At 53.9% G+C, this 551,405-nt stretch overlaps 40 protein-coding genes and 1 long non-coding RNA gene across 63 annotated transcripts; 24 read left to right on the top strand and 17 right to left on the bottom strand.

Annotated features, from left to right (window-relative positions):
- Positions 1-28,805: 28,805 nt before the first annotated feature.
- Positions 28,806-57,117, top strand: NOTCH4 (notch receptor 4; the record flags this gene model as incomplete). The annotated part of the gene is made up of 30 exons (XM_080710386.1): positions 28,806-28,887; positions 29,565-29,646; positions 29,818-30,113; positions 32,333-32,680; positions 32,778-32,900; positions 33,015-33,251; positions 33,375-33,530; positions 34,098-34,292; positions 34,442-34,555; positions 35,699-35,812; positions 35,889-36,011; positions 39,020-39,179; positions 40,379-40,524; positions 40,702-40,854; positions 41,951-42,068; positions 42,215-42,302; positions 43,026-43,179; positions 44,359-44,543; positions 45,750-46,002; positions 46,192-46,304; positions 47,570-48,093; positions 48,984-49,367; positions 49,856-50,034; positions 53,733-53,952; positions 54,375-54,447; positions 54,535-54,673; positions 55,041-55,336; positions 55,545-55,692; positions 56,115-56,212; positions 56,389-57,117. 30 exons carry the CDS (start codon positions 28,806-28,808, stop codon positions 57,115-57,117), a joined length of 6,030 nt encoding a protein of 2,009 aa, XP_080566512.1.
- Positions 57,118-59,349: 2,232 nt separating this feature from the next.
- Positions 59,350-60,268, top strand: GPSM3 (G protein signaling modulator 3; the record flags this gene model as incomplete). Its single annotated transcript, XM_080709796.1, has 4 exons — positions 59,350-59,388; positions 59,572-59,674; positions 59,822-60,021; positions 60,131-60,268. The coding sequence occupies 4 exons, from the start codon at positions 59,350-59,352 to the stop codon at positions 60,266-60,268; spliced, it is 480 nt and encodes a 159-aa protein (XP_080565922.1).
- Positions 60,269-61,616: 1,348 nt separating this feature from the next.
- Positions 61,617-65,157, top strand: PBX2 (PBX homeobox 2; the record flags this gene model as incomplete). Its single annotated transcript, XM_080709728.1, has 9 exons — positions 61,617-61,837; positions 62,652-62,725; positions 62,938-63,185; positions 63,271-63,461; positions 63,553-63,688; positions 63,786-63,939; positions 64,663-64,751; positions 64,863-64,949; positions 65,065-65,157. The coding sequence occupies 9 exons, from the start codon at positions 61,617-61,619 to the stop codon at positions 65,155-65,157; spliced, it is 1,293 nt and encodes a 430-aa protein (XP_080565854.1).
- A 1,936-nt stretch (positions 65,158-67,093) lies between these two features.
- AGER (advanced glycosylation end-product specific receptor) lies at positions 67,094-71,377 on the top strand (the record flags this gene model as incomplete). Of its 5 annotated transcripts, none has more annotated exons than XM_080710893.1 (11): positions 67,094-67,239; positions 67,432-67,538; positions 67,637-67,829; positions 67,981-68,045; positions 68,131-68,218; positions 68,302-68,484; positions 68,613-68,743; positions 70,469-70,610; positions 70,840-70,866; positions 70,948-71,074; positions 71,284-71,377. In XM_080710893.1, the coding sequence occupies 11 exons, from the start codon at positions 67,188-67,190 to the stop codon at positions 71,375-71,377; spliced, it is 1,209 nt and encodes a 402-aa protein (XP_080567019.1). The 5 variants fall into 5 exon arrangements, with proteins under 5 accessions (XP_080567019.1, XP_080567022.1, XP_080567020.1 ...); XM_080710896.1 differs by having other exon boundaries at positions 67,188-67,239; positions 67,679-67,829; XM_080710894.1 differs by having other exon boundaries at positions 67,188-67,239; positions 70,846-70,866.
- Positions 71,378-72,117: 740 nt separating this feature from the next.
- RNF5 (ring finger protein 5) lies at positions 72,118-73,874 on the bottom strand (the record flags this gene model as incomplete). Its single annotated transcript, XM_080710768.1, has 6 exons — positions 72,118-72,215; positions 72,289-72,406; positions 72,476-72,530; positions 72,638-72,750; positions 72,848-72,866; positions 73,735-73,874. 6 exons carry the CDS (start codon positions 73,872-73,874, stop codon positions 72,118-72,120), a joined length of 543 nt encoding a protein of 180 aa, XP_080566894.1.
- Positions 73,875-84,579: 10,705 nt separating this feature from the next.
- AGPAT1 (1-acylglycerol-3-phosphate O-acyltransferase 1) lies at positions 84,580-86,295 on the top strand (the record flags this gene model as incomplete). Of its 2 annotated transcripts, XM_080710596.1 has the most annotated exons (6): positions 84,580-84,776; positions 84,875-85,008; positions 85,196-85,371; positions 85,502-85,597; positions 85,685-85,757; positions 86,111-86,295. In XM_080710596.1, 6 exons carry the CDS (start codon positions 84,586-84,588, stop codon positions 86,293-86,295), a joined length of 855 nt encoding a protein of 284 aa, XP_080566722.1. The 2 variants fall into 2 exon arrangements, with proteins under 2 accessions (XP_080566722.1, XP_080566721.1); XM_080710595.1 differs by lacking the exon at positions 85,196-85,371 and having other exon boundaries at positions 84,586-84,776; positions 84,875-84,929.
- A 1,146-nt stretch (positions 86,296-87,441) lies between these two features.
- EGFL8 (EGF like domain multiple 8) lies at positions 87,442-89,755 on the bottom strand (the record flags this gene model as incomplete). The annotated part of the gene is made up of 8 exons (XM_080710473.1): positions 87,442-87,488; positions 88,320-88,473; positions 88,544-88,620; positions 88,701-88,871; positions 88,959-89,054; positions 89,154-89,263; positions 89,343-89,465; positions 89,655-89,755. 8 exons carry the CDS (start codon positions 89,753-89,755, stop codon positions 87,442-87,444), a joined length of 879 nt encoding a protein of 292 aa, XP_080566599.1.
- Positions 89,756-91,940: 2,185 nt separating this feature from the next.
- On the bottom strand, positions 91,941-106,379 carry PPT2 (palmitoyl-protein thioesterase 2; the record flags this gene model as incomplete). The annotated part of the gene is made up of 8 exons (XM_080710661.1): positions 91,941-92,084; positions 92,215-92,269; positions 101,441-101,525; positions 101,639-101,722; positions 103,531-103,638; positions 103,717-103,812; positions 105,867-106,020; positions 106,212-106,379. The coding sequence occupies 8 exons, from the start codon at positions 106,377-106,379 to the stop codon at positions 91,941-91,943; spliced, it is 894 nt and encodes a 297-aa protein (XP_080566787.1).
- Positions 106,380-123,566: 17,187 nt separating this feature from the next.
- Positions 123,567-125,701, top strand: FKBPL (FKBP prolyl isomerase like; the record flags this gene model as incomplete). The annotated part of the gene is made up of 3 exons (XM_080710385.1): positions 123,567-123,617; positions 123,976-124,097; positions 124,663-125,701. The coding sequence occupies 3 exons, from the start codon at positions 123,567-123,569 to the stop codon at positions 125,699-125,701; spliced, it is 1,212 nt and encodes a 403-aa protein (XP_080566511.1).
- A 503-nt stretch (positions 125,702-126,204) lies between these two features.
- ATF6B (activating transcription factor 6 beta) lies at positions 126,205-136,818 on the top strand (the record flags this gene model as incomplete). The annotated part of the gene is made up of 18 exons (XM_080710384.1): positions 126,205-126,301; positions 126,620-126,708; positions 126,835-126,913; positions 127,084-127,175; positions 128,138-128,273; positions 131,080-131,165; positions 131,269-131,404; positions 131,487-131,618; positions 131,718-131,851; positions 133,140-133,325; positions 133,395-133,486; positions 134,181-134,360; positions 134,504-134,611; positions 135,675-135,759; positions 135,903-135,973; positions 136,080-136,191; positions 136,288-136,372; positions 136,604-136,818. The coding sequence occupies exons 1-18, from the start codon at positions 126,220-126,222 to the stop codon at positions 136,816-136,818; spliced, it is 2,100 nt and encodes a 699-aa protein (XP_080566510.1). The 5' UTR covers positions 126,205-126,219.
- Positions 136,819-153,393: 16,575 nt separating this feature from the next.
- On the top strand, positions 153,394-205,100 carry TNXB (tenascin XB; the record flags this gene model as incomplete). Of its 3 annotated transcripts, XM_080709852.1 has the most annotated exons (43): positions 153,394-153,766; positions 154,478-156,316; positions 156,594-156,709; positions 163,191-163,347; positions 163,499-163,762; positions 164,435-165,139; positions 166,179-166,547; positions 167,640-167,933; positions 170,171-170,461; positions 170,781-171,086; positions 172,161-172,323; positions 172,947-173,113; positions 174,300-174,596; positions 176,509-176,817; positions 178,891-179,178; positions 179,340-179,648; positions 180,994-181,308; positions 181,427-181,754; positions 182,007-182,365; positions 184,368-184,664; positions 186,197-186,533; positions 186,799-187,157; positions 189,828-190,151; positions 192,424-192,748; positions 193,014-193,372; positions 195,613-195,933; positions 196,248-196,562; positions 197,135-197,422; positions 197,863-198,141; positions 199,324-199,602; positions 201,511-201,819; positions 202,062-202,397; positions 202,574-202,696; positions 202,812-202,955; positions 203,085-203,204; positions 203,288-203,431; positions 203,519-203,649; positions 203,740-203,872; positions 203,959-204,110; positions 204,190-204,286; positions 204,372-204,533; positions 204,616-204,779; positions 204,999-205,100. In XM_080709852.1, 43 exons carry the CDS (start codon positions 153,394-153,396, stop codon positions 205,098-205,100), a joined length of 12,849 nt encoding a protein of 4,282 aa, XP_080565978.1. The 3 variants fall into 3 exon arrangements, with proteins under 3 accessions (XP_080565978.1, XP_080565979.1, XP_080565980.1); XM_080709853.1 differs by lacking the exon at positions 172,161-172,323 and having other exon boundaries at positions 172,745-173,113; positions 178,915-179,178; positions 180,958-181,308; ... (2 more) ...; positions 192,424-192,744; positions 193,058-193,372; XM_080709854.1 differs by lacking the exons at positions 195,613-195,933; positions 196,248-196,562 and having other exon boundaries at positions 172,161-172,484; positions 172,805-173,113; positions 181,427-181,750; ... (3 more) ...; positions 192,424-192,744; positions 193,058-193,372.
- Positions 205,101-205,328: 228 nt separating this feature from the next.
- Positions 205,329-208,300, bottom strand: CYP21A2 (cytochrome P450 family 21 subfamily A member 2; the record flags this gene model as incomplete). Its single annotated transcript, XM_080710383.1, has 10 exons — positions 205,329-205,567; positions 205,662-205,765; positions 205,835-206,013; positions 206,106-206,303; positions 206,384-206,470; positions 206,562-206,663; positions 206,756-206,851; positions 206,982-207,136; positions 207,912-208,001; positions 208,096-208,300. The coding sequence occupies 10 exons, from the start codon at positions 208,298-208,300 to the stop codon at positions 205,329-205,331; spliced, it is 1,455 nt and encodes a 484-aa protein (XP_080566509.1).
- Positions 208,301-213,840: 5,540 nt separating this feature from the next.
- On the bottom strand, positions 213,841-231,024 carry C4B (complement C4B (Chido/Rodgers blood group); the record flags this gene model as incomplete). Of its 2 annotated transcripts, XM_080710728.1 has the most annotated exons (41): positions 213,841-213,982; positions 214,126-214,258; positions 214,499-214,582; positions 214,682-214,780; positions 214,868-214,957; positions 215,083-215,185; positions 217,056-217,130; positions 217,250-217,340; positions 217,427-217,613; positions 217,695-217,788; positions 218,919-218,978; positions 219,510-219,677; positions 219,748-219,980; positions 220,767-220,938; positions 221,045-221,161; positions 221,247-221,403; positions 221,529-221,604; positions 221,726-221,935; positions 222,031-222,120; positions 222,221-222,272; positions 223,272-223,481; positions 223,579-223,718; positions 223,900-223,970; positions 224,066-224,177; positions 224,262-224,459; positions 224,683-224,757; positions 224,895-225,021; positions 225,274-225,432; positions 225,585-225,770; positions 225,900-226,085; positions 226,199-226,375; positions 226,464-226,579; positions 227,548-227,680; positions 227,761-227,866; positions 228,663-228,759; positions 229,316-229,398; positions 229,586-229,674; positions 229,756-229,826; positions 230,246-230,447; positions 230,641-230,836; positions 230,957-231,024. In XM_080710728.1, 41 exons carry the CDS (start codon positions 231,022-231,024, stop codon positions 213,841-213,843), a joined length of 5,235 nt encoding a protein of 1,744 aa, XP_080566854.1. The 2 variants fall into 2 exon arrangements, with proteins under 2 accessions (XP_080566854.1, XP_080566855.1); XM_080710729.1 differs by lacking the exon at positions 217,250-217,340 and having other exon boundaries at positions 217,474-217,613.
- Positions 231,025-232,033: 1,009 nt separating this feature from the next.
- WHR1 (winged helix repair factor 1) lies at positions 232,034-239,435 on the bottom strand (the record flags this gene model as incomplete). The annotated part of the gene is made up of 7 exons (XM_080710594.1): positions 232,034-232,079; positions 232,253-232,400; positions 232,724-232,821; positions 233,134-233,273; positions 234,019-234,114; positions 239,104-239,240; positions 239,330-239,435. The coding sequence occupies 7 exons, from the start codon at positions 239,433-239,435 to the stop codon at positions 232,034-232,036; spliced, it is 771 nt and encodes a 256-aa protein (XP_080566720.1).
- A 554-nt stretch (positions 239,436-239,989) lies between these two features.
- Positions 239,990-241,731, top strand: DXO (decapping exoribonuclease; the record flags this gene model as incomplete). Its single annotated transcript, XM_080710559.1, has 6 exons — positions 239,990-240,345; positions 240,518-240,753; positions 240,843-241,062; positions 241,150-241,285; positions 241,404-241,498; positions 241,581-241,731. The coding sequence occupies 6 exons, from the start codon at positions 239,990-239,992 to the stop codon at positions 241,729-241,731; spliced, it is 1,194 nt and encodes a 397-aa protein (XP_080566685.1).
- A 159-nt stretch (positions 241,732-241,890) lies between these two features.
- SKIC2 (SKI2 subunit of superkiller complex) lies at positions 241,891-257,144 on the bottom strand (the record flags this gene model as incomplete). The annotated part of the gene is made up of 28 exons (XM_080710102.1): positions 241,891-242,091; positions 242,177-242,317; positions 242,471-242,689; positions 242,767-242,877; positions 242,985-243,195; positions 243,323-243,449; positions 243,540-243,687; positions 244,176-244,280; positions 244,384-244,521; positions 244,649-244,786; positions 245,071-245,301; positions 248,560-248,670; positions 248,739-248,951; positions 249,819-249,915; positions 249,987-250,133; positions 251,333-251,439; positions 251,570-251,654; positions 251,749-251,895; positions 253,086-253,231; positions 253,461-253,589; positions 253,748-253,938; positions 254,030-254,083; positions 254,652-254,726; positions 254,837-254,951; positions 255,041-255,158; positions 255,258-255,367; positions 256,938-257,041; positions 257,123-257,144. 28 exons carry the CDS (start codon positions 257,142-257,144, stop codon positions 241,891-241,893), a joined length of 3,741 nt encoding a protein of 1,246 aa, XP_080566228.1.
- A 695-nt stretch (positions 257,145-257,839) lies between these two features.
- Positions 257,840-263,125, top strand: NELFE (negative elongation factor complex member E; the record flags this gene model as incomplete). The annotated part of the gene is made up of 10 exons (XM_080710658.1): positions 257,840-257,914; positions 259,521-259,590; positions 259,665-259,810; positions 260,944-261,018; positions 261,138-261,175; positions 261,346-261,665; positions 261,768-261,912; positions 262,016-262,070; positions 262,307-262,409; positions 263,025-263,125. The coding sequence occupies 10 exons, from the start codon at positions 257,840-257,842 to the stop codon at positions 263,123-263,125; spliced, it is 1,128 nt and encodes a 375-aa protein (XP_080566784.1).
- A 256-nt stretch (positions 263,126-263,381) lies between these two features.
- Positions 263,382-271,632, bottom strand: CFB (complement factor B; the record flags this gene model as incomplete). The annotated part of the gene is made up of 18 exons (XM_080710158.1): positions 263,382-263,537; positions 263,737-263,786; positions 263,855-263,987; positions 264,073-264,173; positions 264,312-264,388; positions 264,468-264,621; positions 264,771-264,888; positions 264,971-265,068; positions 265,532-265,669; positions 265,741-265,842; positions 266,062-266,193; positions 266,467-266,605; positions 267,790-267,926; positions 268,009-268,110; positions 269,405-269,578; positions 269,675-269,860; positions 271,267-271,497; positions 271,569-271,632. 18 exons carry the CDS (start codon positions 271,630-271,632, stop codon positions 263,382-263,384), a joined length of 2,292 nt encoding a protein of 763 aa, XP_080566284.1.
- A 698-nt stretch (positions 271,633-272,330) lies between these two features.
- C2 (complement C2) lies at positions 272,331-282,409 on the bottom strand (the record flags this gene model as incomplete). Of its 2 annotated transcripts, XM_080710030.1 has the most annotated exons (18): positions 272,331-272,507; positions 272,613-272,662; positions 272,780-272,906; positions 273,012-273,103; positions 273,214-273,290; positions 273,389-273,554; positions 273,669-273,780; positions 273,882-273,976; positions 274,073-274,213; positions 275,897-275,986; positions 277,764-277,904; positions 278,528-278,666; positions 279,736-279,869; positions 280,000-280,098; positions 280,171-280,344; positions 280,956-281,141; positions 281,957-282,175; positions 282,319-282,409. In XM_080710030.1, the coding sequence occupies 18 exons, from the start codon at positions 282,407-282,409 to the stop codon at positions 272,331-272,333; spliced, it is 2,310 nt and encodes a 769-aa protein (XP_080566156.1). The 2 variants fall into 2 exon arrangements, with proteins under 2 accessions (XP_080566156.1, XP_080566157.1); XM_080710031.1 differs by lacking the exons at positions 280,956-281,141; positions 281,957-282,175 and having other exon boundaries at positions 282,319-282,364.
- A 10,372-nt stretch (positions 282,410-292,781) lies between these two features.
- ZBTB12 (zinc finger and BTB domain containing 12) lies at positions 292,782-294,161 on the top strand (the record flags this gene model as incomplete). The annotated part of the gene is made up of 1 exon (XM_080710032.1): positions 292,782-294,161. One exon carries the CDS (start codon positions 292,782-292,784, stop codon positions 294,159-294,161), a length of 1,380 nt encoding a protein of 459 aa, XP_080566158.1.
- A 1,874-nt stretch (positions 294,162-296,035) lies between these two features.
- Positions 296,036-316,635, top strand: EHMT2 (euchromatic histone lysine methyltransferase 2; the record flags this gene model as incomplete). Of its 8 annotated transcripts, XM_080709727.1 has the most annotated exons (27): positions 296,036-296,109; positions 296,756-296,822; positions 296,914-297,120; positions 297,214-297,467; positions 304,852-304,936; positions 305,027-305,067; positions 305,186-305,338; positions 307,606-307,740; positions 307,814-307,928; positions 308,024-308,125; positions 308,326-308,474; positions 308,545-308,688; positions 308,764-308,999; positions 309,077-309,259; positions 310,044-310,126; positions 310,321-310,427; positions 310,507-310,629; positions 310,704-310,805; positions 311,926-312,030; positions 312,132-312,286; positions 312,369-312,681; positions 313,144-313,221; positions 313,538-313,653; positions 313,731-313,817; positions 314,835-314,913; positions 315,844-316,019; positions 316,455-316,635. In XM_080709727.1, 27 exons carry the CDS (start codon positions 296,068-296,070, stop codon positions 316,633-316,635), a joined length of 3,618 nt encoding a protein of 1,205 aa, XP_080565853.1. The 8 variants fall into 8 exon arrangements, with proteins under 8 accessions (XP_080565853.1, XP_080565850.1, XP_080565848.1 ...); XM_080709724.1 differs by lacking the exon at positions 308,024-308,125 and having other exon boundaries at positions 296,068-296,109; XM_080709722.1 differs by lacking the exon at positions 308,024-308,125 and having other exon boundaries at positions 296,068-296,109; positions 310,704-310,825; positions 311,898-312,030.
- A 680-nt stretch (positions 316,636-317,315) lies between these two features.
- SLC44A4 (solute carrier family 44 member 4) lies at positions 317,316-337,818 on the top strand (the record flags this gene model as incomplete). The annotated part of the gene is made up of 21 exons (XM_080710593.1): positions 317,316-317,352; positions 319,278-319,326; positions 322,604-322,677; positions 322,801-322,879; positions 324,275-324,374; positions 324,455-324,580; positions 324,764-324,824; positions 326,815-326,905; positions 326,980-327,063; positions 328,146-328,381; positions 328,472-328,571; positions 330,589-330,681; positions 331,156-331,258; positions 333,177-333,427; positions 333,505-333,599; positions 333,679-333,782; positions 333,855-333,928; positions 335,155-335,225; positions 335,313-335,407; positions 335,489-335,573; positions 337,700-337,818. The coding sequence occupies 21 exons, from the start codon at positions 317,316-317,318 to the stop codon at positions 337,816-337,818; spliced, it is 2,127 nt and encodes a 708-aa protein (XP_080566719.1).
- Positions 337,819-338,359: 541 nt separating this feature from the next.
- Positions 338,360-342,152, top strand: NEU1 (neuraminidase 1; the record flags this gene model as incomplete). The annotated part of the gene is made up of 6 exons (XM_080710101.1): positions 338,360-338,524; positions 338,914-339,106; positions 340,220-340,482; positions 341,260-341,442; positions 341,609-341,831; positions 341,926-342,152. 6 exons carry the CDS (start codon positions 338,360-338,362, stop codon positions 342,150-342,152), a joined length of 1,254 nt encoding a protein of 417 aa, XP_080566227.1.
- An 8,559-nt stretch (positions 342,153-350,711) lies between these two features.
- LOC308272975 lies at positions 350,712-352,611 on the bottom strand. Its single transcript, XR_013961696.1, has 5 exons — positions 352,547-352,611; positions 352,325-352,363; positions 352,064-352,102; positions 351,114-351,270; positions 350,712-350,916 (listed from the first exon to the last, which is right to left on the bottom strand). It is a non-coding gene; the product is annotated as an uncharacterized lncRNA (long non-coding RNA).
- A 3,743-nt stretch (positions 352,612-356,354) lies between these two features.
- LOC308272833 (heat shock 70 kDa protein 1B) lies at positions 356,355-358,280 on the bottom strand (the record flags this gene model as incomplete). The annotated part of the gene is made up of 1 exon (XM_080709851.1): positions 356,355-358,280. One exon carries the CDS (start codon positions 358,278-358,280, stop codon positions 356,355-356,357), a length of 1,926 nt encoding a protein of 641 aa, XP_080565977.1.
- Positions 358,281-373,536: 15,256 nt separating this feature from the next.
- LOC308273376 (heat shock 70 kDa protein 1B) lies at positions 373,537-375,462 on the bottom strand (the record flags this gene model as incomplete). Its single annotated transcript, XM_080710472.1, has 1 exon — positions 373,537-375,462. One exon carries the CDS (start codon positions 375,460-375,462, stop codon positions 373,537-373,539), a length of 1,926 nt encoding a protein of 641 aa, XP_080566598.1.
- A 3,720-nt stretch (positions 375,463-379,182) lies between these two features.
- On the top strand, positions 379,183-381,111 carry HSPA1L (heat shock protein family A (Hsp70) member 1 like; the record flags this gene model as incomplete). The annotated part of the gene is made up of 1 exon (XM_080710155.1): positions 379,183-381,111. The coding sequence occupies one exon, from the start codon at positions 379,183-379,185 to the stop codon at positions 381,109-381,111; it is 1,929 nt and encodes a 642-aa protein (XP_080566281.1).
- Positions 381,112-385,027: 3,916 nt separating this feature from the next.
- On the top strand, positions 385,028-388,697 carry LSM2 (LSM2 homolog, U6 small nuclear RNA and mRNA degradation associated; the record flags this gene model as incomplete). The annotated part of the gene is made up of 6 exons (XM_080710382.1): positions 385,028-385,205; positions 385,360-385,379; positions 385,930-385,997; positions 388,014-388,044; positions 388,157-388,216; positions 388,313-388,697. 6 exons carry the CDS (start codon positions 385,028-385,030, stop codon positions 388,436-388,438), a joined length of 483 nt encoding a protein of 160 aa, XP_080566508.1. The 3' UTR covers positions 388,439-388,697.
- A 999-nt stretch (positions 388,698-389,696) lies between these two features.
- On the top strand, positions 389,697-405,040 carry VARS1 (valyl-tRNA synthetase 1; the record flags this gene model as incomplete). The annotated part of the gene is made up of 29 exons (XM_080709847.1): positions 389,697-390,068; positions 391,921-392,055; positions 392,133-392,271; positions 392,491-392,612; positions 392,685-392,769; positions 392,943-393,043; positions 393,133-393,260; positions 395,560-395,724; positions 395,901-395,982; positions 396,318-396,437; positions 396,512-396,620; positions 396,704-396,798; positions 397,027-397,117; positions 397,842-397,966; positions 398,046-398,149; positions 398,225-398,383; positions 398,466-398,556; positions 398,636-398,741; positions 398,816-398,886; positions 398,963-399,088; positions 399,647-399,751; positions 399,823-399,891; positions 399,972-400,050; positions 400,177-400,304; positions 400,614-400,769; positions 400,978-401,184; positions 401,255-401,366; positions 401,464-401,789; positions 404,972-405,040. The coding sequence occupies 29 exons, from the start codon at positions 389,697-389,699 to the stop codon at positions 405,038-405,040; spliced, it is 3,777 nt and encodes a 1,258-aa protein (XP_080565973.1).
- A 657-nt stretch (positions 405,041-405,697) lies between these two features.
- VWA7 (von Willebrand factor A domain containing 7) lies at positions 405,698-416,015 on the top strand (the record flags this gene model as incomplete). The annotated part of the gene is made up of 16 exons (XM_080710381.1): positions 405,698-405,931; positions 406,252-406,533; positions 407,584-407,680; positions 408,253-408,363; positions 409,417-409,612; positions 409,706-409,875; positions 412,729-412,841; positions 413,153-413,269; positions 413,514-413,699; positions 414,242-414,374; positions 414,459-414,611; positions 414,694-414,786; positions 415,003-415,301; positions 415,372-415,511; positions 415,592-415,766; positions 415,851-416,015. The coding sequence occupies 16 exons, from the start codon at positions 405,698-405,700 to the stop codon at positions 416,013-416,015; spliced, it is 2,664 nt and encodes an 887-aa protein (XP_080566507.1).
- Positions 416,016-417,821: 1,806 nt separating this feature from the next.
- Positions 417,822-419,331, bottom strand: SAPCD1 (suppressor APC domain containing 1; the record flags this gene model as incomplete). The annotated part of the gene is made up of 5 exons (XM_080710380.1): positions 417,822-417,914; positions 417,988-418,062; positions 418,171-418,266; positions 418,856-418,996; positions 419,218-419,331. 5 exons carry the CDS (start codon positions 419,329-419,331, stop codon positions 417,822-417,824), a joined length of 519 nt encoding a protein of 172 aa, XP_080566506.1.
- A 1,185-nt stretch (positions 419,332-420,516) lies between these two features.
- On the bottom strand, positions 420,517-444,731 carry MSH5 (mutS homolog 5; the record flags this gene model as incomplete). The annotated part of the gene is made up of 25 exons (XM_080710378.1): positions 420,517-420,628; positions 421,905-421,978; positions 422,116-422,253; positions 422,426-422,569; positions 422,665-422,742; positions 422,988-423,137; positions 423,400-423,526; positions 423,632-423,821; positions 424,011-424,098; positions 424,329-424,409; positions 424,859-424,968; positions 425,107-425,179; positions 425,926-426,054; positions 427,885-427,947; positions 428,054-428,192; positions 437,911-437,956; positions 438,536-438,618; positions 439,311-439,346; positions 439,577-439,686; positions 439,870-439,991; positions 440,757-440,819; positions 440,967-441,047; positions 442,978-443,101; positions 444,254-444,381; positions 444,626-444,731. 25 exons carry the CDS (start codon positions 444,729-444,731, stop codon positions 420,517-420,519), a joined length of 2,595 nt encoding a protein of 864 aa, XP_080566504.1.
- Positions 444,732-450,264: 5,533 nt separating this feature from the next.
- On the top strand, positions 450,265-460,111 carry CLIC1 (chloride intracellular channel 1). The gene is made up of 6 exons (XM_080710471.1): positions 450,265-450,455; positions 452,422-452,531; positions 452,714-452,839; positions 452,987-453,093; positions 455,403-455,584; positions 459,822-460,111. Exons 1-6 carry the CDS (start codon positions 450,417-450,419, stop codon positions 459,981-459,983), a joined length of 726 nt encoding a protein of 241 aa, XP_080566597.1. The 5' UTR covers positions 450,265-450,416; the 3' UTR covers positions 459,984-460,111.
- Positions 460,112-461,636: 1,525 nt separating this feature from the next.
- On the top strand, positions 461,637-463,489 carry DDAH2 (DDAH family member 2, ADMA-independent; the record flags this gene model as incomplete). The annotated part of the gene is made up of 6 exons (XM_080710100.1): positions 461,637-461,933; positions 462,054-462,153; positions 462,263-462,336; positions 462,466-462,585; positions 463,056-463,205; positions 463,373-463,489. 6 exons carry the CDS (start codon positions 461,637-461,639, stop codon positions 463,487-463,489), a joined length of 858 nt encoding a protein of 285 aa, XP_080566226.1.
- A 2,707-nt stretch (positions 463,490-466,196) lies between these two features.
- Positions 466,197-467,780, bottom strand: MPIG6B (megakaryocyte and platelet inhibitory receptor G6b; the record flags this gene model as incomplete). 3 transcript variants are annotated; one of them, XM_080710655.1, is made up of 6 exons in its annotated part: positions 466,197-466,301; positions 466,396-466,469; positions 466,606-466,646; positions 466,957-467,047; positions 467,177-467,524; positions 467,720-467,780. In XM_080710655.1, the coding sequence occupies 6 exons, from the start codon at positions 467,778-467,780 to the stop codon at positions 466,197-466,199; spliced, it is 720 nt and encodes a 239-aa protein (XP_080566781.1). The 3 variants fall into 3 exon arrangements, with proteins under 3 accessions (XP_080566781.1, XP_080566782.1, XP_080566783.1); XM_080710656.1 differs by lacking the exons at positions 466,606-466,646; positions 466,957-467,047 and having other exon boundaries at positions 466,396-466,521; positions 467,169-467,524; XM_080710657.1 differs by lacking the exons at positions 466,606-466,646; positions 466,957-467,047.
- A 1,088-nt stretch (positions 467,781-468,868) lies between these two features.
- On the top strand, positions 468,869-473,021 carry LY6G6C (lymphocyte antigen 6 family member G6C; the record flags this gene model as incomplete). The annotated part of the gene is made up of 3 exons (XM_080710154.1): positions 468,869-468,920; positions 470,633-470,743; positions 472,807-473,021. The coding sequence occupies 3 exons, from the start codon at positions 468,869-468,871 to the stop codon at positions 473,019-473,021; spliced, it is 378 nt and encodes a 125-aa protein (XP_080566280.1).
- A 2,062-nt stretch (positions 473,022-475,083) lies between these two features.
- LY6G6D (lymphocyte antigen 6 family member G6D) lies at positions 475,084-478,883 on the bottom strand (the record flags this gene model as incomplete). Its single annotated transcript, XM_080710377.1, has 3 exons — positions 475,084-475,307; positions 478,591-478,728; positions 478,826-478,883. The coding sequence occupies 3 exons, from the start codon at positions 478,881-478,883 to the stop codon at positions 475,084-475,086; spliced, it is 420 nt and encodes a 139-aa protein (XP_080566503.1).
- Positions 478,884-481,102: 2,219 nt separating this feature from the next.
- On the top strand, positions 481,103-483,315 carry LOC308273296 (lymphocyte antigen 6G6e-like; the record flags this gene model as incomplete). The annotated part of the gene is made up of 3 exons (XM_080710376.1): positions 481,103-481,154; positions 482,874-483,008; positions 483,092-483,315. 3 exons carry the CDS (start codon positions 481,103-481,105, stop codon positions 483,313-483,315), a joined length of 411 nt encoding a protein of 136 aa, XP_080566502.1.
- A 5,516-nt stretch (positions 483,316-488,831) lies between these two features.
- Positions 488,832-493,431, bottom strand: LOC308273295 (lymphocyte antigen 6 complex locus protein G6f-like; the record flags this gene model as incomplete). Its single annotated transcript, XM_080710375.1, has 6 exons — positions 488,832-488,856; positions 489,236-489,302; positions 489,787-489,948; positions 491,003-491,266; positions 491,343-491,672; positions 493,374-493,431. The coding sequence occupies 6 exons, from the start codon at positions 493,429-493,431 to the stop codon at positions 488,832-488,834; spliced, it is 906 nt and encodes a 301-aa protein (XP_080566501.1).
- A 2,284-nt stretch (positions 493,432-495,715) lies between these two features.
- On the top strand, positions 495,716-517,273 carry ABHD16A (abhydrolase domain containing 16A, phospholipase; the record flags this gene model as incomplete). Of its 5 annotated transcripts, none has more annotated exons than XM_080709793.1 (20): positions 495,716-495,847; positions 496,906-496,962; positions 497,647-497,713; positions 497,903-497,989; positions 502,515-502,600; positions 506,962-507,029; positions 507,216-507,338; positions 511,008-511,122; positions 511,200-511,301; positions 511,677-511,740; positions 512,055-512,104; positions 512,364-512,487; positions 514,136-514,240; positions 514,407-514,470; positions 516,368-516,424; positions 516,550-516,612; positions 516,706-516,782; positions 516,861-516,959; positions 517,048-517,094; positions 517,190-517,273. In XM_080709793.1, 20 exons carry the CDS (start codon positions 495,716-495,718, stop codon positions 517,271-517,273), a joined length of 1,671 nt encoding a protein of 556 aa, XP_080565919.1. The 5 variants fall into 5 exon arrangements, with proteins under 5 accessions (XP_080565919.1, XP_080565920.1, XP_080565918.1 ...); XM_080709794.1 differs by having other exon boundaries at positions 506,956-507,029; positions 512,382-512,487; XM_080709792.1 differs by having other exon boundaries at positions 506,956-507,029.
- A 6,439-nt stretch (positions 517,274-523,712) lies between these two features.
- LOC308273574 (serine/threonine-protein kinase 38-like) lies at positions 523,713-525,321 on the top strand (the record flags this gene model as incomplete). Its single annotated transcript, XM_080710767.1, is given in 4 exon segments — positions 523,713-524,328; positions 524,521-524,774; positions 524,778-524,893; positions 524,895-525,321. Coding segments are annotated over 4 exon segments (1,407 nt in total). The 5' UTR covers positions 523,713-523,718.
- Positions 525,322-551,405: the final 26,084 nt, after the last annotated feature.

The following is a 551,405-nucleotide window of genomic DNA, read 5'->3' as shown; positions in this document are numbered from 1 at the left end:
TTCTTTACTTTTCGGCTGGTTTCACGCGGAGACGTCTTAGCTTTGGTGGTTCTGTTTCTAACTGCCAAAAGAGGGAGACTTGGGCTTCCCACAGACATTTGCTTCCCCATTACAAAACAAAACAAAACAAAAAAACAGATCTCTAGATTGACTACAAGACAATGGTTTTGACTTACAGCTACAAGAGTTCCCATATGTCATTCCTAGCTCAGTTTCCCAGGTACCAGACCAGCAGTGACTCTGCTTGTCCCCACTGGCCCTGGGGATATTTGGTAAAGACCTCACAAGGCCCCTTCTGTGTTCTGCTAGCTAGGTTACCAATGATTTTTAAGCAATCCTAATTTTCCCTGGGGTGCCTCAGACTGAACTTAAATCACATTAATATTAAAACCCAGCCGGGTATGGTGGCACACCCCTGTAATCCCAGTACTTGGGAGGCTGAGACAGGAGGATCGCAGGTCCACTGCCAGTGAGGCCCAGCGCAACTAGTAAGACCTTGTTTCAAAATTAAAAAATTAAAAATAAGCCGGGCATGGTGGCGCACGCTTGTAATCCCCGCGCTTAGAAGGCAGAGACAGGAGGACCGTACAGGTTCGAAGCCAGCCTCGCTGGCTTAAGAAACCCTGTTTCCAAATAAAACATAAAATAGGTCTGGGAGTGTAGCCCGGAGGTCGAAGGGCTTCCAGGAACCCCAGTACCACCAAAATAAATAAATAAATAAATAAATAAGGCTGGGGGTGGAGCTTGAAGGTTGAATGCCCTTGGGTTCCATCTTCAGTACTGGGAAAAAAAGTCTGTTCTGCCCCCACCCACTTCTCGCGCAAGAGGCAGAGAGTTGTGAAGCACCTCAAGCCAGCTTGGGGTAGAATCTCCCAGTTTTTAAGCATGATAGATCATCTACATCGCCGACAGATGGCAAACATGCTTATATTACAACCCTCCCCGCGCCTCCAGCTAAGCGCACTCCAATTATAACTTTTACAATAACATTTAATAGTTTCGAGGCTGGAACCTGGTGTTTGAGGGAGAATCGGAGCCCTTAACACAGAGTGAACCGGTGTCCCCAGAAGCCCCCAGCCACATATCTTTACTGAGGGGGGCACAGAGGCTCATCGGGGAAGCATCTCCGTGCAGAGATGGAAACCGTTCAGACCCACAGATGAAACGGGAAGCCCTAGATGTACGAGCTGCCCTGGGCACACAAACAGACCCTGGGGTTGGCAGAAGAGGTCACGGGCCTTCCAGCTAGCAATAACACGCCTGAGTCCAAACTCAACAAATAGGATCCTTTTCATCAAAGAGATTGGACAGGAAAGAGATGTAAAAATCCATGAGTCAAAAGGTTGGAAAGAGGAGAAAAAGGTTCTGCCAAAGTAACTGGGAACTAGCCATGCCCTCTTTTGTGCTGGCTTAGTCTTGGCTGTTTGCGGGGAGGGATTTGTTTACTAAAAATACAGAGGAAATTTAGGTACAGTAGCACATACCTGTAATCCCTGTACTTGGGAGGCTACGACAGGAGGATCACAGCCAGCCTCAGAAACTTAGGGAGACCCTGTTTCAAAATTAAAAAAAAAAAATAGCTCAGAGGTAGCATGCCCCTGGGCTCAATCCCCAGTAACAAAACAACAACAACAACAATAATAATAACAACAGCAGTAACTAAAGCCGGGCGCAATGTCACATGCCTATAATCTCAGTAGTTGAGAGGCTGAGACAGGAGGGTCTCAGGTGCGAGGCAGCAACTTCGCCAAGACCCTGTTTCAAAAATTTTTTGTTTAAATTGTTAAATGCTTTGAAGTAGAATGTCCCTGGGTTCAATCCCCAGTATAGAAAGGAAGGAAAGGAGGGAAGAAAGGAAGGGAGGGAGGAAAATAAAGCAACATGAAAATAAGACACAGCTTTTCTCAAAATATATTGATGAAAGTTTTTTTTTCTTTGAGGTACTGGGGCTGGAACCCAGGGGCATTCGACCTCCGAGCTACACCCCTAGCCCTACTTTTTATTCTTTATTTGTGAAACCGGGTCTCACTGAGTTGCAAAGGGCCTCACTAAGCAGTAGCTGAGGCCGTCCTTGAACCGCGATCCTCCGGTCTCAGCCTCCCAAATGCGGGGATGACAAGCGTGCGCCACCACGCCCGGCTTGATGATAGTTTTAAGCCTGACAAGATCTAGTGTGTATTAGCAGTAAGAAGTGAAACGCTTTACCAGCAGTTTGTTAGGATTAAAGTAGATACGTGCACTCCCTTTGAATTCCACTTTGGGGTATAAACCCTAGAGAAAAGCCTTACATTTGTACACAAGAAGACATGTATAAGGATGTCATGACATCTTTTAAATAATAAAAATCCAAAATAACTAAAATCGGTGGGGACCTGACACCTTTTCCGATTTAACCAGTCAGAGACCTAGAGGGGTGGGAGGGAGAGCCCGAGTCCATCACTACCGTGGACCTTCCGTCCACCAGGCCGCGCAGAGCAGCCGCCTCCGCCCCTTCTCACTCCGGGTGGGACACTTATCCTGGAAATGGAATCAGCAAAAGTCTATTTCTCTTGCCTCTGACAACCTCACTAATTTGTTTGTCTTTTTTATTGAAGCAAGACCTGGGCTGCCAACAAGTAAGTCCCATGATTCTCTCTGTTTACCGTGATCGGTTGCTTATGGTATCTACAGGGTCCTTCGTGTACCCTGTTTTTAGTGTGACTGCACCGCGAGCTAAGATTCGTATCTCTGACTACGGTTTGCTACTTTTCCAGTATCTCCCACCTTCTAGCCTCCGCTTTCCCTGGTCCTCCATCCAGTGGCTGGCTTTCTTGCGATCAGTGACCATTTGGAAGCTAGAACTGAAATTGCTAGCTGGCCGTGGTGGTGCACGCTTCTAATCCCAGTACCTGGGAGGCCGAGACAGGAGGATCGCAAGTTCGCGGCCAGCCTCAGCTATTTTAGTGAAGCCCTCCGCGACTTAGTGAGACTTTACCTCAAAATGAAGAATAAAAGATAGGGCTGAGGTTTAGCTCAAAGGTAGAATGCCCCGGCAACACGCACAGGCGCATACACATATACACGCACACACACACACACACGCACACACACACACGCACGCACACACACACACACACGCACACACACACACGCACACACACACACACACGCACACACACACATACACACACACACACACACACACACAGGAGGAGGAGGAGGAGGTAATGAGATACTGCTTGCCTAATCTGAGAATTTACTTGGAATAAACTAATATCAGGTATTTTTATACTCCTAAAGAAATTTTATCAATGAATTTTTTAAATTTTGAGTCCTCAAGAGAAAAATCAAAAAGAGGAAATGTCCTCTCCCAATGATTATTCCACTCTTATATTTTCTTCCAAAAAGGCACTCAAGCGAAGAGAGATGTGAAAAGAATAATTTCAAGATTTTTCTATTCTTACTATATGTGATTGATTCTAAAAAAGTTTCTCTCAAAGTCCTATTTCTAAAACTTACAACAGAGGAGTTTGGGAAGTTCACTGTCCTTCATTCAGAACCGTCTCGTTCACTTATTTGTCGATTCCTTATTCACAGTAAAACAAGAGCCAAGTCCGTCCTCCGTCTGTGCTCGATGACGGGGTCGGCTCTTAGTGGGTCACATCCTTATCTGAGCACGTAAGGCCTCAACATTCCGATTTTTCAGCCTCTTTTTTCTTAATTTGAACAGTTTTCCCTAAAGTTATTGGCACGTATTTTAGAAAGTAAAAACCTACAGATGACACATCAAATAAGAAGCTAGCGCCAACTGATCTGAACTCAGAGATATCAACGTTGAGCATCTGTTAAAATTAGGTTATTTATTTTTATTGACACACATGCATATACATATTTATGGGTACAGTGTGTGATAATTTTATATATGTATACAATATGTAGTAATCAAATCAAGATAACTGCATCCCCATCTTTAAAAAAATTATCATTTCTTTATGTTTAGAGCATATGAGTTCCTCTTTTCTAGTTCTTTATAAAATAGCCAATGAGCTGTCAAATATAGTCAGCCTGCTCTGGTATAGAACACTAGAACTTATTCCTCCTATTTTAAACATTTTTCATAAATGTCACTTATGGAAAAACTGTTATCTGTTATTTTTATTACTAAGGTTTATAAATAATTTCAGTAGAAAAAGAAAAAAGTAGGAGATGGCAGAAATCAAATTGAACTGGCAAAGTTAATCTAATTGCTATGTTACCCAGAGCTTACATATGAAATTAAACACTTCTGACATGTTTCCCACCCAGAGAGGTTGAAAAAATAGGGAGAGAAAAGTAATTCATCCTCCTGCTTCTGGGAGTGGAACTCTTATAAGCTGAGAGATGTGTTTTAGAGGGACTTAAAATTGAGTGTCTGTCCTCATCCACTTAAGAGTGTCAGTGAGAACCAAGCTGTCTGTATCCACTTGAATGGCACCTGCAGTTGTACGCCATTCACTCCCTCGCTGTTTGATGAGTACATCGCATGCTTTCTGTGGACTTTCCCTACATGTGTGTCCATCTCAAGGACAGGTTGACATTTATATTTCTCAGACTCTCTCGCAATGACCAGAATCCTGTTGGAATATTTGCGATTTCATAGAAAGCATAGACCACAAAGATGAACAGAAAATAAATATGATAGTCCCCCCCCCCCAGTAAGTCAAAATGTCTGGCCACAAGCAAACAAGAGGCTGGGGGTGCAGCTCTGCGGTAGAGCTTGCCTGGAAGCAAATAAGACTTTACACAGCTAGAAAGATTCATGTCAGGACATAATAGAGATCACAGACTACTGCCTGAGGAGGATAAAAGGGAAAAAATCACCTCTTTTTTACTCTTTCAAAATGACTATATTCTGGGGGTTTTTTTATCTAAAATTTTACTATAAAGGGCTCGGAGCTTGCTCTTCCTTTTCCTATCAGAGATTCCTCTCTGGAAACAATACCTGTAAGAATTCTATGACCACTGTCAGTTCTGTTCATCAGTGTCAACCCGCACTAACACTCTGTGTTTGGATTTTAGGGCCAGCAGCGGTCCCGATCAGTAAGTTCCTTTTCTTTTCATAAAGTGAAAGCCACTGTACTAGAATTTCCAGTTTCTTTATCTGTACATAGAATTGACTAAGTTATTTCCCTACAGTTACTAAGTACCTGGAAAATGAAACATAAATAATTTAGGGTGATACAAAAAATCTTTTGAATTGTCTCCACTAACTTTCCCCAAAAAAGAATACACTTTCAGTTAAACACAATGACGGGAAGATGGGGAAACTCATGAAAGAGTCAACAGTGAGAAAAGGGGGACTGGAAGGAAAATGTCAGAGAAAAGCGGCTTCTCCAGCTCTGCGGCGTCTCACTCCCAGAGAAACTAGACGAGGAGGGGCGGCAACTCACCTCTTTTTCACCCTTTCAAAATGACTGTGTTACTGTAGAAAAGTAAAAAGCCTGAAGTCACTCCTTACAAGAGGCTTGGAATTTGCGCCTCCTTCTCATCTTAGAAATTCCCCTGTGAAAACAATACCTGTAAGATCTCTGTGATCAGCCGGGCGTGGTAGGCACGCTTGTCATCCCCGCGCTTGGGAGGCAGAGACAGGAGGATCGCGCAGGTTCGAAGCCAGCCCCGCGCGCTGGCTTAGGAGACCCTGTTTCCAAATAAAAATGTGAAAATAGGTCTGGGAGTGTAGCCCGGAGGTAGAAGGGCTTCCAGGAACCCCAGGACCACCAAAAAAAAAAAAAAAAAAAAAAGATCTCTGTGATCACTGTCGGCTCTGATAGCAGTGTCGACCCGCACTAACACTTTGTGTTTGGCTTTTAGCGCACGTAGCCGTTCCTGTAAGTAAGTTCCTTTTATTCTTTTTCATAAATCTGGTACAAATTGGATCTCAAAGTTAGAAAATGTTTCTTTTGACCTAAATTTTATTTAATGCTTCTATTTATAAATTTCCACCCTCCCTATTACTCAGCAATTGGCTGAGTTATTTTAATAAGAGACTGCGCAGAAAAGAAACATTTTGTTTTCTAAAGTTAAAAAAATGGAAGAGCAAAACTTTCTATACTGCAAAAAGGAAGATTTCTCTGCTAGCCCCTTGGAAAGAGCAAGGAAGGGAAACAGTCTCCTTCATCCCAAACTCTGCTAACACCTTTTTGTTTCACGTTGTTCTGCCAGTTACGCCCGTGCCTGTTGGTAAGTCATTATCCGTCCATTTCTTAATTCCAATATCCTTAAGCAAATGTCCCCTGAAGTAAAGGCTCTTGCGTGCCCGTTTCCCACCCCCTTACTCCCTGCTATGTAGAAATTCCGAGTACTGCCGAGTTTAGAAACAATATGCAAATGATTACCAAAAAATAAACGAATAGAATTAAGAATGAAGGATAGAAAATTAAGACCCTGAGCTAGTATGTTTCACATAATGGAGAAGAAAACTTATATGTAATTAATGCTGGTATTAATCATGTATTCATGTATTGCTGATCTCATTTAAATTAATATAATCCTCTTATTCTTTTATTAATTAATTAATTAATTAATGGTTCTGGATATTGAACTCAGGAGCCTTCTACTTCTGAGCTACACCCCCTATTTTATTTTTATTTTTGAAACAGGGTCTTGCTAGATTGATGAGAATCTCACTACTGTCTGAGGCTGTCCTCAAACCCGTAGTCCTCCTAACTCAGCCTCCCTACTACTAGGCTTACAGGTGTGAGCCACCACTCCAGGCTTCACAAGCCGGGCATAGTGGCGCACGCTTGTAACCCCAGCATTCGGGAGGCTGGGGTGTAGCTCAGTTATTGTGAGGTGATCATCTCCTAACTCTAACAGCAAGAGAGACTTACTCTTTCAAAGTAACACCCTGGAGAGGACCTATGTGTTTGTTTGTTTGTTTGTTTGTGTTTATTTGGTTGTTTTGCAGGTCTGGGGATGGAACCCAGGGGCATTTGATCTCCGAGCTACACCCCCTCCCTATTTTTTATTCTTTATTTTGAAACAGAGTCTCACTGAGTTGCAGAGGGCCTCACTAAGTAGCTGAGGCTGTCCGCGAACTGTGATCCTCCGGTCTCAGCCTCCCAAATGCTGGGATTACACGCGTGCGCCACCACGCCCGGCTATGTGTTTTGATTTTGCATTCTGAGATGCTTCTAATAATTTAGTTCTTTATCTGGCAATCATAAAAAGATTCTTCTAGTCAAGCTCAGTGGAATATGCCTCTAATCCCAGAACTTTGGGAGGCTGAGACAGGAGGATCGCAGGTCCAAGGGCAGCCTGAGCACTTTGGCAAGGACTCAGCAACTTAGGGAAACTCTGCTTCAGAATAAAAAATAAAAATGAAAAGGGATGAGGGATAAAAGTCAGAGATAAAATGTCCTTGAACTCAATCCCCCATACCAAAAATAAGTAAATAGATCTTTTTCTAAAATGGCATGAACTAGTCCCAGCACTTTATGTGTCGTCGAAGAGCTGAATATTTTTAGCAGATGATAAAATCTCTCTTTTGGTGTTCCAAGAAGATTTTTCAATAGAGACTTAGGACATAATTTTAAAAAACACTAATGTGTTTTATTTTCCCTTTTAGCAGTTGGTCCGATGGCAGCCAGTAAGTCCCCATTGTCTTAGTTTCCTCTGCTTTTCTGTAGCATCTGGGACCCTTCATCTGCCCTGACACTTTTGACACCTGGCCACTCTCAATCCTGAAGGCCAAACTATTTTCCTTCTCTTTTCCTCCAACTTTGCTAGAGTTCCCTGAAGTTACAAATAGGGATTTTATTTGTTTGTTATTGTTGGTAGAGTTAGTTGGTTTTGTTCTGCTTTTGTTTTTGTTTTGATAACTCAACGGCCACCAAAACAGGAAAACACATGGAAAAATCAAAGAGGAAAAAGTGTTCCTCTGGCTAAAGAAGTAAGTTACAAAATAAAAAAGTAAAAGCAAGGTTGGAAAATATGAGTCGGATCATGGGGAGACCGTAGAAAGAGTACACTGAAGGTTGTATATTTTCGTCGGAAGGTATATGTCACAAAATAAAATTCCAGCAGATAAAAGGCAGAATAATCAAATGAGAAGACATAGCAAGGGAGAGGCTGAGGAGGGAAAGATGGCGGAGGAAACAGAAAGCAAGGGAGAGGCTGAGGAGGGAAAGATGGCGGAGGAAACAGAAAGCGCCAAAGCAGAGTGCAAGATACAGGCGGAGGCTGCTCTTTGTCCTCTGCGTAAAGTTTATCTGAACTTGAACCAGTACTACTGTAGACAATAAATGTCTTCTCATTTCCCCTCCTTGAAATAATTAAATTGAATTGAAATTAATTAAATTTCATAATACTCAAGCAAACTGCACAAATTTATTTACACTTTCACTTGAGAAAAACTGTAACTCTAAATACACCAATTGAAAAGGAAAGATGAGCCGGGCGTGGTGGGCACGCTTGTGATCCCAGCATTTGGGAGGCTGAGACAGGAGAATCACAGTTCGAGGCCAGCCTCAGCTACTGAGCCCCTTTGCAACTCAGTGAGACCCGGTTTCAAAATAAAGAATAAAAATATAGGGCTGAGGGTGTAGTTCAGAGGTAGAATGCCCCTGGGTTCTATCCCCAGTACCACAAAAATAAAAAAGCAAAAATGTACATGATGTACATTCACAAACATATCCAAGTCAATCGCTCAGCCTGACATTAGAAGAAGAGGGTGGGAAGGAATGGGGTGGGATGGGGAAGGGCTAAATGAGTGATGTGTGCGTGTACGCCTCCACCATCTTGTGCTCCACTCTGATGCACGACTGCAGTGCACCAATACAAAATTAAATGAAAAATAAAATAAAAAGCAAAGATGAAGCTGGGATTTGTGGAGGATGAGACACGGTTTAACCTAGTGAGACTCTGTTTCCAAATAAGAAATATTACCAGGCTGGGGGTATCGTTTGGAGGTAGAATGTCTCTGGGTTCAATCCCTAGTACAAAAGGAAAAGAAAAGAAAAGAAGAGAAAAGAAAAGAAAAAAGAAAAGAAAAGAAAAGAAAAGAAAAGAAAAGAAAAGATGCTAAGTGTAGTGGTATTCAACTGTAGTTTTACTACTTAGGAGGACAAGACAAGAGGAGGATGGAAACTTTGAAGCCAGTTCGTGATAACTTAGGCCCTGTTTCAAAATAAAAAGTAAAACACAGACATAAAGAAGAATAAAATTAATCCTGGGCGTGGTGGTACACGCTTGTAATCCCAGTATTCGTGAGGCTGAGACTAGAGGATTGTCTTTCACAGACAGCCTCAGCTACTTAGTGAGGCCCTCCACAACTCAGTGAGACCCTGTTCAAAATAAAGAATAAAAAAAATAGGGCAGGGGTGTAGCTCAGAGGTAGAAAGCCCTTAGGTTGGATCCCCACCTGCAAAAAAAAAAAAAGTAAAGGGCTGGAAGTGTAGCTCAGAGGTAGAACATCCCTGTGTTCAATCCCCAGTACCACCACACCCACATACACACACACACAAATACATAAATAGATAAAAATAAAAAGCAAGGTTAACAAAATAGCCAGGCATGGTGGCACATGCCCGTAATCCCATTATTTGGAGGCTAAGACAGAAGGAGTTTCGGTTCGAGATAGCCTCAGCAGCATAGTGATACTCTCAGCAATCTATCAAGATCCTGTTTCAAAATAAAAATTAAAAAGGGCTAGAGATATATCTTAGAGGTAGAATGCCCCTCAATTCAACCCCCAGTACTACAAAAAGAAAAAAAAATTAACAAAGTACAGAAAAAATGACATAGCCATAATACTATCTACAAGAAACCTTCAAACTAACAATAAAGATGAAAGGAAGAATATATGCTCTGAAATTACTGCTGTTAAGCGGGAGTGACTATATTAATATAATAAGTAAACACTCGGGCAAGGAAAGGACCATGGACCATAGACAAAGAAGGACATCATGATAAAAGATACACATCAAGACGGTAAGGAGACTTAGAGATCCTACACGTATCTGCACCAAAAAAAAATAATGCTTCGAATACATGAGGAAAACCCTAAGAGACTGGAAAGGAGAGACAGAAAAGCCCGCAGTCACAGCTGGGAAATTCAACAGCCCGCCCTCAGAAGTTGGTAGAACTCTACTAGACGGGTCATGAAGGAGGTAAGAGAACTGGCCGGCGCGTCCCAAGTGGGGAGAACACGCCAGAGAACACAGCCCACCCGAAAGGGACCTTTGCAGGACACGTGAGGAAAAGCAAGACGCAGCTGTCTGGACCCTCACTGAGCTTCGATTCATGCTTTGTGATTAGGGCTGGTTTGTTTGTTTGTTTGTTTGTTTTGTTTTTTCAAATTGAAGGCCCATAGCCATCTTTCATGAAGATGAAGTGAGACCCTGTTCAAAATAAAGAATAAAAAAAATAGGGCAGGGGTGTAGCTCAGAGGTAGAAAGCCCTTAGGTTGGATCCCCACCTGCAAAAAAAAAAAAAAAGTAAAGGGCTGGAAGTGTAGTTCCTTGGCTTCCACTTTTTCATGTTTCAGGAGCATGTATCCTTGGTGTCTCTGTGCCACCTTTTGGTCCTCACGTTTCATCTTGTCCATTTTATCTCTGTCGTGGTGATCTGTGATCAGTCATCTTCGATGCTGTTCTTGTCATTGTTTGGGAACACCATGAACTCGCCCATAGAAGATGGCAACCCCTTCCCACCCAAAGCTTCCTCTCCTCAAGTCTTCCTGTTCCCCCCAAAACACAACAATAATAAACTAGGCCAAGAAATAACCTACAGCGGCCTCCAAGTATTCAAGTGAGATGGATCATGCATGTCTCACTTTAAACCCAAACTGAGGCCGGGCGTGGTGGCGCACGCTTGTCATCCCCACGCTTGGGAGGCTGAGACAGGAGGATCGCGCAGGTTCGAAGCCAGCCTCAGCTACTGAGTGAGGCTCTCGGCAACTTAGTGAGACCCTGTTTCCAAATAAAATATAAAAAAGGTCTGGGAGTATAGCCCGGAGGTAGAAAGCCTCTGGGTTCCATCCCCAGTACCACCAAATAAATAAATAAATCCAAACTGAGAAATGAGTTCCGTGAGGAAGGACACCAAAGCCAAGGTGTGCTGAGAGCTAAGCCTCTCGCCCAGGTAACAGCCACGCCGAGAACTCAGGGGAAACATTCTTGGAGGAAACTGAAGGTGCCGCTCCAGCGGGCACACGGGTGATCAGAAGCAAAGGACTCCGATCCTAGACAGGGACAGAGTCTTAGTGGGCTGAAGAGAGGATCCAACCAGCCACGACGTTCCCTGAAGCCAAAGCCTACACCAGACCAGGGCTCTGACTCTCTTCAGTTCTCGAGGGATGCACGGGATAAAGAAGCCGGAGAAGAAAAGCAGCGGTGCGTGGTGAGCTTCACAGCCAGGAGCCATCTCTGTAACAAGAGCGCAAGGTGAGGCTGGTGTCGTGCTGGTGTCGATGCGACGCCAAGGTGTCCGCAGAAGATCCGGCCAGCGCTCGAAGGAAGCGTCAAGGTGGCTAAAAGCTGCACGATTGGATGGGGACAAAACAGCATCGTATTGGAAGAAGACGCCATCGAGAAGCTTCACTGCCAGAGACGAGAAGTCAGCGCCCGTCACCGGGGACAAGCCGGCTGCCTTGGGGCCGACAGAGCTGGTGACTTCAAGCTGAAGCCAGGGCTCCTGTCCCATTCTGAAAGCCCGGGGGGCCACGGAGAAGTATAAGTCAATAGTGAAGAAGTATAATAAAATAATAAAATAGGGCAGGAGGTGTAGCTTGGAGGCAGAATGCCCCTGAGTTCAATTCTCAGCACCATAAAATAGATACATAGATAAAAACTGGTTATGAATTCCATTAGTTCTTTGCTGGGAGTTTAGAACTCTTTTGTACTTAACTGGAAGGCTCTCTGAATCATAGTGATGGGAGAACCAATTAAAAATAGAACCTCAGCAATTTTCTTTTTCTAAATAACTTTATTGGCCAGGCGTGGTGGCACAGGCTTGTAACCCCAGTGCTTGGGAGGCTGAGACAGGAAGATTATGTAGGATGGAAGTCAGTCTCAGCTATTTAGTGAGGCTCTCAGCAACTTAGTGAGACCTTGTTTCCAAATAAAATATAAAATAGGTCTGCGAGTGGAGCCCAGAGGTAGAAAGCCCCTGCCTTCCATCTACTTTTAGAGTGAAACATGAGTCTTTGGGGATTCACTGACTTGTCCAAATAAACCCCAGTAGTAGGGTTAGTTAACCCCGGTGTTTTGATTCATCTTTTAAATTCAGCACTCTTTCTACTACATTCAGTATTCGGTTTTCTCAAAATAAAGATGTTTCTGTCCCACAACATGAATCCATGCAATTCTCCTTGGTAACCTAGGTATTTACTTAAGTCAGGGAACCAAATTCCCAAAAGAGAAGAGACAAGCAAAGAAAACATACCTAGCAGAAGCTAGCAAATTTAAGATTTTTAGATCACACTGCAGTTAATTCATAGCAGAGCTGATCTACCTGCACATGATGAGAGGGACCTGAGACTGCAAAGTGAGCTAGCGGATATTGCAAGAAGCCGTCTAAGTGTAAAGCTGAACTCTGGAGTCTGACGACGTGAGTTCATTCTGCTCTGTCGCCTAATAATCGTATGACCCGTTCACACTCAGTTTGCTCTGCCTGGGTTTCTTTGTAAAATTGGAATCATAATGGTACCTGCCCTATATAGTTGTTGTGAATATTAAATTATCTAATATGTAAAATGCTCTGCAAAGTAAAAATATAGTAAGCATTTAGTTATCAGCTAGTACTATGATTTCTTTACATAATGAAATACGCTTTTATTCAATATGGAAAGATTTGAATTTTTTCTATTTCTTTTTTTAATTTTTTTATTGGTGCACTGTATTCATACATCATAATGGAATTAAAAACTTGTGTAGACATATATGCACACATTGCCCAGTCAGCCCCTACCCAATCCCCACCCCTATCCCTCCCCAGCCCTCCTTCCCATGCTTGGCTTAGTGGTTGACAGCTAATATTATAGCAATTTATCCAAAATTAACAATGATAATCTCACATAACAGATTCATTTTTCTGATATCAGGCTTTTGATGACTTAGAGATAACATTTCAATATTTCTTTTTACTTTCTTTCTTACCAAAAGGTATTTTTTCTTTTTTAACATGAAACTATCATACATTTATTTATTTATTTTTCAGAAAAAAATCTATCCTAACATGAAATATGAACTCTAAATACCCAAAACAATCTCAAAAAAGAACAAAGCTAGAATATGTATATTTTCTGATTTCAAACCTTATAAAGCTACAATATTTGAAACAGTGTAGTACTACTATAAAGGCAGATATATAAACCAGTGGAGTAAAATAAAAAGCCTAGGAATAAATTTTTTCATATATGGTCATTATTTTTGACAAGGTTTCCAAGAACATTTGGTGAAGGAAATAATAATCTTTTCACTAAATATTGTTGAAAAACAATAATTGCATGAAAAAGAATAAAATTGGACCCTTACCTAACACCATATACAAATATTAACTCAAAATAGATAAAACACCTAAATGTAAATCTTAAGACTATAAACTTTTAGAAGAAAACCTGAGTCATAAAACTTCACAACATTTAAATTGGCAGTGATTTCTTGGTTATGATTTCAAAAGCACAGGCAATAAAAGAATAAACAAACAAACTTCCTAAGAAATAAAAAAAATTGTACATCCAAAGACAATGTAAACAGAGTTAAAAGTTACTGATAGAATGGGATAAAATATTTCCAAATGCTACATCTAAAGGTATATTAATATTCCAAATAGAAATCCTAAAAATTATCAACAATAAAAGCAAACAATACAATTTAGAGATAGGTAAAAGACTAAAATAAATAATGAATCTCCAAAGATAACCAATCTTAGTTGTCTGCTGGATGGAAAATCTTGTTTCTCTGGTTCTGGTGTGTGTTACCTATTTCTTCTTTGTAGTTAATCTCTTTGAGTATTTTCTCTAGCGCTGGTTTTGAAGACATAAATTCCTTCAGTTTCTGTTTGTTGTGGAAGCTTCTTATTTCCCCATCTAATTTGATAGAAAGTTTTGCTGGGTAGGAAATTTTTGGCTGGAAGTTGTTTTCTTTCAGAGTTTGGAATATGTTACTCCAAGCCCTTCTGGCTCTCATGACTTGGTTTGGGAAGTCTGGAGTGATTCTAATTGGTTTGCCTCTGAATGTCACTTGGCCCTTTGTTTTTGTTGCCTTTAAGATTCTCTGCTTGGCTTCCACATTGGTCATTTTGACAATTATGTGGTGTAGGGATCCTCTTCTCTAATCCTCTCTAAAGGGAGTTCTATAAGTTTCCTGGACCTGTGTATCAACCTCTTGCTCTATGTTTGGAAAATTTTCTGCTATTATTTCTTTGAAGAGCTTATTGATCCCTTTGGTTTCACCTTCTTTTCCCTCCTCTATCCCAGTTTTTCTTAGGTTAGCTCTCTTAAAATGGGCCCATATTTCTTCAATGTCAGATTCCTGCTGTCTGATTTTTTTTCTAAGTTATAATTATGCGTTCGTTTTTGGAGTGATCATCTTCTAGGAGCGAGATTCTATTCTCCATGTGGTCTAATCATCTGTTTATACTTTGAATTGAGGCCTTTACCTCAATGATTCCTTCCTTTATTTCTTTTAGACTCCCTCTAAGTTCTTTTCAAAGGTCCTATATTAGTTCTACAGTTATATTCCTGATTTGATCTTCTGGAGATCTCTGAATTTCTGTGTTATCAGGTTCTGATGTTATGGGGTTGTGGGCATTCATTGCTCTATTGTTGTTCCTCTTTCCCATGATTTAAGAATTTTGTGCCTTCCCTGGGTCACTACAACTTCACTTAGGGTGCTCTGTATCTTGAGTCTGTGGTAATCTCAGCCGCCACTACTCCTTTACTGGGTTGTATCGCAAAGTCTCAGACCCAGGAAGTTCATCGAGGCTGCGCGAGACCGTGGGGGTGCCGGGCTGGGCGTTTTCCCACAGGGAGCTGCGACTAGGGTGTGGTATCTCTGCCACTGCTACTGCTTCACTTGGTTGGACTGCAAAATATCCGACCCAAGTAGATTATCAAAGCTAAGCAAGTCCCTGGGAGTGCAGTACAGAGATTTCTCCTTTAGGGGCCACAATTTCACTTACGGTTATTGTGCACGCTGATCAGAAGCTGTCGCAGGGCATGGTGAACTCACTGTAGCTGCTGGCAATATGGCCAATTTTTTTCTATTTCAACAAATAACTGTTGCTTCTCCCCACAATTTTTCCTTTAAATTCACTTTTTTGGGGGGAGGAAGATATATCCTCCATTAGCCCTTTAAGCATTAGTCATAATCTATTTTTAAAATGCCAGATTATTTATATTTTATCTTTTCTCTCATTAATCTTCCAATTTATTGAAGAGAGTTGAGTTTTATTAGTACTTCTATAATAGTAATTATACCATTTTATATTTTCAGGAAAATCTCAGGTTATCTCCAATTTGTCAGTTTAAAAAAAAAAAAAAAAAAGGAGCCAGGCATGGTGACTCACTCTTGTAATCCCAGCATTCAGGAGGCTGAAACAGGAGGATCTTAGTTCGTGGCCAGCCTCAGCTACTTAGTGAGGCCTTTTGCAACTCAGTGAGACCCTGTTTCAAAATAAAGAATAAAAAATAGGGCTGGGGGTGTAGCTTTGTAGGTGGAATGCCCCTGGGTTCCATCCCTAGTACCACAAAATTAAAATAAAACAAAAATGAACAAATATCAGGGGGAATGAGGGACAAAATAACAAATACTTGGTATCTGAATCATGCACTTTGTCCTGTGTTCAGTTATGTTTCCAGGTTACATGGATGAAAGACTTGAGAAAAAATCAGATTCCAAAGCCCAGATTCTAAAATATGGAGGAAGTAGTTCTCAGACTAGCCAAGGAAGAAGCATGGAGGAACTAAAGAAGGAAATAGTTACAAAGGCTGATGGATCCCTGATATCAAAATGCAAAATGGAGCCAAAAAGAAAAATGGAGAGAGACAGGCTAGGAACGGAGGCCAGCGTAGAGAGTGACACTGGAATACTAAGAGGACAGAAAGTCCAAGAGAAGAAGAGTGTTCTGAAAGCGCCAAAGCAAGAATCCCAAATAAGGAAGAGTGAGATGGGAGTTCCAAGAAGACAGGAATCCCACAGACCCTATGAGATGGGAATACCAAAAAGACATGAGTCCCATGTACCAAAAAGACAAGAATCCCAAGAACCGAGGGAGGTGGGAACACCACAAAAACAAAAATCCTCAGTACCAAGTGTGGTGGGCATGCCAAAAAGATTGGAATCCCAAGTACCGAGTGTGGCAGGAACACCAAAAAGATTGAAATCCTCAGTACCAAGTGCGGTGGGAATGCCAAAAAGATTGGAATCCCAAGTACCGAGTGTGGTGGGAGTCCCAGAAAGACAAGAATCCCGAGTACTGAGTGAGGTGGGAGTACCAAGGAGACAATCCTCCATGCCAAGTATGGTGGGAGTACCAAGGAGACTGGAATCCCAAGGACCGAGTGTGGTGGGAGTACCAAGGAGACTGGAATCCCGAGTACTGAGTGAGGTGGAAATACACAGACGAGAATCCTCAGTACCAAGTATGGTGGAAATACAAGACAGACAAGAATCCCAAGTGCTGAGTGAGGTAGGAGTACAAGGAGGACAAGAATATTCAGTCCCCAGTGTAGTGAGAGAACCAAGAAGATCGGAATCCCAAGTACCGAGTGTGGTGGGAGAACCAGAAGGACTGGGAGAATCCCAAGTACCGAGTGTGGTGGGAGAACCAGAAGGACTGGGAGAATCCCAAGTACCGAGTGTGGTGGGAATGCCAAAAAGATCGGAATCCTTCGTACCAAGTGTGGTGGGAGAACAAGAAAGCCAGAAATCCCAAGTACTGAGCGTAGTGGAACCAGAAGGCCAGAAATCCCAAGTATTGAATGTGGTGGGACCAGCAGGACAGAAATCTCAAATATTGATTGTGGTGGGAGAAGAAGAAGAAGGCAGGAAATCCCAAGTTCTGAATGTGGTGGGACCAGAAGGCCAGAAATCTCAAGTACCGAGTATGGTAGGACCAGCAGGACAGAAATCCCAAGTACGAAGTGTGGTGGGAGAACAAGAAAGCAAGAAATCCCAAGTTCTGAATGTGGTGGGACCAGAAGGCCAGAAATCTCAAGTACGAAGTGTGGTGGGAGAACAAGAAAGCAAGAAATCCCAAGTCCTGTATGGGGTGAGATCAGAAGGACAGCGATCTCAAGTACCGAGTGTGGTGGGACCAGAAGGACAGCAATCCCAAGTACCGAGTGTGGTGGGACCAGAAGGACAGAAATCCCAAGTACCGAGTGTGGTGGGACCAGAAGGACAGAAATCCCAAGTACCGAGTGTGGTGGGACCAGAAGGACAGCGATCCCTGGTAAATAGTGAGATAATAGCATTTAAATCTGAAGTTCAAGAAAATAGCAATGCAGTGAGACCACAGAGACCAAATGCAGCCCAAATCAAGAAGCCTGGGGCAGGAGTACCAAGAAAACAGGAACTTCAAGTAAAGAGTGAGGCGCGGGGGTCAAAGAGACGGGAATCCCAAGTGCAGAGGGCGATGAGAGTATTCCAAACATCTGAAAGTCAAGAAAACAGCAAGGCAATGGCACCAAAAAGACAGGGATCCCCAGAAAAGAAGAGCGAAGCAGGAACACCGGGGAGACAAGGCGCCCACGGGAAGAGTGAGGGAGCGTCGCCGACAAGACAGGACTCCCGGGGAAAGAGAAGGGGCGAGGACGCACAGGAGGCCCACGGAGGGGAGGTAAATCCTCCGATGTAAGAAAAGGAGCGAAGATGCAGAGACCATCCAGCTGATGACGGGAAAGACGCTAAAAACAAGAAGGGGCAGAGAAGACCAAGGCAAGTCAAGGAAGTGCAGCCACACGGAGGGAGGCCACGAGGCAGCTGCCGCCCGTCCTCACGCACGCCGCGTCCCCGCCGCGGCTGCAATGACAAAATCCAGGCTACCCGTGGACCAGCATCTTCTTCTCTTCAGAAATTCCACCCTTTTTAGACCTCTCAGCCTCAAACTTCAGCTTCCAAATATTTGTTTTGTAAGTCAATATATATAAAAGGAATGTATTAAAGCAATGCGTAATCATTTCTTTTGTTTGTTTGTTTTGTGTGTGTGGTGCTGGGGGTGGAACCCAGGGGCTTTTCTACCTCCCGGCTACACTCCCAGACCTATTTTATACTTTATTTGGAAACAGGGTCTCACTAAGTTGCTGAGAGCCTCACTCAGGAGCTGAGGCTGGCTCAGAACCTGCACGATCCCTGTCTTAGCCTCCCAAGTGCGGGGATTACAAGCGTGCGCCACCACACCGGGCCTTATTTTTTTTTTTTTTTTTTTTTTTTTTTTTTTTGCGGTACTGGGGATGGAACCCAGGGGCATTTGACTTCCGAGCAACACCTTCTGCCCTATTTTTTTTATTCTTTATTTTATTTATTTTTTGGTGTGTGGTACTGGGGGTGGAACCCAGAGGCTTTCTACCTCTGGGCTATACTCCCAGACCTATTTTATACTTTATTTGGAAACAGGGTCTCACTAAGTTGCTGAGAGCCTCACTCAGGAGCTGAGGCTGGCTTCGAGTATATGAGACAGTACACATATACTGTTGAACCCAAGTGTGGTGGCACAGGACTGCAGTCCCAGTGCTTGATGCCGAGACAGGAGGATTGCAGGTTTGAAGCCAGATTCAGCAATTAATGAAACACTCAACAACTTTGCTAGGGTTCGTTTCAAAATAATAAAAAAAAAAACAGGGGTTAGGGTGTAGCTCAGCAGTAGAATGTCTCTGGGTTCAATCCCCAGTACGATAAAAAAAGAAAAAGAAAGAAAGAAAGTATTGAAAACTGAATAAACGCTAGGTGTCATGACGCACTCTCAACAACGTAGCAAGACCCCATTTCCAAATAAATTTTAAAAATCGGAGTATAGATTGGAGGTCAAATGCCTCTGGGTTCAATTCCCAGTACAAAATAGAAAAACTGAACTCTGTAATTTACCAAATAATAGTGTGCCAAAGCCAATCCCTGGTTTTGAACTGGTATGATGACATAAATGATGTTATTGGGGGTTTTCAGTACTGATTTATCCCAGGGGCACTCCAACTGATCTACAACCCCAACCTAGTTTATTTTTGTTTGTTTTTGTTTTTGTTTTTACAGTACTGGGGATGGAACCCAGGGGCATACTACCTCCGAGCTACACTCCAGCCCTATTTTTTGTTCTTTATTTTGAAACAGGGTCTCACTGAGTTGCCAAGGGCCTCACTAAGTAGCTGAGGCTGTCCACGAACCGCGATCCTCCGGTCTCTGCCTCCCAAATGTTGGGATTACAAGCGTGCGCCACCACACCGGGCTAACCTTTGTTTATTTTATATTGAGACAGGGCCTCGCTAAATTGCCCAGGCTGGCATGCAACCTGCGCTCCTCCTGTCTTAGCCTCACAAGTACTGGGATTTCAGGCATGTGCCCCACACCCAGCTACACTTCATTTTTTTTTATACAGTATCTTTGCAATTTTTTGAAATTTCATTAATTCAAAAGGAATTGTTTCAGAGAAGGGAGGAAAGGATGACGGGAGGGAAGGACACAGGAAGAGACCCCAAAACAGGCCCTGTTCTGTTAGGCTTCAGCCAAGAAGCCACAGATACCACTTCACTCAAGAAGTGGGTCTGGAGGAGAGAGACCTACCACGCTGAAGGGGCGGGAGCTCCCAAGCTCACACCTCCCCGAATCCACGAGGGCGGCGCAGGTCCTTGGAGAGGCGCCTGGTCACCTCCAGGAGGAGACAAGGGCTCCACCGCTGGGACCGAGACCTGGTCATCCCCAGGGCCGCCAGAATCCTGTCCCCATGGCCCACAGCGTCTCTCCACTCAGCCTCTTTCTCATCCTGATTTTACCCTCACCATCTTCCCCTCTGGTCCCCTCACCACCTCATCCACTTGGTTCCCCTCACTGTCTGCCCCTATGATGCCCTCACCATCTCTCCTCCATCTCTCCACCTCCTCTCCCTTTGTTCCCCTCTCCTTCCCCCCATCCCCTCACCTCCTCGCCCCTTGGTTCCCATCAACTTCTTCTCCCCATCCCATCTTCTCTCCCCTTGGTTCCTCTCACAATCTTCCCCATCCCCTCACCTCCTCTCCCCTTATTCCCCTCACCTCCTCTCCCCTTGGTCCCCTCACCTCCTCTCCCCTTGTTCCCCTCACCTCCTCTCCCCTTTGTTCCCCTCACCTCCTCTCCCCTTGTTCCCCTCACCTCCTCTCCCCTTGTTCCCCTCACCTCCTCTCCCCTTGTTCCCCTCACCTCCTCTCCCCTTATTCCCCTCACCTCCTCTCCCCTTGGTCCCCTCACCTCCTCTCCCCTTGGTCCCCTCACCTCCTCTCCCCTTGGTCCCCTCACCTCCTCTCCCCTTGGTCCCCTCACCTCCTCTCCCCTTGGTCCCCTCACCTCCTCTCCCCTTGGTCCCCTCACCTCCTCTCCCCTTGGTCCCCTCACCTCCTCTCCCCTTGTTCCCCTCACCTCCTCTCCCCTTGGTCCCCTCACCTCCTCTCCCCTTGTTCCCCTCACCTCCTCTCCCCTTGGTCCCCTCACCTCCTCTCCCCCTTGTTCCCCTCACCTCCTCTCCCCTTGGTCCCCTCACCTCCTCTCCCCTTGGTCCCCTCACCTCCTCTCCCCTTGTTCCCCTCACCTCCTCTCCCCTTGGTCCCCTCACCTCCTCTCCCCTTGTCCCCTCACCTCCTCTCCCCCTTGTTCCCCTCACCTCCTCTCCCCTTGTTCCCCTCACCTCCTCTCCCCTTGGTCCCCTCACCTCCTCTCCCCTTGGTCCACCTCCTCTCCCCTTGGTCCCCTCACCTTCTTCCCCACTCCATTCCCCTCCTCTGCGTTTCCCCTCACCATTCTCTCCTTGTCCCTCTCATCTCCCACTCCCCTGGTTGCCCTTCCTCTCCTTCCCCTCACTTGGTCCCCTCACCATCTCCCCTCTCCCTTCTCCTCAGCTCGACCTCCCCTCCGTTCCCCCTCAGCACCTTTCCCCTCAGCTCCCTCTCACCTCCTGCTCCCCTTGGTTCCACCCCCATCATCTTCCCACTGGGTCCCCTCCCCTCCTCTCCCCTGGTTCCCCCTTATAACTACCCCTCTAGTAACCCCCTCCCTGGGGTTTTAAGCCCAGGGGCATTCTACCTCCATGCTACACCTGCCACCCTCCTTTCTTCTGAAACAGGGACTTTGGTAGGTTGCCGAAGCTGTCCTCAAACTTGCAATTCTCCTGTCTCAGCCTCCCAAGTAGGGAATCACAGGTGTGCAACACCACGCTCAGCTCTCAAGAACCTTAATTATTTTCCCTTTGGTCACAGTGGGAACTGAACCCAGAGACATTCTACCTCTAAGCTACATACCACAGCCCTACTTTATTTATTTATTTATTTATTTGTTTATTTATTTATTTATTTTTCAGTACCAGGGATTGAACTCAAGGACATTCTACCACTGAGATACACATCCAGCCCCATTTTTTATTCTTTATTTTGAAACAGGGTCTCACTAAGTTGTGGAGGCCTCACTAGTAGCTGAGGCAGTTCTCAAACCTGTGATCCTCCTATCTCAGCCTCCCAAGTAGAGATTACAAATGTGTGCCACCATGACTAGCTTATTTATTTATTTATTTATTTATTTATTTATTTATTTATTTATTTGTGGTACTGGGGTTCCTGGAAACCCTTCTACCCCCAGGCTACACTCCCAGACCTATTTTATACTTTTTATTTGGAAACAGGGTCTCCTAAGCCAGCGCTCGCGGCTGGCTTCGAACCTGTGCGATCCTCCTGTCTCTGCCTCCCAAGAGCGGGGATTACAAGTGTGCGCCACCACGCCCGGCTCTTTTATTTTTATTTTGAAATAAGGTCTCTCTAGGTTGATGAGAGTCTCACTACTTTGCCCAGGTTGTCCTCAAACCTGCACTCCTCCTATCTCAGTCTACCAAGTACAGGGATTACAGGCATGAGCCACCACCCTCAGCTTATTTTAACATTGAAATTGAGCTAGGGGGTCACGAAGAAGGCAAACACCAACCATATTATTTTTTTAAAAACTGCCGTTTTTCCGGGCATGGTGGCGCACGCTTGTAATCCCCACGCTTGGGAGGCTGAGACAGGAGGATCACACAGGTTCGAAGCCAGCGTCAGCTACTGAGTGAGGCTCTCAGCAACTTAGTGAGACCCTGTTTCCAAATAAAATATAAAATAGGTCTGGGAGTGTAGCCCGGAGGTAGAAAGCCCCTGGGTTCCCCCCCCAGTACCACCAAAACAAAAAAATAAACACAAAAATAAACTGCTGTTTTAATCAAACCCGGCACCTAGAGGGAGTCTGCCAGCCTTGGGGGAAGGGACCGACAAGCCACACAAGGTCCGGAGAGTGGCGCGTAGTCCCGGTCGGCTGACAGAGTCACATGGAGGAGAGGACGTCAGGGTATCATGTAGCTGGGTCTTGGGGTGGGCTAGAATGCTGGTCCTCTCCCGACCTCTGGAGTCTCACGACCTCTGGAGTCGGCCTCGTGATGCCTGGAGTCTCAGGGCACCTGGATTCTCACGATATCTCTGCTTCTGGCTTCCGGGGTTCTGCCTCCTGTCCCCCCTGTGGGGTCCTGTGAGGGGAGGGGGGACCCGACCTATCACTTATTTTTTGTTTTGAAATGGGGTCTTGCTAAGTTGCTGAGGCTGGCCTCAAATTTGCAACCCTCCTGTCTCTGCCTCCCAAGTAGTGGAATCACAGGCATGTTCTACCACACCCAGCATGAAGAACCTTAACCTTACTCACATTTGTAAAATCTTCTTGCCATGTATTTAACATATTCTCATTATCCTGGAGTTTAGGTATCTTTGGGGGCCTATCAGAGCAGGGATTCTCCCAGAAGCTTTCAATCTCTTCAAATATTCTTCATAGGAGGCCAATGACTGCACCCAATCCTGTTGGCTCCTCCCATTCTATACGGATGTTTTTGCTCCAACAGGATGGAACCTCAGGAACAAAATTTAAACAATTAAAGAACTAAACAGCATTTCTCCTGCCCCTTTGGGTTTAAGTATATGCCCACCACAGATGGGCATGGTTGTGCATACCTGTAATCCCAGTACTTGGGAGGCTGAGGCAGGGGGATCACAGGTTCAAAACCATCCTCAGCAATTTAGTAAAACCTTCAGCAACTTAGTGGGACCCTACTTCAAAAAAAAAAAATAGTACTGAGGATGTAGCTCAGAGGTAGAACACCCCTGGGTTCAATCTCCAAAACCCACCCCCAAAAAATTGTGCCCACCATTTCTAACCATGGGCCTTTCTATCTTTGTTGAGTTGCTTAGCAGGAACTAGACAACATAAAATGACCGGGCAGACCCAGATGACCCAATTCTAATTTTCTGTATATAATAACTGCTAGAGATTGCCAAACAAGAGGAGAAGGAAGCAGAAGAGAGAAAAGAGTTGAAGGAGGGTGGGGGAAAAACACGCACTGGCATGAAATTTGGAGACTTTCCTGTGTATTGAATGCTATGCCATGCACTTTAATGCCCTCTGCACAGAATCTGAACAGAAAAATCTCTAATTTGCAAATCAGTTACAATTTTATGAGTAAGATGAGACCAGACATGCGTCCACCTAACACCATGAACCTGCCACTACGCAAGCGTTGATTCTAGAATTGTATGATTTTATCCTTGCAAAATAAGAGTGTATAAGTTATATCTGAAAACACACAGACTTCAATTCAGCAGAGAAGGGGGAGATGGTAAAATAAGACCCTCTGATCCAGACATGCAAATTGTCAGAATAATCAGTAGGACTCTCACGGGTTCAAGGCCACCCTCAGCAATTTAGTGAGCCCCTGTTTCCAAATGAAAAGGAAAATAGGGCTGGGGTGCAACTCAGAGGTAGACTGCCCCTGGGTTCAACCTCCAAAACCACAAAAAGGGGAGCTAAGTCTAAGAGTTGGGAGATCCCCTCTGGGGTTGGGGAGGAGCAGCTGGTGGTGCCGCCCTCCTGAGAGGGTGCTGGTGAGCAGCCCTTAGACCAGGTGGTCTTGCTTGGTTTCCTTGGCCTCTGCTGCCCCCTTGTGGCCAGCGCATAGGCAGGCGAAAGGCTTGGAAGCCGGATGAGGGGTCTCTGGCAGGCTGAGGGGCAGTTAGTTAGGGCAGGGGGCAGGGCACGTCGGGCGGGGCGCAGGCTCCACACCTTGGTCTGGAGTGGTTACCCAGGTGCACGCACATGTAAACTCTGTTTAACTGGAAATCGCTGCATTCATCCTAAATGCAATACTTCAGCTCAAAAATAAAAAATGCTAGGTGTGGTGGTGCATGCCTATAATCCCAGCTACTCAGGAGGCTGAGGCAGGAGGATCCCAAGTTTGAGGTCAGCCTGGGCAACTTAGCAAGACCCTGTTTCCAAAAATTTGTAAAAAAAAAAAATCCAAAAAAAAAACCAAAAAAAAAAAAAAAAAACGGTTAGCTGGGTGCAATGGCACATGCCTGTAATCCTAGCACTTGGAAGGCTGAGACAGGAGGATCGCAGGTTCAAGGACAGCCTCAGCAGCTTACCAAGACCCTGTTTCCAAATAAAAATAAAATAGAGCTAGGGGTGTAGCTCAGATATAAAACAGCCTTGTGTCTAATTTCCAGGACCTCCTCCCTTCAAAAAAATAAAAGTTGTCAAGATCAAAGGGCTGATGAGCCTGGAGGCTGGAGGTCACTGTGATCGCAGCACAGACCCTGCATAGAGCGGCATGGGCACAATCCTGCCTCTCAGGAGTGCTGCACCCAGGCACATTCCAATCTGGTCTGGACTTCTGGTCCGCCTGGGATGGGAAATACAGGTAATATGCTATGTGCAGCGGTCCATGCCCGCAATCCCAGTACTTGGGAGGCTGAGACAGGATGATTGCAAAATCAAGGCCAGCCTCGGCAACTTAGCAGAGACCCTCAACAACTTAGCAAGACCTTGTTTCACAGTGAAAAGTAAAAACGACTACGGATGTGGAGCTTCAAGGTAGAACACCATGGGTTCAACTCCCAAAAAAGAGGAGGAGGAGGAAGAGGAAAAGGAGGAGAAAAAAAGAGAAATTTAATCCGAAAGCCTTGTGCTATCCTCAGACCTTTTTCTCCCAGGCCTGTTCCTCCCCAAGCCAGTCCTGCCTCCCAAGCCCACCACCCCCAGATGTCCAGGCAGTCTCTAACTCTTAGCTGCATAGTAACTGGACCCATTTAGGAAAATTACCTCACCCAGTGTTAATTAGCAAGTGTCAGCCCAAGGATGCAGAGCTCCCGAGAAGATCATCACGCGCCATCTCGAGGTCGCCAGACTGACGTCATCCCTGCACGCCACACCCAGACTGACGTCATCCCTGCACGTCACACACAAACTGACGTCATCCCCGCAAGCCACACCCACTCAGAGTTCCTTTTTTTTTCTGGTACTAGGGATCGAATGCAGGAGCATTCTACCTCTGGAGTACACCTCCAGAACTTTATTATTTTTTATTTTTAAAAACAGGGCCGCCGGGCGTGGTGGCACACGCTTGTAATCGCAGCATTTGGGAGGCTGAGACAGGAGGATTGCGGTTTATGGACAGCCTCAGCTACTACTTAGTGAGGCCCTTTGCAACTCAGTGAGACCCTTTTTCAAAATAAAGAACAAAAAATAGGGCTGGAGGTGTCACTCGGAGGTAGAATGCCCCTGGGTTCCATCCCCAGTATTGGAAAAAAATAAAATAAAAAGGGTCTCACTGAGTTGCAGAAGGTCTCACCAAGTTACAGAGGGTCTTACTAAGTTGCTGAGGCTGGCCTCGAACCTGCGAGCCATGAGTGGCACAGGGCAGGGGCTGAGGCTAAGGGCAGTGTCAGGAAAGTACCTGGTCCACTTCTTACTGTATCTTGCCTAAAGCAAGGCAGAATCAATATTTTCATGATCTGCAGCACGCCAGGGACACAGGCTTCTCTGGTGAAAGAACTTTTTTTTTGGTGGCACTGGGGTTCCTGGAAGCCCTTCTACCTCCGGGCTACACTCCCAGACCTATTTTATATTTTTATTTGGAAACAGGGTCTCCTAAACCAGCGCACGCGGCTGGCTTCGACCCTGCGTGATCCTCCTGTCTCCGCCTCCCAAGCACGGGGATTACAAGCGTGGGCCACCACGCCCGGCTCAGGCTCTTCTTTTAAAAGAAACATTTTAGCCAGGCATGGTGGCTCATACTTGTAATTCCAGTACTTGGGAGGTTGAGACAGGAGGATCACAGGTTTGAGGCTAGCTTCAGCAATTTATTGAGTCCCTCCACAATTTAGTGAGACCTTGTTCCAAAATAAAAAATAAAACAGGGCTGTGAGTGTATCTCAGAGGTAGAATGCCCCTAGGTTGAATCCTTAGTACCACACAAAGAGAGGAAATAAGTCAGGGTGGTGGCGGGGCCTCCTTGGCAGGGAGGTGTCAACACTGGCGTGCATAGCACCACACCTCCGCCGCCCGGGACCATCCATCCCCACGGTGCTAGAGGAACTTGGCATATGGCTAACGCTGAAGCTATTCTGGGTTGACTCAGGAAGGTAGAGTGTGCTTTTCAAGGCAGTGAATCTCCTTCTATGGTTTTATTTATCCCAACTTGATGTCCTGACTTGGGCTCCCTGCATCCCAGGGACCTCTGCAGTAGAACAGAGCAGAGATGGGTATAGGAAAAACTATCCGAATTCAGTGCTTGCCACAGATATTTCAGACTGTAAGTTTTAGAATTAGAATAGTCTTTTTTTTTTTTTTTTTTTGCAGTACTGAGGATTAAATCCAGGGACACTCTACCTCTGAGCTATATACCCCCTGCCCTATTTTTTTATTCTTTATTTTGAAACAGGGTTTCACTGAGTTGCAGAGGGCCTCACTAAGTAGCTGAGGCTGACTGCTAAACCTGCGATCCTCCGGTCTCAGCCTCCTGAATGCTGGGATTACAAGCGGGCGCCACCACGCCCAGCTTAGACTCGTCTTTAGAGTAGACATTAGGAAAGACTGGGTTCATTTAGTGTTACAGTTTGAATATAGACTTTCCCCTGGAAGAGCTCATGTATTAGTGATGTAGAAACGCTCAGAGGTGAAATAATTGAATCACAGGCCTCTAATCTCATCAGTGTAAACCCACTGGTGGACTGATAATCTGAGTAGATTTACTGGCTGGTGACCTAGGCAGGTAGGTGTGTGGCTGGAGCGGTCGCCGAGGCGTGGCCTTGGGGCCTGTTTGTGCCCTGACCCCTCTCTTCCCTCCTCCCTCTCTGAGTGCCGTCACCGTGCTCTGAGGCTTTCGTTTGGATGTAGAACGTGCCCTGAAATAGCTCGCGTATTGACAGTGCAAAGTGTTCAGAGGTGAAGTAATTGAATCACGAGGGTTCTAATCTCATCTAGATTCGTAGCTAAATCTGTTGATGGCTCAATAGATTTACTGAGTGGCGAGGTAGGCAGGTAGGGGAGGGGAGGGGAGGTAGATCACTGAGGGTGCGGCCTTGGGGCCCCATGTCCCTTGTCCTCTCTCTCTAGCCCAACACGGACTAAACCCCTGAAGTCTCCAGAACTGTGAGCCCCCAATAAACCTTTCTTCCTCTGTGTTGTGCTGTCACCGTGGTAAGAATGCTGACTGGAAACACCTGTCATTGTTGAGGACCATCTTATACAGTCCTCTCTAAAGAAAAGCTAAGATTTCTCCCAAAACCGGGGTAGGAGCTGGATGCGATGGCGCATGCCCATGGTTCCAGTATTTGAGAAGCTGAGAATAGAAGATCACAGGTTTGAGGCCAGCCTCAGAAATTTAGTGAGACCCTCAACAACTTAGTGAGACCCTGTTGCAAAATTTAAAAAAAAAAAAAAATTAAAAGAGCTAGGGATATAGCCCAGAAGTAGAATGTCCCTGGGTTTCAGTCCCCCAGTGCACACACACACACACACACACACACACACACACACACACACACTTAATAAAATAAGACTGGGGGTATAGCTCAGAGGTAGAATGCCTCTGGGTTTGATACACACACACCAAAAAAATGTTTTCAACTGTGGAATACAGAAGGGAATACACCAAGTGATGGGGGTATATGACTGCATCACTTTGAATCGCATTATGATGCATAATTACAAAGCATACAAGGCACAGTTAAAAGTATACAAATATAAAGTAACTCAACCCAGCATCTTGCCCATTCCCCAGAAGGAGAAAAGGAAGCCCCAGCAAGGGCGGAGGGGAGGGCGGGGAGCCCTGATGCGAAGCCATGATGAGGCGCAGCTCTGACCTGCGCGCTGAGCATCCTCTCCCGGTGAGGCGCCGGGTCCCTCGCCACCGCGCACCTCTGTGTCCAGCTCCTTCGGCTTCCGGAGCTCAGGGGCAACTTCCTTGCAACTCCCAGTCTCTAGAAAGGAGAAACCATATCCACAAAACACAGGACTGCCCCTGGGAGCCCCAGGAGCCGCACCGGTGCCCCCTCCTATCACCTGCCCTCCGTCCACCCGCCCCGCTTCCCCAGGGGATGTCAGGGACAGAGGCCCCTCCCTCATCCCCCTCAACGTCCCCCCCATCACTAGGGTGTCCAGGACATTGTGTGACTCAGGAAACAGCTCAGACGAGAGGCTTGCAGCAGGCCGAGAAGGGGCGAGAAGGGGCAGCTGGAGCCGAAGTGGAGGCCTTGCCTCAGGAGGGCTGAGGGTCCCCGCCCAAAGAGGGAGAGGGCTCGGGGCTCGGGGCGGGCCTCAGGAATGAAGCCCCCTTTGCTGCTAACACTGCTGCTGCTGCTGCTGCTGCTGTTTCCACCCTGTTCGCCAAGCGCCACGCACCGAGGTGAGGATTAGAGTGGCAAGATGGGGAATCGGCTCCCTTAGGAGACATCCAGTGGGGGGGGAGCAGGGCCGCGCCCCAGGCCTTGAGGGGACACGAGATGGAGGGTATGTGTCCCCAACGGGGAGAGCTGACTGCGGCAATGACGGCTGGGGTGGGCAGGAGGGTGCCCACCTCCCGGGGACATCCCCGTTGAGAGGCCCGGGGCGCTGCGGAGGAGAGCAGCTGGAAGGGGCCGGCCACCTGCTAGAGGAGATGAGAGGGGAGCGGGAGCTGGAGACATGGACGGCCAGGGGACCACCACGTCCCTTTCCCGTCCAGCTGTCCCCACCCCCCGGAAGCCTCACACTTGGGAGGCTTCCTGGAGGAAATCCCTTCCCCGTCTCAGCCATTCACCTCCTGGGCTCCCCCCCTGCTGGTCCCTGTTGTCCTGCTTCCAAGGGACGGAACCCGGCTGGGGCTGGACTTGGGAAGCCAGAGAATAAACAGGAAAAGGGGGAGGTGGGGGTGACTGGGAGGCCTGGCACCCCGCGGGGAGTGGGCCAGGGTGCCAGGGAGAGGGCGCTTGGGAGCACGTGGGGGGCTGCGGCTGGACTCTCAGGGCACCTGCAGGAGGAAAGATCAGGGGCGGGGGCGGCCCTGGGCATCTCCTCATCCTCCCTCCCCATCCCCATCCCCAGGACAGCCGTGTGGGAGTCTTCCAGAACCCTGTGCCAACGGAGGCACCTGCCTGCGCCCGGCTCGGGGGCCAGGGGCCTGCCAGTGAGTGTGCTCCGGGCCTGGGAGACTTCAAAAATGGGGAAGGAGAGAGATGAGGGAGTGGGGAGGAAAAGAGGGGGTGAAGAAGACAAGACAAACCAAGGAAGACAAGGGAGGGGAGGGGAGGGAAGGGAAGGGGGCCTGCGATGTCAGCTTTCCTCTCCCCCTGCCCAGGTGCGCCCCTGGCTTCCTGGGTGCTGCATGTGAGTTTCCTGACCCCTGCCATGATGCCCAGCTCTGCCAGAATGGGGGCAGCTGCCAAGCCCTGCTTCCCACACCCCCACGTTCCCCTGGCACCCCATCTCCGCTGGCGCCCAGCTTCTTCTGCACCTGTCCCGCTGGCTTCACCGGTGAGAGGTGTCAGGCCCGGCTCCAAGACCCCTGCCCTCCCAACTTCTGTTCCAAAAGGGGCCGCTGCCACATGCAGGCCTCGGGCGGTCCCCAGTGCTCCTGCGAGCCCGGGTGGACAGGTAAGGCTGCGGATGGCCAGGGGGAAGTGGTGCCTGGGACTGGGAGCCTTTTGGACACGGGGGCCATGGCACTCTGCAAGCCAGCTCTCATCTGACAGCCCGCTTACTCAAGACTGACACCACGTGTGACTGCTAAGCGTTGAAAGGCAGCCCAACTAGCTGAAATATGTCTAAATGAGGGTGTCATCAGCCTCCTCGGCACAGCAGCCCGGTGCCTCCCTGGCCTCTCCAGCCCTCCTCTAGCCAGAAGCTACGGGGTTATTGCTGTCTTACCAGGGGGCATCTGAATGGTCCATTCACAGTGGGCTGCGGAACAGCCCCTGGAAAGACTTGAGCGGTGGGCGGTACCGGGAGGCCGGAGGGACCCTGTCCAGAGACAGAAGTGGGGGCACATTTCTGGAAGAGGAGTCTAACCCTGGGGCCAGCTCACTGGCTCCAAACAAGGGCAAATAAATGGTGCAGGGCACAGTGGCACACACCTGGAATCCGAGCCCTGGGAGACTGAGATGCAGATCACTGGTTCAAGGCCAACCACAGCAACTTCTGGAGACTCAGCAGTTTAGCAAGACCCTGTTTCAAAATAAAAAATAAACTGGGTGTGATGGTGCTTGCCTGTAATCCCATTATGTAGGAGGCTGAGATAAGAGGATCACAAGTTCAAGGACAGCCTTAGCAAGTTAGTGAGACTCTCATCAACCTAGGGAGACCCTGTTTCAAAATAAAAATAAAGTAGGGCTGGAGTGTAGTTCAGAGGTAGAATGCCCCTGGGTTCAATCCCCAGCACCAAATATAAATAAATAAAAATGAAGAGCTGGGATGCAGCTTGGAGGTAGAAAGCCCCTGGGTGAAAGCCAGGTTCGGGTAGCACACGCCTGCAATCCCAGTACTTAAGAGGCTGAGACAGGAGGATCCCAGGTTTGTGGCCAGCCCCCGCTACTTAGCAAGGCCTTAGGCAACTTAGCGAGACCCTGTTTCAAAGCAAAAAATCAAAAAGGCTGGGGTGTCGCTTAAAGGTAGAATGTCTCTGCATTCAATCCCCAGTACAAAAGAGAGAGAGAGAGAGAGAGAGAGAGAGAGAGAGAGAGAGGAAGAAGAAGAAGGAGGAGGAGGAGGAGGAGGAGGAGGAGGAGGAAGAGGAGGAGGCGGCGGCGGCTAGGTCTAGGTGCCCCCTTCCCAAGGCAAAACTAAGACGGGGGTAATGAATAGGGCAGAAAGAGAATGGGGATAATAAAGGGCGGGAGATATGGCAGTGGGGGAGGGACCACTAGGGACTGAACCCAGAAGCAGCCTACCTCCGAACTACACCCCAGCTCAATTTTTTATTTTTATTTTTTGTAGCACTGGGGATTGAACCCAAAGGCACTGTATCTGAGCTACACTCCCAGCCTGATTTTTTTTCTTTTCCTTTTTTTTTTTTTTTTTTTTGTGGGTCTGAGGATGGAACTCAGAGGCATTCAACCTCCAAGCTACAAGCCCTGCCCTATTTTTTATTCTTTATTTTGATTGTGTGTGTGTGTGTGTGTGTGTGTGTGTGTGTGTGTGTGTGTGTGGTACTGGGGTTCCTGGGAGCCCTTCTACCTCTGGGTTACACTCCCAGACCTATTTTTTATATTTTTATTTGAAAACAGGGTCTCTTAAGCCAGCACGGCTGGCTTCGAACCTGCGCGATCCTCCTGTCTCCGCCTCCCAAGCGCGGGGATTACAAGCGTGCGCCACCATGACTGGCTTATTCTTTATTTTGAAATAGGGTCTCACTAAGTAGCTGAGGCTGTCTGCGAACCGTGATCCTCCAGTCTCAGCCTCCCGAATGCTGGAATTACAAGCGTGTGTGCCACCACGCCCGGCTCTGATTTTATTTATTTGTAAACAGGGTCTCACTAAGTTGTGGAAGGCCTTCTTAAATTGCCAAGGCAGGGTTCGACCCCGCGATCCTCCTGTCTCACCCTCGCAAGTACTGGGATTGCAAGCGTGAGCCACCACGCCGGTCTTATTTTTATTTTGAAACAGAGTCTCGTTAGGTTGATGAAAGAAGTCTCACTACTTGTTGAGGCTATCCTCGAACCTGCAGACCTCCTTTCTCAGCCTCCCAAGTACTGAGATTACAGGCATGTGCCACCATACCCTCCCTGAGATCTGATGATTTGACATAGTCCTCTGAGCCCTCTCAGATGGGCTGGAACCTGTGCAGGACTAGAAGCTCCCTCTGCCCTCCGTTGCAGGCGAGCATTGCCAGCTTCGAGACTTCTGCTGGGCCAAGCCCTGCATCAACGGAGGTGTGTGTGTGGCCACGTACCCCCAGATCCAGTGCCACTGCCCGCCTGGCTTCGAGGGTCATGCCTGCGAACACGATGTCAACGAGTGCTTCCTAGACCCGGGACCCTGCCCTGCAGGCACCTCCTGCCACAACACGCTGGGCTCCTTCCAGTGTCTCTGCCCCGTGGGCCAGGAGGGACCACACTGTGCTCTCCAGAAGGGACCCTGCTTCCCTGGGGACTGTTCAAATGGGGGCACCTGCCAGCTGGTGCCAAGTGGAGATGCCCCCTTTCACTTCTGCCTCTGCCCCCCAGGTAAGCCTCCACCCGGGCTTTCCTGCAGCTCCCTTTCTGGGAGAGGAGGGCTGTTCCTGTGGGTCCCCTCCCCTGGCTGATCCCCCGGCACCATCAGGTTTCACAGGCCTGGGCTGCAAGGTGAATATAGATGACTGTGTCGGGCACCAGTGTCAGAATGGGGGCACTTGCCAGGATGGGCTGAGCACGTACACCTGCCTCTGCCCAGAGACTTGGACAGGTGAGTTGTGTAGGCCAAGTTTATGGCACTACTGGCCCCAATAGTCAGCCCAACACCTCTGCTCCTCAGAGGGCTCCCAGCTCTGGCCCTCGTGCCCTCCCTACCCCTCTGCAGGCTGGGATTGCTCCAAAGACGTGGATGAGTGTGAGGCCCAGGGTCCCCCTCGATGCAGAAATGGGGGGACCTGCCAGAACCTAGCCGGAAGTTTTCACTGTGTGTGTGCGACCGGCTGGGGAGGCGCCGGCTGTGAAGAGAACTTGGATGACTGTCTCGCGGCCACCTGTGTCCCAGGATCCACCTGTATTGACCACGTGGGCTTCTTCTCCTGCCTCTGCCCACCTGGGCGCACAGGTGTGGGGGCAGAGGTTATCGGGAAGGTGGGGAGTAAAGGGGAGGCTGGGGGAGGCTGCCTCCCCGGAGGACAGTTGGGGCATCAAACAGCCCATAAAAGCCTTGCCCCCTCTGCCCCTCCAGGCCTCCTATGCCACCTGGAAGACAAGTGTCTGAGCCAGCCATGCCACGGGCAGGCACAGTGCAGCACCAGCCCCCTGACGGGCTCCACCTTCTGCTTGTGCCCGGCCGGCTACTCAGGGCTCACCTGCAACCAGGACCTGGATGAGTGTCAGATGGGTGAGCCCCCCCACCGCAGAGCCCCCCCCCCCCAAGCCCAGGTGGGACTCTGCACCGAGCAAAGAGAAGAGCAGCCTCAAAAAGCAAACATCAGCCAGGCACCGTGACGCACGCCTGTCACCCCAGTGCTTGGGAGGTTAAGACTGGAGGATGGCAGGTTCGAGGCCAGCCTCAGCAACTTAGTGAGACCCAGTTTGCAAATAAAATAAATAAGCCAGGTGTGGTGGCACACACTTGTAATCCCTATTCTTGGGAGGCTGAGACAGGAAGACCACAGGTTCATGGGCAGCCTCCGCAACTCAGTGAGACCCTATTTCCAAATAAAATAAAATAAGGCTGGAGATATAACTCAGAGGTAGAATGCCCCTGGGTTCAATGTCCAATACAATCAATCAATCAATCAATCAACCAATGACTAGGGGTGTATCTCAGAGGTAGAATGGCCCCCGGGTTCAGTCCCATACAAGTCTCTTCCTCAATTTGGTCTCATTTGACGTAGACAGGCAGCCGGCCTCCTTTCCCTTCCCGCTGCTGGCCCCTGTGGACCCCCTGTGCTCTCTTCCCCAGCCCAGAAAGGCCCCAGCCCCTGCGAGCACGGCGGCTCCTGCCTCAACACCCCCGGCTCCTTCCAGTGCCTCTGCGCCCCCGGCTACACCGGCTCCCGCTGTGAGGCCGACCACAACGAGTGCGCGTCGCAGCCCTGCCGCCCGGGGAGCACCTGCCTGGACCTGCTGGCCGCCTTCCTCTGCCTCTGCCCACCAGGTGCAGCTCAGTGGGGCCCCGGGATGGGAGGCACCCAGCAAGCCAGGGGGCGCTGGGCCGGGAAGCCAGGCCTCCCAGGCAGAAGGAGGCTCGGTCAGGGCAGGGCAGCAGCCGCGCCCCGCCGCTCAGCGCGCACCCCGTGTCCTCAGGCCTGGAAGGGCAGCTCTGCGAGGTGGAGACCGACGAGTGCGCCTCCTCTCCCTGCCTGAACCACGCGCGCTGCCACGACCTGCCCAGCGGCTTCCAGTGCGCCTGCCCACCAGGTGCGCGCAGAGCCCAGTCCAGCTGCCCTCGGCCCCCAGGGGCCGGAGCTTTTTCTCTCTAGCCTGGCCAGAGTCCCCCCTTTCTCCAGTTTCTCTGCTCCCCAAATTCTTACATCTGCAAAGCTTCCCTTATTTCCTTCCCCACCCACATCTCTGTCCTGCCAAATCAGCCAAACGTCTGCCGCCGTCCTGCAGTCTTCTGCGCACGCTCTGTCCCTGCGTGTCGGGGTCCCAGGCACCGTGGGCACAGAGAACACTGCCCCGGCTCTTCTTCTCCAGCTTCCTGGGACGTCCCCCGGCCCCTGCTATGAAAATAACTACATCCACTGAGTATTTACTCCAGGACAGGGACTTGGCTTTGTGCTTCAGTGCATTATGTCACGTAATCTTTTCAACCAGGCACAATGGCGCATGCCTGTAATTCCAGCACTTGGGAGGCTGAGTCAGGAGGATCGCAGGTTCGAGGACAGACTCAGCAAGTAGTAAGACTCTCATCAACCTAGCGAGACTATTTCAAAATAAAAATAGAAATAGGGGTGCGGGTGTAGCTCAGGGGTAGAACGCCCCTGAGTTCAGTCCCCAACACACACAAAGAAACACACACACGCACACACACACACACACACACACACACACACAACCACTGGGCATGGTGGTACACACTTGTGATCTCCTAATACCTAGAAGGCTGAGAGAAGAGATCACAGGTTTGAAGCCAGCCTCAGCTACTTAGTGAGGCCCTCCACAACTTTGTGAGAACTTGTTTCAAAATAAAGAATAAAAAATAGGCCTGGGTATATAGCTTAGAGGATAGCCCCTGGGTTCAATCCCCAGTGCCAGAAAAAGAAAAAAAACACACACGGTCTTGTTGAGTTGCTAAGAATCCCTCTAAATTGCTGAGGCTGGCCTCAAACCTGCAATCCTTCCGTCCCAGCCTCCCCAGTACTCACAAGCCTAGGAGGTCGGGTGGCTTACCCAGAGTCACGCTGGCAGGCGGCGGAGCTGCCCCTTTCTCTGCACCACCTTCTGCTTGCTCCACGCCCAGGACCCGGGCATCTTCTCTTTTCCTAGCAAGAAAAAGAGCAAAGCGGCATCCCCCTCCCTGAGCTCGGCCTTCTCTCCCTGCCCTGGCTTTCCCACCAGGCTTCAACGGCACCCGGTGCGAGGAGGACGTGGACGAGTGTAGGAGCTCTCCCTGCGCCCACGGCGGGCAGTGCCAGGACCAGCCCGGAGCCTTCCGTTGCCAGTGCCTCCCAGGTCCACGGGGCTCAGATGCTGGAGGGGGGCGGCGGGCGGAGGTCTGTGCGCCCGTGACCCTCCCTCTGCGCCCTAGGCTTTGAGGGGCCGCGGTGTGAGGCGGAGGTGGACGAGTGTCTGAGCGGCCCGTGCCCCTCCGGAGCCAGCTGCCTCGATCTCCCAGGAGCCTTCCTGTGCCTCTGTCCCTCCGGCTTCACAGGTCAGCGGGGGAGGGGGGAGGGAACTGGGGTGGGGGCCTGAGTCACTTGGGGTGGGGCAGAGTCATTGGTGGGTATTTGGTGGTCAGGATGTGTGATTTTGGGGGGTCAGCAGTACTGGGGATGGAACCCAGGGGCATTCTTCCTCCGAGCTATGCCCCAGCATATTTTTTATTCTTCATTTTGAAACAGGGTCTCACTGAGTTGCAAAGGGCCTCACTAAGTAGCTGAGGCTGGCCACCAACCCGGATGGATGTGTGATTTTAAAAAAATAAAAAAGAGCAGGCGTGGTGGCACGTGCTTGTAATCCCAGCACTGAGAGGCTGAGACGGGAGGATTGCAGGTTGCTGGCCAGTCTCAGCTACATAGTGAGGCCCTCCGCAACTTAGTGAGATCTTCTTTCAAAATAAAGAATACAAAATAGGGCTGGTGGTGTAGCTCAGAGGTAGAATGCCCCTGGGTTCAATCTCCAGTACCACAAAAAAAAATTAACAAAAAGAATTTTAAAAATGAGAATAGATCTGGGCGTGGTGGCGCACGCTTGTAATCCCCACGCTTGGGAGGCGGAGACAGGAGGATCATGCTGGTTCGAAGCCAACCTCACTGGCTTAAGAGACCCTGTTTCCAAATTTAATATATATATATATATATAGTCTGGGAGTGTATTCTGGAGGTAGAAGGGTTTCCAGGAACCCCAGTACCACCAAAATAAAGTATAAAAATAGGGCTGGAGGTGTAACTGGGAGATAGAATGCCCCTGGAATATATCCCTAGTACAGAAAAAGAAATGAGAACAGCATCTCTTAAAGTTATTCAGTGCAAAACCTGCACAACTGTGCCACCATGGATTCAAGGGTGAGCGCACCTAGGGCCCCACAGGAACGGGGGAGGCTGGGGCTCAGGAGAAGGGCTCAGAGGGAAGATATTCACCTGCCTCTTAGCAAGCACGTCTTACTGCTGGGGACAGGACTCCGTGGTGAGTGCTTGCCTAGCATGCACGAGACCCTGGCTTCAATCCCCAGCACCACACACACTATAAAAGCCATCGTGCCAGCCCCAGCTGCAGAGCTGAGTAGTAGGGTCGCTTCAGACGCAGAGACCAACCCGTCTCCCGTTGATGTGGCGCGGCGGCTGTGGGGAGGAATCCACAGGACCAGCGGACCCAGGCTAAAGCTCCGAGGCGATGGCCCGGCTGAATCTTGACAGATGGGCAGGAGTCTGTCAGGACAGAACGCTGGACGCTGGAGTCGGAGACCGCCGCGTATGCAAAAGCTCAGCACATTCCATCAGGGGAACTGGATGGGATCCAGAGCTCAGGGCGCACCCAGCAAGATGAGGCACTCAGCAGTTGTAGGAAGGTCCTGCCCTACGGAGCCCCTCCGACAGGAAGTCAGACTGTATCCTAAAGGCAAAGGAAGCCATTAAGGACAGGTTATAGCCAGGCGTGGTGGGCACGCTTGTAATCCCAGCACTCAGGAGGCTGAGACTGAGGATCGCGGTTCGCAGATAGCCGCAGCTAGTGAGACCCTCTTTCAAAATAAAGAATAAGGCCGGGCGTGGTGGCGCACGCTTGTAATCCCCGCGCTTGGGAGGCAGAGACAGGAGGATCGCGCAGGTTCGAAGCCAGCCGCGCGCGCTGGCTTAGGAGACCCTGTTTCCAAATAAAAATGTAAAAATAGGTCTGGGAGTGTAGCCCGGAGGTAGAAGGGCTTCCAGGAACCCCAGTACCACCAAAAAAAAAAAAAAAGAATAAAAGCCGGGCGTGGTGGCGCACGCTTGTAATCCCAGCATTTGGGAGGCTGAGACTAGAGGATCGTAGTTCGCAGACAGCCTCACTTACTTAGTAAGGCCTTCTGCAACTCAGTGAGACCCGTTTCAAAATAAAGAATAAAAAAAAAAAAATAGGGCAGGGGGGTGTAACTCGGAGGTCAAACACCTCTGGGTTCCATCCCCAGACCCACAAAAAAAATTTTTTTTAATAAATAAAGAATAAAAAACAGTGCAGGAGGTGTAGCTCGGAGGTCAAATGCCCCTGGGATCCATTCCCAGACCCACACACACAAAAAAAGGACAGGTTCAGGTTCAATGGGCCTGTAATCCTAGGACTTGGGAGGCTGAGACAGGAGGATTGCATGTTAAAAGCCTCAAAAACTCAGTGACACCCTTAACTTAACGAGACCCTGTTTCAAAAAAATAAATAAAAGCTGGGCATGCATGGTGGCACATACATGGTGTCCCAGTACTCAAGAGGCTGAGACAGGATGATTGAAGACAGCCTCAACAAATAGTAAGACTCTCATCAACCTAGAGAGACCCTATTTCCAAATAAAAAATAATAATAAAATAGGGCTAGGCCGGGCGTGGTGGCGCACGCTTGTAATCCCAGCATTCTGGAGGCAAAGACCAGAGGATCGCGGTTCACAGACAGCTTCAGCTACTTAGTGAGGCCCTTCGCAACTCAGTGAGACCCTGTTTCAGAAATAAAAAAAACTAAGCCAGGCATGGTAGCGGACGCTTGTAATCCCAGCTCTTGGGAGGCTGAGACAGGAGGATCAGCTACTTAGTGAGGCTCTCAGCAATTTAGCGAGACTCTGTTTCCAAATAAAGTATAAAATAGATCTGGGAGTACAGCCTGGAGGTAGAAAGCCCCTGGGTTCCACCCAGTACCACCAGTAAATAAATAAAATAAATAAAATAAACAAACAAACAAAACACACACACAAATACACATACACACACACCCTAGGGCTGGGAGTGTAGCTCAGAGGTAGAATACCCCTAGGTTCCATCCTAGTACTGCAAAAAATATACATATATAGGGCTGGGGGTGTAACTCAGAGGTAGGCTGCTGCTGGGTTCAATCCCTAGTACACACACACACACACACACACACACACACACACACACAAGACAGGTTCTTGGGGAGTGAGCAGCCATGCATAAAAAGTGGCCTTTGGCCCTCAAGGACTTAACAAGCTCTCTTTTTCATCTGACTCACCTCCCCACCCAGGCCAGCTCTGTGAGGTTCCCCTGTGCGCCCCAAACCTGTGCCAGCCGGAGCGGAAGTGCCAGGACCAGGAAGGCCAGGCGCACTGCGTGTGCCCCGAGGGGAGCCCTGGCTGCGCCCCCCCGCAGGACAACTGCACCTGCCAGCACGGGCAGTGCCAGAGGTAACACTCCCATCCCTCAGGCCTCCGGGGCGGGGCAGGAGAGGGCGCAACCGCACACCCGTGGATGGGGAAACTGGAATAAGGGTCAGAGCCGGGCGTGGTGGTACTCACCTCCGATCCTGATACTTGGGAGGCTGAGATAAGAGGATCACAGGTTCAGGGCCAGCCTCAGCAACTTAGTGAGACCCTGGGACTCAAAACGAAAAATAAAAAGGGCTGGGGTTGTAGCTCAGGGGAAGAACACACCTGGGTTCACCACAAAAGAAGAAAGAGGAGGAGGAAGAAGAAAAAGAGAAGGAAATATGGATAAAATGAGTGACGGTGGGGCGTCAGGAGGAGAAGGTGCTATGTTGAGAGGGTGGCCTGCAGAAAAGGCCGAGAATCAGCCGGGCGCGGTGGCGCACGCTTGTGATCCCAGCATTCGGGAGGCTGAGACAGGAGGATTGCAGTTCACAGCCTCAGCTACTTAGTGAGGCCCTCTGAAACTCAGTGAGACCCTGTTTCAAAATAAAGAATAAAAAATAGGGCAGGGGGTGTAGCCCAGAGGTCGAATGCCCCTGGATTCCATCCCCAGACCCGCAAAAAAAAAAAGAAAATATTATACTTAATTGTTTTATGAGGACAAAATATTCTTTGTATTTCTAATAAAATCTGTTACCTTATTTTTATCTCATATTTCTGATCTCCATATTGGGGATTGTACCCAGGGTCCTTTACCATTGAGTTACACTCCCAGACCCCTATATTTTTTATTTTGAAACAGTCTTACTAAGTTGCCCCAGCTGGTCTTAAACTCACAGTCCTCCTGCCTCAGTCTCTCTGAAAGGGTCAGGGGAGAGAAGAGAAACAGGCGGGGAAGAAACAGACATTACTGAGATTAAAAACCTATAGAAAGCTAGGTGTGGTGGCACACACTTATAATCCCAGGATTTGGGAGGATAGACAGGAGGATTGCAGTTCGGACAGCCTCAGCTACTTAATGATGCCCTTTACAACTCAGTGAGACCCTATTTAAAATTTAAAAAAATAGGACTGAAGGGTACAGCTCAGTGGTAGAATGTCCCTGGGTTCAATCCCCAGCACTTCAAAAAAAAAAAAAAAAAGGCCAAGAATCTCCAGGCCCAAAAGAGAGGAAGACACGGGGTTCTAGCCAACAGGGAGGGAAAGGAAAAACCTGGGCCCTTTCTCTTCACGACCAGATCCTCCTGTGTGTGCGATGTGGGCTGGACGGGGCCGGAGTGCGAGGCAGAGCTGGGGGGCTGCGTCTCCGTGCCCTGCGCCCATGGGGGGACCTGCCACCCCCAGCCCTCTGGCTACAACTGCACCTGCCCCGCGGGCTACACAGGTGAGGCCCCCAACCCAGGTGCACCCTGGGAGAGCCATCCCGGTCTCTGGCCATGGGCTGCGGGACGTGGCACGGGGAGAATATTAATGGAGTTAGGGATGAGAGAGGCGAGGGTAACGGAAGAGGAGGAGGGCAGAGGGAGGATTCCCTCTCTTAGAACCTGCCTATTTCCCTCAGGGCCCACCTGTGGCGAGGAGGTGACAACCTGCGACTCGGGGCCCTGTCTCAATGGTGGCTCCTGTAGCCCGGGCCCCGAGGGCTACTCCTGCAGCTGCCCTCCGAGTCACACCGGGCCCCGCTGCCAAGCCGTCGTGGACCACTGTGCGTCTGGTAAGTCCCACCTTGGCCTGGGACTGAGCCACTGGGGGCAGAGGAACCGGGCGGGCTGTTTCTGCCAGATGTTTTAAAAATTATACCTGTAATCCCAGTACTTGGGAGGTTGAGACAGGAGGATTGTAGGTGTGAGGCCAGTCTCAGCAACTTAGTGAGATCATGCTTCAAAATAAAAATAAAGCCGGGCGTGGTGGCGCACGCTTGTCATCCCAGCATTCGGGACGCTGAGACAGGAGGATCGCGGGTCGCAGACAGCCTCAGCTACTTAGCGAGGCCCTCCGCAACTTAGTGAGACCCTGTTTCAAAATTAAGAATAAAAAATAGGGCTGGGGGTGTAGCTTGGAGGTCGAATGCCCCTGGGTTCCATCCTTAGACCCACAAAAATAAAATAAAATAAAAATAAGTAAAAAGGTGTATAACTCGAAAGTAGAATGCCCCTGGGTTCATTCCCCAACAGCCCTACACACACACACACTTAACTGGATTGGAGCCAGGTGTAGTGGCACACGCTTTTCATCCCAGTACTTGGGAGGCTGAGACAGGAGGATCGCAGGTTCCTGGCCAGCCTCAGCTACTTAGTGAGGCCCTCTGCAATTTAGTGAGTTTGTTTTAAAAATGGGGCTGGAGGTGTAGCTCAAAGGTAAAATGCCTCTGGGTTCCATCCTCAGTACCAAGAAAAAAAAATTAACTGGATGCCAGTAAACTGTTGTTTGGGGGTTTTTTGTTGTTGTTGTTGTTGTTGTTGGTGGTGTGTGTGTGTGTGTGTGTGTGTGTGTGTGTGTGTGTGTGTGTGTGTGTTACTGGGGATTGAATCCGTGGCATTCTACCTCTTGGCTTCACCCCCAGCTCAATTTTTTAGTCTTTATTTTGAAACAGGGTCTCACTAAGTGTGCAGAGAGCCTCACTAAGTAGCTGAGGCTGCCCTGAACCTGAGCTCCTCCTACCTCAGCCTCCCAAGCACTGGGATGACAAGCGTGCGCCACCATGCCCGGAAGCTGTTGATCTAATGGGGAGGGGGTCCTGCGCCTGTGACCGAGGTCACAGGCCAGGTTACAGGCACGGAACCCCATCCCTCACAGCCCGCTCTCTCCAGCCCCCTGCCGCAGCGGGGGCACCTGTGTGAACAGGCCCGGCGCCTTCTCCTGCCTCTGCCCCTCGGGCTTCCAGGGCCCGCGCTGTGAGGGAAGGACCCGCCCCAGTTGCTCGGACAGGTGAGCCACCTCCCCCTCCACCCACCCTGGCCTCCTGGCCACCCAGTGACGAACCATCTTCCCAACGACCCCCTCTCGCCACGTCACACGCTCCCCCTTGCTCCCCAGACCTTCTCTCTACTGCGCCCTGTCTCTGTCTTGTCCAGCCCCTGTAGGAACAGGGCGACCTGCCAAGACGGCCCCCAGGGTCCCCTCTGCCTCTGTCCACCTGGCTACACAGGAGGGACCTGCCAGGTGAGGGCAAGGACCAGGGGCGCCACGGAGGGAGGGAGGGGCTGGAGACGCCCAGGGGTCCCAGGGGCTAGAAGGTGGGCAGCCCTGGGGGCGATGCCCACGCGAAGGCAGGGGCAGCAGTCTAGCACTTAGGGTCTCATTGGAGGCTTGTGCAGCGTGAAGAAGGCAGGAAGGCCAGGCTTGGCGGCACACATCTGGAATCCCAGTACTTGGGAAGCTGAGACAGGAGGATCACAGATTTGAAGTCAGCCTCAGCAACTTCCTGAGACTCTCGGCAACTTATGGGGACCCTGTTTCCAAACTTAAAAAAAATTTAAATAAGGTTGGGGTAGTATAGTCCGGAGGTAGAAGCCCCCTGGGTTTATCTTATAAAAATAAAAATCAAACAGGGCTGTGGGTGGGGGATAGGGTATAGAATGCCTCTGAGTTCAATTTCTAGTACAAAAGAAAGAAAGAAAGAAAGAAAGAAAGAAAGAAAGAAAGAAAGAAAGAAAGAAAGAAAGAAAGAAAGAAAGAGAGAGAAAGAGAGAGAGAGAAAGAAAGAAAGACAGGAAGGCCTGATGGGTTTCTGACCTTGGGGGCTGCTCCGGGATGTGGGTGTAGAAGGTGACCAGGGAGGGTCGCCTGGTCCAGCCAGTTCATGAGAGAGACTTAGAAGTGAGGGGTGCTGAGGAGCTGGGGTTGGCAGAGGAGCCTGAGACCCCGGCCCCTCTCAACCCTCAGACCCCGCTGGACTTGTGCGCCCAGGAGCCCTGTCTGCACAACTCGCGCTGCCTCCAGAGCGGGCTCTCCTTCCAGTGTCTGTGCCTCCCGGGATGGACCGGGCCTCTCTGCGGCCTTCCGCTGTCCTCCTGCCAGAAGGCTGCGCTGAGCCAAGGTAGCCGCCCGACACCAGCGGAGCAGCCGATGAAAAGCGCGGTCCTCCCGCGCCCGGCCCCAACGCCAGCCACGCAGCCTTCGGCTCAGACAACCCCGTGAGAGTCAAAACACCAAGGTTCATGCTTGTGATTCCAAACCTTGGGCTGCAGGTTGGAGGCCAGCCTCGGCAACTTAACAGATCCTCAGCCACTTAGTGAGAGCCGATTTCAGAATAAATAAAATAAAATAGGCCTGGGGTGGAGCTCAAAGGTAAAATGTTCCTGGGTTCTATCCCCACTACCACGAAAAGAGAGTATCAAAATGGGTAGCAAAGCCGGCCATGGCGGCGCACGCTTGTAATCCCAGCATTTGGGAGGCTGAGACAGGAGGATCACGTTTCGTGGACAGCCTCAGCTACTTAGTGAGGCCCTTTACAACTCAGTGAGACCTTGTTCCAAAATAAAGAATTAAAAAATAGGGCTGGGGTGTAGCTTGGAAGTAGAAAGCCCCTGGATTCCATCCTCAGTACCGCAAAACAACAACAACAACAAAATTGCAAGCTGGGCGTGGCGGCACTCGCTTGTCATCCCAGCGTCTGAGAAGCTGAGGCAGGGGGGTCGCAGTTCGTGGCCAGCCTCAGCCACTTAGTGAGGAACTCTTTAACTCAGTGAGACCCTGTTCCAAAATAAAGAATTAAAAAGTTGGGCTGGGGTGTAACTTGGAGTAAAATGCTCCTGGGCTCCATCCTCAGTACTTAAAAAATAATAGTAGTAGTAGTAGTAGTAGTAGTAATAATAATAATAATAATAATAATAATAATAATAATGGATTGCAAATGTGTGTAAAACGCACGAGGGCAGACTTAAGAAGCTATGGGTCCCCACCTGAAGGCTCCTGGAGTTCTTTTTCATTTGAGTGCTGGGGATGGAGGCCAGGGCCTTGGGTGTGCTGAGCGGGTGCTCCGCCGCTGAACCGCACCCCCACTTAGGACCTGAGATAACAGTCACCTTGTAACGCTCCGATAGGCTTGCGAAGCGCCCCCCACGCTCTGACGGGCAAGGTGGGAGGGGAACCTGGTGCTTTAGCCCTTCGATGTCGCCCCTCGGGCTCCCAGACGCCCCCGGCTCAGCGTCTGGGCCCCCAAACACCCCGCCGGCCCCACTTGGCTCCACCGCTCCCTGTCCGACTTTCTCTGCAGGAGTCGAGGTCTCTGCCCTGTGCCAGAACGGAGGCCTTTGCGTCGACAGAGGCCCTTCCTACTTCTGTAGCTGTCCCCCCGGATTCCAAGGCAGATCATGCCAGGATACGGTGGACCCCTGTGAATCCAGGCCTTGCCAGCACGGGGCCACCTGCGTGGCCCAACCCAGGGGCTATCTCTGCCAGGTAGGGGTCTGCAGGAGGGAGAAGGTGACGGGAATGGGAACCCGATACATCCGTCTGCAATCCTGGTATTCGGAAGGCTGAGATGGGAGGATCGCAGGCTCAGGGCCAGCCTCGGGAACTTGGGGAGACCCTGTTGGAAAATGAAAAAGAAGGTAGGCGTGGTGGCCCATGACTATAATCCCACCCAGGACTTGAGAGGCTGAGACGCGAGGATCACAGGTTAGTGGCCGGCCTCCTCAGCTGCTTAGTGAGGCCACGCTTCAAAGTGAAAAATTAAAAACAAGCTGAAGGTTCAGAGGTAGAGTGCCCTGGGTTCAAGACCCGGTACAAAGAAGAGGGAGGGAGGGAGGGAGAGAGAGAAAAAGACAGAGAAAGAGAGAGAAGAAAGAGAAAGAAAAACAGAGAAAGGAAAGAAAGAAAAGGAGGAAGGAAGGAAGGAAGGAAGGAAGGAAGGAAGGAAGGAAGGAAGGAAATGAATCAATTACTAAAGCCTGAGAAGGTTTGGAGGCCATGTTGGTGGGGAGAACAGTGTTTTGCTTTGCTGTGTTTTGTTTTGTTTTGGTTGGACCCAGGAGTATGCTACCCATGAGCTACACCCCCAGTGCTTTTACTTTATTTTCTTTTTGTGTGTGTGTGGTACTAAGGATTGAACCCAGGGGCATTCTACCTCTGAGCTACACCCCCAGCTCTATTTTATACTTTTTTTTTAAACAGGGTCTCACTAAGTCCAGCCTCAAACCTGCAATCCTCCCGTCTCAGCCTCCCATGTACTGGGATTACAAGGTCGTGCCAACACGCCCAGCTGGGAAAATGGTTTTATCAGAAAAGGGGCTTTGTTTATTGGCAAAGCATCACAGAGATTGTTTAGGCCTGGGAAGGGTTCTGTCTTCCATTATTGAATGGTAGCGTGTCCTGTGGTGTTGAGACAGAAGGGTTAAGCTGCCTATGGTCGTAATGGACAGTACCCAGGGGCCTTCTACCTCCAAGCTTCTTATTCTTCTTATTATTATTATTAATTATTATTTCTTATTTGGAAACAGGGTCTCACTAGGTTGATGAGGGCCTCACTACTTGCTGAGGCTGTCCTCAAACCTGCGATCCTCCTGTCTCGGCCTCCCAAGTCCTGGGATGACAGGCGTGCCCCTCCACACCCGGCTTGAGCAGTCTTGCGCTGGGCTCATACATACGCTGGCTCTGTCCCCGCAGTGCGCCCCAGGCTACAGCGGACCCAACTGCTCCGAGCAACTTGACGCCTGTCAGTCCCAGCCCTGTCACCACCACGGAACCTGCACCCCCAGGCCTGGAGGCTTCCACTGCACCTGCCCCCCAGGCTTCGTGGGGCTGCGCTGCGAGGGGGATGTGGATGAGTGCCTGGACCGGCCCTGCCACCCCGCGGGCACCGCTGCCTGCCACTCTCTAGCCAACGCCTTCTACTGCCAATGTCTGCCTGGACACACAGGTGGGGCCTGGGGGGGCGCTGACACCCCAGGGGCACACCTGCAGGCCAGGGAGACCCAGGCAGCCCTCACCCACGAGACAGCCCCACCCCACCCCGAGAAGCGCCCCAGGATCCCTTCGCGCGGGACTGACCCCCAGGAGCAGAGCCAGGAGAGAAGCGGTGTGTGACATCTGTTTCACCCCACCCCAGGTCAGTGGTGCGAGGTGGAGGTGGACCCCTGCCAGAGCCAGCCCTGCTCCCACGGAGGGTCCTGCCAGGCCACAGTGGGGCCGTCCCCCGGCTTCACCTGCCACTGCCCCCCAGTAAGTGGCCCCAGCGCTGCCTTCTCTCTTCCCTGCTGGAACCCAGAGAGGTGGACAGGGTGGGCAAGAGGGAGGCGAGCCAGCCCAAACCCAGGGCCTCGGGAGGCACCAAGGGAAAGGCCGGTAGCTGCACAGAGACAGTGCGTGTGGCCCAGAGGAAGATCAAACGCTCCCCAGGGCTGGGCGTGGTGGCACACGCCTGTCATCCCAGTAGCTGGGAGGCTGAGACAGGAGGATCTCGGGTTCGCAGCCGGCCTCAGCAACTTAGCAAGACCCTGTTCCCAAGTAAAAACTAAAAGAGGGCTGAGGGTGTAACTCAGAGGTAGAATGCCCCTGGATTCAATCCATAGTACTGCAAAAAAGAAAAGAAAAAGAATGCCCCCGAGCTCAGGCTGGGTGGCCTTGGGTAAGTTCTTTTAACTCCGTATGTGTATGTGGACCTCAGATGCACGGAGCTGGATTAATCGTAAGCCTTGGTTCTCGGTTCACACTTTGCCTGGCTGCCTTTTATTTTATTATTCTAACACTATACACCCAAAGCTGGTTGCAGTGATCTACACCTATCATCCCAGTACTCGGGAGGCTGAGACAGGAGGATGACAGGTTTGAGGCCAACCTCAGCAACTTAGGGAGACCTTGTTTCAAAATTTAAAAACAGGGGGGTTGGGGGCATAGCGCAGAGGCAGAATGTCCCTAGATTCAGTCTCCAGTGGGTGGGGAGGTTCGCTTTATATTGTGATTAACAATTAGAATATAATAACTTACATATACTCATGTCCTCTTCTTCTGGTTTCTTTTCCCTTGAGAGGAAGAGCAAGGCATATAATTATTTCTCCAAGGAACAAGATAACAATAGAATTCAACTCCTTTTTATTCGGCTTTCCCGTTGCTGGGACCAAAATCCCAGACAGGAGTGACTTAGAGGAGGGCAGTTTATGGGACTCAGTTTCAGAGGTTTCAGTCCGGGTTAGGCCAGGTCAGCAGAGAGAGAGAAAGGGGCCCTGGACAGAGATACAGTCCCCAAGAACAGGCCCCGGGAACTCACCTGCCCAGCTTACCACCCAGCGGGCCCGTTCATCCATCAATGGCTTTACCCACTGAGAGGAGCCCTGATGACTCGATTATATCATTTCTGAATATTCTGCATCATGACTGTGTGAGCTGGTCCAACTCCAGCAGCCCTTCTGAATCCTCTTCACCTGGACTTTGCTTGAGTGGAGGAATAGCGCGAGGCCCTTCCCCAGTCTCTCTCCTCCCTGCCGCAGGGTTTTGAAGGCGCCACCTGCAGCCACCGAGCTCCTCCCTGCGGCGCCCATCACTGCCACCACGGAGGCCTGTGTCTGCCGTCCCCCAGGCCGGGCCTCCCACCGCGCTGTACCTGCCTCAAGGGCTTCAGGGGCCCTGACTGCCTGACGCCGCCGGCTCCTCCAGGCTGCGGCCCCCCATCCCCCTGCCTTCACAACGGCAGCTGCTCGGAGACCCCCGGGTTGGGGGGCCCAGGCTTCCGGTGCTCCTGTCCTCCCGAATCTGCAGGGCCCCGGTGTCAGAGGCCCGGAGCAAAGGGCTGCGAGGCCAGAGGTGGAGATGGGGCCTGTGACGCTGGCTGCAGTGGCCCGGGAGGAGACTGGGACGGAGGGGACTGCTCCCTGGGCGTCCCGGACCCCTGGAAGGGCTGCCCGTCCCACTCCCGGTGTTGGCTTCTCTTCCGCGATGGGCAGTGCCACCCGCAGTGTGACTCCGAGGAATGTCTGTTCGATGGCTACGACTGTGAGGCCCCTCCAGCCTGCACGTGAGCCCACTGGGCAGGGGAGGGGGCCACCGATGGCCAAGTTACAGGGTGGGCACAGCCCAGGCTCAGGGAGAGTCCTCGCTAACGACCACCGCTGAGCAGGGGGAGGAAGCTCTGGACTCGCACGCTTGTAATCCCACAGTGCTTGGGAGGCTGAGAGGGGAGGGTCGCAGGTTCTCGGCCAGCCTCAGCTACTTAGTGAGACTTTGTTTCAAAATAAAGAATAAAATGGGGCTGGGGTATAACTTAAAGGTAGAATGCCCCTGGGTTCAATCTTCAATGCCCCAAAAAGGAAGGAAGGAAGGAAGGAGAAAAAAGGAAAGGAGGCTGGGCGTGGTGATGCGTGCTAGTAATCCTAGTACTTGGGAGACTGAGACAGGAGGATCGCAGGTCCAAGGCCAGCCTCAGCTGCTTATTGAGACCTTCCGCAACTTAGTGAGACCCTGTTTCCAAATAATGAATAAAAAATAGGGCTGGGGGTGTCGCTCGGAGGAGAATGCCCCTGGGTTTCATCCCTAGTACCACGGGGGGTGGGGGGTGGGGGCAGAAGAAAAGAAAGAAAACTAACTCTGGGCTCCAGTACAGAGTAATGAGGTGGCATCCATACCTTGTGTGGGGTGCAACCTCTTTCTGGGCCCCTCAAGCCTTCTGCCATGGAATAGCTCCCTGGTGACCAGTGTCCCTGGGGGAAAGGGCCTTCTCTTCAGGGAGAGGATGTTGCTTGGAGACAGGAGTCACTAGATCAGGGTACCAGGCTACCGCCCAGGGCCACACAGCTGCCCCAGTAAGCAGCCAGAGCCCTGGAGGCTGTAGGATGCCGGGAGTTTCCTCTGGGGTGAAGAGGGGAGTCAGGTCTGGGGGTCCTGAGTCCCCTTCTCCTCGCCCTACAGTCCAGCCTACAACCAGTACTGCCGCGACCACTTCCACAACGGGCACTGCGAGAAAGGCTGCGACACCCCAGAATGCGGCTGGGACGGGGGTGACTGCAGGCCGGAAGATGGGGGTTCGGAGTGGGGGCCCTCCCTGGCCCTGCTGGTGGTGCTCAGCCCCCCCACCCTGGACCAGCAGCTGCTCGCCCTGGCGCGGGCGCTGTCCCTGACGCTGAGGGTGGGGCTCTGGGTGAGGAAAGACAGCAACGGCAGAAACATGGTGTTCCCCTATCCCGGGGCCCGGGCCGCGGAGGAGCTGGGGAGAACTCAGGACCCCTCGCATCCGGAGGGAGCAGCCCCCCACACACAGCCCCTGGACACGGAGCCGGACGCCCTCAGTGCTGGGTAAGAACCAAGGCATGCCTGTCATCCCAGTACCTGGGAGGCTGAGATAGGAGGATGGCAGGTTCAAGGCCAGTCTCAGCAACTTAGGGAGACCCTGTTTCAAACTTTTAAAAATATATAGTGAGACAGGAGGATCACAGTTCGCTACTTAGTACCCTCGGCTACTTAGTGAGGTCCTTTGCAACTCAGTGAGACTCTGTTTCAAAATAAAGAATAAAAAATAAAAATAGGGCTGGGGTTGTAGCTGGGAAGTAGAATGCCCTGGGTTCCATCCCCAATACTGAAAAAAAAAAAAAATATGTATCTATATGGGGCTGAGCTCTATATATAGCTCAGTGGTAGTATGTCCCTGAGTTCAATCCCCAGTACCGCAAAAAACAACAACAACAAAAGAAAAACCTGGATGGAGATGGGGCAGACATTGGGTTTTTTAATGGGACAGTGGCAGGAGCCAGGGACATGGCAGTCCCTGAGGTGCCTCTCCACAGGTTCGTGGTGGTGATGGGGGTGGATCTGTCCCGCTGTGGCCGTGACCACCCGGCACCCCGCTGTCCCTGGGACTCGGGACTCCTGCTCCGCCTCCTTGCTGCGATGTCTGCAGTGGGCACCCTGGAGCCCCTGCTGCCTGGACCCCTGCTGGCCGCCCATCCCCATGCCGGCGGCACCGGTAGGTAACCCATCCAATTTCTCTGACCTCCGCTCGTAGTCCAGCGATGGGCATCAGAGGTGGGATGAACAAGGGCAACTGAAGCCGGGCGTGGTGGGGGCGCTGGTCATCCCAGCACTCGGGAGGCTGAGACCGGAGGAGCGCGGTTCGCAGCTAGCCTCAGCTACTTAGTGAGGCCCTCTGCAACTGAGTGAGACCCGGTTTCAAAACCAAAAATAAAAAATAGGGCTGGTGGTGTAGCTTGGAGGTAGAATACCCCTGGGTTCAATCCCCAGTGAAACAGGGGTTTCTTCTGAGCCCCCCAAGATGAGACGGGGGGTTTCCTGAGCAGAAACCTGGTGTTTCATCAAAGAAGAAATGGAGTTTCTTAAGAAACTCGGCATTTCCTTACAGGGTTCTTGTCTACGGTGAGCGAAGAATGACACCCACAGACTGCAGGAAGGGGAGTAAATGGTTTATTGGAAGCAGCAGGGAATGGGGAAAGGTGGCTGAACACCCCAAAGGGGCTGTCATAACTCTGGGGTCCAGCAGCTGCCTTCAGAACAATACTTGAGAGTAGCCCAAGCCGAATGCCTTCAGTCGCAGGCTGCTTTCTTCCAGAGTCCACGCGCTCTGCCAGTAGGGAATAGGGAAAAGTGGCCGAACACCCCAAAGGGGCTGTCGGGGCCCTGGTGTCCAGTAGCTGCCTTCAGGCCACTACCTGAGTGTCACCCGAGCCAAGTGCCGTCAGTTGCAAACTACTTTCTTCCAGGGTCCACGCAATCTGCCAGAATAGAGGTGCAGGTCCCCCTAGGGGTCCTGGTCAGCCTTGATGTCCAGCAGAGGCCTTCAGGTCACTACCCGAGAGCAGCCTGAGCCACGTGCCCTCAATTGCACTCTGTCTTCTCTCAGGGCTAACATGACCTGCGAGAGAGAGAAAAGCTCCCCAAAAGGGGAGGGGGCCCCTGAGAGGGAAAAACCCGATTTGGTGGCCGGCTAGGGACTTGCCTAGAGGTCTGCATGTCCTCTTTTGGTTAGGGTGAGTTTGGGATTCCGGGAATTCTGGGAAGCAGCTCTTCGAATTTGCATAGGGTATTTGCAAGTCCTTTGAAGAATCTCCTTTCAGTAAAGTGTCAGAATTGCTCAGTGATGGCTCCTGGGTTTGTTGATTAGTAAAGGGATGGCTGTGTGAAGCTTTGGTCCTTCTTATCTCTGAACCTTGGCCCCTCGCCCCTCAGGAAATTAAGTTTTTTCTCTACTGAGGCTTCTTCCCTATCTGCCTATTTCCTATCTCCTCACCAGTGCCACCAAAAAACCAAAAGGGAAACTGGTACCCACGGTGTTTTGTGAAGACTTACCCTCCCTAACCTAACCCTCTGACTGCGTCTCCCATGTTCTGTTTCTTCTGTCGTTCACTTCCTCAGTTTCCTACATGTTTTCCAACCTCTGACAAAGGTCCTCCAAGAACCCTAGCATCATGGTGTAAGTTTCATGGGTTGGAAAATAATTTCCAAGACAAAGAATAGAGCTACAGACAGATTTATTTAGAAAAGTAAGAATTACACATTCAAGAGAGAGAGAGCCAGGTGTAGTGGCGCACGCTTGCAATCCCAGTACTTGGGAGGCTGAGACAGGAGGATCACAGGTTCGTGGCCAGCCTCAGCTACTTAGTGAAGCACTCTGCAATTTAGTGACACACTGTTTCAAAATAAAGAATAAAAAATTGGGGAGCCAGGTGCAGTGAGCACGCTTGTAATCCCAGCATTTGGGGAGGCAGAGACAGACAGAAGGATAGAGGTTTGTGGACAGCCTCACCTACTTAATGAGGCCCTCTGCAACTCAGTGAGACTCTGTTTCAAAATAAAGACTAAAAAAAAGGGCTGGGGGTGTAGCTCGGAGGTAGAATGCCCCTGGGTTCCAGCCCCAGTACTGGAAAAAAAAAAATCTGACTGGGGGTGTAGCTCAGAGAGTGAATATCCCTGGGTTCAATCCCCAGCATCACAGAGAGAGAAGAAAAGAGAGAACAGAGACAGAGAGAGAATGAATTGTAGCCAGGTATGGTGGGGCATGCCTGTAATCTTAGTACTTGGGAGGCTGGACTAGGCAGGAGGATCACACGTTCGAGGCCAGCCTCAGCAATTTAGTGAGACCCTGTTTCAAAATAAGAAGGGATGAGCCAGGTGTGGTGGTGCACGCTTGTAATCCCAGTGCTTGGGAGGCTGAGGCAGGAGGATCGCACAGGTTCGAAGCCAGCCTCGGCTACTTAGTGAGGCTCTCAGCAACTTAGTGAGACCCTGTTTCCAAATAAAATATAAAATAGGTCTGGGTGTATAGCCTGGAGGTAGAAAAGCCTCCGGGTTCCACCCCCAGTACCACCAAATAAGAAAAATAAATAAAAAGGGATGAAGGTGTAGCTCAGAGGTAGATGCCCCTGGGTTCAACACCGAGGGAGAAGGGGGAGGGAACGAATACGCAGGCCATCTGCAGAGAGGAGCCATGGCAGGGACAGAGGCTGACTGAGCCCTCTGGGGAGTATGACTCTTCTTTTCTAGGAAGCCCTTCAAACCATGAGTAGATGGGGGAGCAAATGGGTGTCGGGCTTGCCCCTTTGATCCTGGAGCGCCCAGCAGGGATGGAGGTCTGGTTCCTTTCAGATTCTGGTTTATTCGGCGATCTGGAGGCTCATCTGGTCATCTAGTTGATGGATGGCACCCAGGCTGTACTCATTCTCTGGGCTTGGAACAAAGTCTCCCTTTAAACTTCTCTTATCAGTCTTAAAATCCATTCTGTAAACTAGTGACACACATATGCACCGATTAAGTGAATTTATAGTGCTCTAGTGTGCTGGGAAGCCGGGCATGGAGGCACACCCATGTGTCCTAGTACTTGGAAGGCTGGGAGAGGCGGACCAAGGGCTCACTGCCGGCCTCAGCATCTTAGTCATGATCCTCCCCAGCTGAGCGAGACCCTGTATCAAAATAAAAGAATAAGAGGGCTGGGGGTGTAGCTCGGAGGCAGATGCCCCTGTGGTTCCATCCCTAGTATCACAAGATGTGCTGGACCTTTTAAGAATTCAGGCTTGGAGGAAAACAGTGAAGGGGGGTGATCATGAAGGGTGTTTTTAGGTTTAAAGCTACATACAGTTCCCCTTCTCTTTCCTGCTTCCCCTTCTCAACCTTCCCCCCCACCGCCCACCCCCGTGTTGGGGATGGAGCCCAGGGGCATTCTACCTCTGAGCTACACCCCCAACCCTATTTTTGTTTTTTTGGGTTTTTTTTTAAACAGGATCTCACCGAGTTGCAGAGGGCCTCACTTAGTAGCCGAGGCTGTCTGTGAACCTCGATCCTCCCGTGTCAGCCTCCCGAATGCTGGGATCACGAGCGTGCGCCACCACGCCCAGCTTGACCTATTTCTTTTATTTCTGCTGTTCTGCCTCATTCCCCCTACTTCAGGACATGAGACACAGTCCTCCTTCTCCACGCCTAGGCGAGGCGCTGCACCTAAATTCTAGCATGTCTTCTGCACAAGACGTCTCTGTAAAGGTTCAGAGTAGACAGAACTGTTCTATCTTGCTTACTGCATGCCCTGCGCTGACATCTTGCCCTTGGCTCATTTGACCCTGTGAGACAGGCATTATCTCAACTTGATACGAGAAAACCTGCTCAAGGGCCCCCAGTGTCCAGTCTCACCGGGACCCACCTAGCATGTTTCTCCCTCAGCACCCCCCGCCGGCCAGCTCCCCTGGGCCGTGCTGTGCCTGCCCCTGGCTGGGGTGCTTCTCCTGGCCCTTGCGGTTCTCCTCGTCCTCCATCTCATCCGGCGTCGACGCAGAGAGCACGGGGCGCTCTGGCTGCCCCCAGGTTTCACACGCAGGCCTCGGAGTCAGCAAGCCCCCCGTCGCCGCCGGCCGCCCCTGGGCGAGGACAGCATCCGCCTCAAGTGAGACTGGGGAGGGACGGGCTGGGGAGGGGAGTCTTCCGTCCAGAGCTCTTTCTGATCAAAGTGTTAAAAAAATGCTATTGGGGTCAGGTGTGGTGGCACCCGCTTGTCATCTTGGGAGGCTGAGACAGGAGGATGCAGGTTCATGGCCAGCCTCAGCTACTTAGTAAGGTCCTCTGCAACTTAGTGAGACCTTGTTTCAAAATGAAAAAGAAAATAGCTCAGAGGTAGAAGGCCCCTGGGTTCAATCCCCAGTAACACACGCACACACACACACACACACACACACACACACACACACACACAACGAAAGAAATGTTATGGTAGATGTTGGGGACACAGGCAGGAGACAGAGGCTGCTGGGAACCTCGCAGACCCTGATGGGTCCTAACCCGAAACCCCTCCTCATCCACCCCTTGCAGGGCGCTGAAGCCAGAGGCGGAAGTTGAGGAGGATGGAGTGGTGATGTGCTCAGGCCCTGAGGAGGGAGAGGAGGTGGGCCAGCCGGAGGGTGGGGCTGGAATGGCAGGAGGGAAGGCAGAGCAGGGTGATGGCTTCGCTGACCCTTGCTCTTGCCCCAAGGCTGAAGAAACGGCCCTGCCCTCCAAGTGCCAGCTCTGGCCACTGAGCGGAGGCTGCGGGGAGCTCCCTCAGGTGGCCATGCTGACACCCCCCCAGGAGTCCGAGACCGAGGTCCCCGATGTGGACACCTGTGGACCAGGTACCTGGGCCCACCCAGACGGAGACAGAAGCACGGAGGCCTTTAGCATCGGAATCCGAGGGGCCGATGTTAGAGCGGGCGCCTCCGCTCTCAGAGTGCGGTCCTCGGACCACAGCATCAGCATGCCGGGCTCTGCTGACTCGGAGAGCTGAGCTGCTGAGCAATCTGTTTTAACAGGGCCCCTGGGGGGGGGGGGGGGTCTGGTCCAGTCTCCAGTTAGGAGAACTACCACCCTAGCATGTTCGGGAATCAAGGAAGGCCTTCCCATTCCTTGCAGGGGAAGCTCAGAGGAAAGTAGGGAAGTCACTTAGGACCCCCAGCCTCCGCGCCCCTCCCCGGTCCTTTCATCCCGCATCCTCACCCACAGATGGGGTGACACCCCTGATGTCAGCAGTCTGCTGCAGGGAAGTGGAGTCCAGGACCTTCCAGGGGGCATGGCTGGGAAGCCCTGAGCCCTGGCAACCTCTGCTGGACGGAGGGGCCTGTCCCCAGGCTCACACCGTGGGCACCGGGGAGAGCCCTCTGCACCTGGCTGCCCGATTCTCCCGGCCAACTGCTGCCCGCAGACTCCTGGAGGCTGGAGCCAACCCCAACCAGCCAGACCGGGCAGGGCGCACCCCACTCCACACGGCTGTAGCTGCTGATGCTCGCGAGGTCTGCCAGGTCGGCACGCACTGGGGTCCCTAAAGGGAACAGGGCGCGCTTATGAGTAAACGGGGCACATGCATCCCCCAGGGTTCATCAGAGAGGAAACCGATGCGAGATAAACAAAAAGATGGCTGACACGGACTGGGAAGCGGGGTGAGCTTGCGAGGGGCCTGAGCCGCAGTCCAGCATGCCCCAGGGCTCACAGGCCTTTCTGTCCGTCCAGCTCCTGCTCGGCAGCAGACAGACCGCGGTGGATGCGCGCACGGAGGACGGGACCACACCCTTGATGCTAGCCGCCAGGCTGGCCGTGGAAGACCTGGTTGAAGAACTGATAGCGGCCCGAGCAGACGTGGGGGCCAGAGATAAGTGGGGTACGGACGAGGTGGGGTGTACCCCATTCTCTGTAGAGAGAAGCTGAGCAGGGGTGTGAGAAGAGGAGCATCCGCCCCACATCCCGCGGCCAAGGTGCAGGAGGGCCGAGCGCCCGCCCCTCGTCCGCCGTTCTCAGCACACGCTGGACCCCAGCCCACAGGGAACTGGGATGGAGGAGGGTCTCCTGGGGGAGGAGAGCTCCCGGTCCCACCGACCCCAGAACAATACCCATTGTCCCTCTCGCGCGCCAGTGACGTCACCTGGGCAACGCTTCCTGCCGACCGGCGGTCACCGCGGCAACGCTTCCCGCCTTTGAGGGACCCGAGTAGCCCTTCCCCCCACGGCCAGAATGCGTGGGAAACCGGAACCCAGGCGTCTGGCCCCCAGCCGCAGGGTAACCACCTCCCACGTCGTCCCCTAGGAAAGACCGCGTTGCACTGGGCCGCTGCGGTAAACAACGCCCGGGCCGCCCGCTCCCTCCTCCAGGCTGGAGCCGACAAAGACGCCCAGGACGGCAGGGTTAGACGGGTAGCAGGGCCCCATTGAAAAGCCGGGCGCGGGATAGCTGGAAAGCGCGGGAACCCCGCGAAACCCAGAGGGGGAGGGGCCAGCCGCCGAGGGGTGTGGCCAAGGGGCGCGTTTCCGGTGTGGGCGTGGCCTATCGTGACCCCGCCCCGGCGTTTCCTCCCGCCCAGGAGCAGACGCCGCTGTTCCTGGCGGCCCGGGAAGGAGCCGTCGAGGTCGCCCAGCTGCTGCTGGGGCAGGGGGCCGCCCGAGGGCTGCGGGACCAGGCCGGACTAGCGCCCGGGGACATCGCCCGCCAGCGGAACCACTGGGACCTGCTGACGCTGCTGGAAGGGGCGGGGCCAAGGGAGGCGCGTCCCGAAGCCACGCCCAGCCGCGAGGCCGGGGCCTCCCCGCGCGCGCGTGCGCGGGCCGCGTCGGGGGGCGGGGCTGCGCGCGGGGGCGGGGCCGTGCCGCGCTGCCGGACGCTGTCGGCCGGAGCCGGAGGCGGGGCCGGCCCGCGCGGGGGCGGAGCTTGTCTGCGAGCTCGGACTTTGTCCGTAGACTTGGCCGCGCGCCGGGCCGGGGACTCTTCGCACTGCCGGAGCCCGTCGGGAGGCGGAGCAGGCGGAGGCCCGCCCTCCCGCGGCCGCAGGTTCTCTGCAGGCATGCGCGGAACTCGGCCCAACCCTGCAATAGAGCGGAGAAGATCAGGGGTCGCGGCCGGACGCGGGGGTAGGACCTTAGCGGGAGACTGGCCCTGTGACTGGGTAGCTCTGGGAGCCTGCTCCGCCCCCAACCCTCTCGTCCCGCCCCCCTGCCTTACCCCATCCCCGGAGCGGGGATCCCCTCTGGTGGTCTCGGGTCTCCCTGTACCCCAAGTAGTGCCCTTAAACCCGGGAGGAGAGAGTCAAAAATAGAAGGCTGAAGTCTACCACAAGGAGAGGAGTTCTGAAGGTGACTGTGTCGAAGGCCCTCCAGACTTTAAGCTCAAGGCCCAAGCTGGGCTTGGTGGCACACACCTGTAATACCAGTACTTGGGAGGCTGAAACGGGAGGATGGCAGCTTTGAAGCCAGCCTCAGCAGTTTAGCGAGGCTCTTAGCAACTTACTGAGATCTTGTTTCTAAATAAAAATAATAAAATAGGGCTGGGGATGCAGTCCCGAGGTAGAACGCCTCTCAGTTCAATCCCAGCAACTCATGCACACACCAAAAGTGAGGGGTGGTGAGTTCAATTTCCCTCCCGAAACGAGGGATGATTCCCCCCTCAACAGGCACCACCGTCTTCCACGTAGAGAAGCTGAAGCACTGGAAAGAGGGTTTATTTAGGAGGTTGGGGGAGGCGGGCCCAGTTCCTCTCCTGGAAAGTTAGGGTGAGAAGGGACAGAAGGACAGAGTGGAGTAAGAGAATACCCCAAAATTGGAACCAAAAACCGTGGGCAGGTGAGATGGAAGATGATCCTTCCCATATACAGTTCCCAAAGGAAGCCTCTCCATCGCGGACACAGGGCCCACAAGTGGCTGCCATATTTACAGAGTGCCCACCTGTCAGTGCTGAGGGGCGGCTGACGGCCATTCCATGATGACTTCTTGCTCCTCCCCACCCCAACCAAAGAGACTCTGTGTAGGCATGGAGGAGGGAGAATCTCTACTCTTTCAGCCAGCGCCATCTCTTATTTAAGACCCTCTAGTCTGTCACCAATAATAAAAACGATTTGAAGTGTTACTTTTGGGGGGAGGGTTTGGGAAATGGAATGGGAAAAATGAAGGCCTGCCTAGTGTTTTTGGAGTTCAGTAGCCTCGGCTCAGCATTGGGATGGAAGCTTTTAGTTTAAGACCAAGTATAAGTAGACTTGCGGGTCCCATGTTCATTTGGGGATCATCTAAGAGCAGAATCTAGGAGCCAGGGAGCCCCACAGCCCCAGCAGGCCGTGCAGGTGCTCACTCAAGGGCATCTAGTTATCGCCACTTGGGGATGCCCCAGGCGATTGGAAAGAGCATCTTAAAGAACCTGCCTGCGCTCAAGGACATGGCTGCACCTTGTGGACAGTGATGCGCTGAGTCGTGGAGCCCTGAAGTGTCCTGAGAAGCCGGCAGCTGCCATTTGTTGAACATTCACTAGGCGCCAACTGCTTCATTACAATTAATCCTCATCTCAGCCCTACGAGGTGGGTGCTATTGAGCCCCCATTGTCACACTTGCAAAAGCAGAAGTGCAAAGGTTTTGTTTGCCCGAGATTGCATTAAGTGGGAGGCCCAGAGATCCCTTCGCCACTTTTCATGCTCCAAGCGCCACTGTAAACCCTAACATGGCAGGGGCCATTTAAAGATCCCAAATGTCACGCTCGCTCCCTCCGGCCTGACTAGCGTCGATGAAAGGCCAAGCTAGGGACACGGGCCTCTCCCTTTTCCATTCCCGTGCCCCTCCTTCATGACCAAAGGAAAGCTGCCCCTACCCCCTCTGCACTAAGCTACGCGTTCCCAGAACCATCCCTGTCCCATTCTCTCCAATTTGGTGCACGTCTGATTCCTGAACACCCTCGACAGAGAGCGGGCATAATCATTCCCTTAGTTCTTGGGTACTCACTGCCCGTCGGACCCAGTGCTGGGGTATCTGAGTATTTTTGAGAGCACTGCATGCTGGGTCTGAGTCCTCTGCTCCCCTTCCAGTCCCGGTAAGTCTGAGGGAAACTGGGAAGGCCGCAGCCTAGGTTAGGGTCTGTCCTGGGGAGGGAAGGGACCTGGTTTGGGGGAGGAGGATCCTGAAGAGAGAAACCACTTCCTGTGGAGCTAGTTCCTGTGTTGACAGAACTGAAGGGAAGGTGGGGGTGAAGGGAGCTGGGGGGCTGCTGAGGCTCTAGGGATGCCCGGGCCCATCAGAGTCCCCTCCTCTCCTGCAACTGGGCCTTTTCCCAGTCTCTGTGCTCCCCTGGGGCAAGAAGAGAGGTCACAGAAGCTGCTTGGGTGGGAAAGAGAATGGAGGAAGTGGCCAGGGTGGGCGGGGCCGCTGGGGGGGCTGACCAGGAACCCGGCTTCCTGCTCAGGGCCCAGGCATCCAGCCCCCAGCGCTCCCCCACCCCTTCCAGCCCCCACGCCCCTAGGGCACCCAAATCCCACCTGCCCCTGCCCCCACCGGTTTCTCCCCACCAGGGGATGGAGGCCCAGAGAACCCAGGAGGAAGATGGTGAGCAGGTGAGCCGGGCGCCACCGGGTGGGATAGTGCCACCACGGGCAGGCAGAGAGCTGGCAACAGGGGCACACGGGGACTTGGGACCAGCGGCTTGGGCAGGAACAGAAACACGAGAGAGGAAATGCCTTCTCCCCGGCCCACCCCTCCCCACCCGGCCTGACTGGAATGGACTCTCTTGGCATCAGGGACCCCCTGAGGGTGAACAGGGCTGGCCCCCCGTGAGCGCCACCACTCGGCCTTGGCGATCTGCTCCTCCGTCCCCTCCTCCTCCGGGGACCCGCCACACAGGTACCCCACCACCCAGGGCCCCCCGCCCCGATGCCCGCCCAAACCCTGTCACCATCTCCAAGTCCCTACTCACCTCACCTATCCCCGCCCCTCCCCACGGGGTCTGCCAGCTCTGGGTCTCTGAGCCCTCACATCTCCTCTGCCCAGCCCTGGGGCCCCGCTCGGGCTCCCTGCTCTCCCTGCAGACTGAGCTCCTGCTGGATCTGGTGGCCGCGGCCCAGTCCCGCCGCCTGGAGGAGCAGAGGGCCAACTTCCAGACTCCCCAGAGCCCCACGAGCTGGACCCCGGCCACACTCCGGCCTCTGGAGGACAGAGAACAGCTCTACAGCACCATCCTCAGCCACCAGGTGAGATAACCCCCTGGGGGTGAGACCCACCCCTCTCCCTGGGCATCCCCATCTCGGGTGTCCTCACTGCCCCCCTTACCCACACTCTCCTCTCCCTCCACCCCTCCAGAGCCAGCGGATAGAAACCCAGCGGTCAGAGCCTCCTCTGCCCCCAGGGGGGCACGAGCTCCTGGAGTTGCTGCTGAGAGTTCAGGGCGGTGGCCGAATGGAGGAGCAACGATCCAGGCCCCCCACTCACACCTGCTGAGACCTAAGCCCCCAGCCAGCCCCTTCTTCCTGCGGCTCAAAACTGGGCAGCCACTGGCACGTCCTGACCTGCCAGGCAGGGGCCCCAGAGACTGAAGACCCCGCAGGAATGGCAGTGTCTGTCGGAATCTGTACTTTCCCCGGAAGCCAAGGGGTTGAAAGTCCCCAACCCTGGGAATGGGCCAGGTAGGCCGCCGCTGAACTCCCTTCTCAAGTACACAGGCGCTTGAGGCAGGAAAAGGGTCCAGGCCGCCAGGGAGTGGCTGTGCATACATCCTCAGTCTTGTCAAGAACCAGGCCATAGGAGGGCTCGGTCTGCCCCTCCCAAGAAAAGGCCCATCACCCAAGACTCTGGCCTGAGACCACCCTGCCCTCCTGCCCAGCAGGAAATGGAGGGTGGGCATCGCAGAGAGATTGATTGATTGATTGATTGATTAGGAGTATTCTCCTACCCCTGCCTGGGCCCCCCCAGCCACCCCAACACTGAGGGGCCCAGGGCTGTGACTGGACCTTCACCCCCCACCCTTCCTCCCCGCAGCTCAGATCCCTGTGATGTTTAGGTTTTATGAATAAATGTCATTCCCTCGGGACTTAAGACTGGTGTCTGGGGATGGGGGGCGCGGCGGGGGGCGGGAAGGTGAGGCCCAGGCCGCCTCTCCCCCCAGCCTGGCCAGAGGCCAGCTCCCCTCCCTGGCTGGTTAATTACTGGCTCATTAAGCAGCGGCTGGAGACCTCCCTAATTATCTCCCCCAGCCCCCCTCTCCTGGTTTTAATTAAGTAGAACGGGGAGGGGAGTCATTAGAACAAGAACTAGGTACTGGGCTGCGCGTGAACCCAGGCTTTCCAGCGGCCGGAGCCTTGTCGCCCAGACCCCCGGGTCGGGGTCCCGGAGGCGGCGCCCCGCCCTTCCCAGGCGCCCCGCGTCCCTCCCCCTCCTCCACCGCGCGCAGTTCCTGGGTTTCGGCGCGTCTCTCCGCCCCCAGCTCCTCCCCGCTCCTCCCCTCCTCTCCCCTCCCCTTCCTCCCGCTCCCCTCCCCCAGCCTCCCTCCCTCGCTCCCCCTCCTCCCTCCTCCCTCCTCCCTCTCGCTCTCACACACCCCCGCTTGGGCCTCCTCTCCCTCTCCGGCTCCATTTTCTCCGCCGCCGGGGGCCGGGGTCTCCTGTGGGGGGCCCAGCCGGTACCCCAGGTCTCCCTCCAGTGCCGGGGTGAACCCCCGGGGGAGCCGCGAGGGGGGAGACGGGCGGGGGTTGGGGCGGAGGGAGCAGCGGCCCCGGCGAGTTTTGGGGGGGAAGTAACCCGGAGGGGGGAGGGGCGGAGCAGGGAGGGGGCCTCTGGGCCCCCCCCAGCTATGGACGAGCGGCTGCTGGGGCCGCCCCCTCCAGGCGGGGGCCGGGGGAGCCTGGGTCTGGTGGGTGGGGAGCCTGGGGGCCCTGGCGAGCCTCCCGGTGGCGGAGACCCCGGTGGGGGTAGCGGGGGGGTCCCGGGAGGCCGAGGGAAACAAGACATCGGGGACATTCTGCAGCAGATAATGACCATCACCGACCAGAGCCTGGACGAGGCCCAGGCCAAGTGAGTGCCCCCACCCCGGGACCCCACACAGACCCACGAACCCGTTCACAAGCCGAGTCTTCTGGGAGACGCCCCCATCCCCAACTCCAGGCCCAGCTCAGGACCCCACAGCTCTCTTCTCTCCCTTAGCCCCGGAGCCCAGAGCCAAGTGACCCTCTGCGAACCTCCTTTCACCCCAGGCCCTAGAACCTCCATAGAGGGAACCCGGATGGCCTCACTCCCCCTCCTAACCTTTTGCTGACCCCCACACTCCCCGGAACAGCCTCATCTCCAGAGCCCCCTTCTGGCTCCCAGACTTAGAAACTGTTTCTGGGCTGTGCGGTCCTCCAACTCTCCACCCAGCCCACCCCATTCTCTCTAGATCTGGGACCTCCACACCCCTTAACACTCCTCCCCCTTCACAGACCCCTTGGAGGGGCCTCTCCCACCCTCCCCTGCTCAGCCCCAGGACCCCTTTTCACACCCTGTACCTCTGCCACCCCCAGCCCTCCCGCCACCCCAGGTTCCATCTCTGGTCTGAAATCTACCTAGTCACCCTCATTTCTCCAGGCACCCCCAAATCCCTTCACCCCTTGTCTAGATCCTCTCCCAGAGTCCCCAGCCCCCCCATGGTGCCTTTACCCTAATGTCTGTGGCTGCTAGCCAAGCAGCCCCCCCCCAGCCGGTCTGTTCCCAAGAACCCTCCCAGCTCCATTCCAACCCCAGCCCTGCTCTCTGGGAACACTTGCCCTCCTCCTCCCTGTTCTCTTGTGCCTCCTCGACCCCCTACCAGGTCCTCAACTTTTCTCCCCCCCCCACTCCATTCTCCCCCAAGGAAACACGCCCTAAACTGCCACCGAATGAAGCCTGCTCTCTTTAGTGTCCTGTGTGAAATCAAGGAGAAAACTGGTATGTGGCCCCTTCTCCACTCCTCGGGTCTGGGGACGGAGCCCTGTTCACTCCAGGGCTAAGAGCTTGACAACTTGGGGCCGTGGAGAAAGTGGGGACCCAGAGATTGGTTAAGGGGGACCGGGGAAGGCGCCAAAGCCTGGATACTGGGGGTTTTCAGGAGGACTGAGTGTGGGGTGAAGGGTCCCTAAGTCCGCTTGCCTGCATGCCAGGCCTCAGCATCCGAAGCTCCCAAGAGGAGGAGCCGGTGGACCCCCAGCTGATGCGCTTGGACAACATGCTGCTGGCCGAGGGTGTGGCTGGCCCTGAGAAAGGGGGGGGCTCTGCAGCCGCCGCCGCAGCCGCCGCGGCCTCGGGGGGCGGGGTGTCCCCCGACAACTCCATCGAACACTCGGACTATCGCAGCAAGCTCGCCCAGATCCGCCATATCTACCATTCGGAGCTGGAGAAGTACGAGCAGGTAAGAGGCCGGGGTGGGCGGAGGGGAGGCTCCCCGGAGGGAACCCTGAAGCCACAGGACCCCTTCCTCCTGCCCTGCCCGCCAGGCCTGCAACGAGTTCACCACGCACGTCATGAACCTGCTGCGGGAGCAGAGCCGCACGCGGCCGGTGGCGCCCAAGGAGATGGAGCGCATGGTCAGCATCATCCATCGCAAGTTCAGCGCCATCCAGATGCAGCTCAAGCAAAGCACCTGCGAGGCCGTCATGATCCTGCGCTCCCGCTTCCTGGATGCCAGGTGGGCCCCGGGCGCCTTTCCCATCCGTTCCTCTCCCGGCCCCTGCACCTCCGCGTGGCACCCCCGGCGTCACCGCTCTGCCCCTCTGCAGACGGAAACGCCGCAACTTCAGCAAGCAGGCCACCGAGGTCCTCAATGAGTACTTCTATTCCCACCTGAGCAACCCGTATCCTAGCGAGGAGGCGAAGGAGGAGCTCGCCAAGAAGTGCGGCATCACCGTCTCTCAGGTACCGGGGAGTCGTTTGGGGGCAGGAAGCCCTCGGATCTACTCAGCGAGGGGCTTCCGAGCTTTTCACCCGACCCCCTCCGCCCCACCGCCCGCAGGTCTCCAACTGGTTTGGCAACAAGCGGATTCGCTATAAGAAGAATATTGGGAAATTCCAGGAGGAGGCAAACATCTATGCCGTCAAGACCGCCGTGTCAGTCACCCAGGGGGGCCACAGCCGCACCAGCTCCCCGACGCCCCCTTCCTCTGCAGGTGGAGCCCACCGCCACCCCGGCCGGCCACCTTCCGCTGCCTTTCTCCCCACTCCCTGTGCAGGCACTGTCGTAGCCCAGAGAGGACTGTGGGTGAGAGGGACCGGGCTGAGATGGGTGCTCGCGTCCAGGGACAGAGGCCACTGCGGCGTGCTTCCCTCTGCCTCTCTCCCAGTGGGAGGCTCCGGAACAGCCTGTGCTCTCTGAGTGCTGGAATGTTGTTGTGTGGATACTTTGTGTGTGGCAGCGCCTACATTCCCACAGAGCTAGTTGAGAATGCCTTCTGGAACCTAAGAGTTGTGTTCCCCTCCTCTCTGCCATCACAGTCTCCGCTATGCTCTTCCCTAAGCCTGGCACGGTGGCGTACACTTGGGAGGCTGAGACAGGAGGGTCGCAGGTCCGGGGACAGCCTCAGCAAGCAGTGAGACTCTCTTCAGCCCAGCGAGACCCTTTTTTAAAATAAAAATAAGCCGGGTGTGGTGGCACACGCTTGTAATTCCAATACTTGGGAGGCTGAGACAGGAGGATGGCGGGTTGGAGGACAGTCTCGGGAACTAGTGAGACTGTTATCAGCCTAGTGAGGCCCCGTTTCAAAATAAAAATACAATAGGGCTGGAGGTGTAGCTAGAATGCCCTGTGGCTCGGTCCCCGGCATCTCCCCCTCCCCCTCCCCCTCTCTGTCACACACACACCTCTTCTCTAATTCCCTTTGTTTTCTCTCAAGGCTCCGGCGGCTCTTTCAACCTCTCAGGATCCGGAGACATGTTTCTGGGGATGCCCGGGCTCAACGGAGACTCCTACTCCGCTTCCCAGGTCAGACGCGCCGTCTCCTCCTGAGGGAGACTTTTCCAAATTCCACCCCCCCACCCCAGGATCCGGGATCGCGTCCTCTGAAGTGACACCTCCTTCTGCTGCTGCCCACAGGTGGAATCGCTGCGACACTCGATGGGGCCGGGGGGCTACGGGGACAACCTCGGGGGAGGCCAGATGTACAGCCCTCGGGAAATGAGGGTGAGTGTGTGTTTCTCCCACCCTGGCGCCCAGCAGGACGGGCGGGCCTTTTCCCTAGGGTGTCGTCCCCACAGTTTCCCAGTCCCCGGCTCCTACTGTTTCTTCCTTTTTCCAGGCAAATGGCGGCTGGCAGGAGGCTGTGACTCCATCCTCAGTGACATCCCCGACAGAAGGACCAGGGAGTGTGCACTCCGACACCTCCAACTGACCTCGCCCCTCGGGGTCTCGGGTGGGGGCTCACAAGGCGACGCTTGAAGAGGCCGCAGGCATCCAGAGGACAAACCCCCAACAGGAGAAGCACAAGACAGGGAGGGGCGAATGGGGTTATCCCCTCCCCAACCAGACTCTCAGTGCTGGGGTGCTGGCTACGTGGCAGGGAGAAGGGGCCCCCAAGGGGAGAGTGGGGTACGTCTCCCCCTTTTTTCTCTCTTCAGTCTTTTTTTCTCTTACATAGAAAAACACACAGATACCTTTTTCTCTCTCTCTTTCTCATACACACCCACATGCAACTATTCTATTTCTCTGTGTGTGTGCCCCCCGCTTTCCCTTCCCCACCCCACGAATATGCTCTGGAATCTGGAGACGGCAGCCCTGCCCAACCCAGAGATGCCAAAAATGGGGACTGGACTTCTGGACAGAGGACATGGGCCACGCCCCGCGCACCCCCACCCCGGCCCCCTCCAGACGGCTTTATTACCTCATACGCAGCTCATCTTAAACCAATAGAATCGCTCGGTGGACGAGAGTGTCTGACTCAGATATCTACCTCGGAGGGAGTTTCTGCTACTTTAGGGAATTGTTGACTAGGCTTTGGGGTTGAACTTTTTTTTTCCTTATTTTTAAAGAAGAAAAAACCCTGGGATTCATCTATATATATATATATATATTTTCTTTTTATTTTGGTGGTGGTGGTGGTGGTGGTTCTTAATTTTTAGTTTGGGGAAGTAGTTTTTGTTTTTTGTTTTTCTTTTAATATAACCATGCGGATTTTTTTTTTTCCCCTTGCTTTCCCGTATTAGAGGTGATAGCCAAAGGGGTCCTGGTAAGAGAAAGGGAATCAGAACTAGTGCAGAAGCCCACCTGGCTCCAGGCCTGCCCGTCGGGGTGGGAATTTTTGCATCCCTCAGTCACTTAGGTGTTCCTGCGGGCAAGTCTGTGCTACGTTTGGCTTGAAGGCAGCGAGGGGTTCGCCTCCCGCCCCCTTCCCACAGCCCTTGGGCAGGGCTAGACTCGGTCGTTTGGAAGAAATTGAAGATGCCTCTTTCCCGTGTGGCACATCTTTAAATCTTTTTTTTAACTACTATTTACAAATTGGAGGATCAAGAACGGGGAGGGGATTCTTGCCAAATATGTTAAATATGGGTTGGGTGCTTATATATTTATCTCCCTCAGTTTCCCCAGAAATGAGGTATCTTTTTTTCCTCACCAAATTCAAGGGGGTGGAGAGGAGGGAGGTTGCAGAGAGCCAGGTGTGAGGAAATCTAAACATTCTGTCCCATCCTCGGCCTGAACCCTACTGTCTGATCCCCTCAAACATCCTCAGGATTTCACAAGACTGTCAGCGTGGGGAGCCCCTCCCATCAAAGGTCGAGCAGGACGGGGACAGGTTGGGAATGCGATGGGTGAGGGCGGCGGGAGGCATGGGCCAGGGGCAGTTCTCTCTCCTCACTTGTAAACTTGTAGTTTCACAGAAAAAAAGAAAAGAAAAGAAAAACAATGCAGTTTTAAATAAAGAAATTTCTTTTTTCCCTGGGTTTAGTTGAGAATTTTTTTTTCCAAGGGAACAGGAGAAACCCCAGAAAAAACATTATTCTCTCACCAAACCCCAACAGGTTATTTCTGCCCCCCCCCCCCGCCTGGTCCTCACTGTGCAGGGGCCCCTGGTCTGACCCTGTTGCTTAGCAACCTCGTCTAGTCAAGATGGAGCTGTAGGCAGCCCTCAGGGTGGGACTGGTGGAGTGTGGTAGGGGGCCTCCAGAGAATGAGCCCCTAGAAGGTGTACCCCACCCCCAGGGAAGTGGCTATACCCAGAGGCTGGCAGTGCCCAGGGGTGGGGTGAGAATTGCTTCTCTGAGCACCTGAAGGACTCTTGTCCTAGAGGCCTGAATTCCTGGCATTCCCTGTGTGGGGGACAAGACTGGGGAATGGGGGCTGGGGAGAGGGTGCTAGCCCCACCTAGGGCAGTGGCCACAGGCGGGAAAGGAGCAGACAGAGCCAGGAGCCTGGCAAGGAAGCAGGATGGCAGCCGGGGCAGCGGCCGGAGCCTGGGTGCTGGTCCTTGGTCTGTGGGGTGAGCCACTCCTGCCCCTCATGATTTTCCCTGCAGAGCTTTCTGCCCGTCCTCCCATCTCTTCAGAACCCCCCTCTCCAATCATCCTAGCATTTTCCTAGAACCTGGGTACCGCTTCCCAGGCTCCGTGACCCACCTGACCTGTTAGCCCAAATCCCCTCCCGCGCCCTCTACCACCACGCTGTCTCCCAGGGGCCATGGCAGGCGGTCAAAATGTCACAGCCCGGATTGGGGAGCCACTGGTGCTGAACTGTAAGGGGGCCCCCAGGAAACCACCCCAGCAGCTAGAATGGAAACTGGTAAGTACGGCCCCTGTCCAAGTCTCCCCATTTCCAGGACAGGTTGATGGGTCCTTTGCCAGTGGACTTGGACAGCTTAGGCCCTTCTCTGATTCCAGAACACAGGCCGGACAGAAGCGTGGAAGGTCCTGTCTCCCCAGGGAGGCTCCTGGGACAGCGTGGCCCACGTCCTCCCCAATGGCTCCCTCTTCCTTCCGGCTGTCGGGATACAGGATGAGGGGACTTTCCGGTGCCGGGCAACCAACAGGCATGGGAAGGAGAGCAAGTCCAACTACCGGGTTCGAGTCTACCGTAAGGTTCCAGGCCATGGTCCCAGGCCCACTTGTCATTTAAGAAAAAGCCTTCACCCCCGCCCCTGACCCTTGTGCATCAATTCCACACCACGATCGATCATTAGACCCTCCAATGCTGTAGCCTCTGATCGGACTTTTTCCTCCTTCAGAGATTCCTGGGAAGCCAGAAATTATAGACCCTGCCTCTGAACTCATGGCTGGTGTGCCCAGTAAGGTAATGGAAGGACCCTGAGTGTGGCTGTGTGCCCCTATGGCGTCTGGTCTTCCCAAGGCCGATGAGCTCACGGCTCCTTCCCCAGGTGGGCACGTGTGTGTCTGAGGGAGGCTACCCTGCGGGGACACTGAGCTGGCACTTGGATGGGAAGCCCCTGATACCCGATGGGAAAGGTGAGAAGGGCCCCCTGGGCTGCCTCCGCCCTGGCCTCCCCACACCTGCCCGACATGGCTTGTCCTGTCCCCTCCCGCCATAGACGTGTCTGTGAAGGAGCACATCAGGAGACACCCCGAGACGGGGCTCTTCACGCTGCAGTCGGAGCTGACCGTGACAGCGCCCCAGGGAGGGGCTGCCCACCCCACCTTCCTCTGTAGCTTCAGTCCCGGCCTCCCGCGGCGCCGCGCCTTGAACACGGCCCCCATCCAGCCCAGGGTCTGGGGTGAGCAGGGAGCTGGGGAGGCCCACATTCTGGAAGTAAAGCCCCCGGGAGGGAGGGGTCCAGTCCACAGCCACTGGGACCACTCCGTGGCCTGGAGTAATACTCAGCCTCCTGGATTTCCACCCCAGAGCCTGTGCCTCCGGAGGAGGTCCGACTGCTGGTAGAGCCGGAAGGGGGAGCAGTAGCTCCCGGTGAGCCGGTGACGCTGACCTGTGAAGCCCCTGCCCAGCCCCCTCCTCAGATCCATTGGATAAAGGACGTGAGTGACTGGGAGGACTGGGAGGTAATGGGAACCAGCGCTGGCAACCGGGCATGGTGGCGCACACCTGTGATCCCAGTACTCAGGAGGCTGAGACAGGAGGCTCACAGGTTCGAGGACAGTGGCACAGTCCCTTAGTGAGACCTTGTTTCAAATTTTATAAATAAGCCGGGCATGGTGGCGCACACTTGTTTTGTTTTGTTTTTGTTTTTGTTTTTATTTTGGTGGTACTGGGGTTCCCGGAAGCCCTTCTACATCCGGGCTACACTCCCAGACGTATTTTATATTTTTATTTGGAAACAGGGTCTCTTAAGCCAGCGCGGCTGGCTTCGAACCTGCGTGATCCTCCTGTCTCCGCCTCCCAAGCGCAGGGATTACAAGCGTGCGCCGCCACGCCCAGCTGGCGCACTTGTAATCCCCGCGCTTGGGAGGCGGAGACAGGAGGATCGCACGGGTTCGAAGCCAGCCTCAGCTACTTAGTGAGGCTCTCAGCAACTTACTGAGACCCTGTTTCTAAATAAAGTAAAAAAAATAGGTCTGGGAGTGTAGCCTGAAGGTAGAAAGCCCCTGGGTTCCACCCCCAGCACCTCAAAAAAAAAAGTTGAAGATAGCATCAGCAAGTAGTGAGGCTCTCATCAACCTAGTGAGACTCTGTTTGAAAATAAATGTAAAATAAGCCGGGCGTGGTGGCGCACGCTTGTCATCCCCGCGCTTGGGAGGCAGAGACAGGAGGATCGCGCAGGTTCGAAGCCAGCCGCGCGCGCTGGCTTAGGAGACCCTGTTTCCAAATAAAAAAATGTAAAAATAGGTCTGGGAGTGTAGCCCGGAGGTAGAAGGGCTTCCGGGAACCCCAGTACCACCAAAAAAAAAAAAAAAAAAAAAAAAAAAGAAAATAAATGTAAAATAGAGCTGGGGGGGCATGGCTCAGAGGTAGAATACGCTTCTGGTTTTAATCCCTAGTACCATACACAAGAATAAATAAAAAATAAGCCAGGTGTGATGGCACATGCTTATAATCCCAGTACTTGGGAAGCTGAGACAAGAAGATTGCAGGTTCAAGGCCAGCCTCAACAACTTAGCGAGGCCCTCGGCAGCTTACTGTTTCAAAATTTAAAAGTTGGGCTGAGTGCGTTGCTCAGAGGTAGAACCCCTCCACCCCGGTTCAATCACCAATACCACCAAAAATAAATAAAATAAAAATAAATAAAGAGTGCTGGAAGTGTATGCAGCTCAGAGGTAGACTGCCCCAGGTTCTAAACCCAGTGGGGCTAATGGAGGGGAAGTCGGGCATGGAGCATAGAGAGCAGACAGGTGCCTGAGGCTATGGAGACAGGAGGTGGGATTCGTGGTTTTTTTTTTTTTTTTTTTTTTTTTTTTTTCTGCAGTACTGGGGATGAAACCCAGGGACATTCTACCTTCAAGTTATACCTCCAACCCTATTTTTTATTCTTTATTTTGATACAGGGTCTCACTGAGTTGCAGAGGGCCTCATAAGTAGTAGCTGAGGCTGGCCGTGAACCACGATCCTCCTACCTCAGCCTCCCAAGCGCTGGGATTACAAGTATGCGCCACCATACCCGCTTGTCCTGAACTTGTGATCCTCCAGTATCAGCCTCCCAAGAACTGGGATTACAGGCACAGGCCACTGCATCCAGCTTATTTTTATTTTATAAGACAGTCTGGCTGTGGCATCTTATAACAGCCTCTTTCCCCCTCCCCCATTAGGGCATGCCACTTCCCCTCCCCCCCAGTCCCGTGCTCCTCCTCCCTGAGGTAGGGCCACAGGACCAGGGGACCTACAGCTGCGTGGCCACACATCCCAGCCACGGACCCCAGGAAAGCCCTGCGGTCAGCATCAGTATCACAGGTGAGAGGTCTCCCCAAACCCCAGGGACCCTGGGGCTAGGATGGAGCAGGCTCCAGCTCACTACCTTACCTGGCACTTACCCCTAGAGCCCCCTACCCTCCCTGGTCCCTGCACCTCCCTGAGGTGCCCACACCCAGGCCTCCTCTGCCCCACCCAAACCCCTCTTCCCTCCTCGCTGGGGCTCCCACCCGACAGTGCTCCCCTGATGTGCTCCAACTTTGTCTTCCAGAAACAGGCGAGGAGGGCCCGACTGCAGGTGAGGGCCAGGTTAGAGGCAGAGGGGAGGAGGACTGGCGACTGGGGGGCTGTACCCTCAATCCTTGGCATCTCCCTGCAGGCTCTGTGGGAGGGTCAGGGCTGGGAACTCTAGCCCTGGCGCTGGGCATCCTGGGAGGCCTGGGGATAGCGGCCCTGCTCCTTGGGGCCATCGTGTGGCGAAGGCGGCGCCGCCAAGCAGAGGAGAGGTGAGTGGCGGAAGCTGGACATCTTAAGACTTGGGGCTCCAAAGCCTGTAATACAGGAGGTGGTGGCGGGTGGGGTGTGCTTCCGGGTCAGGACCCATGTTGGGCACTGGGGGGGGGGTGTTAAATCCCAGGGCCGAAGGGTCGGGGCGGAGTCATGATGGGTGCTAGGAACCACGTGTAGAACTCTCCCTAATCCTCCTCCTCCTCAGGAAGGCCCCTGAACACCAGGAAGAGGAGGAGGAGCGGGCAGAGCTGCATCAGTCAGAGCCAGAGGCAGCCGAGAGTGGTACAGGAGGGCCTTGAGGGCCCCACAGCCCCCTGGTCTTTGTCCCCACAACTGCGCTGGCCCCAGATCAGCCCACCCCTGTACAGCCTCCATCTCACCTCGCCACACTTCTCCCACAACCAGAGCCTTCTGGGAACCCTGCGGAGTAAACAGACACATCTCGCCCACATTGTGTGTGTGTCTGTGTGTGTGTGTGCATGAGACAACCTCGCCCCCTGACCAGAGAGCCCAGCAGGAGAGAGGCCACTGCCACACCCCACACCCTACCAGCAGCTACTCAAGTTGGGAGGCTCCGGTCCTGCAAGGAAGAACTTGGGAGGATTCCCATCCATACGTTTCACCATTTTTATTGAATTTGTAATAAAGGAGGTAGTGGGGGTGGGGCACACCTAGGGTCAGAACCCATGTTAGACACTGGGGAGGGGGAATTAAATTAAATCAACAAGACAGAGGGCGCCCTGCCCGCCTTTCAACATCAAACCAAGAGAGCTGGGGGAAAGCGAAGGATGAGGAGCGGGGAGGAAAGCCGCTGTCTTCAGGCGTCCTCCCCAGGCTGGGAGTCCCCCAGTCGCACAGAGGGGCTTCCACGACACCCCTCTGCGCCATGTCCTCCTGGAGAGCGGCCAGGGCTGGCCTTAGCCACAGGAATGGAGTGGAGGGGCGGGGAAGGCGGGTTCCAGAAGCAAGGACGGGTCAGTAGCGACCCCCAATACTGATTCTCCTCTGGCTGGAGGTGGGCGGGAAGGGGGGACATGGCTCAAATACTGAGCAGCCAGAAGAAGAAGAAGATGGCGAGGAACAAGAAGAGGGAGTCCTGCCAGCTGGAGGCCGGGTGAGCCCGTCCCACATCCACACCTGCGGGAGGAAGGAGGCTGCGGTAGGAGCGGCCGCACAGCTGGGCCCCGCGGGGCGGCGGGGAGGCTCTTACCTGCACCCCTGCGCAAAGGCTCATGGGTATTGAAGACGGTGGTAAAAAAGCCAAAGGGAAAAGCACCGACACCAAACGAGAAGTGGAAGCCCCCGGTGTCACCGAACGGCTGGAATCCCTGGGGTGGCAGAAATTAGTCAGGCACACCTTTGGCAAGGAAGGCACGAAATTGCACAAGCAGACTCACCCCTCTGCTCTCCGGAGCCGGTCGCTGGCCCTGGGGGCGGGGTGGCGTTTTCAATCTGAGGACCGGGAGAGAAACCATCACCAGGGAATCTTCACCTCTCTTCACCCTGCTCCCCGAGGGAGAAGCCTTGAACCTTCCCTCAGCACCACCTGGGCCTCTCACCGAGGGTCCTGGGGCTTCTGACTCCCTCGCCCATACAGCGGGACGACCTTTTCTCTGCTGATGCCCGCTTTACATACTGGGCATTCTTGCCGCTCTGGTCGCGTCTCCAGCCACTGGGGAAGGGGAGAAAATGCAGTGGTTTCAAGTACACAGAAGGGTTTTCCAGCTCCTCCAACCTCCGTTTCCCTCCTCACCTTCTGAAGTACGTACCTGATGAAGACAGGGCCAACTGGATGGGGGGAAAAGGAAAAAGTCAAACCAGCTACAGAAGAGAGACACCGAGACCCCAGACGTAGCAGAATCCCACCTCACCCATCTCTCCAACGATGGCCCACTATCTTCTCCTATTTCCTGCAATTTCTATCATGCTAGCCAACCTTGCCTTCCTGCTCCTCTGACCTAGCACCTACAGTTCCATCCAGCCTCCTCTCCCCAGACACACCCATATTCTTTCTCTCTCTCATCCTCTTCACCTCTCCTCTGCCTTTCAACTTAATTTCCAATCCTCTTCGATCCACCTTTCGGACCCAACCCCATTTTGCCCCCCTTCCTCCAGACCAAACCCCTTCACCAGCAAATTCCCCCATTGCTCCTTTTCTCTCCTCAGTCTTTGACTTGTTAAACTCCCGATTTCCAAGATCCTTTGGCCCCTCAATCCTGCCCCTCCACAATGCCCTTGCCCCCCGCTTTGTCAAAGTTACCCGCTTCCAGATCTCACCAAAATGGAACCCATATTCCCTGGATCCCCCTACTCAACAGGGATGCCTCTCCTAACCTTTGCGTCTCATCCGTGTCTACCTGTACGGCTAAGACACTCTTAACTTCCCTGGTAGGTAGGGTGGCTTGGGTCTCACCTGTACAGATGTTCAACGTCCGCCCCATTCCCCGTCCACCACACTCGCACCTGCGACTAGTCCCCAAGACTTTCCTTTTTCCAGATGTCGTCTGTGCCGACGTGATCTTCCTTCCCACATAATCCCCTCTCCAGGCCTCACCCGCGATGTGCTCTCCGATTATCGCTATGATCGTATGGTCCTCCCTCCCTCCCCAGCACAGAAGTGAGCCCCACCGTCTCTGCCCGGGTCCCAGGTCCTCACCAGTACAGGTGGCCACACACACTGACCACCGCTTCCCGAGCCGTCTCCAAACATATATTACATTCGAAGGTCGCGCCCGCCCCGCCCCGCTCGCGGCTTGGCCCTTCGGGGCCCCCATCCTCCTCCTCCGCTGCTGCCATGGCCGGGTTCTCTTTCGCCCCCGCGTACCCCTCAGTCCCCACAAAACACACACACGTCCACCACACAGACACACAGACACACGCCCCAACAGCCGAGAAACCGCCTCCTGCCCACAATCGTTGGGCGGGCGTCAAAGGTTTCTGGTCGCTATCGGCCTGCGAGCCTGTCAATCACGCCGGATTCAAAAGAAAGGATTGGCCCAAAGGGTGGGGCGGAAAAAGGCTGGAGCGGTCCTGCCCTTGCCCGAACACCGTTGGCGGATACAGGCACAGTCAGTATGCAACGCCCAGGGATTGGTAACAGCTCGTCATAATTGGTCCCGTGGCCTGGCTGAGGAGAGTCTTATTCGTCTGAATAGGTGTCAGTCATAACCAAAGGCCAGAAGCCATTGGCTCAGGACTACTAGCCTCACCCACTATAAAATACCTGTCTTTCCTTCACTTCCTTTTTTCAAGAATGTCCGGATTCCTATTGGACTTTGGAGCGTACCTCTCCAAAGCAAGTGATTGGCTGGACCTCCAAGGCAAAACACGCCTGCGCAGTAAACGGGGGCGGGGTGGGCCTCTCCGGGATGGTTGAGCCTTCTCTGGTCCCATCCCTCCGCCCCTAATCTTGTCGCCATGGTAACTGCTTGATGATTGGTGGGTCTTGCAGTTCAAAGGCCTTGGCTCGGGTTCATCCGGGTCCTTCGACTGTGGTCTCTCTCGTCTAATTGGGCCGTTTTCTTCGCCTCCGATTGGCCAAGACCGGGAAAGACGGCGCAGAGCTCGGAAAAGAGGGCAAAAACACTAGGGTCGCAGGGTTCAAAATGGCTCCGGCCTCTTTGGGTGACGTAGAGGGCAGAACTTGGGTCCGCCCCTCCCTCTTTGTGAAGAAGGGAACCGAACTGGGATTAGCACGACGTTTGGATGGTGCGAACCTCGACCTGCGGCGGCGGTGGTAACCTGACTCCCGCACAGCCGGAGGATTCGGCCCGCCCCTTTTTAGGTGACTTACAAGAGCAGACCTGAGTTAAACGCCCACCCTCTTTTTAATGTGACACAGAGCAGAACAGTCGACTTCAACTCCGTCTTAAACCCTATGAGCAGGGAAGGTCTGTTTCCACCCTTTTATGAATGGGTGCAGAAGGGGCCGTCCCATTGTAGATGACCCTCGGCAGAATGGGGTTAGACCCATCCCTTCCTTTTGAAATTTGCCCACCAGAACTAGGGCCTTTTCTAGGGCTGGACCCCTGGAAGCTTGGGCCCTTCCTCCAGTAACCCTCACTGTGGCCCCAAGGAGCAGAACTAGGTAACAGTCCTATCACTACCGGAGTGCCACATCCTCTTCTCCGGAGCATGTAAACTCATCAGGGCAAAAGGTGCTGATGGAGGCTGAGGGTGTTCAGCAACACCCTGGTAAAAAGTCCCGTGTCACTCAATAAAAAAAAGATGAGCAGTTGGGAGTTACAAGAGGAGGTCAGGAAAGGTGAAGATTTGGGAGACTTGAGGTTTAGGAAAGAAGATATTGAAAAGGAGAGATGGGAGAACCGGGCGTGGTAGAGCACGCTCCTAATGCCAGCATTTGGGAGACTGAGACTGGAGGATCACGGTTTGCAGACAGCCTCAGCTACTTAGTGAGGCCCTCCGTAACTTAGTGAGACCCTGTTTCAAAATAAAGAATAAAAAATAAGACAGGGAGTGTAGCTTGGAGGTGGAACACCCCTGGGTTCAATCCCAAGTACTGCAAAAAAAGAAAAAGAAAAAGCTGGGTGTGGTGGCACACTTGTAATCCCAGCATCTGGGAGGCTGAGACAGGAGAATCATTGTCCGCTGACAGCCTCAGCTACTTAGTGAGGCCCTCTGCAACTCAGTGAGACCCTGTTTCAAAATAAAGAATAAAAAATAGGGGTGGGGGTGTAGCTTGGAGGTGGAACACCCTGAGTTCCATCCCCAGTACTGAAAAAAAAAATCAAGAAAAGGAGAGATGGAGAGGGGGATGGTCCTGGGAAAGGGATAACTGGAGAAGGAGCATGGGGAAGAAGGGACCCAGGACGGGAGAGCCGGGTACATGGTCACAAAATTAAAGAGGTCTACTCATAGCAGAGTGTGCCTGGAATCCCAGTTCGTGGGAGGCTGAGGCACGAATATCTCAGGCTCCAGGCCAGCCTCAGGAACATAGCTAGACCCTATTTCAAAATAAGGGCTTAGGGTGTAGCTTATAGGTTAAAAAAAAAAAAATAGAGGCCTGCTCATCCCATATGACTCCCATTCTTCCTTACTTTTCTTCCCTAGGAAGCAATGGGAAAATGCCCAATTTCCATTGCAAGAAAAAAAAAAAAAATGCAGCCGGGCATGGTGGTGTAGGCCTGGCATCCCAGTAACTGGGAGGCTGAGACAGGAAGATCACAGTCTGGCAGCCAGCCTCAGCAACTTAGCGAGGTCCTCTGCAACTTACTGAGACCCCATTTGGGCCAGGAGTGGAGCTCAGAAGTAGAACAGCCCTAGGTTCAATCCCCAGTACCACAGGGGAAAAATGCACCCAGGTTCTATGTTGAGGGGAGAGGGAGAGGTGACCGCGGAGAAGGAAGTAGGGAGGAGGTAGCAAGGTCAGCAGGCCAGGACAGGACCAGGAGAGGGTGGGAGGAGGAAGGAGCGGGCCTGCTGGGAGACTGAGGTGGCGTGAGTGGGGACAAAGGGCAGAGAGACCAGACCAGAGGGCTGGAGGGTGACGTGCCTGGGAAGACAAGACAAGGAAAGGAAAAAGGTGAACTGAGTGCTTGGGACAGAGTAGGTGCTTGGTCAGTGTTCTGGAATGGAATGGGGCAAAGGAAAAGGGGTCTTAGAAGAACTGGAGTGGGGAGGAGTAAGCACATCTACTGGGGTTAAAGAGGAAGAAATCAGAAAGAGCAAGAAACTGAAAGGGGCAGAAAGGCGGGCACGTGGTACAACTCCACCAACTCGAGAGGCCAAGGCAGGAGGGTGGCAAGTCCATTCCAGGACTCACTGCCTGGGCAACTTAGCAAGATCCTGTCTCAAAAAAAAAAAAAAAAAATTGGAGATTGAACCAGGGGATTAATTTACCTCTGAGCCATGCCCCCATCCCCCCTTTTTTTCTTTTTCTTTTTTTTTCCCCCCAGTACTGGGGATTGAACCCAGAGGCAGTCTACCTCCGAGCTACACCCCCAGTTCAGTTTTTTATTCTTTATTTTGAAACAGGGTCTCACTAAGTTGCAGAGGGCCTAAGTAGCTGAGGCTGGCCGCGAACCTGCGATCCTCCTGTCTCAGCCTCCCAAGTACCGGGATTATAAGCGTGTGCCACCACGCCCGGCTTTTTTTTTTTCCCCCTTCCTTTTGAAACAGGGGTCTCGCTAAGTTGCTGAGGCTGACCTCGAACCTGCTACAATCCTGTAAAAAGCCTCCCAAATAACTGAGATTCTAGGCAATGTTTCACCGTAGCGGGCTTGGAAATAACATTTTAAAAGAAGGCTAAGGATGAAGCTCAGTGCTTGAATAGCATGTTGGCCGAGGCCCCAGGTTCGATCCCCAGTACCGCAAAAAAAAGAAAGTGGCAGTAAAAGGGGCGCTGAGGGGAAACGAGAGACAGGAGTGCGCCTGAGGAGGAACCCAGCGGCGAGGGCTGGGCCCAGCGTTCTGGAAGGGAGTTGGGGAAAGAGAAGCAGCTGGAGCCTGGCGGAGCCCGCCTGGGGCGGAGCCAGCAGGAGGGGACGCGATTGGCCAGGAGAGCCGCCCATCACCGCCCCCCACTTCCTGGCCAGCCCCGGAAGCCAGCGGGCGTTGGGGAGGGGTGGGGGAAATAGCGGCAGCAGCAGCCCCAGCCCTCAGAGAGACAGCAGGAAGGGAGGGAGGGAGGGAGGGTGCTGGGGGGAGAACCCCCCACCATTCCTGCCGCGATGGGCCCAGCCTCCCACTCCCACCTCCCCTCCATCGGCCGGGGCTAGGACACCCCCAAGTCCTGTCGCCCCCTTGGCACCGACACCCCGACAGAGGCAGAGACACAGCCAGCCGCCACCACCGCTGCCGCAGCCTGGCTGGGGAGGGGGCCAGCCCCCCAGGCCCCCCACCCCACTGAGGTGTGGGCGGGAAAGGGGTGGGAGGGGCGGGGGCGGGGGCTGAGAGGGACGTGGACGAGGGGATGGGAGAGATGGGCCGGGAGGGCGGACCGAGCGTTGCTGGGGAAAGGAGAGGGGGCCTGCGAGGAAGGAAGAATGGGAGAGGTGGGTGGGAGGAGAGATGGAAACTGTGAATTTGGAGCTGGGGGTGTGGACAGGGAATCTTGGGGAGGGAATTCCCTACACAGTTCTTTCCCGTTCCTTTCCTGCCCTTTGGCCCCACATGCCTCTTGGGGGTGCTGGGGAGGGAAGGCCAGCAGAATTGCTTCCTAGGAATGCCCTGGGCACCTCTCTTCCCCTCTAGGCACAGAGCCTCTTACCTCTCAGTGGCCCACCACACTCACCGCCACATACATGCCTGGGGTCTTGTTTCCATATTGACTGTGTGCTGAAAGGTGTGTGGCCCGGGTGCAGCGAGACTGCCCCTGTGCTGCCCACGGGCTCTGGGAAAATGACCTGCTCTCCAGCAGAGCCGCCCTTAGATCTTGCGCCCAGCCTCACACCCAGTTTGGCCATGATGGAGTACCGCACGTGTGTTCTTTATATTGCATCTGTGATGTGGTTTCATGGCACTTATGTTCTCTGGTTTTGCATGTTTACTTTGCACGGACAGGTTACACACCTGCATTGGCTGGGGTTCACGTGCTGTCCAGGGGGCCTGCCATATGCAGGCGCCTTCCTGTGTGGGACCGACGGCTTAGCGAAGGGCACACACACTTGTGTTGTGATAGGTTTGGGCCATTTTTCTGGGTAAGGCTCTCGCCACACGTGTGCGTCCCCCTTCGCGTGGTGCACTGATGTGACACGCCCATCGTGTGAGCTCTCTGGTACACTGACCGTTTATTTCAAAAATTGACCATCGGTATATTTTGTGAGCTACACATTCATTAATCCATTTGACATTCCGTTGTGTTTCGTATCCTCGGACATTTCTGTCCAACGAGGGTCCCCTAATAGCACATACTAGAGAAGCTAGCTTTGTCTCCACGGCCTGGAAGGACCATCCTTGTGTCCCTTACCTTGCCAGCCTCCCGGGCCTGTCTCTTCACACACATTCGCTCTCCATCAGCTAGGTACGGTTTGTGCCCCTGGGCTCAGTGTGGGCCAGCGCGTCAGTGGGTGAACCCCGTTGCCCGTGTTTGTTTGTGGACGTTGTCTGCGCCCCACTCTGCACTGTCGGCGCAGGCTCAGTGCGGCAGCATGTTCCCCTGGTGACAGAGTGGTCCCCGTCTTTATCTCTCCTGTGGGAGAAGACCTCTGTGCGGTTGTTGCTCTGCCTGTGCTCTGGCCCGGTAGCGAATGGATATATTCAGAATAAGTTTTACAAGGCTTGATGTGTTCCATGCTTTCCTGGTGACTTTTTGTAGTTAATGGACCTCTGGAGGGTGGCTTTCTGATCCAGAATCACAGCCACCGTCTCTAGACTGGCAGAGTGCTTGTCTGGTATACACAAAACCCTGGGTTCAATCCCTGGCACAGGAAAAAAACATCTCACAGTAATTGTGGGTGTGTATACAGCTTTGTAATTTGTTTGACAAATGTTTATTGAGCACCTAATCTGCCTCCTACTGACCTGGCATTGGGGATGGGACTGAAGCCCTGGCCTCAAGCTGTTTGCAGCCTGGGGGGGGGAGAAAAATGCCAGTGAGCGGCTCCACGTGATGCGGCGCCAGCGCCAGCAGGTCTCCTGACCCCATGCTTGTCAGACTCACCTGGAGGACCTGTTAGAATACGGATTGCTTGGCCTAATGCCCAGGACTTCTGATTCAGTCCATCCAGGGTGAGAACTTACATTCAGTCCTTCTGGAGGCCCAAGAACTTACAGTTCTACACTTTGAGAACCACTGATGAAGAGAAAGTGTAGAGCCGGGCATGGTGCTGCATAGACCTGTGATCCCAGTACTTGGGAGGCTGAGAGAGGAGGATTGCGGGTTCTAGGCCAGCCTCAGCAACTTAGCGAGGCTTGGTTTCAAAAACAAAACTAAACAAAAGGCCTGGGAGTGTAGCTTGGAGGTAGAATGCCTGTGGGTTTACTCTCCAGGACCAAGAGGAAAAAAGAATAATTATAATGAAGACACAGGCCTGGCAAGTTTCAGGAAGATGCCCAAAATATGGCCCTGAGCTGTGTGAAGCGGGAGAAGAGGCAGGGCAGGGCGTTCCAGCCCTGGGAAGGATCGTGGTGCCTCTAAGGAACCGAAGCAAATCAGCTTGGAGACAAGGAAAAAAAGAAGAGGGGCTTGTGTGGTGGCTGAAGCTGTCAGCAGAAGCCGGCTTGTCAAGAGGACCTTTAGGCCAGACGTGGGGTGCACACCTGTAATCCCAGCACTTGGGAGGCTGAGACAGGAGAATCGCGGTTCACGGCCAGCCTCAGCTGCTTAGTGAGACCCTCCACAACTTAGACCCTGTTTCAGAATAAAGAATAAAAAATAGAGCTGGGGATGTAGCTCGGGGGTAAAATGCCCCTGTGTTCCATCCTGAGACCCGGGGGCGGGGGACCTTTAGGCAAGACAGGAAATGCTCTGTGTTACTGAACATCTCTGGCTTGCTTAGGAGGATCATTGGACGAGGAGTTGGGAACCTACAGCCTATATAGCCCCAGGGAGGCGCCGCCAGGCTGATCTGAACTTGCAGGAGGCGTGGGGGCGTTGGCGAGGTCCCCTTCTCGACCTCTCACCTTGGAGCGCAGCGCTTCCTCTTCTGAAGGGGAGTGCCGTTGGCGGGGAGGGAGGGCCGCGGCAGGTATTGGCCTGAACACCTTCTTTGTCAGCTGTGAGCCTGCCTCTGGCAGTGTGGCCAAGTGGCGTGGTGTGAAGGAAGGAGGAAGAGCCAGCAAGCCTGCACCTCTCGCCCTGGCTCCCCTCTCCAGGACAGTGGCGCAATGCCCTGACTCTGCCTCCCTCTCCACTCGGCCTTATACCCTCTCTCCTGCCCACATCGCCTCCAGGTGGCTGGAAGGGAAGGAAGAGGGTGGTGGCGTTTGTTTGCCTTTGCCTGTCTGGAAGCAGCACTGGTATGTTGGAGTCCTCTGGGAATGGACGAGGCTGCCCCGGGGAAGAGGGCTTTTTCTAGGAATGCGTTCTGTTTGACTGTCCCTGTGTGTGATGGTAAACTTGTGTACGTGTGGGAATGTGTCAGTCTTTTTTTTTTTTTTGCCGTTGAATTTCCTAATTAGGGCATTATAATGGTATTTAATAGTGGGATTCGCGGTTATATGTTTGCACACACACACATAGTTTAGTCTGTTTCATGCGCCTGGTGCTTCCCTTTGTCCTCCCTCTCCACGGCCCCTTTCCTCTGCTGGTCTCCCTTCTGTTTTCATGAGACCCCCCCTTCTCTTTTTTCTTTTTTCTTTTCTAGTTTCCACATAGGAGAGAAAATATACGACCCTTGACTTTGTGAGTCCGGCTCTCTGGTTCCATCTGTTTTTCTGCAAATGACATAACTTATTTTTTTTATGGCTGAGTAAAACTCCACTTGTGTATATCACAGGTTCTTTTCCCATGTATCTGTTGATGGACACCTAGGCTGGTGCCGTGACCTGGCTTACGTGTGTGCTGGCTCCTCATTCTCTTGGGTAAAGACACAAGAGTGGTGGAGCTGGGTTCCATTCCTAGTCCGAGGAACTTCTGTACCGATTTCCATAATGGTTGTACTAATCTACAATTTGTGTGTGTGTGTGTGTGTGTGTGTGTGTAGTACTAGGGATGGAACCAGGGGCCTTCTACCTCCAAGCTACAACCCTGCCTGATTTTTTATTCTTTATTTTGAAACAGGGCCTCGCTAAGTAGCTGAGGCTGTCTGCGAACCGTGATCCTCCTGTCTCAGCCTCCCAAGTACTGGAATTACAGGCGTGCACCACCATGCCCAGTGACTAATTTACAATTCTACCAGCAGCATATAAGTGCCCCCCATCCTTACCAGCATTATTACTTAGTGTGTGTGTGTGTGTGTGTGTGTGTGTGTGTGTGTGTGTTTCTGGGAATTGAACCCAGGAGCATTCTACCTCCAAGCTACATCACCAGCCCTTTTTCTTTTATTTTTAATTTTTATTAATATTTTGTTTTGAAACAGGGTCTTGCTAGGTTGTGGAGACTTTCACATTGCTCTTGCTGTCCTCAGACCTGTGATCGTCTGTCTCAGCCTCCCAAGTACTAGAATTATAGGCGTGTACCACATTACTCTGTGTGTGTGTGTGTGTGTGTGTGTGTGTGTGTGTGTGTGTGTGTGTGTAGTACTGAGAACTGAACCCAGAGGCATTCTACCTCTTAACTATATACCCCAGCACTTTTTGGGGTTTTTTTGTTTTGTTTTGTTTTGTTTTTGGTGGTACTGGGGGTGGAACCCAGAGGCTTTCTACCTCCGGGCTATACTCTCAGACCTATTTTATACTTTATTTGGAGACAGGGTCTCACTAAGTTGCTGAGAGCCTCACTAAGTAGCTGAGGCTGGCTTCGAACCTGTGTGATCCTCCTGTCTCAACCTCCCAAGCACGGGGATTACAAGTGAGTGCCACCACACCCAGCCTCACTCTTTTGTTTTTGAATCAGGGTCTCCCTAGGTGGCTGAAGCTGTCCTTGAACCTGTGATCTTCCTGTCTTAGCCAAGTCCTGGGATTTCAAGTTTGAGCCCCCACTCTTGGCTCATCTATGTTCTTTTTTTTTTTTTTTTTTTTTGGTGGTGGTACTGGGGTTCCTGGAAGCCCTTCTACCTCCGGGCTACACTCCCAGACCTATTTTTTACATTTTCATTTTGGAAACAGGGTCTCCTAAGCCAGCGCGCGCGGCTGGCTTCGAACCTGCGCGATCCTCCTGTCTCCGCCTCCCAAGCGCGGGGATTACAAGCGTGCGCCACCACGCCCGGCTCATCTATGTTCTTGATGACTGCCGCTCTAACTGGACTAAGATGAGATCTCAGTCTGGTTTTGACTTGCATTTCCCCAATTGTTAAAGATGTTAATGTTTTTTTCATGTATTTCTTGACCATTTTGTTTTTCTTTATTTTTATTTTTTGGTACTGGGAATTGAACCCAGGGATCTTTTATCTCTGAGCCACATTCCCCAGTTCTATTTTATTTTTATTTTTTTATTTCGAAACAGGGTCTTGCTAAGTTGCCAAGGCTCTCCTGGAACCTGTGATCCTCCTGTCTCAGCCTCCCAAGGACTGGGATCATAGGTGTGTGCCTCCACACCCCGCTGTTTTTCTCCTTTCCAGAAGTGTCTTTCTCGTTCATTTGCCCATTTCCTGATTGGGTTAGTAGGGGTTTTTTGGTGGCAAGCTTTTGGGGTTCTTCATATAGTCTGGATGTCGCTCCCGTGTCAAAAGAGGAGCTGGCAGGCCTTTGCCCTGTCCTGTGGGCTCTCTCCACGCTCTGGATTGTTCCTTCCTGCGCAGAAGCTTTTCAACCTGATGCCATCTCGTTCGTTACTTCCGGGTGTTACTTCCTGAGCTTTAGGAGTCTTTGAGGAAGTGTGGCAGTCTGCGTGTGAGGTGGTGTGGCCCTTTGCATCAGTGACCAGTGACGGGAGCTTTTATTCTTGACCCTCGCTGCCCGGTGCGTGCGGTGTCTGTCGCCGTCACTTTCTCTTGTGCACGCTGTGTACACGTGTGACGTACAGGTGACAGCATGTCCAGGTGCTTAGGGTTAACCTAGAAACTGCTGCTTTGAAGCCTGTCTGACTGACGTCGGGTAAGTTCTTTATACTCTCTGGGCCTACTTCCTGTAAAGTAGAAGTGATCAGACTTTATAGATTATTGTGTAGATTACATGGAAGGGTTTAACACAGCGAATACACCAGCACTGTCCAACAAAAGTATAATATGAGCCACAAGTGTCACTTAAAAATTTCTGGTAGCCATCCGCAAAAAGGTAAAAAGAAACAATGAAATTATGTTTTTGGTATGTGTGATGATGGGGATTGAGCCCAGGGGCATTCGACCTCTGAACTACACCCCAGGCCTTTCTTATCTTTATTTTTAAACAAGGTCCTCAAAATTAAGTCGCCAAGGCTGGCCTTGGACCTGGGATCCTCCTACCTCGACCTCCCAAGTACTAGGATTAGAGGTGTGCATCACTGCACCTGGGTAAAACGAAATTAATCTCAGTGCTATACGTTCCTGGACTCATTATATCCGAAAGAAATTAGAAGATTATCCGTGGGCTATTTTACATCCTGTTTTTCATCCAGAGTCCTTAAGGTCTGGCGTGTACTCTGCATTTCCAGCTCACCTCAGTTTGGACTAGCCACTTCAGGAGCCGTGTCCACACGTGTGTGGCTGCCGTCTTGGGCAGTGCGGGTGTAGACTGGCGGTGCGGGTGTAGACTGCTAGAGGACCCTTTGCAAGGCTCCGTGCCTGCTGGCGTAGTTACTGTTGTTCTGCCATCACGGGCCCTGGCAGTGCGGCTGTCCGCGTCTCTAGTCTTTTCTCTGACTGTATCCAAAACCTTGGGGAGGCGGGGGGGGGGGGGGGGGGGCATCTGTCCAGAGCCCGCCCTAGGTTTGATGGGAGCCAGGCCCCACGTGTGTCCCGCCCTCCGTGCCCCGCCTCCTGCCCTTCAGCAGCCGGCCCACGTCCTTTGCCCTCTCCCGCAGGTGGCCAGAATGGAGCTGTGGCCCGGGGCGTGGACGCTGCTGCTGCTGCTGCTGCTCCTGCTGCTGCCCGTCCTGTGGCTCTGCAGCCCCAGTGCCAAGTACTTCTTCAAGATGGCCTTCTACAACGGCTGGATCCTCTTCCTGGCTGTGCTCGCCATCCCCGTGTGCGCCGTGCGAGGCCGCAACGTAGAGAACATGAAGTGAGGGCGGGCGGGCGGGCGGGTGGGCAGCGGGCGGGCGGGCGCAAGCGTCCCGGTGGCACGGTGAGTCCCACTGGGCCCTTGCCCTCCCCCCACAGGATCTTGCGTCTGATGCTGCTCCATATCAAATACCTGTACGGGATCCGAGTGGAGGTGCGAGGGGCCCACCACTTTCCTCCCTTGCAGCCCTACGTCGTGGTCTCCAACCACCAGAGCTCCCTCGACCTGCTGGGTGAGAAGCCACCCAGGGCTCCTGTCCCCCAAGCACGCCTTCCTCCTACCGTCCCTAGGCGAGCCGCCTTTCCCCAGGGTAGAGCCTGCAACCCCGTCCCCACCAGTGCAGATGACAGCTTGGGGGTGGGCTGCCCGCTGTGGCACCCTGCCTCTACCTAGGTCCTTACCCCGCTCGCCTGCCCCAGGGATGATGGAGGTACTGCCAGGCCGCTGTGTGCCCATTGCCAAGCGGGAGCTGCTGTGGGCTGGCTCTGCCGGGCTGGCCTGCTGGCTGGCGGGAGTCATCTTCATTGACCGGAAGCGCACGGGGGACGCCATCAGTGTCATGTCTGAAGTCGCACAGACCCTGCTCTCCCAGGACGTGAGTGGTCCCGCAGAGATGGGCTGGGGAGGCGAGGGAGTAGACCAGCGCTGAACGCCTCGTTCCAGCATCACACCCCCTCGGGCCCCTCCGTGTGGACATGTCTTCCTTGACCCTCTTTGTCCACCAGGTGAGAGTCTGGGTCTTTCCTGAGGGAACAAGAAACCACAATGGCTCCATGCTGCCCTTTAAACGTGGCGCCTTCCACCTTGCAGTACAGGCCCAGGTGACTGCGCCGCCCGGTCCCCGCCCCCACCTCCTCCTCCAGGTGGAGCCAGCCGGCCTGGAACTGATGTGCCTGCCCCTTCCCCAGGTTCCCATTGTCCCCATCGTCATGTCCTCCTATCAAGACTTCTACTGCAAGAAGGAGCGCCGCTTCACCTCGGGTGAGGGCTGGGGGTGTCTGCAGGAGGCAGGGGTCACTCGGTGTCAGGGCCATGAGATGTCCACACGACCGTCTAGTCTGGCCACCCATCAGGAAGTATTTACTGAGTGCCCGCCATACTCAGCCGGATGGGTGGTGCTTGGTCTCTCCGAGAGGGACCCCTGTGATGGAGCAGCCGGAGGTGCCCACGCAGACAGCGGGCGGGACGATGGGTGGGAGCGCTCCGGACCGAGGGTGGGAAGGCATCGGGACAGCGGTGCTGGCAAACAGAGGGCGCTGACCAGGGCGGGAGGGAGAGTCCGGAAGCTAGAGCAGGGGTCGGGGGCAGGCCTTGAGCTGCTCTTGTCCCACCAGGGCGATGTCAGGTGCGGGTGCTGCCCCCGGTGCCCACAGAGGGGCTGACACCGGATGATGTCCCGGCGCTGGCCGACAGAGTCCGACACTCCATGCTCACCGTCTTCCGAGAAATCTCCGCTGACGGCCGGGGCGGGGGTGACTGTCTGAAGAAGCCTGGGGGGGTGGGCGAGGCCCGGCTCTGACCTCCCTCCTGCCCATCTTCCTCCCACGCCTGCCTGCCTTCCGGCCGCCGGTGGTCCTGAAGCAGGACCAAGCCCTCTTCTTCATTTCTCCTCTCCCCGCTCATTCTCCCCTTCAGACTCTTCAAGTTCAGACGTGAATGTGCACTCAGCACCACCCCTGCCCCTTCCTGGCCCGCCCACGGCCTCCACTCCCGCCCCGCCGTCTTGTCTGTGGACAGTTGTCTCCCTTCATCTTGAGTGGCCCACCCTGCCTGAGGGTGGGAGACATTCCATCCCATCCCCTCCCGGGGACTCTCCCCCTTGCGTCTTCTCTCCTCCTCCACCCACATCAGCCATTGACCTCATCCAGTCTGGACAATCCATCCGCACCCGAGTCCCTGGCTGCAGTGGACTCTCCGTTTGTGAGGAGCACTCCTCGCCCCGTGGCGCAAGCCGGTACCTGGACACTCCTCCCAGGCTCGTCCTGGGTGTCCTCAGCACCTCCAACCTCCTGGCGGTGCCGGGACTCTTCTAACTCAGAGCAGCCACCCTCCCTCGCCAGACGCCCAGGGCGGAGCACGCTCCTCCGTGCCAGTTCGGTCTCCACATTTCTGCTTCCCCGTCTGTCCGTGTGGTCTGGTTCTTCACCACCCCACCCAGCTCCCTGTGGCCCCTGTACCATCCTCAGGGACAGGGGCGAGGCAGGCAGCAGGCGCTGCACGGCTGCTCGCTGGGGAAGCAACTGGACCCTGGCCGGCGGGGAGAGGAGGGCATTAATTTATTTCTTCCTTCTGAGCCCCCCTCTGAGCCAGTTTTCATTTCTTCTTCCCAGTGGCACCGGCCACTCCCTGCCTCCCACTCCAGACCTGTTCCCACCGCCCGGGAGGAGAGGGTGGGACCCAGTTTTTCCTGGTTGGTTTTTATTAATTATCTGGATGACAGCAAGCAACAGAGAATAAAGAGAGAGAGAGAGAGCCGGGTGCTTGCTTGCTGCGTTTGTTAAGGAGCTCAGGAAACAGTCTTCATCCAGGCGGCAGGCTCCCCCTCCTTCAGCCTCCAAGGTCTCTGTGGCTGGAGCCATGGCAGATAGCCTTATCTGCAGCTCCCAGAGGATTAGCGGGTCTAGTTTCTGTATAAATTAGGGGGCAGGGGCGCTGCCGGGGCTCTTTATCGACGATCGATGCCAGGGCTCAGGCTGTTGTCCTCACAGGAGCCTGGGTAACGACAGAGACAGGCACAGTGGGAGGGGTGCACTGCTCACCAGCGCTAAAAGGAACTGTGGGGCTAGGGACAGGGTCCCAGAGGAGGTCAGAGAAATGAAAATATTCTGGGAAGGTAGGAGGAGGTGAGCGAGGTTTTGGTGTGTGTTTGTGTTGCTGGGGATTGAACCCAGAAGCATTCTACCTCTGCGCTACACCCCTAGGCCAATGTGTGTGTGCGTGTGTGTGTGTGTGTGTGCGCGCGCACGTGCGTGCGTGTGTTACTAGGGATGGAACCCAGGGACATTCTATCTCCAAACTACACCCCAGCCCTATTTTTTATTCTTTATTTTGTTTTGGTTTTTGCAGCACTGGGGATGGAACCCAGGGCCATTCTATCTCCAAGCTTTTTTTTTTTTTTTCCCCTGGTGGTACTGGGGATGGAACCCAGAGGTTTTCTACTTCCGGGCTGGGCTATACTCCCAGACCTATTTTTTATATTTTATTTGGAGACAGGGTTTCACTACGTTGCTGAGAGCCTAAGTAGCTGAGGCTGGCTTCGAACCTGTGTGATCCTCCTGTCTCAGCCTCCCAAGCGCTGGGATTACTAGCCTGTGCCACCATGCCCGGCCTACTCGTTATTTTGAAACAGGATCTAAGTTGCAGAGGGCCTCACTCAGTAGCTGAGGCTGTCCGTGAACCCGCGATCCTCCTGTCCCAGCCTCCCAAGTACTGGGCTTGCAAGCCTGTGCCGTCACGCTGGGCTGTGGGGGGCTGTGAGGATGCCAAATGGGGAGCGAGGCCTCTGAAAGCGAAGGGGCTCGGGTGGGAGGCGCAGGCACTCACAGGCGCCCAGCTTCTCCTCCAGCAGCAGCACCTGGTCGCTGAGCGACTCGATCCTGTCGCCCCGGCCCCACAGCTCGGCCACCTGTTCGGGCTGCAGCTCCTCGGGCGGCACGGGCAGCACGGCGCGCACCCAGGCTCCAGCCCGAGCGGCCCACTGCAAAGGAAGAGGGCCCGCGTGTGGGCGACGGGCGGCCCCGCGGCTCGGCCCCCGGCCCCCGGCTCACCTGCTCCACCCGCTCCAGGCGCCCTCGCAGCTCGCGGAGCTCCCGCCGCAGGGCTCCGTCGCGGTCAGCTTCCCGAACTAGGGCAAAAGGCGCGCCCTTGACAGCGGCCCGGCTCGGCTCACGGCCCTCGCGCCCATGCTCGCCAGCCCACACTCACCCGCCACGCCGAGGACGGCGGCGCGGGCCGGCGGCGCGGGGGAGCCCTCTGCGCACGCGCGCCCGTCGGGCCCCAGCTCCAGGCCGCGCGGGCAGCCGCACGTGAAGCTGCCCGCCGTGTTGAGACAGTGGTGCGAGCAGAGGGCGGCGCCGGGCCTGCACTCGTCCACGTCTAGTTACCCCAAAGAGAAGGGTGCTGAGAAAGGGGGCGCGTGGGTGGAGAGGCCACGGGGCCCCCCGGGACCGGCGCGCCACTCACCCACGTGACAGCGCTTGCCCCCCCAGCCGGGGGCGCACTGGCACCGGTCCGGCCCCACGCAGACGCCTCCGTTCAGGCAAGGCTTGCTGCAGATGGCTGCGGGGCGGGCGAGGGAGAGGTTTCAGGCCCCACGCCGAGGTCCCGCTCCGCGGAACCCAGCACGCCCCCTGCAAGGCCCGGAGCACCCGGCCTCACCTTCGCAGCTGAGTGCCCCAGGGTGCGGCTTCTTCCAGCCCTGGCAGCACACGGCGTGCGCCTGCTGCACCTCCCGTCTCACCTCTCGCCACGCCACACGGTACGTGGTCCTGGAACACAGCGGGTCAGCACCCGGGATGCCGGGCCTGCTCAAGGGTCTTGGGCTGAGTCCCAGCTCCCATTCCTCACCTGTAGGTGCTGCAGATGCGCCTTCCAGGGCACAGGGTTAAGTAGGGCTGGTACACTGGTTGACTGTAGGACTCGTTGTAGCGCAGCGGGACCACCAGCATCTGCTTGGAGCAGACCCCCTGACTGCATTGGTGCCAGAGGAGGCGGGAGACACTGAGTGGGCCAGGCCCTAGGAGCCTGGAGCCCCACTTCCCTCCAGCAGCTCTTGGAGGTGATACCTTCTCTTTCCACCTTGTTTTGTCTCCTAGGAAGCCCCACCCCGGCAGCTTCCCCCTGCAGATCTCCCCCAGGCCCCGCCCCCTCTGCTGTCACCTCTCTTTGAGGGGTCCACCTTTGGCCCCCTCTCCTGACATCAGTAGTAGAAGGAGCATAAGTCCGCCTAGGAGAGCGTACAGCTCAGCCCTGGACCCCATGATTCTCTTTGACTCCAGACTCTGTGGGCTAAAGGCAAGAAGAGGTTAGTGGATGGCCTTCCTCTCTCCTGTTAACTTCTCCAGCCTTCCAAGAGCAATCAGCTGGTGTCTTCTAAGGAGACCAAGACACACACTTGTACACAGTAGCCACCGGGATCACCTGCACCCAAGTGTATGTAGAACTGACTCACCCTCTCTTTAGCACACCAAGGTGTGTTCAGCATCGTACACAGCCTGACACCCCAGCACACTCCCTCCACCACCCCTCTACTCTTTCCACCCCCAGTGCTCTGCTCAACCCGGAGGGACACATCCGTGGTTAGCAGTCCCCTGTGGCCCCTCTTATAACCTTCAAAACCCCAGACACATGTGCTCACACCTTCCGTACATACACTCCCCACATCTGGAATCCCCATACCTTAAACAAGGCTCTACTCTCCCCACACCATCACATACACCTCAGGTGCACACCCTTCACACAGACGATGCCCCCAACTCAAACCCACCCTGAGGCTGAGTTGACCCCCTTGACATTCTCTCCACACCTGCCTCCCCCCATCCCCACCTGGCTTGCCCTCTCTCCAGGGAGACTTCAGGCAGCCTGTCCTCTGCAGCAGCAGCTCAAACTGGCGGGTGGGCCCTCTGGGCCGAGAAGGAGGGGAGGGGCTGGCCCAGAGCCCTCCCCTTCCTACCCCCTCCCACAAACCTCCTCCTCAGCCCCGTGGGGTCAGGTCCCACCACCCCGACACCCACTCCAGCAAAGGACTCTGGAAGAATTTTCCCAACCCTCAGAGGCTCCCAGATTCTGGACTCCCAAATAAGCAGAGGCTCCTGCTCTCAAACCACCAACACCCCTAAGCCTCCTCTGGTCCCCCTTCAGCCCAACACAGACTACTGGAGAGTTAGGGGCAGGGAGAGAGGCCAGGCTGGTAAGGAACAAATCAGGTCAAGGGAGGAGAGGCAAGAAGTCCTCACAAAAGGGCAGCAGGCAGCCCAAGGCACCGAGGGGGAAAATGCCCCCCGTCTCCTGGTGACATTTGTTAGCGCTTGGGGGACACCAAGTTGAGTCAGCCACCGCCCCCCATGCCTGAGCAGACAGGGGCCAATTGTCTCAGGCCAAATTCCTTCCTTCAAGGAAAAGGAGGCTCATTGTATAGCCCCTCGCCCAGCTCTGGCCTACAGAGGTTGAAAAGGGGCCCAGCAGATGCCCACCCTGACCCTCAGCCCCCTCGTCTAGCCTGGGGGTGGCAGGCACATTCCACCCCTCTACTGGGGCCCAAAGCACTGGAGCCCCAGGCTTAGCCCCCTACTCCTACCCTGGGACAGGAAGAGAATTGTCCACAGCAGGAAAGAACCCGCGGAGAATCAGGAACCCACACAGAATGGGCATTGAGAGGGCGGAAACACCAAGGGATCCCCACCCCAGACCCGGCATCCGGGCACCCGGGCCCCAGCCTCTCCATCCCCACCCACGTGGGTAGCCAGGTCCCCTTCGCCTGGAGAAGAGCCAAACCACACTGAGGAAATGGAACTTTATTTCCATAAATATGGTAGAACACCCATTCGAGGGTAATTAAAAGAGGGGCTGGGGCCTTAAAGAAACTAGGCTCCCAGGGGGTACCCCAATACTGATCATAGGGACTGGGGGATCCCCAAACCTGAGATGGGCCTTACAGGCCACAGATATTCCCCAACACTGACACTTCAAGAAAGGAACTGTCCCCATAGGGGAGCCGCAGAACCCCACTCTCATGGGTGTCCCTCTTCAGGGTGAGGAGGGTCGACGACAGGGAAGTTCAGAGGCGACCGGAACAAGTGGAGAACAGAAGCTAAAAATGTCCTGAGTGCCCTGGAAGGAGAGCCCTGTGGGGGGCGGCGCCGGGCTCTCCGGTTCAGCCAGAGGCTGAGCAGCAGCCGCAGCTAAAACCTGGCTCTCCTTCCCCAGCCTCGGCCCTGGGAGCCAGGGAGAGCGTGGAGTCGCCCCCGATCTCGAGAACATGAGGTAGGGGCCCAGGACTTGTCATTCATGGAGGCGCGAGGGAGGGGCTCGGGAGCCCTGGCTGGTGGGGGCAGTGTGGGAGCGATGAGGCGGTCACAGGCGTGCTGAAGCCCAACATCTGCGTTCCAAGGCCACCGCTCGGTCTCTGGGCTGGGGGCGGCTCCTGGTGGCCCTCGGAGGGCGAGCTCAGGAGAGCCAAGGCTCCACACAAGTGTCATAGAGGGTGCGGTTGGAATGCCAGGCGGTGTGGGAGATGCCGGCCATGGGACACCTCACAATGGCTCCCCGGGCCAAGAGCGTCTTCAACCCAAAAGAGTCCCGCAGGTAAACCTTCCAGGTGTGTGAAGGGAGGAAGACAAGAGACAGAGTGAGTCACCGCTGGGTCCTGGGCCCCAGAGGGCCACCCCTCCAGCTCAGCGACCAGGGGAGGAAGGGAAGGGGAGGAACCCCAAGGGCTCACCAGCTGCTCCTCCATTCCCAGGACTGTCTCATTGGCATCATAGAAACCAAAGAAGCTACGGAAAAGATGAGAGGGGGTTATCAGGAGAGTTGGAAATGACCAAGGTAGGCCGGGGTGGTGGTGCTCGCTTGCCATCCCAGGACTTGGGAATGAGACAGGAGGATCCCAGGCTCCAGGACAGCCTCAGCAAGTAGTGAGGCTCTCATCTACCTAGTGAGGACCTGTTTCAAAATAGAAACAAAACAGGGCTGAGGGTGTAACTCAGAGATAGAATGCCAATAAATTCAATCTCCTGTACCAAATAAAAAGAAAAAAAATCAAGGTAGGCTAGGGTCCTTTGGGAACCTATAGCCTACTGGAGCAACAGGTAGGAAAGACCCACAATATTTATTTATTTATTTATTTATTTACTTATTGTGGTGCTGGGAATGAACCCAGGGGCATTCTACTTCTGAGCTACACCCCCAGCCCAAGTTTTGTTTGTGTGTGTGTGTGTGTGTGTGTGTGTGGTACTGGGGGTGGAACCCAGGGGCTTTCTACCTCCGGGCTATACTCCCAGACCTATTTTATATTTTATTTGGAAACAGGGTCTCACTGAGTTGCTGAGAGCCTCATTAAGTAGCTGAGGCTGGCTTCGAACCTGGTGATCCTCCTGTCTCAGCCTCCCAAGCGCGGGGATTACAAGTGTGTGCCACCACGCCCAGCATCCCAGCCCGATTTTTTATTCTTTATTTTGAAAAAGGTTCTCACTAAATTGTGGAAGGCCTCACTAAGTAGCTGACGCTGGCCATAAATCCAAATCTTCTTGTCTCAGCCTCGAAAGTAGTGGGATTACAGCCGGGCGTGGTGGCGCACACTTGTAATCCCCGCGCTCGGGAGGCAGAGACAGGATCGCGCAGGTTCGAAGCCAGCCTCGCTGGCTTAAGAGACCCTGTTTCCAAATAAAAATATAAAAATAGGTCTGGGAGTGTAGCCCAGAGAAGGGTTTCCAGGAACCCCAGTACCACCAAAAAAAAAAAAAAAAAAAAAAAGTAGTGTGATTACAAGCATGCATCACCACACTGAGCTAACCCAAAATATTTAATTGGATATCCTTTGTCTCTTGAGGTAATGCACTAAGGGTATGACTTTTTTTTTGTACTAAGGATTGAATTCAGGGGCATTCTGCCTCCAAGCTATACACCCAGCTCTATTTTTATTTTTATTTTTACTTTGAAGCAGGGTCCTAGGTTGAGAGGCATCTCACTACTTGCTGAGGCTGTCCTTGAACCTATGATTCTCTTCTCAGTCTCCCAACTACTGAAATGACAGCTGTGCACCTCCACTGGCTCAGAGTATGACATCTCTATAGAGTGCAAAACCTAGCCGGACATAGTGGCGCACGCTTGTAATCCCAGCATTTGGGAGACTAAGACAGGAGGATCGCGGTTCGCGGACAGCCTCAGCTACTTAGTGAGGCCCTCTGCAACTCAGTGAGACCCGGTTTCAAATAAAGAATTAATAAAAAAGAAAAGCATAACCTAGTTGGGCCTGGTGGCACACACTTATAATCCCAGTATTTGGGAGGCTGAGACAGTAAGGATCGCAGGTTTTCAGTCAGCCTCAGCTACTTATTAGACCTTGTTTGAAAAATAAAAAATAAAATAGGGCTGGGAGTGCAGCTCAGAGGTACAATGCTCCTAGGTTCAATCCTGGTACAAAAAAAGAAAAAAAAAGCATAACCTGATTCTAATCATGAGGAAATTAAAAAGAAAGAAAGAAAAAAGGCCCCAAACTGGGGGACAGTCTACAAAATAACTGGTACATATGTTTCCAAAATATCAACTGAGAAACAATTTCAGAAAAAAATGATTGAAGATTGAAGAGCTATAACAGCTAAATGAAGCATGTGAGGCCAGGCGTGGTGGGCACGCTTGTCATCCCCGCACTCGGGAGGCTGAGGCAGGAGGATCGCGCAGGTTCGAGGCCAGCCTCAGCTACTTAGTGAGGCTCTCAGCAACTTAGTGAGACCCTGCTTCCAAATAAAATATAAAATGGGTCTGGGAGTATAGCCCGGAGGTAGAAAGCCTCTGGGTTCCACCCCCAGTACCACAAAAAAATAATAATAATAATTAAGCTGGGCGTGGTGGCACATGCTTGTAATCCCTGCCCTTGGGAGGCTGAGACAGGAGGATTGCACAGGTTCGAAGCCAGCCTCAGTGAGGCTCTCAGCAACTTAGTGAGGCCCTGTTTCCAAATAAAATATAAACTAGGTCTGGGAGTATAGCCCGGAGGTAGAAAGCCTCTGGGTTCCACCCCCAGTACCACCAATAAATAAATAAATAAATAAAATAAATAAATAAAATAAATGTAGCCTGTGAGCCTGGGTTGCCTCTGGCACTGTATGTATTTGTTTCTCCTACGAGGGCAGTTAAGGGCCGGGTGAGCCGGTGCACAGCTAGAATCCCAGCTACTTGGGAGCTGAGGCAGGAAGGTCGCCAAGTTTCAGGCCAGCTTGGGCAGTCTAGCAAGGCCATGTCACAAAATAAAAATCTAAAAGGCTGCCAGGTGTAGAGGCACATGGCTGTAATCCCAGCGCTTCAGAGATAAAGCAGGATTGTAGGTTGGAGGCTCCGGTGTGGTAATTCGGCAAGATCCTGTTTCAAAATAAAATATAGGGCTGGGGGATATAGATCAGAGGTAAAACTCCCTCGGGTTCAATTCCCAGTGCCACAAAGCAAAAAAAAAAAAAAAAAAAAAAAAAAACTGTTAAAGGTTGAGGATGTTTCTTAGTGGGAGCACTTACCTAGCATGAGCGAGGCCCTGGGTTCAATCCCAGCACCACAAAGAAAATTAGAAAATTTTGAAAAAGGTACATATTTTTTAACTTTTTATGTTGAAATAGGGCTTCACTAAATTGCTGAGGCTGGTCCCCAACCTGTGATCTTCTTGTCTCAGCCTCCCAAGTACTGGGATTACAGGCATACACCACCAGGCCCAGCTTAGATTTTATTTCTTTTTTGGAACAGGGTCTCACTAGGTTGCTGAAAGCCTCGCTCAACTGCCAAGGCTGGCTTTGAACCTGTGATCCTCCTGTCTCCTCCTCCCAAGTACTGGGATCACAGGCTTGTGCCATCATACTTGGCTGGGGTAAGTCTTCAAATTTGATTACTGTCTGTTAATTTTCCACTTTTGAAAATTTTATGTGGCTACATAGAAGAACATATTACTTACAGGAAATACACCTTGACACAATGAGATATAATAACTGTAAGAGTTTATAAGAGGTAACAAAAACATCATAGTGCATGCTTGTAATCCCAGTATTTGGGAGGCTGAGACAGGAGAATCCGGGTTCGAGGCCAGCCTCAGCTACTGAGACCTCCACAACTTAATGAGACCTTGTTTCCAAATAAAGAATAAAAAATAGAGCTGGGGATATAGCTTAAAGGTAGAATGTCCCTGGGTTCCATCCCCAGTACCACAAACACACACACACACACACACACACACACACACACACACACACAAAGACATCATGTCTACATATTATCCTCAAAGGCTTCACAGTCAGGTGTGGCGGCACATGCTTATAATCCCAGTACTTGGGAGGCTGAGACAGGAGGATCGCAGGTTTAAGGACAGCCTCAGCAAGTAGCGAGACTCTCACCAACCTAGTGAGACCCTGTTTCAAAATAGATTGCCCCTGGGTTCAAACCCCAGTTCCAATAAACAAACAAACAAATAAATAGGGCTGGGAACTGGGCATGGTGGTACACACTTGTAATCCCAGCATTTGGGAGGCTGAGACAGGAGGATCGCGGTTCGAGGACATCCTCAGCTACTTAGTGAGGCCCTCTGCAACTCAGTGAGACCCTGTTTCAAAATGAAGAATAAAAAATAGGGCAGGGGGTGTAGCTCGGAGGTCAAATGCCCCTGAGTTCCATCTCCAGACCCACAAAAAAAAAAAAAAAGCTGGGCGTGGTGGGCACGCTTGTAATCTCCGCGCTTGGGCGGCGGAGACAGGAGGATCGCGCAGGTTCAAAGCCAGCCGCGCTGGCGTTAAGAGACCCTGTTTCAAAAATATAAAATAGGTCTGGGAGTGTAGCCCGGAGGTAGAAGGGCTTCCAGGAACCCCAGTACAACAACAACAACAACAAAAATCTCCAGTACTGCAAAAACAACGAAAAAAAAGGGTTCAAACAAAATATTAATATACATATGTAAACTTTTTTGGTGCTGGAGATTGAACCCCAGGGTATTCTACCTCAGAGCTACACACTCAGTCCTGTTTACTTGGTATTTTTTGAAACAGGGTCTCACTAACCTGCGGAGGGCCTCGCTAAATTACTGAGGCCGGCCACAAACCAACAATCCTTATGTAAGGACTGAGGTTACAAGTGTGCGCCACCATACCCGCTATTTAGATGCCTAACATATTTAAATATATAATTGATTTACACACACAAATATGTTTATCTAGAAAGATAAGAATAATGTTGGTATAAATATAGTAAAATGTTAGCCAAAGCAGGCGTGCAGGCCTATAATCCCAGTACCTGGGAGGCTGAGGCAGGAGGATCGCAGGTTCAAAGCCAGCCTCAGTGAGGATCTCAGCAACTTGGTGAGACCCTGTTTCCAAACAAAATATAAAATAGGTCTGGGAGTGTAGCCCAGAGGTAGAAGGCCCCTGTGTTCCGCCTCCAGTACCACAAAAATGAATGAATTATTTAAAATCAGGTTGGAAATGTAGTTCAAAGGTAAAATGCCCCTGAATTCACTCCCCGGTACCAAAAAAAAAAAAAAAAAAAAGTTAACATTTGTGAACATACAAGAATTCTTTACACTATTTTGGCCACTTTTTGTGTGTGTGCTAGTAAGGACTGAACCCAGGACATACTGGACAAGCACTCGACCTGAGTAACATCCCTAGCTCTTTATATTTTTTTTATTTTGAAATAGAGTCTTGCTAGGTTGCCCAGGCTGGCCTCGAACTTGTGATCCTCTTGACTCAGCCTCCCAAGTATCTGAGATTGCACGTGTGTGCCACCACACCTGGTTTAACTTCTCACGGGTACTAGGACATCATTTCAAAATAAGATGATTTTTTCTTTTTTTGGCACTACAGGTGGAATCCGGGGCATTCTACCTCTGAGCTACATCCTTGGCCCTTTTTATTTTGAAATAGGGGCTAAGTGCTGAGGGTTCTCACTAAATTGCTGAAGCTGGTCTCAAACCTGTGACCCTCCTTTCTCAGCCTCCCAGGTGCGGGGACTATGAGCAGGTAACACCTACCTTCTACCCTAGTTTTTTATTGTTCTTTTTCTGGTACTAGAAATCGAACCCAGAGGCATTCTACCTTTAGGCTATACTCCCAGCCCTTCTTATTTGGAAACAGGGTCTCCCTAGGTTGCGGAGGGCCTGGCTAAATTGCTGAGGCTGGCTTTGAACCTGCGATCTTCCTGTCTCAGCCTCCCAAATGCTAGGATGATAAGCGTGTACCACCACGGCTGGCCTACCCTAGTTTGTGTGTGTGTGTGTGTGTGTGTGTGTGTGTGTGTGTGTGTGTGTGTGGTACTAGGGGTGGAACCCAGGGGCTTTCTACCTCCGGGCTCTACTCCCAGACCTATTTTATACTTTATTTGGAAACAGGTTCGAAGCCAGCCTCAGCTACTGAGTGAGGCTCTCAGCAACTTAGTAAGACCCTGTTTCCAAAAAATCTTAAAATAGGTCTGGGAGGATAGCTGGGAGGTAGAAAAGCCCCTGGGTTCCACCCCCAGTAACACAAAAATAAATAAATAAATAAATAAATAAATAAATAAATAAACAAACAAACAAACAAACTGAAAAATAGGGCTGGGGGTGTAGCTCGAAGGTAGAATGCCCCTAGGTTCCATCCCCAATACCGGAAAAAAAAAAAAAAAAAAAAAGCCAGGTGTGACCGCTCATGCCTATAATCCCAATATTTGGCAGGCTGAGACAGGAGGAGAGCAGGTTCAAGGCCTGCCTCAGCAATTCAGTGAGGCCCTCAGCAACTTAGACAATTTCAAAATTAAGTATAAAATCAGGCTGGGGGTACAGCTCAGAGGTAGAATGCCCTGGGTTCCATCCAATACTATAAAAATAAATAATCAAGCCGGGCGTGGTGGCGCACGCCTGTAATCCCCGCGCTTGGGAGACTGAGACAGGAGGATCGCGCAGGTTCGAAGCCAGCCTCAGCTGGCTTAAGAGACGCTGTTTCCAAATAAAATATAAAATAGGTCTGGGAGCGTAGCCCGGGGGTAGAGGGCCCCTGGGTTCCATCCCCAGTACTGCCAAAATAAACAAATAAATAATCAATTAATCAATCAATCCAAGGCCTTACGTTGGCCACAAAGCACTCTTTGTAGCTATTCCTCTCCTCCCTCCCCGGCTTCCTGCGCTCTCCGCTCTCGTATCTCCTCGTCCTCACACTCAGGGCCTCTGCTCCTTGGGTCTGCTTTCCACACTGTTGCACACCCTCCACTTCCTTCAGTCTGGGCTCAAATGGCAGCTCTCCCAGACGTTCTCTGACCACTACCGTGTGTGTGTGCGTGTGCATGTGTGTGCACATTACTAGGGATGGAACCCAGGGCATTCTACTTCTGAGCCGTGCCGTCACATTCCCTCAGCCGTATTTGTCTGTTCTATGGACAGGTTTTCACTGTGTTGTTGAGTCTGGCCTTGAACCTTCAAATCCTCTTGTTTCAGCCTCCCAATACCAGGATTACAGGTGTGTCTCACAGGTGTGTCTCACCATGCCGGACTCTCTGAACACTGCATAAAACAGGCCCCAGTCTCCCCGGCCTTCACCACCCCGACATATATATATATTTAATTATCTTCTCAAATAGAATGTAAATGCCGGGCGTGGCGGCGCACGCTTGTAATCCCAGTACCTGGGAGGCTGAGCCCAGAGGATCGTGGTTCGCAGCCAGCCTCTGCAACTTAGTGACACCCTGTTTCAAACTAAAGAATAAAAAATAGGGCTGGAGATGTAGCTCAGAGATAAAATTTTTCTGGGTTCAGTCTTCGGCACCACAAATAAATAAAAGAAATGTAAGCTAGGTGACACCGGGGACTTCTCTTTCATCTATTGCTCTGACCGCGGAGCCAGAGCAGCACCTGGGCACACAGTGCTCAACAAATATTTGTTGAGAAAGGGAACTCGGTAACATTTCAGAGACCTCTCGATGACCTACAACAGAAGCTAACACAGGGCGCCACGGAGCCACAGTTTTCCCTGAGGTTTAAGATGAAGGGGCGGTGCACGCTTGTCATCCCTGCGCTTGGGAGGCTGAGACAGGAGGATCGCACAGGCTTGAAGCCAGCCTCAGCTACTGAGTGGGGCTCTCGGCAACTTAGTGAGACCCTGTTTCCAAATAAAATATAAATTTTATTTGGTAGAAAAGCCCCTGGGTTACACCCTGAGTAACACAAAAAATAAATAAATAAAATAAGATGAAGGGTACAAGCTGGGCATGGTGGTCCACACCTACTTGGGAGGCTGAGACAGGAGGATTGCAGGTTGGAGGACAGCCTAAGCAAGTAGTGAGGCTGTCATCAACCTGGTGAAACCCTGTTTAAAAATAATAATAAAACAGGGCTGGAGTATAGCTCAGAGGTAGACATAAATTGTAATCCCAGCATTTGGGAGACAGGAGGATCTCAGTTCATGGACAGCCTCAGCTACTCAATGAGGCCCTTTGCAACTCCGTGAGACCCTGTTTCAAAAGAAAGAATAAAAAAAGGCCTGAGAAATAGCTCGGACGTAGAATGCCCCTAGATTCCACTCGAAGTACTGCCAAAAAAAAAAAAAAAAAAGAAAAAAAGAAAAAGAAAAAAAGAAAAGAAAAGAAAAGAAAAAAGATACAGGGAAAGAGAGTGGAGGCTGTTCCAGTATCCTATTAAAATTAAGACAGGATAGGAAATGAGACCGAATGGCACTGGACCATACACCCTTGGCACCAATGTCTGTTTCCAGCTGGTCCAGGCTGGTCTTGAACTCCTGGCTCAAGAGAGCCTCCAGCCTCAGCCTCCTGAGCGCTGGGACCTCAGGCACACACCGCTGTGCCTCGCTTACTTTCTGGGTTTGCTAATGTCTCTAATGACCTGAGACACAACCGGTGGAGGAACCGGGCAAAGCTCACACAGGACCTTTCTATACAATCTTCTCAACTTCCCACGAGATCATAATTATTTCAAAATGAAAAGTTTCGAAGGCCAGGCATACTGTCACCCCTCAGGAAGATGGCCTGAGCAACTCAGTGAGACCCTGCTTCAAAATCAAAAATAACAGCCGGGCGTGGTGGCACGCGCTTGTGATCCCAGCATTCGGGAGGCTGAGACCGGAGGATCGCGGTTCGCGGACAGCCTCAGCTACTTAGTGAAGCCCTCTGCAACTCAGTGAGACCCTGGTTCAAAATAAAGAATAAAAACTATGGCTGGGAGTGTAGCTCAGAGGTAGAATGCCCCTGTGTTGGGGGTGTAGTTTGGAGGCAGAATGTCCCCGGGTTCAAACCCCAGTATTGCAAAAAAAAAAAAAAAAAATTAAGCTTTTACAAGGGCTCAGATAGAACATGAGAGCAAGGCCCTGATGATGTCAATGCCCAGCACTGCAATAAAAATAAAAATTCTACAAAGGAAGACCGATGGCAGAGATAAACTATCATCGACAGGACATAGTGACTGGCTAGAAGGTTTTTTTTTGTATGTGGTTTTGGGGGATGTTTCTGGCCCTGGAGAATGAGCTCGGGGCATTCTACCTCTGAGCTACCCCCATCCCTATTTTCTTTCCTTTCCTTATGTATTTATTTTTGCAATACTGGGGATGGAACCCAGGGGCATTCTACTACCTAGCTACACCCCTGCCCCAGTTTTTTATTCTTTATTTTGAAACAGGGTCTCACTAAGTTGCGGAGGGCCTAAGTAGCTGAGGCTGTCTGCAAACCACGATCCTCCTATCTCAGCCTCCCGAATGCTGGGATTACAAGCCTGCGGCACCACGCCCGGCTCTATTTTATATTTTGGGTTTGAAACAGGGTCTAAGTTGTAGAGCGCCTCATTAAGTTGCTGAGGCTGGCCGCTGACCTTGTCTCAGCCTCCCAAGTACTGGGATTATAGGCGTGTCTGGGCACCGCGCTGCAAGCCAACGTTAAGCAAGAGATAATGATTAGTGGGGGCTGGGGGTGTCTTTAGCCCATGTTCAGCCCACTCAATCCCTAATTACCTGGACTGCCAGGGAGTGATGACACCATCATCGGGACCCCCAATGAGCACCAGGCGGCCCACACGGAGAAAGTTCTTCCGCCACGCTGCAGGGCAGAAAGAAGAGAGACTGAGTCAGCCCCAGAGGTCAAGAGAGGAGCACGGGGGTGGGGGGGGTAGAGAAGCATAAAGGCAGTGCAGGCAGGAGCAGGGGTCTCACCAGTGGCATTGGGATGGTCTCTTTCCCCGTTGATCAGGGCCAGGAAGCTGCTGGCATTGAGGTACAAGTCATCATGGTGGGGGTCTGGGTCAAAAAGCCAGTTTGAAAGAGTCAGAGAAGCAGGGAGGGGAGGCAAAATTGGAGGCTGGAAGGCCAATCAGGAGGCCGTAGTCATATTCAAGGTGGAGGTAACGTAATAGTAGCAACAATAATACCTGTAAAACTGCCAGGCGTGGTGGCGCACGCCTGTAATCCCCGTGCTTAGGAGGCTGAGACAGGAGGATCGCATGGGTTCGGAGCCAGCCTCAGCTACTTAGTGAGGCTCTCAGCAACTTAGTGAGACCCTGTTTCCAAATAAAATATAAAATAGGGCTGGGAGTGTACCCAGAGGTAGAAAACCCCTGGGTTTCATCCCCTGTACTATTAAAAAAAAAAAAAAAACTTGTACAACATGGTAGAAAGCTCTTATCTAGCCCCTGCTCTGAACAAGGTACTGTTCAAAGCACATGACATTCATTCATTTATTTAATCCTCACAGCCGCCCTATGACCTATCTGCTACTTTATCATTTTACTGCTGAGGAAAACCAAAGTCACAGAAAGGTTAACTTGCCCAAAGTCACCCCGAAGGATCAGGTTTCAAACCAAGAGTCTAGTCCCAGCCTCCATGACCTTAAACAATACCCTAGTGGGGTGTGGTGATGCAAACCTACAATCCCAGTACTTGGGAGGCCGAGACAGGAGGATCACACAGTTCAGAGCAAGACCTCAGGAACCTAGGACTCTGTTTTCAAAAATAAAATAGGCTGGTAGTATCACTCAGAGGTAGAATGCTTTGACTTCAACCTCCCTGGCCAAAGAGGGAGGGGCTGGGCATGGTGACACACACTTGTAACCCCAGTACTCGGGAGGCTGACACAGAAGGATTGCAGGTTTGACGCCAGCCTCAGCAGCTTAGTGAGGCTGTCAGTAACTTAATGAATAATAAAATAAAAAGGGCTGGGAGTGTAGCTTGGAGGTAGAATGCCCCTCAATTCAATCCCTACTACAAAAGAAAGAAAGAAAGGAAGGAAGGAAGGAAAGAAGAAAAAAGACCTACCAGCTGGGCATAGTGGCACATACCTATTCTTCTCACCCTATTTTCAAAGTACTTGGGAGGCAAACTATGGCTCAATAATCAGCCAAATCCCACCTGCCACTTGCTCTTATAAATAAAGTTTTATTGAGCCAAGTGTGGTGGCGCACCCTTGTTATCCCAGCATTTAGGAGGCTGAGACAGGAGGATCGCGGTTCGAGGACAGCCTCAGCTACTTAGTGAGGCCCTCTGCAACTTAGTGAGACCCTGTTTCAAAGTAAAGAATAAAAAATAGGGCTGGGGTGTAGCTCAAAGGTAGAATGCCCCTGTATTCCATCCCCAGTACTACAAGAATAAATAAATAAATAAATAAATAAATATTTTTTGTGTGTGGGTCTGGGTATTGAACCCAAGGGCACTCTACCTCGGAACTACACCCCCCTGCCCTATTTTTTATTCTTTATTTGGAAACAGGGTCTCACTAAGTTGCGGAGGGCCTCACTAAGTAGCTGAGGCTGTCTGCCAACCGCGATCCTCCGGTGTCAGCCTCCAGAATGCTGGGATGACAAGCGTGGGCCATCACGCCCGGCTAATAAATAAAGTTTTATTGGGACACAGACACTCATTTACATAGGGCCTAGAGCAGCTTTTCACTCCAACAGCAGAACCGAGCGGTTGTAATAGAAGCTGAATGGCGTTCAGAGCTCCAGACCTCTACGGCCTGACACTTGACAGAAAGGTACGCGGCGCCTGCGCGGCCTGGCCCTCCACTCAGCACCACTCACCATCGGCCTGGCCCTCCACTCAGCACCACTCACCATGCCAGTAGTTGCAGATGGAGAACTCCTGGCCCCAAGGACTGTAGCAGATCCGGTAGAGGTTGGAGCGCATGGAGGTGGGGAAGAGCCACTTCAAGTAATCTGTGTCTGGGGAGAGAAGGGCAACATGGGTGGCCCCGAGCCTGTGCGCCGCCCATGCGCACGGCCTCCCGGGAGCCCACTCACCTCCGTACTGTCCCATCTGTGGAGAGGAGAGGGAGATGAACGTATCCACGTTGTGCTCGTCCATGACGGAGAGCAGCGCCCGGCACACGAGGCCACCTGTAGGCAGGACCCAAGGCTGGCAGAGAGCAAGGCCAGGCCTCTGCCGCCCCCCCCCCCCACCGCTACTCATCAGACGCTCAGACACGCAGGTCTGGGGCTAAAGACAGGAGGATCGCACTCGAGGACACGGTTCAAGTCACAGCTTGTTTCTAGGCCCTTTAGATTCTCACTCCGGAATACTTTTATTCTATTATCTTTTTGGAGCCGGGTGTGGTGGCACACGCTTGTAATCCTAGTACTTGGGAGGTTGAGACAGGACGACCACAAGTTTGAGGATAGCCTCAGCAACTTAGTGAGGCTCTCAGCAATCTAGTGAGACTCTGTTTCCAAACAAGAAATGAAATCGGTCTGAAGCCGGGCGTGGTGGCGCGCGCTTGTCATCCCCGCGCTCGGGAGGCGGAGACAGGAGGATCGCACGGGTTCGAAGCCAGCCTCAGCTACTTAGTGAGGCTCTCAGCAACTTAGTGAGACTCTGTTTCCAAATAAAATATAAAATAGGTCTGGGAGTATAGCCTGGAGGTAGAAAGCCTCTGGGTTCCACCCCCAGTACCACCAAAAAAAAAAAAAAAAAAGAAAAAAGAAAAGAAATCCGTCTGGAGGTATAACTCAGAGGTAGAATGACACAGACTCAATTTCCAGTACCACAAAAAAGAAGAAGGAGAAGGAGAAGGAGAAGGAGGAGAGGGAGGAGAAAAAGAAGCCAGGTGTGGTGGTACACACTTGTAATCCCAGCATTTGGGAGGCTGAGACAGGAGGATCGGGGTTCGTGGACAGCCTCAGCTACTTACAGAGGCCCTTCCACTGAGCTATACCACCAGCCCTATTTTATTATTTTATGCTTATTTTGTGCCAGTGGGGATGGAACCCGGAGGCATATTACCTCTGAGCTATATTGCCATCCCTATATTATCACTTTATTTTGTTACTGAAGATTGAACTCAGGGGCATTCTACTTCTGATATCCCCAGCCCTATTTTTTTATTCTTTATTTTGAAACAGGGTCTCACTAAGTTTTGGAGGACCTCACTAAGTAGCTGAGGCTAAACAGGGCCTCACTAAGTTGCTGACACTGGCCTTGAACCTGAAATCCTCCTGTCTCAGCCTCCCAAGTACGAAGATTACAGGCAAACACCACCACGCCCAGCTATCCAGAATACCTTTAAGTTCCCTATTAGTCCTGACTCCTAGAACCACAGGCAATGGGGAGGAGACAGGCAGAAGCAAGGGCGTTCCCTCCCCTTTCGAGACACAGAGAGGAGAGCCAAGAAGGGGGGCAGTTACCAGGGCTCTGGCTGGAGCAATTGATTCAGAAAAGAGGACACTAAAGGGCTGTGGTGGCGCACACCTGTAACCCCAGGACTTGGGAGGCTGAGACAGGAGGGTCATAGGTTCAAGCCCAGCCTCAGCAACCTAGCAAGACCTTGTTTCACACCACGCGTGGTGGCGCACACTTGTAAACCAGCATTCGGGAGGCTGAGACCGGAGGATCGCAGTTCACGGCCAGCCTCAGCTACTTAGTGAGGCCCTCTGCAACTCAGTGAGACCCTGTTTCCAAATAAAGAATAAAAAATGGGTTTGGGAGTGTAGCTCGGAGGTAGAATGCCCCTGGGTTCCATCCCCAGTACCGCAAAAAAAAAAAAAAAAAAAAGTAAAGACCTGTTTCAAAATAAATTAAAATAAAAAATTGGACTGGGGGTGTATCTGAGTTCAATCTCCAGTACCACCCCCCCACACACACACAAGGAAAGAAGCCGCCTGGCACACGCTTGTAATCCCAACATTGGGAGGCTGAGACAGGAGTATTTCGGTTGGAGAACAGCCTCAGCTACTACTTAGTGAGGCCCTTTGCAACTCAGTTAGACCCTGTTTCAAAATAAAGAATAAGAAATAGGGCTGGGGGTGTTGCTCAGAGATAGAATGCCCCTGGGTTCCATCCCCAGCACCGGGGGGGGGGGGGAGGAAAGAAGGAAGGAAAGGGGGCACTAGGAAACACCCCTCAGGAAGGGCTCATGTGAGAACGGGCTTAGGAGTCCAGGGGGAGGGTCGCCTACCCTGGGAGTAGCAGATGAGATGTACCCCTTGGGGGGCCTTTGCCATGATGGGGGCCACGGCCTCCCGGAACCCCTGCACCTGTTCCCACAGGGGCCGCAGGCTCTCTCTGCCATCGAAGAGGTCGAGCACGGTCACCACCGTGCCGGGGTGCGTCTGTGGGAAGGAGTCAAAGCAACCAGCCGGTTTGAACCCTCAAGCCTCCACCCCCAGATCCCGGCCAGCCGCCGCCGGCACGGACCCCGCCCCCACCTCTCCCACGCCAGCGCACCCCCCCACCCTGAAACTGGCGGGCCAGCGCGGCGGCTCAGTCCCCCCCCAGGCCCCCCGCCCTGTCCGCGACCGACCTGGTTGATGTATTCCAGCAGGTGGCGGAAGCTGTACGAGCTGTCAAACAGCCCGTGCACCACGATCACCGGCTTGTAGGGCGCGAGGGGGGGCGCGGGGGCCGCGGGCAGCAGCAGCGCCAGCAGGAGCCAGGCGGAGGGGCGCCCCGGCCCGCGGAGCCCCGGCATGCTCCGGCCTGGGGGGCGGGGGGGCGAGGGGCCCGGTGAGGGCGGAGACTCCAGCCCGCCGGGCTCCCTCCTCCCCGCCTACTTTTAACTCACTCCCGCCCCGGGGCCCCCGCGAGCAGGCCGGGGAGCGCCCCAGGCGGCCGCCCCCACTCCCAGCCGGGCCGGGGTCGTCCTCGGCAACACCCCCAGCCGCGGCGAGCCCCACCTGGCCTGGGGAGGCCTCGCTCCGCCGCTGTTTACGTCTCCCCCAGTGTGCGGGGGGGGGGGCGGCGCGCAGGGGATGACGGGGGAGGGCTGGGGGAGGGCTGGGGGAGGGCTGCCCGGGGTCGCGGAGCCGTCACGTCCGGGCTTTCCCTGGCAACCGCGCGGGCGTCCCCCGCAACGCCCCGGGACGTTCCACTGCCGGGAGCGGGGAGGACCCGCGGAGCGGCCCATCTCGGCCGGCGGGGGCGCTGCTCCGGGGGCCCGGGCCCGACCTCTTCCCACCCCCGCTCCGGCTCCGCCGCAGGCCGCGGGGGTCCCGGGCCGGGGGTGGGCGGCGGGGGGCCCTCCGCTCGGGGCCCGCAGCCCCTGGACGCCCGCCCGCCCGGCCCGCGCCTTACAACCCTCCATCCTCAAGTGCGTGTAGAGCTCCGCTCCAGAGGCGCGGAGAGCCCTCGAGGCCCTCGAGCCCGGGAGGCCGGCCGGCTCCTCCCGCCCCACCCCTGGGCGGAGGGCCCGGGGGCTGCGCGGACTCGGGCTCGGCGACCTCCCCGCGCCGCCGCCCCCACCCCACCCTCGAAACCCCGCGGGGCGCCCGCGCCACCAACCTTTCACCCCCCCGACGTCCAGGTCCTGCGCCCGCACCCTCCGCCGACGGGCGAGCCCCGCGCGGCGCGCCGGCCCCAGGACCTTGGTGTGTCCGGGCTTTGACTAGGCCGTGAGCGACGCCCCCCGGGAAGGGCCGCCGGCTCGTCTGGGCGCCGTCCTCGGCCACAGCGTCTTGGCTCCTCGAACCCGTCTCTCCAATAAAACCGATTCGCACTCAGAAGTGTGGCGTGAGGACGGTGTGGGAGTCAGGAGTCAGGAGCTCGCGAACGCCGGAAAAACCGGAACCACCGGTAGGCGCCGGGCTCGGGCCAGGCCAGGCCTCCGCCATCCCCGCCGGGCCGGGCCGGACCCGACCAGAAGGACCGCTGTCCCGGGGGCGCCGGGCTCGGCGAGGTCGGGGAGAGGGGAATAAGGCTTCTCCGGCGGCATCGCTGCCTAAAGCCCACCGGGTGCACGTCCCCGCCACCGCTCTCGGCGCCCCGTCCCCACCCACGCCAGGAGCAGAAGACCGCGCTGACCGCTGGACCCGGCGACCCGAGCTGCGGCCGCGTCTTGGGGGTGGGGGGTTAAGAAATGGATCTGGACGCTCACCTGCTTGCGGGTTCTAAGCCGACCTACAAAGGGCGCATTTCCTAAACCACTGCCAGAAAGGAGCAGTTAAGTCAGCCCTTTCTGCCTCCAAGACATTTCAGTTCCTTACCCCCTAAGCAACCCCTTCCCCCGCCCACCGGCTGCCCCCGTACTTTCCGGCCACCCGGTCCAGGCTGTGCACCCTGGGAGCTGTCCAGACCATCTCTGTTCTCAACTTTGCCCAATTCCCTCACACACTGTTCTGTCTCATAAGAGGAGAAAACTGGGGCCAAGGGCTGAGGAGAAGCTCCCGGGGCCTCGCAGGGAGCCGTGGGGCTGAGCAGGAGGGACCGAGGGACGAGGCGGGTCTGGAGGGAACTGGCTCATCAAACCCACCTGCACCTGCGGGATCCCTCCCACAGCGCGATCGCTAGCTACACAGCGAGTCTTGGAGGGGGAGACTCTAGAGAGTTCTTTCCCCCTCCTTCCTTCCCTTAGTCCCACCCTCCTGCCTGGTCTAGCCTCCCTGTTTCCATGACAACTCCAGGGGAGCCTAAACTGGGGGCTTGGATGCCAGGGTGAGCGGAGGAGAGAGGTGGTCCAGGAGCAGAGAGGGAGGGAGGGACCGAGCTGGGGACGCCTGGAGCTCCCCCTTCCCTCGGCTCGGTCCCTTTAAGTCCCCCCCTCCGGGCTCCGGCTCGGTCCCCCGCCCCCCGCTACTGTCTCCATCTCTGCGCGGCTGCTGGCTGCGCCATCCCAACCCAGACTCCGGAGCCAGTCAGGGGCCCCTGACTCCAGCTTCAGGGACCCTGTCCCAGCAAGACGGCAAGCATGTCATTGGAAAAGTCAGGTAAAGAGACGACAACAGCAAACCCTCCTCCGCCCCCTCCGGGTCTCCCGGACGCCCCCTCCCTCCCTAACCCCTTCCTGGCCTCCCCAGTGGAGGGTAGTCTCCTTTTCCTCCCCCCAACAGTGATCCCCTTCCCTATCTCCTACCCTCCCCTTCCTTATTCCACACTCAGCCGGGGCCCCTCCCCAGGACTTGGGCAGGGGGCAGGGGGAGGGGAGGGCGGGAGAGAGCAGGTCAGCACCAGCGAGGTACCACAGGGATGGCATCCCGGGAGTGACAGATGGACGGTCACCGCCTGCCCGCCTGGAGGCCTCCAGCAGGGAAATATGGAGACCTGATCAGATGGGGGGGGCTGTCAGGGGAGTAAATTCCAGAAAACTCTTCTCTATGGGCACTAGAAAAGGGGGGCTTGAGGTCCCCAGTGAGGCCAGGACTCTCCTTTCCCATGGAAGGAAAGGCGGAGGGGACCATGTCAACCCACATGTGTTTATACAACTGTTGGGTGAGCACACATGAACAGTCTTGCATGTTTACATGCATGCACACGGCTCAGGACCAGCTCAGAGAGGCTGGCCCGGAGACAGCTGTCTTTTAGGGACAGGAGACTGGGGCTGCGGTGACAGACAGCTGAGTCCCTGTTGGTGAAAAAGAAGGAAAAGAAGCTGACAAGATTTGTGACCTCAAAAGTAGATTGAAAAGAATGTGTGGGGGGTGCAGGTGGCCTAGATACAACCCCTCTCCTGCCCCAAAATGAGAGCTGGATGGCAGCCTGGCCTGTGCACACCTGTAATCTCAGCACTTGGGAGGCGGACACAGGAAGCTCACAGGTTCAAGGCCAGCCTCAGCCACTTACTGGGACTTGGAACAACAGAGGGACGGACACCCTGTTTCAAGACAAGAAATAAAGCCAGGCGTCATGGTGCACGCTTGTAATCCCAGCATTTGGGAGGGTGAGACTGGAGGATGGCAGGTTCACAGCCAGCCTCAGCTACTTAGTGAGGTCCTCTGAAATTTAGTGAGACCCTGCTTCAAAATAAAAGAAAAAAAAATGGGGCTGGAGGTGCAGCTAGAAGGTAGAGTGCCCCTGGGTCCCATCCCAGCACCACACACAAAAATAAATAAGGCGCTCCGGGAGAGGGCGGGTAGCTTGGAGGTAGAATGCCCCTAGGTTCAATCCTCTCCCCATAAAAAGAGAGAGATGGCTTCTCATCTGCCTCTCCCTGTCTCTGTCTGTCTGTCTGTCTGTCTGTCTGTCTGTCTGTCTGTCTGTCTGTGTCTCCCTGGACCCCTCTGGCCGGCTCCCGTTCTCTCTCCCCTGCCCCCTTCTCTGCTTACTGCCCCCAGGCCTCCCGGACACCGTCCCCCACACGTCTCCACCGCCCTACAATGCCCCCCAGCCCCCGGCCGAGCCCCCCGCCCCGCCCCCACAGGCAGCTGCCCCCTCGCACCACCACCACCACCACCACTACCACCAGTCGGGCACCGCCACCCTCCCGCGCCTAGGGGCCGGCGGCCTGGCCTCCTCGGCCGCGCAGCGCGGCGCCGCCGCCTCCGCCACGCTCCCGCGGCCCCCCCACCACGCCCCGCCCGGCCCGGCCGCCGGGGGCCCCCCGCCCGGCTGCGCCACCTTGCCCCGCATGCCCCCCGACCCTTACCTGCAGGAGACGCGCTTCGAGGGCCCCCTGCCCCCGCCGCCGCCCGCCGCCGCCCCGCCCCCGCCGGCGCCCGCGCCCGCCGCCCAGGCCCCCGGCTTCGTGGTGCCCACGCACGCGGGCACGGTGGGCACGCTGCCGCTGGGGGGCTACGTGGCGCCCGGCTACCCCCTGCAGCTGCAGCCCTGCACGGCTTACGTGCCGGTCTACCCGGTGGGCACGGTGAGTGACGCTGCCCGGCCTGGAGGAGGGGCGCCCGGAGCCCGAGCTGAAGCTGGGGGGCTCGGGCCGGGGAGGTGGAGAAACGGAGCCCGGGGCCCCTGCGTGTGGGGGTCAGCCCCGGGAGGGAGGGGCTCGCAACGCCCGGAGTGTGGGGTGGGAGACCTGGGGATCGCTTGGGGTCAGAGGTCAGGACCTGGGCGGGGACTTAGAGGTCAAGAGGGGGTCTGAAAGGAGGACTCCTGGAGGGAGAGGAAGAAATGGCGAACCCTGTAATCTCAGTACTTGGGAGGCTGAGATAGGAGGATCCAGGTTCAAGGCCAGCCTCAGCAATTTAATGCGATTTCAGCACCTAGTGAGTTCCTGTTCTTAGAAGGGGGAGGAAGCCAGGCGCGGTGGCACAAGCTAGTAATCCCAGTACTTGGGAGGCTGAGACAGGAGGATCGCACAGGTTCAAAGCCAGCCTCGGCTACTTAGTGAGACCCTGTTTTGAAATAAAATGTAAAATAGGTCTGGGAGTATAGCCCAAAGGAGTATAGCCTCTGGGTTCCACCCCCAGGACCACCAAAAAAAAAAAAAAAAAAAAACTAGTCTCCCCAATTTAGTGAGGCCTTCTACAACTTAGTAAGACCCTGTTTCCAAATAAGAATAAAATCGGGTTGGGGGTATAACTTGGAGGTAGTCCATCTCCAGTACAAAAAAGGGGGGGTGGTGGAAGTATAATGCCCTGGGCCCAATCCCCAAGAAAGGAAGGAAGGAAGGAAGGAAAGAAAGAAAGAAAGAAAGAAAGAAAGAAGCCGGGTGAGATGGCTAACGCTTGTAATCCCAGCATTCGGAAGGCTGAGACAGGAGGATCTCGGTTCCCGGCCCGTCTCAGCTACTTAGTGAGGCCCTTTGCAACTCAGTTTCAAAATAAAGAAAAAAATAGGGATGGGGATGTAGCTCGGAGGTCGAATGCCCCTGGGTTCCAGCCTCAGTACCTAACAAAACAAAACAAAAGATGGAAACCAAGGGACAGGAGGGAGCGGACGCCTGGGACTGACCAGGAGGGAGGCCGGCAGCGCCTGCAGGAGATGGAGGTCTGGACTAGGCCAGGGCCCACAGCTCAGCGAGTGCATGTGGGGGTTCATGGCCGCCCTGAAGGCAGGAGAGGGGTCCAGGCGCCATCTATGGGCGTCCTGGGACGGAGTCTTTGAGAATCAATGGGCGAGGGCCGTGCTTTGCAGACCCCCGCTAGCGCCTGGGCTGGGTGGGGGTGACCCCTCCCCACTGTCTTCCACAGCCGTACGCGGGCGGGACCCCCGGGGGCGCGGGCGTGGCCTCCACGCTCCCGCCGCCGCCCCAGGGCCCGGGGCTGGCGCTGCTGGAGCCGAGGCGCCCGCCGCACGACTACATGCCGATCGCCGTGCTGACCACCATCTGCTGCTTCTGGCCCACGGGCATCATCGCCATCTTCAAGGCGGTGCAGGTGCGGGCGGGGCGGCGGGGAGGGGCGGCGGGGAGGGGGCCGGGCGGGCCGAGCCTGACCCCGCCGCCCGCAGGTGCGCACGGCCTTGGCGCGCGGGGACATGGTGTCGGCCGAGATCGCCTCGCGCGAAGCCCGGAACTTCTCCTTCATCTCCCTGGCGGTGGGCATCGCAGCCATGGTGCTCTGCACCATCCTCACCGTGGTCATCATCATCGCCGCACAGCACCACGACAACTACTGGGACCCCTAGGGAAGCCCCCGGCCCGCGCCGCCCCGCGCCCCCAGCGCCGGCCCCCCGGGGCGCTCCGCACGCCCGCCTCGGGGGCCGCGGGGCTTCCGCGCACCCCACACTCCGTCGTCCTCAGGAACCCCTCCAGAGCCCACCCTAGGGCCGCCGCTGCCCGGGAAGCCCCTCACACGCCAGGCCCACAGTCGCCCCCACCCCCCGTCCGCTCACAGTGCAGCGCCCCCAGCCCAGCCCCCACCACCCGCGGCCTGGAGTCCCGTCCCCAAAGCCCCGCCCCCTCCGCAGGCTCCGCCCCCGCTCTGGCAAACCCCGCCTCCAGGTCGGCAGGCTCCGCCTTCTTTTCGTCTCGGCGGGGTGATTCGGTCCAGTCACGGTGGGTGGCCCCAGGCTTAGCCCACCGACCCACAGACTCTGTCCCTTCTTCCCGGCAAGAGGGCCGGGCCCCGGGATAGCCACGACCCCACGCTCACTCCCTTTATTTTTATTTTTTATTATTTTTTTATTTTTGCCAGTATGGTTTCATTCGCCTCCACCCGGACCCCTCTCTCTCCCTCCCTCTCTCCATCTCTCTCTCTCTCTCTCTCTCTCTCTCTCTCTCTCTCTCTCTCTCTCTCTTTTCTAGCCGTGGTTTTGGTATGAGATTGGGGAGGGGTCTGGTGTAGGACCCGTCACCCTGGATGAGCAGCATGTCGCAGCCTGTAAATACTCCCTTCCACCGCCCTCTCCTGCCAGCCAGGCAGAAGGGAACCCAGAGCCTCGGATCCCGGGCGCCGCCAGCCCCCTGCGCCCCCGGCGGCCTCCACGTTGTTCTGATCTGTGCGTGTGCGTGCGTGTGAACTTCTGAAAGACGCTATTAAAGAGACTTAGTGGATTTATCACCCACGATGCCAAAGACGGTGGCCCCGCGAAGACCCTGCCCCTCGGGTTCCCTAGTCACGCCTCCCCATCCCCGGCTCCAGACAAAGGAGGAAAGCAGAGGGGCAGATTCCCCCACCACAGCGAGACGCCAAGATGGGGGTCCCAGAGCGGGTCCCTGGGGATCCATCAGGGAAGACCTGCGGGGCTTCCCCAACTCCCCCTTTCCACTCCACACTAGGCTGGGTTTGCTACACACAGAGGGAGATTCACCCGGAGACCCAGAGCTCTATCCTCAGAATCCCAGGAAGGCGGCAGACCACTGAGGAGCTGGCCAAGGATAGGGGCAGGGGAGGGCGGGAAAAGCCAGGGCCCAAAGCTGTTCCCGGTGCTTGCTGCTGGGTGTCAGAACACTTGGATCAGAAGCCCTGCGTGGTGGCAAACGCTTGTAACCCCAGCATTAGGGAGGCTGAGACAGGAGGATTGGGGTTTAAGGACAGCCTCGGCTACTTAGTGAGGCCCTCTGCAACTCAGGGAGACCCTGTTTCAAAATAAAGAATAAAAAATTGGGCAGGGGGTGTAGCTTGGAGGTCAAATGCCTCTGGGTTCCATCCCCAGACCCACAAAAGATAAAAAATAGGGCTGGGGGTGTAGCTCAGAGGTAGAATGGCCCTGGGGTTCCATTCCCAGTATCGCAAGAAAAAAAAAATTGGATTAGAACCCCACCAGAGGGGCTGGGAAAGCTGACTGCAGAGAGCCCCACAGCTGAAGTCAAGAGCCCCTGGCGGTTCCTGGGGCTAGGTGCCCTCCCCCACCCCGAGCTTAACCAGCAGGTCTCCTCCTTGAGGTGGGCAGGGGTTATGGGCTCCAGCAATGGCCTTAGTATATTTCGTTGTACCACTGCGGGGCAGGGTCCTGTCCCGAATTTGTGCATTCATACAAGCAGGCGCCCTGCAGGAGGTTTGCAAGGCCCTGTCGGACAGCAAGTGGACCGCTGACCTCCTGAGCTTACAACCCAGAGGGGCAACTAGACCAAGGGAGGAGACAGGAAGGAGGAGGTGGGGGCCGTGGCAGTCGTGGGTTCTCCTTGGGACATGCCAGGTTTAACGGGCCTTCCTTATTGAACTTCTTTAAAAAGTGAATTCATATTTGCAACATCCCCTTCCTCATTCCTGAACCCCCCCCCCCAGTAGGAGAATACTGCTATCAGAGATGTGTCTCAGTCAATCTTTCTTTTATACCCACTATTTCTTGACTCTTTGAAATATGTTGCCAGGCCAAGTGGCAGACACCTGCATTCCCAGCAGTTGGGAGGCCAGGAGAGGAGGGTTGAAGGTTTGAGGCCAACCTCAGCAACTGAGCAGGATGCTATTTCAAAATAAAAAGGGCTTAGCCTGGTGTGGGGGTGCACGCTTATAATCCCCGCGCTTGGGAGGCGGAGACAGGAGGATGGCGCAGGTTCGAAGCCAGCTGCGCTGGCTTAGGAGACCCTGTTTCCAAATAAAAATATAAAAAATAGGTCTGGGAACGTAGCCTGGAGGTAGAAGGGCTTCCAGGAACCCCAGTACCAAAAAAATAAAAATAAATAAATGAAAAGGGCTGACGGCAATCCCTGTGTTCAGGAGGCTGAGACAGGAGGATCGTGATTTGCGGCCAGCCTCAGCTACCTAGTGAGGCCCTTTGCAACTCAGTGAGACCCTGTTTCAAAATAAAGAATAAAAAATAGGGGTGGGGGATGTAGCTCCGAGATAGAATGCCTCTGGGCTCCATCCCCGGTACCACCAAAAATAAATAAATAAATAAATAAATAAATAAATAAACAAATAAACTGGGATTTAACTTGATGTTAAAATACTCCTGGGTTCAATTATCGGTACTAAAAAAAAGGGGGGGAGGGGCTGGAGCTGGGGGTGTGTATGGCTTGGAGGTAAAATGCCCCTGAGTTTCATCCCCAGTAACAAAAAGAAAAGAAAGGAAGAAAGAAGGAAATAAAGAAAAAATAAAAGATGTTTCTACTCTCCACTCTACCAAAACTGTTCTCTCAGATGATACCCCAAAACCAGTGAGAACCAGTAGCCAAAACCAATGGCATTTCCCACGGTACTCTGCCTCTTTGAACTTTCTCTTGCTTGTCTGTCTCTCTTTTTTAACTTCTTATGCTGGAGACTGAGCCCAGCGCCGCATGCCCGCCAAGATGCTCTGTCCAACTGCGCTCACCCCAGTGCTGCCCATCATTCCAGCCAGCCTCCTCCAGCCCGTCCTCCACGTGGGGACGGTCCTCTAGTGCTTGCAGAACACAGCTGCGCGGACCATGCCAACCCCAGCCCAGGACAGCCGCCCAGCCCCTGCTTCCTGCTGCCTTTAATGGCATCGTTTCCCTGGTTACCCTCCTCATCTGCCTTCATCTTTTCCCTGTTTTGCCCTTGCTGTGCCGTCAAGCTGCATCAGTTCTATGGCTACAGTATCTTTTGTTTGTTTGTTTGTTTTGTTTTGTTTTTGCAGTACTGGGGGCATCCTATCTCCGAGCTATACCCTCATCCCTAATTTTTTATTCTTAATTTTGAAACAGGGTCTCACTGAGTTGCAAAGGGCCTCACTAAGTAACAGAGGCTGGCCACGAACGGTGATCCTCCTGTCTCCGCCTCCCACCACGCTGGGCTCCACAATATCTTTTGAACCTGTAACTTCCTCTAGCGCGTTCCAGAAACATTACCTCATCTAGGGTTATTACAACCGCTTCCCAACAGGTCTCCCGACCTCTGACCTCCCCTTACTCCACGTCGCCTCACCTCTGCTGACAGGTGTAATCGTTACTCAAAAGACCTTTAAGAAGCTGGATGGTGGTGCACATCTGTAATCTCAGTACTTGGGGGGCTGAGACAGGAGAATTCCAGATTTGAGGACAGCCTCAGCCAAGTAGTGAGCCTCTCAGCAACCTAGGGAGACCCTGTTTCAAAATAAAAGAAGAATGCCGGGCATGGTGGCGCACGCTTATAATCCCAGCATTTGGGAGGCTGAGACGGGAGGATCGTGGTTCGCGGACAGTCTCAGCTATTTAGTGAGGCCTTCGGCAACTTAGTGGGACCCTCTTTCAAAATAAAGAATACAAATAGGGCAGGGGGTGTGGCTTGGGGGTCAAATGCCCTGGGTTCCATCCCCAGACCTACAAAAATAAATAAATAAATAAATAAGCCAAGTGTGATGGCACACACTTATAATTCCAGTACTTGGGAGACTGAGACAGAAGGATCGCAAGTTTGCAGACAGTCTCAGCTACTTAGTGAGGCCTCCCCAATTTAGCAAGACCCTGTTTCAAAATAAAGGATAAAAAATGGGGCTGGGGGTGTAGCTCAGAGGTAGAATGCCCCTGGGTTCAATTCCCAGTACTGCGAAAGAAAGAAAGAAAGGAAGAAAGAAAGAAAGGAAGGAAGGAAGGAAGGAAGGAAGGAAGGAAGGAAGGAAGCTGGGCATGGTGGTGCATACTTGCAATCCCAGTACTTGTGAAGCTGAGGCAGGAGGATCGCAGATTCAAAGCCAGCCTCAGCAATGTAGCAAGGCTCTCAGAAACCTAGTGAGACCCTGTTTCCAAATAAAGCAATAACACTGGGCTGGGGGCATAACTTGGAAGTAGAATGCCTGTAGGTTCAGTCTCTGATAGGTTGGGTCTCTCCCTTCCCCCTCCAGTACTAAAAAAGAAAGAAAGAAAGAAAATAATAAAATAGGGCTGGGAGTGCAGCTAGAAGGTATTCAGAATGCCCATGTATCCCTGGGTTCTATCCCCAGCACACACACACACACACACAAAAGTCTAGTACAGTGGCACATGGCTGTAGCCCAGCTATTCCAGAGGCAGCGCAGACGGATGGCTGGAGCCCAGAAGATTAGGAGCAGCCCGGGCAACACAATAAGACCCCATCTCAGGGCTGAAAAAAGAGGAACCGGGGGTGTAGCTCACAAGAGGAACACTTGCCCATTCTGTGTGAGGCCCAGGGTTCCGCCCCAACAGCGCAAAATAAGCATCGGCACGGTACAACACGCCCTTTGAGATTGCCTGGTGTTTATTCAGTGATTTACAAAATTTCAATCTGGCCTCCAACTCTTTCCACAGCTGAAAATCAGCCAGCTTTCTGTTCAGCTTCACTTCCAACCAAACTGGATAACTCATGTCCACCTCCAGGTCCTTGCCCAGCTCTACCCAAAGCTTGGACCGCCTTCTCCAGTCTCTCTTATAAACCAAGTTGCAGCTTAGCCTGAGTTTTGACCCCTGCTGGCCTGTAGGCCACCCCTGAGCTCTGTTTCCCACGGTCCCTCCCCTTCACTCCAGTCAAAGGCCTCTCTCAGGACTGCAGCAGCGGGGTTCTAAAAAGAGCCCCCCTACACCCTCATGGGAGCAATGGTTCTTTTTTCTTTTTTTCCTTTTTCTTTTTTCTTCTTCCTTTTTTTTTTTTTTTTCTTTGCATGGTATTGGGGCTGGAACTCAGGGGCATTCTACCTCCGAGCTACACCCCCAGCCCTAGTTGCAAAGGGCCTCACTAAGTAGTTGAGGCTGTCCGCAAACCGCAATCCTCCTGTCTCAGCCTCCCAAATGCTGGGATTACAAGCGTGCGCCACCATGCCTTACTTTTTTAAAAAATTTTTTTAAACAGGGTCCCTCAGCTGGGTGTGGTGGCACACGCTTGCTGAGGCTGTCCTCAAACCTGAAGTCCTCCATTCTCAGCCTCCCAAGTATCTGGATTACGGCCTGCACCACCTGTAGGAGATAGGTTAAGTGCAGGATCTGAAACCCACCCGCCAGCATCTTTCTCCAGCTCTCTCATACCTGCGCCTTGATGTATGACAGACACCTCCCCTCCCCGTGTATGACAGACCCCTCCCCTCCCTCACCAGGAACCAAATCTCACTTATCTCTGGCTTTCAGATCCTCATCTGATAAAAACCTCTTCAACCAACCCTTCAACCCACTCAAGATGAAAGTAATTAGGAGAAATGAGTAAACAATTCTCCAGATCTCTTCCCCACCCAGACTCCTTCTCCCGCCAGACCTCAACTTCTCCACGAGCAGTGCCCTGAGCTCTTGCAACCCACTGGCAGACTCTGTCCTCAAGGGGAGGCTCTGGCCCCCTTTAATGTCCACTTGGCTGTGCGAATATGCCCAGAGTTGGATTCTGGCTCCTCACTCCCTCATCCACTGAAGATCTGGTACCTGGTTCACGGTCTGTCTACCTCCACCTCATTATCTACCTACCTACCTTCCCACCTACCTGCCTGCCTTCCATTTATTTATTAGTTTGTTTGTTTATTTATTTATTGCGGTACTGGGGATGGAACCCAGGGGCATTCTACCTTCGAGCTACACCCCCAGTCCTATTTTTTATTTTTTATTTTGAAACAGGGTCTCACTGAGTTGCAAGGGGCCTCACTAGTAGCTGAGGCTGTCCATGAACTGTGATCCTCCTGTCTCAGCCTCCCGAATGCTGGGATTACAAGCGTGCCCACCACTCCCGGCCAACCCCAGGCTTTTTTGTTGTTCCTGTTTGTTTATTTCTTGGTACCGGGGATTGAACCCAAGGGGACAGTCTATCTCCAAACTACAAGCTAGCCTATTTTTATTTTTGAAACATCTTGAAACATTTTATTTTGAAACATTTTATTTTTGAAACATTTTGAAACATTTGAAGCATTGAATTGCTGAGGGCCTAAGTTGCTTGAACCTGCATCCCCCTGTCTCAGCCTCCCATGTACTGGAATTACAGGCATGTGCCACCACGCCTGTTTTTGTTTTTGTGTTTTTTTAAACAAGGTCTCACTAAGTTGCAGAGGGCCTTGCTAAGTTTTTGAGGCTGGCTGTGAACCTTCGAGCCTCCTGCCTCAGCCTCCAAGTCCTGGGATTACAGATGTGCTCCACCACCACGCCCGACCACCCTGTATTCTTAAATTAAATTGCACTCTGCCTGCGGCACACAGCAACAGCTGAATATTTCTGGGGAAACCCACAGTCCTGTTGCCTGGCTGCTTCCCGCGGTCCCTCGGCACGGCCTGTTGGCCTGTATTTCCCCAATCACTTCACCTTTCTCCATCTGAGACCACGACTTCCAAGATGGGAGCCCTTCCCATTTCAGTGAGAGAACAGAAACTTTCAGGGGAGAACGTGTGTGTGTGTGTGTGTGTGTGTGTGTGTGTGTGTTGCTGGGGATGAAACCCAGGGGTATTTTACCTCCGAGCTACACCCCCAGCCTGATGCTAGGGGTACTTCCCCAGTTGAGATGACCAAAAATATCTCTACATATTGTGAAATGCTCTTGGGGGGAGGAATGATTGCTCTTAAACACCGCTGGTAAAGAAGTCATCCTGAGAAATATTTGGCAAGAGAATGCGCACGTTGGTTCTCTGCAATAAAGAATTATCTGAGCTGGGTGTGGTGGCATATATTCTACTCCCAGTACCACAAAAAAGAAAGAAAAAAGAAAAAAAAATAGGGCTGGGGTGTAGCTTGGAGGTGGAATGCCCCTGGGTTCCATCCCCAATACCGCCAAAAATAAAATAAAAATAATAAAGATTTCTTACATAGGGGTGGAGATGCAGCTCAGTGGCAGACTACTTGCCTGGCACGAGCAAGGCCCTGGATTTGATCCGCAGTTTCACTAAAGGGGGGATGTGTTGAATTAGGGACCCATAAGTAGCTCATAAAGCTGCAGAAGGAGAAAAGGAGGTTCTGTATATGAGACTCTAAGCCCAGAATTGCAGTCACAATGTGTGATCGGTGCTTGCCAGAGCCAAGTGCTTATTAAACACATCCTCGCAACCAACTGCCTGCCTTTCACTGCCTCCACGCCCTGAGAGCCTGCCTACAGGGAAGCAAAGCACATGTGTTGGGAGCAGAGAGGAGGGAAGGAGCAATTTTGACACATTGTAGCAGAACCCCAAACCACAGGAAGCACCGAAAGGAAACAGAAGGGGAAATTTATGTAACCTTTGGAAAGCTAGAATTTTTGTCTCTCCTGCTGTTGCTAAATAGCAGCCTCTGAATGCAGCGCAGGGCTCCCTCCAGGGGGGGGCGCTCGGAAGCACGGGTGTGGGGGGCCCACACCTGTCATCCCAACAGGCTTTGGGAGGCTGAGAGAGGAGGGTCACAGGTTCAGGGCCGGCCTCGGCAATTTTGTAACACCCTTAGCAAGTGGAGGAGACAATGTTTCAGAGTAAAACAAAAAGGGGTGGGGAGAGAATGCTCCTGGGTTTAATCCTCAACACCAATAAAAAAACATTAAAAGAAAAAAAACTCACAAAACTTCCAGCTGCCTTCCTGCCTGGACAGGGAGCACAGTTGGGTGTTGGAAAGCCGAGATTGCCAAGCAGCCATGAACGTCGCTGGGGGTGAAGAGGCTTTCTCTTTCTCTTCTCTCTCCTGCTCTGTGCTGCTTCTCCACCAACAATAAACCACAGCAGTGTCTACATGTTAAAAATTATGGCCATCTTTCGAGGCTTGGCTCTCTGAACTCCTCCGCAAAGCCTTTCAGATCACCCCTACTTGGAAACAACTTCCCCAGGCTTATCACTTTCCCCCTCGCATCCGGAGCGTTTACTAACAGCATTCTTCACTTTTACTAGGTGACTGCTGGGAACTCACTGCATCTGTCTCCATGGTTAATTGATGAATATCGAGTAATTGGAAAGCTGCGTGTGTGTGTGTGTGTGTGTGTGTGTGTGTGTGTGTGTGTGTGTACTGAGCTACACTCCCAGCCCTCATAAGGATTGTTAACTGAATAAAAATACTATTTCACCCATTTATTTAATTTGTGTATGTGTGTGGTGCTGGGGATTGAACCCAGGGGCATTTTACCTCTGAGATACACCCCCAGCCCTATTTTTAAAAATTTGAAACACGGTCTTGCTAAGTTGCAGAGGGCCTTACTAAGTAGCTGAGGCTGGCTGTGAACCTGCAATCCTCCTGCCTCAGCCTCCAAAGTACTGGGATTACAAGCGTGCGCCACCACACCTGGCTTTATGTTTTATTTTCATACAGGGCCTCACTAAGTTGCTGAGGCTGGTTGCAAACCTGCGACTCTCCTGTCTCAGCCTCCCAAGTACTGGGATTCCAGAGGTGCACCACCAGACCTGGCTCCATTTTGCCTGTTTAAAGGGTGGGTACATAAGCTGGGCAGCAGCACACATCTGGAATCCTAGTACCTGGGAGGCTGAGAAAGGAAGATCACAGGTTAGAGGCCACCTCAGTAATTTAGAGAGACCCTCAGAAACTTAGCAAGAGCCACTTTCAACATTTTTAAAACAAGAAGGGCTGGGGATGTAGCTTGGAGGTAGAATGCCCCGGGGTTCAATCCCCAGGAACAAGGGGGCGGGGGGAGTAGATTTGGCAATTGAAATTGTACTTGGACAAGCCAGAACAAACCCATCTCTGGGCCCTGCCTCTGGTTAGATCCTTAATAAAGAGAGAGAGAGAGAGAGAGAGAGAGAGAGAGAGAGAGAGAGTGTGTGTGTGTGTGTGTGTGTGTGTGTGTGTGTGTAGTTGAGGAGATTGAACCCAGGGACATTACACCACTGAATTATGCCCCCAATTCTCTTTTTTAAAAAATTGTATTTATTTTTTGTGATACTGGGAATTGAGCCCAGGGACATTCTACCTCTAAACTACACACTTCCTCCTGTTTTATGTTTTTATTTTAATTTAGTACTGGAGATTGAACCCGGGGCATCCTGCCTCTGAACTACATCCCCCACCCTATTTTTATTATTTATTTATTGTGGTCCTGGGGATGGAACCCAGGGGCATTCTAATTCCAAGCTACACCCGCAGCCCTATTTTTTATTCTTTATATTAAAACAGCATCTCATTAAGTTGCGGAGGTCCTCACTAAGTAGCCGAGGCTGTTCTCAAACCGCGATCCTCCAGTCTCAGCCTCCCGAATGCTGGGATCATAAGCGTGTGCCACCATGCCTGGCTTCTGTCTGTTCTTTTATGATTGGTCAGGGTCCTGGGGAACCAATGACTTGCACAATTCCAATCCTTACTTTGTGTGTGTGTGTGATACTGGGGATGGAACCCAGGGGCATTTTACCTCTGAGCTACACCCCCAGGCTTATTTTTTATTTTTATTTTTTTTTACGTTAAAACAAGGTCTCATTGAATTGCAAAGGGCCTCACTAAGTAGCTGAGGCTGGCTGCGAACCACGATTCTGTCTCAGCCTCCCAAATGCTGGGAGTACAGAACTTCCTTTGAATGATTTTCTGTGTGTTGGTGAGGGCCCCAATTCCCTAATTCAGTCTCTCACCACTCCCATCCTCACAGAAAGGGGATGCAGATGGCTACTTTAATTCCCCGTTCCCAGGGCCTCCACACTGCCTGTCAAATGAATAAAGGAGATCTTTCTCTCTCTCTCTCTCTCTCTCTCTCTCTCTCTCTCTCTCTCTCTCTTCTCTTACACACACACACACACACACACACACACACACACACACACACAAGCAACAAAACAGCGTAAAGCAGTGCATCTGTAGCAGGGTAGGGTTTCTTTCAGCTGAGAGAATGCCATCTTTGCAGTCAGTGGAAGCATCCTGTCAGTTAAGACATGCAATACACCATCATAATCTTTGCCCCGTGATCAGTCCGGGTATGACTGGACCTTGTGCTGCCCATTCTAGAGTGCCTATCTTTCTTTGAAATCCCTGAAATGGAAATAGAAGAGGGAGGGAGGGAGGGAGGAGAGATGGGTTAATTTTCAATAGGATCCTAGAAATTCCAAGAATCGGAGTAGCTGGTGTTTTTTTGGGGGAGGGGATGGACTAAGCTGACTCTTTCTGGCTCAGAATCCAGAAATAAAAACCGAGGGAACAGCCGGGCATGGCGGCACATGCCTGTAATCCCAGTACTTAGGAGGCTGAGACAAGAGGATCACAGGTTCCAGGACAGCCTCAGCAAATTAGTGAGGCTCTCAACAACTTAGCCAGAGCAAAACAGGACTGGGGTACAGCCCAGTGTAGAAGGCCCTTGGGTTCTGCCCCCAGTACCCCCCCCACACACACCCTGAGGAAATAAAGTCTAGGTCAGTGACCCAATTCTCAAGACAAAACAGAGAGAGGCCTGTTTGACCCAAGTCTGTGGCTAATGATCAAACTGCCTCCCCCTGGCATGGTCTTTGTAGTAAGATAATGGTGGGGTCTGAAGAGGCAGCCGAGGTGGGTTAATGAGAGGCCGGTTTTACTGGGAGGAGTGGAGGCAGGGCTGAGTCACGAGAGGCAGCTACGCTTTCTATCAGGACAAGGAGGACCAGTTTCCCACTGACACCTTCAGCAGAGCAAGCTCGACCAGTCATATATGTAAAATGCGTGACAGAGCCAGGGGTAAAGAGAATGGGTCGAGGTTATTCTGGAATCCTTCCCAGCGAGGTTCGTGAGACGGCAGAGGCATCACCTAGGAGCCCACAGAGATGAGGATGGATAGAAGAGGAAAGGTAAGGAGAAGCCTCGGGTGGAGGCCCGAGGGTTTAGTGCGAGCTGCGCGGAATGGATGGGCGAAGGAGCCGGCAGGCATTGACCTCCGCCGGGGCCGCCGAAGTTAGGAATAGCACGGAAGGTCCTGGGGTCGCCAGAGAGAAGGCCCGCTGCCGCCCTCATTCGCCCCCACCCCAGCCCCACCCGCCTTTCCCGCTCCTCCTTCGGGCTGTTTTCCCACTTGGCCCGCTGGACCACCTCCGGTTCGGTTCGATTCGGTCTAGTTCGGCTGCTTCGGCCTAGTCCGGTTGCTAAGGCCCGGAGCTTCGCGGTTGCGGAGGAAATGACGTCACGTCCACTAGGCGGGCCGAGCAGCCCCCGCCCTCCTCTTTATTGGCTGCCAGGAATTTGACTCCATCGGCTATCTCGCGGGCCCCGGGGTCGTTGTCAGCGCCTCTCCTCCGCTGCTCTCGTCTCCTAGGCAGTCCTTTTCGTCCAGCTCAAGATTCCGAGGACGATATTCAGTGGGCACTTAGCTGCGGAAGAGGCGATGATACGAAGAATCCGGCTCTTGCCACCCTGCTGGGCGCTTTCGTCGCTCAGGTACTTTTTGACCCGACCGGGTGACCGTAGTTCCGACAGCCACCTGAACCGTAGGGCATTGTGGAATTTATAGTTCTAAATTAGGTCTGGGTGGAACCGGGGCTCGAGGAAGGCAAAGATTTTTGGAGGGAGGAGGGGAAAAAAAAAAAAATATATATATATATATATATATATATATATATATATATATATATGTATATATATGGACTTTTGGGACTAAGGACCTGGGTCTCAGAAGGTTGGAAAAGGACAGGAAGGAGTCTAAATAAGAATACCGCAGTTAGCATTTGAGTGTGTGAGTGTGTGTGTGTTTTACTGGGGATTGAACCCAGGGGCATTCTGCCTCCGAGCTGCACCCCTAGTACCATTTTTTTTTTTTAAACAGGATCTCATCAGGTCGATGAGTCTCACTACTTGCTGAGACTGTCCTCGAATCTGCAATACTCCTGTCCCAGCCTCCCAAATACTGGGATTACAAGCATGGGCCGCCACACACCGGTTTAGGATTGTTTTGATTTTCTTTTCAGGTGCTGATCTGAACCTGATATGTCCCTTTCCAACCCAGACTTCGCCCACGGTGGAAGAGACTGGACAGCCAAATGGAGCTCCCACCAGGCAGCCCACCTGGAGAGAAGGCCGCCTCTCACCTGCAGCTGGAAAGGCAGCGGCCCCAAGACCCTCCTAATGAAACCCTTGAGCCAGGAGCGAGTCCAGAGCCAGTCGATCAGACTCTACAGAATCCTCAAGGGACTGAGAGACTGATCACTGGGCTTGAAGGGGACTCTAATAAGTCTCTAGAATCAAGCGATGAAATGCCAGAGTCCCTCCAAGATTCTGATCTCTGGTACTGTCCCGATGGAAGCTTTGTCAAGAAGATCATACTCCGTGGCCACGGCTTGGACAAACCCAAGCTAGGCAGCTGCTGCCGGGTACTGGCTCTCGGGTTCCCCTCTGGGTCAGGGTTGCCAGAGGGCTGGACAGAGTTAACTGTGGGTGTAGGGCGGTGGAGGGAGGAAACTTGGGGGGAACTCACAGAGAAATGCTTGGAGTCCATGTGTCAGGGTGAGGAGGTAGAACTTCAGCTCCCTGGGCACTCTGGACCTCCTGTCAGGCTTATCCTGGACTCCTTCACTGGGGGCCGGGACTCCTGGGAGATGGAGAGCAGTGAGAAGGAAGCCCTAGCCAGGGAAGAACGTGCCCGGGGCACAGAACTCTTTCGAGCTGGGAACCCTGCAGGGGCTGCCCGGTGCTATGGACGGGCTCTTCGGCTGCTGCTAACGCTACCCCCGCCTGGACCTCCAGAACGCACTGTTCTCCATGCCAACCTCGCTGCCTGTCAGTTGCTGCTAGGGCAGCCCCGGCTGGCAGCTCAAAGCTGCGACCGGGTGCTGGAGCGGGAGCCGGGCCATTTAAAGGCCTTATACCGAAGAGGGGTCGCTCATGCTGCCCTCGGGGACCTGGAACAGGCAGCTGCCGACTTTAAGAAGGTCCTGGCTGTCGACCCCCAAAACCGGGCAGCGCAGGAGGAGCTGGGGAAGGTGGTCATTCAGGGGAAGAAACAGGATGCAGGGCTGGCTCAGGGTCTGCGCAAGATGTTTGGCTGATTAAAAGTTAAACATTAAGAGACAGGAACCTGTGAATTGTGGTCTGTGCTCGGAGAATTTTTAGGGGTCCCGGGGGAAGGGTTTTAACCCATATCCTATTTCTAGCTTGTGCCCTCCTAGGGGAGGTAGCAGTGGTCGCATTGAGCCTGTCTTTAGGGAGCTCGTCTATCTCTGAAGATGTCAAGATGCTATCTAAAAGTTCTAAATTAAGGACTGGCTAGGGAGATGCCGGACCTTTAAATCCCCAGAACTACATCTCCCAGGATCCTTGTCGCCAAGGCCTGCTCCGCGCATGCGTCGCTGTTAACCCCCCCCCTCCCCGAGGTCCTGGAACGAGTTCCTCCGCGGCGCTCCTATTGGCCGGTTCTTCTCCCGGTCACGTGCTCAGCACCCAGGCCTCTTACTGGCCGGCAGAACTTTCGGGGCGCCCCCTGCTTTCAAAGAGTTCGCCGATTCGCTGGCGACGCGGAGAGGCGGGTCTTGGGAACCGTCTCAGGGTCGGGGGGTGGGGGGGTAAGATGGCGGAGCTGATGCTCCTCAGCGAGATCGCGGACCCGACGCGTTTCTTCACCGACAACTTGCTGAGTCCGGAGGACTGGGGTGCGTGGGGCGAGGTCGCGGGAGGGAGCGGGCGCGGCGAGCGCGTCCCCGAGGCGCGTGGGGGGAGGAAGGCGGCGAGGCGGGGTCCGCCAGCCGGGGAGCGGAGCCCGGGCCGGAGATGCGGGAGTGGGGGGCCTTCGCTCCCCGGCACCCCGGGTCGTTCCGGGGCCGCGGGGCAGGGGCTGCGGTTCTGCGGCCGTCTCGGTTTTCAAGTGGGCGGGCGGGGGGCCTGGTCGCGCCGAGCCAATGAGGGCTGGGGCGGGGGCTGGCGGGCCCCCGGCAGGCTGGGCAGCCCCTCGACCCCGCTCCGTCCCGCAGTCCTTGCCGACCGCACCCTGTACTCCGGCCTGGATGAAGTGGCCGACGAGCCGACGCAGCTCTTCCGTTGCACGGAGCACGATGTCCCGGTACTGCGCCCCAGCCTCCTCGGACCCCTGATGGGCGGGAACGGACCTGAATCTCCAGGCCGGAGCTCGTAAGGCGTGACCCCTACTTTCTCGTATCCCTTCTCTCTGAAATCCTCCCGTATTCAGTTTGACAGCAGCCCCCTGGATGTGGGGATGGACGCCAGCCCTCCTGAGCCCCCATGGGACCCTCTGCATATCTTCCCAGGTAGGATATCCTGTGTGATCCCTCCTCCGCCCACAAGCCCTCGGGGTTCCCAGAAACATTGCACCCTCTCCACACTAGTCCCTGTGCCCTCCTCTCCTGTTAGGCCCTTACGTGCGCTCCCGTCCCTCGGGCTCGGCTTTCTGCTTATATTCTGACCCCTGTCCCCTCAGATCTTCAGGTGAAGTCCGAGCCATCCTCCCCCTGCTCTTCCTCCTCCCTCAGCTCCGAGTCCTCGCAGCTCTCCACAGAGCCCCCCAGCCAGGTGAGAGCCGTGAGAACGGGTCCTCCTGCTGCCTGGGGAGGGGCTCCTCTCCATGCCTTTTGCCACAGATGCCCAGGGCAGCTTCTGAGCCAGGAGGTGAGGGGGGGGGGCTCCTGCTTTGCTGTTGACTTCAGAGCTTCCTTTTCCATACTTGACTCTGGTGGTCTAGAAGTGGATATGGCGTGGTGGCCACTCTGTAATCCCAGCATTTGGGAGGCTGTGACAGGAGGATGGGGTGCGTGGACAGCCTCAGCTACTTAGTGAGGCCCTTTGCAACTCAAAATAAAGAAAAAATAGGGCCGGGGGTGTAGCTCGGAGGTAGAATGCCCCTGGGCTCCATCCCCAGTACCGCAAAAAAAAAAAAAAAATTGGAGATGGCATCCTTAATATACTGAGATAGGTGGCAGCAGAGGTGGGCAAGGGAGGAAGAGGAAGAGAGTTGTTAACTCCTGAGAATTCTGGAATGGTTCTTTTTTTCTTTCTTTCTTTCTTATTTATTTATTTGAGGGTCTGGGGAGGGAACCCAGGAGCATTTGACCTCTGAGCTACACTCCCTGCCCTATTTTTTTATTCTTTATTTTGAAACAGGGTCTCACTAAGTTGCGGAGGGCCTCACTCAGTAGCTGAGGCTGGCCTAGAGCTTGTGATCCTCCAGTCTCAGCCTCCCAAGTACTGTGAGATTACAGGTGTGGGCCACCACGCCCAGCTCCCTAGACCATTCTTGTCCAAGTTGTCCACCGTAAGGCAGTATTTGAAATCCTGAAATTTCCTCAGCCTTCCCAGGAATGAAGTAGACAGAAAGAACAGAGGGCCAGAGGCAGCTTAGGGAAGGGCTCTGGACTATCAGCCCACAGCGTGAAGTAGCTGATGGTTTGTGAAGCTCTAAAGCTTTTGTTCTTGCTCCAGCACGTCTCATTTCCTTTCTTCTTCCGCCTCCCTCCTCCACCCCAACGCCCACGCAGTTCCCTGGAGTTGGGGAAGCCCTGCACGTGAAGACAGAGTCCTTAGCGCCCCCGCTCTGCCTCCTGGGCGATGATCCAGCGTCCCCGTTTGAAATCGTCCAGATCACCGTGGGCCCCACCTCTGATGATCTTTCAGGTAATACCAGCCTGCTGCCGTGGCTGTGTACACCTCGACGCCAGCTGCCTGGGGGCTGAGGCAAGAGGATCTCAAGTTCAAGGCTGGCCCGGGCAACTTAATGAGACTTTTCTAAAAACAGAATAAAGAAGAGCAGGGCGCAGTGATGCACACCTGTGATCCCATTACTTGAGAGAATGAGATCGGAGGATCATAGGTTCGAGGCTAGCATGCAGTAATTTAGCAAGACCTTGTTTCAAAATAAAAAAATAAAAAGGGGAGCCAGGCATGGTGGCGCACACTTGTAATCCCAGCATTTGGGAGGCTGAGACAGGAGGGTCATGGTTCACGGATAGCTTCAGCTACTTAGCTAGGCCCTTCGCAACTCAGACCCGGTTTCCAAAATAAAAGAGACTAAACAGTAGGGCTACAGGTGTAGCTCGGAGGTAGAATGCCCCTGAGTTCCATCCCCAGTACCGCAAAAAAAAAAAAAAAGAAAGCAAGAATAAAAGAATAAAAAAAGGGCTGGGGGGTATAGCTTAGAGGTAGAATGTCCCTGGTTCAATTCCTAATACCACACACACACAAAAATAATAAGGTTCAATTCCCAGTTCCACATAAAATAAGCACAACAACAATGGGTAAAAATAAGTACATAAAATAGTACATAAAATACATAAAGTACATAAAATAAGTAAAAAAAAATAAGTACAGTATAGCTCACAGTAGAGCACTCCCTGCATTCAATTTTTAGTACTATAAAAAGTAAATAGAACAGACAGCCTGCTACCGTCCCGGGCCTAACGAAGGTAGAGTGTACGTCTGTACACGTGTACGGATAGAGGACGAGGTGCAGGCTTCTCAATAGGGCGGACAAGGCTGGGAGGAGAAGTGACAGGGAACGAGGAGAGGCGCCAGGAAAGAGGGAGACTTGGAACTGAGGGAAGCGTAGCACTGATCACTGGCTAGAGATGACTCTTCTCTTTTTCTTGGTCTTAGTGTCCTGTGTGTCATTTAATTTACCACTGAAATTCAAGTATCTTTTAAAGACTTAGAGAGCCAGGCCCAGTGGTACAAGCTTGTAATTACAGTACTTGGGAGGTTGAGACAAGAACTTGTGAGCCCTCCACAACTTAATGAGACCCTGTTTCAAAATAAACAATGGTGACACATGTTTGTAATCCTAGTGCTTGGGAGACTGAGACAGGAAGGTGGCAGGTATACAGCCAGCCTCAGCTACTTAGTAAGGTACTGTGCAACATAGTAACTTAGCAAGACATTGTTAAAAAAAAAAAAAAAAAGCCAGACAGAGCACATCCCAGCATTCCTGAGGTGGCAGACAGCCTCAGCTACTTAGTAAGGTACTGTGCAACATAGTAACTTAGCAAGACATTTTTTCAAAATTTAAAAAAAAAGCCAGACAGAGCACATCCCAGCAGTCCTGCGGTGCCTTGACAGCCTCAGCTACTTAGTAAGGTCTTCTGTAACATAGTAACTTAGCGAGACATTGTTTCAAAATAAAGCAGAGTGTTGTTGTACTCTTGAAATAGAACTCCGCAGGCAGCTCCAGAGTCGGGGTCTGGCTCACTTCAGGTGAGATGTGGGCGCAGCAGGTGCCAGCCTGGAGGCTCAGGCCCAGCCTGGGGTCCCTGCTTGGGCCGCTCCCCTGTGAATAGGAAGGTCTTTGAGAAAAAGCCCAACAGCAGCAGGGCAGGGCAGCCTTGAGGACTGCTAGCAGTGGTCAGGAAAAGTCGGAGCGCCTCTGAAGGAAAAAGGAAAATGCTAGGGGAAGGAGGAAGGCCAGCAGCTGCTCCTTCCCGATGAGAACTGTGTGTGCGTGTGTGTGCATGTGTGCGCGCGCGTGTGTGCATAACTATTGAACCCAGGGGCTTCTGTCTCTCAGCTATGTGCATAGCCTTTTTATTTTTTATTTTATTATTTTATTATTTATTTATTTATTGGTGGTACTGGGGTTTCTGGAAACCCTTCTACCTCTGGGCTATACTCCCAGACCTAGTTTTTTACTTTTTTATTTGGAAACAGGGTCTCTTAAGCCAGTGTGGCTGGCTTCGAACCTGTGTGATCCTCCTGTCTCCACCTTCCAAGCGCAGGGATTACAAGCGTGTGCCACCACACCGGGATTATTTTTTATTTATATTTATTTATTTATTCATTCATTTTTGCGGGTTTGGGGATGGAACCCAGGGGCATTCGACCTCTGAGCTACACCCCCACCCTATTTTTTATTCTTTATTTTGAAACAGGGTCTCACTAAGTTGCGGAGGGCCTCACTAAGTAGCTGGGGCTGTCTGCGAACCACAATCCTTCAGTCTCAGCTTCCCGAATGCTGGGATTACAAGTGTGTGCCATCACGCTTAGCCAAGCTTTTTTATTTTTAATTTTTTAATTAACTTTTTAATTTTTTTTTTGGTGGTACTGGAGATTGAACCCAGGGTCAGTCTACCTTTGAGCTACACTCCCAGCCCGATTTTTAATTTTTATTTTGAGACAGGCTCTCACTAAGTTGCAGAGGGCCTCACTAAGTTGCTGAGGCTGGCCGCGAACCCAGATCCTTCTGTCTCAGCCTCCCAAATACTGGGATTACAAGCGTGCGCCACCACGGCCAGGCAGCCTTTTTTCTGTTTTATTTTGAAATGGGGCCTTGCTAAGTTGCAGAGGCTGGTCGCGAGCCTGTGATCCTCTTGTCTCAGCCTCCCACATACCAAATGATGGGTAGAAAGAGAAATGACCCATTTCCCCACCTGCATCGTCTTCCGCTTCTCAGAACTTACCTGAAGTCTGGCTTGTTTCTTCCTGCTACCCACAGATATCCAGACCAAGGTAGAACCTGCCTCTCCATCTCCCTCTGTCAACTCGGAGGCCTCCCTGCTCTCAGCAGACTCCCCCAGCCAGGTGAGCACAGCCTCCGTCCCTCGGGCAGCCCGAGCCCTCTCCCCCTTCTCGCCAGCACCCGCCACACCTCCTGACCGCCGTCTCCCTGGACTGTCCGGCGCAGGCTTTCGTGGGAGAGGAGGTGCTGGAAGTAAAGACAGAGTCCCCGTCCCCGCCAGGGTGCCTCCTGCGGGATGTCCCCACCCCGGCCCTCGGGGCCGTCCATATCAGCATGGCTCCATCCTCCGACAGCTCCTCAGGTAAGGGCTCCTGGCCCTGGGCTCACCGGTGAGAGGCCCACAGCCGGAGATGCCTGCCCGCCTTCCTCTCGCCTCCCTTCAGGCAAAGCCCCGGCCACCCGGAAGCCGCCCCTGCAGCCCAAACCTGTGGTGCTAACCAGCGTCCAGGTGCCGCCCCGAGCCGTGCCGCCCAGCACCGCCGTCCTCCTGCAGCCCCTCGTCCAGCCCCCCGCAGGTGTGAAGCGGGCGGGCGCGGGCTGGTGTCCTGCAGGGCCCGGAGCGCGGGCGCGAGGACCCCGATGCAGCTCTGACCGCCTTCTGCTTGTTTGCCCAGTGTCCCCAGTTGTCCTCATCCAAGGTGCTATTCGAGTCCAGCCAGAAGGGCCAGCGCCCGCCGCTCCGCGGCCGGAGAGGAAGAGCATCGTCCCGGCCCCCATGCCCGGGAACACCTGCCCGCCCCAAGTGGATGTGGGTCCTGGCGCAGGGCGGGGAGCGGGGTGAGGGAGGAGGGCGCTGAGGTCGGAGCGGAGCAGTGAGGCGCCGCGGGGCGTGGGGGCGCACGCCTGCCATCCCAGGACGTGGGCGGCTGAGACGGGGATGGAGGCCACCCCAGCAACCGGGGGACACCCTCAGCAGCTCACTGTTTCAAAGAAAACAGGTGTGGGTAGAGCTTGGAGGGGGAATGCCCCTGGGGTCGGAGTGCTCTGCTGTCTCCAGGCAGGGTCAGCCCGGGAGTTTCGGGGCGCTTAGGCTTGCTGTCACTGCAGGTGGAGGAATGTGGTCCCGGGGAGTCTCAGGCAGGGGTAGTGCACCACGCGGGGGTAGTGCTTAGAGGAGCCACTGCTTCCCAGGGAGGAACCAGGTGAACGGTCCCTCCTCATTTATTTATTGGATGGGACCCAGGAGCATTCTACCTCCAAGATAAAGCCCCAGCCCTTTTTAGGTTTGGTTGTAAAACAGAGTCTCACTATATTGCTTAGGCCGTCCTTGAACCTGCGATCTTCCTGTCTCAGTCTCGCAAGTACTGGGAGTCTGGGCATGTGTAATTACACCATGCCTGGCTAAAGTGTCGCTCATTTATTTAATTTTTATCTTATTTATTTATTTTTTGTGGCACTGGGAATTAAACTCAGGAACATTCTTCCTCTCAGCTATGCCCCCAGCCCCCCTTTCTTAAAACAAAGTCTCACAATGTTGATGAGAATCTTACTACTTGCCTAGGCTGTCCTTTGACCTATAATCCTCCTGTCTCAGCCTCCCAAATTCTGGGATTGCAGGCTTGTGCCACCAGGCCTGTCTTCCCTCATTTAGAAAAAGATTAAACTCTGGGCTCTTTGAAAAAGGGTTGGGCCACAGGGCGTGGTGGTGCACGCTTGTGACCCCAGCATTTGGGAGGCTGAGACTGGAGGGTCAGAGTTTGGGGACAGCCTCAGCTAATTATAGTGAGGCCCTGTGCAACTCAGTGAGACCCTGTTTCAAAATAAAGAATAAGAAATAGGCCTGGGGTGTAGCTCAGAGGTAGATGCCCCTGGGTTCCATCCCAATACTGTAAATAAGAAAGAGAGAGAGTTGGAAATGGAAGACTTCCCCAAGCAAAGAGGTCGCACCGGGATGGCGGAAGTTCCTCCTGCAGCCTGGCATCTCCTGCCCTGAGCGGGCCAGGGGATGGTTGAGGGAAGGGAGATTGGTGGTGGAGGCGGAGGTCGGGAAGGCAGGAGCGGCAGGCCAGCCTCCAGCCTCTCTGTCCTCCTCCCAGGCCAAGCTGCTGAAGCGGCAGCAGCGCATGATCAAGAACCGGGAGTCCGCCTGCCAGTCTCGGAGGAAGAAGAAGGAATACCTGCAGGGGCTGGAGGCGCGGCTGCAGGCCGTCCTGGCCGACAACCAGCAGCTGCGCCGGGAGAACGCCGCGCTCCGCCGGCGGCTGGAGGCGCTGCTGGCCGAGGTCCGCGGGCGCCGGGTGGCTGGGCGGCGGCCGCGGGCTCCTGCGCTGACCCCTCCTCTCTGCCCTCAGAACAGCGAGCTCAAGCTGGGGTCCGGGAACAGGAAGGTGGTCTGCATCATGGTCTTCCTCCTCTTCATCGCCTTCAACTTCGGGCCTGTCAGGTGAGCACTCCTCCCTCCCCACGACCCTCCGCCGGGCCCTGCCCGCGCAGCCCTGGCGCCCTTAGCTGCGGCCTCCGCGGTCCTGGCACGTGTGCATGCGTGCGTGCGTGCGTGTGGTACTAGGGCTTGAACCAGGGTCATTCCACCTCCAAGCTACAGCTCCCGTCCAGTGTTTGTGTGTATGTGTGTTGGGAGGGGTGCTGGGGATGGAACCCAGGGGCAGTCTACTTCTGAGCTCCACCCCCTGGCCTACTTTTTATTCTTTATTTTGAAACCGGGTCTCAGTTGCGGAGCGCCTCACTAAGTAGCTGAGGCTGTCCGTGAACTGAGATGCTTCTGTCTCAGCCTCCCGAATGCTGGGATCACAAGCGTGCGCCACCACGCCTGACATATAAAAATGACTACTGAGCCGGGGACTAGCTCAGTGGGTACTGTACCCACTGGGTTTGATCCCACCACAGAATTAAAAAAGAAAAAAGAAAGTGACTGCTCAGCTCCGAGTCCTAGGCTCTAGGTTAAGCCTCTCTCTCTGCTTCCTGGCCCTGTGCGCTGGGGACGCTCCTACCGCGTCGTTGGTGACTGGCGACCCGGGCTGGCTCGTGCTGCGGAGGAGCCCAGGCAGGGGGCCGGAGCCTTGCCCTCGCGTGCACGCTGACGAAGCCCATCTCTCAGGCACCCTGTCCTCTCTCCACAGCATCAGTGAGCCACCTCCGGCTCCCACCCGGACGGGCAGGGAGGAGCCTCGACCCCAGAGACACCTGTTGGAGTTCTCAGAGCAGGAGCCGGTCCTTGGAGCCGAGCCCCAAGCCCCGCAGCGCTCCTCCCAGGGCCCCGAGGAGCCGCAGCCCGGCCCCACCGGCCTGCCCAGCTTCAGGTGAGGGAGGGGGCGCTCCCGGGGCGGTCAGCAGGCCTCCCCGAGAGCCGGCCGCTCTCCTGCCACTGGTGCCTTCCTCTCGGCACCAGAGTGGGGGTCAGGGGACCGCTTCTGAAGGTCGCCTCCTCCCTGCCTCACTCCAGAAACCTGACGGACTTCCCCGGGGACACCAAGGAGCTGCTGCTCAGGGACCTGGACCAGCTCTTCCTTTCCTCTGACTGCCGCCATTTCAACCGAACTGAGTCCCTGAGGTGCGGTACAGGTGCATCCAGGCAGGGCACCTTCCCCTGGCCCTGTGTGTGCACACATACCTGCTGGGATTTTCAGCCCAGGAATTCTACCTCCCAGCCACACCCCCAGCCCTATTCTATATTTATTTATTTATTATTTATTATTTACTTATTTAGTGGTACTGAGGATGGAACCCAGGGTCATTTTACCTCAGAGCTACACCCCCAGCCCTATTTTTTATTTATTTTGAAACAGGGTCTCACAAAGTTGTGGAAGGCCTCACTAAGTAGCTTATGCTGGCTGCGAACCTGCAATCCTCGATCCTCCTGTCTCAGCGTCCCAAGTACTGGGATTAGAAGCATGGGTCACCACTCCTGGCTTTTATTTATTTATATTTTATTTTATTTTTGTGATACTGGCTGTAGAACCTAGAGGCTTTCTACCTCCGGGCTCTACTCCCAGACCTATTTTATACTTTATTTGGAAACAGGGTCTTACTAAGTTGCTGAGAGCCTCATTAAATAACTAAGGCTGGCTTCGAACCTGTGCAATCCTCCTGTCTCAGCCTCCCAGGCGCTGGGTTTACAAGTGTGAGCCACCACACATGACTTATTTTTGAATTTTTATTTATTTATATTTTTGTGGATCTGGGGATAAAATTCAGGAGCATTGGACCTCAAGCTACAGATTTTGTAGCCCTATTTTGTGTTCTTTATTTTGAAAGAGTGTCTCACTAAGGAGCTGAGGCTGTCCGTGAACCAAGATCCTCCGGTCTCAGCCTCCTGAATGCTGGGATTACACATGTGTGCCACCACACCTGGCTTTATTTTTGTTTTGAAACGTGGTCTCACTAGGTTGCTGAGTCTCACTAATTGCCATATGTCCTTGAATATGCAATCCTTCTGTCTCAGTCCCTCAAGTTTGAGAGTCCCTGCGTGCGCCACTGTGCCTGGCTTCCCTTGGCCTTCCGCGGCCTCCACACAGCCTGGCTGCCCGCCGGCTGCCCGCCTTCCATTCCCGTGCCCGCGTGGGCCAGGGGCGGCAGGCCTGGCCGCCCGTGTCAGCACCGCCCTGCTCCCTCAGGCTGGCCGACGAGCTGAGCGGCTGGGTCCAGCGCCACCAGCGCGGCCGGCGGAAGCTGCCTCCTCCGCGGGCCCAGGAGAGACAGGTAAGCCGGGGAGGGCAGCGCAGGCGCTAGGTGTGGGGCTCCAGGGCATCCTGCTGTGGAGCATCCCTCCAGGGAGCTGTGGGGGCCACAGCCAGGAGCCTCCTGTCTCCCCCCACCAAGCTCTTAGTTACTTCTCCTTTCAGAGGACTCAGCTGCGGAAGAAGTCGCCTCCAGTTAAGGCAGTCCCCACCCGACCCCCAGGCCCTCCCGAAAGGTGAGGATTGAGGGGTCGATGGCTCCAAGGCACCACCTGTGCTTGCCCCAGGTGTCCTTCTCCTTCCCTCTTCCCCCGTGCTCCCCCAAGCCCTGTCCCCGCCTAGGGATCCCGTGGGCCAGCTGCAGGTGTACCGCCGCCCCGACCGCTCGCAGCCCGAGTTCCTGGATGCCATCGACCGCCGGGAAGACACGTTTTACGTGGTTTCCTTCCGAAGGGTGAGTCTCCTGCTGGGCCGCTGCAGCCCGAGGGTGGAGCGGAGGGGCCTGGGCCTCCTGCCCTCTCCCGCCCGCCAGCCCGGCCCTCTGCTCCAGGACCACTTGCTGCTCCCAGCCATCAGCCACAACAAGACCTCCCGGCCCAAGATGTCCCTGGTGATGCCCGCCATGGCCCCCAATGGTAATCCTTCCCTGCGGTGTCCTGGGGGTCCTGACACTGAAGAAGGGGCGTTCCAGTGGGGAGCGGGAGGACGGGGCTCAGATGAGTGGAGGTACAGGAGGAAGGATCCCGGGAGGTGCTCAGGAAGGTGGCTGGGGAGCTGCGGTAGACTCCGCCTTGGCGTCCTGTCCCGTGACCACTCAGTCTTCTTCGCCCACCCCTTGCTTCCCGCCCCGGCTTCCCTTCCCGCAGAGACCCTGTCGGGCCGGGAGCCCCCCGGGGACTACGAGGAGATGATGCAGATCGAGTGCGAGGTCATGGACACGCGGGTGATTCACATCAAGACCTCCACGGTGCCCCCCTCGCTCCGCAAGCAGCCGGCCCCAGCCGCGGGCAACGCCACGGGCCCCCTGCCCGCCGCCACCGCCAGCCAGGCCCGCGGGCCCCTCTACCTCGACCTGCCCTGACTGCCGGCCCGCGGGCTTGCCCTTCAGGACATAGGGCTCCGCTCCTTCCCTGACCCCCGGTCCCTGCTATGTCTGAGGGTGTAGAGCGCAGTTCACTTCGGGGTGGGTGGGTGCTCTGTGGTTTCTCTCTTTTGGGGGTAGAGGTAGGAATTGAGTCCCCAGGTGGGACAAGGGAAGTTTTTACATTTTGGAACTAGTTACTGGGAGAAATGGAGGACGGTGGAGGGAGATGAAGTTTCCGTGTGCGTATCTTCTTTTTTATTATTATTAAATAAACAAGAGGGAGTTGAAGGAACACTGGCCGCCTGAGTTGTTGGTTTTGTTTTTTTTTTTTGGGGGGGGGGTCAGGTCTGGGGCTGGAACCCAGGGGCATTTGACCTATGAGCTATACCCCTTGCCCTATTTTTTTATTTTGTATTTTGAAACAGGGTCTCACTAATTTGCAGAGGGCCTCACTAAGTAGCTTAGGCTGGCCACGAACTGCAGTCCTCCGGTCTCAGCCTCCTGAATGCTGGGATTACAAGCGTGCGCCACCACGCCCACTGGCTGTCTGAGTCTTCATGGGGAACTTAGGGGAGACTGGCTCCTCCTGGCCAGCATCAAAGAACGGAGTTGAGGACACGTTGGGTGTGGGATCCCAGCCCTCGCTAGTGCCCTGCCGCACCCTGCACTCTGGGGCACATCTGTCTGTGTGTCTGTCAGCAGGGATGTCTGTGTCGTGACAGCCCAGAGGACCACATCCCTGGAATGTGTGAGTAAACAGGAAAGCCAGCCCCACGCCCCCCCAGGGGCCCAGCCTGGGGGCCGCTTTGCAGCAGGTTCCCTTTCTCCCGCCCTTGCTTTCCAGGATGAGCTGCTCTTACAAACAACAGGAGTCAGCGCCAGAGGGCGCTGGGCCCAGGGAGGAGGCCGCAGGAGGGGCGCTGGGGGAAGGGGCCCCGTTCCTGGTGTTCCTAGTCCTAAACCTGAGGAGGCCAGGTTCTGAGAATCCGTATGAGCAGAAAAGAGCGGTGAGGCAGACAAGGCTGTGCCTTGGGGGAGGATGGGGCACGGGCGCCACAGGCTGGCCTCGGCCTTTCCCAGGGGCTCCCCGCAGCTGCTGCTGTCCAGCAGCCTCGGCCTGACCCCACAGGAGTGTCCCGGGTCAGCTGGAGGGTGTGAGTTGGGCCTGGGCTTCGCGCCCAGATGACTGGACAGGGGCTGCCTGGGCCCTCAGCCCGGCCGAAGGAGGGAAGAGCCTCGTGCTCCAGCCAGGCTCCCCCCCTTCCCTCCCCCATGCTGTGTTTGGGGTGAAAACAGACCAGGTAACTATGGCAACCTGGAACTAGGGCTCCCAGGAACTCAGCTCCCTCCAGAGGGCGGCCCTGGTCCTCAGCCTGATCCTGTCCCAGGGCCCTGGAGCCTTCCAGCCCCCAGCAGCCAGTGCCTGAGAAGCAGCATTTGGGGGACAGTCGCCTGAGCCCCGATCTCGCTGACTCCCTGGGAGAGGCGCCGCCCCACCCGGGGTGGGAGGGAGGACTGGGCCATGTGGACACCTTTCCTGAGAACCTGGTCCTTTCTCCCCGGTGGGGCTGCATCACACTCCCCACTCCACAAAGCGGCAGCAGGTGGGGTGCGGCCCAGGCCTCACAGCCCTCCTGGCTGAGGGTGCCAGGGCAGTGAAGACAGACCCGGCCACACCACGTCCCAGGCCCCCGTGGCGTGCCGGCCACGCACCCCTGTCCTGGCCCTTCCTGCCCTCGGCTTGCCATCTGTTCTGACTCCCTTGGGTGGGCCACCGCCCAGCTTCCTCCAGCCCGACCCTGTCCATCACCCTGCCTCCTCCTGGTCTTCCCCTTCCTCTGTTCTCCAGACTTCTTTTTTTAGGTGGTACTTTCGTGTGTGTGTGTGGTACTGGGGAGAGAACCCAGGAGCAGTCTATCTGCGAAATACACCCCAGCCCTATTTATTATTCTTTCTTTCTTTCTTTCTTTCTTTCTTTCTTTCTTTCTTTCTTTCTTTCTTTCTTTCTTCCTTTTTTTGTGTGTATGGTACTGGGGAGAGAACCCAGGAGCAGTCTATCTGCGAGATACACCTCAGCCCTATTTATTATTCTTTCTTTCTTTCTTTCTTTCTTTCTTTCTTTCTTTCTTCCTTCCTTCCTTCCTTCCTTCCTTCCTTCCTTCCTTCCTTCCTTTTTTTGTGTGCATGGTACTGGGGAGAGAACCCAGGAGCAGTCTATCTGCAAGATACACCCCAGCCCTATTTATTATTCTTTTTTTTTTTTTTGTGTGTGTGTGTGTGTGTGTGGTACCAGGGATGGAACCCAGGGGCATTGTACCTCTGAGCTACACTCCCAGCCCTATTTTTTAGTCATTTTATTTTTTGAAACAGGGTCTCACTGAATTGCAAAAGGCCTCGCTAAGTAGCTGAAGCTGTCCGGGAACCGCGATCCTCCGGTCTCCGCTTCTCGAGTACAGGGATTACAAGCGTGCGCCACCACACCTGGCTTGGTGGTACTTTGTATTAAACATTCTACCTCCGAGCTACATCCTCACCCTTTTTATTTTTAATATTTATTTATTTATTTATTTATTTGTGATACTGGGGATGGAACCCACAGGCATTCTACCTCTGAGTTATACCCCCAGCCCTATTTTTTATTCTTTATTTTGAAACAGGGTCTCACTGAGTTGCAAAGGGCTTAAGTAGCTGAGACTGTCTGTTAACCGCGATCCTCCGGTCTCAGCCTCCTGAATGCTGAGATTACAAGCATGCACCACCATGCTTGGCTCCCCTTTTTATTTTTATGGTGAAACAAGGTCTTGCTAGGATACTAGGAGTCGTGCCAAGTAGCTGAGTCTGGTCTCGAACCGGCAATCCTCCTGTCTCAGCCTCCCAAGCCCTGTGATTACAGGTATGTGCCTGTAATCCTTCCCTCCTGTCCTCTTTCTTCCTGGCCTCCTTGCCTCCTGCAGCTGGCCCTGCCTGGGCCCCCTTGTCATGCCCCCACCCCGTTTCCCACATTCTTTCCCCCTATTATTTCCTCCTCTCCCTGCTCCAGCGCCTTCCTCCGCCTTCCCCTCACTTCCTCCCCAATCCTCTGTCCTCTTCCCAGCTGTGGGGGCCAGGACTGGGGAGCCTGATGTTTGCCTCATCGGTCTGCTATGACTTGTCGATACAGCACATCTGGATTCCGGGGCCCAGATGTGTGGTTGCCACAGCGACCTGAGTCCCTCTGGTAAATACAGGCGCCCACCCGGCCCAGAGCAGAGAACAAAACAATTGTGTGACTTTCTTTTGTCACGAGATAGAAATGTCCTCCCTCCTCCCTTCGCCCCACACCCATGTCTCCGGGCAAGGGAAGTTTTATAAGGGTTCAGATCCTTCTTTCTGTGGCTCTTGCCCCGCTCAGCCCTGTCCTCTCAGGCTCTATCTCCTGGGTACATGGCCCTTCTTCACCCACCACCCCGTCTCCCCAAGATGGACGTTGCCATCCCCCCTGCACCCCACTTGTCCAAGCAAGTTCTCCTCACTGAATGACCCCGTAACCAAATGCAGGAGGACGGCTCGGAAGGACCAGAGTCCCCACACCTCCCTCCAGGCTCCCAAGAAGCCACTTCCTGGCTTCTGCCTGCGGCCCTACACCCTTGCTTCCCAGGGCCCCGGGGAGGGAGGGAAGGCAGGCCCGGGCGTGAGAAGACTCTCAGAGCCACCTTCGCCAGAGTCCCTCGGACAGGCCACGGTGTCTCAGCCTCCCTGGCCTCGGCCACCAAGTGGGATTAATAAAATGCTTGCGCGGGTGGGAAAGGCTTCGCAAACGGAAGCCCAGGACACATGTTCCCTCTCCTGTGCTCGGGACAGCGGCCTTGGATCGCAGCCCCTTGGCCTCCCTGCCTGGCCTCCCTGCGGCCCTCAGGGCCCCTGACCTCAGTCGCCCTTCCCCTGGTCTCTCTATTCCCTTCCTTCCTTCTATACATTTGTCCCGTGACCTCCTCCTGAGGACCCCTTGAGGAGGGAGCTCAGCGCTGAACACCAGGACCGAGGAGGGAGCAGAGCCCCGGACACTCTGCCCCCCACCCCAGCTTGGACCCGGGGCTCTGGGGTGCCGCTCCCCGCTAGACACTGGCCCCGTCCTCCCCCCTGGTCCCTTCGCGCGTCAGTAGAGGAGCATTTATTGGCCGCCTGCAGTGTGCAAGGCTCGGTGCTTTTCTGCCAAGATGCGGACATGGAGGGTGTGAGAGCTGTGGGTGGGTCACGTTTTGAGAACTGTCTTCCAGGGCTTGGCGTCCTGTCGCGCTTTCCCGCTTGTCCTGTGAGCCCATCGACATCTGGAGCTCAGTTTTCCCGCCTGAGACCCCGGCGGCCGGCTTCTGGACGCCCGGCCTCCCATTCCTGGCTCTTCACTCCAGGCTCCGGGCCACCCCTGGCCACGTGTGCTTAGGGTAACCGGACTTCCTAGAGCCGGAACGCCAGGACAGGGCCTGGGGAAACGGGGAGGACCAGAGAAAACACCTGAAAGCCATGTCAGACAAGATCTATACCAGACGGTCTGCTCCGTGTCCTGCTGTTTCAAGGCCCTCAACCTCTCACCCGCTGCCCGCTGGGAGCCCTCAGGGAAGCTTCGGCCCACTGGGGGCCGGGGGCCCAGCCAGGGCAGAGGGGATGCTGAGCCCAGCTGAGCCCACTATGCTCCCTCACCCTCCCCATCACAGCCGGAAGCAACAAGCCAGCCCCAGGCCCCAGGCGCACTGTGCCCCAGGCCCGCTGTGCCCCTGATCTCAGCCACCTGGGGCCAACAGGGTGGTGACCACAGGACCCGGGAAACACCAGCAACCTGCACCGGAGCTCCAACCCGAGAGAGACGCACACACCCCACACCCGAGCCTCTCCTGGCACCCCCGCTGGGGGGTGTGCTCGGTGCTGGGCCTGGGGCAGGCGCTGCTCAGCCTCCGTGTCTCTGGTGCAAGGCCCTTGGGAAAATGAGGCCAAGGAAACACCCAGCAAACATGTAGGGTGTGTCTGGCTGGCCTCGGGCGGTCCGTCTGTCTGACTGTCTGTATTAATTTATTTGGTATTAGAGATTGACCCAGTACTTTTGAGCTATGCCACCAGCTCACTTTTTTTGTTTGTACTGGGGATGGAACCCAGGGGCAATACCTCCTCCAAGCTATACTCCCAGCCCTATTTTTTATCCTTTCTTTTCTTTCTTTCTTTCTTTCTTTCTTTCTTTCTTTCTTTCTTTCTTTCTTTCTTGGTGGCACTAGGGGTGGAACCCAGAGGATTTCTACCTCTGGGCTACACTTCCAGACCTATTTTATATTTTATTTGGAAACAGGGTCTCACTAAGTTGCTGAGAGCCTCACTAAGTAGCTGAGGCTGGCTTCGAACCTGCGCCATCCTCCTGTCTCAGCCTCCCGAGCGCTGAGACGCCACCACGCCCGGCTCAGCCAGCCTACTTTTGTTTCTTTGTTTTGTTTTGTTGTGTTTTTTTGCAGTAATGGGGGTTGAACCCATTCTACCTCCAAGCTCCACCCCCAGCCCTATTTTTTATTTATTTATTTATTTTTTTTTTGCAAGTCTAGGGATAGAACCCAGGGGCATTTGACCTCCAGGCTACACCCCTGCCCTATTTTTTATTCTTTATTTTGAAACCGGTCTCACTGAGTTGCAGAGGGCCTCACTAAGTAGCTGAGGCTGTCCGTGAACCATGATCCTCCGGTTTCAGCCTCCCAAATGCTGAGATTACAAGCGTGCGCCACCATGCCCGGCTTTTTTATTCTTTATTTTGAAACAGAGTCTCACTAAGTTGCAGAGGGCCTCATTAAGTAGCTGAGGCTGGCCTGTCTCAGCCTCCCAAGTGCTGAGATTACAAGCATGTGCCACCATACCCAGCACCATTTTGTTTTTTATTTTTAAGCCAGGTCGCACTAAATTGCTGAGGCTGTCCTCCAACCTGTGATCCTCCTGTCTCAGCCTCCCAGGTACTGGGATTCCAGGCGTGCTCCAGGCCCTGGCAGCTGTCAGTCTTTCTGTCTCTGCTTGAGACGAAAGCGCCCTTTACCCCAGCCCCTCACCCTCGGGGCCTCAGCCTCCTCCACTTTCCACATCCCCATCCGTGTGCCGACCCCACCCCACGTGTGCCTCCAGATTGTCCTCAACTCCCTCCCAAGGCCCGGATGTCCCGGCGTGGAGCCAAGCTCTCGCCCAGGCAGTGCCCAAGCTCACCCAGCATTCCTCCAGGAATGTGCTGAGGTGGGAAGATGGGAAGGAGGCTGGGCGCACCCTGGGAGCAGGGACGGAGAACCAGGAGGAGCAGGGCAGACAAGAGCCCAGGGGTCTACCTTGGAGGGCTTTGGGCTTGCCACCTGTCTCCTGCCCCTTGTAGCCTGGGGAAAATCCGTGTGTGTGTGTGTGTGTGTGTGTGTGTGTGTGTGTGTGTGTGTGTGTGTGTTGGGGAATGATGGACCCAGGAGCAAAAGATAGAGCAAGGCACAAGCAAGCTGGGGCACATCGGGACTTGGAAGGGGAGCTTGGGGAAGGGGGGGGGCGGCCATAAAGGAGGTGTATACATCCAGTACTTGGGACAAGAGGATTGCAGGTTCGAGGCCAGCCTCCACAACTTCCCAAGACCCTGTTTCAAAATAAAAAATAAGGCTGGGCGTGGTGGCGCACGCTTGTAATCCCAGCACTTGGGAGGCTGAGACAGGAGGGTCGCACAGGTTCGAAGCCAGCCTCAGCTACTTTAGTGAGGCTTTCAACAACAGTGAGACCCTGTTTCCAAATAAAATAGAAAATAGGTCTGAAGCCGGGCGTGGTGGCGCATGCTTGTAATCCCCACACTTGGGAGGCTGAGACAGGAGGATTGCATAGGTTCGAAGCCAGCCTCAGCTACTTAGTGAGGCTCTCAGCAACTTAGTGAGACCCTGTTTCCAAATAAAGTATAAAAATAGGTCTGGGAGTATAGCCCGGAGGTAGAAAAGCCTCTGGGTTCCATCCCTAGTACCACACACACACACACACACAAATAGGTCTGGGAGTATAGCCCAGAGGTAGAAAGCCTCTGGATTCCACCCCCAGCACCACAAAAATAAATAAATAATAAAGCTGAGCGTGGTGGCGATGCTTGTGAGTCCAGCACTCGGGAACTACACCCTCAGCCTGATTTTTTATTCTTTATTTTGAAAGAGGGTCTCACTGAGTTGCAGAGGGCCTCACTAAGTAGCTGAGGCTGTCCGCAAACCGCGATCCTCCTGTCTCAGCCTCCGAATGCTGGATTACAAGCGTGCGCCACTTGTCCCTGCCTAGGGAAGCCCACCATTTCCAGAGAGTTGGGGGAGGGTAGACAGGAGGATTGAGGTTCGAGGACAGTCTCAGCTACTTAGTGAGGCCCTTTGTAACTCAGTGAGGCCCTGTTTCAAACAAAAAGAAGAAAAATTAGGGCTAGGGGTAGCTTGGAGGTAGAATGCCCCAGGGTTCCATCCCCAGTATTGCAAAATAAATAAATAAATAAATAAATAAATAAATAGGGCTTGGACTGTAGTTTGGAGGTAGAATGACCCTGGGTTCAATCCCAGTTAAAAAAAAAAAAAAAAGAGAGCCGGGTGTGGTTCTGCGTGCTTATAATCCCAGCATTTGGGAGGCTGAGACGAGAGGATCGCCATTCATTGGGGTCTCACACAGCCTCAGCTATTTAATGAGGCCCTTTGCAACTCAGTAAGACCTTGTTTCAAAATAAAGAATAAAAAATAGGGCTGGGGGGTGTAGTTCGGAGGTAGAATGCCCCTGGGTTCCATCCCCAGTACTACAAAAAAAGAAAAAAATGAAAGAAAAGAAAAGAGAAACAAATCGGAATGGAGACTGTGGGGCTGGGCACGCGTGGGGTGAGGAGTTAACTTGGAAAGGATGCAGGAGGCCAGGGAGGGATGAGGGGTGAGGTGGGGCGAGGGGGCTCGCGGGCGCAGTCCTGGTGGGAGGGTCAGGAGGTGGGGGGGCACGGGGAGGGCGGGGGACCTGCCCCATCTCCACTCCCCACTGACCTCCTTGCTGGTCCTCCCCGTCTCCTCCCCCTGCTCGCCGCGGGCTCCCTCCTTCTCTCTGTCGCTGCCGATCACAGTCCGGTCGGTCGTGGTGGTGGCTCCCAGATCTTCTGCTGTAAGAGACAAGCAAGGGGCCTCCGGGGGGCCAGGGCTGCGGGGAGCCCATCCTGCCCTGACCGGGACACCTCTTTCCCGGTACTGGGGACAGAACAGGTGCAGCGCCACGGCGACAGCCCTGCTGCCCAGGTAAGGACAGGACTCAGAGGACACCAGACAGGGGAGTCCTGAGAAGCAGGGGTTTCTCTCTGGTCCGTGAAGCCCAGGCCAAGGTGCGGCCGCGCAGGAGCACCTCCCAAGGCAGGCACCTTCTTCTCCGGGAGGGAGCAGGCGCCGGCGCTGGCTCCCTGAGCTGGGACAGTGCAGTGTCCGGGTCGCCTGCTGGGGTTCGCACGGGATGCGGGCACCTGGGAGGGGCTGGGGGCCACCTGAGGGTCTTCAGGTGGCGGGCAAGGTCCTGGGGCTGCAGGGAAGACCCGGCTAGGCAGAACCAGCGGCCAGCTGAGCCTCGGCAGGAGCGTGTGCTGGGACCCCAAGTGCCGGAGGGGCTGGAGGGGGCTGCTTTGGGTACCAGGTGGGGAGTTCCCGGGTTCCTGCAGGAAGTTGCACGGAAGGCGAGGACCCAGGTTGCAAGCCTGTAGGAAATGCTGAACGGGGGCAGAGCTCAGATTGAGAGGTGCTCGGAGCCCGCAGAGACCATCGCAGAACTTGTTCTCGGCAGAGAGCACCCCTGACTCCGGGCTCAGCGGGCTGCGAGGGCCGAGGTGTCCCCGAGGGCACGGGGCTCGTCCTCACTCCGGCCCCTGCAGGCTCCCGCTCCTCTGAACCTTCCCACCCGCCCCCTACACGTGACACGCCCCGGGCGGGGCGGGCGGGCCTCTTATCTCGCCTGGAAAGAATTTAATGGCTTAGAAACAACTGGAAGTGGAACTGAGGGAAACTCCTGGGAAGCCTGGCGGAAACGCCGCAGCTGCCGCCGCCCGCCCGCCCGCTTCCCGGACGCCCCCCCAACGCTGGCGGCCCGGCCCCCGGGGACCCCCGACCTCAGGGCCTCACACGTCCTTTTGCTCAAGTCCTGGCCTCAGGGCGCAGGACCAGCCCCGACCTCCCGGCCTCGCCTCGCCGCCCTCCTGACCTTTCCCACTCGGGCTCCGGAAATCCTTTTCTCTGAATTTTCCATTCTCATGGCCCATTGGCTCCTCCCGAGAAAAGTGGACATCTGGATCCGGCTCCCCCCCCTGGCACCCTCTTCCCACGTGGTCTGAACTCACTATCTGGGACCCCCGGACCCCCAGGGGTGGCCAGCAGGGCAGAGGGAGCATCAGGGCAGGGCCGGAACATCCCCTGCGCGTCCCCTCCCGCCCCCAGGGACCTGCCTCCCCGATGAGCGAAGTGTCAAAGTTGGCCAAGACTCTGAATACCGGGGACGCTGAGTCACAGTTTGGGAAGGTGCCCCCCCGCCAGTCCTCCCGCCGTGGGCAGAATGCCGAGAGGGTGGGTGGGTGGCCCCCACACTAGAAAGAGGAACGCAGGGACACCCAGATTCTTTTGTGAGTGTGGTTCCGGGAATGGAACCCAGGGCATTCTACCTCTGAGCTGCACCCCCAGCCCTATTTTTTATTCTTTATTTGGAAACAGGGTCTCACTGAGTTGCAGAGGGCCTCACTAAGTAGCTGAGGCTGTCCGCGAACTGTGATCCTTCAGTCTCAGCCTCCCGAATGCTGGGATTATGAGCATGTGCCTCTGGCCCGTGTGAAGGCCACCATTGCCAGAGATTGGGAGAGGGTAGCTGCAGGGGGCGGAGGAGGCTCTTGGCAGGTCTGTGGGGCTGCACCTGTCTTCTAGAACAGCCCCACTGGCTTCTCCGTTCTCCTATCTAAGAGACACAGGGACAGAGGCTGGGTGCAGCAGGGTGGGGGGCTTGAGAGGGCGCAGAGGCGTCCTGGGGAGCTGTGGGGACCGTGTGCTTGAGCCCCCTGGGAAGGGCCTCCCATCTGTCCGGGCCCAGCTCACTCGGTGGCCCTGGGCGTCCCTCAGGCTCACGGCGGCCTAGGCGCGGAGGAGCAGGAGGTGAGCAGGGGTGCGGTGGTGAGAGTGCACAGGTGCCGTCTCATTTGGATGGATGAGGGCATTTGTGCGCAGGCTCGGCTTTGTATTTGTGTGTGAGCCATGAAGGTGTGTGAACACACCACACCCGTGGTGGCACTGGTGTGGTCCGCACAGCCTTAGTCAGCGCCCCCTTACCTGGGGCCACACCCGCCTGAGCAAAGGGCCGCTCTGCGCCCCAACCTGCCTGCCTGGACCTCTCCACGGTCCAGCTCCACTTCTGTCTGTCTGTCTATCCAGCTCCCCTTCTGTCTGTCTGTCTGTCCCCTTCCCCTCCCCACACAGAGGGTGCTGGAGATTAAACCCAGGGACCATCTACCTACACCACACGCCCATTTCTGTATTTCTGTATTTAGAAGCAAGGCCTCTCGAAGTTGTTGGCTCTGGCTTCGAGCCTACCATCCTCCCTAAGATGGCCCAGGCTGGCCCTGAACCTCCGATCCTCCTGTCTCAGCCTCCCACGTCCTGGGATTCCAGGAGTGCGCCACAGAGCCAGCTCCCTCCCGCCAACTGTAGCCCTGAAAACCACTTTTTTCCGCTGTCCCACGGGAAAGCAGGAAATGTGTGTGACGGGGTGGGGAGGTCACAGTCCCCTTCCTCCACCACTGTGACAGCTCCCCTCGCCCATCAGCACCTCCACTGCTGCCCGCCCCGCCACCCTGGTCAGGAAAGCCCTTACCTGCCTCCTACCCCTCCACACGCGCACACACCTTCCTCTGCAACCCTTGTCTTCCTTTCGGGCCAGTCTTGGTCTCACAGACGATGGTATGATCGTCACCCAGATCAGGAGTCGCTATATTGTTTGGGTTTGAAGCCAGGCATGGTGTACCTCTGTGACGCCTGGAATCCTAGTACCTGGGAGGCTGAGACAGGAGGATAGGAGGTTCAGGGCTAGCCCGAGCAATTTAGGGAGACTGTCTCAAAGTGAAAAATAAGGAGGGCTGGAGTTGGCGTGGCGGCGCACGCTTGTAATCCCCGTGCTTGGGAGGCTGAGACAGGAGGATCGCATAGGTTCAAAGTCAGCCTCAGCTACTTAGTGATGCTCTCAGCAATGTAGTGAGACTCTGTTTCCAAACAAAATATAAAATAGGTCTGGGAGTATAGCCCGGAGGTAGAAAGCCTCTGGGTTCCACCCCCAGTATCACAAAAAAAAAAAAAAAAAAAAAAAGGACTGGAGCCAGGTGTGGTGGTGGACGCTTGTAGTCCCAGCATTTGGGAGGCTGAGACAGGGGGATCGCAGTTTAAGGACAACCTCAGCTACTTAGTGAGGCCCTTTGCAACTCAGCAAGACTCTGTTTCAAAATAAAAAATCGGAGCCATGCGTTGTTGGCGCACGCTTGTAATCCCCGCGCTTGGGAGGCAGAGACGGGAGGATCATGCAGGTTCGAAGCCAGCCGCGCGCGCTGGCTTAGCAGACCCTGTTTCCAAATAAAAATGTAAAAATAGGTCTGGGAGTGTAGCCTGGAGGTAGAAGGGCTTCCAGGAACCCCAGTACCACAAAAAAATAAAAATAAAAATAAAAAAATAAAAAATCGGATGTAGAATGCCCAGGGTTCCATCCCCAGTACCGCAAAAAAAAAAAAAAAAAAAAAAAAAAAAGTTGGTGGTGTAGCTCAGAGGTAGAATGCCTTGGGTTCAAACCCCAGTAGCAATTAAATTAAATTAAATTAAATTAAAAATAGGGCTGGGGGTGTAGCTCAGAGGTAGAACATCCCTGGGTACAATCCCAATACCACAAAATACATACATACAGAGAGACAGACAGACATACAAAATATTCTTAGCACATCAGAACACTACAAATTATTGTCCTTTCTCCTCAAACTAACTTCCTTACTCCCTTCCCTCCCTCCCTAACTCCCTTCTTTCTCTCTCTTCTCTCTTTTCTCTCTCTCTCTCTCTCTCTCTCTCTCTCTCTTTCTTTCTTGTGATCATCCAGTTTCATCCTCCCAAGTACTGGGATTACAAGTGTGCACCACCACGCCTGGCCCTGTCGCTTTATTTTAGTCTCCAGTGTGGCCAGGCGTAGTGACACGCTTGTCATCCCAGCATTCGGGAGGCCGAGACCTGAGGATCGCGGTTCGCGGCCAGCCTCAGCTACTTAGTGAGGCCGCAACTCAGTGAGACCCGGCTTCAAAATAAAGGATAGTCTACAGTGTGAATACGCCACACTTTATTTAATCCTTTCTGTGGGTGTGACATGTCTGAGCAGCCCATGGTTGGGGCTCTCATGGGTAGTATTGCTGTGTCGGTTGCATTTCTAGGAGTGAAACTTCGGGGTCATGGGGTTTTGCATATGTCCAGCCTTACTAAATAGAGTAGGTTTATGCCGGGCGCGGTGGCGCACACTTGTCATCCCAGCATTCGGGAGGCTGAGACAGGAGGATCGCGGTTCGCGGACAGCCTCAGTTTAGTGAAGCCCTTTGCAACTCAGTGAGACTCTGTTTCCAAATAAAGACTAAAAAATAGGGCTGGGGGTGTTGCTCGGAGGTAGAATGCCCCTGGGTTCCATCCCCAGTACTGCCAAAAAAAAAAAAAAAAGGAGTAGATTCGGGGCTACACCCCCAGACCTATTTTGTACCTTATTTGGAAACAGGGTCTCACTAAGTTGCTGAGAGCCTAGCCAAGGCTGGCCTCGAACCTGCATGACCCACGCCTGGCTTCAGCGGGAGCTGTGGGCGATGGAGTGGGGAGGGCGGCAGGGGCCGGATGATGCGGGCTGCTCTCTGCGTTCTTCAGTCCCAGGTACCACAGCAAGCAAACAAAGCAAGGGCACAGATAGTACCTGGGTGGGCGTCTGCGGCAGAGGCTCTCAGCTCTGCGGAGCAGTACCACCATCCGGGGGATTTTTTTTTTTTTTTTTTTTTTTTTTTTTTGCGGGTCTGGGGATGGAACCCAGGGGCTTTCTACCTCTAAGCGACACCCCCAGCCCTATTTTTTTATTCTTTATTTTGAAACAGGGTCTCACTGAGTTGCAAGGGCCTCACTAAGTAGCTGAGGCTGGCCGCGAACCGCGATCCTCCTGTCTCAGCCTCCCAGATGCTGGGATGACAAGCGTGCGCCACCACGCCCGGCCAGCTTCAGCAGTTTAGCGAGACCCTGTTTCCAAGTAAAAAATAACCAAGTCTGGGGGTGTAGCCCAGAGGAAGAATGCCCCTGGGTTCAATCCCTAGTACCCATAAATAGAGAGATGGACAGATAGATAGATGGATGGATAGACGATAGGAAGGAAGGAAGATATGGCCAGCGGTGTCCAGTGACTCTGAGAGAGGTCGGATAAGGTGAAGATGAATGTCCTTTGGGTTTTGTGACACCAACGTCATGTGAAGCCCTCGAGGGAGAGTTTTTTGGTCGGGGGCGGGGGGTGGAGAAGGCCCACAGCAGTGGGTTGTGACATGCGTGGGAAACGGGGACGTGGAGACAGCAACGCAGATAAATCTCCTGACAGCTACGGCCAGAGATTAGAGGTGACAGGTCTGTGGTGGCTGGAGGGGGTGTGATATCAGGGAAGAGCTTTTATTTATTTATTTTTGCGGGACTGGGGACGGAACCCAGGGGCATTCAACCTCCAAACTATACCCCAGCCCTATTTTTTATTCTTTATTTTGAAACAGGGTCTCACTGAGTTGCAGAGGGCCTCACTAAGTAGCTGAGGCTGGCCTCGAACCGCGATCCTCCTGTCTCAGCCTCCAGAATGCTGGGATTACAGGCATGCGCCACCATGCCCGGCCCAGGGAAGGGCTCTTAAATGCTTATTTTGGGGTTTAGCTTTCAAACAGAAAATGCAGAAATGTTAAGTCTATAGCTCAATGTTTTGGGGGAGGGGGATAGTGGAAATTTAACCCAGGAACATTCTATCTCTGAGGTATACCCCCAGACTTTCTTTCTTTCTTTCTTTCTTTCTCTCTTTCTTTCTTTCTTCTTTCCTTCCTTCCTTCCTTCCTTTCTTCCTTTTTTCCTTCCTTCCTTCCTTCCTTCCTTTCTTTTTTTGACACTGGGTCTCACTAAGTTGCTGAGAGTCATGCTAAATTGCAGAGGCTGATGCGAACCCATGATCCTCCTGTCTCAGCCTCCCGAGCACTGGGATTACAGGCATGTACTACCATTCCTGGCTCAATGAATTAAAAAATGTGTGTGTGTGTGTGTGTGTGTGTGTGTGTGTGTGTGTGTGTGTACACTTATATACCATATGTGTGTTTAACTAACTACCACCCAGATAGAGACACAAGACATTCCCAGCCATCCCTGTGATAGCCCTTGGTCTCTACTACCCCTAAAAGCAAATCTATGCCATTTTCCAAAGCTCCGACTGTGTTTGAACCTCTTACAAGCGGCACCATGTAGAGCGAGGTCTTCTCGTGGCTAGTTCCTTTTGCTTGGCGTTATGCGTATGAGTTTGTCCTGTAGGTGCATGTAGTGATGGGTGTTTTGATTTTTGTACACTATTCCTTTGAATGACTCTGAAGCAATGCATTATCCAGTCTAGTATGGACTAAGGCTGGAGCCGTTTTCAGTTTGGACTCTACCTTTGTGCTCCACCCCTTCCCCGGGGAAGGATGTTTTGTATTTTGAAACAGTTTCACTAAATTGTCCAGGCTGGCCTCAAACTTGCAATCCTCCTGCCCCAGCCGCCATGCCTGGCTACACATTAAATCTTAATTATTCATTACACTAACCCCAAATTAGCATCCATATATGGATATAAAGTAGAGATTGAGCCGGGCGTGGTGGCGCACGCTTGTAATCCCAGCATTCGGGAGGCTGAGACCGGAGGATGGCGGTTCGTGGACAGTCTCAGCTACTAGTGAGGCCCTTTGCAACTCAGTGAGACCCGGTTTTAAAATAAAGAATAAATATAGGGCTGGGGGTGTCACTCAGAGGTAGAATGTCCTTGGGTTCCATCCCCAGTAATTAAAAAAAAAGAGAGATCGATTTTTTTTTTCCTATATGGATCTTCACTTGACCCAGCACTATTCTTTGAAAAGACCATCCTTAGCCAGGCGTGGTGGCGCACATCTGTAATCCCAGGACTTGGGAGGATGAGACAGGAGGATAGCAGGTTTGAGATCAGCCTCAAAATGTAGTGAGAATCTCAGCAACCTAGCAAGCCCCTGTTTCAAAATAAAAAATAAGCCGGGCATGGTGGTGCACACTCGTAATCCCAGCACCACCAACTAGTAGAAAATATGAGGAAAGCCGGGCGTGGTGGGCACGCTTGTAATCCCAGTACTTGGGAGGCTGAGGCAGGAGGATCACGGTTTAAGGCAGCCTCAGCTACTTAGTGAGGCCTCTGCAACTCAGTGAGACCCTGTTTACAAATAAAGAATAAAAAATAGGGCTGGGGGTGTAGCCCGGAGGTCGAATGCCCCTGGGTTCCATCCCCCGTACTGCAAAAAAATAAATGAAAAATTAAATCAGGCTGGGGGTATTGCTGAGATTCAGAATGCTCCTGGGCTCCATCCCCAATACTACAAAAAATGGGGGAACAGCCAGGCACGGTGGCACATGCCTATAATTTCAGTATTGGGGACGCTGAGACAGGAGGATCACAGGTTCAAGGACAATCTCAGCAAGTAGTGAGACTCTCATCAACCTAGTGAGACCCTGTTTAAAATAAGAATAATGGCTTAAGAGACCCTGTTTCAAAATAAAAATATAAATATAGGTCTGGGAGTGTAGCCTGGAGGTAGAAGGGTTTCATCCCCAGTACCACCAAAATAAATAAATAAATAAATAAATAAATAAATAAATAAGGCTGTGGGGCCCTGCGTGGTGGCACACCCTTATAATTCCAGTACTTGGGAGGGTGAGACAGAAGGATCACAGGTTCGTGGCCAACCTCAGCTACTTAGTGAGGCTCTCCATAACACTTAGTGAACCCCTGTTATAAAATAAAGAATAAAAAATAGCGTTGGGGTGGGGGTATAGCTCAAAGGTAAAGTGTTCCTGGGTTCAAAACCCAGTGCTGCCAACAAAAAAGGCTGGGAGTGTAGTTCAGAGGTGGAATGCCTCTGGGTTCAATCCTCAGAACCACAAAATAAGTGAATAAATTAAAAATTAATTAATAAATAATAAATAAATAAAAGCTGGGGGTACAGCTCAGAGGTAGATACCCCTGGGTTCCAACTCCAGTACTACTACTACTACTACTACTACTAATAATAATAATAATAATAATAATAGCAATAATAATGATCAAGGAGGTGCAAGGTAACCAAATGACATCAGGGAGAGCGGTGGAGGTCCCGTCTGCCCAGAGAGGGTTGGCTAAATGTGAATTTCTACCAACATGGAGGTTAGCCTGGACTACTGGGTGTATCGGGGGAGGGTACACTCTGTCTCAGTTCCCACGCTGTTCTCACACTGGTCCTCTCTCCCTGCAGATTCCTGAAGGATGCCGGCTCCATGCCCCCTAAGCTCCGGCCTGGCCCTCCTGCTCCTGTTGGGCACCGCCGGAGCCGGCCCTTTCTCTCCACGGCACAATGAGACACTCCCAGCCCCACGGCCCCCTCCCCGGCCGGGGGGCCCCTCTTCCCAGCTCTACGAGCACACGGTGGAAGGAGGGGAGAAGCAGGTGGTGTTCACCCACCGCATAAACCTGCCCTCCAACGCGGGCTGCGGCTGTCCCCCGGGCACCGAGCCCCCCGCCCCGGCATCGGAGGTGCAGGCCCTGAGGGTCCGCCTGGAGATCCTGGAGGAGCTGGTGAAGGGGCTCAAGGAGCAGTGTGCCGGGGGGTGCTGTCCTGCGGCTGCCCAGGCTGGCACGGGTGAGCAGGCGGCCACAGGAGGGGCACAGAAGAGGGAAGTGGGCCGGGCGTGGCGGCACACGCTTGTCATCCCAGCATTTGGGAGGCTGAGACAGGAGGATCCAGGTTCTTGGACAGCCTCAGCTACTTAGTGAGGCCCTCTGCAACTCAGTGTGACACTGTTTCAAAATAAGAAATAAAAAATAGGGCTGGAGTGTAGCTCAGAAGTAGAATGCCCCTGGGTTCCATCCCCAGTTTCACAAAAAGAGGAGAAAGAGGAGGAAGAGAAGGAGGAGGAGGAGGAGGAGGAGGAGGAGGAGGAGGAGGAGGAGGAGGAGGAGGGATGGCTACCCTAAAGGGTCTACCCTAAGGGTATGAATTAGACAAAGGCAACTCTTGCTGGCTAGTAGGGGTGGTGGGGACAGCCCGGGGCACAACTTGGGAGAAGAGCTGGACTAGATGTCCATCCAAGCATTTGCTAAGGTCACTTATGTTAAGCAACCGGGAACTAAACTGGCCTTATAAAATGAGCCTGGAAGCCGGGCGCGGTGGCGCACGCTTGCAATCCCAGTACTAGGGAGGTGAGGTTAGAGGACAGCCTCAATTGAGAGAGAGAGAGAGAGAGAGAGAGAGAGAGAGAGAGAGAGAGAGAGAGAGAGAGAGGCGGCAGGGTCTATGTATGGAATGTGGAGCTATGTATGGAGCGTGGGTTGAGTCTCTTCTCCTCTCTAGGCCAGACGGACGTGCGCAGCCTCTGCAGCCTCCACGGCGTGTTTGACCTGAGCCGTTGCGCCTGTTCCTGCGAGCCGGGCTGGGGCGGCCCCACCTGCTCGGACCCCACGGAGTCGGGGACGCCCCCTTCCGCCCCACCCTCGGCCTCGGCGTCCTGTCCGGAGGACTGCAACGATCAGGGCCGCTGCGTCCGAGGCCGCTGCGTGTGCTTCCCGGGCTACTCGGGCCCAAGCTGCGGCTGGCCCTCCTGCCCCGGGGATTGCCAGGGCCGCGGGCGCTGCGTGCAGGGCGTGTGCGTCTGCCGCGCCGGCTTCTCGGGCCCCGACTGCAGCCAGCGCTCCTGCCCTCGGGGCTGCAGCCAGCGGGGCCGCTGTGAGGACGGCCGCTGCGTGTGCAACCCGGGGTACACGGGCGAGGACTGCGGGATGAGGAGCTGCCCTCGGGGCTGCAGCCAGCGGGGCCGCTGTGAGGACGGCCGCTGCGTGTGCGACCCGGGGTACACGGGCGAGGACTGCGGGATGAGGAGCTGCCCTCGGGGCTGCAGCCAGAGGGGGCGCTGTGAGGACGGCCGCTGCGTGTGCGACCCGGGGTACACGGGCGAGGACTGCGGCGTGCGCAGCTGCCCTCAGGACTGCGGCGAGGGCGGGCGCTGCGTGGACGGCCGCTGCGTGTGCTGGCCCGGGTACGCGGGCGAGGACTGCGGCACGCGGACGTGCCCGCGCGACTGTCTGGGCCGCGGGCGCTGCGAGGACGGCGAGTGCATCTGCGACGCGGGCTACAGCGGGGACGACTGCGGCGTGCGCAGCTGCCCCGGGGACTGTCAGCAGAGGGGGCGCTGCGAGGACGGCCGCTGCGTGTGCTGGCCCGGGTACACGGGGCCCGACTGCGGCGCCCGCGCCTGCCCTCGCGACTGTCGGGGCCGCGGGCGCTGCGAGGACGGCGTGTGCGTGTGCCACGCGGGTTACAGCGGCGAGGACTGCGGCGTGCGCAGCTGCCCCGGGGACTGTCGTGGCCGGGGCCGCTGTGAGAGCGGCCGCTGCGTGTGCTGGCCCGGGTACACGGGCCGCGACTGCGGCGTGCGCGCCTGCCCCGGGGACTGCCGCGGGCGCGGGCGCTGCGTGGACGGCCGCTGCGTGTGCCACGCGGGCTTCGCGGGCGAGGACTGCGGGAGCCGTCGGTGCCCCGGGGACTGCCGCGGGCACGGCCGCTGCGACGACGGCGTGTGCACGTGCGACGCGGGCTACGAGGGCGAGGACTGCGGGGCGCGCAGCTGCCCCGGGGGCTGCCGAGGCCGCGGCCGGTGCCTGGACGGGCGCTGCGCGTGCGACGACGGCTACGCGGGCGAGGACTGCGGCGCCAGGCGGTGCCCGCGCGACTGCAGCCAGCAGGGCGTGTGCCAGGACGGCGTGTGCGCCTGCTGGGAGGGCTACGCGGGCGAGGACTGCGCCCTCCGCGCCTGCCCCTCCGGCTGCCACGGGCGCGGCCGCTGCGAGGCGGGGCGCTGCGTGTGCGACCCCGGCTACTCGGGCCCGGCCTGCGCCGCGCGCACCTGCCCCGCCGACTGCCGCGGCCGGGGGCGCTGCGTGCAGGGCGTGTGCGTGTGCTACGCGGGCTTCGGCGGCGAGGACTGCGGGCGGGAGGAGCCCCCGGCCAGCGCCTGCCCCGGGGGCTGCGGGCCGCGCCAGCTGTGCCGCGGGGGCCAGTGCGTGTGCGTCGAGGGCTTCGGGGGCCCCGACTGCGCCGTCCAGACCTGCCCGGGGGACTGCCGCGGCCGCGGAGAGTGTCGCCAGGGCAGCTGCGTCTGCCGGGAGGGCTTTGCCGGGGAGGACTGCGGGGAAGGTGAGCCCGCCGCCTCCGCCACGGGTTCGGGCAGGGACTGGGGCTTAATGGGAAACCCGCGCCTCCAGGGACCTGCAGGAAGGGGGCGCGGGGAAGGGTGGTCAGAGGGGCCCGGTCGGCAGGGGCCGGAGGGCGAGCCTGCAGCTCTCTGGGGAGCAGGTGGGGCCCCCGGAGATGGGAGGAAGGCGGGGAGTGTGTGTGTGTGTGTGGGGGGGGTACCCAGGTCCTGTTCTGCCTTGAGTTAACTAGCTTTTTCCTACTCTGTTCTCCCCGGCAGAGGTGCCGGCCATTGAGAACATGCGGATACGCCTCCTGGAGGAGACCACAGTTCGGACAGAGTGGACCCGGGCTCCTGGCCCCGTCGACGCCTATGAAATTCAGTTCATCCCCACGGTGAGAGGGATTGGGGCTGGGGGCCCACCTCATGCAGGGAGCCATGCAGTGGGCTCAGCCCGGGCGGCTGGGCTTCTGAAGCTGCTCTGAAGGCTTTCTTGGCCTGCCCTAATTCTTTCCAGGCGACGCCCTTGGTCTCTTCCACCCTGTCCCTGGATACTTTTTTCTCTGAATTCTTCACCTTCCAGTGCCTCCTGCTTTCTGTATGGGCCCCCAAAAATGGGCATCAGAGAAGGGTCCACTGGCTAACTCTGGAAGCGCTGGCCCTTTTGTCTGAGTTGGTATATATTAACTGTCCACAGTTTTATCTTCTGTGTGCATACGTGCGTGCGTGCCAGGGATTAAACCCAGGGACACTTTACCTCCAAGCTACCCCCCACCCAGCCCTTTTTTTTTTTTTTTATTTTGAAACAGATTTTTTTGAAAAAGATTCTAAGTTGCTGAGGGTTTCACTAAATTGCTGACACTAGCCTTGAACCTGTGGTCCTCCTGTCTCAGCCTCCCAAGTACTGGGATTACAGGTCTGTGTCACCACACCTGGCAATCCTGATCTCCTAAGTATCTTTTTATTATAAAGGTCATAGAGGCCAAGTGCAGAAAATTTAGAAAATATAGATAAATAAGGAAAAAGGAAGAAAGGGAGGGAGGAACATTCAACTTTATACACTGTTTAATCTAAATATAGGCCTTCGCCTTTGGCTCTGTTCAGTGTTATCCTTTTTAGTTTAGGCCAAACTGTCGAGGCTGTTACAATAAATTTGAGCCTGTGAGCATGTTTTCCCACCTCCGTGACGTCAGCACACTGGAAGCATTCTTTCTCTGCCTCCATCCGACTCGCCCTTAAAACATTTGGGGAGCCCGGCGCACGCTTATAATCCCAGGACTTGGGAGGCTGAGACAGGAGGACCGCAGGGTCAAGCACAGCCCCAGAAAGCAGTGAGACTCTCATCAACCTCATGAGATACTTTCAAAATAAAAATTAAAAAATAGAGCTGGGGGTGTAGCTCAGCGGCACAATGCCCCTGGGTTTAATTCATAGCACAAAAAAAAAAAAAAAAATGGGGGGAAGGCCGGTTTGTAATCCCAGCTTCTGGGAGCTGAGACGGAGGATCGCTGTTCGCAGACAGCCTCAGCTGCTTAGTGAGGCCCTTTGCAACTCAGTGAGACCCTGTTTCCATATAAAGAATAAAAACTAGAGCTGGGGTATTGCTCATAGGTAAAAAGACCCTGGGTTCCATCCCCAGTACCCCCCAAAAAATTGGGGGAGCAGAGTTAGGACAAAGCCTGTGGTTCCTCGTTAGGAGCCTTACTTCATGTAGCTTTTAGGGCACAGCTACTCCCCAACTTCAAATCAGCGGACATTTCTGCCATCCAGCTTGGGTTTTTCTGTATCCTTCTCCCCAACCAACACCACCTCATCTCTGTCAGCCGAGCCAGGACTCTGGGAAAATAAATAATTCCAGAAGCCTAAAGCCTGGGAAGGCCCTAGAACAGAAGGGAAAGCTCAAAGATATTAGCCATCACCCTTGCCCATCACCCTTGCCTTCTCTGCCTAGGCCACCCCCTCCCCCAGAAGCTCCTAATTTGCCCCAATCTCTGGCCAAACCAGAGGCAGAAATCCCTACTTTGTGGCACAGCCAAGATAGCTTTGGGTCTTTTTCTCCTTCCTCCTCCTCCTCCTCCCCTCCTCCTCTTCCTCCTCCTCCTCCTCCTCCTCCTCCTCCTCCTCCTCCTCCTCTTCTTCTTCTTCTTCTTCTTCTTCTTCTTCTTCTTCTTCTTCTTCTTCTTCTTCTTCTTCTTTAATAATTTTGTTAGTCGGGCGTAGTGTCCCACGCTTATAATTCCAGCATTTGGGAGGCTGAGACAGGAGGATCACGGTTCACAGACAGCCTTAGTGAGGCCCTTTGCAACTCAGTGATATCCTGTTTCAAAATAAAGAATAAAAAACAGGGGTGGGGTATAGCTCGGAGGTAGAATGCCCCTGGGTTCCATCCCCAGTACCGCAAAAAAAAAAAAAATTGTTATAAAAATAATTTAATCACGAGACAAGAACTTGGCAGCCAGAGAAAAGAAAAATAATTCTTGGCTCCATCACAGTGAAGCCGGAGCCACTAGCATTTGAAAGTGTTTCTCCCGATCCCTTCTTCTATGTGTATATTATTTACATAACTCTAATCCAGAGAGGGTGGGACTCTGACGAGGAATTTTCCTACGAAAATTCAGGGAAAGAAGAATTAAAATAAACACTTGAGATAAGAGGAGCTTTCAGGGCAGCTGCTGTCTCCTGCTCTGAATAAACACATCCACCCTGGGGTGTTGTCTAGGGCGCCGGGTGCCGCTCTCCAATAGAAACCCCAAGATGCACCCCTTACCTTGAGCCAGGGGGTCCCCGGCTGGCCCGTGCCAGTCTGCTCCTGCTCTCGGCTGATCCACTCTGCTCTGAGAGTGGGGCTCTGTCATGTTCTGCGTCCCCAGCGAGCCTGCGTGCGAAAGAAGTACCTGATAATTGGTCCCCAGACACCCCTCTTGGGCTCCACCGGCCTGTGCTCCGGTCCTCAGACCCTACTCTCCCTCTCTCTCTTGCTGGCCCTGGGCTTGAGCCTTCTGTGCTGGCCAGAGCTCTCTGCCTGTTTTTTCCCTTCCTTCCTTCCTTTTTTTTTTTTTTTTTTTTTTTTTTCAGTACTAGGGGCCTTCTACCCTTCTACCTCCGGGCTACCCTCCCAGACCTATTTTATACTTTATTTGGAAACAGGGTTTCACTAAGTTGCTGAGGCTGACAGTGAACCTGTGATCCTCCTGTCTCAACCTCCCAAGTACTGGGACTACAAGTATGTGCCGCCAATGCCCAGTTCATTTTTTTATTTTTTAAATCTGTGTGTGTGTGTATGGGTGTGTGTGTATGTGTATGTGTGTGTTACTAGGGATTGAACCCAGAGGCATTCTACCTCTGATCTACATTACCAGTCCTCCCCCTTCCCCCCCCCCCTCTTTCTCTCTCTCTCTCTGGTACTGGAGATTGAACCCAGGACCCAGGGGCATCCTACCTCTGAGCTACACTCCCAGCCCTATTTTATTTTTCATTTGGAAATGGTCTCACGTGGTTGATGAGTTTCACTGCTTGCTGACATTGTCCTTAAACCTGTGATCCTCTTGTCTCAGCCTCCCAAGTACTGGGATTACAAATGTGTACCACCACATCTGGTTTATTTTTCATTTTGAGACAGGGTCTTGCTAAATTGCTGGCTTCAAACTTGTCATCCTCCTGTGTCAGCCTCCCGACTACGGGGATTACTGGTGTGCACCACCGTGCCCAGCTCCTCTGCCCAGCTCTGTTGGCATGGATTATGTTCGGTAGCTTGCTGTCCTCTGATCTCTGCCATTTTCCTTGAAGCCCGTCTCTACCTCATCCCCTCCCTCTTCCTGGAAGCACTTCTCTCTCAAAGCCCAAACTCCGCCATTCCTAGCCAAGGGCCATGCTTGGTTATTGGAACTATTTTCAAGCGCAGAAGAGGAATGCGCCTCCTCTCTCTGCAGAGAGGGGCTGTTATTCTGACTCAGTGGGCCTCTAAGCATGTTCCTGTGCTCCCTGGACCTTAGCGTCCGCTTTGGCATCGCCTGGGAGCTTGTTAGAAACACCCCCAGACCTCCTGAACTGGGAGGCTTGCAGGTGGAGCCCAGGAACCTGCGCTCCTGAAGGTCCCAAGCCTGGAGACAGCCCCCTCAAGGAATGTTGCTATTTTTCAAACTGCTAGATTTTCCACAAATATGAGAGAAAGCGTGGGCACCTACAGAAGGTGAGACGGGAGGATCAGAGTGAGGGTCCCGTATTCCTTGGCTGGGTGGAAATGAGCCATGCCCAGTGTATGCTGAACCAAGCCACGGCACATGCTCAGTTACTGCTTAGGTCCCTGAAAAGAGAGACAAGGGTGGGGTGCGCCCTAGGAACCAGCCAAGGTGGAGTCCTCCAACTGGGCCATGAGTTTGATATTGCAAATAAAGGTAAAAACTTCCCAATAACAATTGATGAGAAAGCTGGGCATGGTGGCGCATGCCCAGAATCCTACTACTTGGGAGGCTGAGACAGGAGCATTGCAGGTTCAAGGCTAGCCTCAGCAATTTAGGGAACCCCTGTTTGGAAATCAAAATAAAAAAGAGTCCAGCATGGTGGTGCATGTCTGGAATCCCAGCACTTGAGAGGCTGAGACAGGAGGACTTCAAGTTCAAGGCCAGCCTCAGCAACTTAGTGAGACTCTGTTTCAAAATAAAAAACAAAATAGAATAGAGTTGCAGTCTAGCTTGGAAGTAGAATGCCTGGGTTTATTCCCCAGCTCTAAAAAAAAGGGGGGGGGGAGGTAGGGACTGGGAATATAACTCAGAGGTAGAAATCCTGGATTCAATCTCCAGTAAAACAAACAACAACAAAAAATGTGTTGAGGGAACCAAACTTTATCAAGGTGCCGAGCCAGCTGCCCACATCTGGCTAGAGAGCCTGCCTCCGACCACGAGATGGTGCTGGGGGTAAGGATGGGTTAGACTGACGGCGGGACTCCTTTCAGGGGACTAACTGCACCCAAATGGGTCTTGGGAGGAACCAACAGGTGTCTACAGGACACACACACACACACACACACACACACACACACACACACACACAGAGCTTTTAGAGCAGGGTGAGGAGCAGAGGGGTAGGTCCTGTGTCCAGGAAAACATTTCAACCCAGAAAACTCCGACAAAGCTTTATTTCGTCCTCACCCCGGCATCTCGACGTGGCCTTCCCATCTGGTTTTATACTTGGTATTTACTACGTTGATTTCTCCGCGGCTCTCCTGGTTTGGGAGGTACCTTCTGAAATTTCCAGTCCTCCTTGGCCAGATGGAGGCGTCCCCAGCACAGCCAGCATAGCTGAGCAGAACAGGGCGTCCTCGGCGGCTGTCCTCGCCGGGCAGCACAGGGAAACGCCGCTGTCAGAAGCCACGGGTGTCCAGCACCCCGCCCGCCTCCCGGCCGCTTGGCCCTAGCACGCCCCGCCCACAGCAGGTTTCTTGCAGGGCCAACACACAAAATCATGCTACCTGACATGTGTGTGTGTATGTGTGTGGGGGGTGCTCACAAGCGTTTACTGGGCACAGATTTCTGTAGGGTCCATATTTAGCTACTAGATTATGAACTGTGCAATGACATCTCATGAAGATACAGGGACTGTATCTACAGCCCTATTTTATTTTTTATTTGGAAATAAACCACACCCTCAGCCTTACTTTATTTTTTATTTGGAAACAGATTCTCACTAAGTTAGGGAATATATATAATTTTTTTTCAGTACTGGGGATGGAACCCAGGGACATTCTACCTCTGAGCAACACTCTCAGCCCTATTTTTATTCTTTATTTTGAAACAGGGTCTCACTGAGTTGCAGAGGGCCTCACTAAGTAGCTGAGGCTGGCTGTAAACTTCGATCCTCCTGTCTCAGCCTCCCGAATGCTGGGATTGCAAGTGTGCCCACCATGCCCAGCTTAGGGACTATAGCCCTTTTTTTTTTGTCTCCAGTGCCCAATATGATGCCAGGTACAAAACTAGCAACCAGGAGGCACACCTGTGGAACTGAGAGCAAGGAGGCCTTGCTTAGATGTGTACTGTCCCGGTCAGTATCCTCACAGCCAGAATATAAAGACCTGGCCACTTAGAGGAAAGAGGATCTACTTTTTCAGTTTCGGGCTCAGTCCCTGTGAGGCCGGGGACCACGGAGCTCAGGCATGGTGGCGGGAGGTGGAGAGAGGGAGGGCTGCGCACCTCACACCATGGAGGTAAGACAGAGAGATCAGGGGGAGGAGGTACTGTGTACAATTGCCAAGGCCGTACCCCCGGGAACCCACCTCCAGCACAGCCTGCTGGCCTGGGTCACCACCCAGATAAGCCCATTACAGTGGGTTTATCCAGCGCTGAGATTACAGCTCTCACAATCCAATTACATCAGTGCCAAACCTTAATAAGAATCTAATTATAAAGCCGGACGTGGTGGGCACGCTTGTAATCCCAGCTATTCGGGAGGCTGAGACAGGAGGATCGCGGTTCCCCGACAGCCTCAGCTACTTCGTGAGGCCCTCTGCAAAATAAAAAATATGACTGGGGGTGTAGCTCAGAGGCTGAAGGCCCCTGGGTTCCATCCCAGTACCTCAAAAAAGGGGGGCTGGGGTGTAGCTTGGAGATAGGATGTGCCTGGGTTCAATTCCCAGTACAAAAAAACCCCCAAAGAGCTCATCCTTCTGTGTGTGACCCCCACCTGTCAAATGGGACTAACAGAACCTGCCTCGTAGGATTGCCCAGAACCCGGGGGCCACGGGGTTCTGCGGGGTGCACAGGGCCAAGTTTCACACAGTTCTGTGCTGACACTGTTTCAAACTGGAAAGAGAAGAGGCACAGGGGACTGGAGAGCCAGGGCAGGAGCGCCAGCCCCTGACACGCCTGGTACTCCCTCTTGCAGACAGAAGGGGTGAGCCCCCCATTCACAGCGAGGGTGCCCAGCTCCGCCTCAGCCTATGACCAGAGAGGACTGGCCCCGGGCCAGGACTACCAGGTCACCGTCCGTGCCCTTCGAGGGACCAGCTGGGGTCCTCCAGCCTCTAAGACCATCACCACCAGTGAGAGGGGGCCTGTGGGGATGGGCCCTGGGTAGAGCTCAGGACTGGGGGGCAGCTGGGGTGCGCCCTCCTGGAGGTGGGGGATGGCTAGGCCAGTGCGGAGAGGACCAGACTCCACCTGAGCCCTCCTCTCCCCATCCCACCCGGCTAGTGATCGACGGTCCCCAGGACCTCCGTGTGGTGGCCGTGACGCCGACCACCCTGGATCTCAGCTGGCTGCGACCCCAGGCCGAAGTGGACCGATTCGTGGTGTCCTATGTCAGTGCCGGCAACCAGAGGGTGCGGCTGGAAGTTCCCCCCGAAGCAGACGGGATGGTGCTGACGGACCTGATGCCGGGCGTGGAGTATGTGGTGACTGTTACTGCCGAGCGGGGCCGGGCAGTGAGCTACCCGGCTTCCATCAGGGCCAACACAGGTACGGCCCTCCAGGGCTTAGGGAAGACTGCTGGGCTCCCCTGCATTTTCAGGTGTGTGTGTGTGTGTGTGTGTGTGTGTGTGTGTGTGTGCGCGCGCGCGCGTGTGTGTGTAAGCACCTTGCTCTGTTCTGGTGCCTGGGAGCCCTAGAGGAAGGCTGCAGGTTAGACTCCGGGGTGCGGGCTGGCCCACGGGAGACGGGTGGATGGAGATGCTGTCCGGCCCACCCAGGTAGGGTGGCTCTTCTCAGGCGCAGAGGCAGCAGCGCTGCTGGACCCCAGGCAGAGCCGCAGTCTGGCGGCCTCAGAGGCCGGCCTACCAGGAGATGGGGTTCAGGATGATGACTTCCCACTAACCCTCAAGATTTCTTAACAGATGCCCGGGGCCTTTTTCCTTTCCGACGACAGGGAGATGCCCACTTTGCTGTAGCCCCGCGCTGTCTCCCCTTCCCCTTTCTCTCCATCAGATCCAGGGCCGCCTGCTGGCTGCTTTCTTCTTTTTAGGGCCCCGCCGGTGGTGGGCTGGAGGCGAGGGAGGGGCTGGGGGCTCCCAGGACTGACTCATCTCGGGTTCTTTTCCAGGTGGGGCTCTGGAGGGGGGAGCCGCGGCGGAGGAGCGCCGGGTGGGGGCCGCCACTGACCTGCGCTCCCCTCCCCCTTTTTCGCCCCGGCAGCGCCAGGCCACTACAGTTACCCGGAGGCGCGGCCCCCCGCCCCGCCGCCCGCGCCCCGCCCCCGGCCGAGGCCCGCGCGGCCCCCGAGGCCGGCGGAGGGGGGCGAGCCGGAGCCGGGGCCGCGGCCCAGCCTGCCTCTGCCCCCGCCCCGGGCCTGGGGCAACCTGACCGCCAACCTGGGCCGCTTCCGCGGCACCGCGCAGGACCTGGAGCGCCACCTGCGGGCTCACGGCTACCCGCTGCGGGCCAACCAGACCTACACGTCGGTGGCGCGCTTCATCTACGAGTACCTGCAGCGGCAGCAGGCCCGCGCGCCCGCGCCCCCGGCCCGGCGCCCCCCGCCCGCGGCCAGCCCGGCCCCCGGCGCGCGGACGCAGAGCGCCAGCCCCGACGGCCTCGGCTTCCCGCCCGGAGGCGCCGAGCGCGGGGTGGGGCCGCGCCACCCCAAGCCCGAGGTGCTGGGCAGCTCCTCCGACGGCTCGCTGCTCGTGTCCCTCGACGGGCTCCGCGGCCAGTTCGAGCGCGTGGTGCTGCGCTGGCGGCCCCAGCCACCTGCCGAGGGCCCCGGCCAGGAGCTGACCGTGCCCGGCACCCAGCGCACCGTCAGCCTGCCCAACCTCAGGCCGGGCACCACCTACCACGTGGAGGTCCACGGGGTGCGGGCGGGGCAGACCTCCAAGTCCTACGCCTTCATCACCACCACAGGTAGTGTGGGCCGGGCACGGGACACCCCTGTCCTGCCTCACCTGCCGCTGGGGCCTGCAGCCCCAAGCCCCCCACTTGCAGCAGCGCTGAGACTGCCACCCCATACACCTCTCGGCTCTGGCCCCCCTGGGGCTCTGGCCCCCCTGGGTCCAGCAACTGCCTCCCCCACCAGCCGTGCCCCCCAGCAGCCCAGAAAGTCACCCCCAGCCCAGGGACTTGGCATTATCCTGTGAATACTCCCCAAACCAAAGAAACCTGGGTTCGGGGTTCCCTGGTTTTCTCCCGGGTTCCCGCCTGGGTTCCAGGGCACCTTGCCAGGACTGTGGTCCTAGGCGGTAGCAGGGACATTTCCCCTGCTGGTGGCCGCTGCCTGCAGAGACCCGCCCAGGCGGCCTGAGTGGGGTGGGTGGAAACCAAAGATTCCCATTCTGACTCACTGTGGTGAGGCTGGCTAAGGCTGTGGTCCGCAGTGGTTTCTTGGGATTTGGCCTTGACCTTGCAGGGCCCCTGGGGATGGAAGTGTGAGGCCTCAGCAGCTGGTCTCCTCCGCTTGACTCCTGGCTCACCACACCCTCTCTCCCGCAGGAACCAGTGTGGGCTTGGGAAGGGTGCTCTGTGGCTGGGGGGGGCACCTCTTCTTCCCCATAGGGCCCGGATGCCGCCTGACCTGGATCCCGCCCTGTGCCCTCTCTCTGCTGTCCGCTTGCTGCCCCGTCCCTAACGCCCCTCTTCCTCCTAGGCTCACACGGCAGCACTAGGGGACCGAGCACCGCCCGGTGGGGTGGGGGGGTCTCTGGGGGATGGAGGTCACTGGAGCTGGCAGGGGTTAATGGCAGGCTGTATCTTATCTTGTCTGGACTAAAGTCCAGCCTGGGATAGGGAGCTCGGTAGGGACCTCGAAGGATCCAAGGACTGGGCAGAAGGTCAGCAGAAGGTCGGGAGGACGCAGAGATGCGGAGACAGGGAGGCCAGGAGCTGGGGCTGGAGGTTACTGTCTGGCGCTTACACTCCTCTCTCCTGTCTCTCTCGCCCTCCCCAGGGTCCTCACCCTCCAGCCTCTTGGGGACCACTGATGAGCCTCCTCCTGCAGGCCCCTCGACGACCCAAGGGGCCGAGGCCCCTCTCCTGCAGCAGCGCCCCCAGGAGCTGGGAGAGTTGAGGGTGCTGGGCAGAGACGAGTCGGGGCGCCTCCGTGTGGCCTGGACTGCCCAGCCCGACACCTTTGCCCACTTCCAGCTGCGCCTGCAGGTGCCCGAGTGGCCGGGGGCACATGAGGAGCTGCTCCCAGGAGACGCCCGCCAGGCTCTGGTGCCCCCGCCCCCTCCTGGAGCCTTCTACAAGCTCTTGCTTCATGGAGTCCCCCCCGAGGGCGAGCCCTCCGTGCCCATCACCTACCAAGGCATTATGGGTACATCTCTGCTCAGACCAACGTCCTGAGATTGGGGGAGGAGCTGTGGCCTGCAGGACCTCAGGGCAGGATGGGGGTCAGTGAAGGGCAGACTTTGGGCCTGGATGATAAGGAGAGAAAAGCATCCGAGGGCTCAAGGGAAGGCAGAAGGGGGGTCTCAGAACAGTGATGAGGGGTGGGCGTGGCGAGCCACGTCTGTGATCCCAGTACTTGGGAGGCTGCGACGTGAGGATCACAGATTCAAGACCGGCCTCAGCAATTTAGCGAGACCCTCAGAAAACAAGACCTTGTTTCCACATAAAAAAATAAAATAAAAAGGGCTGGGGGTGGAGGTGAGAGGTAGAATGCCCCGGGGTTCAGTCCTCAGTACCGCACATGCGCACATGCACACACACACAGGGCAGAAGTGAGGCGAGCTGTCTAGGAGGAGGAATCCAGAGGGTGCGGTGGGCACTCAAGGGGGGTCGCAGGCCCCGGCCCACACCTACAGCCTCTTTGCTCTAGTGGGCCCTCTGCCTGACCCATCGGTCTCTTGGGGAGCGCTTGGGGGGCTCTGGCCCTGAGGAGGCCGACCCTCAGCCCCTGGGACCCGCTCCCTGGGGTCTGGCTTATAGAGAACCACACCTGGCAGTTTCTGCTGGGCACGGAGGTTCCTGGGGTGAGGGCTCCACAGCCATCAGAGATGGGGGCCAGCCACCAGGCGGGGGTGTCTGGCTTTCACATCCCCTCCAGCTGCTTCCCATGGGACCAGGGCAACTGACTCTCACTCCAATTCTAGGTCAAGCTGGTCACAGGGAAAGAGGGTGGTGGGGAGTTCTGCATGGGGAGGCTTGAAACTCTCAGTCAGAACCATGAGGAACTTGAAACTTCCCCCCAAATCCTGGTGCACGACGGAACAAAAACCTTATAAAGGGTGGGGGTGTTGTCACAAGGGAGGAGACAGAGACTGGGGGGATCCCTCCTTCCCAGGAGGGCTGGTCACAGAGGGCTCAGGGGAATGGAGACTCCAGGGGAGAGAGAAGGGGGGAAGGGACAGGGGACAGTTGGATTCACCATTCTTTCCTCTTGCCTCCCCCCAAAAAAAACACTCAGAAAGGGATGGGGCGAAGCCTGAGCAACTCCCAGCCCCAGCACGCCTGGGTGAGCTGACGGTGACCGACGTGACCCCTGACTCTGTCCTCCTGCGCTGGACGGTCCCCGAGGGGGAGTTCGACTCCTTCGTGATCCAGTACAAGGACAAGGAGGGGCCCCGGGTGACGCCCGTGGAGGGGCCCCAGCGCTCGGCGCCCGTCACGTCCCTGGAACCCGGCCGCAAGTACAAGTTTGTCCTGTACGGGCTCGTCGGCAGGAGGAGGCACGGCCCCGCCGTGGCCGAGGCCAAGACCCGTGAGTGGGCGCGACCACGTTCTGTCCCGCGGCCTGGGGTCCCGGAAGGCTCGCCCCCCGGGCAGCAGCTGAGTCCTGGGGGCAGAGTGGGAGGACGGCTGTGCTGAGCGACACCTGGGGAACCGCGTCACGGGGCGCGTGGGGAGCTGGAAGCCCCGTCTTCGGGGTCCACTGCTGCGCGGAGGGGCTTTAAGTGGGAGAGTGGCCGGCTGGGTTATCCACCACACCTCACACCAGGGCTCCTGCAGGAGCGGGTTGAGAGCTGGAGAGGCCACGGCAGCGTGGACAGTCCCTGAAGCTCCTGAGTCGGAGGAGTTCAACACGCTCTGAGCGACGGGTCACGCTCACTGCCTACAGCGGCCCTGTGAGGCTCGCCCACTCTGTGGGCGAGAATGGAATCGAGGTGCAGAGACTGAAGGGCCCCCCAAGCTGGAAGCGGCCGGGGCTCGGGGTCGCCGAGAGCAGAAGGGGGTGAGGGTGGCGTCAATGCCTTTGAGCCAGGTGGCTGCAGGTGAAGCCAGGCTCAGGGCAGGGGGCGAGGAGCCCACCGGGCAGCCTGGGGCCACTTCCAGGGAGCGGCAGAGTCCAGGAGGGAAGAGTGGACAGAGGCCAGGAAGGAGGGCGCGGTGGGTCGGGTCGGATTCCGAAAGAGTGATTCAGGGGCCTCAGAGTGTCCACGGGCCTTAGTAATGGCGAAGTCACCGCCGGCCCCAGCCCCGGGGACAGCTGCCTGGCAGAGGCGGGGAGCTGGGCGGGTGGCGGTGAGGACCCTGCAGGGCCCAGTGTAGACAGCGCTTTCTGGAATCTCGGCTGGAGAGAAAGCAAAGAGGGAAAACGGAGGCTGGGCACCAGATGGGGGCCAAGTCCAGGCTTAAATGAAATAGCCCAAGCCGGGCATGGTGGCGCACGCTTGTAATCTCAGCATTCGGGAGGCTGAGACAGAAGGATCGCGGTTCGCGGACAGCCTCAGCTACTTAGGCCCTCCGCAACTTAATGAGACCCTGTTTCAAAACAAAGTATAAAGAACAGGGCAGAGGTTGTAGTTCGGGGGTCGAATACCACTGGGTTCCATCCCCAGACCCGCTAAATAAATAAATAAATGCAGATAGCCCAGCTGATAGGGATTGAGGGTGGGCGCAGCGGAGGGTCAGAGCCCCCAGCACAGCACAGAAGGCTCACTGACATGCGCCAAGAACCTGCCTCGGGCTCCACCCCAGCCCTTTATATTTTTCACTTTATTTATTTTATTTAATTATTTATTGAGGTACTGAGGATTGAACCCAGTGGCATTCTACCTCTGACCTACACCCTCTGCCCTTTTGTGTGTGTGTGTGTGGTACTGGGGGTAAAACTCAAGGGGAGTCTACCTCCGAGCTACACCCCCAACCCTATTTGTTATTCTTTATTCTGAAACGGTCTCACTGAGTTGCAAAGGGCCTCATAAGTAGCTGAGGCTGTCTGCGAACCATGATCCTCCTGTCTCTGCCTCCCAAATTACAAGCGTGTGCTGCCACACCTGGCTTATTTTTCATTTAGATCCAGGGTCTCTCTAGGTTGCCAAGGGTCTCACGAAGTTGCTGAGGCTGACCTCAGACCTGCCAGCCTCCTGTCTCAGCCTCCCAAATATTGGGATTGCAGGCCTGCACTGCCACAGTCGGCTGCTCTCTTCTCCGGAAGGAGAACCCAGCTAGAAGTTAGACATGGCAGTAGTGTGGTTTTCAAGGGAAGACCTCCCTGCCGTGGAGCTGTGGAGAGGCCTGGCGGGGCTCCTGTTTCCATGCCCCATTCCCTTGGCTGTGGGGAGAACGGGCATCATACTCTGCAACGCTTCTGTGACATACATTTATTTATTTATTTATTTATTTATTTGACCTCAGGGGGGTCTCACCTTCGAGCTGCACCCCGGTCCTATTTCATTTGTATTTGGAAACAGGGTCTCCTTAGGTTGATGAACGTCTCACTCCTTGCTGAGGCTGCCCTCGAACCTGCGATCCTCCTATCTCAGCCTCCCAAAGACTGGGATTGCAGGCAGACGGGCGCCCCCACGTATTTAGATGAGAGCGCCCCTTCGCCCCTTCCCCTAGGCGGGCCAGGCTCCTCTGCGGGACTCGCCCCTGGGCAGGCACGCCCTGACGTCTGCCCCGGTTTCCCCGGCCCTGCGCCTCTGTGCAGCACCACAGCACCCCCTGGTGGGGATGGCCCCCTTCTCCTGTGACTTCCTTTCTATCTCTTTCTAGCGCCTCGGAGTGACCCTAGCCCGGCCACCCCACCGCGCCTGGGAAAGCTGTGGGTAACTGACCCCACCCCAGACTCCCTGCGCCTCTCCTGGACCGTCCCTGAAGGCCAGTTCGACTCCTTTGTGGTCCAGTACAAGGAGAGGGATGGGCGGCCGCAGGCAGTGCCTGTGGAAGGACCTGAGCGCGCCATTGTCATCTCCCCGCTGGACCCTGGCCACAAGTACAGATTCAGTCTCTTCGGGATTGCCAACAAGCAGCGGCAGGGCCCCCTTGTGGCCGAGGGCACCACGGGTGAGCGCAGGCTACCTAGGCCCCGCGTGACCCCTCTCCCACTCGGCTTCCCTCGGGCCCCCAGCTGGCTGGGGCCCCCCAGCAAGATGGCTGAGCCTGGCCCCGCTCCCGGGCTGGGGGGTAGCCAGCCTCCCCCGCGCTGCTGGGCCCCTTCCATCCCATTCAGTCCCTCCCCGAGGCCCAGAAGGTGTGTCATGCTCTGGCTGGGCCAGGCTTCCCAGAGTTTAGTGCCAGTACTAATGGAACAGCGACCGCATCCCAACCCCGAGTCCGACCCCAGGCTGCCAGCCCCCACCTCACCGCGTCCTCTTGCCCACAGCCCCAGAGAGCAGAGAGGAGCCCCCTCCCCCCGAGGCCCCTGAGCAGCCCCTCCTGGGGGAGCTGACGGTGACCGGCATGACCCCGGACTCCCTGCGCCTGTCCTGGACGGTAGCCCAGGGCCCCTTCGACTCCTTCGTGGTCCAGTACAAGGACGCGCATGGGCAGCCGCAGGCGGTGCCCGTCGGGGGAGATGAGAACGAGGTCACCGTCCCCGGCCTGGATTCCAACCGGAAGTATAAGATGAACCTGTACGGGCTTCGTGGCAGGCAGCGTGTGGGGCCCGTGTCCGTGGTGGCCAAGACGGGTGAGTCAGAGCCGCGGGCCTCCCTCCCTGCTCGCGCCCGGCCCCGCCTTCTCCCCAGCTCCTCTCTGCCAAGCCTCTGCCCTCCGCGTCCCAGGACTCCTCGCCCGGCCTCTGGCCCCTGATCTCTTTCCAGCCTCTGCTTCCCTATTTGGGGAGCACATCCCGCTTTCCCGTCCCAAGCGCTGGCCCCGAGCCTCCTCCCAGGCTGACCTCCGCAGAGGCCCTCGCCTCAGCCCCGAGGCTCCAGCCCCAAAGTTTATACAGGGCTCTTTCTGGGTTTGGGGGCATCTGTCCCCCGCGCCCTTACACTCGGCCCCTACCACTGGGTTCAGACGCTGGAGAGAAGAGCGTAGGGTTTCCTGGCCTCTCCCCCCAATGGAGAGGACGCACCCCAGCCCCCAGTTCTGCATCCCAGCCTGAGTCCCCGTGTCCCAGCTTCTCCCTGCAGAACTACCGGATGGCCGGGCCCTGCTCATCCATGAGTGACAGGATGGCAGATACAGGGGCGACTCAGCCCTAAGCACCTCGGCTCCGTAGCTCTGCCAGGCATGCCTTCCTGTCCCTACTTATGATACTACAAAGAGAGTCACTGTTTTTTTTAATTTTTGGTACTGAGGATTAAACCCAGAGGTGTGCTACTTGCAGGCTACACCCCCAGCCCTTTTTATTTTATTTTGAAACAGAGTCTAATGAAGTTGTTGAGGGTCTTGCTAAATTGCTGAACCTCCAACCTACAATCCTCCTGTCTAAGCCTTCCAGGTACTGGGATTACAGATGTGAGCCTCTGTGCCTGGCTTTAAAAAAAAGTAAGAGCCAGGCATGGTGATACACACTTGTAATCCCAGTACTTGGGAGGCTGAGACAGGAGGATCACAGGTTCAAAGCCAACCTTGGCAACTTAGTGAGGCTCTTAAAAACCTAATGAGATCTTGTTTCCTAATAAGAAATAAAATAGGGCTGGGGTGTAGCTCAGAAGTAGAATGCCCTAGGTTCAATCCCCTGTGCAGTAATTAATTAGTTAATTAAAATTGTAAAATCAAGTCACTCTTTGTACCCACCCATCTCTTCTCTCAGCCCCCCAGGAGGTTGTACCCAAGGCCCCCAGCCCCACAGAATCTAGCACAGAGGCCCTGGAGAAGCCGCGCCTGGGGGAGCTGGCCGTGACCCACGCCGCCCCAGACTCCCTCAGCCTGTCCTGGACGGTCCCCGAGGGGCAGTTTGACCACTTCCTGCTGCAGTACCGGAACGGGGACGGGCAGCCCAAGGTGGTGCGGGTGCCGGGCCACGAGGACCAGGCGACCATCTCGGGGCTGGAGCCGGACCACAAGTACAAGATGAACCTGTACGGCGTCCACAGCGGCCAGCGCGTGGGCCCCGTGTCGGCCGTCGGGGTGACGGGTGAGTGGGCCGCGGGGCCCAGGGCGGGCGGTGGGAGGTGAGCCTCTGGCCATCAGCTCTGACTGGCCATCAGCACAGGCCTGCGCCTCCCCTGGGCGGGCCTGGGTCTGCTCCTGGGTGGGGAGGCCGGCGGGGCCTGTGCTCCTGGGGGCTGCCCCGGGTGCCCGCAACTGCCCGGAGCCCGCGCCTGTGTGTCGCCCGTCAGCTGGGCAGGACCTCCCGCCCCGACGGTGGGCTTCTCTGCCCTGCCCGGCACCCAGTGGTGCCCAGGACATCTCCCAGGCCTGCCTCACCCTCGCGTGTCCCCTTCTCAGCCGCAGAGGAAGAGCCCCCCAGCCCCACAGAGCCCGGCACGGAGCCCCCCGAGGAGCCGCAGCTGGGGGAGGTGGCGGTGACGGGGTCGTCCCTGGACTCCCTGAGCGTGTCGTGGACCGTGGCCCAGGGCCGCTTCGACGCCTTCAGCATTCAGTACAAGGACGGGGACGGGCGTCCCCAGGTGGTGCGCGTCGGGGGAGAGGAGCGCGAGGCCACCGTGGGGGCCCTGGAGCCTGGGCGCAAGTACAAGCTGCACGTGTACGGGCTGCACGCGGGCGGCCGCGCGGGCCCCGTGTCCACCGTGGGCGTGACCGGTGAGTCCCGGTTCTTCGCTCTCAGGCCTTCACCCATTGGTCTCTCATTCCAAAGGTGCCAGGAGTCCTTACCTCTGGGGAAGACCTAGAAAGGCAGGTCCCTGGGACCCGGGCTACAAGCAGCTTTCATAACCCTGTCCCAAGTTTAAACTTTTTTTACTTTTTTTTTTGTACTTGTCTATAAAACAAGAATAGCCAAGTATAGTGGCATATGGCTGTAATCCCAGTACTTAGGAGGCAGAGACAGGATGATCTTAGGTTTGCGGCCAGCCTCAGCAACTTAGTGAGAGCTTTGGCAACTTAGAGAAACCCTGTTTTAAAATAAAGAAAAAGGCCAGTCGCGGCAAACGCTTGCAATCCCAGCATTTGGGAGGCTGAGACGGGAGGATCGCGGTTCGCGGACAGCCTCAGCTACTTAGTGAGGCCCTCTGCAACTCAGTGAGACCTGGTTTCAAAATAAAGAATAAAAAATAGGACAGGGGGTGTAGCTCGGAAGTTGAATGTCCCTGGGTTCCATCTCCAGACCCATATACACACACACACAAAAAGGCCAGTCGTGGCGGCACACACTTGTAATCCCAGCATTTGGGAGGCTGAGACCAGAGGATCGCAGCTCGTGGACAGCCTCAGCTACTTAGCGAGGCCCTTTGCAACTCAGTGAGACCCTGTTTAAAAAAAAAATTAAAAGACCAAAAAATACGACTGGGGGTGTAGCTCAGAGGTAGAATGCCCCTGGGTTCCAAACCCAGGACCATAAATAAATAATTGAATAAATAAATAAATACAAAAAGGGCTGGAGGTACAGCTCAGAGATAGAATGCCCCAGGACTCAATCCCCAGTACCAAAAAAAAAGGGCAGGGGGAGTGGGGGGGTGTGGAACGAGGATGACCCTGGAATCTGAATCTGAATCCGAGCGGGTGGAAGAGCCAGGTAGCTGTCCGGCCTGTGGGGAGGCTGGAGGGTGCCACAGGGGGAAGCTCTGAGGGGCCACTGACATTCACTCTCAGCCACTTTCCCAGTGTCGGAGACAGTGGGAGCCCCTGTGCCCAGGAGGCACAGTCCCAGCAGGAACCTGGCCGGGTACTGCTGATCAAAGCAGTTTCACCTCAGCAGCGGATATAGTTACCAGCAACGGCCCAGGGGTCTAATGTCACTTTCCGTCTTCTGTCCCTGCCCTGCAACCAGAAGAAGCAGCCCCTCCGGCCACCATGTCCCCCGTGGAGCCTCGCCTCGGGGGGCTGACGGTGACAGATGTGTCCCCGGACTCCGTGAGCCTGTCGTGGACCATCTCCGAGGGCCAGTTTGACTCCTTCGTGGTCCAGTATAAGGACAGGGATGGGCAGCCCCAGGGGGTGCCTGTGGCCGCAGACCAGCGGGAGGTCACCATCCCCAGCCTGGAGCCCGCGAGAAGATACGAGATGAGTCTGTACGGGCTACACGGTGGTCAGCACCTGGGCCCCCTCTCGGTGGTCGCGGTGACAGGTGAGCGAGGGGCGGGGGAGGTGAAGCAGTCCCTGTCAATGGATCACCCAGAGCCGCCCCAAGACCCTTCTCCCAGAGCCGGGCGTGGTGGCGCAGGCTTGTCATCCCAGCATTCAGGACGCTGAGACCGGAGGATCGCGGTTCATGGCCAGCCTCAGCTACTTAGTGAGGCCCTCTGCAACTCAGTGAGACCCTGTTTCTAAATAAAGAATAAAAATAGGGCAGGAGGTGTAGCTTGGAGGTTGAGTGCCCCTGGGTTCCATCCCCAGTGCCACACACACACACACACACACACACACTGAAAATAAGCACAAGGCATGGTGGCGCACGCTTGTAAACCCAGCATTCAGGAGGCTGAGACAGGAGGATCACGGTTTGCGGACAGCCTCAGCAACTTAGTAAGGCCCTCTGAAACTCAGTGAGACCCTATTTCAAAATAAAGACAAAAAAAATTGGAAGTAGAATGCCCCCTGGGTTCCATTCCCAGTACCAGAAAAAAAAAAAAAAAAAAAGAATGACCAAGAATGACCTTGGTTTATTTGGTGATACCTGGACTTTCTCATGAGCTTGGTAAAGGTATTTTATGTATGTATGTATGTATGCATGCATTTATGTGTGGTACTGGGGAATGAACCCAGGGGCATTGTATATCTAAGGTACACCCAGCCATTTTTATTTTATATTATGTGTGTGTGTGTGTGTGTGTGTGTGTGTGTGTGTGTGTGTGTTGCTGGGGGTGGACCCAGAGGCTTTCTACCTCCGGGCTATACTCCCAGACCAATTTTATACTTTATTTGGAAACAGGGTCTCACTAAGTTGCTGAGAGCCTCACTCAGGAGCTGAGGCTGGCTTCCAACCTACATGATCCTCCTGACTCAGCCTCCCAAGCTTGGGGTTTACAAGTGTGTGCCACCACGCCCGGCATTATAATTATTATTATTATTATTATTATTATTATTAATTATTCAGACCTGGGGATTGAATCCAGGGGCATTCTACCTCTAGCTATACCCCCAGCCCATTTTTACTATATATATATATATATATATATATATATATATATATATATATTTTTTTTTTTTTTTTTTTTTTTTTTTTTTCAGTATTGGGAATTTAACCCAGGGGCATTCTACCTCCAAGCTACATCCCCAGTCCTTTTTATTTTTATTTTAATTTTATAACTTTTTCTTGATTTGTGGTCCTAAGGATGGAACTCAGGGGTGTTCTACCTCCAAGCTATACTCCCAGCTCTATTTTTTATTCCTTATTTTGAAACAAGGTCTCACTAAATTGCAGAGGCCTCACTAAGTAGCTGAGACTGGCTCCGAACCTGTGAATCTCCTGTCTCAGCCTCCCAAGCACAGGGAATACAACGTGCTCCTCTGAGCTCGGCTTTTACTTTTTATTTTTTATTTTTTTGTGGGTCTGGGATGGAACCCAGGGGCATTCGACCCCCGAGCTCCACCCTCTGCCCTATTTTTTATTCTTTATTTTGAAACCGGGTATCACTGAGTTGCAGAGGGCCTCACTAAGTAGTTGAGGCTGTCCGTGAACCGCGATCCTCCGGTCTCAGCCTCCCAAATGCTGGGATTACAAGCGTGCGCCACCACGCCCAGCTTAACTTTTTATTTTGAAGCAAGGTCATGCTCGGTTACTGCGGCTGGCCTCAGATTCGGGATCCTCTTGTCTCAGCCTCCCAGTGCTGGGATCCGGGCGTGCGCCACCGCGCCTGGTCTCACGGTACCTTTAATACTACAGTGGTGGGCTTTCTATCTTGACCACTGAAGGAAGCGCTACTTTTCACCTAGAAGACAGGGAAAATGAAAATGAACGGTTCCCACTCAGTCCTGGGCCCCTCGCGTCTGGCAGAGCCCAGGAGAGCTCACCTGGGTGCTTTGTCTCTGGGTTCCAGATCCCCTCCCTCCAGCCCCAGCCACCCAGGCCTCCAGGACCCCCACGGAGCCACGCCTGGGGGAGCTGACTGTGACCGGCGTGAGCCCTGAGTCCGTGGGCCTGTCGTGGACCGTCCCCGAGGGCGAATTCGACTCCTTCGTGGTCCAGTACAAGGACAGGGCCGGGCAGCCCCAGCTGGTGCCGGTGGCCGCGGACCAGCGTGAGGTCACCGTCCCCAGCCTGGAGCCAAATCGGAAATACAAGTTCCTGCTCTTTGGCATCCAGGATGGGAAACGGCGCGGTCCAGTCTCTGTGGAGGCAAAAACAGGTGAGGGGGCTTCTCACAGCCCAGGGTCAAGGCCTGCCTCAGCCACTCAGCAAGACCCTCAAAGACTTAGCAAGACCCTGTTTCAAAATGAAAAAAATAATGTCGGGTGTGGTGGCACATGCCTGTAATCCCAGTCCTTGGGAGGCCGAGACAGGAGGATTGCAGGTTCAAGACCATCCTCAGCAACTTAGCAAGACCCCATTTCAAAATGAAAAATGAGCCAGGCACGGTGGCACACACTTGTCATCCCAGCATTTGGGAGGCTGAGACTGGAGGATCGCGGTTCGCAGACAGCCTCAGCTTTTTAGTGAGACCCTCTGCAACTCAGTGAGACCCTGTTTCAAAATAAAGAATAAATAATAGGGCTGGGGGTGTAGCTCAGAGGTAGAATACCCCTGGGTTCCATCCCAAGTACTGCAGAAAGAAAGAAAGAGAGAAAGAAGGAAAGAAGAAAGAAAGAAAGAAAGAAAGAAAGAAAGAAAGAGAAAGAAAGAAAGGAAAAAAAGAAAAAGAAAGAGAGAAAATAAAATTGGATGGGTGTAGCTTGAAAGTAGAATACTCCTGGGTTCAATCCCTGCGCCACAAAAATAAAGTAAAATAAAATAAAACTGGGCTGCGGGTTTGATCCCCAGTACAGGAAGAAAGGAAGTCCAGCCACCTTCCCCAGTCCAAAAAGACAAGGACCAGTTCTTGGGTCTGATCCCTCTGCTTGTCCTGTCTTCTCGTCTCCACCTCTGTTGGGTGGGGGACGATGGAAAGTGGTCTGGGGCTGCTGGGCGGGGATGGGGTGTCCAGGAGCCCTTCCCACCTCCCTGGGCCTCCGGGAGTCGCCCCATCTTGGGATGTCACCCTCTCTCCCCTCTGGCTTTCACCCAGTTTTCGCCCATCAGCCCTGCATCTAGAGACCGCCCCTAGAGACCGCCCCTAGAGACCGCCCCTAGAGACCGCCCTTCCTCCTCTGCCCTCCAGAAGCCGGAGCTGGAGGAGGCCAGCCCAGCTGTGCCCTTTCTGGGTCCGTCCAGGCCCTCCCCTGCCCCTGGGGGCTCCCTGCTGCCAGAAACCTCTCGCAATAACAATGCTGTCAGCGTCTTGGCCGTCCAGGAAGGCAGCGGGCCAGCTCCTTCCCAGGCCTCGGGACGGCTTCTTTGGCAGCCATCAGGGCTCCCCCAGTTTACCCTGCAATGCACCCCACCCTGCAGTGCACACAGGAGCAGACAGCCCCATCCCTCCTCCAGGCTCAGCGGGACTCACAGATCTCCCAGGTCCAGCTGCTGCAGAACGAGAAAGGGGGTGGGGGGTGGGGGGGCAGCGCGCCATCCGAGCATTCTGCTCCCCGCCTGCTGTCTGCCCATCAGGGAGCTGGGCCCACTCGGGTTTCCCCAAGAGCCAGTCAGGCTATGAAGTGTGGCTCCTGGGTAAAAGGAAAAAGAGACCAAGTCGCGATGAGCTGAGCGCTGCTGGGGGAGTAGTCTAAGAGATTGTCAGGCAGAGATGGTCAGGTGGGGAGCCCGGGCCAGCTGGGAATGGTGGCGTGAATGGTAGAGCAAGAGCCAGCCACGGCGGCAGGGGGTGTAGCTCGGAGGTCAAATGCCCCTGGGTTCCATCTCCAGACCTACCAAAACAAAACAAAACAAAACAAGGGGGCTGGGGGAGCCAGCGCAGGGGCGAATTGTTGTAATCCCAGTATTACTTGGGAGGTTGAGACTGAGGATCGCAGATTTGAGGCCAGCCTCGGTAGTGTAGCAAGACTTAGCAACTTAGTAAGACCCTATTTCAAAATAAAAATCAAAAAGGTCTGGGCGTGTAGCTTAGAGGCACAGCACCCCTGGGTTCAATCCCCAGTGAAAAAAGTAAAGAAAAGAAAAAGGGCGGGGTGGAACTCAGTGGTAGAACACCCCTGGGTTCAATTCCTAGCACCACAAAAAAATAAAAAAGAAAGAACGAAGACTATGAAATGTCTGGTGGGGAGAGGCACTGACCATCTGGACAGTTCTAGGTTTTTCTAAGCCTAGCCAGAGGCAAAGAATCTAGTTTTAGAAAAAAATAATCACACGAATATTTCCTCTGTGCCAGCTGCCAGAAGCGACGTCCGCCCAGAGGCCCCCCCTCGCCTCGGCGAGCTCTGGGTGACAGACCCCACCTCAGACTCGCTGCGCCTCTCCTGGACGGTCCCCGAGGGCCACTTCGACTCTTTTGTGGTCCAGTTTAAGAACAAGGACGGGCCCCAGATGGTGCCCGTGGCGGGCCACGAGCGCTCAGCCACCATCGCCCCTCTGGATGCCGGCCGCAAGTACCGGTTCCTCCTCTACGGTCTCCTGGGCAAGAAACGCCTCGGCCCCCTCACCGCGGACGGCAGCACAGGTGAGCGGCGCCCCGGCAGGGCACCAGGCGGTCACTCAGGCGGCCCGGCTCCCCCGTGCAGGCCTCGGCCCGTAGAGCCCTGCCTTCACACCTCCACGCCCTGCCCTCGACGTGGCCGCCTTCCAGAACCAGCACGGCCACTTCTCGTGTCTCCACCTCAGAGGGCCTGAGCCTTGTGGACCATGCTGGAACAAAGCAGCTTCCCAAACCCCAGCTGGGGCACGAGCTGCAGGTGACCGGCGTGACCTCGGACTCCGTGGGCCTCTCCTGGACGGTCGCCGAGGGCCAATTTGACTCCTTCGTGGTCCAGTACAAGGACAGCGACGGGCAGCCCCAGGCGGTGCCCGTGGACAGCAGCCTCAGGGCGGTCCGCATCTCGGGCCTGGACCCTGGCCGCAGGTACAAGCTGCTGCTCTACGGACTGCAGGGCGGCAGGCGTGTGGGCCCCCTCCCCGCCATCGCTGTGACTGGTAAGTGCGACAGTGGCCACAGCTCCCGAGCCCCCACCCGCCGCGCTCCCCTGGTCCCGGCCACCGGGTCTCTGAGCTTCCTGTGGGCCTCTTCTTGGGGGAAGGGACCGGCTCTCCGGAGTCACGTACAGTATGACGGCTCTGGGCAAATGTTTAGGCCTGAAACCATTCCACAAGGGAAATATAAAAACATTGCCACGGACCCTAAAGCTTTCCTGACCCCCTGTGAGGTCAGTCTCCCCCAGCTCAGCCCGGGCAGCAGAATTTTGCCTTTTTTGCATTTCATTCAACAGAATCATACAATGCATAGCAGCTTGGGCTTGGATTATTCTTCTTCTTTTTTTTAATTGTACTGGGGACTGGACCCAGGGGAGTTCTACCCCTGAGCTACACCTCCAGCCCTTTTTATATCTGATTTGGAGACGGACTCACTAAGTGGCTGAGGCTGGCCTTGAACCTGCGATCCTTCAGTCTCAGCCTCCCAAGTGTTGAGACTCCAGGTCTGTCTCTGACTTTTTTTTTTTTAATACTAGGGATTGAACCCAGAGACATTCTACCTTTCAGGTACAACCTCAGCCCTTTTGAAATATTTTTAATTTGAAACAGGACCTCACTAATTTGAAACAGGGTCTCTCATGGAGGGCCTCATGAGTTTTCTGAGGCTGGCTGTCAACCTGCAATCCTATCTCAGTCTTCCACGTGCTGGGATTAACACACACCACCTTGCCTGGCTCCCAGACATTTTTATTTTATTTATTTATTTATTTATTTATTTATTTATTTATTTATTTTGCAGGTCTGGGGCTGGAACCCGGGGCATTTGACCTCGGAGCTACACCCCCTGCCCTATTTTTTAATTCTTTATTTTGAAACAGGATCTCACTAAGTAGCCGAGGCTATCTGCGAACCGAGATTCTCCTTTCTCAGCCTCCCAAAGGCTGGGATTACACCCCCAGCAATTTTTATTTATTATGTTTATATTTTATTTAGAAACAGCCTCACTAGTTGCTGAGAGCCTCATTAAGTAGCTGAGGCTGGCTTCGAACCTGCACCACCACTCCCGGCTTATGTTGTATTTTAAGACAAGGTCTCACGAAGCTGCTAAGGGGCTCACTGAGTTGCCGAGACTGGCCTTGAACCTGCCATGCTCCTATGTACTGGAGTTACAGGCGCAAGCCCGGGTGGGTTTGGATTTTGGCACTTTGCGCAATGCCTTTAAAGTTGGCCCCTGGTGTCTAGAGTCGGCCATTTTATTGCTATCAGCAGCCCTCCCTTCCTCCCACTCTTGAGAATACGGGTTTGGTGACAGACCAGTCACCTGTCTCTCCCTGTCTCTCTGAACCAGCCCCCGGGGAAGAAGCCGAAGCTGAGACCCCGGCCCCCACCCCTGCGGCAGCCAAGCCCCGACTGGGCGGGCTGACCGTGGAGGAGGCCAGCCCGCACAGCCTCCGCCTCTCCTGGCTGGTGGAGGAGGGAGAGTTTGACTCCTTCGAGGTGCAGTATCTAGACGGAGATGGGCAGCTTCAAGTGGTGGACACAGGGGGCGACCAGAATGACATCGTCCTCACTGGCCTGGAGTCGGAGCACAGATACCTGGTGACCCTGTACGGCTTCCGGGACGGGCGGCCTGTGGATTCTGTGCACGTGGAGGCCCTGACAGGTGCGCGGGAGGGACTCTGCCACCCTGCTTCCTTCTACACAGCGGGGATGGTCAGGAGGAGAGAAGAGGCCCCCTGGACACGGCCCTCACTCCAGCCCTCCTCTCTGTCCGCATTCAGCGCCGCGAGAGGAGGAGGATGAGCCATCAGAGCCGCCCACCGCCACCCCCGAGCCGCCCGTCAAGCCGCGCCTCGGGGAGCTGGCCGTGACCCACGCCGCCCCAGACTCCCTCAGCCTGTCCTGGACGGTCCCCGAGGGGCAGTTTGACCACTTCCTGCTGCAGTACCGGAACGGGAACGGGCAGCCCAAGGTGGTGCGGGTGCCGGGCCATGAGGACCAGGCGACCATCTCGGGGCTGGAGCCGGACCACAAGTACAAGATGAACCTGTACGGCGTCCACAGCGGCCAGCGCGTGGGCCCCGTGTCGGCCGTCGGGGTGACGGGTGAGTGGGCCGCGGGGCCCAGGGCGGGCGGTGGGAGGTGAGCCTCTGGCCATCAGCTCCGACTGGCCATCAGCACAGGCCTGCGCCTCCCCTGGGCGGGCCTGGGTCTGCTCCTGGGCGGGGAGGCCGGCGGGGCCTGTGCTCCTGGGGGCTGCCCTACCCGGAGCCCGCGCCTGTGTGTCGCCCGTCAGCTGGACAGGACCTCCCACCCCGACGGTGGGCTTCTCTGCCCTGCCCGGCACCCAGTGGTGCCCAGGACATCTCCCAGGCCTGCCTCACCCTCGCGTGTCCCCTTCTCAGCCGCAGAGGAAGAGCCCCCCAGCCCCACAGAGCCCGGCACGGAGCCCCCCGAGGAGCCGCAGCTGGGGGAGGTGGCGGTGACGGGGTCGTCCCCGGACTCCCTGAGCGTGTCGTGGACCGTGGCCCAGGGCCGCTTCGACGCCTTCAGCATCCAGTACAAGGACGGGGACGGGCGTCCCCAGGTGGTGCGCGTCGGGGGAGAGGAGCGCGAGGCCACCGTGGGGGCCCTGGAGCCTGGGCGCAAGTACAAGCTGCACGTGTACGGGCTGCACGCGGGCGGCCGCGCGGGCCCCGTGTCCACCGTGGGCGTGACCGGTGAGTGGGGGCTCTTAGGTTGGGCTCAGGGAGCATTTCCTCCACTGGAGATTCTGGACCCCGGGTCCCTAAGCCTCTAACCCCCTCGTCCAGTGCCTACGGCAGCCGTGCTGGGCAGGGGGCGCGAGCCAGGCCAGCGGCAGGGCTATCTGGAGGAGGCCTCTGGTTGAGGCCCTATGGTGTAACCCACTGCCGGCTCGCGGGTCTCTGGGCTGACCTCTTTCTGTGGGGTTGGGACACATTTCATAGAATGCTTTCGTTTCTTTGAAGCTGATGTGGTGGAACATGCATGTTGTCCCAGCACGTGGGAGTCTGAGAGCACTGGGATGACAGGCATTCGCCACCACTGGTTTTATTTCTTATTTAGAAACAAGGTTTTACTTAGTTGATGAGGGTTTCACTAAGGCTAAGGCTGTTCTGGAGCCTGCTATCCTCCTGGCTCATCCTCCCGGGTACTGAGATTCCAGGTGTGCACCACCACACCCTGCTCTTTATTTATTCTGAACTGAGGATTGAATGCGGGGGCATTCTACCAGTCCTTTTGCATTTTTTTTTTTTTAAATTTGAAACAGGGTCTCACTAAATTGCTGAGGGCTTTGCTAAATTACTGAGGCTGACCTCAGACCTGCAGTCCTCTTGTCTCAGCCTCCCAAGTATTAGAATTACAGGCATGTCCCACTGCACCTGGCCAGTTACCATACTTTAAAAAATGAACACTTAGCTGGGAGTGGTGGCGCATGTTTGTAATCCCCGCGCTTGGGAGGCTGAGACAGGAGGATCGCACAGGTTCGAAGCCAGCCTCAGCTACTGAGTGAGGCTCTCAGCAACTTAGTGAGACCCTGTTTCCAAATAAAGTATAAAATAGGTCTGGGAGTGTAGCCCGGAGGTAGAAAAGCCTCTGGGTTCCACCCCCAGTACTATATAATAAAAAAATGAACACGTAGCTGGGCATGGTGGCACACATCCTAGTACTTGGGAGACTGAGAAAGGAGGATCACAGGTTTGGGGAAAGCCCCAGCAAGTAGTGAGACTCTCATCAGCCTATGTAGACCCTGTTTGAAAATTTAAAAAATAGGGCTAGAAGTGTGGCTTGGAGGGATGACGCCCCTGGGTTCCAAGCCCTCTCTCGCACACACAGAAAATAAACACTCATTTCTTAACTGTCATCCGGTGTCCTGATAGCTACTGGTGTATAGTAAAGCCTGTTCTTCCTCATATTACTGGTGAATTATGTCCATCCTATTACTGTATTATCATTATTCCATAAATGAAGGGAGTGGTTAAGTGAAGGGAAAGAAAGTATCCCCAGAACGCTTCAGTCTCCTTTCTCTATCTCATAATTGCTTTCCAGTTTGTTGTTGGAATCAGGTTCCAATAAGGAAGAACGCTGCCATGGAAAGAATTGGAATTTTAAGTAGGATAATCAGGGAAGGCCCCCGGAGGTGGTGACAGCTGAGCAAAGATTCAAAGGAAGGGTGGGCGCGATGGCTGCAGACATCTGGGCAGGAACGACCGGTGGCGTGCGGAGTCAGCGCCGCCGGCCTGCGGCAGGAGGCTGCCTGGCAGGCTTGGGGCCTGAGAGGAGCCCACAGAAGGTCTTTGGTGATCATAATTAGAAATGAATCGAGCCGGGCGTGGTGGCGCACGCTTGTAACCCCAGCACTGGGGAGGCTGAGACGGGAGGATCGCGGTTCTTGGCCAGCCTCAGCTACTTAGTGAGGCCCTCTGCAACTCAGTGAGACCCTGATTCAAAGTAAAGAATAAAAAATAGGGCTGGGAGTGTAGCTCGGAAGTAGAATGTCCCTGGGTACCATCCCCAGTACCACAAAAAAGAAAGAAAAGAAAAGAAAGAAAGAGGGAGGGGGAGGGAGGGAGGGGAAAGGAAAGAAAAGAATCCTGAGTGAGGCCCAGACGGCTTGCCTCTGACCTGGATCCCAGAAAGGGGGAGAGTTGAGCTAAAGGCTCTTTCCAGCAACCGCAAAGATGCTGTTTCTCTCAACAGCCCCTGAAGAGAAGCCTCCGGAAGCCCCTCTTCAGAAGCCGCGCCTGGGAGAGCTGACCGTGACCGACGCCACCTCTGAGTCCCTGGGCCTCTCCTGGACGGTCCCTGAGGGACAGTTTGACCACTTCCTGGTCCAGTACAAGGACAGGGACGGGCAGCCCAAGGTGGTGCGGGTCCCAGGACAGGAGGACGGAGTCACCATCTCGGGCCTCGAGCCAGCCCGCAAGTACAAGATGAACCTGTACGGCTTCCATAGCGGCCAGCGCGTGGGCCCCGCGTCGGTCGTCGGGGTGACGGGTGAGTGGGCGGGACGCTGAGCCCCGCCCCAAGCTGGACTCAGTTTCCCTTTTATTGTCGGTATCAGGTGTCTTTATTCTGCTGGTCCTGAGACTGAGCCTCCTGAGCTCCTAGGCACGGCTCCGCTTCACTCCAAGCCCTGGATGCCCCTTCGTCCCCTTACCCTTCCACGTGGGCCTTCGGGTCCCTTGAAGAGGCAGGGACCAGAGAACTCATGTCCCGCACACCTGGGCCTGACCTCAGCCTCAGCCCATGCGGCCTCTAAAGAGCCACTCGAAGCCGGGCATGGTCGCGCCTGCTTATAATCCCAGTATTTGGGAGGCTGAGACAGGAGGATCACAAGTTTGAGATCAGCCTCGGCAATTTAGTGAGACTCTGTTTCAAAATAAAGAACAAGCCGGGCGTGGTGGCGCACGCTTGTAATCCCCATGCTTGGGAGGCTGAGACAGGAGGATCATGCAGGTTCGAAGCCAGCCTCAGCTACTTAATGAGGCTCTCAGCAACTTAGTGAGACCCTGTTTCTAATAAAAGATAAATGGGTCTGGGAGTATGACCCGGAGGTAGAAAGCCCCTGGGTTCCACCCCCAGTACCACCAAAAAAAAAAAAAAAAAATGAATAGGTCTGGGAGTGTAGCTCAGAGGTACAACACCTGTGGGTTCGACTCCAAGTAAACACACACACACCACACACACACACACACACACACACACACACACACACACCAAACAGAACAGTCAAATGAACATGATAATGATTTATGTCATTCAATAATCAAGGCAGAATAAAAACCTATACAAAAAGAGTAGACTAATGAAACAAAGCACATGATTGCACAGAGCTGGCCCAAGAGGGACAGGATTTTGGCCCCAGCCAGCAGATCCACTGCCAGGTTTGGAAGCCACGCGGTTACACACATGACCTCAGGCCTCTTGCCTCTTTATCCCCAGAAGTGAAACCAAAATCGGTTTCTAAAATTGCTCAGGAAGCCAGGCATGGTGGCGCAGGCCTGTAAACCCAGTACTTAGGAGGCTGAGACAGGAGGACCGCAGGATCAAGGCCAATCTCAGCACCTTAGTGAGACCCTGTTTCAAATTCAAAAGAGCGGGGATATAGCTCAGAGGTAGAATGCCCCTGGGTCCAGTCTTCAAGATCCCCAAAAGATTAAATTTAAAAAATCAGTAACAATACTTAGGAAAGCATTCTCAACCAGAGTGAATACTAAAGGAAAACCCTTGTGAGGTGGGTTCCCCAATCCAAGCGGGTGCAGCTCCCAGTGTAAACCCGTTTTGTTTGCTGCTGTTACAAAGTGTCTTTTCTGTCACTACACAGAGGTGTTGAGGCTCCTGGGTTTGGGCTGGCGCTCAGCCTCACAGGCTTCCTCCTGCCATGGGCCTGCCCACAAGTGTGTTCACCCCCAACCCGTAACTAACCACCATGCCAGGCCTCACAAGAGCCCGACCTACAACGAGAGCCTCAGACTCCCTGCCAAGGACGCCCACCAGACACATCCCCCACTCTCCTCCTGATCCAGAGCCTGAGCGGGACGAGACTACAAGCCCGGTCCTAACAGAGCCGCCCACCGCCACCCCCGAGCCGCCCGTCAAGCCGCGCCTGGGGGAGCTGGCCGTGACCCACGCCGCCCCAGACTCCCTCAGCCTGTCCTGGATGGTCCCCGAGGGGCAGTTTGACCACTTCCTGCTGCAGTACCGGAACGGGGACGGGCAGCCCAAGGTGGTGCGGGTGCCGGGCCACGAGGACCAGGCGACCATCTCGGGGCTGGAGCCGGACCACAAGTACAAGATGAACCTGTACGGCGTCCACAGCGGCCAGCGCGTGGGCCCCGTGTCGGCCGTCGGGGTGACGGGTGAGTGGGCCGCGGGGCCCAGGGCGGGCGGTGGGAGGTGAGCCTCTGGCCATCAGCTCCGACTGGCCATCAGCACAGGCCTGCGCCTCCCCTGGGCGGGCCTGGGTCTGCTCCTGGGCGGGGAGGCCGGTGGGGTCTGTGCTCCTGGGGGCTGCCCTGGGTGCCCTCAACTGCCCGGAGCCCGCGCCTGTGTGTCGCCCGTCAGCTGGGCAGGACCTCCCGCCCCGACGGTGGGCTTCTCTGCCCTGCCGGCACCCAGTGGTGCCCAGGACATCTCCCAGGCCTGCCTCACCCTCGCGTGTCCCCTTCTCAGCCGCAGAGGAAGAGCCCCCCAGCCCCACAGAGCCCGGCACGGAGCCCCCCGAGGAGCCGCAGCTGGGGGAGGTGGCGGTGACGGGGTCGTCCCCGGACTCCCTGAGCGTGTCGTGGACCGTGGCCCAGGGCCACTTCGACGCCTTCAGCATTCAGTACAAGGACGGGGACGGGCGTCCCCAGGTGGTGCGCGTCGGGGGAGAGGAGCGCGAGGCCACTGTGGGGGCCCTGGAGCCTGGGCGCAAGTACAAGCTGCACGTGTACGGGCTGCATGCGGGCGGCCGCGCGGGCCCCGTGTCCACCGTGGGCGTGACTGGTGAGTCTTTCTTTCCCTGTGGTGCCAGGCTGGCTCCTCGGTCCCCTCACCAGCCTCTGTGGATCTGGGCCTTACTCCCCACCTTCCTCCCTCCTCCGCCCTGCTTAGGATTGTGTCCAGTGGTGTGACCTTCCATACCCACGTCCACTCCCTCATGGCCAACCACTGGCCACCTATGAGAAGGAACTATGTCAGGCCCAAGCCAAACTGGACTTATCAGCATTTTCTTTTCTTTCTGTCTTGGTTGCAGGCTCCTTTGTTATAACCACATATACATACTCATACCAAGGACACCACCCAATGTCACACCACCTTAGGATACTTGAAAAATTTAGACATCTTTGAAGAAAGATTTTTACTGTCATTAAAAATGCTTTAACAAGGCCGGGCGTGGTGGCGCACGCTTGTAATCCCAGCATTCGGGAGGCTGAGACAGGAGGATCGCGGTTTGCGGACAGCTTCAGCTACTTAGGCCCTCCACAACTCAATGAGACCCTGGTTTGAAATAAAAAATTGAAAAATAGGGCCGGGGGTATAGATCGAGGGTCGAATGCTCCTGGGTTCCATCCCCAAACCGGCAAAAAAAAAAAAAAAAAAAGCTTTAACAAGCCGGGTGTGGTGACGCATGCTTGTAATCCCAGTACGTGGGAGGCTGGGATTACATCACAGGAGAATCTGAGGTTCATGGCCAGCTTCAGTTACTTAGTGAGGCCCTCCACAACTTAGTGAGACCCTGTTTCAAAATAAAGAATAAAATATCCAGCTGGGGTATAGCTCAGAGGTTCAATCCTCAGCACCACAGAGAGAGAGGGAGGGAGGGAGGGAGAGAGGAAAATACTTTTACATAACACAACAGCTTTACAATTTTTTATTGAAAAAACAGAGTTCCAACTTTTTGTAAGGATTCGGATCACAACTATTTGAAAATAACAGGCAAGGTGTGAAGACTGGGGAAGAGACTCCCACCCCACGTCTGCCGCCCAGGTTCCTGGTTCGCTATATAGAATGATGTGTTCCTGCATGGGGTTTTAAATTTTGGTTTTGTTTCTGTTTTATTCTGTCTGCATTATCCATTGTTTTTTATTTTAGCACTGGAGGTTGAATCCAAGGGCATTCCACCTTTGATCTACAACCCAATCCTCTTTATATTTTTATTTTGAAAGACTTTCCGCCGGGCGTGGTGGCGCACGCTTGTAATCCCCGCGCTTGGGAGGCGGAGACAGGAGGATCGCGCAGGTTCGAAGCCAGCCACGCGCGCAGGATTAGGAGACCCTGTTTCCAAATAAAAAAATGTAAAAATAGGTCTGGGAGTGTAGCCCGGAGGTAGAAGGGCTTCCAGGAACCCCAGTACCACCAAAAAAAAAAAAAGAAAGAAAGAAAGACTTTTTCACTAACTTGCTGAGCCCAGACCCAACCTGTAGTCCTTTTTTCTCAGCCTCCCAAATACTGAGGTTATGGGTGTGCGCCACCACGCCAGCTTCCTGTTTTATTTTATTTTTTAAACCATCTAGCTAAGTTAGCATGCTGGCCTCGAACCTGTGATCCTCCCGTCTCAGCCTTCCAAGGACTGGGATAGGCGTGCACCACCACGCCCGGCTGACTTGTCTTTGTCTTGCCTTCTATCGAGGTGAATCTCAGCATCCACTAAATAGAGAGGGCAGAAAAGGGCTCACGTCCCCTCCCTGCTCCATCCCCATGGCTCTCCCCCCACGGAATAATTATGTTTATAGTTCAGAAGCTCTTTTTAAGCCCACGGTTGTTAGTGAAGAAAATATATAGCAACATTCTGGAAACTTAGAAAAGTAGAGGGGGGAAAAAAATCTCATAATCCTTCCTTTTCGCCAAATAAGCACCAGAAATGACAATGTGCCCGCCTGCCTGGCGGGCGCGAGGCCCAGGGTTCCATCCCCAGCAACGCGAACAAAAACGGTGTGCGGGACACAGGCCCTCGCTTACCGTGTGGCGGGCCCTGCATTCATCGGCATTTCAGTGGTTATTTGATGCCTTGTGGTGAAAGCTCTGAGACAAAGTTAATCAGCTTTTCCAGAACATTTGAGTTCCTGAACGTGTTTTCTGCCATGAATAATCCCATTATGACTTCTACTTCTTCCATGTTAAAACTTTTTCCTGCTTTTAATAATTTTCTTAGGCTAGATGCCCAGGAATAGGATTATTAGGTCAAAGGAAATGAGCACTGCCCTGGCTCCTGACACGTAGGTCCCAGTCGCCCTCAGAGGTCCGGGGCTGAGCCTTCAGCCAGCAGAGGACGGCTGTGGGAGCTGGCTCAGCCCTCCTCATCCTGAGCGCCAGGATGGCGACTGCCCAAGCCTGCGTCAACCTCTGAGCGGCTAATGAGACGTCCCCTGGATGTACTTTATTGCCCCCCTGCATGACGCCAGCAAAGCAAGTCGTTCTCCCCCCCCCCCCGGTACTGGGGACGGAACCCAAGGGCGTTCTACCTACAAGCTACACCCCTACCCCTATTTTTTATTCTTTATTTTGAAACAGGGTCTCACTGAGTTGCAATGGGCCTCGCTAAGTAGCTGAGGCTGACCTTGAACCGCGACCCTCCTGTCCCAGCCTCCTGAATGCTGGGATTACAAGCCTGTGCCACCACACCTGTCTAGTAAGTCACCTTTGAGACCTCTATGTCTTTTTCTCTTCTCTCAGCCTGGCAGGAGATTGAGGAGGAGGCCCCCAGCCCCACAGAGCCCGGCACGGAGCCCCCCGAGGAGCCGCAGCTGGGGGAGGTGGCGGTGACGGGGTCGTCCCCGGACTCCCTGAGCGTGTCGTGGACCGTGGCCCAGGGCCGCTTCGACGCCTTCAGCATTCAGTACAAGGACGGGGACGGGCGTCCCCAGGTGGTGCGCGTCGGGGGAGAGGAGCGCGAGGCCACCGTGGGGGCCCTGGAGCCTGGGCGCAAGTACAAGCTGCACGTGTACGGGCTGCACGCGGGCGGCCGCGCAGGCCCCGTGTCCACCGTGGGCGTGACCGGTGAGTGGCGTCAGGCGTGGCGGGCGGGGAGCAGCTTCACACACACATAACGCTCCCAGTAACGGTGCTCCCATGCGTCTGCGCCCATCCACGCGAATGCAGAGCCGGTTAAAAGGTGGTTTGTACTCAGCAGATTCAGGCTCCATCCTGACGTTTTGCATCCTTAGTAAGACCCCAGGCCCGCACCGTGTGTGGTACGTGCGTGTAATCCTGTACTTGGGAAGCTGAGACGGTAGGATTGCAGGTTCCAGGTCCACCTCCAAAACTTAGCAATACCCACAGCAATTTAGGGAGAACCTGCTTCTTTTTATTTTTTTAATTGGTGCACTGTAGTCATACATCTTAATGGAGTTCAAGATGGTAGAGGCATACATGCACACGTCACTCATGTAGCCCTTTCCCAGAGACCCTGTTTCAAAAGTAAATAAATAAATATAAAGGGCTGGGGGCGTGGCTTAGTGATAGAGCATCCCTGGGTTCAGTCTCCAATACCACAAAAGTAAATAAATAAATAAATAAATAAACAAACAAAACAAAACCCCTGAAAGCCGGGCGAGGTGGCGCACACTTGTAATCCCAGCATTTGAGAGGCGAGACAGGAGGATCATGGATTGTGGCCAGCCTCAGCTACTTAGTGTGGCCCTTTGCAACTCAGTGAGACCTTGTTTCAAAATAAAGAATAGGGGTAGGGTGTGCTAAAAAAACACCTGAGCTTTTGCTATTATAACAAATACTAGATAGTCAGCTTCATAGAGGAAAGCTAGCCTGGCATGGTGGTGCACGCTTGCAATCCCAGCATTTGGGAGGCTGAGACAGAGGACTGCAGGTCCGGAGCCAGCCCCAAGTACTTAGTGAGGCTATCTGCAAGCAACATGGTGAGAACCTGTCTCAAAATAAAGATTAAAATATAGGGCTAGAGGTATAGCTTGGAGGTAAAATACCCCACGGTTCAATCCTCAGTACTGCAAAAAATAAATATATAAACAAACAAAAAGAAATAAAAGCTTATTTGGGCTCACAGTTACAGATGTTCTGATCTATGATTAGTTATCCCTGTTTGGTTTTTCTGTTTTATTTAGTTATTTACTTGTACTGGAGTTTGAACCCAGGGACATTCTACACCTAGGTTACACTCATAGCCATATATATTTTCTTTCTTTCTTTCTTTCTTTCTTTCTTTCTTTCTTTCTTTCTTTCTTTCTTTCTTTCTTCCTTCCTTCCTTCCTTTCTTTCTTTCTTTCTTTCTTTCTTTTTTATATTTTTGAAACAAGGTCTCTTATGCCAGTGCGTCTGGCTTCGAACCTGCGTGATCCTCCTGTCTCTGCCTCCCAAGCGCGGGGATTACAAGTGTGTGCCACCACGCCTGGCTTTTTTTAAAATTTGTTTTGTTTTTGGTGGTACTGAGGTTCCTGGAAACCCTTCTACCTCCGGGCTACAATCCCAGGCCAATTTTATACTTTTTATTTGGAAACAGGGTCTCTTAAGCCAGCACTGCTGACTTCAAACCTACGGGATCCTCCTGTCTCCACCTCCCACCACACCTGGCTTTTTCTTTCTTCTTTTAAAAAAACAGGGTCTGCCAGATGTGACAGTGCATGCTTGTAATCCCAGTACTTGGGAAACTGAAACCGGATCACAGGTTCTAGGCCAGCCTAAGCTCCTTGGGGAGGTCCTCCACAACTTAGTGAGACCCTGTTTAAAAATAAAGAATACATAATAAAAATAAAAATAATAAATTAAAAAAAATAAAAATAAAGAATACAATATAGGGCTGGGGGTATAGCTCAGAGACAGAATGTCCCTGGGTTCAATCCCCAGTACCACACCAAAAACAAAAAACAAAAAACAGGGTCTCACTAAATTGCTGAGGTTGGCCTTGAACCTGCCACCTTCCTGTCTCAGCTTCCCAAGTACTAGATTACAGATGTGTGCCACCACACTCCCCAGGCCCATCTCTTAAGGGTTTTATCACCTCCCACTCTCACCACCCTGGGAGCTAATCCTGTAGCATCAAGGACTTGAGAGAACACAGAGGTCAGAGCCTGGCCTCCTCCTACGGGAAACTGCAGAGTGCGGCCGAGCCCAGGGCGCCAAACTCACGCAGCTCCTCTTGAACTTGTCACGGGGAAGTGAGGGCCATGGGGGAGCGGAGAGGGTGTGCCCGTGCCGCCGCGGTGGCCCCTCGCCCTCCAGTGCTCCATGTCCTGCAAAGGCACCTTTCTATGCCGAACTGAGTCCTAAAGGGACCTCACCTGTTCCCGTGTGTGTCCAGCCCCAGAGGAAGCCACGACCACCCAAGCGGCGCCCACCACCACCCCCGAGCCGCCCGTCAAGCCGCGCCTGGGGGAGCTGGCCGTGACCCACGCCGCCCCAGACTCCCTCAGCCTGTCCTGGACGGTCCCCGAGGGGCAGTTTGACCACTTCCTGCTGCAGTACCGGAACGGGGACGGGCAGCCCAAGGTGGTGCGGGTGCCGGGCCACGAGGACCAGGCGACCATCTCGGGGCTGGAGCCGGACCACAAGTACAAGATGAACCTGTACGGCGTCCACAGCGGCCAGCGCGTGGGCCCCGTGTCGGCCGTCGGGGTGACGGGTGAGTGGGCCGCGGGGCCCAGGGTGGGCAGTGGGAGGTGAGCCTCTGGCCATCAGCTCCGACTGGCCATCAGCACAGGCCTGCGCCTCCCCTGGGCGGGCCTGGGTCTGCTCCTGGGCGGGGAGGCCGGCGGGGTCTGTGCTCCTGGGGGCTGCCCCGGGTGCCCGCAACTGCCCGGAGCCCGCGCCTGTGTGTCGCCCGTCAGCTGGGCAGGACCTCCCGCCCCGACGGTGGGCTTCTCTGCCCTGCCGGCACCCAGTGGTGCCCAGGACATCTCCCAGGCCTGCCTCACCCTCGCGTGTCCCCTTCTCAGCCGCCGAGGAAGAGCCCCCCAGCCCCACAGAGCCCGGCACGGAGCCCCCCGAGGAGCCGCAGCTGGGGGAGGTGGCGGTGACGGGGTCGTCCCCGGACTCCCTGAGCGTGTCGTGGACCGTGGCCCAGGGCCGCTTCGACGCCTTCAGCATCCAGTACAAGGACGGGGACGGGCGTCCCCAGGTGGTGCGCGTCGGGGGAGAGGAGCGCGAGGCCACCGTGGGGGCCCTGGAGCCTGGGCGCAAGTACAAGCTGCACGTGTACGGGCTGCACGCGGGCGGCCGCGCGGGCCCCGTGTCCACTGTGGGCGTGACCGGTGAGTGGGCATCAGGCGTGGCGGGCGGGGAAGACGGGCCTGGAAGTCCAGCTTTTCCAGCAGCTCACACAGGCGTAGTGCTCCCATGCATCTGTGCCCTCCACGCACCTGCGGAGCTGGTTAAACGGAGTATTTCTGTGGCACATGCCTATAGTCCCAGTATTTCGGAGGCCCAGACAAAAGCATCTTAACAGAACCCTCAGCAACTTAGCAAGAACGTTTTCAGACTAAATCATTGAAAAGGCTGCGGTGTAGTTTGGAGATAGTATGCCCCGGGTTCAACCCCCAGTACTGAAAAGAACACAAAAAAAGCCACCTCATTCAGCCGAGTTGGGTGTGCATGTTTGGATTTTTTGTGGTTTGGCAAATTTTTGAGTTTGTCTATGTGGAGACTTGTTTTCAGGCTGGCTTTTGTTTTTTGTCTTGACCCGTGATAGTGACACACCGCCTTATCTGATGTGGATGAGCCTTGAAACTTGTTATGCTCACAGGGCCATAGAGGCTGAGCTGCCAGCTGGGGCGCAAGGCCGAGCCGAGAGAGCCTTGCAGCTCGTGGGTGGCCGGGCTGCCCCCTCACTGATGGAACTTCACAGGTGACACATCCGTGGTCACCTTTCCATGGAGCTCATATTCAGGGGGACAGGCAGAAAGCCAGCAAGTCCAGCCAAAGGGCAGTGAAGCCAGGCACTGTGGCACACACCTGGAATCCCAGTACTGGGGAGGCTGAGACAGGAGGATCACAAGTTCAAGTCCAGCCTGAGCGACTTCGTGAGTTCCTTCGCCACTAAGTGAGACCCTGTTTCCCAATAAAAATAAAATAGTGCTGAGGATGTAGCTGAGATGTAGAATGCCCCTGGCTTCAGTCCCCAGTACCTAAGTAAATAAATAAATGTATGTTAAAAAGGGATAGGGGTGGTGGCTCAAGATAGAACTTCCCTGAGTTCAATCCCCAGCATCAGAAAAAAGAAAAAAAAGAAAGAAAAGAAAAGAAAAGAAAAGAAAGAAACTCGTGACACAGTAGTCTAAGGGCCAGAAGGTCAGAGCCAGGCAGGCGATGTAAGCCAGTGTGCCCACTGGGACCCCAGGGCCAGCTGAGACCTGAGGTCTGGCAGATTTAGGAAGAGGAGTATGTTGAAGCCGAGTGTGGTAGTGCACACCTGTAATCCCAGTACTTGAGAGGCTGAGTCAGGAAGATTGCAGGTTCAAGGCTAGCCTCAGCAACTTAGCAAGGCCATTTCAAAATGAATATTTTAAAAAGGGCTGGGAGTCTAGCTCGGAGATCGACTGCCCCTGGGTTCAATCTCCAGTACCCAAGACCAAACCAAACGGTGGAGAGTGTCCAGCTGGTGCGCAGCCCGGGAGGCCAGAGAGAGCGCAGCAGGCGTGAGGATCAGGGAAGCCTCTGTGTGACGTTCTCTCGGGGGCAGGTGGACAGAGGGCAGCTCAGGAAGCCTGGATCCCTCCTGGGGACGAGGTGTGGCCCCCAAGTCTGTGCTGAATACTGGCACTGGAAGTGTATGTGCAGACTCCAGCTGCCTGTGTGGGGTGAGCCTGGAGGCAGGGAGGCTGTGAGGAGGCAGAAACCCAGGTGAGAAGAGACCGTGGCCCACGCGGGGTCCTGGGACAGGAGGCACCTAGGAGGAGCTAAGGAAAGAGGCTGGAGTGCTTCTTCTTATTACTGGGGATTAATCCCAGCCATGTTCTACCTCTGAACTACCCCGCCAGCCCTTTTATTATTCTATTTTTGAAACAGGGTCATGCTAATTGGCTGAGGGTCGTGCTAAGTTGCTGAGGCTGGTCTCCAACCTGTGACCCTCCTGTCTCTGCCTCCCAAGTGCTGAGACTGGGACACACGTAGGTCTGCTGGCCGCTGGGAGAGGGAGGGATCGTTTCTGGCCTGGGAGGGGTGTTTTGAGGTAGGTCAGGAGCCAAGGCCTGAGCCCGGTCATTGAGAAGCTGGCCAGGAGACCCCTGGGAGGGAGGCCCCAGCACAGCAGCCAGGTGGGCCTGCTCAGACCACTGCTGGGGGGCCGAGGGAGGAGTCATGGTGAGGATGGACGACAGGCCAAGGCACGGGGTCTGGGAAAGGCGGTAGGCCTGGCAACATTGAAGGGGCAGAGAGGGTGTGCCCGTGCCGCCGCGGTGGCCCCTCGCCCTCCAGTGCTCCATGTCCTGCAAAGGCACCTTTCTATGCCGAACTGAGTCCTGAAGGGACCTCACCTGTTCCCGTGTGTGTCCAGCCCCAGAGGAAGCCACGACCACCCAAGCGGTGCCCACCACCACCCCCGAGCCGCCCGTCAAGCCGCGCCTGGGGGAGCTGGCCGTGACCCACGCCGCCCCAGACTCCCTCAGCCTGTCCTGGACGGTCCCCGAGGGGCAGTTTGACCACTTCCTGCTGCAGTACCGGAACGGGGACGGGCAGCCCAAGGTGGTGCGGGTGCCGGGCCACGAGGACCAGGCGACCATCTCGGGGCTGGAGCCGGACCACAAGTACAAGATGAACCTGTACGGCGTCCACAGCGGCCAGCGCGTGGGCCCCGTGTCGGCCGTCGGGGTGACGGGTGAGTGGGCCGCGGGGCCCAGGGCGGGCGGTGGGAGGTGAGCCTCTGGCCATCAGCTCCGACTGGCCATCAGCACAGGCCTGCGCCTCCCCTGGGCGGGCCTGGGTCTGCTCCTGGGCGGGGAGGCTGGCGGGGTCTGTGCTCCTGGGGGCTGCCCCAGGTGCCCGCAACTGCCCGGAGCCCGCGCCTGTGTGTCGCCCGTCAGCTGGGCAGGACCTCCCGCCCCGACGGTGGGCTTCTCTGCCCTGCCCGGCACCCAGTGGTGCCCAGGACATCTCCCAGGCCTGCCTCACCCTCGCGTGTCCCCTTCTCAGCCGCAGAGGAAGAGCCCCCCAGCCCCACAGAGCCCAGCACGGAGCCCCCCGAGGAGCCGCAGCTGGGGGAGGTGGCGGTGACGGGGTCGTCCCCGGACTCCCTGAGCGTGTCGTGGACCGTGGCCCAGGGCCGCTTCGACGCCTTCAGCATTCAGTACAAGGACGGGGACGGGCGTCCCCAGGTGGTGCGCGTCGGGGGAGAGGAGCGCGAGGCCACCGTGGGGGCCCTGGAGCCTGGGCGCAAGTACAAGCTGCACGTGTACGGGCTGTACGCGGGCGGCCGCGCGGGCCCCGTGTCCACCGTGGGCGTGACCGGTGAGTGGGGCGTGTCCCTCTCTTTTTGGTCCCCTTTGGGTTCCGCCCATCTTATCCTTGTACCACTAAGGTTTCTTAAGGGTGTCTTAATTGTTCTTAATGGCCCTGCTGCTCCTTGAACTGAAGGAGGAATGTTAGAGCTCATTCACAGTCGGATGGGCCGGTAGTTTATGTCCTGGCCACATGACTTCTGTCATTCCAAGCTTCTCCAGGGCTCAACTCCTAGCTTGGTGTGCCCTCAGGCCTCCCTTGCTGGGTACCTCAGTGACTCAGAGCGTCCTCCAAATTTGGCCCTCCTAAACCTGAATCTGCCTCGGACTGTTGGAATTTGCAAGCATCTCTTAACCCCTGTGGCCCCAGAGCCTGCTCCGGGGCCTGATGGTGGCAGTAGCACCTGCTTAGCACGTGTGCAAGGCTTAGGTGTACTGGTGGGTGTGAGGCGCAGCAAAGCCTGGTGCACTGGAGACAGTTCAGGAGAGGTCCCAAAAGGTCCCTTGCCCAGCCTGGGAAAAGCACACCCTCCCTGGAGCAGGCCCGGCCTCCACCCTTCAGCCTCCTCTGCTCTGTTCCAGACTCCCTCCCCACACAGCCTCCGGTGGAGCCCCGCCTGGGGCAGCTGGCCGTGGCAGCGGTGACCTCGGACACCGCGCGCCTCTCCTGGACCGTGGACCAGGGCCCCTTTGAGTCTTTGCTGCTCCAGTACAAGGATGCTGAGGGGCAGCCCCAGGTGGTGCCCGTGAGTGCGGGCCTCCGCGAGGCCGTCGTCTCGGGTCTGCAGCCGGCCCGCAAGTACAGGTTCCTGCTCTTCGGACTCCGGGATGGGAAGCGCCACGGCCCCGTCTCTGTGGACGCGAAGACTCGTGAGTGACACTCGGGGCGCCCGGCTAGCCTCTGCCCCGAGTGGCGACTGTGGGGATACATGTTCCTGCATCCAACTCTCCAAACTACTGTCCTTCCCCTAGCCCTTCTGTATCTCAGGGGACACGTGTGTGTGTGTGTGTGTGTGTGTGTGTGTGTGTGTGTGTGTGTGTTACTAGGGACTGAACCCAAGGGTATCTCCCTAAGTTGCTGAGGCTGGCCTTGAACCTGCAGTCCTCCTATTTCAGCCTCCCAAGTGCTATGATTACAAGTGTGCATGTACCACCACATCCGGCCAGGGGACACTTTCTTTGCTGGCTCCTGTTTTATGGCCCCCTCTTGGCTCCCAGGACTCCAGAGCCTTGGCCCTCCCCAAAGCCATCTCTCCACTTCTATTACTGTTGGTAACACTCTCCAAGAAGCCCCTCTCTCTCTTTTCCAGTTTCCGAAAAGAAGCCCTCTCCCCGCCTGGGGGAGCTGACTGTGACCGGCGTGAGCCCTGAGTCCGTGGGCCTGTCGTGGACCGTCCCCGAGGGCGAATTCGACTCCTTCGTGGTCCAGTACAAGGACAGGGCCGGGCAGCCCCAGGTGGTCTCTGTGGCCGCGGACCAGCGTGAGGTCACCGTCCCCAGCCTGGAGCCAAATCGGAAATACAAGTTCTTGTTGTACGGCCTGTCGGGCAGGAAGCGGCTGGGCCCCATCTCCGCGGAGGGCGCCACGGGTAAGCCCCGGCCCTGCCTGCACCCTTCCCAGAGGTGCCGCTCCCCTGCCCCTGGGGCCGCAGCGTGGCCCTCCCGGGAAGTTCATTTTGTCTTCAGCCTGATTCTAAGGCCAAAAGCAAGTACCCCTTATGAGCCAGACGTCATCCAGAATGTTCTGTGTTCACCGTTTCCTTCATTCACCACTGAGGAAGGGAACAAGAGCCGGGCTCCCGGGCTCCTGGCTCTGCAGACTCCCACCACGCCACGCCACGCCACGCAACCCCCTGGTGGCACTCGGCCTGCTCATCCCAACCCTCGGGCCAGAGGTGGAAAGTAAGGGAGGGCTTGGCTGCAGAGACTATGGAAAAATCTGGTATCGGGTACCCATGACTCAGCACCCCCAAGGAAGGCGTGGAGCGGGTCACTGACCTCGACCCACTCCCAGGACCGTGAGTCACAGGTTGGCCGTGGAGCCTGGGGCCCCATACTTCCTCCTCATTTGGGGACCGTATACAGACTTTTCTGTTCCCCATCTGTCAACAGCCTCTGAGACGGGGCTGCTCTTCACCCACCAGCTGCCCCAACCCGGGAGCCTTAGTGTGGGGCTGGGGGCTCAGGTGGGGATGGCCCAGGCTGTGGCCATGGGAACCGGCTATGCTGGGCAGTGTTAGCTACAGGCTAGCCCTCCGTGTGGGCTGCTTGACAACGCAGATACCCCTGGGAGTCTCAGCTCTGGCCCGGCACCACTCAGGGTTGGAGATCAGAGGATGTTTGCCCCTTCTCTGCGCCCCACCACCCCACTGCCAGATGATTTTATTGTATGTTTCTAGCCCCCTGACCACAGGGGAGGTAGGTAGGAGCAGCTGTCTGTGGTCTGTATCCTCCTGAACACACACAGGGAAGCTTTTTTTTTTTTTTCCAGTACTGGACATAGAACCCAGGGGGGGTCTACCTCCAAGCTACATCCCCCAGCCCTATTTTTAACTCTTTATTTTGAAACAAGGTCTCACTGAGTTGCAAAGGGCCTCACTAAGTAGCTGAGGCTGTTGGCAAACCATGATCCTCCTGTCTCAGCCTCCCAAATGCTGGGATTACAAGCGTGTGCCCACCACGCCCGGCTCGCAGGGAACCTTTTGATACCCTCACCTCCCAGGGGGAGTCAGGGCTGCTGTTGACTGGTTCTCTCCGGGCCCTCTCCACAGCTCCCTTGCAAAAGATCCCGCCCCGTATGGGGGAACTGGCGGTGACAGAGGAGACCTCGGACTCCCTGCGCCTGGAGTGGACTGTGGCCCAGGGCCCCTTTGACTCCTTCCTGGTCCAGTACAAGGACAGTGACGGGCAGCCCCAGGCGGTGCCCGTTGCTGCTGACCAGCTCGGGGTCACCATAGAGGGCCTGAAGCCTGGCAGGAAATACAAGTTTCTGCTCTACGGGCTTGTTGAAGGAAAGCGCCTGGGCCCCATCTCTGCCCTGGGAATGACAGGTGAGTCCGTCCTGCGGGAACTAACTTCCTCACACCTTTGGGCCAAAGACAGAGGGACTTTCAGGATGGGGCAGGTGGGGGGGTGCCTTGGCCAAGGCCCAGGGGCAAAGAAGAGTTGGCTGCCAAGTCAGGCTGCCGCTGATCAAAAGCGGAGCCAGAATGGGACAGGCTGGAGAGAAAGGCCTTGGTGCTGGTCCCAGCTCCCGACCCTGGCCCAGTCTGCCCCTGCTGGACAGCGTTCCTTCCCAGCAGGGTGCGTGGCTTTGCCCAGATGGGGACAAACTTCCCTGCCCAGGATGGTGCAGGAGTATTTTCTCAAATAATTTTTTTTTTTTTTTTGGTGGTACTGGGGTTCCTGGAAGCCCTTCTACCTCCGGGCTACACTCCCAGACCTATTTTATATTTTTATTTGGTTTTGATTTACCATCTTTTTTTTTTCAAATAATTTTTAAAAAATAATCAAAACTGCACCACGCTAGCCAGGCGTGGTGGCGCACGCTTGTAATCCCAGCATTTGGGAGGCTGAGACAGGAGGATCGCGGTTTGCCGACAACCTCAGCTACTTAGTGAGGCCCTCTGCAACTCAGTGAGACCCTGTTTTCAAATAAAGAATTAAAAATAGGGCTGGGGGTGTCACTGAGAGGTAGAATGCCTCTGGGTTCCATCCCCACTACCACCAAAAAAAAAAAAAAAAACCAAAAATACAAAAAAAAAAAAAGAAAAAACGCATCAGGCAAGCAACACGAGAAGCCAGTGGTTGGGGGCCGGCTCCTCTTCCAGGGCGACTGACCCCCCCCCCAGATCTGCCAGGCCAGGGCCGCGTGGGCCCCACAGGCTGGCTGGCCTGTCACGTTGGCAGCCAGTTCTCAGAAGGAACGCCATGTGCCCGCTTCCAGCCAGGGCCAGGCCACCAGCCCAGGCGTCCCGGGCGGGGCGGTTACTGCCTGTGCTGATGGCCAGAGCTGGGTGGGGCACAACAGGGAAAACGAGGACCCAAAGCAGACAGCGCAGGCGTCCCCGAGGGAGTCACGGGGCCACAGCGGCTTCCCAAGCAGGGACAGGCCCCAGCGCCGGGGCTCAGACAGGGCCCGGGGTGGCAGAGTCAATACCAAAGCAAAGATATGGCAGAACCAAGAAATGGAAGGTTCTAGAAAAAAACCTCAGCCCCTCCCTCTTTTCTCTCCAACTGACAGCTGAGCCTGGATCTATAGAGTCCCCACGCTTACCCAGGCATGCTGGCCGGCACCTGTCCCAGTACATGGGAGGCTGAGACAGGAGAATTGCAGGATCCAGGCCAGCCTAAGCAACTCAGTGAGGCCTCGTTTCAAAATAAAAAATAGCCAGGCGTGGTGGCGCACGCTTGTAATCCCAGCATTTGGGAGGCTGAGACAGGAGGATCGCAGTTCGCAGACAGCCTCAGCTACTTAGTGAGGCCCTTTGCAACTCAGTGAGACCCTGTTTCAAAATAAAGAATAAAAAAATAGGGCTGGGGGTATAGCTCAGAGGTAGAATGTCCCATCCCCAGTACTTCAATAAATAAATAAATAAGGACACAGGCATGGTAGCGTACATTTGTAATCCCAGCACTTGGGAGGCTGAGACAGGAGGTTCGCGCAGGTTCGAAGCCAGCCTCAGCTACTTAGTGAGGCTCTCAGCAACTTAGTGAGACCCTATTTCCAAATAAAGTGTAAAATAGATCTGGGAGTATAGCCCAGAGGTTGAAAGCCCCTGGGTTCCATCCCCAGTCCCGCCCCCCCACACACACAAAGGCTGAGGTGTAGCTTGGGGGTGTAGCTTGGAGGTAGAATGCCTTTGGGCCAGCCCCAGGACTCACTCCGTGGGGGCCAAGATGAAAGGGCCGGCCCCATTGCACCCCCTCCCAGCCTCTTCTCTGGACTTCACACACAGCCCCAGAAGAGGACACACCAGCTCCAGAGTCCCCGGAGGCCCCCCAAGTTCCCCGGCTTGGGGTGTTTGCCGTGACAGAGGCAACCCCAGACTCCTTGGGCCTCTTGTGGAGTGTGGCCCAGGGCCCCTTTGACTCCTTCGTGGTGCAGTATCAGGACGCGGCTGGGCAGCCCCAGGCCTTGCTCGTCGATGGGGACCAGAACAAGGTCCTTGTCTCGGGCCTGGAGCCCAACACCGCCTACCAGTTCCTCCTCTACGGCCTCCATGAAGGGAAACGCTGGGGGCCCATCTTTGCCGAGGGCACCACAGGTAGGGGCAGGCCTAGACCGGGCGGCCCAGCAGTGGGGTCCACTTGAGGGCCCCAACGTGGCACCCAGGGGAGGAAGAAGCCAGAGACCCCGCACAGTGCCTGACCGCCTGTCGCCCTGGGGACCCCTCCTGGGATGGCAGTCTCCCATTGGCACCAGGGTGGGATGGCAGAGGGGGCCCGCCCTAGGCTGCGGAGCTGGGGTGCCTATCCTTCAGACCTTTCTCTCACCCATTCTCCACAGAGCCGGCGCCTGCTGGTCTCACCCCAGGGGCCCCAGGGCCCCGCCTGTCCCAGCTGTCAGTGACCGATGTGACCACCAGTTCACTGCGGCTCAACTGGGACGCCCCCATTGGGACTTTCGATTCTTTCCTGCTCCGCTTCGGGGTCCCGTCACCAAGCACCCTGGAGCTGCACCCGCGTCCTGTGCTGCAGCAGGAGCTGACGGTGCCCGGGGCGCAGCGCTCGGCCGTGCTCCGTGACCTGCGTCCCGGGACCCTGTACAGCTTGACCCTGTACGGCTTGCGCGGGCCTCACAAGGCGGACAGCATCCAGGGCACAGCCCGCACCCTCAGCCCAGGTAAGACCCCAGGCCGGGCGCTTGTTCTCCCCAGGGTGGCACCGGGCGCCTCAGCCAGAGGGGGCCTGGGGAGTTGGGGAGGATCTGGAGACTTCCATCTTGGGCGCAGAGGAAGGGCGTGGCCCGGCACCTCCCTGGCCCTGTGCTCAGCACAGGGCCTTGCTCCATCTCCCCAGTCCTGGAGAGCCCCCGCGACCTCCAGTTCAGCGAAATTGGAGAGACCTCGGCCAAGGTCAGCTGGACCCCACCACCGTCCAGGGTGGACAGCTTCAAAGTCTCCTACCAGCTGGCGGACGGAGGTACGGGGTTGGGGCGTCCTCTTGGGCTGTTTCTCCGTGCCTGTTCTCTGCTCTGCCCATCTCCAGCTGCCCTTGGGCTCACTGGGCAATCTCCCGGCCCCCCATCGTGTTTCAGGGGAGCCTCAGAGTGTGCAGGTGGATGGCCGGGCCCAGACCCACGGCCTCCAGGGGCTCATCCCAGGTGCCCGCTACGAGGTGACAGTGGTCTCTGTCCGCGGCTTCGAGGAGAGCGAGCCCCTCACAGGCTTCCTCATCACAGGTGAGAGGGTCTGGGCGGGGGAAGAGGTGGGGATGGCACAGGCACCTGGGGGCTGAGTGGGGATCCCAGGGGAGTAGAGGACATAGAGGGGAGTGGAAGAGACCCCTCTGACCCCTTGCCCTCTCCCAGTTCCCGACGGCCCTACCCAGCTGCGTGCACTGAACTTGACTGAGGGATCCACCCTGCTGCACTGGAAGGCCCCCCAGACTCCTGTGGATGAATACAAAGTCCGGGTCACAGCCCCTGGGGGTGAGTGGGGGGGGGGCTCTGCGTGGAGGAGGGGCAGGGGCGGGCCTGGAGGGGGCAGCAGCTGAGGCCGCCCCCACCCCCAGCCCCGCCTCTCCAGGGCTCAGCCCCGGGCAGCGCTGTGGACTATCCCCTGCGTGACCTCGTCCTCCACACCAACTACACGGCCACCGTGCGCGGCCTGCGGGGCCCCAACTTCACCTCCCCGGCCAGCATCACCTTCACCACAGGTGCGGCCCGGGGTGTGCGTGTGGGAGGAGTCGGGGAGGCGCAGAGGCCGGATGGGCCTCATCCTCCCGCCCTTCACCTTCTCTCAGGGTTGAAGGCTCCCCGAGACCTGGAGGCCAAGGAAGTGACTCCCCGGACTGCCGTGCTGTCCTGGACTGAGCCCCAGATCCCGCCCACAGGCTACCTGCTCAGCTTGGACACCCCCGGGGAGCAGACCCAGGTGCCCACACCGCCCCGGCCAGCTCCCCTCCCCGGGCGGGGCGTGCTGGACCCCGTGGCCTGCCCCTGACCTGCCCTGTGTGTCCCACAGGAGATCCTGATCCCGGGAGGGGTCACCTCGCACCAGCTTCGCGGCCTCTACCCCTCCACCCCCTACAGCGCCCGGCTCCAGGCCGTGTGGGGCGAGAGCCTCACGCCCCCCCTGACCACCTCCTTCACCACCGGTACCGGCCGAGCTGGGGCCTGGGCTGGGGCGGGTGGGAGGGCGGGTGGAAGGCCTGGAAACAGGACGCCTCCGCCCTCTCCCCAGGTGGGCTGCGGATCCCCTTCCCCCGGGACTGCGGGGAGGAGATGCTGAATGGGGCCGGCCGCTCCAGGGCCACCACCATCTTCCTCAACGGCAACCGTGAGCGACCCCTGAACGTGTTCTGTGACATGGAGACGGATGGAGGAGGCTGGCTGGTAGGTGGAAGCCGGGGAGCCTGGGGGCCCACCCGGGGCACCAGAGACTGATGCCACCAGCTCCCCACCCCCCTCCCAGGTGTTCCAGCGCCGCATGGACGGACAGACGGACTTCTGGAGGGACTGGGAGGATTACGCCCACGGCTTTGGGAACATCTCCAGGGAGTTCTGGCTGGGTCGGTGTCGCACAGGGATGGGGACCCAGGGAGGGCGTGGGGGGCCGTGGACACCACGCCCCTCACTAGCTGGCTGCTCCCCCAGGCAACGAGGCCCTGCACAGCCTCACGCAGGCCGGCGACTACTCCATGCGGGTGGACCTGCGGGCCGGCGATGAGGCCGTGTTCGCCCAGTACGACTACTTCCGGGTAGACTCGGCCGCCCAGAACTACCGCCTGCACCTGGAGGGCTACCACGGCACCGCAGGTAAGGGGGGTGGGTGGCCCGCCGGGGATGGGGCGCCCAGGGGGAACGAGAGGCGCCCACACGCCTGCCCACGCCTGCCCAGGGGACTCCATGAGCTACCACAGCGGCAGCGTCTTCTCGGCCCGCGACCGCGACCCCAACAACTTGCTCATCTCCTGCGCCGTCTCCTACCGCGGGGCCTGGTGGTACAGGAACTGCCACTACGCCAACCTCAACGGGCTCTACGGCAGCACGGTGGACCACCAGGTGAGGGGCTGGGGCGCAGGGTTCCCGGGGAGCCCTACCCTGGGAAGGGAGGGGTGAAGCCACTCAGGGACTGTGAGTGAGATGGAGGATAATGCCAACCGCGCTGCGCTCGATTGAGATTTATTAGGAAGAGAGGAGCCGCTCAGGGTTAAGCCTCAGCGAGGGCGGAGGACGGACTGCCGGCCCCCAGCTGTGACCCTTCCTGGCACTCTCTCCCAGGGCGTCAGCTGGTACCATTGGAAGGGCTTCGAATTCTCCGTGCCCTTCACGGAGATGAAGCTGAGGCCGAGAAGCTACCGGTCCCCTGCTGGGGGAGGCTGAGCGGCCGCCACCTCTCCCGCACCCCAGGAGGACTGCCGAGCACTGAAGGGTCACGCCCAGAGAAGAGCCAGGGCGCCTCCGCCACCCAGCCGCCTGAGGAGGCCTTCTCTGCCCGGGATCGCACACCACCATGTTTACAGGGGGGGGAGGGGTTTCTATGGGAGCAATAAAGGAGAAACTGAGGCACGCGATTCTGCCCCATCGCTGGCGGTGGCTCGGGGCTGGGGCCTACAGATCCCGGGGCTGCAGCTGCACCCGGAAAGGCTGCATCTGGAGGTTGACTCCGCAGAAGGGTAGGGGCTGCAGGGAGGGCAGCGCGCCCTCTGACGGCAGCAGCGTGAAGTTCCGGAGCAGTTGGGCCAACACCACGAAGAGCTCCAGGCGAGCCAGCGGCTCCCCCAGACACGCCCGCGCCCCGCGACCGAAGGCGAGCCCCCTGAGGTTCTTGCTGGGCTCCAGGAAGCGATCTGTGGGCAGGCGGGCAGACGGGGCAGGGAGGTTTGGGGACGGCCGCCTCCTTTACCTCTCCCACACACACCTGGCCGCTGGCTCCCCGCATACCAGGCCAGAACTCCTGCGGCCGCTCCCAGGCGACCTCGTCAAGGTTGGCACCTTGGAGGTTGAGGATGATAATGGTGTCCTTGGGGATGTCGTAGCCACAGATGCTGAGAGGAGCTGGAGTTAGCGGCTAGCCGGGGCCCCCCAGCCCCCCCCCAGGCCGGCCTCGGCCTCACCTGCTGTGCTGGGTGGTGCGATGGGGCAAGGCCAGTGGTACCACGGGCCGCAGCCGCAGCACCTCGGAGATGGTGGCGTTGAGCAAGGGCAGCCGTCTGCGCTCCTTGTACGGCACCCAGGAGCCTGCGCCACTCGGGCCCAGTTCCAGGTCTAGCTCCTCCTGCAGTCGCCGCTGAATCTGGAAGGCCAGGATGAGCCTGGAGTCCTGGGGCCAAGCTCTGCCCTGCGGCTCACAGCGAGCCGGCCGAGCCCAGCCGCCCCGGGGCACACCTCAGGGTGGTGAAGCAGGAAAGCCACAGCCCAGGAGAGGGTGCTCGCCGTGGTCTCAGTGCCACCGATGAAAAGGTCCACCACCGCCATGTGCACGTGCGCTTCCTGGAGGCCCTCGGCGCCCTTGTCCTGCTGCTGCCTGAGCCCCTGCAGCATGTGGTGGGTCATGTCCCTCCACTGGCCTGGGTCCACGCTCTCCTGCAGGACGGCAGCGGCTGAGTGCCGAGTGCCCAGGACAGCGTGCGGGCACGGCCCTGCCCCGGCCACGCCGCCCTCACCTTGTGCCGCCTCAGCTGCTGCTCTACGAGGCGGTCCCTGTGCTTTATGCTCCTCTTCAGCTTCCAGAGTGGAGGGTTGGGGAAGAACTGGGCAGGAGGCGGGAGTGAGCGGCAGGCTGGCCCCAGGAGGCTCCTGCCCCCTCCCCCCCCCCCGCCTCAGGGTGTCTGTCCTCCTCACCTTGAGTAAGGGAATTATGTCCAGAATTTGGATGGACCAGTGGTTCCAGGCATTGATCAAGTCCTGGACGCAGTTATAAATGGTGTGTACCAAGGCGTCATCCTGCCAGGAAGGGGGGACCTTTCAGATCAGGACCAGGAGAGGGCCGGGAAGGGGCCAAGGGGGCCGCGAGCCAGTGCTTCCCGGGCAACCACCTTGTCTCCGAAGGTCAGGCAGCAGATCACACCGCAGGTGAGGAGGGAGAATTCCTTCTGGATGGCCACGGGGGCACCGGCCTGGCCTCGCAGGCGCTGAGGAGGAGGAGCGGGGGCCTCACAGGCTGGGAGGGGGCCCAGGGGACGGAGGGCGAAGGGGCCCCGGGAGAGGGAGCCCTAAGCCAAGGGGAGAACCGGGCCGCGGGAGCGAGGGAGGGAGCGTCACCTCACAGAACTCCTGGGCCATCTGGCCTACAAGGGGCTCCATGGAGTCCTGGACCCCCAGCAGCAGGGCAGAGCGGGTGAGTTTCTTGTGGGCCTTCCAGAGCACGGTATAGTCACCCAGTGACAGGTCCAGGTACTGTTTAGAGACCAGCTCGTCTGTGGGTGGGATTGTGGAGCCAGAGGGTGAGACTGACCCGAGGGGCCTAAGCCCCTCTGCCTCCCCTGGTTCCTTGTGCCCTGAAGCAGTTCCCCCAGAGCATGGTGCGAGCTGGTAATCCCAGCCCTTGAGAGGCGGAGACAGGAGGATCGTGGGTTTGTGGCCAGCCTCAGCGACTTAGCGAAGCCCTTAGATGCGCTTAGTGAGACCCTGTTTCAAAATAAAAATAATAAAGTAGAGCTGGGGTTGTAGCTCAGAAGTAGAATGCCCCTGTGTTCAATCCTCAACACCACACACACACACACACACACACACACACACACACACACGCACACACACCACATACACACACAAAAGAAGTTCCCCCAGAGCCAGGCATGGTGTGGTACACCTGTAATCCCAGTATTTGGGAGGCTGAGACAGGAAGATTGTAGGTTCAAGGCCAACACTGGCAACTTAGCAAAACTCTCTTTCCAAATAAAATAGGGCTGAGGGTAGCCGGGCGTGGTGGCGCACGCTTGTCATCCCCGCGCTTGGGAGGCTGAGACAGGAGGATCGCGCAGGTTCGAAGCCAGCCTCAGCTACTCAGTGAGGCTCTCGGCAACTTAGTGAGACCCTGCTTCCAAATAAAATATTTTTTAAAAAAGGTCTGGGAGTATAGCCCGGAGGTAGAAAGCCTCTGGGTTCCACCCAGTACCACCAAAATAGGGCTGAGGGTATAACATGGAGGTAGAGTGCCCCGATACCCCTCAGTAAAGTCCCTCCAGTCCTTACAGGATGGTAACAGAGGTCTGCCGGCAAAGTCCGCCCACTTCCTGACCATGGCCTCCTCGATGGTCCTGTTGGAGTTCAGCACCACCACATCTGGGGGAGAGCCCAGGCAGGCATCAAGGACCCCAGCTGGAAGGACCCCAGCTGGCGTCTGTCCGTGGAGGGCCGGGGAGGGGCTGGCTCTCACCTTGCAGCCCTAGGCGGGCCCTGTAGATAGGCCCGTGTTTCTGAGCGAGGCCCAGCAGGTGGAAGGGGAGGTTGGGCTTCAGGAAAAGCAGGAAGCCTGGGACGCGAGGAGGCAGGTGGAAGCCCCTCCGCTTCCAGCGGCCCCAGAGCAGGCGGGTGCCCGCCAGCCCTAGTAGCAGCAGCAGCAGCAGCTCAAGGAACAGCATGGCTGGAGACCCTGACGAAGAAAGGCCCCGGGTCTTATAGCCCTCAGCCCAGTCGGCCGTCCATCTTGCTGGGGCTGTGTGGGGCCGCCCTGGTCCCCACCCTCCCATCCCTTGCCAGCGTCCCGCCCACGGAGTGGCATACTCTCCAGAGATGCCAGTGCCGCTGGCCTTGAGGAGCCCGTATCAGAGAACAAAGTACCCACCAAGAACAAAGGGGGCCCTGACCTTTTACCTGCTCCCAGCATTGCTTCCGGACTCCGTGAGTTCACTCCAAGCCCAAGGCCCCTCTGCGCCTGCAAAGGACCTTATCTCTTTAACAAAAGGGTGGCCCTACCTCTGAATCCTCTGGAGTTACCTGAAGAACACCAGAGAAGAGTGCTTTGAGCAGGGTTTTCCTTTATATTTATTTATTTATTTATTTGTTTGTTTGTTTGTTTGTTTTGCAGAACTGGGGATTGAACCTAGGGGCATTCTACCTTCGAGGTACACCCCCAGCCTTATTATTATTATTATTATTATTATTATTATTATTATTATTATTATTATTATTTGTACTGGAGATGAAACCCAAGGGCATTCTACCTCTGAGCTACACCCCCAGCTCTTTTTTTTTTTTTTTTTTTTTGTGGGTCTGGGGATGAAACCCAGGGGCATTTGACCTCCGTCCAGCTCTATTTTTTTTTTTATTGTTTGGTTTGAAACAGGGTCTCACTGAGTTGCATAGGGCTTCACTAAATAGCTGAGGCTGGCTGTGAAATCATGATTCTCCTGTCTCAGCCTCCCAAGGACTGGAATTACAAGCATATGCCACCGTGCACAGTTTGTTTTTACTTTTTAAATTTTTATTTATTTTTGCAGTATGGGGATGGGACCCAGGGACATTCTACCTCTAAGCTACACCCCAGCCCTATTTTTTTTATTCTTTATTCTGAAACAGGGTCTCACTGAGTTGCAAAGGGCCTAAGTAGCTGAGGCTGTCCTCGAACCGTGATCCTCCTGTCTCAGCCTTCCAAATGCTGGGATTACAAGCGTGCCCACCACGCCCGGCTTGTTGTTTTTACTTTTAGATAGAGTGACCATAAGGCCTGGTTTGCCTGGGGCGTCTCCGTATATCTGTAGTTCCTGTGCAATTGTTATTAGTGCCTGTTTGTAATCCCAGTACTCGGGAGGCTGAGACAGGAGGATCACAGGTTCAAAACCAGCCTCAGCAATTTAGTGAGTCTCTCAGCAACCTATTGAGACCCTGTTTCCAAATAAGAAATAAAATTGGTGTAGGGATATAGTTTAGAAGTAGAATGCCTCTGGGTTTAATTCCCAATAGCACACACATTTTTTTAAAAAGTGTCCAAGGCCGGGCGTGGTGGCGCACGCTTATAATCCCAGCATTCGGGAGGCTGAGACCAGAGGATCACAGTTTGCGGACAGCCTCAGCTACTTAGTGAGACTCTCTGCAACTTGATAAGACCCTGTTTCCAAATAAAGAATAAAAAATAGGGCAGGGGGTGTGACTCGGAGGTCAAATGCCTCTGGGTTCCATCTCTAGACCCGCAAAAAAAAAAGTGTCCATAACCCAGTTTGGTGGCACACACCTGTAATCCCAGTACTTGGAAGGCTGAGACAGGAGGATTGCAGGTTTGCAGCCAGCCTCAGCTACTTAGCAAGGCCCTCCCAACTTAGTGAGAGCCTGTTTCAAAATAAAGAATAAAAAATAGTGCTGGGGATGTAGCTCAGAGATAGAATCCCCTTGGGTTCCATCCCCAGTACCACAAAAGAAAAAAAAAACCAGTAAAACACACACACACACACACACACACACACACACACACACACACTGTTCAGAAGACAAAGAATTAGAGGGTCCACTATCTTGGAGCACCTAGGATATAGCACTATTCTGTAGAGTGTGTGTCCCCGGTACTAACTCAAACCCTGCTACAGTCCCACTTATAAAGATGAAGACCCAGAGATGACGGGCTGAGTGTCTGGTCCAAGAGCACAGCTAGAGAGCCCCAGAGCCGGGATCTGGGCTGGCAGGCAGGATGCGGAATCTATAGCTTAGCCACTAGTAGCATCCCTCTTTGGTGCCAAGGAAAAGCGATGATGTTGAGCTGGCTTGTGGTAACAGTAACAGCTATCAGCCAGGCTGGTGGCTCATGCCTGTAATCCCAGTACTTGGGAGGCTGAGACGGATGGATCACAGGTTTGAGGCCAGCCTCAGCATCTTAGCAAGAGCCTGTTTCAAAGTAAAAAATCAAATAAGGTTGGGGGTGTAGCTCAGAGATAGAATGCCTCTGGGTTCAGTAGGGCTTGATGGTGCACACTTGCAATCCCAGTATTTGGGAGACGCAGACAGAAAGATCACAGGTTCAAGGACCGCCTCAGTAAGTAGTGAGACTCTCATCAACCTAATGAGACTGTTTCAAAATGAAATAAGGCTGGGAGTGTAGCTTGGCAGTAGAATGCCCCAGGTTCAATCCCCAGTGCCACACACACACGTATGTGTACACACACACACACACACACACACACACACACACACACAGAATCACAGAATGCCCCTGGCTTCAATCTCCAGTATCAAGAAAAACAAAACAACCACCACCAAAAATCCAGAATTGCTATCCAAACACGAGGGAGTTTCATGGAAGCCAAGAACAGGAATGCTTGATCTTGGTGAACTGGCCTCAGTTGTCAAGAAAGTCACTGATAGGAGGCAGAAACGTCCAGGCAGCCGCTTCCTCCTCCGCCGCTCCTCCCCGCTCCCCTGCAGTCACTTTCCTGTGTTTCCAGGCGCAGACAAAACAGGGCCGCAGCCAGGGGCCACAGGTCAGAGGGCCAGTTCACGGAGCAGGTGGATTCCCGGCACCACTGCACAGGCCACTGAGAAGGAGCTGGGTGCCACGGCTGGCTCCGGGGTCCCGCCCCTCCTCTGGAGCCCTAACACTAGGGGGGGAATTCCCAGGGGACTCTCAGGGATCACACTTGTTGATGAGAAGGCAGTTGGGGACTGAGAAGAGGGGGCAGCGGAGAAGCCGTGCCCAAGCGTGGCAGGGAGCAGCAGGGCTGTCTGGCAGGTGCGGGGGCTTAGGCTGTCCCCCAAGTCCCCGCCCCTGAAGGACACCCCAGTGCCCAGGGAGGCCCTCCCCCCTTGGAGGTCTGCCCAGAACCCAGGGCAGCTGGCTGCTGGAGCTCCCAAGCTCTTGCCACCCACGAGCTTGACCCCCACAAACACTTGGGGTGCTAGTGGAAGAGGCTCTGGCTTGGCGTGGCTAGGCCCCACCCTGGGAGGGAGAACAGAGCCAGGGGCCCTCTGGAGCGGGGAGTGAAGCTGACATCCTCCTCAAGGCGGGCCTCCCGGACCCAGGCCCTGTCTCGCCACCCTGTGGCTCAGTCCCTAGCTCTGGCCAGTAGGTTTGTGATACCACCATGCTGCCCGGCTGCGGGGAGAGAGAGACCAAGCAGGGAACCGGAGGGCTAGGGAAGAAAGAGCCTCGGGAAGTTCTGAAGCCGTAAGAAGGGCTGGGACTGCTCAGGCGCGCTGAGGGAGAGGGGGCTCGGTTTGAAAGAATGACCGCAAAGCTGATGAACCTGGGACCGTCCCTTCAGAACTGGCCGGCGGACCTCGCCATCTCCACCTCTTCTATCCCACCTCCAAAGCCAAATTCCAAACGTGATGAATACAGGCATTGTCCCCCAACATGCTCCGCCCCGTCTGCCCCCAGCCTCTGAATATTATCCTCCTTAGATGCCCTCGTCCCCCTGCCTGACTCATCAACCCTCAGAACACAACTTAGATGTCACCTCCTCCAGGGAGCCTTCCCTGACCCCCTCCCATGTTCTCTTTTATTGCATTAGGTGCCCCAGAGGACCAACTTCACACTTGGCTCAGGAGATAGGGACTTCCTGGCTTTATTTCTGTCTCCTTCAACAATGAGTCTCTGCAGCAAGTAAGTAGCTACATCTCCGATCTCTGGCCAAGGCCACAGCACGGATCCAGAGTTCTGTGAACTTCTGCTCAATGTCTGCATGGCTGGCTCCTGAACTGTCTTGGTTTGCATCAAAATAGATTGGCAAATACTGAGACGGGAGAATCTGGGTTTGCGGACAGCCTCAGCTACTTAGTGAGGCCCTTTGCAACTCAGTGTGACCCTGCTTCCAAATAAAGAATAAAAAATAGGGCTGGGGGTATAGCATGGGGGTAGAATGGCCCTGGGTTCCATCCCCAGTACTGAAAAAAAAAAAAAAAAACAGATTGGTAAACCGGGTGTGGGTAACACACATTATACTACAGCACTTGGGAGGCTGAGGCAGGGAGATCACAGGTTTAAGACCAGCCTTAGCGAGTAGTGTCAGCCTAGTGAGACCCTGTTTCAAAATAAAAAAATAAAAGACAATAAAATAGGGCTGGGAGCATAACTCAGAGGTAGAACAGCCCTGAGTTCAATCCCCAGTACTACCAAAAAGAAAAAAGAAAAGAAAAGAAAACTAAAAAGAAAATAAATCCCACCAGTTCAGTAAATTTCATTGGCTGGATTTCTAGGTGATTTTTTTTTTTGGGGGGGGCTTGTTTAAATCTGTTTCTGGTTGGGCATGATAGCACAAGATTGTAATCCCCGCGCTCGGGAGGCTGAGACGGGAGGATCACACAGGTTCGAAGCCAGCCTCAGCTACTTAGTGAGGCTCTCAGCAACTCAGTGAGACCCTGTTTCCAAATAAAGTATAAGCCGGGCGTGGTGGCGCACACTTGTAATCCCCGCACTTGGGAGGTGGAGACAGGAGGATCACGCAGGTTTGAAGCCAGCCGCACTGGCTTAAAAGACCCTGTTTCTAACTAAAAAAGTATAAAAAAAAATAGGTCTGGGAGTGTAGCTGTAGGTAGAAGGGTTTCTAGGAACCCCAGTACCACCAAAAAATAAAATAAAGTATAAAATAGGTCTGGGAGTATAGCCCAGAGGTAGAAAGCCCCTGGGTTCCACCCCAGTACCACCAAAAAAAATAAGTAAATAAAAAATAAAAATATTCCTGGATAACAATGTCAAGGAGACCCGAGGACTGTGCGACGTCAAGGAAGGTACTGAGGCCACTGATGCCAGGATCCAGTGTCAAAGGACTGGACTCCAAACACAGAGCTTCCAGCTGCTCAAGGGCAGAGAACGAGCACAAACTCAGCCCAAGGCCGCAGTGCCCCAAGGACACACTGGAGGGAGGCCTGGGGAGGACGCTGGGCCTCGGGGTGCGGGCTATCGCGTCACAGTTCACGTGGGGTGGCCCCGTGATGCACGGTGCTAGTGAAGCAACTGGAGGTTCAGGAAGAGCCCGAGGCTCCCCGACTCTGAGAATCCAAGACCACGCAAGCCCGGCCTGGGCCCCCGAACCTGGACCGCGGGGCGGCGCTCAGTGCTACAGACACACTGATGAGTGGGCCAAGGCCTTTATTGAGCCCCTGACCTGGGGGTCTGTTCAGAGCCCGGGAGCAGCCGCACTGCCCTGTGTCACCTCTGCCCAGCTCAGGCTGGTCCTGGGAGGTGGGCCAACCGCCCTCACACCTGGCACCCCTGGGTGCCGTACTCCTGGAGGAAGTCGCTGAGCTGGGCGCAGGCTGCCCGCTGGCGGGTGGTCTGGCACAGGCGCTTGGAGGGCATCTCCTCGATCCAGCTGTTGGAGTCCAGCAGGTACTGGGGGCTGCAGGGCCAAGGCGCTGTCAGCTGGAGGGCGGGAGGGTGGGCACGAGGGTGCTGGGCCTCTGAGGGGCAGGGCTGGGTACCAGGGATCTGTGCCCTAAGGAAGGTCACAGGCGCAGGACAGGAAAGGACCCCAGGACTCACTCTCCCTTGAGGTCATAGGTCGCCCCGTCCAGACCCATGATCAGATATTCTTTCTCGGGCTCCAGGCGAAGGCGGCACGAGGCCCGAACCAGGAAGTTGCGAGTCTGCCCGGCAGCGGCCTTGGCATCCTTGGCTGGGGATGACGTGACCCTTCAGAGGGGAGGAGGCCAGGGCGGCACAGAGCGCCTGCACATCCGGCCATTTAACCCCGCCACTCCCACGGCCAGGGCTCCCCATCAGGGGCGGACCCAGGTTCCTAGGGCCCGAGGGGAAGTGTGCGCTGAGTTGTCAGGGCTCCAGATGGCCCGGCCTCCCTCCCGGGCCTCATCCTCCCTGCCTCCCCCGCAGCCTGCCTCCCCAGCTCCCTTCCTACTAAAGTGCAGGACTTGAGTAATCTTGGTCTCAAAGAGGCGGAAGGCAGCTCGGCTATCTTCTCGGAGAACCTGGACCTGGAAGCCTGAATGGGGGCGGGGGACGGCAAGGGAAGGGCTTGTCACCAGGGCCCCAAGCCAGCCAGGAGGGGCGCAGGCAGCTGGTCGCCAGGGGAAGGACTGACCGTACTCCACGCGGGGGTAGTAGCAGGCAAACTTCATCCGGTACCCGTCCTCATCCTGCAGCCCCCGCTCCAGGGCGCGGCGCTGTCGCGGGCACTTTCCTGAGGCCGAGGGCAGAGATGAGCCGGTGGCGCCTGGGCCCCACCAGCCCGTGCGCCCGCCCGCCGGGCCAGCCGGCCGTGTCTCACCCTCAGCACACTGGCACACGTCAGCGGAACACAGAGTGGACAGGAGTTTGCTCTTGCTGGGCGCCCCATAAAACACAGAGCACTTGTGATCTGCAGAAAAGCCAGGCGAGCGCTCAGGGGGGCGTGTTCGTCCTCTCTTCCCCTGTCCCACAGAGGCCGGACACCCCCCTCACTCCACCCTTCCTGACACCCCAAACCCCGTCCCGAGCGCTCACCGGGGCTGTAGTAGTCATAGAGGACAGCGCTGGCCGGCTGCACCAGCCCCACGGCCACCTCCTGCACGGCGCCAAAGCCCACGCACTCCCGGGAGGTGGGGACCTGGCGCGAAGTGGGGAGCGGGTGAGGAGACCGGGGATCTGGCCTGCAGGCCCCCGCTGCCTCTACGTAGCCTGTTTTCATTTTATTATATAAATATATATCTATATATATTATTTTTTGTTTGGAAACCAAACTTAGCCTCACTAAATTGCTGAGCCTGGCCTTGAACCTGCGGCCTTCCTGTCTCAGCCTCCCAAATGCTGGGGTGATCGGTATGCGCCAGGGAGCCTGGCTGGCTGCCACTGATCTCATCTCTGACGTCCTTCATGTTCTGTTACCATCCTGCTGCCAGAAGTCTAAAAACCCAAGGTCCTCGATAATTCCTCTGTCAAAAGGGCGACCTTGTTCTGTCCACTGCCCCAGCCTCCCCACCCCCCACCGTGTGTGTGTGTATGTGTGTGTGTGTGTGTGTGTGTGTGTGTTACTGGGGATTGAATCCAAAAACATTTTATCCTCTTATTTCATTTTTTACTTTGAAGCAAGGTCTCACCAAGTCACTGAAGGCCTTGCTAAGTTGCAGCGATCCTCCTGTGTCAGCCTCCCAAGTACTGGGCTGACGGGTGTGCGCTGATGATCCCCAGGTGAACTTGCAGCCCAACTCACCTCAGGATGGTGGCAGGACAGTAAGCCCCCCAGGGCACTCAGCCCACCCCAGCGCACCCCGCCTTTACCTAGTCCTCATCGTCCACACTGCTGGGGCCTGTTACCTGCTGCAACCTAAGGAGGTCTGCCCCGACTCTGCGGCGTTCTGTGTGTGTGTGTGTGTGTGTGTGTGTGTGTGTGTGTGTGTGTGTTACTGGGAGTGGAACCCAGAGGCTTTCTACCTCTGGGCTATACTACCAGACCTTTTTGTATATTTTATTTGGAAACAGGGTCTCACTAAGTTGCTGAAAGCCTCACTAAGTAGCTGAAGCTGGCTTTGAACCTGCGCGATCCTCCTGTCTCAGCCTCCCAAGCGCGGGGATTACAAGCGTGCGCCACTACGCCCAGCTTCACGTCCTCTCTCTCTCTCTCTCTCTCTCTCTCTCTCTCTCTCTCTCTCTCTCTCTCTCCCTCCCTCCCTCCCTCTCTCTCTCTCTCTCCCTTTCTTTCTTTTTTTCCTTTGGTACTGGGGATGGAATTTAGGGCCTCCAAGCTACACCCCCAGCCCTATTTTTTAGTCTTTTTATTTTTGAAACAGGGTCTCACTGAGTTGCAAAGGGCCTCGCTAAGAAGCTGAGGCTGTCTGTGATCCGTGATCTTCTGGTCTCAGCCTCCCAAATGCTGGGATGACAAGCGTGCGCCACAATGCCCAGACGATTTCTTTCTCCACTAGAGTCGAACCCAGGGGCATTCTACCTCCAAGCTACAACCCCATCCCATTTTAAGTGTTTTATGTTGAAAAAGGGACTTTCTAGCTGGGCGTGGTAGCACACGCTGGTAATCCCAGCGGCTTGGGAGGCTGAGACAGGAGGATTGCACAGGTTCAAAGCCAGCCTCAGAAGCCAGCCTACTTGGCGAGGCTCTCAGCAACTTAGCGAGACTCTGTTTCCAAATAAAATATAAAATAGATCTGGGAGTATAGCCCAGAGGTTAAAAAAAAAAAAAAAACGCCCCTGGGTTCCACACCCAGTACCGCAAAAGAAAGGAAGAAAGAAAGAAAGAAAGAAAGAAAGAAAGAAAGAAAGAAAGAAAGAGGGACTTGCTAAGTTCCTGAGGGTCTCGCTAGCCTCAAAGCTATAATCCTCCTGTATCGACCTCCCAATCACTGGGATTACAAACATGTGCCACCAATACCCAGCATGCAGCCGTCTTCTAAGAAATCGCCAAACACAGACTCAGTGATCCCACCGCCATCAACCCCTTTCCCGTGTCGCCTGTCCCCACTCACCGAGTCGAAGTACAGTAAGACGTGGGGTCCTTCGGTCTCAAAGTGGCTCACGTAACGGTCCGAGAGGGAGGTCAGCTGGGGGAGGGGACGTCATGGGTCAGTGCCCTTGGGCCTGGCTCAAGCCCCGCTCTGCAGCCCGGGAGCTGGCGATGGGCAGGCCCCCGAGGGCGGAGGGGTCGCTCCAGGGGCCGCACCTTCTCCAGGTCAGCACGCAGGGCGTGGAATCCGCTCAGCAGGGTGACGTCTGCGATGGCCATGCCCGACAGCCCCACCTTGCCGTTCCGCCTGCGGAGGGATGCGACCTGCCTTCCCGCTCCCCGTGCCCGTCCCGCCTCCCTCCGCTGCCCCGCGGCCCCTGCGCGTGTGCCCACCAGATGCACACGGTGTACTGCACGCGGGACTCCTGCTCCTCCGCCACCTTGGGTGCCTCCCGCCTGCGGCGGTTCCTCCGCCCCTCAAACAGCTGCAGGGGCGTCACGGGTGGCGCGGCGGTCTCGGGGTCATCCCTGGCTGGAAACTCCTCATACTCATAGTCCTGGTAGTCCTCGTTCGCTTCCCCTGCAAGACGCAGCGTGGTGAGGAGGGCCCGGGGCCACGGGTCGCCCCGAGGGGGCCAAGGCCTCCTGACCCGGCACTCACTCGTGTACTCCACGTGGCCGGTGACTGTCACCTCAATCTGAAGGTCTTGGCAGGTCGTGTTCTTCATCTCCAGGACATTGTAGGTGCGAAGGACCTGGCTCGGCAGGGGCGGCAGAGGACACAGGACGTGTGGGGTGTAGACCTAAGGATGCCTCCCGGGGCTCAGGGAGCCGGGGTCCCAGCCTCACTCACAGGGCAGCCACAGTGGGCGCCAGATGGGCCCCAGCACAGGCTAAGACAGGTGGCTCGGAGGCCAGGGTACAGGGCGCCCGAGGCCAGCACTCAGGCCACACAGGGGCGGGCACAGAAAGTGCGGGAAAGGATTCCAGGATTCCTGGCTGAGGCTGAGACAGGAATGAGCTTGTCCCAGGGGAGGTGTAGTTGTAGCCGGGTAGCCGGGAAGGACATGAGTGGTCTGGCCAGAGAGATGGCCAGAGCTCAACCACAGGAGCCATGGGATAGCAGGCAAGTCCACCTTTTTCTTTTGTGATGCTAAGGATTGAATCCAGGGGTGTTCTGCTGAGCTACTATACCCAAGTTCCCCCTGCCCACCCCGTACTGGGGATGGAACCCAGGGCAGTCTACAGTCTACCTCCGAGCTACACCCCAGCCCTGTTTTTCAGTCTTTTTTTTTTTTTCCTTGAAACAGGGTGTCACTGAGTTGCAAAGGGCCTTGCTAAGTAGCTGAGGCTGTCCTCGAACCACGATCCTCCAGTCTCTGCCTCCCGAATGCTGGGATTACAAGCGTGCCCACCACGCCTGGCTTCCTTTTCTTCTTTTTTAAATCACCAAGTTGCTGAGGGGCTCGCTAAATTGCTGAGGCTGGCCTTGAACCCGCCATCTTCTTATCTCAGCCTCCCAAATCCTGGGATTAACAGGTGTTAATCCCCTGTGCCCTCCCAGACCTGGCTGATGTTCTTCCAGGAGAATCTGACTGGGGTTTGAAAAGCTGATGGATCCGAATGGGGAGGGGAGACAGAGCCAAGGCTGCCTTGGCAAGGGGCTAGGAAGGGAGGGACAGGACCCTGCAGGGCGGGGCAGAGCAGGGGTCACTGGGAGAGGGGCCCCTCTGGAGCGAGGTCACTCAGCCACCTCTGGAGCGGTGGCTGGGCTCAGGGTTGAGGGGCACGGGGAGGGGAGGCGGAGGAGTGTGGGGCCCGTGGCTTGGGCTCCTGGACTGCTCCCTCCCCAGACACCAGCCCCCACCCCAGGCTGTGGCCTCACCTTCAAAGTGCCTTTGCTGTTCCCTCCAACCTTCACGCTAATCTTGCTGCCCAGGGAAAACTGTCAGGAAAGAGACGTCAGGAGGACCCCAGAACTCCGCTTGTTCTGATAACTCATCTCCCTCCCTAGCAGCCCACCTCCTGGGCGTATCCCATGCTTCTAACAGTGAGGCACCGTGGTGCCCAAGACCTTGCCCCAGCCCCAAAGCCCGTGGGTGGACTCTGCACGTGGATTTAGTAGTAGTAATAGTATTTTGGTACTAGGGGTTGAACCCAGAAACATTCTCCTCCAACATATACCACCAGCCCTTTTTTATTTTTTAGTTTTAAAACAGGCTCTTGCAAAGTTGCTGAGGCTGGTCTTGAACCTGCAATCCTCCTGTCTTAGCTTCCCAAGTACTGGGATAACAGGCGTGGCCCCCACGCTCAGCCACATGTATTATTTTATAGGCGAGAAAAGTGAAATCAAAGGCTTGGTGACACTGTCAGGAAGCCTCGCCAGGACCTTGGAAGAGGGCCTTGGGGGGCTCCTGGAGGGGGCGCTTCCGGCCTGGCCCCGGTGCATGGCTCTGGGGAAGAAGGAGTCCCTCACCTGCAGCTCCTCCTCCAGCCCCTTGACTTGGTGGTTGCTCAGCTGCAGCACATGGGTCTTGGGCCCACTTCGACCAGTGGAGCTGAGAGTCACATTGAGAGCCTTCTCCTCGGCGGTGTGGGAGGTGATCCAGTAGGTGGACAGGGCGTCCAGCGCGATCACTGTGTCCTGAGGAGGCGGGCCAGGGCTCAGGCATCTGGCCTCGGGGCACCCACTGCCCAGCCCGGGGCGGCCCTACCTGGGTGCTGCGGAACCCTCCTTGAAAGCTGCACTGGCGGGTGAGCCAGGTGGCAGCCTGGTCTGCCAGGTCGGCCTTGCCCTCCCGAAGCAGCAGGTGCAGCAGCCCGTAGGCCGTGGTTTCAATCCACAGGGCCGGGGCCTGGGGCACAGGGTCCGCTGGGCTGCGAGGGGCCATGGTGGGTGGCACGACATTGTTCTGAGAACCGACGACCGAGCCCCAGTACAGATTATCTGGGAGGCAGGCCCATGGGTGAGCGGGAGGCGGGTGGAGACAGAACCCTCGTCACGGGCCCACAGGCTCCCAGACCCCAAGCCCAAGCGCTCCTTGCCTTCTCTCTCCTCTATGTGCGTCTGTGCATCTATATTTATATTGTATATATGTGTATGTTTTTGCAATCCTGGGGAGCAAACCCAGGGGCTTTCTATCGCTGAGTTACACCCCAGCCCATTTTTTTTCTTTATTTTGAAACAGGGTCTCACTAAGTTGCAGAGGGCCTCACTAAGGAGCCGAGGCTGGTCTCGAACCTGTGATCCTCCTGTCGCAGCCTCCCAAGTACTAGGATTACAAGCATGTGCCCTACGCCCATCTATGTGTGTATTTATAGATATACTTTTTTTTTTGGTATAGAGATTGAACCCAGGGCATTGTACCTCTGAGCTCCACCCCAACCCTATCCTATTTTATTTTCACTTAGAAACAGGGTCTCACTAGGTTGATGAGAGTCTCACTACTTGCCGAGGCCATCCTGAAACTCGCAATCTTCCTCCCTCAGCCCCTCAAGTACTAGGATTACAAGCGTGCACCACCATGCCTGGCTTTTTAAAAAAATAATAATAATAAGTTGCTGAGGTTGGCCTCAAACCTGCAATCCCCTGCCTCAGCTTCCCAAATTCTGGGATTACAGGCACGGGCCACCATGTCCGGCTCCTGTTTGTGTTTTAATTCCTTCTCAAGGTCTCCATCCTCTCTCCTGAGCATGCCCAGGTCCCCAAGGTCCCTGGAGCCCCGTCCCTCACCACCGGTCTCCTCAGCCATGGCCATGAGGTTGTTGTGGGCCACATCCTGCAGGTCCTGGGCGGCCTTGGTCAGCGTCAGGGCGTAGGCTGTGATGGCCGCTGCGTGCGTCCCCAGAAGCCCAGCACTCGTTTTTTCCCCCAGGAATGAGTTTGCCTTCGAGATGGAGGTTTCCTAGAGGAGAATGGGGAAGAAGGTGCGGGGCCTGGGTGCTTGGCTTCCTAGGAGAGCAGGGTGGGCGCCCGGGCTCCGGTGAAGGGCGCACACGCCGGGTCCTTACCACCCTCTGTTTCAGCTCCCCCACATTCTGGTCCTGGAGGACAGCCAGCCCATGATGGAGGGCGATGACCACGAAGGCGGTGAGCGCCACGGTCTCGTCATTTCCCACCAAGCCCCCCTAGGCGGGGACAAAAGAAGCCGTCAGCCAGGAAGGGGAGGGACGGCAGGGCTGATCTTCCCACGTGCCTCCCGGCCCATGGCACCTGCATGTCCCTGTGGATGACGGGACAGAGGTCCTGGAATGAGCCGTCGGCCTGCTGCTGGGACAGCAGCCACCTGGCCGTGTCCCGCAGGTTTTCAGGTGAGCCACCCATCTGCTCCTGGGCCAAACTCAGAACCTTCAGCACAAAGGCCGTGAGCCTAGAGTGGAGGAGGCGAAGGCTGGCGAAGGCCTGGAACGGGCCTATCTCTGGGGACACGGCCCCGGTGGTCCTCCCGTTGCCCTGACCCCGCTCAGATGCCCACAGCTGCTCTCCCAATCTCACCAGGTGCTGCTATCCCGGTGTAACCAGGCGCCATAAGAGCCGTCTGTCTTCCGAAACTGCTGGATGCGCATGTAGCCTGGAAGAGCAGAAGAGGCTTGGAGGGAGGGCCTCCCTGGGTCCTGTTCTTCCTCTCCAGCCTCCACCTACGTGAGCAGCGTCCTCCCAGCCCCCATTGCGGCTGCCCTGCCGCCCAGCACCTTTCTGGATCAGATCCACGGCATGATCCTTGGTCTCTGGGGGCAGTTTGCTCCACTGTTCCGTCTGGTCCAGGTAGCGGGAAGCGGCCAGCGTTGGAGCCAGGTAGAACATGGTCTGTTCGGCGCAGCCCCGGGGAAGCCTCAGGAGGCCGGCCAGGCCTCCTGGGGACAGGGCCCCCTCGGAGCCTAGAGTCTCCAGTGGCTCTGAGCCTGCGAGGAGAGAGGGCTGGGGATGAGTGAAGGGTTGGAGACCCGGATCCAAGGCTCAAAACAGCGCCACCAAGAGGTGCTGAAGGGCATCGCACCTGTAACCCTAACAATGCTGCTGAAGTCACCATCAGGGATAATGTTGGGATCAGAGTTGCCAGGGATTTCCAAGCTCCGGCCTCGGTGGTCTGGAGAGATGGGAGAAGCTGGCAGTCTGTCCTGCCGTCCGCATCCCGGTGGCCCACAGCCCCATCTGGGACTGCTGGCCGGGGTTCGGAGGCCACTCACCTAGGGGGTTGAGTTCATACACCATCTCCTCCGTGTGGGTGGCCCCTTCCTTCTGTCTCGGGAAGGGCAGGGTGGCTGTGAGGGCTCAGACAGCCCTGCAGCCTGCCCCTTGCACATGCCCTGCCCCGGGACTGTGAGTTTAAACTTAGGGACACACTGGGCACACGCTTGTAATCCCCGCGCTTGGGAGGCTGAGACAGGAGGATCACACAGGTTCAAAGCCAGCCTCAGCTACTTAGTGAGGCTCCCAGCAACTTAGTGAGACCCTGTTTCCAAATAAAATACAAAATAGGTCTGGGAGTGTAGCCTAAATGTAGAAAGCCTCTGGGTCCTACGCCCAGTACCACAAAATAAATAAATAAATATAATAATAATAATAAATAAATAAACTCAAGGACACAAGCTGGGCATGGTGGCCCACGTCTGCAATCCCTGGCATCGCAGTACTTGGGAGATTGAGACAGGAAGATCGCAAGTTCGAGGACAGCCTCAGCAAGTAGTGAGACGCTCATCAACCTAACGAGATCCTGTTTCCAAATAAATAAAATTGGGCTGGGGGTGTGGCTTGGAGATAGAATTCCTCTGGGTTCAACTCCCAGCATAGATAGATGATAGATAGATAGATAGATAGATAGATAGAGAGAGAGAGCAGGGCGTGGTGGCACACACTTGTCATCCCAGCATTCGGGAGGCTGAGACCGGAGGATCACGGTTCGCGGACAGCCTCAGGTACTTAGTGAGGCCCTTTGCAACTCAGTGAGACCCTGTTTCAAAATAAAGAATAAAAAATAGGGCAGGGGGTGTAACTCGGAGGTCAAATGCCCCTGGGTTCCATCCCCAGACCCGCAAAAAAAGATGATAGATAGATAGATAGATAGATAGATAGACAGACAGACAGACAGACAGACAGACTTGAGGGACAGAGTTGAGTTGCAAGAGTAGAAGACGTAAGGGGGTCAAGGCATCACGCTTGGGTGCTGCCCCCCCCCAGTAAGGGCCAAGGATGGAGGGTGATCTGGGAGCCTCGTGCGTTCCGGGGTTCACCATTCACCTCAATATGCAGAACCTTTGAAACTGCATCCCCCACGGGGAAGGTGATGGGTCCTCGAGCCACCACCTTCAGGGACACAGCAGCGGCCGCCATGGGTACCACGGAGAAGGCAACTGGCCGGGCAGAGCCCGCAGGCACCAGAACCTGCTGAGCCAGCCCCTGGCCCCCAGCCAGGCACAGCCCCTCCACTGGGGACACGTGGACGCTCACCTGGGGCGAGAAAGTAGGGATGGCCATGGGCCAGGCCCAGTTAGGCTCCCAGCCCCCAACCCCGTGTGCCCAGGCCCCCCAGGATGGGGGGGCTCACATTCAGGCTCCTATCTAGGTAATTGTAGAGGACGGGCCGCAGCTCCAGATGCTCAAACCGGCGGACAGAGATGGGCAGGCGCAGGTGCAGGTGAAACTCGCGGAACACACGGAGACGGGCTGGCGTGGCCACGCACAAGCCTGGTGGACATGGACACGGGCAGGGCAGAGGTCAGAGCTGGGGCATCCAGGCTCAGGGTCACAGGCGGCTGCTGGCTCAGGTCCCTGGACCCCCTCCCTCTACTGAGAGCTAACGAAGCAGGGTGCCTGGGATGCACAGAGCAGAGGAGGGCCAGCCCGAGGCCCAGGCGGGCAGCCTCACCGGTGCTCTTGGACAGGCTCACACCATGGATCTCCCACGTGGTCATAGAGTCTGGGAGCCACAGGGACAGCCTGCCGTGGGAAAGGTGGAGGAGTCCTGTCCTGTCCCGGGCCGGCCCCACACCCAGAGCCAGCCCAGAGAGCCGCCAGCCCGGCCCGGGCCTCACGTCTGGGAACGGTCCACTGTCTCCACCTTCCACAGCCAGTTCTCGGGGAAGAAGCTGCGCACCATCACGTCATCCTCTTCCATCAGGTCCTCCTCCTGCAGGGTCTCCAGGGCTGGGCCCCCGGGAGGCAGCGGGAGGGTCATTCTGCCCTTTCAGGCACCGTGGCCGGCCCTCGCTCCCGCCGCCCAGCCCTCACCTCGGGCGAGGCCCGCCTGGCCCCGGACCCGGCTCTCCTTGCGCAGGTTCTCTGCAAACTGGCAGCAGGACAGGAAGGGCTCCCGGCAGGCCGGCTGCGGCACCCGGGCTGCACGCTGCTCGCAGGAGCGTCTCATGGGCAGCCGCGTCAGCCCGTCCTGGCAGCAGCGCTTGGCTTCTGGGGATGAATACTGGCCCACTGCAGGGCAAGGGTAAGAGGCTGCAGCACGCAGAGACACGCCTCCGCCGCACCCCGGCCCGAGACGCGTCCCAGCCCCGGAGCCCAGGCGCCTTCGGGAGGACACTAGAAAGCCCCTTCACCCGTCCACACCCCACCCCAGGACTGGCTCCCTGGCCCTGAATCCTGAGATGAGATAGCAGGGAGGCCGAGTCCCACCCTGACCCCCAACCCAGCAACTCACACTTCTCACTGACTGCCCTCTGGAAGTTCACGTTCCTCTTTCTGCGGGTTTTCTTCTCCTTGGGACAGCTCAGACCTAGTGGGAAACGTAGGGTGCGTGGCCTCCCCCACCCCTGGCCTCCCCCGCCCAGCCCTTCGCACCCCTCCCTCCTTGTCCACAGGCCCTTGTCCACACTTAACTCTCCCCTCGCCCCTCCACTGCCCCGTTCTCACCCTCTCGGACCGGGGTCAGTAGTTCTCCATCGGCGAAGGCCAGGCCAGCGGCCTGGAACACCTGCAGGACGCTGTCCCCGCCTCCGGGACCACAGCCAAGGTCATAGCTGTTCATGACTTCAAAGACCTGGATAAAAGTCGGCAGGGAGGCTGAGGGACCACAGTGGCTGAGCGGCAGGGTCAGCCAGGCAGCTGAGGGTGAGGGGGCAGGGCCTGGCCTTCCCAGAGACACAGGGATGGGGCCCAGAGAGGGGGAGGACGAGGTCCACAGCCTGTGGGGAGCCCGCTGAGATCCAGGGACCGGGCTCAGCGCTCAGGGCCAGAGAGGCCAGGGAAGAAGCCATGGTGGGCAAGAGCAGGGGGAGAGGACTGGACAAACCTTGGCCATGTTGAGGGGCTTGTGGGACCTGCTGCCCACCGCGTACAGAGCCGTGTCCACTGCTCCCAGGGCCACCAGGGCCAAAGAGTCGGTCTTCAGATGCAGCTTGACATTCTCCCCATTACGGTAGTCTCTGGTACCGTCCACACTCAGCTCCAGCTGGCAGAGGTGGCAGATGGCGGCAGTCGGAGTGAAGAGAGCTTCTTTCAGTCCTGGGTGTCTTGTAGGCAATCACCCTGTCCCCCAAATACACGCACACATGCATGCACACACATGCACACGCACACATGCACAACAACTCCTCCAGTCACCTCGCCCTCGCAGGTGTCAGCCTGGACATCCACTCTCAGGGAGTTGGCCACTGGGAGGCCTCGGTGATAGTAGAAGGCCACGACGTGGAAGGAAGGTGCCAGATGGTGGTCCACAAACACGGAGATCGAGGTCAGGGCCCTCCTGGGCTCTCTATTCATAGACACGATCTCACCCCGAGATACGATCTGAGCCAAGAGGAAGCGGCCAAGACAAGAGTCCCCTTCATCGTGCACGCCCAGCCCCGAAACTGCACCCAGCCTGCCCAGGGGCTCCTCCTTGCACCTCACCCTCCTCTACACCCCAGCGATGCGTACCATGTAGTAGTAATGAGAGAAAGTGGCCCCGCTGTCACCCAGGGCTTGCAGGTTCAGGGTGATAGTGTCCCCAATAGCTGGGGGTCGAGGGTACTGCTGCACAATAGACAGAAAGCCAGGGCCGCCTGGGGGTGGGGCTCTCACTGTGTGTCTGGCTGTGGCTGGGTAGGGGGAGCCTGCAGACACCTGGAGAGACAGACAGGGTCCGTGGCCAGGGTCCACATGCCCCACTTCTCCTCCCCGGCTGGGCCATGGGCCCTGGCCTCCCCCCACGGCCCGCCCAGTCAAAGGAGCCCTACTAGGAGCTGCAGCTCGGTGACAGTCTGCGGGATAATGACAGGAATGTTGACCCGGCCTTGCCCATCTGTGTTTTGCTGATAGTTCTTGACTTTTGAATCAGACCCAGACACCAACGTGGCAGAAACTTTGACAGGAACACCAGAGGCTGGGGACCCCGTCGTCTCACGGACCATGGCCTAGGCAGGCGGGACAGGGGCTGGTTAGAGAGAACGGCAACCAGAGCCTGGGCCCTCCTGACCGCCACTGCTCCCCTCCAGGAGAAACCTGCAGCAGGAAGGGGGCCCCGGGCACTAAATGTCGCTTGGTGTTGCTCAGATCCAAGGAGAAGGCCGATGACACAAAATGCCAGGACGTGAGCTCCGCCTCTTCCAGCTCCCCGCCTGCAAGACAAAGAGCAGAAGGACGTGGGAAGGGAGGGACGGGAGGCGAGGGGTGGCTTGAGCATGGCGCCCACAGACAGTGAGCTCTCCTGGGCACAGGCCAGCTTGTGATCATCTCTCTGCTTGCTGAGACCCAACGTGGGGCCTGCACAGAGGTGGGCCTGCCAGGTGTCTACTGGATGTGTCAGTGACGGAAGGCGTCAAAAAAGAAAAAGAAACTGAGATGAGACGGGGACGGAAGGCAGAATCGGGCCAAGACACAGTTGGAACAAGGCGAGGGACCCTGGGTCTTTCCTGGCATTGGGTCTGAGATGAGATGGCAGAAGCCAGGGCTAATGCTGGTGCTGGGGAGTAGGGTTGGTGCTGTGACTTGGATCGCAAGTGTCTCCCACAGGTGCATGTGTTAAAGGCTTGCCCTCCAGCTTAATGCCACTGGGAAGTGGTGGGACCTTTAAGAGGTGTGCCTAGCAGGTCACCAGATCATGCCCTTGAGGGAAGACCGGGATCCTGGTCCCTCTTCTCTTTTCTCTTTCTCTTTTGGTATGGGGGTTGAACACAGGGGCATTCTACCTCCAAGCTACACCCCCAGTCTTTTTTTTTTTTTGGTGGTGGTACTGGGGTTCCTGGAAGCCCTTCTACCTCCGGGCTACACTCCCAGACCTATTTTTTTATTTGGAAACAGGGTCCCTTAAGCCAACACGGCTGGCTTCGAACCTGTGCGATCCTCCTGTCTCCACCTCCCAAGCGCGCGGGGACGACAAGCGTGGCCACCGCGCCCGGCGACGTCTTTTTTTTTTTCAAACAGGGACTCACTAAGTTGCTGGGGGCCTTGCTTACTTGCCGAGGTTGGCCTCAAGCCTGCCGCTCCCTGGTCTCAGCCTCCCAAACTTCATTCAGGCCACTGTTATAGTGTCAGGAAGATGACTGACAGCCGGCTCAGAGGCTGGGGTCTGGGGAGAACCACCCACCTGGAGACTCAATGACGGCCGCTGCAGCATAGAGGCGCAGCCCCTGGAGGTCAGCCGTGCCGAGACTGAGCTTCTCCAGGGCGGCCTGGACCTCATCCTTGGAGAGGGAAATGTGGCTCTGGCCATCCACCAGCTAGGGCAGAGGGGAAACAGGATGTGGAGTAAGACTGGAGACCTCAGCCCTGCCGCACGCCTCCCGGACCCGCGCCGTACCTTGAGCTGCATCTCCAGCCCCCGGAGGAACTTCTTGTTACCATCGTCGTCCAGGAGTGCGAAGCGCATGTAGGCCACGCCCTGCACCGGTTTCCCATAGATGTACCTGTCCCCCAGGGGTGGAGGGAGGGGTGGGCTGAGGTCTGGGAGAAATAACTGCCCTTTTTTGATTTTTGGCACTTGGGATTGAATCCAGGGTATTCTACCTCTGAGCTACAGCCCCAACTCTTTTATTTGTTTGTTTGGGGGATTTTTTTTTGGTACTGAGGGTAGAACCCAGGGGCATTTTACCTCCGAGCTATACCCCCAGCCCTATTTTTTATTCTTTATTTTGAAACAGGGTCTCACTGAGTTGCAGAGGGCCTCACTTAGTAGCTGAGGCTGTCTGTGAACCGTGATCCTCCTCTCTCAGCCTCCCAAGTACTGAGATTAGAAGCGTGAGCCATCAGGCCCAGCTTTTTTATTTTTATTTTTATTTTTTGTAGTACTGGAGATGGAATCCAGGGGCTTTCCACCTGCGAGCTATACTCCCAGCCCTATTTTATATTTTATCTGGAAACAGGGTCTCACTAAGTTGCTGAGAGCCTCACTAAGTAGCTGAGGCTGGCTTTGAACCTGCGCAATCCTCCTGTCTCAGCCTCCCAAGTACTGGGATTACAAGTGTGTGCGTGCCGCCATGCTTGGCTTTTTTTTTTTTTTAATTATTGTATTTTGAAACCAGGTCTCACTAAGTTTTTAAAGCTCTCCCTAAGTTGCTGAGGCTGGCAGTGAACTTCAAGTGCTGGAATTACAGTTGGTGCTAGCATGACCCACTGGATATCATGATGCAGGAGGGGTCCACGGCGGAGCTCCACTGCAGGCGGAGGCCTGGGAGCCGGGACCAGGCAGGGTGTGGGTGTTACCTGGCCTGGACGTCTAACTGAATTTCATCAAGATGGTCGGGTGTCTTCAGAATGTAGGGCTTTCCAGGGATGATCTTCACCTCGAAGTTGGGAAGGACTGAGACAGGGAGGAGGGACAGGCGGGTCAGACCCCCAAGGACCCTCCAGATAACCCCAACCGAACTCCCTTGCCAGGCTACAGCACCTTCCTGGCCCTCCCTCCTCCCTGGCCCCCCCTCCTCCCTGGCCCTCCCTCCTCCCTGGCCCCCCCTCCTCCCTGGCCCTCCCTCCTTCCAGCGCCTCTCCCTCCTCCCTGGCCCTCCCTCCTTCCAGTGCCTCTCCCTCCTCCCTGGCCCTCCCTCCTCCCTGGCCCCCCCTCCTCCCTGGCCCTCCCTCCTCCCTGGCCCTCCCTCCTCCCTGGCCCCCCCTCCTCCCTGGCCCTCCCTCCTTCCAGCGCCTCTCCCTCCTCCCTGGCCCTCCCTCCTCCCTGGCCCCCCTCCTCCCTGGCCCTCCCTCCTCCCTGGCCCTCCCTCCTCCCTGGCCCCCCCTCCTCCCTGGCCCTCCCTCCTTCCAGCGCCTCTCCCTCCTCCCTGGCCCTCCCTCCTCCCTGGCCCTCCCTCCTCCCTGGCCCTCCCTCCCTTCGTTGCCTGTCTTGTACTGTCTCTAGCACTCACCGTATTTCTTCACCTCAAAATGTGTGCTGCTGTTGGAATCCCAGCTGTCAGAGAACTGGGCTGAGATCCTCCAGGTCCCTGGCCTGAGGTGGACAAGGAAGGGGCTCTCACCCATGCAGGACAGCGCAGAGCCCGAGGCCTGCTTCCCTGGGAAGTGGGCTCGGGGGCAAGCCAGAGGTGCTGAGGCCCGGGGTCAGAGACCCTGGGATGTGGCTGTGCGTGGTGGGAACGGGAGGGTAGACGGGCGGCCACCCTGGGATGGGCGCTCACTCTGAGATGTCCGGAATCACAAAGTCATCCTGGAAAATGGACGAGGAAATGCGCACCTCCTTCTTCCGTACCCGGAGGCCATGAGAGTTCTACAAGGGGAGCAGGTGGGGTGTCAAGCGGAGGTCACTTCAGTGGCCAGGGTTGGGGAGGCCAGAGGGCAGGGGACTAACCTCAACCATGACCGTGAGGGTGTCAGTGGACGGGCGCATCTTTTGATCCAGTGCAAAGACCCGATAGCGAACTGGGAGTGGAGAGCGAGCAGTGAGCGGAATTGCAGGTGCCAAGGGAGGGTGAGCGAGCCGGGACTAAGCGGTTGCTCAGGGGCCCTCTAGTGGCACTGTCCTTCCTCCCTCCCTTTTTTTTTTTGTGGTACTGGGGGGTTAAATCCAGGGGCATTCTACCTCCAATCTACACCCCAGCCCTGTTTAGTTTTAGTTGGAAACAGGATCTAACTAGGTTGATAAGAGTCTCATTACTTGTCGAGGTTGTCCTCGAACCTGTGATCCTCCTGTCTCAGCCGCCCAAGTACTGGGATTACAGGCATGAGCCACCACACCCAGCTGGTGTCCTGCTTTCTTTCTCACAGAAGGGGCACCAAACACATCCTGGGCGGGCTTGGAGGGAGTTGAGGGAGAGTGGCGGCCTGGGGCCAAGGCTCACCCTGCTGGCCAGGGTTATAAATGGGCTGGTCAGTCTGCAGGAAGAGGTGGCCCCGGCGAGTGGAGAAGAGCAGGTTGACACCCTGGATGTCTGTGTCTTTGGACAAAAAGCTCCTCAGCCATGACGACTGGGCCACCAGCTGGACCTGGGGTTTGTTGCGCAGTTCGAAGAGACCACAGCTGCTCGCATCCTTCGGGGGCGTCTGTCAAGAGAGGAAAAGGGAGCAGGTCCGAGAAAGCCGGAGGAGAGCGACAGAGCAAGACAGCGATGTGAATGGAGTCTCCAGGGCGGGGAGAGGGGAGGGAGGGAGGCCAGCAAGGGAGACAGCCGTGTGCACGGCAGAGGGGAGCAGGGGAGGCCCCAGAAGCAGCAGCAGAATTTGGGGGACCAGTTACCTGGAGGCTGAGGAGCGCGAAGTTCTTTTCTGAGCTGAGGGTGAAGTCCTCCCGTGGGGAGCAGGGCTTATTTTTGCTTGGATTTCTCAGGAACAATGATCCTTTTACTACCTGTCCCCGGGGGGCATCCTGGAGCTGCACCCCCACCGACAGGGGGACCCCGAGATTAACCACCGAAGGAGAAAACAGGATCAGCCTGGGGAGATTGGGGAGGGTCGGCAGGGAGCCTTGGCCCACGCCCCTCCACCCCAGTTCTCCCTGGCTCCCATTGCCAGCCCTGCTCCCAGCCCAGCACCCAGGGCGTCACCACCAGCACCTGGGCTTCTGCAGAGACACCACGACAAGGCAGCTGGAGAGGCAGACCAGGCCCCAGAGGAGCCTCATGGCTGCAGGGTCCAGGAGGGGTCAGCTCTGTCTGTCCGTCTGCTCCCTCTGGTCAACCTGGGGTTTGGGGTTGAGTTGACTCTCAACCTGGCTCCTCCCCTTGCCCAGCTAAACCGGGAAACCATGTGACAGGCAAGAAACGCAACTGGCCCTGGGCCCGGTGTTGGGGCGGGGGCAGCAGGAGCGCCAGGGTCTCTGAGGAAATCTTGGCCTGGATGGGTCTCGTCTTTCCGTTAACCCCCCTCATCCCGGAGCCCAGAAGCTCCTTCACACCGGTGTTCTTTGAACATGTGCACGTCTGACCTACAAGAGCCCAACGTGGCCTAGACGCACAGGTTCCCTTAAGGTTGTAACAGGGGTGGGGTTCAAGGGCCCCGGCTCTTCTTTTTACCCCAACACAGACTACACCTGGCCAGCTTCTTCACGTCCTGTGGGCACTAAGGGGAACCCAGGGTTGAAGGGAGCAGGTGAAGGGCCGCCCAGCTCCCTGCCCACCAGTTAACCCTTGCCCTCTCCGACCAGGGGGACGAAGCTCAACCCAAGCCTGGCATTCCCTCTCAACCCCAAGTGACTGCGCACACATCACACGAGACAGGCCATCCAGGCCACGTCACAGGCAAAGGTCTTTATTTGGCAATGCCAACCCCGGTGGGGTAGAGAACCCCGCCTCCTCTCCCAGCCTCCCCAGTCCCAGCTCCCCAGCCCACTCCGCAGCAGCTCCTCCTTCCCCAGCAGGCAGCGGCCCGGTGGCCTTGGTACGGTTTCTGGCTCCACGTCCATGGAAGGGCAGAGAAGTCCTGCCCAAAGTCCACTGCAAGCCAGAGCCCAGCAGTCGCATCTGGCCCTCTGCACCCATGAGCCCAGCACCCAGCCTGGCTCCCGGGCCTGCCCCAGGGGGCCCGGGCTCGGCCGCCATTGGGCAACATTCCCAGGACCCTCTCGCCCATGTCCAGGTAGTAAGCAGAGTAAGCAACGATGACGACGACCAGGATCTTCACGACCAGAATCCTCACGTCTCTGGCAGGCGGAGGAGGGTCCCGGAAGTAGTAGAGATGCTGGAAAGAGAAGAAAGATAAGACTTCGAGGCCCAGGGTGTGCGAGGAGCAGAGCCCGGAGAGGGGTGTCACTGGGTCCCAGGGAAGGGTACGAGGAACCGGGCTCCGTGGGCCAGGAGGAAACCCAACCCGGTAGCTCTCGGCCATCTATGGGAAGCCAGGGCAGGGCTCACCAGTCCACCAGCTGGGCTCCAATGAGGTCATGGACGTGGTAGGCGAGGCCGAGCCGCACTGCGGCGGGCGCCCGCCGACCCAGCAGCTCCGACAGGAGCAGCTCCCGGTACTTGGCCTTGCGGACCATGCCGAGCACAGCCTGGCGCCCTGGAGGAGAGGTGAAAGGGAACAGGGAAAGAGGAACGGCGAATAAGGCCTAGAGGCCTGCAGCCACCAGAGGGCGTCCTTCCTGTAGTACTGGGGATTGAACCCAGGGGCACTTTACCTCTGAGCTTACATCCCCAGGGCTATTTTATTTATTTAGAAACAGAGTCTCAGTTGCTGAGGGCCTCCTTAATTGTCAAGGCTGGCCTCAAACCCGGGATCCTCCTGTCTCAGCCTCCCAAACACTGGGATTACAAGTGTGAGCCACCATGCCCAGCTCAGAGGGTGCTCCTGAGGGACTAGGGGCTGGGGCACAGGCAGGGCACCTTTGATAAAATGCTTGATGAATTTCCCAGCTCCAGGCACAGCTAACCACCAGCTCCCAGCGTCTCGAACAGTGAGGACTCCGGCCTTCACCAGGTGCCTGGGCGAGGGAAGCCAGGCGCAATGAGGCCGGGCCGGAGCCGCCTCTCCTCCCCGCCGCTGCGTTGTCCTCGGTGTCGGCGTGTTAACAGCCGGCAGCCGTGGTCCTGCCAGCCCGAGGCGCCGGGCAACCCTCCCGGCACCCTGCTCTCTGGTCCAGAGTGAGCTAGGCCTCCTCTCTTAGGAGTACACTTAGACATCTTAGTAAACAGAAGGGTCGGCTTCGGGGGCAGGTTCACAGGAAGGGAAAGACGTGGGGGGGGGGGGGGCAGCCAGGCGCCAGGTGTCTGGCTCTGTGGCTCCACAATCTCACGTGATCTCCGGGTCCCTGAAGCCAAAGGTCTGTGTCATCTGCTCCTGCTGAAAACTCAGGTCCCCACACGCTGGAAGCACGGAGGCCAGGAACTTCTGCACTGCTGCAGCGTAAGGTCGGCCATCACAGGCCTTGAGGACCTGGGACAGAGACAAAGCACACGGCCCCACCCTCGGCTTCTGCCCCTTTACCACCAGGACAGTGGTTCTCTTCCTGGTTTACCCCCCACACTTTTTTTTTGGCAGTACCAGGGGCATTCTACCTCTATGCTACACCCCAGCCCTATTTTTTATTGTGTTGGGGTTTTTTTTGAGGGTCTGGGGATGGAACCCAGGGGCTTCTACCTCCGAGCTACACCCTCTGTCCTATATTTTATCTTTATTTTGAAAACAGGGTCTCACTGAGTTGCAAAGAGCCCAAGTAGCTGAGGCTGTCCACAAACCACAATCCTCCTGTCTCAGCCTCCCAAATGCTGGAATTACAAGCATGCGCCACCACGCCTGGCTTCCCTCTCTTTTTGCGTATACTGGGGATCAAACACAGGGGCATGCTAACTCCAAGCTACAACCAAGCCCCCCCTTTCTTAAAATTTTAAGCAAGGTCTTGCTAAGTTGCTAAGATGCTGAAGCTGGCCTTGAACCTGTGACTCTCCTGTCTCATCCTCCTAAATCTTGGGATTACAGGTGTGCACCAGTGCTCCCAGCTGATTTCCCTTAGTCCTTCTACCTCTCTTGCGCTTCCTCCCCTCCTCTCCCTCGCCCTCATTTTACTACCTACCAGAGCCCTGTGCCCTCTCCTTGGGCCATACGATAGGGAAATTGTTTTCGCTTTTATTTCCATTCCCATTTCCTTACCCTCCCCCGCCTGTGACGCAGTGACACGTACTCTGGTCCTGTAGTCCTCGGTGAAGATAATTCCATGGGCGTCCAAGTCAAAGCCCAACTGGACGACTCTGATCTCTCCTTGTTCTTGAAGCTCCTTCTGTCTCCACAGAGAACGGAGGGAGAAGCGTGTCAGGTGAGACAATCTGCTCTACTCTGGGCCCCGGGGCAGGGAGATTTTGTTATCCTGTCCTGGGCACTTTACTGTGTAGGGACCAGGAAGCCTTTTCCAACTAGTTACCTACCCTGCCTTTTCAGTTGTCTGATGTCAAACAATATATTTCCTAAGACCAGGTCTATGCCAGACACTAACATAAAATACTAAGACATGGGGAAGCCAGGCGTGGTGGTGTACGCTTGTCATCCCAGCATTCAGGAGGCTGAGACAGGAGGATTGCAGTTGGCAGACAGCCTCAGCTACTTAGTGAGGCCCTTTGCAACTCAGTGAGACCCTGTTTCCAAATAAAGAATAAAAAATAGGGCTGGGGTGTTCTCAGAGGTAGAATGCCCCTGAGTTCCATCCCCAGTACCACACACACACACACACACACACACACACACACACACAAAAAAAAAAAAAAAAAACAGGGCTGAAGGTGTAGTTCAGAGATAGAAAACCCCTGGGTTTTATTCCCAGTATCACACGCACATAAAGAAAGAAAGAAAGAAAGAAAGAAAGAAAGAAAGAAAGAAAGAAAGAAAGAAAATAAATAGGTCTGGGAATTCAGCCCAGAGGTGGAAAGCCCCTGGATTCCATCCCAGTGCCACCAAAAAAAAAAAAAAAAAAAAAAGGAAAGAAAGAAAAAAATTAATTCTAGAACTGAAAGGAAATGAAACCAAAACCTTAATGGAGCCAGGTGTAATCCCAATACTTGGAAGACTGAGACAGGAAGATCACAGGTTCAAGGACAGCTTCAGCAAGTTGTAAGGTAGTGAGACTCTCATTAACCTAGTGAGACCCTGTTTCAAAATAAAAATAAAAAGAGGGCTGGGGTGTAGCTAGACATAGAATGATCTGGGTTCAGTCTCCAATATCACAGAAATAAATACATAGATAAATTAGATGTGGGTAAGACTCGAATATATTTCATCCTGAAGATTACTCTCCAGGTGTACACCTATGAAATCAAGTATGTCCTGTGTTCCCCACACCCATATGTTGAGGGCTGGGGGTGTCCTCTGGTCGAGTGCTTGCCTGGTGCACTGCGGGCCCTGAGTGCAGCCCGACAGGAGTGGGGGGTCTGCAGGTGGAACTTTAACCCCGAGGCGATGGCATTAAGAGCTGGCAGCCCTAGGTGATCGGATCTGAGCTTCACTCTCGGGAATGGAACCAACGCCCTTATAAAAGAGGCTCGAGACCTAGCTGGTCCTTCCATCTTTTCTGCGATGTGAGAACACAATAACAAGCCACGGTCTTGGAGGCAGGAAGGCCCAGCGCTCACCAGACACTGTTCAAGATGGGTAAATTAAGCTGTTTATACACATAGGTGGAATTAAATTATACACATAGGTGGAAGCCGGGCATGGTGGCGCACGCTTGTAATCCCAGCTACAAGGGAAGCTGAGGCAGAAGTATCAAAAGTTTGAGGCCAGTCCAGGCAACTTAGTGAGAAACTGTCTGAAAGCAAAAATAAATTTTAAAGGGGATGGGGAAAGCCAGGCATGGTGGGATTTGTAATCCCAGTACTTGGGAGGCTGAGACAGGAGGATTGCAGGTTAGCAGCCAGCCTCAGAAATTTGGTGAGTCCTTTGCAACTTAGTGAGACCTTGTTTCAAAGTAAAATATGAAATAAGGCTGAGGGTGTAGCTGGGAGGTAGAATGCACCTGGGTTCCATCCCCATCCCCCATCCCATGTCTGTCTGGGAGGCTGAGAAGGGAGGATTGCAGGTTAGCAGCCAGCCTCAGAAATTCAGTGAGGCCCCTGGAAAAATAGTGAGACCTTGTTTCAAAGTAAAATATGAAATAGGGCTGAGGGTGTAGCTGGGAGGTAGACTGCACCTGGGTTCCATCCCCATCCCCAGTGTCTGTCTGCCTGTCTCTCCCTCTCCCTAAAAGGGGCCAGGGAGCTGGATACGGTGAAACATGCCTATAATCCCAGTACTTGGGAAGCTGAGACAGAAAGATCACAGATTGGAGACCAGCCTCAGCAATTTAGTGAGACGCGTTTCAATATAAAAGGTAGAAAGGGCTAGGGGTTTATCCCAGAGGTAGAATGCCCCATGGGTTCAATCCCCAGTACCAAAAAGAGGGGAGGACTGGGGTGTAGCTCAGTGGTAAAGCATCACTGAGTTCAATCCCCCGTACCACCAAATAGTGATCACCTCCCAAGGGCAAAATTTCAGAGGAAGATGTACGATGTTGGTCATAACTTACAGTTTGGCCTATATGGTGGTGAGGCGGGTATTTCTTTATAAATATTCTTTAAATTCTGTATTGTTTATATTTTCCATTGTACACTTTTTAAAGTTCTTTCAAAATATAAGCTAACACCAATACATTAAAAAAAAAATACACATATGTGTATGTTTTAGTGGGAATTGAACCCAGGGGCATTTTACCTCTATGCTATATCCCTCAGCCCTAATTTTTTTTTTTTTTTTTTTTTGAACAGGGTCTAAGTTACCATGTATTGGCCTTGAACCTGCAGCCCTCTGTCTCAGCCTCCCCAGTACTTAGATTACAAGTGCATGCCACAGCATTGGCAAAAAACTTTTTTTAACTCAGAGGTATTCTACCTCCAAGCTATAACCCCAGCCTTATTTTTATTTTGAAACAGGGTCTCACTAGGTTAGTGAGAGTCTTACTATCTTACAACTTGCTACAGCTGTCCTTGAACCCGCAATCCTCCTGTCTCGGCCTCCCAAGTACTGGATTACAGGCCTGCGCCACCATGCCCGGCCAACAAATGCCTTTTAAGAAGTGGTTCCATCTGACGTGCTTCCCGACACTGGCGCGAGTCTCCATTTCCTTCTTTTCTTTCTTCTTGTGAGGATCGCCATTCACCTTCTACTGGCTAAATCCAATGAGCGGGCTTCGGTTGTGATGTTACTTGACCTCTTCATGGCCCGGTGCCTCGAGCTGCAGGTTCTAACACTGCCAACTATTTCCCCGCGTTGCAAATCTCTCCTTCCACAACAGGCCCGGGACGGCGGCGATCCCTCCTCAGTCCTCTTCACATTCCTCCCTTTATTTCCCTTAGGTCAGTGGGTCTCACATTTTAAGGCGTGTTAAGAATCACGTGGGCAGTACTTAAAAATGTGGATTCCGACGTCCCATCGCAAGAGAATGTAACTCCTTAGCCACCAGTGAGTCCAGGAACCGTTATTTTCTGAAAAAGTAGCCCAGGTAATTCTGACACAGATGAAATTAAAACCATACACGGAGTAATACTGCCATAAACGGTGCCGTCTCCCAGCGTTGTGGCTGGGCAACCGGGCCCTGGTTACCTTTCACTCTAAACCTGGGATCCTTCTTTTCTTATTTTTTTTTGTGGGACCAGGGATGGAACCCAGGGGCACCCTACCTCGGAGCCACACCCCCCAGACTTATTTTTTATTCTTTATTTTGAAACAGGGTCTCAATGAGTTGCAAAGGGCCTTACTGAGGCTGGCCACAAACTGTGATCCTCCTGTGTCAGCCTCCCAAATGCTGGGATTACAAGCGTGCGCCACCACGCCCGGCTAAACCTGGGATCCTTAACCATGAATCTCAGAGGATCTGTGAAACTCCTCCACAAATAGTATATTTTGTACATATGTGACATGTATGCATTTTTCTAGAAATAAATAAACATCTTTTTTTTGAGGTGCTGGGGATTGAACCCAGGAGCATTTTACCTCCAAGTTACACCCCCAAGTCCTATTTATTTTATTCTTTATTTTTTAACAGGGTCTCACTAAGTTGCAGAGGGCCTAAGTAGCCGAGCCTGTCTGGGAACTTGCAAACCTCCTGTTTCAGCCTCCCAAATACTGGGATTACAAGCGTGCGCCACCACGCCCGGCAACCATCACTTTCTTCACCTAGACTTTGTAAAAACAAAACAAAAAAAGTAAGAAAACACTCTTCTGTGTGTGTGGTACTGGGGATTGAACCCAGAGGCATTCTACCTCCGAGCTACATCCCCAGCACTATTTTATGTATTTATTTATTTATTTAGTAGTACTTGGGGGTGGAACCCAGGGGCTTTTCTACCTCCAGACTATACTCCCAGACCTATTTTATATTTTATTTGGAAACAGGGTCTTAATAAGTTGCTGAGAGCCTCACTAAGTAGCTGATGCTGGCTTGAACCTGTGCGATCCTCCTGTCTCAGCCTCCCAAGCGTGGGGATTACAAGCGTGTGCAACCAGGGGCTCTATTTTACTAATTTTGAAACAAAGTCTCATTAAGTTGCTGAAAGACCTACTAACTTGCTGAGGCTGGCCTTGAACCTGTGATCCGCCAGTCTCAGCATCCCAAGTACTGGGATTACAGGCAGACACCAGCACACCTGGCTCATCCCTTACTTTTCTCACTGGGTCTCACCCACATCCCAGGACTGAGCTGCTATTCACACCTGCATGACTCTTAAGGACTTCTATCATTGGCCCTGAATTCTCTCCAACTATCATATCCAACTATCTACTGCATTTGTTCTTCACTGATCCCACAAGCACCTCCAACTCAACTCGTGCAAAAAGTCTGGGGGTTGTCCCGGCCCCCTCCCTCTTCCTCACCCTCCACCCGACTTCCCTCTTCCTCTCTCCATCCCTCCCACGCTCTCTATTTAGGCCTTTTCCGTTCTCAGCTGCAATATCCCTGAGCTGATCTCCCTCAGGGTCCTACCTCCGATACATCGTCCCCTCTCCTGCTTAACACACTCTGCCAGCTCACACCTCGCCCTAATCTTCAGTGCAGGACGGAAACGGCGCTGATGGATGCTAAGGCGGGTGGTGACCCGCGGCCGGCCTGCATCCCCCAAGCCTGCCTCCGCCTGGGCCTCGCTCTTCTCATCTCCCGGCCCTGGCCTGAAGTCGGCTGGACGGCTGGCCCCGAGCGTGGCCGCTGGCGGGGAGGGAAGGGCCCCGGAGTGGCTGCGACGCCGCTCACCAGCTGCAGGTCGGCCACCGTCCGGTCGGGCACCAGGCTGTACACCTGGCTCCGCAGCGCGATGGGCGGCAGCGCGTCCTCGAACAGGCCCCTCGGGAACAGCCGCACGAGCTCCGCGACCGCCGCGCGCGCCGACCCTGGGCGGACAGACCGGCGATGAGGCGGCGGGGACGGGGCCGCCGGGGCCGCCGCTCTCCCCGCGCCTGCCACCGGGGGCCGCGGCTACCTGCCTCGCCCCGCAGGGGATCCGCCGCCGCCGCCGCCGGGCCTCGCTCCCGCCGCCGCTTCAGCCCGAAGGTCTCCGGGACCAGACGGTGCCTCTTCCGGCTCATGGCCGGGACTCCGCTCCGCGGAAGGGGCGGAAAGTCGCGAACGCGGGGCCGGCGGCGCACAGCAGTGACGTGGCTCCTCGGAGGCCCGGGCCGGCGTCAGCACGCCGGAACCAAAGCGGCCCGCGTCTAGGGCCCCGGGGGGCGCGCGGGACGGACCAGCGCCACTTCCGGCCCGCTCCGGCCGCTGATTGGCTCCTGCCGAGGACACGCCCACCCGCGGAGGCGCAGGCGGCCAGGCCGGGCTCCAGTTCCTGACGTTAAATCTCAGCTCTTGGCCCTTTCGCGCCCTGTCGCTGGGCCATTGCGTCATCGCGAGCTGGAGCACCGCCTGGGCGTCCGTCTCCGGCTTCTCTCATGCCGGGCCTGACGTCATAGCCTCGCGGAGGTGGAAGTCAAGGTTTTAAGGTAACCAGATCCTTGGCCTGACCTCACAGCATTTGGAGGAGCTGGGGAGGGGGAAGCGCCTAGAAAGGGGCTGGGCTGGAGCCTGGCAGTCTGCAGGCTCGCTCGGTCCTGACCCGCGCTGGCGCAATCATGTTCCCTCCTAGGACCTCATGGAGCCCAGAGGGACCAAGAGAAGAAATGAGGAGCTGGAGGTAGCTGAACCTCGGAACAAACTCCCCCATTCGGCACCCTCACTGCCCACAGAGCCGGCCCTCTACTCTGGACCCTTTCCTTTCTACCGGCGCCCTTCGGAACTAGGCTGCTTCTCCCTGGATGCGCAACGCCAGTACCATGGGGATGCCCGAGCCCTTCGCTACTACAGCCCACCCCCCACTAACGGTCCGGCCCCCAACTTTGACCTCAGGGATGGATACCCTGATCGATACCAGCCCCGGGATGAGGAGGTCCGAGAGGGGCTGGACCACTTACTGCGCTGGCTTCTGGAACATCGAGGCCAGCTGGAGGGGTGAGCTGATTAAGCACACATCCGTAGTAGATGCGGAGACCCACACATACGCGCTCAGGAAGGCCGCAGCCGGAGCCAGAATCAGCCCTCAGAGGGCACTGACTGCTCTTTGGGGGAGCCAGCCGCCCTGATGCTTGTGTTCGACCTTTAGCCTCTAACTCTCCTCCCTCAGGGGTCCCGGCTGGCTGGCCGGGGCCACAGTGACCTGGCGGGGGCACCTGACAAAATTGCTGACGACACCGTATGAGCGGCAAGAGGGCTGGCAGCTGGCAGCCTCCAGGTTCCAGGGGACACTGTACCTGAGCGAGGTGGAGACGCCAGCCGCTCGCGCTAAGAGGCTGGCCCAGCCACCGCTCCTCCTGGAGCTGAAGTACATGGGCTACAAGTTTGAGCAGTACCTGTGCGCAGGTGAGAGTTGCCTCTGCTCGGTGGCCCCTCTCCTCTTCCCCAGAGACTGAGACCCCCCAACCCCTGCTGCTGCTTCTCTCCTTGTGTAGACAAACCCGGAGGCTCCCCAGACCCCTCGGGGGAGGTTAACACCAACGTGGCCTTCTGCTCTGTGCTACGCAGCCGCCTGGGAAACCACCCTCTGCTCTTCTCGGGGGAGGTAGACTGCACAGACCCTCGGGCCCCGTCCACACAGCCCCCCGCCTGCTACGTGGAGCTCAAGACCTCCAAGGAGATGCACAGCCCCGGACAGTGGAGGAACTTCTACAGGTCCAGCACGGGGGCGGGCAGGGCAAGGGCTGGGAGGGGCCGGGGAGGAGGGGCCTGAGAGTGAAGACCCCGTGCCTTTCCTGTCAGGCACAAGCTCCTGAAATGGTGGGCTCAGTCCTTCCTCCCAGGCGTCCCAAATGTCATCGCTGGCTTCCGGAACCCAGAGGGTTTCGTCTGCTCCCTCAAGACCTTTCCAACCATGGACATGTTTGAACTCGTCAGGGTAAGCCATGGTGCCACAGCTCCAGCCTGGCCTTTCCCCGCCCTCTGGCGTCCCGACCTGCAGATGCCAGCCCCTCCTCAGCCCCTCCTCAGCCCCGCCCTCCTCTTCCTCTCTCCAGAACGACCGTGATGGCTGGAACCCGTCCGTGTGCATGAACTTCTGTGCCGCCTTCCTTAGCTTTGCCCAGAGCACAGTTGTCCAGGATGACCCCAGGTGAGGCGCTCAACTCTGTACACCCCCTTTGGGTCCCAAGAGCTGGGCCTCTGGCCTTCCTCACACCTCCATCTGCCCCCAGGCTCGTCCACCTCTTCTCCTGGGAGCCCGGTGGCCCAGTCACAGTGTCTCTGCATCAAGATGCACCCTATGCCTTCCTGCCCTCGTGGTACGTGGAAGCCATGACCCAAGACCTCCCATCGCCACCCAAGACACCCTCCCCGAAAGACTGATGCTTCCGAGGGCCGACCCCGTCTGTGCGCCCAGATAATAAAGGTACATTTCTAAGCGGTCTCCCTGCTGTGTCTTCTGAGTTGGGTCTTCCCAGCCCAACACCCCACGCGTACTTGGTGGCCTGCTGTTTTTTTATTCCACTCTTAGCCACGGGTAGGTCACTGGGTGTAGAGGCTGGCTGCGAAGACGATGTCCCGCCGCAGCAGGGTGGCCGCCGTCTCCATCTTGGCACCCAGCACAGGCTCCCCTACCAGGCGGGCTGCACCTCGCAGCGAGCGGCACATCTCAGCCAGACGCTGGATGCAGCGGACCACCAGGCCTTCGGGGGTCCCCGAGAGCCCTGCCAACTCAGAGAAGGGCTGTGGGGAGAGCAGAGTGTGGGCTGAAGGGACTGGGCCTGGGCAGCCTGCCAGCAGCCTGCAAACCCCAAGCCCTGGTACTCACCATGCCCCGCGCCCACTCGTACACCACCTCAACCAGGCCGAAGTTCAGCTCCCCCACAAATTCCTCCACTGTCTGGTTCAGGCCACAGGCCACCTGCACCTCACCAATCCGCTTGGCCACAGCCTTGACGCGTTCCACACCCTGCAGAGGGAAGAGGTCAAGGCCGGCCTTCCTGCTCCAGGCCAGGAAGGCCATGGCCACCCTTAGAGGCGCTTGCAGGGATGCAGGGGGCCACTTGGGGAATCCTGGGGTGGGGTACCCCACGGCCCAGAAGAGAGGAGTGGAGTCGCCCACCTGCTTGAGGGTACTCGGGAGCTGGTCCCCAGCGTCCCCAGAGCTCTGGCAGACCAGGCCGGAGAGCAGGGCCGCGATCTCCTCGGGCCGCAGGGCGCTCAGCGCATTGTCAAACATGAGTTCGGTGAGGAGCAGCTCGTGGCTGCTCATGGCACAAGCCACCCTCCCTGCCAGCTTCACGGTGCCCGCCTGGTCCACGTAGCCCAGGGTGCGGAGCACCTACGAGGAAGAGGGTGTGTGTTGGGAGCCGCTGTGCTCTCCCACGCCAGCCCCTGCCCTGCCCTCTGCCCGCACACCTCGACGCGCTGGTGGTACTCAGGAAGCAGCAGTAGGGACTGATCGGACAGCAGGAAGCGCAGCCGCTCCATCTCCTTCTGAATCTGCATCCGCTCCCGCAGCTTCAGGTACTGTGGAGAACCAGCAGCAGGCGCCCGTCAGCTTCCCCTGAGGACCAGGGCTGGGGCGGCCATCTCCAAGGGGCCAGGGAGGAAAAGGCCCTCTGCCTGGGCGCTACCTGAGCGGAAAAACGAGGGCTGTGCACACACTGGGCCTCCCGGATCAGCTCCTCCAGCTTGCGGGCCCGGAGCCCACCCTCCACCACCGACACATCCTTGAGCTGCAGGTCGTTGACAGGGTCTAGGGTAGGGGGTCCTGTTGGGTAGGCTTGCGCCAGACGCAGCAATTCCTGGACAGCAGTGGTCACAGCTGCAAGGGGAGGGTCCTTCCTAGAAAGGGAGCTGGGCTTGAGATCTGGGGCAGCAGCCTTCTTGGCCAAGGCGCCCCTCAGGCCAGGGAGCCTCCCACACACGCCTTGGCTACTGCTGTGTTCCAAGGGCCCCCAGCACCTCTGACCTGAACTTCGGTTGCTGCCTCCTGCTGAAGTCCTCCAGGATCTTCTCCCCATTCACCCGGAGCATCTTGCTGGTGATGGCAGCCACGTCTCCCGGCTGGAGCTTGGCCACAGTGTGGTCACAGGGCCCTTTGCAAAAGAAAAAGCAGCTCGGACGTCACCACAGAGCCAGGCTTCTGTTCACGCCGCTGTCAGAAGCCATGTCCACCTTGCCCTCACCTTCAGGCAGAAACAGCTTGAATCCCACGAGGTCATCTGGGTAGGGCACATCTGGTGCAGCTGGTCTCCGGTCCTGTGGGTCCCCGGACGCGGGCTTATCACACAGGACCAAGGTTGTGAAGACTCTGCTGGTGGAGTTGGAGGACACCTGGGGACGGGAGAAAGGCCGGCACAGGGGATGTGAGGAATGGACATTGAAAGTAGAGACACGCCGGGCCAGGTGGCCACACCTGCAATCCCAGCGCTTGGGAGGCTGAGACAGGCGAATCGCAGGTTCGAGGCCGGCCTCAGCAACTTAGTGAGACCGTTTCCAAATAAAAAACACAATAGGGCTAGGAGTATAGCTCGGAGGTGGAATGCCACTGGACTCAATCCCCAGTACCATAGAAAAAAAGATGGCGCCCACCCCTGGGAAGGGGTCAGGAGCAACCACGCAGAGCCCACCAGTGTGTGGGGGGTAACCAAACGAGCACCCAGAAGGCCGGGGAAGGAGGTGGCCACAAGTGAACGAAGCAGAGGAGGGGACAAGGAGGGCATCCTGCTGGCTGCGGCCCCCCAGCCGGGCGGGGAGATGGGGGTGGGCCCTCCCTCCTTACCTGTCCCTTCCCCCTCGGGGCCAGACGCCATCAGCCTCACCTGCAGGATCACACCCAACGCGTTGTGATGCTCCTGATTCTTCACAACCACCACCCTTCCGGCCGAGAGGGATTTCAGCCCATTCACAGACTCTACTATGCGTTGCTGAAGCGCAGGGAGGGGCCGCGGGAGGAGGCGACACGGGGCTAAGTTCAGGAGCGCTAGGGTAACCCGTTCTCTTCCCGTCATTTCCCCAGCTCCCGCTCACCTGGATCATGCCGCGGGTCTCTGTCAGCTCCTCGCCCCAGCTGTAATACTCGGGCAGGTCGACCAGTTGGCCGGTCACGTCGGGCTCCTCCAGGGACCCCAGCCGCTTGGTCAGCTCAGCCAGAGCCTGCTCGTGGGCCTGGGCAGGGGCGGGGGCAGTGCCACTGGTCTCTCACGGCCCGTCCTGCCGTCCCCCACCTTCACCCCACTGGCCTCCAGACATCCACCTCTTCCCGGGGCCCGGGCCACCCCAACCTCCTTGCCACCTTGCTGTCCTTGCGGGATGGGAACTCAGAGAAGCTCCTCTTCATCATGTCCTCCACCCTGAGGGCGTCCACCCGGAGCAGGTTGAGGATCATGGTGTACGTGAGCCGGAACTGGGACTGCAGCTGGGACGGCTTCCCCTGGAGCCAGGCCGGAGGCGTCGGTGAGACCGGGCGGGAAGAGCGCTCCCGGCCAGTCCTCTGCGGCCTGGACCCCGCTCTCAAACCATGAGGTGTTGGACACACCAAACGCAAATACATAGATTCGTCTATAGCTCAGGAGCCACAGTGGGAATAAACCAGAGGAGAAGGGGTCCTGTCTCCCCAGATCTCCTCTTTCCGACTCTGGCTTCGCCCAGGCCAGGTGAGGAGAGGGACAGAGGGTGGGAGGAGAGCTGTGAGGGCTGGAGCGCTGGCTGTCTCACCATCATCATGCGGTGCAGATCCGCCATCTCAGGCACACGGCCCTTGCACAGCAGGATGACAGTGCCTGTGGGGTCCAGGCCCCTCCGGCCTGCCCGGCCAGCCATCTGCACGTACTCCCCGGGGAGCAGGTCCCGGAAGGTGGAGCCGTCATGTTTGCGCATGGAGTCAAACACCACGGTCCGCGCCGGCATGTTGACACCCATGGCAAAGGTCTCCGTGGCAAATAAGACCTGGAACAGAGGAAAAAAGCAGCGATCAGCCAAAGGGCTCCCCGCACGCCTCAGCCCGGGCCAAGCCCGCCCCACTGTAGCCAAGGCTTGGGCCCAGCACGTCCCGGGTCATGACGTGCAGGATCTCGCTGAACTCTCCGTGTGAGCTCAGCCACAGGGTGGATCATACCCCTCCCTTGTTTTGTTATACGGGCTCCTTTCCCACTGCCTCCATATCCCACTTCCATCCCCCCACTATGATGACTCATGTATTTATTTATTTGTTTATTTTGTGGTGCTGGGAATGGAACCCACAGGTTCCACCTCCAGGCTACACGCCCAGACCTATCTTATTTATTTATTTATTCCGGGTCTGGGGATGGAACCCAGGGACATTCGACCTCCGACCTACACCCCCTGCCCTATTTTTTATTCTTTATTTGTTAACAGGGTCTAAGTTGCAGAGGGCCTCACTAAGTAGCTGAGGTTGTCCACGAACCACGATCCTCTGGTCTCAGCTTCCCGAATGCTGGGATTATAAGCGTGCGCCACCACGCCCGGCTCTTACTGTTTTATTTAGAAACAGGGTCTTGATAAGTTGGTGAGGGCCTCACTAAGTTGCTGAGGCTGGGATTACAAGCCTGGGCCACCATGCCCAGCTATTCCAATGTATTTAACAAATATCTTTTTATGTGAATATGTTACTAGAGAATATGTTTTCCCTTATGTGTTTATAACTTTTTTGTATTATGAATTGAATCCATAATACAGGAGCATTCTACATACAAGCTACACGCCCAGCCTCCCCTTTAATTTTATTCTTTTTGTGGTACTGAAGATTAAACCCAGAGACCATCTTCCTTTGAGGTACACTTTCAACCCCTTTTTATTTTCTGTTTGGAAATAGGATCTTGCTGGGTTTCTAAGAGTCTCACTATGTTGCTGAGACTGTCCTCAAACCTGCGATACTCCTGTCTCAGCCTCCCAAGCACTGGGATTATAGGCATTCACCACCATACTCAGGTATCCCTTGCCTATTTATTTATTTATTTTATACAGTACTAGGGATTGAACCCAGGGACATTCTACCTCCTAGCTACATCGCGGGCCCTAATGTTTTGTTCATTTTTAAATAGGGTCTCACTAAGTTTCAAGGGTGAGGCTGGGCACGAACCCCAATCCTCCTCTCTCTGCTTCCCAAGTCCTGGGATTACAAGCGTGAGCCACCATGCCTGGCTTTTATTTTGAAACAGCTTCTTGCTAAGTTGCTGAGGCCGGCCTGGAAACCTGCGATCCTCCTGTCTGGCCTTCCCAAGCACTGGGATTACAGACCGGCACCACTATGGCAAACCTTGTGTCTACTTTCTTAAAATGTTTGTTATTTACTTACTTATTTGCAGTGCCAGGGCCTCATGCATGGTAGGCACTGGTTTGCTTAAAGAGTGCCAGGGTGGGGGGGAAATAGTGCCAGGGTGACACCAAACTGGCAGCACCTGTATGGAGAGTTCTAGAACCCCGGGGTCGCTTTAAGTCTCTGAGCACACGTGGCACTAGCCAGCTTCCTAAGTGTTACCAGAAGAATAGCTGTAAAGTCCTATTTCATAAGCATATATATATATTTTTTTTTTTTTTTTTTGGTGGTCCTGGGGGTGGAACCCAGAGGCTTTCTACCTCCGGGCTACACTCCCAGACCTATTTTGTATTTTATTTGGAAACAGGGTCTCACTGAGTTGCTGAGAGCCTCACTAAGTAGCTGAGGCTGGCTTCGAACCCGTGCGATCCTCCTGTCTCAGCCTCCCAAGCGCGGGGATGACAAGCGTGCGCCACCACACCCAGCTTTCATAAGCATTTGAATTTGTTTCTGTCTTAATGAATAACTTCTTCTCCTTTGCAGTGCTGGGGTAGAGCCTGCATGTATGATACACAAGCACCTACCCCGAGCTGCATCCCCAGTCCTGACTTCTCATATGCTCTGTGGCTTTTTGGGTTTCTCTCTGTTATGGTTTGGATTTAAAATGTCCCCCAAATCCAGGCACAGTGGTGCATGCTTGTAATTCCAGTACTTAAAATAATTTAGCAAGAAAGACCCTCGGCAACTTAACGAAACCCTATTTCTTTCATTTTAATTTTAATTTTTATTTTTTTGTGGTACTGGGGATGGACCCCAGGGGCATTCTAACTCCTAGCTACACCCCAAGGGGCATTGTAACTCTGAGCTACATCCCAGCCCCATTTTTTATTCTTTGTTTTTGAAATAGGGTCTTACTGAGTTGCAGAGGGCCTTGCTTAGTAACTAAGGCTGTCTGCGAACCACGATCCTCCTGTCTCAGCCTCCAAATGCTGGGATTATAAGCATGTGCCACCATGCCTGGCTAATGAGACCCTATTTAAAAAAAAAAAAAAAGTTACGAAGGCTGGGGGTGGTGTTTCAAAATAAATTTAAATTTATTTTAGTACTAGGGATTGAATCCAGGGGCATTCTACCTCAAAGCCCCCCCACCAGCCTTTTTTTTAACTTTGGATTTTGAATCCATTTACTTATTTATTTTGCGGTACTGGGGATGGAACCCAGGGGCATTCTACCTCTGAGCTACACTCCCAGCCCTATTTTTTTTTCTTTATTTTGAAACAGGGTCTCACTTAGTTGCAGAGGGCCTCAGTAAGTAGCTGAGGCTGGCTGCAAACCTGCACGATCCTGTCTCAACCTCCCAAGTACTGGGATGACAAGCGTGCCCACCACGCCCGGCTTCCTCTAAGTTTTGCACGTCAGGTGTTTGGGTCACAGCGGTGAGAATGGACTAAACTTGAGGCCTGCTTGTTCTGATCCTGTACATTCCCCTTTTTTGATAGAAAACCTAAAGTGGAGGTTAAGTGATTTATCCAAGGTCATACAGAGAGGATGTGGTGAAGCTGGGATTCAAACCCAAGCAGCTTGGATCCACAGCTTAGATTCCTAACCACTGGACTACCTTGCCTAAAAATCTGTCCCTCTGGGCCGGGTGTGGTGGTGCACGCTTATAATCCCAGTACTTGGAAGGATGAGACAGGAAGATGACAGGTTTGTGGCCAGCCCCAGCTATTTAGTGAGGCCCCTTACAACTCAGTGAACCCTGTTTCAAAATAAAGGATAAAAAATAGGGTTGGGGGGTGTAGCTCGGAAGAATGGCCCTGGGTTCCATCATCAGTACCGCAAAAAAAAAAAAATCTGTCCTTCTGCCCTCAGGACCACCCCACGAGGCTACCCAGCGCCCTGGAACTCCCTCTCCCCTGCAGGTGTACCTTGACCAGGCCCCGGCTGAACAGCATCTCCACGATCTCCTTGAGGATGGGCAGGATGCCACTGTGGTGCACGCCCAGGCCGCGGTGCAGGAGCTCAGACATGTGCAGGACCTGGGGGGGGGGCGTCAGGGCCGGTCCCAGAGCTCTCCCGACCCCCACCAGCCTCCACACCCACACACCTGTGGCAGCTGGCGGTCAGAGCCCCGGAGGCGGGCCAGGCAGCGCTGAAGGAAGAGATGGATCTCGCTCTTCTCTGAGCCCGTGGTGAGGTCCAGCGAGGTGAGGCCCGCGGCCTGCTCGTCACAGCGGCCCCGGGAGAAGGTGAACACCACCACGGGCAGCTGGGCCCGCGCGCGGAGCGAGGCCAGAAGGGACAAGTAGACCCCGCGGTCCTGGGGAGGGAGGAGAGGGATAGAGGCCGAGCCCCTGAACCAGCGGAGGAGGAGGAGGAATGTCCAGCCGGGCAGACGCAAAGCTCAAGTGCCAGCCCCTGGGTAACAGGGAAGGAAAGGCCAGCAGAGAAATGGGTGTTGGGAGCCGGACATGGTGGCGCACACTTGGAATCCCAATACTTGGGAGGCTGAGACAGGAGGATCACAGGTTCGCAGCCAGCCTCAGCTACTTAGTGAGGCCCTCTGCAACTGAGACCCTGTTTCAAAATAAAGTATATAAAATCAGGCTGGGGCCGGGCATGGTGGCGCACGCTTGTAATCCCAGCATTTGGGAGGCTGAGACAAGAGGATCTCAGTTCGTGGACAGCCTCAGCTACTTAGTGAGGGCCTTTGCAACTCAGTGAGACCCTGTTTCAAAATAAAGTATAAAAAATCAGGCTGGGGCCAGGCATGGTGGCGCACGCTTGTAATCCCAGCATTCGGGAGGCTGAGACAAAAGGATCGCAGTTCACAGACAGCCTCAGCTACTTAGTGAGGGCCTTTGCAACTTAGTGAGACCCTGTTTCAAAATAAAAAATAAAAAATCAGGGCTGGGTGTGTAGCTTGGAGGTAGAATGCCCCTGGGTCTGATCCCCAGTACCACATACACACAAATAAATAAATAAATAAATAAATAAATAAACAAACAAACAAACAAACATATATGTACACACACATATATATACTCTACACACACACACACACACACACACAGAGCTGGGGTTATAACTCAAAGGTAGAATGCCCCTGGGTTCAATCCCCAGTTCTGCAAAAAATATTTTTAAAAAGAGAAATGGCTGCTGGGGCACGCAAGCGGCCGCCTCTCACCTGAGCGGGGCCCCCCTGGTGTGTGGGCTGCTTGGCCCCAAAGGTCTGGGTGTGTTTGCTGGCTCTCTCCTTCTTGGCCTCCACGGCTGCGTAGTACCTGGGCACAGAGGAGGCGGCCATGAGGCCCAGCCCAGGGCCCAGCCCCGGCTCGCCCAGCCCCGCGCTTACCCCTTGGTGTGGAAGGCCCCGCGGGAGTCCAGCAGCAGGAAGAGCTCCCCCTGGGTCTTGGGGCTGTTCCCCGTGAAGAGGTAGTGCTCCAGGGGCACGGGGCGGGCGACGGTGCTGATCACGTAGATCTGGCGACGCTTGAGTCGCCTGGAGGGAGGAGAGGGCAGCAGGCTGGGAGGCCGGGTGCGGGCGGAAGCCCCATCGCTACTAACTTCCCCACCTCCTCACGGTTTGGTTGCTTTGGGTTTGTTCTGTATTACTAGGGATTGATCACAGCGGTGTCTACCTCTGAGCTACACCCCAGCCTTATTTTATTTCATTTTATTTAGTTGTTGTTTTGTTTCTTGTGGTGCTGGAAATTGAACTAGGCCTCCCATCCCGCCAACCATTTTATTTATTTATTTTATTCTCTGGTGCTAGTGATTCTACCTTCAGGGGCATTCTACCTCCAAGCTATACCTCCAGCCAAATTTTTTATTCTTTATTTTGAAACAGGGTCTCACTAAGTTGTGGTGAGCCTCACTAAGTAGCTGAGGCTGGCTGTGAACCTGAATCCTCCTCCTCTCCGCCTCCCAAGTACTGGATTAAAAGCACGCACCAAAGCCGGGCGTGGTGGCACAGGCTTGTAATCTCAGCATTTGGGAGGCTGAGACCGGAGGATCGCAGTTCGCGGACAGCCTCAGCTACTTAGTGAGGCCCTCTGCAACCCAGTGAGACCCTGTTTCAAACTAAGAATAAAAAATAGGGCAGGGGTGTAGCTCGGAGGTCAAATGCCTCTGGGTTCCATCGCCAGACCCGCAAAAAAAAAAAAAAAAAAAAAAAAAACATGCACCACCATGCCTGGCTCATTTCTTTAAAACTTGAAACAGGGTCTTACTAAATTACTGAGAACCTCACTAACTTGCTGAGGCTGTCCGCGAACCCATCCCAATTTCTCAAATACTGGTATTACAGACATGCTTCATCACATCTGGCTTCATTAGTTTTATTTTGAAACAAGGTCTCACTAAGTTACAGAGGGCCTAAGTTGCTGAGGCGGGCCTTGAACCTGTGATCCTCCTATCTCAGCCTTCCAAGTACTAGGATTACAGGTGTGCGCCACACTCGGCTCCTCTGATTTTACCCATTCTCTCTGAGATTCTGAATGGAAGACTTCCCCCCCACCTCTACATGCAAAGTGCTCTGGATCACAGTGGGGGGGTCCCATAGCTACCCAGGAGTGACACGTTCCCCAGCACCACCTCCAGGCCACTCCTGTCCTCACTGTGGTGGCCTTAGTGCTCCTGTCTCAACCATGGAATGCTAGAACCCCCTTCCCACAAAGTCCCCGGGGACCCGCATCTCACCCAATCCAGTCGGCAAACTCCAGGGCGTTGGGGACGGTGGCACTCAGCAGGATGATGGAGACGTGGTCAGGGAGCATGATGAGGACCTCCTCCCACACGACCCCACGCTGTGCAGCGGACGGGACAGACAGATCCGGGGAGCAGAGGGAGGCGTGGCGAGGGGTTCCACATGGAGGCAAGGAAGGCAAGGGGCCCCCGGGGTGTGCAGAACCAGGAGCTGCCCCTCCAGCCCCTTACCTCGGCATCGTTGATGTAGTGGACCTCATCAAAGATGACCCACTCCAGGTCCCGGATGACATCCGAGCCGCTGTACAGCATGGACCTGGAAGGAAAGCCCAGCTGACGCCCCGGGGCCCTCTTGGCACCCCCACGGGCGCTCCCCAGGGCCGCCTCATCGGCGCTGGTGGCTGGCTCACCGAAGGATCTCCGTGGTCATGATGAGGCAGGACGCCTCCGGGTGCAGCTGCACGTCCCCCGTGAGCAGCCCCACGTCCCCAAACGTGTTTCGGAAGTCCCGGAACTTCTGATTGCTCAGGGCCTTGATGGGTGAGGTGTAGATGGTGCTAGAGGGGGCGTGAAATTGGCCGGTGTCCCACAGACCCAGGTCAGCACCCCCTGCCCTGCTGAACCCCCAGAGCCCAGCCCAGAGGCTCTGGTGCGCCCCTCCTTCACCCAGGTGGCCCTCACAGTCTTCTGCAGATGATCCCAGAAAAATTCTGGCCCTGTCCACAGCACTTTTTTTTTTTTTTTTTTAAATTAGGGATTGAACATAAGGGCATTCTATCTCTGAGCTACACCCCTAGCTCTTTTTATTTTGAGACAGGGTCTCACTAAGTTGCTGAAGCTGGCCTTGAACCCGCAATCCTCACGTCTCGCCCTCTCTAGTACTGGGATTAAGGTGTGTACCACCACACCCAGCCCCCAACCCCTTCTTCATTTTTTGGTGGTACTGGGGACTGAACCCAGGGACATTCTACCCCCAAACTATACACCCCAGCCTTCTTCTTTTTTTTCTTTTTTCTTGCAGTACTGGGGATGGAACCCAGGGGCATTCTACTGCCAAGCTACAACTGCAGCCCTATTTTTTAGTCTTTATTTTGAAACATGGTCTCATTAAGTTGCAGAGGGCCTTGCTAAGTTGCTGAGGCTGGCTGCAAATCTGCCATCCTGTCTCCCAAGTACTGGGATTACAGGTATGTGCTATCATGCCTGACTTTATTTATTTATTTATTTATTTATTTATTTATTTATTTTTGGTGGTACTGAGGTTCCTGGAAGCCCTTCTACCTCCGGGCTACACTCCCAGACCTATTTTTACATTTTTATTTGGAAACAGGGTCTCCTAAGCCAGCGCACACGGCTGGCTTCGAACCTGCGCGATCCTCCTGTCTCCGCCTCCCAAGCGCGGGGATTACAAGCGTGTGCTACCACGCCCGGCTGACTTTATTTATTTAGAAACGAGGTCCCACTAGGTTGAGTCCCTCCAGGTTGCTGAGGCTGGCCTTGAACCTGGGATCCTCTTGTCTAAGCCAAGTACTGGGATCACCGGTGTGTCCCACTACGCCTGACCCACAGCCCCAGTCCTCTTGCCAACCTTCCTCCCTACCACGGCTTCTCATTTCCCTCTCAGCCCTATCTCAGTCTCTCCCCTGAGCCTCATATCTAAAGGATAAGGCAGTAAAGTGCAGAAAGAGACGAGGTCCAGAAGAGATGCAGGAGGAACCAGGGCTGGCTGGTGAAGGGGCATTTGTACCGTGTCATGTGTTTCTGGGCCAGGGCGATGGCGTATTCAGCCACAACTGTCTTCCCCGCAGACGTGTGAGCCGCGACAAAGACGGAGTCGTGCTGTTCCAAGTGCAGGATGGCCTGTTTCTGAAACACGTCTGGCTCAAATGCCCACTGCAGGGAAGAGAAATTGATGGGGGCTGAAGAAGGGGAGGAGCCTCCCTGCCTCTTGCCTGTGGGCATACAGGGCGGAGAAGGCCAGACTGGGGTGAGGCTAGGACCGGGGACCTGCACAGCCTGGAAGGTGCCTGGCCTCAGGGAGGGAAAGGAGACAAGCGGGCCAGGCTGGGGCCGGGGTCGGAGGCACCAAGTGGCAGAGGAGGTGTGAGGGCGGCCGCACTACCTGGAAGGCAGGCTGGGGAATGAGGCGGTAGAAGTCACCAACGGGGGAGGTGACGTCCACAGGAATGGCCCACTGCTCCTGAGGTGAAGGTCTGGGAGGCTCCAGCGGGGCTATGACTGCGGATGCTTTCTGAAAAAGCCGAGGGGAGGGGTGGCAAAGAAACAAGGCCAAGAGCTCAGTCAGCACTCCTCCCCAAAGATTCATTTGCTTACACCCAAATGAGCCACCCACCTCCCTGTGACAGGGCCTCTTCTTCCCTGCCCCAGCCGTCACCCAGAACCACCGACCTCCAGCACTAGGTCCTCTAGGCTGCTTGCTCGAGCCAGGGGAGTGCTGCAGGGAGAGGCTGAAGCAGTGTCCCCCCTGGGGCCTCCAGGCTGTCCCCCGGCCTCACTCTCGTCCTCATCACCCCCGCCCAAATCTAGCGGCTCCAGCAGACGGCTGAGGCTGAGCAGTCCAGGAGCAGGAGGTGGGTGATCTGAAAAGCAAGACAAGAGGGGCAACCTCGTCACATTCCTCCCTGCCTGCAGAAGGGCACCAGGCACCCCGCAAGACCTTACAGAACTCACCCTTGGGGGCAAAGTCCACGCCTTTCTTGAAGCCAGGTGGGACAGTGAGAAGATCTGGAATGAGAACCAGAATCAGGGCCACCATGTGCCACCATACAATTTTTTTTTTTTTTTTTTTTTTTTGGTGGTGCTGGGGTTCCTGGAAGCCCTTCTACCTCTGGGCTACACTCCCAGACCTTTTTTATATTTTTATTTGGAAACAGGGTCTCTTAAGCCAACAAGGCTGGCTTCGAACCCGCGCGATCCTCCTGTCTCCACCTCCCAAGCTCGGGGATTACAAGTGTGCGCCACCACGCCCGGCCCGCCATACAAATTATATGTAACAGTCACAGCATAGACAGTACCGATGGGTATAATAGACAGTACTGATGGGGATAATAGTACAGATGGGGATAATAGACAGTACAGATGGGTATAATAGAGGGTACAGATGTGTATGTCTCCTGTATCCATCTTCCAATATATAATACTTAAAGGTATTACAGAAAGGATGCTTTTCTTTTTTGTGGGGGAGGGAGGAATGGGGACACCTTTGTAAAAGCCTAACAGGGCTGCTAGCCTCCCAGTGAGAGGTAGGCCTGGGCCGCTCCTCCTCAGGACCCTATGCAGAGCCCCACCTCACCTTTCTCAAAGTCTACCTCTTCCTCGGCCTCATCCCGAGCTCCCAGATCTGTTAGAGTAGGCTCATCCATCCCACCTAGGGAGAGGGTAGACAGACAGGATTCATGGGATGAGAGCAATACAGGATGGGTGGGGCCTGAAGACGAAGGGCCCCCTTTCCTGCCACCCTAGCTCCAGAAAAGTCACCTGGCCAGAAAGGGTACTGTGTTGGGTTCCCCCACAGAGACTGGGAGGCTGGCCCTGGGGGCCGGCGAAGAGACAAGGAGGTTGTGGCCGACAGGTCTGTGTTCTCCAGCAGGACCTGAGGCAAGAGATGAGAGCCCCAGTGAGCCTGAGCTTGCCGCTAAACCCCTCTCCCAACTCTGTTTCTTGTGGCCCCCGACCACTTACCTCCTTGTAGCCCAGTATCTGGCCTGTGGTTGGGTGTCTTTGGGCCTGAAGGTCGGAAGGGACTGGCGCTCCCAGGGCAACCAGGAGAGACCAGGGATCTGTCTTCCTCTGCCATTTTCTGGAGAGAAGGAGAGTAATTTTCAAGTCTTTTTTTCTCCCAGTTCCAGTTTCCTTCAGTGGCTCACCTCCCCAGCCTGGGCCCCTCCAGACTCCTCACCGGGTGGAGTGTTCCACACCGTGCAGAGGCAGCCAGGCTGGGGAGGACAGAAACAGCTGCTCTGCCTCTTGTTGCAGGTCTGGGGCACAGGGTGGGAGGCCATGGGGAAGCTGGAACAAGGCAAGATGAGCGACATTAGGTTAGAAAACGGGATACGATGCAGATAAAAGGGACAATGGGATTTGTGTTTACGTCAGAAATGGTAGAGACGTCAAGCCAGGCATGGTGGCACACGCTTGTAACCCCAGTACTTGGGAGGCTGAGACAGGAGGATAGCAGCCAGCCTCGGCTACTTAGTAGAGCCCTCTGCAACTTAGTGAGACCCTGTCACAAAAGTAAAAAGTAAGCCGGGCGTGGTGGCGCACACTTGTAATCCTAGCATTTTGGAGGCTGAAACAAGAGGATCACAGTTCACAGACAACCTCAGCTACTTAGTGAGGCCCTTTGCAACTCAGTGAGACCCTATTTCAAAATAAAGAATAAAAAAAGAGGGCTGGGGGTGCAGCTTGGAAGTAGAATGCCTCTGGGTTCCACCCCCAGTACCTAAAAAAAAAAAAAAGTAAAAAATAGGGCTGGGGATGTAGCTTGGAGGTAGAATGATGCTGGGTTCAGTCCCCAGAACATACTTGTAATCCCAGTACTTGGGAGGCTGAGACAGTAGTATTACGGGTTTGAAGTCAGCCTCAGCAACTTTTTTTTATTTATTTTTTTTTTTTTTTGGTGGTACTGGGGTTCCTGGAAACCCTTCTACCTCTGGGCTACACTCCCAGACCTATTTTATACTTTTTTTATTTGGAAACAGGGTCTCTTACACCAGCGCGGCTGGAGATATAGCTCACTGGATTCAGCCTGCAATAGAAAGGAAGGAAGGATGGAAGGAAGGAAGGATGGAAAGAAGGAAGACAAGAACGACAGATGCCCCAGACAGAACAAGACAATGAGGCTGAAGTAATATTTTCCAAAGGTTGTCCAAAAAAAACTACCTGCTGCTAAATTACCTGGAGCATTACCTAATAATAATGCAGATTGGGAATTTCAGACTCACAGAAGTGAGATCTAGAAATATGCATTTTAAAGCTCCCTGATGACACATTTGAAGTTCAAAACAACTAGTTTTAATTCCGGCATGGTGGTGCACGCTTGTAATCCCAGTACTTGGGAGGCTGAGACAGGAGGGTCACAGGTTCAAGACCAGCCTGAGCAACCTAATGAGCCTCTCAGCAACTTAGGGAGACCCTGCTTCAAAACAAAAAATAAAAAGGACTGAGAGTGCAGTTCAGAGGTAGTATGCCTCTAAGTTTAATCCCCAGTACCACCAAAAAAAAGGGCGGGGGGTAAGGGATCCTGGACCTAAGGATGAAAAGACAGAAGCTCGGAGGCTAGCATCTCAGCCACCAAGTGCCCCCCTGTGCCTGGAGACAGAAGAGAGGAATCCAAGGAGAAAAAAACATTTTTAAAAGAGCAGCCCTCAGAACTCAGGTACCCCAGCAGTCCCAGCATCACCCTCAGATGGGCTGTGATCCACTAACAGGTCCACTGTGCTGGGATCTGTCCAGCAGTAGGGCCCAGGTGACAGCGTCCAGGCATAAGACAGCGAGTCCACGTCAGATCCTCTTTAAGGAGGGTGGAGAACATTTTAGGCTTGAGGTGGGTCAAAGGTTAGGGTCTAAAGTCACTCACGGTGCTCTCGGCAGTCCCAGGCACATTCAGCAGCTCCCAGCGCCCGGTGCATCCCACTTCCACAGCCCGAAGAGGCAAGTTGAGAGGGTCTGGGGAAGGCAGCACTACAGGACAAAGGTCAGAGGTCAGGAGTCAAGAGTCATTCCCGGTCTACGCCTCCGGTCCACCTCCCACCTCCTCCTCACCGAGTCGCTCGGTCTCCAGCATCCTGGGGTCCGGGCCGCCGTCCTGCAGCACGGAAATGCGGCGAGCCGCGGCAGCGCAAGCCCCGCCCCCAAGCGGGCGGAAGTGAAGGCGACTTCCGGGACGCACGCCCACAGCGCGGCGGCCGTGCAGCCGGGCGGAAGTGCTGCCCGCGCCGCCTAGGTTACCGCGTCCCCGCCCCGCGACGTCATCGCTCCGAGCCCGCTCTGAGCCGCCAGCGCGGACGCCGCCCGACGCCGTGGGACCCCGGGTGCCGCCCCCCAGGTAGGGGCTTCGCCTCCAGCCCCTTCCCCACTTGCTCCTAAGCCCTTTCTTTCTTCTTCAGCTTTTCTTGCTCTGAGAGCGCGGCGCGGACTCAGCCGCCTCCTCTGCGGTCCCGACTCCGCAGTTGGCCGGACTAACCCAAGTGGGGATGGGGGGGTCGGGTGCCACGGTCCGGGCGACGGAGCGGGTGTTTTCTCTCCTCCCCGGGCCACGTGGTACCCCGAGGCTCTGGTGTCCGTGATCCTCGGAGACAAGGGAATGCTGGTGGAGTTTGGAAAACAGCCTGGTTTAAACAAGGGGTAGAAAAAAGGCCAGAGGCCAAAGTAGGCAGGCCTGCCGGGGTGGGGTGGGGTACAGGGTGGACGGCGTGTGAACCCTGGGTGGTGACAGTGGAGAAAGATGTCTTGGGCCCTGCCCTTGAACCAGGAGCCACCATGTTGGTGATACCCCCCGGACTGAGCGAGGAGGAGGAGGCTCTGCAGAAGAAATTCAACAAACTCAAGAAAAAGGTGAGGGAGTGTGTGGGGCCGTGGGCCAACCTTTCAGATTCTGCACTCAGAACGCCTGGGGTGAGTGTGAGGGCGTGGGGGCATCTCCCAGCTCATACCTAGAGATATATCACCGCTCTGGAGTCTTGGTGTGGACCGTCTCGCTGTTCTGTGCAGTCCTCCATGGGATGGATTGTCGTCCTTTCCTGGGGCTTTTAGCACCACCACACTTGAGCCGTGATTTGACACTGGTGATCCCCAAGTTTGGGTTTCCCGGTTTTATCCAGTGCCTTATTAATAACCTTCAGCTACCCAAATCGAAGCCATCATCTTCCTCTCTAAACGACTCTTTTTGTTTGATCTTTCAGATGGAATTAACTTCACTCAGTTCTCCCATGTGTAGGGCCTCAGAAACTCTGGTCTCTGACTTGTGTACGATTTGCATAGTCAAGCATTGGTCAAGCCCTTTCCTCTTCTCTGCCTCTTTCTTTTTGAGCTGGGATCTCATTAAGTTGCTCAGGCTGGATTCAGACTCCTGAGTAACTGAGACCACGTGGACCCACTCCGGTGCACCAGACCTTCCTGATTCTTCTTTTGGAGTACTTTCTCCCGTTTATCCGTTTCAGGGCTTTGCTGAAACTCACCAAGGCTGTCGGAATGGTCTCTCGGGTTTCTCAGTCGCTTCTTGCACAGACTTCTTCACTCCTGTTAAAATGATCCACTGGAGATGTTCGACTCTGTTCCCTTTCTCAAGACTCCTAAGTGGTTTCACGTTGCAACGAGAACAGAGGCCAAAGCCTTAGCCTGACATCCCTAGCTAACCAAACAGAACTATTTACTGATCCCAAAATATGCATTGTGAAAACCTCTTCTCCACATCTTTGCCACCCTGTTTCCTTTGTTTCAAATTCTCTTCTCCTCTATGTTTGTTTTGGGCAGATCTTACCCAGTTTAATAGCAATGTAAGCCGGGCGTGGTGGGCACGCTTGTAATCCCCGTGCTTGGGAGGCAGAGACAGGAGGATCGCGCGGGTTCGAAGCCAGCCGCGCGCGCTGGCTTAGGAGACCCTGTTTCCAAATAAAAATGTAAAAATAGGTCTGGGAGTGTAGCCCAGAGGGAGAAGGGCTTCCAGGAACCCCAGTACCACCAAAAAAAAAAAAAAAATAGCAGTGTAAGCATCAGAAAACCTTTATTGTGTTCAGCCGTGAGTCGTCTGTACCTCAGTTATTCTTGGTAGGTCGGCTGTGTTTTCTGGATTGTAAGTTTCTGGAGGGTAGGAAGCGGGTATTTTACTTCTGTGTAGCCTTATTACAAAGTCATATGTGAGCCTCTTTAAATATGTAAGAGGTGGATGGATGAAGCCCCCAAGAAAGGCACGGAGCTGTGGACTTACTTGGAGCTTACATCCGGGTGCTCCAGAAACCCTAGGAAGCCTGTGGATACTGTGGTTTGATTAGGTTAAGTGTTGTTGGCCTTGTAGGGGTACCAGATGTGAGAAGGAGGCGGGGCTGCCTCAGAGCACCACTCCAGGGGCACCGTTTGCATCGTCCTCTTTGAGGGAGGTGTTCCTAGAGAGCACCGGAGCCTTGGGAGAAGACTGACCCTCTCTTCTCGTCCTCATTTCCAGAAAAAGGCACTGCTGGCTCTGAAGAAGCAAAGCAGCAGCAGCACAGCCAGCCAGGGTGGCGTCAAACGCTGTGAGTGAGGAGGAAGCGCGGGGCGGGGGGCGGGCGGGCACTGCACAGCCGGCTGAGCCTCTCTCTCCCCCCAGCACTGTCGGAGCAGCCTGTGGTGGACACCGCCACCGCGACAGAGCAGGCCAAGCAGCTGGTGAAGTCAGGAGCCATCAGTGCCATCAAAGCCGAGACCAAGAACTCGGGCTTCAAACGTTCTCGAACCCTAAAGGAGAAGTTGAAGGTGGGCACAGGCAGGATTGCTCCTGGCGCCCTGGAGTTCCCACGGCATCCCTCCAAGTGGGAAGGGAGCAGGGTTTAGGGAGAAATAATGCATATGCAGACACGGGCCTATTGCTGTACCCTTCTGAGCTCTAGACGTTTTCTCCCCCTGCCTTCTCTGTTTTGGAAAGGATCTTGCTATGTTGCCCAGGCTGGTCTCAAACTCCTGGACTCAAGGGCTCCTCTCACCACAGCCTCTCGAGTAGCTGGGACTACAAGCGTGGTCCAGCCACTGAACCCAAGGCTTTTTTTCTGGTGTGCGTGTGTGTTTTTACTGGGGATTGTACCCAGAGGCATTCTACCTTCTACCTACACCCCCAGCCTGATTTTATTTCTAATTTGGAAACAGGGTCTCACTAGGTTTCACTAGGTTGATAAGTTTCATTATAGCTGAGGCTATCCTCAAACCTGGGATCCTCCTGTCTCAAGCCTCCCAAGTACTGGGATTATAGGCATGCGCCACCAGACCTGGCTCCAGAGCTTTAGGGTTTCTTACCTGTAAAATGAAAAAACTAGATGATTCCTACATTCTTCAACAACCAGATGCGGTGGTACACTCTTATAATCCCAGTACTTGGGAGGCTGAGACGGGAGGATCACAGATTCAAAGTTAGCCTCAGCAATTTAGTGAGGCTTTTAGGAACTTAGCAAGACCCTGTTTCCAAGTAAAATAAAATAGAGCTGGGGGTGTAGCCCAGAGGTAGAAGGCCCCTGAGTTCTACAAAAATTAAAAAGCACAAAGTCAAATAAGTAAAAGATTAAGTTGGGCATGGGGATGCATGCTTGTAATCCCAGCATTTGGGAGGCTGAGACAGGAGGATCGCAGTTCACAGCCTCATCTACTTAGTGAGGCCCTCCGCAACTTAGTGAGACCCTGTTTCATAATAAAGTATAAAAAATAGGGCTGGGGTTGTAGCTCGGAGAGGTAGAATGCCCCTGGGTTCCATCCCCAGTACCACACACACACACAAAAAAAAGATTAAAAGAGAGAAAAATACATCGGAAGCCAAGAGAAGGTGAGGGAAGAGGAACCCCTCCACCTCACGGTTGGCAGTCTCCAGGTCTGACACTTACATAGGCTTCTACCCCCCTCAGGACCCTGAGAAGGGGCCAGTGCCCACTTTCCAGCCGTTCCAGAGGAGCGTATCTGCCGACGATGACCTGCAGGAGGTAACAGTCCCCAGCTTGCTGTCCCTGGTGGGCTGTTGAGGAAGACCAGAGACCCGTGGATGTTGGACCACACACTACCAACTGGGAATCATCTTAACTATTCTCAATTTCTTTTTCAGTCGTCCAGACGTCCCCAGAGGAAATCTCTGTATGAGAGGTTAGAGAGGTGACATGGTCCCACTTGGTGCGAGGGCCAATTGCCTATTCCTTGGGAGGTTTGGGGCTGGAATGGAAAGAGCTGGGCTGCTGAAGGAATGTTGAGTCTCTGTGGGATCCAGGAGGAGGAGGAAAGGCCCCCTCTGACCTGTACTGTCTGCTTCTCCCCAGCTTCGTGTCTTCTAGCGATCGGCTTCGGGAACTGGGGCCAGATGGAGAAGAGGCAGAAGGCCCGGGAGCTGCCGATGGCGCCCCTCGAAGCTTTGACTGGGGCTATGAAGAACGAGGTGGTTCCCGCTCTGAAGCCTCCCCACTCCGAAGCCGTAGCCGGGACCGCAGTCATGAGAGGAACCGGGACCGGGACAGAGACCGGGATCGAGATCGAGACCGGGACCGGGACCGGGACCGAGACAGAGATCGGGACCGGGACAGGGATCGGGACAGGGACAGGGATCGAGACCGAGACCGGGACCAAGAAGGCCCCTTCCGCAGTGAGTGGGCGCGGCTTGGGGAAGGGGCCTCAGCTGGCCTGCGCGGGTCCACTGCGGCGAGGGTGGAGGACCACCTTGGGACTGTGTCCCCTTGCTCCCTAGGATCAGACTCGTTCCCGGAACGCCGGGCCCCTCGGAAGGGGAACACGCTCTACGTGTATGGGGAAGACATGACGCCCACTCTCCTCCGTGGGGCCTTCTCTCCCTTTGGAAACATCATCGATCTCTCCATGGACCCTCCCAGAAAGTAAGGGTGACAGTGAGGCGCAGCAGCAAGTCCTGGGCGGACCTGGAAGCCCTGGCCGGGTTGGCCCGGCAGCGCCCCACTGACCCTGTTTTCTCTCGCCCAGCTGTGCCTTCGTCACCTATGAAAAGATGGAGTCGGCAGACCAGGCCGTCGCTGAGGTTGGGACTTCCAGGCTCCTCCTTCCCACCCCTCCCTCCTGTTTTCTCCTTTAAGTACTTGGGGAGGCCAGAGGAATTGGTTCCTCCTGGGAGAGAAAGTCTCTTCCTAGTCACACACAAAGTTACATCCTCAGGTCCCTTTTCCGTCTGCTCCTAGGACAGCAGCCCCAGAGCCGCCACTCTGGGTGGCCCCTAACCATCCCCCGCCCTGTGCCCCCTCCCCTCTTCTGCTGCAGCTCAACGGGACCCAAGTGGAGTCTGTACAGCTCAAAGTCAACATAGCCCGCAAGCAGCCCATGCTGGACGCCGCCACGGGCAAGTCTGTCTGGGGCTCTCTCGGTAAGAATGGGCTCTTGCCTCCTCGTCCTCCCTCTGCTCTCCTGGGCCTAGAGGTGGTGGTGGCCACACTGTGTAGGGAGGCTGTGGGGATGGAAAGGACACTTGCCGGGCCTTGCCTCTGTTAGGGGTAAAGGAGGGTGGCGGAGGGAAGGGGACAAAGGCAGAAAGGGGAAGAGGCCGGCCCGCGGGATCGTGGTGGGCGGTAGCGTGTCCCATGTGTGACACGCTTTACCTGGAGGTAGATTTTCTTGGGAAAGGAGTGAGCAGGAAGAAGGGTTCAGAGCAGACACAGGAAGGAGCCAAAACTGACCAGCATCTCAACAGAGGCCACGGAGATTTTCTCATTTTTAATTTTTGATGTATTGACCGAAAGTAGTGGGTTAACATTCACACATCTCAGCAGTGATAACATCTGGGGGTTTTCTAAGAGCAAAATATTCTCAACATACGCGAGTATCTCAGGACCGTCTTACATTGCGGTGGGTTGGCCGCCACTGGCCTCGGGGTGAGGAGGCAGCCATGCTGGCCACCAGAGGGCAGCGTGAGAGGGGCTGGCGGGCAGAGGGTGGTGGCAGGCGCCCCTCCAGCCCTGACCGCTGCTCTCCTCCTCCCTAGCTGTCCAGAACAGCCCTAAGGGTTGCCACCGGGACAAGAGGACCCAGATCGTCGTCTACAGCGATGATGTCTACAAGGAGAACCTTGTGGATGGCTTCTAGGGAGCGGAGCCGGATTCCTTGTGCCTCATGCCCCCAATGCTGGTGTAGTAAACACGGAGGTGGCGCTCACACCTTCCTCAGCCTCTGGTTTTTCAGCACTTGGGCTTGGGGTGAAGCCTTTAAAAACGGCTGTCAGATTTGATCTCAGTTGGAACAGCAGTGCACGTCCCCACGCCTCCCCCGCAAGGATCTGGAACACAGTTGTTAGCACAGCTGTTTTAATTGGATCCCGCGCCCCTTCCCAGCAGGAAACCCCTCATAGGAAACCCAGACCCTCATCTTTGAGCTTCTCCTTGAGCCAGGGCAGCACTTGGAAGAGGTTGACGTGGAAGTCCCGGGCATGAGCAGGAGCCTGCTGTTGCCGCCTCTGGTTTTTGCAAACGTCCACTACTCCCCAGCTGATGACGCCAACCTGCGGAGGTGAGGGGGTGCCGTGAACCATTTGTAGCGTCTTCCCAAGGCCGGGAAGCATGGCCGTTCCGATGGATCTGAGCTCACCCTGAGGCCAGAGGCTGGGCTGACCTAGCTGAACCCCGTCCTGCGGCACGCAGGCCTGACTCGCCCTCAGCCCCACTGGGCAGCTCCCCGCCCATAGGAAAGGGAGCGCTCACCTGAATGAAGCGACTCCTCTTGTGGATGATGAGAGGGCCGCCGGAGTCACCTGCAGGAGAGAGGAGCTGTAGGGAAGGACCGCTGGCCTCGGGGCCAGCACAGCCAGACTGCTCTCACCTTTGCAAGTGTTGGGGTCGTCATAGGGCTGCACCCCTCCGGTGCAGAGGAACCTGGGGGTGACCACCTCAGAGACGGCCTTGACTTTGTTGTAGCCTGGAGCGTACAGGGCGTCTCTCTCACAGCTGGCTTTCTGTAGGGGGACGTGAGGAAGGAGGGTTCTGATCACAGCTGGCGAGGGAGGCCAGGCCCAGAGGACTTTGGCGCCCCGCCCTCACCTTATCTCCATTCTTGATGTACACCTCCTTCCGAGTCAGCTTCTTCTCCTCCTCGGAGACAAACAGAGCTTTGACATCCTTGGCTGGGAGCAGCTCTTCCTCTGCACAAGTGGACAGCTGGGTCACTCGGCTGCCCCACCACCTCCCCCTCACCTGTCACCTAGCCGCTCCCATCACAGCTCTCTCCTGCCCCGCCGGTCCCCGAAGCCTCTTCCCTCTGCTACCAGGGCACGCCTTACTGTGTTGCTGGCACGTGGCTGTCGGAGGAAGCCGCAGCGCTCGAGTCGATCCCTCGGTGCAGGGCAGGCAGATGGGCCTGTGCCACAGGGGACAGTCAGGACTGCGCGGCCCGCCGCGCCCCCGCCCCAGCACCTCGGGGACCCAGGCGCACGCACCGGACAGTCTGGCCGTATGTCAGCTTTTTCTTGAGCTTGACCAGGGCGACGTCATAGTCGTAAAATTCAGGGATTCCTTCTGCCTTCTTGCCGTTGATGTTGTAGTCGGGGTGAAATAGGACTTCTTCTATCTCCAGGTCCTGCCTCTTCCCTCCTGAGGGGGGTGGGGGGAGTGGGTACCGCTTCTCTGTGGGCTGCCTCTGGCCCGGTGTCATCCCGACTTCTGGGCTCCCCCATCCCTGAGGGGCGGCCCCCAGGTCAGGTGGGGAGGAAGGGGAGCTCGGGTCTGTCTGGCATCCTTACCCACGTTGACCTTGATCGAGTGCTTCTGGTCTTCCACTGTGAAGCAGTGGGCTGCTGTCAGCACGAAGTACTCAGACACCACAGCCCCCATGCAGTTCTCGTGTCCCTTCAGGGGGCGCTGGGAGCAGAATGGGGGCTCAGCCTTTGTGAGCCATTGTCTAATGCGAGCACCTCACCCTTCCTGTCCCCCACCTGCTCACCGTAACGGAGATCTTGGCCTGCCACGGTTGCCTGTGGTGATCAGTGCCCTGCCTGTGCTCCCAAACCATGCCGCAGAGCCCCAGGGACTCGGATTCATCTGGCAGAAGGGAGAGAGTCAGCGCTGAAGGCCAGGGACACTTTGTCCCCAAGTGGCACTAGCCCTCTCTGGAGGAGGCCCTTCATGTCTAGGGAGGGCAGAGGCCACGAGGAAGAAAGGGGCCAGGCCCTCGCTTCCTTGCTATGAGGCAGAGAACTTGTCGTGCAGTGGGAAGGACTTGGGACCGAGCTCAGAGGCCTGGCTGCGTTCAGGCCAGCTCTGTGGCTGGCTCACTGTCCCTTGGCCTCAGTTTCCACATCTAGAAAGATCTGGATCTCTGAAGTTGCTCAGGGTTCTGTGCTAAGACCAGGAAGAAGACAACTCCAGGAAACTTGTCAGGGGCACTTGTCATGGAGCGGAGGAATGAAAGCCTGCCAGGTCGCTGGGCTTTGGGAGCAGAGGAGACAAGCAACTTCGGGTGGGAGGGTCCTGACAGCCCCGTGCCCATAGCTCTTGTACCCACCAATCATCTGGAAGAAGACATCCTCCAGGTGCTCCATGTCCTTGACCTTGAACACGTGCTGCTCGTTGTCCTTCTTGGAAGCCAAAGCATTGATGTTTACTTGGTCCACCATAGGCCCAACCCCGAACACATACACATCTGAGAAAAGAAAAACAGGATGAGGACCCTGGCCCTGAGAGCAGGCTGCCGGGCCCGGACAGGCCACTCACCCAGGTAGTCCTCCCTCGGGTTTTTGCGATCCCGGCCAATGTCCAACAAGTCCCGGATCTCATCTATGACAATGACTGGGTCCCCGCCCATGTTATACAGTCCTGCAGAGCAGAAGGAATGGGGTCAGAGAAGGTGCGCAGGCGCAGCAGATGCAGGAGGGCTCTGGGGTGGCGCTGACAGGCCACCGAGGGCCTTGGGGAGAAAGGCCCCTCCTGGTGAAGGGTCAGGAAGGCTCAGCAGCTCCCCGACTCGTTCCAGTGCCCACGGGAACCGGCCCCACACTGGTGCGGGAGGCAGGGGCTGGGCAGGAGGAGGCTGACCGTCGGTCATGAGGATGATGACGTGTCGTGTGCGGTTCCAGCCTTCCGGGGGCGCTTCCCCTGCCCAGCCCATCATGCTGTACACGGCCTGGAGGGCCCGCTTGGTGTTAGTCCCTGTCTTCAGCTTGTGGTCTGCAGGGGGGAGAGCAGTCACCACCTCATCTGGCCTTCGAGCCACCCTTGAGCCCCAGGGACCTGTCACTACCGAAGCCTCACATTCTTCAACTGTCATCCATTGACTTCCGGTGACCACACCTCCCAGGGCCCTGCTGCCTGGCGACCCTGCCATCCAGCCTGAGCTGTAGACAGGTGCCCCCCAAGCCCTCCACATGGTGGCTCTGCCCCCTCCCTGCAACACCCTGGGCCTCAGCTCGCTGGCCCAGAGGCCCCTGCCCAGCCTCTGACCTTCATAACTGACTTTATTGAGCTGCTCTGTGACCCAGTCTGCATCGCTGCTCCTCTCCTCTGACACTCTGACCACGATCTTGGGCTCCGTGGCGTATGTCACCAGACCGTACCGCGGCCTTACCCCATAGCTAGCAATCTGTGGGTGAGAGGAGCCAGGTCACGGCACCAGGAGTGGGGTCCTGTGCTTAGAGAACTTTACTGGAACAGGGAAGGCCATAGTCAGCTCAAGGGCTGCAGCTCACAGAGGAGGCTCTGAAACACCAAGATACCACTTCAAATAAGTAGGGAAGCCAGAGCCAAGTAGGGTGGTGGTTGCCTGTAAGACCAGTAGCTTGTGAGGCCGAGACAGGAGGATTGCAGGTTCAAGGCCAGCCTCCTCAATGGAGTGAGACTCAGCAACCCAGTGAGACCAGATCAAAATAAAAATAAGGAGCCGGGCGCGGTGGCGCACACTTGTAATCCCAGCATTCAGGAGGCTGAGAACGGAGGATCACGGTTCAAGGACAGCCTCAGCTACTTAGGCATTTTGCAGCTCAGTGAGACCCAGTTTCAAAATAAAGAATAAAAATAGGACAGGGGGCGTAGCTCAGAGGTCGAATGCCGCTGGGTTCCATCCCCAGACCTGCAAAACAATATTAACAGGGCTGGAGATGTAGCTTGAAGGTAGAATGCCCCTGAGTCCAATCTCCAGAACCACACACAAAAAAGAAGGGGGTTGGGGCACAGCTCAGAAGTAGAATGCCTCTGGGTTTGATCTCTAGTGCAAAAAGCAGAAAAGAAAGAAAGGACATTGCTGGGCATGGTGGCACACGCTTGTAATCCCAGTACTTGACCAGGTGTGGTGGCACACACTTGTAATTCCAGCATTTGGAAGGCTGAGACAGGAGGATTGTGGTTTGAGGACAGCCTCGGCTACTACTCAGTGAGGCCCTGTTTCAAAATAAAGAATAAATAGAACTAGGGGGTGTAGCTCGGAGGTAGAATACCCCTGGGTCCCATCCCCACTACAGAAAGAAAAGAAGGAAGGAAGGAAAATCCCAGTACTTGGGAGGCTAAGACAAGATCACAGATTCGAGGCCAGCCTCGGCAATTTCAGGAGACCGTCAGCACCTTAGCGAGACCTTGTTTCAGAATAAAAAGCCACTGGGCGTGTAGCTCGGAGATAGAATGCCCCTGGGTTCTGTCCCCAGTACCGAAAAGGGGGAGCACATAACAGGACCTGGAGGTTTTCTGGGACCTACAGTTCCAAGGGGCTGGGGGGCGCCAGGGGGTGGCGAGACGCAATCAGGATCCCCGCATGCAGGACAGCGGGCACGCTACCTTCTCGATTAAGGCGGTGAGACACCGCTTGGCCCCTGTGAAGTTGCTGGCCCCGATGCTGTCCGATCCATCCAGCACCAAGTAAATGTTCATGGAGCCGGCGGGGTCCAGGATGATCCTCCGCTTCTGTTGCTCCCCTAGGTGCCAGCAGAGAGGCTCAGCTCCAGGGCGCGGGGTTCTCCTCCCTCCCCCACCCTCCCCAAGTCCCGGCCCGCACACCTGGGCTGTGCCCGTCCTCGGCATCCACCCCTTCTATGGTCTCTGTCAGAGAAGACAGGAAGGCCTCGGCCACCTCTTGCGGGGTGTCATACATGAAGGAGTCTAGGAGGGGAGAAGGCCAGTCACATGTCTAGGGTCAAGGATGGATGGACTTCCAGGGCAGGAAGGGTGCAGAGAGAACGCTCAGCTGGTGTGGTGGCACACACCTGTAATCCAGTACCCGGGAGGCTGAGACGGGAGGGTTGCAGGCTTGAGGCTGAGACAGGATGGTAGGCTTGAGACCAGCCTCCCTCTGCAATTTAGGGAGGGCTACTGCAACTTAGCAAAACACTGTTTCCAAATAAAAAGTAAAACAAGCTGCCAGGTGTGGTGGTACGTGCCTATAATCCCAGTACTTGGGAGGCTGAGACAGGGAGACTGAAGGTTCGAGGACGGCCTCAGCAAGAAGTGAGACTCTCATCAACCTAGTGAGACCCTGTTTCAAAAGAAAAACAAAAAAGGCTGGGGGTGTAGCCTGGATGTAGAATGGACTCAACCCCAGCACCACAAAAAATAAATAAGGAAAAATAGGAGCAAGGTGTGGCGGCGCACACTTATAATCCCAGTCTACAAGGATCGCAGGTTTGAGGCCAGCTGAGACAGGAGGATTTCAGGTTTGTGGTCAGCCTCAGCAACTTAGGCCCTCTGCAACCTAGTGAGTCCCTCTTTCCAAATAAAAAAATAAAATAGGGCTGGGGGTGTAGCTTAGAGGTAGAATGCCCCTGGGTTCAATCTCTAGTAAGAGAGAGGAAGGCAGGGAGGGAGGATGGATGGATGGATGGATGGATGGATGGATGGATGGATGAGCAGCCAACTATGGTGACACATGCTCATAATCCTGTACTTGGGAGGCCGAGACAAGGGGATCACAGGTTTGAAGCCAGCCTCAGCAGCTTAGTGAGACCCTGTTTCCAGATAAGAAATAAAATAGGTCTTGGGGTGTGGCCCAGAGGTAGAAAGCCCCTGGTTTCCATTCCCAGTACCATTAAAAAGAAAAAGAAATAGAAGCCAGGCATGGTGGTGCACGCTTGTAATCCCAGCATTTGGGAAACTGAGGCAAGAAAATTTGGGTTTGAGGCCAGCCTTAGCTACTTAATGAGACCCTTTGCAACTCAGTGAGACGCTGTTTCAAAATAAAGAATAAAAAATAGGGCTGGGGCATAGCTCAGAAGTAGAATATCCCTGGCTTCCATCCCCAGTACCACCAAAAAAAAAAAAAAAAGGAAAGGGAAGAGTGGGCAGGGAAAAGTGTTTGGAAGACGTGCAGGAGCGGGGCTAACGTGAGGCGAAGACAGTGCCCGGCGCGGGCACGGCAGCACGGACAGCAGACCCCGAGTGGGTGCGGGTCAAGGCTCACCTTGGCAGGACGGCTCTGTCCCACTCCAAGAGCCGCCCTCCTGGCATCTCCGCTGCTGGGAGCCGCGCAGGGTAAGCCCCCGGCTGCAGTGGTAGGTGACGGTGTCCTCCAGGCGGTACTGGGTGCCCACCTTCCTCGTACCAATGGGGATGCCCGGGTTGGGGCAGTACCCCGCTGCAGAGGCACAAGATGCCGAGGTGAGCGACGGTCTGAGGCCCAGGGGACAGGGCCTTCGGGAGAGGGGAGGTCACGGGGCGGGCGTGGCCTCACCGCCATCGTCACAGACCGCCGTGTGCCCATCCCAGCGGCCGTTTGCTTGGCAGGTGCGATTGGCGGAGCCGCGGAGAACGTAGCCATGGTAGCACTGGAACGAGATCTCGTCGCTCACGTTGTAATGGGGAGAACTGGGCCAGTAGTGCCCGTTCTCAAAGTCCTGTGGTCTCGGGCAGCGAATTGCTTTGGGGAAAAGGACAAACAGAAGTCGTCAAGAGGGAAGGGATGCTTCCTGGTGTCAGAGGCCCTATCGCCACTCCCCGTGCGTGAGTGTGTGTGTGTGTGTGTGTGTGTGTGTGTGTGTGTGTGTGTTTGCTGGGATTAAAACCCAGGGACATTCTACCTCTCTGCTGCACCCCCAACCCTTGTTTATTCTGAAACAGGCTCTCTCTAGCAAAGTTGCCAAGGCTGGCCTCACGCCTGCAATCCTCCTGCCTCAGCCTCCCAAGTACTGGGATGACAGGCATTCACCACTGCACCCAGCACAACTCTCCCTCCTTCCCTCCCTCCCTTTCTTTCTTTCTTTCATTCTTTCTCCTTCTTCTTCTACCTCTGAGCTACACCCCCAGCCCTATTTTTTTTTTTTTTTTTTTTTTGGTGGTACTGAAACCCAGGGGCCTTCTACCTCCAGGCTACACTCCCAGACCTATTTTACATTTTATTTGGAAACTGGGTCTGTTAAGCCAGCCAAGGCTGGCTTCGAATCTGTGCGATCCCCCTGTCTCAGCCTTTGTGCACCACCACAGCGGGCCCCAGCCCTTTTTTTTTTTTTTTTTCTTTTTTAGCAGTACTGGGGACAGAACCCAGGGGCATTCCACCTCCAAGCTACACCCCCAGCCCTATGTTTTAGTCTTTTATTTTTTGAAACAGGGTCTCACTGAGTTGCAAAGGGCCTCTCTAAGTAGCTGAGGCTGTCCTCGAACCTGGATCCTTCTGTCTCAGCTTCCCAAATGTGGCGCCACCACGTCCAGCTTCGTTCTCTTTTCTCTTCTTTTCTTTTTTTTTTTTTCAGTACTGGGGATGGGACCCAGGGGCATTCTACCTCTAAGCAACACTCCCAGCCATATATTTTATTCTTTATTTTGAAACAGAGTCTCACTAAGTTGCAGAGGGCCTAAGTAGCTGAGGCTGCCGGCAAACCACGATCCTCCTGTCCCTGGCCCCAAGGTACTGGGATTATAAGCATATGCCACCATGACCGGCTTCCAATTTTATTTCTTATTCAGAAACAGGGTCTCACTAGGTTACTGAGAGCCTCACTAAGTTGCCAAGGCTGGCTTTGAACCTGCGATCCTCCAGTGTGTCTCTCAAGTAGTGGGATAAGAAGCGTGCGCCACCGTGCCCCACACAGATCCCATTTCTGAGTGTTCTCTTCACCACCAGAGCTGCCCAACATGGCAAAAGTTCAAAGGTGAGCTCTGCCGCCTCCCCGCTTCTCACCTGCACCCCTAGAGCTGTTCCGGCTCCTGGTCAACCCAACAGCCGGCCTCCTGGTCTCAACCCAGCTCTGAGCTCAGCCAAGGGCCTGGACTCGGCCCCCACCTGCCCCACCACACCCCCATCCATCACCCGCACGCGCTGCCTCGAACCTCTGCACTCTGCCTTCTTGACAATCTTTTGGTCTCGAGTCTGCAAGGCGCTCCAGGACCCCGTGGACTTGCAGGTTCGAGTCTGCACCGGGTACGGGTAGAAGCCAGAAGGACACAGGTATTCCAAGGTGCGGCCATCTTGGAGAAGTTGGAAGGAGCCGCCTTTGATCTCTATCCCCTCCAAAGAGCAGGAGCCTTTGGTCTGGGCCAGCAAGGGAGTTGTATTCACACCTATAGAGAGAAGCTGGTGAAACCTGGAGGGATGCCGGGGCGGCAGGCGGCGGGAGGGGAGCCTCGCTTACCTCCAGACAAGAGGCCCAGGACCAAGGGTACCAGGCAGAGTGGGGGGCTGAGATGGCGCCCCATGGCGATGGGAGGCAGGAGAGAAGCTGGACTGGGGTCCAGAGGGCTTCCTCAGGCTCCTTCGGTGTACTGCCCGGCTCAGTGTCCAGGCTGGAACTCCAGACCCGAGCCTAGCACTCCCCTCCCACTGGCCGAGAGCCTTTTATGCAATCCTCTCTGGCACCTGCGGCAGGTCCTGCCTGCCCTGCGCACCACTTTCCGGGAACACTCAATCAGGAGGGCCCCCCCACCGAGCTGCCTAGGAAAGAAACAGAAACTATACAAGCCCCACCCACCCGGGCTGCCCAAGGCCCAGGACACTCCCTCCGTGTTTCCCCTCCGCCCCCCACCCTCCCCAACAGCCCTGACCACCCCAGCGAGGCACCAGGGACAGGTCCCAGCCCGCTGCCCTGTTGATGGTTGGTCATGGGGCAGAGTCCAGCGCTGTTTGTCCAGCCGGGTCTCTGACCTTCCTGGAATCAACCCTCCAGGCAAAGAGACAGAAGGATGAGGAAATCAGGGATTTTTATTAATTTCATAACTTGGAAATTCCATGGGAAAGTGAGACCACGCCACGATTCAAGGGGGAGGGAGGGGCAGACACGCTGCAGGCGCGGCCCTGGGGACCTTCCTGCGGGCCACAGGGCCTGAGCGTGGACCAGGAGGGAGGCGACTGGAGTGAAGGCAGGTCCAGGTGACAGACCAAAGAGTCATGGCCAGGATTAGAGGGGCAGGAAGTGCAGGACCCCTTCTAGGTGCTGCCTCAGCCAGGGCTGCATCCGGAAGACATTGATGTGGAAGTCTCGGGGCGGCGGGACCCCCCGGGGAGCCTTTCTCCGGACATTTTTGTTGGCGGCACCAAAACAGGGGTCATAAAGGCCCCAGCTTATCAGGCCCACCTGGAAGAGAGGAGAGAAGAGAACGGGTGGTCCCCCAGAGGCCTCCCTCTCCTTGCAGCTGGGCTGAGACCCCGTAGCCCCGCCCCCGCATCCCCCCCTCTTCACCTGGAAAAACCTGAATCTGCGCTCCAGAAAAACCGCGCCCCCAGATTCTCCTGGGACAAGAGGGTCAAGAGTCAGTGTCATGGGGGCCACGCGCGGTGTTCTGGTATGCCGGCTGGCCGTGGGGATGGGGCGCTCCCTGGGGAAGCCCGGGCTTGGGGAGCAATCACCTTTACAGGGACTGTCATCGTCCTGGGTCCCACTGCACAGGAACTGATCGGTCGCCACCTCTCTGACGTCTGTCAACTTCGGGAACGTTTTCTTGTTTTGGGAGACAACCTCGATGCAGCTTGTCCTCTGTGGTGGGGGTGGAGCAAGAAGGATGGACGAGCTGCCGGGCTGGAGGTGGAAGAGCCACCTGCCAGGAGCTGCCCGGGGACCGCTGGGACCTCAGAACCTCACCTCCTTCCCGGTCTTGAGTTTCATGTTCAGCTTGCTCCCGTTCAAGGCCACAAAGTGAGCAGGAATGCTCTGCTGGTTCAGAAGCTCGGTCTCTGCCACGGAGGGGAAGGGGATGCTGGTGCGGCCCCTTGCCAGTCCCCGGTAACGCCACACCCCCAGGCGCTGGCCCCAGCTCTCCTGAACCCTCAGCCTCGGTGCTCACCGTGGTCCCGGCAGGTGCTGCCCGGGGGTCTCCGCAGAGCCACATTGGCCTCCTTGGTGCAGGGCAGGCAGATGGGCCTGGGGAGAAGGGGCGGCGTCACACAGACCCACCCTCCGCAGCCCCTGGGGAGCCTCCGGAGCCCTGCAGGGCGCCCTCCCGCCGCAGCCCCGGTCACCGGGCATGCGTGGACATTTTCACTTTCCGAGCCAGCTTCAGCAGGGCGATGTCATCGCCGTAGAACTCCAGGATGCCCTGGTCCTTCTTGGCATGGAGGTCAAACCCCAGGGAGATCACTGCCTTCTCCACATGAAACTCTTTGCCCCACTGGGAATCGGGATGCCCTGGGAACAATAAGGCGGGTGAGGCTGGACCAGGGCTCTAAAGCCGCCGGGGCTGGGGACGGGCCGTGGGAGCTCCGGCCTCAGGATCTGAGCCCGGCGAAGCGCCGGCCTTACCCACGTAGACCCTCCACAGCGAGTGGTTCTGAGAACTGTAGAAGCAGTGAGCCGCCGTGAGGACCCACTGGTCAGAGATGAGGGCCCCCCGACAGCTTTCCAGGACGTTGGGCTGCGGGGGACAAGGGCCATTCAGGGACGCCATGTCTCTGGCCTGTGGCTGCTCTTACTTCTGGTTCCAAGCCCCATCCTTCTTACCCCCCCCCCCCGTACCTTAATAGTGACATGCCAGGGGGTCCTCTCCTGGTTCGAGGCATTGGCGGACATGTTTCCCACCCCGCAGATGGTGTCTGTGAACTTGGAGACATCTGCGGGCCGAGATTGGGTGGGGAAGGAGGCCCACAGTGGACGCCTTGCCCGCCACCCCCCGCACCCCACCCACCCCACTCCCCCGAGCCGCTCACCCAGCATGTGTTCAAAGACCTGCTGCACCGCGGCCGCGTCCTGCAGGATGAAGGCGTGCCTCTCGCCGTCCTTCTTGGATGCCAGCTCGTTCAGCTCCTTCCAGTCCACCTCCAGCTCACCCACCCCGATGGCGTAGATGTCTGGCGGGGAGGAGGCCAATCACCAACCCTGTGGCGGAGGGCGCCCCAAGGGAGAGAGGCTGGAAGGGACCTCCCAGAGCTGCCCGCCCCTCACCTCCGCGGGTCCGACATCGTTTCTCATGCTGTGTTTCCTCCCACCCCCGGCTGCTTGCTCCCAGGACAGACGGAGCCCAGCCTCCTGTTCAGTCCTAGAGCACCTGCTTAGCATGCGTGAGCCCTGGGATCAGTTTCATCAATGCAAAAAATTATTTATTTATTTATTTTGCAGTACTGGGGATGGAACCCAGGGCCTTTCTATCTCCGAACTATACCCCCCAGCCCTATTTTTTATTCCTTATTTTGAAATAGGGTCTCACTGAGTTGCGAAGGGCCTCACTAAGTAGCTGAGGCTGTCCGCTAACCGCGATCCTCCTGTCTCAGCCTCCCAAATGCTGGGATTACGCGCATGTTTTCATGTTTTAATAAGGCTAGGCGTGGTGCTGCACGCTTGTAATCCCAGCATTCGGGAGGCTGAGACAGGAGGATCACAGTTAGTGGACAGCCTCAGCTACTTAGTGAGGCCCTTCGCAACTCAGTGAGACCTTGTTTCAAAATAAAGAATAAGCCGGGCGTGGTGGCGCACGCTTGTAATCCCAGCATTCGGGAGGCTGAGACCAGAGGATCGCGGTTCGCGGACAGCCTCAGCTACTTAGTGAGGCCCTCTGCAACTCAGTAAGACCTGGTTTCAAAATTAAGAATAAAAAGTAGGGCAGGGGGTGTAGCTCGGAGGTCGAATGCCCCTGAGTTCCATCCCTAGACCCGCAAAAAAAAAAAAAAAAAAAAGAATAAAAAATAGGGTTGGGGGTGTAGTTCAGAGGTAGAATGCCTCTGGGTTCCATCCCCAGTACCGCAGGGGGGGAAAAAACATCTTTCCTTTCCTTGTGAGTGTCTCTCGCCAAAATGCTTCTGAGGTAATAGGTCACTGCAATTGTGTATACCCTGAATCTGGGAGAGGGTTCCTTCGAAGGCTATTAAGTGTGGTAACTAAGTAACTTCTCCAGCTGCTAAAAGAGGAAGAACAGGGACTGTCCCTGCAAAGAACCCGGGCTCCTTCTTCCTGGAAAGTTTCCTGAAACCTGAGATTTGGTGAAGACCACAAAGATGATGATGGCGGTGCCCAACTTTTTTTTTTTTTTTTTTTTTTTTTTTTTTGCGGTACTGGGGATGGAACCCAGGGGCATTCTACCTCCGAGCTACATCTCCAGCCCTATTTTTTCTTCTTTATTTGGAAACAGGGTCACACCGAGTTGCAGAGGGCTTCACTAAGTAGCTGAGGCTGGCTGCGAACCGCGATCCTCCTGTCTCAGCCTCCCGAATGCTGGGATTACAAGCGCGCGCCACCACGCCCGGCTTTAATTAAAGTTCATTTTATGGCTAACATAAAATGCTACGTCCCGTCTGTCTGAGCACCTCCCCCTATTGCCTGAGAGGCAGGCCCTGGTACAAATGAAAATAAAATGTCATCTTTATGACGCCCAAGTGGAGACCCTGAGCTGCTTAACTCGGACCGTTCCCACGATACTCAGCCTCTCTCACATAAAACTGCAGAGTGAAGCCCTGGGCCAGAGCCAAGGCTCCCTGGAGCCCTGCAGGGGCCCTGTCCACCCCAGGATGGCACACCTGGGGCAGGCGGTGGACACCCACCCAGGTAGTCGTTTCTGTTCTGGTCAACGTTCACGATCTCCCTGATCTCGTTAATCGCTGGCATGGGAGAGCCGCCCATATTGGACTTTCCTAGAACAGAGAAAGAAAAGAATTACCCATTTTGGTGGGTTTCAGGATTCCCCGTAAACGTTCAGCCTGGGAACCTCAACAAAACCACTTCAAGCCGGGCGTGGTGGTGCACGCTTGTAACCCAGTATTTGGGAGGCTGAGACAGGAGGATTGCAGGTTAGAGGACAGCTTCAGCATGTGGTAAGACTCTCATCAACCAAGTGACACCCTTTTTTTGTTTTGTTTTGTTTTTGTCGAACTGGGGATCCAACTTAGGGGAACTCTACCTCCAAGCTACACCTCCAGGTCCATTTAATTTCTATTTTAAACCTGAGTTGTGGAAGGCCTCACTCATTTGCTGAGGCTGGCCTCGAACCTGCGATCCTCCTGTCTCAGCCTGCCAAATACTGAGATTACAAACTGTGCCACCACCTCTGACACCAATGGGCTTTAAACATATATAAAACCCTTTGCTCAGCAGAATACTGGCTCCCCCCTAAAGACCCCTGTCCTCTCTAGGCGCTTCTACTCTGCTTCTCTCTGGCGGATCAGATGGACTTTGGGGAAAGGGGGCGTGTGATGGCTGGTGCGTGGCGGGGCTACTCTCAGGCAGTACCCGAATGCCCCGCTGGACCCCCGAGTCTGCCCAGGCCGCTGGGGGTGAGCGCCTCTCCACCTGCTACTTTAGAATAAACTTTCTACTTCTACTTTCCCAGTATATGCACATTTCATTCTTGGATTCCAAAAGACAAGGACCCAGTAAGAAACTCAGTATCACCAGTACTTGGAGACTGAAACGGGAGGATCGCAGGTTCAAAGCCGGCTTCAGCAACTTAGTGAAAACCTTAGTAATGGAGTGAGACCTTGTTTCGAAACAAACAAACAAAATTTAAAAAGATCTTCAAAAAGGACCGGGGAAGCTGGGCATGGTGGCGCACATTGTAATCCCAGCTTTCAGTAGCCTGAGACAGGAGGCTCGCAGTTCAAGACTACTTAAGTGAGGGCCTCTGCAAGTCAGTGAGACCCTGTTTCCAAATAAAGAATTAAAAAATATGGCCGGAGGTGTAGCTTGGTGATAGAATACCCCTGGGCTCCATCCTTAGTACCACAAAAAGAGAGGAAAAAAAAAAAAAAAAAAAAGAACTGGAGAAGCCGGGCGTGGTGGCACACGCTTGTCATCCCAGTATTTGGGAGGCTGAGATGGGAGGATTGCAAGTTTTCGGCCAGCCTCAGCAATTTAGTGAGGACCTCCGCAACTTAGCGAGACCTTGTTTCAAACTAAAAAATAAAATAGGAGCAGGGCATAGTGGTGCATGCTTGTAATCCCAGCATTTGAGAGGCTGAGACAGGAGAATCATGGTTCACAGACAGCCTCAGCTGCTTAGTGAGGCCCTTTGCAACTCAGTGAGACCCTGTTTTTAAATAAAGAATAAAAAAAAAATAGGGCTAGGGGTGTAGCTCGGAGGTGGAATGCCCCTGGGTTCCATCTCCAGTATTCAAAAAAAAAAAAAAAATATATATATATATATATAGATAGATAGATAGATAGATAGATATAATAAAAGAGAGCTGGGGGTATAGCTCAGAGGTAGAATGCCCCTGGGCTCCAGTCCCAGCCAAAAAAAAAAAGAAAAAGAAAAAGGAAAGAGGAAGGAAGGAAGGAAGGAAGGAAGGAAGGAAAAAAGAAAGGAAGGAAGGGAAGGAAAGAGAGAAAAGGAACACTGAAGCTGGAAGCGGCCAGGGAGAAGGGCGCCGCTCCTCTGCAGGCCCGCGCTCCGCCCGCCATCCCAGGCCCCACCGTCCGTGAGGACGATGATGGCGTGGCGGATCTCCTGCCAGGCCGCGGTGTCCAGGCCCAGCCGGTGCATCTGGTTGTTCATCATGAAGTAGACACTGCGAAGCGCCTCGCAGGTGTTGGTCCCGGTTCCGTTTTCATGATCTGGATTGTACCAAAAGGAGAGACTGTGGGACACGTGCCACCCTCGCCTGGCACGGGAACACTCTTATTTCCTAACTGCTAGAAATGCAGGAGTTTGTGTTTTTGTGGCACTGGGGATGGAGCCTGGAGGCGCTCTACCCCGAGCTACGCTCTGGCCCTTTTTACTCGTTTGGTTTGGAAACACAGTCTCGGCTACACTGGTGAGGCCCGTCTCTAAGCGCCGTCCTGTCCCAGCCTCTCAGGCACTGGGATCACAGGCGGCGCCACCACACCGGGCTGGGCGACACTGCCGAGCCAGGAAGCCATCTGCGACTTGGCATCTGGAAGGAACAGGAGACCTGAGCCCTGCATTTGGACTTCAGCCACGAGTTGGGGGAAGCGGGGACTCCCCACCACGCCCCAGAGCTCCTGAGGCTCCGTGTGTGTGTGTGTGTGTGTGTGTGTGTGTGTGTGTGTGTGTGTGTGTCTGTCTGTCTGTCTGTCTCTTTTTCTCCTCCTGCTCCTCTTCCTCTTCCCCTTCCTCCCTCCTCCTCCTCCTCCTCTCTCTCTCTCCCTCTCTCTCTCCTGTCCGGCCCCTGCCCTCGGGCACCGAGTCCCCTCCTCGTGCCCGCGGTGGCGCACACCTTTATAGTTGGCGTTCTCCAGACTGTAGAGCACTTCGGTCACATCGCGGGATTTGTCACTCAGGATGGACATGAGGGTTTTGGGCTTTGAGGCAAAGGTGATGATGGCGACGCTGACATTGATCTCAAAGCTGAAGACCTGATGAGGAGGCCGGGGGGAGGTGGGTGAGGGCGAAGCCAAGGGGGCCGGACCGCAGCTCCGGGGGAGCAGGAGCCTGACATTTGCTGAGCGCCTGCCTGCGCCCCCCCCCCCCTCTCTCTCTCTCTCTCTCTCTCTCTCTCTCTCTCTCTCTCTCTCTCTCGGCATTGAACCCAGAAGCATTCTATTTCCGTGCGACCCCCCAGTCCTTCCTTCTTATTCTGAATCCTAGTCTCACTAAGCTGCTGGAAGGTCTTGCCAAATTGCTGGGGCTGAGGCTGAGGCCGGGCACAGTGGCACAAACTCGTCATCCTAGTACTTGGGAGGCTGAGACAGGAGGATCGCAAGTTCACAGCCAGCCTTAGCTACTTTATGAGGCCCTCTACTACTTAATGAGACCCTGTTCCAAAAGAGAGGATTAAAAAATAGGGCCAGAAACTGGGCGTGGTGGCGCACGCTTGTAATCCCAGCATTTGGGAGGCTGGGACCTGAAGATCACGGTTCGAGGACAGCCCAAGCTACTTAGTGAGGCCCTCCGCAACTCAGTGAGACCCTGTTTCAAAATGAAGAATAAAAAAATAAGGCAGGGGATGTAGCTTGGAGGTAGAATGCCCTTGGGTACCATCCCTAGTACTGCAAATATAAATAAATAAATAAATAAATAAATAAACAAATAAATAAATAAATTGCTGAGGCTGGCCTCGAACCTGCACTCCTCCTGTCTCAGCCTCTGGGGTACTGGGATTACAGGCACACGCCACCACACCTGCTGGCCTCGGACATCTTTGGCACTTAGCATGCAGCACAGAGCCTGGCACGCAGCAAGTGCCCAAAGGGGGTTGCGGGGTGACAAAGAGCATCGTCTAATTGGACCCCTGCTTCCTGCAGGGCGCTCCTACAATGTGGGAAGGCTTCTAAGAGGAGGTCTATCTGTCTTTTCTCTTTTTCTCCTCCTGCTCCTCTTCCCCCGTGAGCCCTGTGGGCTGTGAGCTGGACTCAGGGCAGGGGGGAAGCGAGCACCCGCGGGAGCCCGGGAGGCCTCATCCGCCGGCGGGTCCTAGTTCCTGACCCTGTCCACCATGAGGGAGGAGCTGTTCTTGAAGGTCTCAAAGTTCTCCTTCGAGACACTCTGAGAGGAATCCAGCAGCAGGTAGAGGTTCAGGTGACCCGAGCGCTGGATTTGGATTTTACGGGCCAGGTTTTCTGCAGAAAGGAGCAAGGGAGGAGGGCTCAGATGCCCACCCCCTTCCTGTGGCCTTGAGGATGGAGGCCAGCCTCCCTGCCTCCCATTGGAGGCTCCCTCCCTGCCCTGCTGCCCCCACCTCACACTCACCAGTCCTCTTCTGGGTGGGATTGGTGGCACCAAGCAGGTGAGCCAAGGAGGTGCCCAGGGCGGGGGCCACATCCTCGGGGAAGTCGTAGGAGTAGGGCTCTGTGGAAGGAAGCACAGGGGTCGGCCGGGGCCAGCGGGTGCGCGTCTGGGGAGGACCGTGCGGCTACTCACGGCGGCAGACGGGCTCCGTCCCGCTCCAGACCCCGGAGCTCTGGCACTCGCGCTGTGCGGACCCGGTCAGCACCAGCCTGGAGGAGCAGCGGTAGCTGACTTTGTCGCCAAGGCCAAAGCGGGAGCCTGTCCGCACCGCGCCCACCGAAGTGCCGGGGTTGGGGCAGTGTCCGGCTGCGAGAGAACAAAGGCCCAGTGCCGTGAGGCCTGGCCAAGTGCACAGGTAACCCCAGGCTTTGGGAGGCTGAGATGGGAGGACTGAGGGATTGAAGCAGCCTCAGCAACTTAGTGAAACTGTCTTTTTTTTTTTTTTTTTGAGGTACTGGGGATGAAACCCAGGGGCATTTTACCTTTGAACTACACCCCCAGCCCTCTTTTTTTATTCTTTATTTTGAAACAGGGTCTCACTGAGTTCACAAAGGGTCTCACTCAGTAGCTGAGGCTGGCTTCAAACCTGTGTGATCCTCCTGTCTCCGCCTCCCAAGTACTGGGATTACAAGCGTGTACCACCACCCCGGCTGAGAACCTATTTCAAAATAAGAAAATCGGGCTGGGGGTTCAATCCCCAGTATAAAAAATAAATAAATATGTTTAAAAGAAGAAGATCTGGACAGACTGGACGAGCCAGCCTCCCTGCAGGACCCGTAGATCCTCACTTAGCCAAATTCAGTAATATTATTGGGGCCCCCAAACACCAGTCCCCTGTCCCCATTGGTGCGCCTGGACACCTTAGACTAGGGTCTGCGAGGAGACCGGCCCACGCGGCTCCCGGGCGGAGCGCTCACCCCCGTTGTCACACACGGCCGTCTCCCCATCCCACATGGCGTTGGGGCGACAGTACCGCACCGGCGAGCCCCGCAGCGTGAAGCCGTCCTCACACTGGAAGGTCAGGTTGCTGCCCACCCGGTAGCAGCTCAGCCGTGGGGTGTACATGCCATTCTCAAAGGTGATGGGGACCGGACAGCAAACAGCTGGAGGGAGAGAGAGGGGGGAACCGAGATGGACCGCGAGCCCGGCGTGACGCGGACACCTGTCATCCCAGTACGTGGGAGGCTGAGACAGGAGAATTGCAGGTTTGCGGCCAGCCTCAGCAACCCAGCAAGGCCCTCCATCACTTAGTAAGACCCTGTTTCCAAAAAAACCCCAAACAAACAGGGATTTGTTCAACTCTCAGCACTGCAAAATTAAAAAGAGAGAGGGAGGGAGGGAGGGAGGGGGAGAGAGAGAGAGAGAGAGAGAGAGAGAGAGAGAGAGAGAGAGAGAGGAAGAAAAAATTAAGGAAAAATCTTGCTATATTAAGCAATTACTGCTCTTGATCCTGCAATCCTCTTGTCTCAGCCTCCCAAGCACTGGGATTACAAACTTGCACCACCACGCCCGGCTCTTTGTGGTTAGGGGGTTGAGCCCAGGGACATTCTATCTCTGACCTATAGCCCCAGCCCTATTTTTTAGTCCTTATTTTGAAACAGGGTCTCAGTAAATTAGGGAGGGCCTCCCAGGTACTGGGATTACAAGTGTGCCCCACTGCGCCCGCCTCTATTTTTCTGTTTCTGAAACAGAGTCTTGCTAGGTTGCTGAGGCTGTCCTCAAACCTGCGATCCTCTGGTCTCAGCCTCCCAAGTACTGAGGATGACAGGTGCCCGGGTCATTTCAAGTCTTTTCCAAAGCCCTCTGCAAGAGGCACTTGGCCCTCCCTCCCACGCCACCTAGTCAGGGTCAGCCCATCCCGAGAACATCCTAACAGAAGTCCTGCGCTGGCCCCTGCAGGTGTTCCTGGGAGCCTCACGTTTGCACTGGGCCTTAACGCGCCTGGTGAAGCTCTTGGAAATGGGCGTCTGCCACTGCCCGTTGCTCCTGCACAGCCGCGACGACACGGGGAACGGGTAGCTGCCCCGGGGGCAGGAGTAGGTGAGCAGGCTCCCGGGAGCCCAGCCATCGCTGAGGGTGAAGCTGCCGCCAGTGATGTCGACGTTCCGAGGACAGGAGATGGCCGTGGCTGCCAGGCCTGGGGCGCAGACACAGACGCAGCGCGGGGTGAAGGGGGAGAAGGAAGGCATGACTCAGAAAAAGGGCAGCAGAAGAGACCGTCCCTTGCCCGGGTGGGGGGAGGCCCCGGCCCCGGCCCCCACCGGCTCCCCTGCCTCCTACCTGGCCACAAGGGCAGCAGGCACAGTGCAACCATCAGTGGGTCCATGGTGTCCACCCAGGCAGGAGAGCCGGGCCGGAGGGAACTGGTCATCTGACTTCCCGAAAACAGCTGGCTTCAGTCGTTGCTAGAGATCGAAACCTAGGGAGAGGCAGCCGACAGTCCCTGGCAGCGCTCCCCCGCCACTCTTTCTGGCACTGGGGGCTGAACCCAGGGCCGTTCAATCTCTGAGCTATACCCCCAGCCTTTTAATTTTTTTTTACTTTGAAACCAGGGCTGTGCTAAGTTGCTGAGGTGGGCCTTGAACCTGCGATCCTCCCATCTCAGCCTCCCAAGTACTGGGATCACAGGTGTTTGCCACCATGCCCAGCAAGGGGGTGATCTCTTGTTAGAGAAAAAAAAAAAAAAAGCTGGGACGAGGGAGTGAGCGGAAGGGGCAAAATCTGTGCCTAATTCCGGTTTGACCTCCACCGCAGGCTCCGTGAACAGTCTCCAAGGGCCACCCGCTACCCACCTGCAAGCATGTGTGCTCACGCGTGCACACACGCACGCACACACACGCACGCACACTCCCGGGGGTACTCACATCCACACACGTGCGCCAGCATGAGGATTAGTCTAAAACCACACAAACTGTGCAAGGTGTTGCGAAATATGTAAGTAAAGTTTCAGTTTTCTTTTGCATTTTGCCAAGTGGGTTTAATTTCTTGGGAGCCTGGAAACGCTATGCCCTCAGCCCTTTTAATTTAATTTGATTTGTTTTTTGGTACTGGAAGTTGAACCCAGGGGTGCTCTATCTCTACACTACACCGTCAGCCTTATTTTATTTTTTATTTGGAAACAGGGTCTCCAAGTTGCTGAGGCTGGCCTGTGATCTTGTGTCTCAGCCTCCTAGGTACTGGGATCACGGTCATTCGCCCGCATGCCTGGCTTTATTTCTTTATTTTTAATTTTGAAACAGAGGCTCACTAATTTGCTGAGGCTCTCAGGTCGCCGAGGCTAGCTTCAGACTTGTGATCCTCCCAGCTCAGCCACCACCCAAGACTGGCATTAGAGGTCTGCGCCTCTCTGCCAAGTTCAGTGTCATCTTGAATATAAATTTCCCAAGGATTGCCGGGCGTGGTGGCGCACGCTTGTAATCCCAGCATTCGGGAGGCTGAGACCTGGAGGATCACGGTTCGCAGACAGCCTCAGCTACTTAGTGAGGCCCTCTGCAACTCAGTGAGACCCGGTTTCAAAATAAAGAATAAAAAATAGGGCAGGGGGTGTAGCTCGGAGGTCAAATGCCCCTGGGTTACATCCCCAGACCCGCAAAAAAAAAAAAAAAAAAAAAAAATTTCCCAAGGATCGAGGCTAATTTTCTTAGAACTTCTTGAAAAATAGGAAGATGTTCAGTCCCTTTTTCCCCCACAACACTTCCCCAGAGAGAATCTAGGGATAAAAATAAAATCGGCGCTTGCTTGTAAAGACAGAAAAAAAAAATGTTCAGAACACCATTTTACGGAAAGTCCAGAAGATATCCCATAAAATTCCCAACTTGCAAAATAACACAAATTTGGGGTTAGGTAATCAAAAGAATAAAATTATTTGGGCATTTGGGATGTGCCTTCAAATCAGAAACTGCACTTGTACAAAATGCAGATAATAGCTGGGTGAAGTCGCGTATTCCTGTAATCTCAAGCACTTGGGAGCCTGGGACAGGAAGGATCACAGGTTCAAGATCAGCTTCAGTAACTCAGTGCGACTCTAAGCAACCTAGTGAGACTCTGTTTCAAAACAAAAAATAAAGCTGGAGCCGGGCGTGGTGGCGCACGCTGGTAATCCCAGCGTTTGGGAGGCTGAGACAGGAGAATCGCAGTTCGCGGACAGCCTCAGCTACTTAGTGAGACCCTTTGCAACTCAGTGAGACCCTGTTTCAAAATAGAGAATAAATATTGGAAAGAGGGTGTAGCTCGGAGGTCAAATGCCTCTGGGTTTCCATTCCCATACCTGCAAAAAAAGTAAATAAATAAAATAAAATAAAGCTGGGCGTGGTGGCGCATGCCTGTAATCCCAGTACTTGAGAGCCTGAGATGAGAGGCTGGCCAATTTAAGGACAGCCTCAGCAACTCAGCCAGGCTCTCAGTGACTTAGTGAGACCTATGCTCAAAGGTCTCACTCATCCTCGGTACCATAAAATTAATTAATTGACTGTTTAGTTAATTAAGGGCTTCAAATGTAGCTCAGCAGTAGAGCACTTACCTAACATGGGCAAGGCCCTGTTCAATCCCCATTACTGCCAAAAAGAAAAACATTTTCTACAATTTTGAGCAAGGTGTGGTGGTGCGTGCTTGTAATCCCGATATTTGGGAGGCTGAGAAGGGAGGATCACAGGTTTGAAGCTAGCCTCAGCAACCTAGTGAGGCCTCGTTTTCAAATGAGAAATGAAATTAGGCTGGGGGTATAGCTCAGAGGTAGAACGCCCCTTGATTCATTCCCGGTACCAAAATGAAAAGAAAGAAAACCACGTACATAAAGTGGAATCACCCTGGACAGGCCAGAGGTGGCAGCCTGGTGCTAGTGTCCCAAAGCTGCTGAGGCGGAGGTAGCCAGTGCTCCCCCGCCCCCGATAAATGCTCTCCCTCTTTCTACAGTGACAAAGAGATTTGTTTTGTTTTTGTTTTGTGGTACTGGGGATGGAACCCAGGGGGCACTCTACCTCTGAGCTGCACCCACCCCAGCCCCATTTTTTATTCTTTATTTGGAAACAGGGTCTCACCGAGTTGCAAAGGGCCTCACTAAGTAGCTGAGGCTGGCCTTGAGCCACAGTCCTCCTGTCTCAGCCTCCCAAAAGCTGGGATTACAAGCATGTGCCACCATGCCCGGCTACAGTGAGAGGTTTTTTGTTCTGTTTTGTTTTTGTACTGATGATTGAGCCCAAAGGCATTCTACCTCCAAACTAAACCCCAGACCCTTTAAAAAAAAATTTTTTTTTTTGAACAGGGTCTCACTAGGTTGCAAAGGGCCTCACTAAGTAACTGAGGCTGCCTCGAACCTGCGATCTTCCTGTCTCAGCCTCCCAAGTACCGTAATTACAGATGAGTACAACTGTGCCTGGCTCCCAATGCCTTTCTTAATGCTTTTTCCATATCCTGGGGAGTCGGACAGGTGGTCCATCTCCTACCTATTCCAGGTAACAAGCAAAGGACCGCCCTGGAGCTCCTGCCCTGTCCAGGCGTGGTGCGGGGCAGCCTGGAGTCTCGGTGGGGCTTGGCAGAGCGGTCAGCTGCTTCGTAATCTCACTGGCCGTTTCCTCACCTGTCACTCTCCCGGTCAACAGCAAACTCCCTAAGGCTGCTCTAAGAATTAAGTTCGGTGATGCCCAAGTTTGGGGAGACTGTTTCCAGAGAACTAACACAGCTCCTGTGGCCTCTGGGTGCTGGGATACTCTGCGGCCTCTAAGAGCTTCAGGTTCACCCATATGTAAAGTGCAACATCTCCAGATACTATGTGAAATATAATGCAGACTTTGGTGTGTGTGTTGTACTAGGGATTGAATCCAAGGCCATTTTACCTCTGAGCTATAGCCACAGCCTGATTTTAGTTTTTATTTTGAAACAGGGTCTTACTAAATTGCAAAGTGCTTCACTAAATAGCTGAGTCTGTCTGTGAACTGTGACCCTCCAGTCTTAGCCTCCCGAATGCTGGGATTACAAATGTGTGCCACGCTGGGATTACCACACACAGCTTTTTTTTTTTTCTTTTGTTCTTTTTTTGTTTGTGTGTGTGGTACTGGGGGTAGAACCCAGGGGATTTCTATCTCCGGGCTACACTCCCAGACCTATTTTCTATTTTATTTGGAAACAGGGTCTAAGTTGCTGAGAGCCTCACTAAGTAGCTGAGGCTGGCTTAGAACCTGTGCGATCCTCCTGTCTCAGCCTCCCAAGCACGAGATTACAAGCGTGCGCCACCACACCTGGCTTTTATTTTTTATTTTGAAATAGGGTCTCACTAAGTTGCAGAGGACCCACTATAAGTAGTGAGGCTGGCCAGGAACCTGTGATCCTCCTGTCTCAACCTCCCAAGTACTGGGATCATGTGCCACCAGCCTGGCTAAGACTGTCAAAAATAAAGAATAAGCCGGGAATGGTGGCGCACACTTGTAATCCCAGCCCTTGGGAGGCTGAGACAGGAGGATCACGCAGGTTCGAAGCCAGCCTCAGCTGGTTTATGAGACCCTGTTTCCAAATAAAATATAAAAAATAGGTCTGGGTGTGTAGCCTGGAAGTAGAAAGCCCCTGGGTTCCATTCCCAGTACCACCAAAAAAAAAAAAAAAAAAAAAAAAAGAAAGAATAAATTGGGCTAGGGGTGTAGCTCAGAGGTAGAATGCCTCTGGATTCAATCCCCAGTCCTAAAAATTAAAAAAAAAAAGAAGCTTAATTGCAAGACAGCCTAGCACCCTCTTTTATTTTCATTGTAACCATGCTGGAGGACTGAACTCAGGCCTCATACCTCCTACACAAGCATTCTCCCACTGAGCTAGCTCCCAACCCTGGCATCTGTTTTTTTTTTTTTTAATGTGGGGAGGGGGCGGAAAGCAGTGGAGATTGAACCCAGGGCCATTCTACCGCTGAGCTATATTCTCAGCCCTATTTTATTCTTTTCTTTTGAAACAGGATCTCACTAAGTTGCTCAGGCTGGTCTTGAACCTGTGATCCTCCTGTCTCAGCCTCCCAAGTACTGGGATGACAGGCCTGTGCCACCACTCCCGGCTTCTCATTCTCCTTTACATCTAGCTCAGTGTTGGCACACAGTATGTATGTATGTATGTATGTATGTATGTATGTATGTACTTACTGTGGTACTCGGGATTGTACCCAGGGGTGTTTAACTCTAAGCTGCACCCCCAGTCCTATTTTTTACTTTTTTTTTTTTTTTTTTTTTGCAGTACTGGGGATGGAACCCAGGATCATTCTACCTTCGAGCTACACCCTCAGCCCTATTTTTTAATCGTTATTTTGAAACAGGGTCTCACTGAGTTGCAGAGGGCCTCACTACGTAGCTGAGGCTGTCCGCAAACCGCGATCCTCCAGTCTCAGCCTCCCAAATGCTGGGATTACAAGCGTGCGCCACCACGCCCGGCTTCAATTTTTTACTGTAGTTTTATTGCTGCACATAGTCAGTGTCACATCATAATTTTGACAGTTTTTTTTTTTTTAATTTTGGATCAGGGTCTTGCTAAGTTGCTGAGGCTGGCTGTGAATCTGCAGTCCTCCTGTCTCTGCCTCCCCAGTAGTGGGGTAACAGGTGTCCGGCAGAGCAGCTTCCTTTTCAGGGGACTTGGGCAAGGGGTGGGATGCGAAGATGACCTCGGTCCGGTGGTCACATGACTTAGAGAGCTCTGGTCCTCTTCCAGGTCCTGCCTTTCCCAGTCACATCGGCATGTTTTCCATTTTGTTTAAACTGCAGGAGGACAGTCAACAGTGCCCAGGAGATTACCCCTCAGTGTGACCTCTGTTGTCTGGTCAACGGATCCCCACAGAGGACAGTCAACTGGGCTGTGCGTAATGCGTAAAGACTGGGAAATTCCTCGGCAGCGCTTGAATCTAACAGGCCTTGCCACAGCTTCCACATTAACATTTTCCTGATTTTCCCTATTTCTTTTATTTCTTTTATCCTTCCTCAGTACTAGGAGTTAAAACCAGGGGTGCTCAGCTGGGTGTGGCAGCGCACGTCTATTTGGGAGGCTGGGGCAGGAGGGTCATGGGTTCAAGAACGGCCTCATTAAATAGTGAGACTCATAGACCTAGCAAGATTCTATTTCATAATAAAAACAAATCGAGTTGGGAATGTAGTCCCTGGGTTCAGTTCCTAGTAACACACATACAAAGATAAATAAATAAATAAATAAATAAAATTGAAAAACAAAAACAAAACCCAGGGGGTGCTCTCCCTTCAAGCTACACCCCTAGCCCTTTTTATATTTTACCTTGAAATGGGATCTCTAAATTGCTGAGCCTGTCCTGGAATCTGGGATCCTCCAATCTCAGCCTCCCAAATACTGATACAGGTGTGCACCACCACACTCAGCTGGAAAATGTACCTGTCTTTTGGTGTGTGGGTGGGTGGGGCAGTGGGGATCTAACTTTAAATTGAAAGCCCCTGGCTAAAGTTCACTCCCCAAGCCAAGCCAGGCACTTCTAAGTTTTGGGGAATTTACATATTTCTACTTAGTCACTTGTGATAAAGACTCTGAGAACTGGAAAGAGAGCTATTGCTTGACTGCGGGACCACACAAAGGATTTGGAAGATGACAGGAAATTCCACTTATGATAATTACCTTGAGCAATGATCATTTCCCACCTGCTTAAGCAGAAGAGATTGTTTAAGCAATTGTTTAAAAGTTTAAGCAAAAGACCACAATTAAGGCTCTGGAAGATGACCAGATAGCTGGGCTGATCTCTCCCCACATAACTTGCCCTGTGAGCCTCCAGCCGGGCCCAGGGCACACGCTTATAATCCTAGTACTTGGGAGGCTGAGACAAGAGGATCGCAGGCTGGAGGTCAGCCTCAGCAATTAGGAGGCCCTCAGGAACCTGTTGAGAACCTGTGTCCAAATACGAAATAAAATCGGTCTAGGGGTATAGCTCAGAAGTAGAAAGCCTCTAGGCTGCCGGGGGTGGCGGCGCACGCTTGTAATCCCTGTGCTTGGGAGGCTGAGACAGGAGGATCACGCAGGTGGCTTGAGAGAGAGACCCTGTTTCCAAATAAAATATAAAATAGGTCTAAGAGTGTAGCCTGGAGGTAGAAGGGCCCTGGGTTCCATCCCCAGCCAGTACAACAACAAAAAAAGAAAGCCTCTGGGTTCAATTCCTAGTACCACAATAAATAAATAAATAAATAAATAAATAAATAAATAAATAAATAAGAGCCACATGCCTTGCATGGGGGCACACACCTGAAATCCCAGGACTCGGGAGGCTGAGAAAGGAGGATCACATATGAGACTCTTGGCAACTTAGTGAGACCCTGTTTAAAAATAAAAATAAAATAGGACTGGGGGTGTACCTCAGAGGTAGAATGCCCCTGAGCTCACTGCCCAGTGCCAAAATAAACAAGCAAATATATAAGCAAATAGAAGCCAGGTGTGGTGATGCATGTTTGTAATCCCAGTACTTGGGAGGCTGAGACAGGAGGATCGGTCGAAGAAGACAGCCTCAGATACAACTTAGTGAAGCCCTTTGCAACTCAGTGAGACCCTGTTTCAAAAGAAAAGATAGAAAAATAGGCCCGGCATGGTGGGGCACGCTTGTAATCCCCGCGCTTGGGAGGCGGAGACAGGAGGATCGCACAGGTTCAAAGTCAGCCTCAGCTATTTAGTGAGACCCTGTTTCCAAATAAAGTATAAAATGGGGTTGGGAGTATAGCCCAGAGGTAGAATGCCCCTGGGTTCCAACCCCAGACCTGCAAAAAAGAAAAGAAAATAAAAGGCTGGGAGTGTAGACCAGAGGTAGAATACCACTGGATTCAATCCCCAATGCCAAAAATAAAGAAAGAAGAAAATGTCTGTTAGCAGACAAAGAGGGAAAGAGTTTTTCTGTTTTGCGTGTGTGCGGTACTGGGGATGGAACCCAGGAGCATTCTACCCCCAGCCCTATTGTTTATTTTTTATTTGGAAACAGGGTCTCACTAAGTTGCGGAGGGCCTCACTAAGTAGCTGAGGCTGGCTGTGAACCACAATCCTTCTGTCTCGGCCTCCCAAATGCTGGGATTACAAGCATGTGCCAGGGCTTATTTTTATTTTGAAATAACAGAGTCTCACTACGTTACTGAGGGCCTCACCAAATTGCTGAGGTTGACCCAGAACCTGTGATCCTCCTGTCACAGCCTCCCAGGTGTGGGGATTACAGGCATGTGCCGCCATACCCAGTTTATTTAATGACTTTTTTGTTTTTGTTTTTGTGGTACTGGGGGTGGAACCTGGAGGCTTTCTACCTCCAGGTTATACTCCCAGCCCTATTTCATACTTTATTTGGAAACAGGGTCTCACTAAGTTGCTGAGGCTGGCCTCGAACCTGCGCGATCCTCCTGTCTCAGCCTCCCAAGTGCGGGGATTACAAGCGTGCGCCACCATGCCCGACTAACTTTTATTTTCAAAACATAACTCACACCGTAATTCCTGTCATCAAGAAGTTTCCCATCTCTTAAACACATTCCATAAAGAGCATGAAGGTTGTGTAAACAAATGTTCATTATCCACAGCAGAGACCTCCCCACGGGGGTCAGCTGCGAGGAAAACCAGCAGGGGCATTACACAGGGGTGCTTGAGGACCCACATTCAGGGGCCTCAGAAAGTGCTAGCGGCGAAGCCGTGGAGACTGCAGCTTAGTTTGGGTGACAGACGGCCAAGTAGGGCTCGGTGGCACCGGCCTGCAATCCCAGGACTTGGGGAGCGAGCCAGGAGAATCACAAATTCAAAGAGTGTGGTAATTTAGCAAGACTCTGGCTCTAAATAAAAACCAAGCAGAGGGTGGTGGCAAAGGTCTCTCATCCCAGTATTTGGGAGGCTGAAACAGGAAGAGCTCAGGTTCAGGATCAGCCTCAGCTATTCAGCTAAAATGTGTTCCAAAATTAAAAAATAGAGGCTGGGCATGGTGGCACACGCTTGTAATTCCAGCTTTTAGGAGGCTGAGATAGGAGGATCCGGGTGTGCAGACAGCCTCAGCTACTAATTAGCGAGGCCTTTTGCAACTCAGTGAGACCCTGTTTCAAAATAAAGAATAAAAAATAGGGCTGGGGGGTGTAGCTCAGAGGTAGAATGCCCCTGGGTTCCATCCCTAGACCCGCAAAATGAATAAATTAATACAAAAAATAAAAAATAGGACTGGGGTGTAGCTCAGAGGTAGAATGCCCCTGGGTTCCATCCCCAGACCCGCAAAATGAATAAATTAATACAAAAAATAAAAAATAGGACTGGGGTGTAGCTCAGGTAGAATGTGACTGGTTCAATTCCTAGTATCTATCACAAAGTAAATAAGCAAATAAATAAATAGTAGAATCATGCTAACAGAAATAATTGTGCAATTAGAAAAACTAGAATCCTAGTGTTAATTATATGGTGGCGGTGAGCTGAGCAAGGTCACCGATAGGACTGAGGCATTTGCCTTGGCACGAAGTTGGAGTCAGCGGGCGTGGTGGCACACACCTATGAGCCAGTACTTGGGAGGCTAAGACAGGAGGATCGAGGTTCAAGACCAGCCTCAGCAACTCAGGAGCCTTAGAGTCTGTTTGCAAATAAAAATATAGAACAGAACGGGGGTGTGGGACGAGTGTGACTCGCGTGCCGGATCATCTGGCTTTGTGGGGCGGCCGGGAGATCCCTAGCTTCACGAGATTTGGGAAAGTCCGGGGAAAGTCCACCTCCCGAGCTGCCGGCGCACCAAGCGCACCCAGATCAAAGGCGCGAGGCGGCGCGGCGTCCGGCCCGGCTCTGCTGCGCGCCCAGGCCGCCGCCCGCCGAGCCCCAGCAGGAGCGCGCGCCCGCGGCGGGGTGGGCGGGGCGCGGGCGCGCGCGCGCGCGGGCCGCCGGGAGGGGGAGGGGCCGGGCGTGCGGGCCTCCGCGCGGCCCCTGGCGCGCACGCGCAGACGGGCCGCGGGCCCCAGAGGCCCCGAGGAGGGGGAGCGGGACGGAGGGGGTGTGGAACGTATTTCCGCTCTGGCGGACAAATAATCCTGGCCAAAGGGGAGGCACGGCCGTCCAGCCCTTTAACCGCGTGGGGGTGCCGGGGAAGAAAGGGGGGTCGGGGAGGGGGGTCGGCTCCTTTAATTCCCTCCCCTCCGCCTCCGGCCCGAGTCCGCCCGACGCCGCCGCGCGCGGGCCCGGAGCACTCGGCGCCGGCCCCCCCGCCCTCCCGACGCCCCGCGCGCCGGCCCGCGCGCCCGTGCTCCCCGCGCCTGCGCGCTGCCTGCCCCGCCGAGCGTGGGCGCCGCCGGCCGGGGGGGCCGAGGGGGCACGGCGCGCGGAACCCGGCCAGGTGAGGGGCGCGTGCGCCCGGGCCCGCGGGCTGGGGGCGTGCCACGGGCCCGCGGCGCGGGCGGGGGCGTGCGCGGTGCGGGCCGGCGGCGGGCCGCGGCCGCGGGGGTCGGAGGGAGAGGGCGCGGGGCGAGCGCGGCCGAGCGGCGCCGCGGCGGGGCCACCCGGAGTCCGGAGCCGCAGGTACCGCCGCGCCCCGGGGCCGCCGTCGCCGCGGGCCGGGGGGTGTGGACGCCGCCGCCCCGCCCCCGGGAACCACGCCTCCCTCCGCGCCGGGTAGCTCCTCCCGGGGTCGGGGAAACTGAGGAAGAGGCGTGAAGACCGGGCCGTCCGATGCCGGGGGGGCCGGGCCAGGAGGGGAGCGAGGGCCCCGGAGCCTCGGCCTCGAGGAGCCGGACACCTTTGTCTCTGACCGGTTTCCTTCCCAACCAGGGTGGCCCGCTCCCGCCACAATGGCCTCCGGGGTGGAAGTGCTGCGCTTCCAGCTGCCGGGCCACGAGGCCGCGACGCTGCGGAACATGAACCAGCTCCGCGCAGAGGAGCGGTTCTGCGACGTGACCATCGTGGCCGACAGCCTCAAGTTCCGCGGCCACAAGGTCATCCTGGCCGCCTGCTCGCCCTTCCTGCGGGACCAGTTCTTGCTGAACCCCAGCTCGGAGCTGCAGGTCTCGCTGATGCACAGCGCGCGCATCGTGGCCGACCTGCTGCTCTCCTGCTACACGGGCGCCCTGGAGTTCGCAGTCAGGGACATCGTCAACTACCTAACGGCGGCCTCCTACCTGCAAATGGAGCACGTGGTGGAGAAATGCCGGAACGCCCTCAGCCAGTTCATTGAGCCCAAAATAGGCCTCAAAGAGGACGGGGTGAGCGAGGCCAGCCTCGTGAGCAGCGCCAGTGCCGCCAAGTCCCTCCTCCCTCCCGCCAGGACCCCGAAGCCGGCCCCGAAGCCGCCGCCCCCGCCGCCTCTGCCCCCTCCACTCCTGCGGCCCGTGAAGCTGGAGTTCCCGCTGGATGAGGACCTGGAGCTGAAGGCCGAGGAGGAGGACGAGGACGAGGACGAGGACGTGTCTGACATCTGCATCGTCAAGGTGGAGTCTGCCCTCGAGGTGGCGCACCGGCTCAAGCCCCCTGGAGGCCTGGGAGCCGGCCTGGGCATCTCCGGCGCCGTGAGCGGCCACCTCGGGGAGCTGGCGCAGAGCAGCGTGGCCCCCAGCGCCGTGGCCCCACCGCAGGGCGTGGTGAAAGCCTGCTACAGTCTGTCGGAGGACGCGGAAGGGGAGGGCCTGCTGTTGATCCCCGGCGGCCGGGCCAGCGTGGGGGCCACCTCGGGGCTGGTGGAGGCGGCCGCGGTGGCCATGGCTGCCCGGGGGGCGGGGGGCAGCCTGGGGGCGGGGGGCAGCCGGGGACCCCTGCCCGGGGTCTTCTCGAGCGGAAACCCTTTAAAGAACATCAAGTGCACCAAGTGCCCGGAAGCGTTCCAGGGCGTGGAGAAGCTGGTCTTCCACATGCGCGCGCAGCACTTCATCTTCATGTGCCCGCGCTGCGGCAAGCAGTTCAACCACAGCAGCAACCTCAACCGCCACATGAACGTGCACCGCGGCGTCAAGTCGCACTCGTGCGGCATCTGCGGCAAGTGCTTCACGCAGAAGTCCACGCTGCACGACCACCTCAACCTGCACTCGGGAGCCCGGCCCTACCGCTGCTCCTACTGCGACGTGCGCTTCGCCCACAAGCCCGCCATCCGGCGGCACCTCAAGGAGCAGCACGGCAAGACGACGGCCGAGAACGTGCTGGAGGCCAGCGTGGCCGAGATCAACGTGCTCATCCGCTAGGGCCGGCCCGGCGGGGGCCCCGGGGCCGGGGGAAGAGGGCCCGGGGAGGGGGAGTTTGGAGCAGATACACACATCGGGATGGAGGGATGGAGGGAGGATCTTTGGAAAGAAGACCCGCCTCTCAGCAGAAGCCAAGGATGGAGCCAGGGACAGGGTTCTTTGGCATGGCCAGTCCCCAAGAAAGCTTTCTCTTTAGAGGTGCATGGAGACGTGAGGGAGGGAAAGGGGGCCTAGACAGTGAGGCGAAGCGAAGACTAGAAAGGTTCTGACATTTCCTGAAGCCGGGGTGGGTGGGTGGGGACTGGGAGGGGACGAGGCCGGAGCAGCTTGCTCGCTCCTGCGTAGACTAGCTCCTCGGGAGAGGGAGTGGTGGGCACGATTATTGAATCCCAGAAAAGGAAGGGGGAAACCGTTCTTGCATGCTGGGGAAATGGGTCTGTGGGTACGAGGCTCACCGAGATCACAGAAGAAAGTAAGGTGCTAGGCGCGACAGACAGCCCGCGGTGAGCGCCCTCGGGAAGTGCGGGCAAAGTAGCGAGGACCTTGAGTAGTGGAGGGTGGGGGGCAGGGCACTTAGGAAAAAGGACACCAGGAGGGGTGTTAGGTGGGAGGGAAAGGAGTAGAGACTTATACAGTATTTTTTAAGAAAACAAAACGTATTTTTTAGGATTTTTTCTGGAGTTTGAGGTTTTAGTTTTTCTTTGTTTTCCACAAAATAAAAAAAAAAGATTTCTTTTCTTTTATACTCTTGACAATTGTGTGTATATGACTGTCCCGTTGTAGATGGCCTCTCCCACTGATGCTCTGTGCTCAAAAACCTTAGACATCACAGTCCAAGAAGGGCCCGTGCCCGAAGGAGCCCAGCCCTAAAACGGGACAGAGGAGGTGACAAGTGAGGCCTTGGGCCAGGAACCCCCACCCCCGCAGTTCTGCAGCCACCGCACCTAGCCAGATAGTGTCACAGCATAAGTGACTGGCAGCCAGCGGAGGGATGCACATGGGCTTTGCTGGTCTAGCAAGGTGTAGGGTCAGTGCTCCAAGTGGCCACTGTGCGAACAGGCGTCTGTGTTCTGGCATTTTCATCTGGAGGGAAATGGTTCATGTCTTGGGGAAAGCTAAAAACCTCTAAACTTGAATTAGGTGTGGGGAAGACTACAATTCCCAGAAAGCTCCGAAAAGTTCTCTACCAAAGAGAACTACAGTTCCCAGAAGGCCTTGAACCGGCCCCAGGTAACGCACACCCTCCCCACCTGCCTTTGCCAGATACTACTGTGAAACCATTCGCAAGCTTCCAGGCTTTGATGGAGATGTAATGCCTGGGGTCGTGTATCTTGGTGTGCACCCTTCATCCTTAGCTGCCAGCGGGTCTAGGACCCTCCGCTGTGCTTGTGAAGTGTTTTGCAAAAACGATCACTATAGTGTCGCTCTCAGGCCGCTGGGCTGACCCGCGTCGCCTGCGCCTGTGATGGCTTGACACGCCGGCCTGAGCAGAAGCCATTAAGCCCCAAGTTTTGAGAAGGGGACGCTGCTCCCGGGGCCCTGAGCAGCAAGCCAGAGGCAGCCAGGAGTAAAATGTCCCCCGCGCGCCCCTATCGCCCCTTTCCAGCCCTCAGCGCAGAGGCCAAAGGCCGAACCTTCTGTCGGGCAGCTCAGAAACGAACCCGCCAGCAACGAGGCGGAGGCGGCGGCCGCGGGCTGCCCGGAGGCGCCCACCGCTCGCCGCCTGGAGCCGGGCGGGGCTGGAGCGCGGGGCTGGGGGGGGACCGCGCCCCGCGGCCACCTCCGGGCCGCTCTCGGGGGAGAATGGCCCGCGGGCGCCGGGCGGCTCCTTTAAGGCCCCTCCGCCCCCCCGCGCCCACGTGACCCGGGGCGGCCGCGCGCCGGCTGGGCCCCTGCGCGAGCGGCGATGGCGGCGGCGGCGGGAGCTGCAGCGGCGGCGGCCGCCGAGGTGCGGAAGGGGAGGGGGAGAGGCGGGTGCATGCCCGCGCGCGCGCCCGGGGGAAGCGCGCGCCCGTGCAATGCTCCGGGGGTGCAACGGGGCCGGGGGGCCCGGGCTGGACTTGCAGCCATCCAGGGGGCCCGCACCGGGGGCGGATGCGGGGGCCAGGGGGTGGGAGGTGGGGGGAGTGGGCGCGGAGGCGCGCGTGCCGCCGCCGGCTGCCCCCGAGTGGGCGGTGGGCGCCGCGGCCCCCGGAGCGCGCGCGCGGGGCACGAGGGGCCGTCCGCCGGGCTGGGGGGCAGCGGGCGCCGGAGGGGTTGGTGCCCGGGGTCCCCGCGGCCTGGGGGACAAAGGGGGAGCGGCGCGTGCAGCCGGGAGGAGGGGGCGGGGCCGGGGCGCGGAGGCCCCGCCCCCGCCCCCTCCTCCGCTCTCGGCCCCAGAGATGCGGGGTCTGCCGAGAGGGCGGGGGCTGATGCGGGCCCGGGGGAGGGGGCGTGCGGCCGCCCCGGGCAGCCGCGGCCGAGGCCGGGGGGGCCCCCACCGAGGGAGAGGTAGGCCCCGGAGCCTGCTCTCCCTTCCCCGGGCCCAGGCGTCCTGGGCCCCCCAACTCCCGGCCGGGCTGACCGGCCCCCCTGTCGCTTGTCTCCCCTCCCAGGGGGAGGCCCCCGCCGAGATGGGGGCGCTGCTGCTGGAGAAGGAGCCCAGAGGAGCCGCCGAGAGAGGTGAGCGCGGCCGGGAAGGCGCCGTTGGACCTCCGCCTCCCGGATGCAAGGTCCCCCCCGCCTCAGCCCGCAACTTTCCCTCCCCCCGCAGCTCACGGCTCTTTGGGGGACCCCGCTCGCAGCGAGGACGCGCTGCCCCAGGCCAGCCCCGACGCCCGGGAGCCTGCCGGCCCCTCGTCCCCGGCTTCTGTCACCGTCACCGTGGGCGACGAGGGGGCCGACACGCCCGTGGGGGCCACCCCGCTGCTTGGGGAGGAGCCCGAGTGTGTGGACGGCGATGGGGGCCGCATCCTGCTGGGTGAGAGGCGGCGCGCCCGGGGGTGGAGTGGGGCCGCTGACCCCGGCCCCCTCTAACGCTGCCTCCTGCCTGCCCACCTGCCCCTTTCTCCAGGGCATGCCACCAAGTCATTCCCCTCCTCGCCCAGCAAGGGGGGTGCCTGTCCCAGCCGGGCCAAAATGTCAATGACCGGGGCAGCGAAATCGCCCCCATCGGTCCAGAGCTTGGCCATGAGGCTGCTGAGTATGCCGGGGGCCCAGGGAACGGCGGCCGCGGGGCCCGAACCGCCCGCCGCCACCAGCAGCCCCGAGGGGCAGCCCAAGGTCCACCGCGCCAGGAAAACCATGTCCAAGCCAGGGAACGGACAGGTGAGGAGCGGGGCCGGCGGGAGGGGCCAGGTTTGGTATTCGTTTTGTTTTCATTTAAACACAGTTCGAGCTGTGTCCCAGGCCTGTAACCCCGCTACTTGGGAGACCAACACTGAAGGGTCTTCAAGGCAGGCTTTAACAATATAGCGAGACCCCAGCCCGGCGCGGTGGCCACGCTTGTCATCCCCGCGCCTGGGAGGCTGAGGCAGGAGGATCGCGCAGGTTCGAAGCCGGCCTCAGCTACTTAGTGAGACCCTGTTTCCAAGTAAAGTATAAAATAGGTCTGGGAGTGTAGCCCGGAGGTAGAAAGCCTCTGGGTTCCACCCCCAGTACCACCAAAAAAAAAAAAAAAAAAAAAAAAGTAGCAAGACCCTGATTTAAAATAAAAAATACAAAGAGCTGGGGGTATAATTCAGGCATCCTGCCTAGGTTCCAGCCCCAGTACTACACACATTAAAAAAAAAAATTACAGAAGAGAATGTTGAAGAGTTAAGAGTTAATTACATAGCTAACGTCTTAATTACTCTTATGGTAATGACCACGTAGAGGAGGGAAAGGCACTGCCAATCACTGTCCCTCTACCAGCAACAAATCCTAAAGGGCTTCTCTCTCTGGGGAGAGGGACACGTCCTTGATCCCAGTGCTTAGGCTTTAGGACTGCTAGTACTGCTAGTTCAAGGCCAGCCTCAGCAATTTAATAAAACAGGGCGCCGGGCGTGGTGGCGCACGCTTGTAATCCCCGCGCTTTGGGAGGCTGAGACAGGAGGATGGCACAGGTTCGAAGCCAGCCGCGCTGGCTTAAGAGACCCAGTTTCCAAATAAAAATAGGTCTGGGAGTGTAGCCCAGAGGTAGAAGGGTTTCCAGGAACCCCAGTACCACCAAAAATAATAATAATAATAATAATAATAATAATAATAATAATAATTTAAAAAAAACAGGGCAAGGGGTGTAGCTCAGAGGTAAAATGCTTCTGCGTTCAATCCCCAGTACCACAAAACAAAAAAATAGGGCTGGGGTATAGCTTAGAGGTAGAATGCCCTTGAGTTAAATCTAAAAAAGGGTGGGTCGCCGGGCGTGGTGGGGCAGGGCTCTATCCCCTGTGATCCCCGCACTTGGGAGGTGGGAGTGTAGCCTGGAGGTAGGAGGGTTTCCAGGAACCCCAGTACCACCCAAAAAAAAAAAAAGGTGGGTCTTGTTCATCCCTTGTCCACACACACACACTCACACACGCACACACACTCACACACACACACACACACACACACACACACACATTTGTAAAGCTTTCATTGGAAATCCTCCCAGGAAGGAGACAAGGGCCATTTCAGTAATAGAGGAGGAAAACGATTAGGGCCCCAGAATTCCAGAAGCTGTATGGCAGGCATTTTTTTTTTTTGGTATGTGTATGGTACTGGGGATTGAACCAGGGGCAATCTAATTCTGAGCTACACTCCCAGCCCTGTTTTGTTTTAATTTATTTTTATTTTTTTTCTTTACTTATTTTTTATATTTTGCGGTACTAGGGTTTTTTGTTTTTGTTTTGGTGGTACTGGGGATTGAACCAGGGGTATTATACCTCTGAGCTACACCCCCCAGCCCAATTTTTTTTTTTTTTTTTTTTTTTTTAGTCTTTTTATGTGTGTGTGTGTGTGTTGTACTGGAGGTGGAACCCAGGGGTTTTTCTACCTCTAGACTATACTCCCAGACCCATTTTATACTTTATTTGGAAACAGAGTCTCACTAAGTTGCTGACTCACTAAGTAGCTGAGGCTGGCTTCGAACCTGTGATCCTCCTGTCTCAGCCTCCCAAGCACTGGGATTACAAGTGTGTACCACCATGTCTGGCTTAAGTCTTTTTTATTTTTATTTTTTGAAACGGCCTCACTGAGTTGTGAAAGGCCTTGATAAGTAGTTGAGACTGTCCAGGAACCACGACCCTTCCGTCTCAACCTCCTGAATGCTGGAATTACAAGTTTGTGCCACCACACCCAGCCCGGAACTAGGGATTTAACCCAGGGACATTCTACCTTTCAGCTACATTCTCAGCCCTATTATTATTTATTTATTTATTTTGTAGACTGGGGATGAAACCCAGGGGCATTCTACTTCCGGCCTACACCTCCAGCCCTATTTTTACTTTTTATTCTTTATTTTTTACCATTTATTTTTGAAACAGGGCCTCACTAAGTAGCTAAGGCTGTCTGAACCGCGATCCTCTGGTCTCACTCAGCCACCGGAATGCTGGCGTTAACCACTACGCCCAGCTCCAGCCCTTCTTTTTTTTTTTTTTTTTTTTTTTTTTTTTAGGTCTGGGGATGGAACCCAGGGGCATTTGACCTCCATGCTACACCCTCTGCCTTATTTTTTTTTATTCTTTATTTTGAAACAGGGTCTCACTAAGTTGCGGAGGACCTAAGTAGCTGAGGCTGTCCGTGTACCGCGATTCTCCTGTCTCGGCCTCCCAAATGCTGGGATTATAAGCGTGCGCCACCACGCCTGGCTGCAGCCGTATTTTTATTCTTTATTTTGAAACAGGGCCTCACCAAAGTTGTGGAGAGCGTTGCTAAGTAGCTGAGACTGACCACAGACTTGAGATCCTCTTGTCTCAGCCTCCCAAATGCTGGGATTATAAGCGTGCGCCACCACGCCCAGGTGTTTGGTTTTTTTCTTTTGAAACTGGGCCTCACTAAGTGGCTCGGGTTGGCCTTGAATTTCTAGTCCTCCTGCCTCGTCTCCTGATTAGCTAAAGTTAAGAGTACACTGTTGCATGCCATTTACCTAATCCTTTTTTTCTTCTTGTGCTGGGACCAAACCTGGGCCTGTGTATGCTAGGCCAGCGCTCTATCATTGAACTTTATTTCCAGGCCTCATTTATTTTATTTGCTTATTTATTTATTTATCGTGATACTAGGAATTGAACTCGGGCATTCTACCGCTGAGCTATACCCCAATCCTATTTTTAAATATTTATTTTTTTGGTACTGGAAATTGAACCCAGAGGCATTTTTACCTCCAAGCTATACCCCCACCTCTATTTTATTCTTTATTTGGAAACAGGATCTCACTAGGTTGTGGAGGGCCTTACAAGTTGCCGAGGAGGCTGGCTGCGAACCTGTGATCAGCCTCCCGAGTACTGGGATTACCAGTGTGCACCACCGTGCCCAGCGTTAATTTTTTATTTTGAAACAGCATCTTGCTAGGTTGATGAGATCCTCATTACTTGCCGAGGCTGTCCTCTACCCTGCCATCCTCCTCTCTCAGCCTCTCAAGTATGAGGATTACACCCGGCTCGGCCACATTTAATCCTTTTTTTTTTTCCCTGGTGGTACTGGGAATGGAACCCTTCTACCTCTGGGCTACACTCTCAGACCTGCGTGATCCTCCTGTCTCCGCCTCCCAAGCGCAGGGATTACAACCGTGCGCCACCACGCCCGGCTAATCCATTTTTAAGTATGTGTATTAGTGATATTAAATATACTCAGCCGAGCATGATGGTGCACACTTGTAATCCCAGCATTTGGGAGGCTGAGACAGGACGATCGCAGGTCCATAGCCAGTCTCAGCAACTTAGCGAGGCCCTCTGCAACTTATGAGACCCTGTTTCAAAATGAAGAATAAAAGCCGGGCGTGGTGGCGCACGCTTGCCATCCCAGCATTCAGGAGGCTGAGACCGGAGGATCGCGGTTCGCGGACAGCCTCAGCTACTTAGTGAGGCTCTCTGCAACTCAGTGAGACCCGGTTTCAAAATAAAGAATAAAAATAGGGCTGGGGTATAGCTTGGAGGTCGAATGCCCCTGGGTTCCATCCCCAGACCCGCAACAACAACAACAAAAAAGAATAAAACAGGGCTGAAGGTGTAGCTGGGAAGTAGAACATCCCTGAGTTTAGTCCTCAGTACTGCAAAAAAAAATGTAAGAAATTGAAACACTGCTAAACAATAACTCCTCATCCCCCCCCCGCCCCCCGGCCCTTAGCAGTCACCGTTTCTTCTGTTTCTAGGCGTGTTTATCCTAACTACCTCATGTAGGGGTGTTTGTACAGTTTGTCTTTCTGTGGTGACTTCACTAGGCGTTACTTGTCCAGGTTCTCTGGTGTTGCCAGGCGGGTAGCGCGCCTGGAGTCTGAGCTCCGCGGAAGGCAGAGGCTGGAGGATCACAAGGTCAGGGATAGGCTGAGCAACTAAGACCCTGGCTCAAAACAAAAGGAGCTGAGTGCCTTGGCACATGCCTGTAATCCCAGTATTTTGAAGACAAAGACAGAAGGATCACATGTTCAAGTGCATTGTGTGATAACTTAGTGACACCCTGTATCAGAATTTAAAAAAAAATTGAAATAGAGAGCCAGGCGTGGTGGCACACACTTGTAATCCCAGCATTTGGGAGGTTGAGACAAGAGGAGATCCAGGTTTGCAGCCAGCCTTGGCAACTCAGTGAGGCCTTCTGCAACTTAGTGAGACCCTGTTTCTAAATAAAGAATAAAAATTGGGCTGGGGGTATAGCTCGAAAATAGAATGCCCCTGGGTTCCATCCCCAGTACCACACAAAAAAAAAAAGGAAATAGAGCTGGGGTGTAGCTTTGAGGTAGAATGCCTCTGACTCAATCCTCGGTACCACAAAAAAAAAATTTTTTTTTTTTTTGGTGGTACTGGGGGTGGAACCCAGAGGCTTTCTACCTCCAGGCTATACTCCCAGTCCTATTTTATATTTTATTTGGAAACAGGGTCACACTAAGTTGCTGAGAGCCTCACTAAGTAGCTGAGGCTGGCCTCGAACCTGTGCGATCCTCCTGTCTCAGCCTCCTAAGCACGGGGATTACAAGCCTGCGCCACCACGCCCAGCAAAAAATTTTTTTTTTATTTAAAAAATAGCCAGGGAAGCTGGGCATGATGGCCCACGCTTGTAATTCCAGCATTTGGGAGGCAGAGACGGGAGAATCGCGGTTCGCAGCCAGCCTCAGCTACTTAGTGAGGCCCTTTGCAACTCAGTGAGACCTTCTTTCAAAATAAAGAATAAAAATAGGGCTGATAGGGCTGGGGGTGTAGCTCGGAGATAGAATGCCTCTTGTACAGCCAGAAAAAAAATAGCCAGGGCAGGTGAGACACACCTGTAAACCCAGTATTTGAGAGGCAGAGAAAGGAGGATCATGGCTTTGATGCCAGCCTTAGCAACTTAACAGGGCCCTCAGAAACTTAGACCTTTTCAAAATTAAAAAGGCAGCTGGGCGTGGTGGCACAGTTTGTAATCCCTGCGCTTGGAAGACGGAGACAGGAGGATCAAACAAGTTTGAAGCCAGTCTCACTGGCTTAACAGACCCTGTTTCCAAAATAATAAAATAAATATTTTAAAAAATAGGTGTTTGGGAGTGTAGCCTGGAGGTAGAAGGGTTTCCAGGAACCCCAGTACCAAAAAAAAAAAAAAAAAAAAAAAAGGCTGGGAGTATAGCTAGAATAGAGACCCTGGGTTCAATCTCCAGTACTAAAAAAAAGAGGAGGGGGCTTGTGAGTATAGCTCAGAGCTAGAATACCCCTGGGTTTAATCCCCTGTAACAAAAGATAAATAAATAATAGGGCTGGGGGTGTAACTCGGAGATAGAGTGCCTCTAGGTTCATTCAAGCCCCTTTTTTTTAACCGATGCCTGTAATTCCATTACTTGGGAGGCCGAGGCAGGAAGGTCACAGATCTAGGAAGGTCACAGATCTGCAGCGGCAGACTCTCAGCAGTTTAGTCTTTGGAGGGGCTTGTTTTGTTTTTCATTTGATACTGGTAACTGAGCCCTAGGCATTCCACCTCTGAGTGGCACCCCCAGCCCTTTTGTCTTTTCTTTGAAAATAGTGTTTTCCTAGATCGGGTCTTGATAAATCCAGGGGTGGGGAAGCACCCCTAGTACTTGGGAGGCTGAGATGGGAAGATCACAGATTCAAGGACAGCCTCAGCTAGCAGCAGGACTAGCAAGCAACCTAACAAGACCCTGTTTTAAAAACAAAAATTTAGCCGGGCGTGGTGGCGCACGCTTGTCATCCCCGCGCTTGGGAGGCGGAGACAGGAGGATCGCGCAGGTTCGAAGCCAGCTGCGCGTGCTGGCTTAGGAGACCCTGTTTCCAAATAAAAATGTAAAAAAAAAAATAGGTCTGGGAGTGTAGCCCGGAGGTAGAAGGGCTTCCAGGAACCCCAGTACCACCAAAAATAAAAAATAAAAATAAAAAATAAAATAAAAACAAAAACTTGCTGGGCGCGGTGGCACATCCTTGTAATCCCAGCATTTGGGAAGCTGAGACCAGAGGATCATGGTTCGCGGACAGCCTCAGCTACTTGGTGAGGCCCTCTGTAACTCAGTGAGACCCTGTTTCAAGAATAAAAAAATAGGGCTGGGGTGTAGCTCGGTGGTCAAATGCCCCTGGGTCTATCCCCAGTACCGAAAATAAAATAAAGCCAAGTGTAGTGGCACACACTTGTAATCTCTATACTTGGGAGGCTGAGACAGGAGAATCACAGGTTCATGGCCAGCCTCGGCTACTTAGTAAGGCCTCCACAACTTAGACCCTCTTTCAAAATAAAGAATAAAAAATAGGGCTGGGGGTATAGCTCAGAGGTAGAATGCCTCTGGGTTAGATCTCCAGTACCGCCAAAAAAAAAAAAAAAATTAGGCTGGGCATAGTGGCGCACGCTTCTGATCCCAGCATTAGGGAGGCTGAGACAGGAGGATCCCCAGTACTCCAAAATAAAAAAAACAGGGTCTCACAAGCCAGCTGTGGTAGTACACACTTCTAATTCCAGTACTTGGGAGGCTGAGACAGGAGGATCACAGGTTTGAAGTCCAGCCTTGGCAATTTAATACGGCCATTTGCAACTTAGACCCTGTTTCCAAATAAATAAAATTGGTTTGGGGGTATAACTTGGCAATAGAATGCTTCTGGGTTTAATCCCTAGTACTAAAAAAAGAAAAAGAAACAGGGTCTCATAGGGCCTCACTGAGTAGCTGAGGCGGGGGTCAAACCTGTGATCCTCCTGTTTCGGCCTCCCAAGTATTGGGATTACAAGTGCCACCACGCCCGGCTCCCTTTTAATTTCCTGTGTTGAAGAAGGGCCTGATTAAGTAGTGAGGCTGGCCTCGAACTCTGCAGTCCTCCTGTGCGGCCTCTGGGATTTTAAGTGGGGGCCACCAGTGCGGCCTGCTTTTGCATTTTAGTTACGGCAGGTAGTGGGGTAGGCCCTTGGCCCTGCTGAGTGGGAGACATCACAGGTATGCGTGCCTGCCACCCTCACGGGGACAGGTGCCCTGGTTTCCAAAGCTTCACGCTGCGGTGTGGGCCTCACCTGGGCACCAGGCAGCCCAGGCCGAGCTGGGGGTGCTCTCTGACCCGAAGCCTGTTCCCTCTTGGCCCAGCCCCCCATCCCTGAGAAGCGGCCCCCCGAGGTGCAGCACTTCCGCATGAGCGAGGATGTCCATCCGCTGGGCAAGGTGACGGCAGGTCAGTGCCCCACCCTGCTGTCGAGCTAGACATGGCGGGTCCCGGGCGCCGCACACCCGAGCACGGCCTCACGCCTTTCTCCCCTTCCAGATGTGGCCAAGAGAAGGAAGCTGAACGCAGGAGGCGGCCTGGTGAGCGGAGGGGCCGGGGCCGCCGCCACTGGACCTGGGAGGTGTTCTGGGGAGCCGGGCTGCATTGCGGCCTCCGAGGTGGGGCGGCGGCTGCCTCATGTTTCTCATCTTTGTCTAGTCGGAGGAGTTGTCTGCCCGGGGTTCAGGAGAAGTGACCCTGGACAAGGGGAACCCCAGGTCCCTGGAGGAGTGGGAGACCGTGGTCGGCGATGACTTCAGCCTCTACTATGAGTCGTACTCCGTGGACGAGCGCGTGGACTCTGACAGCAAGGTGAGCTGCGCCTGCCCCGCCGGCTGCTCGTCGCCCATCCACCCTCCTTTGCTTTCTTTTTTGCCTTGTTTTTTGGTACTGGGTTCCATTGAACCCAGGGGCATTCTTCCTCCAAGCTAGCGACACTCCCAGCCCCGTATTCTATTCTTATTTTTTATTTCTATATGTATGTATTTTTTGTGCTACCGGGGCTTGAACCCAGAGGCATTCTACCTCCGCGCTACACCCTCAGCCTGATCTTATTTCTTATTGGAAACAGGGTCTTGCTAGGTTGATGAGTCTCACTACTTGCTGAGGCTGTCCTTGAACTTAGATCCTCTTGTCTCAGCCTCCCAAGTACTGGAATTACAGGCCCAGTTTGTTTTCATTTTATCTTCTTAACATTCACCCATTCACTGCTCGGTTCCCTATAAGCGTTTCTTGCTCCACCCCGTTCCAGCTCTGCGCCCTGTTTTATGTTCTCATATGTATGTTCACATATATGCAGTTATATATCCTCCTATGTATGTATATAAACTTATTTTGGTGGAGCTGGAAGTGGGAATTGAACCCAGACATTCTGTCTCCATGCTGTACCCCCAAACCTATTTTATTTTCTGTACTGGAAACAGTCTGGCAGTGTTGCCGAGGCTGGCCTTGAATCCTCCTGTCTCAGCCTCCCAAGTACCAGGATTCCAGGTGTGCGGCCAAGCCGGCTGTTCTGGGTCTCCTTGGTGACCCACGTTTACACACTGCTCTTTTCTCCCCATTTACTTGTCCTCTCTGCTCATGCTACTTGTAAACAGAGGAAACTGGCGGGTTGAGGAGTGTGATCCTTTTTTGGGGATGGTACTAGGAATTGAACCCAGAGGCATTCTACTGCCAAGCTATATCCTCAGAGCAATTTTATTTCTTATGTGGTACTGAGGGTGGAACTCAGGGGTTTTCTACCTCCGGGCTCTACTCCCAGACCTATTTTATACTTTATTTGGATACAGGGTCTCACTAGGTTGCTGAGAGCATCACTAAGTTGCCGAGGCTGGCTTTGAACCTGTGATCCTCCTGTGTTAGCCTTCCAAGTACTAGGATTACCAGTGTGGGCCACCAGCCCAGCTTATGCGCCTTTTCTGGTTTCTGCAGGAACTTTGACAGTGGGTGGGAGTGCTCCTGCTGGCTGCCCCACAGCCAGGGGCCGGCCCATTCCTCTCATTAGTGACAGTAATACTGATCAGCAGCTTCTGATGGTATCAGCCTGAGCCCTGAAGAGTTCCTTATTACATTTTCATCTAGTGTTTTGCTTTTTTTATGAACTTGATAAAAAAAATAGAGTCATAGCTGGGCGCAGTGATGCTGCACGCTTGTGATCCTAGTTTTTAGGAGGCTAAGACAGGATTGCAAGTTTGAGGACAGCCTTAGCAACTTAGGGAGACCCTGTTTCAATACAAAAAAAAATAAAATTGGAGCTAGGCGTGGTGGCGCACACTTGTAATCCCAGCATTTGGGAGGATGAGACAGGAGGATCGTGATTTGCGGCCAGCCTCAGCTATTTAGCGAGGCCCTCCACAACTTAGTGAGACCCTGTTTCAAAATAAAGAATAAAAGCCAGGCGTGGTGGTGCACGCTTATAATCCCAGCACTTGGGAGGCTGAGACAGAAGGATCGCACAGGTTCAAAGCCAGCCTCAGCTACTTAGTGAGGCTCTCAGCAATGTAGTGAACCTGTTTCCAAATAAAGTATAAAATAGGTCTGGGAGTATAGCCCAGAGGTAGAAAAGCTCCTGGATTCCACCCCCAGTACCACAAATAAATAAATAAATAAATAAATAAATAAATAAATAAATAAATAATTAGAACTGGGGTTGTAGCTTGGAGTTTAATCCCCAGTATGGCAAAAAATAAAAGTAAAATAAAACTAGATTGGGTTTAGTGCAGAGCTAGAATGTCCCTGAGTTCAGTCCCTAGTCCCCACCACACACAAAAAAGTCACAATCTGTTTGTCTTCTAGAATTTGCTTCTTTTACTTTCTATTATGTTGCCAAGATTGCCCCCCCACGTTGTATGTAACTGAAGTACTTTTCACTGCTGTATGGCATTCTACGGCCCTGCTTTTATGCGGCCCTTCCTCTCTGCTGCCCTCCTCCTCCAGGGAGCCATCCTGGGTCGTGGGTGGTGGCAGTTGTCTCCATCCTGGGGGCTGGATGCTCCCGTCCCACCTCTGCCTAGCTCTCCGCAGGAGAGAGCTGTGCCGGGGCTTGGCTGTTTCTCCAGCCTCGTTTTCCTCTCTCCCAGTCTGAAGTTGAAGCTCTGGCTGAACAACTGAGTGAAGAGGAGGAGGAGGAGGAAGAGGAAGAGGAGGAGGAGGAAGAAGAGGAGGAAGAGGAGGAGGAAGAGGAAGACGAGGAGTCGGGCAATCAGTCAGACCGGGTAGGAGCCGGCCCTGCTCTGGGATGAGACCCCGCCGGGCGGCGAGGCCGGCCTGACTCCCGCTCCTCTGCAGAGTGGCTCCAGCGGCCGGCGCAAGGCCAAGAAGAAATGGCGGAAGGACAGCCCCTGGGTGAAGCCGACGCGGAAACGGCGGAAGCGGGAGCCTCCGCGGGCCAAGGAGCCGCGAGGTGAGGAGTGGCCGCCGCCCTCGGGTCCCCTCCTCCAGCCCGCGGGTCCAGCCCGCACCAAGAGCCCCCGCTCTCACCCTCTCTGTCTCTGTCAGGCGTGAATGGTGTGGGCTCCTCAGCTCCCAGTGAGTACATGGAGGTCCCTCTGGGGTCCCTGGAGCTGCCCAGCGAGGGGACCCTCTCCCCCAACCATGCTGGTAAATGCCAACTGCCTGGGCAGGGAGCAGGAGGGGCGCCCACAGGGCCGGAGGGCGTGGGGCAGGGACCCCAGAGCCGGGTGGGGTCCGCGGGTGGGTGTCCGCGCAGGCTTTGGGGGGCTTTGGGGCTCAGTGGGGGCGCAGGCGGGAGACCCCTGCGGCCGAGCCGGCCCCTCAGCCTCCTTTCTTCCCCCCCCAAGGGGTCTCCAACGACACGTCCTCGCTGGAGACGGAGCGGGGCTTCGAGGAGCTGCCGCTGTGCAGCTGCCGCATGGAGGCGCCGAAGATCGACCGCATCAGCGAGAGGGCGGGCCACAAGTGCATGGCCACCGAGAGCGTGGACGGCGAGGTGGGCCGCGGGCCGGCGGGCGGCGGCGGGGCCGGCCGCCGCACACCCTCACCCGCCCGCTCTTCCCCAGCTGTCCGGCTGCAACGCTGCCATCCTCAAGCGGGAGACCATGAGGCCGTCCAGCCGCGTGGCGCTCATGGTGCTCTGCGAGACGCACCGCGCCCGCATGGTCAAGCACCACTGCTGCCCGGGCTGCGGCTACTTCTGCACGGCCGTGAGTGAGCGCGGGGGGCGGGGGGTGAGGCGGCCGCCGCGAGGGCGCCGGGCCTGACCCCGTCCTCCCGCCCAGGGCACCTTCCTGGAGTGCCACCCAGACTTCCGCGTGGCCCACCGCTTCCACAAGGCCTGCGTGTCCCAGCTCAACGGCATGGTCTTCTGTCCCCACTGTGGAGAGGACGCTTCGGAGGCGCAGGAGGTGACCATCCCTCGGGGCGATGGGGGGACTCCGCCGGCCGGCGCCGCAGCCCCTGCGCCCCCACCCCTGGCCCAGGACGCCCCAGGGAGAGCAGACACCTCCCAGCCCAGGTACTGGCCTCCCCCTCCTCCCGCCCCGTCCCTTCCCCGTCCTTCCTGCCCCCACACACCAGAACCTTCTCCCGCAGCGCCCGGATGCGAGGGCATGGGGAGCCCCGGCGCCCACCCTGTGACCCCCTGGCCGATACCATCGACAGCTCAGGGCCTTCCCTGACCCTGCCCAATGGGGGCTGCCTCTCAGCCGTGGGGCTGCCGCCAGGGCCAGGACGGGAAGCCCTGGAGAAGGCCCTGGTCATCCAGGAGTCAGAGAGGTGAGTGGACATGGGCCCTTGGACTGCGCCAGGGCCGTGCCCAGACATTCAGGTGCTGTGGCCCTGTCCATATCCGAGCAGCCAGCTGGGCACAGCGGAGCACGCCTGGCATCCTAGTACTTGGGAGGCTGAGCTAGGAGGATCACAAGTTTGAGGCCAGTCTCAGCAACTTAGCAAGACCCTGTCTCACATAAGTGGGGCCAGGTGTGGTGGTACACACCTATCATCCCTGTACTTGGGAGGCTGAGACTGGAGGAAGGCAGGTTCAAAGCCAGCCTCGGCAATTTAGCAAGGTCCTCAGCAGCTTAGCAAGACCCCATTTCAAAGAGACAAAATGAAGCCGGGCGTGGTGGGCACGCTTGTCATCCCAGCATTTGGGAGGCTGAGACCAGAGGATCGCAGTTCAAGGACGGCCTCAGCTACTTAGGCCCTCCGCAACTTAGTGAGACCCTGTTTCAAAATAAAGGATAAAAAATTGGGCAGGGGGTATAGCTTGGAGGTCGAATGCCCCTAGGTTCCGTCCCCAGACCCACACACACACACAAAAATAAAGAACCCACAACAAAAAAAATAAAGAACAAAAAATAAGTATGGGAGTGTAGGTCAAAGGTAGAATGCCCCTGGGTTCCACCCCCAGTACCGCAAAAATTCAACAAACAAGAAAAAAGTAAAAGGGCTAAGGGATGCAGCGTAGTGGTAGAGTGCCTCTGGGTCCAATCAACTCAGTCCCTAGTACCAGAAAATAAAAGTCTGAGGACTGCCTTCTCCGGGTTCTTCCCGGCAGGCGGAAGAAGCTCCGGTTCCACCCACGCCAGCTGTACCTGTCAGTGAAGCAGGGGGAGCTGCAGAAGGTGGTCCTGATGCTGCGTGAGTGCATCTCAGTGTCGTGGGGAAGGACGGAACCCAGGGTGGCGGCACTTAGTGGCCCGGGCGAGGGCAGAGGCCCATCCTGGGCTGCCCAGCGGGGGCCCCGGGGGCCTTCCTGGAGGAGGTGCCCGTCCCAGCCGGCTTACCCCTTACTTGTCCCTCCTCTGTGCCACATGTTGGGCGCTCCCCTGCAGTGGACAACCTGGACCCCAACTTCCAGAGCGACCAGCAGAGCAAGCGCACGCCCCTGCACGCGGCGGCGCAGAAGGGCTCCGTGGAACTCTGCCACGTGCTGCTGCAGGTCAGCCGCCCGCCCCGCCCCGCCCCGCCCCTGCCCGGTGCCCGCCCGCCCGGCACCAGCCCTGCTGCCCTCCCCACAGGCCGGCGCCAACATCAACGCGGTGGACAAGCAGCAGCGCACACCACTGATGGAGGCCGTGGTGAACGACCACCTGGAGGTGGCGCGCTACATGGTGCAGCGCGGCGGCTGCGTCTACAGCAAGGTGCGGCGGCTGAGGCCTGGGCAGGTGCGGGCGCGCCTGGCCCGGCAGAGCCCTCACTGCCCCTCTCCCCCCAGGAGGAGGACGGCTCCACCTGCCTGCACCACGCAGCCAAAATCGGGAACCTGGAGATGGTCAGCCTGCTGCTCAGCACGGGGCAGGTGGACGTCAACGCCCAGGTCAGCCCCGCCGGCTCCTGGTGCCGGGTCCGTCCCGGGCCACACTCCCGCCCCCGTCGCCCTCTGCTCCTTTTGCTCCTCCCTCTTTTTTCTTTATTTTGGTGCTGGGGACTGGACTCAGGTGCATTCTGCCACTGAGCTACACCTTTTTATTTTTTATTTGTGTGTGTGTGTGTGTGTGTGTGTGTGTGTGTGCTGGGGATTGAACACAGGGCATTCTACCACTGAACTACACTCCCAGTCCTTTTTTTTTTTTTCAGTACCAGGAATGGAACCCAGAGGCATTGTACCTCCAAGCTATACCCTCGGCCCTATTTTTTAGTCTTTTTTTTTGTTTGAAACAGGGTCTCACTGAGTTGGGAAGGGCCTCACTAAATAGCTGAGGCTGTCTGGGAACCGCGATCCTCTGGTCTCTACCTCCTGAATGCTGGGATTACAAGCATGTGTCACCACGCCCAGCCCTGTTTTATTTTTATTTTGAAAAGGTCTATGTTTACGGTAGTTTGGCTATTTGCAGAGGCTGTCCTCGAACCTATGATTCTCCTCTCTCAGCCTCCCCAGTACTGAGACTACGGGCCTGCGCCACCACTCCCAGCTTTGTTTAGTTTTGAAACAGAGTTTCACCGAGTGGCCAAGGCCGCCCTCCATCCTCCTGTCTTGGTTGGCCTACTCTTTACTGGGATTACAGGCCTGCGCAACTTTTTTTCTTTTTTGGTGCTAGAGATTGAGCCGGGGGCATTCTACTTCTGAGCCTCGCCACAGTGTGTTTCATTTTCAGTGTTGGGGATTGAAGTCAGGGCCCCTTATGTGCTGCCACACTCTGCCACTGAGAGCGCCCCAGCCCCCCATTGACTTGAATCCGGGTCGCACTTCTTGGCTAAGGGTCTCACACGTATGGCTCCCTGTCGCCTCAAGCTTGCAGTCCTCCTGTCTCAGGCCCCGGAGCACCGGGCTTCCAGGGGTGCTCACCACCAGCTTGTGAGCCTCATTTTATAGATGAGGAAACTGAGGCCAAGGGGTGCTGAGTGACTTGTGCAGGTTGGAGCCGGTCACACTCAGACTGGCCTGCGGCGTGCGCTCTTGCCCGGCCAGCGCCCCTAACCCCCTGGTCCCTCCACAGGACAGCGGGGGCTGGACACCCATCATCTGGGCCGCGGAGCACAAGCACATTGACGTGATCCGCATGCTGCTGACCCGGGGCGCCGACGTCACCCTCACCGACAACGTGAGCACGCGGCCGGGAGGCGGCAGGGACAGGCCCCGAGCGCGGCCGAGGCGGGGTGCGGGGTGCGCCACCTGCGCCCCATCCCTTCACCTTCCTCCCAGGAAGAGAACATCTGCCTGCACTGGGCCTCCTTCACCGGCAGCGCTGCCATCGCGGAGGTCCTCCTCAACGCCCGCTGTGACCTGCACGCGGTCAACTACCATGGGGACACGCCCCTGCACATCGCGGCCCGGGAGAGCTACCACGACTGCGTGCTGTGAGCGCCGCCCCCACCGCCCCGCTGCCGCCCAGCTCCCCAGCCCCAGACCCCACGCCGAGGCCTCCTGTCTCCTCTCCAGGTTGTTCCTGTCCCGCGGGGCCAACCCTGAGCTGCGGAACAAGGAGGGGGACACGGCGTGGGACCTGACCCCCGAGCGCTCCGACGTATGGTTTGCGCTGCAGCTCAACCGCAAGCTTCGGCTCGGGGTGGGAAACCGAGCCGTCCGCACCGAGAAGATCATCTGCAGGGACGTGGCCCGGGGCTACGAAAACGTGCCCATCCCCTGCGTCAACGGCGTGGACGGGGAGCCCTGCCCCGAGGACTACAAGTACATCTCGGAGAACTGTGAGACATCCACCATGAACATTGACCGCAACATCACACACCTGCAGGTGAGCGGGCCTGGGTCCCAGAGACGCCCAGGGCTTCTGGGTGCTGTTGGACGCATGGCAGGCCACCGCGGACAGTCCACGGGAGCGGGGACAGCAGGGGGCCTGGCGAGGGGACCAGGCAGAGGGTCCTGAATACTAGCCACGGTGGCCTTTGCCCCACCCCTCAGCAATGTCCTGATTTCCCTTCCCTGGGGCCATCACCAGCCACTGTCCCAGGTGCGGCGGCGCAGGCCTGTGATCCCAGAGCTTAGGAGGCTGGGATGGGAGGAGTGCGGGTCCGGGGCAGCCTCAGCAACATGGGCAGACCCCGTTTCCAAATGGAAAATAGAGCTGGGAGGTGGAATGGCCCTGGCTTCCATCTCGGTACTAAAGGAAAAGAAAGGACAGCGTGAGGTGGGGGAGCCTCGGCCGCGTGGTGGGGGAGCCTCGGTCGCGTGGGGCTGACCCCTCCGCCCGCCGCAGCACTGCACCTGTGTGGACGACTGCTCCAGCTCCAACTGCCTGTGCGGCCAGCTCAGCATCCGCTGCTGGTACGACAAGGTGCGTGCCTGCCGCCCCGCTGCCCTGGCAGCTGCCTCTGCGCCGGCCCCGGCACCTTGCTCCTCACCTACCCTCTGGGGGAAGTGGCAGGGCAGAGCAGGACTGGGAATTCTGGGCCTCTGCCAGGACAACCTTTTCCTGGTGTATGCAAATCAAGGGTGCAGGTGTGTGTTTCCTGGTCTCCGAGCTGCACCTCTGCTCAGACCGCCCCCTCCCCCGCCCCTCCCCTTCTCTGGGTCGAGGTCAGCAGGGAGGTTATTTTGGGGGGGCTGCAGCTGAGATGGCCCCACACCGAAACCTCTGTCCTTAACCCCAGGATGGGCGGCTGCTCCAGGAATTTAACAAGATCGAGCCGCCCCTGATCTTCGAGTGTAACCAGGCCTGCTCCTGCTGGAGGAACTGCAAGAACCGGGTGGTGCAGAGTGGCATCAAGTGAGCCCCCGACCCCCGCCGCCCTCCCCTGGGGATGTCCAGGACCCCAACCCAGGACCGCCCTGTCTCTCACCTAGGGTGCGATTGCAGCTCTACCGGACAGCCAAGATGGGCTGGGGGGTCCGAGCCCTGCAGACCATCCCGCAGGGGACCTTCATCTGCGAGTGAGTCAGCCAGGGGCCCTGCCATGGGCTCCTCCTCTCCCTCGGTTTCCCTCTGCCCCGCCCCACAGTCAACAACGGAGCCCACCGCGCTCAGCCTGGCACCCAGGCCTGTCCCCACTTGCCCTGCCCTTCCAGATTTAGAAACAAACCTGAACTCCAGCCCCGCTGCTCTATTGCTCTGTGGCCTTGGCCCGTATTTAACCTCTGGAGCCTTATCGAGCGGGGAGGTGATAACAGCCACCTTCCTGTCCACCTCCTTAGGGGTCTGTTCCTCTCCATCAGCTCCTCTTCCCCTGTCTCTTGGCCCTCAGACTTACCTAGGTTTCCTTTGGCCCTGTGCCCTTGTTTGCCTGTTACAGGGACGTAGGGTTTCTCTGCATCTTATCCTCTCCCCGCTCCGCAGACAAGCAGCCCTTCCTCCTGGGGCTCTGCCTCCACCTGCCCTCGCCCCAGCTCCTGCCCTCGTCCTGCTGCCGCTCACGGTCTCCCCACTCGCTGTGTCCCTGTCCTCGTTCCCTGGCACCTGCCCTTTGCTATTGGGCCACCTGGCTGCCATGATGCACCTCTGTCCATCCATCCTCGCTCTAAACCAGCTCTACTTCCTCTTGCTGCCCAAACGTGCGCGCCCTCGCCTCCGGCCACTCCCGGGTCCTCCCGCTCCCTCTGTCTCAGCTGAGCCAGCTGCTGGAGCAGAGCCTCCCTCTTCCCTTTCCCAGCTTTTCTCCAGCTCTCTCTGGGCCCACCGACCTCCAGGCTGTCCTCCCCACTGGCCGTCTCGTGTCTTGGGTTGTGCCTTTACATGCCTGTGCCCCCATTCCTCCTCAGGCCCCCCTCCGGAGGGGGACCACCCACTCCTGCCCCCCAGGGGCCGTGCCTCGGGGTGCCCACTGCAGCCCAGCACTGCCCACCCGAGGCTCACAGATGGCGCAGCTAAAGAGAATCCTGTGGGGCTGGGAGGAGAGGCGCCCGGAGCCGCCGCCCCACAGCCCTGCTCACCTCAGCACTCGTCTCCAACAGGTATGTCGGGGAGCTGATTTCTGATGCTGAGGCCGACGTGAGAGAGGACGATTCTTACCTCTTCGACTTGGACAACAAGGTGGGCAGGCAACCCCTCTGGCCCCAGACTCGCACTGGCTGGAATTCTGAGCCCCTGCGAGGTCGCGTGGAGCCTGGGGAGGAGACAAGGTGGCCATTGCCTGGGAGCTTGGGAAGAATGCCACGCCTGCTAGGTCTGGTGGCGCCCACCTGTAATCCCAGTACTTGGAAGGCTGAGACAGGATTACAAATTAGAGGCCAGCCTCAGTAACTTTTTTTGTGAGGCTCTTGAAAAAAAAAAAGCTGGGTGAAACTTTCCTGTAATCACAGTAACTGGGAGACTGAGACAGGTTCTGGGTTCTAGTCCAGCTTCAGTTTAGCCCAAGTGAAACCTTGTTTCAGAATTTAAAATAAGCTGGGCATGGTGGCACACACATATAAATCCGTTGGTGGGGGGGACGGACACCCAGGGGCTTTTCTACTCTGGGTTATACTCCCAGACCTATTTTTTTATACTTTATTTAGAAACAAGGTCTCATTAAGTGAGCCTCATTAAGTGAGTGAAGTAGCTGAGGCTAGCTTCGAACCTGTGTGATCCTCCTGTCTCAGCCTCCCAAGTGCGGGGATTACAAGCTTGCTCCACCACGCCCAGCTAATCCCAGCATTTGGGGAGCTGAGACAGGAGGATCGCTGGTTTGAGGCCAGCCTCAGATACTTAGTGAGGTCCTTTGCAACTCAGTGAGACCTTGTTTCAAAATAAAGAATAAAGCCGGACATGGTGGTGCACGCTTGTAATCCCAGCATTTGAAAGGCTGAGACAGGAGGATCCGGGTTCGCAGACAGCCTCAGCTACTTGTGAGGCCCTTTGCAACTCAGACCCTGTTTCAAAATAAAAAGAATAAAAAAGTAGGGCTAGGGATATAACTTAGAGGTAGAAGGCCTTGGATTCAATCCTCAGTACCAAAAATAAAAATGCCGTTCCTCCCTTTAGGATGGAGAGGTCTATTGCATTGATGCTCGTTACTATGGCAACATCAGCCGCTTCATCAACCACCTGTGTGACCCAAACATCATCCCCGTCCGAGTTTTCATGCTGCACCAAGACCTGCGATTTCCACGCATTGCCTTCTTCAGCTCCAGAGATATCCGGACTGGGGAGGAGCTGGGGTGAGGCACCTCAGGCCACGCCGGGCGTGTTGGGGTCTGTGGGCCTCGGGCCTAGAGATGCCTGGTTTCCAGGCAGGGCTTGGAGACACTCTCCGATGTCATAGTGCACACGTGTGTCTTGGAGGGCTTGTTGAAACAGTACAGAGATAGGCACCATGGTGCAGGCCTAGAATCCTGGCGATTTGGTGAGGCCTTCAACAATTTAGTGAGACTCTCGCTAAATTTTAAAAGTGGGTTCTGGGCGTGTAACTCAGTATCCCCAGTGGTCCAGGAGGCTGCATTTCCAGCGAGTTCATAGAACCTCCAAGGGCTTAGAGCACACCTAGAAAAATGGCCTGGGGCCCAGGTTCATCTGGGGAGCAACAGACAGAGTCTTTGGTGTGGGCTCCTGGTGGCCTGGTCCAGGTCCCACAAGCACCGGCGCTCCATTGACAGGTTCGACTATGGTGACCGCTTCTGGGATATCAAAAGCAAATATTTCACCTGCCAGTGTGGCTCTGAGAAGTGCAAGCACTCGGCGGAGGCCATCGCCCTGGAGCAGAGCCGCCTGGCCCGCCTGGACCCCCACCCCGAGCTGCTGCCCGAGCTGGGCTCCCTCCCCTCCGTCAACACCTAGCACGGACCACGCCCTCCCCTGCCCAGGACCACCAGCTCCGCAGCCACCTGCAGCCCTGCCCACACTCTGCCCTTCACACATTCCTGCCCGAGGCCCCAGACCCTGGAGGTCTGACCCCTCCCTGGGAGCGAGGCTGCTGGGCTGGCCGCCCCTGCGCCCGCCCTCAGCGGATCAATTCAATCCGGCCTCTTTGCCAACTGGGTTTTTTTGTGGTTACTGTTCTCAATAAATGTTGGGTTTGGTAATAAAGTGTCCGCATGATTGTCGTTGGAGGCGAGGCAGCCAGGGGGAGGCGGGTCCGAGGGGCAGAGGGCCCGGCAGGTGTGACAGCTGTGGCAGCCACCCAGCAGGGGGCAGCTGTGGCCGGACTGTTGGCAGGCCCGTGGGGAGCTTAAAAGCAACTACCTTAGTGTTCAGCAGGAGGGCGTGGGCCCAGTGGACCACAGTTAAAGAACTTTGCAAAATTGTGAAGTAATCAGGGTGCACCAGTTCCTGGAGCTCCCAGCTAGAGCCCGTGTCCCAGCCGGCTGGTCACGCTGGTTGTGGACTTGTGGAGTTGAGAAGGAGGAACTGGAGTGTGTCGGGACCACAGGGGGTGGGGCTGTGACGTGGGCGGTGAGGCGGGGCGGGCGGCAGGTGAGTCGCCAGGTCTCCCGGGCTCCAATCACTCCCGAGACGCCATGGGGGGGAAGCAGGGCGACCACAACGAGGCCTACGGTGAGGCTGGGGGCAGAGGCCGGAGGAGGGAGGCCGGGGGAGGCTGGGCACCGCAGGGCGTGGTGGCTGAGGCCGGCTCCAGGGAGAGGAACCAAGGAGCGTCTAGGTCCCTGAGGGGCAAGCCCTGGAAACGAGCCCATGAGAGCGGAATCAGGGCTCTGCCTACGGCCAGGGCTGGGGAGCCTTTGTTGGGTGTAGCTGGGGTCTGTCTGGCTGTGCGTGAGGAGGGGGCCTGGGAGGAGGTGGGGGTTCAGGTCTGCACCCTGGGTCCCCAAGGGCAGAGCCCTGGCAAACTAAGCTTGGATGGAAAGTGGCAGAGTTGGGGTTGTGGCAGGAGGATGGGGCTCGGGCTGGGGCGTAAGTGCAGGTCCTGCAGTGGATGCAGAGGAAGGAGTCCAGCCTGGGCTCTGGGCTTGAGGGGATAACGCCGGGACCAGGCAGTCCCTTCTATTGGGGGAGCAGGGCTGGGATGTTGGATGGGCTGGGGTCTGTGAGGAGTGGGTTCTTCTAGGATCTTGGTGGAGAGGGGCCTGGGGACACCCCTAGGGTAGAAGCCTGTCTGGGGTACCTTGAGGAGGAGGGGTAGGCCCTCTGGGATGCCTGAGGGGAGAAGGAGTGGAGAGCCTATATCCAGAATCTATGCGGAGAAAGGGCTGGGCTCTCTTCCAAGGGTCCTGAGCATTGGGGGCTGAGGGGCAGAGGAGAGGGCGCTGGGGCCTGGGCTGCCTGCAGAGGGCCTGGGGGCTGGAGGGGAGGCCACCCTGCAGGCAGGGCATCCTAGAGGTGGGGCTGGCGGCCTGAGGGCCGGGGAGGGCTGAGGGAGCTCCGCTCAAGACTTCCTGGAGCAGTTTCGGTCAATCATTCATCTCACGGCCAAGAGACACCGGAGGACAGAGTCCAGAGCACTGGGGGCCATGGCTCCCTCCCCTTCCCAGACTCCGGCTGGGCCCTCCGCCCTGCTTCCCGGTGTCCACACTGGGACCCCAGCTTCCTGGCCCCACCTCCTCCTGTGTGTACTCAGGAAGGACTGGGAACCGGACACAGCCACAATCTCAACAGCCAGCAGGCTCAGGTGTCACCGGACCAGCCACCCCGAGCTTGGCTGTGGTCTAAGGACTGAGGTTCCTTTGGAGAGGGGGGTCTCTAGGGGCCCCTCCTCCATCCCCAGACCCTGCTAGGGTTGACCCTGTTGGCCCAGTTTCTTTGCTCATGGCCTTGGGCCAGAGGGTGGAGACAGTGTCCAGAGTGACCTCCCTCAGGGACTGTGACCTCAGAGGGGTTCCTTCCAGATCTGGGCTGTCCCTGAGCAGAGTATAGAGAAGGAAGAGAGAGCCAGGCGGGAGGCTGAGACAGGAGGCTCGCAGGTTTGAGGGCAGCCTGTTTCAAAATAAAACTAAAAAATAGGGCTGGGGGACCAGGCGTGGTGGCGCACACTTGTAATCCCCGCGCTTGGGAGGCGGAGATAGGAGGATCGCTGGCTTAGAGACCCTGTTTCCAAATAAAAATATAAAATAGGTCTGGGAGTGTAGCCTAGAGGTAGAAGGGTTTCCAGGAACCCCAGTACCCCCCCACACACACACACAAAATAGAGAGAGAGAGAGAGAGAGAGAGAGAGAGAGAGAGAGAGAGAGAGAAGAAATAAATATGGGAGATAGAGTCCCACGTCTCACCTGGAGGGGCCTCAGGAGAACTAGGGGCAGGGTGGGGACAGGGGACCAAGGCCATCTCCCATGCACACAGCCTTGTTTCATCTCAACGAAACGCAGCCAGGGGCCAGTGCCCGGCTAGAGTTCAAGGTGAGGCGCTGAGCTGCAGACCAGGCCTGGATCCCACAGTTCCTGGGCCAGGGAAGGATGCAGGAGGGACAGGAAATGGGCAGCGACCCTCGGAGGCTCACTCTCCACACTCCTCTTCATGACCCTCAGGGAGAGCAGCCAAATACGACCCTTCCTTTCGAGGTCCCATCAAGAACAGGTGCGTCTGGGCACTGGGCTGGGAGCACGGGGGGGGGGGGGTCTCCTTTTTACTTTCACAAGTAAGAAACTTGTGAAGCTGGACGTGGAGGTGCACGCTTGTAATGTCAGTACTCGGGAGGCTGAGACGGGAAGATCACGGATTCAGAGCCAGCCTCTTGGCAAGCAATTTAGCCCGCCACGTAGCAAGGCTCTCATCCACCTGGTGAGACTGTCTCCAAAAAAGAAATAAAATCAGGCTGGGGCACAGCTTGGAGGAAGAGTATCTTTGGGTTCAATCCCTAGTACAAAAGAAAGGAAGGAAGGAAGGAAGGAAGGAAGGAAGGAAGGAAGGAAGGAAGGAAGGAAGGAAGGAGAGAAAGAAGGGAGGGAAAGAAAGAAGGGAGGAAGGGAGGGAGAGAGGGAGGGAGGGAGGAAGAAAGAAGAGGGAGGGAGGGAGGAAGAAAGAAGAAATTTGTGAGCCGGGGTGGTGGTACATGCTCGTAGTCCCAGTACCTGGGAAGCTGAAACAGGAGAAGCACAAATTTGTGGCCAGCCTCAGCTATTTTTCTCTTTTCTTTCTTTCTTTCCTTCTTTCTTTCTTTCTTTCTTTCTTCCTTCCTTTCTTTCTTTCTCTCCTTCCTTCCTTCCTTCCTTCCTTCCTTCCTTCCTTCCTTCCTTCCTTCTTGTGGTACTAGGAATGGAACCAGAAGCATTCTACCTCTGAGCTACATACATTTCCAGACCTATTTATATTCTTTTTTTTTTGGGGGGGGGGGTCTGGGGATGGAACCCAGGGGCATTCTACACCTGAGCTACACCCCCTGCTATTTTTTTTTTTTTTTGCGGGGTCTGGGGATGGAACCCAGGGGCATTTGACCTCCGAGCTATACCCCCTGCCCTATTTTTTATTCTTTATTTTGAAACCAGGTCTCACTGAGTTGCAGAGGGCCTCACTAAGTAGCTGAGGCTGTCCGCGAACCATGATCCTCCAGGTCTCAGCCTCCCGAATGCTGGGATTACAAGCGTGCGCCACCACGCCCGGCTACCCCCTGCTATTTTTTATTCTTTAATTTGAAACCGGGTCTCCCTGAATTGCAGAGGGCCTCACTAAGTAGCTGAGGCTGTCCACGAATCGCGATCCTCCAGTCTCAGCCTCCTGAATGCTGGGATTACAAGCGTGCGCCACCACACCCGGCCCTATATTTATTCTTTATTTTTAACCAGAGTCTCACGAACTTGCAGCAAGCCTCACTAAGTAGCTAAGGCTATCCTCAAGCCTGCAATCCTCCTGTCTCAGCCTCCCAAGTTCTGGGATTACCAGTTCGGCCAGCCTCAGCAATTTAAGTAAGGCTTTTAGCAACTTAGTGAGACCCTGTTTCCAAATAAAAAATAAAATAGGTCTGGGAGTGTAGCCTGGAGGTAGAAGGTTCCTGGGTTCAATCTCCAGTACCAAAAAAAAAAAAAAAAAAAAAGACACTTGTGAGAGGAAAAAAATATCCTGCCCCAGGAGAATGGCTCCCTGGGGCATTTGGCAAGCCTGGAGGAGGCATCCAGGGGCTTCCTGGTGCTGGGACATTCTGTTTCTATTCTGTTTCTTGATTGCAGTGCTGGTTACACAGGTGTGTGTGTGTTTGGAGAAAACTCATTCAACTGAGTATTTATGAGGGGTGTGTGTTTGTGTAGGGGTGTGTGTGTGCATGTGTAGGGGGGTGTGTGTGCATGCATAGGGGTGTGTGTGTGCATGTGTAGGGGGGTGTGTGTGCATGTGTAGGGGGTGTGTGTGCATGTGTAGGGGTGTGTGTGTGCACGCATAGGGGTGTGTGTGTGTGTGGTGCTGGGAAGAGTGCTCAGTACGTGTTCTACCATTTGAGCTACACTCTTAACCCTGAGTTGTGCCTTTCTTTCTTTTTCTTTCTTTCTTTCTTTCTTTCTTTCTTTCTTCTTTCTTTCTTTTTTTTTTTTTTTTTTGAGGTATTGGGGATGGAACCCAGGGGCATTCTACCTCTGAACTACACCCCCAGCCCTACTTTTTATTCTTTATTTTGAAACAGGCTCTCGCTGAGTTGCAAAGGGCCTCACTAAGCAGTAGCTGAGGCTGTCCAGGAACCTGTGATCCTCCTGGCTCAGCCTCCCGAAGGCTAGGATTACAAGGGTGTGCGCCTGGCTTGAGTTGTGCTTTTCTATGTTATACTTCAAAAGAAAGAGACCTACCCAGGAAAAAGTTTCCAAGAAAAAGGAAGAAAGAAAGAAAGAAAGAAAGAAAGAAAGAAAGAAAGAAAGAAAGAAAGAAAGAAAGAAAGAAGAGAGAGGGAGGGAGGGATTTGGTGGCACATGCCTTTACTCCCCAGGACTTGGGAGGCTAAGACAGGAAAATATGAGATTTGAGGACAAATTCAGCAAGTAGTGAGACTCTCATCAACCTAGTAAGACCCTGTCTCAAAATAAAAATAGCTGGGCGCAGTGGCGCACACTTGTAAACCCCGCGCTTGGGAGGCGGAGACAGGAGGATCGTGCAGGTTCGAAGCCAGCCGCGCTGGCTTACGAGACCCTGTTTCCAAATAAAAATATATAAAATAGGTGTCTGGAAGTGTAGCCTGGAGGTAGAAGGGTTTCTAGGAACACAAGTACCACCAAAAAAATAATAACAATAAATTTTAAAAATAAAATAAAAATAAAAGCCAAGTGTGTAATCCCCGCATTTGGAAGGTTGAGACAGGAAGATCACAGTTCGTGGACAGCCTCAGCTGCTACTTAGTGAGGCCCTTTGCAACTTAGTGAGATCCTGTTTCAAATAAAGAATAAGCCGGGCGGTGGCGCACGCTTGCAATCCCTGCGCTTGGGAGGCTGAGACAGGAGGATCGTGCAGGTTTGAAGTCAGCCTCAGCTACTTAGTGAGGCTCTCAGCAACTTAGTGAGACCCTGTTTCCAAATAAAATATTTTTTAAAAAATGGGTCTGGGACTATAGCCCGGAGATAGAAAGCCTCTTGGTTCCACCCCCAGTACCACCAAAAAAAATTTTTTTAAATAAAGAATTAAAAAAATAGGGCTGGGAGTGTAGCTCGGAGGTGGAATGCCCCTGGGTTCTATCCCTAATACCACAAAAAAATATAATAAAATAAACAGGGCTGGTGGTGCAGCTTGGAGATAGAATGCCCCCTGAGTTCAATCCCCAGTACCACACACACACACACACAAAATCTGCAGATACCCGCTTTCCAGCATTGCCCAACTCTCCCACCCACACCCCAGGCCCGTGCCCCCCATTCTTCCCCAAAGCACCCCGTTTCTCTCGCAGGAGCTGCACAGACATCATCTGCTGCATCCTCTTCCTGCTCTTCATAGTGGGCTACATTGTGGTGGGGTTCGTGGGTGAGTGTCCAGTGCCAGAGCCTCGGGCGGCGGGGTGACGGGCGGTCACCCAGGGAAAGGACCACCCCGCGGGGCTGCCTCAGCTCCCCCATGTCAGCCATTCATCTGTGTGTCTGCCTCCAGCCTGGCTGTATGGAGACCCCCGGCAAGTCCTGTACCCCCGGAACTCCACTGGGGCCTACTGCGGACTCGGGGAGAACAAGTAAGTAGAAACAGAGACGGGGGCCGAGGGAGGTGAGGTAGGGCAGGGGACCCCCAACGCCAGCGGCTGGGCCGGGCCAGCCCGCACCCACTTTCCCTGTTGTCTTGCCTCACTCACAGCCCCAGATCCGGCCCCTGCTCCAGGCCACCTTGACACCCGCCTGCTCCGGTCCCCCAGATAGGTTGGGAAGCAATGTAAAGTCATGGCCAGGTGCATGGGTTTAGAATGCAGAGGTCGCTCCTTAGGGTGGCTACAGTTTGGTTGTGAGCTGGGCATCGTGGTGCACGCCCGTCCTCCCAGGACCTGGGAGGCTGAGATAGAAGGATCACAGGTTTGAGGACAGCCTCAGCAAGTAGTGAGACCCTGCACAACTTAAGAGACTTTGTTTCACAATCAAAAAGAATTAACATCCAGGTGTGGTGGCGCACGCTTGTAATCCCCATGCTTGGGAGGCTGAGACCAGAGGATCACAGGTTCGCAGACAGCCTCAGCTACTTAGTGAGGCCCTTTGCAACTCAGTGAGACACTATTTCAAAATAAAGAATAAAAAATAGGGCTGGGGTGTAGCTTGAAAGTAGAATTGCCCCTGGGTTCAATCCCCTAATACCGAAAACACAAAAAAGAATAAAAATAGCTTGGGATAGCTTAGAGGGAGGTGCCTTTGAGTTCAGTCCCCAGCACCATACATGTATACACACACACACACACACACACACACACACACAACACTGGGTGTGTATCTCAGAGGTAGAATGCCCCTGAGTTCAATCCCCAGCACAACATAAGCACACATACACACACACACACACACACACACACACACACACACACACACGGCTAAGTATGTACCTCAGAGGTAGAACACCCCTGAGTTCAATCCTCATTACCAATTTTTTTTGTGTGTGTGGGTCTGGGAATGGAACCCAGAGGCATTTGACCTCCGAGCTACACCCCCTGCCCTATTTTTTATTCTTTATTTTGAAACAGGGTTTCACTAAGTAGCTGAGGCTGGCCTTGAACCTGCGATCCTCCTGTCTCAGCCTCCCAAGTACTGGGATTACAAGCCTGCGTCACCACGCCTAGCTAGCCACTGTCATTTTATACAAAGCAGGCACTGTCATTTTCTACCTAACTCATTTCTACATGAGACAGAGCGCAGTTAAATGACTTGCCCAAGGTCAAAACAGTGGTAGGAGGAAATTAGGCTCTGGAATGGAGGCTCTTAGCCACTCGGCTGTGAACCGTTCTGGGATCATTCAGGTGTCTCCTCTACCTCCCCAGCTGAGCAGGGCCAGGCTCCACGGGACTGCTCTGGGTCCCATGGGGTCCTCGGTATTCCCTCCCTTCTCCCAAGGCCAGACAGGCCCCCGTGATCACCTCCCTCTTCTCCTGCAGAGAAAGGCCCTACGTCCTGTACTTCAACATCTTCAGCTGCATTGTGGCCAGCGACGTCATCACGGTCGCCCAGAACGGCCTACAGTGTCCCACGCCCCAGGTGGGAGCCCGGGGCCTGCCTCTGCCCTCCCCATCCCCAGGGCCCCAGGCACCAGCCCTTAGCGCCTTCTCTGCCGCCAGGTGTGTGTGCCCTCCTGCCCCGACACCCCCTGGGCGGTGGAAAGCAGTCAGTTCTCAATGACGGTCGGGGAGGTCTTCTATAAAGAAAACAGGAACTTCTGCCTGCCCGGGGTGCCCTCGGATATGGTGAGCACCTCTCCGGCGTCACTGCTGTCCCTGGGAGGCCTGCAGTGGGCAGGCATGGGGGGGGGCGTGGTAGATGATCACGAACTGGCCAGGTTGAGCCCCATGGTGGTGGTGGTGACGCTGGGACCCTCTTCTCCATCCTGCTCCATGTCTGTGTGTCTGTCCTCCCCTTCCCACCGCCAGATAGTGCTCCAGAGCCTGCAACAGGAACTCTGCCCCAGTTTCCTCCTCCCCTCCACACCAGGTGAGAAGCATGAATTTCCTCCTCCGGCAACAGCCCTGTAGCTATGTTTATTCTCAAGTAAGGATACCAGGCACAGACAGTAAAACCACACAGCTTAGCCAGACAGGGCAGCTGCAATCAGTACTTGGGAGGCTGAGAAAGGAGGATCCCAGGTTCCAGGAAAAGTGAGACTGTTATCAAAATACAAATAAAAATAGGGCTCGGGTATAGCTTAGAGGTAGAATGGCCCCTGGGCTCAATCCCCAGTACCACAAAAATAAATAATTAAATAATAAATTAAAATGGCTGGGGGTGTAGCTCAGAGGTAGAATGCTTCTGGGTTTAATATCTGGTATCACAAAAATATAAATTATATATGCATACATATATGACTTTTTAGTCTGAGATAAGATGCCCAGGTTTTTTTTTTTTTTTCTTCTGTACTAGGGATGGAACCCAGGGGCATTCTACCTCCTAGATAAACCCCCTGCCCTATTTTTTTTTTCTTTATTTTGAAACACAGTCTCATTGAGTTGCAAAGGGCCTCACTAAGTAGCGGAGGCTGTCCGCAAACCACGATCCTCCCGTCTCAGCCTCCCAATTGCTGGGATGACAAGTGTGCGCCACCACGCCTGGCTAAAAGATGCCCAGTTTCGAGTGTTCGTACAGTAGGAGGTGTGTCGAATGAAAGAAAGCTCCGAGGCCAGATGGATCCAGCTGTGAATTGTGGCAGTTTCCAGCTGAGTGGTCTTGGGCCCATTGCTCAACCGCTTTGTACCTTGTAACCTCATCTTTGCAAGATAAATGACTAAAAAGCCTGCCTGAGCAGGCACAGTGGCGCAAGCTTATAATTCCAGTCCTTGGGAGGCTGAGACAGGAGGATCACAGGTTCCAGGCCAGCCTCAGCAACTTAGAAAGACCCTCGGCAATTTAGTGAGACCCTGTTTCAAATAAAAAGGGCTAGAGGCATAGCTCGGAGGTAGAATGCTCCAGGGTTCAATTGCCGGTACTGATGATGATGATGATAGTAATGGTGATGTTGATGGTGATGACGGTGACGGTGATGATGATGATGATGATGGTGGTGGTGGTGATGGTGATGATGGTGGTGGTGATGGTGGTGATGATGGTGATGGTGGTAGTGATGGTGATGATGATGATTGTAATGGTGATGTTGGTGATGGTGGTGATGATGGTGGTGCTGGCAATGATAGTGATGGTGGTGATGGTGATGATGGTGATTGTAATGGTGATGGTGATGATGGTGGTGATGGTGGTAGTGATGGTGATGATGGTGGTGATGGTGATGATGGTGATGATGGTGATTGTCATGGTCATGTTGGTGATGGTGGTGATGGTGATGATGGTGGTGATGGTGATGATGGTGATTGTCATGGTAATGTTGGTGATGGTGGTGATGGTGGTGATGATGATGGTGATGGTGGTGATGGATGGTGATGGTGATGGTGGTAGTGATGGTGATGGTGATGGTGGTGGTGATGGTGATGATGGTGATTGTCATGGTAATGTTGGTGATGGTGGTGATGGTGGTGATGATGATGGTGATGGTGGTGATGGATGGTGATGGTGATGGTGGTAGTGATGGTGATGGTGGTGATGATGGTGATGATGGTGATTGTCATGGTAATGTTGGTGATGGTGGTGATGGTGGTGATGATGATGATGGTGATTGTAATGGTGATGGTGATGATGGTGATTGTCATGGTAATGTTGGTGATGGTGGTGATGATGGTGATGATGTTGGTGATGGTGGTGATGATGGTGATGATGGTGGTGATGATGGTGATGATGACGGTGATGGTGGTGATGGATGGTGGGCTGTGGCATGGGAGGGTAAGGAGCAACCTGGGCTCCACAGAGCAGGGCAGGGCTGGAGCTCCCGCTTCCCTGTGGAATTCAGAGCAGTGCCGCCTCCTTAAGCCTCCCCAGCCCCAGGGACTTTGCAGGCAAAGCCCCACCCCTACCCAGTGGCCCCTGTCCCCTCCTCCAGCCCTGGGCCGTTGCTTCCCGTCAGTCAACATTAACTTCACACTGCCTGAATTCCCCTGGATCAACAACAGCACCGTCGCTCAGGGGGTCAGGTAGGCATCACTCCCCAGCAGCTGCCCTGCGCCCTGCCAGCCCGCAGCCCCACCTGACTTGTTCCCCCCGACAGTGGTCTTCTTGACACCATCAATGCCCGAGACATCACCGTGAGGATCTTTGAAGATTTTGCCCAGTCCTGGTACTGGATTCTTGTGTGAGTCACCAGATCCCCACTCCACCTCCTGCTCTCTGGCTCTGCTTTTTCATTCCTAACTTTCCTTCAGCTCCACATCTGAAACAGAGGCTGTTTACAGAGCGGGAGGAGCCGGAGTTCAGAGCAGATCACGGCCCTATCAGGATTCATAAGGAAAGCTAGGTGTCATGGCGCATGCTTGCAATCCCAGTACTTGAGAGGCTGAGACGGGAGGATGGCAGGTTCGCAGCCAGCCTCAGCTGCCTAGTGAAGCCTTTAGGTACAATTCTGAATACCAGAAAATAATAAATAAATAAATAAATGGTCTGGTTTTAGCTCAGAGGTAAAATGTCCTTGGGTTTCATCCCCATTACCTCAAAGAAAGAAAGAAAGAAAGAAAGAAAGAAAGAAAGAGAGAGAGAGAGAGAGAGAGAGAAAGAAAGAAAGAAAGAAAGAAAGAAAGAAAGAAAGAAAGAAAGAAAGAAAGGAAGAAAGAAAAGAGCTGGGCAAGATGATGTCACACGTTTGTAATTCCAGCTTTTGGGAAACAGAGACAGGAAGATCAAGGTTCACAGACAGCCTCGGCTACTTAGTGAAGCCCTTTGCAACTCAGTGAGACCCTGTTTCAAACAAAGAATACAGCTGGGCATGGTGGCGCATGCTTGTAATCCCAGCACTTAGGAGGCTGAGACAGGAGGATTGTGCAGGTTCGAAGCCAGCCTCAGCTACTTAGTGATACCGTTTCCAATAAAATATTAAAATAGGTCTGGGGATATGGCCCAGAGGTAGAAAACCCCTGGGTTCCATCCCCAGTACCACAAATAAATAAATAAATAAATAAATAAATAAATAAATAAATAAAATAAAGAATAGGGCTGGGGATGTAGCTCAGAGGTAGAATGCCCCTGGGTTCCATCCTTAATACAAATAAAGAAAGAAGAGGAAAGAAAAGAAAAGAAGAAAAGAAAAGAAAAGAAAAGAGAAGAAGAAAGAGAGAGAGAGAAAGGAAGGAAGGAAGGAGCGCGTGGCTGGGGCTGGCAAGGTCTTCGGGAGCCTCTGAGGCCCGAGGCTGGGTCAGGCCTCACCTGCCGCCTTGCCCGCAGCGCCCTGGGCGTGGCTCTGGTCCTGAGCCTGCTGTTTATCTTCCTGCTGCGCCTGGTGGCCGGGCCGCTGGTGCTGGTGCTGATCCTGGGGGTGCTGGGCGTGCTGGCCTACGGCATCTACCACTGCTGGGAACAGTACCGGACGCTGCGAGACCGGGGCGCCTCCATCTCCCAGCTGGGCTTCACCACCAACCTCCGTGCCTACGAGAGCGTGCAGGAGACCTGGCTGGCCGCCCGTGAGTGCCCAGCCCCGAGCCGCCCACCCCTACCTGCCCTGTGCCAGCCCGCTGGCCTGGCTGACCGGCCGCTGCCCGCTGTGCCCGCAGTGATCGTGCTGGCCGTGCTGGAGGGCGTCCTGCTGCTCCTGCTCATCTTCCTGCGCCAGCGGATCCGCATCGCCATCGCCCTGCTGAAGGAGGCCAGCAGGTCAGCGTCCGAGGGGCTGCGGCCCCGGTGCAGCCTGAGGGAGGGCGCTCAGGGAGGGAGGTGGTAGGAAGCCACACAGGAAAAGTGGGTAGCACTGCTGGGAACGCCTCTCAGAGCCTCAGCTTCCCATCTGTAAAATGGGTATAATAGCAGCCAGGCATGTTGGCGTGCTTGTAATCCCAGTACCTGGAAGGCTGAGACAGGAGGATCACAGATTTGCTGCCAGCCTTAGCAGTGTAGCACAGCCCTCTGCAATTTAGTGAGACTCTGTTTGAAAATAAAAAATAAGCCAGGCATGGTGGTGCACGCTTGTAATCCCAGCATTTAGGAGGCTGAAACATGAGGATCTGGGCTCGCGGCCAACCTCAGTTACTTAGTGAGGCCTTTGCAGCTCAGTGAAAGACCCTGTTTCAAAATAAAGAATAAAAACTGGGCGTGGTAGCACATGCTTGTAATCCCAGCACTCAGGAGGCAGAGACAGGAGGATCACTGTTTCTGGACAGCCTCAGCTACTTAGTGAAGCCCTTTGCAACTCAGTGAGACCCTGTTTCAAAAGAAAGAACAAAAAATAGGGCAGGTGGTGTAGCTCAGAGGTCAAATGCACCTGGGTTCCCTCCTCAGACCCGAAGAAAAGATAAAGAATAAAAATAGGAACCGGGCGTGGTGGCGCACGCTTGTAATCCCAGCATTCAGGAGGCTGAGACCAGAGGATCGCAATTGGCAGACAGCCTCAGCTATTTAGTAAGGCCCTCCACAACTCAGTGAGACCTTGTTTCAAAATAAAAAATAAAAAATAGGGCAGGAGGTGTAGCTTGGAGGTCGAATGCCCCTGGGGTCCATCCCCAGACCCGCAAAAAAAAAAAAAAAAAAAAAAAAGAATAAAAAATTAAGGCTTGGGATGTCTCTCAGAGGTAGAATGCCACTGGGTTCCATTCCCAGTACTGCAAAAAAAAAAAAATAATAATAATAATAATAATAATAAAAAATAAGCTGAGTGTGATGGTACATGCCTGTAATCCCAGCTTTGGGGAGGCTAGGACGGGAGGATCTCAGGTTCAAGACCAGTCTCGGCCGATCTTAGTGAAGCCCTCCACATCTTAATGAGACTCTACTTCAAAATAAAAAATAAATAATAAAATAGGGCCAAGGTTGCAGCTCAAAGGTAGGAGGCCCCTCATTTCAATCCCCAGTAACACACACACACACACACACACACACACACACACACACACGTATAGTAGCAATTCCTGCCTTATAGGGTTGTGTTGTGGTACAGATGTGGCTTGGAAAAGAATTCAAGACAAAGAGTAGAGTTATAGACAGATTTACTTAGGGAAGTAAGAAATACACATTCAGTCCAGGCGTGGTGACGCACACTTGTAATCCTGGTACTCAGGAGACTGAGACAGGAGGATCACAGGTTCGCGGCCAGCCTTAGCTACTTAGTGAGGTCGTCTGCAACTTAGTGAGAACCTGTTTCCAAATAAAGAATAAAAATTAGGGCTGGGGTTGTCATTTGGGGGTTGAATGTACCTGGGTTCAATCACCAGTACCGCAAAAAAAAAAAAAAAAAAAAAAGGAAGGAGGAAGCCGGGCGTGGTGGCACACATTTGTAATCCCAGCGCTTGGGAGGCTGAGACAGGAGGATCGCACGGGTTCAGAGCCAGCCTCAGCTACTTAGTGAGGCTCTCAGCAACTTAGTGAGATCCTGTTTCCAAATAAAATATAAAATGGGTCTGGGAGTATAGCCCGGAGGTAGAAAGCCCCTGGGTTCCACTTCCAGCACCACCAAAAAAAAAAAAAAAAAAAAAAGGAAGGAAAGAAGGAAGGAAGGAAGGAAGGAAGGGAGGAAGGGAGGGAGGGAGGGAGGAAATAAAAGAAGAGTCACTGGCCCAAGGCGGCAGCCCGGGGGCTGGATAGGCACTGGCCGCGGCCGATGAGGGGCCATGCCAGGGTCAGCCCCAGGAGATGCGCCTGGGTCGGGCTGTGTTGGCAGACCGCTCTTTTCTCTCTGCAGGGCTGTGGGACAGATGATGTCAACCATGCTCTACCCTCTGGTCACCTTTGTCCTCCTGGTCATTTGCATTGTGTACTGGGCCACGACTGCTCTGTATCCTTTGTTCAGGCTACCAGTCAGCCCCTGCTGGAGCCCCGGGGCGTGCAGGGATGGTGCAGCCAGCCCACAGGGCACCTGGCCGCACCTGGCACGCCCTCCTGGCTGGGCAGAGCAGGGGCCACATGGGCAGGCCAAGTCCCGGTGCCCGGGGGGTGGGGGTGCCAACCCGCCTCAGCACCCAGGACCTGTCCCTAAGGAGCGGCCTGCGCAGATACCACGTGACTTTGTTTTCTTTTTTTCTTTTCTGGTACTGGGGATGGAACCCAGGAGCATTCTACCTCCGAGCAACACCCCCAGCCCTATTTTTTATTCTTTATTTTGAAACAGGGTCTCACTGAGTTGCAGAGGGCCTAAGTAGCTGAGGCTGTCTGCGAACCCGGATCCTCCTGTCTCAGCCCCAAATGCTGAGACTACAAGCGTGTGCCACCAAGCCCGGCCGTGACCGCATTTTCCTTGACTCCCCTCTGGGTACCTGGCCACCTCGGGGCAACCCCAGTACGTCTACTGGGTGTCCAATGCCAGCACGCCCGGCTGTGAGAACGTGACCGTGAATCAATCGTGTGACCCCACGGTGAGGGCAGGTGGGGGGCGCAGGGGGACCTCAGGAGCCAACCAGTTCAGGTCCCTCATTGGGTGGAGGTGACTGAGACTGGAGAGGCCAAGAGCTTCCCCCAAGGTCCCATAACCTACCACCATGATGCACAGAGGAAGCTGAGGCCAGCCAGGGCCCGAGGCAGGAGCGGGGAGGTCTGGGTAGCAAGGTGCTCCTGGAGAACCATTGGGATTTCACCCGCCAGGCTCACCTGCTGCTCTATAAAATGGAGAGAATCATAATATCCTGAGCAGGGCGTGGTGGCGCACGCTTTTAATTCCAGCACTTGGGAGGCCGAGACAGGAGGATCTCAGTTCGCAGACAGCTTCAGCTACTTAGTGAGGCCTTTGCAACTTACAGAGACCCTGTTTCAAAATAAAAAACAGGGCTGGGGGTGTAGCTTGGAGGTAAAATGTCCCTGAGTTCCATCCCCAGTACCGCAAAAATAAATAAATAAATAGGGCTGGGAAGCCAGGCGTGGTGGCACATGCTTGCAATCCCTGCATTTGGGAGGCTGAGATCAGAGGATCGTGGTTTGCGGACAGCCTCGGCTACTTAGCAAGGCCCTTTGCAACTCAGACTCTGTTTCAAAATTTAAAAAGACTATAAAATATAGGGCTAGGGGTGTCCTGGGTGCCATTCCCAGTACCATAAAAAAAAAAAAAAGTAATACCTGTTCCTCTGGGTGGCTGAGAAGGTTAAATGACATCCTGTACAAACAACGCTTAGTATAAGCTTGGCACCTGATAAGAGCTGATCTGATACCTGCCGGGGTTGTTTTGCTAAGTCTGCCTTCCTTGAACACTGCCCTCCGCACCAGGACTCCGGGGGGAGGGGGGGTTGCGGGGGGGGGGCTCCTTCTGCAGACTCCCTTTGGCGGTTCCAGGGCTTGGCCCTAGACTGCTGGGGATTTCCTGTCCTCAAAGCTTTCTTAGCTGGGTGCAGTGCTACACACCTGGAATCCCAATACTTGGGAGACAGGCTGGAGAGTTGCAGGTTCGAGGCTAGCCTCAGCAACTTAACAAGACCCTGTTTCAAAATAAAAAAAGGCTGGTGGTGTAGCTCAGAGGTGGAATGCCCCTGGGTTTACTCTCTTAATATAAAAAAAAAAAGCATGGCCACTATGTCAGTATCACATCTAACAAAATTAACAATAATCCCTTCATATCAAATACCCATATTCAATTTTCTGGGAAATAGTTTTTGTTTGTTTATTGTTTTTTTTTTTTTTAAACTGGCTCTTAGCTGGGCATGGTGGCGCATGCTTGTAATCCCAATACTTGGGAGGCTGAGACAGGAGGATCGCAGGTTTGTGGCCAGCCTCAGCTACTTAGTGAGGCCTTCATGACTTAGTGAGACCATGTTTCCAAATAAAGAATAAAAGGGGCTGGGGGTGTAGCTCAGAAGTAGAACGCCCCCTGGGTTCAATCCCCAGTACCTTAAAAAAAAAAAAAAGAAACAAAACAAAAAAATAAGGTCTCACTAGGTTGTTAAGAGTCTTACCACTTGCTGAGGCAGTCCAGAACTCGCGAGCCTCCTGACTCAGCCTCCCAAGTACTGGGATTCTAGGAGTGCGCCAGCATGCCCGGCTCACTGAGAGGTGTTTTGGTTGAGCGGCAAACTTCCCAGGCAGGTTACTGAAAGAGGAAGCAAGAGAGCAGGCCCTAGAGGGAGAGCACACACTATCAGGTGTGGCCCGGGAGCTCTTCCCGGTCCAGGGACAGGGAAGCTATTATAATAACTTGCACAATAGTCAGACGTGCACAGTCTGGGTCTGGAGATGGGCTTCCTGAAAGGACTTAGCTCTCCAGGAAGGAGCTGGGGGAGGTCAGACCCCAGCACTGTGGCCTCTGAAGCTGGGCCTCCGCCAACCTGTCCTCCCCCCTGCCACCACCAGGCCCAGTCCGAGAGCTTGTGCCCAGGGCTGATGTGCGTCTTCCAGGGCTACTCGTCCACAGGCCTGGTCCAACGTTTTCTCTTCAACCTGCAAATCTACGGGGTCCTGGGGCTTTTCTGGACCCTTAACTGGGTACTGGCCCTGGGCCAGTGCGTCCTGGCCGGGGCCTTTGCCTCCTTCTACTGGGCCTTCCACAAGCCCCGGGACATCCCCACCTTCCCCCTGACCGCTGCCTTCATCCGCACCCTCCGGTAAGCCAGGGCGGGGTCCCGGGAACTGTGAGCAACAGGGTCCCCGGCCGTCCCCAACGGCCCACCCGCCTCTGCAGCTACCACACCGGCTCGCTGGCGTTTGGAGCCCTCATCCTGACCCTTGTGCAGCTAGCCCGGATCACCCTGGAATACATAGACCACAAGCTGAGAGGTGAGCGGCCGGGAGCCGCCCGGTGCTTGGGGAGGGCGGTCCGCGGCCAGGCGCCCAGACTGGGCTTCCCTCGCCCCAGGAGCCCAGAACCCCGTGGCCCGCTGCATCATGTGCTGCTTCAAGTGCTGCCTCTGGTGCCTGGAGAAGTTCATCAAGTTCCTGAACCGCAATGCCTACATCATGGTGAGCCGCGCGCAAGCCGCCCCGGGCCCCCCAGCCCCGCCCCGTGACTGAGCCTCCCTCCCGCGCCCCCAGATCGCCATCTACGGGAAGAATTTCTGTGTCTCCGCCAAGAATGCCTTCATGCTGCTCATGAGGAACGTGCTCAGGTCAGGCGTCCACAGGGCCACCAGGCGCGCCGGCCGTCCTCGGCGGCGCTGTGCTCAGCCGGCCCTGGACTTGGTTCCATCTGTTATTGCCACCTGGAAATGGAATTGTATTTGCTTCTATTTTATGTGTGTGCGGTACTCGGGATGGAAGCCAGGGGCATTCTACCTCTGAACTACACCCCCCCAACATTATTTCTTATTTTTTGTTTATATTTATTTATTTTATTTGAGGTACTGGGGATTGAGCCCAGAGGCATTCTACCTTCGAGCTACACTTCTAGCCCTACTTTCTTTCTTTCTTTCCTTCTTTCTTTCTTTCTTTCTTTCTCTCTCTCTCTTTCTTTTTTCGGTACTGGGGATAGAACCCAGGGGTATTCTACCTCTGACCTGAACCCCAGCCCTATTTTTTTTATTCTTTATTTTGAAACAGGGTCTCACTGAGTTGCAGAAGGCCTTACTAAATGGCTGAGGCTGGCTGCAAACCTGCAGTCCTCCTGTCTCAGCCTCCCGAATGCTGGGATTACAAGCGTGCGCCCCAAACCCAGCTCCTATTTTCTATTCTTTCTTCCTTTCTTTCCTTTCTTTCTTTCTTCCTTTCTATTTATTTATTTACTTACTTACTTACTTATTTTGCAGTACTGGGAATAGAACCCAGGGACATTCTACCTCCCAGCTACACCTCCAGCCCTATTTTTTACTCTTCATTTTGAAACCAGGTCTCAATGAGTTGCAAAGGGCCTAAGTAGCTGAGGCTGGCCGCAAACCAGGAACCTCCAGCCTCAGGTTCCCAAATGCTGGGATTCTATTCTTTATCTTGAAACAAGGTCTCACTAAATTGCAGACAACCTCACCAAGTAAGCTGAGAATGGCCATGAACCTGCGATCCTCCTTCCAAGTACTGGGATTACAGGCGTGCACCACCACGCCCAGCTAATAATTTTCATTTGAAACGGCCCTTGCAGGGCCGGGCGTGGTGGCGCACGCTTGGAATCCCAGCATTTGGGAGGCTGAGACCGGAGGATCCGGGTTCATGGCCAGCCTCAGCTACTTAGTGAGGCCCCCGGCAACTCAGTGCGGTGGTCGATTGCCCCCGGGTGCCATCCCCAGTACCAAAAAAAAAAAAAAAAAAAAAAAAAAAAAAGAAACAGTCCTTGCAAATTCCGAAGTCATTTCTGCTCCCAGTGCCACCAGGCTCTTACTCAAGAGCGACCCTAACTCCGGTACAGGGTGGTGGTCCTGGATAAAGTCACAGACCTGCTGCTGTTCTTCGGGAAGCTGCTGGTGGTCGGAGGCGTGGGTGAGGAGTGGGAGCCCGCGCCCAGGTCCGAGGGGAGGGGCTTCTGGGCATTGGGGAGCAGCCCTGACCTCCAGTGCTCTCCTGCAGGGGTCCTGGCCTTCTTTTTCTTCTCTGGTCGCATCCAGGGGCTGGGTAAAGACTTTGAGAACCCCCACCTCAACTACTACTGGCTGCCCATCTTGGTGAGTGACTCCCCTCCGACTCGCACCCCTGCCCCAGCTCTCCAAAGGATTCCTGAAACCCCAACTGGCTCTGTCTTCCAGACCTCCATCCTGGGAGCCTACGTCATCGCCAGCGGCTTCTTCAGCGTCTTTGGCATGTGTGTGGACACCCTCTTCCTCTGTTTCCGTGAGTGACACCCCCACCAGACAGCTCCCCCCAACCTAAAGGCCCCCCACTGAGCTGGGCAAGGTAGCACAAGCCTATAATCCCGGTATTTGGGAGGCTGAGACAGGAGGATTGCAGGTTTGAGGACAGCCTCAGCAATTTAGCAAGGCCCTCAGCAACCTAGAGGAACTGTTTCAAAAAATAAGCTGGATGTGATGGCGCATGCTTGTAGTCCTAATACTTGGGAAGGTGAGACTGAAGAATCACAGGTTCAAGAACAGCGTCAACAATTTAGTGAGGCTCTCAGCAACCTGGGGATACTGTTTTTAAATAAGGAATAAAGCCAGGCGTGGTGGTGCACCCTTGTAATCCCAGCACTCGGGAGGCTGAGACAGCATGATCATGGTTCGCAGCCAGCCTCTGCTACTTAGCGAGGCCCTCCACAATTTAGTGAGACTCTGTTTCAGAATAAAAGAATAAAAGAAAGCCGGGCGTGGTGGCGCACGCTTGTAATCCCCACGCTTGGGAGGTTGAGACAGGAGGATCGCGCAGGTTCGAAGCCAGCCGCGCTGGCTTAAGAGACCCTGTTTCCAAATAAAAATATAAAATAGGTCTGGGAGTGTAGCCTGGAGGTAGAAGGGTTTCCAGGCACCCCAGTACCACCAAAATAAATAAATAAATAAATAAGAATTTAATCGGGAGGCTGAGACCTGGAGGATCGCGGTTCGCGGACAGCCTCAGCTACTTAGTGAGGCCCTCTGCAACTCAGTGAGACCCGGTTTCAAAATAAAGAATAAAAAATAGGGCAGGGGGTGTAGCCTGGAGGTCAAATGCCCCTGGGTTCCATCCCCAGACCCGCAAAAAAAAAAAAAAAAAAAAAAAAAAAAGAATTTAAAAAATAGGGCTGAGGGTATAGTTCGAAGGTAGAATGTGCCCCTTGGTTCCTTCCCCAGACCCGCAAGAAAAAATAATAAAAAATAGGGCAAGGGGTGTAACTCAGAAGTCGAATGCCCCTGGGTTCCATCCCCAGACACTCAAAAAAAATTTTTTTTAATTTAAATAAATAAAAGGATAAAAAATAAATACATAAATAAAAATAAAGGAGCTAGTCGTGATGGTGTACACTTGTAATCCCAGTACTTGGGACGCTGAGACAGGAAGCTCGCAGGTTTAAACCCGGCCTCAGCAATTTACCAAGGTTTTCACCAACCCAATGAGACCCTGCTTCCAAATAAATAAAAACATTCAGGCTAGGGGTGTAGCTCAGAGGTAGAATGACACTGGGTTCGATCTCCAGTACTGTAATACTATATAAATAAATAAAATCAAATAAATAAGAACCAGATTAGGTGGTGCATGCTTGTAATCCCAGTACTTACTTGAGAGGCTGAGAATGGAGAATCTCAAGTTTGCAGCCAGCCTCAGCAATTCAGTGAGGCCCTCTGCAACTTAGTAAGAACTTATTTCCAAATAAAATAGGCCTGGGAGTGTAGCTCAGAGGTACAATGTCCCTGGGTTCCATTCCCAGTACCTAGATAAATAAATACATACAATAGGATGGACATGGTGGTGCAAGGTGCAATCCCACTACCCGGGAGGCTGAGCCAGAGCATGGCAGGTTCAAGACCAGTCTCGGCAACCCAGGGAGACCCTGTCAGAGGTAGAAAGAAGGCCTCTGGGTTTAATCCCAGTACCACAGACGGGCGTGGTGGCACATGCTTGTAATCCCCAGCGCTTTGGAGGCTGAGACAGGAGGATCACACAGGTTAGAAGCCAGCCTCAGCAACTTAGTGAGATCCTGTTTCCAAACAAAATATAAAATAGGTCTGGGAGTATAGCCTGGAGGTAGAAAGCCCCTGGGTTCTACCCCCAGTTCCACCAAAAATTAAAAAATTAAAATTAAAAAATTAAAATAAAATTTAAAATATTAATCCCAGTACCACAAAACTGGGTATGGTGGTGCACATCAATACTTGGGAAGCTGGAACAGGAGGATGGCAAGTTGTAAGTCAGCTTCAGCAACTTAGCAAACCCTGCTTCCAAATAAAAGATAAAATAGCGCTGGGGGTATAGGCAAGACGTAGAATGTCCTTGGGTTCAATCTCCGGCCCCGGCGCTCTAACCCGAGCCGTCTGCGTTGCGCTCAGTGGAGGATCTGGAACGCAACGACGGCTCCGCGGATCGGCCCTACTACATGCCCAAGTCCCTCCTGAAGATTCTGGGCAAGAAGAACGAGGCGCCCCCTGGGGACAAGAGGGAGAAATGAGCGACCAGGTCCTGGCCCAGGGCTGCGCCCGCCTGTGCCGACGCCCTAGCGCCCCGCCGCAATTTGCCCGACAGACCCTGATTCTGTAGCAAACAGATTGTATTAAAGATTGATATTTTGTTTTCTCAAATAAATCTGCGGTTTTTATTCCCTCCACAAAGACGTGGTCCCTCTCGGGAATCCCAGCTGGCCCAGCCCCCTCGCTATTCTCTTTAAAACTGGCTCCCGCCCCTGTGACGTAATAAGACAGTAGCCAATGAAGAGGCTCGGAGGGATTGAGGCCGCCTTCTCCCCAGCCAATAGACTTCGCGTCCGGGTCCCGTGCTCCGGCGCGTCAAAGAGGACCAATCGCAAGGGCAGGTTTCAGGGGGCGTGGCTTGGCGCTAGGGGTCAGAGTGCCCGAGGGCCAATTAAATCGGGCGAGCACGGCGTGGGGCGGGGCTGGAGGTGGTTTTTTTGAGCCTTTAAAGGGCGGGGGTCAGCTGACCGACCCCAGCTCGGGTCAGCTTAGTGGCCAGGCCCTGGGTCGCGGCTGGGAGACATGACGGGGGAGCGGCCCGGCGCGGCGCTCCTGGGCAGGCCCTGGGCACTGCCGGTGCCGGGCTCCTGGGAAGGCCGTCGGGTCCGGGTGCTGGCCGCCATCGTCCAGCTGCTGTTGTCTCTGGCAGGACTGGAGGCGGCTAGGGCTAAGAATGACTTCAGTCTGGTGAGTGGCCGCTGTCCTAGCCCCAGCCCCTACCCGTGTGGGTGGCCGCTGCCCAGGGTCCCCCGGAAGTGGCTGCCGAGCCCCTTCTTCGCAATAGGACTCTGCGGGACCCTAGAGCCGGTCCCGTAATCAGCTCCCAGCCTGTTACCCTCTATGAGCCCCGGGCCTTCTCATTCGAATCCCCCCTCCTTTTGGGGTCCCGGCCCCTACCTGAGGGTTCCTTCTCCCCTCAGAGCCCCTCCCTCACCCTGAGCCCCCAGCTTCACTCCAAAGTCTCCTTCGGGTTCCCTTTTCTTGTTCTGAGATCCCCGTGTCCCCTCCCTCCCTCATCCTACTGAGTTGCGGCCCATCGTCAAGCTAACCCTGTGGCTCTTCCTCTTCCCGCGCAGGTGCAGCCGCTGGTGACCATGGAACAGCTGCTGTGGGTGAGCGGCCGGCAGATCGGCTCGGTGGACACCTTCCGCATCCCCCTAATCACAGCCACCCCTCGAGGAACCCTCCTCGCCTTCGCGGAGGCCAGAAAAATGTCTGCATCCGATGAGGGAGCCAAGTTCATCGCTCTGCGAAGGTCCACAGACCAGGGTATAAACGTGCCTGAGCTGGAAGGAGCCAGTGCTCTGTCGGGTGGATGGATTGGGGGTATTCAAGGGTTCTGAGAATAGGGGAATTTGAGGGGGTAGAAGCCTGAATCTCTCGGGGGGTGGGAGGAACCTAAAGAGGAAAAAGGTACAGGGCAGTGATCTGGGAATTTGGATAACCAAGCAATTGGACATTCACTCAAGAGGCACAATTCTAGGATGTGTGAACAGAGCCATTAACAAAACAGACTGAGCCGGGCGTGGTGGCGCACACTTGTCATCCCTGCACTTGGGAGGCTGAGACAGGAGGATCGCGCAGGTTCCGAGCCAGCCTCAGCTACTTAGTGAGGCTCTCAGCAACTTAGTGAGACCCTGTTTCCAAATAAAATGAAAAATAGGTCTGGGAGTGTAGCCCAGAGGTAGAAAAGCCCCTGGGTTCCACCCCCAGTACCACCAAAAAAAAAAAAAAAAAAACCAGACCAAAAGTTCCTACTTTTATGAGACTTATATTCCATCGACAGGAGAGAGGCAGTATAATAACTTATAAATAACTCATTTTGTGCAGTGGGGAAAGTGACTGAAGCAGTGGAAAAAAAACAAAATAGGGCAAGAGGTATAGGTATAAGTGCTGGCACTTGGTTGTGATTTTATTTATTTGTGTGTTTATTTTGTGTGTGTGTGTGGCTGGCTGGCTGGCTGGCACTGGAGATTGAACCCAGGGGCATTCTACCTCTGAGCTACACTCCCAGCCCTATTTTTTATTCTTTATTTTGAAACAGAGTCTCAATAAATTGGTAGAATGCCCCCGGGCTCAACCCCTGGTACCATACACCATGCGCGCGCGCGCGCGCACACACACACACACACACACACACAGTGATAAAGAACCAGGTAAAGTGGCACACATCTGTAATCACGGTACTTGGGAGGCTGAACAACAAACCTAGTAAGACCCTTAGTAACTTAGTGAGACCCTGCCTCAAAATTTAAAAAACAGACCCTGGAGCTGCTATAAAGCCAGGGTTCCCTAGGGAGAGGCAGGGATGGGACAGAAGGGTGGGAAGGGGACCTGCAGAGTTCTCACGCTGTCTCCCCCCCCCCACGCTGTTTTGTACAGGCAGCACGTGGTCCTCCACAGCGTTCATCGTAGATGACGGAGAGGTGGCGGACGGGCTGAACCTGGGGGCCGTGGTGAGCGACGTGGAGACAGGGGTGGTTTTCCTCTTCTACTCCCTCTGTGCTCACAGAGTCCGCTGCCAGGTGGCCTCCACCATGCTGGTATGGAGCAAGGACGATGGCGTTTCCTGGAGCCCACCCCGGAATCTCTCCCTGGACATTGGCACCGAAATGTTTGCCCCTGGTCCGGGCTCCGGCATTCAGGTGTGTGTCCTGGGAGGTGGGTGGAGGGGGGCTGCCGTGTGGGGAGTGGCGAAGCCCCCAAGTGGACTCCTTCCCAGGAGCAAGGTCTGTGGAGTCAGGTTTTCTGGCTTGGGTGGGATTACTTAGAAAAAAGGCACATCCTGGGAGAAACCAAACACCCTAGGAGGGGAGATGGGACTTTGCCACCCAGTTCCAACTTGGGGGTCGTCAGTAGGACTGTCCTGGCTTTATTTATACAAAGTAGGACAAGGCGGCTCGTACAGTACTGTGCACCCAGTACTAGACATCTGTAAATCCCAATATTTGGGAGGCTGAGACAGGAGATCACAGGTTCTAGAACAGCCTCAGTAACTTAAGGAGGCCTGCTGCGACTTAGACTCTATTTCCAAATTAGGCTGGGCATGGTGGCGAACGCTTGTAATCCCAGCATTTGGGAGGCTGAGACAGGAGGATCTTGAGGCTACTTAGTGAGGCCCTTTGCAACTCAGTGAGACCCTGTTTCAAAATAAAAAATTAAAAAAAATAGGGCTGGGGGTGTAGCTCGGAGGTAGAATGCCCCTGGGTTCCATCCCCAGTGCCACAAAAATAAAAATAAAAATAAAAATAAAAATAAAAATAAAAAGAACTGCTTAATTCAGGCAGTCTCTGTGAGATTCTTCTAGGATCCTCAGTGAAAACGGACAGACTGAAGGGGCCAGGCCTGCCCTTCCTGTTGGGGAGCGCTGGGTGTCCCTCTCTGTCTCAGTCCCAACACTGACCCCCAGCCCCCTTCCGCAGAAGCAGCACGAGCCACGCAAGGGCCGGCTCATCGTGTGTGGCCACGGGACCCTGGAGCGCGATGGCGTCTTCTGCCTGCTCAGCGACGACCACGGCGCCACGTGGCGCTACGGGAGCGGGATCAGCGGCATCCCCTACGGCCAGCCCAAGCGGGAAAATGATTTCAACCCTGACGAGTGCCAGGTCAGGAGTCTGAGAAGCCCCGGGCCCCTGGCCCTGCCGGCCCTCCACTGCTCCATCCCCCAGAGACCAGGCTGCCTGCCCAGCTCTGTCCACGGCCGCCTTGAGGGATGGGCGTGTGTGCCCTCCTTGCTCCCTGCCCGCCCTGACGCCCCCGCCTCTCTCTTAGCCCTATGAGCTTCCAGATGGCTCGGTCATCATCAATGCCCGGAACCAGAACAACTACCACTGCCACTGCCGCATCGTGCTCCGCAGCTACGACGCCTGCGACTCGCTCAGGCCCCGTGATGTGACCTTCGACCCCGAGCTGGTGGACCCCGTGGTGGCCGCCGGGGCAGTAGCCACCAACTCAGGCATCGTCTTCTTCTCCAATCCAGCCCACCCGGAGTTCCGTGAGTGCATGGGGGGCCCGGAGAGGTGGGGGGGGGGTTAGGCGAGGCCCCGCCCCCTAGGCGAGGCCCCGCCCCGACCTGTCACTCTCCCCAGGAGTGAACCTGACCCTGCGCTGGAGCTTCAGCAACAGCACCTCCTGGCAGAAGAAGACAGTCCAGCTGTGGCCAGGGCCCAGTGGCTACTCATCGCTGGCCGCCCTGGAGAGCAGCGTGGGCGGGGAGGAGCTGGACCCCCAGCTCTACGTCCTGTACGAGAAAGGCCTGAACCACTACACAGAGAGCATCTCCGTGGCCAAAGTCAGCGTCTATGGGACACTCTGAGAAGGTTCTGGACTGTCTTCAGGACCTCGGCTCTCTAGACGGTCTACTGGGGATGCCTAAAAGACAGCTCCAGCATCCTTTAGACTTCAGCCTTTTGCAAAACCAACTTCTTTTGGACCGGGGAGTCACTCCTTAGGACCAAAGGGGGGCTTCCTCCAGCACAGGAGGCCGCCCTGCCTGGGGGCTGCCTTGCCCCGCTGGGTGTGGAGGCCACCCTTCCTGTCCTCCGGGGACAGTGACTGGCCGGCCCTTTCTTAGGCAGGGCTGGGCGGGCCTGTAGAATTGAATAAATGTGAACTCAGGGAACGGGGAAGGTGGCACTCCCTCTTTGGAGTTGGGAGAAAGAAGATGCCAGCTTTGAAGACAGGTGGGTGAACTGTCCTGTCGGATATTAGGTTTTAGGGCCAGACACTAGGTGCACTGCCACGCCCCTTGACTATTTATGAATCAAAATGTTTGTAACTTAAAGTTTCTAGTAATGGAGAGTGAACGCCTGCAGAGTCTCTGGTTTTGTCAACGCCTTTGTGTCCTTTCGGCCCCTGGGCACTGGTGAGGCTGGGAATGAGTTTTGGGGAAGGAGCTGGTGGACTGATTGCTTGGAAAGATCTGAATTTGACAAGTCAGGCCCTCTTTCCTTTTGACATTCCAGCTCGTCATAGAAAAATGGGTTGGTCCTCATAGGTGTGATGAGGAGCAGAAATAGGAGCTCAGTAAGATTTGTGTGTGTGTGGTACTGGGTATTGAACACAGGGGCATTCTACCTCCAAGCTACACCCCAGCCCTATTTTATATTTATTTATTTCCTTACTTATTTATTATTTATTATTGGTGTTGGGGATTAAACCCAGGGACATTCAACTTCCAAGCTATAGTAGCACCCAGCCCTATTTTTATTCTTTATTTTATCTTATTTTATTTTTTTATTTTTTTATTTTTTTGGTGGTACTGGGGTGGAACCCAGAGGCTTTCTACCTCTGGGCTATACTCCCAGACCTTTTTTTTTTTTTTTTTTTTTTCGGAAACAGAGTCTCACTAAGTTGCTGAGAGCCTCACTAAGTAGCTGAGGCTGGCTTCTAACCTGTGCGACCCTCCTGTCTCAGCCTCCCAAGCACTGGGATCACAAGTTTGCACCACCACGCCCGGCTTGAACCTTCTTCTATCTCAGCCTCCTAAATACCAAATTAGGATCTCATGGGGGTGTATCATCATGCCCTAATTCAGTAAGATTTTTTTTTGTATGTGTGTGTGTGTCTGGGGATGGAACCCAGGGGCATTCGACCTCTGAGCTACACCCCCTGCCCTGTTTTTTATTCTTTAGTTTTTGAAAAAGGGTCTCACTGAGTTGCAGAGGGCCTCACTAAGTAGCTGAGGCTGCCAGCGAACTGTGATCCTCAGGTCTCACTCAGCCTCCCGAATGCTGGATGACAAGTGTGCGCCACCACGCCTGGCTCAGTAAGATATTTTGAAACCTGTGAGGCCAGGCGTGGTGGCTCATGCCTGTAATCCCAGTTCTTGGGAGGCTGAGACAGGAGGATCCCAAGTTTCAGGAAAGCCTCAGTAAGTAGTGAGACGCTCATCAACGTAGCAAGATCCTGTTTCTTTCTTCTTTTTTTGTGGGTCTGGGGATGGAACCCAGAGGCATTTGACCTCCGAGCTACACCCCTGACCTATTTTTTTTTTTTATTATTCTTTATTTTGAAACAGGGTCTCACTGAGTTGCAGAGGGTTTCGCTAAGTAGCTGAGGCTGTCCGTGAACCGTGATCCTACGGTCTCAGCCTCCCAAATGCTGGGAGGGATTACAAGCGTGCGCCACCGCACCAGGCTAGATCCTGTTTCTAAATAAAAATAAAATAGATCTGGAGGTATAGCTCAGAGGTAGAATGTCCCTTAGACATTCTCAGGAATACTTCCCATGTGCCAATGTACATTATTGTTTGGTTTAGTTTGGTTTGGTACTGGGACTTGAACCCAGGGTTACTCTACCACTGTGCTATACCCCCAGCCCTATTGTATTTTATTTATTTATTTTTATGGTGCTGGGGATGGAATCCAGGGACATTGTATCTCCGAGCAACCCCCTCAGCCCTATTTTTATTTCTTTATTTTAAAACAGGGTCTCACTGAGTTGCAAAGAGCCTCACTAAGTAGCTTGAGGCCGGCCGCCAACCACAATCCTCCGGTCTCAGCCTCCTGAATGCTGGGATGACAAGTGTGCGCCACCAAGTCTGGTCTTCCAGCTGTATTTTATTTTTAATTTGAAAACAGGGTTGCGCTAAGTTGCTGACAACCTCAGTGCATTGCCGGGGCTGGCGTCGAACCTCTGGTCCTCCCGTCTCAGCCTCCCAAGCGTGGGGATTATAGGTGTCGCACCATGCCCAGTTTGTGTTTGTTTCTTTCTTTCAACAGCATCTCACCAGGTTGTTGCGAGTCTCACTAAATTGCCCGGGCAGGTGCCACTTGCCTGGATCACATGACATTTTGATGTCTCGAGTCTTTCTTAATCTACAGTAGTCCACTTCCTCTTCCCTTTTATGCTTACTAACTTATTTTTTGTGCCACCTTGTCAGAAACACTCATTTGTCCTGTGGAAAATTCCACTCTCTGAATCTATGTTTGGTTTTTGGTTCTGAAGGTTGTACCCAGAGGCCTTCTACCTCCAAGCTACATCCCCAACCCTATTTTAGTTTTTTTTTTTTTAATTTTACTTTAGTTTTTCAGTACTGGGAATGGAACCCAGGGGCATTCTACCTCTGAACTGCACCCCCCAGCCCTATTTTTTATTCTTTATTTTGAAACAGGGTCTCACTGAGTTGCTGAGGGATCTCGCCAAATTACTGGGCCTGGCCTCAAATGTGCAATCCTCCTGTCTCAGCCTCCCAAGTACTAGAATTACAGATATGCAGTACCCTGCATGGCTTTGCTTCTTGATTTCATTGAGCTGCTTCTTCCATCTCTGCATTTCCAATGATCAAACCTCTGAAGGTTCATTTGGCTTCAGATTCTGACCTGTGGGAGGAAGTCGGTGGGCATATTGCCCACCACTTCCTACTGGACCCCCGGTGGCCACTGCACAGCTCCTGTCTCTCTGACCTTTGGAAATTTCTTTCTTTTCTTTTTCTTTCTTCTTTTTTTTAGTGGTACTGGGGTGGAACCCAGAGGCTTTCTACCTCTGGGCTACACTCCCAGACCTATTTTATATTTTATTTGGAAACAGAATCTCATAAGTTGCTGAAAGCCTCACTAAGTAGCTGAGGCTGGCTTTGAACCTGTGAGATCCTCCTGTCTCAGCCTCCCAAGCGCAGGGATTACAAGCGTGCGCCACCACGCCCGGCCCTTTGGAAGTTTCTACCATCAACTTTTCAGCTGACCGTTTCAGCCACTGGTAAGTGTTACCTGATTCAGTTATTGCTTGAGTTGCAAAACGGTGATTTTAAAATTCTGTTGTTCCTTCCTCATTTCTTAGCTGCAATTCTTCAGGAAAAAAAGAAATTTCTGGGTCAAGTATTGTGGTGTACATCCCAGTCCTTGGGAGGATAAGACAGGAGGATCACAGGTTGCAAGCCAGCCTCAGCAACTTAGTGAAGACCTCAGCAACTTAGCAAGACTGTTTCCAAGTAAAAAATAAGACAGGCTGGTGGTGCACGCTTGTAATCCCAGCATTCGGGAGGCTGAGACAGGAGGATCACACAGGTTTGAAGCCAGCCTCAGCTACTTAGGCCCTCTGCAACTCAGTGAGACCCTGTTTCAAAATAAAGAATAAAAAATAGGGCTGGGGGTATCGCTTGAAGGTAGAATGCCCCTGGGTTCCATGCCCAGTACCTCAAAAAATAAAATAAATAGAATGTGAGCCAGGCGTGGTGGCACACACTTGTCATCCCAGCATTCGGGAGGCTGAGACCAGAGGATTGTGGTTCACAGACAGCCTCAGCTACTTAGTGAGGCCCTGTTTCAAAAGAAAATAAACTTGGGCTGGGGTGTAGCTTGGAGGTAGAAGGCCCCTGGGTTCCATCCCTGGCATTGAAAAAATGTATTTTTATACCATTTGCTCCTCCTCTTTTATTTATTTATGGGTTTATTTATTTAGGTGTTAGGAGCATTTTATTTCCATGGTCTACCTTAGCCCTTTTTTGTTTATTTTGAAATGGTGTCACTAAATTGCAAAGGTTGTTCTGCGATCTTCCTGTCTCAAGTCTCCCAAGTACTAAGCTTACAGCTGTGCACCATTGCCCATCTCAACTTAGCCTCTTTTAGAAGAAGTCATCAAGCCAGACATGGTGGTACACACTTGGGAGAGGCTAAGACAGGAGGATCACATGTTCAAGGACAACCTCAGCAAGTAGTGAAACTCTCATCAACCTAGTGAGACCCTGTTTCAAAACTAAAAATGAAAATCGGCCTAAGGGTGTAGCTTTGAGGTAGAATGGCCCTAGGCTCAATCCCCAGTACCAGAAAAATAAAACAAAATGTCTCCTAAAGATCTCATTTATTGGCTGGGCGTGGTGGTGCATGCTTGTAATCCCAGCATTCGGGAGGCTGACACAGGAGGATCACAGTTAACAGACAGCCTCAGCTACTTGTCGAGGCCCTTTGCAACTCAGTGAGACCCTGTTTCAAAATAAAGAATAAAAAATAGGGCTGGGGGTGTAGCTCAGAGGTAGAATGCCCCTGGATTCCATTCCCAGTACTGGGGGGAAAAAAAAAGATCGACCATGTAACTTAGAGGAAAGATTTATTTCCTTACAGTTTTGGGTTCAGTCCACATGAGGCTGGGGGCTGTAGATCACAGGGGATGTGCCACCACACCTGGTAATAAATGGTCGATCTTTAGATGATAGCTGCAAGAATGCTGAGCAGATCATATAACTAGAGATTACTGGCGGTTTCTTTATCATACTGTATTTTTTTTTTAAATTTTATAGTTTAATGACAGGAAATAGCCAGCCTGAAATGTGTCATATTTCCACCTGAGGGTCACCTGACTGGTCTGGGGAAATACAGTGTCACATCTTAAGAGTCAGCAGGCACTTTGCCCCTCCAGATTGTGTATTATTTCTACCTCCGGGCTATACTCCCAGACCTATATTATACTTTATTTGGAAACAGGGTCTCACTAAGTTGCTGAGAGCCTCACTAAGTAGCTGAGGCTGGCTTGGAACCTGTGCGATCCTCCTGTCTCAGCCTCCCAAGCGCGGGGATTACAGGCGTGCGCCACCACGCCCGGCCTATTTCCTATTCTTTGGGGAATGACACAGCAATGAAGACCATCATGGGCTGGGGAGGTAGCTCAGGGGTACAGTGCCTGCCTGGCTTTCTTGATGCCCTGGGTCCAAACACACAAACACACACACACACACACACACACACACACACACACACACACACACACACATACACACCCATGGGAAAGTAGATTGTTATGGGGATGAAAGCACTGTAGTAAGCAAACACAGGCTGCGCTGCGCAAAGCCAGGTGCCTTCGTGAGCTGCCGATGAGGGCGTAGCAACATAAACCAGCGCAGGGAGGGCCGCTCCCAAGTGCGCCCAGGGCCCTGGGTGCTGCAAAACTTCCTTTGCATATCACCTCCAGTTGTCTTTTTTTTTTTTTTTTTTTGTGGTCCTGGGGATGGAGCCCTGGGGCATTCTACCTCAGAGACACCCCCAGCCCGATTTTTTATTCTTTATTTTGAAACGGGGTCTCACTGGGTTGCAAAGCGCCTGAGTAGCTGAGGGTGGCCATGAACCTGGGTCCTCCTGTCTCGGCCTCAAAATACTGGGATTACAAGCGTGCACCACCACGTCTGGCTTCCGGTTTTCTTTTCTGGTAGAGGCAATTGAACCCGGGAGCATTCTACCTCTGAGCTACATCCCCAGCCCTGTTTTCTTTTTTATTTGGGAACAGGGTGTCGCTAAATTGCTGAGAGCTGCACTTAAACCTGCCATCATCCTGTACAGTTTTTAAAGTACTGGGATTACAGGCATGTGCACCAGGTCCGTGTGTGTGTGTGTGTGTGTGTGTGTGTGTGTGTGTGTGTGTGTTACTGAGACTGGGGATTGAACCCAGGGGGTGTTCTACCTCTGAGCTACATTCCCAGCCCTTTTTTTCTTCATTTTGGAATGGTTTCACTAAATGACAGAGGACCTCACTGAGTTGCTGAGGCTACCCACAAACCGTTCAGCCTCCCATGTAGCAAGTACTGGGCTCACAGCACGCGCCACTCGCTGGCTCTGTGGGATTACAGGTGGCCACCACATCCGGCCTTAACTTTTACAACAGTATCACTAACCTGATCCTTCTGGCTCAGCTTCCAAGGCCGTGCGCCACCCGCCTGGCTTCCTCTGCTACACACAAGACTCTTCCCAGGTCAGTAGCCTGGCATCCAGCTGAACTGTTGCTTAACCTGCCTATTTGTTTCTTACGTACTTATTTCCACTCTAGGATTTCTACTTGTGTTCTCCCCTCCGGGTCCTGTGCTGGGATGAACCCACGGCCTCCTGTGTGCCGAGTGTGGCGCTCAACCACACCTCGCGGCCTCTTCAGTTTTGTCCAGTCTACTGCTCTTTAATGCCCTTTGTCCGAATGAATTCTTTCTCTCCTGGAACATCCTTACCTCCTTATGCCTCACGCTCTCGTCACGTTTCTCGGCTGTAAAGCCACCTGTTATTGTACCTGCTGGCTCATTCCCAGAGGACTGGAGTTGTCCCTGTGGTGTCATGGTGTAAGTGGCACTGGGGATTGAGCCCAGGGCACTTTACTAGTTAGCTTCGTTCCCAGCTGTGTGGCTGTTGCTGGGGGTTAAGCCCAGGGGCATTCTACCTTCAAGTTATTTTTAAAATTTATTTATTTGTGTGTGTGTGGTACTGGGGGTGGAACCCAGAGGCTTTCTACCTCCAGGCTATACTCCCAGACCTTTTTTATATTTTATTTGAAACAGGGTCTCACTAAGTAGCTGAGGCTGGCTTTGAACCCGTGCGATCCTCCTGTCTCAGCCTCCCAAGCGCGGGGATTACAAGCGTGCGCCACCATGCCCGGCTATAGTGATGGACTTTGATGTTTGTGGGCTTCTGTGTTTTGGTTCTGGCTCATCTTGGGAGCTCTCTCAAGGGAGCATCAGGTGTGAACTCCAGATGGATCTGTGGATTGTTAAGCTTTTGCTCAGCCCTTTAGGAATCAAGTCCCACGCTGTTTCTGAGTTATTAGGTATATCAGACACACCAAAAAAATCAAAAATTATGCTTTTTTTGCGGTACTGGGGATGGAACCCAGGGGCATTCTACCTCCGAGCTACATCCCCAGCCCTATGTTTTATTATTTTGAAACAGGGACTCACTGACTTGCCAAGGGCCCCACTAAATAGCTGAGGCTGTCTGCCAACTGCAGTCCTCCTGTCTCAGCCTCCTCAATGCACAAGGATTACAAATCACCACGCCCGGCTTTAAACCCTATTTTTTTTTGGGGGGGGGGGTTGGGGATGGAACCATACACCCCCTGCCCTATTTCTTTTCTTTATTCTTTATTTTGAAACCAGGTCTCAGAGTCGCAAAGGGCCTAAGTAGCTGAGGCTGTCTGCCATCCTTTGGTCTCGGCCTTCTGAATGCTGGGATTACAAACCACCATGCCCGGCATTTAACCCTATTTTTAAAATGGGGCCTTAGCTAGGTGTGGTGGCACATCCTGTAATTCCAGTACCTGGGAGGCTGAGACAGGAGGATCACAAGTATGCAGCCAGCCTTAGCAACTTGTGAGGTTCCCCCTAAGTCTCCCGAAAACTGGGATTACAAATGGCTTCATATTTGCTCTAAGTCACACACTAACCTATTTTTCAAAAAATTGAAGCAGATCTTGGCTGGACGTGGTGGCGCACACTTGTAATCACTGTTTAGAAAGCTGAGACAGGAGGATCGCGCAGGTTCAAAGCCAGCCTCAGCTTCTTAGTGAGGCCCTCAGCAACTTAGCAAGACCCTGGTTTCCAAACAAAATATAAACTAGGTCTGGGAGTACAGCCTGGAGTTAGAAAGCCTCTGGCTTCTATCCCCAGTAACACAAAAACCAGAATTTTGCTAAATTGTTGGGAACTCATCAGGTTGCAGAGGGTAGCCCAAACTTGCAATCCTCCTGTCTTAGCCTCAAGTACTGCAATTACATGTGTGTAGGGCCATGCCTAGCTAGAAGGCGACTTAGTGAAACACAAAAACCAGAATTTTGCTAAATTGTTGGGAACTCATCAGGTTGCAGAGGGTAGCCCAAACTTGCAATCCTCCTGTCTTAGCCTCAAGTACTGCAATTACATGTGTGTAGGGCCATGCCTAGCTAGAAGGCGACTTAGTGACACCCTGTTTCCAAATAAAGTGAATGGAGGCTGGTTGCCTGGTGACTGAGTCTAAGAATCAACTCAAGGACAATACAGGCATGAATTGTCTCTTCTGAAATGTGACCCTGAAGATCCCTCCCTATATGCTAATTTGAAACAATAGAAGAAACCTAGAATATTTTCAGATCCCCTAAACCTTTTTTATATCTCATTTCCACTTAAAGCAAATGATCCACTCATTAGGTTTTAAAATAATTTATTTAAATCTTACTGCTAAAACAACGTACTTGCACAGACAAAAAAAATACAAACTCCACTTTAGCCTCAAGTGTCGCAGTTTCTAACCAACTTGTTGACAATGAAGTTGCCGACTGCTCAGGTCAATACAGGAAGATACAGGTTCCTGGGTTCTGCCCGCTATCAGACTGCAGGTGTCCTCGATGCCAACAAAATCCTGGAATTTAACACACACACAAACAAACAAAAAACAAGCCAAAATGAAAATCACAGAAGGAAGTGGCAGCAGAAACCAAGCTGGGTGGGCAGGGGAGGTGCCGGAGGATGGAGCAAAGGTTTAGAGCCATCAGGTGGTTTCAAAGATCCTCAGTCCCACCAGGTCATCAGCACCGTAACGCAAAATGACAGACTCACCATAGATAGTTACAGGGAGAAAAGGCTGACGCCCGCTTGTCAGAGCTTGGAGATGAAGCCGTGTTCCATCGTGCCCAGGCAACCTCAGGCTTCAGCTCAGGTGAGGGCAGGATCTGTGAAGGGGCGCTGCCCCCGACAGGCTTCCAAAGCTGCCATGCTAGAAGACGGAACCAGAGAACAGCTAAGAAGAAGCAGGGCACGCAAGGCCCTCCCCCACAGGTCCAAGAATCCAGTTTCCCAATGGAGTCAGAACTTATTTTGACATCAGGACCAGTGTCAGAGACTCTAGTCTGTGAAATCATCATTCCCAATTTAGGGAGAACTGGATCAAGGGCAGCCATTCTGGAAGGGGATGTAGTACACAGAAGGAAAAAAAGCCAGGTGCGGTGGCACTCTTGTAATCCCAATACTAGGGAGGCAGAGTCAATGCCAGGTTCCAGCCTCAGCTACTTAATGAAGCCCTCTTCAACTTAGCAGACTTCATTTCCGAATAAAAAATAAGGACAAATGTGTATCAAGAGAATGCCCCTGGGTTTAAACCCCAGTACCACACAAACGCCCCCATAAACCTGGGTTCTGTGGTACACGTCTGTAATCTCAATACTTGGGAGGCGGACAGGATTGCGAGTTCAGGGACAGCTTCAGCTTGTAGTGAAGCTCTCAATCTAGTAAGACCCTGTCCCAACCAAAATAAAAAAAAGCCAGGTGTGGTGGCACAGGACTTTAACCCCAGTACTTGAGAGACAGGTTCACCGCCAGCCTCAGTTATTTAGTGAGACCCTGTTATGAGATAAAGAGGGCTGGGGGTCATGTATCCCAGAGGTAAAAATGGTCCCTGGGTCCTACCCCCGGTACCGGGAAAAAAAAAAACACGTGAGGGTGTAGAGGTCGAAAGTAGAATGCCGCTGAATTCAATCCCCAGTACCACACTCTAGTGCTCTAGTACTAACCTGCTTATGGACAGCCCGCCGATGGAGACCTTAAAATCCCTAATTGTATAAAGAGAAACGAAAATAGAGGTTAGTTAAGTTCCTGGCTACCAGCTTCCCAGAGGCCAGGCAGCAGGGAGTGTGGCCCGAGGGGCGGTCAGCGCGCTGCGGTGATGGCGTCAGCGAGGCACTCAGAGTCACCAGGAGTCATCATTGCCCCGTCCCCACCTCGGCGACCGCCGGCCACTCCCGATCCCGCCGTCACTTGCACCATCCACTCACCATCCGGGCGTTGCGGGCCTGTCTGCGGGGATCCGGGACCTGGGGGGAAAAAACCAATGAGCGGGCAGAGGCCAAGGGGACTCCGCCGACCCCCCCTGCCCCGGGCTGGGTCAGTTCCAAGCAGTGGCGTCACAGCGACATCAGAAACTCTAGTCTGTAATGGGCGTTCATCCTGCTCAGCCCGCGCCCCGGGTGCCGTCCCCCGCCAGGGCTCCGGGCTACCTGCAGCCGGGGCTCCGAGCGCCGGCCGGGCGGGGCCGAGGGACCCACGCCCGCCGGGCGCCCGCCGCACAAAGAGGCCGCGCCGCCGCGCCGGAGCCTTTTAAGGCCGCGCCAGGTCGGGGTCCTGACGGGCGAGGCTGTCTTCCTCTATGCCTAGTTCGATGCGCGGCATTTTCCTCATTTTTCTTCGAATCGGAATTTTTAAAAAGTGAAATTAAGTCTTGAAGGTATGTGTCACACTCTCCTTGGGAAAGAATCGTGGGTTTCTGGTGAATTTTTAAAATAAGAACAAAAAGAAAACATAAGGCAACCTAGCTGACCAGACAGGAGAAAGTCCCTGGCCGGCAGGACCCCCGCGTGCGTGCTAGATGGGTTTTTTTTTTTTTTTTTTTTTTTCCTATTTCTTTTTTTTAGACCTGGGCTTGCTGCGCTACGAAGCTGTATTTGAACTCTGGAACCTGCTATTTCAGCCTCCCAAGTAGCTGGGTGGCTCCATTACGTGGGCTTCCTTAAAGTGGATCCAGGCGACCGAGGCCCTTCTGGACCAGTGGATGACCTGGGACTCTTCCCTCGCCCTCCCCCATTCCCTCCCCAACCCCGTAAACAGCCACGCAGCCGGACCTGGGGGCGCACGCCTATAATCCCAGCACTTGGAAAGCTGAGACGGGAGAATCACAGACGAGTCCAGCCTCGGCAATTTAGTGAGATCATGTCTCAAAATTAAAAATAAAATAGGAGCCGGGCGTGGTGGCGCACGCTTGTAATCCCAGCATTCGGGAGGCTGAGACCGGAGGATCGCGGTTCGCGGACAGCCTCAGCTACTACTTAGTGAGCCCGTCCGCAACTCAGTGAGACCCTGATTCAAAATAAAGAATAAACAATAGGGCTGGGGGTGTAGCTCGGAGGTCGAATGCCCCTGAGTTCCATCCCCAGACGCGCAAAAATAAATAAAATAAATAGGGATCGGGTGTAGCCACGAGGTGGAATGCTCCTGGGTTCCATCCTCAGTACCACAAATTAAATAAAAGTAAACAACTGCTTCCCATTTCTCTCTGCTACACATCCTTTACATTAGCAGTGTTACATTAGCGGCGGGTGGCCTGGGAGTTGGCTAAAAACTGGTGGGTTGTTCAGTAAACTTTGAATAGTACCAAATCTCTTTTTATTTTTGAGGTAATGGGGATTGAGCCCAAGGGCATTCTATGTCTCAGCTACATCTCTAGCTCTATTTTATTTTAATTTTTAAACAGATCTGTAGGTTGTTCAGAGTCTCACTATTTGCTGAGGCTGTCCTTGAACCTGTGGTGGGTCTTTGCTTTTGTCTTTAATTGGTCAGTTTATATATCCTTTTGAAACCTCACCTCCCTGAGCTCTCCACGCCTAGTTTATTGATTCATTTACTTACTCAGTTATTTCTGTGGCACTGGGGACTGAACCCTGGGGCATTCTACCTCCAAGCCACACCCCAGCCTTATTTTATTTTGAAACAAGGTCCCACTGAAGTTGGAGAGTCTCACTACTCTTGCTAAGGCTCCTATGACCTGCGGTGCTCCTGTCTCAGCCTCCCAAGTACTGAGATCATACCTCCTAGTTTATACATACTGTAGCTGGCCATGGTGGCACACATTTCTAATGCCAAGACTTGAATACTTCGGTAGCTAAAACAAGAGTATCACAGGTTCAATACCAGCCTCAGCGATTTAATGAGGCCCTCCCCAACTTAGTGAGAACCTATTTCAAACTAAAATAGGGCTAGGGGGGCTTAGCTGGGCTCAATCCCTTGTACAAAAAAAAAAAAAATTAAGAATACATTGTATGATGGTATTTTCCTCTTTTGCAAGAAAGCCACATCCAACAGGATGACTCGGCTTCCCAACAAGGCAAAGACTTTTGATCACATGACTTACGCTCAGTGAGCACGAGAATAAGGTTATATGTAGGGAAGCATTCTCAGGCGTTTACTTCATTTCTCTGCAGTTATTACATTTGCCCTTCCTTCTCTGAAAGTTTTAGCCTTCCATTTTAGCCACTTGGAGGTAAAAAAAAAAAAAAAAAAAAGGTGCGGAGCCTGGCGAGGTGGCGCACACTTGTAATCCCAGCATTTGGGAGGCTGAGACAGGATGGTTCGCGGACAGCCTCGGCTACTTAGTGAGGCCCTCTGCAACTCAGTGAGACCCTGTTTCAAAATAAAGCATAAAAAATTGGAGTGGAGCGTCGTGACAGCATGCTTGTAATCCCAGCATTTGGGAGGCTGAGACCAGAGGATCGCGGTTCAAGGCCAGCCGTAGCTACTTAGTGAGGCCCTCCGCAACTCAGTGAAACCCGGTTTCAAAATAAAGAATTAAAAAATAGGGCAGGGACTGTAGCTCGGAGGTTGAATGCCCCTGGGTTCCATCCCAGACCCGCAAAAAAAAAAAAAAAAAAAAAAAAAAAAAAAAAAAAATGGGCAGGGGGTGTAGCTTGGAGGGCAAATACCTCTAGACCCCATCCCCAGACCCGCAAAAAAAAAAAAAAAAAAAAAAGGTTCGGTGTGTAGGATGGAGACAGAATGCTCCTGGGTACAACAGCCCAGTGCAAAAGTAAGTAAAAAAACAAAGGCACAGTGCTTTAGTTTTGCCTTAGCTTCCAGAGTAGCTTAAGAATTATTGGAGACCCATTAATTAAACTGTTGCTGGGTCTCCTTCATTCCTATCAATTGTTTCTGACTGTGAATGGCTCCCACTAAGGCCTTCCGAACCTTCAACCTCCAGCTCACAGAAGAAAGCCTTTTATCAGTGGGCAGGGTGGCCACCACCCAGGACTTGGAAGGCTGACACAGGGGGTCACGGGTTCAGGAACACCCTGAGCAATTTGGGGGCACTTGGCAACCTGCACCTCACTGTTGCCCATTTGTCCACTTGACACTATTTCCTACAAAAAAGCCTGGCAGACTAAGACAGGAATGAGAAATGAAGCTCAGGGCCTGAGAGTAACCAGATGCCCTCTGAGAACTGGCTTTACCCCTTCCCTTCAGGCTAACCCATAGCCACCTTCTTGCAAAGCTACCGCCCCGCCTTCCCCTGAAACAAGTCCTACTCCCATCAGAATGAATACCTAGGATTTGTCACATTAAAACTTAAAAAGTTAAAAGCTGGGTGTGGTGGCGCACGCTTGTCATCCCCGAACTTGGGAGGCTGACACAGGAGGATCCCATAGGATCAGAGCCAGCCTCAGCTACTTAGTGAGGCTCATATAAAATAGGTCTGGGAGTATAGCCCGGAGGTAGAAAGCCTCTGGGTTCCACCCCCAGTACCACCAAAAAATAAATTAAAAATAAGTAAATAAGACTTAAAGTTAACAATGAACATTTAAGTCATCACAAAAATCTGAAGCTCTTAACTCCTAATATGAATCTCTTCCTTCAGAACTAGCCTTCACAAGTCTCTGATTTCACAAATAACAAAACATTCAAACACAGATACATTTTAAACGTTTTATTGTGCATCTTAAATAACATAAGTTTCCCTGACCTAGTAGTGTTGCAAAGCAAAACTCTTACACAGGGTGGCAATGCTGATTTGTTCGAATGCAAAGAAAACAAGTATTAAAGACATCCTTAGGATACTAAATTAACACCAAATACAAAGAACACACGGGTTAAACCCCAAAAATACAACGTAGGCATGTCCACGAGTTACCATCAGGTTAGGACTAGAGAATGGACTGGGTAGAGGGCCGAGTTAGAGCCTACAGCGGCCGCAGCAAGGCCTCCGAGGCCCCAGCTAGTCTCACCGCGAGGGGTCCAAGGAAGAAGGAGCTTCGGCCCGCTCTAATCCACCTCCTCGATGGTGGGGCCCGAGGCCGCGCCCCCTTTGGGGGCCTGAGCGCCGAAACCGCCGGCCCCCGGGGCCCCCGCGCCCTGGTACAGTCCGCTGATGATGGGGTTACACACCTGCTCCAGCTCCTTCCTCTTGTGCTCAAACTCGTCCTTGTCGGCCAGCGAGTTGGCGTCCAGCCAGGCCAGCACCTCCTGGCACTTGTCCAGCACCTTCTTCTTGTCGGCGTCGGCCAGCTTGCCCTGCAGGCCCTGGTCCTCCACGGCGCTCTTCATGTTGAAGGCGTACGACTCGAGCGCGTTCTTGGCCGCCACCCGCTCGCGCTGCACCTCGTCCTCCGCCTTGTAGCGCTCGGCCTCCTGCACCATGCGCTCGATCTCCTCCTTGCTCAGGCGGCCCTTGTCGTTGGTGATGGTGATCTTGTTGGCCTTGCCCGTGCTCTTGTCGGTGGCCGTCACGTTGAGGATGCCGTTGGCGTCGATGTCGAAGGTGACCTCGATCTGCGGCACGCCGCGGGGCGCCGGCGGGATGCCGCTCAGCTCGAAGCGCCCCAGCAGGTTGTTGTCGCGCGTCATGGCGCGCTCGCCCTCGTACACCTGGATCAGCACGCCCGGCTGGTTGTCCGAGTAGGTGGTGAACACCTGCGTCTGCTTGGTGGGGATGGTGGAGTTGCGCTTGATGAGCGCCGTCATCACGCCGCCCGCCGTCTCCAGCCCCAGCGACAGCGGCGCCACGTCCAGCAGCAGCAGGTCCTGCACGTTCTCCGACTTGTCGCCCATCAGGATGGCCGCCTGCACCGCCGCGCCGTAGGCCACCGCCTCGTCCGGGTTGATGCTCTTGTTGAGGTCGCGCCCGTTGAAGAAGTCCTGCAGCAGCTTCTGCACCTTGGGGATGCGCGTGGAGCCGCCCACCAGCACCAGGTCGTGGATCTGCGCCTTGTCCAGCTTGGCGTCGCGCAGCGCCTTCTCCACGGGCTCCAGGGTGCCGCGGAACAGGTCCGAGCACAGCTCCTCGAACCGGGCGCGCGTGATGGACGTGTAGAAGTCGATGCCCTCGAACAGCGAGTCGATCTCCAGGCTGGCCTGCGTGCTGGACGACAGCGTGCGCTTGGCGCGCTCGCAGGCCGTGCGCAGCCGCCGCACGGCGCGCTTGTTCTGGCTCAGGTCCTTCTTGTGCTTCCGCTTGAACTCCTCCACGAAGTGGCTCACCAGCCGGTTGTCGAAGTCCTCGCCGCCCAGGTGCGTGTCGCCCGCCGTGGCCTTCACCTCGAAGATGCCGTCGTCGATGGTGAGGATGGACACGTCGAACGTGCCGCCGCCCAGGTCGAAGATGAGCACGTTGCGCTCGCCCTTGCCGCTGCGGTCCAGCCCGTAGGCGATGGCGGCCGCCGTGGGCTCGTTGATGATCCGCAGCACGTTCAGCCCCGCGATCACGCCCGCGTCCTTCGTCGCCTGCCGCTGCGAGTCGTTGAAGTAGGCGGGCACCGTGATCACCGCGTTGCTCACCGGCTGCCCCAGGTACGCCTCGGCGATCTCCTTCATCTTCGTCAGCACCATGGACGAGATCTCCTCGGGGTAGAAGGCCTTCGCCTCCCCCTTGTAGCTCACCTGCACCTTGGGCTTGTCGCCCTCGCCGATCACCTGGAACGGCCAGTGCTTCATGTCCGACTGCACCACCGGGTCGTTGAACTTCCTGCCGATCAGCCGCTTGGCGTCGAACACCGTGTTCTGCGGGTTCAGCGCCACCTGGTTCTTGGCCGCGTCGCCGATCAGACGCTCGGTGTCGGTGAACGCCACGTAGCTGGGGGTGGTGCGGTTGCCCTGGTCGTTGGCGATGATCTCCACCTTGCCGTGCTGGAACACCCCCACGCACGAGTACGTGGTGCCCAGGTCGATGCCGATCGCCGTGCTCTTGGCCATGGCGCTCTCCCGCTCCCCCGAAGGGCGCTCGCACTCGGACGGACTCGGCTGCGGTGGCGGCTGCTCGCGAAGAAGCCGGCGGCTGAGGGCTGGAAGCTCACGACCGCTCCGGGCGGCTCGCAGGAGACTGAAGGCGGGAGCCTGCAGAGGTCGCTGAAGCGCGCAGTGGCTCTGAGCGGCGGAGCCGTCTTTTATAAGTCGCCACGGAGTCCCGCCCTCTCCTGCGCGGGCCAATCGGCGATCCGGGCGAGGCTCCGGAGGCCCGGAATGTTCCAGGGGGTTCCGCCCCCGGCCTCGCTCGGCCAATGAGAGGCTAGGGTGCCGCCCCTTCGCAGAACTCTCCAGACGCTTCTGGGGCTCCCTGGAGGGGGCCCGAAGCCACCAGAAGATGGGCCGGGAGGGTTGGGCGGGGCTCCGTCTCCATGGCGACCTTGGCCCGCTGCCCTGGGCGTGAACTCCGCGGAGTGGAAGGCCCTCGGGACTCGGGCGGTGGTTGGGTTTAGGGAGGATTAAGGGTCACTTAATCCGGAACGCAGAGGCTGGGAGCGTGGACGGAGGCGGGGCACTGGGAGCCGAGGAGCCATCGGGACGGCAGCCGGCAGTGGAGGGCGAGCCAGACCTCTTGGGCTGCCTCCGCCGCGTTTTTTCCTTTTTAGGGGTCAAATGCGAAAGAGGAGAAAAGAGACAAGGCAGTATTGTTTTTCTTTACATCATCTTTAACCTACTTGGATGGGGTTTCTGGGGATGGTGGCTTTAGGTTTTTGTGGCTTGTTGCTGCAATTTGGGTTTTAATAGATGGATCCCAGGGGCGTTCGTCCTCTGAGCCACAACCTCAGCCCTACTTTATTTTGAAACTGGATCTTGCTCTATTACCTCTCGCTGTCCTCGAATCTGGGAATCCCTAGCACAGCCTCCCAGGTACTGGGATTACAGGAGTGTGTGTGTGTGTGTGTGTGTGTGTGTGTGTGTGTGTGTGTGTGACTTTAGCGTTTAGAGAAAAAAAATGGTGTAAACAAGTGGTTCTTAGAACTAGAAACTCCTGGTATTCAGTGGCAAGATGGGGAGAAGCAGGCAGGACCAGGCAGGCTGAGCCCCTCCCTGGACAGGTGGCGATCTCTCTTTTCCTGGGGCTGGAACCCAGCTTTAGTAAGGACAAAATAAAATAAAATCAATTTCTTTTTCTTTTTTGTAGGTCTAGGGATGGAACCCAGAGGCATCTAACCTCCAAGCTATACCCCCTGCCCAATTTTTTATCCTTTATTTTGAAACAGGGTCTAAGTTGCGGAGGGCCTTACTAAGTCGCTGAGGCTGTCCGTGAACCGCGATCCTCCAGTCTCAGCCTCCCAAATGCTTGCGCCACCGCGCCGCCTAAAATCAATTTCTAATGTTGGCTGGTTTTAAAGTCTCTCTTCCTTCACTCTTCCTAGCCTGGATTTGGGCGCCTCCCTTTCTCTCTCCCTGTCTTCCTCCCTCAGTTTGCCCTCAATTCCTGGTTCTGTCTCTGATGGTGGTGGTAATTCTAGGGTTAACTTCTGGAGTCCGGATTGCCCTGTTCTACTGGTGCCAGCAGCCCCTAGGCTGCTCACCACTTTTGAATTAAATGTAACAGGTAGAGCCTGCAAGGAAGGAGTAGGGATGCCCTGCCCTCTCTAACAGCACTCATGTGCGGTCTGTGTGTGTGTGTGTGTGTGTGTGTTTTGGTTTGGTTTTTTTGTTTTTTGTTTTTTTGGTGGTACTGGGGGTAGAACCCAGGGGCTTTTTACGTCCGGACTATACTCCCAGACCTTTTGTGTGTGTGTGTGTGGTACTAGGGTTTCTGGAAGCCCTTCTACCTCTGGGCTACACTCCCAGACCTATTTTTACATTTTTATTTGAAAACGGTCTCCTAAGCCAGTGCACTCGCTGGCTTCGAACCTGCGTGATCCTCCTGTCTCCGCCTCCCAAGCGCGGGGATTACAAGCGTGCGCCACCACGCCCGGCCTCAGACCTATTTTTTAATATATATTTTATTTGGAAACGGTGTCACTAAGTTGGTGAGAACCTCACTAAGTAGCTGAGTCTGGCTTCAAACCTGTGCCATCCTCCTGTCTCAGTCTCCCAAGGCAGGGTTGGGGGGTTGGGGGTGGGGGGATTACTAGCATTCCTACCCTGGCCACCTGCCGGCTTGTATTTTTTATTATTATGCAATTGGGTCAAACAAGGGCCACCACACCCTGCCAGGAATTCTTTTTTTATGTGTGTGAGGAGCTGGGGATTGAACCCAGGGGCATTCTACTTCTAATCTACAACACTAGCTCTACCTTTTATTATTTTAAAACAAGGTCTCACTAAACTGCAGAGGGCCTCACTAAATTGATGAGGCTGGCCTTGAACCCGTGATCCTTTCTCAGCCTCCCAAGTACTGAGATTACAAGTGTGCGGCCCCATCCTGACTGCCCTTGTGCATTTGAAACAAGGGGTGATACTTTGGGGGAGAAAGGTTAAGTAAGACACATCATTTGCCCAGTCATGTTTTTGGTTTTTGGATTTTTTGTTTTCTTTTGGTCCTGGGAATTGAACTATGAGCCACATCTACATTCCCAGCCTTTTTTTTTTTTTTTTAATTTGTTTTGAAGCGGGGACTGGCAGCATGCTTAGTGGTGCACACTTGTCCCCGTACTTGGGAGGCTGAGGCAGGAGAATGGCAAGTTTGAAGAGTCTTAGCAAGTAGTGAGACTCATCGACCTAATGAGGCCCTGTTTCATTATATACACACACACATGTATAGATGGATGTATATAGATAAAGATATATAGCTGGGGTAGTAACTTAAAGGTAGAATGCCCCTAGGTTCAATCCTGAGTACCACAAAAAAAAAAGGAAGAAAGGAAAGAAGGAAGAAAGAGGGACTCCTGGACTGCTGAGGGCATCATTAAGTTGCCTAGAACCTGAGTTTCTCTGGGGTTCAGCCTCCCAAGATCTGGGTGTACAGGCATGTGCCACCATGCCCGGCACCCAGTTCTTTTTTAATCGTGAATACCGACTTCCTGTGTGTCTTCTCTGGTTTTGTGTACATTGGGTAATTGGGTGTTATTTTTTTCTGTCATTTTCAGTAGAGAGGCAAGACCTCTTGAATTAGGCTTGGGAAAGGATAACAGCAGTAGTCCTGAGGCCGCCCGGGGTGGGCGCACTCACTGTGGTGCCCACAGGCCGATCGCGAGTGGGCGGAGGCAGTTTTTGAGGCAGGGCCCTGCCTGTGAGCACTCTGCGCCCTGGCATTTTCAAATGCATACACGCGCAGCCAGGTAGTACTGTTCGCTCTCAGAGCAGCGCCCGGAACCCAAGCATACTCGTTTTTACCCCTGCAGTTTGCTGATCTAAGCAGATGTTGCAAAGATTGCTTTAATAAGTGTGCGTGTGTGTGCGTGCGTGCGTGCGTGTGTGTGTGTGTGTGTGTGTGTGTGTGTGTAGACAGGCAGAAACTTTGACATTCAGACGCAGTCCCTAATGAATCACCTCCCTAATGCAGTCAAACTGGTCAGACTTGAGGAATTTTCCATTACTCTCTGCAGTTCTGGCTGGGAATTTCCCCAGACTCCTATCTTAGCTGCCTAGTGGATAAGCACTTCTAGAGACTTCCAGAATGACCCTCTCCCTCTGGAAGTCTCCTCACATCAACCACTGAGGATTCTAGAACCTTCTCTCCCTCCCTTCCCTATCTGCAATTTAGAACACTTCTCCATCGGCTTGCAGTAGAGGGCATCATGGTCTCCGCTGCCCAGCAGGGAGAGGGAGAGTGGTGATAAGACCCCACACCTGGCTTCTGCTGGGGTACAGAGAGAGGTCCCAGGAAGTGTGGCCTTGTGTGACCTAGGGGGCCAGCTGTACTCTGGTCAAAGTCCTAGAGTTGACCCACCTTTTGTGTCAAGTCTCTGGGAAACCTTTACTCTGTGTGTGTGTGTGTGTGTGTGTGTGTGTGTGTGTGTGTGTGTGTGTGTATGTGTAGGTAGTTGGAACCTATGGCCTTGTGTGTGCCACTCAGCTAGAGGCGATCGACCTTTCCTTATCCATCTCCTGACAAGGAGAGGGTCCTCTGAAATTTCTCTTTTTTCTTTTGTAGGTACTGGGACTTGAGCCCAGGGGCATTCTGCCTTGGAGTTACCAACCCCAGTCCTATTTTATTATGAAACAGGGTCTCACTAAGTTGCGAGGATCTGGATAAATTGCTGAGACAGGCCTGGAACCTAAGGGTTCCTCGAGTCTCGGCCTCCCAAGTACAGGCGTGTGCCACCATGCCCGGCCCAGCCCTTTTTATTTATTTTTATTTATTATTATTATTATGCAATTGGGTCGAGCAAGGGCCACCACACCCTACCAGGAATTCTTTTTTTTTTTTTGCGGAGCTGGGGATTGAACCCAGGGGCATTCTACCTTCAAGCTACACCCCTAGCCCTATTTTTTATTCTTTATTTTGAAACAGGGTCTCACTAAATTGCGGAGGGCCTCACTAAGGAGCTGAGACTGCCCCCAACTTGCTCTCCTCCTGTCTCAGCCTCCAAGTGCTGGGATTACAAGCTTGAGCCACCATGCCCAGCTCTTGATTGTGTGTGTGTCTGTGTGTGTGTGTGTGTGTGTGTGGTACTGGGGATGGAACCCAGAAGTATTCTACCTCTGAGCTATGCCCCCAGACCTATTTTTTATTTGTAATTTGAAACAGGGTCTCACTGAGTTGCAAAGTGTCTCACTAAGTACCTGAGGCTGTCGGTGAACTTTCACCCCTCTGTCTCAGCCTCCCAAATGCTGGGATTACAAACTTGTGTCACCACTTCATGTAACAAGCAAGTTCTTGACAACTGACTAGATAGGTTAGTTTCTCCGTGTTCACCTCTAAAATAGAATTCATAATATCTATTTCATAGGATGGTGGGATTAAAGGTTAATTGGGACACACTTTGAAATGCCTGTTACAAGCCGGGCGTGGTGGTGCCACCTTGTAATCCCAGTACTTGGGAGTCCGAGACAGGAGGACCACAGGTTCGTGGCCAGCAATTTAGTGAGATCCTGATTCAAAATAAAGAATAAAAAATAGGGCTAGGTGGAGCTCAGAGGTAGAATGCCTCTGGGTTCAATCCCCAGTACTGTAAAATAAATAAATAAATAAATAAATAAGCCTGTTAACTGGGCGTAGTGGCACATACCTGTAATACCAGTACTTGGGAGGCAGAAACAGGAGGATCCCGGCTTTAATGACAGCCTTAGCAACGAGTAACATTCTCACCAATCTAGTGAGACCCTATTTATTTCAAAACAAAACTAATGAACCAAGCGTGGTGGTGCAGGTTTGTAATCCCAGCACTTGGGAGGCTGAGACAGGAGGAATCCGGGTGTGTGGACAGCCTCAGCTACTTAGCGAGGCCCTGCACAGCTTAGTGAGACCATGTTTTCAAATAAAGAATAAAAAATAGAGCTGGGTTTTAGTGTCAGGCCCTTGGAGCAATAAGGGCACCGTGGGTTGGAGACCAGAGGGACGCCCCTCTGGCTGCCTCCCCCCTTTCAGACACAGACACACACACCCCAGCTAGGGTCTTTCCCACCTGCAGCATCTGCCCGCCCCTCCTCCCTGTCCCTCTGGAAGGAACTGAGTCAGACCCGGGGGAAGGAGGAGGAGCCAGTTACTCTGGCAGGCTGGCACACAGTTCACAGAATCTTCTGGACGTTACATGTAGAGTCCTGACTAAGCTGGACGGTCCGGGATGGGTGGGGGTAGGGAGCCTTGGGTGGAGCAGTTTGTATGTTGAGAAATGTTCCTAAGAATAACCGCCGGGCAGCCCTGCCTTCGGAGCCCAGAGATTGAGGACAGGTCTTGGCGCAGCCAGCCCCACCATCTGGGACAAACCTGTAGAATGACAGGGGCGGCTGTCAGCCCCCTGCCTGCATTTTCAGATTTTTTTTCCTCTAAAATGAAGTTAAAGGAGAGACCTGCCAGATGTGGTGGCCTAAGCTTGTAATCCTAGTACTTGAAAGGCTGAGACAGGAGGATCGCAGGTTCTCAGACAGCCTCAGCTACTTAATGAGGCCCTCCGCAACTTAGACCCTGTTTCCAAATAAATAATACTTAGTAAGTTTTTCCACAATATAGTGAGACTTAGTTTCAAAATAAAGGATAAGAAATAGGGTTGGGGATGTGGCTCGGAGATAGAATGCCCTTGGGTTCCATCCCCAGTATACCAAAAGAATAAACAAGTATAAATAAATAAAATAAAAAATAGGGCTAGGGTGTATCCTGGAGGTAGAATGCTCCTGAGTTCGCCGGGCATGGTGGCACAGGCTTGTAATCCCCGCAATTGGGAGGCGGAGAAAGGAGGAGCGCGCTGGTTTGAAACCAGCCTCTCTGGCTTAAGAGACCTATATAAAATAGGTCTGGGAGTATAGCCCAGAGACAGAAGGGTTTCCAGGAACCCCAGTACCACCAAAAAAAAAAAAAAAAAAAAAATTAGAATGCCCCTTAGTTCAATCCCAAGTACCACTAAATAAAATATAAAAGCCGGGCGTGGTGGCGCACACTTGTAATCCCAGCATTTGAGAGGCTGAGACCGGAGGATCGTGGTTCATGGACAGCCTCAGCTACTTAGTGAGGCCCTCTGCAACTCAGTGAGACCCGGTTTCAAAATAAAGAAAAAAAAAATGGGCAGGGGGTATAGCTCGGAGGTTGAATCCCCCTGGGTTCCATCCCCAGACCAGCAGAATAAATAAATAAATAAATACATACATACATACATAAATATAAAAAATAAAGAAATAAAATAAAATAAAATATAAAGAATAAGCTGGGCTGGGTGTGGTGGCGCACACTTGTAATCCCAGCATTTGTGTTTTTTTTGTTTTGTTTTTTTATGGTACTGGAGTTGGAACCCAGGGGCTTTCCACCTCCAGGCTATACTTCCAGACCTATTTTATATTTTATTTGGAAACAGGGTTTCACTAAGTTGCTGAGAACCTCACTCAGGAGCTGAGGCTGGCTCGAACCTGTGCGATTCTCCTGTCTCAGCCTCCCAAGCACAGGGATTACAAGCGTGCGCCACCAGGCCTGGCTCTAATCCCAGCATTTGGGAGGCCAAGACAGGAAGACGTGGTTTGAGGACAGCCTCAGCTATTTAGTGAAGTCCTTTGCAACTCAGTGAGACTGTTTCAAAATAAAGAATAGCTGGGCGTGGTAGCGCACACTTGTAATCCCAGCAGGGTGTGTAGCCCGGAGGTCGAATGCCCCTGGGTTCCATCCCCAGACCCGCAAAATAAATAAATAAATAAATAAATAAATAAATAAATAAATAAATAAATAAAATAAGACTAGGAGTATAGCTGGGAGGTAGAGAGCCCCCGCGTTCAGTCTCCAGTACCGCAAAAAAGAAAAGAAAGACTTTAGTCTCTCATCCGAGCCAATTTTTTTGTTTGTTTGGGTTGAGCAAACAAACAAATCTGGAGCCAGTGATCTTCCAGTCTCAGCCTCCCAAGTAGTGGGATTACAAGCAAGTGCCACTGGGCCTGGCTGACACTTCTACACTCCTGAGTCGATGGATGGATGGGTGGCCAGTGAGGAGACAAGGTTCCCCCCACACACACACCCTCCCACAAGCCTCTCCAGGCTCCCAGGGAGGCCGATGATGGCCTTGGTGGGGATGGGGCCTGGCTTCCCTCTCTGGCCTCTTTACCACTCAGACTCTAGTCCCAAAGCTCCCTGGGGGCTGTGGGGGGGGGAACTGGAGATGGAACCCAGGGGCATTCTACCCGCGAGCTACACCCCCAGCCCTATTGTATTCTATATTTTGAAACAGGGTCTTGCTGAGTTGCAGAGGGCCTCACTCAGTTGTTGAGGCTGGCCACAAAGTTGTTGTTGAGGCTGGCCACAAAGTTGCTGAGGCTGCCTGCAGAACAGCATCCTCCAGTCTCCGCCTCCTAAATACTGGGATTACAAGTGTGTGCCAGCCAGGCGTGGTGGCACACGCTTATAATCCCAGCATTTGGGAGGCGGAGACAGGAGGATTGTTGTTCGAGGCCAGCCTTAGTTACTACTTAGTGAGGAGGTCCTTTGCAACTCAGTGAGACCCTGTTTCAAAATAAAGAATAAAAATAGGGCTGGGGGTGTAGCTCAGAGGTAGAATGCCCCAGGGTTCCATCCCCAGTACCACAAAAAAACAAAAAACAAAACAAACAAACAAACAAAAAAACCAAGTGTGTGCCACGACCAGCTTTGCTTTATTATTTATTTGTTGTAGTGGTGCTAAGAAATGAGCCCTGGGGCATTCTACCTTAAGCAGTAGGGCAAGCTACACAACCCCAGCCCTATTTTCCAGCCTCCCAGGTCCTGGGATTATAAGCCTGCGTCACCATGCCCGGCTTTGGTTTCTTCCTTAGAGACCGCTAACAACCTGCACACAGCTGCCTGTAGGAATTCTCGTTTTTCTCATCCAAGGTTATTACTGGAGAGTTCCCTAATCGCTGTCTCTTACGGTCTAGTAGATCCTTCCCAATCTCCACCCTTCTCCAACCACTTTCCCCACAAAGTGAGGCTATCAGTTTAGAGAGCCACTTCTGTGCAGAGGCCAAAATGAGTAATGATACCGCAGCGCGAGGGGTTCAGAGAGCCCTAGAGCGAGCACAGCGTCCCAACAAGAGCAATTTGCATCGTGCCCAGAGCCTACCTGTGTCGTTTTAGCTACCAAGAGTGTCTCTCGCTATCTGGAAACCTTAGATTTCTTAGATTTCCGGAAATCTCTTAGATTTCTTTTTCAATGCAAATTTCCAAGGCCGGTCTACCTGCTGGTGCCATTCTCATAATGCTGGATTTACTTCAAAGCAGCTATTTAGTGAAAGGCCAGATGGGCTTTGAGGTGTCCATCAACTGACCAAGTGCTTTTATGAGCCGGGTGCGGCCGTGCACACCTGCGTCCCAGTCCTTGGGAGGCTCAGACAGGAGAACCGCAGGTTCGAGACCAGCCTCAACAACTAAGCAAGTCTCTCAGCAACCTAGGGAGATCCTGTTTTCAAATAAAAAGTGAAGCCGGGCGTGGCGGCGCACGCTTGTCATCCCCGCGCTTGGGAAGCAGACAGGAGGATCGCGCAGGTTCGAAGCCAGCCGCGCGCGCTGGCTTAGGAGACCCTGTTTCCAAATAAAAATGTAAAAAGAGGTCTAGGAGTGTAGCCCAGAGGTAGAAGGGCTTCCAGGAACCCCAGTACCACCACCAAAAAACAACAACAACAAAAAACAAAAAGTGAAAGTGGGCTGAGAGTGTAGCTGAGAGGTAGAATGCCCCTGGGTTCAACCCCTAGCACTTAAACTCCCCAAAGAGCTTTTATGCAACACTATGCTTTATTTATTTATTTATTTATTTATTGTGGTACCGGGGATGGAACCCAGGGGCCTTCTACCTCCAGGCTACACTCCCAGACCTATTTATATTTTTTATTTGAAAACAGGGTCTCTTAAGCCAGCTGAGGCTGGCTTCGAACCTGCGCGATCCTCCTGCCTCAGCCTCCCAAGCACTGGGATTACAAGCGTGCGCCTCCACGGCCGGTGCATTTTTATTTTGAAGAGACTCTCACTACTTGCTGAGGCTTTGCTGGAACCTGAGCTCTTCCTGTCTTGGCCTCCCAAGTACTGGGATTACAAGCATTCGCCATCATACCAGACTCTTCTTTATTTTGCGGTTCTGCAGATTGAACCCAAGGACACTATATCACTGAGCTACATCCACAGCCCTTTTTATTTATTTGTTCATTTATTTATATTTTATTATTATTATTTTCACAATACTGGGGATGGAACCCAGGGGTATTCTACCACCAAGCTACCCTATTTTTTATTCTTTCTTTCTTTTATTTATTTATTTTTACTTTTATTTTTTGGGTAGTACTGGGGTTCCTGGAAACCCTTCTACCTCTGGGCTACACTCCCAGACCTATTTTTACATTTTTATTTGGAAACAGGGTCTCTTAAACCAGCTGAGGCTGGCTTTGAACCTGCATGATCCTCCTGTCTCAGCCTCCCAAGCACAGCTTGGCTCCAGACCTATTTTTATTCTATATTTTGAAACAGGGTCTCACTGAGTTGCAAAGGGCCTCACTAAGTAGCTGAGGCTGCCTGTGAACCTTGATCCTCCTGTCTCAGCCTCCCAAATGCTGAGATTACAAGCGTGCGCCACCAAGCTTGGCTGTTTATTATTTATTGGTACTAGGAATTGAACCCAGGAGCATGCTATCTCTGAGCTACACCCCTAGTCCTTTTTTTGAATTGAACCCAGGAGCATGCTATCTCTGAGCTACACCCCTAGTCCTTTTTTTTTTTATTCTTTATTTTGAAACGAGATCTCACTAAGTTGCAGAAGGCCTCCCTAAGTACCTGAGGCTGCCTGCAAATCTGCCACCCTCCTCTCTCAGCCTCCCAATTGCTGAGATTACAAGTGTGTGCCACCATGCCCAGCTCAGCCTATTCTTTTTTTTTTTTTTTTTTTTTGCGGGTCTGGGGATGGAACCCAGGGGCATTTGACCTCCAAGCTACACCCCCTGCCCTATTTTTTATTCTTTATTTTGAAACCGGGTCTCACTGAGTTGCAGAGGGCCTCACTAAGTAGCTGAGGCTGTCGGTCTCAGCCTCCTGAATGCTGGGATTACAAGCGTGCGCCACCACGCCCGGCTAGCCTATTCTATTTTGAAATGGGATCTCACTAAGTTTCAAAGGTCCACACTAAATTGATGAGGCTGCCTGTGAAGATGTGATCCTCCTATCTCACCTTTCCAAGTATCAGCATTACAGGTGTGCCACGCTATGCCTGACTACTTAGTGAGGGCCCTTGCAACTCGGTGAGACCCCGTTTCAAAGTAAAGGATAAAAAATACGGCTGGGGTGTAACTCGGAGGATGCCCTGGATTCCACCCCCAGTACTGGAAAAAAAAAAAAAAAGGTTAATTTGTTAGCTAGGCACACGCCTGTAATCCCAGTACTTGGGAGGCTAAGACAAAAAGATCCCAGATTCAAGGACAGTCTCAGCAAATAATGAGACTCTTATCAACTTAGCAAAACCCTATTTCCAAATAAAAATGAAATAGCGCCGGGCGTGGTGGCGCATGCTTGTAATCCCAGCATTCGGGAGGCTGAGACCGGAGGATCGTGGTTCGCGGACAGCCTCAGCTACTTAGTGAGGCCCTCCGCAACTCAGTGAGACCCAGTTTCAAAATAAAGAATAAAAAATAGGGCAAGGGGTGTAGCTCGGAGGTCAAATGCCCCTGGGTTTCATCCCCAGACCCGCAAAAAAAAAAAAAAAAAAAAAGAAATAGGGCTGGAAGTGTAGTTCAGAGGTAGAATGCTCCTTGGTTCCATCTCCAGTGTCACGAAAAATAAATAAATAAATAATCTATTTATTTTGTGTGTGATACTGGAGATTGAATCCAGGAGCATTTTACCTCTGACCTACACTCCAGCCCTATTTTATTTTTCATCTGAAAACAGTCTTGCTAAGTTGCTAAGGCTGGCTTTGAGCCTGTGATCCTCCTGTCTCAGCCTCCCAAAAGCTAGGATTACAGGTATGCGCCACCATACCTGGCCAATGTCACCATCTTTTGTCACTATCTCTGTGTGTGTGTGTGTGCGCGCACGTGCGCACACACATGCGGTGTTACTGGAGATGGAACCCAAGGGCATTCTACCTCTGACCTACATCCCCAGCCTTCTTTTTAGAAATCTTTTTTTTTGTTGCTGGGCATGGTGGCACACGTTTGTAATCCCAAACTTGGGAGGCTGAGATAGGAGCATCCCAGGTTCACTGCCAACCTCAGCAACCTCATGAGGTCCTCTGCAACTTATTCAGACTCTGTTTCAAAAATAAAAAAATAAAAAATAGCAGAAGTGGTGCCAAGCCTGTAATTCCTGTACTTGGGAGGCTGCGACAGGAGGACAGTAGGTTCCAGGACAGCCTCAGCAAAGTGAGACTCGGATCAACCTAGCAAGACCCTGTTGCCAAATAAGAAATAAAATCAGGTTGGGGGTGTAGATTGAAGGTAGAATTCCTCTAGGTTCAATTCTCAGTACCACAATAAATAAATAATATGACTGGAGTGTAACTCGTAGGTAGAATACACCTGAGTTTCATTCCCAGTACCCCACCCACAACACAAATCCAGGGTCTAGCTAAATTGCTGAGTCTCATTGAATTGCTAAAGCTAGCCTTGAACCTGTGATCATATAGTCTCAGCCTCCCAAGTACTGGGATTACAGTAGAACACCACCCCGCCAGGTTAAATATTTTCTTTTTAATGCAAAGCTGGAGATCAAACCCAAGGCCTTCCTCAGGTTAAATATGTGTCCTACCTTTAAACTATGTCCCCAGGCCTAGTTCCAAAATTGTCAATGCCACAAAGAACAGATTCTCTTGTCTCAGCCTCCCAAGTACTGGGATTACAAGTGTTCACCACCACACTAAGCTCAAGAACCGGTTTCTTTCTTTCTTTCTTTCTTTCTTTCTTTCTTTCTTTTTTTTTTTTTTTTTTTTTTGCAGTATTGGGAATGGAACCCAGGGACAGTCTACCTTCGAGTTACACTCCCAGCCCTATTTTTATTTATTTATTTATTTATTTATTTATTTATTTATTTTTTCGGGTTTGGGGATGGAACCCAGGAGCATTCGACCTCCGAGCTACACCCCCTATAGCTCCCAGAATATTTTTTATTCTTTATTTTGAAACCAGGTCTCACTAAGTTGCTGAGGGCCTCACTAAGTAGCTGAGGCTGTCCGCGAAATGCGATCCTCCGGTCTCAGCCTCCAAGAACTGATTTTTTGAAAGAAGATCTATGGCACCCAAACTGTCCTCAACTCTTGTACTCAACTCAACTGATCCTCCTACCACAGCTTTAAGTACCTGGGATTAGTTGTGCACACAAACTCAGCACTAGGGACTGAACTCAGAGAAACTCAGCACTAGGGACTGAACTCAGGCTATTTCTAAACTATCCCCCGACCCTATTTTTTTACTTTTTTTTTTTTGCGGTACTGGGGATTGAACCCAGAGACATTCTATCTTCAAGCTATACCCTCAGCCTGATTTTATTTATTTGAAAACAAGGTCTTGCTGGTTGATGAGAGTCTCATTACTTGTTGAGGCTGTCTTTGAATCTGTGATCATCCTGTCCCACCCTCCCAATACTTGGGATTACAATCCTGTACCACCATCCCCAGACCTTTTTATTTTTTTTTTTTTGGTGGTGGTACTGGGGATGGGACCCTTCTACCTCCAGGCTACATTCCCACACCTACTTTGTATTTTTTAATTGGAAACAGGGTCTCGTATGAACCTGCAAGATCCTCCTGTCTCAGCCTCACAGGTGCGGGGATTACAAGCGTGAGCCACCACTTCCGGCACGCTCAGACCTTTGAAACAGGGTCTCACTGATTGCTGAAGCTGGCCTGTGATCCTGCTGTCTCAGCTACCCAAGGACTAGAATTACAGACCTAGCTTGAGTCAGTAAGTAGTAACTTACAAGTCTCCCCTATTGTCTACATGTGAAAGTCTGCAATACCTAAGGAAGCCAGGTAGTAAGGGTTAGTAAATACATAGCTGGGCACCTGTAATCCTAGAACTTGGGCGATTGAGACAGGAGGATTGCAAGTTCAAGGTCAGCCTCAGCAATTTAGCAAGGCCTCCTGCAACGTAGTGAGATTCTTCTAAAATAAAATAAGCCAGGCATAGTGAAACATACTTATAATCCCAGAACTTGGGAGGCTGAGACATGATCGCAAGTTCAAGAGCAACTTAGTGAGGCTCTATTTCAAAAGAAATAAAGAGCAGGGCTGGGGGTGTAGCGCAGAGGTAGAATGTCTCTGGGCTCCATCCCCATTACCACACACAAATAAAGTAAAACATAAAAGGCCCTTGCACAGTGCTTCTTTATTGCAACAAATACTGAGGCCTATAATCCCAGTCCTTGGGAGACTGAGCAGGATCACAGGCTTGAAGGCAGCCACAAGAACATAGCAAGGTCCTTAGCAACTTAAGTATTTCCAAGTAAAATACAGTATGGCTGGGGGCATACCTCAGAGGTAGACTGCCCCCCTGGGTTCAATCCCCAGCAGCCCCCCCCCCCCAAAAAAAAAAGATAAGAACCAAGATCACAGTGGTTTCGACAGCAGTAGTGCACAAGCTAGGTACTGGTCTCGTCTGCTGACTGCCAACTTCTCATGACCATGGGAATGAGCCCAGGCCTCCTAAGGCCTTGCAAGGGCCCATCCGCACCCTCAGATTTTAAGGACCTGCCTGGTGGAGTGAACTTTCTGGACCTATAGGTTCAGCAACATTTTTTTTCCTTCTTTTTGAATGAAGGGTCTCATCTGGAGTCATTTATCTAATCCAAATAGATCACAATGCAACAAGACACTTTCTGCTCCAGATCCCCGCATCTTTGGTCACTATGAGAGAATCTTATGCAGACCCTTCCGACCTCAAAATACAAAACAGATAGACAGAAATCACTAAAATTATTTTGAAGTTTATTTTTAAATAACCACTAAAAAATTAGCTCATGTTCAGTATAAATATGCAAAAGAGAAAACAGAAAAAAGTGACAGTACACATTTGTCTCTACATTTAGAAACGAAAGACACTTCAAGTTCAGTAGTTCAAGAAAATACATCAAATTCAACATTGCATATATGAGAAAGGAAATAAATATATGAAAGTAAAGTCTTGAGTCCAACCATCTCCAAGCCTCACTAAGTAGCTGAGGCTGGCTTCGAACCCGTGTGATCCTCCTGTCTCAGCCTCCCAAGCGCGGGGATTACAAGCCTGCGCCACCACGCAGGGTTTCTGTAGGAGGTTCTAATATTCCTTTGGAATAGCGGCCAAAACCAAAGCCCCTGGGGCCCTGAACCCCAAAGGCAACAGTGCCAGGCCACTCAAACACTGCATATACAACAGAAGACTTTAATAAAAGAAAATTAGTCTGATATCGCGATGCAAAGAAAAAACTCATACACAAGGTGGCAGTGTTGATGTGTTTAACTGTAAAGAAAACTAGTAAAGCCATCCATAGAACACTAATTTGACAATAATTACAAACACACAGGTTATATCCCCAAAATACAAGGCAAGTCCACTAGTTACTATCAGGTTAGGACTACAGAATGGACTGGGTAGAGGGCCGAGTTAGAGCCTACAGCGGCCGCAGTAAGGCCCCGAGGCCCCAGCTAGTCTCACCGCGAGGGGTCCAAGGAAGAAGGAGCCTCGGCCCGCTCTAATCCACCTCCTCGATGGTGGGGCCCGAGGCCGCGCCCCCCTTGGGGGCCTGAGCGCCGAAGCCGCCCGCCCCCGGGGCCCCCGCGCCCTGGTACAGTCCGCTGATGATGGGGTTACACACCTGCTCCAGCTCCTTCCTCTTGTGCTCAAACTCGTCCTTGTCGGCCAGCGAGTTGGCGTCCAGCCAGGCCAGCACCTCCTGGCACTTGTCCAGCACCTTCTTCTTGTCGGCGTCGGCCAGCTTGCCCTGCAGGCCCTGGTCCTCCACGGCGCTCTTCATGTTGAAGGCGTACGACTCGAGCGCGTTCTTGGCCGCCACCCGCTCGCGCTGCACCTCGTCCTCCGCCTTGTAGCGCTCGGCCTCCTGCACCATGCGCTCGATCTCCTCCTTGCTCAGGCGGCCCTTGTCGTTGGTGATGGTGATCTTGTTGGCCTTGCCCGTGCTCTTGTCGGTGGCCGTCACGTTGAGGATGCCGTTGGCGTCGATGTCGAAGGTGACCTCGATCTGCGGCACGCCGCGGGGCGCCGGCGGGATGCCGCTCAGCTCGAAGCGCCCCAGCAGGTTGTTGTCGCGCGTCATGGCGCGCTCGCCCTCGTACACCTGGATCAGCACGCCCGGCTGGTTGTCCGAGTAGGTGGTGAACACCTGCGTCTGCTTGGTGGGGATGGTGGAGTTGCGCTTGATGAGCGCCGTCATCACGCCGCCCGCCGTCTCCAGTCCCAGCGACAGCGGCGCCACGTCCAGCAGCAGCAGGTCCTGCACGTTCTCCGACTTGTCGCCCATCAGGATGGCCGCCTGCACCGCCGCGCCGTAGGCCACCGCCTCGTCCGGGTTGATGCTCTTGTTGAGGTCGCGCCCGTTGAAGAAGTCCTGCAGCAGCTTCTGCACCTTGGGGATGCGCGTGGAGCCGCCCACCAGCACCAGGTCGTGGATCTGCGCCTTGTCCAGCTTGGCGTCGCGCAGCGCCTTCTCCACGGGCTCCAGGGTGCCGCGGAACAGGTCCGAGCACAGCTCCTCGAACCGGGCGCGCGTGATGGACGTGTAGAAGTCGATGCCCTCGAACAGCGAGTCGATCTCCAGGCTGGCCTGCGTGCTGGACGACAGCGTGCGCTTGGCGCGCTCGCAGGCCGTGCGCAGCCGCCGCACGGCGCGCTTGTTCTGGCTCAGGTCCTTCTTGTGCTTCCGCTTGAACTCCTCCACGAAGTGGCTCACCAGCCGGTTGTCGAAGTCCTCGCCGCCCAGGTGCGTGTCGCCCGCCGTGGCCTTCACCTCGAAGATGCCGTCGTCGATGGTGAGGATGGACACGTCGAACGTGCCGCCGCCCAGGTCGAAGATGAGCACGTTGCGCTCGCCCTTGCCGCTGCGGTCCAGCCCGTAGGCGATGGCGGCCGCCGTGGGCTCGTTGATGATCCGCAGCACGTTCAGCCCCGCGATCACGCCCGCGTCCTTCGTCGCCTGCCGCTGCGAGTCGTTGAAGTAGGCGGGCACCGTGATCACCGCGTTGCTCACCGGCTGCCCCAGGTACGCCTCGGCGATCTCCTTCATCTTCGTCAGCACCATGGACGAGATCTCCTCGGGGTAGAAGGCCTTCGCCTCCCCCTTGTAGCTCACCTGCACCTTGGGCTTGTCGCCCTCGCCGATCACCTGGAACGGCCAGTGCTTCATGTCCGACTGCACCACCGGGTCGTTGAACTTCCTGCCGATCAGCCGCTTGGCGTCGAACACCGTGTTCTGCGGGTTCAGCGCCACCTGGTTCTTGGCCGCGTCGCCGATCAGACGCTCGGTGTCGGTGAACGCCACGTAGCTGGGGGTGGTGCGGTTGCCCTGGTCGTTGGCGATGATCTCCACCTTGCCGTGCTGGAACACCCCCACGCACGAGTACGTGGTGCCCAGGTCGATGCCGATCGCCGTGCTCTTGGCCATGGCGCTCTCCCGCTCCCCCGAAGGGCGCTCGCACTCGGACGGACTCGGCTGCGGTGGCGGCTGCTCGCGAAGAAGCCGGCGGCTGAGGGCTGGAAGCTCACGACCGCTCCGGGCGGCTCGCAGGAGACTGAAGGCGGGAGCCTGCAGAGGTCGCTGAAGCGCGCAGTGGCTCTGAGCGGCGGAGCCGTCTTTTATAAGTCGCCACGGAGTCCCGCCCTCTCCTGCGCGGGCCAATCGGCGATCCGGGCGAGGCTCCGGAGGCCCGGAATGTTCCAGGGGGTTCCGCCCCCGGCCTCGCTCGGCCAATGAGAGGCTAGGGTGCCGCCCCTTCGCAGAACTCTCCAGACGCTTCTGGGGCTCCCTGGAGGAGACGCGGAGCTGCGAGAAGATGGGCGGGCAGAGCTTGGTGAGGGGGAGCGCCGTCTCCGTGGCGGCACTGGCTGGCTGCTCTGGGTGTGGACCCGGTAGGTCAGCGATGGGCTCGTAGTTGTGGGGCGGTGAAGGCGCTTGAGACTTGCGCCAGTGTTGGGTTCAGGGAGGATTAAGGGTCACTTAATCCAGAACGCTGAGGCAGGGAGCGTGGACGGAGGCGGGGCACTGGGAGCCGAGGAGCCATCAGCCGGCGTGGAGGGCGAGCCAGACCTCTTGGGCTGCCTGAGGTCCCCGCGGAGTTTTTCCCATGTTGGGTTTCAAATGCGAAAGTGGAGAAAAGAGACAAGGCAGTCTGTTTTTTCTTTACATTGACTTTAACCTACATGGATGGGATACCAGAGAATGGTGGCGTTCGGTTTGAAAATAAAAACACTAATATAAACAAGCGGTTCTTAGCATGAAAAGGTGCCCAATTCCAAGGGAGGAAAGGAGAAGGCTGAGCTGGACGACGGGCGACCCAGGACCGCCCGCAGCCCCCTTGTCAGCCGGCGCAGTCTCGCCGTCTGAGAGAATTTAGGGGAGACCTAGGTGGGGATTTGTGTGTTGATGCTGCGGGAGCTGGGGCGGGTCCGGTGACACCTCACTCTCCTGTCGCGTTACAATGGCGGGGCTGTTTCTGACCTCACGCGCTAAGGTCAGGAATCCGGGCCGCTGGCCAGACCAGGCTCAGAGTTGCAGGGCAGGGCGGGTGGGGGGCGGGGGGTCGCCGGCTGAGCTGTTGGATGTCAAGGGTGCTCCCACTTGCTGGGGCTCCTTGACCCAGAGCTTTCCAAACTGGATCGCAGACGGCGAGACAGGTGAGGCAGGAAGGAGAGCTCTGATTGGAAGGGGGTAGGAATCTATAAGTCAGATTGTTTGAGAAAGTGCTCAGACAATCCCCAATTTTTGAGGGACACTAGGCTGATGGGGATTGTTAGAGCTGCCAGAAAGAGGCGTGAGCACATCCTAAGAACTGGGGTGGGATGAGACTCCAAAATCTTCCTCTTTCTTTTCTTTCCTTTCTTTACCTTTTTCCTTGGTGCTCCCAAGGGCATTCTATCCCCAAGCTACACTCTCTATTTTTATTAATTAATTAATTAGTTAATTAAGTTTGCAGTACTGTGAGTGGAACCCAGGGCATTCTACCTCTGAGCTACACCCCCCTGCCCTATTTTTTTATTCTTTATTTTGAAACAGGGTCTCACTGACTTGCTGAGGGCTTCACTAAGTAGCTGAGGCTGTCCCCAGACCATGATCCTCCTGTCTCAGCCTCCCAAATGTTCGGATTACAAACGTGCACCACAACGCGGAGCTCACTTCCTATTTTAAAATTTTTGTCCTCAAACAGGGTCTTGCTAGGTTGTTGAGTCTCACTACTTGCAGAGGCTTTCCTTAAACCTGTGATCCTCCTTGTCACAGCCTCCCAAGTACTAGGATTGCAGGCCTGCACCACCAGTCCCAACCCAAACCCCCCCACTCCTTAGGTACTGCAGATTGAACTCAGGGGTGCTCTACTGCTGAACTAAGCCCTTAATTAATTAACCCCAAGCCTTTATTTAATTAATTAATCAATTTATTCATTTGTTTATTGGTACTGGGAATCGAACCTAGGGACATTCTACCCCAAAACTATACCCTCAGCCCTGCTTTACATTTATTTATTATTTATTTATATTTTGCGGTACTGAGGATGGAACCCAGGGGCATTCAACCTCTGAGCTTCACCCCAAGCCCTATTTTTTATTCTTTACTTTTGAAACAAGGTCTCACTGGGTTGCAAAGGGCCTAAGTAGCTGAGGCTGACTGCAAACCACTATCCTCCTGTCGGCCCATCTGCCCTGGGGGGTGGCTGTGGAAGCCAGAGGCTTTCTAGGATAAGGCCGGCCCAGGCAATTTAGCAAGACCCTGTCTCAAAATAACAAAGAGGCCCGGCAGTAGTGGCGCAAACTTGTAATCCCAGCATTTGGGAGGCTGAGACAGGAGGATCTCGGTTCACAGACACCTCAGCTACTTAGTGAGGCTCTCTGCAACTCAGACCCTGTTTCAAAATAAAGAATAAAAAAATTGGGCAGGGAGTATAGCTTGGAGGTTAAATGCCTCTGGGTTCCATCCCCAGACTCTCAAAAAAAGAAAAATAAATAAATAAATAAATAAATAAATAAAAAGACACGCCAGGCGTGGTGGTGTACACTTGTAATTCCTGCACTTGGGAGGCAGAGATAGGAGGATCGCGCAGGTTCGAAGCCAGCCTCTCTGGCTTGAGACCCTGTTTCCAAATAAAAATATAAAAAATAGGTGTCTGGGAGTGTAACCCAGAGATAGAAGGGCTTCTAGGAACCCTGGTACCACCAACAAAATAAAAAATAAAATAAATAAATAAAAATAAAAAGATAGGCCGGTCGTGGTGGCACATACTTGTAATCCCCGTGCTTGGGAGGCTGAGACAGGAGGGCCACACAGGTTCGAATCCAGCCTCAGCTACTTAGTGAGGCTCTCAGCAACTTAGTGAGACCCTGTTTCCAAATAAAATATAAAATAGGTCTGGGAGTATAGCCCGGAGGTAGAAAAGCCCTGGGTTCCACCCCCAGTACCACCAAAAACCAAAACAAAAAAATTAAAAGACAAAAAATAGGGCTGGGGGTGTAGCTTGGGGGTAGAATGCCCCTGAGTTCCATCCCCAGTACCACATAAAATAAATAAATAATAAATAAATAAATAAATAAATAAATCACAGACCACCCCTTCTGTCTGAGAAGCTGCCACCTCTGCCCTGGCCATCAGCGGCACTGCCTTTCTCAGGGTCCCCAGCCATTTCTGCACAATCTTGGCCCTCTGGAGGGAAACCTGTACTTAGTTCCCCTCCCCTCCCCAGGGCATAGGGCGGCAGGTAGCCTTCCAGACCGCACTGCCCCCTTCAGGAGCACAGCTGCACCCAGAGGGGGATCCACAGCTCAGGGCTGGCTGTCTTCTTGGAGCAGCTCCAGAAAACGCAGAGGGTTCTACCTCAGAGCTATCCCCCTATTCCATTTTTTTATTTTGAAACAAGATCTTACTCTATAACCGCACACCACTGGCTTCGAACCTGTGATCCTCCTGTCTCAGCCTCCCAAGTACTGGGATTAGAGGACTACACCACCTTGCCCTCTGCAACTCAGTGAGACCCGGTTTCAAAATAAAGAATAAAAAATAGGGCAGGGGTTATAGCCCGGAGGTCAAATGCCCCTGGGTTCCATCACCAGACCCGCAAAAAAAAAAAAAAAAAAAAGACTGCCAAAACAGTGTCTCTCTGTCCACAGGACTCGGACAAACATGGCTGCTGCTAAGGGAACAGCCATCGGCATCGACCTGGGCACCACGTACTCGTGCGTGGGGGTGTTCCAGCACGGCAAGGTGGAGATCATCGCCAACGACCAGGGCAACCGCACCACCCCCAGCTACGTGGCGTTCACCGACACCGAGCGTCTGATCGGCGACGCGGCCAAGAACCAGGTGGCGCTGAACCCGCAGAACACGGTGTTCGACGCCAAGCGGCTGATCGGCAGGAAGTTCAACGACCCGGTGGTGCAGTCGGACATGAAGCTCTGGCCGTTCCAGGTGATCAACGAGGCGGGCAAGCCCAAGGTGCTGGTGTCCTACAAAGGCGAGAAGAAGGCCTTCTACCCCGAGGAGATCTCGTCCATGGTGCTGACGAAGATGAAGGAGACCGCCGAGGCCTTCCTGGGCCACCCCGTCACCAACGCGGTGATCACGGTGCCCGCCTACTTCAACGACTCGCAGCGGCAGGCGACGAAGGACGCGGGCGTGATCGCGGGGCTGAACGTGCTGCGGATCATCAACGAGCCCACGGCGGCCGCCATCGCCTACGGGCTGGACCGCAGCGGCAAGGGCGAGCGCAACGTGCTCATCTTCGACCTGGGCGGCGGCACGTTCGACGTGTCCATCCTCACCATCGACGACGGCATCTTCGAGGTGAAGGCCACGGCGGGTGACACGCACCTGGGCGGCGAGGACTTCGACAACCGGCTGGTGAGCCACTTCGTGGAGGAGTTCAAGCGGAAGCACAAGAAGGACCTGAGCCAGAACAAGCGCGCCGTGCGGCGGCTGCGCACGGCCTGCGAGCGCGCCAAGCGCACGCTGTCGTCCAGCACGCAGGCCAACCTGGAGATCGACTCCCTCTTCGAGGGCATCGACTTCTACACGTCCATCACCCGGGCCCGCTTTGAAGAGCTGTGTGCAGACCTGTTCCGCGGCACCCTGGAGCCCGTGGAGAAGGCGCTGCGCGACGCCAAGATGGACAAGGCTAAGATCCACGACCTGGTGCTGGTGGGCGGCTCCACGCGCATCCCCAAGGTGCAGAAGCTGCTGCAGGACTTCTTCAACGGGCGCGACCTCAACAAGAGCATCAACCCGGACGAGGCGGTGGCCTACGGGGCTGCGGTCCAGGCGGCCATCCTGATGGGTGACAAATCTGAAAAGGTCCAGGATCTGCTTTTGCTGGACGTGGCCCCGCTGTCCCTGGGGCTGGAGACGGCGGGCGGCGTGATGACGGTGCTGATCAAGCGCAACTCCACCATCCCCACCAAGCAGACGCAGGTGTTCACCACCTACTCAGACAACCAGCCGGGCGTGCTGATCCAGGTGTACGAGGGCGAGCGCGCCATGACGCGCGACAACAACCTGCTGGGGCGCTTTGACCTGACCGGAATCCCTCCTGCACCCAGGGGAGTTCCTCAGATCGAGGTGACCTTTGACATCGATGCCAATGGTATTCTCAATGTCACCGCCATGGACAAGAGCACGGGCAAGGCCAACAAGATCACCATCACCAACGACAAGGGCCGCCTGACCAAGGAGGAGATCGAGCGCATGGTCCTGGATGCAGAGAAATATAAAGCCGAAGATGAGGTCCAGAGGGAGAAGATTGCGGCGAAGAATGCCTTAGAATCCTATGCCTTTAACATGAAGAGCGCCGTGAGTGACGAGGGTTTGAAGGGCAAGATTAGTGATTCGGATAAAAAGAAAATACTGAGTAAATGCAACGAGGTCCTGTCCTGGCTGGAGGCCAATCAACTGGCCGAGAAAGATGAGTTTGATCATAAGAGGAAGGAACTGGAGCAGGTGTGTAACCCCATCATCACGAAACTCTATCAGGGCGGATGCACCGGGCCCGCCTGTGGAACAGGGTACACTCCGGGAAGGCCTGCTGCGACTGGGCCTACAATTGAAGAGGTTGATTAATCTTTTTCGGAACTGCTAGAGGGTTCTGGGCTCCCTCTAGGTGGATTTTACCCTCTTCACCTTCAGACATACATATGATTATTGAATTGCCTGGACTTGGACCTCAGTTACCATCCCTTTGGAATTCCAGTGGAAGAGTCTCCCACATCATCTTTTCATCTCTTCACCCTCTGTCTTCTGTGGCTCTGAAATGCCCTTTTAGGAAAACTAGGCCCCTCTCTGAACCATTTGGTGAATCTGAATGTCTGTTATTTATTTCCAGCCACCCCAACTTTCTCCTTCCCGTGTGGATGGTAATTTGTCAATCAGTAAATTTGTTCCTAAAGGAAATTACTTGTGGTATGTTGATTTATTTTTGTGGTACTGGGGGTGGAACCCAGAGGCTTTCTACCACCTCCAGGCTATACTCCCAGACCTATTTTACACTTTATTTGGAAACGGGGGTCTCACTAAGTTGCTGAGAGCCTCACTCAATAGCTGAGGCTGGCTTCCAACCTGTGAGATCCCCGTCTCAGCCTCCCAAGCGCGGGGATTATCAGCGTGCGCCACCACGCCCGGCTTACTTGTGGTATCTTCAGACTATGAGCATACCTTGAAAAATAACGGAGAGTTTCAAGAGAGAATGTGTTCTCTGATGGTGACTCACTGTGAATAATCAATGTGGTGAGGGCAAAGTATTTGGTTTTTCATGAGCTTATTGTTTCATACAAAAAAATTTTTTTTTTCATTCCTTGGGCACCATTAGCCCAGATGGAGTGGTTGCTAATTACAATTATTGTTTTAAATTAGTTATAGGCTGGCTCAGGTGTTTAGGATGGGGAGGGAGGCAAACCCTACTTGATGTCATTATAGGGGGGTTCAAGAGATTCAGAATCTACACACTCAGAGTCCAATATTACCCCCTTCAACAAGGAAATCTTTCCAACTCCTGACAGGTGTATTTTTTTTTTCAAGATAAGAAATGAAGCCAGGTGTGGTGGCGCATGCTCGTAAACCCAGCATTCGGGAGGCTGAGACCTGAGGATCTCAGCTACTTAGTGAGGTCGAATGCCCCTGGGTTTCATCCCCAGATCCACAAAAAATAAAAGAAAGCTGGGAAGCAGGGCGTAGTGATGCATGCTTGTAACCCCAGCCTTTGGGAGGCTGAGACAGGAGGATTGCAGTTTGCAGACAGCCTCAGCTACTTAGGCCCTTTGCAGCTCAGACCTCATTTCAAAAATAAAAAATAAAAAAAAGAGGGCTGGGAGTGTAGCTCGGAGGTAGAATGTCCCTGGTTCCATCCCCAGTATCGCAGAGAAAAAGAAAAAAAAAAGAAAGCTGAATCACAAGTTTGGGGCTAGTCTCAGCAACTTAGCAAGACCCTGTTTCAAAGTTTAAAAAAAGGGGGGGCTGGGGGTTGTGGTTTTGAAATAGAACACTTGTTGTATGCAGGTTTATCAAGAAATGAAAGACGTAAGCCGAGCCGAGCCGGTCGTGGTGGTGCACGCTTGTCATCCCAGCATTCAGGAGGCTGAGACCAGAGGATCGCAGTTGGCAGACAGCCTCAGCTACTAAGTGAGGCCCTCCGCAATTCAGTGAGACCCTGTTTCAAAGTAAAGAATAAAAAACTGGGCAGGGGTATAGCTCTGAGGTCGAATGCTTCTGGGTTCCATCCCAGAAGAGAAAAATTAGACTCAAGAGTCCAAGAGAATGTGCAATTGAAGCCTTTCTTAGCTGGCCAGTGGCGGTACCCTCAGTCCAGAAATCTGACTGGAGGGGCACCCCGACTGGCCAGGGGTAGGGGTTTATAAGGGAGAAAACCACAAGGGGGTGAGCCATCTATTAAGCAGGCAGGTTTACAGAAGCAGAAATTTGCAGTTAGCTTATCTGGTATGCAAGGTCCTGCTGCTCTGGTCAGGTGCTGGGTGAGGCCTGGGCTCCACCCAAGCTCAGACTTGGGAAGAATTCTTTAGCACAAATCACAGGAATTTCAGGTGAGGAGAGAGGCCATTGTGATTATAAGCGTGGCCTATTAATGGCCTTGTATCTAAGACTGAACAGACCTTGCCAGGGTAGTTTCTAAATTTAAAACTATCTCCCGGCATGGTGGCGCATGCTTGTAATCCCCGCGCTTGGGAGGCTGAGACAGGAGGATCGCATGGGTTTGAAGCCAGCCTCAGCTACTTAGTGAGGCTCTCAGCAACTTAGTGAGACCCTGTTTCCAAATAAAATATAAAAGAGATCTGGGAGTATAGCCCGGAGGTAGAAAGCCTCTGGGTTCCACCCCCAGTATCACCAAAATTAAATAAATAAATAAATAAATAAATAAATAAATAAATTTAAAACAATTATTTTTTTCTTTCTTTCCAGTTTGCCTTCAGGTCTGGGAATGGAACTCGGGGGCATTCGATCTCCAAGCTACACCCCCTGCCCTATTTTTATTCTCTATTTTGAAACAGGTTCTCACTGAGTTGCAGAAGGCCTCACTAAGTAGCTGAGGCTGTCTGTGAACCGTGATCCTCCAGTCTCAGCCTGCGGAATGCTGGGATGACAAGCCTGTGCCACCACGCCGGGCATTTATACAATTGTATTCCATAACCTTCACCTATTACATCATATCTATAAAAATCTGAGGGACGTGAGTATGGAAATATGTGTTACTAGGCACTTGTATTCCTTTGTGTTTAAGTCCCTGTGTGCTTTGGAAGTGTAATATTAGAATGGATTATTTGTACCCCCAAGCCACAGTCTATTTTTGTCCTTTATAAGACATTCCTTGGCAAAAGTAGGTAAATATGGAGGCTGAGGCTGAGTATGTAACCGTGTTAGCAGCCTAAGGCCCTGAGTTCAACCCCCAACACCAAAGCCAGGCATGCTGGCACACATCTGTAATCCAAGTCCTTGGAAGGCTGAGGTGGGAGGATAGCAGGTTTAAAGGCAGCCTCAGCAATTTAGTGAGACCTTCAGAAACTTAGGGAGACCCTGTTTCAACATAAATAATAAGGTCTTGGACATAGCCTGGATATAGAATGCTCCTAAGTTCAATTCCCAGTAGCAAATACACATATGTATGTATGTATGTATGTATGTATGTATGTATGTATGTGTGTATGTGTATCTATATGGAGAGAGGCAAACACACACACACATTGGAAGAAATGTATTAGAAGCTTTTGATAATACTCAAGATTTGCGTTCAGCCTCTCCTGATTTTGGAGACTCCTCACATTTTTACTTATCAAACAGTGTACAAGGCCGGGGGCTGTAGTGCATGCCTGTAATTCCAGTGCTTGGGTGGTTGAGACAGGAGGATGGCAGGTTCTAGGCCATCCTCTGCAATTAGCAAGACCCTTAGCAATTTAGTGAGACTGTGTCTCAAAATAAAAAATAAAAGCCGGGTGTGGTGGCACAGGCTGTAATCTCAGTACTTGGAAGGCTGAGACAGTAAGATCACAGGTTGAAAGCTAGCCTCAGCTAGAGACCCTGTTTCAAAATAAAGAATAAAAAATAGGGCTGGTGGTGTAGCTTGGAGGTAGAATGCTCCTCCGCAATAAATAAGTAAATAAAGTAAATAAGTAAATAAGAATAAAAAAGTAAATAAAAATAAGTAAATAAGAACCGCAATAAATAAGTAAATAAAGTGAGGCTAGGGGTATCACTCAGGTAGAATATCCTTGGGTTCAATCCCTAGTAACACACACAGACACACTCCAGCAACAACAAAAAAGTGCACAAATAATTAATCAAGCCGAGCGAGGAGGACCGCAGGTTCGAGGTTAGCCTCAGCAATGAATAAAATAGGGGTGGGGATGTAACTCAGCGCCAGAACGCCCCTTGGTTCAATCTCCAGTACCACACACACAAAAGCGTCCCTAATACTACTCGATCGGAAGTATATGTAGAGTGTGAAGAAGGCACGCTGTGCTCTGCAACAGTCATGGGAAAAAAAAGAGCAAAACCCTTTGGAGAGACGCTAGATACCTGCAGACCCGCGGGCTCGGCCGCGCCTGCGTATTGGGAACTAGGTGCCCGAGCAGGAAGTCGGGCCCGGAAGTCCCGCCCTCGCCGACTGGCCCTTCCCTTCGGCGCGGCCCCGCCCACCCTCCCAGCCGCCAGTGCGCCGCGCTCTCCCTGCCCGCGCGCCGGGCGTCTGAGGCGCTTCCCTGCGCCTGCGCGGCCCCGCCCCGCCCCACGCGCGGGCTCTCTCCGGTTCCGGCGGGGCCTCCAGCCCGCCGCACCAGGCCCTCTCCTTCCCGGTCCGGCCCGCAGCGTGCGGCGCCCGCACCATGGTGGGTACCGTGACGTCACAAGGGAGCGCCCGCGGGGGCGCAGGCGGTCCAGACCCTCGGGCCATGGGTGGGAGTCCGGCGTTCGTCCCTCTGGGCTGGAATTAGCTTCGGGGCTTTTCTCTCCATCCTGGGTTTTTTGCGCCTCAAGTTCTTTGAGGACAGTTGGGAGCAGATGAATGCTTTTTTACCCCTCTATGAGAGGTTAAAAAAGTCTGATAGAGTCGGCGGGGCCGCTAGACCTCAGAAGCATTTCTGCAGAGACCAGGCTTCGGGAGGGTGCGGGTGGGGTACCTAATTCATTTCACTGCAGGAGAGGTGTTGGGATGAGAGCGCGGCCCGGGGTGAGGGGTGCCGTCGCCGGGGCTCTACGTGAGGGGCTCTGTGGATTGCAGAAGCCTGTGGGCCTCTCACCTCACTGTGCAGTGAAGTTTTAGAATTGCCAACGATGCAGCGGGAGTGCCAATACTAATACTTGGAAATACTGGCAGAGGGACGCTCCTCCCTCCTGTGCCCCTTCCCATATGCCGGTCTTGCCCCTCTTCCCCAATAGCTCTTCTACTCCTTTTTCAAGTCCCTCGTGGGCAAGGATGTGGTCGTGGAACTCAAGAATGACCTGAGGTAGGTACCTTTTCGATCGAACCTGGAGGGTGGGTGTGCTTAGGGTCTCGGGACCGCTTTGACAAGTATTTGAGGACTGGGCAGAGTGGGAGTGATGCAGACGAAATAATTTGTGCCATAAAGATTAGCTGGAGCCAGGTGTGGTGGCGCTCGCTTGTAATCTCAGTACTTGGGAGGCAGAGACGGGATCACAGATTCACAGCCTCAGCAACTTAGGCCCTGCAAAACTTAGCGAGAATAAAACATAGGTCTGGGGGTTTCGTTCAGAGGTTAGAATGCCCCTGGGTTCAATTCCCAGGTACCAGGAAGGAAGAAAAAGTAAGTCCTGTCTGCGGAGTGTGCATTCCCTATCCTCTTGTGTCACTGGAACCTAATCTTTTAGGACTTGGATTAAATGCTGTGTCTTGGAGAGACTTTTCTTGGTTCTGTCTACTAAGCACTTCTCTGAATACTTTCCATACACTAATTTATTTAATTCTCAAACACTCCTCCGTGGCGTGTTTTTCACATGGGGAAATTGAAGTTTAGGTAGATTAAGAAAATTTCAAGTCAGCCGGGCTTGGTGGTGCACGTTTGCAATCCCAGCATTTGGGAGGCTGAGACAGGCAGATTGCGGTTCTACTCAGGCCCACTGCAACTCAGTGAGACCGTCAGTTTCAAATAGAAGAATAAAAAATAGGGCTGGGGTGGAGCTCCGAGGTAGAACGGCCCGGTTTCCATCCCAAGTACCGGAGAAAAAGCAAAAAACTTTCAAGTCTACAAGACTAGTGAGCAACACAGTCAGTAGTGAAATTCAATTTTTTCTGGGTCATATTTTTTGCCAGTACTGGGGGTTGACTCCAAGGCCTTAGTCATGCTAGGTAAGTGCTATACTACTGGCCCTAACCTTTTATGTCCTATTATTCTCTATAGAAATAAAAAAAATGGGTTAAAGTCGGGCGAGGTGGCGCACCCTTGTCATCCCAGAGCTTGGGAGGCTGAGACAGGAGGATCCCACAGGTTCCAAGCCAGCCTCAGCTACTTAGTGAGGCTCTCAGCAACTTAATGAGGCCCTGTTTCCAAATAAAGTATAAAATAGGTCTGGGGTGTAACCCAGAGGTAGAAAAGCCCTTGGGTTCCACTGCTAGTACAGCGTGCACGCGCATGCGCGCGCACACACACACACACACACACACGGGTTATACTTTGATTTTTGAGACAGGGTCTCCCTAGGTGCCCAGGTTGGCATAGAACTTCTGCTCCTCTTGCCTCAGCTTCCCAAATAGCTGGGATTGTAGGTGTGGGCCATTGTACCTGACTAAAAATGTATCAAAATAGTGTGTGTGTGTGTGTGTGTGTGTGTGTGTTGTTGTTGTTGTTGTTGGGGATTGAACCCAGAGGCACTCTACCCCTGAGCTGTATACCCCAAACATTTTTTTAATTTGGTAATACAGTCTTGCTAAATTTCTGTGACTGGATTTGAAACTGAAATCCTCCTGCCTCAAACTTTCAGGTACTGGGATTACAGGCTGGCCTTCAACCTGTGATCCATCATGCCACACCACATCATTCTTTTTTTTAAATAATGCCAGGAAAAAAAGTAGAAGGGCAATTAAAAGAGCATTTATTTATTTTTAGGAAAAAAGTTATTAGTAATTCTCAACATGCCACAGGTACACTCACCATATTACTCCTTTATCTTAAACTTAGAAGTTTGAAACCAGCATCAGCAATTTAGCGAGGCTCTCAGTAACTTAGATTTTATTTCCAAATAAGAAATAGCACTTGTGTAGTTCAGAGGTAGAATCTCCCTGGACTCAATCTCCAACAAAAACAAAAAAGAAGATGGGGTCTAATGTAACTGTTCTGCTTTTGGGGCTCTGTTCGTGCTCCAGGGCTTAAGAAGGCCCCTTTGGGTTCCGCCTTTTCTGGCTTCCTTAGGCCTTGCCTTCCCCAGCCACGTTCTCTGGAGCTCTGCAGTCACCTCTGTGTTGACTGGGTGTAAACTAATTTGGGTCTTTGCCTTTGCCCTTGCAGCATCTGTGGGACCCTCCACTCTGTGGATCAGGTGAGATATGTCAAGGGTTCAGAATCGATTAGGGGGAGGGAGCGTGAGAATTAAGCGTTGGGTACTTACATCCTGTCTCTAGGATTAATGATGTGTCGTCTTCCTTTTTCAGTATCTCAACATCAAACTGACTGACATCAGTGTCACAGACCCTGAGAAATATCCTCACATGGTGAGTCGGGGTGGTGAAGAGGAAATGCTGCCATGGCCGGAGGCCCTGGGTGCTTGGAGAGCCTTTGAAGGGTGGTTTTGTGTTGGCCCTGTCTAGCTATCTGTGAAGAACTGCTTCATCCGGGGCTCGGTGGTCCGCTACGTGCAGTTGCCAGCAGACGAGGTGGACACGCAGTTGCTACAGGACGCGGCAAGGAAGGAAGCCCTGCAGCAGAAGCAGTGACGGTGCCCCCTCCCTTTTCTGTTGTTCACCTGCGACCTCACGACCCAGCTAGTGGCCCTTCCCCCACAACACTTGAGTTGGTTTTTAAGATAGTGATGGCTTTTTTTTTTTTAAAGGGATTTGAGTGGGTGAGAGGAATAATGGTGGGGAGCAGCTGTCCTCTGATGAGAGGGAGAGGACAAGCAGACTGGAGAACAGCAAAGCCTTCCCAGTCCCGAGCGCCTGCCTCACACAGGAGCGTTTCTGTGGTCTCTCAGGGCACCAGGTGACTATTTGGGGGATGGATCTGTCCCGCATCGGGAATAAAATTTATGATGCAAATTTGAGTTCTGGTTCTGTGGTCTGTTTTGGGCAGAGATCTGGGGGAGGGAAAAGTTCCTTGCATTGGTCCAAGTGCTGGTACTGCCTGTTGCTCCAGCCAAGAATCCAAGGCAACGCCCTCAGCATGATCTGTATTGCTGGGCAGAAAACACGAAATACCTCAACTGGACTACACCGAGTTTCCGGGAAGTTCCGCCCTACATCCGAGCTGCACCCCCAGCCTTTTTATTCTTTATTTTGCTGTACTGGGGATGGGACCACCCAGGAGCATTCTACCTCCGAGCTACACCCACCCCTAGCCCTATTTTTGATTCTTATTTTGAAGCAGGCCCTCACTGAGTTCAAAGGGCTTATGTAGAGGCCGTCTGCGAACTGCGATCCTCCTGTCCCAGCCTCCCACATGCTGGGATTACAAGTACTCCCGGCCCTTTTATTTCAAGACAGGGAGCCTGTCTCCCCTTCCCAGGTGTGGGGTTACGGGCACGTGCCAGGGCGCTCAGCTGGCCTTTTTTCGCTCCATCCGCAAGTCTTCCATCTCCATGCCCTCCCATTAATGTGGCAATGTTAGGAGGCCCGAAAACCGGTGTCTGGACCCTGCCGGGTTTCTCTCAGTCCAACCAGTCGAACCCACTTTTTCTGAGCGCAGGCTCGGGTGGCGGGCGGGTGGGGACCGCGTCCGCGGGGCCCCGGGCCTCGGCGGGCCCCTGGCGGCGGCGGCCCGAGGACCCGCGGGTGTCCGCGGCGGCGCCTGAGCGGCGGGCTCAGACCCGTGCGGCGCGCGGCGGACGGGCGCGCGGCGGACCGGCCGTGCCCCGCCAGGACCCGCCGGCCGGAAGCGCGCGCCGTCACAAAGGTTCCGCACGTGCGCCCGCCCCGCCGGGCCCCCGCCCCGCGCACGCGGCGCCAACCGCCTCGCCTCCGGGCCTCCGCGCGGACCATGTCCATCCTGTACGTGTCCCCGCACCCCGACGCCTTCCCCAGCCTCCGCGCCCTCATCGCCGCCCGCTACGGGGAGGCGGGCGCGGGCCCCGGCTGGGGGGGCGCCCCGCCCCGCGTCTGCCTCCAGCCGCCCCCCGGCCGCGCGCCGCGCCTGCCCGCCCTGGAGCGCGGCCCCGGCGGGCTGCGGGTGTGGGGCGCGGCGGCCGTGGCCCAGCTGCTGTGGCCCGCCGGGCTGGGGGGCGCGGGGGGCAGCCGCGCCGCCGCGCTGGTGCAGCAGTGGGTCAGCTACGCCGACACCGAGCTGGTCCCCGCCGCCTGCGGGGCCGCGCTGCCGGCGCTGGGGCTCCGCGGCCCGGCCCAGGACCCCCAGGTGAGCGCGGAGGGCGGGCGGGGCGCTTCTTCTCTCCTTTTCTGCAGTTCTGGGGGTGGAACCCAGGGGCATTCTGCCTCCGAGTTACACCCCCAGCCCCACTTATTTATTTTGAAACAAAGTTCCACTAAATCGCAGGGTAGCTTCACTAAGTAGCGGAGACTGGCCGGGAGCCTGCGATCCTCCTGTCTCGGCCTCCTAAGTACTGGGATTACAAGCCTGCGCCATCACGCCTGGCCCTTTTTATTTTGAAACAGAGCCTCATTAGGTTTCTGAGGCTGGCCTTGAGCCGGTGGTCCTCCTGTTTGAGCCTCCCAAGCGCTGGGATCACAGGCCTGCACCACCAGGCCTGGCTTCTGAGTAAAAGTACGCTAGGGGAGAAGAAGTTCGATAAGGCTGAAATGAGGAGGATAGAGGTTACCTTGAATTGTAGGAAAAGGCTGGGTGTGAGAGATGACCGTTGCTGTGAAGGAAGAGATAAGGGATAAATGAGGAGGAGGAAGGGAGAGGAGAGAAGCCGCACCAGATTGTAAAGTAACTCAATCCTCTCAGAGCGGGGCTGCGCCCGAGTGCGCCCACTGCGCCTAGTGCTTCTCCAAAGAACTGTGATTATGTGGCCTCCTGGCTTGCTCCGTCATAGCTCCCTGCCGCGTCGGAAATAGTCCTCTCTCCTGCAAATCCTTGTGCCCCCTGCCTGCTTACTTTTCTTCATATGAATTAAGAAAAAGTAGAGAGGTATTATATATTTGTTCCTTTATTACTTCCTCTGTAGAGTATATTTGTTGGTGCTCTGGGACCTGGCAATTACTTTTGCCTCATATACTTTTTATTTGGGGGGATTAAACCCGAGGGCATTCTTCCTCCGAGTTACACCCCCAGCCCTTTTTGTTTTTTATTTTTGAAACCAATCTCAATGGGTTGCTGAGAGTCACTAAGTTGCTGAGGCTGGTCTTGAACCTGCAATTCTCCTGTCTCAACCTCCCAAGTACTGGGATTACAAAGCGTGCACCACCACACCCAGCTTCATAGAGTCTTTAAGATGAGTGTGTTTCATCTAATATATATGATAATAAATATTACTTCAGTAGGGATTTGTTGGATGAATCAGAGTATAGGTGTATGTTATTTATGTTGTCATAATGTATGCATATTATATGTAATATGGCTATGCATCTTTATATGGCATATGTGTATGTGTACCTATACATACATATATACATATATTTATTTATTTATTTATTTATTTATTTATCTTTTGCGGTACTGGGATAGAAGCCAGGGGCATTCTACCTCTGAGCAACACCCCCAGCACTATTTTTTATTCTTTATTTGGAAACAGGGTCTCACTGAGTTGTAAAGGGCCTCACGAAGTAGCTGAGGCTGTCTTTGAACCGTGCTCCTCCTGTCTCAGCCTCCTAAATGCTGGGATTACAAGCATACCCCACCATGCCTGGCTTTGTGCTATATATTATACATGTATGTTGGAGCTGGGATTTGTGTGTGTGTGTGTTGCTGTAAGTTGAACCCAGGGGCATCCTATCTCTGAGCTACACCCTCAGCCTCATTTAATTTTGAAACAGGGGTCTCACTAGTTGATGAGAGTCTCCCTACTTGCTAAGGCTATCCTCAAACCTGTGCTGGGATTTGAACCCAGGGCCTTCCTTGTATGTCAAGCACGCTCTCTACCACTGAGTTACACCCCTGGCCGGAAGTATCTTTGTCATGGCCACTTGAGGGAAGAAGGGGCCAGCCTCAGAGCTGGTCACTTACGGGGTGGAGCAAAGCCGAATAGATCTGGAGGGGTGGGACTGAGTGGACTGTCCCTTGTCTCCTGCCCTCCCCTTCATGCCAGGCTGCGCTGGGGGCCCTTGGCAAGGCTCTGAGCCCCTTGGAGGAGTGGCTTCGCATGCACACCTACCTGGCCGGGGATGCTCCCACGCTGGCTGACCTGGCCGCCGTGACGGCCCTGCTGCTGCCCTTCCGATACGTGAGTCACTGGGGCCGGGGAGGCACCAGAGCACTGGCCCCAGGCCCACTGCAGGGTAACTCAGGGCGCCTTTGCAGGTCCTGGACCCTTCTGCACGCCGCATCTGGGGCAATGTGACTCGCTGGTTTACCACGTGTGTCCAGCAGCCGGAATTCCGGGCTGTGCTGGGAGAAGTGGCTCTGTACTCCGGCACCAGGTCTCCCCCTCAGCAGCCGGGTGAGCAGGGGCTGGGTGTGTAGCTAGGGGCTCCTCTGGGCCTTCTATGGCACTTTCTTCTTTTTTCTTAGGAATGGCCAAATCGTTTGGCAGTTGGTAGCCTTTGGGAGGGTATGGCGGGAGGATAGCCTTCTGGAGACCTGGAGTAGCCCTTCCGAGAGAGTAGCACAGCTCCCAGGGTCCCCAGCAGGCCGCGTCTGACACTGTGCTTCTCCCCAGGCCCTGAGGCTGCTGCACCCCCAAAGACAGCTGCTCAGCTCAAGAAAGAGGCCAAGAAGCGGGAGAAGCTTGAGAAATTCCAGCAGAAGCAGAAGAGCCAGCAGCAGCCCCAGGCCGGGGAGGTGAGCCGCCCGCGGGCTGGGAGAGGGGCTGGTGCAGTGGCGGGGAGCTGATGTCCGCTCTCTCCCAAACAGAAAAAACCAAAGGCCGAGAAGAAGGAGAAACGGGATCTTGGGGTCATTACCTATGACCTCCCAACTCCACCTGGGGAAAAGAAAGGTACTAGAAGGGGAAGGGACCCCTCAGCTGCTCCTTCCCGGTGTTTACCCCTTTATGCTCTCTGCTGTGCCCGGTCAGGATCTGCGGGGCACCCTTCCCATGATGTGAGTGGCAGGCCCTGGTGGTGGTGTGCCAGCCTTGGCTCTCCTTGAACCTACCCTCCTCTCTCCCAGATGTCAGCGGCACCATGCCGGACTCCTACAGCCCCCAGTATGTGGAGGCTGCCTGGTACCCCTGGTGGGAGAAGCAGGGCTTCTTCAAGCCGGAGTACGGGGTGAGTGGGCGCTGCCGCCTGGGGACCCACTGGCTGGGCCCGGCGAGGTGGCGACGCCAGGCCTCAGTGCCCATCCTTCTCCACCCCAGCGCCCTGGCGTGTCAGCACCAAATCCACGCGGCGTCTTCATGCTGTGCATCCCGCCCCCCAACGTGACGGGCTCCCTGCACCTGGGCCACGCGCTCACCAACGCCATCCAGGACTCCCTGACGCGCTGGTGAGCTCGCGCCCTCCTCCTGTCCGCCTCCCCGGCAGTGGGCCTGGGCGCCGCGCTCTCCTGCTCAGCCCCCTCTAGTCTTTTAGCATCCTCTCCAGATCTTATCTGCTTATTATGTATCCTTGGGGAAATAGAGCTTTTCCCTCTTTTGTAAACTTCTGGACTAGAACTTGCTAGGAGCCTATATGGGAGGAGTAATCTTTTTTTTTTTTTTTTTTCTTTTGGGAATTGAACCCAAAGGCTCCACCCCCCACCCCCCAGTACTGGGGATGGAACCCCGGGGAATTCTACCTCTGGGCTACGCTCCCAGACCTATTTTATATTTTTTATTTGGAAACAGGGTCTCACTAAGTTGCCGAGAGCCTCACTATAGTAGCTGAGGCTGGCTTCGAACCGTGCGATCCTCCTGTCTCAGCCTCCCAAGCGGACCACGCCCGGCTCCCAGCCCTTATTTTATTATTTTGAAACAGGGTCTCACTGAATTCCAAAGGGCCTCACTAAGTAGTGAGGCTGTCCTTGAACCTTAATCCTCCTGTCTCAATCTCCCAAGTACTGGGATTACAAGCTTGCCCCACCACGCCACACCTAGCCCAAAGGCATTTTACCTCCAGCTATCCTCCCAGCCCTATTTTATTTAGAAGCAAGGTCTAGGTTGCTGCGAGTCTCAGTACTGGCTGAGGCTGGCCTAGAACCCGCAGCCCTCCTGTCTCAAAGTCCTGGGGTTACAGGTGTGCACCACCACATCTGGTTTCTTTTTTAATTGTCTTGTGGAATTCTTAACCAGTTCTGGGTATTGATTTTTTTTGGTCTTACTTATACTATAAACATTTTCAGACTGGTCTGGTGGTGCTAGTTTGTAATCTCAGTACTTTTAGAGGCTGAGATAGGAGGCTTGCAGGTTTAAGGACAGCCTTAGTAACAAGCAAGATCCTGTTTCAATGTAAAAGAATAAAGTAGAGCGTGAGGTAGGATGCCCCTGGAACCATCACCAGTCCCACACACACAAATTGTTCTCCTTATCAGTTGTATTTTTCATCATATTTTTTTTTATATTGTAATTCTCCTGTTACTGCAAATGTTTCTCCAGTTTTCTGTTTTCCTTTTTCTTTTTTGGGGGGGGGGGGTGCAGGGGATCGAACCCAGGGCTTCCTTAACCATGCGAGGCGGGTGGCAAGGGCCCTGCCTGAGCTACACACACCAGCAGCCCTGGTTTTTTCTTATATTAAGTTTTTTAATGTGTTGAACTTATTTTTGTCAATTTGGGGAAGAAAGGAGGCTTTTTCCAAATGGTTGGCTATTTGTCCAAGCAACCTTTATTGAGTAGTTTATTCTTACCCTAGGTGCTCCCTGTTCTTGTGTTGTTTCCAGATGCCATTTTGTTCCCTGACCCATTACTTTGTTTTCCTATGTGGTAAACTGTGGATAAATCCTAACTTTCTCATATATTTTGCTCTGTAGTTGGGCAGGAGCCTCCTCTTTCTTCTGTTTTCAGATTGCTGTGGCTGTTTGGGGATCTTCTCTCCCAGGCTGGCTTGCTTGCTTGATTGATTTTTGGAACTAAAGATGGAACCCAGGGTTACTCTACCTCTGAGCTATACTCCTAACTCTATTTTTATTTTTTTATTTTTATTTTTTATTTTTTTGGTGGTACTGGGGTTCCTGGAAGCCTTTCTATCTCTGGGCTACACTTCCAGACCTATTTTTACATTTTTATTTGGAAACAGGGTCTCCTAAGCCAGCACGCGCGGCTGGCTTCGAACCTGCGTGATCCTCCCGTCTCTGCCTCCCAGTCTCTGCCTCCCAAGCGCGGGGATGACAAGCGTGCGCCACCACGCCCGACGTTCTGTTTTTATTTTGAAACAGCGTCTCACTAAGTTGCCGAGGGCCTTCCTAAGTAGCTGAGGCTGGCTGCAAACCTGAGATCCTCCTTTCTCAGCCTCTCAGGTACTGGGGTTAAGGAGCACGCCACTATGCCTGACTCCAGGCTGGCTTTAGAATCAGAGTTTCAGCTGGACGTGGTGATGCACGCTTCTAATCCCAGGACCGGGAGGCTGAGACAGGAGGATCTAGTAATTTCGTGGCCAGTCTCAGCAACTTAGTGAGGCCCTGTTTCAAAATAAAAGAGGAAAATATGGCTGGAGGTGTAGTTCAGAGGTAGAATGCCCCTGGGTTCCATCACCAGTACTGCAAAACAAAAATTAATAGGGGGCTCCTGTCCTACCCCTCTGTCTTCCCTAAGTCGACTCCCGCCTGGAAGTTGGGTGCCCGGCTCACCTTGGCCTTCATGCCCTCCCCACAGGCATCGCATGCGCGGAGAGACCACCCTATGGAACCCAGGCTGTGACCACGCGGGCATCGCCACCCAGGTGGTGGTGGAGAAGAAGCTGTGGCGGGAGCGGGGGCTGAGCCGGCACCAGCTGGGCCGCGAGGCCTTCCTGCAGGAGGTCTGGAAGTGGAAAGAGGAGTGAGTTCCCCGCTGCGGGCCTTGTGGGTGTACCAGCCTGCTCAGTCCTCTGTTCAGAGAAGGCCTCTGTCACCGCAGACCCCTGGCCGTAGGGGCAGAGCCTCTCACGGGAGCCCCCTGCTGCCTCCCGCACGCTCGGCCTGAGCGCTGATCACAGCCCCTCTGTCCACTTGTAGGAAAGGTGACCGGATTTACCACCAGCTGAAGAAGCTGGGCAGCTCCTTGGACTGGGATCGAGCCTGCTTCACCATGGACCCTGTACGTACAGTAGGAGGGCTTAGGGCCGGGCCCAGATGGGAGGCTCCCAGAGAGTGCGGCCCTCCTCACAGCCTTTCATGGCCCGTGACCAGCCTTCCCCCCTGTGGAGCCTGGACTCCCAGGGTGCTTTGCGCCAGCACATGGCCGCAGCTGGGTGGCTCCTGTACCGTCTCTGCATCACCAGCCTTGTTCCCACAGGCCCCCTCCTCCCCCGAGGGGTCCTGGCTGGTGGGACCCTGGGCGAGCCAGGCCTCGCGGGACCTGCCGCTTCGGGTGTGCACCTGGCCTCTGGGTGCCATGACCCTGCTCTCTGACTGCTCCCTGCTCCACCACAGAAACTCTCAGCAGCTGTGACCGAGGCCTTTGTCCGGCTTCATGAGGAGGGTGTCATCTACCGCAGCACCCGCCTGGTCAACTGGTCCTGCACCCTCAATTCTGCCATCTCCGACATTGAGGTGCGCCCCGCCCCGCCCCGCCGCGCGGCCTGTCTACATCCCCGGGCCTGCTCCTCCTAATGCCCATCTTCCAGGTGGATAAGAAGGAGCTGACGGGTCGCACGCTGCTCTCCGTCCCTGGCTACAAGGAGAAGGTGGAGTTTGGGGTCCTTGTGTCATTTGCCTACAAAGTCCAAGGCTCAGGTACCAGGGAGTAAGGGCACCAGGATCAGGGCCGGGTGTGCTGGGGTTGGAGGGGGCCCGAGCTGACGCCTCTGTCTCCCCAGACAGCGGCGAGGAGGTGGTGGTGGCAACGACCCGGATTGAGACGATGCTGGGGGATGTGGCTATCGCTGTGCACCCCAAAGACCCCAGATACCAGGTGCGGTGGGCAAGAATGGCGGGTAGAAGGGGCTCCCACACTTCCGGGGAGCTAGGGGAGGGATGGCGGCTCTGGCTGACAGCCAGGGAAACGAGGCCAGACGCTCAGCTCCTGGCTCTTCCCAGCCCTGAAGATAGAGCCCCTGAGGGACATGGGGTGCGGCTCGGCCGGCCTGGCGAGGCTCAGGCCCAGCCCCACCTGCACTTTTGACACCTCCTCTGTCCCAAGCACCTGAAAGGAAAGAGCGTGACCCACCCCTTCCTGTCCCGGAGCCTTCCCGTTGTCTTCGATGATTTTGTGGATATGGAGTTTGGCACAGGTGAGCACGGGGGCTGGTCCTGGGGAAGAGGAAGGGACTAGAGCCCATAAGCCTAGCTCAGCCTTCGGCTTCCTTCTCAAAAGTATTTGGGAGGCTCAAACAGGAGGGTTGCAGGTTCGAAGACAGCCTCAGCAACATAGCAAGACACCATTTCAGAACAAAAATTAAAAAAGGCCTGGGGGTGTGGCTCAGAATACCCCTGGGTTCAGTTTCTAGTACCACAAAAAACCAAAACAGGTGTAGGTCTATAGCCAGTATTTAGGAGACTGAGATGAGAGGACCACAGGTTCGAGGCCAGCCTCAGCAGCTTAGTGAGTTCTGTTTCAAAATAAAAAATAAAAAGGGCTGGGGGTAGCCGGGTGTGGTGGTGCACACTTGTAATCCCAGCATTCGGGAGGTAGAGACTGAAGGATCACAGTTCGAGGACAGCCTCAGCTACTACTTAGTCAAGCCATTTGCAACTCAGTGAGAACCTGTTTCAAAATTAAGAGTAAAAAATAGGGCTGGGGGCATAGTTTGGAGATAGAGTGCCCCTGGGTTCCAGTCCCAGTACCACAAAAAAAGAGGGACTTGGGGGTGTGGCTCAGGTAGAACACCCAGGGGTTCAGTCCCCAGTACAAAAGGAAAGAACCTCGAGGTGTGCTGGCTCCTCTGGCTCTCAGGAGCCGAGTTAGGGGGGCAGGCGTGAGGGCCGAGGGTGGGAAGACTGTCTGTTGTGCTCCAGGGGCGGTGAAGATCACTCCCGCACACGACCAGAATGACTATGAGGTTGGCCGGCGGCATGGGCTGGAGGCCATCAGCATCATGGACGCCCGCGGGGCCCTGGTCAACGTGCCCCCGCCTTTCCTGGTGAGCTCAGGGCGCGGGGTCCAAGCTGGGGCAGACGGGGGACTGTGGCATCGCCTGACCAACTCCCTCCTGCACCCAGGGCCTGCCCAGGTTTGAGGCCAGGAAGGCAGTGCTGGCCGCGCTGAAGGAGCAGGGACTGTTCCGTGGTGTCCAGGACAACCCCATGGTGGTGCCACTTTGCAAGTGAGGGCAGGAGCTGGGGCGGGGGGCTTTTGGGGTGCTCCCTGCCTGGCCTCCTCACCTCACTTGCACCCCCAGCCGTTCCAAGGATGTGGTGGAGCCTCTGCTGAGGCCGCAGTGGTACGTGCGCTGTGGGGAGATGGCCCAGGCTGCCAGCGCCGCCGTGACCCGGGGTGACCTCCGCATCCTACCTGAGGCCCATCAGCGGACGTGGCATGCGTGGATGGACAACATCCGGTGCGTGGGCCCCCGGTGTGGGCGGGTGGCTGTAGAGGGGCGGGCCACGGGGCCTCCCTGACTGCCACCCGGTCACCCACAGGGACTGGTGCATTTCCCGGCAGCTGTGGTGGGGCCATCGCATCCCTGCCTACTTCGTCACCGTCGACGACCCGGCAGTGCCTCCCGGGGAGGTGAGGATGGCCGGGGCTGGCAGTGGTGGTGCGTTGGGGCATTGGTAAGGGAGTGGGGTCCTCACTCCTCCCGTGACAGGACCCCGATGGCCGGTATTGGGTGAGTGGGCGCAGCGAGGCGGAGGCCCGGGAGAAGGCAGCCAAGGAGTTTGGAGTGTCCGCTGAGAAGATCCGCCTCCAGCAAGGCAAGGCGGGCCCAGCAGGGCTGGGGCTGGGGCTCTGGCCTCTCCTGCGCTAACGCTGACCTTTGCCCCCTCAGATGAGGATGTGTTGGACACCTGGTTCTCCTCCGGCCTCTTCCCCTTCTCCATCTTGGGCTGGCCCAACCAGGTGCGCCAGGGGCTGGATCGGGTGGCTTGGTCTGGAAAGGGGGTGCTTGGCCCCTCACACCCTGGTCTGCCCCCAGTCAGAAGACCTGAATGTGTTCTACCCCGGAACGCTGCTGGAGACCGGCCACGACATCCTCTTCTTCTGGGTGGCCCGGATGGTCATGCTCGGCCTGAAGCTTACTGGCAGGCTGCCCTTCAGAGAAGTATGAAGACAGCAGAGCCCCTCCCACCCCGCCGTCCCCACCCCTCCTGGCCTCCTGGGCTGCAGTCAGACGCAGCTGTGGATAGCGTGGTCGGCCAGGCCTGGGGTCAGGGGGGCTGAAACCCAGCTTGGGCTCCAGTGATGGCCACACCTGGCCCAGGGCTTCCTCTTCCCCGTGGAGAAGAGTTGTGGAAAATAAGTGTGATGCCACACACCTGTAATCCCAGTATTTGGGAGGCGGAGACAGGAGGATTACAGGTTGGCGACCAGCCTCAGCAACCCTGTGAGGCCCTCTGCAACTTAGTGAGACCCTGTTTCAAAATAAAGAATAGGACTGGAGGTATAGCTCAGAAGTAGGATGCCCCTGCGGTTCAATCCCCAGTACCACAAAAAAAATAAAAGGGGCTGGGGTGTAGCTCAGATATAGAATGCCCCTGAGTTCAATTCCCAGTATTACAAAAACTAAAAAACCGAAGGAGCCCAGCAGGGCCAGGGTCCAGTGGGGTCGTCGGGCAGGGGAGGGCTGGAGTGCCACTGGCCTTCCTGTCTCCTGCCCCAGGTCTACCTCCATGCCATCGTGCGTGATGCTCACGGCCGGAAGATGAGCAAGTCCCTGGGCAACGTTATCGACCCCCTGGACGTCATCTACGGCGTCTCCCTGCAGGTGAGTGGGTGCGGGCGCGGGGCAGCTGTGGGTCTGTGCCGCCGCGGCCACCTGACCCCCTCCACCCCCAGGGCCTCCATGACCAGCTGCTGAACAGCAACCTGGATCCCAGCGAGGTGGAGAAGGCTAAAGAAGGGCAGGTATAGTGTTGGGGGCCATGGGCGGGGCCAGAGTTGGAGGGGTGAGGCTGATGGAGGCCCTCCCCTGCCACCTCCTACAGAAGGCTGACTTTCCCTCTGGGATTCCTGAATGTGGGACTGATGCTCTCCGGTTTGGACTTTGCGCCTACACGTCCCAGGGTATGACCCTCCCCCCAAAAAATCTCCCTCTCCGCCACCTCCCTCCTCTCCAGAGGCCTGGGCCTCTCCTCCACCCTGGCCTCTCGAGGGAGGAAGGCCAGGGCTCACGCTGTGCCCCTTGCCCAGGTCGTGACATCAACCTGGACGTGAACCGGATCCTAGGTTACCGCCACTTTTGCAACAAGCTCTGGAACGCCACCAAGTTTGCCCTCCGGGGCCTTGGGAAGGATTTCGTGCCCGCTCCTACCTCCAAGGTGAGGCCTGGCGGGCAGCCAGGTACCCGCACATCTGCACCCTGCCCCTTGGGCATGAAGTGTGCCCTGCCCAGGCCCTGAGGGGCCTCGGTGTAGCTGGGGGACTGACAGTCAAAAGAGGTGATTGCAGGGTTGGGGGCCTCCCCTGAGCTGGCCGGACACCGCCCTTCTCCCCAGACACTGGCCTGTGCGCAGGTGCTTTGGCCTCCTCAGACTTGGGGAGTGCAGAGTTGCCCATGGTTCCCCGCTGAGGGGCTCAGCTCCCACTCTAGGGGCATGGTGCCCGAGGCTGATGTTCCCTTCCCCCAGCCTGGAGGCCACGAGAGCCTGGTGGACCGCTGGATCCGCAGCCGGCTGGCTGAGGCCGTGAGGCTCAGCAACGAAGGCTTCCAGGCCTACGATTTCCCAGCTGTCACCACGGCCCAGTACAGCTTCTGGCTCTATGAGCTCTGTGATGTCTACCTGGTAAGGAGCTGTAGGGGTGGGCCTGGGGGCCCCGAGCCTTGGGCCCAGGGGAACCGTGGGGGTGGCCTGGGGTGGCCTGGCCCGAGCCTTGGGCCCAGCTTGTTCAGTGGCTGGCTTGAGACTCAAGCCAGCCCACGCTTGCAGTGTTTACAAGCGCAGCGCGGGCCCGAGACTAGACCGCTCTGAGCCCGGTGCTTTCTGTCCCTAGGAGTGCCTCAAACCCGTCCTCAATGGCGTGGACCAGGTGGCGGCCGACTGTGCCCGCCAGACGCTATACACCTGCCTGGACGTTGGCCTGCGCCTGCTCTCCCCCTTCATGCCCTTCGTCACAGAGGAGCTGTTCCAGAGGTTGCCCCGGCGGACGCCACAGGCTCCCGCCAGCCTCTGTGTCACCCCCTACCCGGAGCCCGCAGAGGTACAGGCTGGCCCTGGAGGGCGCTGTGGGCCAGCCGCCCCAGCCCGCTCACTCGCTCCTCCACCCGCAGTGCTCCTGGAGGAACCCCGAGGCCGAGGCCGCCCTGGAGCTGGCGTTGAGCATCACTCGAGCCGTACGCTCCCTGCGAGCCGACTACAACCTCACCCGCACCCGGCCTGATTGTGAGCCTGGGCCGCGCCCACCCGCCCGGTGTCCCCGTGTCCTTGTGCTGGTGTCTGGCAGGCTGGCCTCACCTTCCTCCTTCCTCCTCCTTGGCAGGTTTCCTGGAAGTGGCCGACGAGGCCACGGGCGCCCTGGCGTCGGCCGTGTCGGGCTACGTGCAGGCTCTGGCCAGCGCGGGGGTGGTGGCCGTCCTGGCCCTGGGAGCGACCGCACCGCAGGGCTGCGCCGTGGCCCTGGCCTCTGACCGCTGCTCCATCCACCTGCAGCTGCAGGGACTAGTGGACCCGGCCCGCGAGCTGGGCAAGCTGCAGGCCAAGCGCAGTGAGGCCCAGCGGCAGGCTCAGCGTCTGCGGGAGCGCCGCACTGCCGCGGGCTACACCGCCAAGGTGCCCCTCGAAGTCCAGGAGGCGGATGAAGCCAAGGTGTGTGTGCTGTGGCCCCCGGTGCCCCAGCTCCCCACCCCCAAGCCAGTCCTGCCTGAGACTAGGTGTCTATGGGAGTCCAGGGCTTAGCCCTTGCGTAGGGGTTGTGAGAAGGGGGTGTCAGGGCAGGTTGGAGGCAGAGGCAGGCCTTGAATCAGGCATCCCATCCCCGGCCAGACCCCTGAACCACCCATCTGCGCAGGAAAGGGAGAAGCAGTGTGTGAACCACAAAGACCAGAGAAGCCTGCTAGCTGGCGGCAGCGTGCCCACCTAGTTCTTCCGGAGCACCCTCCCAGCAGACAGCATCCATGTTTATTTAGTTAACAGTTATGGGAATGGAATCCAGGGCACTCTACCTTTGAGCTACATCTCTGCCTGCCTGTCTGTCTGTCTGTCTGTTTATCTATTGTGTGGTTCTGGGAGACTGTACCCAGGGGCATTCTATCTCCAGGCTACACCCTCAGCCCTCCCAGCCCTATTTTTGTATTTGGAAACATAGTTTCACTATGTTAACTAACAGCCTAAATTGCGAAGGCTGTCCTTCAAGGATTGGGGTTACAGGCGGTTACCACCAAGCCCAGCTACTTTTTTTTTTTTTTTTTTTTTTTTCATGTGGTACTGGGGATGGAACCCAGGGTTATTCTACCTCTGAGCTATATATACCCCTAGCCTATCTGTCTGTCTATTTTGTGGTGCTAGGGATTGAACCCAGAGGCATTCTACCTCCAAACTACACCCCAACCTCTACTTTTATTTTTATTTTTTATTTGGAAACAGGGTCTCACTATGTTGCTGACAGCCTAAGTCGCTGACACTGCCCTTAACCCTATGATCCTCCTGTCTCTGCCTCCCAAGTCCTGGGATTACAGGTGTGCTTCAGAGCCGGGCTGGCAGCGCAGGCCTGCCATCCCAGCACTCAGGAGGCTGAGACAGGAGGATCACAGTTCGCTGACAGCCTTAGCTACTCAGTGAAGCCCTTTGCAACTCAGGGAGACCCTATTTCAAAATGAAGAATGAAAAATAGGGCTGGGGGTATGGGTGTGGCTCAGAGGTAGAATGCCCTGGGTTCCATCCCCAGTACTACAAAAGGGGGGAAAAAGTTCTGCTTCACGAGGCTTAGCTTATTTTTTATTTATTTATTTTTCTGTGTGTTTTTACTGAGAATGGAACCTAGGGGCATTCTATCTCTGAGCTATACCTCCAGCCCTGTTTTTTAAGTTTACTATTATCATTATTACTACTACTACTACTACTACTACTACTACTACTACTACTACTATTGTTTTGTGGTACTGGGGATGGAACCCAGGGGCGTTCTATCTCTGAGCTACAACCCTAGCCCTAGTTTTTATTCTTTATTTTGAAACAAGGTCTCACTGAGTTGTGGAGGGCCTCACTAAGTAGCTGAGGCTGTTCGGGAACCGGGATCCTCCTGTCTCAGCCTCCCAAGGCTCCCAGTACAAGTGTGTGCTACCACACCCTGTTCAGTTTGTTAGTTTGTTTCTTGTGGTGCTGGGAGCAGAACCCAGGGTCATTCTACCTTTAAGCTACACTCCCAGCCCTATTTTATTTTTGTTTTGAAACGGGTCTTAATAGGCTGATGAGAGTCTCCCTACTTGCTGAGGCTGTCCTGAAAGCTGTGATCCTGCTGTCTCAGCCTCCCAAGTACTGGGATTACAAGGGTGTGCCACCACACCTGGCTCCCATTTTTATTTTGTTTTATTTTATTTTATTTTTTGCAGTGCTGAGGATGGAACCCAGAGGCCTACTACCTCTGGGCTACACTTCCAGACCTATTTTATATTTTATTTGAAAACAGGGTCTCACTAAGTTGCTAAGAGCCTCACTAGGTGGCTGAGGCTGGCTTTGAACCTGTGCGATCCTCCTGTCTCAGCCTCCCAAGTACTGGGATTATAAACCTGTGCCACCACGCCCAGCTCTGTGTGTGTGTGTGTGTGTGTGTGTGTGTGTGTGTGTGTGTGTGTGTTACTGGGGGTGTAACCCAGGGGCTTTTCTACATCCAGGCTATACTCCCAGACCTATTTTTATACTTTATTTAGAAACAAGGTTTCACCAAGTTGCTGAGAGCCTCACTAAGTAGCTGAGGCTGGCTTAGAACCTGTGGGATCCTCCCATCTCAGCCTCCCAAGCGCACCCCGCCTGGCTCCCCATTTTTATTTTAAAGTGACGTTTCTGTGACTCCCCGGCAGCCTGAGCCCTTCTGCCCAGGCAGGTGTGTGGTCTGAGCCCCTTTGTCCTTGGCACTGACCATTGTGAGAAAAGGGCAGCCAGGCCCGGTAATGCACACCCTGTTCTTCCAGTACCCGGGAGGCCGATACAGGAGGATCCACGGGGTAAAGGCCAGCCTTCGCAATTTAGCAAGACTCTATTTCAAAGAAAAGTAAGGCCTAGGGATGTGGGTTGGATATGATGGGATGCCCTTGGGTTCAATACCCAGCACCAGAAAAAGAAAAAAGGCCAGGAGTAGCGGCACATGCCTGTAATCCCAGTACTCAGGCAGCCAAGACCTAGACAGGAGGGTTGCAGGTCTGAGGCCAGCCACCTCAGCAATTTAGCAAGAGCCTGCAAAATAAATAAGCTGGAGAGCTGGGTGTGGTGGAGCATGCTTGTAATCCAGTGCTTGGGAGGCTGAGGCAGGAGGATTACAGGCTCACGGCCAGCCTCAAGTACTTAATGAGGCCCTCTGCAATTTACTGAGACCCTGTTTCAAAAATAAAATAGGGCGAGGCTGGGCGTGGTGGTGCATGCTTATAATCCCTGAGCTTGGGAGACTGAGGCAGGAGGATCGCGCAGGTTTGAAGCCAGCCTCAGCTGGCTTAAGAGACCCTGTTTCCAAATAAAATATAAAATAGGTCTGGGAGTGTAGCTCGGAGGTAGAGGGCCCCTGGGTTCCATCCCCAGTATCACAAAAAATAAATAAAATAGGGCTAAGGGTGTACCTCAGAGGTAGAATGCCCTGAGTTCAATCTCCAGTGCCAAATAAAAGGAAAAATGATGCAGGGGCTGGGTCCTGATGGAATGGGGGCTGGAGAGGAGAGAGAACCGCACCGCCTGGGTGGGCCTCACCCACCCCCACCTTTCCTGGCCGGGCCCTCCACCATCCCGGCTTGTGGGTCTCCTCAGGCCAGGTCCTCACGCCGCCTCCCTTGTGTCCTCCCCAGCTGCAACAGACAGAGGCAGAGCTCAAGAAGGTGGACGAAGCCATCGCCCTGTTCCAGAAGATGCTGTGACACCTGCGCCAGCCCACGGGGGAGGGCAGCAATAAAATATTTTGCCACAGACGTCTCTCTGATCCATGCGTGTGGGGTGTGCGGGGCCGGCGGCTGGGCGGTGATGCTGCGCGGGTTCTGGTGGGCAGAGCTCGCGCCTGTCTGGTCCGTCCCTGGCGTGGCGCCAGGCCTGAGTCATGCTGACCTCCCTCCTCCTGCCCAGTCTCCTCACCTCCGCGTTGCGGGCGGCCGCCGCGGCCCTGGGCAGGCACGGCTGGAGGGCTGGGGGCAGCCTGTCCTCTTCTGAGGCCTCCCTCCGCAGAGGCCAGTTAATTATAACTCTGACCTAAGTGCCGTGAGACATCACGCCCCGGCCAGCCCTGCCCAGGAGCCCTGGCAGCCAGGTAGGGAGAGGCCCGAGGAGTCTCTGACTTCCTGGGTATGGAGGGGCCACTGGGGGTGCTGAGGGCTTGGCCTGGAACCCTCCTGCGCGTGTCCCTACTGGTCTGATAAGGCTCTCAGGTTGTCTGGGGGACGGAGGGACAGCGGGGAGCTGGGCGGGAGGAGGTGGCCTACGCAGGTGCCCTTGGAGACCGCCCCGACGCGCCTGCCCTGGCCTCGCTGCGGCTTGGGCTTGCTCCCTCGAGAGCCCTCTGTCCCCAGGTCCGCGTCTCAGCCATGCTTCCTGCAGAGCTGCCCCTGCCCCAGTACGGGCCCCTGGTGGTGCTGCTGCTGCAGCTGCTGCTGCCCTCCACATCTGCCTTCTTCCCCAACATCTGGAGCCTCCTGGCTGCCCCCGGCTCCATCACCCACCAGGAGCTGACAGAGGAGGCCGCGCTCAACGTCACCCTGCAGCTCTTTCTGGACCAGCCTCCCCCAGGCCGGCCCCCACTGCGCCTCGAGGACTTCCTGGTGAGCGTCCCTGGGACCCTCGTGTCCCTGCTGGTGTTTCTAATTCCCTGGGACTTCTACTCCCTGGGGGCCCTGGTCACGGAGAAAAGGGACGCCCCGTCTGCCTACCTCTCCACCCCATTCCTGCAGCGACAGTACCCAGCAGGCTGGTGCTGGAATCAGGAATCCTTTCTCCTCAGAAGGGTCCCGGGCCCCCCAACCCCCGTGGGGACCAGCATCGATTCCACTCTTACCCAGCCTCGAATGGCAGGGCTGAGGACACGTGGGCGCCGCCCCATCCGAGGGCTTCCCTGGAGCCCCCGTGCCCGCCGCTCTCACAGGGCCGGACCCTCCTGGCCGACGACCTCTTTGCCGCCTACTTTGGACCTGGGTCTCCTTCCTGGCGGTTCCGAGCAGCCTTAGGCGAGGTGTCTCGTGCCAACGCGGCACAGGACTTCCTGCCGACTTCCAGAAACGACCCTGACCTGCACTTCGACGCGGAGCGGCTGGGCCAGGGCCGCGCACGCCTGGCGGGGGCTCTGCGGGAGACGCTGGTGGCTGCCAGGGCGCTGGACCACACGCTGGCCCGCCAGCGCCTGGGGGCGGCGCTCCATGCCTTGCAGGTGAGGGGAGTGAGGGGTGGCCAGAGGGTCCCCCAGGCCACTCTCAAGGCCCTCCTTGTAATGTGCCACCTTTAATGTATTTATTTTCTTAGGTACTGAAGATTGAACCTCCAGGGGCGTTCTACCCCCAGACTACACCCTCTTTTGAAATCTTTTTTTCTTTTCTTTTTTTTTTTTTTTTTTTCGGTTCTGGGGATGGAACCCAGGGGCATTCTACCTCTGAGCTACACCCCAGCCTTTTTTTTTGTGTGTGTGGCTTTAAGGATGGAACCCAGGGGCATTCGACCTCTGAGCTCTACTCCCTGCCCTGTTTTTTCTTTGTTTTGAAACTGGGTCTCACTAAGTTGTGTAGAGCCTCACTAAGTAGCTGAGGCTGTTCATGAACCTGCAATCCTTAGGTCTCAGCCTTCTGAATTCTGGGATTACAAACATGCGCCACCATGCCTGGCACCTTTTTTAACCTAAATTTTTTTTCTTTTTTCTTTTTTTTTGTGGGTCTGGGGATGGAACCCAGGGCCACTCGACCTCTGAGCTACAGCCCCTGCCCTATTTTGTTTTTATTCTTTATTTTGAAACCAGGTCTCACTGAGTTGCAGAGGGCCTCACTAGGTAGCTGAGGCTGTCCGCCAACCGCGATCCTCTGGTCTCAGCCTCCCGAATATGGGATTACAAGCGTGCGCCACCACGCCTGTCCATTAACTTAAAAAAAAATGTATAGTGCCTTTTTAATCCTGCCTTCCCTACTGTATTTGGGGCGGGTCCTCCTGCCAGCACCTGAAGCCCTTAGCTCCCCACCTCCACCCTGGCAGCACTTGGAGGGAACAAGAGGGGCCCTGTAGCTGCAGAGAAGAGGGGAGAAAGGGTGGCCAGCAGCAGGAGGGGAGAGGGGCGGCCTTTGGAAAGAGGCCCAGGGCCCTTCCCACTGGGCAAACTCTGTCCTGGCTGCCTGGCCACCGGAGAGAGGGCAGTGGAGTGTTGGGGCGCCCCTCGGGGGCGGTGGGGCGGGAACTCGGGAGGTCATGTTCCCATTTCTCCTCTCCTCCCGGCCAGGACTTCTATAGCCACAGCAACTGGGTGGAACTGGGGGAGCAGCAGCCTCACCCCCACCTCCTCTGGCCGAGGCAGGAGCTCAGGAGCCTGGCACAAGGTATGGCTGTGACCCCGCGGTGAGGGTGAGGGGCCCACGGAGCGCCTCCTCCCGGTCGGCCTGTGCTCGGCCTCTGCAAAGCCAGTGGGTCCCGCAGTCACACTGGGGGCAGGTCAGTTAAGTGGCTGTCCCCCTCCCGCTGCCCCCGGGGCCACCTCTCACCTCCCAACTGAACCATGGCGAGGGCTACTTCCCATTCGCCGCTCACAGAAGACAGGATTATCCAGAGCATTGGTCCCCACACTTCCCCGGGCTTTCTAGCACAGCCCCTGGTTCAAACATCCAGTCTCCGTGAGCCTAAGAGTTCAGAAAGCCTAGCCAGGCATGGTGGCGCACACCTGTAATCCGCAGAACTTGGGAGGCTGAGACAGGAGGATCGCAGGTTTGAGGCCAGCTCAACAGTGTAGTGAGGTCCTCAGCAAGTTAGTGAGACCCGGTTTCAAAATAAGAAACAAATGGAGCTGGGGGTGCAGCTCAGCTATGGAGAGGCCCTGGGTCTCCAGCAGGGGGAGCCAAAGAGGGCGGAGCCCCAGGCCGCAGAGGCTTCGCCTAGCCCCGCCTTCTCTCCCCAGAGGGTGACCCCACCTGCTCCGACTGCGGGGGGCTGAGCTGCCCCGGGAACTTGCTGGGCCTCAGGCGCCTCACTTCTGGGTACTTTGGAACTCACCCCCCCAAACCTCCAGGTAACAGGAGCGCTCCCCCGGAGGCGGGAGAAAGCCCCGCCCTTTGGCCGGGTCCCCTGCCTGGCCTCCCTGTCTAGGAGGAGAGGCTGGTGGGAGTGGGGCAGGGGCTGAGGCCCACCCAGGAGGCCCCTGATTGGGTGGGGAGCTGCCTCTTGCTCGGCTCGCAGGATTTTTCCGTTGCCTGTAGGCAGCTTGGGGGACTGGCTGGAGGGTCCTGGGACACCAGACCCTCCTGCTGGGACTCACACCTCTGGATTTGCTTCCTAAAAGAGTCGTCATTTCAGCTGGGTGCAGTGGCCCAGGCCTGTTATCCCAGCACGTGGGAGGCTGAGATGGGGGATCGCAGGTTCAGGCCAGCCTCGGCAACCTTTGAGGCCCTCTGCAACTTAGAAACTGTCTCACGCTAGAAAATAAAATAGAATTGAGGGTGTAGTTTAGAGATAGAATGCCCCTGGGTTCCAGCCCCTGTACCACACACATAAGAAAATGAGTCATGCTGGGCGTGGGGGCCACGCTTGTCATCCCCGCGCTTGGGAGGGGGAGACAGGAGGATCCCGCAAGTTCGAAGCCAGCCGCGCTGGCTTAAGAGACCGTGTTTCCAAATAAAATATAAAGCAGGTCTGGGAGTGTAGCCCAGAGGTAGAAGGGCTTCCAGGAACCCCAGTACCACAAAAAAAAAAAAAAAAAAAAAAGTCATCATTTCCCACTGATTCTCTGCTGATGGGTGAAAAAGTCATGGTTGGTCAGAAAGAGCAGCCTTTAAGCCGGGCGTGGTGGCACACACTTGTCATCCCAGCATTGGGGAGGCTGAGACCGGAGGATCGCGGTTCACAGACAGCCTCAGCTACTTAGGCCTTTGCAACTCAGTGAGACCCTGTTTCAAAAATAAAAGAATAAAAAATAGTGCTGGGGGTGTAGCTCAGAGGTAGAATGCCCCTGGGTTCCAGCTGCCAAAAAAAAGGGGGGCGCAGCCTTTTCTTAGGTAGTGCGTTTTGGGTTTGGGGTTTTTTGTGTGTTTAACCTCCAACCTCCAGATCTCTGCCCCCAACCCAGGGAAATGCAGCCATGGGGGCCATTTTGACCAGAGCAGCTCGCAGCCCCCCCGGGGCGGCATCAACAAGGACAGCACGTCCCCGGGCTTCTCCCCCCACCACGCGCTGCACCTCCAGGCCGCCCGGCTGGCCCTGCTCGCCTCCATCCAGGCCTTGAGCCTCCTGCGAAGCCGCCTGGGAGACGGGGGCTTCTCCAGGTGGGGGCCTCAGGGCGCTGCTCCTGGGAGAACCGCGAGCCCCGGGCGGGCCGAGGGGCAGACCCTTCACTGCGCCTCTGGCCGGCTTCCCAGGCTGCTGGACATCACCCCAGCCTCCAGCCTGAGCTTCGTGCTGGACACCACGGGCAGCATGGGCGAGGAGATCCACGCCGCCAAGGTCCAGACGCGCCGCCTGGCGGAGCAGCGGCGGGGCAGCCCCGCGGAGCCCGCCCGCTACGTGCTGGTGCCCTTCCACGACCCAGGTAGCTGGGGTCGCGGGATGGTGGAGGCGAGGATGGCGGGCCAGCGGGGCGCGGGGTGGCCTCCCGGCGCCACTTCCATGACGAGATGGCCGCTCTTGCGAATCGCGCCCCTGCCGGGGACAGACGGAGACCGGGCGGCCACGTCCACTGTTTGCAGAATGGCAGCATTCTGCAAGTCTAACCGTGATCCAAGCCAGGCCATGGCCCTGCCGTCTTCTGCTTCAGGGCAGAAGGTCATTTTCAACTCTGGCTGCTGGGGTTGGGCGGCGGGGGGCGCGGCTCCGCCACCGGGAGGCCTGCGGGTCTGGCCAGTCCCCGGCCACTGTCCTTGGCTTGCCGTTAGTGTCTCTCTGAGGCAGTTTGATCGTCCAGAAAGTGGTTTTCAGTCCTGCCTTATTCTAACTCCCAGGGTTGAAATAATGCTCAGAAAAAAAAAATGCCTGCTGGGCTGAGATGTTCCCTGCAGGGAAGGTCTGAGTCCAGTTTGTTTTACACACCTTGTAGTGGCCGGCGCTGATGGTGGACGCGCTGCGTGTTTGGCGATGTACGAATAAGACTTCAGCACTAGCTCACGTTACTCTGAGATTAGTCCCCAGCAAGCCCCTCTCTGACCGTTGTTTTCTCTGGTCCGAGAAGGAAACTGAGGACCTTGTTGAATTTTTGTTTTTCTTTTTTCCCTCCCAGGTTTTTCTTTTCTTTTTGGTGTTGGGGGAGTAGTACTGGGGGAACCCTCTAAGCTACACCCTGCCCTTTAAAAAATCATTTTTAGCCGGGCGTGGTGGTGCACACTTGTACTCCCAGCATTCGGGAGGCTGAGACCGGAGGATCGCTGTTCACGACAGCCTCAGCTACTTAGTGAGGCCTCCACAACTTAGTGAGACCTGGTTTCAAAATAAAGAATTAAAAATAGGGCTGGAGATGTAGCTCGGAGGTAGAATGCCCCTGGGTTCCACCTCTAGTACCGGGGAAAAAAAAAAAAAAAACCAAAAAACTAGGGCTGGGGGTGTAGCTCGGAGGTAGAATGTCCCTGAATTCCATCCCCAGTACCACAAAAATTATATATTTTTAAAATTTGTTTGTTTGTTTACCTGGCTATTTATTTTTGGTACTGGGGATTGAACTCAGGGGTATTCTACCTCCAATCTACACCCCCAGCCCTTATTTTGAAACAGGATCTCAGTAGGTTGATGAAAGTCTTAAATCCTCCCGTCTCAGCCTCCCAGGCACTGGGATTACAATAGTGTGTCACCACTCCTGGCTTTTGAGACTGTTTTAAAACAAAATATAAAGCCGGTGTGGCTTGTAATCCCTGCGCTTGGGAGGCTGAGACAGGAGGATCTCATAGGTTCGAAGCCAGCCTCAGCTACTTAGTGAGGCTCTCAGCAACTTAGTGAGACCCTGTTTCCTAATAAAATATAAAAAAGGTCTGGGAGTGTAGCCTGGAGGTAGAAAGCCTCTGGGTTCCACCCCCAGTACCACCAGAAAAAAAAAATAAATAAAAAAACAAAATATAAAAAGGGCTGTGGCTGTAGTTTCAAGGCACAGTGTCCCTGGATTCAGTTCCTAGTACCAACAAAACAAAACAAACAAACAAAAAACCATAGGGGTTCACTAAGTTGCTGAGTCTATCTTTGAACCTGCAATCCTCCTATCAGCCTCCCAAGTACTAGGATTTAGACATGTGCTACCACCACACCCAGCTCCCGTGTGTGTGTGTGTGTGTGTGTGTGTGTGTGTGTGTGTGTTACTGGGAATGAAACCCAGGGGTCTTTTACCTCCAGGCTATATGCCCAGACCTATTTTATATTTTATTTTATTTATTTTATTTTATTTGCAGTACTGGGGAACCCAGGGACATTCTACCTCTGAGCTACACCCCGAGCCCTATTTTTTTATTCTTTATTTTGTTGTTGTTGTTGTTGTTGTTGTTTATTCTTTATTTTTTGAAACAGTGTCTCTCTCACCGAGTTGCAAAGGGCCTAAGTAGTTGAGGCTGTCCATGAACTGCGATCCTCCTGTCTCAGCCTCCCAAATGCTGGGATTACAAGTGTGTGCCGCCACACCTGGCTTCTATTTTATATTTTATTTGGAAACAGGGTCTCACTAAGTTGCTGAGAGCCTCACTAAGTAGCTGAAGCTGGCTTTGAACCTGCGCGATCCTCCTGTCTCAGCCTCCCAAGCGCTGGGATTACAAGCCAGCGTGCGCCACCACGCCCGGCTTGCTATTATCATTATTTTGAAACAGGGCCTTGACTAAGTTGCAGAGACCCTTAGTAGGTAGCTGAGGCTGGCCATGACTCTGTGATCCTTCTGTCTCAGCCTCCCAAGTACTGGGATTACAAGCGTGCGCCACTATTCCCAGTTCCAATTTTTTTTTTTTTTTTTGCAGGTCTGGGGATGGAACCCAGGGGCATTTGACCTCCAAGCTACACCCCCTGTCCTGTTTTTTATTCTTTATTTTGAAACAGGGTCTCACTAAGTTGCGGAGGACCTCACTAAGTAGCTGGGGCTGGCCGCGAACCAGGATCCTCCTGTCTCAGCCTCCTGAATGCTGGGATGACAAGCGTGAGCCACCACACCTTATACAGATGCACATATTCATTAAAGGCCCCATGGGGCCATGGGAAGGGCCACCATTTTATTTAAAGAGTGAAGGCCTGCTTTCCCACAAGCAGCATTAAGCCCTCCTGCCAGTGTTCTTTCTGTTCCACCTTTTTGTTGTGGCGGTTGTGCCAGGGATAGAACCCAGGGCCTTGCGCATGCTAATGCTAAGCGCTGGAGCCTGGGGAGGTGGCCCCTTTTAGGAATGAGGGGAGAGCTTCCCTCACGCACTCCAACTCTTCTCCCGCCCAGGGTTTGGTCCTGTCTTTATAACCAGTGACCTCGACAGCTTCTGGCAGCGACTCGATGAGCTCCACGCCTTGGGAGGCGGCGATGAGCCCGAGATGTGCCTTTCCGCCCTGGAGGTCTGAGCCCTGCCTTCCCTTTCCCTCTTATCCTGCCCTTCCCACGCCTTGCCACCAGGGGGAGCCGGAGCGCACCCGCCGGCCTGGCTTCCGCCCTGACCTCGTCAGAGCCTATTCCGCTCCCTTGCCACCAGGGGGAGCCGGAGCGCGCTCGCCACTGACCTGGCTTCCAGCCTGACCCTTTCAGAGCCTAGTTTCTCTCGCTTCAGGTGGGGATTCAGGGGCCATATTCCCTTCCACTCTGTCCTCCCTGGCTCTACCCACACTGTGGCTTAGCCACTTTTCACAGCAGCTCTTTTCCTCCCTGCCAGCTAGCCCTGCTGCACACACCTCCGCTCTCAGACATCTTCGTCTTCACGGATGCCTCCCCCAAGGATGCCTTCCTCACCCAGCGGGTGGAAGCCCTGAGTCAGGAGCGGCGGTGCAGGGTGAGCACCCCGGGAGGACCGGTGTTAGCCACGCAAGGGTGGGCGCCCGTAGGACAATGGCCACCTAATAAGGTTCGCAGCACATCACGGTGGTCAGACCGGCCAGACCTTTAACAATTTTCCTATTTAATGCTGCTGAGTTCATATTTGAGCCTGCCCAATAAGCCACTGGAGGAAAAAGGAAAGTCATGGCTAACACTCCACCATGGGACATCTCCACGCGGTGGGCTGCTTTTGGCCACAGGTGACGTTTCTGGTGACTGAAGACCCCTCGAGGCTTCAGGGCCGAGCGCGGCGCGAGGTCTTATCCCCTCTGCGCTTTGAGCCGTACGAAGTGGTGGCCCTGGCCTCGGGAGGAGAGGTGATCTTCACCAAGGACCAGCACATTCAGGACGTGGCGGCCATTGTGGGCGAGAGCACGGTTGCTCAGGTGAGTGCCAGCACCTTCTTAAAGGAGCAAAGGCTGAGCTGCCAGCCACTCGGTCAGAAGTCAGTAACCTCCACAGGGCCCCAGTGGCCTGCCCTCGGCGCTGTCAGTCCTGTCATCTCTTAAGGGAGGACGAGAGCCGGGCGTGGTGGCGCACGCTTGTCATCCCAGCATTCGGGAGGCTGAGACCGGAGGATCGCGGTTCGCGGACAGCCTCAGCTACTTAGTGAGGCCCTCTGCAACTCAGTGACACCCGGTTTCAAGATAAAGAATAAAAAAAGCCAGGGCAGGGGGTATAGCTCGGAGGTCAAATGCTCCTGGGTTCCATCCCCAGACCCGGAGGACGAGAAGGGACGGCCTCGGCCTGCATCCCTCACCTCCAACTTTGCCGTTGACCGTGGTGACCTCATCCCTGGTCCTGCGCCTCTCACTGGCGAGAGTGTGACCTGGTGTCTTTCTCCGCCTCCTCCTGTCTTCCTTCCTGCCTCCTTCCACGCCTCACGCCTCACCTTCTTCCCCGCTCTTTGGCCCTGCCCATCCCCAAGGTGACTCTTGCCCTGGAACCCCCCACCGCGGCGCCCGGGAGGCCGCTTGTGTTCAGCGTGGACGGGCTGCTCCGGCGCGTCACAGTCCGGCTGCACGGGGCCATCAGCAGCTTCTCCATCAGGAGCCCTGCAGGTGCCCTCGTGGGCTCAAGCAGAGTGCGGAGCGAGGGGTTGCTGAGAAGGGATTGCTTCTGACAACCCTCTGTCCCCGTCCCAGGCGTCTCCCAGGGCCAGGAGGAAGGTGTGGGTCCTCTCGGCCACACCCGCCGCTTTGGGCAGTTCTGGATGGTGACCATGGCTGACCCCCCGCACAGGGGGGCGTGGGAGATCCAGGTCACAGCCGAGGGCACCCCCCGGGTGAGAGTGCAAGGTGAGGAGGGCTGGGGAAGGGGGCTGTGGCCTGAGAGCAGCGCGCTTGCGTCCGCGTCAGGAAGGCCTGCCTTCCCTTGCAGCCCAGACCTCCCTGGACTTTCTCTTTCACTTCGGGATCCCCATGGAGGATGGACCGCACCCTGGCCTCTACCCGCTGACTCAGCCTGTGGCAGGTGCGCCTGATCATCCCCGCCCCAGCCCATTATGCGTGTATTTGTACAAGTGTGTACATGAATATAAAAGTACACATGGATGTGCACGTGTGTATCTCATTGAGAGCGCTAAGTGTGGGCTTGATGGGCTTCATATGAGGCACGTGTAACCATGGAAGACAGGGCGATTCCTCCTCCTCTCCCCGGGTCTCCTAAGTCACACTCTCCCTGTCCCAGGCCTGCAGACCCAGCTCTTGGTGGAAGTGACCGGGCTGGGTTCCAGAGGCAGCGCCGGGGACGCTCGGCCACACTTCTCCCACGCCGTCCTCCGGAGGGTCCCGGAGGGCACCATGCTGGGCGAGGTGCCCTTGGAGCCCGTGGGGCCAGTGGAGCGGGGCCTCCTGGCCGCGTCACTGCCAGCCTCGCTGCTGTCTCCAGGGCCCTTCTCCCTGGAGCTGACCGGCCAGGACGGAGGCGGCCGGGGCCTGCGCCGCACTGCCCCCCAGCCTTGCACAGTGGCCCCCGTGCTCCTGGAGGTGACGCCAGGGGAGGGCGAGAGGGCTAGGGATCTGGAGGGGCTGCTCCCTGACCCGCCTTTCCCCGCAGCTCAGTGGCCCCCCAGGATTGTTGATCCCTGGCAGCAGGGTCCCACTCGGCCTCCGCGTCACCAGCTTCTCAGCCGCTCAGGATCTCAACCTCAGGACGTCGGTCAGCCCAGGCTTCGCCCTGGCCTCCAACCTCTCCAGGTGAGGCCTCTGCAGCCTCCCGCCGGCCCCTCCCCGGTCCTTCCAATGGCCCGGAGCCTTCAGCGCCTCGGCCTCCACAGGGCTCGCCTAGGGCTCAACGAGTCGGCCTGGGGGCGCCTGTGGCTGGAGGTCCCCGAATCCGCGGCCCTGGACTCTGTGGTAATGGTGACCGTGACGGCGGTGGGTCAAGAAGCCAGCCCAGCGCCCCCGACCCATGCCTTCCTCCGGCTCCTGGTGCTGGCCCCAGCCCCGCAGGTGAGGCCCAGGGGGCAGGGCAAGAGTCGCAGGGGCTGTTAGGGTGAAGCCCTAGCTCCCCCTGACCGCTCCTCCTCTCCCCAGGACCAGCTCTCCGCCCCTGCCGGCGCACCTGGGCCTGCCCTCACGGCCTCTCCCGCCTCCTCTGCCTGGGGTTTGGTGACTCCCAGGGCTGGGGGAGGGGCGCACGGCCCCTGCTGGGGCTCAGCCTGGGGGACGCTGTTCCTGCTGGGCCTGGCCTTCTGGTGACAGCTGCCCAGAGGGATGAGCCTCCCTCCTCTTTCTTTTTGCACTGCTGGAGACTGAACCCAGGGCCTCACATACTAGGCAAGGGTTCCACCGCTGACCTACAGCCCCAGCCTTTCTTATTTTTTTCAGTACTGGGGACTGAAACCAGGGAAGTTCTTCCATCTTTTTTTTTTTTTTTTTTTTTTTTGCGGGTCTAGGGAGGGTATCCAGAGGCATTTGACCTCCGAGCTACACTCCCTACCCAATTTTTAATTCTTTATTTTGAAACAGGGTCTCACTGAGTTGTGGAGGTCCTCACTAAGTAGCTGAGGCTGGCCACGAACCGCGATCCTCCCCGAATGCTGGGATTACAAGCGTGCGCCACCACGCCCGGCTCACGTTCTTCCATCTTCAAGCTAAACCTCAGCACTATTTTATTTTTATTTTGAAACAGGGTCGCAATAGGTTGATTAACCTGCACTCTTCCTGTCTCAGCCTCCCAGGGGCTGAGATTACAGGTGTGCATCACAATGACTGGCTTCTCCAGCCCTTTTATTTTTTATTTTTATTTATTTATTTATTTATTGTGGGTCTGGGGATGGAACCCAGGGGCATTCGACCTCTGAGCCACACCCCTTGCCCTGTTTTTTATTCTTTACTTTGAAACAGGGTTTCACTGCGTTGCAGAGGGCCTCACTAAGTAGCTGAGGCTGTCCGCGAACTGCAATCCTCTGGTCTCAGCCTCCGGAATGCTGGGATTACAAGCGTGCGCCACCATGCCCGGCTCACTCCAGCCCTTTTTAAAGTTTATTTTGAGGCAGGATCTCCCTAAATTTTCCAGGCTGGCCTCAAATTCATAATCTTCCTGTCTCGGACTCCTGAACTGCTGAAATTACAGTTGTGGGCTACTGAGCTTGGATCCTTCTCGTACTGAGCTTGCTGGCTGTGGTGGTAACACCTGTAATCCCAGTAGGAGGGAAACAGGTTGGAGGGCCACAGGAACTTAGTGAGACCCTGTTTCGAAAAAATAAGGCTGGGGGTGTAGCTCAGAGGTAGAAAGCCCCTAGCTTCAATCCCCAGTACCACCACCCGAAACACAAAACAAAACATGAAAACTCACGAGATGCATTGCATGGGGCTCAGTGATTGCAGTGTTTGCCCAGCATGCACAAGGCCCTGGATTCCATTCTTAGCGCCATAATATAAAACCAATCAACCAAGCTTTGCTGGGCTGGGTATGGTGGCACACACCTGTCATTCTCGTACTTGGGAGGCTGAGACAAGAGTGTGGCAGGTTCCAGGCCCTGGAGATTGGGATAGAGGGCAGTAGATTGTACTGAAATGCACTTCCTCTAACCCATATGGGAACCAAACCAAAGACATTTTTTGGAGAAAGATGCTCTGCATTTCTCTGTAGCATCTTTATTCCGCTATCAAGTCATGTTCTTCCAAGCTCAGGTAGAGGGGAAGATACATGGGGAGGAAACCAGGATCGGGAGGGGGTAGGAAGGTACCAGGAAGTGTTATTTCTAGTTTTTAAATTCTGGAGCAGATTCTAGTTTATTTTTCTATTTAAAGCTGAAGGATAGTTTCAAGGACGTCTTTTCCTGAGAGGGATTTCCATGAAAGGTCAGTTTTGCACATCATAAAGGGAGAGAGAGGGCATGAGGCGTTAAGAAGATGGGCAGGAAGTTTTTAGGAACAGAGAATAAACTTTACACCAAGAGGTCTGAGACTCGCTGACCCATGGCTGGAGCCACGGGCTGCCGGCTAAGCAGAATAAGGAAGGAAGGCTCTGACGCCGCCTCGGACTGAGGAGAGGAGGGTTTACATGCCGGGAGGGCTTCTCTGCCCCTGGGCACGCCCCGGCTGAGCCGTCTCGGCCTCCTGCTGGGCGACTCCGTTGTACTGCCTTGATACCTTCCGGAGAAGAGAGAGAATAGTGCGGCGCCCCTGGCCCAGGGCTCCTGCGCCCCCGCCCCATGTTACTTGCCTGTTGCTGCCACAAGTTCTGCATCCTTGGCGCTGCTTTCCGGCCCTGGGTGGGGCGGGATGGGTGTGGGGGGAACTGGGTGGGTGGATGAGGGAATTGACTGCTTGTTAAACCAGTGACCACCCCCACAAGTCCCCTCTCACCCCGCTTCCCCAGAGTCTAAGCTCAAAACAATAAACTCACCTTTTCCTGAATCAGATTCTGCAAACAGATGTTCACCTTTTGAATCTGGGCTAACTGGGGACTGTGAAGCTCTGAGTGTAAATCTGTTAGAAAATTCTAGAGGAGTTGGAAGCTTGACAGCATGTGAAAACTTGAGGTCCACCTGCCACGCCTCACCACAGGCCGCTCCTCTCCTTGTCTGGGCCCCTCGTCTCAACCCTTCCAGGCAGGTGGAAAAACCTTCACTTCCACCCCTTTTTTGGTACTAGTGATGGAACCCAGGGGCATTCTACCACCGAGCCATGCCCCCAGCCTTATTTTTTATTCTTCATTTTGAAACAGGGTCTCAGTTGCAAAGGACCTCAGTAAGTAGCTGAGGCTGTCCGTGAACCGCGATCCTCTGGTCTCAGCCTCCTGAATGCTGGGATTACAAGCGTGTGCCACCACGCCTTTTAACATTGCACGTCCCACCCGCTCCTGGAGCAGGACACCCCCTCCCCTGCTCTCTGTGGATCCTCCCTGTCCATCCCCGCCCCGGTGGAGTGACCCAGGCCACTCCCCGCTGTCCATGCTGACCCAGGCCTGCCCCTCGGAATGGAATGTGAGCAGTCATCCCAGTGTGGCTTCGGTCAGCACCCTGCCTGTTAACCCTCCCCTCTCCAGCCGGCCCGTGCCCACACCACACGCCTCCCTCCAGGCAGCTCACCTCACCCAGGGCGCCCAGGCGCAGCTGCTGCCGCTGCGCCTCCCTCAGCCGGTCTTCAAACCAGGCCCGGCCGTGCTCCAGCAGCTCCAGCCCCTGCCACAGGGCATCCTGCTCCCTCTCCAGAGCCTGCATCCTCTGCAGCTGGCCAGCGAGCAAGATGGCCGCTCACCCCACAGCAGGCCTCGGGCTGTGGCCCTTTCAGCCCCCGGTGGGGTTCACTGTGCGGCCACTAAGGGTGAGCCCGGCCTGGCCGCCAAGGGCCTCGAGGGCCAGGGCAGTGGGGGAGGCGTTCTCGGAGTTGAGTGGACCTAGGAAGGGCAGGTCTGGAGGAGGCTGAGCCTTCTCGTTGGGCCAAGACTCACCCAAAGGAAGAAGCTCTGGGCTCCTGGGTCCTGGCGGCTCGTCCCAAGTGGCAGCAGCAGAACTGTGTAAGGAGCTTGCACCAGGGGTAGCCCACCAGGGCCCGGGCTGCCCATGGCTCTGAGATGGGCAGGCTGCAGCCACTCCCATGGGTGCGGCCTTGGCCCCCTCCCCCTTGGCACTGTGCGCCCTGAGCCCCGCCTGCCTGCCTTTCAGGCCCCTTCCTATGCTGGGGTGCTCTTTTGAGGGGAGAGACTATCTTTCTTGGGCCCCCTGTCGTCCCTTTTCTCAGTGCCTTTCTGAAGTCTCCTGGAGTAGAGTCAGGGTTTCCTTTAGCACTATCACTGTGGTTTTTTTTTTTGTTGTTTTTTTTTTATAGTCCTGGGGATTAAACCCAGAGCATTCTACCTCTGAGCTACATCCTTAGCTCTGTTTCTTCTTTATTTTGAAACAGGGTCTCATTAAGTTGCGGAGAGCCTCACTAAATAGCTAAGGATAGCAACAAACCTGTGATGTTCCTGTCTCAGCCTCCCAAGTACTGGGATTACAAGCATGTGCCACCATGCCTGATTTTCACTGTATTTTTTTTTTCTTTTGCAGGTCTGGGGATGGAACCCAGGGGCACTCAGAGGTTGAACACCCCCTGCCCTATTTTTTATTCTTTAATTTGAAACAGGGCCTCACTAAGTAGCTGAGGCTGTCCGCAAACTGTGATCCTCTGGTCTCAGCCTCCTGAATGCTGGGATTACAAACAGGTGCCATCATGCCTGGCCTCTGTTACTTTATTTTTAAGAGGCTAAAGTATATTCCTCTGTGAACTTTTTTTTTTTCAGTGCTGGGGAATGAACCCAGGGGCATTCTACCTCTGAGCTATGCCACCAGCCACTGAGTTACAAAAGGCCTAAGTAGCTGAAGCTGGCCGCAAACTGCGATCCTCCTGTCTTAGCCTCCCAGATGCTGGGATTACAGGCATGCACCACCATGCCTGGCTTTAGTCTTTATTTTGAAGCAGGGTCTCAGTGAGCTGGAAGGGCCTCACTAAGTAGCTGAAGCTGGCCGCAAACTGCGATCCTGCTGTCTCAGCCTCCCGAATGCCTGCCTGCCACGCCCGCTCTCTGTGAACTTCTACTTGGTGTGTTAGTTCCTTCCTATTCTCTTGTTCTGTTTTGCATGGGCTAAGGAACCAAGTTTCTTCAACATCAACTTTATTCCTAATACAGAGCATTCCTAGAGAGCTGAGAACTCGGTCAGCAGGAGTAAGGAGCCGAGGCCTGGCAGCCCTGGGCGGGGCAGAAGTGCTCTCAGAGGATGGTGGTGGCAGCCGGCAGCACTTCCTGGCTCATAAAGGTGTCCAAGTCCAGGCTGGGGTCTTCCAAATCCAGTTTTAGGAACTTATCCACTAATGTCTGGCAACTGAAGAGGAGAGGATGGTGAAACTTATGGGAGAAGAGATGACTGAGTCCCTGAGTGGAGGGCAGGGCCCTGGCACAGGAAACCCATGGCCCTGAAGATTTAGGGATTTCAGCCGGGCGTGGCGGGCACGCTGTCATCCCAGCATCTGGGAGGCTGAGACTGTAGGATCACGGTTCGCGGACAACCTCAGCTACTTAGTGAGGCCTTTTGCAACTCAGTGAGACCCGGTTTCAAAATAAAGATTTAAAGAAAGAAAATAGGGCAGGGGGTGTAGCTTGGAGGTCGAATGCCCCTTGGTTCCATCCCAAGACCCCCCCCCCAAAAAAAAAGATATAGGGATTTCAGAGAGAAGTGACAAAGCTGGGCATGGTTGCACACGCCTGTAATCCCAGTACTTGCGAGGCTGAGACAGGAGGATCGCAGGTTCACGGCCAGCCTCAGTAACTTAGTGAGACCCTATTTAAAAATGAAGAAAGGCCGGGCGTGGTGGTGCACACTTGTAATCCCAGCGCTTGGGCGGCTGAGACAGGAGGATCACACAGGTTTGAAGCCAGCCTCAGCTACTTAGTGAGGCTCTCAGCAACTGAGACCCTGTTTCCAGATAAAGTATAAAATAGGTCTGGGAATATAGCCTGGAGGTAGAAAAGCCCCTGGGTTCCATCCCCAGTACCAAAATAAATAAAAGAAAAAGAAAAAGTAAAAGAAAATAGGGCTGGGGTATAGCTCAGAGGAAGAATGCTCCTGGGTTTTTTTTGTTTGTTTGTTTGTTGGGTGGTACTGGGGATGGAAGCCTTTACCTCTGGGCTACACTCCCAGACCTATTTTTATTTTTTTTTTAATTTTGAATACAGGGTCTCTTAAGCCAGCAAGACTGGCTTTGAACCTGCGCGATCTGCCTCCCAAGCGCGGGGATTATAAGCGTGCACCACCATGCCCGGCTGTGGCAGGTTTTTGTTGTTGTTGTACTGGGGATTGAACCCAGGGGCATTCTACCTCCGAGCTACACCCGAGCCCTATTTTTTATTCTTTATTTTGAAACAGAGTCTCACTGAGTTGCAGAGGGCCGCACTAGGAGCTGAGGCTGGCCGCGAACCACGATCCTCCTGTCTCAGCCTGCCAATGCTGGGGTTACAAGTGTGTGCCACCACGCCCGGCCTAGAGTGGCAGGTCTTTGAAGGGCAGGGTGCTGCTGGAGGAAGGCAGCCGAGGCTCTGCAAGGGGGGAGAGCTGCAGGAGAAGAAGCCAGAGGGACTGAAGACACCCAGCCACAGCTCACTTTTTCATTTGGTTCTCCTTTAGCAACTCTTGGACAGGCTTGATAGGTTTTCCACTGTGGATCAAATCCAAGACCTAGGAACAAGAAGAGGAGGCACAAGAGGAGGGGAGCTGGGGAAATCGGGGCCAGAAGTGCTATGGCTCCAGAAACCCAGGTCTCCGAGAGGAGTAGGGACAATGAACGGGAGGCCTGAGGTGGTGGATCTCATCACCTCTTTGCCGCGAGCCAGGAGTGTGTCTGGAAGCCCAGCCTGGGCGGCGGTGTGGGCGGCGTGGCTGGCACTGGCCACGCCTTCGCAAACCTGGTAGAAGAAGACAAGGTCGTTCCCATCCTCACAGGTCTCCATCTTCTTAAAAGAGAACAGAAGGGGCAACATGTCTCCAGTCCCCCTGCTCCCTGCCCTGAAGCCATCAAATCCCTGTAGGGACTGAGAAGGGAGCCCTGCTCTGACGGAGAGCTAGTCCCCACCTCTGGGGAAGGCTCAGCCTAGGGATGCCTGGGGGCTATGTTGGTTTCCTCACCAAATACTGTACCAGAGGCCCTTGCGGCAGTAGCGGTAGCTGGACAAGGCTCAGGAAGTTGGTGGCCACAAAGATGTGAGGGCACTTGGGCCCAAGCGCCAGCCAGTGTCGGAGCACGGCAGCCAGGAGTGCGAGCCCGTCCACCTGCACAGAGGAGGGTGAGGCGCGGGCCACGCGCCCCAGGCCCTCTGCACCGCCCTGCCTTCCCCCAGCCCCCGTTCCTCAGCAGTGCCCCTCACCGTGTTGGTCCCCTTTCCAAACTCATCAACGAGGACCAGAGACCGCTCAGTGGCGTTATTCACTGCTTTCGCCACCTGCTGGACACAAAGGGGACAGGGGAGAGTGCCATTGTGAATGAGGCTGTTCCTGGTCCACCCTACTGCATTGCAAGCTCTTTAAAGGCGAGGCGCATGTTGTGGTCAGCCCCTCGTTGCCGACAGTGCTGGCACAAAGCGAAAGCTCAAGACATGCCCAGTGTTCATTCTTCTGGTCTCTGAGCTCCAGTCCTGAGCACTTTTGGGGCTCACATTCTTCCCCACCCCATCCCCGTGTTCCCTTTGACCTGGTTGAGGTCGATCATGAAGGTGGAGAGGCCGAGGGAGACAGATTCACAGCTATGGATTCGGGTGAAGATGGCATCGATTGCCCCGATTTCGGCCTCCTCTGCTGGCACGAAGCTGCCCACCAGGGCCATGAACGTGATCAAGCCTACCTGGAGAGAAGCAGGACCGGGCTGAGGTAAGGGTGAGGCTCAACTGAGGGCGCAACGGCAGTCAAAGGGAGCTGGACACAGCGAAACAGAGGCAGGTGGAACACGCCCCCAAGCCAACCAGTGCAGGTAGGACATGTGCCCAGGTGCCTGCTGGGAGGTGCGTGAAGGGAACTTGGGCTGCACCTCGCTAGGGGATGTGAGGGAGGCAGAGGGCCGGCCGGGCGGGCTGGCAGGCCGGTGGAGACTGAAGAAGCGGCCTCACCTGTTTGAGGTATATGCTCTTCCCTGAGGAGTTGGGTCCGGTGATAACTTTGACTCTCCCTTTGTCCCCGCCGCATTCCGCAGAGTTGGGCACAAAGGTCCGGGCACACAGTTCCATCAGAGGATGTCTGCAGTGGTGGAGAGACGCCTTGCGTGGCCCGTGGATGCAGATGGACGAAGGCCCTGCGTACGGCCTCTGACCCTGTGTCTGCCCTGCCCTGCTCTGCTCTCACCTGCCGTTCTGGATTCGGACTCCGTGGAGTCTGGGGGAGTAACGTGGTCTTGAATAGCCGTAGTCCCGGGCAGCACTGGCCAGAGCCAGCAGCACGTCCAGACGGGAGGCGAGGTCCAACACTCGGGTCAAGACAGCCGCCCGCACCAGCACCTGGCACTGCAGCTGGTACATGAGCAGCGTCTCCTGGTCTGGGGGGAGGGAGGGAGGGAGCTGGGAGCCAGCTCCAGGGCAACAGGAGAGCGACAGAGACCAGGAGAGACCTGGAAGCATGCTGCACTGCTGAGGCACGCAGAGGGAAGGTGTGGGGATGGCAGGAAGAGGAGGAGCCTGGGGAAGGTCACCCAGCCTCCTGCTCCCCTCCGGCCCTGGCTCCTCACCCCGGATCTCACAGTGCAGGTCCCCCAGCAAGCCATCCAGCTCCTTGGTTCGAGTGCTCCGGTAGTGCAGCTTCTCCTCTGAAAGGAACTGGACAGCCATTCGGAGCTGTGGGCTCTGCACCGCTTGGTCCTCTCCGCTCCCATCCTTCCAACCCCACCTCCATAGCCCACCCCACTCTTCTCTCCTTTGTCTCAGAGCTGGTAAAGCTCAAAGTGAAACTGCAGAGGAGAGACCCCAGAGTCCATGCTGCTGAAGTGCGGCCCTCCCTCACTGCACCTCGTTTTTCTCATCACGTCTACAGAGGTAGAGGGTCTTACCATGAAGTCCAGTCCCTCAATTTCAAAGTCAGTGGCCTCCACCATAGAAGGCAGGCGGGGAATAGAAAGAAGGAAGCCAATCTGGGGAGAGTAAAGGGGAGACAGAGCCGGGCAAGATGGCGCACACTTGTAATCCCAGCATTCGGGAGGCTGAGCCTGGAGGATCACAGTTCGCAGACAGCCTCAGCTACTTAGTGAGGCCCTCCACAACTTAGTGAGACCCTGTTCCAAAATAAAGAATAAAAAATAAGGCATGGGTATAGCTTGGAGGTCAAATGCCCCTGGATTCCATCCCCAGACCCACACACACAAAAAAAGGCGACAGAGCAGGAAGTGACCTTCTTTGCTTAGAGGAAACCCAGAGCCCCTGCATCTGCCCCCCCCACGCCTCCCTCAAGGGGCTACAGTCACTAAAAGCTGTTCACGTTCTTCAGACTCCCTGGCAATTTTCTTATCTGCCAATATGTCTTTCATAAGCCTAATACTTCCTCTAAAAGACCCCTGGAAGCTCCGTCCCCTCTTGCCCTCACCAGAGGAATGTAGATGACACTGCATGATGGAATCCGCGGGTCCAGATTCTCTAGCTCCTTCCGAGCGATTTCAGTGAGGAAGCTGGGAAGACCCATCAGCCTTCGCTTTTCTAGGAGGGGAGGCACATGGATATCAAAAGGAAGGCCCCTGCTCTGGTTGCTGTTCTGCTCCCCGCTGAGAACGGTACCCCGCTGCCTTGCAGGTTTGTGTTTGGGGATTACAGGCCATCCTCACTCCCAGCACTCACTCTCATCAATTTCAGGATCTATGTTGGGAAGGACTGTGAAGCGATTTTCAGCAAGACTGCCCTCAAAGTCCACCTGAGGAGACAAATGAGAAGTCCAGTATCATACCTAGCTGTGCTCTTCCTCAGTTTTCCAAGGGCCCTGGTAACTCCTGTAGTCCTACTTTAATTATTTTTTTGACAGTCCTGGGGATTGAACCCAGGGCTTGGTACACTGAGCTACATCCTCACCATCCCTCGCCTTGTGGGATAGGGTCTTGTTCTTCCCGGGATCGTGCTGAATTTGTGATCTTCTTGCATCAGCCTCCCAAGTAGCTAGGATTACAAGGATACCACCACACCCCGCTTACCAAGCAATTCTTTTTTTTTTTTTTGTGGGTCTGGGGATGGAACCCAGGGGCATTCGACCTCCGAGCTACAGCCCCTGCCCTATTTTATATTCTTTAGTTTGAAACCGGGTCTCACTGAATTGCAAAAGGCCTCACTAAGTAGCCGAGGCTGTCCGCGAACCGCGATCCTCCTGTCAGCCTCCCAAATGCTGAGATTACAAGTTTGTGCCACCACGCCCGGCTTATTCTTTTTGTTTGAAATAGGGTCTCACTAAATTGCAGAGGACCTCACTAAGTAGCTGAGGCTGGCAGTGAGACTTTGATCCTCCGGTCTCAGCCTCCCAAATGCTGGGATGACAAGCGTGCGCCACCACGCCCGGCTGCAAGCAATTCTTAAGACACCCAACCAACCTCAAGATCTCCCATCGTTGCCCATCTTCCACACCACATTCCCAGGCCCCTCTGCATGGGTGCCCGCTTTCCTTCCACTCACCACTTTCCCAATGAGGCTGGCGATGTGGTGCAGGTCATCGGTGAACTCCTGCGCAATGTCTCGAAAGAGCTGGATGGACTGAGGCAGGGAGCGGCAGGCGTCCCTGAGGCCCAGGGCACTGTATGCAGTCTGCAGGAAAAATGAACCAAGGAAGGTGACCCCCCCAATGCTGAGCTCAGAGGGGACAGAGACAGAGAACGGAAACCAACAGGGAAAAACACAGAAACAGAGATCTCTAAGACAAAAAGAAACACAGAGAAAATGGTATCTGTGAATGATGCCATGCACTGAACTAAACAGAGACTACGGAGACAAGGAAGATACATATTCTCTCTCCCAGATGAGCTCGTAGCCTACTAAGGGCAGAAGCACACGCAGAATATTTAAAAGAAGGTGGTAAACCCGCGTGGTGGCGCACGCTTGTCATCCCAGTTCTTGGGAGGCTGAGACCGGAGGATCAAAGTCTCACTGCCAGCCTCAGCTACTTAGTGAGGTCCTCTGCAATTTAGTGAGACCCTATTTCAAACAAAAAGAATAAGCCGGGCGTGGTAGCACAAACTTGTAATCTCAGCATTTGGGAGGCTGAGACAGGAGGATCGCAGTTTGTGGCCAGCCTCAGCTACTTAGACTCTGTTTAAAAATAAAGAGTACAAAATAAGGCTGGGGGTGTAGCTCGGAGGTAGAATGCCTCTGGATTCCATCCCAGTAACACACACACACACACACACACACACACACACACACACACACAGCTAGAGATATAAGTCTGAGGTAGAATGCCCATGGGTTCAACCCCTGGTACCAAAAATAAAAAAATAAAAAAATAGCATGACTCTTAAAGCTTCATGTGATGAGTACAAGGGGTTAATATTATTCTAAATTTTTTTTTCAAAGCCAGGCATGGTGGCACATACTTGTAATCCCAGCATTTAGGAGACAGAGACTGGAGGATTGCAGTTCCTGGACAGCCTCAGCTACTTAGTTAGCAAGGCCCTTCGCAACTCAGTGAGACCCTTTTTAAAAAAATAAAAAGACTAAAAAATAGGGCTGGGGGCGTAGCTCAGAGGTAGAATGCCCCTGGGTTCCATCCCCAGTACCGCCCAAAAAAAAAAAAAAAAAAAAAAGTCTTCAGTACCAGGGATATGCCCAGCTTCCCAGCCCGATTTTTAACTCTTTATGTTAAAACAGGGTCTCACAGCCAGGTGGGGTGGTGCACGCTTGTAATCCCCACGCTTGGGAGGTTGAGACAGGAGGATTGCACAGGTTTAAAGCCAGCCTCAGCTACTTAGTGAGGCTCTCAGCAACTTAGTGAGACCTTGTTTCCAAATAAAATATAAAATGGGTCTGGGAGTATAGCCCGGAAGTAGAAAGCCTCTGGGTTCCACCCCCCAGTACCACCAAAAATAAAATAAAATAAAATAAAATAAAATAAAATAAAATAAAATAAAACAGGGTCTCACAAAGTTGCAGAGGGCCTCACTAAGTAGCTGAGCCTAGCTGTGAACCTGTGATCCTCCTGTCTCAGCCTCCCAAGTACTGGGATTACAAATGTGCACTACCACGCCTGGCCCTCTAAATATTTTTTACATTTTCCCCAATACAGAGATATTTATTTATTTATTTATTTATTATTATTTATTTTTTTTTTTGGTGGTCCTGGGGGTGGAACCCAGAAGCTTTCTACCTCCGGGCTATACTTCCAGACCTTTTTTATATTTTATTTGGAAACAGGGTCTCACTAAGTTGCTGGAAGCCTCACCGAGTAGCTGAGGCTGGCTTTGAGCCCGTGCGATCCTCCTGCCTCAGCCTCCCGAGCGCAGGGATTACAAGCGTGCGCCACCACGCCCGGCCGAGATTTTTATTTTTTAAAAAAAGGTGGTAAGATAAAGTTGACATGGTAAACTAACTTTCCAGAGTAACACAGGCGAAGGGGCTTAACTTGGACTTCAGGGGCCTTACCTTGTAGAGAACGTGCCAATCGGTGACCTTGGTGTGGGACAACTTCATGCGTTTCAGAATCAGCTACAGTTAGACAAGGGGACAAGCACTGTTTCCCTCTCACCTGAACTAAACCTCCAGTACTGGCCTTCACGCTCCTCCCACCTCCCAGCCCTGCACCCTGGCTCACAGGTACGTTCTTGATGTGGCTTATGAGCCGATGCAGCATCTGAGCCATGTCCAGATTCTGGGGCAGCAGAAAAAACTGAATGACATCCAGCCGGGACTTGAGTTCCCCCAGGTCCTGAGTTGGGCGTGTGAACCATAGCCTAGAGATGAGGGGTGGGGGGGGCGAGAAATTATGTCTGTTCTCATTACTGTCTTTGTGTGCACACACAATACTAGGAATCAAACCCAGGCACACACTACCTCTGGGCCCAGCCCCCTTTTATTTTATTTTTTAAATTTTTTGTGTGGTACTGGGGATAAAATTCAGAGGCATTCTACCTCCGAGTTACACCCCGAGCCCTATTTTTTTATTCTTTATTTTGAAACAGGGTCTCACTGAGTTGCAAAGGGCCTCACTAAGTAGCTGAGGCTGTCCTCGAACCACGATCCTCCTATCTCAGCCTCCCGAATGCTGGGATTACAAGCGTGCGCCACCACGCCTGGATCCCCATTTTATTTTTTATTTTGAAACAGGGTCTAAGTTGTGGAGGGCCTCACAAAGTTGCTGAGGCTGGCTGTAAGCCTGTGATTCTCCTGTCTCAGCCTCCCAACTACTGGTACTAACGCGTGTGCCACCACGCCTGGCTTTTACTTTTTTATTTTGAATCAGGGTCTCCCTAAGTTATTGCCTACTGGCCTTGAACCTGATCCTCCTAAGTCTTCCAATTATATTCCTATATGGGATTATAGGAATGTGTCACTGTGCCCTGCCCTTTTTTCATTATACTGCTAACTCCAGGGCTGCCCTTGAACTTACAGTTCTCCTGCCTCAGCCTGTTTGCATCACCACACCCAGCCTTATTGTCTGGACTGCAGCTTTCCAAACATCTATTTGGAAACCCTGGGACCTGTGCCGTACATGCCCGTAACATGCTATAGGAAGGTCCTGGCAGCCACCGACCCGTCTGCGGGTGTGTTCATGTGTCTACTGACACTGCTGCATGTGAGTGCGACTGTGTTTGTCGACCATAGTTTTGATGGATGAGACCATGTGTCATTCCATGTGGATACGTGATTGAGCTTGTCAATATTTGAGAGGGAGAGCAGTGTGTTGAGGTATTTGTGTGCCAACACTGCAGCTCTCTCAGTGGCTGGGTAGGAGAGGGTGAGTCAGTGTGAGTTTGCATTTCTCTTTTTAGCTATGAGAGTGTATCTGGGCAATAGCACAGGCATTCGTCTTTTCATCATGTTCTCCCTGTTAATGTATGTAAGTGTCCCATGAAAAATAAGCCTGTGATTCATAGGAATGCTCATCTCTGCAAAGAACAGACTGGAGGGACACTTCAACAAGTGTTATCTTACTCGTGTGTGTGTGTGTGTGTGTGTGTATGCGCGTGCACGTGTGCTGGGGGTGGCACTAGGGATGGAACCCAAGGGCATTCTACCTCCAAGTTATACCCCCAGCCCTATTTTATTTTATTTATTTTTTGCTGTACTGGGGATGGAACCCAGGGGTATTCTACCTCTGAGGTACACCTCCAGCCTTATTTTTTAATTTTTTTTTGTGGGACTTAGGGGCATTCAACCTCCGAGCTACACCCCCTGCCCTATTTTTTATTTTGAGACAGAGTCTCACTGAGTTGCAGAGGGCCTCACTAAGTAGCTGAGGCTGTCGGCGAACCGCGATCCTCCAGTCTCAGCCTCCCAAATGCTGGGATTACAAACATGTGCCACCACTCCCAGCACCTCCAGCCCTATTTTTTATTTTTCTTTCTTTCTTTCCCTCTTTATTTACTTATTTATATTGCAGGTCTGGGAATGGAACCCAGGGACATTCGACCTCCGAGCTACAGACCCTGCACTATTTTTTATTCTTTATTTTGAAACCGGGTCTCACTAGTTGCAAAGGGCCTCACTAAGTAGCTGAGGCTGTCCGTGAACCGCGATCCTCCAATCTCAGCCTCCTGAATGCTGGGATGACAAGCGTACACTAACATGCCCGACTTTTTTCTTTATTTTGGAACAGGATCTCACTGAGTTGCAAAGGGCCTCACTAAGAGGCTGAGGCTGTCCTCAAACTGCAATCCTCCTGTCTTAGTCTCCCAAATATTGGGATTAATATTGGGATTACAAGTGTGTGCCACCACGCCTGGCTCTTATATTTTTATTCTTGTTTTTTTTTTTGGGGGGGGGTTGTTTTGTTTTGCAGGTCTAGGGATGGAACCCAGAGACATTTGACCTCTAAGCTATACCCCCTGCCCAATTTTTTATTCTTTATTTTGAAACAGGGTCTCACTGAGTTGTGAAGGGCCTCACTAAATAGCTGAGGCTGTCCTCGAACCGCGATCTTCAGGTCTCAGCCTCCCCAATGCTAGGATTACAGCGTGCACCACCATGCCTGGCTTTATTCTTTGTTTTGAAACAGGGTCTCACTGAGTTGCAAAGGACCTCAAGAAGTAGCTGAGGCTGTCCACAAACCTGTAATCCTCCTGTGTCAGACTCCCAAAAGCTGGGATTACAAGTGTATGTCACCACACACAGCTCGCTATTTCTTTATTTTTGTGGTACTGGGGGTAGAATCCAGGGGCATTCTTCCTCCAAGCTACACCCCCAACACTATATTTTATTTTATTTTTGCAGTACTGGGGATGGAACTCAGAGCAATTCTACCTCTGAACTACACCCCGGGTCCTATTTTTTAGTCTTTTTTTTTTTGAAACAGGGTCTCGCTAAGTTGCAAAGGATCTTGCTAAATAGCTGAGGCTGTCCGCAAATTGCAATCCTTCAGTCTCCATCTCCCTAATGCTGGGATTACAAGTGCTCACCACCACGCCTGGCCCCTATTTTTTATTATTTATTTTGAAACATGGTCTCACTAAGTTACAGAGGGCCTCCCTAAGTAGCTGAGGCTGGCTGCAAACCTGAGATCCTCCTATCTCATTCTCCCAAGTAGTGGAATTACAAGAGTGTGCCACCACACCTAGCTTGTGTGTGTGTGTGTGTGTGTGTGTGTGTGTGTGTTACTGAGGGTAGAACCCAGAGGCTTTTCTACCTCTGGGCTATACTCCCAGACCTATTTTTATACTTTATTTGGAAACAGGGTCTCACTAAGTTTCTGAGAGCTTCACTAAGTAGCTGAGGCTGGCTTTGAATCTATGCAATCCTCCTGCCTCAGCCTCCCAAGTGCTGGGATTACAAGCGTGTGCCACCATGCCCGGCTCACCCCTAGCTTTTTAATTTTATTTTGAAACAGGGTATCACTAAGTTGGGGAAGTCCTCGCTCAGTTATTTCCTAATCAATTACAAAAATTAGTATATAGAAAGAAATGTCTCGCCGGGCATGGTGGTGCACGCTTGTAATCCCAGTGCTTGGGAGGCTGGGACAGGAGGATCGCGCAGGTTCAAAAGCAGCCTCAGGTGCTTAGTGAGGCTCTCAGCAACTGAGTGAGACTCTATCCAAATAAAGTATAAAAATCGGTCTGGAAGTGTAGCCTGGAGGTAGAAAAAGCCCCTGGGTGCCCTCAATAACACACACACACACACACACACACACACACACACACACCCCAAAAAAAAGTTTAAAAAGAGGAAAAAAAAACCAGAAATGTTTCATCGACATCTAATTCTGGGTATCTCCATCTATCTATGGCTAAGACTGTGAGATCTTTTTTTTTTGGTGGTACTGGGGGTGGAACCCAGAGGCTTCCTACCTCCGAGCTATACTCCCAGCCCTATTTTATATTTTATTTGGAAACAGGGTCTCACTAAGTTGCTGAGAGCCTCACTAAGTAGCTGAGTCTGGCTTCGAACCTGTGCGAGCCTCCTGTCTCAGCCTCCCAAGCGCGGGGATTACAAGCGTGCGCCACCATGCCCGGCTAGACTGTGAGATCTTTAAGAACTTGTGCCTTTTTTTTTTTTTTTTGCGGTACTGGAGATGGAGCCCAGGGGCATTCTACCTCTGAGCTATACCCCCAGCCCTATTTTTCCTGCTTTATTTTGAAACAGGGTCTCACTGACTTGCAAAGGGCCTCACTAAGTAGTTGAAGCCATCCTCTGTGATCCTCCTGGCTCAGCCTCCCAAATGCTGGGATTACAAGCGTGCGCCACCACGCCCGGCCCCATGGGTTTTCTGGTACATTAACCCACTATGCATTTTATTTAAATGCCAACATGTAAGCCAGGCATGTGACCCCATTCCCTGTGTATCCCATCGGGGACACCTGCACTCCTCCCTTTGTTTCTACAGTACTGGAGATTAAATCCAGGGTCTAGCACATGCTAGGCAAGTGCTTTACCACTGAGCTACATCCTCAGCTCCTCCCCTCCTTTTGTTTGAGACAGGGTCACACCAAATTGCCTAGGCTGGCCTCAAACTTACAATCCTCCTGCCTCAGCCTCCCATATAGCCAAGATCATCATGGGCATGTGCCACCACACCCACATCTCCTCTCTCATCTTTTTTGGGAGGGAGGAATCCTGGGCGCATCCTATCTAGTGGCATTCTACCTCTGAGCTATATTTGGGGTCCTCATTTTTTTTGGTGGTACTGGGGTTCCTGGAAGCCCTTCTACCTCCGGGCTACACTCCCAGACCTATTTTTACATTTTTTTAAATTTGGAAACAGGGTCTCCTAAGCCAGCGCGCGCGGCTGGCTTCGAACCTGCGCCATCCTCCTGTCTCCGCCTCCCAAGCGCGGGGATGACAAGCGTGCCCACCACGCCCGGCCTCAGTTTTTATTTTGAAAAAGGATCTCACTAGACTGCTGAGAGTCTTGCTAAGTTGCTGAGGCTGGTCTTAAACCTGTGATCCTCCTGTCTCAAACCTCCCCAGTAGAGTAGTGGGATACAGGCATGTGCCACCATGTCCAGCTTTCTTACCCCATCTTTTTTTTTTTTTTTTATTGGTGCCTTGTAATCATACATCACATTGGAATACAAGACTTGAGAGGATACACAAGCACACATCATCCAATTAGCCCTCATCCATCCCCCACCCATTCCCTCCCCCTCCCTCGATCCCATGCTTGTTTGGTGATTAACTTTGATACATATGTTTATGTACCTCCTGCTTTTAAAGAGGCTCCATCCTCCCCTATTCCATACCCTCTGGTTGGTCACCTTAATTGCTTCACTATAGGGCCCTCTCTATAGCTCGACCACTTCCTGTTGCCCGTTTCCTCCTAGTTATTGCTGATTAGGGGAAGCATCTGATTTTAATTTTCTGCGACATTTCTCTGTGCATGCCGCGTTGCAAATACTGATCCCACTCTTGACGGCCCCAGTTGTGGCCTGGCTACCCGGTGGACTTATCAGACCTCACTGGCTCAAGCAGCGGCCTTGCCTCATGGGAGGCCCCGGTTCTGGCCTCACTGGCCCCAACACCGGCCTAACCCCTCGGCTGGCTCCGATCCCGGCCTCAGAGGCGCCAGCTCCGGCCTTCCTCACAGCAGGCTCCGATGTTAGCTGACCCCATCTTTTTTTAAAGAAAACTGGGGATCAGACCCAGGAGTGTTTTACCTCTGCGCTACACCCTCAGTCCTCCCTTCCCCCCTTTTTAATTAGAGACAGCATTGCTGAGTTGCTGAGGCTGGCCTTGAACCTGCGATACTCCTGCCTCAGCCTCTTAAGTACTGGGATTACAGGTGTGTGTCAATGTCTGGCTTCCTCCCCCATCTTTACCCCAGTTCTCATCTCCACTGAGAATCCCTTCCCTCCCATCCCTGGCTGAGATTAGAGATCTATACTTGAAGCAGCACTGGAGAATGTGTGGGTAATTAAATTACTCCACCAATTACCCCGAGATGACCTCAAAGATTATCCTAAATCATACACTGAGGGAGTCGTAGGGGAAAGGATTGTGCACCTGTAGGCTAGCAAAGACTTCCATTCTGAGTTTTTAGAATGGGATGACGAGTATACTTCCTTTGCGGGTCACGCTTACTCACTGAGCGCTGCCGCCTCCGAGGCCACGTGGCAGGCACTGAGAGAACAGGAGTGGGCACTGGCCGGGCCTGCGGCTAAGGAGCCAGCATGCTCCTGGACTGCTCATTCCAGCCTGATGTGACAGTACAAATGAACAGTATAATGAGCACGATGTGAGCACAAGGAGGTACATGCTGATCTCCTTCCAGGGGCCTGGGAACGCTTCCCCGCAAAGGTTCCCACCTTGAAGAGGACACTAAGGGGAGAACAGGTGAGAGACCGTGCAGAGAGAAGAGCATAAACACAGCCCAGTGTGCTTCCATAACGGCAGGTGGCCTAAAATGACTGGCCCAGTGGTAAAGGATTTAGTTTGGGAAGACCAGTCTACAGATTAAAATTGGGGTGAATGGGAGGAAATTTGAACATTATACCGCAGTATCATACAGCTAAAGGTACTAATTTTCTTTAGTTTTACTAATTTTCTTTAGAAGCTGCCTCTTATTTTGTTTCTACTTCAGGTTAAAAAGAATAGAATGATGTGTTCAGACCTCTGTATTGGGATGACAGGTATTTTAGAATGAAAGATAGATTAGAAGACAGGCCCAGTGGTGTGTGCCTGTAATCCCAGAGACTTGGGAGGCTAAATCAGGAGGAATGCCAATTCCAGGCCAACAAGGCAATTTAGCAAGACTCTGTCTCAAAAATACATGAATATTATCCAGACCTGGTGGCGCTTGCTTGGAATCCCGGTTCTGAGAGAGGAAGAGACTGAGACAGGAGGAATCACAGGTTCAAAGCCAGCTTCAGCAACTCAGTGAGTCAGCAACTTAGTGAGACCCTATTTTCAAATAAAAAAATAGGTCTGGGGATATAGCCAGAAGGTAGAAGGCCCTTGGGTTCCATTTCTAGTAACAAAAACAAAAACAACATGAATATTCAGAGACAGAAGGATTGCAGGTTTGAGGCCAGCCTCAGCAATTTAACAGGAACCGCAACTTAGACTCTTTTTCAAAATAAAAAAATAGGAGCTGGGCATGGTGGCACATACCTATAATCCCAGTACTTGGAAGACTGAGAAAGGAGGATTGCAGGTTCAAGGCGAGCCTCGACAATTTATAGTGAGGCCCTTTGCAACTTAGGGAGACTGTGTTTCAAAATAAAAAATAGAATCAGGCTGGGGGTATAGCTCAGTACCATAAACAAACAAAAAATAAGACTAGGGGTGTAGTTTAGAGGTAAAATGTCCCTGGGTTCAATCCCAGTACTTCCCCGCCACCACCAAAAAAAAAAAAAAAAAAAAAAGCCACACTCATATGAACAAGCCCGGTGTGGGAAACATACACCTGTAATCCCAGTACTTAGGAGGCTGAGACAGAAGAAGCGAAGGTTCAAGATCTGCCTTAATTTAGGGGGCCCTTACCAACTTAGTGAGACCCTGTTTCTACATCAAGTATGAACCAGGCATGGTGGTGCATGTCTGTGATCCCAGTGCTGTGAGGCTGAAAGAGAAGGATTGCAAGTTTGAAGCCAGCCTCAACAATTTAGTGAGGCTCTCAGCAACTTAGTGAGACCCTGTTTCCAAATAAATAATAAAATAGGAGCTGGGTATGGTGGTGCACACTTGTAATCCCAGTGTAAGGGAGGCTGAGAGAGGAGGATTGTAGGTTTGCAGCCAGCCTCAGCAACTTAACAAGGCCCTCCGCCACTTGGAGAGACTCTGTTTCAAACTAAGAAAAAATAAAATAGGGTTGGGAGTGTAGTTTAGAAGTAGAATGCCCCTGAGTTCCATCCCCAGTACGGCAAAACAAATTAATTAATTAAGGAGCCAGGTGTGGTGACACATATTTGTGATCCCAGTATTTGGAAGGCTGAGACAGGAGGATTGCAGGTTCATGAACAGCCTCAACTACTTAGTGAGGCTCTATACAACTTAGTGAGACCCTGTTTCAAAATAAAAAATAGGGCTGGGGCTATAGCGTGGAGATAGAATGCCCCTAGGTTCCATCCCCAGTACTGCAAAATAAATAAATAAATAAATAAATAAATAAATAAATAAATAAATAAAACATCTAGGGGTATAGCCCAGAGGTAGAAGGCCCCTGGGTTCCATCCCCAGTACTACAAAAATAAAATAGGGCTGGGGGTGCAGCTCAGGGATGCCTCTGGTTTCATCCCCAGCACCACAGATAAACCAATATAAAAAGGTCTGGGGGTAGCCAGTGTGGTGGTGCACACTTGTGACAGGAGGATCGCAGGTTCCCGGACAGCCTCAGCTACTTAGTGAGGACCTCCACAACTCAGTGAGACCTTGTTTCAAAAATAAAAAACGAAAGAGAGCTGGGCGTGGTAGCGCACACTTGTAATCCCAGTGCTTGGGAGGCTGAGACAGGAGGATCGCAGGTTTGTGGCCAGCCTTTGCAATTTGTGAGGTCTGTGCAATTCAGTGAGACCCTGTTTCAAAATAAATAATAAAATAGGGCTGGGAGTGTAGCTCAGAGGTAGAATGTCCCTGGGTTCAATCCCTAGTACTGCAAAAAATAAAAAATAAAATAGGACTGGGGTTGTAGCTCAGATGTAGACCATGTTGGTGTTCAATCCCCAGTAACACACACACACACACACACACACACACACGAACTAGAGACAGGAACTTGAGTCATCAGAGAATAACTCAAATGTGAGTTGTGTTTTGTGCTGGGGATAGAACCTCGGGCCACACGCAGGCCAGGCCAGCTCTCTACCACTAAGCTTCATCCCTAGCTCTAAGTGTTTTTAAAATTAAAGATACTACTTTGGCTGGGTCCATTGGCACACATATGTAATTCTAGTACTTGGGAGGCTGAGACAGCAGGATAGCAGATGAGGCCAGCCTCAGTGATTTAACAAGATCCTCAACAACTTAAACATACCCTGTTATAAAATAAAAATTAGGAAATTTAAAGGACAAGGGTTGTATCTCAGAGATAGAATGCTGTTGGGTTCAATCGCCAGTTAAAAAAACATATTACTCTATGCTTCATTATTACTTTGGTACTTGGGATTGAACTCAAAACTTTCTACCTCCAAGCTACAACCCCAACATCTTTTTTATTTTTATTTTTATTTTTGGTGGTACTGGGGGTGGAACCCAGAGGCTTTCTACCTCTGGGCTACACTCCCAGACCTATTTTATGTTTTATTTGGAAACAGGGTCTCACTAAGTTGCTCAGAGCCTCACTTAGTAGCTGAAGCTGGCTTCGAACCTGCGCGATCCTCCTGTCTCAGCCTCCCAAGCGCAGGGATTACAAGCGTGCGCTCCACACCCAGCTTAACATCTTTTTTATTTTGAAACAGGGTCTCACTAAGTTTCTGGGGGTCTTGCTAACTTGGAGTCTGGCCTCAAGCCTGCCATCCTCTTGTCTCAGCCTCCCAAGTACTGGGAATACAGACATGTGCCACCATGCAGGGCTACACTATTGTTTTGTGGTGGTGTTTCTACTGCTTGTATATGTGCAAGTCTGTGTATCAGAAATGGATATATCTGTGCTAACAATATAAAATGAGTATAAGACCAGCTACTACACGGGCTTATTGAAAGTATTACATACATTTAGCCAGTGCTCAGTAAAAGACTGTTGCTTCAGCTGGGTGTGGTAACACACACTTGTAATCCCAGCATTTGGGAGGCTGAGACAGGAGGATCACTGTTTGCAGACAGCCTCAGCAACTTAGTGAGGCCCTTTGCAACTCAGTGAGACCCTGTTTCAAAATAAAGACTAAAAAATAGGGCTGGGGTGTAGCTTGGAGGTAGAGTGATCTGGGTTCCATCCCTAGTACCACAAAACAACCACCACCACAGCTGTTTCACTAGCACTAGCACTGCCACTACTACCAGATGGGGTATTGTGAGTCTGCAGACTGCTTTAGTAGGCATCAGGACGTAGTGTTAGTGTAGAGCATGGGTCTGAGATTCGCTCACCTGAGTAGTTTCTCTCCCCACTTACAGCGGCATCTGTTGAGGATTCCTGTGGGGGTTGGGCAAGGAATGAGCTTGTTACAGGCAGGCTGGCCTGAAGGCCCAGACACCAGACACGCAGGCAGCCAGGATTACATGGAGATGGGAAAAAGACACACTCACAGGAAGGCTCGGCTAGGAAAACACAAAGCAGGCATCACCAATACACACAGAGCCCCAGACACATGAAAATTAGACGCAACCTGCTGAGATAGCTGGGGCCATGTGCCTGTCAAACATATCTGGGAAAGGCATTGTATGAACCCACAATTGTGTGATTCTCAGCTCTCCTCTCTACCCAGGGCCCCCCCAAATCCCTAACAGGTGCCAAACTAGTCAAAACACTCACACAGGCCCAGGGAATGAACACAGAATTGGTAAAGTCACAGCAGACACACAGACACTGTAGAACCACGGAGTGCAGGCAGACGCTCCAGTCCACGGAGCCGCACAGGCAGTAAGAAGGATGGACTGGTCTGGGAGGGACAGCTGGCAGGGGTGATGGGACCAGAGGGCCGGGCTACGCCTTGGAGTGAGCATTTTTTCTGGCAGGTTTTTATAGTGTGGGGTAAGGATGGGGCACACCTACCAAAGAGGCTGAGTCCCTCCTTCAGTCCACTGGCTACTTTGTACACTGAGGGGTGAGACTCACTCTTAAAAATCTGTAGAACGCTGTCAGAGAGAAATGGAGGATTATGTGGTAGCTGTTTTTTTTTTGTTTTTTTTTGTTTTTTTTTTGTTATGTGTGTGCGCTGGGGATTGAAACCAGGAACATTCTTTCTTCCTCAGCCCTATTTTATTTTTATTTTGAAATAGGTTCCCCCAGGTTGATGAGAGTCTAACTCCTTGCTGAGGCTGGCCTCGACCTGTGAGCCTCCTGTCTCAGCCTCCCAAGTACTGGGATTACAGGCATGTACCACCACACCTGGCTTAGGTGGGACTTTTGAAGGGAATGGGAATTGAGGACAGAAAAAAATAGAATGGGGATTGGGGACATCCTCCTGAGAGCAAGCCTTGGTATAAGATTTATCCCTCCCTTTTCTGTGCTCCAGTTTCTCTTTAGAAAAGGGACAGTGATCGGCAGGGGTATAGCTCAGTGGCAGAGAAATTGGAGCATGTGCCAGGCCCGGAATTCAATGCCTGGCACGGGGCAGGGATGGGGGAGAAGGAAGGAAAAGGAGGGTGATACCTTTGTACTTTTCTCCTTTCTTCCTCTAACTTCCCCTAGCCCCCGCCCTTTCCTTTCCTTCAGGGAGAGATCTCAATAGCCCCAGGATTAAGGAAACTGGAGCCTCATTAGGATTATGAGAGCATTAAACTTAATCCTCCTCTCCCCAGACGGCAGCCTGCCTCCACCTCCTCACCTGTAAGTGTCTTGATCTATGCTCACCAGATGGGTCCTGGGGATAGAAAGCAGGAGGAAGACTGCTGCAGTGTGGAAGACCTGACTTCATTCCCAAGCTCACGACCTGGCTCCCCTCCCTGAATACTGCCCCAATCTGCTCCCCAGAGTTCCTGAGCCCTCAGGTTCTCCTGTGCGTCCCTGGCTCCTCCTGTCCCCCACCCCGCCTTGCTTTTTAGACCTCCCAATCCCACTCTCCTTTGGTTGAGGTTAGAGTGAACCACCTACAAGACAAATTTCTTAAAGCCCAGGATGGGGATGCTGACACTACAGTCTTCCAGTTCAACTCCAATTCTTCTTCGACCCAGGAACTTAAGCAGTCCTCCAAGAGCCCGGACCTGGGAAGGTGTCAGCAGTGTAGCTGATATAAGTTCTCATGTCATGGAGGCTGGCCAATGCTAGAGAAAAGCATTATTTTCCAGGCAGGGCCAGCACCTTGCAGAGCTCCACCCCAGGCCTGGGGTGCGGGTGCCTTCTCAGTTGCTCCACCCCAGCCCTACTGCCGGCCCGGCCCCACTCACCGTGAGGAGGCAGTCAAAAGGGATAATGGAGGAGAGGAAGAGGATCCTCTCGGTGGCAGTCATGGACTCTGGGATGAAGGAGTAGTTTCCAGAAAGAAGGCGTTGTTTGCTTATCTCCAGACCTATGGGGGGGGGGGTTCTTTTAGCCAATCTTTTCACTCCACTTTAAGATAAGACAATAGAAGCAAGACAGCAGTTAATGGAAAGCTAAAGCAAGAACCAACATCTCCGATTCTTAGTCCAATGCTCCTTTTATTCATTATTTAGTAATTCCAGGATTGAGAACACAACCTGAGAAAGAGAAATGACTCAGGAGAGAAAGCTATCTGTCTGGAATCGGGGATTTTTGGTCTAAAAGATTGTATCAATAGAGAAACTAATAACACTAATGCCTAATATCTAATTAAAACATTCCCTGTTTGCAAAACTGGGAGGTTACAGAAGTGTCTTATGGATCACCAGGGTCACTGAGGCAATGCCTTTTTTTTTAAGTGACAAATGACTGGCTTAAAGAAGAAAATTCTGACAATCAAAACTGTTCAACAAGCATCATCCTCACTCTCTCCTCTTAGGGGACCCTCATGCCTAGACATGGCCACTGAAGGCTTCACAACTGATTGCAGATTGTTACAGGGTAGGTGGCAGGACAGATCTTGGGGAGACGGGTCATGGGGCACAGAAAGCGTGACGTTTAGGATAAGGTTGAGGGAAGGTCTCTGATGATGGGAGGGGGTTAGAAGAAACAATGAGGACACTGGGATGGGGATGGCAGAGAGAGAGAGAGAGAGAGAGAGAGGGAGAGGGAGAGGGAGAGGGAGAGGGAGAGGGAGAGGGAGAGGGAGAGGGAGAGGGAGAGGGAGAGGGAGAGGGAGAGGGAGAGAGAATACCAAAATCCACACTTGGCAAATATATAACTTCAGGTCTCTTTGGCTCTCTGTGCTCCTGGGAGGCTGTGGAAGAGGCAAAGAAAAGAATCATCATTCTGTACAGCTCAGTCCTGCTTCTGTCCCACACTCCCTCTCACCCAGTTCTGGCCTCCTGGAAAATTACATATCTCAGTCCTTTCCCATCTTCTCCCTCCCTGACCCAGTCCTTACCAAGCTTCCCTAGGAACTGAGCCATATTCTCATCCTGTTTGGCACTGGTAACAACAGACCGGGGGTTGAGTTCATCCACAACTTGGAAAGAGAAGAGACCAACTGAGGTAAAGAGGTGTGTGCGGGAGAGCCTATGGATTGAACACAGGGCATTCTACCTCTGAGCTATACCTATAGCCCTTGAACCTGTGATCCTCCTGTTTCAGCCTCCCAAGTAAAGTACTGGGATGACAGGCATATACACCCGACTAAAGTAAAGGATCTTTATTCTTTTGACTTAGAGGGAACCCACAGCCTTCTCATTGCGATCCTCTCCCCCTCTCAAGAATTTATTTACTCCCCCTAAAATTAGGGAGTGAGCCGGGTATGGTGGCATATGTTTGCAATCACAGCATTTGGGAGGCTGAGACAGGAGGATGGCAGTTCACAGCCAGCCTCAGCTACTTGGTTTGCAGCCAGCCTCAGTTACTTAGTGAGACCCTCTGCAACTCAGTGAAATCCTGTTTCAAAATAAAGAATAAAAGAGCCAGCTGTGGTGGCGCACACCTGTAATCCCAGCATTTGGGAGGCTGAAACAGGAGGGTAATGGTTTGTGAACAGGCCCTTTGCAACTTAGCGAGACCCTGTTTCAAAATAGAAAATAAAAAATTGGGCTGGGGTTGTAGCTCGGAGGTAGAATGGCCCCAAGTGCCATCCCCAGTTCCGCAAAATAAATAACTAGGAAAGAAAGAAAGAATAAAAAAGCCTGGAGGTGTAGGTGTAGCTCAGAGGTAAAATGCCCCTGGATTCAATCTCCAGTACCACAAAAAAAAAAAAAAAAGTCAGGCATGGTGGCGTACACTTGTAATCCCCGTGCTTGGGAGGCGAATACAGGAGGATCAGGCAGGTTCAAAGCCAGCCTCACTGGCTTAAGAGACCCTGTTTCAGCCGGGCGTGGTGGCGCACGCTTGTAATCCCCGCGCTTGGGAGGCAGAGACAGGAGGATCACACAGGTTCAAAGCCAGCCACGCGCGCTGGCTTAGGATATCCTGTTTCCAAATAAAAATGTAAAAAATAGGTCTGGGAGTGTAGCCCGGAGGTAGAAGGGCTTCCAGGAACCCCAGTGCCACCAAAAATAATTTTAAAAAAAGAGACCCTGTTTCCAAATTTAAAAAAATATATTAAAAAATAGGTGTCTGGGAGTGTAGCCCAGAGGTAGAAGGGTTTCCAGGAACCCCAGTACCACCAAAAAAAAAAAAAAAAAAAAAAAAAAAAAGGAAGAAGAAGTAGAGAATGACCTGCAAATTGGGCACATAAGGAAAAGTCAGAAATGAGATTCAGAACTGGTCTGGCGTGGTGGCACACACTTGTAATCCAGTACAGGAGAGGCTGAGACAGGAGGTTTGCAGATTTGTGGCCAGCCCCAGCAGCTTATTACAGCCCTCTGCAACTTAGTGAGACACTGTTTCAAAATAAAGAATAAAAAGTAGGGCTGCAGGTGTAGCCTGGAAAAAGAGAAATGAGATTCAGAATAGTAAAACTGTGAGGGTGGTGGAAGAGGGGTGTCCTGGAGGCTGTCAATACCCTCTAAACCCCAGGAGGACAGACATGACTGATTTGCCCAGGACAGTTCTGCAACATCGAATGCATCTTAACACCTAACAAATATTTGTTGAATAATAAAATTAATTTCTTTTTTTGTGGTACTGGGGACGGAACCCAGGGACATTCTACCTCCGAGCTACACCCCCAGCCCTATTTTTTATTCTTTATTTTGAAACAGGTTCTCACTGAGTTGCAAAGGGCCTCACTAGGTAGCAGCCCAGGCTGCTGTGAACCGCCATCCCTTTATCTCAGCCTCCCAAATGCTGGGATTACAAGCGTGCACCACTACACCTGGCTGAGATTAATTTCTAAAACCAAGAAGAGTCTCTGGTAGCCAACTATACAAGAGATTAAGCCAGGTGAGAACATAGGTGTGAAATGTCCCATTTTAGAAGGAAGAGGCATCACACTAGAGTTGTGCACGAACCTCTCTGGAGGAGCTTGAGGCTCTCATGGTCTGGAGCATCGGGCATGAAGTGGACAGTGGAGTCACTAGTGTCATAATAGGCCATGCCCAGGTGTCCTGAATTCCACAGCACACACAGATGGATCTGTCCCAGGAGGAAGAAAGGAAACCAAGATTGGACACCTCACCCACCATTTTATCTTTTTGGTACTAGAGATTGAACACAGAGACGTTTACCTCTAAGTTACACCTCCAGCCCTATATTATTTACTTATTTATTGCAGTAGTGGGGATGGAACCCAGAGGCATTCTACCTCCAAGCTACACCCCCAGCCCTATTATTTTTATTCTTTATTTTGATACAGGGGCTCACTGAGTTGCAATGTACCTAAGTAGCTGAGGCTGTCTGCAAACCGTGATCCTCCTGTCTCAGTCTCCCAAATACTAGGATTACAAGCATGTGCCACCATGCCTGGCTCTGGCTCCTATTTGATCTTTTCGTTTGAAACAGGGTCTCACTAAGCTGCAGAGGTCCTAAATTACTGAAGCTGGTCATGAACCTGGGAGCCTCCTGTCTCTGTCTCCTAAATACTGGGATTACAAGAGTGCATCACCACGCCTGGCTCTATCTTTTTTTTTTGCAGGTCTGGGGATGGAACCCAGGGGCATTCGACCTCTGAGCTGCACCCTCTGCCCTATTTTTTATTCTTTATTTTGAAACAGGGTCTAAGTTGCAGAAGCCTCTCTATGTAGCCAAGGCTGTCTGAGAACACCGAGAACTGGGATCCTCCTGCCTCAGCCTCTCAAACGCTGGGATTACAAGTGTGCACCACCAAGCCCAGCTTGGCTCTATCTTATTATTTACTTTTTATGGAACTGGGGATTGACCCAGGGGCATTCTACCTTAGAACTACAGCCCCAGCCCTTTTTATTAATTTACTCATGAATTAATCTGTAGTACTGGGGATTAAGCCCAGGGGCATTCTACCTGAGCTACACCCCCTAGCACTATTTTGTTTCTAATTTGAGACAGTATCTGCTAGATTGCTGAGAGTCCCACTTCTTGTGGAGGCTGTCCTCAATCTGCAATCCTCCTGTCTCAGCCTCACAAGTCCTGGCATTACAGGCGTGTGCCACCATGCCTGGCCTGTCATGCCTTTTTTTTTTTTTTTTTTTCTGTCACCCATTTTGTCAAATACTGAAATAGGCACTGGCAGCCCATTTGGGGCGAACCAGACCCTCAGGGTCGGGCCCCGTCTGGTCCTAACAGCCGGTCCTCCCCGTCCCCTGCGGCGACCTCGGCGGGCTCCTCTTCGTCGTCGTCCTCCCCGGGGCCCGGCAGGCGGTCCAGGCTGGGGAGGCTGGCGGGGGTCGGGCCCTGCGGCGTCCGGCCTGGGCTGGCTCTGAAGGCGGCCATGGCTGGGCCTGGCGGGCGGGAGGGAAGGGGGCTCGGGGGCGACCTTCCCCGCGCTGGCCCGCGGGCCCTCTGCGAGGGGCTGGCAGCCCGCCGCCCGCCCTCGATTTCGGCGCACGGAGGTTGCCCTTTGGCAGGAGGGCGTGCGAGGGCCCCGTGGGGCGAGCGGCACGCGCCGAAGCCGCCCTGCTCCTGCCAGCTACACCCAGGCCGCACGGACGCCAACTCGAGGCGCTTTCCCGCCTTTTCAGTCACCCGGGACCTTCCCGCGCGAGAGCGACGCCTGACTGACCAACCGCCGCGAGCCTGGGGGCGAGGCGCGCCGGCGCGTGAACTGGATGCGCGCGCACACACGCTCCATCCCCTCCCCCTTAGCGGCTATTGGGTCGGAGGGACCCGGATGCGGCCCCGAGCTCCGACCGGGGGGGGGAAGGAGGAGCGAACTGCAATCGCAGAAAAGCCTGTGTTCTGATTGGTCTATTCGCATTTGGGGCGGTGCTAGGACGTTCAAACTTCCCGCCCTCCGTCGTTGCTTAGCAACGGGTCTCCGGCCCCCTTAGTAAGTAGGTTTTGATTGACGCGGGGTGGAGCCCTCAGGAAGGTCCCAAGAGGAGCTGGAGTCTCAGCGCCGGGAAGGGGTCTGGGGGCGCTGGGAGGGGTTTGGGGAAAGGGCGGACCTTAAAGGGCCAGAGGCATTCTTTTCCCCTGAAGAGTGGCAAGAAGCAACATTAATTCAACCTTTGCCAACAACAACTCTAAGTTAATATTTATACTCTCTGAGTTAATATTTATAAAGAATTTAGAACAGTGCCTGGCAAACAAAGTAAGAGCTACACGAGTGTTTTAAGTAAAATTTAAAATTAAGTGGGAATAAGAATGGGACTCTCAGCCCCACTTTGCTGTTTCCTGGGTGCAAGGTATATAACCACCTCCAAAGGGTACTGCGGAGCCCAACGTGTTTATTTATTTATTTTAGTACTGGGGATTTATTTTAGTACTGGGGAGCATTATGCCTCTGAGCTACTATGTCCCCAGTCCTTTTTATTTTTATTTTTAAACGGTCTCATTAAATTGCTGAAGCTGACTTTTTTTGGTACTGGGGGTGGAACCCAGGGGCATTCTACCTCCCGAGCTACACTCCCAGCACTTTTTTTTATTCTTTATTTTGAAACAGGGTCTCGCTGAGTTGCAGAGGGCCTAAGTAGCTGAAGCTGTCTGCGAACACAATCCTCCTGTCTCAGGCTCCCAAATGCTGGGATTACAGGTATGGGCCACCACCTGTGGCCCAATTTATTCTCTCCCCCTTCAAAAAAAAGGAGATGGAGCTGGGCATGGTGGTACACGCTTGTAATTCTGGTACTTGGGAGGCTGAGCTACTTAGTGAGGCCCTTTGCAACTCAGTGAGACCCTGTTTCAAAATAAAGAATAAAAAAGTAGGGCAGGGGCTGTAGCTCGGAGGTCTAATGCACCTGGGTTCCATCCCCAGACCCGCAAAAAAAAAAAAAAAAAAAAAGAATAAAGAATAAAAAATAGGGTTGGGAGTGTAGCTCGGAGGTAGACTACCCCTTGGTTCACTGGGCGTGGTGGCTCAGGTTTGTAATCCCCGCACTTGGGAGGATCATAGGTTTGTGTCCATCCACAGCTACTTAGTGAGGCCCTCTGCAACATAGTGAGACCCTGTTTCTAAATAAAGAATTAAAAAAAAGAATAAAAATAGGGCTGGGGGTGTAGCTCAGAGGTAAAATGCCCCTAGGTTCAATCCCCAGGTCCACAAAAAATTTAAATTAAAAAAAATTAAATTAAAAAGCCAGTTAGTTGTAAGCCGGGTGTGGTGGCGCATGCTTGTAATCACAGCATTTGGGAGGCTGAGACCAGGAGGATCGTGGTTCGCAGACAGCCTCAGCTACTTAGTGAGGCCCTCTGCAACTCAGTGAGACTCTGTTTCAAAATAAAGAATAAAAAATTGGGCAGGGGGTGTAGCTTGGAGGTCAAATGCCTCTGGGTTCCATCCCCAGACCTGAAAAAAAAAAAAAAAAAAGCCGGTTGTAGTAGCGTACACTTGTAATCCCAGCATTTGGGGGCCTGAGACAGGAGGATTGCGGTTCATGGCCAGCCTCAGCTACTTAGTGAGGCCCTTTGCAACTCAGTGAGACCCTGTTTCAAAATAAAGAATAAAAAAGTAGGGCAGGGGCTGTAGCTCGGAGGTCTAATGCACCTGGGTTCCATCCCCAGACCCGCAAAAAAAAAAAAAAAAAAAAAGAATAAAGAATAAAAAATAGGGTTGGGAGTGTAGCTTGGAGGTAGACTACCCCTTGGTTCGCTGGGCGTGGTGGCTCAGGTTTGTAATCCCCGCACTTGGGAGGCAGAGACAGGAGGATTGCGCAGGTTCAAAGCCAATATAAAAAGTATAAAATAGGTCTGGGAGTGTAGCCCGGAGGTAGAAGGGCTTCCAGGAACCCCAGTACCACCAAAAACAAAAACAACAAAAAAAATACTCCTAGGTTCCATCCCCTGTACTGAAAAAAAAGGGGGGCCTTAAATACATTTTCCTCCTCAGCTTTGTTCTTGCCCCCCTTTTTTCTGTTGTGCTGGGACCCGGACTTTGCATATGCCAGGCTAGCAGTTACCCTTGAGCTACACTCAGCCCCACAGCTTTATTCTGGGTTCCCTGAGATGGGAAGATACTGCCCAAGAGATTAGGAGAGACAGATGACCTGGCCGAGCTACCAGGGGTTGGAAAGTCCCTCCGAGGGGGTGAGGCTGGTTAATGGTTACCCCTGGCAAAGTGTTGGGCAACTGGAGCTATGGAAACCCGGGGAGGTTGGTGACAACTCCGGGGAGTGGCAGGGAGGGACGCACCTTCCAGTCTGGGGTGTGAGGAGATTAGGTGCTGGGTCACGGAGCCAAGAAAGGGAGGGAAGACGGCAAGAGAGAAACCTGGAGGAAAGGAGAGAGAGAGGGGGGGGGGAGAGGAGAGAGAGAAAGAGAAGAGAGAGAGAGAGAGAGAAGAAGAAGAAGAAGAAGAAGAAGAAGAAGAAGAAGAAGAAGAAGAAGAAGAAGAAGAAGGAGAAGAAGAGAGATAGAGAGATTGAGAGAGAGATATTGAGAGAGATATTGAGAGAGAGATATTGAGAGAGAGAAGAGAGATAGATTGAGAGAAAGAAGAGAGAGAGAGATTGAGAGAGAGAGAAGAGAGAGAGATTGAGAGAGAGAGAGAAGAGAGAGAGATTGAGAGAGAGAGAGAGAGAGAGAAGGGAAGGGAAGAGAGAGCACGCAGAGAAGAGGAGAAGAGCAGGGGCAAGGAGGGAGAGGCCTCTCAGATGCAGGACTGGGTGCGGCCACCGCTGGCCACAGGCCACAGGCCACAAATCCGCGTTGCTTGTCACCTGGGGAGCTAAGGCAAGATACCTTGCAGGCAGCCAAAGTCAATATTGATGATCTGAGCAGCTGCAGCCACAGAGCTGAGGGAGAGGAGAGAGGCAGGGGAGAGGCTGCCAAACCTGTTTGAACTAAAGCTGGCCCTGTCTACCTGAGCTCCCAGAGAGCTCTGCGGGGCAGCTCCTCTGGTGGGCACTCAGTGGGAGCAGGAGAGGACTTGGGAAATAGGGATGCTTTGAACTCTCCCTCCCCCTTGGTGGGAAGGGGTCTGATGTGCAGAGTGTGTGTGTGTGTGTGTGTGTGTGTATTGTACTGGGGATGGAGCAGAGGCATTCTACCTCTGAGCTATACACCTTTAGTCTTACTTTTATTTATTTATTTTTTTTTGGTGGTACTGGGGTTCCTGGAAGCCTTTCTACCTCTGGGCTACACTCCCAGACCTATTTTTACATTTTAAAAAAAAATTTGGAAACAGGGTCTCCTAAGCCAGCATGCGTGGCTGGCTTCGAACCTGCGCCATCCTCCTGCCTCTGCCTCCCAAGCGCGGGGATGACAAGCGTGCGCCACCATGCCCGGCTTTTTTAATTTTTTTTTAATAGAATCTCTCTAGGTCAGTAAGATTCTCACCACCTGCTGAGGCTGTCCTCGAATTTGCAATCCTCCTGTCTCAGCTTCCCAAGTATTGGAATTATAGGCTTTGTGTGACCACGCCTGGTTCCATGTGCAGACTTTGGGGGTGTCCACGGATGAGATTCACACACACACACACACACACACACACACACACACACACACACACACACAGAATCCTTCTACCTTTATATGACATTGCAATTCAAAGGAGCAGACACCAAATATATATCCTCTCTTTCTGAGGAAGAGAAAGATAAACGATAAACTTACCCTCAGGGAGGAAAAAACCCACAGAAGAGGAAGTCCAAGAGGAAACCACCAGCTGCTGGTTTCCAGCGGCAACCTCCTGTCACTCCACCCGGTCCTCCCCCATCATGCCTCTCTCCTTCCTTTTTTCTTTTTTTCCCCTCCTTCTCTTTTTTCTTCTTCTTTGTATTGGAGCTTAAACCCAGGGACATTCTACCTCTGAGCTACACCCCCAGCCTTTTTTTATTTTGAGATAGGGTCACCCTAAGTTTCTGAGGGTCTCCCTAAGTTGCTGAGGCTGTCCTGGAACCCGTGACCCTCCTATCTCAGCCTCTCAGGTATAGGGATGACACTGCGCCCGGCTCTCCCTTTCTTTTAAGTTCTGAGCCCTGTTCTGCTTCTGGGCCTTTGGAGTCTTCCATGTTTTTTGGGAACCGTTGGTCTCTTGTTGAACTGAGGGTGGTGAGGAGGAAAGAGAAGGGATGGCTGAACCGGAGAAATTCAGATGTGGAGATTGTTTGGGGGACATGTCTTGGAGTTTTTTCAGCAGGTCATAAAGAGTTTGAGTGTACATTCAAAATCCAGGAGGCTAGACAGGAGGATCACGGGTTCGCGGCCAGCCTCAGCTACTTACCCTCCACAACTTAGTGAGACCCTCTTTCAAAATAAAGAATAAAAAAATAGGGCTGGGAGTGTAGTTCTGAGGTAGAATACTCCTGGGTTCAATCCTCAGTACTACACACACACACACACACACACACACACACACACACACACGTTATTGGGGAGGGACAGAGTGATTCTTCCTCTGTTCTACCTGCTTATTTATTCCTGTGTCTCCAAGACTGTACTCACACTGTTTGTATCCAAGTCTTGGGGATGAACCAGGCCCTCAGGTATGCTAAGCAAGTACCAATCGCTGAACTACAACCTCCAACCCCATTCGCACTATTCTGACTGACCTTTGCTTTATTCTCACGACAGGGCAGGCTACCACCCCACCCACCCCAGGAGCACCCCAGAGCCAGGACAGCCCCACCCAACACCTCATCCCCGAGGCAACCAGCCAGCGAGAAGAGGGCAAGGGGCACAGACAGGGGCCCCCGATGGGAAGCAGAAGTATTCAAGCTGGCCGGGCTACCCTGCCCCGAGCCCCAGGGTCCAGCTTCCTGTTTCCTCCGGGGGCCTCCAGGTCTCCCTTCCCACCCACCCACCCCCACCCGCTTCCACTTTGAGGTGTTCCTCCTGGACCGCAGTCTGAGCAACCCAGAATTTGAACGGGAGTCTGAAAGTCGTGGAGGAACCGCCTCCTTCTCAAGGTCCCCTGTTAGCATCTTCCTGGGCGTGTCCCGGCTTCTGGTGTGTGTCTTCTTGCTGGCGGGCGGACCACCTTTCTGATTAACGAAACAGGGAAACTGAGGCAGAAAAAGTTCCGTGCTCAGGAGCGGTCAGAGACAAGGGGGTTCCCAGGACTTCTTTCACACCCCAGTGCCCGATCTCGGGGGACCCGTGGGGCTCCCCTCCCGACCTCGAGTCCCGCCCCTGCCGTCCCCTCCCCAGGCCCAGGGCGGGGCCGCCCGGTGAGTCAGCGGCTCCCCGATCCCGCGGGCGGGGGCCCAGTGCAGGAGCGAGCTGGGGCGCACGGGGCGCCGGGGAGGCCGAGTCCCGAGCCCGTGGCCGGAGGGACAGCCCTCGGTCCGCAGCGCCCGAGCCCCGACCGCGAGACCCGCCTCCCGGCCGGCCCCTCCCAGTTCCCCAGGACGGCCGCTTCCTGGTCCCCGGCGCAGCCATGGCCGAAGAGCAGCCCCTGGTCGAGTTGTTCGTGAAGGTAAGAACCCCTCCCCGCTCCTCGACCACCGCCCAGCCCCCGCGAGCCAACGCTGCCCTTGGCCGCCCCCGCCACAGCTGCTCCCACCCTCCCCTCCTCGCCCCTCGCCCCTCGCCCCTCCCCTCCTCGCCCCTCGCCCCTCGCCCCTCCCCTCCTCGCCCCTCGCCCCTCGCCCCTCGCCCCTCGCCCCTCCCCTCCTCGCCCCTCGCCCCGGCGCGCGTTCCGGCGGGGGCTGGGGGGGGTCGCCGGGAGCCGGGACCGGGCTCTGGACTCGACGCTAAAACTTAGTAGCAGAACTGCGGTGCGCAGCCGAAGTGAGCAGACCGGGGAGAAAGGAGTTGCGGGGTGGGGAGGAGAGTCCCGGCTGGGAGACGGAGAAAGGGGTCCCGGGAGAGAAAGGGGCCCCGTCCAGCAGGGCTGGGGAAGGACAGCGGGGTCCATCGCCGGGACCTGTGGCTCTGGGAAAGACCCAGGGAAGGGGGCCCAGGAAGAGGGGGTGTTTCGGAGGCCTGGCGGCCGAAGGAGCGACACTGGCGAGCACTGGTGGGGTGGAAAGAAGAGCTTGGGGAGCGGCGTGGGGACCGGCCGAGGCTGCGCGGTGCGCAGGGCGGGGGCGAATTGCCCCGACTCCGGAAAGCAGCAGTTTACAGCAGTAACTGTCCGAGGAGAGGAGGGGGGAGAAAGTAGAGGCATTGGAAGGAGGAGAGCGGGATTGGGTTTGGATATGGGGGTTGTCCGCACCGGAGAAAAAGACGCACCCAACTCTCTCCATCTGTGGGTGTAGATGACTAGAGGTGGTTCCTGGCACTTGGGTGGCGAAACCGCAGGCAGCAGCCCTCCCCGGCAGCCCTGGCGCCTCCCCGCAGGCCACTCTCTCGTCCTTTCCCTTGACTGGGGACCCTTGCTCTGCCGTCCTTCCCCGCCCCCCGGGGGGGCCTGTTCCCCCTTTTATCCTTCTCCCCTCGATTCTCCCTCCTGCCTCCTCTGCCCCCTTTTGTTCCCCTGGCCTTTGTGTGTCTCTGCCTGTTTCTCCCTCTCCTTTCTGCTCGGGTTTCTTGGGCAGCCATTCCCCCTCCTGGGCCCCCCTGGAAGTCAACTGGAACCTGAGTCCGCCCCCCTTAGGTATGGTCCCATCTCTCTCTTTCTCTCTTTCTCTTTCTGCCTCCGGGTCTATTTTTAATCCTGGGTGAGGCCCTGCCCAGAGGTTCTGGCCCTGTGTCCTGGGTGAAGACAGTTATTGGGCCCCCGGAAGGCTTGTACCCGAAGACCCAGCTCTAGAAGTAAAGGGGGTTCAGGGGCTGGAGGGGTGTCCTTAGAGACCCAGGCCTCAGCCTGGAAGGTCCCTGCCCCCACTTCCTTGGCAGGAAGGAAGCAGCCGAGGAGGCCGGAGACACAGATGAATCACTCAGCTTAGGGGGAGGTGTCCCTTGGGGGATGAGGTCACCATTTGCCAATTAGAGGGCAGCCCCCCTCTGCCAGCCCTCCAGATCAATAGAGTGAGTCTCTCAAGACCCCCTAAGCCCCACCCAGCTGTCAGAAACCTCTCAGAGGGCAATGTAGTGAGCTGGAAGCCTGGCTTCCAAAGCCTGCCCCACCTCCGCTGTCATTAGACTGTACTCCTGTCCAAGAACCCAGGAATCCAGGGCCTCACCAAAGTCCCACACCCTCCCTCTCTAGGATTTGAAGCCTCCTTCTGCAAGACCTGTTTCCTCTGCTTCCTTCTGCCTGCCCTTAACCTCTGGGGAACCAGGAGCCTGCCTCTGCTGAGTAATTTCCCACTCAATCCTAGGTGTGACCCAGGCCTGAAGGGGACAACCCATTTCTGGGGGTGGCTTTTAGTGAGGGGGAATAGTGTATGTGTCACAATGAGGCAGAAAACAGCTGGAATGGGAGTCAGAGGTGCAGAAAATGGCCTGGTAGGTTGGGGTGCACCAGGCCTAACCTTGGGGCGTGGCTTGCTTTTCAGGCTGGCAGTGATGGGGCCAAGATTGGAAACTGCCCCTTCTCCCAGAGACTGTTCATGGTCCTCTGGCTTAAGGGAGTAACCTTCAACGTCACCACCGTGGACACCAAAAGGTGGGCCCGCTTCTGTCCCTCTGAATACCCCTCGTGTCTATACGTGTTTGTCCTCACTCACCCGAGTTCTTCCATCTGAAGTATTTGTTTCTCCTCCATCCGGAGCCCCCCACATCCCTCTCTCCCCCTTTCTGGTTCTCTCTGCCTCCTTTTCCCATCCTGACGTCTGGTCCCTTCTCCAGGAGGACCGAGACCGTGCAGAAGCTGTGCCCAGGAGGGCAGCTGCCGTTCCTGCTGTATGGCACCGAAGTCCACACGGACACCAATAAGATCGAGGAGTTTCTGGAGGCAGTCCTGAGCCCCCCCAGGTAGAGGGGCACTCGGCGAGGGAGAGGCGAGCTGGAGACTAAGAACAGAGCCGTCCTAGGACTGGAAAACTGCGATGGGGACGGGGAGCTGGCAGCTAAGGCTCCTCCGAGAACCGGGTCTTACCTTGTTCCTCCACTGGCTTTCAGGTACCCCAAGCTGGCAGCTCTGAACCCTGAGTCCAACACAGCTGGGCTGGACGTATTTGCCAAATTTTCTGCCTACATCAAGAATTCAAACCCAGCACTCAATGACAGTGAGTCTTGTGGGTCAGATGCCTGGGTCCTGGAGGACGGGAACTCAGATAACAGGGAGATGGGCAGATGTTGGAACACCTCTTCCAGCCCTCCTTTTTTTTGTGTGTGTGGTACTGGGGATGGAACCCAGGGGCATTTTACCTCTGAGCTACACCCCCAGATCTGTTGTTTAGTCTTTATTTTGAAACAGGGTCTAACTGTGTTGCAGAGGGCCTCACTAAGAAGTTGAGGCTGTCCTTGAACCACAATCCAGTCCAATCTCAGCCTCCCAAATGCTGGGATTATAAGTGCGTGCCACCACGCCCAGCTCCAGCTCTCCCATTTTTTAAAAATTTATTTATTGTTTTGTTTTACTCCTATATTTCCCTGCTTTATCATTGGCTGTGATATATATATTTATGTGTGTGTGTTTGTGTGTGTGTGTGTATATATATATATGTATGTATATATATCACAGCCAATATATATATATACTGGAGGTTGAATCCAGAGCATTCTACCTCCGAGCTACACCTCCAGCCCTGTTTTATTATTTATTTACTTATTTATTTGTGGTACTAGGAGTGGAACCCAGGGGCCTCCTACCTCTGGGTTATACCCCCATCCCTATTTATTTTTTATTTGGAAACAGGGTCTTGCTAAATTGCTAAGAGCCTCACTAAGTTACCGAGCCTGACTTTGAACCTGTGATCCTCCTGCCTCCGCCTCCCAAGTACTGGGTTACAGGTGTGTGCCACCACACCCAGCTATTTTTTATTTTGAAACAGGGTCTTGCTAAGTTACGGAGGGACCTCACTAAGTTGTTGAGGCTGATTTTTTTTTTTTTTTTTTTGTGTGTGTGTGTGTGTGTGTGTGTGTGTGTGTGTGTGTGTGTGTGGTACTGGGGTTCCTGGAAGCCCTTCTATCTCCGGGCTACACTCCCAGACCTACCTTTTTATTTTTATTTTTTTGAAACAGGGTCTCTTAAGCCAGCATGGTGGGCTTCAAACCTGTGCGATCCTCCTGTCTCTGCCTCCCAAGCGCGGGGATTACAAGCGTGCGCCACCACGCCCGGCTTGAGGCTGATTTTGAACATGCGATCTGCCTATCTCAGCCTCCCAAGTACTGGGATTCCAGTGTGTTGCCGTGCCTGGCTGTGGTTTTAAGCCTCTCACTTTAAGCCTCTCCCATTTGTTCCTTAGCCTCTTCTATCTTCCCTACGCCCCCCCCCCACACACACACACATTCGTTGGCTGGTGGCCTGTTTCCTGCAGAATAGGGTTATGCTTAAGAGCAATCTAGACTACTTAAATACAAAGCCAGCTGGCTGTGTGACTCTGAGTAATTTATTTGACCTCTCTGAAATCCACTTCTGGTTCTGTAAAACGAGAAGAATTATACCCATTTCCTGGGCTGTTGTGAGAATCAAATGAGTTTTTGTTTCTAAAAGGAACTAGGGGTGCAGAGCACCTCCTTAGGCCTTGGGTTGAATCGCAGTTCTTCTAACAAACCAAAGAGCTAGCTGGGTGTGGTGGTGGATGCCTGTAATCCCAGAATTTGGGATGAGTACAGGAGGATCGCAGGTTTGAGGCCAGCCTCAGCAACATACTAAGGCCGTCTGCAAGGTAGTGAGACTGCTTAAAATAAAAGAGTAGCTGAGCATGGTGGCGCACGCTTGTAATCCCTGCGCTTGGGAGGCAGAGACAGGAGGATCACGCAGGTTCAAAGCCAGCCATGCTGGTTTAAGAGACCCTGTTTCCAAATAAAATATAAACTAGGTCTGGGAGTATAGCCCGGAGGTAGAAGGGCTCCATCCCCAGTACCATCAAAAAATAAATAAATAAATAAGCTGGGCGTAGTGGCGCACGCTTGTAATCTCCGCGCTTGAGAGGCTCAGACAGGAGGATCACGCAGGTTCAAAGCCAGCCTCAGCTGACTTAAGAGACCCTGTTTCCAAATAAAATATAAAATAGGTCTGGGAGTATAGCCTGGAGGTAGAAGGCCCCTGGGTTCCATCTCCAGTACCACAAAATAAATAATAAATAAATAAATAAATAAATAAATAAATAAAAGAGTAAAAGTTATCGGGAATGTATCTCAGAGGTAGGATGCCCTGGGTTGAATCTAAAAGAACAAAAGGAGAGATACAGAGAGAGAGATACAGAGAGAGAGGGAGAAAGAGAAAATAGAATAACACATAGAAAACTAGCCGCCTTATTGTTTGCCATTACTGTTTTGGACTGGCCTCACCATTAGTACCTGCCCCCTTGCGTCTTCTCAAACTCTCAGTTTTCTCCCCATATTCTAATCAATCCTCTCTCCTGTACAGATCTGGAGAAGGGGCTCCTAAAGGCCCTCAAGATTTTAGACAATTACTTGATATCCCCCCTCCCAGAAGAAGTGGACGAGACCAGTGCTGAAGATGAGGGCGTCTCTCAGAGGAAGTTTCTGGACGGCAACGAGCTCACCCTGGCTGACTGCAACCTGCTGCCAAAGCTGCACATAGTCCAGGTGGGCGGTCACCGCGGCAGGGACAGTGGCTGCTGGGTGGCCCTTAAGCCCCCCGTGGGCTTCCCAGGACAGCCATCTGCAGGTGTCTTCCTTCTCAGGGTGATCTCATATATTGCTACCAGTGACAGACCCCGCCCACTGACCCCGCCAGTCCTCAGAGGCCCTTGCTGAGAATTCTATTCCTTGCCCAAGAGTAATGTTCAGTATTACTTTTTTTTTTCCAGTACTGGAGATGGAACCCAGGGCCATTCTACCTCTGAACTGCACCTCCAGCTCTATTTGTTTATTTTTTGTGTGTATGTGTGGTACTGGGGGTGGAACCAGGGGCTTTTCTACCTCTGGGCTATACTCCCAGACCTACTGTATATTTTATTTGAAAGCAGGGTCTAAGTTGCTGAGAGCCTCACTAAGTAGCTGTATTCGAACCTGTGCGATCCTCCTGTTTAGCCTCCCAAGCACTGGGATTGCAAGCATGCACCACCACGCCCAGCAATTTATTTATTTATTTATTTATTTATTTATTTATTTATTGTACTGGGGATGGAACCCAGGGACATGCTACCTCCGAGCGACATCCCCAGCCCCAGTTTTATTTATTTGGAAACAGGATCTCGCTAGGTTGAGGAGTCTCACTACTTCCTGAGACTGACCTGGAACTTGTGATCCTCCTGTTTGAGCCTCTGAGAGCGCGAGCATGCGCCACCACGCCCACCTTCCGGATTCTTTTCAAGAAGTCTCTTCCTGTCTCTGTATCACTGCCAAATTCCCAAATCAAACAGAGCGGGCTTTCCCTAAGTCAAAGCTGTAACTCTTTTTTTTGCGGGTCTGGGGATGGAACCCAGGGGCATTCGACCTCCGAGCTACACCCCTTGCCCTGTTTCTTATTCTTTATTTTGAAATAGGGTGTCACCAAGTTGTGGTGGGCCTCACTAAGTAGCTGAAGCTATTGTCTGAGACCCGAGAACCTCGGGTCTCAGCCTCCCTGATGCTGGGATTACAAGCGTGCGCCACCACGCCCGGCTAAAGCTGTAACTCTTTAAAGTGTCAGACTTCAGTCCCTCTTAAGGGAGATGCAAATTGCTGTTTCCCACGTTTGTGTCATGGCTTCGAAGCTGTGATGTAGTTTCTGAAGCGTCGGTCATATACAACTGAATAATGAACATTTGTTTAGTAAGCATCGTTGTTATTTTTTTGGTACGGGGGATTGAACCCAGAGGCATTCTACCTCCATGCTACCCTCCTAGCCCATTTTATTTTTTATTTGGGAACAGGATCTCAGTACGTTGCTGAGAGCCTCATAAAGTTACCAAGGCTGGCTTTGAACCTGCGATCCTCCTGTCTCAGCCTCCCAAGTACTGGGATTACAAGTGTGTGCCCACCAGGCCTGCCCAGGTAGTAAGCACTAAAAGACAAAAGATGTTGGGTGATTGGTCTTCGTGAGGAGTTGAAATCTAACAGACATAAAACATCCACATGAAAGTTAAGTAATAATACAAGACGACTCAAAGTTAAATGAAGCCGGGTGTGGTAATGCACGCTTGTAATCCCAGGACTTGGGAGGCTGAGACAGGAGGATTGCAGTTTTGAAGGCAGCCTCAGCAAGTAGTGAGACTCTCATCAACCTAGTGAGACCCTGTTTCAATATAATAAAATAGGGCTAGGGTGCAGCTTGAAAATATAATGCCTCTGAATCCAATCCCCATTACTACCACCAAAATAAATAAATAAATAAAAATAGAGCCAGACATGGTATCGCACAATTGTAATCCCAGTACAGTACTTGGGAAAATGAGATAGGAGGATCGCAGGTTCAACGCCAGCCCTGGCAACTTAGCAAGGCGTTCAGCAACCTAATGATACCTTGTTTTCAAATAAGAAATAAAATTGGGCCCAGGGTATAGTTTGGAGGTAGAATGCCTCTGGGTTCAATCCCTAGTACATTAAAAAAATGAAGAAAGAAAGAAAGAAAGAAAGAAAGAAAGAAAGAAAGAAAGAAAGAAAGAAAGAAAGAAAGAATAGTTTTTAAAAGTCAAATGAAAATCAGAGACAAAAATCACTATGGATTTTTTTTTTCAGTACTAGAGATTGAACCCAGGACCATTCTACTTCCAAGCTACACCCCCGGCCCTATTTTTTATTCTTTTTATTTTTATTTTTTTGTGGTACTGAGAGTGGAACCCAGGGACTTTTCTACCTCCGGGCTATACTCCCAGACCTTTTTTATTTTTTTTGCGGGTCTGGGGATGGAACCCAGGGGCATTCGACCTCCAAACAATACCCCCTGCCCTATTTTTTATTCTTTATTTTGAAACAGGATCTCACAAAGTTGCTGAGGGCCTCACTAAGTAGCTGAGGCTGTCCACGAACCGCGATCCTCCCGTCTCAGCCTCCCGAATGCTGGGATTTCTTTTTTTTTTTTTTTTTTGGTGGTGGTACTGGGGGTGGAACCCAGAGGCTTTCTACCTCTGGGCTATATTCCCAGACCTTTTTTCTATTTTATTTGGAAACAGGGTCTCACTAAGTTGCTGAGAGCCTCACTTGGTAGCTGAGGCTGGCTTTGAACCTGCGTGATCCTCCTGTCTCAGCCTCCCAAGCGCGGGGATTTCAAGTGTGCACCACCATGCCCGGCTCCCAGACCTATTTTATACTTTATTTGGAAACAGGGTCTCACTAAGTTGCTGAGAGCCTCACTAAATAGTTGAGGCTGGCTTCGAACTTGTGCGATCCTCCTGTCGCAGCTTCCCAAGCACGGGGATTACAAGCGTGCGCCACCACCCCGGCTCGTGCCCATGTTTTTTTTGTTTTGTTTTGCGGTACAGGTGATGGAGTCCAGGGGCATTCTACTTCAGAGCTATACCCCAGCCCTATTTTTCATACCTTTTTTTTGGTGTGTGTCGGTCTGGGGATGGAACCCAGGGGCATTCGACCTTCAAGCTACTGCCCCTGCCCTAGTTTTTATTCTTTATTTTGAAACCGTGTCTCACTGAGTTGCAGAGGGCCTCACTAAGTAGCTGAGGCTGTCCTTGAACCGCGAGCCTCTGGGCTCGCTGAAATTACAAGCGTGCGCCACCACATCCGGCTTCATGCTTTATTTTGAAACGGTCTCACTGACTTGCAAAGGGTCTCACTAAGTAGCTGAGGTCGTCCTCTAACTGCGATCCTCCTGTCTCAGCCTCCCAAATGCTGGGATTCCTGGCCCTGGGTTTTCTTGTACATTAACCTACTATGCATTTTATTTATTTATTGGTCCTGGGGATGGAACCCAGGGGCATCAACCTCCGGGCTACACTTCGAACTATTTTATATTTTATATATATATTTTTTTCTTTTTTTTTTCTCCCCCCAAAACTCAAAAGGAGGTGGGCATGGTGGCATATGTCTATAATCTCAGTACTTGGGATGCTTAGACAGGAGGATTGTAGGTTCAAGGCCAGCCTCAGCAATTCAGAGAGACCCTGTTTCAAAATTAAAAGGGCTGGGGGAAGCCGGGTGTGGTGGCGCAGGCTTGTAATCCCCACGCTTGGGAGGAGACAGGAGGATCACGCAGGTTTGAAGCCAGATGCGCTGGTTTAAGAGACCCTGTTTCCAAAAAAAAAAAAAAAGGGTCTGGGAGTGTAGCCCAGAGGTAGAAGGGCTTCCAGGAACCCCAGTACCACCAAAAATAAAAATAAAAAGGGGGGGCTGGGGGAGTAGTTGGGAGAGAAAATGTCCCTGAGTTCAACCCGGAAAAACAAAAACAATCAATGGAGCCTGAAGCTGGGTGGAGTGGCGCAGGCTTGTAATCCCAGCATTCAGGAGGCTGAGACCCGAGGATCGCGGTTCGTGGACAGCCTCAGCTACTTAGTGAGGCCCTGTGCAACTCAGGGAGACCTGGTTTCAAAATAAAGAATTAAAAAAAAAAAATGGGGCAGGGGGTGTAACTCGGAGGTCGAATGCCTTTGGGTTCCATCCCCCAACCCCCCCCCAAAAAAAAAAAAGAATTGAGCCTGGAAGGAGTGGTCCAGAAAGGGTCTGGTTATTAATGGCCCGTATTCAGTAAGTGAAGAAGAGGGTAGGACCTTGCTGGAGGGTGAGAAAGCCAATTTGGAGATGCTTTCACGGAGGAGATAAGAATCCCTAGGAAGAGAAGCCATGATGGAGGTTTTGGAATACCTGGACAGGAAGGCTGATCTTATCTAAGGGGAAGGTCAACAGGGAGGCTTCACAGTTTGCCGTTGGTCTCTCTTCCCACCTCCAGGTGGTGTGTAAGAAGTACAGGGGGTTCTCCATCCCCGAGGCACTGCGCGGGGTTCATCGGTACTTGAACAACGCCTATGCCCGTGAAGAATTTGCCTCCACCTGTCCAGACGATGAGGAGATCGAGCTGGCCTATGAGCAAGTGGCGAAGGCCCTCAAATAGGCAACTTCTGGGGCCCGCTCACCCGGTCCCGCTCTCCTCTCCACGGAGACCCCCAGTCGTTCCCACATTCCTACACAATGGACACACTCCAAAAACTGCCAGCGGGCAAAGAATCCTGGGGCCCTTTGTGCAGGACTGGAGGGGTGGAGTTTGAGGGGAAATGATGGGGGATAAGGGTAAGATTTTTATTGTGGGGCGGGGTGGGGAGGGCAACTTATTTCAGTAATAAAATAGAGAATGAAAATCTGGTGTTGTTTTTACACAAAAGGGGCTTGAAGTGTGGTTGGCACGGAATGAGGGGTGGGTCAATGATCTTGAGCTCAGAGTAGAAGCCAGGAATTTAAAAAGGGGCGTTCCGTGGTGGGGCTGCCATTTCTAACGCCCGTCCACGGTAGCGCCCTCTTGTAGTCCGCGCCGCATTTGCAGCCCCGCCGCCGGGGCAGGTCAGATCTGGGTGGGCCGGGGCCGTGCTCAGAGGGCGGTACCGAGTTGGGAGGAAGGGGGCGCCGTCCTGGAGGAGTGGGCGCGGCGCGGCTGGGCGGAGTGGGCGTGGCCTGGAGGCTCCGCCCCGTCCCGCTTAGACAATGCCCCGGAGCCGCCAGACCGCCGCGCCCCCGCCCTATCGTAGTGCGCGAGCTCGCCAACCCCGGGACCCCCTCAAAATCTAGCGCTCCCAGCCCCCGAGGCTTGAAGACTGGGATTGCCCTCTCCACCAACTCTGCTCTCTGGGGGTGGGGCCGCAGTCGAGGTCACAGCGCGGCTGGAGTAGGGGTGGCCGCTGGAGGTGAGCCTGGGAAAGGGGGTGTCTCTTGGGCCGCTTGGGGGCTGCTCGTGGGGCGCTGGCTCTCTTCCGCCACCGACAGAGTGCGAGGAGCCGGCATTCGGCTGCAGAGCTGGGCGGGGTGGACTTGGGTGGAAGATGGACGGGGGTACCGGGTCTCGGAGCCCGGAGTGGCCCGCGCTCGGAACCACGCCCCGTTCCCCGCCCCTCGGATTCGTTTTAGACCTCTCCCAGTCCTCGGGGACTGGGTCTGGTTTACACTGGGTCGCGCCAGGGGCAGCGTGACCGTCCTGAGTGGAGGAAGGATGCTTAACTCCTTGGGCTCTTAATTTCTCCCTCCCTGCCCCTCTCTCCCTTTCTTCTTTGAGTACCCAGGACTCCCACCCCCAGACCCCGACTCACTCCCTAGCTTTCTCCTCGGGTCCCAGAGCCCCCGTGGGTCTTTGGCCGGACCTCGGGCCCCTCCAGCCGCGAGCAGCTGAGGGTTAAGGGGGCGGCGCCGCCGCATTTTTGGGGAGTGAGCGCATCCTAGCGGCTGCCAAGAGGGGCGCCCGGCAGGGACCTTAGGAAGCCCCGGAGCAGGGGCAACAGGTGTTTCGGAGATTAGGGACCCCTGTCTAGTTCCTCGGGCTCCTCTTAAAGAAGCAAGCCCGCGGGGCTGCGGGGTGGAGCGGGTCGCCCGGAGAAGAAGGTCTGTAGGGGGTGGGGCGGAGGCAGGGGCGCCGGGGACGGCTGGAGGAAGACCCTGGCGCTCTCAGCCACCCCCACGCCCTTCACTGCTGTCTCTTTCTCTGATTCCCCAAGACAGGTGAAGTAAAAAGAGAGAAAACTGAGAAATCTGCTCGGCCGGAAGGGGCGTCTGTGTGGGTGGGATGGGGACGCCGGGGGAGGGGCTGGGCCGCTGCTCCCATGCCCTGATCCGGGGTGTCCCCGAGAGCCTGGGATCGGGGGAGAGTGCGGGGGCTGGCCTTCCGGCTCTGGACCTGGCCAAAGCGCAAAGGGAGCATGGGGTGCTGGGGGGTAAACTGAGGCAGCGACTGGGGCTGCAGCTGCTAGAACTGCCTCCTGAGGACTCGCTGCCGCTGGGACCGCTGCTTGGTGACACTGCCGTAATCCAGGGGGACACGGCCCTAATCACGCGGCCCTGGAGCCCGGCCCGCAGGCCTGAGGTGAGCGCCGGGGCGCGGGCTGGTGGGGGGAGGGCGGGAGCAGCTGGATGTCCAGGTTTGGGGGAGAAAAACTGGGAGTGAGGGTGTCTCAGCCCCTCGCTTTCTTCCCCGGCCCCTAAGGTTGATGGAGTCCGCAAAGCCCTCCAGGACTTGGGGCTCCGAATTGTGGAGGTGGGGGACGAGAACGCGACGCTGGATGGCACCGACGTCCTCTTCACCGGTGAGGCTGGCGGGGGTCCCCGCCCGAGTCCCGGCCCCGGGCAGCGGAGTTTGCGGCTGGTTCCCAGCTCCCTCCCGCGCTCAACCCCGCGGCGCCCCCTCCGGCTCAGGCCGGGAGTTTTTCGTAGGCCTCTCCAAGTGGACCAATCACCGGGGAGCCGAGGTCGTGGCGGACACGTTCCGGGTGAGCGGCTGGACCAGCCGTGGGAGGGAGCGGGGCGCAGGTGCGAGGGGGCTTGGGGAGGAAGAGGCTGAGCGCAGCCCTTGTCTCCCGCTTCCCGCGCCTCTGACGCCCACCCTCCGCTCTCCCCAGGACTTCGCAGTCTCCACCGTGCCGGTCTCGGGCCCCTCCCACCTGCGTGGCCTCTGCGGCATGGGGGGACCTCGCACAGTGGTGGCCGGCAGCAGCGACGCCGCCCAAAAAGCTGTCCGGGTGAGGAGGGGCGGGGCTTGGGCGGGTGTGGCCAAGGTCGGGGGCGGGGCTCCGGGCTGGACGATCAGCTCCTGCCCTTGCCGTCACCCGCTGTCCATCAGGTAGGAAAGTACCCTCCCAAGTCAACTAGAGGGTACAGTAGCGGGACCCGAAGCTGGGAGACTGGGGGATGGGGCCCAGGTTTCAAGAAACTCCTCAAAGACATGTAACTTGTGGGATGGAAGGGACAGACTGGTGGGAGCTGGAGGAGGGCAGAAAAGGGTTGCAGGTGAAAGGAACTGTAGGGGAGTACTAGGTAGAAATCAGCAAAAGTAACTGAAGCATCTGCCACATAGTAAGCACTGGTGCTTACTGTCCTTATTACTGTTCAAATGTAACTTGCTGTCTCAACTGTAACTGCCTCGGCCCTAAGTTGGCAATAGGACAGGCAAAGGCCCAGACTGGAACACTTCCTCTTTCTTCTCCCTTAGGCCATGGCGGTGCTGACAGACCACCCTTATGCCTCCCTGACCCTCCCAGACGACGCCGCTGCCGACTGTCTCTTTCTGCGTCCCGGGTTGCCAGGGGCACCCCCTTTCCTCCTGCACCGGGGAGGTGGGGACCTGCCCAACAGCCAAGAGGTGAGGGAGGACCAGAGCTCCACCATCAACTCGGAAAAGACATTTGGGTCTTTTCCAGTGGAGGAGGGGAGGGGTGCCCTGTCTAGAAGCCTGGGGGTGCCCTATGAGCTGGCCAGGGGAGGACTCTAGTCTCGGGGGTCTCATACCCCTCTCCGTCCTCCCTGCAGGCACTGCAGAAGCTCTCTGACGTCACCCTGGTACCTGTGTCCTGCTCAGAGCTGGAGAAGGCTGGCGCCGGGCTCAGCTCCCTCTGCCTGGTGCTCAGCACCCGCCCCCACAGCTGAGATCTGGCCTTGGGGTTCTGGCCGGCCGGGGTCCAAAGCAGATGAGCGGAAGAGGAAGGAGGGTTAGCTAGAGGGTGATAAACAGATAGTAGTGGGAGAGGGTCCCAAGGTCGGGGGAGTGCGTAGTGTGGGAGAAAGGATAGGAGCCATTGAGTGAGTCCTCTCTCTCCCTTTCTCAGAACCAATAAACAAAATTGGCCTTTTAGATTGGGCTGTGTCTGATGTCTTCCTGGGACAAAGGGATGGGCGGGGCTGGAACCTGAGGTCGGGGTCAGAGCTGGGAAGGAGGCTTCTCTCCAAAACTTCTTGGAGGCAATTGGTGACTCATGGCCCAGCCCTGTCCTAGGTGCTTGGGACAAGGTGGACAAGACAGGATTCCTTTTGTGGACTGCTTGTCCCGGGCAGGAAGGGAGTGCGTGGGTGGCTCACTCTGAATCTTATCTAAATGTCAGCTGTGATTCAGACGCTGGTAGATTACCAGTCCACCTTTGCTTGACAGGAAAACGTGACATTTCCAGGGACACTCGTTTTCATTTTGCTCCTTTACTGAGTGTAAACAGTGACATCAAAAGGGCCAGTCTCCAAGTGTCAGGACAGTCACAGCACATGAAAATCCCTAATGAATGGAAATAGAGGTTGTGGCGAAATCACAGGGGCTCTGTAGGGCATCGTGCGTGCAGCGGTGAGCAAGGGGGGTCAGCAACAACTTCCTAGAAAAGGAAACTTTGGCCTGGTTTGGTGGTGTATGCCTGTAATCCCAGCATTTGGCGGCTGAGACAGAACCTGAGACAGGTCCAAGGTCAGCCCCAGCAATTTAGCGAGACTCCCAGCAACCTAGCAAGACCCTGTTTCAGAACGAAAACATTTAGCTAGGCGTGGTGGCGCATGCTTGTAATCCCAGTACTTGCTTGGGAGGCTGAGACAGGAGGATCAAGTTGGCAGCCAGCCTCAGCAACTTAGGCCCTATGGAACTTTGACCCAGTTTTAAAATAAAAGAATAAAATAGGGCTGGGGGTATGGCTCAGAAATAGAACGCCCCTGTGTTCCATCCCCAGACCCCCCCCACACACTTTTTTTTAAGGAGGATAAGGGTATAGGGGCCAGGATGTAGCTCAGTGGCAAAGTGCCCGCTTTGCAGGTGTGGCACTCTGGGTTCAATCCCTGCTTCCAAATTAAAAAAAAAGAGAAGACTCCCTTTAAAAGGGACTGAGGGTAGAGCTTGGAGGAAGAATGTCTCTGGCTTGAATCCTCAGTATCAAAAAAGAAAAGAAAAAGACAATGAACTTATTTATCCTGAGGATAAATAAGAATCCGCCAGGCAAGTCGTGGGGAGAAGGAAAAAGGGTAATCCAGGAAGGAGGAACTGCTCTGGACAAAGGCGAATTTGGAGGCTGGGAAGAATTTCTCCAAGGCGGGCATGTTTGTGCACACGGAATGACAGGTCTCAGCCTGGAGCGTGGACACTGCAGTGTAGGGAGGCGTCTTGTATCAAGAGCCAAGGCCCCACGCCCAGAGCCGAAGCTTAAGGAGAAAAATGTCAGTTCAGAAAGCAGCCCTTGGAGAGGATCTCACAGCAACGGCAGGAAGATGAGCTGGGGCTCTGGGAAAGCCAGGAAGGAAATGCTTTAAGAAGCCATTCCGGTGGCAGCGCTGGACGGCGTGGAGAAGGGTGTGGACTTGGCAGCGATATTGAGCCTGGAGGACAAGACTTGATGGCTCTTGTGTGGGAGTGGGAGGAAGGAGGGTCTTCGTGACTCCCAGTTTCTGGCTTGGCAACGAGGTTGACCCAAAGAGTGCAGAGAAGTAGTCAGCGAGTGGCTTGGGAGATGAGAAGGAGTTGGGTTTGGCATGCTGAGTGCCAAAGGCCTGGGGCCGGCACAGCCTCGATCTGGAATCTGGGACAGCGAGGGTTCTGGTGTCATTTCCAGAGGGCTGGGGACTGAGGAGAAAGAAAGGGGCTAACCTAGAATGGTGGGGAATTACTATGGGGATAGGGAGCAAGGAATGAGCCCAGAGGGAAGACAAGAGGAGCAGAGCAGCTGGGTGCAGTGTCGCACACCTGCAATCCCAGTACTTGGGAGGCTGAGGGTTGCAGGTTCAAGGCCAGCCTCAGCAACTTAGCGAGGCGGCCCTGTTTCAAAATGAAAGATAAAAAGGGCTAGGGGGTGTAGTTTGGAGGTAGAACGCCACTGGGTTCAATCCCCAGTACAAAAGAGGGGGCAGCAGAGTAAAACAGTTTAAAGAAGGGGTGCATCAAAGGCCATGCCAGAAGATGCTAAAAGATACCGTGTAGAGCGTAGCCAGCAACCTCCTGCGAGATTAGTAGATTAGCAGTTTCAGAAGCTGGGCAGTGCAGGCAGAGTGAAGGAGAGGACGTTTACATGGTAGCAGACACGTGCTCCTGAAGAGAAGGGGAAAGATAGGGCAACGCCCTGGGGCTATGGACATCTTAGGGTGGGAGACATGCTTTGATTGGGTTTAGAGAGGGCAGGGATGGGGAGGAGACTCGGAAGCTGTAGGAGAGATGGGAATGACTGCAGGAGCCAGATCAGCGGCAGAGATAGCCTGGAGCCCCCAGAAGACTCCCAGACCAGTACTCATTTCTATCCAATGGCGCCTTCCTCTTTTAGGTGCGGGGGCCAAGAAGGGATGGGGTTATGGAGAGCTGGGACTCCCAGCTTGGGAAATTCGGGGTAAGGGTTTCCCTTCAAACTACAACGGCATAGATGGTGGAGGAATCGGCTGGGACCGCTGCGGACAGCCGGCGCGGCCTCCTGAGAGCCATGTGGTCCAGATCCGCGTAGTGCAGGCCCTGAGCGAGGCGGGGAGGCGGGCAGAGGCGTGACTCCCTTGGTCGGCTACCCCCAGGGACTCTGGGCAGTCCGCTTCCCACCCCAAGCCCTTACCGGCTCCTGGTCCAGGTCCCCGGGAATCTTGGGCTCTTCTATGGGCGTCGGGGGCTCCGCTTTCACAAGTGGAGCTATATGGGGGGACAGAGCTGAAGGATGGGGGGAAGGTGACCACGTCTTCGGCTCCTAGCCAGGACGCAAAGCTCCCCGAGTTGGGGTCGGGGCGTGTGGAGGGAGGAGAAGGAACATGGGTGGAGTTGGTCTTACCGAAGGTGCGCAGCGGCGGGGGCGGGGGCGGGGGCGAACGCCTGCAGAGGAGACAGGGAACCTCTGAGAGCCGCCCATCCTGTCGCGCTGGTTCTCCTCGGCCGCAGGCGGCGCCAGCGACAACCCTGCAACTTGCTGGCTCTGAGCAGCGAAACAACTTTCGCCCCTCCCGCACGAGCGCGGCCCACGCTCGGATCCTGCAGCTCCAGCAGCTCAGCTCCCAAGTGCTGACCTCTGGCTTTCTCGGAGCCCCGCCCGGGCCCCGGGATCTAGCTCTGCGAGGACCCGGCCCCGCCCACCGCTGGCCCCGCCCCTCTGGCCCCGCCCACCGCTGGCCCCGCCCCGGCTCACCTGCGCCACCACCGGGCCACGCCCAACGCGCCCAGTCCTAGCACCAGCCCGGCGAGCAGCAGCGAGATCAGGACCTGGGGATACACCGGCCCTGGGGACGTGGCGGGAGGGATGCTGAGCTCAGGGGTCCGACGGCAGAGGACTACTCTCGCGCTCAGCAAGCCCCCTTCCTCCCCCGGTGTGTGTCGGAGCAAGCCCCGCGGTGCCTCCACCCACCTACCGTGGGTAGACCCGGGGGCCTTGCAGTCCGCGCTGTCCCCCAGCACGCGAAGCGCCGTACGGCTCTCGTCCTCGTGCCGGCCCCTGCAGATGAAGGTCCCCGAGTCCCCCTCGCTCACGAGCAGCTCCAGCCGCCGGATGCCGGGGTCCAGGGAGCGGAGGCGGCCGGCGAAGGGCAGGAGGGGAGGCACGGTGGGGAAGCCGGCGGTCGAGGCCCACAGGATCGGGCGGCGCCCTTTGGACAGGCCCTTGCAGGCCGGGAAGCTCGGTGCCCAAGCCCAGCGGATGGGGTGCGGGACCCCTACGCAGGAGAGATTGACCCGTTCCCCGGGGCGGCCATCCAGAGAAGCTGGGGGAGGCCGGGGGCGGTGGTTAGGACCAGTCCACAGGGGGAGACGACCCCCACACCACACACACACACACCCCTCTTCTCTGCCCTCCCGCCATCCTGGATCTTCCCCTACACACCCCGCTTCCCAAGGGTCCCCATCCTCTGCCTCCTCAGATTTTCTTCGCCCATCACAAATTTCTGGGTACCGCTTACCGCCGGGGTCCCCGTGGGCTCTGTAGAGCAACAGAGGCAGCAGCCACAGAGCCAGGGCCATGGCCGGGATGTGGTGAGGAGTGAATCAGCAGAGGAGACCCGGAGGGAAGCCCCGGGGCGGGCACGGGGACTGGGGGGCTCTGATAAGAGCCAGGGTGGGGCGCCAAGGCTTGAGCCCTTGGGGAATCCTCACAAGGAAACAGCCCTTACTTACACGTGTCCACTTTAAAAACTCCCATTTCGTAGGCTATTGTACCACAGTAATGCCCGTAAAACAAAACAATGGCCAACGAGGGAACACCGCTTACGTGCTTGCCAATTATTATGATTACCTCTACTTTTATTTTAGCCTCTGCCTCACCGCACCGTGCCCACGCTGGCCCGCCCACGGTGTGCCACCCAAGTGCACAGGTGTTGACTGGGGAGGCGTTTGGAGCTGAAGCACACACCCCGCGCCCGGTACTCCGGCCGTCCTCACTGGACTGGAGTCACCACAGCCACCCGAGCCCAAGTGGAGGGGCCGAGGTGCCCCCAACCTTTGGGGGCCTGGTAGTACACCCGCGTGGCAGGTGGGTGTGACCTCCTGGCTGGGAGCTGCTGTGACATCACCAAGGGGTCACAAACCATTCGTGACTGAAGTGAGAGTTGGACCAAGCAGCTGATCCCAGATGGACTGAGCCCCTTCCATCTCTGGCTACGGCGGCCCCCCTCCCCCGGGGACCCAAATTCGCTTGGGTCACATCCCATTGGCTGCTTCCTGGGAGCCGGCAGAAGGCAACACGGTGGCCACTATAAATCACAGAGGCCTTTGATGACACTCCTTCAGAGGAGTGAGCAGTCGGGGTTCCCAGCTGAGGGTCCTCAAACCAACAACCAAAATGGAGTTGGCCGTTCGTGGCGCTCGCCCTCCCCTGTCCCTCTCCCCCAGCCCCACTCCACAACCAGGCCTGCCCAGCCCCTCCCCAGCCCTGTCTTTCTCTCTAGCCAGCTCTGCATAAATAGGGAGGGAGGTGCCGGCTGGCTCAAGCAAGGAAGGGAGGGGCCTTTGAGATTATAAATTCCCCAAAGGCCGCTGGGCATCCAGAGCGGGATCCCTGAAGTCCTCCTGGGTCAGCTCCCGTGGCTGCTACCATCTTCAGGACCCTCACCATGAAAGGCCTCCTGCTGCTCACCCTGCCTGCTCTGTTCTGCTGGGTCTCAGGTAAGCTTCTGGGGACCTCGAGGGCCTGGCTTCACCAGTGAGGACCTTTGCTCCCTCCCCTACCCATTTACCCATTTTTCAGGATCCCAAGAACCCCGACCCCAGCCAGCTGAGCTCCTGTGGCTTCCCCCTGACAGGGTCCTGGTCCCTGTTCTCAAGGACCCAGGTTGCCATCCTCATACCCCACCCCAGAAACCCACTTTTCTCATCTGCCAAGGCTCCCGGTCTCATTCCCCACTGCGAGGTGTTCTCTTTCTGGAAAGTGCTATTCGGTCCCTGGCCAGCCCCGGTCCAACCCAGTTCTCCAGGGGCCCACGGTTCCTTCTGTCCTCACCCCTCCAGCTGCTCCTTCTGGGTCCTAGGTAGCCATCAGTTGCCCTTCTCAGTTTCACCTTCTTCCTCTCTGAGCTGCATACCCGCACCCCACAGAGAATGCAAGCTCTCTGGATGGTTCCAGGGACCTCTCCCCAAGCCTCAGGAGGAGGGGGTGCTGGGGACACTCCCTCCCCTTCACCAAACCTTAAATGCCCAAACCTTGAACTAGCGGAAGCAGGAATTCTGGGGGTGGCACCTTCTGCACCCACCGTCTCCCATTTTGGCAAGAGATGGAATCTGATGACCTGTCTCCCAGGTATTATGCCTTCTGCCAGAGAGCTGGAGTAGTAGAGAGGACTCCATTGACAGGACCGGTTCCTCTTCCCACACTCCTGGCAGCCTCCCAGTGTGATGAGTAAATTGTTAAAGGTGACCACAGTGGCTTTCCTGCAGCCTCAAGGTCCAGGCCATTCCCCGATGTGTTGTAGCCCCGTGATTTTTATACTACGATTCCTCCTCTTCTTCTTCCCCTCCTCCTCCTTCTCCTCCTTCTTCCTCCCCTCCTCCTCCTTCTCCTTCTCCGTCTTCTCTTTCTCCTTCCTCCTCCTTCTCTTCCTCCTCTTCTCATCCTTCTTCTTGTACTGGTTCAATAACCCCAGAAGCACTCTACCCTAGGCTATACCTCCAGCTGTATTTATCTATTTTACTTTTTGAAATGAGGCCTCCCTCAGTTGCTGCGACTGGCCTCCATCGTGCAATCCTCCTGCCTCGGCCTCCCAAGTCCTGGGATCACAGGAGTACGCCATCAGGCCCAGCTTAGTCTTCCCATTTCTTCCTTTCGCGCGTCTCCATCCTCTCCCCGACCTTTTCCATGCCTTCCCCCGCGTTTCCTCACATCGCAGCTGGCCCTGGGCTGCTGTTTGTTTGGGGAGCTGTGCTCCTCTTGACTCATCCCAAATGGAGCAGGGTGGAGGAAGATACTTAGGGTGTGGGCCTTTTACAAAGAACAGCTCCACCCTCTTCCCACTTTCACCAGACACTCACCTGCTCTGTTCCCTGGGACCAAACAAGGCCTTTTTTTTTTTTTTTTTTTTTTTTGGCATTACTGGGGCTGGAACCCAGGGACATTCTACCTCCAAGCTACACCCCCAGCCCTATTTTTTTATTTTTTAGTTTGAAACGGGGTCTCACTGAGCCTTGCAAAGGGCCTCACTAAATAGCTGAGTGATCCTCCTGTCTCAGCCTTCCAAAATGCTGGGATTACAGGCGTGGGCCGCCACGCCTGGCTTCACAGGACCTTCTTGACAGGCTTTTCTCTACCCTTCACCCCAGCTCTGCTTCTCCTCCCCACGTGGCTCAGACACCCCATCACCTCAACCCGACTTGTGTCTCCACAGCCGATGTTCGCTGTCATTCCTGCTACAAGGTCCCCGTGCTGGGTTGCATGGACCGGCAGTCCTGCCGCCTGGATGAAGGACAGAAATGTCTGACAACAAATGTGTACCTCGGTAAGGTCCCTTGTTTGGTGGCTGAGGGGCAGTATGAGAACCTGGAACTGAGACTGAGGCACATCAGAGAATTACAGCAATGATGTGCTAGCCAGGCTTAGTACTTGGGAGGCTGAGACAGGAGTATCTCAGGCTTGAGGCCAGCCTCAGCAATTTAGCGCGATCCTGTTTCAAAGTTAAAAAAAAAAAAAAGCCAGGTGTGGTGGTGCACACTTGTAATCAATCCTTAGTACTTGGGAGGCTGAGACTTGAGGATTGCAGTTAGCAGACAGCCTCAGCTACTTAGTGAGGCCCTCCGCAATTCAGTGAGACCCTATTTCAAAATAAAGAATAAAAAATAGGACAGGGGCTGTAGCTTGGAGGTTGAATGCCCCTGGGTTCCATCCCCAGAGCAGGAAAAAAAGAAAGAAAGAAAGAAAAGAAGAAAGAAAGAAAGAAAGAAAGAAAGAAAGAAAGAAAGAAAGAAAGAAACTTAGTGAGACCCTGTTTAAAAAAAAAAGAATAGAAGGCCCCTGGGTTCCATGCCCCATACAATAAATAAATAAATAATAAATAAAAAGGCTGGGGTGTACCTTAGAGGTAGAGACCCCTGGGTTGAATGCCCATTATCAAAGATAAGTATGCGCAAGGCTCTAGTCTGTGTCTTTACATGCACTGTTTCAGTGAGTGTATGTTCATGACAACCCCATGATGTAGGTGCTAGAATGATATAAAAAAAACACCATAAAAAAGAGACAGTGAGCTGGGCGTGGTGATGCACCCCTATAATTCCAATATTTGGGAGGCAGGAAAAGTACAGATTCGAAGCCAGTCTCTCCAACTTAGTGAGACCTTGTTTCAAAATAAAAGAATATAAGTCGGGCGTGGTGGCGCACGCTTGTCATCCCCGCGCTTGGGAGGCTGAGACAGGAGGATCGCACAGGTTCGAAGCCAGCCTCGGCTACTTAGTGAGGCTCTCAGCAACTTAGTGAGACCCTGTTTCCAAATAAGAAATACAAAATAGGTCTGGGATTGTAGCCCAAAGGTAGAAAGCCTCTGGGTTCCATCCCCGGCACCACGAAAATAATAATAATAAATAAAAGAATATAGCCAGGCCAGGTGGCACATGCTTGTAATACCAGTACTTGGGAGGCTGAGACAGGAGGACCATAGGTTCGAGGACAGCCTCAGCAAGTAGTGAGACTCTCATCAACCTACCAAGACCCTGTTTCCAACCAAAAAATAAAACAGGGCTGGAGGGTGCAGTTCAGAGATACAGTGCCTCTGGGTTCCATTTTCATTACAAAGAAAGAAAGAAAGAAAGAAAGAAAGAAAGAAAGAAAGAAAGGAAGGGAAGGAAGGAAAAGAAAAGAGAGAACTGGCACACAACTGAGATCCCTGAGATGCTCTGAGAAGCATCTCTCCAGCCTCCTCCCATTTCCTTAGTGAGACAGTACTGGGGAGGTAGAGATGGGAAGATCGCAGGTTCAAGACCAGCCTCTGCAACATAGTGACATTCTTAGTAATCTAGCAAGACCCTGTTTCCAAAAACAAAGGTAAAAGGAAAGAGAGAAAGAGAAAGAACTGGGGTCATAGCTTGGAGGTCGAATGTTCCTGAGTCCACAAAAAAAGAGACAGCCACAAGCCGGGCATGGTAGCGCACGCTTGGAATCCCAGCATTCAGGAGGCTGAGACAAGAGGATCGGGGTTCGCGGACAGCCTCAGCTACTTAGTGAGGCCCTCCGCAACTCAGTGAGACCCTGTTTCAAAGTAAAGAATAAAAAAATAGGGCTGAGGGTGTAGCTTGGAGGTAGAATGGCCCTGGGTTCCATCCCTAGTACTACAGAGAGAGAGAGAGAGAGAGAGAGAGACAGACAGACAGACAGACAGACAGCCACAGGCATGAGGCCTCATGAGGATTTGTGTTCAGGAGGAGATGCGGGAGGAAGGCTAGACTGAGAAGGGCGGAAGGCAGGGCTGGGCAAAGCTGGCAGGAAGGAAGCCTGGTGGGTGGCAGCGTGGGGGGAGGCGCCGGCCAGCCAGGTGCCCACTGCAGCCGCCCTCCCTGCCCCCTCCTACCCCAGGGAAGATGTGGCTTTACTCCAACCTGCGCTGCGGCACGGCTGAGGAGCCCTGCCGGGAGGCCTACAACCAGACCAACCGCAAGCTGGGCCTGAACTACAACACCACGTGCTGTGACAAGGACAACTGCAACAGCCCGGCCCCGCGGCCCACGCCCGCCCTGGCCCTGGTCTTCCTCACCTCCTTGGCTGGCCTGGGCCTCTGGCTGCTGCACTGAGACACCGGCCACACGCCCCCCAGCTGCCTCGGCTCAGCCTCCCTCCCTGCGAGCCCATGGCCGGGGTGCCCGCGCCCTCCCCGCGCCCCTTCCTCCGAGGAGTATCTCTCCAGCCTCCTCCCGGTTCCTTAGTGAGACAGCGCCCAGAGCGGTCTTCCTGCCTGTCCTTCGGAGTCCTTTCCCGGTCATTCTGGACCACTCCAGATCCGCCACTGACCCTGCAGGGGTCCCCACCTAGTCTCCTGCAAGCCACTGTGCCCTCCTTGGGGAGGGATTGGGAGCCGGGCCTGGAATGGGGCTCTGACCTAGGCCCCCAGGAAGGACCTGATGGCCCTACTGTGTGGGACTGACGCCCGAGACCTTTACTCATCTCTTTCCATTTTGAGTAATGAATGTCTGTGTCTAATTGTGAATTTATTGGGTCAGACCTCCGCCCTGGAAGGAACTCTCGCAGCACCTCCCGGCCCTTTACCTAAGACTGGGGGGCGGGGGGGGGGGGACGGCGCTGAGCTCAGGCAAATCGAGGAACAGGTTTTTCAAGCCTCCGCCCTCCTTGCCAGTGTCTGGGGATGGCACACAGGCTGCAGTGTTTGGGAAACAACCCTTATCCTAAATGTAGGTCACGCCCCTGATGTTCTGCCAAGAGGGAGGAGCAGCCTGGCTTCGGGGCTCCCCAGAGGAGAGGTGCATGGGGATGGGGCCCCGACACTTTTTCCTTAGCCCCTCGGGCCTGTTTACTAACTGGGGTATCCAAGCCTCTTAGAACAAGGACTTTTCTTTCTTCCTTCTGTACTGGGGATTGAACTCAGGGACATTCTTTCATCCTGTGTGTGTGTGTGTGTGTGTGTGTGTGTGTGTGTGTGTGTGTGTTGCTGGAGACTGAACCTAGGGCATTTTAGCTCTCTGAGCTACACCCTCAGTCCTAATATATATATTTTATGTATTTATATTTATAATTTATATATCTCCATTGTTCTTGCTGGTTCAAGAATTCATAACTGAAACTAAGCCTACTGATAGGCTGGGGGTCCCCAAACTACAACCTGGATGTCCCTATATTTTTTCATGTGAAAAAAATATTTTCTACCCGCAGATTTACCTTTTATTCTTTGAAACAGTGTCTCACTGAGTTGCAAAGGGCTTCACTAAATTACTGAGGCTGGCCATGATCTGGGATCATCCTGTCTCAGCCTCCCAAGTACTGGGATTACAGGCTTGTGCCACCATGCCTGGCTAGATGCCCCCATTTTACCCCTCCAACCTTCCCATCAGCAAGAGATAGATGGAGTTTTCCAGTCAGCTCTAGAATGGTTCATAGTTATTTATTTATCTATTTATTTGTATTTTTATTATTTTTGTGTTACTAGAGATTTGACCCAAGATATTCTACCTCTGAGCTACACTTCCAGCTCTTTTTTTTCCAGGTCTGGGGATGGAACCCAGGGGCATTCAACCTCCGAGCTACACCCCCTGCCCTATTTTTTATTCTTTTATTTTGAAATAGGGTCTCACTGAGTAGCTGAAGCTGTCCAGGAACTGCGATCCTCCAGTCTCAGCCTCCCAAATGCTGGTATTCCAGCCCTTTAAAAAAAATTGTGTGTGTGTGTGTGTGTGTGTGTGTGTGTGTGTGTAGAAACAGAATCTCTCTAAGTTGCTGAGAATCTTCTTAAGTTGCAGAGGCTGGTCTCCAACCTGCAATCCTCCCAAGTATGGGGATGACAGGCACATACCACCACGCCTGGCTGGTCAAGGTTTTGTTTTGGGGTTTTTTGTGTGTGTGTGGTACTGGGAATGGAACCGGGGGCATTCTCCCTCCAAGCTACACCCCCAGCCCTATTTTTTATTCTTTATTTTGAAACAGGGTCTCACTGAGTTGCAAAGGGCCTCACTATGTAGCTGAGGCTGTCCTCGAACCGCGATCCTCTTGTCTCAGCCTCCCGAATGCTGGGGTAACAAGCGTGCGCCACCACACGTGGCTGGTCAAGAGCTTTTAATGAGTCACAAAGTCTTCTCACCCTAGCTGTCCAGGGCTTCTTGGCTCCCTTCCCTGCCCCTACTTTCTCTACATGCTCCACAGTCCCGGCAGGAGCCAGGCCAGAGTGACGGCCACTGCAGCCAAGATGCACGTCGGGGCCGCGGTGCTCGACTGGGCGGCGCTGCACGGGTCTCCGGGGCAGCAGTTCTTGTGCGCCGTATAAGTCAGGCCTCCCACCGACTCAGTCTTCACCGGGTGGCAATGATGGGTGGCCACGCAGGCTGGGCGGTGGTGACTCAGAGTCACAGAGGCTGAGAGAAAGAATAGGACGGGGCTGCTGAACTGCTGGTTTCAGGACTCACCCATCCCGGGCAAGAGCACGCGCGATTTCCAAAAGCCCCGAGGGCCTCTCTACCCCTCACAACACCTCCCTGAAGCCAGGCCATCAAAGCGAGCACACTTGCTGCCGTGATGCACCGAGAAGACGAGTCACTTGTGTGGAACTCCTGTCTGAAACACAGAAGGAAATCGGGCGTGGCGGCACGCACGTGTAATCCCAGTACTTGGGAGGCTGAGATAGGATCCCAGGTTTGGGGTCAGCCTCAGCAACGTAGTGAGACCCTCAAAACCTAGCAAGACCCTGTTTCAAAATAAAAATAAAGTAGGGCTGGGGGTGTAGCCCAGAGGTAGAATACCCCTGGGTTCCATCCTCAGTACTACAAAAACAACAACAAGAACAACAAACCCACATAACCACAATTTCATCATGCCAAAATAGCAAATAAAGCTGGGCACAGGTGTCGAATGCCTGTAACCCCAGGACTTTGGAGGCTGAGACAGGAGGATCATAGTTTCAAGACTAGAGCATGGTAGTTTAGCAAGACCTTGTTTCAAAATAAAAAATAAGCGGGGCGTGGTGGCGCACGCTTGCAATCCCAGCATTCCAGAGGCTGAGACCAGAGGATCGCGGTCTGCAGGCAGCCTCAGCTACTTAGGCCCTTTGCAACTCAGTAAGACCCTGTTTCAAAATAAAGAATAAAAAATAGGGCTGGGGGTGTGGCTCAGAGGTAGAATGCCCCTGGGTTCCATCCCAAGTACTGTAATAATAATAATAATAAATAATAATAATAATAATAATAATAATAAATCAAATAGGGCTGGGTATGTAGCTCAGTGTTAGAATGCCGCTGGGTTCAATCCTCAGCACCACAAAAAGTAAAATAGCATGTAAATATAAATTGAGAGCAGTCTATAAAACCTATCATAAAAGTAAATAAACAAAATAGCCACGTGAGGCTTACACGTGGATTACACCTGTAATCCTAGTAATTGAGAGTCAGACAAGAGGATCACAGGTTTAAGATCAGTCTCAGCAACTTAGTGAGATCCTGAGCAATTTAGCAAAACTCCGTTTCATAACTCAAAAAAAGAGACAGAGAGAGAGAGAGAGGAGACTGCAGGTGTAGCTCGGAAGCAGAGTGCCCCTGGGCTCAATCCTCAGTACCAACAAACAAAACCCATGAGTGGAAGAGCTGGTTGAACTGAATAAAGTCTAGATTAGCGAGTAATATATCAATGTTGTTTCCTTTTCTTTTTTTCTTCTTTGCAGTACTAGGGATTTAAACCCAGGGCGTTCTACCTTTAAGTGATACCCCCAGCCCTATTTTTATTTTTTTATTTTTTTGCAGTACTGGGGATAGAACCCAGAAGCATTCTGCCTCTGAGCTACACCCTGGCCCTATTCTTTTTATTCTTTATTTTGAAACAGGGTCTCACTGAGTTGCAAAGGGCCTCACTAAGTAGCAGCTGAGGCTGAATCCTCCTGTCTCAGCCTCCCAAAAGCTGGGATTACAAGCTGGCGCCACCACGCCCAGTTTAATTTTTTATTTTGAAATGACTTTGGATTGACTGAGAAGTTGTGAAAGAAGTACAGAGTCCCCTCCTCAGCTTACCCTGATGCTAACCCCTCCTATCACTGTAATACAGTTATCAAACTCAGAGAAGAAATTGGGTGTGGTGGTGCAAGCCTGTAATCCCTGTACTTGGGAGGCTGTTTCCTGATAAAAATTAAAATAGGGTTGGCGGTGTACCTCAGAGGTAGAATGCCCCTGGTTTTAATCCCTAGTACCACAAAAAAAAAAAAAAGAAAAATTAGAAAATAACATTGGAGCTAGACATGGTGGCACACACTTGTAATCCTAGTACTTGGAAGGCTGAGACAGGAGGATTGCAGCTTTGAGGCCAGCCTTAGCTACTTAGTGAGACCCCCCCCCAGCCTTAGTGAGGCCCTGTTTTAAGAAATAAAGAAGCTGAGCGTGGTGGCGCATGCTTGTAATTCCAGCATTTAGGAGGCTAAGACAGGAGGAGCGTGGTTCGTGGACAGCCTCAGCTACTACTTAGTGAGGCCCTTTGCAACTCAGTGAGACCCTGTTTCGAAATAAAGAATAAGGCTTGGCGTGGTGGCGCACGCTTGTAATCCTAGTGCTTGGGAGGCTGAGACAGGAGGATCGAGGCAGCGAAGACCTTCAGCAACTTAGTGAGACCCTTTTAGCCGGGCGTGGTGGCGCACGCTTGTAATCCCAGCGCTTGGGAGGCGGAGGCAGGAGGATTGCGCAGGTTCGAAGCCAGCGGCATGCGCTGGCTTAGGAGACCCTGTTTCCAAATTTAAAAAATATAAAATAGGTCTGGGAGTGTAGCCCAGAGGTAGAAGGGCTTCCAGGAACCCCAGTACCACCAAAAAAAAAAAAAAAAAAAAGAAAGAAAGAAAGAAAGAAAGAAAGAAAGACAGACAGACAGGCTGGGGGTGTACCTTGGAGGTAGAACGCTTCTGGGTTCTATCCCCAGTACCACACACACACACACACACACAAAGAAATAAAGAATAAAAAATAGGGCTGGGGATATAGCTTGAGGGTAGAATGCCCCTGGGTCCAATCCTTAGTACTGCAAAATAGAAAGAAAAGAAAAGAATATTGATATGGTATCTGGTTTCCATCCCCAGTACCACACACACACAAAAGTCATAGCTGGGCGTGGTGGCGCATGCTTGTAATCACCACACTTGGGAGGCTGAGACAGGAGGATTGCACACGTTCGAAGCCAGCCTCAGCTACTTAGTGAGGCTCTCAAAAACTAAGTGAGACTCTCTTTCCAAATAAAATATAAAAAAATAGGTCTGGGAGTATAGCCTGGAAGTAGAAAGTAGAAAGCCTCTGGGTTCCACGCTCAGTACCACCAAAAAAAAAAAAAAAAAGTAATTTCAAAGTAAAAAATTAAAACATAGGGATGCCCAGACATAAACCTCCCCAGCCCTTTCCAGTGCCCATGAGACGGGTTTAACCTTCCGCCCGTGCCTTCAGGGATAGAGCTGCCCCTTTGTGAGAGGGTCTTTCAGGAAAATAAAGAGAAGGGAGGCGGAGAAGGGCAGGATGCTCAGGGGCTCAGTGCCAGGAGCCAGAAGGGGCAGAGACAGCTCTGCTCCGACAGCGGCACCATCTGCCCCAGGCCAGGCTGCGCCCGGAAGGTTCTGGAAGCCAGAGAGATTAAAGTGGGGGCTGGGAAGGGCTAGGGGGTGGGGGGGAACTGAGGACTCACGGTTCCCAGGCAGCTTGGTCTGCTCCAGGCCGGGTTGGGGTTTATGCTCCAGGAAGCCACAGCCGTCCCCCTCTCCGCAGATGGCCAGGGTCTCCTTGCAGGGGCTCCCGCCGCAGTCGTAGTACCGCATGCGGTTCCCTGGCAGGAGAGAAGCGGTGCTGGACCCGGCCCTCTGGGGTGCTGCCAGCAGAGGGAGAGGCCCAGCCGGGGCGAGGCAAACGGGCTTCCTCCTTACCAGAGGCAGCCCGCAGCACTGTGATGATGAGCAGGACCCCAACGAAGCGGGGGCTCATGGTGTCCGTGTCGGTGGCGCCTCTCCCGCCCGCCCGCCCCCCTCCTGGCCCTGCTCTGCCAGCCTTATATCCCCCTGGCCCTGGGCTTTATAGGGCTATTAAAAAGGGAGGAAAGAGTCTCCCCAGCAGGGACCAGGGCCCCAAGGGGGACAGGGAGGGGCCCGGAGAGGCGCTCAGACTCCCTCATCAGAGAAGGTCTGCACCGCGGCCCGACGGCGCTTGGGAGTCTCCTCAAAGGAGCTTCCTTTTCCAGTTCCCACGCCACATGTGTGTGAGATGTGTGAGGTTGAATTTTCTTCATATATTTCAACCCAAACAACACATCCCTGTAGCCTCAGCTACAAAAACCCAGCCGTCTCCTAAGGAGCTTGGCATTCAGCGATTCACCAAGAGGAAAAGCAAGGCGGCTCCTCTCACTCCGCCACAGGGAACTCAGAGTTAACTTTCACAAGACTGCCTTTGGTTAGCACAGAATAGCTTTCTTTCTTTCTTTTTTTCATTTTTAATGCCGAGGATTAAACCCAGGGGCTTTCTACCACTGAGCCCACCTCAAGCCTTTTCTATTTTTTATTTTGCAGCAGGGTCTTGCTAAGTTGCTGAAGCTGGCCTTGAACCTGTGATCCTCCTGTCTCAGCCTCCCAAGTCCTGGGATTATAGGCATGTATTCTTGGCTTTTTTTTTCTTCTTCTTCTTCTTTACTAGGGATTGAACCCAGAGGCATTCTACATTTGAGCTACATTCCCAGCCAATTTTCTTATTTGGAAACAGGGTCTCCCAAGTCCTGAGATTATAGGCATGCACCACCATGCTCAGCTTTCTTATTTTAATTTCTCCTCCTCCTCCTCCTCCTCCTCCTCCTTCTCTTCTTCTTTCCTCCTCCTCCTCCCCCTCCTCCTCCCCCCCTCCTCCCCCTCCTCCTCCTCCCCCTCCTCCTCTTCCTCCTCCTCCTTCTCCTCCTCCTCCTCCTCCTCCTCCTCCCTCCTCCTCCTCCTCCTCCTCTTCTTCTTCTTCTTCTTCTTCTTCTTCTTCTTCTTCTTCTTCTTCTTCTTCTTTTTCGCAGTACTGGGGATGGAACCCAGGGGCATTCTACCTCCGAGCTACACCCCCAGCCCTATTTTTTATTCTTTATTTGGAAACAGAGTCTCACTGAGTTTGCAAAGGGCCTCACTAAGTATCTGAGGCTGTCCGCGAACCGCGATCCTCCTGTCTGGGCTTATTGTCATTTCTAATGGAGCCAGTCTTGATATAACCCAGATGAAGAAAAGCTCTTGTGTGATCTTTGGTAAGTTTTAAGAGTATAAAGACATCCTGAGATCAAAGTTTATGAAAACTGCTGCTCACTGTCGCCCCTGCCCACACCCTTCCTGGTCTTACTTCTCCTCATCTTGTTCATGATCCTGGTCCTCAAACCCAGGGCCTCCGACAGAACCTAGGGTCTTGGACATGCTGGGCAAGCGCTGTGCCACTGACCTAGCTCCTAGCCCTGTCTCCGATCTCTCAAACCCCAACCCACACACTCCGCACGCGCCCCTCTCCCTGCACCCTTCCAAGCCTTTGGCCCAAGTCTTTTCTTTCTTCCCCAGAAGAATCGCATCAATCCTTCCACCCCACCCCTCATTAATTCTTTCCTCCCAGGTAGTAAAGCTGAGAGGGATAATTATGGGGTAGAAATGTTGAGGCTTGGGGGGATCAAAGGGGTGTGGGGCCGGGCCCTCCACAGCTGGGCTGTGTGGGTGGGTCCCCGCCACAGCTGGGCCTTGTGGGCGGATGAGTATTGCTGATGCCACACAGGCTGGGGCTGTTGAGGAGGGTGACCTGACCTTGAACAGTACACTAGCACCAAGGGGGGGACAAGCCAAAAACAGGAGAGAGAGAGAGAGAGAGAGAGAGAGAGAGAGAGAGAGAGAGAGGACGCATAAGGCGTGCCAGGGAACAGCTTGAGACAGGAAGGAGGGAAGGTGACAGACGCCACTCTGGAGCGGCAGACAGCAGAGTTATACACAAACACCGAGGGAACGAGAAGACCCTCGAGGCACGGGCAGGGAGGGGGTGAGAGGTGCGCACAGGAGCAGGGCAGGGGAGCGGGTGAGCCTGTCACGTGGGACCCCCAGACTCTCTCCCTAGGTGTGCATACTCACTGGTCCCGCCTCGTCGCGCTCAGATGGCCATTCTCGGGGTGTAGACCGCATTCCCCCGGACTCCTGAGCCCGGCGCCTGCCATGGGCACCTCCAGCATCTTCCTCTGCATCCTGTTCCTCGGTGGGGCGCTGGGTAAGGGTGGGCTGGGGAACCCCGGGGTCAGTGGGGCTGGGCAGGGGCTGGCGGGGTCTGCGGGTTAGCAGGGAGAGGGAAATGGCAGGTGCCAAGAGGAGAGCCAGAGCGACTTTGGGGAGGCCAGCCAGCGTTGGGAACCAGCCCTGGGATGGTCCCTGAAGAGCAGACGCTGCCTTTCAGAGGCCTCTGCTCTCCTCCGTGTGTCTTGAACACTCACCTGTCGGGCCCCTTATATTGCCTTTGGCTTCTGTGTTGCATCCCTGGGTCAAGGTCGATTCCTATTTTCTTATCTGTCTCTGATAGCCAATCTATTTAACTTTTCCACCCCCCTCTCTCTCCCCTCCACCTCCCTGCCCGTCTGGGGCGTGTGTGTGTGTGTGTGTGTGTGTGTGTGTGTGTGTGTGTGTGTATTACTGCGGATTAAATTCAGGGAGGTTCTACCTCTGAGCTACACCCCACCCCTCTCAACAATGGAGATTAAATTCAGGGGCATTCTACTTCTGAGCTACACCCCCCAGTCCTTTTTATTTTGAAACAGAGTCTTGCTAAATTGCAGAGATTGGCTTTGAATCTCTGATCCTCCAGTTTCAGCCTCAAAAACTGGGATTACAGGCATGTTCCACCATGCCCAGCTACCCTAGCCCTTTTTAATTAGTTAATTAATTTATTTATTGCAGTACTAGAGATGGCCCTGTATGTATGTATGTGTGTATGTATGTATGTATTTCTTTTGCAGTACTGGGGGTCGAACCCAGGGGCATTCCCCTCTGAGCTACACCACCAGCCCTATTTTATTGTTTATTTTAAAACAGCATCTCACTAAGTAACTGAGCCTGGCTGTGAACCTGCAATCCCCTGTCTCAGCCTCTCAAGTGCTAGGATTACAAGCATGCATCACTATGCCTGGCTTTAAGCTTTTTATTTTATTTTATTTTATTTTTTGATACTAAGGACTAAACTCAGGGGCATTCTACCTCTGAGATACACACCCAGCCCTATTTTTTATTCTTTATTTTGAAACAAGGTCTCACTAAGTTGCAGAGGGTCTCCCTAAGTAGCTGAGGCTGGCTATGAACCTACCATCCTCCTGCCTCAGCCTCCCAAGTACTGGGATTACAAAATGTGTGCCACCACACCTGGCTCCTATTTTTATATTTTGAAACAGGGTTTCGCTAAGTTGCTGCGGCCATCTCCTCACCTGCGATCAGCCTCTCAAATCCTGAGATTACAGGCATGCGCCACTAAGCCCGGCTCCTTATCTCTTTTATCTCTTTTTCTACTTCTTCTTCTTTTTTTTTTTTTTTTCAGTACTGGGGATGGAACCCAGGGGCATTTGACCTCCGAGCTACACCCCCTGCCCTATTTTTTATTCTTTATTTTGAAACCGGGTCTCACTGAGTTGCAGAGGGCCTCACTAAGTAGCTGAGGCTGTCCACGAACCTCAGTCCTCCGGTCTCAGCCTCCCAAATGCTGGGATGACAAGTGTGCGCCACCACGCCTGGTCCTCCAGCTGTATTATATTTTTAATTTGATGCTGTCCGCGAACCGCGATCCTCTGGTCTCAGCCTCCCGAATGCTGGGGTTACAAGCGTGCGCTTTTTCTACTTCTGCTGGCCTCCATCTCTGGCTCTCCTCTCCTCCTTTGCGAGCCACCTCTCTCTGCGAGTCCCTCTGTTGGCCCCATCAGTCTTGCTTTGATCTCCACGGACCCAACAGGTCTGGGCACCTCCCCTGCCCGAGGACGGCTCCGCTGTTACACCTGCGGCTTTGCCAATCCCTGCCACCCTGCTCCCACCGCGTGCCAGGATGAGGAGGCTTGCGGCATCAGTGTTGGCACCTCAGGTAGGCCCAGTGGCCCTTGTCCAGGTGGCTCCCTTCTGCCCCCTTCCTGCCTGCCTGCTGGCCCGGCCTCAGCATCCTCTCTCATCCCACAGAGTGGAATGAGGTCATCGAGCGGAGAGGCTGCCTCCCGCGGGCCCAGTGCCCTCTGCCGGGCCGGGCCACCTACCGGGGGCGCACCTACACTCTGCAGCACCATTGCTGTGACCGCGACTTGTGCAACACAGCCTCCGCACCGCGGCGGCCTCCCGGCCTCCTCCTCACCACCCTGCTCCTCCTGGTGGCCCGCTTCCTCTGGGGACGCCACCTCCGCCTCTAGCCTCCTGGGCGCCTCTGCAGCTCTCAACCCAGGACTCCACCACCAGCACCATGACCCCAGAAACACCTGTGCAGACACATTCGAGACGAGTCCAAGAACCAGCTTTTGTAGAGTCATCAAACCCCTGGGCCCAGCACCTCCGCAGACCCCCAAAGACCCCATTCCCATGGACACTGCTCTAGCCCCGGCAGGTACCCGCCCAGAGCCCAGGCTCGTAAAAAACATCTGTTCCAGCTGGGCGAGGTGGTAGTGCATACGTGTAATCCAAGGACCTGGGAGCCTGAGACAGGAGGATCTCAGGTTAGAGGCCAGCCTTGGCAACTTAGTGAGACCCTGTTTCAAAATAAAAACTAAAGCTGGGTATGGTAATGCATTCCTGTAATCTCACTACTTGGGAGGTTGAGGTAGGAGGAGCAGAGGTGTGAAGCCAGGCTCTCTCAGCAATTTAGTGACATCCTGTTTCTAAACAAACATACATATGCTTTGTGGTACTCGGGATTGAACTCAGGGCACTCTGCCTCCGACCTACACCCCCAGCCCTATTTTATTTTATATTTATTGATTTATTTATTGTGGCACTGGGGATTGAACGCAGGGGCCTTCTACCTCTGATCTACACTCCCAGTCCTATTTTTTATTCTTCATTTTGAAACAACATCTCACTAAGTTGCAGAGGGCCTCGCTAAGTAACTGAGGCTCACCCCGAACCGGCAATCCTCTTGTCTCGGTCTTTCAAGTACTGATATTACAAGCGTGCACCACTGTGCCCAGCATCCTATTTTATTATTTATTTATTAATTATTTATTTATTCATTATTTATTAATTTTGCAGTAATGGGGATGGAACCCAGGGGCATTCTACCTCCGAGCTACATCCCCTGCCCTATTTTTTTATTCTTTATTTTGAAACAGGGTCTCACTGAGTTTCAGAGGACCTCACTAAAAAGCTGAGGTTGTCCGAAAACTGCGATCCTCCTGTCTCAGCCTCCCAAATGTTAATTTTTATTTTGAAATAGGATCTTGCTAAGTTGCTGAAAGCCTCACTAAGTTGCTGAGCCTGACTTTAAACCTGAGATCCTCCTGTATCACCTCCCAAGTACTGGGATTATAAACGGGCTCAGGAGATTGTTATAAAATAAAATAAAATAAGCCGGGTGTGGTGGCGCACGCTTGTAATCCCAGCATTTGGGAGGCTGAGACAGGAGGATCGTGGTTCATGGACAGCCTCAGCTACTTAGGCCCTCTGCAACTCAGTGAGACCCGGTTTCAAAATAAAGAATAAAAAATAGGGCAGGGGGTGTAGCTTGGAGGTCGATTGCCCCTGGGTTCCATCCCCAGACCTGCAAAAAAAAAAAAATAATAATAATAAAATAAAATAAAATAGATCATACAATGAAAAGAGGGCTGAAGACTGTAGTCTGGAGGTTGGAGGCACTGGGTTCCATCCCTAGTACCACTAAATTAATTAATTAGCATAAAAATAAAATTGGGTTTGGGTACAGTTCAGGGGTAGAATACCCCTAGGGTCAATCCCAAATACTATCAAAAAAGAAAAGAAAAGAAAAAGAAAGCTAGGCATGGTGGCACATGCTTGTAATCCCAGTACTTGGAAGGCTAAGACAGGAGGATGGAGGTTCGTGGACAGCCTCAGCTACTTAGTGAGTCCTACAACTTAGTGAGACCCTGTTTCAAAATAAAGAATAAAAAATAGGGGTGGGGTGTAGTTTGGGGGTAGAATACCCCTGGGCTCAATCCCCAGTACCCCAAAATAAATAAATAAGAAAAAGAAAAGAAAGGAAAAAAATTGCGCAGGATAGCCAAATTATATGTCACCCAGCTTCTCTTACCAGATGGATGGGTAAAGAAAATGTGGTCTATACACACAATGAATGCCATTTGACTTGGCCATAAAGAACAAAATTATGACCGGGCGTAGTGGCGCACGCTTGTAATCCCCGCGCTTGGGAGGCGGAGACAGGAGGATCGCGCAGGTTCGAAGCCAGCCATGCTGGCGTAAGAGACCCTGTTTCAAAAATATAAAATAGGTCTGGGAGTGTAGCCCAGAGGAAGAAGGGCTTCCAGGAACCCCAGTACCACCAAAAAAAAAAAAAAAAAGCCGGGCGTGGTGGCGCATGCTTGTAATCCCCGCGCTTGGGAGGCAGAAACAGGAGGATCGCGCAGGTTCGAAGCCAGCCCCGCGCGCTGGCTTAGGAGACCCTGTTTCCAAATAAAAATGTAAAAATAGGTCTGGGAGCGTAGCCCGGAGGTAGAAGGGCTTCCAGGAACCCCAGTACCACCAAAAAAAAAAAAAAAAAAAAAAGAACAAAATTATGTCATCTGCAGGGAAATGGATGGAACTAGAAAATATTACACCAAATGAGATGGGCCAGGCGCAGAAAGTCAGGGCTTTTATGTTTTCTGTCCTGTGGAGAAGCTCGAGAAAAACAGGAAGCAAAGGGGGGACTTCAGATAAGAGGAGAGAGAGCAGCGGAGCGGGAGGGACGCGGGGAGAGGAGGCTTGCTGAAGGGAATGGCTCCGTTAAGGCTGTGAGCATACCTGAAGACGTCTACCAGCCTCACCGCAGTCCTGCAGGGGGTGGGCGGCTGGGGCGGGGCCAACACCTGTGCGCGGGGACGTTTGTATCACTTTGAACCTCCCTATGATGTAGACACAGTACACCAATAAAAGTATGTTTAAAAAATACCTGTTAACAAAAGGACCTTCCGGGAGCCCAGCAAGGCTGGCCTCCGTGCAGGGGGTGAGTGTGCCCGCGAACGCGTTGCTGCGGGTGGGTCTGGATTCCTGCCCCTTCGTTTCCCATCTGTCAGCCCCATCCTCCTCCTGCCAATACCTTGGCTTCTGCCAACGCAGCGTGGAGGCTTCGGCTGACACTTCCCAGGATCCTTTTCTCTAGTGAAACCCAAGCTGGAGCCTAGACTCCAAAGGGGGGGACCCAGTGGCGGTTCTTAGGAGCATGTGGCTTGGAGTCCAGCTCAGGCCTGAGACTGGGGGCTGGGAGGCTGAGACAGGAGGATCGCAGGTTCACGGCCAGCCTCAGCTACTTAGTGAGGCCCTTTGTAACTCAAGGAGTTACTGTTTTCAAATAAAGAATAAAAAATAAGACTGAGGGTGTAGCTCAGAGGTAGAATGCCCCTGGATTCATTCCCTGGTACCACAAGAAAAGAAAAAAAGAAAGAAAGAAAGAAAATACCCAAATTGGGAACATCAGTGCCCTTCCACGTCACCAGCCCAGACTTGCAGGTGGTTCAGAGCCCAGCATAACTACTGCGCTACTGCGGGCACTCCCTCTATACCAGGAGATAGGGTGCGAGCCCTGGGTGCGGGCATGCGGTGCTCCTGGGAGTCAGAGGTCACGGTGGAGCGCCGGGGAGCGTGTGTGCCCAAGATGAGGCAGCCTGAGCTGGGAATCCAGCGCAGGAACCCCCATTCCAGTTTGGTTCCCTCCCCTTCCTTCTGAGGAAGTCTGGAAACTGATGAAATGTGTTTGCTAAGCCGGGCGGGTGGCGCACGCTTGTAGTCCCAGCATTCGTGAGGCTGAGACGGGAGGATCGCGGTTCCTCAGCTACTTAGTGAGGCCCTTTGAACTCAGTGAGCCCCTGTTTCAAAGTAAAGAATAAAAAATAAAGCTGGGGGTATAGCTCAGAGGTGGAATGCCCCTGGGTTCCATCCTCAGTACAACAAAAAGTAAGTGCTTGCTGAGCCCTCTGAGGTGGCACACCCCGCCTATAACCTCAGTACTTGGGAGGCTGTGACAGGAGGATCGTAAGTTCGAGACCAGTCTAGGGCAAATTAGTGAGACTGTTCCAAAATTTAAAAATGAACATAAAAAGGGCCAAGGGTGCATCAGAGGTAACATTCCACTGGGTTCAATCCCCAGTGCTACCAAAATAAAAAATAAAAAAACACTTGCCCTCAACCTCCTTCAACTTCCTTCCTTCCTCTTCTTCTTTCTTTCTTTCTTTCTTTCTTTCTTTCTTTTCTTCAGTACTGGGGATGGAATCTGGGCATTCTACCTCTGGGAGACACCCCAGCCCTATATTTTATTATTTATTTTGAAACAGGGTCTCACTGAGTTGCAGGGGCCTCACTAAGTAGCTGAGGCTGGCCATGAACTGTGATCCTCCTGTCTCAGCCTCCCGAATGCTGGGATGACAAGCGCGCGCCACCATGCCCAGCTCAACCTCTTTTCTTGCAAGGCTGAGACTTAGGGGAAGGAGAGGTTGGGCTTAATTCGGAGACATGTTGATTCTTGTCTTCTTTTTATGATACTGGGGATTTAACTGAGGGCATTTCATTCCTAAGCTACATTCTTAGCTCGTGTGTGTGTATGCGCGCGCGTGCATGTGCACACACGCGCCCTACATCCTCAGCCCTTTTTGAAATTATATTTTTAAATTTTGAAACAGGGTCCTACTAAGTTGTTGAGGGTCTCGCTAAATTATGGGGGCTGGCCTCAAACCTGCGATTCTCTTGTCTCAGCCCCCTAAGTACTGGAATTACAGACATGGGCCGCCGTACCTGGCTGCTTCTATTTTTCTCTCTCTATCTATCTCATTCCTCTTGCTTTGACTTGAGCCTCTCCCGTTCCTCAGTTTCCTCATTCTTCCTTAGGCACCCCTGTGACTGAGAACCCACCACTGCTCAAGTCTCTGGGCGCATTCATCCTCCCCTGCTCACCCACCCCCACTCACTCCTCAAAACGACCCCAGGCTCCCCTCAGTACCACAGGCCCTCACCCTGAGTGCTTCCCCTCCACTAGCTACTTCATGAAGGGAGACCAAGCATGGCGGAGTGGTGCACACTTGTGATCCCAGTACTTGGGAGTCTGAGACAGGAGGATTGAAGGTTCGAGGCCAGCCTCAGCAATTTAGTGAGACCCTCAGCAACTTAGTGAGACTCTGTTTCAAAATTAAAAATAAAAAGGCTGGGGGTATGGCTGAGAGGCAGAATTCTCTTGTATTCAATCCCAGGAACGCCCCCCCCCCAAAAAAAAAAAGAAAGAAAGAAAAAAAAAAGAGACAGAGGGAGACCGGAGGCAACACTTTTATTTTTTTGGTGGTACTGGGGGTGGAACCCAGGGGCTTTTCTACCTCCGGGCTATACTCCCAAACCTCTTTTTATATTTTATTTGGAAACAGGGTCTCACTAAGTTGCTGAGAGCCTCACTAAGTAGCCGAGGCTGGCCTCGAACCTGTGCGATCCTCCTGTCTCAGCCTCCCAGGCCTGGGGATGACAAGCGTGCGCCACCACGCCCTGCTGACAACACCTTTTTGTAAGTGACATCGTGAGATAATGCCACTCCTTTCCTTCCCCTTCCTCTTTCCCACCCCCACCCTCCCCCTACCCCCAGTGGGTGGCTGCCAGAGGTCAGCTGGACAGTAAAGTCACACACACGCCCCCTGCCCCGACCCCACCGAGGTTTTCAGGAAAAACTTCAGATGCCACACGCCAGGGAGACAGCGGGCCACCCTCCAAGCCGCAGAAGTCACCAAGGTCACCTGGTCTTGTGGGCAGGTGGGCTGTGGGTTAGCAAAGCGGAGAGATCAGGGAGAGCTCCATCCTCCACCTCCTCAGGGCCGGGACCCCACCCAAGCCCACCCAGAGGTCCCACTCCTGTCCCCAGGCCCTTTGGGATTTATTTATTTATTTATTTATTTATTTATTTATTGGTGGTACTGGGGCGGAACCCAGAGGCTTTCTACCTCCGGGCTATACTCCCAGACCTTTTTTATATTTTATTTGGAAACGGGGTCTCACTAGGTTGCTGAGAGCCTCACTAAGTAGCTGAGGCTGGATTCGAACCCGCGCGATCCTCCTGTCTCAGCCTCCCAAGCGCGGGGATGACAAGCGTGCCCGCCACGCCCGGCTGCCCTTTGGGATTTAGAGCTCTGTGCTCACCTGAGACGGGCCAGGTGGACGTTCTCATAGACCTGGACTTCAGGTTTGAAGTGAAGAATGGAGGTATCTGGGGAGAAGGAGTCAAGATGTACACAAGAGAAGTCACAGCCGGGTGCTGCGGCACAGGCTGCACACTCAGTACATGGGAGGCTGAGGCAGGAGGGTCACAGGTTGGAGGACAGCCCCAACCTGTAAGTAGTGAGACTCTTATCAACCTGTCAAGACCCTGTTTCAAAATAAAAATAAAATAAATAGGGCTGGGGCCGGGTGTGATGACACATTCCTGTAATCCCAGTACGTGGGAGGCTGAGACAGGAGGATCCCAGGTTGGAGGACGGCCTCAGCAAGTAGTGAGACGCTCATTAACCTAGCGAGACTCTGTTTCAGAAATAAAAATGAAAAATAGGACTGAGTGTGGATACACACACACACACACACACGTCATCAGAACTCAAAGCCACATTCCTCCCTCCTCCTTCCCCAGAGAGAAGAGGGTACGCAGGCGCAAGGTGAGCCCGGTGCTTTGACACCTCTGGGAAAGAGGGACTCACCTCTGCCCTGAACCCCCTGCACCCTCCGCTTCCAGAGCATGAGGCCGAGGGCCAGGATGAGGATGGCCTGGCCCACTGCGAGCGACAGCATCAGGATCCAGGTCGCATTCCAGCCCGCGGGAGAGGCACAGACGGCCGGAGGCGCATCCGCATCCGCAGAGGCTGCGGCAGGGAAAAGACCCCAAGAGCCGGGAGGGCGACGGTGAGGGGGCCTGCCCCTGGACCCCAAAGAAGGCTCCCCCGAGTTTCCTGAGCTCTTCCTGAGTTCCTGCCCCCTAACACCCTCTGCCCCACCTTCCTTCTTTTCAGATTTCTCTGTGAGCCCAGGAGCGGACATGAGGAGGAACCTGCGGGGCGCCTGCCCACAAGGGCGGCTGCTCCAGAGCCGACCGCAGCGCTAAGGGCCTCAGAACAATTCACCTTTTCAAGAAAACCCCGCAGCACTGTGCCTTCCAGGGAGTCCGTTCTCCCGTTTGTTTCCTTTGCTGTCTAAGCCCTGCTGGGTCTCAGCACCACCCAGCGCGGGGAGGAGGCCGAGCGCAATAGGCCGGCACACATTCACTGGACTTTGCTTCCCGAAATGGCAGCCATTTGCTCTTCCCCGGCCTCATAAAGGGGCTGTTCTGCCTCCAATGGCATTCCTTCTTTCTATAATGGCCTTTTGACTGTAAAACAATTATATATTTTTTCTTTTGCCTTCACTATCAATGGACCATTTATAAGATCCTTGCATATATCTCTCTTCCTTTCTCTGTTTCTTTTTCTGTCTCTCTCTGTCTCTCTCTCCCCAGCCCTATTTTTTATTCAGTATTTTGAAACAGGGTCTCACTGAGTCACTGAGTTGCGGAGGGCCTCACTCAGTAGCTGAGGCTGTCCGTGAACCGCGATCCTCCTGTCTCAGCCTCCCGAATGCTGGGATTACAAGTGTGTGCCGCCACGCATGTCCGGCTGAGTTTATCCTATTTCTAAACAATGGTATATTCCATCAAAACATGCATCTTTGCTGCTGGTCTATTTCACCAGAGGGCCAGCTTAACAACCCCCTTCTCTGTTACAGATTCGGGTCAATGAGGGAAAAAAATAAAAGGCCTTTTCTTTCTACAGACAATGGTCTGCCCCAACTGGACTGACCTGCCTCCCCCCGCCCCTCCTCCCCTAACCAGTAGGTGAGGGGTGTCCCAGAGGAACATCCCCTCTGTGGCCTCCTTCCGTTCACCTGGCAGGCTGAAGCTGACGCCTCTGCTCTGAGGCAGGACGCAGCGGATGAGCCTTGGTTTCTGGCCCCTGGGCTCCGGAAGTCCTTCCCCGGGACACACCAGGAGCAGGGCAGCCCCGTCACCCCAGAAGGACTTGCTGCTCCCTCTCACGGGGCCCTGCCCCTCCAGCCACGCCACAGAGTCCAGACGTCTGGCCGGGACCGCGTAGCACAGGAGAATAGAACAGGAGGCGCCATCGGTGGCCCTTGCAGAAAACTGGGATCCTATGGGGAGAGAGGGAGCCCTCAGTCCTGTGCCTGGCGCCCCGAGTCCCGGTGGCCTCTTCACGCTGCTGCTTACCTCTGAGCACCGAGACGTCGTAGATCCTCCAGTTCTGGTACCTGAGGTACTGACCCAGCACAGTACACCAGTACCGCCCAGCGTCGCCGTCCTTGGAGCCCTCCAGCCGCAGAGAATAGTTTCCCAGGAGTTTGAGCCTGGGTTCCCTTCTAGGTCTCCCGAGGTCCGGGCCTGACCTGGACACTGGGGCTTGGGCCACCAGGGTGGTGGAGGAGCCTGCTGCGGGGCTGCGGAACCATGACAGGAGTTCATCCCCTTGGAGTGTAGGTGGCAAGGGACAGGGCAGCTCCGCCGCCTCCCCCAAGGCCACGTAGATGGCTCGGATGTCGTCTGTGGGGAGACAGTCGTGTGAGGCCAGAGACCTCCATGACGCTGAGCCCCGTGACCTTCAACCCCGGATTTCCCCAGTGTGCTGGTACTGGAAGATTGCTTCGGCATTAATTTCCAAAATGTAAAACGTAGTCGGGGCCTGGGTGCTGTGCAGGCGCCCAGGCCGGGAGGGGGCAGCAGCTGTTATAATGCAAAGTTCCCCTATGTCTTTGCCCTTCATCCTAATGATTAATCTATTTGTAAAAGCCTTAGAGACAATTAAAGCCTTTAGCCCTAAACCTATATAGAGGCCATCAGTGCCTCTGTTTACCTCCTCTCCTCTGTGACCTGGCCTGGGTGTAGGAAAGGTAAATGTAAACGCTGTGTGCTGCTTTGAAGCACCTAGTTGAGTCCGGGCGTGGTGGCGCACGCTTGTAATCCCAGCATTTGGGAGGCTGAGACAGGAGGATCATGCGGGTTCGAAGCCAGCCTCAGCTACTTAGTGAGGCCCTTTGTAACTCAGTGAGACCTGTTTCAAAATAAAGAATAAAAAAATAGGGCTGGGGTGTAGCTCAGAGCCTCTGGGTTCCAACCCTAGCACTGAAAAAAAAAAAAAAAATAGGGCTGGATGTAGTTTGGAGGTAGAATGCCCTTAGGCTCAATCCTCAGTACCAAAAAAAGAGGAAGAGTCTGAAATATATGGCAAATGCCCTCTCCCCCTGAAACATTTACTCACTTTTCTTTTTTCTTCTTTTTTCTTTTTGGTGGTACTGGGGTTCCTGGAACCCTTCTACCTATGGCTTACACTCCCTGACCTATTTTATAGGTCTGGAACCTGCACGATCCTCCTGTCTCTGCCTCCCAAGCGCGGGAGGTACAAGCATGGTACAAGCATGAGCCACCACGCCCGGCCACTCACTTTTAATTTCTCTCCATCTTGTTCCTCCCTTCCTTCCGTCCTTTTTTTTTTTTTTTTTTTCTTTTTTCTGTTTTTCTTCCTATTGAACCCAGGGGCATTCTACCTCTGATCTACACCCCCAGCCCTTTCAACTTCTTTTAAATTTTGAAACAGGGTCTCTGTAAGTTGCTGAGGCTATCCTCAAACCTGTAATCCTCCTGTCTCAGCCTCCCAAGTACTAGGATTATAGGCATGGGCCACCCTATGGCTCATTTTAATTTTCTAAAGGAAACTAGCATGGTGGCATACACCTGAAATCCCAGTACTTGGGAGGCTGAGACAGGAGGATCGCAGGTTCATGGCCAGCCTCAGCAACTTAGTGAGGCTTTGTTTCAAAATGAAAAATAAACCAGGTGGGGTGGCACACGCTTGTAATCCTAGTACTCAGGAGGCTGAGACAGGAGGATCACAGGTTCAACGTCAGCCTCAGCTACTTATTGAGGCCCCGTTTCAAAATAAAGAATAAAAATAGGGCTTAGAGACAGAATGCTTCTCAGTTCAATCTCCAGTACTGCAAAATAAATAAATAAATAAATAAATAAATAAATAAATAAATAAGAAAGACTGGGCATTTTGTTCAGAGGTAGAATGCCCTTGGGTTTGATCTCCAGTCCCCAAACAAAACAAAACATAAAAAACAGGACACTGAATTCAGTGGATCCTCATCGCCTCTGGATCTCCCCAGTACTAGAGGCGGAGACATATCTGATGGGGTTAGTCTCCCCAATCCTGTGAATAGCTGAGGAATCCCACCCTGCCCTTACCTGCACCAGCCTGGGGGGATCCAGAGAGGAACAGAAGGAGGACGAATAGGACTGCCATGGAGAGAGAGTACCGCCAAGCTCTTATGCTCCAACATCTGGTTTTCCTAGAGAGGAAACGGGCCAGATAAAGGCCTGCGCGCCCTGTGCTGAAGGGCGCAGGGCCTCTGGAGGGGGTGCGGGTGCTGGGAAGATAGAACCAGCTGCATGTCTGCTGAGGACAGAGTGACCACCACCTTCTGTCCTGAGGGTGAGGGAAGACCCCCATGCAGGCTGCTCCTGTGCACGAGGGCTCCCAGTTTATTAATTTATTTTTGTGCTGGGCACCAAACCCGAAGCCTCATATATGCTAGGCAAGTGCTTCTAACACACTGAGCTATATACCCTATATCATTAAATTATTATTATTATTATTATTATTATTAGGATTGAACCCAGATCTCTGAGCTACACCCCAAGCCTTATTTATTTATGTATTCATTTATTTATTTTTTGCAAGTACTGGGATGACAGGCATGCACCACTGCCACGCCCAGCTCACTTTCTTTTTTGGTTATATATGTTTACTTCAATAAAAAGGCTAAAGTTTATATCTTATGTAGGTATAAGATACAATGAAAAATAAAACAAATTCATATATGTGTTTAAGAAAAAGAAGTGGGGCATGGTGGTACACGCTTGTAATCCCAGCACTCGGGAGGCTGAGACAGGAGGATTGTGGTTCTCAGACAGTCTCAGCTACTTAGTGAGGCCCTTTCCAACTCAGTGAGACCCTGTTTCAAAATAAAGAATAAAAACCGGGCATGGCCGGGCGTGGTGGCGCACGCTTGTAATCCCTGCGCTTGGGAGGTGAGACAGAAGAATTGCACAGGTTCAAAGCCAGCCTAGCTGGCTTAAGAGACCCTGTTTCCAAATAAAATATAAAATAGGTCTGGGAGTGTAGCCCAGAGGTAGAAGGGTTCCATCTCCAGTACTACAAAAACAAACAAACAAACAAACAAACAAAAACAAAAATGAGCATGGTGGTACACACTTGTAATCCCAGCATTTGGGAGGCTGAGACAGGAAGATTGTGGTTCGAGGACAGCCTCAGCTATGTAGTGAGGCCCTCTGCAACTTAGTGAGACCCTGATTAAAAGTAAAGAATAAAACAAAATAGGGCTGGGGGGTGTGGCTCCGAAGAAGAATGGCCCTGGGTTCCATCTCCAGTACCGGAAAGAAAGAAAGAAAGAAAGAAAGAAAGAAAGAAAGAAAGAAAGAAAGAAAGAAAGAAAGAAAGAAAGAAAGAAAGAAAGAAAGAAAGAAAGAAAGAAAGGATAAAAAATAGAGCTGGGGGTGTAGGTCAGAGGTAGACTATCCTGGGTTCTATCCCTAATACCACAAAAAAAATTTTTAATAGAATATTACAGCCAAGTATGGAGGTGTATGCCTATAAATCCCAGTCCTTGGGAGGCTGAGACAAAGGATCACAGGTTCAAGGACAGCCTCAGTAACATAGCAAGTCTCCCAGCAACCTAATGAGACCCTATTTTATTTATTTTATTTTAAATTTTTATTTATTTTGTACTGGGGACCCAGGGACTCTACCTCCAGGCTACACTCCCAGACCTATTTTATATTTTATTTGGAAACAGGGTCTCACTACGTTGCTGAGAGCCTAAGTAGCTGAGGCTGGCTTCGAACCTATACGGTGGGATTACAAGTGTGCGCCACCACGCCCGGCTTTTTTTTTTTTTTTAAAGATTTAAAGTTTATTAAAAGATAGAAATACAGAAAATAGAAATATAGCCCATGCCAAAATGGCATGAGGGGGTGACTCAAAATGAATACACCCCGGCTCTTTTATTTTTTAACATAGAGCCTCGTCAATTTACTCCGCGCTGGCCTCTGTCTCAGCCTCCAAGTACAGGATTACAGGCGTGTGCTACCGTTCCCGGCTTTTCAATAACCTTATAATTTTGTTTTGTTTTTCAAAAAACAATTCTGCATTACTTATATTAGATATATTTCTAGACATCTTATCCTTTTATTTTTTTGTAGCTATTGTTAAGTGTTCCTAATCTCATCGCTCGAAAGTTTGCTGATATTAAGGGATAGAAAGAATGATCTAACCGTGCCTGACAATTTTCTAACTCTCTGCGTTCGAAAAACCCCAACTAATTTCTGGCCATTAATGGACCCGTAGGTCCATCAGCGCGAAATCCTTCTTTAGAAGCGCTAAAAAAGTCTCGGCGCGAGGCGGGGCCGGTACGTGCTGACGTCAGGGCACGTAACACCTCCGAGGCCGGGAGGGCGGGGCCGGCGGGGACCTGCTGCTGGGGAGAGCAGCGGCCCGAGCCGGGGCCATGGCGAAGCTGCTGAGCTGCGTCCTAGGCCCCCGGCTCTACAAAATCTACCGGGAGAGGGACTCAGAAAGGGCCCCGTCCAGCGTCCCCGAGACTCCAACTTCAGTCAGTACCCCCACTTCCAGCTCCTGGGTGAGTCGAGACCCCCCCGGTCAGGAACATGGTACGGTCCAAACCTTTTACGGCCTTTGCTCCCTGGAAGTGCCCATTCTGGGAATTCAGGGGAGCCCGATTGTCAAGCAGTTGTCGGAAAAGTCTGCGCTGTTTGTGTTTCCTGGGCTCCTGTCACGCCTGTGGGCTGGCCGCCTTCTCTCTTTATCGCTGTTTGAGCACCGCTTTCTCAATCCAAATACCAGTCCGTGGTTTCCCCTCCCCTTGTCCCCCTACTCCGTCCGTCTTGGTTCCTGCCGGTCCCAATTGAGTGCTAAGTCCTGGAAGAGCCCCTGCGTGGATTGGGGAGCTGACAGATCTTGCCGTCATACTCCCAGTTTTCCCTTCCTTGGTGCCTCTTGGTGCCTCTCCCGGGCTCTGTTTATCTTCCCTTTAACCTGGCCTTAAATTTCAAAATGACTTTCTGCATATCATGTATCCGCCGGTCTTCTCCTTCTCCTCCCCCGTAAACAACAACAACAACAACAAGAGAAAACACGACCAGAAATCTAGCCCCGAGACTCAGGGTCTTGGCATTCAGGAAAGCTGCTGGTGGTGGTGGTAGACTCTTCCCCTGAATAGCCTCTTCTTTTTATTGATAGCCTCAAATTATGTTTACTCACCTCTACAAACTGCCCACCCCAGCCACACTCTCTTTCTTAATTAACCTGCTCTTCTTTCTGGCACTCTTCCTCCCGTCTTAGAATTACCCTGGGGCCTTCCCTTTCTTCTCTAACCCCTCTCCCATTAGGCACACGCCCACAACCCACTGGAAACTGGCCGTGGAAGAGGAGCAAAAGTCCCCTGGTGCCGCTTTCACTTTTTCTTTAGGTCCTGTGGCCAGTGTTGGTTTTCCTGGTCAGGGGTGGGAAATCATGTTCAGGGTGGAGGTTGGGGAAGAAAGGCTTCTGTGGAGGCCAGAGATGTCCCAAGAGAGATAGCCAAGAGCCAAGAAGGCTTGCATATTACGGCTTCTCAGAGGGGCAGGGGAAAGCCCTGTCCGTGGGCTGGGTCCTTAATGGGGCCATCTGTCTTGACAGGACACGTACTATCAGCCTCGGGCGCTGGAGAAGCATGCGGACAGCATCCTGGCCCTGGTATGTCTGCCCCGGCACCTGTGATTAACTGGATCTTCCCAGCCCCAGCTGCCCTCTTGAACTAGCTTGGGAGAAGGCAGTGTCCCTGGGGGTGGAGGATGCGCTGGGCTCCGCAGAGACTCTTCCAACACATACACAGATGCCCTTCCGAGAGGGTGCGCTTGGCACCCCCCTTTGGATGGAGCAGCACTTTCTCTGGGGGCAGCCTGAGCCCCGAGGGAAACATGTCTCCTCTTGGGACCATCTGCAGGTGCTGAGTCCTGCGGTCCCCTGTGACCTGTCCTCCCTGGCAACTAACCTCTTTGGCTGCAGAGACAGCTGTTCTCTCTGGCAGGGTTCCTATGGTGACGTTGGCGCATCTCTTGGGGACCAGGCCAGGGGCTGTCCTGAGCAGGGCCAATTGAAAAGGCCCGATTAACATGAGGAGTCAGAGACTGGCCTTTAAATGCGATGATTAGAGAAATAAAATTTAAATAAACCGGCACCTCGTTTTCCTAGCCTCTGACATACTCCCTTTCAACAAACATTGAGCGCCTCTGTGCGCCTGGCGTCATGCACAGAAGAGATCCCTGATACGATATTCCTCAGGCCGGCCACCTTGCTCAGAGCACGGGCCTGGAAATGGCAGAGCAGCGTGCGTGCGCGCGTGTGTGTTGATGGCCTGTCTCTGTCTCTCTGCTGCAGGCTTCGGTCTTCTGGTCCATCTCTTATTACTCCTCTCCCTTCGCCTTCTTCTACTTATACAGGAAAGGTCAGTGTGGTTTCAAAGGTGGTGGGGCAGGAAGCGGGATGGCTGGTTTCCCTTCATCCTCAAATATCTTCTGCCACCAAGGGCATGGCTCTCCCAAAGAGCGGGTGTGGGGTGGAGGTTGGGGCCCAACTGAGAAGAAGAGCTGGGGGCCGCTGGGAGACCTTCTCATCTCATCCTCTCCGCTCCCAGGTTACTTGAGTCTGTCCAAAGTGGTTCCGTTTTCCCACTACGCCGGGACGTTGCTGCTACTGCTGGCGGGCGTGGCCTGCCTCCGAGGTAAGTGGAGAACCAAGGTAGTTTGGATCCGCCCAACACTGGGTAAACAGTAAATAATTTCTACATATACAGGTTGGTGCTGGGTCCTAAGGGAATAGATGAGACATGGTGTAAGGCATGATCTTTTCTGTAAGAGGCCAGAGAAATTCCTGCACATAGATATATAAACACGAAGAGAGCACACATCCTTTTTTTTTTTTTTTTTTTTTTGCGGTACTGGGGATGGAACCCAGGGGCATTCTACCTCCGAGCTACTCCCCCTGCCCTATTTTTTATTCTTTATTGCGAACAGGGTCTCACTGAGTCGCAGAGGGCCTCACTAAGTAGCTGAGGCTGGCTGCGAAGCATGATCCTCCTGTCTCAGCCTCCCGAATGCTGGGATTACAAGCGTGCGCCACCACGCCTGGTTTCATATCCTTTGTAATAATCCTAAACTGGAAACATTTCCAATGACCATGTCCTGGAGGATGGGTGCACGTTCTATTGTGTAGCCATACGGTAGAACTCTGCAGAGCAGTGCAAAGGAGCAGACGACAGCAACACTCAGGCCCATGGAGCTGACCGCAGGACGGTGCATGCAGGGCGTGTTCACTGATATGAAGTTGGAAAGGGATGCATAAGTGTACACTCTACATATGTGTTACACTCTACGAGAACGGGGCCGGTTATCTGAGAGTCAGGCAATGATTCCTTTGGGGCAGAGAAGGGGACAGAATAGAAAGACTCTCTCAGGAGGTGGCTTTACTCACTTTCGTGACCTGGACGGATGATCACATGAACATTTACTTTGCTTTTTTTTGTCTCTTTTTTTTTAATGGCACTGGGTGCTCTACCTCCAAGCTATATCCTAAGCTCTCTTTTGTTTTTTATTTTGAAACAAGGTCTTACTTACTAAGTTATGGAGGGCCTCGTTAAGTTGCTGAGGCTGGCCACAAACCTCCACCTCTGAGCGACACCCTCCACCCCAATCTTTTTTTTTTTTTTTTTTTGATACTGGAGATGGAACCCTAGGGCATTGTACCTCCAAGCTACACCCCCAGCCCTATTTTTCATTCCTTATTTTGAAACAGGGTCTCACTGAGTTGTAAAGGGCCTCACCAAGTAGCTGAGGCTGTCTGCGAAACACGATCCTCCTTTCTCAGCCTCCCAAATGCTGGGATTACAAATGTACCACCATACCTGGCTCAGTTGTACTTTATTTTATTTTATTATTTATTTATTTTTGCAGTACTGGAGGTGGAACCCAGGGACATTCTACACCCCAAGCCCTATTTATTATTCTTTATTTTTAAAACAGGGTCTCACTGCGTTGCAAAGGGCCTCGCCTAGTAGCTGAGGCTGTCCTTGAACTGTGATCCTCCTGTCCCAGCCACTTGGTGAGACCCTGTTTGGGCAATGCCATCCTCCAGTCTCAGCCTCCCAAGTACTGGGACTACAGGCATGCACCTATAATATTTACAGGCCTGTCATATTTATTTTTAATTTAGAAAAAATACAGGAAAGTCCAGAGAACAAAATATCAAAAAGCTAAAATGCACGTGTGTTTTGTGATACTTGCTTCACGTGCCTTTGTCAATAAAACACTAAAGCCTTACACTCGAGTCGGAGTTGAAGCCTCTCAGTCCCGCGGCCCTCTTTCTCCAGAAATAACCATTGTCATCTGGTGTGGTGTGTTTTTTCTGGTCCGTATTTTTGTACTTTTATGACATGTATATCTCATTTTAGCAAGTCTGAGCTGCCACCCATTGAAAATTGCATCAGATTTCAGAGTTTGCCAGTGTTAAGATAATGCTTCTTTAGAATCTCTGTAAGCCGGGCGTGGTGGGCACACTTGTCATCCCAGCATTCGGGAGGCTGAGACAGGAGGATTGCGGTTCAAAGACAGCCTCAGCTACTTAGTGAGTCCCTTTGCAACTCAGTGAGACCCTGTTTCAAAATAAAGAATAAAAAATAGGGCTGGAGGTGTCACTCAGAGGTAGAATGCCCTTGGATTTTATCCCCAGTACTGCAAAAAAAAAAAAAAAAAAAAAATCTCTGTAACACAGCAAGGATCGATTTTATCCTCAGTACTGAAAAAAAAAAAATCTCTGTAATACAGCAAGGATCGATAAACAATTAAGAAGTATTACTGTGTGCATTTTAGGGTTTGGGCAGAAGTGGCGTCTCCGCACAAAGCATTCTGCAGCCCGATCCCTCTCATTAGCATACTATTTGGAACACTACCCTTGACATACAGGGTTCTAGTTTGTTCTGGTTTTATTGTCTTTGTAGCGCCCTCCCTGTCTGACATGTTCTCACTGACTTGTTTTTTGTCTGTTCCCAGTCCCACCTCACTCCCAGTCAGAACACCAGGTCTCTGAGGGCCAAGAGCTGTGTATCTCATTTCCTGCTTGTCTGCCATCCTGCCAGGATGCTCCCTGGCATGTGACACCTGCCTGGTCAATGAGGAGGGAGAGCCGGCACGGTGGACACTCCTGTAATACCTGTGCTAGGGAGGTTGAGACTAGAGGATCGCAGGTGTGAGGCCAGCCACAGCAACTTAACGAGCCTCCCCTTTTTGCAGTACTGGAGATGAACCCAGGGGTATTCTACCTCTGAGCTACACCCCCAGCCCTATTTTTTTTATTGTTTATTTTATTTTATCTTTTTGCTAGTCTGGGGATGGAACCCAGGGGCATTTGACCTCCGAGTTACACCCCCTGCCCTACTTTTTATTCTTTATTTTGAAACCGGGTCTCACTGAGTTGCAGAGGGCCTCACTAAGTAGCTGAGGCTGTCCGCGAACCAGGATCATCCGGTCTCAGCCTCCCGAATGCTGAGATTACAAACGTGCGCCACCACGCCCGGCTTTATTGTTTATTTTAAAACAGGGTCTCACTGTATTGCAAAGGGCCTCACTAAGGCTGCCCACAAACTGTGATCCTCCTGTCTCAGCCTCCCGAATGCTAGAATTACAAGCGTGCGCCACCACACCCGGCTAACGAGCCCCTTTTTCAAAATAACTTTAAAAGGCTGAGGGTGTAGTTCAGAGGTAGAATGTTGCTGGGTTCAATCCCCAGGACTAAAAAGAGTGAGAGAAGTTAAGGGTTGGAGACGCCTCAGCGGTGAAGCACCAGTGGATATGATCCAGGAGGGCCGAGAGAAGGTGTGGACATGGAGAGTCGCTCCCTTTTAGAGTGGGAAGGAGAAAGGAGGCCCGAGAGGACAGTCCAGGAATCGGAGGAGGTAGGGACAGGCCCAGGTGGCAGAGGAAGAGGGGGTCTGGAGGGACAGAGGTGCTGAGCAGAGCATCAGTAAGGGTGGAGGGAGGGCATGTTAACCCAGTGAAGACATTTTCTGGGCAAGGCAGGGGACCGAGAGAGCATCTGAAAGCAAGAGGGGGCCGGCGGCGGCAGTGGGAAGTGGCGCAGCGGGTTCATGAACATTCCGCAAGGTGGAAGCTTGCACACCTCTAAAGAATCAAGTCAGCCAGGCATCCTGGCACTTGGGAGGCTGAGACAGGAGGAGTACAGGTTTGTGGCCAGCCTCAGCAAGTTCGGTGCTCCACAACTTAGTAAGACCTTGTTTCAAAGTAAAAATAAAGTAGGGCTAGGAAGTTCCATCCCCAGAACCCCCCTGCCGGGGTCCAGCCCTAGCAGAGTCGGGGTTCGTGTATTGATGAGGGGGAAACCGAGGCCAATGAGAGAAGAATACCACACGAGATCTTTCTCCATTTTATTCAGGATTTGTTATAGTTTTTATACTTATTTTTGTTGGCAGAAAAGCAAAGGCATAGTCATGCAAGCAGGATTGCCAAGGACAGTAAAAGTTATTATTTTCTATAAAGTTTAGGGCAAGGGTGCCAGACATTTAAATAATCACAGTATGCTTTGTCCCACTTCACAAGGCTGACTCAAACTTAATCTTGTACAGTGGCTCTAACTAAGGTCAGTTTGAACTTACTGTTTGGCCTAATAACTTTATCCTTGGGAAAAAATCTTTGCTGCCTGAGTCTCTCACAAGCCGCTGCCCATCAGTTTTAGTTATAATGTTTATACACAAATTTCCAATTATATATATTAATCCAAATAATCCTAAAATAATTTTATGAAGAAAGGAATGCTAGACATTCTTCACGGGGGATCTACGCCGTTGCGGATCCTCTGATCGAGCTCTCTCAAGATCTGCATGAGATGCGGTAGCACCCCCCAAATAAATAAGAAGGCTGGGGTGTAGCTCAGAGATACAGTACCTCTGGGTTACCCCAGTGCTGCAAAAAACAACAACAAACAAACAAAAACAAAAAAACACAAACAAATAGAAAAACTGTCATTCTGATGAAGCTGAGGAGAAGAACCCCATAGGCGGTTGCTAGGTAACAGGAAGGTGTAAGGTCTGTTTTCCCATGTCGTAGACCCTTGGTTCCTTTTTTTTTTCTTCTTTTCTCATATCTTCTGGAATCTTTTTGCCCATTTCCACATCTACCAAAGTGGAGGCCTCCTGTCTGCCAGCGTCCCTCATACACTCTCCCGCCCCCTCTCCCCAGGCATCGGCCGCTGGACCAACCCCCAGTACCGGCAGTTCATCACCATCTTGGAAGCAACACATCGGAACCAGTCTGCAGAAAACAAGGTGAGGGTGTAGGTGAGGTGCCAGCCGCACCCCGCGGCCCGAGCCCGGGTGCCCGGCCCCCGCCTCTGCCCGGAGTCTGTGCCTGCAATTGCGGGGTCCCCTCTGCCCTGCATAAATTCACTGCCCTCCCTGCTCCTGTGTGTGTGTGTGTTGGGGAGGGTACTGGGAACTGAACCCAGACGCACTTTACCTGGAGCTACATCCCCAGCTCTTTTTATTAAAAAGCCGAAGACAAAACAAAAACCCAGGGAAGCTGGGCGTGGGGACACATGCCTATAATCCCAGGGCTTGGGAGGCAGAGTTAGGAGGATTGCAGGTTCCAAGCCAGCCTCAGCCGTTTCGTGAAGCTCTCAGCAGTGAGATCCTGTTTCCAAGTGAAACATAAAAATAATGCTGGGCGTAGAGCTCAGAGGTAGAATGCCCCTGAGTTCAATTACCAGCACCATAAAGCAAAAATAAAACAATACAAAAAAACCCAGTGTATTTTCATCTCCAAACTACACCCCCAGCCCTATTTATTCACTTATTTATTATTGAACCCAGGGGCATTCTACCTCTGAGTTGCATTCCTAGCCCTATTTTTTTTTTTTTTTTTTTTAATTTGGAGACAAGGTCTCACTAAATAGCTGACAGCCTCATTAAATTGCTGAGGCTGGCTTTTTTTTTTTTTTTTTTTTTTTGGTGGTACTGAAGATTGAACTCAGAGGCATTCCACCTCCGAGCTACACCCCAGCCCTTTTTTATCTTTATTTTTTTGAAACTGGGTTTGCTAGATTGATGAGAGTCTTACTATTTGCCAAGGCTGTCCTCAAACCTACAATCCCTCTGTCTCAGACTCCCATGTAAGTACTGGGATTATAAGCATGTGTCACTCTTCCTGGCTTCCCCTAGCAGTATTTTATTCTTTTATTTTGAAACAGTATCTCACTAAGTTGCAGAGGCTGGCTACAAACCTGCAGTCCTTCTGTTTCAACCTCCCAAAAACTGGGATTGTAAGCATGAGCCATCACTGGCTAAGGCTGGCTTTGAATTTGCGATCCTCCTGTCTCAGCATCTCAAGTACTGAGATTATAGGTGTGTGCCACCATACCTGGCCTTATTACTCTATCTATCTATCTATCTATCTATCTATCTATCTATCTATTTTTACAGTACTGAAAACTGAACCTGGGGGCATTCTACCTCCAAGCTACACACCCAGCCCTAATTTTTATTCTTTATTTTGAAACAGGGCCTCACTAAGTAGCTGAGGCTGTTCATGAACCTGTGATCCTCCCGTCTCAACCTCCCAAGTACCTCCCAAGTACCAGGATTACAAGCATGCGCCACCATGCCTAGCTTTATTTTTCTTTTTAATTTTATTTATTATCCAGGTATAGTGGCATACACCTGTAATCCCAGTACTTGGGAGGCTAAGACAAGAGGATCACAGATTCAAAGCCAGCCTCTGCAACTTAGGGAGGCTCTCAGCAACCTAGTAAGACCCTGTTTCCAAATAAGAAATAAAATGAGGGTGTGGGTATAACTAAGAGGTAGAATGCCTCTGAGTTTAATCCCCAGTACAAAAATAAAATAAATTACTTATGTATTTATTTATTATTGATTTGTTGTGGTACTGAGTCTTGAACCCAGGGGCATTCTACTTCTGATTTACCCCCTCATCCCTATTTTATTTTATTTTATTTATTTATTTGTTGGTGGTACTGGGGATGGAACCCTTCTACCTCCAGGCTACACTCCCAGACCTATTTTATATTTTTATTTGGAAACAGTGTCTCTTAAGCCAGAGAGGCTGGCTTCGAACCTGCACGATCCTCCTGTCTCCGCCTCCCAAGCGCAGGGATTATAAGTGTGCGCCACCACGCCCGGCTTTTTTTTTTTTTTTTTTTTTTTTGAACATGGTCTTTCTCAAGTTGCTGAGGGCCTCGCTAAGTTGCTGAAGCTGGCTGTGAACCTTTGATCCTCCTGTCTCAGCCTCCCAAGTAGTCCCTGCCACATTTAATGGACTGTTCCGCTGGGATAATCCTCCCTGTGTACACCCTCCATCCGCCGGGGTTCAGGGCCAGCCTCAGCAACTTAGCAAGGCACCATTTCAAATCAAAAAGGGTCGGGGTTGTAGCTTAGAGGTAGAAGGCCTCTGGGTTCTGTCTCCTCACTACCCGGTACCAAAAAAAAACCCATCCGTAATATTTCTTAGGAGAGTTTTCTGTCACAGAAGCTGGGTTCTTTAAATGTTTATTCTTGTCTTGTACACCAACCTCTGTGCTAGTTGTCTTTGAGCATGGGACAAGATTGACAGGTACGGCCACTTCTGGGCCTGGGAGTGCAGTGCGGCGTCAGCGGGGCAGAGCCAGTGTGCTGTGTCCTTGAAGTGGTGCCAGCCTGCCGCTGCTGGAGTGTGATTATCCTTGAGAAGGGCCGCGTGGCCTCATAAAGCTCCTTCCTGTGATGAGGGGGTTCCTGGGGTCACGCCATCACTGCGTTAGTGGTTCCTCCACGCCACCGTGTGTGAGATGTGGTGACGCCAGCACCTCGCCCAGTTCTGAGGCGGTGTGTGCGGTGCAGAGGCCCATCCAGTCCTCAGCAGTGCTCCAGGTAGACAGGTGCCCTCGTTTGTCCATCTGAGGAAACAGGCACAGAAAGAGGTTAAAAGGCCGGGCGTGGTGGCGCACGCTTGTAATCCCAGCATTCGGGAGGCTGAGACCGGAGGATCGTGGTGCAAGGACAGCCTCAGCTACTTAGCGAGGCCCTTCGCAATTCAGTGAGACCCTGTTTCAAAATAAAAAGGGATGAGCCAGGCGTGGTGGCGCACGCTTGTAATCCCAGTGCTTGGGAGGCTGAGACAGGAGGATTGCACAAGTTCGAATCCAGCCCCAGCTACTTAGTGAGGCTCTCAGCAACTTAGCGAGACCCTGTTTCCAAATAAAATATAAAAAAGGTCTGGGAGTATAGCCCGGAGGTAGAAAAGCCCCTGGGTTCCATCCCGAGTACCACCAAAAAAAATAAAAAAAATAAATAAAAAGGACTAAAAAATAGGGCTGGGGTGTACCTTGGAGGTAGAATGCCCCCCTGGGTTCCATCCCCAGTACTGCAAAATAAATAAATAAACAAGTCAATCAATCAAGAGGTTAAAAGGCGGGCGCAGAGTCTGAGAGAGCAAGCAGGTGGCTGAGTCCCAACTGAAAGTCAGTCTGAGCAGAGCCTGGCAGGAACTGGCTTCTCTTTTTTGTTTTCTCATTTACATTTTGGTGCAATTTTTCTTTTGCTCTTAGTCAAGTTATTTTGGAGAACATAAAAAAAATTCCGCTTGACGGGTGTGTGTGTGGGGGGGATCAGTCCTCAAAATAGAGAGCGGGCGCTCTGCAGGAGGGGAGCTGAGCAGAGTGGAGCGAGGCTCCCACCTCTGCAAAGGCCTGTGGTCCCTACAGGTGGCCTTGTGGCCCAGCGCTGGAGTCAGGAGAGAGGGATGGGCTGGGAGAGGCTGCAGCAGCCAGCCGGGCTTCATCCCGAGGAGGGCTTCATCCCGAGGAGACCGGCTCAGGAGGAGACCGGCTCAGGAGGAGACCGGCTCAGGAGGAGACCGGCTCAGGGCCCCGCGGGCGTGGCTCCTCCCCACTCAGCAGGGCACGGCAGTTGGCTCTGCCAGGGAATTTCTGTGTTTATGATACTGGAGATTGAACCCAGGGGCATTCTGCTTTTGAGTTACACCCCCACCCCTTTTGGTGGTGGTTTTGTTTTGAAGCAGTGGTCTCACTGGGTTGCTCAGGGTCTCGCTACATTGCTGAGGCTGGCCTCGAACCTGCCATCCTCCTGTCTCAGCTTCCCAAGTACTGGCATTACAAGTGTGTGCCACCACACCTGACCTGCTGGAGGATTTCTGAGTCTGAGTTCACACCATGTGAAGGACCCAGGTCGGGGAGCGTGACCGGCCAACAGGCCTTCCCTCCATCCATCAGAAGCGCCAGCCAGCTGGGCGCAGTGGCACACATCTGTAATCCCAATAGTTGGGAGGCTGAGACAGGAGGATCGCAGGTTCAAAGCCAGCATTGGCAACTTAGAGATGAATGCTCAAACCCCAGTACTCCAGCTGCCTCTCCTGGGGATGAGTGAGTCTTAGGTTTTTGGAAAAGCAGAGTTCAGTTCCCTGTCTGTCTGCCCTGATGCCTGGTGGGTGCCTGCCTCGGCCAATGATTCTGAGAGCTTTCCATCTGGGAACCAGGAGGGCGCTGACCTCTGCTCAGCGTCTCCTGACCACAGTGTGGGGCCGGGCCCATGGAGGATGAGGGTGCTGGGCAGGTAGGTGGGCCGCCCCTCAGTTCTAAACCCCCTCCTCTTTGTCCCCCTGCCCACCGCAGAGGCAGCTCGCCAACTACAATTTTGACTTCAGGAGCTGGCCAGTGGACTTCCACTGGGAAGAGCCCAGCAGCCGGTGAGCCGCTACCTCCCCTCTCCCTTAGAACAGTCTCAGATAGTCCCTGTCCCCACCTGCGTACCCCCTCTGGGCTCAGTACCTGTCTTCCAGCGCCACCTTCCCACTCCCAGACCCACCGACCTCCGGGCTCAGACGGCCAGCGTTAGCCCTGACCCATGCGCCCTGCTTCTCGCCCTTCCTCAGGAAGGAGTCCCGAGGGGGCCCGTCCCGCCGGGGTGTGGCCCTGCTTCGCCCAGAGCCCCTGCACCGGGGAGCAGCAGACACCCTCCTCAACCGGGTTAAGAAGCTGCCTTGTCAGATCACCAGGTGGGGAACGCCACGACCGAGGAGCAGGGACGGGCCAGGGCCGGCGTCCCATTGAGTAACGTGCCGTCTGTGGAGAAGTAGTTTCTCCCCACATTTATGTGCGAGGAGGCTCAGAGGGTTCAAAGTCTCACAGGCAGTTCATGAAGAAAGGGTGTGTGAGCGCAGCCCTGTCTGATGCTGAAGCTTCGAACCAGGCTGGGAGGGAGGAGCGGTGGTGGGGTGGGAGGAGCGGTTCTGCAGGTGGACAGGCCCCGCCCCGCCCTGCCCTGCCCTCCCCGGCCCTCAGCCCCAGGGCCTCGGATTGTGCATCTGTGAATGGCCTGCCCTCCACGAGGGTTGAGGAGGTTAAGTAGGGTAACTGCTTCCCGGGATCCTCCAGTCTCAGCCTCCCAAGTACTGGAATTAAAGGCGTGAGCCACCATGCCCAGTTCAGCCGTGTGTGTGTGTGTGTGTGTGTGTGTGTGTGTGTGTGTGTGTTGCTGAGAATTGAACCCAGAGGCATTCTATCTTCGACCCACACCCCCAGTCCTATTTTTTATTCTTTTTTGTGTATGTGTATGTGGTACCAGGAATGGAACCCAGGGGCATTGTACCTCCAAGCTACACCCCCAGCCTGATTTTTTATTCTTTATTTTGAAACAGGGTTTCACGGAGATGCAAAGGGCCTCACTAAGTAGCTGAGGCTGTCCTTGCACCGTGATCCTCCTGTCTCAGCCTCCCGAATGCTGGGATTGCGAGCGTGCGCCACCACACCCAGTCCAATTTTATTTCTTATTTGGAAATGGTCTCTCTAGGTTGATGAGAGTCTCACTACATGCCAAGGCTGTCCTTGAACCTTCAATCCTCTAGTTTCAGCCTCCCAAGTACTGGGATTACAGGCATGTGCCACCATACCTGGCTCAATCGTCATTTTTTAAAGTTCTCTTTAGATGGGCACAGTTGTACGTACCTGCGATCCCAGCTGTTTGGAAGGCTGAGGCAGGAGGATCTCAAGTTCAAGGTTAGCTTGGGCAATTTAGCAAGACCCCTTCTCCGGCACAAAAAACAAGAAGGGTAGGGGATGTAGCTGAGCAGTAAAGCAGCCCTGGGTTCAATCCCTACCACTGCAAAGAAAAAAATAAACTATTTATTTGGAGACTTTTTTTCCAGTGCTGCGGGTCAATCCCAGAGCCTGTGTATGCTAGGCAAGTGCTGTCCCACTGAGTTATGCTCCACTGTATTTATTTATTTACTTTTTTGTGATACTAGGAATTGAACCAAGGGGCGTTGTACCTCTGAGCTACACCTCCTGCCCTTTTTTATTTTTAAATTTTTATTTATTTGTGTGTTTATTTGTTTGTTTTTACAGTACTGGGAATGGAACCCAGGGGCAGTCTACCTCCAAGCTACACCCCTAGCCCTGTTTTTTTTTTTAACTCTTTTTTTTTTTTTTTTGGCAGGTCTGGGGATGGAACCCCCTGCCCATTTTTTATTTTGAAATAGGGTCTCACGAAGTTGCGGAAAGCCTCATTAAGTAGCTGAGGCTGTCCACGAACCACAATCCTCTGGTCTCAGCCTCCCGAATGTCGGGGTTATAAGTGTTCGCCACCACACCTGGCTTAACTCTTTATTTTGAAACAGGGTCTTAGTTGTGGAATGCCTTACTGGTTCAAACCTGCAGTCTCGTCTCAGCCTCCCAAGCACTGGGGTTATACGCATGCACCACCATGCCTGGCCCAGCTCCTATTTTTTGTTTTGAAACAGGGTCTTGCTAGGTTGATGAGAGTCACACTACTTTTTGAAGCTGCCCTCAAATCCTTGACCCTTCTGTCTTCGCCTCCCAAGTACTGGTATTACAGGCATGCACCATCATGCCCAGCTATTGGGGACTTTAATAAATTGTATTTATACATTAACTGTATCATATTTGATAATAATTTTGCTTTTACCTATTGTACATATAAAGTATTATTTCATAAGACTCCCAAAATTATGTGTGGGTGGTCCCTGGCTTCGATGGTTTGACTCAGGGGTGTTCTGCCTCTGGGCTATGCCCCCAAACCTTTTTTTCTTTTAAGGTTTTGCTAAGTGACCACATCCTGGCCTCAAGCCTGTGATCCTGTTGTCTCAGCTTCCCAATCCCTGAGATTACAGGTGTGCCACCGCGCTCAGCTCCTGGCCTACTGATTTTTTTATTTTACAGTGGTATAGAAGCAACAGGCATATGGTTGAATTTATACTTCAAACTTAGTGGGGTTGTTTTGTTTTATTTTGGTTTTTTTTTTTTTTTTTTTTTTTGGTGGTACTGAGGCTCCTGGAAGCCCTTCAACCTCTGGGCTACACTCTCAGACCTATTTTATATTTTTATTTGGAAATAGGATCTCTTAAACCAGCATGGCTGGCTTTGAACCTGCGCGATCCTCCTGTCTCTGCCTCCCAAGCGCGGGGATTACAAGGGTGGGCCACCATACCTGGCACAGGTTTTTTTTGTTTTTTTTGTTTTTTTCTTTGAGATCGGTTCATGCTATTTTGCCCATGTGGGCTCCAAACTCGTGGGTTCAAGTGTCCCTCCTGCCTCAGCCTCCCAAGTAGCTGGGATTACAGGTGCACAGCCCTGTACTGTACAGCCCACACCTGACTGTACTTCAAATTTGGGGTCTTTTTTTCTGGGCTGGTGATGTGTAGCATGGTACTCTCTTAAGATGTCTGGGTGGCAGTTGGTAGTCGCGGCTCCCAGTCAGCTGTGCAGTTACAGCTGTCAACAGCTGCCGCTCTACAGTGCATGTGTGGCTGGGCTGTGATGTTCAGCAGGTTAGGTGTATTAGCTTACTGTACTTTTGACTTTACAATGGCTTTATCTGGATGTAACCAAGTCAAGGAGCAACTCCGTGTGTGTGTGTGTGTGTGTGTGTGTGTGTGTGTGTGTGTGTGTGTACTGGGCCGCAATACTGTATTTTAGAATGCTTGCTTGCAGTAAAAAAAAAAAAAGTGGCTGGCTGGTATGGTGGTACATACCTGTAATCCCAGGATGTAGAAGGCTGAAGGCTGAGACAGGGGGTTCACAGGTTCCAGGCCAGTCTCAGCAGCTTAGCAAAATTTTGCCTCAAAATAAAAAAAGGCTGGGAAGGGGTGGGGATCTGGGCATGGTGGGAGACTCTGTAGTCCCACTTCTGGCTGAGACCGGAGGATCACGGGTTTGAGACCAGCCTCGGCAACCTAGCAAGACCCTGCTTCAAAGTAAAAAATAAGCCAAGCATGGTACTACCTGCTTGTAATCCCAGTACTTGGGAGGCTGAGACAAGAGGATCAGAGGTTCCCTGCCAGCCTCAGCTACTTAGTGAGGCCTTTTCCAACTTAGTGAGACCATGTTTCAAAGAATAAAAAATAGGGTTGGGGATATAGCTCAGAGGTAGAATGCCACTGGGTTCAATTCCCAGTATCGCAAACTAACTAACTAAATAAATAAATAATAAGCTAGGGCTTGGAGTGTAGTTCAGAGGTAGAATGCCCCTGGGTTCAATCTCCAGTACCAAAACAAAAAGTCTGAAAGATACCAGGTAATATATAATTGTTTTATTACATCCTGAAAGAACAAAGCAAAGCTGTGAAGGCCAGGCCCTGGAGCCCGAGTGCAGGGCAGGGACAGCCCAGCCCGCCCGCGGTTGGGGCTCACTAGCCCTTGTCCCCCAGCTTCCTGGTGGCGCACACGCTGGGGCGCCGGATGCTGTACCCGGGCTCCGTATACCTGCTCCAGAAGGCTCTCATGCCGGTGCTGCTGCAGGGCCAGGCCCGGCTGGTGGAAGAGGTGAGGTGCCCCGCCCGCCCTTCTCTCCCCCGGGGTGCCCCCCCACACACAGACTGCCCATTGGTCTCCTTCCTCAGTGTCACGGGCGCCGGGCAAAGCTCCTGGCCTGTGATGGCAACGAGATCGACACCATGTTCGTGGACCGGCGGGGGACAGCTGAGCCCCAGGGACAGAAGCTGGTGAGGGCGCAGGGAGCCGGGGCTGGAGCGGGGAGGACGGGAGAGGTGCGGGGGACCCCCGTGCTATAGTGGGATAACCCATCTCCCAGAGCCCCCCAGAGTCCTCTTCTGTAGGAAAACTCTGAGCCAGGGCAATAGATGAAGAAGAAATTGACATTCAGGGACCCCCCAAAAAAAATCACCGCAAAAATAAATGCACAAATAACTATCACATTAGTCGCCACCTAGACAGCTTTACCACTTGCAGGACATCTTTAATCCTGTGGAGAGGCAGGACTTTTCTATTTTCTTTCTGGGTACTGGGGATTGAGCCAGGGGCAGCGGCCTCTGAGCTCTGAGCTCCATCAGCGCCTGCCTTCCTCCCGCCTCCTCCAGGTGATCTGCTGCGAGGGGAATGCAGGGTTCTACGAGGTGGGCTGCGTCTCCACGCCCCTTGAAGGTAGGCTGCGGCTCAGCCCTCTCTCTGCCCCTTGGAATGGAGCCCCCTCCCACACTGCTCGGCCTCCCCAGGCCTGGCCTCCGCGCCCTGGGCTGGCCCTCCGTTTTCGAAGCCGCTGCGTCCCTGGCTCTGTTCTGTTCTTCGTTCTGTTCCGCCCCACGCGGCCCCACAGCTCTCCTTTCTGCTGCTCCAGAACCTTCGGCAACATCTCTCTGTCCCAGGAAGGCCTGGGGTTGTCTGAGCGGGAGGCTCCCTCAGCCTCCTTGCCCCAGAGCTAGAGGCCGGCTCAAGGTCTCAGTTTCTCTGTGTTACAGCTGGATACTCAGTCCTGGGCTGGAATCATCCAGGCTTTGCCGGAAGCACGGTGAGACCCTCTCTGGAAGCCCTTTTCCAGATTCTGTCTGTCTCCCTCTGGCCAGCCACTTGGAGGGAGGCAGTACTTCTGTGTCTGCGGGGCCTGGGGCTGGTGGCTGGGAGCCATGCCCCCTGTTCCCCTGGGGCTGGCTCTTCCTCCTCTCCTCTGTCTTGCAGGGTGGCTGCTGGAAGGGTGTGCCCCGGGAGGGGCTGTGGCAGATGAGCCTCCAGTGTCGCGACCCCTCCAGCCTTTGCCCTTCCTCCTGCAGGGGGTGCCGTTCCCGCAGAACGAGGCCAATGCCATGGATGTGGTGGTCCAGTTCGCCATCCACCGCCTGGGCTTCCAGCCCCAGGATATCGTCGTCTACGCCTGGTCCATCGGAGGCTTCACTGGTACCAGCCTCCCTCCCACTGTAGACCCCCGTGCCCCTGAGCCAGGGGGCTGGGATACGGTGCTGGTGGCTCTGGAGGGGTGGGCGCTCACAGAGGAAGAGGGAACCTGGGCACACTGGCACACAGCTAGCATCCCAGTACTGGAGAGACTGAGGCAGAAGGATGGCAAGTTTAGGCCAGTCTCATCCACTTAGTGAGTCCCTAGTTTGTTTCAGCAATTTAAAAAAAGGGGGGCGCCGGGCGTGGTGGGCACGCTTGTAATCCCCGCGTTTGGGAGGCAGAGACAGGAGGATCGCGTAGGTTCAAAGCCAGCCTCGCTGGCTTAAGAGACCCTATTTCCAAATAAAAAAATATAAAGTAGGTCTGGGAGTGGGAAGGGTTCCAGGAACCCCAGGACCACCAAAAAATAAATTAATTAATTTAAAATAGGGGGGGCTGGGGTATAGTTCAGCAGTTTATTCCCAGTATCAAATAGGAAAAAAAAAAAAAAAAAAGAAAAGAAAAGAAAAGCTGGGTGTGGTGGCACATGCTTGTGATCCTGGTACTTGGGAGGTTGAGACAGGAGGGTCGCAGGTTTGTGACCAGCCTCAGCTACTTAGTGAGGTCCTCTACAACTTAGTGAGACCCTGTTTCCAAATAAAGAATAAAAATAGGGCTGGGGGTATAGCTTGGAGGTAGAATGGCCTGGGTTCAATCCCCAATATCACACACACACACACACAGCTGGGGGGAAGGCGTGCCTGTTTATAATCCCAATACTTGGGAGGCTGAGACAGGAGGATCTCAGGTTTGCAGCCACCTTCAGCCTCAGCAAATATTTAGACACTCATTAATCTAGCGAAACCCTATTTCAAAATAAAAATAAAGTAGGGCTAGGGTATAGCTCAGAGGTAGAATGCCCCAGGGCTCAATCCCCAGTACCACATACACACAAAAAGACAGAAGTAAGCTGGGCATGGTGGCACACACTTATATTCCCAGTACTTGGGAGTCTGAGACAGGAGGATCACACAGGTTTGAAGCCAGCCTCAGCTGCTTAGTGAGGATCTCAGCAACCTAGTAAGATCCTGTTTCCAAATAAAATATGATAGGTCTGGGAGCCAGGCGTGATGGCACACGCTTATAATCCCCACACTTAGGAGGCAGAGACAGGAGGATCGCGTAGGTTCAAAGCCAGCCTTGCTGGCTTAAGAGACCCTGTTTCAAAAAAAATATATATATATAAAATAGGTCTGGGAGTGTAGCCCGGAGGTAGAAGGGTTTCCAGGAACCCCAGTACCACCAAAAAAAAAAAAAAAAAAATTCTGGGAGTGTAGCTCTGAGGTAGAAAGCCCCCTGGTTCCATCTCCAGTACAACACACAAAAAAACCCAAAAAAACCCAGAAAGCCCGTGGCTGGGGTTGCGTGCCTACACGCTCAGCTTTCCTTCTTCTTGGCGCCCGGTAGCCAGGTCCCGGTGGGGCGTTAGAGGAGGGGTCATCCTGCCTGCCGTTTTCCATGCACCTGGATGGCGCCCTGGCTGAGGTGGTGGGGGTTAGGAGAGGCCGGGGGTGGCAGTATCGAGGATGGGGTTGGGCTGCGGGGTGAGGGGAGGCGCAGTGGTGGCAAGAGCCCCTCGGTCCTCACCCTCTTCCTTGTCTGGGGCCAGCCACATGGGCAGCCATGTCCTACCCAGACATCAGTGCCGTGATCCTGGACGCCTCCTTCGACGACCTGGTGCCCCTGGCCTTGAAGGTCATGCCGGACAGCTGGAGTGAGTGGCGTGCCCGGGGGGCATGGGGCTGCTCCACCGGGAGGTGCTCCCCGTGCCTGTGGGTGGGATGGGCCACCCCACTGCCGGGGCCTCGGAGTTCCCCCTGGGAACAGTGGGCACTGGAGGCGGGCGAGGTCTCTGCACCCCTCACCTCCTTCCACTCCAGGGGGCCTGGTGACCAGGACGGTGAGGCAGCACCTCAACCTGAACAACGCGGAGCAGCTGTGCAGGTGAGGCCGGCCAGCGCCCACTGCCCGCCTCCTGCTGGGATCATAGTAACGGGAGGCTGGCTGGCGGCTGCTGCCGCACGCCCCACTGACCTGCCAGGGCCTCTGAGACCCGTGGCCTCCTCCTGATGTGGCCATGCCATCCTCCTGATGTGGCCATGCCATCCTCGTGGCCATGCCATTCAGGGGCCATGGCTGGCACAGCAGGGGCCTCCACAGGGCCAGACTGACCGATGCTGCATGTGTGTGAGTGTGTGTGAGTGTGTAAGTGTGTGTGTGTGTGTGTGTGTGTGTGGCACTAGGGATTGAACCCAGGGGCATTCTGTCTCTGAGCTACACCCCCAGCCCTATTTTACTTTTATTTGGAAACAGGGTCTCAGTAGGTTGATGAGAGTCTCGCTTGCTGAGGCTGTTCTCAAACCTGCGATCCTCCCGTCTCATTACAAGCAAATGCCACGGCGCCTGGCTCCAAATGCTCATTCTTCTTCTTCTTCTTCTTCTTCTTTTTTTTTTTTTTTTTTTTTGCATTATTGGGAATGGGCCCAGGGGCATTCTAGCTCCGAGCTACACCTCCTGCCCTATTTTTTATTCTTTATTTTGAAACAGGGTCTCACTGAGTTGCAGAGGGCCTCACTAAGCAGCTGAGGCTGTCTGTGAACTGTGATCCCCCTGTCTCAGTCTCCCGAATGCTGGGATTACAAGCGTGCGCCACCACGCCCAGCTCCCTAGTTTTTTTTTTCTTTTTTTCAAATTTAATTTATTTTTCTCTGTGTGTGGGGGGGGGTACTGGGGATGGAACCCAGGGGATTTCTACCTCCAGGCTACACTCCCAGACCTATTTTTATATTTTATTTGTAAATAGGGTCTCACTAAGTTGCTGAGAGCCTCACTAAGTAGCTGAGGCTGACTTCGAACCTGTGTGATCTTCCTGTCTCAGCCTCCCAAGTACTGAGATTACAAGCGTGCGACACCACGCCAGGCTTAGTCCTTTTTTTTTTTTTGGTGGTACTGGGGGTGGGACCCAGAGGCTTTCTACCTCCGGGCTATACTCCCAGACCTATTTTTTTAATATTTTATTTGGAAACAGGGTCTCACTAAGTTGCTGAGAGCCTCACTAAATAGCTGAGGCTGGCTTCGAACCTGCGCGACCCTCCTGTCTCCGCCTCCCAAGTGTAGGGATTACAAGCGTGCCCACCACACCCTGCAGTCGTTTTATTTTTGAAACAGGTATCACTAAGTTTCAAAGGACCTCGCCAAGTAGCTGAGGCTGTCTGCAAACCGCGATCCTGTCTCAGCCTCCCAAATGCAGGGGTTACAAGGGTACACCTCCACACCCGACTTTTTATGTATTTATTTTTATTATTATTATTATTTTGTTTTTGTTTTTGGTGGTACTGGGGTTCTTGGAAACCCTTCTACCTCCGGGCTACACTCCCAGACCTATTTTTATATTTTTATTTGGAAACAGGGTCTCTTAAGCCAGCACGGCTGGCTTCGAACCTGCGCGCTCCTCCTGTCTCCGCCTCCCCAGCGCGGGGATGACAAGCGTGCCCACCGCGCCCGGCTCACACCCGGGTTTATAAACGCTTATCCTAAATGCTCTCAGCCCCGGGCGAGCACCAGCCTGCTAACCTTTCCCTGTTGTAGCAGGAGGTAAGAAAGCCCCCCGTGCAAGCCAGCGCAGTAGGGAGCACGATCCTGCACTCCCAGTCTTTGGGAGGCTGAGACAGAAGGATCTTAGATTTGAGGCCCACGTCAGCAATTTAGCGGAACTCTAAGCAATCTAGGGAAACCTCATTTCAAAATTAAAAATGCCTAGGCAAATAGGTCGGAGGTAGAGGGCCCCTGGGTTCCATCGCAGTGCCCGTTGTCAGCTCTCCCTCCCCCGCTCTGTTGGAAGGTACCAGGGCCCTGTGCTGCTCATCCGGAGAACCAAGGACGAGATCATCACCACCACGTGAGTGCCTGGGCGCGCCCGGCTCCCTGCACGCAGCGATGGCCAGCTCTGCCCACCCGAACCCCGCTCTCCAGATCCCTCCTCCGGGCCTGCAGCCCCTCCAGGGTAACTCTTCTGACCCCCAGGGTTCCCGAGGACGTCATGTCCAACCGCGGCAATGACCTGCTGCTGAAGCTGCTGCACTTCCGGTGAGCGCGGCCGGCGGGCTGCAGGGCAGGGCCGCTGGGCAGGGGGAGCGGCCGGAGGGGGCTGCAGTCTGACCTCCGGCCCTGCTCCCGCAGGTACCCTCGTGTGATGGCGGAGGAGGGCGTGCGCGTGGTCAGGCAGTGGCTGGAGGCCTCCTCCCAGCTGGAGGAAGGTGAGCGGGTGGGCGCGGCCGCGGGCAGCGAGAGGGAGGCCGCGCTGCTCACCCGTTGTCTTCTCTCTCCCTGAACAGCCTCCATTTACAGCCGATGGGAGGTGGAGGAGGACTGGTGTCTGTCTGTCCTTCGCTCCTACCAGGCAGAACACGGGCCTGACTTCCCCTGGAGCGTGGGTAAGGAGGTCCTGGGGCAGGAGGGGGCTGGGAAGAGCCCAGGGAAGGGACAGGTGTGCGGCTCGGCTCGAGCGCCTCCTCTCCGCAGGGGAGGACATGAGCGCGGACGGACGGCGGCAGCTGGCTCTATTTCTGGTGAGCTCTGGAGTGGGAGGCAGTGGCTGGGACTCGGTGGAGGGGTCATAGAGAGGGCGGCTCCTGCCCACCTGGCCATCCGTCCCTCTGCGCAGGCGCGGAAGCACCTGCACAACTTCGAGGCCACGCACTGCACCCCGCTCCCAGCCCAGAGCTTCCAGATGCCCTGGCACCTCTAGGGACCACACCGGCCTTGTTCTGGAGGAACACGCTAGGAGGAGGCACGAGGGAGGGCCTCCTGTGTGATTCGTGTTTCTGTTGATAGTTTGTGGAAGGGGGGACGTCCCTCCTCACCACTGTCCCCGCACGTCCCCCTCGCCCACGTGACAGCACTTCACCCTCCCAACAAAGCCCTGCAGTAAATGGATGGATTATTCCTAATAATTAATAAAAAAAGGTATTTTTTCTACTGTCTGGCTAATTGTGTGACTTCTCAAGTGTCCACGGAGCTAGGGGCCCCAACTGGCTAGGCTTCGGGAAACCCTAACTCCAGAGTCAACGTATGTCCGCCTCGGTGGCACACACGTGATCTCAGTACTTGGGAGGCTGGCACAGGAGGATCGCAGGTTCACAGCCAGCCTCAGCTACTTAGGCCCTCCACAATTTAGTAAGAGCTTGTTCGAAAATAAAAAATAGGTGCTGGAAGCCAGATGTGGTGGCGCGCACTTGTAATCCCAGCATTCGGGAGGCTGAGACAGGAGGATCGCAAGTTCCTGGCCAGCCTCAGCTACTTAGTGAAGTCCTCAGCAACTTAGATCCTATTTCAAAATAAAGAATAAAAAATGGGACTGAGGGTGTAGCTTTTTTTTTGCAAAACCCAGTTTTGCAAAAAAAAAAAAAAAAAAAAAAATGCAGAGGAATATGGTGGCGCAAGCTCATGATCCCAGTCCTTGCGAGGCTGAGACGGAAGGATCACAGGTTCCTGGCCAGCCTCAGCCACTTAGTGAGGTCCTCCCAACTTAGTGAGACCCTATTTCAAAATGAATAAAAGCTGGGCGTGGTGGCACACACTTGTAATCCCAGCATTCGGGAGGCTGAAACTGGAAGATCACAGTTCATGGACAGCCTCAGCTACTTAGGCCCTCCGCAACTCAGTGAGACCGTCTTTCAAAATAAAGAATAAAATGCTGGGCGTGGTGGCACACACTTGTAATCCCCACACTTGGGAGGCTGAGACAGGTGGATCGCACAGGTTCGAAGCCAGCCTCAGCTACTTAGGCTTTCAGCAATTTAGACCCTGTTTCCAAAAAAAAGAAAAAAAAAAAAAAGGTCTGGGAGTATAGCCTGGAGGTAGAAAGCCTCTGGGTTCCACCCCAGTACCACCAAAAAATAAAGAATAAAAGCTGGGTGTGATGGCGCACATTTGTAATCTCAACATTCGGGAGGCTGAAACCGGAGGATCACAGTTCATGGACAGCCTCAGCTACTTAAGCCCTCCACAACTCAATGAAACCCTCTTTCAAAATAAAGAATAAGCCAGGTGTGGTGGCGCACGCTTATAATCCCCACGCTTGGGAGGTGGGGACAGGAGGATCGCACAGGTTTGAAGCCAGTCGTGCTGGTTTAAGAGACCCTGTTTCCAAAAATAAAAAAGTATAAAATAGGTCTGGGAGTGTAGCCCAGAGGTAGAAGGGCTTCCAGGAACCCCAGTACCACCAAAAAAAAAAATAAAAATAAAAAAAATAAAGAATAAAATGCCGGGCGTGGTGGCGCACGTTTGTAATCCCTGCACTTGGGAGGCGGAGACAGGAGGATCGCGCAGGTTCGAAGCCAGCCGCGCTGGCTTAAGAGACCCTGTTTCCAAATAAAAAATATAAACAAATAGGTCTGGGAGTGTAGCCCGTAGGTAGAAGGGCTTCCAGGAACCCCAGTACCACCAAACAGAAAGGAGAGAGAGAGAGAGAGAGAGAGAGAGAGAGAGAGAGAGAGAAAGAAAGAAAGAAAGAAAGAAAGAAAGAAAGAAAAATAGAATAGGGCTGGGGGTGTAGCTCTGGGGTACAGTGCCCCTGGGTTCAATCCCCGGTACTGCAGTAAATACATACATACATACATGAAAGCAAGCCAGCCAGCCTGGGAATAGAGTTGAGTGGGCGGACCACCCCTGGGCTCCATCCCAGTACCTCGGGGGTGGGGGAACAAAGCCAGTTTAACCTTCCACATCTGTGTGCGGCCAGTCTGAGCTGTCCTCAGTAGCGGTCCCCACGCCTCCCCACCCCTGGACCGTAGCTTCCCTGGCTCTCCCCTTCTCCCCCAGTCCTTCCTGCGTGCCACCCCCTCCCCAGAAGCCCATGGCTACACCCTCTTGCTTATAACTGTTAACAAAGTGCTTTCTAGGCCAGGTGTGGTGGCCCATGCCTATAATCCTAATACTTGGGAGGCTGAGACAGGAGGTTCGTAGGTTCAAGACCAGCCTCAGCAACTTTGCAAGACCCTATGGCAAAATAAAAAATAAAATAGGGCCGAGGGTGTAGCTCAGAGGTAGAATGCCTCTGGGTTCTTTCTAGTATTGTATTCTACCTACTCAGCTCTTCTATCAATTTCCAGACTCAGCCGGCTGGGCGTACTCCCTGTACCCCCATTTCCTTGCTCAGCTCGTGCTTCCCCACACGGGGAGTGAGATACAGCCTGCCCTGTGTCTTTGGCAGCAAAAGCTCCTGCCTGCTCTTCTCACAGGTCAGCAAAACTCTCACACCCTTTCTGCAATCTGACCAACACGGGGATGGAGCGCCAGGGACCAAGGACTCCTTCCTTCCAGAATCTCTCTTTGTCTTCTGGACAGTTCTGTTAGAAAATTCTTGGGCTGACCCTGAGGAAATTGGGTCCCCATAACCTCAACCCTATTTCTAATCCTTACACCTCTCAGGACAGAATGAGTCCCTCTTCCACCCAGAGAAGCTCATTGCCTGGCCGCCTTCTTCCCTTGCAGATGAAATACCACCTAAGGACAGTTGTCTTGTACAAGATGCTTAATGGGAGGAGAATGTTCGGATATCCCAGAAATAATCTCTGGCTCGTTTCTGTGTCTCTTTTCCAACCCTGGTGCATGATTCTCCCCTTTAGCCCTATGGGTAGAGACTCACTGCCCCCACCGGCTCAACAGCTCCTGGGGATTGAATCTCTGGGAGCATGTACCCATGAACTACACCCCCAGTCCTTCTTATTATTTGCTTTGAAATGGGTTTCTCTATTCTGATGTGGTGGCACACGCTTATAATCCCAGTACTTGGGAAGCTGAGACAAGAGGATTATAAATTCTTGGCCAGCCTCTGCAATTTAGTGAGACCCTGTTGCAAAATATGGAATAAAAAATAGGGCTGGGGATGTAGCTCAGAAGTAGATACACCCCTGGGGTCAATACCCAGTACCAAAAATAAATAAATGGGTTCTCACTGGGCATGGTGATGGCACACACCTATAATCCCAGTACTGGGGAAGCTGAGACAGGAGGATTGCAGGTTCAAAACCAACCTCGGCAATTTAGCAAAGCTCTCAGCAACTTCATTTCCAAATAAGAAATTTTAAAAAATTGTGCTGGGGATGTCGTTTGGAAGTAGAATGCCTCTGGGTTCAACCCCCAGTACTGAAAAAAAAATAGGGGAGTTGAAGCTGGGCATGTTGGCACATGTCTGTAATCCTAGTACTTGAAAAACTGAAACAGGAGGCTGCAGGTTCAAGGCCAGATTCAGCAATTTAGCAAGACTGTTTCAAATATACAGGGTTAAGCCAGGCGTGATGGCACACGCTTGTAATCCCAGCATTTGGGAGGCTGAGACTGGAGGATCGCGGTTCGCGGACAGCCTCAGCTACTTAGTGAGGCCCTCTGCAACTCAGTGAGACCCGGTTTCAAAATAAATAATAAAAAATTAAGCCGGGCATGGTGGCGCACGCCTGTAATCCCCGCGCTTGGGAGGCGGAGACAGGAGGATCGCGCAGGTTCGAAGCCAGCCGTGCTGGCGTAAGAGACCCTGTTTCAAAAATATAAAAAAATAGATCTGGGAGTGTAGCCCGGAGGAAGAAGGGCTTCCAGGAACCCCAGTACCACCAAAAAATAAAAAATAAAAAAAATTAAATAAATAATAAAAAATTAGGCAGGGGGTGTAGCTCAGAGGTCAAATGCCTCTGGGTTCCATCCCCAGACCCGCAACACACACACACACACACACACACACACACACACACACACAGGGTTGCTGAGCACGGTATCTCCAGTACTTGGGAGGCAGATTCAAAACCAGCCTCAGCAATTCAGCAAGTAGTAAGACTCTCATCAACCTAGAGAGACCCACGTCCTGGGGTCACCAGCGTGTACCATCATGCCCGGCTTGTGCAGAAAGATTTTTCTTCTTGTTTATTATTTATCCAAATAAAATATAAAATAAAATAGGTCTGGGAATGTATTCTAGAGGTGGAAGACCCCTGGGTTCTATCCCCAGTACCAGAAAAAAGAAGCTACCGGCATTCTACTTCCAAGCTGCATGCCCAGTCCAATATTATTTCTTTTTTTTTTTTTTTTTTTTTTTTGTCCTGGTGGTGGAACCCAGGAACATTCTACTTCTAAACTAAATTCCCAGCCCTATTTTTTTTTTGTATTATTCTTTTTCTTTCCTTTGGTGGTACTGGAGATGGAACCCTTCTCGGGCTACACTCCCAAACCTATTTTGTAATTTTTTATTTGGAAACAGGACCTCTTAAGCCAGCGAGGCTGGCTTGGAACCTGCGCGATCCTCCTGTCTCTGCCTCCCAAGCGCTGGGATTACAAGCGTGCGCCACCACGCCCGGCTATTATTCTTTATTTTGAAACAGGGTGTCACTGAGTTGCAGAGGGCCTCACTAAGTAGTAGCTGAGTCTGTCCTGGAACCACAATCCTCCTGTCTCAGCCTCCTGAATGCTGGGATTACAAGCGTGCGCCACCACGCCAGGCAACTTTTTTTTTTTTTTTTTTTTTTTTCCAGTACTGGGGCTAGAACCCAGGAGCATTTTACCTCCAAGCTACACCACCAGCCCTATTTTTTGTGTGTGTTTTTATTTTTGAAACAGGGTCTCACTGAGTTGCAAAGGGCCTCACTTAGTAGCTGAGGCTGTCTGGGAACCGCGATCCTCCAGTCTCCTCCTCCCAAATGCTGGGATCACAAGTGTGCACCACCATGCCCAGCTTCCTCCTCATTTTCTAATGAGACTTGTTTCCTTTCAGCTCCAGGAAATCACGGTACAAGCGATTATAAAATCAAAACCTCAGGTAAATACACACATCCCTGACAACAATTACTCCAACAGCGCCTCCTACCAGCTTGAAGCAGCCAGCGCAGCCAGGGTCACCTCATCAGAGGGGTAAGCCGGGGAGTTTGACACCTGTTACCCCAGTACCTGGGGGGCCGAGACTGGAGGATCTCAGATTCGAGGGCAGACACGGCAAGTAGTGAGGTTCACGTCAACCTAGAGAGACCTTGTTTCAAAATAAAAATAAAAAATAGGGCCGTGGGTATAGCTCAGAGGTAAAATGACCCTGAGTTCAACCCCGAGTACAAAACAAAAATAAATAAATTAATTAATCAGTAAAATTTTAAAAACAGCTAGGTAGTGAGGGGTTGAAGACCCTGAAAGACACTAATGGGTTAATAAAAAGAGAATGAGGCCGGGCGTGGTGGCGCACGCTTGTAATCCCCGCGCTTGGGAGGCAGAGACAGGAGGATCGCGCAGGTTCGAAGCCAGCCGCGCGCGCTGGCTTAGGAGACCCTGTTTCCAAATAAAAATGTAAAAATAGTTCTGGGAGTGTAGCCCGGAGGTAGAAGGGCTTCCAGGAACCCCAGGACCACAAAAAAAAAAAAAAAAAAAAAAAAGAGAATGAGGCCGGGCATGGTGGCACATGCTTGTAATCCCAGCATTTGAGAGGCTGAGACAGGAGGATCGCAGTTACCTCAGCTACTTAGTGATGCTCTTTGCAACTCAGTGAGACCCTGTTTCAAAATAAAGAATAAAAATAGAAGCTGGGCGTGGTGGCCCACGCTTGTAATCCCCGCGCTTGGGAGGTGGAGACAGGAGGATCGCGCAGGTTCGAAGCCAGCCTCACTGGCTTAGGAGACCCTGTTTCCAAATAAAAATATGAAATAGGTCTGGGGGTGTAGCCCGGAGGTAGAAGGGTTTCTAGGAACCCCAGTACCACCAAAAAAAAAAAAATAGGGCTGGAGGTGTCACTCGGAGGTAGAACACCCCTGGGTTCAATCCCCAGTACCACAACACGAAAAAGAAAAAAAAATAATGTCTGTTTTTTGTTGTTGTTGTTGTTTTTTTTTTTTTTTTTTGGTGGTACTGGGGGTGGAACCCAGAGGCTTTCTACCTCCGGGCTATACTTCCAGGCCTATTTTATATTTTATTTGGAAACAGGGACTCATTAAGTTACTGAGAGCCTCTCACTAAGTAGCTGAGGCTGGCTTTGAACCTGCACGATTCTCCTGTCTTAGCCTCCCAAGCACAGGGATTACAAGTGTGCGCCACCACACCCGGCCCAAATAATGTCTGTTATTTTAAAAAATAATAGAGGGGGCGAGGGCGGGGCGGCGGCGGAGCGGAGGGTCCCTGCGGAGGCTGAGCCGGCCGCGGCGCGACAGGAGGCGGCTTCTGTTACTATGGCAATGATGGCAGGGACGACAACAACCTTTCCTATGAGCAACCACACTCGGGAAAGAGTGACTGTAGCCGAGCTCACGCTGGAGAATTTCTACAGCAATCTAATTTTACAGCATGAAGAGAGAGAAACCAGGCAGAAGAAATTAGAAGTGGCCATGGAAGAAGAAGGATTAGCAGATGAAGAGAAAAAGTTACGCCGATCACAACATGCTCGCAAGGAGACTGAGTTCTTACGGCTCAAGAGGACCATACTTGGCTTGGACGACTTTGAGTCTCTGAAAGTTATAGGAAGAGGAGCTTTTGGAGAGGTACGGCTGGTCCAGAAGAAAGATACAGGCCATATCTATGCAATGAAGACTTTAAGGAAGGCTGATATGCTTGAAAAAGAGCAGGTGGCACATATCCGAGCAGAAAGAGATATTTTGGTGGAAGCAGATGGTGCCTGGGTGGTGAAGATGTTTTACAGTTTTCAGGATAAGAGGAACCTTTATCTAACCATGGAATTTCTCCCTGGAGGTGATATGATGACACTGTTGATAAAGAAGGACACCTTGACAGAAGAGGAGACGCAGTTCTACATTTCTTTTTTTTTTTTTTTTTTTTTTTTTGGTGGTGGTACTGGGGTTCCTGGAAGCCCTTCTACCTCCGGGCTACACTCCCAGACCTATTTTATATTTCTGAAACAGAGTCTCTTACGCAAGCGCGGCTGGCTTCGAACCTGCGCGATCCTCCTGTCTCCGTCTCCCAAGCGCGGGGATTACAAGCGTGCGCCACCACGCCCGGCGAAGTTCTACATTTCAGAGACTGTTCTGGCGATAGACGCGATCCACCAGCTGGGCTTCATCCATCGGGACATTAAGCCAGACAACCTTCTGTTGGATGCCAAGGGACACGTAAAATTATCTGATTTTGGTTTATGCACGGGGTTAAAGAAAGCTCACAGGACTGAAATCTATAGAAATCTCACACACAACCCACCAAGGGACTTCTCATTTCAGAACATGAACTCAAAGCGGAAAGCAGAGACGTGGAAGAAGAACAGGAGACAACTGGCGTAGTCCACAGTTGGGACTCCAGACTACATTGCCCCGGAAGTGTTCATGCAGACGGGCTACAACAAGCTGTGCGACTGGTGGTCTCTGGGCGTGATTATGTATGAAATGCTCATAGGCTATCTGCTCTGAAACGCCTCAAGAAACATACAGAAAAGTGATGAATTGGAAAGAAACTCTAGTCTTTCCTCCAGAAGTACCTATCTCTGAGAAAGCCAAGGACTTAATTCTCAGATTTTGTATTGATTCTGAAAACAGAATTGGGAATAGCGGAGTAGAAGAAATCAAAGGCCATCCCATTTTTGAAGGTGTCGACTGGGGGCATATCAGGGAAAGGCCGGCAGCAATCCCTATAGAAATCAAAAGCATTGATGATACTTCAAACTTTGATGACTTCCCTGAATCTGATATCTTACAACCAGTGCCAAATACCACGGAGCTGGACTACAAATCCCAAGACTGGGTCTTTCTCAATTATACCTACAAAAGGTTTGAAGGGCTGACGCAGCGCGGCTCCATCCCCACCTACATGAAAGCTGGGAAGTTGTGAGCGGGCCCATCCCACAACCAGGAGAACTCAGGCGCGCTCGGTGGGTATCCAGACACTGAAACACCTGGCGACGGACGGTGGTGCTCACTGGCGGCGAGAGGAAATTCTACGGGACTAGGATTTCTGAGACTACTACAGGAATTGGTTGGCAGTGCCAGCTGTTTTTTTTTTTTAATATTTTATTATTTTGTTAACTTTATTATACGAAGGTACTGGAATAAAAGAAACGTACATCCCTTCCTAACTGCACTGCCTACGTGTGTATTAAGGTCCATTCCGCCCGTGGGCGCTGTGGCTTTGAACTGTAACACCTTGAAGCAATTCAGGAGAAATACATATCACTTCAAGCAACATAGGCTCACGTGTAGGTGAGCTGCAGTGCTGCTGTTTCACTGCAGTTCTCTTGGGTCGAGATAATCAATAAAAAGCCATCCAGAGCTGGTGTCAGAACACTCGCCCTATTGGTTTGGACATCCGTAGAATATGTATGAAAACAGTTTCTGCAATGGTTTTAAGAAATGTAAAAAGAAATACACTGGTTCTTTAAAAATAGAATTTATCCTCAAGTTATCATACAAACTCTATAGTAGGGAGTAGGTTTCCAATGAGGAGGAAATGTCACACCTCCACTCAAGCACTCCACGGATATTTACTTTGCATTCAGAAATACCAATGACCTTTATATACGTAGTCTGTACACTCATAGGGAGACGTACTGAATTATATAAAATGTAAAGTTGCTTTTCTTGTGACAGGAGGACTTTTTTATTTTTTATTTATTTATTTATTTTTTTTGTGGGTCTGGGGGTGGAACCCAGGGGCATTTGACCTCCGAGCTACACCCCCTGCCCTATTTTTTATTCTTTATTTTGAAACCGGGTCTCACTGAGTTGCAGAGGGCCTCACTAAATAGCTGAGGCTGTCCCTGAACCGCGATCCTCTGGTCTCAGCCTCCCGAATGCTGGGATTACAAGCGTGCGCCACCACGCCCGGCTTAGGACTTTTTTAAACAAGAGGACATGGCATTATTTTAATTTGCTTATGGTGAGTTGAATTTCCGAAATGACCATGAAGGCTGCTTGTAGAACCTAGTGTATTTTTATTAAACTATTTTTTTTTTTTGGTGGTACTGGGGTTCCTGGAAGCCCTTCTACCTCTGGGCTACACTCCCAGACCTATTATTACATTTTTATTTGGAAACAGGGTCTCCTAAGCCAGCGCGCGCGGCTGGCTTCGAACCTGCGCGATCCTCCTGTCTCTGCCTCCCAAGCGCGGGGATGACAAGCGTGCGCCACCACGCCCGGCAAACTATTTTTTTAAATGTCACACTTCTGATCATGTAAAATGGACTTGTAGAGAACAAAGAGCTATTTGGTTTTCTGGAAAGTGGTTACATATCATGGCTAGTTACCTTTAATTTCTTTTGACAAAAAATTTTCCTTTGATAGTATTTGTATTATTGTGCCATTATTTTCTTATGCTCCAAATGTACCAAAGATCCTGAACAGAGTAGATGTCCACGTGGAACAGAATCTTTCCTGCGGGGATCCTGTATTCAGACCTGGACGGTCTTGGGTGGAGGTCAGCTACGTCACCGTGGTCAACACCATGGGTTTAAGGAAGTGCAAGCGGGCTGGGGCTCGCGAGGATAAGGGAGCTGCGTGTCACCTCAGCTCTGTGGCTGATTTCCTAAGCGTTTGAATTCTAAAATGACCTTCTGAGACTTTGGTTTTTCCTAAGTACTAGTTGAGGAATAACATTTGATCAAAGAATGGCCCACTATTTACCATAACTGCTAGTTGAATCACAGATGATCTATGATCAGACCACACTTGATGATTTACTCGTAGGAATGTTTTCCTGAGGGGGAAGAGTCAAGTTATGCAGACCTGCAGAGCCTGTATAAGCACCGCTGCTCAGCGGACTCCAGTGTGCTTCGGGAAGGCCACCCTTTCATTTGTTTCTTCTTGTCTAAACATTTGTTGAGTACTTAACCATGTGTTTATCAAATAGTCGTCTTCATTTTTTTCTAGTCTGTGTGGCTGAATATTTAGAAGTGAAAGCTAGGAAAACTCTAGGGTTTGACTCTATCAGTTTGACTGATGTCTCTAATTATAGCTACCTTTAATTTTTTTTTTTAATTCTATCACTTTGGCTGAGATTTATGATGTTTTCTCCCTCTAAGTCATCCCGCCTTTTATGGGATGAGCTATGCGGCTACTAGACACATTCTCCTTTTGAAATGTTAAAATTCAGAATAGTTAAAATGACTGTTTTGCTGTATCCATGATTATTGACTGTTTTCTTTATTTAAATTTTATATTTTCTTTTCAAAAAGGACTGTTTTGCTAGTGTGGTAATGAATAGATAAGATATGAGAAATTGCACAATTCTCTAGTTCAAGTATGATAACTAGTCTAGTACAGAAAGACACAATTTAAGTTGACGGAGAGATGGAGATTAATATAAGGAAGCACCCAGATTAACTTTATAATTGCAGACGAAGTGGGCATCTTAGTTTCATCTCCCTGTTATTATCAGGAAGAACTTGGAAATAGCTATGATTTCTTGGCAGTAGAAGGGACACGTTGAAAAGTTCTCTTTGTATAGTCTCCTTTGGCGTTACTAGAGTGATTCGCAGTCTTTAGGAAGTTCTCATCAGAAGCATTTCTTAAGTGCCTACCCAAAAGCAATTAAAGACTGTGTCTGCCCTTTGGAAGCAAGAATTTGATTCCTGATGCAAATTAACTCGATAATTTGCAAAGTGCCCTTGAGATTGAATTATCTCTATTATACATTTCCCATATTTCAGGTGAATCATTTAATTTAAATGACAGAACCCTATCCTATCAACTGGGAATAATGACATTTTCTTTAAATTAGATTCTATTTTTAATTAAAAGAGTTTTATTATAAACTGTGTTTTGGTTTTTCTAAGTATATAGAAAGCTTGTATAATTCAGATTTATTGGTTTCCTGATTTAATGTAGCCTCTGACTTTTTTATTAAAAGCTTTTGTATTAAAGCAAAATAATAATAATAATAATAATAGAAAATGGGTTAATAAAAAGAGAATGAGGCCAGACAATATGGCGTATGCTTTTGATCTCAGCATTCAGGAGGCTGAGGCAGGAGGATCCCAGTTCACAGACGCCTCAGCTACTTAGTGAGGCCCTCTGCAGCTCAGTAAGACCCTGTTTCAAAATAAAGAATAAAGGCCTGGTCATAGTGGCGCACACTTGTAATCCCAGCATTTGGGAGGCAGAGACCAGAGGATCGCAGTTCGCAGACAGCCTCAGCTACTTAGCGAGGCCCTTTACAACTCAGTGAGACCCTGTTTCAAAAATAAAAGAAAAAAAATAGGAGTTGGGGTGTAGCTCAGAGGTAGAATGCCCCTGGGTTCCATTCTCAGTACAGTAAGAAAGAAAGAAAGAAAGAAAGAAAGAAAGAAAGAAAGAAAGAAAAAAATAGGTCTGAGAGTGTAGCTCAGAGGTAGAATGCCCCTCAATCCCATCCCCAGTACCACAAAAAATGAATAATAATAAATAAAAATAAAAAATAGGGCCGGGGGTATAGCTCAGAGGTAAAATGACCCTGGGTTCAATTCCAAACACCATGCAAAAATGATAGTGAGGGACTGAAGACCCTGAAAGACACTGAAAGACAGTAACGGGTTAATAAAAAGAGCACGAGGAGACGAATCTCAGACTGGCCTTAAACAGTGTGGCTGGGCGCTGCTCACAGACTGACCACGTGCAGTGTGGCAGTGTGCTGTGGATTAGCTCAGCAGCAGGCACCTTGGCCCTTACCTGCTCCTGCTCCTCCTCCCCACCCCAGCCCACAGCAGCCAAACCAAAGGGTTTCATGTCCTGATGTCACTGGACCCCTCGCCTCAATCAACGCCTCTGACCTATGAACACCGAAGTCGCAGCCCTGGGCACTGGGCCGCTCACCCCACGCTTACTCGGACTCCTCAGGAACCGCAGCAGTCAACGCAGGGGTGCGGTCCCTGGCTGGGCTCTGCTGCCGCAGGCGATCTCTGTAGCAGCACACTCACTCCTAACACCGCTCAGTCTGCGCGCTCACTCTCAGCCCCCTAGAGACAACTCCTCCTCCCATCTCCCAGACCCCAGGGGGACACCCGCCTCCGTTCTGTGGGACCCACTTTTTCAGGGTGATTTGATTAAATATCCTGGGATCAGATCTCCACGTGGTCACCTCCTCTTGGAGGTCCTCCTCACGTGCTGCACTGGAAGGCCTGTGCCCTGCCCTCGCCCCACTCCTCTCCTTCCTGACCTCCCCATCCCCGGCAGAGCTTTTTAACTTCAAATACCTCTCAGGCACACTCAGCCTTGCACATCATCTGCACAGACCCGACCTTAGCGGACTGCGGGCTCTGCCCACCTCTCCCCCCACCAGTTACACTGTGGTCCCACCCTCCGCACGCACAGGGACCTCTTTGTGTGTGTGTGTGTGTGTGTGTGTGTGTGTGTGTGTGTGTGATTCTTGGGATGGAACCCAGAGGCTTTCTACCTTCGAGCTATCCTCCCAGACCTATTTTATACTTTATTTGGAAACAGAGTCTCACTAAGTTGCTGAGAGCTTCACTAAGTAGCTGAGGCTGGCTTCGAATCTGCGCGATCCTCCTGTCTCTGCCTCCCAAGCGCGGGGATGACAAGCGTGCGCCACCACACCCGGCTAGGGACCTCTTTTAATGTGCTTTTTCACCCAAAGATCCGCTGCCAAGGCACAGCTTTCCAGCTCATGCGCCTGGACCACCTCTATGACTCCCAAATCACTGACATGATGAAAGCTAACAGCCCCAGCTATACAGTCTCCATCGACAGCGACAGCGTCACCCTGGGGGACTGCCCTTGCTTCCTGCAGCCCTGCTAACTGCTGCAACCTGGGAACAGATACTCCCTGCGGCCAACACTTCACCTGGGTGTAGCTGAGGTCACCCTGATAAAGACAGCCCCGCCCTCTGCGGGCCCCAAGACCCGGAGTCAGCCAGGACCCGGATGCAGATGTGGACTAGGGCCGTGTCACCTGGACCGATGGCCGCAGAGGCTGGTGCCGGCTTCCCCCAGTCAATGTGGCTTGTGCTTCATGGTCTCGGTCCATAGCCCTGTGCTGTCACTGCATCAGAACCTGAATGGCCCCTATTGCCTTTACCAGGAAACTGCAAAGCACAGTCCCTGTCCCTCCCCAGATGTGCCCACAGGTCAGCCCTGAACACGGGTCCAGGTGGCCCCGGCCTCTCAGCGTTGCTGGAAAACCTCTGGTCACAGTGATAGAGCGGAGGGGGGAGGGGAGGCTTTCTTCTTACTGTGTCAAGCGTGAACACAGACCTGTCCTTTTCCCTGAAGCTTGCACTTTGTCACTTCACAGACACATAAAACGCAGACCAGATACATATATTTAAAGACATTTAAACATTCCACACAATCATGCAGGTATGATTTAACGCAGCGTGAAGGGTTGAGGTGTTCAAGAGTCTGGTAAAGGCAGCATTTGGGGCTTCTTGGGAGGAGTCACAGGAAGGACACTAAAAAACAAATTTATTTATAATATAATGGTTACATACAAAATACCTGCTGGGCGTGGTGGCACATGCTTGTAATCCCAGCGCTTGGGAGGCTGAGACAGGAGGATCGCACAGGTTCGAAGCCAGCCTCAGCTACTTAATGAGGCTCCCAGCAACTTGGTGAGACCCTGTTTCCAAAAAAATATATATATATATTCCAAATATATATAATATATATAATTTCCAAATATATATATAATATATAATTTCCAAATATATATATAATACATATAATTTCCAAATATATATATAATACATATAATTTCCAAATATCTATATCTATATATATATATATATATATATAGAGAGAGAGAGAGAGAGAGAGAGAGAGAGAGAGAGAGAGTAGGTCTGGGAGTGTAGCACAGAGGTAGAAAGCCCCTGGGTTCCACCCCCAATAACACACACACACACACACACACACACACACACACACACACACACACTACAATGCCAGGCGTGGTGGCGCACGCTTATAATCCCCGTGCTTGGGAAGCTGAGACAGGAGGATTGCACAGGTTCAAAGCCAGCCTCAGCTACTTAGTGAGGCTCTCAACAATTTAGTGAGACCCTGTTTCTGAATAAAATATAAAATAGGTCTGGGAGTAGAGCCTAAAGGTAGAACGCCTCTGGGTTCTATCCCTAGAACCACACAGACACACACACACACAAAATTAAAATACTATGAAATAAGCCGGGCATTGTGTTTCACACCAGTAATCCCAGTATGGGGGAGGCTGAGACAGGAAATTGAAGGTTGTAGGACAGCCTCAGCAAGTAGTAAGACTCTCATTAACCTAGAAAGACCCTATTTTAAAAACATATAAAGCTGGGCGTGGTGGTGTATGCTTATAATTCTAGTACTTGGGAAGCTGAGACAGGAAGATCGCAGGTTCTCAGCCAGCCTCAGCAACTTGTAAGGTCCTCCGCAACTAGTGAGACCCTGCTTCAAAATAAAGAATAAGCCCAGCATGGTGGCGCACGCTCGTAATCCTAGCAATCAGGAGGCCGAAACAGGAAGATCGTGGTTCACGGACAGCCTCACCTACTTAGTGAGGCCCTTTGCAACTCAGTGAGATCCTGTTTCAAAATAAAAAACAAAAAAAATAGGGCTAAGGGAATGACTTGGAGGTAGAATATTCCCTGGGTTTCATCCCCAGCTGCAAAAAATAAAATAAGCAATAAAAAATCGGGCTGGAGGTGTAGCTTGGAGGTAGAATATCCCAGGGTTCAATCCCCAGCACCACCAATAAATAAATAATTAATTAAAGAAATGAATAAGATAAAATAGGGCTGGGGTGTAGCTCAGAGATAGAATGCCTCTAGGTTCAATCCCCAGTACCACAAATAAATATAATCTTTTGTTCCTACATGAAGCTACCCGGTCGATGTAAATATCTATGGGTAGGGGGGCAGCGAGGGAAACACCTAACAGATACTGTGTGCACACGTGTGATTGTTACTTTGAACCTCACTATGATGTATATTTACAATGCGCCAATTAAAAAAATTAAAAATCGGTCTGTCTAGTCAGCAAACATTCTCTACATATTGACTCGGGTTTGTGCGTGTGTTGTACTGAGTACTGAACTCAGGGGCGTTTGATCGCTGAGCTACACCCCAGATCTATTTTGTTTGTTTGTTTGTTTGGTGGTACTGGGGGTGGAACCCAGGGGCTTTTCTACCTCCGGGCTATACTCCCAGACCTATTTTATACTTTATTTGGAAACAGGGTCTCACTATGTTGCTGAGATCCTCACTAAGTAGCTGAGGCTGGCTTCGAACCCGTGCGATCCTCCTGTCTCAGCCTCCCAAGTGCTGTGATTACAAGCGTGTGCCACCACGGCCAGCCTGTTTGTTTGTTTACTTATTAATTTTGCAGTTCTGGGGATGGAACCCAGGGCGTTCCACCTCTGAGCTATACCCCACCCCTACTTTTTTTGTTTTTGTTGTTTTTGTTTATTTCAGGTACCTGGCATGGAACCCAGGGGCATCCTATCTTTGAGTTACACTACCAGCCTTATTTTTATTTATTTATTTATTTATTTATTTATTTATTTATTTATTTATTTTTGCAGTATGAGATGGAACCCAGGAGCATTGTACCTCTGAGCTACACCCCTAGCCCTATTTTTTTTTTTTTTTGCCTATTTTTGAAACAGTGTCTCACTGAATTACAAAGGGCCTTGCTAAGTAGAAGAGGCTGTCCGAGAACCACGATCCTCCAGTCTCTGCCTCCAGAATGTTGGGATTACAAGCCTGCACCACCATGACCGGAGATTCAGCCCTATTTTTTTTTTTAATTTTTTATTCTGAAACAGGGTCTCACTAAGTTCCAAGGGCCTCACGAAGTAGCTGAGGCTGCCCACGAACCACAATCCTCCTGTTTCAGCTTCCCAAATGCTGGGATTACAAGCGTGCAACACCATGCCTGGCCCCTAGCCCTATTTTTAACTCTTTATTTTAAAACAGTGTCTTACTACGTTGCTGAGGGCCTCATTAAGTAGCTGAGGCTGGCCATGAACCTGTGATCCTCCTGTCTCAGCCTCCCAAGTACTGTGATTGCAAGTGTGGGCCACCATATCCGGCTTTTATTTTTATCTTAAAACAGCGTCTCAGTTGCCCAGGAGAGCATCAAACTGTGATCCTTGGTCTCAGCATCCCACATACTGAGATTATAGGCGAGCACCACCATGCCTAGCTTCACATATATTCAGACAACAACCAACAAACACTGCTTTGTCCATTTTTTAATTATTTTTATTTAATTAATTAATTTATTTATTTATTTATTTATTTTGCAGTACTGAGGATGGAACCCAGAGGCTACTCCCAGCCCTATTTTTTATTCTTTATTTTGAAACAGGGTCTCACTAAGTCGCAGAGGGCCTCGCTAAGTAGCTGAGGCTGTCCACGAAACATGATCCTCTAGTCTCGGCCTCCCAAATGCTGGGATTACAAGCTTGCGTCACCACACCTTGCTAGCTTTGCCCATTTCACAGAGAGTAAACTAAGACACTGAGAGGTAAAGTGCTGGTCAGAGTTGAGCCCAGGCCCCTGGGCTGCAGAGACTAAACACCTGGGGACTAAGGAAGTAACAGCGGAGACTGCCACTCCTGCTCTGGGGTGCCCTTGGGGTTGCTTGGTGCCATTAGCTGTTGATTCAGGACTTGTTGGCTCTCCTGGAGATCTGGGGAAAGAAGAGGGAGCCAGAGAGGTTCAGTTGTTTGTAGAATATGATGTTTTATTACCTTCAGTCCCCCCCAAAATCAGATGTGTACCAGTATTGCGAAACGGCTTCAAAATGTATCAATGTGCCAGCATCGGGAAAGGGTTGCCGAGTTCCAGGCACCAGTGGTGATGAGCAAGAAAACAGAGGAAGCCCAGGGTCTTTAACATTTTAAAGATAAACAAAATTCCCCAAGGATGTGGGAGGATGCCATAATCAATTAACATAATCAATTACAACATTTGGGGGTGAAGCAAAAGGCTTGGGGTCTGTACCTGAGACAGGGCAGGTCTACAGGAAGGAATCCCCACATCAAAAGACCTGCCCCGGAGAAGGGGCAGATCTAGTGAGGTCAGAAGACTTGCTATAAAAGGTTCTGTATCCAAGACTCGAGTGACTTATTCCGAGTCACTCCACTGCAGTTATTCCTTCAATGCAGTGCTTAATCTGTTTCTATCTTTCCATCTTTGTAATAATAAAAAAATTGTTTAAGTTTTTAGGAGTTCAGGCTATTGTTTTCTACACATAGCTCAGAACAAGAACCAGTGGATACATTTCACTGTTGCAGTTTGGGAACCCAACAGGGCCTCTGTAACATTTTCACCATAACAAGATGGGACATTTCTTTTTTTTTTTTTTTTTTTTGGCATTAACCCAGGGGCATTCAACCTCTGAACTACACCCTCTCAGCCCTTTTAATTTTTTTTGTTTTGAAACAGGGTCTCCCTAGGTGGCTGAGAGTCTCATTAAGTTGCTGAGGTGGGCCTCGAACCTGCAATATTCCTGTCTCAGCTTTCCAAGTACTGGGATTACAGGCATGGGCCACCATGCTCAGGTTTGCCCTTTTTTTTTTTTTTTTTTTTGGTGTTACTGGGGTTCCTGGAAACCCTTTTACTTCCAGGCTATATATAGTCCCAGACCTATTTTTTATATTTTTTTATTTGGAAACAGGGTCTCCTAAGCCAGCGAGGCTGGCTTCGAACCTGCACAATCCTCCTGTCTCCGCCTCCCAAGCGCGGGGATTACAAGCTTGCGCCACCACGCCTGGCGACTTGCCTGTTCTTTTTTTTTTTTTTTTTTTTTTTTTTGTGGTACTGGGGGTGGAACCCAGAGGCTCTCTACCTCCGAGCTATACTCCCAGACCTATTTTTGGAAACAGGGTCTCACTAAGTTACTGAAAGCCTCACTAAGTAGCTGAGGCTGGCTTCGAACCTGCGCGATCCTCCTGTCTCAGCCTCCCAAGTGCGGGAATTACAAGCGTGCACCACCACGCCCAGCTTGCCCGTTCTTTAAGGAAATAAAATACCCCCACTCTTTCTTCCATCTCACCCACTGCCCATCCCCCTCCCCAGGTTCCTCCATGATTCCATCATCAGAGCCACCTGTCTCTGCATCCTCCACCTACCACACAAGGGAGCGAAAGGTCACAGGCCTCAGACAAGATCCGAGAGTGAAGCCCCAGGCCTCTGGAGCCCAACCATCCCCATAGAGTGGAAGCTCCCCACGGTGATGGCTGCTCCCTGTCCTGCTGGCCTGGGCTTGGGGCCCACACAAGCCCCTCTCCCCTTGGTTGCAGCCTCCTCCTGCAGAGGCAGGAGCTGGCCAGGCGGGGCTCTCTCCTGCAGCCCAACAGCCCTCCCAGGAAAGCCAGCAGCTCCTCACAGGAAAGCCCACCAGGAAGCCCGGGGGCCCTGCAGACTCAACAGGGAAGAGGTGCTGGCCCCTGGTGTGTTGCTCCCCTGGCCCGGAGCACCCCGTGCCCAGGAGGCCCAGAGTCCCTGACCCACTGCACCTCCCAGCATCCCAGTCTGCACTTTGCCGGCCTCCCTCCTGCCTGGCCCACCTGCCCCTGGGAATGCAGCTCCTCCCTGAGGGCTACAGCTCCCCTGAGGCTGCCCGGCCTTCCTGCCCCATTCCTAACAGGGGCTCAGCCAGCCCACAGCCCTCAGCCCGCTGGGGTCTCGTTCCCAGTGCAGGGTAGGGGGCTTCCTGAGACCCTGCAGCCTGAGGTTGTCTGCCCACCCTCTGCACCCTGGCGTTTCGGGGGCCACATCCAAGGGTCCTACAGGGAGCCTCCCGGACGGGGATCCCCAGGGACTGATTCATTTCCTGTGCATTACTGACACCGGCCTTGGAGGAAACGCTCTTCAGATCACCCACCAGGCCAGGGCTGTGGTGGCCCTGCCTGTAATCCCAGCGCTTGGGAGGCCGGAACATGAATCACAAGTCCAAGCAAAGCTTCAGCAATTTAGTGAGACCCTGTTTCAAATAAAATATCAAAAGGGAAGGGCTGGGGTGTAGCTCAGAGGTAGAATGCCCCTGGGTTTAATCCCTAGCACCCAAAACAAAACTAAACAAAACTAGATCATCAGCTGAAATCGGAAACACATGTACTGCTTTCTAAGCTAGTGCGGACAGAGTGCAGCTGGACGTCAAGCATTCCTCCTGGCTGAGCAATGAGCAGGACGAAGGGGTGCGCCTGGAGACACGACTGTCCCCCCACAAGACTCCAACTTCCACGCCCTGCTCCAGAAGGCCAGTCACCTCCACCCCTCTCTGCGCCCCCGATGGGGCCCTGCATCTCCAGGCATTGCCGCCCTCCTCACCTGATCCCCCCGCAGACGACGCTGTCTTCCTCTTCTTCCACAAAAAGACAATAAAAATAATCACAGCAGCAGCAGCAACAGCAATGACAGACCGGCTCCGAGACACCAGGCCCCTCCCTGAAAGGAGGCTTGTTATACACGGCCCACACCCCAAGCCTTCCCCCTCTCCACCCCAACCCGACATGAGTGGGAGCCTTGCAGGGCTGCCCAGCTCACCACAGGGCGCAGGGTGAGTGCGGTGGCTCCCGCCGTGTCCCACGTGGCAGCTGAACTTCCCTTCCTCTCCTTGGGGAATGCTGGTGGTCACCCGGGTCTGGTAGGTCCCATTCCCATAGGGAAGGACATCCCCAGACAGCGGGGCATCCGGGCTCAGGTGCTCCCCGTCCTTTTGCCAGGCCAGGGAGATATTTCGAGGATAGAAGCCAGAAGCTGCACAGGTCAGGGTGACAGTGCCATTCAAGGCCTCGCTGCAGGTGACATTCACGTCTGGGGACACTGGAGGAGAAAGGGCAGAGCCAGTGAGGCCCTGGGCCAGTGTCGCTCCCCTCCAAGAGAGGCAGAGGGACGGCCTGGTCCTCTCCACTTTTCCCGGCCAGAGCCCCCTCATGTCTCCCAAGCCATCTGCAAGTCTGTCCTCAGCCTGGGACCTGCACCCTCCACACTGGCAGGTGATGGGCCTGGGCCTGGTGGCCCCAAATTCTCCCTTCCACATGTTGAGGCTGAGAAGAGAGGTGTTGGACTGGAGGTGAGGGGGTACAGCATTCGGGGACCTTGTAAAAGATCTTTGTGATGGGCCAGCCGGCAGGCAGGTGGGCTTCACCCAGACTCCCAGGGGTCCCCTCCTGCCTAATCCCACCTAGGTTCAGGGTGCTTCCTGGTGAGGACCTGGACCGTTGATTTCCTGACACACCTTCATGTGTGTGAAGTGGCTCAACGGGTCAGGCAAATCAGAACATAGTTCATTCACCCAACATTCCCATGTCCCAAAGCACAGAGGGGAGCCCTGGGCAGAGGCTACGGGAGTGGGGGTACCTGTTCTATTCACGAAGTCCATCCAGGAATGCAGATGTCTCTGGAGTGTTTTACAGAGCTCTCCCCGCACCTGGGCCCAGGTAGCCCTGCTCTGAGTGTGGTCTTCCTCCCATTGTTCCTTGACTTTCTCCGCCAAGGTCTGAGCCGAGGATGGCGGCACCTTCCAGCTGCGCTTCTCCGGGTGATAGGACAGGAAGAGCTCCCCCTTATAGTAAAAATCCCAGAAGCCCCTGGGGGGGTTGTCCTCTCGGGTCTCACAGCCCCACGTCTCCTGGAGGGAATGCAAGCCTGCCCCTATGGGCAGGGACTCCTCAGTACCCTGGTTCCCTCCGTCTTCCCTGCCCAAGTGAGACGCTCCAGCCCAAAGGGGACCCCCCTGGTTCTCCTCCGTCCCTGCTGCTGGGGAGCAGCCACTCACCTTGTGCTGCTCCGTGGACCCAGCCCCGGCCCTCCCCAGCCCGATGCAGCGAGGAAGTCAGGGCCCCTCTGCCCCAGGTCTCCGGAGAGTGCTCGCATCACTCTGCCCCGACCACACGCACCTCCTTCCCTCCTCTGCTTGTCATTGAATTCTGACAGGTCTGCACTGAGCTTCTTGCCCCTCTCTGCCAAGTCCTTGGTCTCTGCGTCCCAGGTGTCACTTCCCAGGGCCATGTGTGCCCACAGCCCACGGGGCTCTGCCCTGCCCTTCTCGCTGTCATAGTGCAGGAAGGGCTCATCGTCCAAACGACCCTCCGCGAGGAAGCGCGGGTGCAGGAATCCTCTTTGGAACTTCACTGTGAGGTCATAACGGAGACTGTGGACCCCTAGGAAGAGAAATGGACAGGTGGCCCTTCTCCTGGGAATTACTGCCCATGTACGCGGACCACAAAGGTTCTGCCATTCAGAACCCCCTGAACATGGGGAAGAAAACACAAGGACAAAGAGACAAGAACAAGGGAGGAGGAAGGAGAGACAAGAACAAACAAAGGGAGGATAGAGAGGGAAACTGAGGCAGGGGGAGGGGCTTGGGGCCCGCAGACATGGAGGCCAGGCCCCGGGCCCCAGAGGCGTTTAGAGTGGGGTTGGCACCCCAGAGGGGAGCCAAGGTGTGGGCTGCTCCAAGGTGCAAGGGTGGCGAGGGAGGCCCCGGGGGAGGTGAGGGGTCCCCCTGGTGCCCTGCAGACAAGCAGGTGGCCATGTTCCCAAAGAGCCCAGGCATCCTTTCATCTCATGTGCAGGGGAAGCTGGTCACATGGGAACAAATGAAGCTGGACCCTTTACCTACACCACAGGAAAAATCATCAGCTCAGGGACAGCATGTGGCTCAGAGGTAAGAGTCCTTGCCCAGCATGAGGAAGACACTGGATTCTATCCCCAGTAATGCAAAGAGGAAGGGAGAGAAAATGAAAATTAAATAAAAATGCAATCACAAATATAAACTTAAAGTAAGAATTTTCAGAAGAAAATTTTGCGTATAATCTTTGTTACTTAGGATTTGGCTACAGTTTCATGGATAGGACACCAAGTCCACAGAAAACAAAACAACTTTGATAAGTTGGACTCGTGAAAATTAAAACTATTTGCTCAGCAAAGAACACCATTGAGTCGGGCATGGTGGCACATGCTTGTAATCCCAGTACTTGGGAGGCTGAGACAGGAATATCACAGGTTCATAGCCAGCCTCAGCAACTCAGGGAGGTCCTGCACAACTTAGTGAGAACCTGTTTCAAAAAAAAAAAAAAAAAAAGTTGAGTGTGGTAGCACACACCTGTAATGCTAGAACTTGGGAGGCTGAGATAGGAGGATCGCAGGTTCAAGGACAGCCTCAGCAATTTAGTGAGACTCTCAGCATCCAAGCAAGACTATTTCAAAACAAAAATTTAATCGGGCGTGGTGGCACATGCTTGTAATCTCAGTACTTGGGAGGCTGAGACAGGACGATCACAGATTCAAAGCCAGCCCTGACAACTTAGAAAGGGCCTTCACAACTTAGTGAGACCCTGTTTCCAAATAATAATAATAAAAAAAATATCCGGGCGTGGTGGCATACACTTGTAATCCCAGCGCTTGGGAGGCTGAGACAGGTGGATCGCAAAGGTTCAAAGGCAGCTTTAGCTCTTAGTGAGGCTCTCAGCAACTTCGTGAGACCCTGTTAAAAATAGGTCTGAGCCGGGCGTGGTGGCACATGCTTGTAATCCCAGCATTCCAGAGGCTGAGACCGGAGGATCGCAGTTTGCGGACAGCCTCAGCTACTCAGTGAGGCCCTCCGCAACTTAGCAAGACCCTGTTTCAAAATAAAGAATAAAAACTAGGGCAGGGGGTATAGCTCGAAGGTCAAATGCCCCTGAGTTCCATCTCCAGACCCGTAAAAAAAAAAAAAAAAAAAAAAAAAAAAAAAAAAATATATATATATATATATATATATATATATATATGTCTGAGAGTATAGCCTGGAAGTAGAAAAGCCCCTGGGTTCTACCCACAGTATCACAAAAAATAATAATAATAAAATAAAATAAGTAAAATTGGGCTGCGGGAGTTTAGCTCAGAGGTAGTAGAGTGCCTCTGGGTTCAATCCCCAGTGCCACAAAAAATAAAATAAAATAAAAGGTCTGGGGTGTAGCTTAGAAGTAGAATGCCCTTAGGTTCAATCCCCAGTACCACAAATAAATAATGAAAAAATAAACAAAGCTAGACGTGGCAGCCCAAGCTTGTAATCCCAGCATTCGGGAGGCTGAGACTGGAGGTTCACAGTTCACAGACAGCCTCAGCTACTTAGTGAGGCCCTTTGCAACTCAGTGAGACCCTGTTTCAAAGTAAATAATAAAAAATAGGGCAGGGGGTGTAGCTCAGAGGTCGAATGCCCCTGGGTTCCATCCCCAGACCTGCAAAAAATAATAATAATAATAATAATAAGGCAATAGAGCTGGGGGTATAGATCAGTAGCAGAATGACCTTGGGTTCAATTCCCAGTGACACAAAAAATAAAATATCCTGAAAAGGAAATAATAAACCAGTCACGGTGGCACATGCTTGTAACCCCATAGCAAGAGTATGACAGGTCTGAGGATAGCCTCGGCCAGTAGTGAGATTCTCATCAAACCAGAGAGACAGGCCTCAAAATGAAAACAGAGAGTAGGTCTGGGCATAGCTTAGAGGTAGAATGTTCCTGGGTTTAATCCCTAGTACCACACAAAAAATATGTATTAGAAGTGAAGGATATGCTAACTGCCCTTATTGTTCATTACAAAATGTACACATGATTAGTGAGGCCCTCTGCAACTTAGTGAGAACCTGTTTCAAAATAAATAACAAGCCGGGCGTGGTGGCGCACGCTTGTAATCCCCGCGCTTGGGAGGCGGAGACAGGAGGATCGCGCAGGTTCGAAGCCAGCCGCGCGCGCTGGCTCAGGAGACCCTGTTTCCAAATAAAAATGTAAAAATGGGTCTGGGAGTGTAGCCCGGAGGTAGAAGGGCTTCCAGGAACCCCAGTACCACCAAATAAATAAATAAATAAATAAATAAATAAATAAATAAATAAATAACAAAAAATAGGGCTGGGGCCGGGTGTGGTGGCGCACACTTGTAATCCCCGCGCTTGGGAGGCGGAGACAGGAGGATCGCGCAGGTTCAAAGCCAGACTCACTGGCTTAAGAGACCCTGTTTCCAAATTTTAAAAAAAAGTATAAAATAGGTCTGGGAGTGTATCCTGGAGGTAGAAGGGTTTCCAGGAACCCCAGTACCACCAAATAAGAAAAAAAAAAAATAGGGCTGGGGTGTAGCCTGGAGGTAGAATGTCCTGGGTTCCATCCCCAAAACCACACACACACAAAAATAGTACACATCAGCTGGATGTAGCTCAGGCGTGTGGTCCCAGGGAATAGGGAGGCTGAGGCAGAAGGGTGGCGAGTTCCAAACCAGCCTCTGAAACCTTGTGAGACTCTTCCAGAATAAAAAATAAAAATGGCTAGGAGTATAGTTCAGTGGTAGGGCAATCTTGAGATCCATCCCGCTACTGGGAAAAAATAAAATAAAAAGCACTCGTGTATCAAAATATCACACTGCAGCCAAGCACACCCTGTAGTCCCCAATCCCAGCATTTGGGAGGCTGAGATAGGAGGATCGTCATTGACAGACAGCCTCAGCTACTTACAACTCAGAGAGACTCTGTTTCAAAATAAAGAATAAAAAATAGGGCTGGGCACCTCTCTGATAGGGGGCTAATATCCAGAATATACAAAGAGCTCAAAAGACTCTACACTAGCAAAACAAACAACCCAATCAAGAAACGGGCAACTGAACTGAATAGACACTTCACAAAAGAAGAGATACAAAGGGCCAATAGATGCATGAAAAGATGCTCTTCATCACTGGCCATCAGGGAGATGCAAATCAAAACTACGCTGAGATTCCATCTAACCCCAGTCAGAGTGGCAAACAAAGAAATCAAATAAATCAAACAACAACAAATGCTGGCGAGGATGTGGGGAAAGAGGAACTCTTTTACACTGTTGGTGGGAGTGCAAACTAGTTCAGCCTCTATGGAGATCTGTGTGGAGATTCATAAGAAAACTGGGAATAGATCCACCATATGATCCAGCTCTACCACTCCTGGGTATTTTCCCAAAGGGTTTGAAATCAGAGAACTATAGCAACACATGCATACATAGCAGCACAATTCGTAATAGCCAAAACATGGAACCAACCCAGGTCCCCAACAACAGATGAATGGATTGCAAAATTACGGGAAATACACACAATGGAATTCTATTCAGCCATAAAGAAGAACAAAATCATGTCATTGGCAAGAAGATGGAAAGTCCTGGAGAGCATTATGTTAAGTGAGATCAGCCAAGCACAGAAGGAGAAGGGACATGTTTCCTCTAATATGCCCAAACTAGGGAGCATAGGGGATACCAGAGGGACTCCAGATAATGGAGGGGAAATCTCAGCAAAGTTAGAATGGAAAGATAGGAGAGGAAGAAGGCTGAACTTGATTAATGAGGGTCTACATCCGAATATGTGTAAAAGTATGAATACGGCATGGTTACCCTGGACAAGCATTGGTGGGAGGGGGGAAGGGAAAACGGGGGTGGGGGAGAGGGCACCAAGTACAGTATAAATGTATACCATTTGTTTTCAATAAAAGTATGTATAAAAAGCAAAAATAATTTTTTTAAAAAATAGGGCTGGGGGTATAGCTCGAGATAGAATGCCCCTGGTTTCCATCCCCAGTACCGAAAAAAATAAAATAAGAAGCGGATCTGGGAAGTTGGGAGGTGTCATGGGGAGCACTGGGTACGGCTCCTCATAGGCCAAGGGCCACAAGGGGAGGAGAAGACCTGAGGCTGGGGCACAGGAGGGCGAGGACGCCGATTGACCTGCAGGCAGGCGGGCGGGGCGGCAGGGAGGGGCCTGGCAGCAGGTGGCAGGGCGGAGGCGCGCAGCTCTGGTGAGGAGCCCGCGGATCTAGCGTTCACGTTCAGGGGAGAAGGACCCGGGGGCGCAGGAGGCCAGGGTGCAACGAGGGTGCGGATGCGTCACGGGAAGCCTCTTGGCTCGGCGGCGGGAAGGGCCCTGCGAGCCTGGGGTATCCAGCTCGCCATAGGAAGAAAGGAGGCTCCCAGCTGGGCGTGGTGGCGGCGCGTGTAATCCCAGTCGGCGGGAGGCTGAGGCGGGGAGGTCGCAGTTTCGCCGGCTGCCAGCCTCAGCTACTTAGGGAGACACTCCACAACTTAGTGAGACCCTGTTTCAAAATAAAGAATGAAAAAAAACAGGGCCGACGGTGTAGCTCGTAGGTAGAATGTCCCAGAGTTCAATCCCCAATACCGGAAAAAAAGAAAAGAAAAGAAAGAAAAGGGAGGGAGGCTCCCAGGAGCCGGGCATGGCGGCGCGCCCTTGTCATCCCAGCATTCGGGAGGCTGAGACAGGAGGACCACAGTTTGCAGGCAGCCTCAGCTACTTAGTGAGGCCCTTTGCAACTCAGTGGGACCCTGTTTCAAAATGAAGAATAAAAAAATTGAACTGGGGGTGTAGCTCGGAGGTAGAATGCCCCTGGGTTCCATCCCCAGTACCGAGAGAGAGAGAGAGAGAGAGAGAGAGAGAGAGAGAGAGAGAAGGAAAAGAAAGGAAAAGAAAGAAAGAAAAAGGAGAGGAGGCTCCCAATCCCCACACCTCCCAGTGAGCGGAGCTGACAGCCGCTGACTCCCAGAAGAGCACAGGATTTCGGGGCCTGGGAACCGGCATCCAAGGGTTGGACGTGGAGTCCGCAAAGGAAGGGCCTTGGGCGGCCAGGAGCCGGGTGCAGCCGCGGCCGGACGCCTCCCGCCGGGGACCTGCGCCGCGGATCCCCGCAGCGGCCACCGGGCGGCGGCCAGCCCCGCACCCCGCCTCGCAGCACAAGGCGCCCGGGACCCCCCCCGCAGCGAAGCCGCCCGCTCTGCAGCCCGCGAGGACCCGCTCACCAGCCGCGACGCCCAGGGCTCCGCACAGGGCGAGGCCGGACAGGAGCAGAGGGACGCGCCGCCGCCCCATGGACGCGATGCGCTGCGCAGGACTGGGGAAAACTCCGCGTGGACCGAGCAAAACTGTCGTGGCCACGCCCACCAGACCCGCCCATGTAGCCAAAGAGCCAATAGGAGCAGAGAGGGCGGCTCCAAAGCTGCTTCTTAGCTCCGCCCAGAGGAAACCGAGAGCGCGCGGGGTCAGCGGTCCTCCTCACCTGACCGCGCCCCTCGGCGTGCGTGCCCGGGGTCTCCGGGAGCACTGCCGCTCATTTCCTATTCCCTGGGGACAGCTTACCTGGCGATCTGAGGACCACCCTCTGACCTGAACAAAATAAAACTTGCTGATTGATTTCAAAGCCGATGGAGGGTGCTCACGGGGCCGGGAGCGGGGCCAGCGGCAGCACGATGTCCGGTGCTCGGGCTGCTGGGCAGGTCCACCCGCCGGCTGTTGGTTTGCCAACCCGGCGGGCTGCGGACACTCCTGGGTCTGCAGCGGGATCCCGGACCCCACACACTTCCCCCGGTCTGAGGCCCTGGGGATGGAATGCTTCTTCCAGCCGCTCCCCATTGAGGGCCCTAGGATTCTAAAATCAGAAAACACTTCCTCCTGCCCGAAGGGATGTGCACCCACCAGGCTGGGCCAACAGCAAAGCTGACTCCCAAGATGAACCCTCCCGGGTCCATCCATCAGGATGCTAATTAGAACCCGACTGTATGATGGATCACGGTTCGGTTCGCGAACAGCCTCAGCTACTGAGCGAGGCCCTCTGCAACTCAGTGAGACCCGGTTTCAAAATAAAGAATAAAAAATAGGGCAGGGGGTGTAGCTCGGAGGTAGAATGCCCCTGGGTTCAATCCCCAGTACCGAAGGGGGGGGGGAGCATGGAGTAAAGGAAAGTAACAGGGACTAGGGAGGAAAAGGCAAGCGACGCAGAGCCACGTCCTGGGCCAGTCTCCTACTCCCGCCTCCCCAACCGAGGGCCTCTGTTGGGCCCCCAAGATTCCAGAGCACAGCAGGGGCATGCTTGTAATCCCAGTAGTTGGGAGGCTGAGACTGGTGCAACCCAGAGTGACCTTCAGCAACTTAGTGTGACCCAGTTTCAAAATAAAAAATAAAATAGGGCTGGGGGTGTAGCTCAGAGGTAGAATACACCTGGGTGCGCTCCCTAGGAACACACACACACACACACACACACACACACACACACACACACACACACCACATTCCAGAGCAAGATCCAGACCATTAGAGACCCACCACCCCACCGCACTGAGAGATGTTTTCCTCCGTTTCTTATAGTTAAGCCCCCAAAAATGTATTAAGCCACGGGAAGTGGCCGAGGCCTGTAATCCCAGCTTCTCAGGAGGCTGAGGCAGGAGGACCTCAAGTTGAGGCAACTTGGTGAGGTTGTCTCAAAATTTAAAAAAATAAAATAAAATAGAAGTGCTGGGTAAATATAACCAGTGGTAAAGTGCTCGTCTAACATAAACAGTATGCTGGTATTGGAAAATTTCTCTGGTATTAATTTCCAAAATGTAAAAGCAGTCAAGCCGGGCGTGGTAGCGCACGCTTGTAATCCCAGCATTTGGGAGGCTGAGACAGGAGGACTGTGGTTCACGGCCAGCCTCAGCTACTACTTAATGAGGCCCTTTGCAGCTCAGTGAGACCGGTTCAAGGTAAAGAATAAAAAGTAGGGATGGCGTGTAGCTCAGAGGTAGAATGCCCCTGGGTTCCATCCCTAGCACCACAATAAATAAATAGGTAAATAAGCAAGCAGTGAGAGCCTAGATGCTTCGTAGGCACCCAGATAGGGAGGCAAAGCTCCCCTCTCCCTCTGTCCTTTGTTCTAATAACTAATGTATAGCAAGAATGTAGGAGAAATTAAGGCCTTTAGCCTTAAAACCCCTCGAGACAATTAAAGTCCTTAGCCCTAAAAATACATAGAGGCAATCAGTGCCTTTGTTTCCTTCCTCTCCTTTGTGACCTGGCCTGGGTACAGGAAAGGCAAACTCCATGTGTTGCCTCAAAGCACCCAGAGTTGATGAGCAACCAATACTGCCCAGTGCAATAGACGCGGAAACAAAGTAGACCCCCGCGCTTAGTAAGTGCACCGTCCAGAGGCGAGGAGGCACCACCTGGCCAAAAAGTAAATCAGTAGGCATTCCTTGGTGATGCTGACAAGAACATACCAATGCAAATCTATTTAAAGGACGGAGAGGAGCCGGGCGTGGTGGCGCAGGCTTGTAATCCCCGCCCTTGGGAGGCTGAGACAGGAAGATCAGGGTTCCAAGACAGCCTCAGCTACTTAGTGAGGCCTTTTGCAACTCAGGCCCTGTTTCAAAATAAAGAATAAGCCAGGCATGGTGGCACACGCTTGTAATCCCCGCCCTTGGGAGGCTGAGACAGGAGGATCGCACAGGTTCGAAACCAGCCTCAGCTACTTAGTGAGGCTCTCAGCAACTTAGGGAGACCCTGTTTCCAAATAAAAGTGTAAAACAGGTCTGGGAGCGTAGCCTGGAGGTAGAAAAGCCCCTGTGTCTCGGGCGCCTACATAAAAGTGGTGGTTTCTTGAGCACCCAGGACGGTCCTTGGTTCCTCTTCCTCTGCCACTAATTCTACGCTGATTTCGACAAGGAAAGCTGAAAATGAACATGCAGGAGGGCATCCAGTTTGTGTACGCCCAACTCCCAAGTGGCAAAAAGGAATTGGAGAATTCTTCAGGCTGTCCCATAAAGATTCTGATAAAGAGAATCAGATTCCCGAAGAAGCAGGAAGCGGTGGTTTAGGAAAAGCAAAGAGAAGGTTTTCAGTCATTGGGAAGAAGTGTGGAGAAATAGACGCTCTAATACATTGTTGGTGGGATTGCAAGTTGGTGCAACCACTTTGGAGAATAGTGTAGAAGATCCTCAGAAGGAAAATGAACTTACCATATGATCCAGCAATACCACCTGTGGGTATCTACCAAAGAGAATGAAAATCAAAATACCGAACAAAAGCATGAACAACCATGTTCATGGCTTCACAGTTCACCATTGCCAAACTGTGGAACCAGCCAAGATGTCCTTCAACGCATGTGTGGTTTTCAAAACTATGGGATATGCACACAATGGAATTTTGCCCAGCCATAAGGGAGAACAAAATTATGGCATTAACAGTGATATGTCACCAAAAATAAGAAATCAGATGCTTTTCTTAATGTGCAAAATATTAGGGAGAAATGGGTAACAGGAGGAACTCTAGATGAAGAAGGGACCCTGTAGAGGAGCAATGAAGGTGACCTATCTGAGGGGATAAGAGGGAGGATCAGGGAAACTCTTTAAAGCACCTGATGTACTTAAACACATCAAAGTAAGTCAGGAAGCCAAGCAGGGGTAGGAGGGAGGGGGAGGGAGGGGTTAGGGATTGGGTAGGGCTGATTGGGTGATGTGTGCATGTATATCTCCACAAGTTTTTTATCCCATTGAGATGTATGACTACAACGCACCAATAAAAATTTATTAAAAACTAAAATAGAAAATAAAAGAGGGAAATAATAATAATAAATAAAAATAAAGGATGGAGAGGGGGCAGAGTTCCATTTCTAGGCTCTCCAGCGTGGCCCAGGAACAATGCTTTTTCTTCTCTTCTCTTCCTACTTTCTACTAATTTTGTAAGAAAGAATTGTTAAAGGTGCACCAAACTATTAGTTTTAATTTCCCCATTCAACAAATTTTAGTTGAATAGATTAAAAAGAGCCTACAGTGCCATTAAAAACAAACAAACAAGGCCCTAGTATAGGTCTCCACTGCACAAAAAATAAATAAATAAATAAATAAGAAAAATAAATAAGAAAAAAAAAAACATCCTAGAGACCATCCCATAAGATCCAGCGTCTGAGTGCCTGGAGTCCCAGGAAAGGCACAATTCCCTGGGGCCTCTGCAGCCCCTCAGACTGCTGCTGCACCCCCAGGTCCTCCCCACCTTTCAAGACATTTTCAAAGTCGTCCTTTTCTACTGCCCCTCCCTCTGTGTATGATTAGCAGAGGAGCTTCAAAAGTCCATTTAATTTTTTTTTTCTTTTTTGAGCCAGGTATGGTGGCACAGGCTTGTAATCCCAGTACCTGGGAGGCTGAGACAGGAGGATTACAGGTTCCCCAAGGCCTCGGCTACTTTGTGAGATCTTGTTTCAAAAGAAAAAATAAGCCGGGCGTGGTGGTGGCGCACACTTGTAATCCCTGCGCTTGGGAGGCGGAGACAGGAGGATCGCGCAGGTTTGAAGCCAGTAGCTCTAGCTTAAGAGACTCTGTTTCAAATTAAAAAAAAAAAAAATATATATATATATATATATATATATATATATATATATATATATATGGCTGCGGGGGTGTAGCTTGAAGGTCCTTGCTACTGGGTTCAATCCACAGTACCACTAAAAAAAGATAATTTTTTTTATGTGTGTGTGTGGGGGGGTTCTGGGGATTGAACCCAGGGGGCATTTGACCTCCAAACTATACCACCGCTAGCCCTGTTTTCTTTCTTTTTTCTTTCTTTCTTTCTTTCTTTCTTTCTTTCTTTCTTTCTTTTCTTTTCTTTTTGTTGTTGTTGCTGGTCTGGGGATGGAACCCAGGGGCATTATACCTCCGAGCTACACCCTCTGCCCAATTTTTTTTATTCTTTATTTTGAAACAGGGTCTCACTGATTTGCAAAGAGCCTCACTAAGTAGGTGAGGCTGTCCGCAAACTGCGATCCTCCTGTCTCAGCCTCCTGAATGCTGGGATTACAAGCATGTGCCACCACACCTGGCTCCTATTTTATTTTTTCTTTGAAAACAGGGTCTCACTAAGTTGCAGAGGGCCTTATGAGGTAGCAGAGGCTGTCCGGGAACCTGCGATCCTCCTGCTCAGCCTCCCAAATACTGGTATTACAAGCTTGGGCCACCAAGGAACCTGGCATGGTGGAAAATGCCTGAAATCCCACTACTTGGGGCTGAAACAGGAGGATCACAGGTTCACAGGCAGTCTCAGCTACTTTGTGAGGCCCTCCACAACTTAGTAAAAACCTGTTTCAAAATAAAAGAATAAAGCCAGGTGTGGTGGCGCAGGCTTGTAATACCAGCATTCAGGAGGCTGAGACAGGAGGATATTGGTTCGAGAACAGTCTCTTTGCAACTCAGTGAGACCCTGCTCCAAAATAAAGAATAAAAAATAGGGCTGGGGGTGTAGCTCAGAGGTAGAATGCTCCTGGGTTCCATCCCCAGTACTACAAATAAATAAATAAATAAATAGCCGGGTGTGGTGGCCACGCTTGTTATCCCCACCATGGGAGGTGGAGACAGGAGGATCACTCAGGTTCGAAGCCAGCCGCGCTGGTTTGAGAGACCCTGTTTCCAAATAAAAAAATATAAAATAGGCTTGGAGTGTATCCCAGAGGTAGAAGGGCTTCCAGGAACCCCAGTACCACCAAAAAAAAAAAAAAAAAAGGCTGAATATTCAGCCCTATTCAGCCCATGGATTCAACTCCAAGTGCCACAATTTTTTTTTTTTTTTGCGGGTCTGTGGAACCCAGGGTCATTTGACTTCCGAGCTACACCCCCTGCCCTATTTTTTATTCTTTATTTTGAAACAGGGTCTCACTAAGTAGTTGAGGCTGTCCACGAACAGCGATTCTCCAGTCTCAGCCTCCCGAATGCTGCGATTACAAGCATGGGCCACCATGCCCGGATTAAAAATTTTATTTTTAAATAAAAAATTAGGCAACTGGCTTTAACAGACGTCCTAGAGGAAAGAGCATAGCCAGTGCTCTCTGTTGTTGTTGTTGTTATTTTCTCTCTCTCTCTCTCTCTCTCTCTCTCTCTCTCTCTCTCTCTCTCACTGGCCCCATTTTCTGCATTTCAAATGCTTGAGCCCACGGAGCACTAGAGGGCGCTCTGAGCTTGCTGAAGTCACAGCACTGTGAGCGCTTTGGTGTCTCTGGCCCGCCACCTCCCAAGATTTGGTCAGAATTCCCTTTGCAGAACCAGGCTTTGTGGCGCATGCCTGTAATCCCAGTACTGGGGAAACTGAGACAGGAGGATCACAGCTTCAAGGCCATTCTCAGCTACTTACTGAGGCCCTCTGCAACTTAGAGAGACTCTGTTTCAAAAAATAAAAGACTACCAAACTAATGCATGTGTATCTATGTTCATAGCTGCACAATTCACCATAGCCAAACTATGGAAGCAGCCAAGATGTCCATCAACAGATGAATGGATTACAAAACTGTGGGATATGTACACAATGGAATTTTACTCAGCCATCAAAAAAAACTCAATTACACCATTTTCAGGGAAATGGATGGAACTGGAGGACATTATGCTAAGTGAGATCAGTCAGGCACAAAAAATAAGAAATCAGATGCTTTCCCTAATATGTGAGAGTTAGGGAGAAATGGGTCATAGGAGGAACTCTTGGAAGAGGATCAGTAACTTTTAACTCTGTTTACATTGTCTTTGGATATACAATATTTTTTTTATTTTTTAGGGAGTTTATTTACTCTTTTGTTGCCTGTGCCATTGAAATCATATCCAAGAAATCACTTCCAATTTCAATGTTGTGAGGTTTTATGACCCAGATTTTCTTCTAAAAGCTTATAGTATTAAGATTTATATTTAGGTCTTTTATCTATTTTGAGTTAATATTTGTATATGTGTTAGGTAAGGGTCCAATTTTATTCTTTTTCATTTATTATTATTTTTCAACAATATTTAGTTAAAAGACTAGTATTTCCTCCACCAAAAGTTCATGGAAACCTTGTCAAAAATAACTTGACAATGTATGGAAGAATTTATCTCTAGGCTTTTAATTAGCTCCAATGGTTTATATATCTGCCTTTATAACAGTACTACACTGTTTCAATTATTGTAGCTTTATATGGTTTGAAATCAGAAAATATACATCTTCTAGCTTTGTTCTTCTTTGAGACTGTTTTGGGTATCTAGAGTCCATATTCCATATCAGGATAGATTTTTTTCTGAAAAATAAATAAATAAATGTATGATAGTTTCACCTAAAAAAAAAAAAAGAAAAAAATATTCTCTGGTAAGAAAGAAAGCAAAAAGAAATATTGAAATGTTATCTTTAAGTCATCAAAAGTTTGGTACCAGACAAATGAAACTGTTATGTGAGATTAT

This window comes from Muscardinus avellanarius (assembly GCF_963383645.1).
Source record: "Muscardinus avellanarius genome assembly, chromosome: 14".
NCBI classification, from domain to species: Eukaryota; Metazoa; Chordata; class Mammalia; order Rodentia; family Gliridae; genus Muscardinus; species Muscardinus avellanarius.
Note: the sequence above shows the minus strand (reverse complement) of the source record. Positions and strands in the feature narration are given on the sequence as shown.

Excerpts from the sequence above, each read along its gene's own strand:
- CLIC1 (XM_080710471.1), top strand. The coding sequence starts at position 450,417 with ATGGCCGAAGAGCAGCCCCTGGTCGAGTTGTTCGTGAAG. Across the intron at positions 453,094-455,402 it reads AAACCCAGCACTCAATGACA|ATCTGGAGAAGGGGCTCCTA; the intron begins GTGAGTCTTGTG and ends TCTCCTGTACAG. Across the intron at positions 455,585-459,821 it reads CAAAGCTGCACATAGTCCAG|GTGGTGTGTAAGAAGTACAG; the intron begins GTGGGCGGTCAC and ends TCCCACCTCCAG.